Source organism: Pleurodeles waltl, chromosome 11 (assembly GCF_031143425.1).
Source record: "Pleurodeles waltl isolate 20211129_DDA chromosome 11, aPleWal1.hap1.20221129, whole genome shotgun sequence".
Lineage (NCBI taxonomy): Eukaryota > Metazoa > Chordata > Amphibia > Caudata > Salamandridae > Pleurodeles > Pleurodeles waltl.
In genome coordinates this window covers 785,890,138-786,466,853 of record NC_090450.1, presented here as the reverse complement: position 1 = coordinate 786,466,853, position 576,716 = coordinate 785,890,138, and the positions used below count along the sequence as shown (strand labels likewise).

Sequence of the window (576,716 nt, the reverse complement as noted above, 5' to 3'; positions counted from 1 at the left end):
GAGAGGGCACTCTGTGATACTCCTCCAGCTGCTGCTATGACCCCTTGATAGCTCCCTGAGGCAAGTAGGTGCAGGGAGCATAATACCTGCACATGGGTGGGTATGCTATTAGTCCTATGTGTTGTGCGCTGCAGTATAGGTTGTAGCTCAGCTATCAGGTCAAGTATCATCGCTGAGTTCAACCTGTACTTATCATATATCTCCTCCTCAGTCTGGTCAAAAAGGGTAATGCGCACTCTGAAAATGTGCTCCTGTCTCCTCCTCCCTCTCCTCAAACCTGCCAAGATCCTCATTCTCTTCGTCATGACGTAGAATGCAGCCATTGTGGAAAAGAGTCTGAGGCATTCTGGGCCTCTTTATATAGGTTGCACCTGGTTACCACCTGGTTTCACTCCGTGGTAATTTGCATGTGCAAAAGGCCATTCTGCAAAAATGCGCAATTTGCAAATTTTTGATACATCGAATTGTGACATGGTTTTGCATGTCGCATTTTGTGTCTCGCAATTTCCGACTTGAAATACCGAATCGGTATTTGCGAGTCGCTATTCCGACTCGCAATTTGCAAAATGCTAATTGCGATTCGGTATTTCATGTCACAAATTGCGAGACTCAAAATGCGACATGCAAAACCATGTTGCTTCGCAAAAAATCGCAATTTTTGCAATTCCTTATTTTTGGGCTGCGAATGCCTTTCATGCATCGCAGACCACGTTTTTGCATTCTCAAACGCCCAAATTCCACGATTCGCACCGTTTGCGAATGCAAAATGGTTTGATACATCTGGCCCATAGTTACCTAAGAGACTAAAAAGGGGCAGTGAATCAAGAGGTTAGAGAGAGATAGTGACACAAGAGGCTGGAGAGAAGTAGTGACACAAGAGGCTGGAGAGAGGTAGTGAGACAAGAGGCTAGAGAGAGGCAGTGACAGGCTGGAGAGGTAGTGAGGAGAGGCTGGAGAGAGGTAGTGACGAAAGAGGCTGGAGAGAAGTAGAGAGGTTGTGACACAAGAGGCTGGGAGAGGTGGTGACACAATAGACTAGGGAGAGCTAGTGACACAAGAGGTTGTAGAGAGGTAGTGACACAAGAGGCTAATGAGAAGTAGTGAACAAAGAGGCTAGGGAGAGGCAATGATTCAAGAGGTTAGAGAGATATAGTGACACATAAGCTAGAGAGAGGTAGTGACACAAGAGATGAGAGAGGTAGTGAGACTAGAGAGAGGTAGTGTCACAAGAAGCTAAAGAGAGGTAGTGACAGAAGAGGCTAGAGCGAAATAGTGAGACAAGGCTAGAGAGAGGTATTAATACAAGATGCTAGAGAGAGGTAGTGGTACAAGGGGCTAGGGGGAGGTGGTGATATAAGAAACTAGAGAGAGGTAGTGACAGAAGAGGCTGGAGAGAGGTAGAGACCACAAAGCTAGAGACACAAGAGACTAGAGAGAAGTAGTGAGACAAGAAGGTAGGGAGAGATAGTGACATGAGGCTGGGGAGCGGTAGGTCACAACAGGCTGAAGAGAGATAGAGACACAAGAAGCTGGAGAGAGGTAGAGACACAAGAGGCTAGAGAGCGGTAGGGAGATATAGTGACACGAGGCTTGAGAGAGGTAGGACACAAGAAGCTGGAGAGAGGTAGTGACACGAGGCTGGAGAGAGGTAGAGACACAAGAGGCTGGAGAGTAGTAGAGACACGAGAGAGGTAGAGATACAAGGCTGGAGAGAGGTAGAGACACAAGAGGCTAGAGAGAGGTAGAGACACGAGGCTGGAGTGAGGTAGAGACACGAGAGAGCTAGGACACAAGAGGCTGGAGAGAGGTAGAGACACGAGAGAGAGGTAGAGACACAAGAGGCTGGAGAGAGGTAGAGACACAAGAGGCTAGAGAGAGGTAGAGACACAAGAGGCTGGAGAGAGGTAGAGACACGAGAGAGGTAGAGACACAAGAGGCTAGAGAGCGGTAGGGAGATATAGTGACACGAGGCTTGAGAGAGGTAGGGCACAAGAAGCTGGAGAGAGGTAGTGACACGAGGCTGGAGAGAGGTAGAGACACAAGAGGCTGGAGAGTAGTAGAGACACAAGAGAGGTAGAGATACGAGGCTGGAGAGAGGTAGAGACACAAGAGGCTAGAGAGAGGTAGAGACACGAGGCTGGAGTGAGGTAGAGACACAAGAGAGAGCTAGGACACAAGAGGCTGTAGAGAGGTAGAGACACGAGGCTGGAGAGAGGTAGAGACACGAGAGAGAGGTAGAGACACAAGAGGCTGGAGAGAGGTAGAGACACAAGAGGCTAGAGAGAGGTAGAGACACGAGAGAGGTAGAGACACAAGAGGCTGGAGAGAGGTAGAGACACGAGAGAGGTAGAGACACAAGAGGCTGGAGAGAGGTAGAGACTCGAGGATAGAGAGAGGTTGTGACATAAGAGGCTTGAAAGAGGTAAGGATACAAGAGGCTGGAGAGAGGTAGGGATACAAGTCGCTAGTAGAGGGAGGTAGTGACAAGAGGCTGGAGAGACGGACTCATAGGAAACGTTCTTCAGTGCTGGCAGAGGTATAGGAGTCCTGGAGCCAAGAGAAGCCACACTTAGGTCGCAGTTGGGCCAGTTTCGTATTTTTCATAATATGACAATTCCTGTTGCTCTGCTCGGTTTCCTAATAATTGGCTACTGGGGTCAATACATATTTAATATATAACATATGGAAATGTCACAGACCGGCACAATGGGACTGAAAAATTGTCAGCTCTGTTCTCCAGTCATGAGTTCCATTTTAGAAACTGGTGCCCTTTGACTTTCACCCTTCCCGCCCCCCCTCCCCCCCATCCCCCCAACACTCACACACCATGGTGCTTCACTTATCCAGTTTTGCCCTCTGTGCCTTTAGGCTTTGGCCAGTCCCTGTTGTAGCTGGGTAGCACGTGCCCTACACCAAGGGTGACCAGGAGAGATTTACCGGGATTTCGGCAATTTTGGCTTAGGTCCCGGTTTTCAGTGATGATCCACTGAAAACAGTGTGATGTGTTACACAACAGCAGTAGTTAGCAGCTCTTGTTAGTAGTTAGCAGCTCTTGTTAGAAAGCTATTTAAAATAACGTATGATGCTGTGTTTAAAAACGGACTGTATATTTCCTTAGTGCCTCGCCTGTGTTTCTGTATTGTGAGCGCTGTTATTCTGTGCCTCTCCGATGATGTTGAATTGAGTCCTTCTATTTTTGCGAAATGTACTGTTTCTTGGCATATTTAAAATCTGGTCACCATACCCGAACTTCCAGAGTATACTAGTCGTGGCTGCTACATAGGTACCAGGTATAATAGCATTGACTGGGTCTCACCTATTCTGTGATGTCACCTGCTAAAATCAACAGTTCCGCACAGGGACAATTTGCAAAAACGTATATATATGTAAAAGTGAGCTGACCGGACAGCAGCAAGTGGCTGTATATGGATTAAAGAGGCCCGACGTGGCTTCAGGATTACGCTGCCTCAGTATTCTGTAGGTGCACATTTCATTACAGTAGCCTTGTGTTTCAGACAGTGCTTAATTTGTAAATTAAGAGGTGCCGGTGCTCAAAGTCCTTCTCGTAAACACGAGGCTGCTGTAATTAAATCTGCCAGCACTGAATACTGAGGCAGAGTAATCCTGAAGCCATCTCGGGCCTCTTCAATCCATTTACGGCCACCCCTGCCCCTTCAGCTGATCCTGCAACTTTCTACTTTCGCCCTTTATGACCCTTTTTAGTTTTTCCTTCTTCCGTCTTTCACATATGTGTCTTTTGCTCGCAGCAAATGCTTGAGGCAGAAGAATAAGCCCCGGCCCTCACAAATAAGTGCCGGTGCTCAGCACCGGAAACAACAAGCACAAATTAAGCGCTCGTTTCAGAGGAAAACCTTGGGCACCGGAACGTTTTAATTTACAAATTAAGCACTGGACGGAAGATTTCAAGGGAGAGCAGGACTCCATCTCTCCTTTCACATTTAAAAAGTGCCAGTATTGCTGCCTCTGCCCTTGAAAGAGAAAGGGCCCTTGTGAAAAGGACATCGAGGAAAGCATACAACCATTTTAAGAGGGCGCTGTGCACGGCCAGTTACCACAGCTGGCGCAACGGAAGCTCCCCCTCATGGACAGCTTCCACTTTGCGGATGTTTATCGACTGACAAAAACAATGGGTAAACTATCAATGCTTTGCCACTGCACGGAAACTCGCAAACTACTGATACGTTTGCCTGTGAATTTCAAGGTCTGAGCGATCTTCCATTTGTCTCACTTTTTTTCGCCGTGGTGACAATGAGAGCCACAAATACATTTGTCACTTTGATATATTGGCTTTTCGTTTCTCCTCTCGGAAAGACTTCCCTTTTGCGCAGTGCAGGGTTTGCGAGAGCGAATAACATTTCATACATTTGGGTCCCAGGTTGCATCTGCCGCAGCTCCTGTCTCCGTCATCCCAGGGTCGTAGGTATATTGCACTAGTGCAGCGAGTGTCGCGTGCACTTATGCATGAAAGGAAAATGGGCCCAAAACGCCCAGATGGGTAGTAAAATACAGCTATAATTGGGGTTCCGAGGGACTCTGTCAGAACGGTGCCACTGCACCTACTGCACTATTGACAGCTACGTACATAGGTATACTGTGCCTTGGGCATCTCACGTCTCCAGGTAAGGGAGGTCTGCTGCTCTCTTCTGAAAGCACGAGCTCTCTCCGTTTCTGTATCTGATTATACAGCCCAGGGTTGTCAGCAGCTCCTTTCCTTCCGCTCTGGCTCTGTTGCAATCCCTAGTGCATTGCTGGGAAATGAACCAGGTCAGCAGCCGGTTGATGAAGGACAATTACATGAGAATTAACCCATTCATCGGCTGCAGTGCGTGGGCCTTATCAGCAGCCGCAGCAGTGCCAGCCCAGCAAACACTGTGAATCGCAAGCGCGAGGCATCAGTGTGGACAAATCCCCTAAGCAGAAGAAAATATTAAAAATTAGTCACAACTCTGAAATCTGTGCTTTAATCCATTAAAAGGCTGTTAGTAGAGCCGCGCGTTTATTTTTAGAAGGAAAGGGCAATGCTGCCACCTGCTGGCTATAGAAGGAAACAAGCCCCGGTAGGTTTCTTGGAGAAAGTAAATGCATGCATGCATTGATTTGTGGGAGAAACATGCACGGAATACGTACGCATGCATCCCTTCTCGGCCACACAGTTCCGCAAGGGCACCCTCATCACATAGGACACACACAATAGCTGTTCTCCAAGGAGAAAATCACTGTCTCTGGTCATTACATGAAAATCAGATCAGAGAGATTTAAGAAACTGGAAAAGTGAGATATTGCCCATGGCCCCCACCTTCCAGCTGACCCTTTAGGAAAGTCATCTTTCAACCTCTGTCTTTTCATTTTCTCATCTGAACTTCTCTCCCGCTGTGCCCACTTTTACTTCTGTCTCTGCACCCTGTTAGCGTGCCCTTGGTTTATCTAATTTGACATAATAATAGTAAGGGGACACGCAACTATAAGGTCGATGAACCTTTTGACTCGTTTAAAGTATTATGGTAAGGTGTCACATAACACAGCAGTATTAAATAATAATAATCACCAAAGAGTTAGTATCAATTGAAATGTTTATTTCCCTAAATTAACAATGCTAAGGTCACGAAAATTAGTCTCAACACCAAATATTACAAGTAAAGAAACACTACAGGCTCACCAAATCTCCTAAAGAATCTTAATTTAAACAAAGCAATGAGAACGACAATTTCAGTAGCAAAAACACTAATTAATAACAGCAATATTTGAGCAACAGATATGACATGCATTGGTTCAACAATAAAACATCAGGTCATAGGCATAGAGAAAATACCTCATTAACTTCAGATTAGCATTAGCATGTTGGGCCTCATGAAAAAGTTATCAACATTTAATTTAGAGAACATCTAGCTATGGCGTTATCGAAATAGCAGCAGTATTAAAACAGTAGCAGTTGGTACCTGAACAGCAAAAGATAAACAACAATACACAGATCATACATTTACCTATCCCTAAGGTAATCAGCAATACAGCGTCAACTTCATCAGGGGGACATCAGCGCCAGCATCAGGACAGGAATAGGGAAAGGGTGACAGTTTAGAATTTGGACTATAAGATTACTAAACCATCAGAGCATTAGATCAGCATTGAACAGGCATATTAAACTCAGAAAATAATAAAGCACAAGAATGTCAGTAGACTGACTGGCAAGGCATGAAGTGTCAAAGTGACAGGTCACAAAGAATGGCTCCTGTAAAAAGCATGCCAAAGAAATAATGGCTCTCAAAGAAATAATAGTGATGAATGAACACACTATTCTTAGTACTCTAACATTAAATTAAACTTGCTAAACATTGCTATAGGCTGAAAACATCAGACGAAGAAAGAGCATCCAATTACAAAAACATTAGATATCGGCAATACATAGAATATTAACTTGGAAACCGTTGATTGGGTTCTCCCATCTTTTACGTAACTCCAAGCTATACTAAATGTATCTGGTGCACCTTTTCTTCAATCTGTGATCTGTAAGCCCTTTGTTTGGGACATTCCAAATATGCCGCAAGACAGTTGTTACAGAAAACTCAGTACTCTTGAGAGAAAAGACATGAGTTAGAAACACAGCTACAGACAAATATGTGAATTCAATGAATGGAGTCTGTTAAACAGCAGGCGTGAAAGAATACAAATATAACAGTAAGAACACTGGGAGTTGGAGAACCTTGCACTGTGGCCTTGTCTGCTTGAAGCCCAGCAGAAAACAAGAAATACTCATATTATTTCATCATTTAATTTAGCAGAGAACATGCTCTTAAAGAGACATGTTTTTCAATACAACGTTAGTAAATTTTATGGGCAGGCCTTGCACTCAATGGTGGCCAATAATAAAGGCACATTTTGTGTCAACATAAATTTCTTCATTAAAACATATCACACATTAGTACATAAGTATGATTACGTAAAAGATAATTATTTAATGAAAATTCTTGCGCTCAACATCCCCGCATCCTCTTAAGACTTTTGGGGTCCAAGGGAAGATGTATTTCAACGGTTTTTCTGTGACCCTGTGAAAGTATAAAACATAATTTAGTATTGTTTGGTATAATGCAGGCTTGAGCTAGCAGGAGAGGGGTACTACAATTCAAAATCTGTCTCATACAAGGCCCCCACCCCAGAATTTGTGTTGTCTGGGGCCCACCAAGTCCTTAAAATGACAATGAATCAGGAGTCAATTACCCCACCCACTCATTAGGTGGACTCTATCACATTTGAAAAGACAAATACTCTACTCTTCCTATAGTAAGACAACTCATAGTTCTGTGGAGGTAACTGATAATACCCTCACTTGCATGTGTTTTTATTTACTTGGGGAAAAAACCCCAAATAACTGCAGGTGTCCAAAGTTAAGATCTCATTTAGGTTATTTGGTAGCAGTGGGAATGCAGTAAAGCAGTGGCCCTTACTCTCTGCCAAACCCATGGTACCTCATCCCCTTTGGAGAGTTTCTTGGTTACCATTGGAAAAGGCTCAGTTAGCCCGATGAATGGTGACTCCTGACCTGGGGTTCATCAGCCACAAGACCTCAGGGTCATAGTTGCAGTTGCCTCATCCTGTTGGGAGTGAGGCAACCATCACTGACTTTCCTTGCCCATGTCTGCCATGTGAGTATTGGTGTAACTCTTCTTCACAGCAAAGAGATCCCTGCCAGAAAGGTGAGGATCTCTAAAGATAGGACAATTCAGACAGGTGGACCGTGTAACAGTGTCTAAATGAACACCTTTGTCTTAAGAATCCACTGTCAGCACCAAAATACCAATGCTTCCTAGTTTGGTTCCACCTCATGCTTCTTTCGTGCACCGCCGAATACTTCTTTTCTGTTTATCTCACTCTTGCAGGTTCTTTGTCAACACTCTTTCTCCCTTTGTCACTGTTTTCATATCGTACCCTCCCCCTCTTCTTTGTCTTTTTTCTGCCTTTCTCTTTTTTGCTCTTGGTCAAAGTATAAGGATGAGAACACTGATAACATAACATAGTTATTCTGTACTTCAGCCTTGCATACACAGTTACCACATCCTTCCAGAGATAAATTGTTCAGGCTTCCTCCTGTGCTCACTACATTTGTTTCTCAAAAGATTGCAGAGGCAACACTCCTGATGCACACTCATCAGACATATTTCACTAGCAGGCCTATAGGGTGAGAAAATGTACATAAAGTTAATCATACACCATAGGTGCTAGGCATCTGTTTATCTTTATTATGTTGCCATGTGCTCGACAAACCTCTTGAACTTTGATGATTGACCTTGTGCTCGCAGCCTTGGGCTGCAATCTGCTTATCGCTGCCATATTACTTTTTCCAATTACAGTTCCGAGAATTGTCGTGCTTAATCAGTAACTGCCAGAACAAGTTTGTACACCTTATGCCAGCTGTATCTGTACCTTCTCCCACCACACGTGTATCCCTGAAATATTCTGAAGGCGGTAGAGGACCTTGAATACGATAGGGGTGGAGTTGTCCTCTGACTAAGCAGTTTTGTGTGTATATAAGGTTGGGTGCCCCAGAGTGAAGGGGCAGCCTCCGTAGGATAGTCACTTGACTGTCCTGGGACTCTGTATTAGCTCGAGCTATAATCCATGTAATAATCTTCTCTTTATTCCTCCAGTTGGTGACACCGTCTCATTTGTGAACTCTCTGCTAAATTGACCCTGAGGACATAAAGGGTGTCCCTCCACCGCTGGGAAGGAGACCCCGGGTGGGGGTCTAATCTTTCCTGGTTCCTCAGTTGGCGCCCGAACAGGGACCCGAGTCAGGCATCCAGGGGACTGACCGGGTGACGGAGGACTCACGATTGGATTTCCAAGGGAGGCGCCCCACACCAGATTCTGAGCTTCGTTCTCTGTCGTGGACCTGCGGATCTCCAATGTGTGTCTTCCAGCCGGCTCGACTTCTCCTGGCGCTGTCTGAATTCGGGTCTCTGTTTTCCGTGAACTAATGGAGTCCCCAACTGTTGGACTATAACAGAAGTGTCAGGTAAGGACAGGAGTTGAAAGATTCCTGTCTAAAAATAGGTCTGTGAGTATTGTACGGTTTCTATCGCTCTTTGCAAAGATCGGCGTCCGTGGTAAGACTGACCTCAGTTGTCATTTAAGTATATAGGAAGCAAAAGGCATATTTGCCACTCATTTGGTGTATTGAAACCACTGGTGTAAGATTATTATTTTTTTTTAATACTGGAAGAATGCCAGCGTTCAGTTGTTGCAGGAAATTGTGTTGTTGTCTTTGTAGTAGGGACTCCCGCCTGGAGGAAACATGCCCGCTCCTCCGGCCGGGACTCCAAACCATGATATATATGTTAAATATGGCATAGGTCCGATTATCTAGTCTGATATATGGAGAAAAAGAACCAAAGGTAGTTCTGATTTACAATGGCCTATTCACGGGACATTTGATAAAGATAAATTAGACTATTTACAGGAACGTTTGTTTGTGACAAAAAGTAGACCAGGGATGTTTGATTCACTACGGACTTGGCAGAAAGAAGCAGACCAAAGACGTAGGAAGGCAGAGAAAGAATTACAGAGACATAAGACCAGGACGGTGACTGAAAAGGTATATGACTCTGACGTAGCTGAACATCAACAGAAAATTTTAGAACATGATCGAAGGCTTCACTTACAAACTGATAAGTGTTACCCTTCCAGGACAGTAGTGGATAAGCCACAAGAGGAAGACCCCCTTTTAAACGATATGTTAGATAAACCCCCGTTATATACTCCACCAATATATCCTACACTACATCCTCAACCTGCACCAGGTGACCCAATGGTGCCACCCCCGGTTGGATCTCAGGCGAGTGCTCCGCCACCCACCACCACCCCTCCTGTCACCAGACATATAGAGGATACACCCCGCCCGACTGTACCCATCCCTCGACTGGCCCCCATTTGGCCCACCCCTGACTCCTGTTTAGACACCACACATACCCCCCGTCCCATGACCCCGCGAAAGCGCACCCTGCGCGGACATTTGTTCTCTAATTCACAAGAGGAAGATGTAATTGAAGAAATGACACAGAGGTGAATGACTAATTGGAATGACTAAGGGGTCAGGGACATTGTCCACACTATGAAACAATGGGATAGTTTAGTTCAGTTACATGCAGCCACCCTTATGTGCAACATTATAATACAAGAATATGAGGATGATGGTTCCTCAGCTCCCGCGGGACTGGTGGACCTCCGAAAACGCGCCTCTACTGGGTTGCCGTTGGGTTCTGGTCTACATGATTATGTTGTTACTCTTCTTGTATATGGGGACCGCCTGTGGACATGTAGCCCTTTTATAAGGGCATCCATGTTTCCCATGAGAGAGGTTCCGCCGGTTTGTCGAGAACCGGTGACGGATGACGCTGGCCAAGTTATTACCGCAGGGCATTTTCAACAAATGTGGGTACACACCCCATGGAAAAGATCTGAAACATATACCCTAAAAGCCGCCTTACCTGACCCCCATAAGAACCCTGCAGGATATTATAAAGAATTGCAACAAATTCTTGAATCATGTACTATGACTTTGTCCGATATTGACATGTTAATGGCAGCAGTAGTCCCGCAGGAAGTATGGTCAAAAGTACGGAGGCACGACCATGCTGAACTAGGGGGCACGTGGGACCAATTGCAAGCAGCAGAAAGAGACAGGGTCGGGGAGCGAAACCAGACCCACTTATATTGGCTCTCCCACTGCGTATTTTGGATTTAATGAAGACCATACTTGCACCACACAGGATAAATTGGCCGCCTGTAAACAGAAAAAGGACGAGGGTGTTTCAGACTTTTATACAAGGTTTGAGGGTGTCTTTTCTGATTACAGCGGCCAATACATGACTACTGAAGGGGGGATAAGACTCTTTGTTGACAAATTCGTGGACAATTTATTACCAGACATAAAGGGAAAATTGAAATTGTGTGAAAGTACGTGGCCAGTCTCTACTGCCACTGGAATACTGACAATGGCCCAATATTATGAGTACAGGGAGATAGAAGAACAAGAAAACAATGAGAAAAAAACAAAGGAGTTGAAAACAAAGGTGTTATTTCAGCAGGCCTACCCTCAGCCCCATCAACAGCAGTCCAGATCAAGGTCACAAGGACCTCCCAATGACAGAAGGCAGTCCCAACGCCCTCCCCGTTCTTCCCTCTCCTACAATCAGTGCGCCTATTGCAAGCAGGAGGGCCACTGGAAGAATGACTGCCCCAATAAGGACAACTCCACAGGCCGCCCCATGCCCCCACCGCAACAGGACTACAGACCACGCGGTAGGTCTGGTCCTGCAGACAGACCCCGCCAGCAGGCCCCTCCACGATCCCACAGTACCCCCCGCCCGAATTATTTTGATGCTTCATCCCAGCGTCAATATTTTAATGACAACTATGATGCGTATGAAGGTCAGGGGTCCTCCTTTGACTAGGACAGCCTTCGACAGAGGGGGGTGGGACCAGTTTCTATTCCTGTTAGGCAGAATGGCCCTCACGTTGAGGTACAATTAGACGGTACTCCACATTATTTTTTGGTAGATACTGGGGCCACCAAAAGTTCTGTTAAACAGGAAGAGGTCCAAGGGGTCCCTCTGTCTGGCAATATTAACGTCTCTATGGGTTTTTCTGGTGTTCCGGTGGCTAACCCCGTCTCCCAGCCACTGCATGTTGCTATAGGTCCTTACACCATTAGCTCCCCTCTCATTCTTACTTCTGCCTGTAGTGAGAAATTATTGGGTTTGGACCTTTTAAAGAAATTGTACGCCACCATTTATTGCTCTCCGGATGGAGTTCATGTTACTCTAGGTCCAAATATTTCCCAGTCACAATTTTTGTCAAAACCACTTCCACCCGAACTTCGAGATTTGCCAAACATTTTATGGGCCATACATAAGGACGATGTTGGATGTTTGGACATACCACCGTATGTCATACGCTTGAAAGCCAATGCCAAATTGCCTCGTCTTCCCCAATACAAATTATCCCAACACATTGAACAACAACTCAAAAATATTGTGACCCAGTTGATTGATTTGGGTGTCATTGAAGAAACGCATGGTAATGATTGTAACAGTCCTGTCCTTCCTGTTCATAAAAAATTATCTGATGGCACCGCGTCTCCAGGACTCCGATTTGTTATTGATTTACGGGCGGTCAATAAGATTGTAATACCCCAGTTCCCTGTTGTTCCTGACATTACGACATTATTAACAATGATACCTGCCTCTGCTACTTGGTTCTCTGTTATCGATCTTAAGAATGCATTCTTTAGCATTCCCATTCATCCAGATAGTAGACACATCTTTGGGTTTTCACTGGGTGGTCGCAGTTTCCGGTTCTGTCGCGCTCCACAAGGCTATACTGAATCGCCTAGCATTTTTAGCCAGGCCCTCAAGGGTCAATTAGATGCCCTTGTTTTTCCTTGCTCCTCGATGCTGGTTCAATATGTGGATGATCTTTTAATAGCATCCACTTCAGAACAAAATTGTAAAACAGATACTGTAGCCTTATTGAAACATCTTGCACACCATCACCATAAGGTCTCCCTCTCCAAATTGAAATATTGTAGACAGGAGGTTATATACCTAGGACACCTCCTGTCTAAGGAGGGACGTACGTTAACGGTTGAGAGAATATAAGTTATACGAGACATACCGGTTCCAAGGACACAGAGAGAGGTTAGGGCCTTTATAGGTATTACCTCCTTCTGTCGTCAATGGATTCCTAATTATTCTCTTTTGATAAAACCGTTTTTGCATCTCACCCACAAAGATTGTCCTGAAAAAATTGAATGGAATGATGATTTTCAGTCTGGTTTTGATGAATTGAAAAATACACTCTGCACAGCACCTGTACTGGGTACGCCTGATTATCGTAAAGATTTTCAGTTATATGTGAGCGAGAGAAATGGATGTTCACTATCAGTGTTAACCCAAGAGCATGGCGGAAAACAACGCCACTGTGCTTATTTTACGGCCCTACTGGATCCAGTGGCCCGTGCACTCCCGAGTTGTCTAGGGGCAGTAGCCGCTGCAGCGGTCGCAGTGCGCCAGTCGGCCAGGATAGTCATGGATTCACCCCTCACCCTGTTGGTCCCACACACTGTTGACGCACTATTAAACAAAACAAAAACACAGCATCTTACTTATGCACGATTAACTACTTATGAAATGACACTTTTAGCTAGTCATATAACATTAAAAAGGTGCAACACGCTCAGTCCTGCCACTTTATTGCCAATTACTGAAAAAACAGATGATTCTTATGATGACATACATGACTGCATTCTCAGGACGGAGGATGAAACAAAAGGGAGAGTGGACTTACAGGACACTCCACTGAGAGACCCTGATGGCATATTATACGTAGATGGCTCATGCATCAAGCTACCCGATGGCACTACCTCTGCAGCCTATGCAGTTACAACAGCTACCACTGTAGTTGAAACAGCTGGAATACCACATAACTCTGCTCAGGCCGCCGAATTAATAGCTCTAACACGAGCCTGTGAGTTAAGTAAAGGACTTAATGTGAATGTTTACACAGACAGTCAGTATGCATTTGGCGTAGCACACAATTTTGGTCGCTTATGGGCAGAACAAGGATTCCTCACTTCACATGGGACACGTATTCAACATGGGACCCTTATAACTAACTTACTTTCTGCCCTGGCGTTGCCCAAAACAATGGCTATCATGAAGTGTAGTGCACAAAAAAAGGTGACAGATGAAACTGGACAGGGCAACGCCCTAGCCGATCAAACAGCAAAAGATACAGCGTATGCAAAGACAGGACATATGTATGTGGTAGATAGTACAGAGAAGGTTCGTCCCCATGAAATATTTGGGAACACGGTAGAGAGTGTCAGGAAGATACAGGATGAGGCAACTGAACAGGAGAGAAAGGAATGGGAAGAAGGGAAGGCCAAGCTGGATGAAAATACGCTGTGCTGGACAGATCTGTCACAGAGGGAAAGATGGATGTTACCCGATGCATTCGTTCTGCCAGTAGTGACTATGGCCCATGGTCCGGCACACGTTAGTGCGAAAAGCATCTGTGATTTGCTTGATCCGGTTTGGTCTAATAAAAATATCAGAAGAGTAGCTGACCAACTGGTTCAATCCTGCATGATTTGTTTACAACATAACATAGGGAAGGGTGCCTAAGTCCCCGCTGGGCATTTTTCCCCACCAACGTATCCCTTTGAAGTACTACAAATGGATTATATTGAGATGGAAAGGTGTAATAACTTGAAATATGTCCTAGTTGTGGTCTGTATGTTTAGTAAGTGGGTAGAAGCTTACCCTACTAAAGATAATACTGCCCTTACCACCGCAAAGGTATTTCTGAAGGAGTTCTTCCCACGGTTTGGGGTCCCAAGGTGTGTCTGGTCAGATAATGGGAGTCATTTTGTAGGGCAGGTGATGAAAAGGGTGCGTGAGGGGTTGGGCCTCCACCAGAAGTTTCATGCAGCTAACCACCCCCAGTCAGCAGGACTAGTTGAAAAATATAATGGCACACTTAAATTGAAGATGTCAAAAATATGCGCAGAACGCGGTATACGGTGGCCGGACGCGTTGCACCTGGCTTTAATGTCTGTCAGGATGACGCCTCACTCTAGATCAGGGTTGTCACCCCATGAGATAGTGATGGGTAGGCCAGCAAATGTCTGGGGGGTCCCTCGACCTCACAAGTAATCAGAACTAGAACATCCTGTTTTGATGGACTATTTAAATGAACTCACTAATTCTTTGCGTTCTATTCACCAACAGGTGCGTGAAGCACTTCCATCTGTATCCACTGATCCAGGCCACAAGATACTACCTGGAGACTGGGTCCTCACAAAGAATTTCCAGCGCAAAAAGAGTCTTGAACCTCGATGGAAAGGTCTGCGACAGGTCCTTCTTGCTACTCGAACAGCAGTTAAAGTCGAGGGAGCTAAGAATTGGATACATGCATCCCACTGTAAGAAAGTACCCCTACTCGTACCCTCTGATGAAATAAAAAGTGGTGACCACCCGACGACTGAGGACCATTTCAGCAACACTACGCGGAGTGATAAAAAACAGAACGATAGTGTGCTGCAGGAGGTTCCCTCAGATTTAGGTCACACTGAACAATTGTTTCCTGACCATACCACAGTCCACAAGATACGATTTCCGCCCACGAAAATAAGAAAATGAACAATGAACTGATTGCTTGTCCCCTGTATTAAGTCTGACGATAGCTGCAGGGCCGTGATTTTGACTGTCGGGGCGGACCAGAGTGTTTCCAATTACAGTTCTGAGAATTGTCGTGCTTAATCAGTAACTGCCAGAACAAGTTTGTACTGGTCGTTGCCACCTCCTGCCAGCTGTATCTGTACCTTCTCCCACCACACGTGTATCCCTGAAATATTCTGAAGGCCGTAGAGGACCTTGAATACGATAGGGGTGGAGTTGTCCTCTGACTAAGCAGTTGTGTGTGTATATAAGGTTGGGTGCCCCAGAGTGAAGGGGCAGCCTCCGTAGGATAGTCACTTGACTGTCCTGGGACTCTGTATTAGCTCGAGCTATAATCCATGTAATAAACTTCTCTTTATTCCTCCAGTTGGTGACTCCGTCTGATTTGTGAACTCTCTGCTAAATTGACCCTGAGGACATAAAGGGTGCCCCTCCACTGCTGGGAAGGAGACCCCCGGTGGGGGTCTAATCTTTCCTGGTTCCTCAAGGGTTAATAGTAATTCTCATTGATGTGGTCCTTCACAAGACTGCAAAGCATGGTCCGGGCACCTAGAGTGTTGACTTCCAGCAAAGGAACTACAGCCACAGTTACTGGTACAACAGTAGCCCTTATCTGGCACCCAGCCTTACCACTCTTCTAGCAAGTCGAGCAGGTCCTGCAAAACCCACATCTTACTACTCCCTTGACAGACAAGTCTTAATGCTGAGGTTTCATAATCCCAAGGAGGCCTAGTCTTGATGTCATCTAACACCTCTCTTTTTCACAACCCCACCCTCCCTTTCAGATACTTTTGCAACTTTATTTTCATATTATCTATAACAGTTTGTAACTGTTTTCTTATATTTCTCTTACTCCTCAGTTGTTTCTTTTCTGCATTCTTCTAATTTACTCTGGGTAAAACTACAAAATTGAAAAATAAGTCCTGGTCTCACAAAATACGTTGTGGTATCCACCATCTGTAACCACTGAGCAAATTAAGCACTAATGCCAGTAGAATAGAGTTTACTGCTATTGCCTTATTTTCTTGGCCCAATGTACCATCAAAAGCATATTCATGGACCAATTACAGGGGACAGCATCTGCTTGCTCCAGGTTAGGATTAGACAACTTGCTACACAGCACATCTTCTCATGTAATGTGGAAGCATCCAGGAGTTTCTTCCTTGAGCAGTCCCTTAAGGGTAAGGAACTCTGACAAAAAGTAGCCCTGCCGGTATCTGCCAAAACTACTGCTGGCTCCTTAACCCAATATCTTGGGTATTGGCAGAGCGCACAGACTCATGTTTTGGCTTTGCATAGTTGCATCACAGGTGTTTTGCTAAAAATAATAATGAGAGTACATGTATTCCGAGTAATGGTTTTGCGTAGAAAAAGTAATAACATAGAAAAATAATGCAAACATTTGAAAATGTGATCACGATGAGTGACCGCCAATGTTCACGAAGTATACTTATTCATGGCTTATTAATAGGAAATGTTGAGTATATGTTTAATTAATGTAGTAATATGTCATATTAAGGGTTATGCATTATGTATTAGCTTTATCCGCTTCGCTGGCAGGCCTTTTCCCCCTCCTGTGCCGAGTCTTTTTTTGGCTATTTGGGGCAGTTCACGCTTAGGCCCTCATAACTTTTTGTTCACATAAGCTACCCACGCCAAATTTGTGTCCTTTTTTTCCCCAACATCCTAGGGATTCTAGAGGTACCCAGACTTTGTGGGTTCCTCTGAAGGAGACCAAGAAATTTTCCAAAATACAGTGAAAATTCTGTTTTTTTTCTCCAAAAAATGGGAAAAAGGGCTGAAGAAGGCAGCTCGTGGTTTTTTTCCCTGAAAATGGCATCAACAAAGGGTTTGCGGTTGCAAGATCACCATCTTCCCAGCTTTCAGGAACAGGCAGATGTGAATTGGAAAACCCAATTTTTCAATACAATTTTGACATTTTACTGGGACATACCCCATTTTTACTATTTTTTGTGCTTTCAGCCTTCTTCCAGTTAGTGACCAAAATGGGTAAGAAACCAATGCTGGATCCCAGAAAGCTAAACATTTCTGAAAAGTAGACACAATTCTGAATTCAGCAAGGGGTCATTTGTGTACATCCTACAAGTGTTTCCTACAGAAAAAAACAGCTGAAATAAACAAATATTGAAATAGAGGTGAAAAAACCAAGCATTTTTCTCTACGTTTTACCCTGTAACTTTTTCCTGCGATGTCAGATTTTTTAAAGCAATATACCGTTACGTCAGCTGGACTCTTCTGGTTGCGGGGATATATAGGCTTGTAGGTTCATCAGGAACTCTAGGTACCAAGAGCCAATAAATGAGCTGCACCTTGCAATGGGTTTTTATTCTATACCGGGTATACAGCAATTCATTTGCTGAAATATAAAAAGTGAAAAATAGGTATCAAGAAAACCTTTGTATTTCCAAAATGGGCACAAGATAAGGTGTTGAGAAGCAGTGGTTTATTGCACATCTCTGAATTCCGGGGTGCCCATACTAGCATGTGAATTACAGGGCATTGCTCAAATAGACATATTTTTTACACACTACCTTACATTTGGAAGGAAAAAATGTAGAGAAAGACAAGGGGCAATAACACTTGTTTTGCTATTCTGTGTTCCCCCAAGTCTCCTGATAAAAATTGTACCTCACTTGTGTGGGTAGGCCTAGCGCCCACGAAAGGAAATGGCTCAAAACACAAAGTGGACACATCACATTTTTTCACAGAAAACAGAGGAGTTTTTTGCAAAGTGCCTACCTGTGGATTTTGGCCTCTAGCTCAGCCGGCACCTGGGGAAACCTAGCAAACTAGTGCATTTTTGAAAACTAGACACCTAGGGGAATCCAAGATGGGGTGACTTGTGGGGCTCTGACCAGGTTCTGTTACCCAGAATCCTTTGCAAACCTCAAAATGTGACCAAAAAAACACTTTTCCCTCTCATTTCGGTGACAGAAAGTTCTGGAATCTGAGAGGAGCCACAAATTTCCTTCCACCCAGCGTTCCCCCAAGTCTCCCGATAAAAATGGTACCTCACTTGTATGGGTAGGCCTAGCGCCCACGAAAGGAAATGGCCCAAAACACAACATGGACACATCACATTTTTTCACATAAAACAGAGGTGTTTTTTGCAAAGTGCCTACCTGTGGATTTTGGCCTCTAGCTCAGCCGGCACCTGGGGAAACCTAGCAAACTAGTGCATTTTTGAAAACTACACACCTAGGGGAATCCAAGATGGGGTGACTTGTGGGGCTCTGACCAGGTTCTGTTACCCAGAATCCTTTGCAAACCTCACAATTTGGCCAAAAAAAACACTTTTTCCTCTCATTTCGGTGACAGAAAGTTCTGGAATCTGAGAGGAGCCACAAATTTCCTTCCACCCAGCGTTCCCCCAAGTCTCCCGATAAAAATGGTACCTCACTTGTGTGGGTAGGCCTAGTGCCTACGAAAGGAAATGGCCCAAAACACAACCTGGACACATCACATTTTTTCACAGAAAACAGAGGTGTTTTTTGCAAAGTGCCTACCTGTGGATTTTGGCCTCTAGCTCAGCCGTCCCCAGGGGGGGCAGAAATGGCCTAAAATAAATTTGCCCCCCCAACCCCCCTGGGGAGTGACCCTTGCCTACGGGGTCGCTCCCCCTGCGTGACATTGGCGCAAAAAAAAGATCCCCTTTGCCTAGCTGTTTCTGCCCCCCCTTGGGGGTAGATTGACCTAAAATCGGCCGATTTGCCCCCCAAGGGGGGCAGTAAATGTCTAAATACAATTTGCCCCCCAGGGGAGCGACCCTTGCCTAATGGGTCGCTCCCCATCTCTAAAAAAACAAACAAACAAAAAAAAAACACACACCTCCCCTGGGGGCAGATCGGCTTAATAACAATAGGCCGATCTGCCCCCAGGGGGGGCAGAAATGGCCTAAAATAAATTTGCCCCCCTGGGGAGCGACCCTTGCCTACAGGGTCGCTCCCCTTGCGTGACATTGGCGCAAAAAAAAAGATCCCTGGTGCCTAGTGGTTTCTGCCCCCCTTGGGGGCAGATTGACCTAGAAATGGCCTAAATACAATTTGCCCCTCCAGGGGAGCGACCCTTGCCTAAGGGGTCGCTCCCCATCTGTAAAACAACAACAACAACAGAAAATCCCCGGTGCCTAGTGGTTTCTGCCCCCCTTGGGGGCAGATCGGCCTAATTAAAATAGGCTGATCTGCCCCCCAGGGGGGCAGAAATGGCCTAAAATAAATTTGCCCCCCAGGGGAACGACCCTTGCCTAAGGGGTCGCTCCCCTTGCGTGAAATTTGCGAAAAAAACAAAACTCCCTGGTGTCTAGTGGTTTCTGTCCCCCTTGGGGGCAGATTGGCCTCATAAAAATAGGCCAATCTGCCCCCAAGGGGGGCAGAAATGGCCTAAATATAATTTGCCCCCTAGGGGAGTGACCCTTGCCTAAGGGGTCGCTCCCCACCTCAAAAATACAAAACAAAAAAAAAATGCTCCCTAGTGCCTAGAGGTTTCTGCCCCCCCTGGGGGCAGAAAAGGCCTTTAAAAAAAATGCCCCCCCTGGGAGCGTCCCTTGCCCAAGGGGTTGCTCCCTCATGCCAGTTTCATAAAAAAATAATAATAATCCCTGGTGTCTAGTGGGCGTTTTAGCAGCCGGATTGCTTGCAATCCGGCTGCTAAAATGCTGAGAGAGACTTCAAAGGGAAGGAAATAACTTTCCTTCCCTTTGAAGTCTCTGGGCCTCCTCCACGTGATCTGAAGAGAAATGCTTTTGCATTTCTCTTCCGATCGCATGGGAGGAGGCCTTGTGACAATCAGCGCGCGATCGTGCGCTGATGTCACGGGGGGGAGGGTCGGGATGGAAGGAGAAGGGCTTCCCCTTCCATCCCTGCCTTTGGGGGGTGGGGAGGAACCCCACAGAGGGAGCGGTAGCGCTCCCTGTGGGCTCTGTGCCCAGGACGTAATGGTTACGTCCTGGGCACACGAGCACTGTGCCTCAGGACGTAACCATTACGTCCTGGGCACAGAAGGGGTTATTAATTGAAAGCCTTAACTTAGTGGAGGTCTTGGTCCAGTTGCACTGCCTCATGTCAACTTGCATTTCTTGCACGTTTAATAAAATGGCTGTGTTAGAGAATTAAACTGTGATTTTCCACTGTACTATCCAAATGTGCTCGTAGCTAAACGTCTTTCTCATGAGAACCGCTTGCTAGAAGACGCTGTTCTTGCTAAATGTAACAATATGAATGTAATGTGTGTAAGACTGACTTTCTCAGGAGGCGAACAATGGAGACACTGACTGGAGTATAAGCTGCAATAATATTGTTACTTGATGGTCCGGATGATGACGACATTACAGGAGAAGCCAATCAGCGACATGTGAACCGAGTACTAGATTTTATGTGTTGGTTTTATTGGACAAAGTGTGAACATGCGATCCCTTGACCAATAGGGACTCGGGAATTAGTTTTAGGAAATTTAGCTTAACAGGACTGCACCAATGGAAGACAGCCCAATTGCCAATTTTCTTGGTGGCCGAAAGGCTGTTATTTTCTTTACTGCTTAAAGACTTTGCATTTTTTGAACTTCAATGCTGAATCCTGATGTCTTGCTGACCGAACTGATGTCCTGATGACGAAGACTATCTTAGCTTGCAGATCCAATTGAGGAGAGGTATTCTTTTGCCCATGTGTTTGTTATGCCTATTTGCTTTTTCATTCTAGGTACCAACCGCACCGTTTTGATAGAGCCATAGTTAGATGTTTTCCAAATTTGTGTTTACTAAATTGTTTTGAATGAAGCCCAACATGCTGATGCTAATCTGGTGTTAGTTAAGGATCCTCATTAATGAGAATTTTCTATAGGGAATAATGTTTGATGTATTTCTTGCTGAATCTAAATGTATGTGATATCATTTACGCAATTATTCTTGTTATTGATTTGCAAGTAATGTTAGAATGTGAAGTAGTTCATCAAGCTTTCATTACATTGCATTTTGGACAGCCAGTGATATTTCTGTATGTGTATCATTTGATTTTGAGATTATCTTACGTAACGTTAGCATTGTTAATATGGGGAAATAAATATTCTAACTTTTACTAAAGGTGTGGTTATTCATGACCTTTCAGTTATGGTGTTTGACAGTTACTGACTCCATTGATTACTAATGTTATTGAATGTCAATGATCATTGATGTTATTGATTAATTATTGATTATTGATCTGCATGTACTGGAGTTATGGTGGGGGCATCTTAATTGCCAGTCAAAAGGTTCATCAACCTATTTGCGTCCCCTTGTAAGTTTACTTATTAAGGTCTGACGCGCCAACAGGGATGGTAGCAGAGACTGATGGTTTGTCTCCTTAAGAGCCCATCACTGTCGCGCCGCGGCCGCGAGCACGGGCTGCCGCGGCGCGGCACTTGGAAGACACCGCAGCCCGCAAGCAGGCCGCGGGGGAAGCCGCGGCTCGAGTCACGGGTCGCGGCACTCGCCGCGCCCCCTTTCTTCGTCCGCCGCTTCCAGGGCAGACGCAGCAGGGGAAGAGACTCCGAGTCGGGTCTCGAACCTGCCGCACATAGCGCATTCAGCGCGCGTAACACTCGGGTGAATTACACATGTTTGGGAAACCCTCTTTGCCCTCACTTACCGGTCACACAGGCAAAAGCCGAATGCATGCACATGATTTCCTTTTATGCATGCTTTTCCCTTTCCCAGCATGCTGTTCACATCCTCTCTTCCCTGCATCCATTGCTTTTCTTTTCTAGACACATGTTCTCTATCATTAAACATGACCTTTTCCCCAATTCAAGATGGTGGTATTTCTACTTCCTGTTTTTCACTTCCTGTCTAGGGGTATATAAGGGGAATCTAACTTCTTTCTCATTGCGTTGCAACACTCCTGTGGTAGTAGTCACGCTCCAGCTGGTTTCCTCTTGGGAAGCCAGTTATTCTTGACCTGTCTTTCGTCTCCAGTATTCCTGAACTCCAGTACCTTCGGTCCTAACGTCCTTGTGTCCTCCTTCTGTTTCAGGGAGTTCCTGTTGGAGGTTTTTTACCCTTTTGGGGTTTTTCCTCTGGGACTCCTTCTGGAGGGCACAGACTGTTGTGGCTTACTATTGTCAAGCAGCACCGTGGCTACCGGAAGGGGTCGCCCCTACCTCGGCCAAAGCAGGACCTGCAGGAACCGGGGCCGTTCACCACCTCTCACCAACCTCGACGGTAAGCCCAGGGTGATTCGTGACAGATTGCAACGCCCAAAACTCCAGTTGCAGTCCGGAACCATGGATAATCCAGTGATGAATACAGAACCAACAAGCCAGACCCTGCTCATGACTATACAACAACAGGCTCAAGAACTCCAACAGCTACGTACCGAAAACACTGTCTACCGACAAGCCTTTGCCTCTAGAACCACTGATGTTCCCACGGTATCCGCCACTACCCCTCGTTTCTCCGGGGATCCTAACAAACTGAGAGAATTCCTGGATGCCTTGACGGTCTATTTCGCATTTCGCCCCTCACAGTTTGTGCAAGACAAGACCAAGGTGGGGTATTTGATTAGCGCCCTATCTGGGCCAGCCTTAGCATGGGCAACTACTTTAGTGACAAGCAATGACCCTAGCCTGTCTAATTATTCCAACTTTGTCACTACCTTTAAACAGATGTTTGAGCGCCCTGGACTCGAGTCTTCAGCAGAAGAAGCTCTCTGCGATATCCAACAAGGAAATCAGGATGTATTACAATACATCACTCGTTTCAGACAATTGACAGCAGAGACGTCCTGGGTGGAACGTACCTTGGTGACTCTGTTTCGCAGGGGTCTCAGAGAGGACATTAAGGATGAACTGGTGCACTCTGCCAGAATAGAGAATCTTAAGGGGTTGATGGATCAGACTTTGACGATAGAATATCGGTTAAATGAGCGAAGAATGGAGAAAAAGAAGAGTCGTTTACCATCACACTCAGTGACGTCTCGCACCTTCCCTCATCGTTCCGAAGAAGTTCGTCCTGAAACTAAGGGTGCTACCGAGGAAGAGCTGATGCAAATCGATACGGCTCGAGGGCCTTTCTCATCTAGTGAACGAGAAAATAGACAAAGGAAGGGACTTTGTCTGTATTGTGGTGCTGCTGGTCACCTAATTCGCACCTGTCCCGTCCGTCCAGCCAAGCCTTTGGGAAACGCCAATTCCCGTCCTCAGTGAGAAGGGTGAGGACGGGATATCGCAAAATACCTTCCATTTGTTCTTCTAGAGAGGAAGGAACTGCTCTTTTCCTTTTACCAGTTATCCTTCACTTAACTGATGGCCGGGAAGAAAGAACTCTGGCCTTGTTGGACTGTGGAGCCAGTGGTATCTACTTAGATGAAGCGTGGGCAAGGGAAAGGCAGATTGTGCAAATACCTAAGGAGCTACCAGAACAAGTCCACACAGTGGATGGATCACTCTTGGCCTTAGGACCCATACAGTATACCATCCCTACCTTCTGTCTCCAATTCAGGAAACACCAAGAAAATCTTTTGTTTGATTTAATTTTGTCACCACATCACGTTATGATCCTGGGAATCCCATGGCTCACACGGCATAACCCGTACATCAACTGGGAAACAAGAACTATTTCTTTATCCTCTCACTTCTGCTAACACCACTGCTACCTAGCAGGAGACTATTGGTCCCCAAAAAGTCTTTTAACAGCACCCCCTAAGGTGGGATGTTCTATTAACGTCCTACAGGGAGTACCCTGTCATTATCAAGAATATGCCAATGTATTCCAGAAACCAGAAAGACCTGAACTGCCACCCCATAGAGAATACGATTGCGCCATTCCTTTGGAACCAGATGCTGTAGTTCCTTTTGGGCGAATGTATTCTCTAACAGAACCTGAGAAGCAGATCCTTAAGGAATACCTAGAGGAGAACATACAGAGTGGATTGATTGCTCCCTCCTCTTCACCTGCAGGGGCTCCTCTCTTCTTTGTGCCTAAGAAGACGAAAGACTTGCGTCCCTGTATTGACTTTAGAGGATTAAACAAAATCACTACTAAGGATCGGTACCCGCTACCTCTTATTAAGGACATCTTGGAAGCTGTCAGAGGGGCTAAGAGATTCACCAAGCTGGATTTCAGAGGAGCATACCATCTTTTAAGGATAAAGGAAGGGGATGAGTGGAAGACCGCCTTCAGAACACCTTTCGGTCACTATGAATATCGAGTAATGCCATTTGGACTCACCAATGCCCCTTCCATTTTTCAAAGGTTCATGGACTCTATTTTTTCCGATCTTCTACAGCAAACAGTGGTTGTTTATCTAGACGACATTTTAATATTTTCCGTCCACCCGGATCAACACTCTAAACATGTTCTCCAAGTCCTAGAGAGACTCAGACAACACCATTTATTCTGCAAACCAGAAAAGTGCGAGTTTGATCGAACAGAGGTAAAACACTTGGGATATTGCATTAACCAAACTGGGGTCGCCATGGATTCAGATAAGGTGCAAGCCATACTGGATTGGCCGTCTCCCTCTTCCATCAAAGAAACTCAGTGTTTTTTGGGATTGGCCAATTTCTATCGACAATTTATAGCGGACTTTGCCCAGAGAACCAGTTACATTACTCAAACCCTTAAAAAAGACAATCTAAAGAAGGGCTTTTGTTGGACACAAGACGCAGAGTTAGCCTTTCAAGACTTAAAGAAAGCCTTCATTCAAGCTCCCATTTTACGGCACCTAGACACCAGCAAACAGTTGATCGTTGTCGCAGACGCCTCCGAAAGAGCCATAGGGGCTGCTTTACTGCAAAAACAAGACGATGATGAGTTAGAGCACCCTGTATTCTACCTTTCACACATCAGATCTGATTCAGAGCTGAACTATTCAGTGTTAGAACGAGAGTTACTCGCTTTGAAGACCGCGTGCACGGAATGGAGACACTTCCTGATGGGCTCGAAAGAACCCTTTGAAGCCCGGACAGATCACCGAAACTTACAATGCTTGAGAAACTTTCAGTGTCAGAATAGCCGGCAGGCTCGATGGGCTTTCTTTTTCAGTCAATATGACTTTTATATCACATACATCCCTGGTTCTCAGAATATCCTGGCTGATGCCTTGTCTCGGCGTTACCCTGAGTGTAGTGGTTCTCCTGTACAGAACTTATTTGAAAGTAACAAGATCATTGGTTTAGTACAGACATTTCTAGATCAGGTCAAGTCCGAATATTCCCGTCTAGGAACTACAGAGCTGAATAAGTTGCGCCCGCAACTTCATATAGATCAAGGATACTATTACCATAATAAGGCCCTGTTCTTACCCACCAAGTTAGTACAGACTGAAGCCTTACGTATGTGCCATGATTCCCCCATCGCAGGCCATCGTGAAATGAAAGATACCCAAGAGCTTCTGCTTCGCTCCTTCTGGTGGCCAACTCTCAAGGCAGATACTGAAGACTATGAATCATCCTGTCCTATATGTGCTCAAGCCAAGACGCCCCGTACTAAACCAGTAGGATTACTTCGCCCATTACATGTTCCCCCAGGTCCATGGCACACTATCTCCACTGATTTCATGTGCTCTTTACCCTCTTCAGTGGGAAATCAAGTAATTATGGTAACCGTTGACTCCTTCACTAAAATGGCTCATTTCACGGCGTTAAGAAAATTACCAACGGCAAAGGAATTAAGCCAAATCTTTACACAAGAAATCTTTCGACTTCATGGATTACCTCAGGTCATTATCTCAGATCGGGGTCCTCAATATATCTCCCAATTCTGGAAACAATTCTGTAAGACCCTGGGAATAGAAGTGGCCTTATCATCAGGGTTCCACCCTCAAACTAATGGACAGACAGAATGACTAAATCAAGGCCTCGAACAATATTTACGCAGCTTCTGCAATGCTACGCAGAGTAATTGGTCAACCTATTTACCACTTGCAGAATTCTCCTACAACAACTCAATACACAGTGCCTGGAAAGTCTCCCCTTTCTATAGATCATACGGTTTCCATCCTAAAGCCCTTCCAACGCCCTTGAAAGATATTTCCAATCTTCCAGCCATCTCCTCCTATGTTCGGCAGCTAAGGGGGGTCCAACGTGTTATCCATTCTAACCTTGTGGCCACTAAGTCACGCATGAAAAGAATAGCTGATAAGAGACGTTGTGAGGCTCCACAATATCAGGTCCACGATAAGGTTTGGCTTTCCTCTAGATTTTTACCTCTCCGACTTACCCAGAACAAATTTAAGCCTCGTTATTTTGGTCCATTCCTGATTCTCCGGAAGATTAATCCAGTTTCTGTGCATCTTCGTTTACCCCAGACATGGAAGATACATCCTGTGTTCCATGTCTCACAACTTAAACCTTACCTTCCTGATCCTTATCACAGACAATTCTCCTATCCTCCCCCTCTACTGATTGGTGACGTACCCGAATAAGAGGTCCAGGAAATCTGTGATTCTCGGTTTTTCCATGGGCGCCTTCAATATCTTGTTCATTGGAAAGGTTACCCTATGAGTGAGTGTTCCTGGGAGGATGCCCCTTCGGTTCATGCCCCTCTTTTGGTCCGTCGCTTTTTCCGGCTTTTCCCTCACAAACCCGGGGCCTCGGGGGGGGGGGACCTACTGTCGCGCCGCGAGCACGGGCCGCCGTGGCGCGGCACTTGGGAGACACCGCAGCCCGCAAGCAGGCCGCGGGGGAAGCCGCGGCTCGAGTCAGGGGTCGCGGCACTCGCCGCGCCGCCTTTCTTCGTCCGCCGCTTCCAGGGCAGACGCGGCAGGGGAAGAGACTCCGAGTCGGGTCTCGAACCTGCCGCGCTTAGCGCATTCAGCACGCGTAACACCTGGGTGAATTACAAATGTTTGGGAAACCCTCTTTGCCCCTCACTTACCGGTCGCACAGGCAAAAGCCGAATGCATGCACATGATTTCCTTTTATGCATGCTTTTCCCTTTCCCAGCATGCTGTTCACATCCTCTCTTCCCTGTATGCATTGCTTTTCTTTTCTAGACACATGTTCTCTATCATTAATCATGACCTTTTCCCCAATCCAAGATGGTGGTATTTCTACTTCCTGTTTTTCACTTCCTGTCTAGGGGTATATAAGGGGAATCTAGCTTCTTTCTCATTGCGTTGCAACACTCCTGTGGTGGTAGTCACGCTCCGGCTGGTTTCCTCTTGGGAAGCCAGTTATTCTTGACCTGTCTTTCGTCTCCAGTATTCCTGAACTCCAGTACCTTCCGTCCTAACGTCCTTGTGTCCTCCTTCTGTTTCAGGGAGTTCCTGTTGGAGGTTTTTGACCCTTTTGGGGTTTTTCCTCTGGGACTCCTTCTGGAGGGCACGGACTGTTGTGGCTTACTATTGTCAAGCAGCACCGTGGCTACCGGAAGGGGTCGCTCCTACCTCGGCCAAAGCAGGACCTGCAGGAACCGGGGCCGTTCACCACCTCTCACCAACCTCGACGGTAAGCCCAGGGTGAATCGTGACAATCACAGACATCTGGTACAGAATAACAGGTACTCACAGAGATAGTGACAGCTTGATGGCTCATCTCCCATAGGTGTTCCCAGAGATGGTAGTAGCTTGATGATTTGGTCTTTTGAGAGTTTATTGTTACTGAGATTTGGATTTTATTTTTCAATTAAGTTAATTGGAGAGAAAATGTTCCCCTAAGTCCAGAAATAACTTTTCCAGAATCTTGGATCCTGCCAATAGTTGTTTTCTGATGTTTTCGGCGTTTTAGTGACAATGTGAATGGAGTAGGTTTTGCGCTTGCACAACTCATGCAAATCGCAGGTGAATTGTGAGGTTGTGAGGGTTTAGGGAGTTTGCGTACTCCAAATGAGGTTGTACAAGGAGTGTGTGTACGCCGAAGTGTGAGAGTAGGGAAGTCGTCGAACTTCACATGTGTGGTGCGCTTTGTGCTCAAAAATTGTCCACGTGGTTGTTGATTTACGAACCTTGCGTGGTCTAAGACTCCGGAGTATACTGAAAAGTGTAGGAGACAATTGTTTTTTGTTGTAGTTTGTCTAGTTTAGTAGGTCGATCGAGTGTGGTCGACAAGTCAGAGTGTAAGTCAAAGTGAGTGAAAACATTTTTGGAGTGAGATCTAGCAAGTCCTATGAGCACCAGGACAGAACTACTGATCAATTGAGGGTCGAATTTTGCTTGCAAATCTGGGAGACTGCGAAAGAAGGAGTAACTGTAAGTGCAGGAAGAGCCGTCAGTGAAAAATCTGTAAAGTTTCTAAAGCGATTGTGTTACCTTTCCTGTAGTAAACCAGCAGATTTGGTATTTGATTTTGGGCTAGTGCCCGCAATTTTTACATTAGTTTGTGTGAATCGAAGTTTGGGAGGACAAGGCGCAAGACTTTGTCAGCCACAGTACATTTGAATGTGATGTCATTGGAGCCGCACTGGGATAGGTTGGTTAGTGAGAAGCGTCGTGCACGGATTGGCAGCCGTCTGTGAGAGGCAATTGGTTGGGAAAGAGGGTGAAGGGAATTCTGGGATTAAAAGTCACTTCCTGATTTGATTTGGAATAATAAAAATAAAAAAAAGGACAAAAAGATGAAATTTTTCAAAGCCTTAAAGGGTGCTTTAAGGGGAGATAGGTACATTACAACAAGTATAGGCGAGGCTGCACCGCCAGAAGGTACACCAGCTTACATTGTAATAGAAGAGAAGGGTGTTAGCCATGTCTTTGGCTAAAGCAGTGGTGCAAAGTGACAGAGAAAGATGGGAACTTAGCATTTCCTACAAATGGGACATTCAATTTGAGGGTTTTAGAGCATTTAAGGATGGGGCTATATGAATCGAAGCCTCCTCCAAGACCAGCACAGTTTGAGGCATTAGCGATCTGGGAGCTAGTAGCCAGACAGCAACAGCAACAGCAACAGAAATTCGAGAGGAGAATGAGAAAGGCAGAAAAGACATTAACAGAGGCTAGGTGGGACAGTGTATAGAGAATTTAGAGAAACAAGACTTTGCACGGAATTAATTTGTTTCCAGCGATTACGCAGGACAATGAGAAGGAAGAAAGGAAAGCTACTAGAATAACAGATGCCCGTCTGAAAGTAGGGAGGCTAGAAAGTCATCAACAGTGGAGGAAGAATCAGATGATGACAAATTTATTTGACAGTTTTTGAGAACTCGTCCACCACCATATTGAGCACATGAGAGTGACACGAGCACCAGTGCTGATCCTTCAGCTCCGACACAGGTTAACGGGACAGTGAGTCCGGTGCAGATTGATACTGGCCTGACACAGAGTCCGATGAGGGATAGTCTTAACGCGCCTAGTACTCCACTGGTACAAAATCAGGTGCAACCACCACAGGTTCAGAGAATTTACCCTGATGTACCCATTATTGAAACAGCTACAAACCTAATGGTGCCTATGGAACAGGTTTTCCTGAGACCGATGTTGGTTCAGACAGAACCAACTCCACCTTTACTGCCCCAAGTGTAGCCACAAGTTATGCCAAGATTCACTCCGGTAACAAGGACACAGTCAGATATGTCTTCAATGAGGAATCAGAACATCGGAGTTACTCTCTCACAGAACTTAAGTACCAGACCAACCCCAGATGCTATATCTTTACCTATTACTGTTAGTCCAGCCGTACCCCCTATTTGCTCAGAAGAAACATGGTGTATGTGGGCTCAGGGTGTCATGACACAGAATACAATGGGGGGAGGACATAACGAAAATACTCGAGTAGTCTCTCCTGTGGGACAGACTTTTGACAGATTAAGACCACTGCTAGATGTTAGTCCATTCAGAGCACTTCCAGATACTACGATAGGGTCAAGCATTAGCCAGAGTCTGAAATTGCTGACACCGCAGAACCCGAATGCAGTTTTGCATAGCAGATGCCATCATTCCAAGCAAGCAATATTTCGTTGCAAGGTTTAACAGCTCAGCAGTTGACTGAATGGTTAGACAAGATGAATACACCGCAAAGCGCACCTATGGGAGAGGAGTGTTTGAACTATTCTAGGCTAAGCATGGAAGCAGGTGAACTCATTGAGGGAACTATGGGCCAGATGTAGGTAGGTAAAAATTAGCGACTCGCAAATTGCGATTCTTTGCGACTCGCAATTTCCGACTCGCTAACTGCAATGCAGGTAGAAAATGCGAGGACAGTTTGCGACTCGCACACGGAGTCGCACCGCAGATAGCGAGTCCACTGTTTGCGAGGTCGCTTTTTGCGACCGCGCAAAAAACGGACACGCAATTTGCGAGTGGGTGTCGCAAATTGCGACTGTGCAGAAAATTGAATGCAGGTGCTACAGAACACTCTGGAAAACACTTCCTGGCACATGATGATGACATCACAGCCAGGAAGTTTACAAATACACCTGGGAGGAGGGAGGACCACACCCATTTCAACTTTAGCACAGCAAACAAACAGATCTCCTGCAACCATGGCTGAAAACCCAAGGAAGAGGAAACTAAAGTTTGCTGAAAAAGAGTTGGAGGTGCTGACTGAGGAGTGCTGTCAGCACCATGACCAGCTGTTTGGCAGGGCAGCCCTCACCGTGCTAGAGACAGAGAAGAGAAGACTCTGGCAGGAGATCCAGGACAAAGTCAACTCCCTGAAGGTCAGCCACCGGAGTGTGGAAGAATTGAAAAAAAGGTGGTACGACCTGCGCTCCCGGACCAAGGAGAGGGTGGCAGAGTGGCTCCGGGAGATGAGAGGCACAGGAGGGGGACCATCGACAGTACCACCACCCACACCCCTGGAGGAAAGGGTAGAAGAGACCCTAGAGCCTGAGGCTGTAAGCGGGATGAGAGATCTGGACACCTCTGAGGCAGGACCAACAACCGGTGAGTACCATGTGACATGCATGTACCCTCATTAATGCCATACCCCCACCCACCTTGTACACAGGAGCATGCACAACCAAAATAGCTCCATTTCAGAGTAGCAAACACCAGAATGATGCAATATGGGCAATGTAGTCAAGTAGGCAGTTAATAGGCAATAGGTTATTAGGAAGTTGATAACAGATAGTAGATACTAACAGTGTGTTCCCATGTCCCACAGGTCTCCCACAAGACACCCCCACCAGCCCAAGCAGCCAGGGGCCACTGGTCAGCCAGCAGACACAGGAGAGAACAGGACCAGCCACCACTGCGACCTGCACCACCGACACCATGTCCCCTCAGGAAACACCTGTTGCAATAGTGGTGTGTGAGCCTGCACCAGGTACGAGCCAGAGTGCCATGGGAGACATCACAGGGCCTCCAACGCGTCGCAGGCGACGTGGAACACCATCCTCAGAGCGGCAGGCAGAGTCAGGGGATGCCTCCACATCACACACCGAGGCCGCACTCCTACGGGGTCAGCGCCTGCAAACCCAGGAATTAAGGAGGATTACCGGGGCATTGCGGCGCATGGAGCGCAATCATGGCAACAGTATGCAGATGGTACAGTCAGAGTTGCAGGTGATCAGTTCCAGCATGGGTGACATTGCACTCTCCATGCGCCAACTAGTGGCAGGACTGCTAACGCAGACTGAGAGTGCACGGCGCAGGGACCGCCAGCTGCTGAACCGCCTGGACAGGATGTCCTCCTCAATAGTAAGGCTGGCTGTGAACACAATAGGGCTGGCTAGGCGCACAGTCAGCCTCCAGGTGGACATGGGCCACTTTGCTAGTGACGTGGCACGGGGACTGGGCCGTCTCAGCCATGCTATAGACCTCATGGAGGCACAGCAGGTGGCCAGGGGCACAGGTGACACGCCACAGGACAGTGAGGAGGGCTCTACTGTCAGCAGTGTCTCTGCCGGTGACACCAGGGTGCTTCGCAGTGGAAGCACAAGGCAGGGCACTGCTGACCCCCCTAGTACCAGCCATGCTGGCCGAGCCCGCTGTAGGGTCTGAGCTCCACACAGTCCTGGGGTTGGGGCACATGACGTCAATGCGTCCCATGCCAGGTGGACTATTGAAGCCCCTGAACTGTTCCAATTGTACATAGTTTTTTTGTTTGCACTTATTAAATCACTTGTTCTTTCCACTTAACACATGGACTCTTTGTGTGTTACATTGGTGAGTATGGTAAAAGTGAGCACGTACCTTCCAAAGTATTGGTTTGCAATGTGTTCCCGTCTCAGTCTGCCTTGATTTGCGATGCTCCTATCCCCATGATGGCGATGTGGTAGTTCTTGCTCTTCATCCTCCGAATCGGGGCCTTCAGGGGTGAGAGGTAGCCCACGTCTGGTGGCAATGTTGTGCAGTATAGCGCATGCAACAACTATTTTGAAAGCTGTTATTGGGGTATACTGGAGGGCACCTCCACTTCGGTGGAGGCATCTGAACCTTGCTTTCAGCAGTCCAAAGGTACGTTCAATTATGTTCCTGGTCCTCTTATGTGCACTGTTGTATCGCCTCTCTGAATCATTGCTGGGTGTTAGGTACGGAGTCAGTATCCATGGTCGTAGTGCATATGCACTGTCACCTGTTTGGCACAAAAAGTACAATGTTAGCAAGGCATGGGTGGTTTGCACATTGACCTGTGTGTATGTCTGCAAGGTGTATTCAGCTCTACCTAGGAGGTATCCGTCTCCAAACTCCCAACGTTCCAGGTGTTGGTGTATCCCACTGTGCCTAAAAATGTAGGAGTCATGAGTACTTCCTGGAAATTTAGCAACCATGTCAGTGATGACATAATGGGCGTCACATACCACCTGAATATTGAGTGAGTGTGCACACTTCCTATTGCGAAACAGATATTCCAGGTTTGCAGGAGGGCATATTTGTATATGTGTCCCGTCTATACACCCTATGACATTGGGGAAGTTGGCAATCCTGTAAAATTCCAACTTGGTGCTGTTGATTTCTGCCTCATTCCTGGGTAGGTATATGTATCGGGACATGTGTGTGAGTAAGGCGTCTAGGAATCTGCTAAAGAACCGTGAGAGTGCACTTTGGGATACCCCACCTGCCACAGCAATGACCCCCTGATAACTACCCGAGGCCAAGAGGTGCAGTGAGCATAGCACTTGCACATGCGTAGGGATGGCGCTGCCGCGCACAGTCTGGGACTCCTTTTATACTTTGGTAATGGTTACCACCTGCTCTGAGTTAGTGGTAAATTGGAAGTGCAAAATGGGCTTTTTTCGACTAGTCGCAATTTGCGAGTTGCTATTGCATATGGTTTGCGACTCGCAAATTGCGACTTGCTATTTGCGGGTCGCAAAATGGGGTCGCAAATTTTGCGAGTCGGTAATGGCTCGCGTCGCATTTTGCGAGTCGGAAATGGGATTTTTGCATCCCATTTCCGATTTTGCAGAGTCGCAAATTGCGAATCGGGCCATTTGCGACTCACAAAAGTTTGCTACATGTCACCCCATGGGTGTGAACAGGTTAGAATCCTACACAGAAGCAGAGTTGAGATATTTATGCCCGAAGATTACAAGGGAAGTGAGCAATGTGCACCAGAAGTTAGCAGATCTGGCAGAGAAGTACGGCATAGAAATAGAGAAAACAAAGCATTTGAAGAAGAGTTACAGATTTGATTTTGAGACTAAAGATTTTGAACACATGAGATCTGCCGGAATGAAGGCACACCTTAAGGAATTAATTCAAAGTGCCCAGACCTGGGAGCATTAGACAAGTGGGAAGGCAGATGAGTAAAGAAAACAGATAAGAGAAAAAGGGATTCTGTGGAGCTGACTGCAAATGTGTAGCAAGACAAAGATCCAGTGAAAATTTTACCAATGAGAGAGATTCCAGGGGGGAATTTTGTTCATGTCCCTTGGAGCAGAAGTGACATTTTATCATTTACAAATGATTATCCACAGTTGAGAGAGAAGCCAGTAGAGTGTATCAGCAGACAGACAGGTTTGTGAGACTTGCAAAATGCCTTTGGGAGGACATGAACACTTTATTAGAAATAGTGGTCCCAGCTGATCTATGGATAGAGTGTAAAAGGAGTATAGATTGGCCAACAAGTGAACCAGAGAGAGATAAAAATACAGGTGCACCGTCTCCTGAAGTAATGACACATTACTATAAGGTGATTGAATTTTTGAAAGCGAGAATTTTGCCCAAGAACATAGGAAGAGAATTGACGGGACAGCTCAGGAAGCAAAGGAGTCAATACATGCATATTATGAGAGATTGTTACAGGTGTTCAAGTATTACAGTGGTACAGAGACAGTGGAGGCGAAAGACGAACGAGTTACTTACCTTCGGTAACGACTTTTCTGGTGGATACATTAGCTACCTGTGGATTCCTCACCTAATGAATTCTCCCATGGCGCCAGCATTCGACGGAAATCTTCTTCCTAGCTTCTGCACGTCGACGAGGACATCACATTAGCCCACGCGACGCCGTCTGACGTCATACAGGCAATAAGAGGTCCTCGCCGACGTGCCGACGTCAGTACCAACATTTTTTACGGGCATGAGAACAATAACCCAATGCAATGAAAGATCAAGGCAACATCCCATAACATTGTAAATCACACAACATTGCAATGGAACGGCTGTAGATTTAATATAACTCCTTTTTTTTTTTTACAATTCAAATATATACTAATTATGTATATACACAAAGATATATATATACAAGTATTCATATATACAAAATCTATTGCAGTCTTAAAGACCAAGAGGAGCACACTCAAGGAATACTTGGTAAGACCAAAAAGGCAACGGGGAGGCGGGTGGGACTGTGAGGAATCCACAGGTAGCTAATGTATCCACCAGAAAAGTCGTTACCGAAGGTAAGTAACTCGTTCTTCTGATGGATACAACTACCTGTGGATTCCTCACCTAATGAATAGAGTCCCAAAGCAGTACCGCGCCCGGTGGTGGGAGCCTGGATGGTCAAACCAAGAAATCCTGCAGCACTGACCGTGCAAAATGGCCATCCCTTCTGACCTTAGAGTCCAAACAGTAATGTTTCGCAAAAGTGTGAAGGGACGACCAAGTTGCGGCCTTACAGATGTCGACCACAGGAACATCTCTGGCCAAGGCTGAAGTGGCCGACTTAGCTCTGGTGGAATGAGCTCTAATACCATCAGGAGGATCCTTCTTTGCTAAAGAGTAACACATTTTAATGCAAAGAACAACCCACCTGGAGAGTGTTATCTTGTGGACTGCCTTTCCTCTCCTCTTGCCCACGTATCCGATGAACAGCTGGTCCTCCAGCCTGAAATCCTTCGTTCTATCAATGTAGAAACTCAACGCCCTCTTTGGGTCCAATCGATGTAGTCTCTCTTCCTCCTTTGAAGGATGAGGCGGAGGATAGAACGTGGACAAAGTAATTGTCTGGGCCAAATGGAAGGGTGAAACAACCTTCGGAAGGAAAGCAGCCTTGGTCCTCAACACCACCTTATCCCCATAAAAAGCTATATAAGGAGGTTTTACCGATAAGGCCTGCAACTCACTCACTCTCCTTGCAGATGTTATAGCCACCAGGAAGACTGTTTTAATAACTAAGTACCTTAAGGGACAAGAATGCATAGGCTCGAAAGGGGACCCCATAAGGAAAGTCAGGACCAAGGACAAATCCCATTGAGGCATAACAAATGGTTTTGGAGGATATTTATTTAGAAGACCTTTCAAGAATCGAAGAACAATAGGGGATTTAAATAACAAAGGTTGGTCTGGAAGACAAATGAAGGCTGACAAGGCAGACAAATAACCTTTAATAGTAGCCACTGCACAACCTTCTTGCACTAGTGACAAAGCAAAAGACAAAACATCTGACAGATGAGCATGTAAGGGATCAATCTGTCTCTCTCCACACCACATAACAAATTTAGACCACCTATTAGGGTAGATAGATTTAGTGGAGTGTCGCCTGGCCGCTAATATAACATCCACTACATCAGGCGGGAGAGAGAAGGAACTCAGGTTGCCCCGTTCAATCTCCAGGCATGTAGGTGCAGACTCTGGAGGTTGGGGTGTAAAACCTGCCCCTGCGACTGCGAGAGGAGGTCTGCCCTGAGAGGGAGACGGAGCGGAGGGCACAGTGAAAGTTGGAGAAGGTCGGAATACCAAACCCTCCTTGGCCAATCCGGAGCTATTAAGATGACTTGAGCCCGGTCTTGGCGAATTTTCCTCAATACTCGAGGAATCAAGGGTATGGGGGGAAACGCGTAAAGCAACTGGTCACACCAGGTTATCTGAAAGGCGTCCCCCAACGCTCCCTGCACCGGATACTGGAGGCTGCAGAAAAACGGACAGTGCGTGTTCTCCCGAGTGGCAAACAGATCTATCTGAGGAAACCCCCACATCTGGAAGATTAAACAGACTTGATCTGGATGGAGACGACCACGAGGCCGAGAAATGGCGACTGAGACTGTCCGCACGTACATTCAAGACCCCGGCCAGATGATTTGCTACCAAGCAAATCTGATGGTCCTTTGCCCAGGACCATAGTCGCAGAGCTTCTCTGCAGAGAAGGTACGACCCTACTCCTCCCTGTTTGTTTATGTACCACATTGCGGTAGTATTGTCCGTCAGGACCTGTACCGACTGACCACGAAGGGAAGGGAGGAAGGCCTTGAGAGCCAGACATACAGCCCGCAACTCCAACAGATTGATATGAAAAATCTGTTCCTCTGGAGACCAAAGTCCTCCAGATGAGCTCCCCATCCTAGAGTGGAAGCATCCGTTATAACCGTGGTCACTGGTGGTGACTGCGCGAACGGCTTTCCATGTGAAAGATTGTTGCCCGCACTCCACCACTTCAAGTCCACAGCAGCATCTCTGGAGATCCTGACAGCACCTTCGAGATCTCCTTTGTGTTGAGACCACTGCCTTCGGAGGCACCACTGAAGAGCCCTCATGTGCCAGCGATTATGCGTGACCAATAGTATGCAGGAGGCAAACAGACCGAGCAGAAGGACCTTGAGGACTGGAACTACCGCTCCATTTCGAAACATTGGAACCAACTCCTGAATATCTTGAATCCGCTGAGGCGGAGGAAAGGCTCGATTCAATGTTGTATCCAGTACTGCCCCTATGAACAGGAGGCGCTGAGAGGGCTCCAGGTGAGATTTGGGCACGTTCACCGAAAAGCCCAGGTCGAACAACAACTGGGTTGTTGACTGCAGATGAAGCGACACAAGCTCCGGGGACTTGGCTTTGATCAACCAGTCGTCCAAGTAAGGGAATATTCTATCCCCTTCCTTCTGAGCTCTGCCGCAACCACCGACATCACCTTTGTGAAGACTTGAGGTGCTGAAGTAAGACCAAACGGGAGGACCGCAAACTGATAGTGCTGCGACCCTACCACAAACCGGAGATACTTCCTGTGCGACTTGAGTATCGGGATATGAAAATAAGCATCCTGCAAGTCGACAGACACCATCCAATCTCCCTTGTTCAACGCCAAAAGCACCTGAGCTAGGGTCAGCATCTTGAACTTTTCCTGTTTGAGGAACCAATTCAAGATCCTCAGATCCAGGATTGGTCTCAACCGACCATCCTTCTTGGGAATCAGGAAGTACCTTGAGTAACAACTTCGACCCCTTTCCTGCTCTGGGACCAACTCCACCGCGCCCTTTGAAAGGAGGACTTGAACCTCCTGTTCTAACAACAGGAGGTGTTCTTCTGAACAATAAGATGGGCGGGCGGGATGGGGGGCGGAAACTCCCAAAAGGGAAGGGTGTAGCCTTTTCCCACAATGCTGATAACCCAAGTGTCCGATGTAATAGTCTCCCACTTGTGGAGAAAATGCCGTAACCTTCCCCCCACAGGAGAGGAGTGAGTGGGAAATGGTGGAAGCCTAAGGCTGCTTTCCCTGCTGCACCCCTCCAGAGGACGAAGAAGAGGCAGAGTGCTGCTGAGAGGCTCCCCTGGTGCGGGCCCTACCCCTCCCTCTAAATGATCTATAGGGGAGGGAAGAGGTGGGTTGCTGGAATTTCCCACGAAAGGAAGAGGAGGAAGAGCCACGTCCAAATCCACGAAACCTCCTGAAAAATCTGGAGGAGGTAGGGGAAGGGGCTTGCAGTCCTAATGATTTGGCTGTGGCCCTGCTTTCTTTGAACCTCTCCAGGGCCGAATCCGCCTTGGCCCCAAACAGTTTGTCCCCATCAAACGGGAGGTCCAACAGGGTCGACTGCATGTCCGCAGAGAACCCTGAATTGCGGAGCCAGGCCTGTCTCCTTGCTACCACAGCCGTGCCCATCGCCCTAGCCACCGATAATCTGGGTTGCGGCAGCCTGGGCATCTGAAACAATGTTCAAAAGTCCCTGGGGAAGCTCCGTATATGAAGATGATATGTCGTCCATAAGAGCATGGATGTATCTCCCCAGAATGCAAGTCGCGTTGGTGGCCTTCAATGCCATACTGCAAGACGAAAATATCTTCTTAGATTGCACGTCCAACTTTTTGGAGTCCCTGTCACCTGGTACCGTCGGGAAAGATCCAGGCGCTGACCTAGAGGAACAGGAGGCTTGCACCACCAAGCTCTCCGGCGTAGGGTGTCTAGACAGAAAGCCAGGGTCAGATGGCGCAGCCCGATATCTCCTGGCCACAGCCCTATGAACAGCCGAGGAAGATACTGGCTTCTTCCACACCTCTAACACCGGATCAAGCAAAGCCTCATTGAATGGCAAAAGGGGCTCCGCTGCAGCAGAGGCCGGATGTAGTACGTCAGTCAGCAAATTCTGCTTCGCCTCTGTCACTGGCAAAGGCAAGTCCAGAAAGTTAGCTGCCTTTCTTACCACAGCGTGAAAGGTAGCAGCCTCCTCCGTATACTCCCCTGGAGATGATAGGTCCCACTCAGGGGAAGTATCCAGCCCACTGGCTGTATCCAGACCATGAAGTCCATCACCAGAGTCCTCAACCTCTCCTTCCTCCAAGACTCATTGGTACTCTTGCTCTTCCAAAAGATAGAGAGCACGCCTTCTCGAGTGCAGTCTTTCTTCGATACGCGGAGTCGACATGGCCTCCGCCGAAGTCGAGGATCGGCGCCGATCTCCGGAACCATCCGACGCCATGTCCGGCGCCACAGGCAGCTTCGGCGCCGAAGTCGGAGCCGGACGAAGAAAGTCACGTCTTGGAGTCTCCGATGGACCCGCCAGGGTCACAGGACGAAATCCTGAAGTCGACGGGATGGAAATCTCCGGGGCCAAAACCTCTGGAGCCACCGGAGCGGCCACCGGCGCCGACACCGGCGCCGAGCCCACATTCCCTAAAGGGAGAAAGGGCATAAAGGGTGCCGGCCGTAGAGGGGTAGGACCACCCAAGGAAAAAGCCAACGGCCCCGAAGGACCAGCCGGAGCACCGCCTGGAGCCATCGGTTGGAAGATGGTATACATCGCATTCAGAAATGCGGTATTATCGGCTCCAGAGGCCGGAAAAGCCAGATACTGGGGTGCCTGGATCGAAGACGACCCCGACGCCAGCCTCGACGTCTGTGACGCAGGAGAAAACAACTGAGGCTGCGTCACCTCGATCACAGAAGCCTGTCCAGGTGAAGTCGGTGACGCTGGAGAAAGTAACGGCGTCGATGGATGTGGCGTGACCGTGGGACTGACCTCCCAAGTCTTCCGATTCCGAGCCGAAGGCGACCTCGAACGAGACTCCTTGCTGGAATGGCGCTGTGAATCCCTACGGCGCCGGGAGTCTCGATGACGCCGATGAGACCTTGGCGAAGAAGACTTCTTATGATGTTTTTTCTCTTTCCTTTTCGACTTCGCCATGAATAGTTTAGCCTCACGTTCTTTCAGGGCCTTCGGATTCATGTGCTGACATGAATCACATGTTGCGACGTCGTGGTCGGAGCTTAAACACCATAAACAGTCGGAGTGAGGATCAGTAACGGACATCTTGCCCCCACACTCTTGACAGGGCTTGAAACCCGACTTCCTCTGAGACATAATTACCGCAGAGAAAATCCACGCAGCAGAAAATACACTGTAACTATGAAAGTAACAGTAGCTCCCTCGAAGATAACCGTTTCGAATGCACGGAAAAAAGGGAACTGACGTCGGCACGTCGGCGAGGACCTCTTATTGCCTGTATTACGTCAGACGGCATCGCGTGGGCTAATGTGACGTCCTCGTCGACGTGCAGAAGCTAGGAAGAAGATTTCCGTCGAATGCTGGCACCATGGGAGAATTCATTAGGTGAGGAATCCACAGGTAGTTGTATCCATCAGAAGTGATTAATTTTGTGTTCAGATTTGTGGAAGGATTGAGACCTGAAATTAGCCAGATGATTAAGAGTCATTTGATTTGCTGGCAAGCAAAGCCTATTGATGGGGCGCTGCAGTATGCCAAGTACTGTAGCGATGAAATTGAATTGAAGCAGAGGAAGTTGAAAGAAAAGGCGATGGTGATGCAGATTAAAGCTGCTCAGACAGGCATGCAAGGGAATTTTCTACAACAGCTGCTACAGCAGTAGCAGGGAAACATGGTATTTCAGCCCCAGATAAGAGGTCAAGGTTGCGAAGGCAATGTGAATTGTGGTCCGTACTTGGGTACTGTATTGGTTCAGAATGATGTGCAGAGATTGAAGAAATTATTGCCTTGTCATGTTTGCAGAGCCGTTGGACATTGGAAACGGGAGTGTCCGATGTTCGTGCAGGAGGGTGTTGTTCAGCAAAGTAATGACATCAATTCGTTCCAGAACATGAGAGGACCGAGAATGAGAGGTCCTAATCCAAATTTCCAAAATAATGTGACTCAAATGCAGAATTTCCGACCAATGCAGCAGGTGCAAATGCCACGTGTGCAAATGACACAGTTACCGCCGTGCAGAAGACCGCCAATACACCGGCGCGGAAATCCACCACAGCTATTATGACCCACATCTCGGAATCCGCCGAAATTCAGACACCCACACAAGTCCGCCACACCAAAGGTCAGTGATAAACTGGTGAAAACAAATCCTCCACCGTCACGCCGACAGAAACACGACCATGCTATCACGACCCACAAATCCATGCGGAGGTCTTTCAACCCCGGTATTCCATTGGCGGTACACACCGCCGCGCTCAAAATACACACACATCTCCAAAACACCGCCACATTGGACAATTCAAAATACACACACCTGATACACATACAAACTCCACTCCCACACACCCAACACAATATAAAACACTCACCCACATCACCCACAAACCCCTATGACCAAAAATTATTGACGAAGGCCAGAGAGACTACACAGCATAGACAACCCCACCACACAGAGGCACACAATACCATCACCCACACAACATCCACGCACAAAACACCACACACCACTACAAATCGCCACACTCATCACCACATACACCACCCCACACATCACCTACACCACCCCATGGCACAGCAAAGACACCCCAGGTTCTCAGAGGAGGAGCTCAGGGTCATGGTGGAGGAAATCGTACGGGTAGAGCCACAGCTACAGTATTTGGATCACAGGTGCAGCACACATCCATAGCTAGGAAGATGGAGCTATGGCGAAGAATAGTCGACAGGGTGAACACAGTGGGACAGCATCCAAGAAATCGGGAGGACATCAGGAAGAGGTGGAACGACCTACGGGGTAAGGTGCGTACCGTGGTATCAAGACACAACATCGCGGTACAGCGGACTGGCGGCGGACCCACACCTCCTCCCCCACAACTAACAACATGGGAGAAGCAGGTCTTGACCATTATGCATCCTGAGGGCCTCGGTGGAGTCGGTGGAGTAATGGACTCTGGTAAGTCAAATCTGAACTATTATTTCCCCCACCCTACCTGCATGCTATCACAGACCCCCACCCTCACCCCATCCCCTATCACTCCAACTCCTCACTAATATACTAATAACACAAACCACACATCCCAACACCAAGCCCTGCATGACACAACAAAGAATGGACACCCCTCACTAAAGCATGCCCACTGCACATACCCATAACACCCCCCCAACCATCATCACACAAGCCCCCACACAGGAATGCTAGCACTGGGGTACACGCTCACCCACCCATTGCACACCATGACACACACAGATGCAATAATCATGCTTTTACACCCCTGCAGGACCACTACCCAACGTCACCAGACAGGAGGGTCCAGACATCTCTACCCCACCCACAGAAGAGGCCCACAGTGATGACAGCAGCTCTGGCCAACTGGATCCAGATGACCAGCCCGGACCATCGTGGGCCTCGGGACAGTCGGTTCCCCTCGCACAGGCACAGCCCAACACAGGCCTTCCACCCTCTGGAAACACCAGCACAACACCCACCCAGCGGGCCCATACCTCCGTACCCAGGACGCGTCAATCAGCTGTGAGTCCACCACTACAGGGAACCCAGGATAACCCACCACCCAAACAACAATAGGGACCTGGGGGCAGTGGTAGTGGGCACACGGTCCAGGGGACGGAGGCACAGGAACACAGGCGAACTGGGAGGGCTGCTGTGCGACAGGGGGCGGACAGGCCAAGGGAACCCACTCTCCACAAGGCCCTCACCTCCATCATGGGAGCATACCACCACTCCCAGGAGACGATGGTTACGGTCCTGGCCAAGTTTCAGGAGACCCAGCGCCTGCAGGAGGAACAGTATTTGGGGTTCAGGGAGGAACTCCTAACCATCAGCTCTGCCCTGGGTACCATCGTAGGGGTGCTGCAGGACATACAGAACACCATGAGGGACACCGTGGCACTCCAAGGGGCCTCTGACACTAGCATGGACGATGAACTGCCCACCACCTCCGCCGGCGCTAGTGGACAGGACGCCCCGCCACAGCACCACCACACCAGCACCCCACCCCCTGCAGAGGGAGAACCACCCCGCAAGCGGTCCCTAAGAGCGGTCCCTAAGGACAGAGCATGATGGCAAGGCCCCCGCCAAGAAATGAGACCACCCTGATTGTCATCCCACTGTCCCACTTTGTAACCCTGTCCATATTGGAACTGCCCCAGCTCCACTTCCTATGCCCATATGGGCAGTGCACCTGTGAGACTAATAGACTGGACTCTGCCATGGACATTCCTCCACCATCACCCCTCACCATTTTACCACCCCCTCCAATATTTAGCACTTCAATAAACACCCTTGAAGCACAAAACAATCTGGAGTCAGTCTGTGATGTTGAAAATGTGTATTAGCTATGACAGTGACAAAATCCGTTCTCAAATGTAATGTCAACATACCTATGTCACACTTCACAAGTCCATGAAGAATGCAAGCAGATGACACACGTTGGTAACCACACCTGTGAAACCGTAATGGAAATGTACAACTCAGTTACCAAATACTGCTTGAAATTGACAGACAGGATAGAGGTAGAAGTGTGAAAGTACTTGTAGTAGGCTAGAAAGTGTTCTCACCTGTGTGTCACTGGAAATATTGCTGGATGACTGAGTCCCTGTTGTCAATGTCTTCTTCCTCTGCTTCCTCCTCATCCCTGTCCACAGGCTCCACAGCTGCCACAACACCGTCATCTGGACCATCCTCCTGCAGAAAAGGCACCTGGCGTCGCAAAGCAAGATTGTGAAGCATACAGCAGGCGATGATGATCTGGCACACCTTCCTTGGTGAGTAGAATAGGGAACCACCTGTCATATGCAGACACCTGAACCTGGCCTTCAGGAGGCCGAAGGTGCGTTTGATCACCCTCCTATTCCGCCCATGGGCCTCATTGTAGCGTTCCTCTGCCCTGGTCCTGGGATTTCTCACTGGGGTCAGTAGCCATGACAGGTTGGGGTAACCAGAATCCCCTAATAGCCACACACGGTGCCTCTGGAGTTGACCCATCACATAAGGGATGCTGCTATTACGCAGGATGTAGGCGTCATACACAGAGCCAGGGAACATAGCATTTACCTGGGATATGTACTGGTCTGCCAAACATACCATCTGTACATTCATCGAATGATAACTCTTCGGGTTCCTGTACACCTGTTCACTCCTGTGGGGGGGGGGGGTGACCAAAGCCACATGGGTCCCATCAATGGCACCTATGATGTTATGGATATGTCCAAGGGCATAGAAGTCACCTTTAACAGTAGCCAAATCCTCCACCTGAGGGAAAACGATGTAGCTCCTCATGTGTTTCAGCAGGGCAGACAATACTCTGGACAACACGTTGGAAAACATAGGCTGGGACATCCCTGATGCCATGGCCACTGTTGTTTGAAAAGACCCACTTGCTAGGAAATGGAGCACTGATAGCACCTGCACTTGAGGGGGGATCCCTCTGGGATGGCGGATAGCTGACATCAGATCAGGCTCCAACTGGGTACACAGTTCCTGGATTGTGGCACGGTCAAACCTGCAGGTGATAATTAAATGTCGCTCCTCCATTGTCAACAGGTCCACCAGCGGTCGGTACACCGGAGGATTCCGCCATCTCCTCACATGTCCCAGCTGATGGTGCCTAGGAAGGACAACAGCGAGCACAGAGTCAAACAACTCAGAGGTATGTACCCACAGTCTACACAGAACACAAAACATAATCCAAAAAGTTGTCTGTATGTGTGTTGAGTCCAGGCCTAGGTATGTGTGGTGCAGTTGAAAATGAAGCCATGTGGGCCCCTGAAATGGCGGCTGCCTGACCTCTAAACTGGGACAATGGGATGTGAGGTAACTGCGCTGGCATTGTACACCGTCGCGGTAGGCGGTCGAAGACAGCGGCGCAATGCTGCATTGGTTAACATTGGACCCTATGGGTCCCAGGAGCCAATGACGAAGTGCGCCGGAGGTGATGATACGCACCGCCACGGACGTCACTGCAATTTTCTATCTTTTGAATCACTCAATACCTGATCTTCGACAGGAGAGGACCTACACTGCAAGTGCTGCTGTGACCTCGGTCTGGAAGAGACAATGGCACGTGCGTCTGGGGAAAGGGCCCCTGCCTTCACTGCACAGGAGTTGGAGAAGCTCGTGGACGGGGTCCTCCCCCAGTACACGCTACTCTACGGTCCTCCAGACCAACAGGTGAGTACACAGGGAGCAAGTTATATGGGCTATGCCTGGGTGGAGTGGGCTGGTTGTAAGAAGGAAGGGGGCAGAGTTCTGCGAGCATGAAGGACTGTTAATGCATGTGCCACATGGCAAGGGTAGGGATGTGGGCCACTCACTTCGACGGTGCAGTTGGTAATGACTTCTCTTCTCCCCCTGTACGTCATGTAGGTCAGCGCCCACCAGAAGAAGGATATTTGGCGTGCCATCGCCAAGGAAGTACAGACCCTGGGGGTCCACCAGAGACGGAGCACCCACTGCCGTAAAAGATGGGAGGACATTCGCCGCTGGAGCAAGAAGACGGCAGAGGCTCAGCTGGGGATGTCCTCCCAACGTGGGAAGGGGGCCCGTCGCACCATGACCCCCCTGATGTTCCGGACCCTGGCGGTGGCCACCCGGAGAGAGCATCATAGCAGACACAAGGGGGCGAGTACAACATCATTCTGCGGACTTTGCGCGCAATGAAGGTGTTTGGGTGGGGGAGGAGGGCTGTGGGTTCCCCTAGGCCAAGGCGAGTTCCGTAGGCTAGGCCCCTCCGTAATGCAGGCCTTGTGGCACTCCACCCCACCTCTGTAGAGTGACAAGTACAGGTATCCATGCCCCTGTGCCATCTATGTGTGCTGATGTCCACCATAGCCATGTAGGCCATATACCAGGAACTGCATCTGTAGAGCCCAACAGCGCGGCGTAGTGCAGGGGGCTGCTGTGTCTGTAGTGTCCGCCAACGGTAGTGGTGAGCCATGCACTCAACCTGTCTTTCTTCTGTCGTCCCCCCCCTCCTTTTTGTGCTCTCCCTGTTCTTTTGTGCATCAGCATCATCAGGCGGAGGTACAGTGGCACCGGAGCACGAGGGAGCTGCATCCCACATGGCCATGGAGGGCCACACCACGGACTCTGAATACACCAGTGGGACGGAGGGCGAGGGGAGCTTCACGGCGGGTACAGGATCAGCAACCAGCGATACAGACTCGTCCTCCGAAGGGAGCTCCCTTGTGGTGGCGGCAAAATCTGTGCCCCCCACTTCTACAGGTACAGCCGCCACCCCCCCTACCAGCACCTCCCTCCCAGCAGCCCCTCAGCCTTCACCCCATGCCCGCTCACCCAGGACGGTGGGCATCACCTTCGCCCCAGGCACCTCAGCCCCTGCCACCTCTGCTGCCCTCAGTGAGGAGGCCATTGACCTCCTCAGGTCACTCACTGTTGGGCAGTCTACCATTGTGAATGCCATCCAGGGTGTAGAAAGGGAGTTGCAACACATTAATGCATTCCTGGAGGGCATTCATTCTGGTCAGGCTGCCCTTCATCGAACCCTACAATCTCTGGCCTCAGCACTGATGGCAGCCATTGTCCCTGTCTCTAGCCTCCCCCCTCCAACTTCCTCCACCCAGACCCAATCCCCTGTACCCCAGCCTATCCCAAGCACACCATCAGACCAGCCTGCACACACCTCAACACACAAGGGAAGCTCAGGCAAACATAAGCACCACACATCCCACAGGCACCCACACAAGCATCACACACATACAGACACAGCAACATCCACTGCCTCCATTGTGTCCCCCTCCTCATCGTCTCCCTCCTCCATCCCAGTGTCGTGTACACTCTCACCTGCATGCACTACCACTACAGCCACTAGGTCCCGCACCGGCACACCCACCACCACACCCCGCTCACCTGCACTCACCACCCCCACTACCATTTACACATCCCCTGTGTCCTCTCCCAGTGTGTCTGTGACGCCCATTCCCAAAGTACACAAACGCGGGCACACACCCACCCAACATCCATCCACCTCACGACAGCCTACAGCGCATGCACCTGCACCCAAATCAACAAAAGTTACACCTCCTACAACCACCTCCTCTTCCTCCACTCCCAGACCCCCTCCAGCTACCCGTCCCAGTGTTCGTCAGCAAATTTTCTTGAGCAACCTTAACCTCTTTCCCACCACCTCCCCCTCCAATTCATAGGTTCCGTACTAGCACCTCAGCCAAAAAATCTCTGGTAACAGTGGTGCTTGTTAGAGGTATGTGGAGTGCACCGGGCACCAGGGCAGCCAGTGTGACACGGAGCCACAGCACAGCCAGCCCCCCCCCCTGTGAAGCACCAGAAGTTGGACAGTGCCCGACGGGATAGGGGGAAGACTCCAGCCGGCAAAGCAGCTCACAAGGGTCCCAGGGGGACTATCCACTCAGCTGTGACTCCTCCCAAGGTGGGGAAGGGGCAGAAAAATCTCCAAAGTCTGGGAAGAGCAGCACGGCGGAGAAGCCCGCCATCATCCCCGCTGCCCAGGAGGCCACCGCCAGCCCCATCGTCACTGGCCAGGAGGCCACCGCCAGAGTCAGTGCCCAGGAGGGCAGTCCCATCGTCACTGGCCAGGAGGCCACCGCCAGAGTCAGTGCCCAGGAGGGCCCCGGCAGCCACAGCCCCGCCGGGCAATGAGGGACCGCCATGGCAAACACCGCTGCACAGGTCAGAGATAGCAAAGTCAAGCACCGCTGAACAGGGCAAAGACCACCATGGCAAACACCGCTGAACAGGGCAAGCACCGCTGAACAGGGCAAAGACCGCCATGGCAAGCACCGCTGAACAGGGCAAGCACCGCTGAACAGGGTAAAGACCGCCATGGCAAGCACCGCTGAACAGGTCAGAGACAGCAAAGTCAAGCACCGCTGAGCAGGGCAAGCACCGCTGAACAGGGCAAGCACCGCCAACTCAAGCACCGCTAGCCCATGTGCGGCAGGGGCAGTGACGGAGCTGGGACCGTCACAGGGAGAGTGATGCACTCTGGGCACCAGTCCACCTCCAGAACCAGTGGAGAACAGCATCCACTCCGTCTGTCCTTAACAGGATGAAGCACTCTGGGCACCAGTCCCCCTCCAGAACCAGTGGAGAACAGCATCCACTCCGTCTGTCCTTAACAGGATGAAGCACTCTGGGCACCAGTCCCCCTCCAGAACCAGTGGAAACTGTTATCGACTTCAGAGACTGTGGCTTTGCACTCCCCAGGATTGAACAGTGGGCAAGCCACCCACTGTAGAGACTTGAGAGACTGTGGCTTAGCACTCCCCATGATGGTACAGTGGGCAACCCACCCACTTGTGAGACTTGAGAGACTGAGGCTTTGCACTCCCCAGGATTGAACAGTGGGCAAGCCACCCACTGTATAGACTTGAGAGACTGTGGCTTTGCACTCCCCAGGATGGTACAGTGGGCAACCCACCCACTTGTGAGACTTGAGAGACTGTGTCTTTGCACTCCCCAGGATTGAACAGTGGGCAAGCCACCCACTGTAGAGACTTGAGAGACTGTGGCTTTGCACTCCCCAGGATACATCAATGGGCATAGAGCCCCCTCGTGGATCTGGCATGGTGCTGTCATACGGCTGCAGTGCCCCTGCCTTCCTTACCCCTGAGGTGCCTGTTGTATTTCTATCTGATGCCCCAGCAGTGTTCTCTCCGTTTTGCTCAGGTATCGTGTGTGGGCCTCGCCCATGCATTTTGGGCCCAGTGGTCCTCGGACATTGAATGGTGCATTACCTGCACTACTAATCGTGATGTATATTTTGTTGAATGTGTATATATATCTGTATATATTTGGTTACTGTATTTTGATATATTACAATGGTTGCACTCATTTCCTTTTGTCTTTGCATTCTTCCGGGGGGTTTGGGGGTTGTTACTGTAATGTTTGGATATGCATTGGTGTGTGTGTTGTAGTGGGTGAGGGTCGTGGTGGGGGTGGGGGTGTTGCGTGTGTGTGTCCCTGACTTTTGCCTCTCCCCTCCCCTATGTCGTAGGTGCAGTACTCACCGTTGTCTTCGGCGGCAGCGTTGCTGATGATCGTACAGGAGCAGGAAGACTATCGCAGGGAGTATTTGGAGTTCCGGCTCCATGGCGTCCTCGTTCCTCATGGAGTGTGTAGAGGTGAGCGTTTTCCCATTGAAATGGCTGTTTCTGCCGTGTTTTTATCCACGGTGAGTCCGTCCCGGAAAAGGTGGCGGATTGGTAGGTTGTGATACTGTGGGCGGTACTTTGTCTCCCGCCTGTCTGTTGGCGGTGACCCCCGCGCTGTTTGTCTGTACCGCCGTGGCGGTCGGAGTGTTAAAGTGGCTGTCTTCGTTGGCGGTTTCCGCCACAGTCATAATTCCCTTTTTTTTCCGCCGGCCTGTGTACGGTCTTTCTGCCGCTTTAACACCATCCGCCAGGGTTGTAATGACCCCCTATATTGGTTGCAAACAAGTACTTGACCAACCCGATTACAGAATCAGTTCAGGTTAAAATTGGCAACTTCCAGGGATTGCACAAATTCGTAGTCTGTGATTAAAGTCCAGTATCCCTACTGGGAAAAGACTTGCTGTGTAAAACAAAATGCTCGTTTACTTGTTCAAATGATGGAATTGAAATTCAGACGAATAGTGATGAGGAAGATGACCAAGCCCCAGGGGAAGAATATGAGACTACAAATGAGGAATACCCTCTGATTGATTTATTTCCAATGTTCACAGTGAAGGAGCTTCATCCTGATTTGCAGGGAATGGTTAAGGAGAAGGTGTGGGATCTGACAGGAAAAGAGATAGGTCTGATAAAGGGAGTTGAGCCAGTTAAAATTACTGAAAAGCCGAATGCAGTTTTTCCCCAAATTCCCCAGTACCACATGCCACAAGATGTCCTTATGAAGGTCGCCCAAATAATTGCAGAATTTGTGAAACAAGGGGTTCTGAAGGAAGTATTGAGCAGCCCATGTAATTCACTGATAGTGGGTTTGCAAAAGACCTGTGGGAAAGGTCGAATTGTCCAGGATTTGAGAAAGATAAATTACGTTGTGGTCAAATGTTGTCCCGTGGTGCCAAATCCATCTGTGATAATGTTCCAGATTCCATGTGATGCTGAGTGGTTCACTCTCATTGATTTGTTGCAAGACTTCTTTTCTGTGCCTCTTCATGAGGACAGCCAATTTCTCTTTTGTTTCAAATTTTTGGACCAAGTTTATTGTTGGTCCAGAATTCCTCAAGGGTTTTCAGAGTCACCTTCCATATTTAATCAGATCTTGAAAAATAATTTGGAGTCGTTGGAATTGCCTTCCCAATCGACCATGGTACAGTATATTGATGACTTGCTGATTGCGTCCAAAACAAGGGATGAATGCAAGTATGAAACGATTGCTTTACTAATCCATTTGGGAAAGGATAGTCATAAATTGTCTCCGTTTAAATTGCAATATTGTCAGAAAGAAGTGAAATACTTGGGTTATCAGATTGAGAAAGTATTGAGAAAGATATCCAGAGAAAGGGTTTCAACCATATTGCAGATGAATCCCCTGACCACACAGAGAGATGTCAGGATGTTTCCAGGGATGATGGGCTACTGCTGCCAATGGATTCCCAATTTTTCTGTCATCTCAAGACCATTGCAGAAACTGACTCATAAAGAAGTCACCGATCCCATAGTGTTGGACCAGGCTGGAATGAAAGCGTTCACTAATTTGAGAGCGAGTCTGTACAAGCCTCCGTCTTTGGGTATGCCTGACTACACGAAACCTTTCACATTGTTTTGTCATGAGCGTGATGCATGTTCTTTGTCTGCCTTGACGCAGGTCCATGGAAGTGTAAACCGCCCAGTAGCATATTTTTCAGCTACTTTTGACCCAGTTACAGCAGCCTTACCAGGTTGTTTGCGCACAGTTGCAGCAGTTAGATAAAGCCTTACACAGGTTGAGGGCATTGTGATGGGATATCCCTTGACTATAATGGTCCCTCACTCTATTGAGATCCTACTTACAAAGATGAAAACCCAATATTTGACTGTTGCTAGACTGTCCAGATATGAAACGAGTATTCTAGGGTCACCAAATGTGTAATTGAAAAGATGTACAGTGCTGAACCCGGCAACCTTACTTCCAAATGAAAATGTTGAAACTGAGAAATTGGAAGACATTGAACATGAATGTCTTGAAGTAACTGACTTGTGCATAATACCGAGAACTGACATTAGAGACACTCGATTAGAAGAGAATGACCAAATTTTCTTCATCAATGGTTCTTGTCTAAGAGACAATACAGGGACACTGAAAGCAGGATATGCTATGTGCACAATTGCTGGTATTCTGGAAGCTTCTTGGTTTCGAGGAGTGTATTCTGCCCAAGTAGCAGAACTGGTAGCCCTTACTAGAGCATGCCATGTTTCTGCTCAACTAAAAGTTACAATCTATACAGATAGCCAGTATGGATTTGGAATAGTCCATGATTTTGGCCAGTTGTGGTCACAGAGAGGTTTCATGACCTCTTCTGGTTCACCTGTGAGAAATGGTGAGTGAATTAGAGAACTGTTGCATGCTATTCAAATGCCTGAACAGATTGTAATGGTGAAATGCAATGCACATCTAAAGTCACAGGACTTCGTGTCATTGGGAAATGGATATGCAAATCAAGTTGCAGGGTTTTGTGCATTGAACTGTATATCGTTCAAAAATAAGTGGGAATTGTTACCTGAAGAAGATGAAGCATGACCAAGTTTTGCATTGAAAGTAATTGACACCTTGGAAGAATTGAAAATGTTGCAGAATAATGTTGACAGGGAGGAAAAACGTTCATGGAGTAAAATGAAATGTGAGCAGCGACAAGATGAATTGTGGGTTTCAGAAGAGGGTCAATTGGTTTTGCCTAATAGTCTGTTGTCTCAAATGGCTAGGTATTATCACGGTCAAGCACACGTTGGGAGGGATGCTATGATTCGGTTGTTCAAGCATGATTGATTCAACCCAGGTTTTAGACAAGTTGCTGAAGCAGTTTGCCATTGTTGTGTCATTTGCCAGCAAATGAACACGGGGAAAGGGACAGTCGTTAATTTGAGCTACATTGGAAGAGCAGGAGGTCCATACAGCAGAATGAAGATGGATTTTATTGAGATGCCAGTGTGTGGAGATTTGAGATATGTGTTGGTGATTGTGTGCATCTTTAGTCACTGGATTGAAGCAAACCCTACACAGGGAAATGACAGCTTTTCAGTAGCGAAACTACTGTTTAGGGAACTGATACCACGTTTCGGGTTTCCGATCTCTTTCGATTCAGCTAGGGGAAGTCACTTGAACAATGAAGTAATTAAATTACTGTGTGCAGCATTGAACAGTGAGCAGAAGTTGCATTGTAGTTACCGCCCTGAAGCATCAGAACTAGTGGAGCAAATGAATGGTACCTTGAAGTCAAGAGTTGCAAAGATGTGTGCGTCCACGAATCTGAAATGGCCTGAAGCACTGCCTTTAGTTCTGATGACAATGAGAAACACACCCTACAGGAAAACAGGATTGTCGCTGCATGAGATCCTTATAGGCCGAGCCATGAGGTTACCAGCGGTGCCTGCAAATGCACTTGTGAACATTACAGATGATATGGTGTTGGACTACTGCAAAGGCCTGGCTGATGTGGTTCGCTCTTTCTCTCAGTAGGTGGAAGCCACCACACTGCCACCGATCCATGTCCCAGGGCACAACCTGAGAGCCAGTGACTGGGTTGTGGTCCAGAAACACATGAGTAAAACGTGTTTGGAGCCTCGTTGGCAAGTTCCTTTCCAGGTAGTTCTGACAACTACCACAGCTGAGAAGTATGCTGGAGTTCCGAACTGGAGTCACGCCAGCCACACAAAGAAAGTGGCATGTCCTCTGGACAATGAAGGGGAGTTGGTGGGAGTACCAACAACGATAGAAACAGTCTCAGGGCCGGAAGGAGAGCAAGGGGAACTGAGACCGGATCTGAGCCCGTTGAGGACTATTCAGTCACGCCTGTGAGAGACAAAGGAGAAGACCTCCAGGAGGGTGCCTATCTCAATTGAGGCAGCAGGCGAACCTAGTCAGAGGAGGGCTTTCCCAGAAGCAGACGATTTGGATAGACAAACAGAGCAATTGCCAGACCTCGAGGGAGAAGGAGTTGAGGCAGATCGAGTCACTGTGATCTGACTCCTCCTGAACCAGTTGCAGGTCCGTCAAGAGAAAACACTATAGAACAAGGAGAAGTTACAAGTTCAACACTGAAAAGAACATTGACTAAGGGTCCACTTATAGGAGACAAGGGGCCGGAGTCACAAGCAAAGAGAAAGGAAGTAGTTGTTGAAACAACAATTGAAGAAGTAGAAGACACAACAAGGAGAAAAGATCTAAGTGAAGGAGAATTGAATGGTGATCGAAAGTTGAAAAGTAAGAGAATAGCAAGTCGAAGATACGCAGGTCGTGAATGGGAATATGCAACTACAAGTGAATGACAGAAATAATTTTTGTCTTTTTGTTTTGATAGAGACATTCCAGGTCAATATTTTGGCACTTTAAGGAAGCTGATGAATTGAACTGTTGAAACAATTTGAGAATATTTTTGAGAGAAGAGACTGTTGAAAGTAACCGGAAAAGACTTTGATAGCCTGATTTGACTTTTTGAAACCTGATTTTGACAAGCTGCTTACCGATTTTTGCGAAAAGGATCCGGGAACAAAGACTGAGAGCTATAAATAACCACTGAAAGAAGATTTTTGTTTTTGATTTTTGCTGCAGTTTTTCTAAAATTCTCTTTTGCTTTTCTGATTCTTTACAGATCATGAGTAACAGTAGCCAGCATGGTAGGAACAATAGGAGCTGAGAATATATGAGTATTGGTTTGGCAATTGTATGTGGTATATTGTTTGTGATATTGATTGTGGGAATGTCTGTTCTTGATAAGAGTGAAGCCAACCATATGTCTGCTTTTGGGACAACTACTGTACTAACCGCAATAGAGAAATTTAGGTTAAATGATAAGTATTTGCATTAGGGTACTAATGCGCAAGGAAAACTTTCTTCTAATGTCTTCTGTTGCTTGCTGAGTGAGTATGTTGAGACGATGGATGCCAGGAATTGTTATGTGTGTACGCAGATTCCTTCATCAGTCGAAGAAGGAGTTACTTATCATAGTCTGCCTCTAACATATGGACTAAGTTGTAGTCTGCTACTGACAAGATTCTATAACCAGGAGTACATTCAGTATTTCTATTCCAATTATGATGTCATGTTTTCATTTGTCCCTATAATTAGGTATTTGAGTAGAATAGCTAAGGATAATGACATAGTATTAGTTAAAGGTTTCTTTGAACCTACATTGACATTTGGCACAGCTTATGCACACCGCAATAACCTAACATGTTTGCTTACACCTGTAGAGAAGAGCTTCTTAGATCACACAGAGGGCAGGAGAAAGGCATTGAAGGAGAAGTTAGAAAAAGTATTAGAGAAAAGGACTTACAAGAATGATTATGCTTATAGTGCAATTAAAACACAAGGGAAATTAGCTCTAGATGCGCAACTTGTAGGGAAACTTTGTATATATAGGACTAAGCACTGATACTTTGTTTGTGGGAACGAGTGAATATAGACATGTGTTTTTGTTTCAGAGTAAATGGACATTTATATTGATTGGACAAGACCCAGTTATTCCTGGAATATATTACATCTGTGGTCCTAATGCTTATTACTGTCGTCCAAGAGGATGGTATGGGACATGTCATTTTGGGAATAGTTTCCCAAAGATTTTTCAAATGGATGACTTAAGGAAGTTTCTGAAAATGACTGAATTACTTCATTTGAGACAGAGGAGAGAGTCTCCTTCTGGTATAGTGAGAGATATATTTGGAGCAATGATTCCTTCAGTGAGGATTGTTCTGAATTCGATAAAGATTTGAAAATTGTATACTATCGTGGATAACATGCTGACAAATTTTTCAGGAGCCATACTCCTGATAGATACTGAATTAGCTGCTGAAAGAGATATGACTCTTCAGAATCACTTTGCTCTAGACATTCTTTTAGCAAAGATGGGGGAGTTTGTAGGATGATTAATTCTAGGCATTGTTGTTCGTTGATTCCTGATAATAGTAAAGACATTAGAGGCTTACTTATTAACCTGACTAATGAAAGTGATGATTTGAAAGAATTGAAAGAACATGGTGTTTGCGAAAAGGTTGGCAAAGGTTTTGCTTCTGTGGGAAATTGGCTCAGCAACATTGGGAAGGGGATTTTATTGAAAATTATAAAGGGGATATTAATTGTCACCCTTTTTAGGTCTGAGTAACCCAAGACCACATCTTTGAAAAATGTAACATAAATGTATAGTGAACTTTGGGTCAGCATCCACAATCCATAGTGTTTTTTTACTCAGAATCCTTTAGTCATTATTGAGAAATTGTCAATCACATTTTGGATGAGCCCACAGAAGTATCTTAGCTCTTGCGGTCTTCGTATTAGCAGTTTGGTTATATCCTTCTGCCTACATTGAGCTGTGGAAGGGACTATTTTACCATCAAAATTATTGTCAATTATCACACATTATTTTTTGTGAAAATTAGAACCACTCATAACACAATGTTTTATTTGATCCAGTCTGTTCATTTCGGATTCTTGATCCACAAAACAGTTAAATATACATATAATCTCATAAATGTCACAGTTTTGAACAGCAGTAAATCAATAAAACAACAAACATAATGAAGCGTAAAACCTAAAAAAATAATTAAAATAATCTAATAAAATCTAAAAACAGTTTAGTATTAAATATGCATTGAATCTGTGAAACAATCTAAAATAGAATGCTGCAGCCAGATTCGGTAAAGTGCGTAGATCATCTGAAAAATGTCATTCCTGGAAGCCTGCCCTATATAAAGTGCAAGAAGACTGTGCTCTAGTATAAGTGTAGTTGTTAACAATCCAACACTCACAACAGTGTTAATTTAATACCAGGGCAGCTGCAGACTACTTGCTACATAAGGGGTAGCTTACAGCTCTGGAGAGGATGCGTTTACGCATTAGCCATGATGTATGTAGGAATTTAGCTGCACCTATGACAATCACCTCTCCAGTGTTCCAGCTCAAGATTCTAAGGGGCTGATTTAAGAGCCCCTAGCGCCTTCTTGCACCACTTTAGCGCCATTTGTTTATGCTAATGTGGCCCAACAAGGCCAAAATCGCAGCACCAGATTTACAAAGTGGCATGCATTGCTCCACTTTGTAACCCTTTGCGCTACATTATGCCTGTGCCAGGCATAATGTATGCAAAGGGGATGTTCCCCAGTTAGGGGGCCGAAAAAACTGTGCAAAGAAATCTGAAAGATTTCTTTGCGTAATTTTTTTCAGCACTTTTAATGCCTGCTCAGAGCAGGCGTTAAAAGGGGGCATACCATTGTTTACAATGGGCTCCTATGTACTGTTTGAGAATTAGCGGCAACATTTTGGCACTAACCCTGAACAGTACATTAATACATGTAGAGTAAAAAATGTTGACACTTTTGCCCCATACCCTGTGCCATGGTACACCATATCTTAGCTACGTGGTGGCATTAGGGGGGTGCTAAGGGGCGCAAGGAAAGTTGGGCTGCACTGGGAGCAGTACCACTTTCCTTAAAACTGCCACTAAGTGTCTTTCACACTGTCTACATCCTAGCCACTGGCAGACTGGTTTTATCCACTTCTTGCGTGGCACTGAATACACCCTGCAGAATAAAAAAAGTGGTGTACTGTTCCTGGCTCTAACATGCGTGATGGACATAAAGTGCATTCACTAGCATTGCTTCCTCAGTTAACAGTAAAACTATAGATTAGCAGGGTCCCATATCTGAAGTTTAAATACAGCTGCTTGGGTAAAAGGCCTAAAATAGAATCAAAAGATAATTCATATACAGGGAAATGTTTATACTCTAAAAATCTATCGGTCAAGCTACCCACCTTATAATGCAATAGTTCCTTTCTACATAGGTATTCCCTTAACCTTTCTTTATTCAAATATTTAGGTATTATACTGGCTTCTTCTGGGAAATCCCAGAGGGAATGCAAATCCAAGTTATAAAGCATAATCTTAATATATGCTAGCCATGAAATCTTCAAGTGCCACTGTGATCTTTTCACTTCCTTTAACAGGGCCCTGTAAACCTCTAGTTCCTCATGGACCAGAGTCCATGCCAATAGAGCAGTGGTCTCAGCCTCAGGTAAAGGAAATCGGGAACACTCGATGGTCTAGTAACAAAGGTATGCAAAGAGTGGTCTGCAGCAGGTTTAAAAGGGACCCAAAAACCTATTTTTCACTGTACTGAGGTCATTTTTTTTAACCTAGCACCACAGTTCTGAGCCATGTGTTTTAGCGTGGCACCACAGTTCCGAGCCATAAAAGGCAGAACATTTGGCTTTGACATCATACATTTCTACTACAGGAGAAAGGGTTCTAGATTTCGCCCTCGTAACTAGTTGGAGAGCAGCCCCTGTTTTCTGCTGAAGCTTAGTACAGACTTGCTTATGTGTGGCATCCAGCTGAATTCTTGAGACACTCTCACTCCCAAATAAACAAAATCATTGACTTGTTGGAGCGGAACATTCTGCAGAGTAGAAGTCTGTTCTGCTGTTTACAGGTTCAGCACCATAAACTGTTTTACTGACATTTAGCTTGAGCCTCCTATCTGCACAAATTACTAAAAACCGAACTAAAAGTGGCTGTAGCCCTCTGGGTGTTTGGAAGATTAGTAGAGTGTCCTCTGCGAAAAGGAGCATAGGCAGTGCTTAATTTGTGCTTGTTGTTTCCGGTGCTAAGCACCGGCACTTATTTTTGAGGGCCGGGGCTTATTCTTCTGCCTCAAGCATTCACTACGAGCAAAAGACATATATGAGCAAGACAGAGGAAGGGAAAAACAATAAAGCGTCACAAAGGGAGAAAGTAGAAAGCTACAAGAGTGAGCAGAAGGGGAAGGGAGTGGCTTTATATGGGTAGAAGAGGCCGAGATGGCTTCATGATTACGCCGCCTCAGGATTCCGTGTTCCAACATTTAATTGCAGCAGCCACATGTTTAAGAGGAGGGCTCTGGGCACCGGCACGTTTTTACTTACAAATTAAGCACAGAGTATAGGCATTTTGGTGGCGCCAATGTTTGGAGCGTCGTTGCCTGGGAAGTTTAGAAACTGAACGAATTCCTTAATATATAGAGTAAAAAGAAAAGGGCCCAGGACACAGCGCTGGCAGACACCATTCTCATTCCTAATAGTATCAGTTAGCTTTCCATTATTCCTGACACTTACACAGGCAGTATTATTTTCGTGAAGTCTTATAAGCACTGCTAAGATGTTTTCCGGGACCGCAATCCAACTCGAGACCTCCCATAGCTCATAACGGGGGATCGAGTCAAATGCTGATCTTAAATCAACAAAGACCACGTATAAGTGGCCCTCCTCAAAACAAGTTTCCAGGAAATGACACTCAATCAAAAGATGTGGTCAATAGTACTGGTCTTTTGTCGAAACCCTGCTTGAAGGTATGATACAATGTGGTTCTCAGTAGCCCAACTAGAGAGTTAGCCTAACATTTGTCAGCAGAACAGCTTCTGTATACCATCAATAAGACTAATCGGTCTATAACTAGCCTGCTTAAAGAATAGGGGCGATTTCAGCACATTGCCAAGACTTGAGAACGGGGCCACCATTCAAAATGGCAAAGGGGAGGAGATTGAGATAAGGTACCAATATATGGGCCTCTGTAGCCTACAAATCGTCTGAATGCAGTCCGAACTGGGCGTCTTCCCAGGGGCTATGGTCTTTAGAGTGTCAAGTGATGCCTGAATTGATATATCAAGAGGTTCAGTATGGGTATTTAAAGGCTTGGACCCCAGGTTTATAGCCTCTCTACAGGGGGCACCCTTTTGGGAGTAGAGCCTCTCAAAATGCTCAACCCACACCTGCGGTTGGATATGGTGATCTACTACTGTTACGCCCTGTATGCTACCATGCACTATTAAACCCCAGAAGATCTTGGAGTCACCTCGTTTGACTGCTGCCACCACGTCGCTGAAGACCTCATTCTCCCAGTTTAATTTTGCATGAGCCAACTCTTCTCTATACTTTCTTTTAGTCGGGGAGATTTCTCCTCAACTTTGATCTTTTATAGTTTTTACTAAAGTAAATTTTGCAAGCCTATACAGGTCATTGTACCAGGATTGATGGATAACCACTTTTGAGCTTTTTGGCTCTCTTGATAGCACATCCCGCAAAACTGAGAACAATGACTCATGGTGCACAAGTATTAAATTAGAATCTGCCCCTTGGAGTAACAGATTTTTCATGGTCTCCAATGCATCAACTACCTTAACATACAAGTGCTTCAGTATGTCAGGGTGCCCAGAGACATACTCCTATTTTAAATGTTGTTGTTGGAAAGCGTGACATCATCTGGGATGCGTAACTTGTTGGTCTTGGGGTTTGGGGTAAAAAGCACTTTTAGCTTGAGATTAAGAGCATTGGGGTCGCTGTCCTCCGGCTCTATGACTACCATGTTCCCCACATATGGGCAGAGTTGCATAGATACCAATATCATCTCTACTGGACTGGTTTATCCTCATAAATGTGTGTGCGCCCCTTGATCAGACAAGGATCTTCCATTGCAGGCTCTATGGCCCAAACTCAAGGTTAGGCGCAGGAGCTGGTTAGACAGAACAGAACATCTTTTTATAGGAGGGGGTCTAGCTGCAAAATACCCCATGCATTATATTCTTCCTGGGTAAAATCTGCATCAAGATTATCTAGGGTTTCAAATGTGACATTAAAGTCGCCGGCAATGATTAACAACACATCAGAGAGTAAGCAAGCTAAAGAATGCTTGAGTGTATTTAGAAAGGGAAATTCCTTGTTCAGGCTGGAGGATCTATTATACATGTTAAAAATATGAACATGCTGGTTATTTTTGAAAAATGAGAGGCCTAGCAAGTCTGGTGAATTCAAAAAACGGATCTAAACTGTGGCTCTATGCACCAAGTTTCCTGGAACAGACAAATGCCATAGGAATCTATAAAAGATCCCCATGTTGGGTTGGAGTGTTTGGGTCTCAGACCGGCAATATTCCAAGAGAGGACATTCCAAAAAATATTGCTACAGGAAGGAGAGCCTATACTATGGAGGTCAGGGGAAGAGAGTCAGTCCCTGATGTTTTCTACATACTGGCAATCTTCATTGGCCACCGTTGAAAGGTCTTGGGAAGTCAGCTGAGCGCTAGGACTCGTAGAAGGAGAGGTGTACTTAAAGTTAATTCTTGTTGAAACTGGATAAGTGAAGCAAATCTCCAGTGCAATTAGATCATCAACCATAGCCCGGGATACTAGATGAATTTCAATGTAATCGCGATCCTCACCAGGCACTGGGCATCGATTGGCTCTCACTATATCTTGCCATATTATGGAGTGACATCTAAGAACGTAGCAAAGGATGTGAATCACTTTATTTGTTGAGGATTCACTGTCCTCTCTCTCACCTCGCTGCAGCCTTGGAGCATTGTGCATGAAAATGACCTCAGAGACTCTGTCCGAATTCCCTCTAGAGACAGTCTTGGCAATGGAAAAGGATTGAATGGAAGGCTGTTTATTTATGTGCTGTCCTTGGGGCAGGGCCTAGGCTTCTCTTGCCAAGATGGTAGTACGGGTAGGTTCTGCCACCCCTCTTATATATTGCTTAGATTGATTTAAAAAAAGCCTGGCTACTTGAAGCATCTATCATATGCTGTTTTTGGATTCTCAAGTTATGGGGGTCTCCCGTCAGCTGCTGCAGCAATGGGGTAATTACAGCAACTTGGCCTACTAAATGTTTAATTTGAGTCCTTAGGTCCTCTAGGTCCACCCTTAGATTGCTCAAAAGAGTGGTGATGCCCAGTCCCTCAAAATAATTCTGGCTATTATTGATACAGGAAGTCAAAAGCCCTAGGAGGAATGGCTTAGCAAGGAACGTCGTGAACCTGTGTTGCTAAGACAGAAAAACGTTCAGTGCAAGGGATTGCAGACTCAAAATGGGCCGGCTCTAAAATAAGTTAATGGACCAGCCCTGGTTCTACTTGGGAAGAGTCGGTGACTACACAAATATTTGTGTGGGTTGTCTTCTTTTGTGCCTGGGAACGAGCCGAATTTCCGCTTTTCCTTTGTTTGTTCTTAAGGATTTTCCCTTTGGAGCTTGGTGTGACTTTTATAGAAAACAGGTTTTAAAATTGATTCGAGGTCCTCTATCTGGTTGTCGATTTCCTTCATAGTGTTACTGGTGCCTGGGGGTTAAACTGGTTTCTTTGATAGAGAGCCCCCACAGCAGCATCAAGCGCTTTAATTTTCCCCTTTTCCCCAGCAGCCTCAAAAACACTCAGCAGTAAATAGTCCACCAACGTTAAAGCACCATTCTGAACTTGCAGAAGTTGGGAATGAAATAGCACAAACCTTCCTCAAGGAGCTGATATCAAAGGAGTGGCACAGCCTCTTCCAGGCAAAGTCGGGCCTGGTGTTGGCCCAGTCTTCGCGCAGGCATCTGTCCTGTGCCACGGGAGGGCTGGAGCTCTTTTAGCGCTGTAGCAGCAGGCAGGGCAGTGTAGATGACAGATCCTTTCCTGGCACAGATGCTGCTAGTCAATAGAGTCCCTGTTGGTTAGCCCCCGAGATCACCAAGTCCTGCTTGCTTTTCTGCACTGCGGAAGGGCTGAAGTGCTTTAAGCTCTATAGCGGCAGTAGGAGCGGGGTGGTGTGGATGACGGCACCTCTCCCGGCGCTCATGCTGCTGTTCAATGGAGTCCCCACTTGTCAGCCCCTGAGTACGCCAAGTCCTGCTTTCTTTAACACAGTGTAATAAAACACTCCTTGCTCTTGCTGTCTGGTGGCTAGATTCTTTCATTACTTCTCACAGCTCTCCTTTAGTCCTTAGCTGGTGCCCTCTCTCTTGTGACCAAGATAAAGGTAAACAGTGAGCACACCTGGGAGTTCTCCTTTCTGCTGTCTGGGCAGTGCTCAGGCTAATGCTCCTTTTCTGAGTGTCCACTGCCCTGCTTTAATCTTGGCTTATCAGCTCCTCACCCAAGGCTCTGGGCCAATTCTTACATGGTGATCACTCCCTGCAGCTTTGCTGCCAGGTCATTACTGCGCTGCTAATTGCTTCCACCTGCTTTCTTCAGATGTATAAAGCAGTAGGTGAACCTTGTAAAACACATGCAAGTCAGAACTATTGGCTTTGTGAGGCCTTGTTGGTTTTCGGTCCCGGATAGAAGGATCTATTCAACTTGCCTTCTGTTCCTTTTTTGTTCCCTTTTGTACGCAACTGTTAGTCCCACCTCTTCTTTCCTGCTGGCTCTCCATTGATTTGTCCACAGCTATAACATCTCTTTAATGTTTGCTCAACAAGGGTGTGTGGCTTAGGGCGTCAAGATGGAGGTCGCACTTTCTGAGTGCTCCAGACCTCCTCTGTCATCCGCCGCTACAGCTGCCTCCGTCGAGAATCCCCAGAACGCCTTGTGTGGCATTGGGGGACTTTAATTCGAGCTGACTGGGGCAGTGGTGAGCTAGACGTGACCCCAAACAGAGGCTTGATGCCGGGAGAAGATACCGACCACTCCCAAGATGGCGGCCTCCTTGGATCTTGTGGGCTAAAAGGGGTCCTGATGACTGGGGCCCCTTCTTGTGACCTGGCCAGGGACATCGGCCCTGGAGAGGCCCTTTATAGGGGGGCGAGCCCCACCAATGGCTGCCCACCCCTGACACTGGTTGGAGACATCTACTGGAGCCTTACCTCGAGTTGAGCCTCTGGGCCGGAGGTGACTGGTTGGCCTGGAGGATACCAAAGGGGCAGCCAGGACATAGAGGACACATGCTTGGACATTGGGTCCCTTTTCACAATCCCCAGTGCCTGAGGATGACCAAAGACAATACTCTGGTGATCAACAGGAGACCCCCACTAGCTGGGCCAATGCGGTCATCGTTGATGACCCTGGCCCCACACTTCTCAGATGCTTCTCTGGACGTTTGTGGAGGGAAGGGCGGAAATATGGCTTTGGAGGCTTGTATGTTTTCCAAATGGTGACAATTGTTGAGAACACAAAAGATGGAAAAAAAATAATAATAGAATTCTGACAACGTCTCTCCTATTGTATGTCAAGTTTCTTGAACAGTGGAAATCATGATGAGTGCCGTAACCGGTTGTATGACAGAACCCCGCATGCCTTAACAACACAGTCACTACCATGACTGCGATATTACCATACATTAGTTTACTATGCAAGTTGTTACAGTGACTTGCCTTAGGGGGCGCTGGACTTTGGAATAGTATAGATTACTATCCCAACTCCAGTCTATGCAACAGCAGGTAAGGCGTTGGACTTAAAAATCCAACACAACTGTAACAAGGCCCCCCTAAGGCAAGTTGTTGTAAAGACTAGCATGGTAAAGTAATGTGTGGTAACGTCGCAGTCGTGGGAGTGACTGCATTGCAAAGGCAGGTCGTTGTTCGGACTGTGGGGTAAAGGATGTTTCCCCTGTAACTCAGGTCTGATCTTCTTCCTTCTTTTCTTATGGTCTTGAGATAACTGCTACAAGCACCCTCGGGCAAATCGGGATAAGGTAGAGGTAGGTATAATGTTTTTTTAATCTTTTGCCCTAAGCGATCAGTAAAGGGGAGCCTATCACCAGTCACTCATGAAAGAATGAGAGAAAGGGGTTCCCAGAGAAAGGGAGGTCAAGATTTGGTATCAGTTCAGAGGAACAGTCTCTCCTTCCTTTAATTTCCCCCAAAAATTAGTCAGCCAAGTAGGGTTGTCAATCTAGCTTTTCCCCTCCCTTTCTCCAGGCTATTATTAGCATTTGAAATAGTCGAAATTAAAACTTTTATAGTCACGCTCAAAAACCTTAAGTGAACATCAGAAAGTTCATAACTAAATAAAAAAATAAGAACAACAATGTGCTGGAAAAGAAAGATGTCAGTGCTCAAAGTAGGGTTCTGGAGTGTTGTACTATCCCCAAAAGGCCTATGCTTGAGTCACTCACCGAGCAGCCACAAGTTTCCTAAGTTGTGCCTGACTTGGAATCGAAAGCTCAAGGTAGGGTTCCAGAGTGTTGTAATATCCCATAGGAGACTTACGCTCGAGTCACCCACCCGAGTAGCCACAACTCTCCTGAGTTGTGAAGGACTTGCAGACAAAGGCTGGTGGTGTCTACCAGTCTTCACACCACACTTTGGGGTCTTCTTCCGTCTCTTCTTCTTCTCCCAGCTCTCCTGGCACCAGTGGTTTTTCCTTGCATGGTAGTCTCCAGTGCAGGGTGTCCATCTCATTCGATCGACTCTCCTCGCTGCCATCAGCGACTTCTGGGTTGTGTGGAACCACCCCTTCGAAGTCTCTCTTTCCTTTTATTGACCTTGTCTCCTCCTTACGGCTCTGAACAAGAGTTCGTCTTCACTTTTGTTGGTAGGTTAAACTATGTCAGTCCCTCCTCCCCACTAATGTTTTGTTTCCTACAATCCATGTTTTGGGTAAGTATCCAGAACAGATGGACTCTTCGTTCGCAGGATTAATTTTATCCATTGGAGGTTAAACAACATTTTTTTATTTATTATTTTAATTATGGGGCGAATGCTATAAATCCATAGTTATGTAATAAATATAGCAGCTGCAGAATCACATAAATCCACAGACCTTCACCATTCTCCATTGTTTTAGCAACAATTTTTCATGACATTTTGCAGCTAAACAGAACCTTGACAGAAATACAAGAAGTACCCAAAGTTAGCTGCTTTTTGAAGAAAACAGTTTTTTCAAGGAAAGAGCCCGAAAATAAACATGCAATATAAAAAACTACGTAACAGGTAACATGCCTAATATGGGCCAATATTGCTATCTTGACGTTGTAATAATGTTTACAAACATCTCGGCCCTTAGCGTCGTGGTTTATGATGACACTAAAATCCCTTAATGCAATATTGGGCCATATTACACAGTTACCTGTTATATGATCTCACTCTCTCAAGATACACAAACACACACATACATGCATACAAATGTGTGTGTGTTTGTGTGTGTGTATGTATGTATATATGCACACGCACACAAACACAGGAGAAAGAGAGAGAGAGATAGAGAGCATTTAGTTGATAGGTGGTGATAGTTGCCTCCATTCAATGCATCTGCATGAAACTTCCCAATATAAAAGGTTTTGAACAGATATGTCAGGCGGGGATACAGGGGGTCAAAAAAGCTAAGGGAAGCTGTTCATGTCAAAATTACAGCTCCCTATACAGGAGACCTCCTGAAATGCATAGCGTGCTGCAAAATGAATATGACACACACCAGAATGAATGTACTATGTCAAAATAAATATGATATCTGGCAGAGTGAATCTGACTTGAACCAAAACAAATATGAAACCAGGCAAAGTGAATATGCTACTTAGTGATTACTATGATTAACTCACACTCAGAATTGAATAAGAGATATACTGAAATATATATCAATCATACTGAAATAAATATGACCCTCACTATAAATAATAAAGCAATCACGGAAACACATACAATATTCATCAAAAAGAATGAGACATTTCTTGAAATGACTGAAATATGGCAAAAGGAATATGACACAGATTGGAATGAATATGACAGACTGAAATGAATACAAGGCACTGAAATGAAAATCCATTATTCTGAAAGGAATATAATGTGCAATGAACATTATATTTATAAAAAAATGAATATGGTTTGCATTGAAAGTAATGTGATCCACATTGGCATGATTATGATATGTGTTGCAATTGGTATGAGTCATGTTAAAATCAATATCATGCGTTAATATGAATGAGACATCTATTCAAAGGAATATGACACATCCTAAGATGAATATGACATGCATTGAAATGAATATGAGCCCCTCTGAAATTAATTCAACATGCCTTAAACTGAATATGACCAATGCTGACATTAAAATGAAATTTGTCAAAATGAATGTTATGCTTTGAAATCAATATGAGACACATTAACATCAATCAATCAATCAGAGGATTTATAAAGCGCACTACTCACCCGCTAGGGTCTTAAGGCGCTGGGGGAGGGGGGAGCTACTGGTTGTAAAGCCATGTCTTGAGGTGTTTCCTGAATGTCAAGAGGTCTTGGGTCTGGCGAAGGTGGAGCGGTAGGGAGTTCCAGGTCTTGGCGGCTAGGTGAGAGAAGGATCTTCCTCCGGCTGTTGTGCGGCAGATGCTGGGGACGGAGGCGAGGGCGAGGCTGGCGGAGCGAAGATTGCGGGTGAGGGTGTGGAAGGTGAGTCTGTCGTTGAGGTAGGCTGGACCTGTGTTGTGGAGTGTTTGTGTGCGTGGGTGAGGAGTTTTAAGGTGATCCTCTTTGATACTGGTAGCCAGTGTAGGTCTCTGAGATGGGGGGAGATGTGGTTGTGGCGTGGGACGTCAATGATGAGGCAGGCGGATGCGTTCTGGATTCTTTGCAGCTCTGTTTGGAGTTTGGTTGTTGTTCCTGCATATAGGGCATTTCCGTAGTCCAATCGGCTGCTGACCAGGGCGTGGGTGACAGTTTTCCTGGTTTCGACGGGAATCCACTTGAAGATTTTGCGGAGCATGCGGACAGTGTTGTAGCAGGAAGAGGAGATGGCGTTGACCTGCTGAGTCATGCTGAGTGTGGAGTCCAAGATGAATCTCAGGTTGCGTTCGTGGGTGGTGGGCAAGGGTGGGGGTCCCTAGGGAGGTGGGCCACCAGGAGTCGTTTCATGCTGAGGGGTTGGCGCCAAAGATGAGGATGTCTGTCTTGTCTGTGTTTAACTTGAGGTGGCTTGATTCCATCTAGCTGGCGATGGCGTGAAGTCTGTTGTGGAGGTTGTTCTTTGCAGTTGTAGGGTCTTTTATGAGGGAGAGGATCAGCTGAGAGTCATCTGCGTAGGAAACTATGTTGATGTGGTGGGTTCGTGCGATGTTGGCACTCTCTGGGGTCTGCCTGCGAGAAATGACGAGATCCAGTCGAGAGACTTGTTGCGGATTCCAGCATTGTGGAGGTATGTGCGGAGAGGGTGATGACATACCGTGTCGAAGGCTGCGGTGAGGTCCAGGAGGATGAGTGCTGCTGTTTCTCCTTTGTCGAGCACGGTCCTGATGTCGTCTGTGGCAGCAATGAGTGCGGTCTTGGTGCTGTGAATTTTGCGGAATCCGGATTGGGAGGTGTTGAGCGCCTTGCTTTCTTCCAGGAACCAGGATAATTGGCCGTTCATGATTTTTTCGATGACCTTGGCTGGGAAGTGAGGAGGGAGATCAGCTGGTAGTTCTTGGGGTCATCTGGGTCAGCCTTGGGCTTCTTCAGCAGGGCATTGACTTCTGCGTGCTTCCAGCTTTCTGGGAAGGTGACTGACTCGAAGGAGCTGTTGATGGTGTTGCAGAGGTGGGGAGCGATGATGTTGCTTGCTTTATTGAAGATATGGTGTGACAGGGGTTCGATGGTGATCCGGAGTGGATGGAGGCCATGGTGTTGGCGGTGTCTTCTTTGTTGACGGGGGTCCAGGTGTGGAGGAGGTAGGTGTTGCTTGGGGCGTTGGGTTCATGGGTGTTTGTAATCAGCTGGTGGGTCTGGGGATTGAAGCTGTTGTGGATTTCTTCTATCTTTCGACGGAAGTAGGTTGCAAGTGAGTTGCAGAACTCCTGTGATGGCGGGGGTTCGTTGGAGCAGGTCCTGGGAGCGGAGAGCTCTTTGATGATGCCGAAGAGCTCTTTACTGTTGTGAGCGTTGGTGTCAATGCGGTTTTTGAAGTGGGTCCTTTTGGTGGTGCAGATCAGTTGGTGATGTTTGCGTATGGCATCCTTGAGAACTATGTGGTTGGAGTTGGTAGGTTCGAGGTGCCAGGTTTTTTCCATTCTGCGACATAGCTGTTTGGATTCCTGTAGGTCTGGGGTGAACCAGCTGGCCTTGGTTCTGTGGAGAGTGTTTGAGTTTTTTTGGAGCGGTGCGAGGGTGTTGGCGCAGTCTGCTATCCAGCGAGGCAGGTCGGTGGCAGCTGTGTCAGGGTCCCGGGTCCCACGGGGTGGGGCCTGGGCGAGGGTGGAGATCAGTTGATCCGTTGAGATTTTGCTCCAGTTGCGTCGGGGGGTTGTGTGTGGTGGTGGTGTGTGACTGGTTTCTGGTAGGAGAAAGTAGAACATGAATATTGCATATATTGAAATCAATTTGACCTATGTTGAAATGGATATGACCCATGTTAAAATTATTATGACATCCAATGAAATGAATATGCCATTCATTTAAAGCAATATGACACGTTAAGATTAATATGAACCTCTTTCAAATGAATATGACATCTGATGAAGTTAATATGACCCATATCAAAATTAATATAACACTGATTAAAATGAATATGACACTTTTTTAAATAGATAGGAAACTATGTGAGATAAATATAGCATGCTTTGAAATGGATAAAGCAGATATCGAAATGAACACAAGACATGTGTAAATTAATATGACCACTGTTAAAATAAATATGGCTTGCCTTGAATCGATGTTGATTTGCTTTAAAATTAACATTACATATTGAAATTAATATTACATGTTCTGAAAGGATAGGGTATGAACAAAAAATAATTAACTAAAATAAATATATGTTTTCGACTATGCACTACATTTAGTTTTTGCCGGCTTTCAGACTCTGAGCCCTGTAAACTTGTTTCAGACCTGCTACTGCAGTGTCTGTGTGGGCAGTTATAGACTGCCATTTCAACCTGGCAAGTGCACCCACTTGCCAGGCCCAAACCTTCCCTTTTACTACAAGTAAGGCACCCCAAGGGTAGGCCCAGGCAGCCACATGGGCAGGGTGCACTGTATTTAAAAGGTAGGACAGATACTGGGGTATTTTACATGTCCTGATAATTAAATACTGCTAAAATCGTTTTTCACTATTGCAAGCCATTTCGCTCCCATAGGGTAACATGGGGATTGCATTGAAATATCTTTTAACTGCCATTTCCCATTAGGAACAAATAGAGATTTGGAGTTTGGGGTCTCTGAACAATTTTAAAATACATATTTTGGTGGAGTTGGTTTTCAGACTGTAAGTTTTAAAATGTCACTTTTAGAAAGTGAGTATTTTATTGCTTAACCATTCTTTGTTTCTGCCTGGCTGTGAAATACATGTCTGGGCCAGGATGACAGTTGGGCTGTTTGTGAATTCACTCTAAACAGCCACATAAAGGGATCAGAGGTGTGTCGTGCATAGCCTGATGGGTCTTCTTGAGCTATCTTCCCATCTAGAGTGGTGGAAGGAGCTGACACTTGCACCTGAATAGGGCTGTGCCTGTCTTTACACAAAGCAGTCTCCAGCCCCCTGAAGTGTGTCTGGAGCCAGGGCAGGAAAGGCAGGGTCTTGTGCACTACACACACTTCTATTTGAAGTTTTCCTACTTTAAAGGCAGAAATGGGTAAGAGGACTGGATCTCTGACCCCACAAACTTAGAATACTTCTGGACTAAGGACATTCTGCCAGAAAGAAGGGCTGGATGCTGTAGGAGGGACTGCCACTCTACCTGTTGCTTTGCTGTGCTGGCCCACTTATTTCTGCTTCTGTCCTGGATTGAAAGAACTGGACTTTGCTTTTTACATCCTGCTCCCAAAGGTTCTCTAAGGGCTTGGACTGAGCTTTCCTCCTGTTAGGAAGTCTCAGGGATATCAAATACTTCATCTGCCAGCACCTGGGCTCTCTTGCTGAGAGTCCTGACATGCTAAGAGGTGCCAAATCCAGTTCCTGGACCCTTGGGAGTGAGTTCTGGTGCAACCAAGATAAAACCATGTACATTGACTCCTGAGTGACCTCGGAACAGGTGCCGTTGTCTGACTCCGCTCAGCTGCCGAGACCCGAGCTGTGGTCCCCACTGAGGGCAACGATGGAGACCGATGCTGCAGGCGCGAAGCCACCATAGCAACTGCGATGTCCCGCCACAGTGAGTCCCGAGTGCAGTGTCACTGAGGCCTGTGACACCCAACTCCGATTCCACAGCAGTATCATTGGCCCCATGATGTGATTGCAACACCATGAAGTTGCCTCGTGTCTTGACCTGCTGGAATTCATCGACCCCACCTTGCCGAAAGGAACCGATGCCTCGCCACCGATGCCACATCACTTCCCCTGCAATTGTAAGGAACCGATGCCTCACCTCCCCGCCTAGCAGTAAAGAACCAACACCTCCCTTCCACAGTAGCAGTAAGGAACCAACACTGCACCGACTCCAGTGACGCCTCACCACTGTGACTCTATGTAAAGTCTTTGTTTCCTCATTTTCCAAGGTACTGTACCTGGGGTCCATGCGACTCCGTGACCAGCCACGCTCCCACGCAAGTGGCGTTGGACTGTTGCGAATGACCCCGTCAAGATGTCGTGATAGCCCCAGTTGGAGCTATTGTGTTTCTAAGTGCTATACTAAGATTTAGGGCCTGATTACGAGTTCGGCGGTCGGGCCGCCAGACCGCCATGTTAGTAGTCCCCAAAAGATCGCTGCACTTGCGGTTCCCAGACCACTGTGTTATGACTCATACAGGCAGGACTGTCAAGCAAAAAAGGCAGACTGCCAGCAGCGTGGCGGCTTGGATTTAGGTGGTCTGACCTCTAGTGCAATCAGTGCAGCAGCAAAACACCAAGCCTATTACAAACACACAGTTGCCGCAGCATTCAGCCAGTGGCGGGCGAGCACCGCGGTCTGCCTTCAGCAAATTAACAGACAAGTGCGCTCTGGATGAATTAAAAAACAACACAGCTGACACACATTGGCTAAGTGGACGCACCTGCAAAGGACGCTATAAAACACACCCCTTCACAGACCACAATCCTTTGCATTTCCTCTGCAGCTTAGCAAGACAGACCATACATCATTTTGTCTATTTTTTGTCATAAGGCACCCCTTTTTTCCCCATCCCATTTTACACCTTTCACACACATCGTCTTTTTTCCCCCCATATTCACTTGTCTTGTTCAGTTAGTCACTGTCACCCTCTTTAATTTCCAGGCATGTCACGGGCCAAAAAAAACATGCTTTTCAGAGGATGAGTTGAGAGTCATAGTGGATGAAATCATTATAGTAGAGCCACAAATGTTAGGAGCCCAAGTCCAGCACACTCCTCTCAGTAATGAAATGAAAATATGGGACAGTTTGGTTGACAGAGTGAATGCTGTAGACACCACCCTGCGCAAAAAAAGAGGAGATTAGGAAGAGGTGGAACGACCTCAGGGGATAGGTCAGTTCTATGGTCTCCGGGCAGCAGGTGGAGGCCAAGAAGACTGCTAGTGGCCCTCCCATTGCCCTGTTAAGACTCTTTCCCTGGGAGGAGAAGGTATTGGCCATTCTGCATCCTCAGGGCTTGACAGGAATAACTGAGGGGGTGGAGTCTGGTAAGTCACGCACAAATAATGTCACAAAACTGCAATGCCATGCATGCTCACAGCATACCTGTTGCAACTGTTTTGTTCATGTACCTCAACAAAATTCAATGCCCAGAGTATCTGAGTTGTAACACTGTCAGTCTGTATAATTGGATCCAACATCACAGCTACCAAGGCCCATCACATGCCATATGTCAGAATGATGTCTGGAAATCTCACAAAAACACATTCCAGGATTCATTGTATGTCCCAAAATGTAAACTTATGCTCAAACTCAAAGGTAGCCTACAAACAGATATGTAATACCAAACATTTGTCAAGTTTTGGGGAGTAGAGAGAGTGACCTTACTACAGTTCCCAGGTGGCACTGTTCCAATAACTCGAAACACCAGTCCAGTGGTCACTTGTCCAAATACCATTGTTTGTGAACTCTCACCTCTCTAGCAAACATCAGCGCAGCCTCCCAGTCTATAACTTCTAGAGCCCCCTGCTCCGCTTCCCACCAAATAAGCAGGTTTATAAAGTGTATTCAGCATGTTGTTATTAATAGTCTTGTATGTTAGGGATGTTGCTTTAGCGTCTAAGCCATCCGTTAATAATCTACCTTCTAGAGGGGCATAACCAGGTATTCCCTCTCCCGGGAGACCCTCATCCCTCCATGCATGTCGCAAGCGTGTGTAATGATAGTACTGTTACTTGTTCAGCGCATACTCAGTCTAGAAAGATGCAAAGGACATAATATCTCCCCCCTCCATCACGTCTCCCACTTTTGAGATACCAATACAATCCCAACACTCAAAGCCTTTCAATTTCCTAATTTCCAGCAGCCAGCCTCCCTCCCATAGAGGGGTTTCCCTGGTGGGATGGCGGTGCCACCCTGTCATCTTAATAGCTCTGGTCCAAGCCTTTAAGGCCACCTGGGTGGCTGGCAAAAGATTGCCAGTCCCACCTCCCCCATATAAGTAATGTTTACATGATTTCCCTTCCCATTGTATTCTCTCTAGGCGGAAGGTAGGATGATCTCCCGATGCGAATAACCAGTCGTTGACATTCACCAAGTGCACCGCCCAGTAATACGCCTCTAGATCTGGGAGAGGCAGTCCCTCCGCATAGTGATTGCAAAAAGAGCTGCATATCTCGGTCTATGACCATGAACCAGCTCGTGGGGATCTGGTAGTATGTGTTCTGTAAAACATAAAGGAACTTTGGTAAAAGGATCATTTTAATCATGGCAACCCGCCCCATGAGCATGAGAGGCAGAGTGCTCCATCTTTCCAAATACCTAGCTCCATCTTGACTTGTTAACCCAAGATGAAACTATTGAGGACAGGAATGACACTTTACCGAGTGTGTACAACAAGTATTCCTAAGGCCTCAAGATTCATCAACAGATTGGTATGGGCAGCAGACACATTGCCGGTAGGCATACTGAGGCCACAGAACAGACTACTTCTACCTCACCCAGATGAAGCCCTGAGTGATGCCAACATTCCTTGACTTGTGGACGTGGGGGATGGTTCTGGCCCATCTGGGCAACCTGGTCAGACAGCAACAGTGAGTCACACTGTGCCCATAACGTCACCTCCGAGCCCTGTTCCTTCAACATCACAGGAAACCATTTGCCCCCCACCAACCTGTGTAACTAGCACACTTTTCAGCATCTTGTGCCCCCCCCAATCCTGGATCCTGAGTTGCAGCGCAACACTTTGGACAGTGAGGGTCCAATAACAAGTTGGAGAGGTCACCCTGTGGCAAGGGCACATGCCCTTGGGCGTAGGGTATGTGGGAGGGATGCTGTGGGTCAGTGGGGTGAGGCCACTAGGGCTGTTCTTGGCCAGGACAACTTTAGCCATGTCTTGGGGGTCTACCAGGAGTCCCAAGGAGTGATGGGCCAGGTGTTGACCGAACTCCAAGAAATCAAGCAGCTACAGAGGAACATGCATAGGGACATGCCTGAACAATTCCAACATGGCCTCCCTAACAGGGGTGTTGAGGGACATGCACACAACCCCAAGTAGCGCTTTTCAAAATCAATCTTCTCCTGCCTTTGGCTTATCAACAACAGGCCCATCAACATCGCGACAGCCACAGGAAGGGTGGCCCTGCCAGAGGAACAACCAGTCACAGACACCCCTGCTTCTGTAGCAGCCGATCCCTGCTGATTTTGCTTTCATATTTACACATGTAGCTATGTCAGATCATGTGAACCATACAATGATGATCCAAGGTACTTGTTTCATATGGGCTATGTTGCATGTACACCGTTTCCAGCTCAGGATTACAACCATCCCACACAAACACTTACATACAAGTCTCTGGTCAAGCAAACAAATATATTAGTGTTCAGCACATAGGCTGTCAATATGTCTGAACTCTTGTAAATCACACATGATTGTCTCATACTAAGCAAATTAACATATTTACAGACCTCCAGACCAGGATAGGAAGGGATTTGTCAGACATTGTCCTGTAGAACAGGCAAACATGAAGTGGTTGATGTCACCAGCTTGAGCCTTCTCATATACCACACCAGAGTAATCCAACACCACATAATCCAAGATTCAGACAGATGGCAGTACATCAGTTCCAGATCACAGGGCCTTTATAATCCAACACCCATGCATCTGGTGATATGACACAAACATATGTCAGTGTTTTATCACAGGCACTGTGGCCTACAATGATGAAACACATCTACAGCTACATACAGGTCATAGAAAAAGTGTTTAATCAATGTGAGGGAACAATGACTTGGTCGTAAGCTAGGACTACATATTTGATGACCACACAATGACATACAAGATGCATTGTGCCCACCGCAGGACACAAAACAAGTACAATGGGCACTTCTGAACCTCCGCCCAAACACTGCGCAAACTGTCTTGGTACAGGTCTCATGCACCCAAATTCTGCGACCTACATTACCTGGAACAATCCATGGCCACTTTGTATGTCAGAACAGCATCACATACCTGCCAATGTCACAACTCTGAAATGTCCACATGAAGATGTCATGATGAAGGTACCTGTATAAAGAGCATACAACAAGTATAGGCTTAAAACCATACACATGACACAAGTCACATAGCAAGCATCTGGAAAACAAGTTACATTGCAAAGAAACTGACAAGAACAAAGTAACATCATCAAGGTGGGGATGTGTCAAAAGCTATCTTATCAATCAGCCTTTAGCTGATTTTTGCAGAGTATCAGCTCCCTCACTGTAAACTCCACACTTCCCACAACTACAGTTCATGTTACAATCACAGTCAATACATCACATAACATACTTACACTCACAAGAAGTAGCTGGGAATGAGATCTTCTCGCAAGTCAGCTCCTTCCTCTTTACTACTGTCATCTTAATTTGGCATTTCAAGATTCTCTTCTGGTGGCACTGCAGACCCTCCCTCCTTTGGAATGTACAGGATATTTCTCTGCAGGGCGATGCTTGGAAGTTTGGATATGCTAAGTCTCCTGTTAAGGAAGGGGACAAAAGTGCAATGATGACTCACTCACTTCATGATTGTAGCACCTGACATTGCTCACACACAATCAGTACAGATGTGACTTACCAACCAGCCAGGCTCACTCTGGTTTCAGCTGTAACATCAGCTGGGGTATGGCGCTGTTCTGCATTACCAAGGAATCATGGGCTGATCCAGGAAAACAGCCACACACATTTTAGATGTAGAGATCCGCCAAACAGACAACTTGCACGTTGATGGAATGGATGTTTTTTCTGTTGCAATAGACTTGTTCCGTGGCCTATGGTGGGACCAGGCCAACATGCGTGCCATCAATGCCCCCCACCACATGTGGGATGCTGGAAAAACCTTAGAAGTAAGCCTTCACATTGCTTAAATCCTCATGTTGAGGGAAAATTACATAGCTGTCTAAATGTTTCAACACTGCTGATATGAAATCTTTCAACACCAGACTGAACATAGGTTGGGACATACCACCAGATAGGGCCACTGCATGTTGGAAGGCCCCTATTTCCAGGAAGTGCAATACTGACATGACTTGTACAATAGGTGGTATGCAGTATGGATTAGTGTTAGTTGGCATCAGTTCTGGCTCCAATTTATGGCATAAATCCACTATTGTTTGCCTATTCAGGCAGTAGAGCTGGATGACGTGGCATTCCTCCATGGTCTGAAGGTCTGGCAATGGACAGTAGACAGGAGGTTGTTACATCCTCCCCCTCCCACGGTACCTATGTGTGAAAAGGCATGATTTGGAACATTAGTCACTGTGTCCATAGCAACATGATGCATGCAAACAATATCATGTGACAAAGGATTTCTGACTGGATACACATGACACCCAGAACATATGACAGCTGGCAACTACAGAAGGGTCAAGTGTGACCCCCATGGTTGTGAACACATGTGTCCAGAACAAGGATTCAGGCGACACCCAACTATCTGCTACACAGTTTCCCCTAGAAATGTGACTGTATTTTCCGACCCCCAAAAATACTGTCAACGGTGGTGGCCTGTGCACTGCCATCATATACCATCTGTGCCGTACAACCTGCTACACTGGTGATTGTGTAGTTGGACCTACACAACAAGACAGATTGATGATGTTTGTGATGATATTAAACTTATATTGTTTTTGTTATGTATACAACAGGGCCATGTACAGTCATTCAAGCTGCCAAAACGGTGGATGCCTGACGTACTCCACTGGACAACAGGAACCGCCCACAGCCGGTGGCGGAAGTCATCTGCGTGGTAGGTGGTTTCAAATAGCGGCAGACACAGCCACAGGCTAACATTGTTGTCTGTGGTGGTAGCTGCCCAATGGATATGTCAAACAGCGGTGATGACCGCATATGTGGCATAAGTGTGCGCCATGTTGTGCAAAATCAACCACTTGACTCCTGACACTGCTGCCAGCAATACCTCCACCACTTCAGCTGCTATGTGCGGCCGCCGGGACCAATCATACCATGGCCTGCAGGTGAAAGGACCACTGCTTTCTCTCCAGAGGAGCAGGAGAGGCTTCTGAGCAAGGTTCTTCCCCTGTATGGTCCGCTCTACTGCTCACCAGAGGTAAATAACTCATAATTGACTATGTTCAACACCTTCCTTTCCCTCCTCACAGGGTACACAGTGCCCCTGTGTGCCTGTTAGACTTCTGCCTGTTGTGGCAGTCTGTGTGGCACCAATGGGATGTAAATGGTGCCGGTATTGGAGACCAGTACTATATGTTGTGCTCATTCTCATTGTGTTGTGTGATGTTTTTTGGGGCCATAGATCCTCCTTGTGTTAGATGCACATAGCTAGGCAAGCAAAGTTACTGCCATCCAGTGACTTTTGTTTGGTTTATGATGGCTATAAATGTTAGACAATATGTATGTGCATGACAACATGAGCCGTATATGCATCTTGTCTGAGTCATTGAGGATATTGCAAGCAATGTATATTGTACCACAAATCTTTTACCCCACAACTGGCCTCGCCAAACCATTGTCTGGAAGGCATATCATGACTCGCTGTGTCCTTCAGGTTGCCCCACAAGCCACATTGCTGATGGCCACATGATGAACTGACATGCATGGAATTGATGGAAATGGGAGTGTCATGTAGGTTCTGTATGCTCAGCCTGCAGAGATCAGGGCCTGTCAAATGTATCTGTCAATATGAGAGATAGTCCAGACTTTGGGAGAGTCACTGTAGCTATGCAACTGTGGCACTGTGCCCACTTCCTGTAGACTTGCAGATCCTGTCAGGTGGCCAATATGAGGCTATAGTGGCAATACCTGCCCTGAATGCCTCAGTCCATTGACTAGATTAGGAATGGGTACTGAGGTAAATCCCTGGACTAGCCCATATGTGCATTTTGCATAATTGTCAATGTGTGTCTTTGACTCATGAGAGGTCCCTTACTACCACAGCTCTGTTGTCACCTTCATGGAAGTCATATTTGCCCTGTACAGGCTTATTGTACAAATGGCAGACCCTAAGTGCAGATAGTGTGTAGATTCCTGGGAGGCCATGACATGTGACTCAACAGCTTGGTTACATAGCAGAACTTGTACAATGTATACCTTTTTATGTTGGATGCCGTCTCTGTAGGCTAGAAACATATGTTTAAAGGAGTGTTTTGTGGTACAGGTACATACCACCGACACCTACTCTGAAGTGACATGAGTCTGCATTTGGTAGGCCACATGTCCATACATGCACAGAGAAGACACTTTCCGTAGCCACCAGGCCAGCCCTTTCATTGTCACTTAAGTGTAAGGGTGAAGTTTGTACTATGATAGTTGCCTGTATGGACTGTATGCATTGAGTCAATGTTGCAGAGTGTAAGTGTGTTTGTCCAGTGAGGCCTAAGGAGTTTACCCTTCAGAAACCACATTGGTGTGTGATGTTTCATTGTGGCTCACATCACAATATATGTTGCTGGAGCATCGAATACCTGATATCATTAGGCTTGCTTAGACATTGTAGGCCTTGAGCAAGGTAGTGGGTTTGTCTGCAGATGAATCCAAAAGTGTGTAGTCATGTCCCTGTACTTATTGGCATGTGCATCATGCTTGTGGTGTGTTGACAAATTGCCCATTTTATGCTTGGTGTTTCTGACGTATGTCACACAACCATTTGAGCAAAAACTTGTGTTTGTAATTGCTTGATTTGTCTCTTGCATCCATATAGGTAAACACCCATCAAAAGAAGGAGATTTGGAGAGCCATCGCCCAGGAGGTGCAGACTTTGGGGGTCCATAGCCGGCAAAGCGCCCACTGTTGCAGGAGGTGGGAGGACCTGAGGTGCTGGGCCAAAAGATCACAGAGATTCAGATGGGGCTGTTCTCCCAACGTAGTCGGGCACACCTCGAAGCATGACCCCCCTCCTAGGGGCCCATTTCTGGCTGTAGCATACCTAGACCTTGATGGGCGTTTGCAGGGAGCACAGCAGCCACAACGGGGCGAGTACAGGACATATTACTGCCTGTCACACAGCCAAGTTGATGTGTTAGGTTCTGACATCTCCTCCTGATGACTGGGGATGGACCATGTGTGACACACAAGATGAGTAACTGTTTGTGTAGATATGTAATTTGGTGCATATTGATGTGGCTTGCCTTATAGCCCAGGGACCTAGGACGCAACTGAGTACAATCCACAAAACAATTGCTCTCCAGGAACAACACATTGCTTTCTACAGTGATCAATCAAGGAAGGTTTCTTGTTGTAGTGGGTGTAAATTCTACACAACAGACCACTACTCCTCAGTGTTACAGTCCAAAGAAGTGATGGATCACTGTCCTCAGCCATGTGTCTGGTGAAGTGAGTAAATTGGCATCTGCTCGCCAGAGGCTACTTGTTTTTAGTGTGTGATGAGTGCTGGTGCCTCACTACTGGCTGACATGTGAAGGCGGCATCACACACTTGACAGAGCATACATTGGTCTTTGGGTGCAGCTACAGATCAAAACTTTCCCTTGTAAGTGGGGAATGTCCATTGACAAGATTTATGGCACATCACTGTTACCAAAGTTCCTTGTACCGACATGTTAGCATGTGTCCCATTCTCTTTTGACAAAATGTGTACACTGCTGTTTCATGCTTTGCCTACCTGCGGTCACTGGAACATTTCTGTATTCCCTCACATATATTTGCATGACAACCTGTCTTTGGAATTGGACATATGCAATAGGGCTACATTTTATGTGGTGCCACAGACAGGAGTGTGTCACCATTGATTGTTGGCTCACACATACCCTACCCGGTCATTGCATGTCATTTGGCATGTACAGCTGCAGTAGCAATAAGAGACATGACAGGTAGGACTAGAGTTTTTACACACAATGTCCATTTCCATGCCATTGAAGTAGCGTCAAGTGTCAAAGTGCACTGCACGTGTGAAATGAGAAAGATTTGTTACCTGACTGTTGGCACACATCATGGAGTGACTGGCAGTTATGTTGGAATCACATGTGGTTGGGTAGAACCATTCATCCAAGGACATCTGGGTTTTCAGGATCAAAATGGAGACAGTAATGAAGCTTCCCATTGGGCAACATGTCCAGGGCCTTCTACAAGTGCTTGCAAATTCCTGGGCCTCTCCAACATACAAAGGACTAATGGCTTCTACTGATGCAATCAGAGTATGTCATTGTAAGGGGTGCCATATAGTAGTGGTGATTTTCCTGGGGCAAGCTGTTTCATTGTGTTATGTATTTTAGCGACATACCTCCCTGTCAATTTGCACATTTTGACTACAGTGTACATTTCCATCCCAAATATGTAGTATATCTGAGCAACATTAGTACTACCTCCATAACTCAATTAGGGCAATTTACACATGTTGAAGTGTGCATTGGTGACATGTTTCCAGTGTGACGTGAGTATTTCCATGTCACCTTCTTCAGGATACTGTACTGCTGTCAGCAACATGGCAGGATTTGGAGCATCATTTCTTATTGTTGTGTTATTGCGTATGTGACAGATGTCTGCATGACCTTGTGTGGGATCAGTTGGAACGAACGTGGCATTGGCCTACTATTGTATGACAACAGGTAACAGGTATGCTCCATGAGGCAAATCGTTGAAGGTGAAATGGTCTCCTACGTGTTCAATGGCTATTGTGATTGCACAACTTCACCCATGCAATTGGAGATCTGAGACCTGATTTTCCTGTGGGCAACAGCTGGCAGTTCATGTGGCATGCATATGGTATGGTTCATGTGAGAGCCATCTTGAAGTAGTTTGTTGCTGGGGCCTACTAGACATCATGGTAATGGTTGTAAATCACAGCTTTTGTGCAAGTGTGACCAGGAACATGTGAAGACCCTTTTACCCTTTGTATTTACAGCATCATCCCAGGCAAGCGAAGGAGACAAGGCGAAACCAAGTGGGGAAGCAGCTGGCCACAGTACCTCCAGTCATGACACCACCGACACGGAGGGACCTAGTGGCCCGGAAGATGAGGGGAGTGCCACAGAGGACACAGGATCAACCTCGTCATCTTAAGATTCTACCTCCAGTGGCCACTCCCTAGCGGTGGGGTACCCATCAGGACCTGTTCCTCTACCATCCTTGTCCGCCACCCCAGTACTAGCACCATCCTTCCTGTGGCTTCCCACCCAGTTGGCCATGGCCACTCACCTAAGAGGGTGGGCGTCTCCTTTGCCCTAGGTACCTCAGTGCCAGCCCCAGTTACTCCTGCTGCCCTGAGTGAGAAGGCTATTGACCTCCTGGGTAGTATCAGGTCAAGAGCTTTCTGTGGGGCAGACTGCCATTGTAAATGCCATCCAGGGGTTGGTAAGCCAACTTCAGATGCTTTCCTGGAAGACATTCATAGTGACATCTGGCCTACAGAGATCTTTTCAGGCTCTGACCTCCTCACTGATGACAACAATCCATCCCCAATCCCTCCTCCCACCACCTCCCTCTTCCCTATCCAAATTCCCTATTCCCCTACTTGTCCTAAGCACACAGACACATCCGCATGCACCAACCTGAACACACACAAGCAGCACACAGGACACAAACTCTACCAGACACACCGGCAAGTAGGCACTCAACATTCACCCACAGACACCACATCATCCACCATTTCAACAGACACCCCCACCGACCCACACACCACATCCACCATACCCACAGACACCACCACAACACCCAGTGACACATCCATCACACCTACCATACACCCAGAAAACAGTTCACGACCAAAGGCCCCACACACCTCAGACACCATACCCCCAGAGACCACCACAACACCCACAGACACATCCACCATATCCACTATACCCACAGACACCACCCCAACACCCACACACATCAACCATACCCACAGACACCACCCCAATAAACGCAGACACATCCACAACATACACCATACTCACAGACACCACCCCAACAGACACAAACACGTCCATCTCTCCCACATCACCCAGCACCTCCACCTCCCAGCCCCCCAAGATACACAAATGCCCACTCTCACACACACAAAAACTCCACACAATCACAGGCATACCTCACACATGCACACACACAAGGCATCTACACCCACAGACAAGCCCACCACTCACTCAACCTCCAAATCCCCAAGCCCTTCTGATGGCCCTACCTCTTTTCCCAAGGAGAGTTTCCTTTTTGACCTTGCCCTTTGCCCTGTTACCTCAAAACCCCCTCTTCAAACCCAAGAAGGCCCCATCTACCACCCGACCCATCCCTTCCACATCCAAGCCCTTCCCTGTCTCACCTGCCCCCATGCAAGCACCCACACTCCTCCCCTCACAAGAAGAAGCTCATCCTTCTGAAGATAAAGCCCCCCTCACAAACTCAAACACCCTCATCCCAAATCTGATCACACCACACCTAAGGATGAGCTCTGAGGTGCCTTCCTGCCCACTTGATGCCCCTTCCTGTGGAGGTTCTCTGGCAGTGATTGAAGTCAAGCTTGGGCACAGTAATGTGCATGGACTCATATGGGCTGCCCAATTGCCTTTGCTCTTCAGTATTTTAATTGAATAAACCAAAGCTGTTGTTTTGATGGGTACACATTTGTCCTGCCATTACTTTTCTTCCTATATGTTGTTCCTGAGTAACTTGTGTTGTATGCCTACAGTTGTGTGTGTTTCACCCTGATTGCTGATCCATTTGCTGTTGTTTCCAATATCTGACTTTGTGGGAAACGTTGGTCTCCCAAGACAAGGGTACATGTTCACTGTTTGGATATGTGGGTGTTGATCCAATTGGGGTGTCATTGCATTGTGTTATGCTTGCTAGGGTAAGTATTTAATCTTATGTTGGCCAATGTCAGCATCTATGGTGTAGATTTGTCCCCTGATATGGATTGTACTTTCGTCTTATTTGTGGGAGCTAGAGTTTTGTTTGTCCACACACGGAGGGTGTTCTATTGTGGTAGGTTCCTTTGCATGTGACTGACCATGTGTCCATTTTGATGTGTGTACCTTACAACTACATCATCTAGATGTCTGGACCATGCGGTTGCTGTTGTATGTGCTTTCTTGACTTGCACTGACACATTTGGCAGCTAGGTATATCATCTGGCTCAAATATTATTTGTCCCTGAGATACATGAAGGGCCAGTTCCCATGCAAATGCTGTTTTAGGGGCATGTGCAAAGTGAAATGTGTCCATGAATGCTCCTGGTGCCGCCATCCGTATTGTGCAGGTATTGTTTGCATTGTGAGCTTTGGATATTTGTTTCGGAGCCTATTGTGCATCAAATTGACCTTCCATTGTCTTGCAATATGGGGGCTGTGTGGGTCCATCGATGAGCAGCACCTGCGGCAGGACGTGTCTGTGATGGGCTTCATGGCGGCACAGGTCATGTAACACTGCCTTCAGGTGAGTTGCTTCCTTTATGCTTTCTATTTCCACATGTTGGGATGTGGTGGTTGGACTGCCATGGTCACGCTGGCGGTAGGCAACATCATAATGTTTCCGTCAGATACACTGGATCCGTCGGCCTGCTTGGCCTGCCTCGCCACTGTGATGGTCTGCGCTGCCTGGTGGTGCTGGTGGGACTGCAGCAGTCTTTCCCTATGGGACTGCCAGCATCGTAATACTGTTGTCCGACCGCCAAGCAGATGGCGGTCGGACCGCGACTATGGTGGTGCACAAACCGCCAAACTCGTAATGAGGCCTTTAATCTTAGAAAATTTGTGTCTTTGCTTGTGTGTGCTGTATTTTCTTTCGTTTTGGTCTTGTTTTGTTCGATAAATATATATTTGTTTTCTAAACTGCTGTGGAGTACTTTTGTGGTGTTTTCACTGTGTTACTGTGTTTCGTGTACAATTACTTTACACATTGTCTCTGAGATAAGCCTGACTGCTCGTGCCAAGCTACCAAGGCTGTGAGCAGGGGTTATCTTAGTTGTGTGACTCCCTTATCCTGACTAGAGTGCGGTCCATACTTGGACAGGGTGCAAACTACTGCCAACAGGAGACCCCATTTCTAACACCTCCTTTTAGCTGTACTCACACATAAAAAAAAAAATGCTATTTATAAAAATACTTACCTGTGTGATAAAGTACTTTGTGAAAAATGTAGAAATATTTACCTGTGTTGTAAATGGATGCATGTAATCAATGCGTGGTAAAGGCTGGTTCCTTGTTTTATATTCTGTTATATGTGTTGTGTACTAATTTTAGCTAATTAATTTTAGTCCACATTATACCCTTTGAGAATATGTAACATTAACTTCAATATGTAATATTAAATTTAAAGCAAATCAACATAAGTTCAGAGCAAGCCATATTCATTTAAACAACAGTCATATTCATTTAAACATGGCTTGTGTTAATTTCAGTATGTGCTTAATTCATTTCAAAGCATGCTACATTTAGCACACAATTTCATATTTGTTTCAAAAAGTGTCATATTCATGTTACAGAATGTCATATTACTTTTGAAAGTGGCTCATATTCATCTTAACATGTGTCATATTCCTTTTAATGAATGTCATTCATTTCAATGGATGTCATACTCACCTTAACACTTGTCATAATAATCTTAACACAGGTCATATCCATTTCAGCATAGGTCATTTTAATTTCAATATATGCAGTATTTATTTTGCAGTGTATCATATCAATTTCAAAGCATAACATTCATTTTGACAAGTTTCATTTTAATTTCAGCATTGGTCATATTCAGTTTAAGAGATGCTGAATTCATTTCGGTGGAGCTCATATTTGTTTCAATGCATGTCATATTCATCTCAGCATGTATCATATTCCCTTTCAATGGATGCTTCATTCATATTAACACATCTTAATTTTAACATGAATCATATCCATTGAAACATATATCATAATCATGTCAATGTATATCATATCACTTTCAATGCAAGCCATATTCATTGTGATAAATATCATGATCATTTTAACGTTACTCGTATTCATTTTAAATCATGTCAAATTAATTTCAATGAAGGTCATATTCATTTCAGCTCATGTCATGTTCATTTTAACATGTGTTATATTCCTTTCAATCAATGTTAAATTTATTTCAATGAATGTCATATTCATTTTAACATTTGTCATATTAATTGAAAATGCAATTTATCAATTTTAACATATATCATATTAATTTGAATATGTGTCATATTAATTTCAAGGCGTGCCATATTCATTTTAACAAATGGCATGTGACATTCAGCTTTGATCATACTCATTTGAAGGCATGTCAACTTCAATTTAATGGGATTACATTAATTTCAACACACGCCATATTCATTTTAAATCATCTCCTATTAGTTTCTGTGTGTCTCATATTCATTGTCATCTCGGTAATATTCATTTCAACACAATTCAAATTAATTGCAAAATGTTTGATGTTCATTTCAGTGTACATTGTATTAGTTTCAATGTGCATTGTTTTCTTTTCATTATATAATATATTCATTTCAGTACTTTATATTGTTTTCAATTTGTCATATTAATTTCAACATATGTCATATTTCTCTTGTTATAAGTCAATCATTTCAAGAAATGTCCCATTCTTTTTGGTGAATTTTGTATTTGTTTCAGTGACTGCTTTATTGTTTACAGTGAGGGCCATATTAATTTCAGTATGATTTACATAAATTTATTATTCAATTTGGTATGTGTGTGTGTTATTCAGATTAATCACTAAGTAGCATATTCACTCTGTCAGATTTCATATTTGTTTTGGTTCTATTCAGATTCACTCTGCCTGGTATCAAAATTATTTTGACACATAGTACATTCATTGTGGTGTGTGTAATTTTCATTTTGCAGCACGCTATGCATTTGAAGAGGTGTCCAATATAGGGAGCTGTAATTTTGATATGAACGGTTTCCCATAAAAAGTGACATTTCCCATTTTGATTCTCACAGGATTGTAGCTCACAGATAAAAAAAAAACTGAACAGAGTTACACCAAAGGTGACATGAAGGTAGAATTTAACTTAAGGAAGTGCCTTTGCTTAGTTTGATGGAAATCTGTTTTAAATTTTTTGGGGAGTCAGTATTTAGGGAAATTTTCTGGTGGCTTCAATGAGTTAAGTTATAGCAATTACAGCAATATCTTGACTGTTAATCCTCAGAGTCTTTCGAAGTGGAGCTGGAAGTTCTGCTTATAGTGTGGCGCATGCCCAGAAAACGCATACTCCAAATCCACAGGTGCTAGGTTTCGTTCTGCAAAGGAGAGACTGGCAGTTGTTGCCCAATGTTAGCGCTGAAGCTATGCAGGCATGTAAGACACACTGCATGAAAGTATGCCAGCAATGAGCAACAAATCCCTGCACGCCATGATTTAGTGCGTGTTCTAGAGAGACATCGGTAATTAACCTCGAGCTGTTCTTTGAACAATTATCTGAATGCTTAAGACAGGTGTTGTATGTGCTGCTGAGAAGTATTTGTGAAGGATTCTTAGACTGGAACATATTGCATATATATATATATTATTGTCATGTGCAAATTATTAGCATTCTAGTATAAACATACAGAGAAAGAGAAAACAGATATTAGTAGTGTTGGTTATTTTACAGTTCTACAGAAGTCAAGTAGAAACTCATTGTCCACAAGAGAGCATGTAGTGATGAAGCTTGATGCAGTTATTAAAAAAATATGGAGAAGTGTTTGTGGACATATGTGTTTTAGATACTTAGGCCCATATTTAAAAGAAAATGACGGAGTGTGATGCTGCACCAAAATTGGCAGGGCAGCGCTCCATCTTTTTCACAACACAGGGATGCGCCATATTTAATTTAATTGGTGCTATATTGAGCTGCCTAGCGCCAATGCAGACATCCTTGCACCATCGTGCAAGGATGTCTGCATTGAGGGGTTTGATTGTTTATGTGTAGGAAGGTGTCCCTACCTGCACATAAACAATCACTAATGGTGATTTGGCACTTCTGTGTGTGCTGCAGAACGCAGCACACACAGAAGTGCCAAAGTGTAACTTTGAAATGATTGTTTATGTTCAGGAAGGGACACCTTCCCACACATTAACAATCATGCCTGGCATTTTGCTCTTTCTATGGGTGCTGTAGAATGCAGCATGCATCAAAAAAGCAAAAAACTAGGAGGAATAAAAGTATACCTCCTTGTTGTGCCTAGCTAATACCACCCCTGGGTGGCGTTAGATTTTGGTGCCACCTCAGGTTTACGAAATCTTGTAAATCTGAGGCAGCGTCAAAATTCAATTGGTATTACTGTGGCACGTCCACAGCAACACCTATTGCACGCCCCTTCCATGCAAAGGACTGCGTGTGAAGGGGCCGTATTTACAAGGTGGCGTTAAGGTTAACGCCACCTTGTAAATACGGCGCAGGGCATACTGCTACCTGAGCGTGACTAAAAGTGACACTCCGGTGGCGCTAGGGGCTCTTAAATATGCCCCGTATTTTTCACAATTTTACTTCTCAGGAATACCACTATTGTATCGATGTACGGATTACGGTTACACAGAGATATTTCTCAAGTATGCCTATTCTCAATTATAGTTACACTTAGGACTCTCAATGACAAGTTCATAAGATACCGCTTTCTGCTAGAGAGAACCACTACATGCTGCATCAATCTCTAGAAAAGCAGAAGTGAGAAGACAGAGTAGTGGAGTTCTGTGTCTCCATTTTCTCTGATTTCCATTTTACTAGTGTGTGTGTGAAAATATTGTACTCAGATAGGAGGGAGCTTTTTTTCCTAATGGCCTTTTTTGGGACCTCAAACTAAAAGCCAGACTTGCAGATCTGAAGATTTTGATTAACTTTCAACAACTTCAGGAAAAAATGTTACACTTGCCATTACAGGATGCAGGAGCTCAGTCTCTGTGTCCTAAAAAACATGAAAGAAGCCAGAAGGGGACAGGTGAAGCATCTCCTGACCCCATGACTCAGGTAAGTTATGTTATGTTCATTTAATTTGTAATGTACACTAATCACCCCAGAAGGGGTATCTTGGCGCAACGGGACTCATAAATCAAAATCATACTGTATTAAGCCCAGAATAATGAAGTTGTTAAAAGTTTTCTGAATTTATAGTGGTCCACACATTGGCAGAAATAAAATGGGATCAAGGTAAGAGAAGGTTATACCTCCTAAACGAGACTTACTAATCCATGGTACTGTGAACAAGGCTTTATTACTGGATCTTAAAGATCTGATAGGGCGATAATGGACAAGTTTTGTGGAAAGGTAGCTTGGGCCTCTTACATGCAAGGACTGTTGTGTCAGGCAGCAAACCCTGAAGATGGTTCCTTTATGAATCGGCCACCAATGGAGTGCCTGCAAAAGTGGGAAAATGCCATCCTGGTGGAAAGATTGATAATAAGGCTTGCAATTTATGTAGATCAGTCACGTTTATAGAAGCCAATAGAGCATTGCAATAGTCCAAGCGGCTGATGACCAAGGCTTGGACTAATGTTTTCCTCACCGCTTGCGGAAGGAGGGGAGACACTCTGCGTAACAGACACAACATATGAAAGCAGGTGCCGTGGTAGAAGCAACCTGTTCTTTCATAGTAAGTGCTTGATTGAAGTGAACGCCCACATTGTTTACAACCAACTTGGGAATTGGAGCCTGGCCGAGTTCAGAGGGCCACCAGTCAGATGTCCAAAACTGTTGCGCCTTGTCAAACAGCATAATTTCTGTTTTGTTGGCATTTAGCTGGAGACAATTCTCTGTCATCCAAGTTGCAATGGCTATCATAAACTGCTGAGAAACATGCATTCGCATTGATCAAATCCTGATCAGAGGTAATCATTAGTTGTGTGTTGTCAGCATATGACAATGTTTGAAAGCCATACTTTTTAACAAGGGTAGAAAGGAGGGCCATATAGATGTTAAAAGGTGTAGAGTTAGTCAAGAGCATTGTGGCACTCCCTTGTTGAGATTCAAGGTGCTTGATATATAAGATCCCAGATTGATAGTCTGGGACTGACTAGTTAAGAAGTCCTTGACTGATGCTAGTGCTGTACTACAGAGTCCGACCTTCTGGAGTCGTTGCAGCAATCTAGAATGAGAAACAGTATCAAAGCTGCAGAGCGGTCCAACAGTACCAGCGATGAAGGGATGTTTTTGTCTAGTGACCATCTAATTAGGTCGGTCACAGCAATCAATGTGGTCTCAGTACTATCCATGGGTCTAAAACCTGACTGAGATGGGTTCAACAACTTGTTAAATTCAAGATGTTCCCTGGGTTGGATATTGATGTTGCTTTCTAACAACTTGCCTAGTAGCAATCAATCAATCCATCAGTCTTTTTTAGAGCGCACTACTCACCCGTAGGGTCTCAGGGTGCTGTGGGGATATGTCCTCAGGGCTCAGTCGAAGAGTCACGTCTTTAGATCCTTCCTGAATTGAGGTAGTGTTGGCGGCTGTCTGAGGTGGAGAGGTAAGGTGTTCCAACATTTTGCCGCATGGTAGGTGAACGATCTTCCTCCAGCCGAGGACTTCTCTATGCGGGATACGGTGGTGAGCGACTGCTGGGAGGAGTGGAGAGGTCTGGCAGGGGAGTAAAAGGCAATGCAGTGGTTGAGATAGCTGGTTCCAAGGTTGTGGAGAACGTGTAGGCGTGTGCAAGGAGCTTGTAATTGTTCCTCTTCTCGACAGGGAGCCGGTGGAGATCTCTCAGGTGCCCTGTGATTTGTTCTCGGCGGGGGATGTTCAGGATGAGTCTGGTAGAGGCATTCTGGATTTTTTTAGCCCTACAATAGGATCAGAGAACCTTAAAAAAAGGAACACCTTAGGGCCTGCCAGTGGTGGTTGGGTACCCACAGTAGGTTAGGATACCATTGACGCTGTGCCCAATATATGCTGTTATTACTGTACAAATGCGTGTCTAGCGCTACTACTCCTACTTGATGGCTGAAGCTCTTGAAGAGGTTTTATACCTACTTTAGGAAGGCCTTGTTTACCTCTTATAGAGATTACATTGTAAGCTTCAGTCAGTTGGAGGCGATATTTGCAAAATTCCTGTCTCCATTAAAGCAAAAGTAAGCCTTCTCAAAGGCTTACAAGGGCCTCTTCAGAACGACAGAGCTGGGTGTTTTCATGGCTTGTATGGGTTCCCAAACTGCTGTGCCAGACAGGACAGGACAGCAAATGGCTAACAATGAATCTATCATATATTCACAAGGGTCTTCAACTTTCCACAGAGAAACATAAGCAAACTTGATTCTCGATCAGCAGAAATTAGAAACGCTTTTGCATGGGTGGTAATAAGAGAAAGAATGATTCTCTTACAATTAACGTAGAGAAACCAATAGTAGCAATGGTGGTGCATGTCACATTATACTTGTTTCACAGTGATTCAGGCTCCTGCTCTTTTTTGTCCCTAATTCTTCTCCTCCTTGTCTTCATCTAATTTTTAACAATCTTTCCGTAAAGGTTCATGATTCCAGTGGACCTCAAACAAGCCTCCTGCTAGCGCCTTAAGGGGGTATTTGTATGAATGTGAGCATACAGTTTTATAACCAGTTCAACTGATAATAATGAGTTTGTTATTCTTTTCTATTCAGCAATTCAGAATGTAGCAAACAGTCCACAAGAATGCATAGTACACACACTTATAAGTGTACACCATTCAGTAACTTAAGTGGATCACATTCTATGCTGCCCTCCCCCCACTTAGTCTGTGAAACTAAGTGCATATGGATGCTAATCCACACATCTTTGAGAGAAAAAAGAACAAAAAAACAACAGTACGCTGCAAAGTTTGAGCAAGACAAGGCCATAAGTAATCAAAGTGGTCCAAGGAGAATGGGCATACATCATCACAGATCTCTGAGACAGCGGAGAGCCCAAACACAATCTTTCTGTCCACCAGGTACATCATGAGTGAGTAATTGGGCTTGTAAGGGGCTCCAAATGTTGTGCTGGCCAAGAGTTTGAGTGATCGTGGATTAGTAGGTCTCCAGCTGCTCAATGCAATACATCATATTCTGGAGCCATTGATTAACAGTTGGGGAAAGACCTCTGTCTCACCCGTGGACTACACATCATTTGACTAGCAAAGGGGCAATTGATGTAAGCCGCCTGGTGCTCGTCTCCGCAGAGACAGAACAGCACAACAGGGCCATCTTCGAGGAGGGCGTAAGAGGGAGCTCTGTCATATCTGATAGTGCACAGAACACCTCTTCCCAGAATGTGTGGATGCGTGGGCAATGGAAAGCCATGTGAGCAAAGCCAGCCTCTAGCACGTTGCACGTCCTGCAGCGAGATTCCACTTTCAGTTGAAGCTTAAGTAAGTGGAGGGCTGTGTGGTACATGCGGTCAGAAACTTGAAGAGAAGTAATAAAAGCCGGCCATTATCGGAGAGCTCCCTTTTTGGCTGCAGCAATACCTTCACTCACCTATCAGAGTGCGCAGCCCCAGATCAGTTTGCCACTATGCCTCAGCCCTGGGGGTAATGACAGGGGCTTCAGATTGCATGGTGGTGTACAGCCTGGTTACCAGATGCTTGGCGTGGGGACAGTGCAAAGTAGTTTTAGAATTAGGGAACTCCTGAGGGAACATGATAATAAGTTTAAGACAAGTGCTAATAGATAATTCGGTGATTGGTATTGTGCCCGGAACATGAAGGATTCCTGTTTCAACATCGCCACATGGGAGCTAGAGTTTTTCATGGGCGAAATGCATTACTAATACATGTTATCCCCTTTTGACCCAAATACAGCCCTTCACGTTTGCACCAAAGTTTTGGTGTCTGCCTTCTTCTCCTGTACACATGGACCTCTACTGAGCTGGCATGTTTGGAGCCTCAGTCACTTAGAAACAAGAGGTGACATGTTTATTTTGTTAATTAAGACTGAGTCCAAGTGATATGTGATCCCAGCTTAACAGTTGTCCTCGATTGGAACCCTTGTAGAAATAAAGGCTTTTAAGGCTTTCTGTGAGCCTTGCACGAGCCTTTTAAAGGCTTGGGCCTTGTTTATCCTCATGTTTGTCCTAAGGATACGTCTCAATAGCTTAACCTGAGTTGCTATACATGTCTGGCAATGATCCAGTGAAGTTGACATGTACTTAAGCAAATGCTGAGAACTTTATATGAGCGGAGGATACAGACTTGATTGGGGTGGGCAACGGTGAAAATAAGTTGTCACTTCTGTTTATTCAATAGCGTCTATTCTATTTTTACGGATGCATACACTATGCTGCCATTTTCTGACCTGTAAGGTTATGTTCCTGGATTTATTCTGCAGCTTTTGTTCCAAAGGGCTGTCACCTCTTGGAGTGTGTAGTGATATATTAGAAGCAGAATTATTGCACAGTATAGACAAATGGTTACAACAACTGTCTTTGGAAGTTATATTCCCATATTATCTACATAAATGACTACCACTTTAAAAAAAGATTAATTACTTAATTTTTATATAGTGCAAACCAGGCATCAGAATGGTGGCAGTTCGCTGTGCAGAGAGCAAATAATAAATGTTGCGGGGTGACAAGGCAACTTTAAGCAAAACAGTGGAAAGAAAACCTAAAATGAAAACTTCGTATAAAGGGTGGATTGGGATAGTTGGAACACTGTACAGTGAAGGAGAAGACTGAAAGGTATAACTTAAATATACTGATTAACGCAAGAAATGTATCAGCCCATGGCGATCAGAACTGATGTTCTAATCTAACATGTGGAATATGGCATCAGGACAATAGTATAGTAGAGTTAAGTGTGAATATACATTATAAGCTGTCATAGGATTCAAACACATCTGTGTCTGCTCGGGAATAGTAGAGATAGCAAATAGAGAGGTTCAGGGTGGTGTCATACCTCTAAGTGTTATGTTGAAGGTAGGCCACATCAGGGGAAATGGAGGAGAAGTAGTTGTCTTTTAGACTGTTTAGCAATGTGGAGTGTGGTGTAGTCAGAAGCTGGGCTGGAGGAAGACAGTTTCGGATCCTGGGGGATGTACGCAAGAACAATTGTGAGAGGTTATGTTGATTATTGAAGATGGAGATGAAAAGGAAGAGAAAGTAATTTCTGTGGAGATAGAGCTGGCTCCCACAGATGATCAATTTCTCAGACCGGTACTATGGGGATTGAAACAGAGAATTCAGCACCATTTTATAAGTGGCTCTACCAAAGATAGTAATTGATGAAACTGAAGGAAAGGATTGATTTAATTGAAATATTGCCAGAGATCAGGCGAGCAGCTCCGTGTAAAGTAGCTTTGACAAGAACAAGGAGGAACCTAGTTAGACCTAAGACCAGAAAGATGTCCTAATCCAAACAGTGGATGACTAAGGATGGGATAACAATTGTAAATGCATCTATCTATAATAGGGTTTTGATACCTTTCAATGTTCTAAGCTGAAATTAAGCATTTTTATCCCTATTCTTACACGTGACTTTAAGATGAAGCCCAACGATTTAATATGAATGATGGTGTGCACACAGCTGAAAGGTGTAGAAACATTAATCATGCTTGGGTTGTTATGTTTGAAGAATCTGAAGAAAGAAAATGGAAATCATCCTTCTGTGTGTTCAATTTGAGGAAGTGTTGAGACACCCAGGGTTGAATAGAAACATAATCACCGGAAAGCAGAATGATGATAAACACAGGAGATATTTGGTGGCAAATTGCACGCCTTTTTGCGCATGGAATAGAGTTTTGTGAACTGACTCAAAACTCCCATTTAGAATGGGTAGCAGTCTGAACTACCTCATTACTATTCACGAGGTAGTTCGCAAATTGTGTCTCTGACTGATGGCCACATGGTCGCCTGCTGGGGTCAGCAGACTACCAGGCATGTTATCAGTTTATCAATTTTTTTAAATGCAAACTTTGTACTGTCTACTAACCTCTTACCGAATAGCAAAATGTGGTTAATACATAACAAAAAGCCATTTTGTTGTTGCAGACCCTATGATTTTGCAAATCACAGGTTTTGCAACCACAAAATAGCTTTGTACATCTTCCCCTAAGAGAAGGAGGATGGGATCGGAGAATTAGCAGGATGGCTGCAGGTTTGAAGTGGGTTTGATCTCAGTGCAACAGATAGTGAGGGTGGCAGGGTGGTTATTCAGTGATTTTCTATTAAATGTGAAGACGAGGTAACTATGGATGAAGAGGCGGGATGGTATCTAGACTTTTCTATAAAGAATTCCTTGCATTTGGTGTAGGGGAAGGAGTGAGATAATATTAGAAAGGGATTACTAGACTGCCTTTATGTAGTCAAACAATTTGTGGGACAATTCTTTGACAAATAGAGAGAAGAGTTTCGGAAGGATGCTTTGCTATTGGAAGATGCGTTTTTGTAATGTTGTTTAGTCACATGTTGATGACATTTAAGCTCCATGGTACTATCTTTTTCTATTTCTCACTCAGCTCTGCTGGGAACTGCTAAGTAGATTTTAATATTGTTTTCAGTTTGAAAGTGAAAAGATTATTGATGATATCTGGCACAATATTGTTCTAGTGGGTAGTGAGAGTTCCAGGATCAATGACTTGAGAGCGGTTAGATAGGTGGGGCAAACACGAAGTTCTTACATGTCCAGGTTTTTCAGTTCACAACAAGAGCAGAGTTTAATTTCTGCTGGCTGAAGAACAGAGTATGTGTCAAAGTATAGAGAGAAAGGGATCTGCAATTGATCAGAGAAGTCAAGAAGTACAGACACTCTTCCCTAGTGCAGGGAATAGAGGCGAGTGATAATCAGACACCTCGCCCTTTCCTCTGAAATCTTCCAGCTTCGTTCTCCCTTTAGCAGAATTTTTGATACAGCCTAAACATCTCTTTGTCTCAGTGCTTATTGACTGCGGTGCCTTCAATATTTACATGTACATTCAGTAAGCCTCACATCACTATATTCCAGTTTCTAAAAATCGATATACCAGTGGCCGTAGAGACTGATGTTGGAACTCTAGTGGCTTCTGGCTTAGTAGTAGAAGAGGTTCAACCCTTACCTCTCAGGATAACAGCCCACTACGAAGTCATCACCTTTGATTTGATTTCTTCTCCCTTTTTCCCTATTATTTTGGGAACAGATTGGTTAGCCAGACACAATCCTTACATCAATTGGTCAGCCAAGACCATATTTTTCTGCTCTGAGTATTGTATCTCCCACTGTACTGATAACCAATTTTGTTTCAAACCAGCGATGATGGAGAAGAGCGTCCCATTGCCTTCTTCTCTAAAACAAATCTCTAACGGAAAAGAAACATTCTGTTCTTGAAATGGAACTCTTACATATAGGGTCAGCCTTTATTGAATAGAAACATTTCTTACTAGGGGGCCAACATCGAGTGACTGTCCATATTGATCACAGAAACCCTCAAATTCTCTAACAGGCTAAATGACGGAATAGCAGGCAAACCCACTGAGCCTACTTCTTTCAACAATTCAACTTCTTTCTTATCTAGATTCTTGGATCTGAAAATTTAATTGCTGATTCCTTGCCTAGATATTACCCTGAGAATAGGATCCTTGTTCCACATGCCTTTGTTTCCACCCAAACTGCTACATTTTTTAAGTCAATCAGTCAAAAGTTCAAACGATTCAACCTACACAAAGTAAAACAAATATATTCTCAATTAAAGCATACAAATGTCCTTATTTGTTTTTTTTATAAAACTTCATTTCAACGCACAAATTACAAAGGAAGATATTACATCTATGTCATCACGCATTAATCTGTGGACACAGAGATCAATGGGTTACTGAAGATCTCATCAGAAGAAAGTTTTGGTGGCCCTTTCGTCATGAAGATGTTGTAACGTTCATTTATTCCTGCAAAGTTTATGCTTAAAGCAAATCTGAAACACAGAGAAAAGCAGGGTTAAGTTTTCCCCCCGAAATTCCTTCAGGGTCATAGGAAATAATTTGTACTGATTTTATTGTAGACGTACCTCCATCTGAGAACTGTACCACAAACATGGTCACTATAGATTATGTTCCCAAAATGGCTCATTTCTCTGCTAAACTATTCACTGCATTGGAAATGGCTGAGGAATTTTTTTCTGACATATTTCGTCTTCATTGGTTGCCCTTGAAAATCATTTCTGATTGTGGCTCTCAATATGCTTCTAAATTCTGAAAGTCTCTATCTCTAAAACTCTGTTCCCAAACCGCACTGAGTTCTGGTTTTCACTCTCAGTATAATGGCCAATCTGAATGTTGAACAAAACTCTCGAAGGGTTTTTAAGGTGTTACAGTCTTGTCACTCAAAACAACAGGAAATATCTCTTGCCTGCAGCTGAATTTTCTTATAATAATCGTTCCCATACTCCTACTGGCTATTTTCCTTTTTGAGCTTTAACTGGGTTCGATCCTCATACCTTTTCAATTTAAGTATGCCTGCAGTGCAAGAGCCTTTAGAAAGATTAAAAGAGATTAAAAAAAGATAACTCTAAAATTTACAAAAGTTCAAGTCCAGGCAAAGGATTCAAACAAATTGACATAGGCGACCCGGCACCTACCTTTAAAATTGGAGATAGTGTTTTGTTGTCTGCTCTCAATCTGCTGTTTTCACTCTGTTGGTCAATATTTTCTCCTAGATATTATGGGTATTTTAAAATGTCTTGAATTACAAATCCTTTCACAATACAACTCAATCTTCCCGCCTACTGCAGCATTCATCCTTTCTTCCATGCTTCTCATCTAAAACCAGTGCTTAATTTGAGCCGGTGGTTTCCAGTGCAGGGCGCCAGCACTTATTTTTGAGGGCCGGCACTTATATTTCCTGCCTCAAGCGGTTACAGCGAGCAAAAGACACATATGGGAAAGAGAGAGGAAGAGAAACATGAAAAAGCGTCATAAAAGTAGAAAGAAGAAAGCTCCAAGAGTGTGCTGAAGGGGCACGGAATGGCTGTAAGTGAATGAAAGAGGTCCGAGATGACTTCAGAATTACGCTGCCTAAATATTCTGTGCTTGCCCATTTAATTGCAGCAGCTGCGTGTTTCAGAGGCATGCTTTGGGCACTGGCACATTTTTATCTATAAATTAAGCACTGTCTAAAACCTTAGCACCCTGGTAAAGTTCATCCCCTTAAAAGAAGGCCAGGTTCTGTAATTAATGATTCCCAATATTTTAGAGGGAAATTACAATATCCTATTGATTGGAAGAGATATAACCCTTGTGACCACTCCTAGGAACCAGCTGAGCAGGTTCATGTCCCTCCCTTGATTAGACAGTTTTACTCTAAGAACCCCCTTAAACCAAGAAATCCTAAGAGGAGGCAAAGTGTAAGCATTTAATTCCTTACCCTGTGCTGTGGTGGCTCTCTACAGTGTTTTTCCCACCACTTACAGCTCCTGTGACAGGCTGTTTCTGAAGCAGACCACACACCATAGCAGAGCGAAGGCCCCAAAGGCATTCTCACTGGCGGCCATTTTCACATTATGCATTTCGGCCCCCAAAAGAGTTTTTTCGGCATTAGGATAGTATGAAGTATTATTGGTCCATTGCTTAAAATTATAGAGGAATTACTAGCAAGATTCTTGAATTATTTATTGATTATGTATCTTTTGCATATTTTTGAATAGCTACTTTAGTTAATTTCCCAACCCAAGACGGACAAATCTTTTTTTGAAATTGTCATACCCTGTTTTTCACTACATCGGGGAGTTCCATAATAAGACCAGTTGCATTGCAATTGCTCCTGAATTATTGCTCACTCACTGGACTTCATGGACTCTGTGTTCTTTCCTCTCCTTTTGTTACTCCTCATTCTGTCACTCTGCTTCGTGGCCTAGTCGCCAAGAGGGCTTTTTTCTGGACTGCAATGGCTTTCCCTCTTGCTGAATTATTTTCTGGACCAGTGCTGGACTTTCTATTTAAAATGTTGGCATCTGGCACAACTTCTGGAGACAAGAGGCCCTTTCTTCAAACCAAGAAGACACTCCAAGTGTCACCAAGAAGACCAGTCCTAGGTAGGTGACTGATCAACACCCACTGCAGAAGGGGGAAGGAATTTCAACTGCACAAGTTGAAACATAATTTTATAGTTCCCATCAGATCTAGTACCAGAGGAAGTATTGAAAGCCCTGGACCAAGGTCACTGCAGGAACAATATGTGAGCAAAGTATTTAGGAGAGACAGCATTAAACGGTAGGTCATACAATACTAGATGTTGTACAAGATGGAAGACTACTCTCCTTTTATGGAATGGGTAGGATATAGTCGGCAAAAGGGCATCTATTTCAGCACCTTTTACACTGAGAATGGTTACTGAAAGCCATAGACCTAGGTTATTGTACAATCCTGGTTCTGTGTGTCCTACCATCAGCTTTGTATACACTATCCTAAGTGCTGATGGATTGGTGCCCAATTGCATGGATGCAAAGGACCTGGCCCCACATTCCTCACACAGATACAACAGATAATAACCCCACTTCAAAACAGAGATAGCTTAAGAAGCGTTCCAAAGATATCATTCATATTTTGATTTTATATAAATCTAAGGTCTTCAGTGTAAAATATATAAAACCACAACAGCCAGGCAAAAATAAGAGGAACAATTCAAGTATTATAAGTGCACTCTAGAAAACAACTGCAAATCTCAGTTTCTCATCCAAATACCAACATTAAAAAGACTGCAACATGTAGGACTGTCTTATTCAGAACAAGAGATGATTTGGGCAAACCGACTAATACAGCTTCATTCTTGACAACTCTGATTGATGGACCACGCCTAAGCCCTCTTTAGTGGAATGAAAAAAAGTTAATCTGCCAGTGTAAGTGAAGCTCAAAACTAGCTTCTTTTATAATGACCCTCTATGAGTGTCCATACTCAACTGTAACCAAGTTCACCTTCTTCATCAATGAGAATATGCTTGTCCAAAACTGAGTAAAACCTACTCAGATACAATGGTCCAAGTCCTACATCTTGTCATCTCAAAGCTTGACATCATTTGAGCCAACTATCCTCAGGATGTTGACCAGGCTGAACTGGGCAGGAGCTTAGCAGATGACCCGGCAGGCCACAATAAAAGCATAGACTGAGTTTTGTTCTTCTTACCTTTTCTACCTCAGTTAGGGGATCCCTGGTGATACCAACTTGCATGGGTTCACCTTGAGGCGTAAAAGATTTAGGTGTAACCATAAATGAGGGTCTGAGATGGACTTTGAGGAGAATTGTTTGGGCTGTCAATCTGTATTTTTAGTTGAATGAGCTCTTGAAAGGACAGTGGGCGGGAGACCCTTTCAAGTTAACTTTTTATTTCATTTTTAACCCTTTCCAAAAAAAGGGTATAGAGAGTGGAATCGGTCCTGTCTACTTCTTTTGCCAGGCCCTTGAATGTTGAAATATATTAATAGAAATCTACGATACCCTGGCAAATATCCAGAACTCTTCTTGAAAACATGTGGTCTTAGTGATCCAACATTTTCTTATACCCATTGAGAAAGGCTGTGAAATGCTTCAGGAGAGATCAGGAATTTGAGACTCGCTGCATAGCCCAGGCCAAGCCATTACCGAAGGTATTACTGATAACAAACCCTACCTTTGATCTGTTGATGTGAGCCTTGAAGGTAAAATGGATCTGGCAGGTGTCTAAGAGAGCCTTTAACTTCTTGGGTTTGCCATCACACTTTAACTCTGTCAAGCCAGCCAGAGAATCCAGGCTGTGGTGCTGTAATATGGCCAAAGACAGACAAAGTGAAGCATTCTCTGCAGTCAAGTTTTCAATTTGCAGCTTTAAGTTATTAACTTCTGCCAAAAGTTCTTGAATCTGAGGTACTTCTTGAACCAGATCCATTTTTGGAAGGTGGTTGCATCACATGCTGTCAAACACTGGTCTTCTAGGCAGCGCTTGGACTGTCTTTGTAGTTTCGCAGAAAAGACCTCTTATCACCAGAAGGAGTGCAGCATGCCAGAATTTTAAACATGAAGCTCAGTAATACTCATATAAATCACCTCATTCATTCACCAAACTGTAGGTGCTGCAGATCGCTTGGTTATGCTGCATGACAGAAATAGCAAGCCCTATTTCATGACCCTAATACAAGTGTCAGTGCTTATTAAGTGTGATGAATCATGCTTCTCAATCTCACTCTACCTCTTGCTAGACAAAGCTCGGTGACAGGGACATTACCCTTCAATAGATATATGTAATCAGCTACATCTAGATAGCTTTTTCCTTGACGTCTCTATAGTTTCATTAACACCTTTGCCTTCTATAATTTTTTATGAGTCTTATTATCCCTAGCTACTTACAAGTCTTTGATGCAACATGATTAGGTAGTGTCTAATTGCCTTGTAAGTTCTCATTGTCTTTGGTGAGTTAGGTGTACGTTGGTGTCTGGGCACTTCTACCTTCACAAGCTGTCTCTAACTCAGCTATCACTTGGCGACAGAAGTTTTCCTCTTCTCCTATCTGTTCTTCACAGATGCTCATAAAGTGAGGCATAGCTGCTTTTCCTGATGGAAAATGAGAGTAAGTATACTTTCTTCCTGGCACCCTCTGTCGATCGTCCATTCAGTTTCTCGTCTTTCCTCATGGGTTTATTTAGTTTTAAGAGTCACTTCTTAACTGTTATATTCACAACAATTCTCAACAAATTATCTGGTGTTGGGATTCCTATGTTGCATGGCATTGGCTCTTCACAGTAGGTCATAATTCTTTTAAATAAAAATATTGTGAATAGTCTTCTGAGTTATGGGTCAGATTCCTCTTTTCCAAGGAAGTATTCCATTTGGTTTCTTAGACACTCACTTCTTCAACAGGGTTATCTTCAATTTTATCCATCACCAAAGTCTCCTTTCTTCTACAGAACTAACTGGCGAGCGGTCTTCTTAGTCGCAGATCAGTCTTACTTCTTCCAGGTCAGGGCCTTTTTCTGTTGGGCGTGCAGAGGCAGAGTTTTTTAACATTTCCCTTCCATGCAGCCATTTCATTTGAGTTAGTCTTCGTACTCTGCTCATGCTTCTTGGCATGGCTGCTGTCTTTTGCAGCTTGTGGAAGCAGTCTGCTAAACAGTAGTTGATTGTAGCCTCTCTCTCTCTTCCCTCCCTCTATACCCTGGATGAGCAGGGAAGGAACTGAAATTGTAGCAAGAGGTTTGTGCATCTAAGGTACATTGGCTGTTGTATAGAGAGACACCTGAAGCACCTGCACCAACACAATCCTTTTATCTGAGGGGATCCTTGTGCCCTGAACATTGTAGCCACCACTAAACTAGCCTGGCTGGACAACCATGCATGATCCCAAAGACATTCAGATGTTCACATGTGTGTAGGTACCAGTAGATCAAATGTCTGACAGGTGGACAGATTTCAAATTGATAGGAGATGTCCCCTACAGAGAGGAACTGGTGGTGGCTGAAGAGAATGGGAAGGTGTGAAAGTGCTACCCAGCAAGTCATCTAAGCATAACATCTCGGAGGGGAAACTTGCAGGGCTAAAAGGGTGGTTCGGCAATGGATACAAGTGTTGTGGGGTTTCCTTGAGGTTCAAACATGAGCACACAATGAGCTGGAGATCTTCAATGCTACATGGGTGTAAGATAGAATAGAGACCACGCTTCTAGAGGATTGCATTCTTACTCAGATGGAGAGGCCAAATCCTGGTGAGGCCAAATCAGCACTCAATTTCTTCCAAGATCAAAATTTAAAAAGCATTAAAATAGTTAATAGAAACAGCAGGAGCTTACAGAGATTTAAAATGGGAGAAGTGATGTATTAAGCACTATTAAATGCACTGTTGTTCCATACCTATTTGCTGGAAATATTTAGCATTTGTGGTTGTCAAGTCAATGTGAACACTTGTATGGCAGAAGGTTGGCTCCACAGTGAATGGTGAGTGTGAGTCTGCAGATTAATGATGTTTGATTGCATGTGGTTAGGTAGGTAACAAGTTGGAGTAAACTTGGAGTTTGGAAGTTTGATGTAGAATTCCCATAGTGGAACATGGGAAGAGGGACTATGAGTAGCCACATTCTCCAGCATGATGGTCAGGGTATTAATGAAGAGCAATGGCCTGTCTGGGCGTGATGCATGATCTAATTTGATTTTGTGATATTGGTTACAATGGTATGCTGTGTAGTGAAGAATCGAGGAGGGCAGATGTGTTGTTCTCAGGAGGTGGAAGAATGGTATGTGAGTCCTGGGAACAATAGGGCACTGTTGAATATGAATTATGAATGGGATGCTGTGGTGCTTAAACACAGACGTCTGGAAAGTATATTTAGAGACTTAACATTGAATCCTCTAGGAGATGCAGCCTAGTGACCATCTGATTGGATTACTGGATTAGACATTTAGGGCCTTATTACGACTTCGGTGGACTGAAAAGGCCGTCTGCCAAAGTTCCGCATTCAGGTGTCCGCCAGTGCGGTCCTCTTCCTGTGGGCCAATTATGAGTTTCCCGCTGGGTCAGCGGGGCCTAGCGGAAAACAGCCCACAACATTGATGCCAGCTCATAATTGAGCCGGTGGCAATGCTGCAGTGCGTAGGATGCACCAGCACTCGTTGCGCTTTTCACTGTCTGCAAAGCGACGGGGCTGGCCATGGGGGCCCCTGCACTTCCCATGCCAAATGCATGGACACTGCCCATGGCAAGTGCATGGGCAGTGCTGGGGGCCCCCATGGGGTCCCCTTCACCCCGTCTCTGCCAGCCTTTACCCGGCAGTCTACCACCATGTAATCGCCGGCAAAAAAGGGACTTGTAATCCCCGGGGCAGCGCTGCTTGCAGCACTGTCCTGGTGGATTAGAACTGCCGGCACCGCCAGCCCCTCCAGTGGAAAAAAACTGGCGGTGATGCCGGTCTGACCGTGGCGCAACCGCCACGATTGTAGTGTAGCTGTCGGAACTGCCACATTGGCGGCAGTCAGACCGCCACCGCGGTCCTGACAGTCTTAAGCCCGCCAGGGTCGTAATGAGGCCCCCAGGGTAAATGGCAGGTGTATCAGAGGTATGGTACGATTACAGGTGGAGGATTCTCTAAGCCTTAGGGTGAATAACCCTCACTCAAGAATTGTTGTAAGACATTTTTAGTCTCTTGTGGAGGTACCATAAATTAAATGCCTACAGTGACCTTAATGTAGCACCGACTCTGGTTTCTATGACCATGCAATTGGTTAGGGGTTCACTTCCCCAAGAGAAAAGGTGACTGCCTGCGGTGACTAGCTCATTGATATGTATGTCATTATGAGGAGGCAGATTTGAGCTTAATGGAAACTTTCCTTGATTTCCTGTACATTATCCTATAGTAGGCTGATAGTCTGTATGGACAGAATATGGCTACCTACATGTCTGGAATGAGCAAATTATTGGCAAGGTTTGTTGATGTCAAATGCCTGAGAAACAATGTTGTGAGAGTTTGAGAGTGTCTAAGATGGTTTACAGAGAGAGAAGATAATTATAGGGAGGCTATTGCTCCAGTGGAAGTCACTGTTTGGGATGGTTCCCTCAAAGGCGGGAAGGACCTAAGAAGAATCCAAAGAGTAGGACCAGTGGATGCTAGGTCTAGACTGATCCATTGGTGTGTTATGTATTGGGCGGACCTACCTTTTATTCTTTCCATTCCTGATAATTGACCTGACAAGCTCTGAGGATTCTAGGAAGCAAGTAGTAACTGTGCCAGACATGCAGGTCATCGATGGGGGCCCAGATCTATTGGTAGGAGATGCAGCACGTCATTCCTTTATTTTCGTACCTTTGGTCCTGCAAAGGGGTCTGCCGGGTGAAAGCTTAAACATTCTGGGCCAAATTTAGGAAAAGTGGTGCTGCATCCAATGCATCCACTTTTCTTGCACCCCCCCGCACCATAGTAGTAGTTAGAACAATAGCATAACATGTTTTACTCTATTTTGGTGCTTTGCTACACTAGCATCAAAAGTTTTGATGCTAGTGTAGCAAAGTGCAAGAAGGCCCATTGATTTAAATGTGTGCGTCATTTTAATGCTTGCTCTGAGCAGGCGTTAAAAATGACAGAAAAAATGGTTCAGTGAAATCTTTTAAATTTCACTTCGACATGTTTTCAGGCCTCCCAACAGGGGAACACCCCTCTTGCATACATTATGCCTGGCACAGGCATATTGTGGAGCAAGGGGTTACAAAGTGATGGAATGCATGCATTGCGCCACTTTGTAAATATGGGATAGGGAAAAGGCCACCTTACTGCTGCCTTAACGTAAAAAAATGAACCTAAGGCGGTGCTAAAGTGGCGCAAGGGGCTCTTAAATCTGCCCCTCTGTTCGGCATCACTGAAAGCCAGTCCGGAGGTCATCACTTTGTGAAGGTGATGAGAAGAATATTCCCTCCTTAAAGACCCAAAGGTCTTTCCCTTCCTATGAGACTACCTTTGATTTCTCAGGTGTGTTTGTGTTCTTGGAGCGAGAACTGCACCAACTCCTAGGGAGCCCACTGAGAGGAACAACCCAGAGAATGAAGAGATACCCTGCTCCTGCTGTCCAATATCTTGTGTGCATATAACAAATTCATTAGGGCTAGGTGTTGAGGTAGTGTACCCTGCATGTGTAAGATGAGACCCATGACACTGCCCAGAAGGTTTGGGTGTGCATATTCCCCTGATAGGGATCCTCATCACATACTTCCCTGTGGGACTGTGGACAAGACCCAAAAAATGTAATCTCTATTTAGAGAAATATGGCACATAATGTGATCCTTTGCTTTGTCATCCTTTGGGAGGGGGGAGATATGCGTAATCCAGATGTGACACTTTTAAAACACTGGGTGGAGGCACTTTGTTGCCAAGGTCTTAGTAGGGGTCACTGCAAATGTAGTGCCATGTGTTGCCCATATCCATGCTTGGGGCCACTAGCCCACTGTTGTTGTGCACTACCATGGAGGCTATCCAGGTAACAACGCACTGCTCAAAGCACTCATACTTCAGGGGACAGTATATGCTTCCAATTCCTGGCCAGCCAATTCGGCCAATCAGCTATGACCTTACTTCTCCCTTCTTTTTCCACATTCCCTTTATTGATTGGTTATTAAATCACCTTTCTTAAATGTTTGTACCTGTCTGTATGCAGGATGTCAAATGGTATTTACTGAGCTTTCCCTCTAACACCCTAGGTAGCTCGAGTCCTTATCTGTGGAAATACCACCCATGGGGGAGCAGTGTAGATCCTTATCCCAGAAGGTCCAACCTGGGTGCCGTTATTGGCAAGTGTAAGCAGGAGAGGCTTTCCAGTGCCTAAGGATGTGGTGTGGCCTATGAAGTTCACTAGTGGAAACCAATCACACAAAGCTACATTGCCTTCACTTTGTTTTGCAGACAGGGAACTCCTAGTCACCACAGTCGCTTACTTTAGTTATTACTGTAAAATTATATGAACCTGAACAATTGACATAAACTGTAAGGGGAGAGTGAATTTCAGCTGGGATGGACTAACAAAATAAGGCACAGGAAAAAAATCACTGGCAGATTGAGCACCGTAGCTGCTTTCAGGGGTAGGTGGACAAAATATTCATCAACTGCTCTGCCTGTAAACAGTCCTGAGGGACCCATGTCTGGGCATACCCTTGCCACTATCGGGGTGAAACAAGTCAAGATAAGACTAAGAGGGCACCTGCTTTGATATGGGGAGCAGCCACCAAGGAATGTACATCACAAAACCCAAAAACACTGCTATTCCTGACTATTTTAACTAAATATGTGTGTAACTCTAATGGATATGCATTCAAAGAAGGAGTAGCACCAAACAGAGTATTTAGCAAAATTTCTCAAATGTATTACATCATTCACATTAATTCATTCACATTAATATATAATGATAGTATTGCAGCACATGGTAATCTAATGTTGAAAATCAAATATACACAGTAGCAACCAAAACCTCGATAAACCAAAATAGTACAATACAAACTTTAAATGTTGTTCTATTCGACTTCCTGGGTGTCTAGCACAGAAACATTCAACCACCAAGTGACCCAACAATTCACTCTACACATACCATACATACCATCATCCTACTCAAACTTCACTCAGCAAAAATAAAATAATTGTTGATCATAATCTTGACATTGGACTACTGCTTTTGATTCTAATTGATATATCAGTCTTTACATCATTTAATTCCAATTGATATATCCATCATTACATCATCTAAGTACCAGTCCGTACCCAGTTTAACTTACTTGTTACTTATGGCATCTATTCTTTTTGATGGTTTTCAATAGTTAAACACCAATGTATTACAAAATTCTATAACCATTTGTGAGATCCATACAAGTACATATAATACTTTTGCAGTCCAATGTTGAGCGCCTTGCAGTCCAATGTTCAGCGACAATGCACGTTTCGTTGGGAGCCACCTTCCTCAAGGCGTAACAACTAAAAAGAAACTGTGCAAAACCCTAGTGTGGTTCTAAAGAAGACACGCACAAAATGAGAATATGCTCTAACATCCTACCTAAACATTTAAAACAGGTCTGTATTGCTCATAGAAGTACTGACGAAGTGAGAAAAACGAAATGTGCCACAGCTAATGAAACGGAAAATCGCAGATACCACAGTTGGTATGCATAACATATATAAACACCAGACATGCTACCTTCACCAGGGATTGATGAACCAACAATCCCGAGTGTGTGAATGAAAATTAACAGCCATGCTACTGCATGACTCAAACAATGCATATCCCAGACAAATGAAATAAGGCCGATAGAATCTCCAACACAATTCCCAAAGGTTATGTAGGTCACAAAACTAAGAAGAAACGTGAAATTCATATTAGATATAAATGTACCCTAAAGAATATCTAAGTAATAAAATGAGCAAAAAAGAGTGAAGCCTACTTATACCACCCAGGGCAGGGAGGTGATGACGGGAGAAGAATGCCCCTCAGTCCAGAATGTCCACAAATGCTCATACACCCCACAATTGGAATACAGGTAGAGAAAGTGGAGTGCGGAAACACCAGACAAATGTCTCTGTAGCAGAATAGCACCCCATGAAGAGTTATACAGACCATATGTAGCTATACGGCTCTATTTCTCAGGTGAGGGCTTGTACACATTACCATAATACCTATAGATAAATGAGTGATTAGCTACAGCGCAAGCACTCATGATGTTCCAAAAACTGAGAACATGGGGATGTCCTAAGTGAATAAACCTGCCGAACCACTCCTGGACGGCAGAAGCAAAAACTACCAGAAATCACAATGCACCATGGACAAAAAGAAAAGGAAAGAAAAAACAAAAAATATATAGAGAGCCAGGGGAATGCACAACTGCTGAGCATGTGCGAAAGATAGAATGCATACTGGGATAACTCACCTACGATAGAAGGACCAAAAATTACAAAGAACAGAAGGTCTTAAAACCAAATGACAGGCAGCAACTGACAAGACCATGGTTCTGTTGAGGCCTGGAAGACCTGACAAAGCGCTATATTAGGAACCGACCCACAAGTAAATATAGAAACAACTCATAAGGCAGATAGTGTGCCGTCACGAGAATGTTGCCTAGATAGTAACGATCCACGCGAGCAGAGTAGGCCTGGTGCTGAATCAATGAAATGCGTTTCAAAATAGTTATCCTGCCAAACCATGTCCCAGAAGGATAAAAACAGGGGATCTACACTATAAATGGCAGGCAGCGGAAGGCAGAACCGTAGGCCCATCAAAACCTGAGAGGCCTGGAAATGCACTGCTAAATAACTTACCTGCACAAAATTCTAGATTAGCTCACGAACCAGGTAGTGTGCCAGCAACAGAGTCCATCTAATCGGATTTGGGTCACGCAAAGGATCGTACAAACGCCGAATAAATGCTGCTGGCTAAGGTCAAATGACTACTACGTCGATCCGTTCTAGTCCGCTTGGAGCACAGAAGGCAACTAATAGCAAACTAATATCCAAAGTGGGCACCATATTGGAAAAGGATGACACGAAGAAAACCAGGGGAAACGAATATGGGATCCCTGAAATAAGAATCGAAATAGGAGAGCTAAGCAACTAGTAACAAGAACTAATATCCAAAGCGGGCGCCATATTGGAAAAGGATCACTACAAAGAAAACCAGGGGACACAAATACAGGATCCCTAAAATAAGACTCGGAAAAGGAGCGCTAAGTAAGCCAGAAGGACAACAGGTAGAATATAAAACTACAAAGTAGACTAGAAATACCATCTATCTTACAGCCTAACCAAGAAAGCTGGATGAGGATATGGCCACGGAATTGTGGCCCTAAAAGGGGGTACTCAGGAAAGCCCCCCAAATTCCTAATACAAGAAAGAGGTAATCTAAATGAAAAAAAAAAAACATAAAAGATGAGCCAGCTCCATGCAACTAGATAGACTGCAGTTAAAATGTAAATATCAAATGTATACCAAACAAGCTAAGAAGAAGCTACTATAAAAAAAAACTTGCTTAATAGCATTCTCCCGCGGAATATCTTCATTCAGGCCTTTCTGAAATGTTCCCTAAAAAACAGGTCCTAGTGTTAAAATCATCTTCTGGATTTTAAGAATAGATGCAATAAGTAACAAGTGAAATAAATCGTGTCACAAATTGGTACTTAGATGATGTAATGACGGATCTATCAATTGGAATTAGATATTGTAAAGACAGATTTATCAATTGTAATCAAAAGCAGTAGTTTAATGTCAAGATTGTGATCCAATTTTATTTTCTCTGAGTAAAGTTCGAGAAGGATGATGGTATGTATGGAGTGAATGATTGAGTAACTTGGTGGTTGAATATTTATGTGAGAGACACCCCGGAAGTCAAATAGAACAACATTTAAGTGTGTTGTATAATATTTTGGTTTATTAAGGTTTTGGTTGCTACTGTGTAAATTTGGTTTGCAACGTTAGGTTACCGTGTGCTGTAATATTATCATTATATATTACTATGTATGAATTAATGTGAATAATGTATTGCATTTTGGAGATTTTGCTAAATAAAGTTTGGCTCCATTTATTCTTCTAATGTATATCCATTAGAATTACACTTATATTTAATCTAAACAAGTCAAGACCTGGCCTGGCATTTCGGGCTTGGCTGCTCCTATTAAAGCATATTTGAGACTGATTTGCATATGGCTGGGTCTAAACCGAGGTGACATAGTGGGCAAAGGAATGATTAGTTGAAATGCTACCCAAGCAATTGTCACTAGTCAGCCTTAATACAAGCATTCCTGCCATCCCCTTTTGTGTGTCTGATGTACCACCCTAAGTGGCAAGAGTATGCCCAGGTGTTGGCCCTGTGCTCACTGTGCCACAGGAACCAAGTTACACCAGATTAATGAGCCCCAATCAGGGCAAAATTGGCCTTGGGTTGTTACTGTTCAGGGAGGCCCTGGCCCGGCATTTCGGGCTGCACTTTTCCGATTGGAGCACTGTTCAGAGTGATTTGAAAAACACTGGGTCCAAACTGAAGTGACATGGTGAGCAAAAGAATGATGTGTTGGAATGCTACCTCAAGCAATTACTAGTAGTTAGATTTATTGCAAGCTTTCCTCACATCACCTTTTGTGTGTTTGACGTGTGAATCTTTCTGCAACCTCTCTAGGCACTGGAGAGAAGCTTTTGGTATGGTGCCGATCTGTCTATTAGAACTAGAAAACTTCAAAGTGGTTGAGTGTAGCTGGAAGACAAACCTGAGCCAGGACCTGTGGTTTTCTTTGAGCTTCCCCTTCTTCGCCCCATATTGAAGGTGCTTATATGGCTTGTAACACCCACCAAGAACCTCAGGCCAGATGGCTCTAGGTGCTACAATGTGGGGGTCAGACGTAAGTCCATGAGGGCTACATTCATCACAAAGTGTCAGGACATCAAGAGAAAAAATATTGCCAATAAAACAATCTAAACCTAAATCATATACACAGCCTGTAATTATCAGTCAGTCAGTGATTACTATCTGTTGTGGATATGGTTTTTCTCGATCTACTATGGACACTCCTGCGCTAGAATGATTTGCTACCAATCTCTGTGGGACCCGAACCCACACTGGACCTAGGATGGAGCTGTCACAAGCACCTTAACTCGCCCATAGGATAGAAGCCCATTTGTGGTGGTTTAGGCATCCTACCCTCTGAAGGTCCTCATTATAATGGGAACACTCTATAACCTTCTGAATCAAAGACTACTCTAGTCCTACCAAAGTGGATAGGGCATGCCACCCCAGGGCTAATCTGGGAATGGCTTAAGGAACCCTCAGCAGGTGGGCCCTCCATGTGTGACACTGCCTAGGAGTGCTGCGGTAACAGTTAACATCTGCAGCTCCTCACCAGCATTGCTTAGCCAACTACATCATTTGTAGTCCAAGCACACTTCAGGCACTCCTGTTCATTCACCAGGCCAGTGCTTAACAGACACTGACAGACAGTCACCCATCTATTGCAAGGAAATGCTACAGCAGTTATCTTGCCCTCTCCAAGTCATACACACTGGCTGCCACTTAAGCAGCCAACAGAGAGCATAAATTCAGCGTACTCTTAACCTCCTATTGCATGAACTGCCCCTGCCTGACACAGGACACATTGTTCCACTTACCTAAGGCAACCAGATGACTTAATGTCACCGCAGACACCATTTTCCAGTTTGTAACATTCATTAAACAATGGATTGTTTTGTTGGATTTGTTATCCCCGTTCTCTTCATTTGACCCAACCGGACCACATTTCCAGCTAACAGAGGTTTTTAGATAGAAAGATTGGACCGGAATGAAGTGCCCATGATGACACGGAGTCATCAGGTAACCCTTCTCTTACCCCATTTGCTCATTATGAGAGAAGACTGTCGCTGATACGTCTCAAGTATGGAGCGTACTGCCTGGTCTGAATCAGGAAGAACACTGCTGGTTCACACAATCTCACAACTAGTCTGGCTCCTATACAAGAGTGAGATTACAGATCTCTCTGCCATAGCAGGTCCTTCCCTGCTCTTTTGGTCATGTAAACTACCCAGACTTTAGACCATTGCACTTCTGGTCTGTCCTACTTTTATCTTCTACTGGGCTCACCATACATTAGTTCACCATATGTTAGTTCACCAAAAAAAGGAGTAATGACAGTGACATCACACACACATGTTGACCACCAATCACATCACATGGTACAGCCCCCGGTCCCACCCACAGACATATATTCACACAACCATGCCAGCCCTCACTTTCCTATGGACATCTCAGTGTTTGTGGGACATGCCTACCTCTGCATGGCACTATCTTCCCTCTGTCAAACACCTGGATAGCAGACTGAAAAATTTGGCTTGTTACTATCAAGCAGGCCATAATTTGCCTCACTGATGTCAATCAGATAAAAAGCACATCTACAAAAGGTGTACAGTGAACACTGTTCTAAACTTAGGGCACTTCGGCCTGTCAAGTAAGTAGCAGGAGTCAGTTTTTCAAGTAGGATGAAAAGATGGGGGTCTCTGAAATGGGCATGGCCAAAGATGTATAACTAGGAATCTTTTCCTAGAGGCATGGCAGTAGTGGTGGTCAGTGTTTCAAGTAGGATGAAAAATGTGGGGATCTCTAAAATGGGGTGGTGAAAGAAATATAAATAGAAATCCTTTTCAAGAGGCGTGGCAGTATTGATGATCAGTATTTCAAGTAGGGTGAAACAGGTGGTGGGTCTCTAAAATGGAGTGGCCAAAGATATATAACTAGGGATCCTTTCCAGGAGGCATGGCCTAAGTAATTAAGAGTGCACAGTAAAACATGTAAAGTACAAATTCTGTGATTCACACTGTGTTTCACCTAAGCAGTATTTGGGTGCACCACTGTGAGCTTTCTGTTATTGCAGCCAGAAATGCCACAAAACAACAAACACGTATATGTAAACAAGCTCGACCTATTGGCTTTTGTAGTGCTTTTTAGTAGTATCAGATGAATGAATAACAATTATTTTGTTGTGAATAATTGGAATTGAAACTGTTTCAGTTCTGAAAATATGAGACTGTGAATTAAACATTACTAAAATTTGTTGTAGTGGTAGAGGCTCCATATTGTGTCATTCCCTCTAATACACTCTCCCTTTCTACCCTTCACATTACTTTCTTCTGCAGTCTCTCACTCTGCTAAATATGTATACCCTTCTTCTCCCCGCATCTTGCTGAACTCCTCCATGTACACATCTCACACTTCTCCACAAATACAATTCTTATATGCTTAGCTGTCCCTCTCTGTGTTCCGCAGGGAGGCTAGGAATTGGATGTGCATGCAGTCTGCACAGCTTTAGGACCCACGTCCTTCACCCTCAAGGTCAGAGCTCTCAGTTGTGTGCGTCATAAGCACCCACAAAAAATGTAACTAACTCAAATACCTGTAGACAACTGTGTTCAAAGAGTTATATATTGCATGAAGAAAGCTACAGAAACAGAACATCTTGGAAATGGAAAATACTTTTAGGGAACGCAGGAGAAAGTAAAACATGTGAAACGTAAACAAGGATTGCATCCTGACATGGAATACTTGAGGGTTTTACAGTCGTTGTTGAGAAAAATATCAAATCATGAATATAGGGCTCCATTTCAAAGTCGTTCGTTTTTAAATACAGCCATGTCTGAGACTCGGCAAGAGCCGCCCTACTTAAATACCTGGGGATAATCATGGCTCCACGAGGGGCAGCGACTGGCCAAGAAACTCTCTACGTCCTGTAGGTGAAAACTAGTAAGAAGTAACCACCCAATCCACTTATCACAGGTACTGCAAACAACCGTGATCTCAAGTTGTCCCATTTTAGGTGCTGTGTGCCCAGTCTTTTGCTTACGCCCGTGCTTGTAGTCTGACTTACCCCATTGCACATGCAGAAGCATAAAGTACCAAACGTTAAATGGAACTAAGAGGGCCAAGACAGGCTTCATGTCTCAAACATTTTATTGGCCCATTTAGAGTCCCTGAAACTACGCCAGATCACAAGATAATGAGTCAGGATGGACAGATGAATGAATAAACTGATGAATGAATGAATGAATGAATGAATGAATGAATGAACGAATGAATTGTATCACTGTTACAGTGCAGCACTATGCAGGCGTGTCCGGACACTGGAGTTAAAATTGCCTATAAAGGGAGATGATTAGCAGTTGAATATGAGAGGGACAAAGAGAAAACATAAAGGAATTCATGCTGATGTTTCTGGGAGAGGTTTAAAATGTGCTGGTGAAGTGTTTTTCCCAAGTACCCTTGGATGTTGAGTCAGGTCTATTTTTAATGCACTTGAGACATCCCTGTGAGTAGTTTTCCTAGCTCAGTGGTGCCCATAGCCTGCTTGGCCCTTGGGCAGTAATACTAGTTCTGTTGAGGATACTGTGTAATTGTCACACTTCAGTAATTGTCAGTGCAATGACAGGTTGTAACCAGTGGTGCTGGAACAATTCTCAGTGTGGGGGTACTGGCCATCGACATTACCCATCTTACCTATATGGCTGTGTTTCCACACTGCTGGTATATTTTGAGCTAAAGCCAGGACGTCTGTCTTTATATGTGTGTTACAAACCCCCTGGAATACTGGCCTTCCCCTTTCACCTGGAGTCCAGAAAGGTCGCCACTATTTAAAACTATACCTTAGACATGCACTCATGCAACATGATGTGGAGAGCATCAGTAACACTGGAAGAATCTTCCTGTCATGACACAGAAATGGACTAATAATGCACGCAGTACATGATTTAAGCATGGACGTCAATTCACCAAAATGCCAGGGGTAGCGGAAGTGACATCACACACCATTTCATCTTTACTGTCACTCACACACATATGCTTACACGAACATACATTTAATCATACACACACTCTCTTTACATAAGCACACTCACCCGCAAGCATGCACACAACATACACTTAGAAGTGTTTTTTTTTACTTACCTCAGCTACCAAGAATGGTCATATTCAAGCTAACTGTACTCCATTTTTATTCACTATCAGTGTAACAAAAAACTGAAAACAAGGAAGTAGAGCCCCAAGCAATGTCCATAATAAGGACGAGCTGCCAGTCTGTTCCTGGCACTGATTATGCCACGTCCGAGGCCATGGGTCGCAGAGGCAGTGCCAGGGGTCACAAGGGGCAGCAAGTTAGGGGTCGCAGCTACGACTACTGGCGACCCCTAAATGACGTCCATGGATTTAAGACTGGTAAATTGAGGCCTCTCTATTCTTAATTCTACATGTGAGCTCCATCAGGTTGTGTCGGTGCTATAGCACTCCTTTCCCACACTCATACTAACAGCGCCACTGACCACCCGGAGCACGTGGACCTGAGAGCCTGTCCCCTCCCTCATGCCAATATCTTCTCGAGGAAACTGAGTGATTTTCTCATCTACCTAATGAGTTCCTATGCTTTTTCCAGTCCCCGTGTGCTCGAGCCCACCCTCGGTTCTAGAGCTTGATTAATGCTGTGGCGCATTACTATTCCCATCGGCTCTGCCTTCTCGACGTGGCTGGTCCATTATCTTAACGCGGGCTCTTTCTGGAACACGATGATCTAGTGTCGTAAAATTACATCAGCAGAGTGTCTCGTGCCTACAGAATGCTAATCACCGGCTACGCCGCTGTCCCTCACGCGCTCAAGGTAGAAAGGATGCTATTATCTCTATCTTGTTTCGTGTCGGAGGGGACCTCGCGCTGCGCGTGCACTGCCTGTTCTCTGTGCAGGGAGGAGCTCTGACCCCCTGTCCGGTCACAGTGCCTGCTATCTTTAATAGTGCGGCTTCAGTGCGTATAATACGCCTTTCTCTCTGTGACAGAAGCTCGCGCTGCACCAGCAACACCTGATCTCTGAATCCGAGAAGGTCGTGGTGCGTGTACTGTTCTTCTATGCTGGCAAAATAATAACGGTAAGTGCCTCCTTCAGACAAGTACAGAAAACAACAGTAAAATAAAACGAGCAGAGGCCATTTCCCTCATCAGAAAAGGCAGGGCTGAGCCAGTCTCAAGCAGGGTTGCTTCATTGCTTCCTCTGAACACCGTGCAGCCAGTCCTGAACTTTCTAGAACGTTCATTGTTATCAAGTTTTAGTTGTATTCCTGCCCCCAAAATTCCATATCTCACTGGTTCTGACTTCTATCTCGGGGGTATCCCAATAAACAGAGAATCGCCACATGAGTTCGGATTACTTCACCAATGTCCTGCAGCAATTTACCATTTCTGGGCTTTTTGCTCTATCTCCCCCAGAAATTTCACCAGTTCACAGCTGGTGATGTTTTTAGAGGGGGTGGGAACAGCTAGAATGCAGCAGACCCCTATGTTTTATCAAATTTGATTCGCTTAATCAGAAGTTACACGGGCTTTGAAATAAGGTGCTTGGGGCCCGATTACGAATTGAAGCGTTATTTATCACCCTGATAAATAGCAATACCACAGGGTATGTTATTCATCGGGTGCGATAAATAACACCTGCTTAACACACCAAAATCCGAACGATATGGTAAACAACTTATGGTTTCTCCTTTTAAGTTTCTGGAGGTTTTATCCTGCTGAAATTTAACAGAGGTTGAGTTAAGTAACTCATCCAATAATTATTGGATAATTTAAATACCTTCAAACTCGTAATTCTGACCCAACAAGGGTTATTGCATGGGTCAGAATATTACAAGCAACTCCTAATCAGACCTTTAGTGTTTGTTATACATTGAGCAATCTGGCCAACCTAACCACATGAGCAAATTGCAAATCCACTGCCACCACACAGTGAGCAGTTACAAAACAAACTCTCACCATTTAGAACAGAACCAGCTACAAGATCATTCTCAGTCAGAGTTGTTGAGGAGCAATGAATGTTGGGGGACACTGGTTTCAAGTAGGAAAGGGGTTTGTGAAAGCCCAGGCCCAAGGACGGCAGGAAAGAACTTATGAAAGTCTGCACTAAAAAATAGGTCATACAATATGACATGTTGTGTAAGATGGGAGGGTGCTATGTACGCCTTTTATGGAATGAGGAGGATATAGAGTCGGCGAGGACATCCTTTCCAGCCCCTATTACACTTGGCATATTGCAAAATGACCCAGATAGCAGAAACCTGAAATGAAACCCATATCTTAAAAAATATCTCTTCCAGACATATTGTATAGGACTGAGTGGAATCGGGTGTGCCTGTGTGATTAATGAAAATGCCCATTGTGCAGTGCTTAATTTGTGCTTATTGTTTCTGGTGTGGAGCACCAACACTTATTTTTGCGGTCTGGCGATTATGTTTCTGCCTCAAGCATTTACTGCGAGCAAAAGACACATATGGGAAAGACGGGAGAAGAGAAAAACGAAAAAGCGTCCTAAAGGGTGAAAGCAGAAAGCTGCAAGAGTGAGCTGAAGGGGCAGGGAGTGGCTTTAAATGGATTGAAGAGGCCAGAGATTGCTTCAGGATTACGCTGTTTCAGTATTCCATATTGACACATTTAATTGCAGCATCCATGTGTTTAAGAGGAGGGTTTTGGGCACCAGCACGTTTTTATTTACAAATTAAGCACTGCCATCGTGGCTGTAGGGTCAACATGGTATTTGGCAATGCTTGGAACAGTGGAATTGTGCAGTGTCTAAATGTAGCAATACTTGGAAGAATAAGGGTACATTAGAAACTCTGGACCTGATTTAGAGTTTGCCGGAAGGGGTTCCTCCGTCACAAACGTGACGGATATCCCGTCCACCATATTACAATTCCATTATAGTCTATAGAACTTGTAATTCAGTGGATAGGATATCCATCACAATTGGGGCAGAGTCACCCCTCCCCCAAACTCTAAATCAGGCCCTTTATCATTAGCTTTCATCAAGAAATCCCACTTTAATAAGTGGGTGATTCGAAAGGGAGGAACCTGTTTACATGATAAAGGAAAGAAGAAGTGGTCGTTGTAGGTGACTGGAGGTAAGACCTTGAGGCCTTTTTTACAAGAGGCCTGCACTGCCTGAGCGTCATTTTCTATGACGCTCTCGTGGCACAGGTCTCTTAATCATATCTATGAGGCGACACAAAGCCACCCTCTGTGGATGGCCTCATAGATATGGAGTAAGGCAAGGCAGCGCAAAGTTCTGCGCTGCCTTACTCTATGTCAAGGAGGCATTGCATGGGTGTTGCAGTGGGATTTCCCATGCAACCCTCATGGGTTTTGACACATTCCCAGATTTACAAGAATCTGTAAACTTTTGAATGCGTCAAAACTGTGCACCTCCCTAGGGGAGGCGCAATGAGGAGAACTCATTTTATTTCTCTTTGTGTTTTCCACTTTCTATGTGTGCTGCATTCTGAAAGAGGAAAACAGCTTCCATTTATTGTTTTTATGGAGGAAGGTATCCCTTCCTGCACAAAAACAATTATGCCAACAACGCAGACACCCTTGCACCATGGCGCAAGGGTGCCCTTGACGATGCTAGGCACCAATTTATGTCCCAACACAGGCAGAAAGGACAGGAATGTGCATATATCATTAATACAGCACATTCCTGCCCTTTCCTTTTGAATCAAGGCAGTGCAGTAAGAAGCCTTGCTGTGCTGCCCTGCGCCAAAACGTTGTAAATGAGACCCTTGGTCTATTGCCCCAAGATGCAGCTCAGATCACTCTCATATTAGATTAGCCTAATGAGGCATCGCAAACAGAGCAGACCAGGAAATCCTTTACAAGCCTTTTAATTGGAATCGCCTTCTTAGAAGAGTGCGCAAGCTGACATTCAGAGTGGTATTCCAAGGCGATTGGTGCTCTTTGTGATTTACTCACATCCTTCTCTGCAGTCTTTAATACTGAGAGACATCCACTTTGACCTGTCACAAAGCAGGAATGATACAAACTTAGTAAACTTAAAAATGGTAACATTAGACCTGCAAACTCTTGCCTGGGTTGCTTGCTCAGTCTGAAAATATATGGACTGCTTCCATTTTAGATTGTTCCACCAGGGAAGAGGGCGTTTCACCACCAAAGTGGATGTTTTTGACTTTGGAGGAGCATTAGTTCTTGTGGTATTTATATCTGCACATATGACTATTGAAAATGTACACTAAATATGGGGTATATTGTCAGTGGCCATCTATCAGGTCTTCATAGAATACAAGGTTTTTTCCCAGCGTGTTAGCAATGCTATTCGTTTCTTTCAATGAACATCTGTTGCTGTTTCCATGGCAGCCTTTCAGAGACTTGACTCTGCCAGCAGTTGCTATGGACCTCCATTAATTAATATATTTTCTAGAAATTTGTGAAAAGTCTCCAACATCTCAGCCAAATGTAAAGCCAATGTAGTTAGGATCCAAGGTACAGCCATCTCGCCCATTCTGTTAAATCTTTATATGACAATGTCTATCTTGGGCATCTTCTGATTCTACTGGCTTTTGGGGGTGTGCCACTCATTTATAGTTATGAGGCCATCACCTTATATAAAGTGAGTTGAGAGGAGGCTCATGGCCTGATTTAGATATTGGCGGGTGAGTTACTCCGTCACAACGGTGCCAAATATCCTGTCTGCCGAAATTTAAATCCAATAGGATATAATGGGATGTAGATTTCGGCGTATGGGATATCCGTTACTGGTGTGACGGAGTAACTCTTCCACCAATATCTAAATCAGGCCCAAAGTTCCAGATATTTAGTGGGTACACACCATAGTGGGGAGATGTGACCTGGCACACTTAATTGGAACTTATGCAGACACCTATCCGGAAGGTCAAGAATTTGTTCCTCACTTTTGACTCACCTAACGTTCGACTTGCCGGTTTTCTGCAGCATTCCTCTGGAAATTAATTCCTGTGCTGCCCTTCAGCGTAAGGGATAGGTTATTGGGACGTGTGCTCTCTACTTTGGACTACAGGAATGCTGTACTATTCAGCGTGCCATAGACCAGTACACATAATATAATTTGAAAAGTCTGAAACCCTGCTAGCAGAAAGGAGTGCAACGTCTGCAATTTCAGTCATGTGTCAGAGATTTGACATGGTCTGCATTGTCTTCTAGATCCAGATCAAGGTACTCTGCGCAATTCATTGATCATTTGCAATTCCAAACCTAGATGTATTTCAGAGCTCAGTGTGACTTATGCTCCTGTCAAGCTTCTATGGGCCAGGCCACAAGCCTTGTACCTACCAAGCTCCATGTTTTAAATTAACACAGTTTAGTGGCAGATCCATCCATGTTCTGGGACCCAAGCTCTGAATTGTGGCTCTTTTTGGGAGCTGATCTTCACTCATACATTGTTGAGGAGGAAGCTGAAAACTCCTCTGCCTTGTTAGGCTTTACATTTTTGTCCACTTTCATTTGCACTTCTGAGTTTTGTCCCTCTGTTGCTGCACTTGCCATTGTGCACTTTAAGTCCAGGATATTTTTGAAGTGAAAGTGCATTGTAAGAACAGTTGAGACTGGGGTTGTGGTAGAAGAGGAAAAAAGGTAGCCTGTGTAAGTTAGGCAGACCATCAATCTGTCATAGAGAGAGATATGAAGAAATAGAAGACAATGTCAGAGACACAGCAAGGGAAAGAGAAAATAAGTGGAAGGAAGCACAAACTTACTTATTTTTCTGCTGCAGCCATTGTTTTGATGAGAAATTGAAATGTATGTAGCACACCTCTAATATTTCTAATATTACAGCATTGTTCTAATATTAGCATAAAGAGTCATTTGTAATGCTTGTGGATTTCTATTCAAAGAACATCCACATAAGCATGTATGTGTGTGTGTGTATATATATATATATATATATATACATATATATATATATATATACAGTTATAGTTAGGATCTTGTTTCCATAGAAACAGCGCTTTTGACTTTCCTATATCTTTGGCACCGTTTGATGAATCTTCATGAAATTTTCCCCAAAAATTGTTCCAGACAATCTTCTTGTACATAGGAAGTTTCGGGGTGATCCGTCAAGCAGGGGATAAGAAAAAGTGTGTAGTGAAAAAAGTGTGTTTCCCATTATAATTCCCATGGGGATGTTAGACACGACTTGAGCCCGAACCGCTGGACGTAATTACACCAAATTTGGCAGGAAGGTAGCTCTTGGCCCAGAAAGAGTGGTTTTTGTTATTTGGTGTAAAGCCATTCAGTAGTTTTTGAGATATTAAAAGAAAAGAAAAAAATAATAATATATATATATATATATATATATATATATATATATATATATATATATATATATATACATATATATATATATATATACATATACATATATATATATATATATATATATCAGGAGGTGCGAAGGAATGGCAAATAATAATGAACTCGTGCAGTGATCTGCAGAGCTCTGATTGGATACCATCACTACAACCAGGAAGTGTTGGCAGCTATCTTGGGACTTTGCTTCAGCCGAGTCCCAGAAAAAAAGATAAAAAGAAAGAAAAGGGATCACGGTAGAGACACCCTGACCCCTTAGCTCTTGTGCTGGAGTCCCAGATGGCACCCGAGGGATAAAAGCACTTCAAAAAAATTGCAGTGAATTTGTGACAAATCTGTGAATTCAGGGCAAAATAGTTAAAAAAACAAAAGTTGCATAATTCTAGTGGCTCAGTGTACAATGAAAGAAGTTGGCTTTAAGTGAGTTGCAGAACGGTAACGGACCTTTGTACTGTGAAGAGGTGGTTGAATTACTTCTCGAGGTGATATTTGTGTGCTTGGAACACACACTACTGCAATGCCGTCCAAGGGTGCTTTTCCCACAATGAATGCATCATATGCAGAGCATGGGAGGGAATCCCCTCTTTTAACAGTGACAGCATTTCATCCATGAACATGTATCGATATAGACATGTCATATCCGGGTCCGATTATATATCTGACGCTTCGGAGGTAGGGAATCCGACACCCAGGAAGCTCAGACCTCAACTGCAGGAGGTCAGACACTCGTGGAGCCCGAGACCTCAGACCTATCACTCGGACACTCCAGGAGCTCGAGCCGTCAGATGTAGTGCTAAGAAGCCGAAGGGGTATAGGGGGTCAGACTCCCAGGAGCTCAAGGGAGTCGGAGCCACGGCCACCGAGCCTAGCGGTGCTCTTCGGCTCTCTCAGAGAAGAGAGGGAGGCGAAGACGAGAAAGAGTGGGCGAGTTCAGACTGTATTATTGAATTAATCTGCGTATAAATTAACTGATGGAGCTCACGTAAGATATAGTTGCCCTAATATAGTTGCATATTTCACCTGGTTCCGGCCGAATGTAGAAGCGCGTCCCATGAATCGCCTTTGGCACCCGGTTGGTAGGACGAAGGGTTTTGCATTCATAAACTTCGCAAAGGCCCTCCGGTATTAGGTGTAATTGCACCTCCTGATAAACCGTCCTAGTTCGCTGCTACATGAGGAAATACTGTAGTGTAACATAGTTGTTTACACCTCACCTCTCCTGTCTCTAAGCACGGCAAGTTGCAGGTTTTACTATAACCAGATATATTGTATGTACTCAGTGTACCCATTTCTAAAGGCTGGATGCTTGTGTCGGCCTTGCCGCTTACACTCCAGATCTCCCATATTTTAATGCTGAGCGTGCAGCTCAATGGGCTGTCTGCTGTTTCTTCCGTTTTATGTGCATAAATCGGTCCCCTGGACCTCTTACGTCAGAGCTTCCTGCAGGGATTAATCGGTCTGTTTTCCTCCCCCCCCCCCCCCAGTTGGTTTAATGGTCAGATTTCTTTCGACTCATTTTCTTTCTGCATTGTATGTTTATCTCATCTATAACCAACTCTATTTCACGTATCAGCAGCTGTTGTTTAAAAACCACTGATTCAAAGAAATCCTGACATTTTGTGGATTCCCAACATTGACCCGAGGTAGGGGTCCCCTGGCTGTCGCCGCTTTGACTTTTTATGGGTGATCGAATAAACTGCAGCGGTTTTACCCTGGCCAGTAAACTGGTAAGGAAACCGGTGTATTTATGGTGTTATGTTTGGGGTCGTTACTTAGTGCACCCAAGCCCATTTTACGTTATAAAATAGCAGATAAGCAAACTAAGATAACCATAACTTGCGTCCTCACTATGCACTGCTAATTACCCCAATATTACAGCACTCATGACAACTTTTATAATATCATTAAAAATGTCAATGAAACATGCACAGTCAAATTATTGAAGAGACAACCGTGCATGGGGGGGGGGGGGGCATAAGTCCACGAGTTATAGTTACTTGAAATAACTTTAAGTGTTGAATTTCTCTGGTTTTGTGAGAGTAAATTCGGAACCTAACTATAATGTCCCTGTAACCTTTTTTTTAAATGATAAACAGTCCTGCCTACTCACAAATCCATTATAATTCTAACAAAGCATTTTCAATATGCAAGGGGCGTAAATAAATGCAGGCTCAAAATAGATCTAGTGTAACTAAGTATAACCTCACCAAAGGTTATGATGTTATATTCTTTTATTGAAGACCAGTAGTAAATACAAAACGTCCCAGCCACCAGGAGACTCTTCTCCCAATTGTCAAACTCTGTACATACCAACCGGCTACATTCTAGAGCTCTACATTCTTAATTCTAGGCTATACGTTCTTAATCCTAGGTGATACGCCTAAGTATGCAGATACTACGCATCTCATTTTCCCCTTTGAAAACAGGAAACTTGTTTTTCAGAGATAAATCTATGTTTAAACCTGTGATACAATATATATATACATATACAGGGCGTGATACATGGAATTAGTCTGCACAATGTCTATCATAACTACACATAGGCCCTCATTACGACCTTGGCGGGCGGCTTCAGATCGGACCGCGGGCGGCCGCCAATGCGGCCGCACCCCCGCCGCGGCCATTTGGAGATCCCCGCTGGGCCGGCGGGCGGAAACCTAGTTTCTGCCCGCCAGCCCAGCGGGGATCTCGGCCGCAACACAGGGGCCGGCTCCAAATGGAGCCGGCGGTGTTGCGGCCGTGCGACGGGTGCAGTTGCACCCATCGCGCTTTTCACTGTCTGCTATGCAGACAGTGAAAAGCTGCACGGGGCCCTGTCAGGGGGCCCCTGCACTGCCTATGCCAGTGGCATGGGCAGTGCAGGGGCCCCCAGGGGCCCCCAGGGGCCCTGCGACTCCCCGTACTGCCAGCCTTTTCCTGGTGGTTCAAACCACCAGGAAAAGGCTGGCGGTAGGGGGACTCGTAATCCCCTGGGCAGCGCTGCTAGCAGCCCTGCCCTGGCGGATTACTACAGCCGGGGCCATTGTGGCGGGAAACCGCCGGCCCCGGCGGTGCGTCGTAATGACCTCTGAAGCACCGCCAGCCTGTTGGCTGTGCTTCCGTCATAACAGCCAGGGTTGTAATGACCCCCATAGTCTTTCATGAAACTATATGGAATAACTACCCTTGTACGTCTCCTAGGGCACCATTTCATCATTCAGTTTTTTAAGTCTAGACCTTTCTCAAACGCCTGTGTCATGAGCCACAACCACAATTCTGTTCAAATTCCATATGTAGTTGTTGTCCATTTCCACAGCATTCTGAAATAATTTGATTACTTTGAGCGGTGAGGAAAATTTTGAGATCTTCCCATATATTTGGGGAAGTTTTACTCTCACCAAATCACCATCATTTACCCTCGTACAGCATGTGGAATGTTTCTTGTCAAAATTTGTTTTTCTTTATATATTTTTTAATGTATGTTCCTCCACTTATCTTCCTTCAGACAAACACCCACATTCTTATCTTCATCCACGAAGGACACATCAGGGAATTCGGTTTCTGCCTCTAAATAGTTCAATAGGTACCTTACCCATAACAGAATGAGGTGTCAGGTGATACAGCTCTACCCTCTCCAGCATCTCTTTTTTGCAATCTTTATTTTGTGTTTTAGCAATCTGTATAGACTCCTTCAAAACCCTGTTGAATATCTCTACCATGCGGTTAGCTTCAAAATGATAAAGAGAACATTTCTTATGGTTGATCCCTCTCAGCGACAATAATTCCTCTATTTCTCTGGAGACTAATTGTACTCCATTGTCTGTCAAAATAAATCAGGAAGTCCCTCCCTACTAAATATTTCTTTGTGGAACATTAAAAGCTGATGAAGGGTGACACCCTGAAACCGGTCCTAGGATGCTTGTTTCTGGTCCAGGGAGGACCTGGCTTGGCAGTTCGGGCTGGACTGTTCCCATGGGGAACAGGGTGAAGACTGATTTCCATATGTCTGGGTCCAAACTGGGGTGGCATGATGAGCAAAAGAACGATGGATTAAACCCAGAGCTGTGACTGAGAGTGAGTGTTTGAAAAGTTTCAACACTACGTCCATCATCCTTTTGTGTTGCTAAAGTTGCCCTAAGTGGGAAGGGTATGCCCAGACCTGGGTCCCTTGCTCACTGTGCCACTGGATTCAAGCTAGCCTAGCTGATGAAGGGTGATACCCTGAAACCGGTTCTAGGATGCTTGTTTCCGGTCCATGGAGGTGCTGGCCTGGCATTTCAGGCTGGACTGTTCCCATGGGGAACAGGGTCAAGACTGATTTGCATATGGCTGGGTCCAAACTGGGGTGGCATGGTGAGCAAAAGAACAATGGATTAAACCCAGATCTGTGAATGGGGGTGAGTGTTTGAAAAGTTTCAACACTCCGTCCATCATCCTTTTGTGTTGCTAAAGTTTCCCTAAGTGGGAAGCGTATGCCCAGACGTGGGTCCCTTGCTCACTGTGCCACTGGATTCAAGCTAGCCTAGCTGATGAAGGGTGATACCCTGAAACCGGTCCTAGGATGCTTGTTTCCGGTCCAGGGAGGACCTGGCTTGGCAGTTTGGGCTGGACTGTTCCCATGGGGAACAGGGTCAAGACTGATTTACATATGGCTGGGTCCAAACTGGTGATCGAGAACGATGGATTAAACCCGGATATGTCAACGACGTCACCGGGATGAGCAGGCAGACGCGCTGCACAACTCGTGGAGAGTGCCTCTCTTCCCTCCAGCACCTTGTTCTTCTTTTCCTGGGCCTTTCCCCCCTCCCCCGCTGGTCTCCCTCTCCCCCTCTGCCCGTGACCGCCGGAACCGCCTCAACCCCTATCTTACTCTCTCTTACTATGTTGCTTGTTTCTTTAATAACTTTGCACATGTCGAATACACCTTGTGTGTAAAGATACAACTCGTAAGGCCCAAGCTGGATAATGGTGGACTCACACGGGATTTGCAGAATGTGCAAGCAAATTAATTGACATGAACAATGCATGATGAAACATAATGTAACCTCTTGTATTTCATTTAAATGTTGCCAATTGGCTGGTAAAACAATAAAAACATATTTAAAAAAAAAAAATGTGATATGTGACTGGGGGTGGGTGAGTGTTTGAAAAGTTTCAACACTCCGTCCATCATCCTTTTGTGTTGCGAACATTAAAACACTGCCTGTCTCAATATTTTGTGTAATGCGTACCTCAGGCCATCATGAGATCATGTCAATTAACACAGTCAGATAAAATTGACAGTTTTTTACTAATAACAGGTCCAGAAATGTCCATAGCTACCTCCTGCAATGCTCTTATTGGTGTATCGCTTACAGCCATGGGCTGTATTCTCGTCTTACACACTTTGTCATTCGATCTGCACTCAAGACAGTCTCTGATTGCCCTTTCAATTTCAACTTCAGTATCAATTCTGGGCCACCAAAAATGTAGTCTAATTCTTTCTTTAGTTTTTGAGATTCCAAGGTGTCCCGGCTGACGTAGCTGAATCAACTTATCCCTGACACCAGTGGGAGAAATGAATTTCATACCCCTCTACACCATATCCTCACTCACTGACAATTCATCTCTGACATTCCAATACATCAACCGAAGCACACTCACACCTGCTTCTGACTTCCAGCCTTTGGTAATCAATCCAATCAACTCTGGCAGCACCGTCTCACGAGAAATTAACCCCTTCCATATTTTTTTTATCAACAATACCCTTGGTGACTTCACAGACTTTAAAATCCTCTAAGTCCCATGTGTCATACTATACATCTGCTTCACTTATCCCTTCATCTGATACCAGCCACGATAAACAATCTGCCACCTTATTTTCCACACCAGGGATGCACTCAACACTAAAAACCTAATCTTGTAGAGACAACATCCACTTACATATTCTGCTTGATATGCCATCCAACCTCTTTTAACAAAGCACATCTTTGGGAGGCTTAGGATCAGTTCTTACTACAAAGATCGTTCCCCATAGAAACACCTTCAATTTCTTGATTGGCCAATAAATACTCAGCGCCGCTCTTTCAAAAAGAGTACCTATGTTCTGGGCCAATCAAAGATCTAGATATAAACAAATAGTTCTCTCCTCCCCATCCAACTTATGTGTAAGTACTGCTCCCAGACCATTGGACTTGGCATCTGTAACCAGGATTGACCTTTGTGTGGTCTCAAAACTCCGTAGAGAAAGAGCATTAGTCAATGGATTTTTTACATCTTAGAATTCTAGACCACATTGCGGAGACCACACAAACTTTGCTTCTTTTTTAACAGTTTTCTTAGATTATATGTATAGTTGGCAAAACCTGGGACAAATTTATTATAGTATTAGGCCATTCCCAAAAACTTAATTAAATTGTCCTTGTTGACTGGTATAGGTTACCTTTCAAAAGTCCTTATCAGATGCTCATTAGGTTTGACACCTTCACTAGTTAGTAATGTCCAAAATATACTATCCCTTTATGGTTTAGTTTGCACTTAGATTCTCTTAATGTGAGTCCTCTAATCCTGAATGTTTCCAAGATCGACCATAACCTCTGATCATGTTCTTCTTGCATGCAACCATAAATCAACATGTCATCTTGGTATGTTTTTACTCCAGCAATATTCCCCAAAACATTCTCCATAGCCCTTTGAAACACAGAGGCTGCAGAAATCAGCCGAATGTCATCCTAGTGAACTTGAACATCTCAAACGGTGTGATGAAGGACGTCAGATCCATTGAGCCGTCGTCTAATTTAATATGGTGATATGCAGCCTTACGGTTCAAGGTGGAAAATACTACTGCACCCTCTAGTTAAGTTAGCGTTTCTGAAATATTAGGAAGAGAATACCTGTCTACAACAACAGCCCTGTTCAATCCCCTCAAGTCCACATATAGCCTTACCTCACCAGTAGGATTGCAGGCAAGAACAACCGGAGTAACCCATTCAGTTGCCTCACGTTCCACAATAATGCCTTCACTCTTTAGTTTCTTGAGCTCTGCAGACATGGCTTGCCTCAACACCAATGGAACCCCACGTACTTTGCACACCACTGTGGATATATCATCTTTCAAAACAATATTGGTGGAATAATCGGATAGGCAACCCAATTCTCACTGAATACATCAGTGAATTCTTGACCCAGCTTTTTAACCAAAGAATAATTTTATTTAGTGGCTTGCATATAGTTAGTACACCCTTATCAATCTTCCTTGAATCTTAAGTATGTACAAACTCTACAGGTTTTTTAAAATGTATTTTTGGGGCATTTTCAGTAAAAATTTACAAAATACACATCTCCATCTTAAGTCACAAGTGACATTCAGCTCCCCATGTACATAAATGCAGCCGCAACATGATCCCACGGAGCCCAGTGCCCAGAGCATTACAGCACAATGGCCTACATGGGCCCCATTGTCTCTGTTCAGCCACAGGTCGCTACCGACATACGAGGTGTGCTCCTGTGCTGGCCGGCCATCTATGTAGTGACACCTTTGTCATATGTTCTATACAGGTTAACACTGCCATTGGGGTGATCTATCTTGCGCTTGTGTGCCCAACAAGCTTTCACTTGTTGGATCAGTCAGTGTGCTCTACTCCAACTTATAACCTACTATGTCTCAGGGGAGAGTTGTATTAGCATGTAAACTGAGGGTGGGTGATGTGTTCATGCATCCCCTTGCAAACGCAGAGGGGGGTGAAGCCAAAGTTATAGGGGTAGGGGGGAGAAGAAGGAGAGAGCTGCCCCGGGACCACCTGCAGGGATACCTGCACATCAACCGAGATCCTACAGTAGTCACCCCTAACCTACACCTCCAGCTCCCATTATCAGCCACAGCCCACTCTGTGTCTCCATCCTCAACTCGTGGATTTACGGTTGAATTCTCAGCTTCAGACGGACTTTCCTACTCATCAACCACTTCCTTCCACAGTTTTACAATAGGGCGTCTGCACACCCTCGTGACTCTTCTCTCTGCAGTACCCTCTCCTCTGCCAGAGTCCACAGCATTACATCCCTGTCCCATGTCTTAGTACGGGGTCCTCCTGATGATTTCCAGACCATGGCTATTCTTTATTCAAGGATCAAACCCAAATCTAGGAACCTATACCCTACCTTTTTGTGCTTGGGTCTGGGGATCTCCCCAGAGAGGCAAACATCTTTGGTGTTCTCAAGGGTGCAGTTTAGGGTATTGTTTAGTCATGCTAGGACAGCTCCCCATTACACCTGTAACTGAGTGCATCCCCACTTCATGTGGTTGAAGTCCACATCTTGTGTTACAGATTAGAGCATGACCTGGGTTCGACCCAATATATCATCCCTATCCTGCGCAGTGTCAACTAGTCCTGTGTGTGTACTTATACTGGACTTTTTTTAGGGAGATGTTATGGAACACCTTCTGAGGGTAGGCCAACCACCTTCCCTATTCAGCATCCAAAATGTTGGGGCCCAATGCTGCCATCCAATGCTGCAGTAAAGCCTCTAGTGACTTCCCAGCCATCATGTTCATTGCCCTATAAAATTATGTGATTAAGTGCCTCGCTGTTCTCATCGTCAGCAGTTGCTGGAGGACTGAGTGGGTCGCAAGTTACATATCGCCCTGACCCAAGAGGTTTTGGAACGCTCACATGAGTGCCTCGTAGATGAGGGAGTCACCCGCCGGGAGCATTGTCTGCTCCATAAGTTCTAGAAGTGGGATAAGAGCATTCAGCTGGCATCAGTCGCTCACTGTTATGATCCCAACCTCAGTCCAGGTGCTCATCAATTCTACCCTAAAGTACATGAACAGGTCTCCAACAGGCAACCCCACAAGTTGGAGCTTGGGAGCATAACGCAACTTGTAACCCGTCTGCTTAACACATTGGCACCAGCAGCTCAAGGCTGTGGCCAGGAGAAGCCCTGGTCGAGGGATCTTCAGTTTGGGTCAGAGCCTTTTTGCAAGTAGTGTTCCCTGGTTGGGCTCCATCCCTATCCTGCCTATCTCTGGGAGTCCTGGTTCATCAAGCCACCATGTGAACCCCTGGAGTTGTGCTGCCAGTTTGAAGTCAGGGACCCCAAGTTCCCCTTCCAGGGACAGAGGCGCAGGGTGGTCAGCAAAAACCCTCTGCTGACCTCCATCCCAAATAAGTTCCTGTTGGAGAAAATCCAGTTGCCGCAACAACAACGCCGGAACTCCACCGGTAAATTCTCAAAACACTAAAGTAGCCTTAGGAGTATGACCATTTTAGATAGTGATATGCTTGCCATTATGGGCAATTTCAGGGAGCACCAGAATGGGATGCAAGATTTCAGTGATTGCATTGCCTTGCCCAGGTTGCCCTCACACAAGTCGGCAGGGTCATGCTAAACATGAATGCCTAGATATTTAAATGTGCAGGGGGCTCAAAAGATGTCTAGTGGGCAGTCTACGGGTCAGGGGGCACTGTGCATTATGGGGAAAATACACATCTTGTTCCTGTTCCCCCATGGCCTGGATGCATTCCCATACTACTTGAGCCATTGCAGCACAAAACTGATACCCTCTTCTCCATTCCGCAGGTATATCAGCGAGTCATCTGAGGACATAATAGTTCCTCTTTCTCTATTATAAGTTCCCTACCCTTACATTCTGCCTGAAAGTATTCCGCCAGTGGCCCAACGGCCAAAGTGAAGAGCAGCGGGGACAAAGGTCAGCTCTGTCTTGTACCTTGGAAGATGTCAGGAATCCGAAATGGTGTGACCCATTTTCACCCTGGCCGTGGGCTTAGAGTTCAACAAGCCAACCCACTTAGCCCATCCTGATCATGACCGCCTACAGGAAGCCCCATCGCACGGTGTCAAAGGTCTTCACCAGGTCCACTGACATGATCAGGGCCTGGAGACAATTTGTCCAAGCCTGGCTGTGAATGATATTATATAGCCGTTGGAGGCTGAAGGAGATGTCGCTGACAGGGATAAACGCATTCTGGTCTGGATTTATCAGGCTCTGCATACATGGCTCCAGTTGAGAGGACAATACCTTGCTCAAGACCTTGAAGTCCGTATTGAGCATAGAGAGAGGCTGGAAGTCTGCTGTGCCCACCTCAGGTGATTTGGTTTTGGGTAACGGCACAACCAAGGCCTCTCTGGTTGAGTCCATGAGGTGTCCCAGTTCAAGCACTGCCTTATACAGTGTTCCTGATTAAGGGGCCAACACTGTAACATATGCTGCAGAACACTCCAGGTGGAGCTGATGAGGACCTGGCTATTTGCTAGTAGCCATGTTCTTTATTGCAGCTTTTATGTCCTGAGCCGTGAATGGTCCTGCCAGCATCTCAGCCTCTTCCACCAAGGGCCTCTGAAGATCAATGCAATCTAGGAGTACGTCAGGCAGTTGTAGCTGGTCTTCTCCCACCAGCCCATAAAGTGAAACATAGTCGTCCCAGAACTACAATTTGATATCTTTAGGGGAATAGAGGGGGTTTCCCCCAGGTACATCACATGAGTGATGGGTGTGCTACTACCTTCCGGGCGTATCAACCAGGTCAGCAGTATTCCTGGTTTTATCTTCTGCTTGTGTGCACGTGCTATATGCTCCCTATAATTATGGCAGCCAAGCCCCTCCATTGCTGTGTTATACTGCTCTCTGTCCTCTGATAATCGAGGGAACGAGTCCAAGTCCATCCCCTGTGCATTGTCCAATTCATGAAGAGTGTTGTCGAGGCTTGCAAACTCCAGGTTGAGCTTGCGGTGGATACCCATCCTCTGGCTCAGGCAGTGCACCCTTACCAATGTCTTAAAGGCCTCCCTTTCCACCAGCACATTCGGGGTGGTTACAGCATTCTCAGTGAAGGATTGTCAAGCAGTGTGTCCCTAAACACCACATCTGCCAAGGCTGCTGAGTGTAGGCGCCATGTCGGGCTCTTAGGGTCCTTGTTTCCCAGGTGGAGTGTCAAGAGGACTGGACTATGATCTGATAGTGTGCAGCCCAAGTACTCAGTGTGAGTCACCAAGCTGCACATTCCCCTGGAACAGACAAAGCGATCCAATCTTGTGTGCACTTTGTATATGCTAGAGTAAAACAAGTTGTCTCTGTTCAGGGCGGGTTGAGTGCACCACATGTCCTCCATGTCCTAGTGTCTTACCCAGTCACTCATGTTCTCTGACGTCCTAAGAGCCAACGCCCCAGGCAGCAGTGGGGTCCATCGTCCAGGGTGGTGTCCAGCACACAATTAAAATCCCCCCTCCAGTAGCAGGGCTCCTCTTCCAAATGGTTCAATACATGCTTCCCCGTGCTACCTAGTCGCACCTCTACCAGAATGTATCTATCTTCCCTATTGACCTTAACTCTTGTGGCTTCAAAAGAAACAACCCACCCTCACCCAAAAGAGTGCTCCGGGTGCAAACGCTAAATATGTGGTGATATGTGTACCTGTGCTCTCCAGTACTGCAGCAACCTGTCAGCCTATACTTTTGTGAGGAGTGTTTGTTGCAACATAGCTATGTGTACCCCAATCTCTTAAGGTACATGTGGATTTTGTGGTGTTTGGCCACAGCTCTCATTCCCTAATGTTCATGTCATAAGTTAAAATGTGTGCAGTGTGGATGTCATGGTGGCTGTCGTGTTTGCTCTCCTAGCCTTCCCCCTGTATCCCCCTGCCTCTTCCCAGCCATCCCCCTACCAAAATCCTACCCCGAGACTATAAAACATGCATAATAAATAAAACATGTGTCCCAACTTCCTGGCTGTAGAGCAGCACAGCAACAGCTGGCCACCCAAACAGTAATACTTAACAATAGTGTCAAATCATTCATCCTCCATTCCAACTCTGTTTGATCAGAGGTGAGGGTGGGCTCGAAAGCAAATCAAGTTCTCTTTCATGGCCTTCTTCTTGCAGTGCCCTCTTAACCTCTATAAAAGAGCCCCGAACAGCAACTGTATAGTGAGGGAAAAGAGTCACTCGGCCGTTGTCTACTCTGAACGGGATGGTCTTATGTGCCTGTTGCAGGAGGGTGTCTCTGTCCTTATAATGTAACAATTTGCAGACCACTGGCCTGGGCGGGTGTCCCAGTGCTGGTGACCATGCTGGGACCCTGTGTGCTCTGTCAAGTGCAAAAAAAGGCATGAGCCCTGGTGGGGGCCACAGCAGTCTTCAGCCAAGTCTCCAAGTAGGGTACCATGTCCAGGCCTTTTGCCCCTTCAGGGAGGCTCACCACTCATATGTTGTTCTGCCGACTGCAGCCTTTGGTATCTTCAACCCTGTACTCAAGCTTCCGCACCCGCTCCGATAGTCCCTGCAGTTTTTCGTTCATGGATTTCTGGGTCAGTTGCACTTCAGATATTGCAGCCTCTGACTCCTTGACTTTATCGGCAAATTTATGATGGTCCGTCCTCAACAGACTTAGGGCCTGATTTAGATTTTGCCGTATAGGGTTTCTCCGTCACAAACGTGACTGATATCCTGTTCGCCGTATTACGATCCCATTATATCCCATGGGAAACGTAATACAGCAGACATGATATCCATCACGTTTGTGATGGAGTAACCTATCTGTCAAACTCTAAATCATGCCCTAATTTCAGCTGAGACCAAGCAAATCTCCCTCTGGAGCGTGGTCTTTGTGTCTACAATGCTGGCAAGAATATTATCCAACGTACACTGCAGGGGTTGTGGCAGCAATTCTGGGTCTAAATCTGCATCTTCTGGATCAGTCTGGGTCTCTCTCATTTCCTGCAGTACACCTTGAGTTTTGGTTCTTGGATTGCCCCTCCATGCTATTCGCCGGGGCCCTGCAGCATGTCCCTGCAGGTACACCGGGTCAAAGGTATCCAGGCTTCTCGCAGGGACGTGTCAGGACGTGTCAGACCTGGTGAACAGCCACCTCGGGATTCGCTGTCCTCGGTCCCCCTGCCTCGTGGGAACCAATGTCCCAGTGTTGAATCCTAGATAGTCTCCCATGACGACATGTGTCCTGCAAAGGATATCATCAGGGCCTGTGGGCGGGTTGGAGGGGAGGCGTGCACATCAGGCAGGCCTTGCTGCTACTGTTGTGCCTGTGTCAGACTGGGGTAGGCGCTACCTCTGTCCAGAAGGTCCAGGCCTTCTACCAGTCCCTGGGTTCTGGGGTCCTATTACTTCAAGTGCTCCCCAACAGTCAGGCTGGTCCATGGCTCTTTAGGTGCCCCCACGTCCTCCTGGGGCACTCTAGCCCCACCGACTCCTCACTACCCACAGGCAGCCTTCACGGTCCCTCGGCAGAGGGCTCTCACCTCAAGTCTAGGTGTATGTGTACGCTAAGTCGCACACTGAATAATTAGATGGGGGAAGGCTCCAGCTAGTGTCTTTTTGTCTTTACCTCCTTAGGGACTCATCCCAGGCCTCTGTCCCCTCTCCACTGATCCAGACCACTATGCCTCCTGGAAAGGCTCAGCTCCTCTATCTGTAGGTACCTATCAGCCCAGGGACAGGACATACTCAGGTCCCCTTATTGATCTGCCATGCCACTCTCATCAACGGATGCATGCTCCTCAGGGGGAACTCTGCCCAACCCTGCCGCATCTCCCAGCTGCTCACTTCTGGGGGTGCCGGGCCACAGCATGAGCCCTCCTGCCCATTCGAGGGCTGACTTTCTGTGAAGCTGGAGGCCCCTCCCCAGGCTGCCCGGCTCCTTGCCCATGTGACCTCACCGTGCCAGGAAGCTGGTGTTCACCACAGGAGCCTCCAACCTCCCAAACCGGGCCCCTCTAGTGCCTCCCATGGCTGGTGCTTATTTCTCACTCCTGTCCAGGCAGCGGCTACAAGCTGTCCCCTACATCTGGAGGAGGATGGGTTTGATATTTTCGATTCACCACTGCCCCTTGGGGCCGCTAGTTTCTCTAGTTGGCGCTGCATTCCTGGGCACTCCGGTGCAATGAGTCTCACTGCAATTATGCTAGGACAGTTTGTCTCTCCTCTCTAAAGCGTTTTGTCACAATCTTGGCCTGGATTCTTGCCTTCTACCCCTGCCCTGGTGCTGGCTTTTTGTGGAGCTGAAGGCCCCTCCCCAGGCCACCCGGCTCCTTCCCTGTGTGACCCTGCCATGCAAGGAAACCGCTGTTCATCCCAGGAGCCTCCAGTCACCCAAAGGGGGCATCTCCCATGGGTGGAGCTTATTTCTCACTCCAGTTGGGGCAGCGCCGGGAGGACTCGCTTCCTGGTCTAAAATCCCACCATCGTGGTCTTGTGGCCTCCATGCCCACAAGCTGTCCCCCACAGCTGGAGGATGAGGGTTTGGTGTTTTCGATTCACCGCCACCCCTTGGGTCTGCTAGTTTCTGTTGTGGAGGCCACATCCGGGGGCCTGGTGCAATGGGTCTCGCCACAATATTTCTAGGCCAGCCTGCCTCTTCTCTCCCCAGCATTTTGTCACCATCTGGGCCTGGATTCTTGCCTTCTACCCCTGCCGGGCAGAGACCGGGTCACATGGTCCCTCGGGGGACTGCAGCAGCCATACGGGCAGTGCGGCAAACAGGATTATTTGAGACTGATGCAGAGCATCGGCTTCAAGCGACCCCCCTGATGGCTCACATAGCCACACACCCCCATGTACCAACTCTACAATTTATGTAAATTCTTTCAATACAAAACTAGGTTTACTGTTTGGATCTAACATCACATTTACGTCTTTCTGATGGAACCAGCTGATAATACTATCACCCTTGCATGAAACATTTTTAATGCTGTGAACCATCCCATGTATTCAATTTAACCTATGAAATATCCCAATAACCTGATAGGTTGACCACCATAAGCTAATGGTCTGATGTCAAGCTTGAATATCTCAACTTTGTTCAACAAATTTTGTGTATAAAATTATCTAGGAACCAACAACATTCTAGCATGAGAATCAAACAGAATTTGTACCTTAAAACCATACATATTGATCCAAACAATGGGTTATTTTTTCCTTTGTTGGCCCCCACTTGGAGTATTACCTTCCCACAGTGTCTGTAGCTGGGCCAATGCATTACAGTCCGCTCCGAATACCGCTTTACCTGTGGTTACGTTCGCAATCAGGGAAGTGAGGTGTTGAAAATAGTCTTAGTGTCAGTAGAATGTTGACTGAGAGGAGGGCTGTAGTCTGACTGATGTTATAATATAGGGGCCACCAGATGTTCACTTGTTTTCACTCTCTCTACCTCAGGCTGTCTCTGCAGTTGCGTCTTAGCCCCTTTCTCGTTCCGGTTGTTCATACTGAGGCCGCTCCCGCTCCCAGTCCCCGACCTTGTTGTTGTTTGCGGCAAGGGCCGGGAAAAATCAGCACCCACAAGTCTGCATCTCCTCATGATCCACCCTGGCAACTAAGGGCGCCCTCAATCCTCATCGGCACGGCTGAGGAAGAGACAGCTGGTCATTCAACAGGGTGTTGCGCTCATTCTAGATGACTGTCCAGACATGCGGCTGCTACTAATTTTTCACGGAGGAGCGCAGGGGGTGCCGGGGCACCAATCTCACCTGCTAATAGCCACCATGGTCTCAGGCCATGGCTCGCTCCATCTGAGGCCCTTTGCACTCCCTCACTGTGTCTCCTCCCACCCAGTCACTCACTGGGGCCCTCGCCCAGGCCGGAGGGGCACCAGCCACACAGGTCACAGGCACTTAGGGAATTTGGCCTCAGCTCAGAAGCTCCGGGGAAAGGGACAGACCTGACAAGTCTCTCTGCCCTACGCCACTGTCGCTCTGCGACCCTGGCTGTCTTCTGCCCCACGGATTAAGACAAATCAATGGGGTTTAGGTGCAGTGTTTAAAGAGTCCCATTCGCCATCTTTGGCTGCTAGGCCATGGCCCCTAGATACGGTTATTTTAGTTAACAATTCATTGTTGATTTTAATTCATACAGTCCGGTGTTTATAATTGGCATTATAAGCAGGCTTCATGAAGTACATAGCCCTATTTTTATTTAGTAATTTTCTTAATAAACTCTACTCTACAATATCAAATGACTCTTCTGCCGCTAATGTGAGGAGGATCTGGTGTTAGCTTGTCATATCAATAAGATCTACAGGTAACCGTATCTTGCCCCAAGTTTGCTAGTTCTTGATAAACCCTGCATGTTAATTAGTTATTAGACTTGACCACAATGAGTCAAAAGTCCAGGTGAAACATTTTACTCTGGTATTCAATCGAGGTACGAGTCACTATGATGTGCATGTTTTGGGATTCCATCGTTGTCTCTGTGACCTTACCCAGCTGTAAAAAGTAACTAAAAACTATTGTCAAGGGAATGATTACTAGATATGAAAAGGCCTTATAAAATGCAACAATGAAGCTGTTGGAGTCTATTGCGTTATTATGTTTTTATGTGCAGTCTAAACAATGGTGTAATATATTCTTAATAATATTTCTATTACTATAGGGTCAGTAGTGGGGACTGTGAAATCAGCTAAGCACTCAGTAAGTAGACTGTTGCCATTCTCTTGAGCAGAGTATAGTGTGGTATAAAATGAATACAATTGACTGACGGTATCTGTCGTCATATATTGGGCTACACAATTCCCATCTAGGATGGTCTTAATGTCAATTCTAGTCTCTAATTTGTTACACTTTAGCATCAAGAATATATCATCTTTTTAACCTCATTCGCTATACTTCTGAGTAGTGAGAAGTTTAAATGAAGCTTCTGTCAATAATATGTTATAATACCCCCTAGCCTGTTTTAGTTTTCCTTGAAGTAATTTATCTTATTTGTGTTGATTTTCTAATGCAATTTTTGTTTAAACAGGGTTTATAAGGTTACTTCAGTACAAAAGAAACGTCTCGTCTATGTCAGCTACAAAACATCAACTGACCAGCATAGTTCTACCCATGACTAGCTTCTATCTCAAAGTTCTAAGTCCTATATACCTTCTATTCCTAACACTCTTATTTAAGGAGGCAGGCTGTGCGACACAGACAAGATACCGCAAATGTATTTTCTCGACTTGGGTGATATGCACAGCAGAAGTGAAGCTTATATTGATACAAATTGAAATGGTGGCCACGAGCATTGGAAAGCCAAGGAGGGAGACAAGAAAAAAAAGATAGGTTGGTCAATGCAAAGTATACTGGCTTTATGCTCTTCTGGTTATCAAGAATGTTAAATCTCATCTATCCCTCATCCAAAGAGTTTTCCATCAAGCCCCTAATTTGTTCCTTGTTTCATCCAGTCTGAATTTTCTGGAGGGGCCCTTCCTGAACAGCTGGGTTATCTGTAGGTCTTATCTCTTGAGGTGCAGGACTGCGCGTGCTTCATCCACTGCCCTAACAGAGTGTGTCTTGTTCTTGTGGTTGAATGAAATGGCAAACCTCATTTGGAAAAGACTTTAGGTCTTATTTAGATTTCGGTGGACGGGTTAATCCGGCACATCGGTGACGGATATCCTGTCTGCCGAAACATAAATCCTATTATTTCCTTGGGGATTTATATTTCGGCTGACGGGATATCCGTCTTTGTTATGATCGAGTAACCCATCCACTAAAATATAGATCAGGCCCTTTCTCCTTTCGGAGACGTGGCTTCCTTTATATCCCTGGTTTTGGCCAGAAGACTGTGGGGGTCATTCTGACCCTGGCGGCCGGTGGCCGCCAGGGCCACCGACCACGGGAGCACCGCCAACAGGCTGGCGGTGCTCCCACGAGCATTCTGACCGCGGCGGTTCAGCCGCGGTCAGAAGCGGCAAGTCGGCGGGCTCCCGCCGACTTACCGTTGCTCGGGGGAATCCTCCATGGCGGCGGAGCGAGCTCCGCCGCCATGAGGATTCTGACAGCCCCTACCGCCATCCTGTTCATGGCGGGAAACCCGCCATGAACAGGATGGCGGTAGGGGGTGCCGCGGGGCCCCTGGGGGCCCCTGCCGTGCCCATGCCAATGGCATGGGCACGGCAGGGGCCGCCGTAAGAGGGCCCCGCAAAGTATTTCAGTGTCTGCCTTGCAGACACTGAAATACGCGACGGGTGCAACTGCACCCGTCGCACCCCTGCAACTACGCCGGCTCAATTCTGAGCCGGCGTCCTCGTTGCAGGGGCATTTCCTCTGGGCCGGCGGGCGCTCTTTCGGAGAGCGCCCGCCGGCCCAGAGGAAATGTTTAAATGGCCGCCGCGGTCTTTTGACCGCGGTGCGGTCATTTCACGGCGGTACTTTGCAATGTTTAAATATGTTGTTTGCTTTGTACAGAAAAAATGAACTCTTGTCAGGAGCGAATGTCTTTTTCATTCGAAAAGCAGAATACACTAAATGGGACTGCGATATATGATGGTATAGTTGCTGCACATGGTTCTAAGTCTGAGTTATTTCAGTGTTTATGTGTCAGATGCAAATGATATTTCTAAGGCTTTGATGTCCCAGCGTGATGCAGACTATTGTTCTAGCAGCAACAAGAGTTCTGAGAGTTTGTCTAGCAGGTGCGCCTGTTCTGCCAGACTGGTTTCCGCTTGTTCCAATTGGGATTCACATTTTTTTAGTAAATGATCCGAATCTTTCAAGGACTTGTTGAATTCTTTATGCAGTAACAAAAGATCCTTTTTAAACTCTTGCATTATTATTTAGATTTTGCCCTTTGTTAAAGGAGCTCTCCTATCTGAAGATGTTATAGTAAGGTTATTGGGCTGACTTTGGAGAGATGATTCTTCGACCCATCCTTTGTAATTTTTCTGTACGACCAGAATATCTTTGAAGGGGGTTTACTTTTTTGTTCGAGGCACCTATTGAGAGCTATTGTTTGTTTGTCAGGAGAACTATGTGATTTATTTTGGAAGATGAACATTAACTATGTAAGGAGTTGTGTGTTCAACCACTAGAAACCATTGTCTCTTCCATCTCTGTTCTTCTTAGCAGGGTGCTATTTCGTAGATGTACATCATATCCTCCATTTGCATCCAAAACACCTGCATCCTCACAGGGCTGGTGTACCTAGTCTATAGTAGTCAGTCATATCAAAAACATGCCAAAAACAGAGCCTCTTTGTAGTCTGATGTAATTTTGCACTAGCAGCATTCAACAATTCAGTAAATATATATATTCACCGGATCAATGAAGATCCTCATTTGATGTCTTTCATCTCTACTACCATTCCCCTCTCAGGGGGGTATTGAATCTCTCATCCCGCTGTGCCACCCCTAATCACAGGTTCATTCAGCCTCTTTACTTCAGCTCATAAACTTCCATCTTGAATCAGCTGCTCAGTTTAATTATTTGGCCGTGGTCAAGTATGCCTCCTTTGCACCTCCGTTAAATTCACCCGTCTTCTCCACATCTCTTCCAGGGGGAGCTCCATGCATTTCACTTGTCCATCCTATTTAGACGGGGATGTATGGTCTCTCACCTCTGCTACCGCTGCTGCTGTCCTCATGCCTCTCACCTTGCTAGAGCCAGCTCTCAAGAAACTGCAGGTAGCTCTAGCATTTCTTCCTCTTGCTAAACCCAGATTCAACTCCCTTGTTCCGGGGTTTGCGCAGGGGGTCCATGGTCGCAATAAGATGTGCATGGAGATTTTTCCCAAGCTCATTTGTCTTAGTCTGGTTTGGGTGCATCCATTTTGTGCCATAATGCGGGAGGGGGATGAGCTAGCTCATACTCCACTCACCACATCATCAGTGAGTTCTATGTTATAGCGTGTGACAGAACATTGGTATTGTGAGAGTGGAGTATGCTGGCTGGAGAGGTTAAGTATTTGTTACAGAGGGTCTGGCTAGAGCAGGGTAGAGGGGAGTAGAGAGGAGTGGCATAGGGTGGAGTAGAGCGGAGTGGGGTGAAGTAGCACAGAGAAGAGTGGGGTAGAGTTGCGTACAGTGGCATTGTGTGGAGTAACACAGAATGGCCTATAGTGGCACAGAGTACAGTGGCATGGAGGGGTGTACAGTACAATGGTGTAGAAGAGTGGCGTAAAGCAGAGTGTAGTGTAGTGCGTAGAGTAGAATTGCATAGCATACTGTGGAGTAGAGAGGCATAGAGTGGAGTCGAGTGGCAGAGACCGGAGTAGGGTGGCATGGAGTGGAGTCAAGTGGCAGGGAGCGGCATAGATTAGAGTTGGGTGGAGTAGCATAGGGTAGAGGGTCCTAGAGTAGTACAGTTGTCGATGTAAGTAACTAAAGTGTCAGTAGAGACAACAGGGTAGATGCAACATAAATAAGCGTATGCCAGTGATAAAAGAAGGAAAGCACATTGCATCTCCAGGAATAATACAGAAACACTTATAAAAAACGAAAAAAATGTGTATTTGAAAAAGATGAAGAAGAACAAGGTGAGGAAGAACACGTGTACTTGGTCCATGCTCCAGGAAGGAGTTAACACAAAAAAAAGAAGGGAAGCCTACAGGAGCTAAGCAATTGAACAATTGCAAATAAGTGACAACAAAACCAATTAATGGTATGCTGGAAGGGGGTGGGGAGTAAGCCCACTGAATTGTAAACAATAAGTCTCACAGAACTGCACTGGCACTGTTCAGGCAAGTGTAGGCAAGACCTAAAAAGCAGAAGCAAGGATCCTACTCACAGAGGCCGAAAGAAAAATTGGGAAAGCAAACAGTCCTTCTGCTGCATGCTGGGAATGAGCAACTCCCTGACTAGCTACTGACTGCAGTTTTTGTTTGAGATTGTATGCATATAGATGAAAATTATTTTATTTTTCTCTTCAATGAGGGGGGAAATGAAAAAACTGTCAGGCAATAAGGCTTGTTCACGTCATCTAAACTCGTAAATAGGTTTGGAGGTTGATTTTTATACATGTGTTATAACACAAAAGAAATACAATATACCTTTACTTAGATGTTTCCTATTCACTTTAACCCTTTTGCTACTAGCTCCCCCTTACCAGTGCTAAGCTATTTGAAGTAGTTTGCACTTAGGCCTCCATTTCTTTTTGTTCATATTTGCTATCCATGTCAAATTTGTGCACTTTTCTCAACATCCTGGGGATTCTAAAGGTACCCAGGGTTTGTGGATTCCCCTGGAGGGAACTGAGAAATTAGCTGAAATATAACTACATTGTTGTATTTTTTGGGGGAAAAAGGTGCTGCAGAAGAAAGCGGTCTTTTTTTACGCAGATGGCAGCAACAAAAGGTTTGCAAAGCTAAAATCATTATCTTCCCATCTTTGAGAAACACTATGAATTGAATCAAAGAAATACTTTTTTTGTTTAACACAGTTTTAGCATTTTACTAGGAGCTTGCCCATTTTTCTACTTTCTGTGCTTTCAACCTCCTTCCAGTTTGTGGTGGAAACTGGTGTGAAACGCATGGTGGATCCCAAAAAGCTATACATTTCTGAAAAACAGACAATATTCAGAATTCAGCAAGGGGACATGTGTGCAGATCCTTCAAGGCTTTCCCAAAGAACATAAGTGTTGGAAAAAATATATTGAAAAAAAGTAGGAAAAAACGACCATTTGTGACAACATTTTCATTTGTAACTTCTCATCACAATAGCTGATTCACAAAAGCAATATATCATTACATATGCTAGACCCTTCTGGTTGAGGGGAAATGTAGGGTTTGTGGGTTTTCCAAGAACTCGAGGTGCCCACAACCAATAACTGAGCTGCACCTTACAATGGTTTTTATTGCATACCGGGTATAGAGAAATTCATATGGTAAAATATAGAGAGTGAAGATAAGGTATCAAGGTAACCTATGTATTTCCGAAATGGGCACAAGATATGGAGTTAAAAAGCAGTGGTTATTTGCACATCTTCAAATTTGTGGGTGCCCATACCAGCATGTGAATTAGAGGATATTTCTTAAAATGTCTTCTTTCTTCTACACTGGCTTACATTTGGGAGGCACAAAGCAGAGAAATACAATTGGTAATAACGTGTTCTAGTATTCTGTGCTCCCCGAAGTCTTCCACTATAAATGGTACCATACTTGTGTGAGTAGGGCTAGTATCCTTGAGCGGAAAGCCCCCAAAACGTAACATGGGCACATCGCTGAAAATGGACACTTTTTTGTAAGGTGCCTATCTGTGGGCCCTAGTTCAGCCGACACCTATGAAAACCTAGCAAATCTGTACATTTTCACCAGACTGCTTTACCCAGAATCCCTTGTAAACCTCAAATTTTGACTAGAAAAAACACGAGGGCCACAAACTTCTTCCACCCAGCATTCACCTTAGTCTTCTGATAAAAACTGTACCTCACGTGTGGGTTGGCCTAGAGCCCTCAACATGGACACATCAAATTTTTCCAATTAAATCTGACACCTTTTTCTTGCAAAGTGGGTAACTGTGGTTTTGGGGCCCTAGCTCTGCCGGCACCTAGGGAAACCTGGCAAACCTATACATTTTTTAAAACTAGACACCAATGGTGGAGTGATTTGCATGGATTCCATGAATTTTGTTTTTTTACCCACAGTGTCTGGTAAACCACAAACTTTGCCTGAATTCACACATTATCCTTATATTTCTGTGATAGAAACTTCCAGAATCTACATTAATCCACCAAATTCCTACCACCCAGCATTGTCCCACATGTACCGATACATGCAAAAAGAATAAGTGATGGACGGAATGCTGAACAATGTCAAACATTCACCCCCAGTACAGAGATCTGGGCCTAAATCCATTGTTTTTTTGCTGCCCATGCCATTCCAGTTTGGACCCAGCCATATGCAAATCAGTCTTGACCCTGTTTCCCATGGGAACAGTCCAGCCCGAACTGCCAGGCCAGATCTTCCCTGGACTGGAGACAAGTATCCTGGGACCGGTTTCGGGGTTTCACCCCTCATCAGCCAGCCTAGCTTGAATCCAGTGGCATGGGAAGCACGGGACCCATTTCTGGGCATACCCTTCCCACTTAGGGCGACAAATGCAAAAAGAATAAGTGATGGACCGAATGCTGAACAATGTCAAACATTCACCCCCAGTACAGAGATCTGGGCTTAAATCCATTGTTTTTTTGCTGCCCATGCCATTCCAGTTTGGACCTAGCCATATGCAAATCAGTCTTGACCCTGTTCCCCATGGGAACAGTCCAGCACAAACTGCCAGGCCAGGTCTTCCGTGGACTAGAGACAAGCATCCTGGGACCGGTTTCGGGGTTTCACCCCTCATCAGCCAGGCTAGCTTGAATCCAGTGGCATGGGAAGCACGGGACTAACGTCTGGGTATACCCTTCCCACTTCGGGCGACAAATGCAAAAAGAATAAGTGATGGACGGAATGCTGAACAAAGTCAAACATTCACCCCCAGTACAGAGATCTGGGCCTAAATCCATGTTTTTTTTGCTGCCCATGCCATTCCAGTTTGGACCCAACCATATGCAAATCAGTCTTGACCCTATTCCCCATGGGAACAGTAAAGCCCGAACTGCCAGGCCAGGTCTTCCCTGGACTGGAGACAAGTATCCTGACTTGTGTGGTTGGGCCTTACGCCCGTGACATGAATTGATCAAACCAAGAAAAAGGGGAGTTCGTGTGTGGGGAGTCCTACTGACTTCGGTTGGATACGTTTCGGTCACTGGCTTTAGGCCTAGACACACAAGTGGTACAGCATTTTAATCGGCACAAGTATAGCAATGCTGGGTGGTAGGAAGATTCTGGATTCCCGAGGATTCTGGAAGTTTCCATTACAGAAATGAGGAAAATGTGTGTTTTTAGTCAATGGTTGAGGTTTGCAGTGGATTGTAGTTAAGAAAATGGTGTGGAATGCATGTGAAGCACACCACCCTGGACTTCTTTAGATGTCTAGTTTGCAGAACTGTCTGTGTCTGGTAGGTTTTTCCAGGTGGCAGCCTATTTAAGCCCAAAACCTGCAGCCTGATGTTAGGCTGGGAAAGATCCACCCCATTATTTAAAAAAAACAAAAACATATTGCTACCATACAGTGGGCTTTTGCCCCCCTCCCTGGAGGTGGGCTAGCAGATCAGGGTAATTACCCCATCTGCCCTCAGAAGATGGGGGAAGAATTACTGTTTTCCCGTTTTTTAAGGGGTGGTGGCATTGCCATGTCAATGCTGATAAGCCCCCTATACTACAATTAAAAAAAATCCCTGGTTTATAGTGGGCGTTCTGCCACTCATGGGTGGGAGGGGCAGAAAGACTGTTTCCTCATTTTTAATGGGGGAGGCATGGCCTCACTGGGCAACTCCCGATCCTACAATAAAAAAAATAAAAGGTAATCCATGGTGTTTAGCAGGTGTTCTGCCTTACCCCGGGAGTGCAAAAAGCTGTCCTTTTTTTCGGGGCGGGGTGAGGGCATGGCCATGACTATGCTCGGCAGCCACCACCACTACAATTAAAATCCCTGGTATCTAGTGGGCTTTCTGATCCCCCACCCAGAAGGGGGGTGGATGGTAGAGGAAGGTAATTGCCCCCCCATCTGCCCCATGGGCAGTAAGACTATTTCCCCATTTTTATGGGGGTAGTGGGCATGGCTATGCCCGTGCTGGGCAGCCCCCATCCCTACAAATAAAAAAAGAATCCCTGGGGGCAGACTGGCCTAAAAATATGGCTGATCTGCCCCAGGTGTGGTGGCAAGAAAATGGCCATAATAATGCCCCCATAATGGGTAGCAACCCTTGCCCAAGGGGCTGCTCCCCGGCATGTAATGTGAAAATCCCTGGAGTCAAGTGGTTTTCTGACCCTCCTTGGGGCAGATCAGTCTAAAAATATGGCTGGTCTGAAACCCAGGGGGGGTAGAAAAAAGGCCAAAATAATGCCCCATAATGGGGAGTGACCCTTTCCCAAGGGAGTGCTCTCCAATATATATTTTTAGATGTCCCTGATGTCTAGGGGTTTTCTGTCGGAGCAGTTCAGACTAAAAATATGGCTGATCTGCCCCCAGGGAGGCAGAAAATGGCCAAAATGTATCCCCACTAATGGGGAGCGATCCTTGCCTAAGGGTAAGCTGCTGCTTCCCCAACTAAAGAAAATCCCTGGTGTCTTATGGAGTGGTTTCCTGTTTGGGGATTGCTCTCTTTCAACTATCCCCAAGAAGGGATCTACTTGGGGAAGATACCATTAGAAAGGCAAGATTCTCTCCTCTTCAATGATACCTCGCTAGTGTGCTTCGGTGCTTGGGGGCTGAGATATCACCCTGAGCCCCGAAGCAGTGAAAGTGAAATGTGCTGATGGGCTCATTTTACTTTCAATGTAATAACGTCAGCGTGCCATGTACACGGATCGCTATTACATCGGAGAAAAAAAATGCCTCGGGCTGTTGGGGAAGCTCTTTCCCAGCTCCAGAGGCTAAATAAAAAAAAAGGAATGGCATCTGCTGTAAACAGCAGAGGGCTTTCAGGTCTTTTGTGCCAGGGCGGCTTGGAGCACCGTGGCTGAGGACGGATCGAAGCCGTCCTCGCCACCGAACAGCTTAAAAGCGTTCAAGGATCCTTCACGTCATTGGAAATAGTCCATGTTTATGAATATTATGTTTTCATTTAATTTGCTTATACTGCACACACAACAAAATTAAATTGCTTCTAAGTGCCGAGTACTGAGTCACAGTAAAGAATGCAGCCATTTGAAGAACGGGCTTAAGGCGAGGGGAGGAACAGGAAGCACAGTTAAGGAGCAGTATTCATAGCTCATACGTAGTAAAATGGAAAAATGCAAGAATGCATGTTTTACAAAGTGATCATATTTTATATCACAAAAATATTGGGATTCTCAGATTTCTTGTTCCAGAGTTGAGGGTTTTGATACAGAAAAATATTGGTCTCCTCAATGTCTATATCTGGTTTTGGAGATGATCACTCTTCTGCTCAGAGCATAGGGTATGTGAAGGGAGCCTTCGATTCAATTATACATGAGGCAGAGAATCTTGACTGTGATCCTGTTTTATTGGGAGCCAGTGCAGCTTTCTGAGATGAGCCGCTATAAGTGAAAGCTAAAAGCCAGTCTTTAAGCAGTGTTTTGCACCTTCTGGAGACTATTTATTAGATAAGATTGTTACAAATAATACACAACCCATAGGGAAGTCCTCAAGTCTAACATGTGTTTAATACACAAATAGCAAGAGGCACAGCAAATAATCAAAAGACAATCATTATACTGACTTTAGTATGGTAGGTCATTTTACAGGCTGTAAAACAGTTTGTTACTCCTTATTGGATTTTAATTAGCTTTTGTCAGAACTTCTTCATCTTTATAAAACATACCAAAGTATGCTTGCAACAACCTGCCACTTCTTGGTCTTCAATGGAGGCACCAGGGCACGAGTCCTTTAAGGATTACATTAGTGGGGTAACTAGAATTCACCAATTTGTCTGCCATGGAGTGTGATTATTGCTTGACACCACTGAGGTGAACTGTTGCAAGGACCATTCACGCTCATTATATGCATATGATTAATGACACACACTACGTCCTACAACTCTGCCATGGCCAGTCCAAAGCCCAGCTGAAAAAAGGAGAAGGGTTACACGTGGAGCTAGGAACCCCACCATGCTTCAGACACATCAACCAAAAGACATTCCTGTCTCAGGGAGAGAATAATCTCCTTCATGGAGAGCTATGATGCCTTTGGGTGAAAGTGTGAGATCCCTGGAAGCTACAAAGCCAATCCCCCTGCTTTAGAACAAGACCATCACCACTGGAACATGGAATGTGAGGACCATGTATGAGACAGGCAAGAGAACCTGAGGACCATCCTATAAATCCGCTGGCCAAACACCATCAGCAACGACGACCTAAGGCAGCAGATTTTCCAACTCCTTGCTCATGAAGAAATCTTGTAAACACGCTGGGGCTGGATTAGGTCACACCCTTTGCAAGCCTGCATCAAAAACCACAGTGCAAGCCCTGACCTGGGACCCGCACGGCAAGGCAAAAAGGAAAAGAGGATGGCCAAGAAAACCTGGCACCGAGGCCTCAAGGCAGACTGCAAGGAGATGGGTTACACCTGGAGTCAGATTGAAAGAAAAGCCCATGACAGAGATGGCTGGAGAGTCCTAGTTGATGCCCCATACCCCAAGAGGGGTAGTCGGCATAAGTATGTACATCCTACCTTTATTAAGCTTAGTAGAAAACATCAATTTTCTTTACTGCTGGTGTCGACACTTATGTTCTGTAATGGCAACCATTACTGCCAATAGCAAGCAAGTTTCAACGTGGCCAGCACCTTAACACTCAGTTGCCCAATGATTATCATTGCTGTCAGACAACTCTGATCATTAATGCCAAGTGAGATGAGTGCCAAGGGCTATTAAAGTGCATTGCTAACCGGAGGCTTTGATGCCAATTAAGACCAGTGTCCACTGATGCTACAGAACTTGGACTTAAACCACAAGAATACACAAATATGAAAATTACTGGTGAAAACAAAAATCTTTAAAATGTAGTTATGGTTGACAAAAAGTGAAAAACCTCAAATTTCAGGAAAAACAGATGATGTACTAAGTTAACCTCATTTCCCTCCTCTGCCATGTTGGGCAAAAGGTTTATAAGCATGTGACAATAAGAGAGTGAGTATTTATGCTCAGTGTGTAAAAAGTGTGATTCAGTTGGTGGACCGACGAATGTAGCTGAAAATGCATAAATGCCTTTATATTCTTAATATGAATTGTTTTTTTACTCAAGGCATAGAATTTTGAAAACATGGTGCCCAGTTCTCTGATTATGTTTTATCCTATGATTTAATAATACCTGACTGTACTCTTTCTTGAGGAGTCATGAGGATTTTTTTTTTTTTTCAATAATCGAAACCCAGTAACTACGTCCTCGACAGTTCAAAGAAAAGAGGTACCCTGGAGCAGTGGAAACATTTTTCATAGTAGCACATTATAAACGTTGGTATTTTTCACCACCATTGTGATTCATGATGAAATGTCTCTTATCGGACAACACTGCTAAGTTTTTTACTGTATGAGTTGGGGGTGTCACCTAGTTTTCTGCTTTCTCATGGGTCTCCTTCTCTAAAGGTTTTGGTTGTTGTGCAGCTCAGCAAATGTAGCTCACCTTCAAACTGCTGTATACATGTCAAGCAAACAGTAATGTTTGTTGAACTCTTCTGAATTAACCCATTAGGTGGCTCCAGACATTTGGAACCGGTGATGCAGATGTGAAAATCTTTTGGCCACTGGTGTCATTTGAGCATTAAAGAGTAAATGTGACAGGTGATATCCACATGGTACTGTGCATTACTGCCTATAGCAACCAAGTATCAAAGTGGCCAGCACCTTAACACTCAGTTGCCCTAGACAGTAATGAGTATCATTACTGTCAAAAAACTCTGATCGTTAATGCCAAGGGAGGTTAATGTCAGGGGCCCCTAAAGTGCATTTCTAACAAGGGCCTTTGATGCCAATTAAGACCGGGGTCTATTGGTGCAACAGAATTTGGATTTAAACCACAAAAATACACAAATATGAAAATTAATGGGTGAAAAAAATATTTAACATTTAATTATTGTTGATAGAAGGTGAAAAGCCTCCAATATCAGGAAAAACAGATGATGTACTAAGTTAACCTCATGTCTCTCCTCTGTCATCTTGGGCAAAATGTTTATAAGCATGTGACAATATGAGAACAAGTATGTATGCTCAGTGTGTGAAATGTGCGATTCGTTTGGTGGAGCGACAAATAAATAATTGCCTTTACATTCTTTATGTGAAGTGTTGTTTACTCAAGGCGTAGAATCTTGACAACATGATGCGAAGGTTTCCATCCTATGACTTAATAATGCCTCACAGTACTCTTTCTTGAGGAGCCACGAGGAAGATAATTTTGCAATAATTGAACCCCAGTAACTAAGTCCTTGGCAGTTCAATGCAGAGGTATCCTGGAGCAGAGGAAACATTTTTCACAGGAGCATATTATAAAAGTTGGTATTTTTCACCACCATTGTGATTCATGATCACATTTTTCTCATCGGACAATACTGCTAGGTTTTGTACTCCATGAGATGGGGATGCCACCTAGTTTTCCGCTCTCACGGGTCTTCTCTAAACGTTTTGATTGTTGTGCAATTCAGCAAAGGTAGCTGGCCTTCAAATAGCTGTATACACGTCAAGCATACAGTAATGTTTGTTAAGCTCTTTTGAACCTGTTGGATGTCTCCATTTAGAACTGGCAATGCAGATAAAAAAAAACCTGTTGGTTACTGGTGTCATGTGAGGATTAAAGAGTAAATGTGACAAATGCTATTCCAATGGCACTGTGCATTAAGATTGTTTTATTATTGGAAATCATGAACCAGTTTTAATTGACTGATTTTTGTTTCACAAGAATTATTTGAGCCATGCTAGTTAAAACCGATCCATTTGTCCAGGTGCTACTGTACTCCCTATCATGTTGCTGATAAACTGAGAATAGTGATGGTAAAAAATTGTTCCATATCAACGGAGGTGATCAACTCCTCTCTCTCACTGGCAATTATACATACGAGTTCCTCTCCCTTGTTTGAAAGCAGCTGTCTGTCGCACAGAATAGTATTGGCTTTCTCAAACGCCTGTATTTGGCACTCCAGCAGTTTCAAAAGTAGGTTTAAGACGGCCTGTAGTTTGCTACATACTGTGGCTCCGACGAGGTTATTCGAAATAGACTGATAATTGCGTTTTAAAGTTTAGATACTATTTCTTTGTGGAATAAAGTGATAATTTCATTAACCCCCCAGGCCCAGAGAAGCTATTCATTTATGGTAGCAGTCAGGCAGGGATTTACAGATATTCAAGGCTTTAAGCCTGAATTAACATTAGTTCTGTAATTCCCTCAGTAATATCCTTATTGGCTGAGTTTGGAGACCTGTCAGGCCTAGTGGTAAACTGGGAAAAGTCTTGTGCGTTTCCTCTGGCAAAGCGGTCACCCAATAATCAGGATGCTCCTCAGATAGGGCGCTTAAAGTGGTGTCCGGAAACGTTCAAATATCTTGGGATAAACATATACCACGACACAGAAGATCTAAGAGATGGGAATTTGGGGACGGCGCTGACCTCCATAAAAGGCTCATTGCAGTTCTGGAACAAGCTCCCACTCTCGCCGCCTGGTAAGGTGGCGATCGCCAATATGTTGATCCTACCTAGGCTGCTATACTACTTTGCGGCCTTACCGATAACTATTCCCAAAAGCTTCTTTAGCAACTTAAACACAGCCTTGCTGCAGCTCATCTGGGGCGGTGGCAGAGCGCGGGTGGCCCTAGCCACGCTGCAACGCCTGGTAGACATGGGCGGTCTGGAAGCCCCCAACTTTGAACGCTATTATGCAGCCGCACAACTACAGTGGGTTCAGAACTGGATCCACAGACCAGCGCAGGCAGAATCCACGTGCCTGGAATCCCGGTTGAAGGGGACCCCCCAGATAAGGTGGCTGACATTTAAACACCCCAAGACGGAACAGGTCAACCCACTGCTTGCAGTTGCGCACGCGTGCTGGGCTAAATTTGTGAAAAATGGAGCGGATAAGCTCCCTTACTCCCCACATATACCACTGGACTACCTACTGGCGGGGACCGCAGCTGGAATGTGAGCGTCGCAGGCATGGAATGAAGCAGGAGTACAGACAGTGGTCGACTGCTTCGAAGATGGCAAGTTAATGTCATTCGAGGCTCTCCAGGCCCTCACTGAGATAAGCCCCGGCCAGTTCCTGACATACCACGCTATATGCCACGAAATTAGAAAAATATGGGGGGGCGGGTATCTCGGAACCAGCGGTCTCCCCTGTGGTTCATCATCTCTTTCAATATAATGACCAAATAAAAATAATATCCAGTCTGTACAAAATCCTCAACAAATCTCCTGAGCCACAGGCGGAGAAAGCCCGGGAGAGATGGAGCGCTGTACTCCCCGCCCCGATCCCACAAGTGGACTGGCCAAAACCCTTGTTTCACGCCGGCGGCGTTTCAAGGAAGCCCAGATTTAGGTACACTCAATTCAATTTCACGCATCAAACATACATATCCCCAGCCAGGATAAAGCGAATGTTCCCCGACTCTGAGCCAGTATGCCCTAGATGCAAAGCACCGTCAGTACCCTTCTACCACATGGTATGGGACTGTCCTAACATACAAACTGCTTGGTCGGAGGTGGTACGGGAGATCTCCGAGTTAACGGGGCTTGTGTTGACAGCAGACCCCGGGTCTTGTCTACTGGGATTGAGAGAGAGACCAAAAAAACAAAGATACCTGCACAAGTTCGTAGATCTAGCCTATCTAATGTACAAAAGATTGATAGCAATACACTGGAAAGCCCCCAAAGCTCCTGATCGTAAATCTTGGTACACTCTAATACTACGCTGGGCTCACACTGAATACCAGGTACTAAAAAAACTGGCGCGAGAGGGGCGACAACATACAGGGTGCACTACCTGGGAAACTCTGGTAACCAAACTGGAGGCCAAAAACGACGAGATGGCCCCATGAGCCAGGGAATACATACCTGTAACAATCGCGATATAAATCTCTCTGCATCTCCCACCACAGAGGCAAAACCCGCAGGGCGGCCAGGCATTACAGCGCATACACCCTACCCCCTTCTTCCTCCTGTATTTATAACATAACAGCTCTCCAATGCAAGATCACCAACAATTTACAGGGCGTAGTGCCACCCGGGCAGTCATCCGCGCTTACTAATCTGAATGGGGCCTTCATCAGGCGGCTAGGGAATGTATACCCAGCAAAATAGGGTCCACACTGGTCACGAGTGAACCCCCCAGAAGATAGCCAACAAATGATAAACTCATGGCAATTGCAGCAAGAAATTATACTGTAGGATTGGTAGTGTTCCGTGTCGTGTTTATAGGGTGGGGTTTGCGATTGTTAAATGGTTTTAATATTGGATAATGCTCTAGGTGATCCTGCCGTTGATAATTGAACAGTTTGTATTGCATATCTGAAACATAAAATCAATAAAAATATATATATATTTTTTAAAAACATTAGTTCTGTATGTGTGAAATAATATTTCAGGTTATTGCATGGATGGAAATTAATGCTAACTTACTACTTTAACTGTTGTATTTCCTGTCATTTTAGGCTTTGTGTTGTTTGTACTATTCACTTCGCGCCAATCTTAACTAACATTTGATGCAGTGAGATAGATTATACACATTTATGTTTGTATTATCTGTTTTCTGCTCTAAATTGAGTTCAAATTGAAACTATATATATTATTTCAAAAGCGTCATGCTCAGGGATGATAAGTATCATTGTGTGGCCAAATACCCAGTCACAATATGATACCCCCTAAACCCCACCCACAAACCCCTTCAAAGTGCTCCATAAATATGAAAACGTAATATCGTTACCCCCAAACAATATGTCCTGGAAACAGGGGTAATTAGATTTACACAATCCAGCTGAAGTGTAAACAACTTATTTTGTAATAAACATTGTAATTGATTTATTTGAAATAAGGCTACATTGCTTAACTGCAATCCTAGGTCTCTTCCCCGGGAATCTTTATCAAAGTCATAAGCACTCATTAGTCCCACCCACACGTGGGGATCCTGAAGCACTTCTTAAACATAATATTTTATATATATATACATATGTATATATCTCTATTAACAAAGCGGTCTTCACAACAATGCGCTCAACGGTTGGTGCTCGTGCTAGGAGGGGAGACCCACCCCTCAATCATTATCAGTATTCCAAAGAATTTGGCACGGCACTTTGTGAACTTCAATATCCACCATGGCACAGATGCTACGTTTGTAAAAAAGGATATTGAAGTTCACAGAGTGTCGTGCCAAATTCTTTGGAATACTGATATATATATATATATATATGTATGGGTCAGTCAAAGGCTTCTGCCGAAACGCATAGGCCATTTTTTTCTGGTGGCACCTCACACTTTGCACTTTTATTGTTATGAAACAATAAATTATTTATAAAAAAAAGCAAGACGTTGTACCGGATTTGTGCCATCTCCTGGAATTGCTCTAAAAATAACTTGCAGAGTGAAGCAGGCTTCCTGGGTAAAGACGATATATATATATATATATATATATATATATATATATATATATATGGAAAATGTTACTTACCCAGTAAGCATTTGTTCGTGTCATATAGTACTGTAGATTCACATGCTCTGCATACTCCTGCCATCTAGTGTTGGGTTCAAAGTGTTGCAAGTTGTTTTACTTTGAAGATGCATTTTCGAGTCACAGGATTGAGTGACACTGCGCATGGGCATCAACTGCTTTGTTAGATTGTTTTCTCTCTAGTGTCAGGTTAGGGCGTGTGTCTCTGTGTCCGTCTTCCCCTCGCTCCGGTTTCAAAACCTTTTTTTCCATCTTTTGCTCCATCAACAGTATTGTTCTGGATTGTGTTTTTCTCACATTTGTCCCACTCTGTTGGTGGGTAGCGACTCCTTTGTTATATTGTTTTCCCGCAGACGGGTGAGAAAAGGAGTGTAGAGGAAGTATAGAGAAAGAGATGTCTATGCAAATGTAAATATACATGCACAACTATATACAAGTATAAAGTAACTGAAACATCCACAGACATCTGGGGAGGAGGGACGGCACATGTGAATCAACAGCACTACACGCCACAAACAGATGCTTAATGGCTAAGTAGCTTACACATGGTCTGTATAGACTGCAAAGCAATCCATCTATGAAAGCAGTGGATAGCCTGTGGAAGTTATAGCTGACTGGAAAAGTGTTCTTATACTGCTGGACCTACATTGGCTTGCTGGCATGGAAGTACACCTACACAACAGTGTTTTGTAAATGTATATGGTGTAGATCATGTAGCTGCTTTGCAAATGTCAGCTCTGGGTAGATTTCCAAGGAAATCCATAGTGGCTCCTTTGTTCCTGGCAGAGTGTGTTCTGGGAGTGACAGGACGTTGTTTGTTTGCTTTAGCATCACAAGTTTGAATACATTTTACTATCCACCTCGCTATGCTGCTTTTGGATACTGGATTGCCTTTATGAGGTAGTAAGAATGCTACAAAGAGCTGTTTAGTCTTTCTAAACTCTTTAGTTCTATTAATGTAGAACATTAATGCATGTTTAACACCTGAAGTGTGAAGGGCTCTTTTGGCAACTGAGTCAGGCTGCAGAAAGAAGACTGGTAGTTCAATGGATTGACGTGTGGAATTGAGAGACCACTTTAGGGAGGAACTTTAGGCAAATCTAAGTAACCAAACTCTTATGACCTCAGGAGCCATATCACAAGGTTGAGAGATTTGGGGTCTGGGTGTCTGACCTGACCTTGGTTTTGAGTGAGAAGGTCCAGCTTGTGGGGAACTACTGAGAGGTCCAGTAGTGTGATGAACCAGGGCCTCGGCGCCCAAGTGGGACCTATAAGAATCATGTTAAGAGATGTCTGGAGAGGTGGAAAAGTGTGGACAAATATCCCTGACCAGTTCATCCATAGAACATTGCCTTGGGTAGAGGATGTGGGTACCTGGTGTTTTCTGCTGTGGTGAAAAGATCTATTGGAGGGGTTCCCCACTCCCGGAAATATTTATGAATTACTTGTGGGTGGAATTCCCATTTGTGGTCTTGTTGCTGCATCCTGCTGAGCAGGTCTGCAAAGTCACTGTCCGTCACTAGGAGATACTCTGCCACCAGGTGAACGTGATGGTGAAGAGCCCATTTCCATATTGTTCAAGAGATGTGTGACAACTGGAGTGGAGTGACCCCTGTGTCAGGACTAGAAATACTGCCTGAAGCACAAAGAAGTTGATATATGCATCAGGACTAGAAATACTGCCTGAAGTACAAAGAAGTTGATATATACATCTATATATATATATATATATCTATATATATGTATAGATAGATATGGATTGATGATGGGGATCTCAATGGCCCTCTACTGAGAGTTCTCAAACGTGAGTGCACCAGTATGTGTGTGACAGATCTGCTGTCAGAATGATATGAGGCACATGGTCTAGAAAAGGCTTCCCTTTCAACAGGTTGGTAGTGTTCCACCATTGCAGAATGCAGTGAGTATGGTGGTCTGTAAACACTAGATCTTCCCAGTGACCCTGTGATTGAGCCAACATGTGGAGTCTGGCGTGGGGAACGATGGCAATGCAGGATGATGGCCATCATCTCTAACAAGCAAGTTACTTACCTTTGGTAAAGCATTATCTGATAGAGACTATGGTGGTCATTCTGACCTCGGCGGTAAAAGGCGCCTACCGCCGGTCAGAAATCCTCCATAATCCCGCCGCGGTCGCGGAAACCCGTCACGGTCATTCTGACCCGCAGAAGGCAAACCTCCGAAAATCCGACCGCCACAACAGACCGCCAGACCAGCGGTCGGCGGAAAGGTGGAGGTGACCAAACCTCCACCGCCACGCCAACAGAAATACGCCCATCCCATTACGACCCACGAATCCACGCGGCGGTCATTCAAACGCGGTATTCCATTGGCGGGACACACCGCCGCGGTCAGAATACACACAAACGAACAAAACTCAGCCACATTGGACGATTTGAATCCCACACACCTGATACACATACACACACCACTCCCACAATACAATATAAAACACCCACCCACATCACCCACAAACCCCTACGCTAAAAAATTCGTAAAGAAGGCAAGAGCGAGACACCAGCATCCAAAAAATAACAGCCACAGCCACTCAACACCATCACCCACACACTATCCACACACAAAACAACACACACCACCACACTCAACTCACTTAAATACACATACTCCACCCCACACATCATACACACCACCCCATGGCACCCCAAAGACAACCCCGCTTCACAGACGAAGAACTCAGGGTCATGGTGGAGGAAATCGTTCGGGTAGAGCCCCAGCTGTTCGGCACACAGATACAATACACCAGCATTGCCCGGAGGACGGAGCTATGGCAGAGGATTGTCGACAGGGTCAACGCAGTGGGACAGCACCCCAGAAATCGGGAAGACATCAGGAAGCGATGAAACGACCTACGGGGGAAGGTGCGTTCCATGGTATCCAGGCACAACATCGCCGTGCAGAAGACTGGCGGAGGACCCCCACCTCAACCCCCACAATTCACATCATGGGAGGAGGAAGTCTTGAACATCCTGCATCCTGACGGCCTCGCAGGAGTCGGCGGAGGAATGGATACTGGTAAGTTGAAGCTTCAATACTGCTTCCCCCCCACCTGCATGCCAAATCAGACCCCAACCCTCACCCCCATCCTCGAACCCCACCCTCACCCCCACCCCCATCCTCACCCCCACCCTCACCCCCACCACCATCCTCACCCCCACCACCATCCTCACCCCCACCACCATCCTCACCCCCACCCCCAGCACACCTATTCCCCGCCAATGTCTCACCATCACAACCCACACATCCCAAAACCTAGGCCTGCATGCGTCCACTAAGCATGGACACCCATCACCAAAGCATGCCCAATGCATATACACATCCCCCCCACAAGCCACCCTCACCAAAGCCCCCACACACGAATGCCAGCACTTGGGGACACGAGAACCCACAGATACACCCATATGCCACACATTGAAACTATAACCATACCTCTATACCCCTGCAGGACCCGACCGTCAACACACCGCGGCGGAGGGGCCAGAATTCTCCACACCCCCCACCCAAGAGGCCGTCAGCGATGACAGCAGCTCTGTCGACCTGGACACCGATGACCAGCCCGGACCATCGGGGACCTCTGGACAGTCGGTTCCCCTCACACAGGCCCAGGCCACTACAGACCCAAACCCCTCTGGGAACACCAGCAGAGCTCCCACCCAGCGGGCCCATGCCTCTGTCTCCAGGGCGCGTCAATCTGCGGTGTGTCTACCACTACAGGGCACCCAGGATAACCCACCACCCCAACAACAACAGGGACCTGGGGGCAGTGGTAGTGGGCACACCGGCCAGGGGGCAGAGGCCCAGGGAAACAGGGGAACTCGGAGGGCAGCTGTGCGACAGGGGGGGGAGGAGAGGCCCAGGGAACCCACTCTCCACGAGGTCCTCACCACCATCATGGGAGCATACAACCGCTCCCAGGAGACGATGGCGACGGTACTGGCCCGGTTCCAGGAGATCCAGGTACTGCAGGAGGAACACTATCGGGGGTACAGGGAGGACATCAGAGCCATCAACACCACCCTGGTTACCATGGTAGGGCTGCTGCAGGACCTCGTCAACAACAGGGCGGACACTCAACAACACCCAAGGGCCCCTGCCACTAGCCTGGACCAAGAACAGCCAACCACCTCCGCCGGCGCTAGTGGACAGGAGGCCCCCGCACAGCAGCAGCCCACCAGACCCCCACCTCCTGCAGGAGAAGAACCACCCCGCAAGAGGGCCCTGAGATCTCGCAAGAAGACAGAGTAGGATGTCAAGACCCCCGCCAGCAATGGATACCACCTGATGTCATCCCACTGTCCCACATTGTCACCCTGTCCATCCTTGAACTGCCCATGCTCCATCTCTCCACAGGCCTCTGGACAATGCACCTGTGTGACTGTTACTCTGGACTCTGCCATGGACATTCCTTCACCATAGCCCCCACCCACTTGAAACCACCCATCCCATTTTGAGCACTTCAATAAACACCTATTTTGCACCAAAATATCTGGAGTCTGGCTGTGATTTCAATAGATTGTAATTGACATGACAGTGCAAACATGTCCTTGTACATGGTGAAGTCAACAAACAGCTGCCACAAAGCTGTAGTCCATGGGGAAACGAAGCACAGGACTCGTAGTGGGGACCCCAGATCTGAAATAGGGAGGGAAAAGACAAAACTCAGTCGTCATACACTGGGGCAAATAGACAGGCAGCAGAGATGCAGGAGAGTAGTTAACATTTACTAAATAATCTTTGAAATGTTACCTGTGTCCTATTGGAAGTACTGTTCAATGATTCTGTCCCTGTTGTCTGTTTCAGCCCCGTCGTCTTCCTCCTCGTCACTCTCCTCAGGTTCCACCGCTGCCACAACACCACCGTCTCGACCATCCTCCTGCAGGAAAGGCACCTGGCGGCGCAAAGCCAGGTTGTGAAGCATGCAGCAGGCCACGATGATGTGACACACCTTCTTAGGTGAGTACATTAGGGATCCACCTGTCATATGCAGGCACCTAAACCTGGCCTTTAGGAGGCCAAAGGTTCGTTCGATCACCCTCCTAGTACGCCCATGGGCCTCATTGTACCGTTCCTCTGCCCTGGTCCGGGGATTCCTTACTGGGGTCAGTAGCCACGACAGGTTGGGGTACCCAGAGTCCCCCACTAGCCATACACGGTGTCTCTGTAGCTGTTCCATCACGTAAGGGATGCTGCTATTCCTGAGGATGTAGGCGTCATGCACTGACCCTGGGAATTTGGCATTTACATGCGAGATGTACTGGTCAGCCAAACACACCACCTGGATGTTCATTGAATGGTAATTTTTTCTGTTCCTGTACACCTGCTCCCTGTCTCTTGGGGGAACCAAAGCCACATGGGTCCCATCAATGGCACCAATTACGTTGGGAATATGTCCAAGGGCGTAGAAATCACCCTTCACTGTAGCCAATTCGCCCACCTCAGGGAAAATGATGTAGCTCCTCACGGATTTCATCAGGGCAGACAACACTCTGGATAACACCTTCGAAAACATGGGCTGAGACATCCCAGAAGCAATTCCCACGGTTGTCTGAAATGACCCACTTGCCAAGAAATGGAGTACTGACATGACCTGCACCAGAGGGGGAATCCCTGTGGGTTGGCGGATGGGGGACATCAGGTCGGGCTCCAGCTGGGCACACAGTTCATGGATAGTGGCACGGTTAAGACGGTAGGTCAGGATAATGTGGCGTTCTTCCATTGTCGACAGGTCCACCAGCGGTCGGTACACGGGAGGATTCATCCGTCTCCTCGCCCAACCCAGCGGACGGTGCCTAGGAAGGACAACATGGAGCACACAGTCAAGCAACCCACAGGTACGTACTCACAGCTAGCACAGTATACGATTCTCTATGCAGTGAATGGCGTGTCTGAGTGGCTATGCAAGGCCTAGGCCTGTGTGACGCAGTTGAAATTGAGCCATGTGGGCCCTGGAAATGGCGGCTGCCTGACCTGTGAAGTGTGACAATGGGATGTGAGGTCAATGCGCTGGCGTGGCACACCGCGGCGGGCGAAGACCGCGGCGCGAAGCCGCATTGGTTAACATTGAAGCCTATGGGTTTCAGGAGCCAATGGCGAAGGGCGCCGGCGGTGGCGGGACGCACCGCCGCGGACGTGACCGCCATTTTCTATCTACTTATCCACTTGCGACTTGAACTTTCACAGGAGAGGACCTATACTGCAAGTGTTGCTGTGACCTCGGTCTGGAAGGGACAATGGCTGCTGCGCCTGGGGAAAGGGCCCCTGCCTTCACTGGAGAGGAGTTGGAGAAACTTGTGGATGGGGTCCTCCCCCAGTATGCGCTACTCTACGGTCCTCCAGACCAACAAGTGAGTTTAATTCAATGTGGATTTGGGGCCACTGGCTGGCTTGGGGGCCTGGCGGGGATGGGGGGCATGTTGGGCCTGGCGGGGGGCCTGGCGGGGGGCCTGGTGGGGATGGGGGGCATGTTGGGCCTGGCGGGGGGCATGGCGGGGGGCCTGGCGGGGATGGGGGGCATGTTGGGCCTGGCGGGGGGCATGGCGGGGGGCCTGGCGGGGATGGGGGGCATGTTGGGCCTGGCGGGGGGGCTGGCGGGGATGGGGGGCATGTTGGGCCTGGCGGGGGGCATGGCGGGGGGCCTGGCGGGGATGGGGGGCGTTGGGCCACTGGAAAGGAAAATGCTGAGAAACTTGAACGTGGTATTTCTCCCTCCCTGTACGTGTCACATAGGTCCGCGCCCATGAGAAGATCGGGATTTGGCGTGCCATCGCCAAGGAAGTGCGGACCCTGGGGGTCCACCATCGACGGGGCACCCACTGCCGCAAGAGGTGGGAGGACATCCGCCGCGGGACCAAGAAGACCGCTGAGTCTCTGCTGGGGATGGCCTCCCAACGTAGGCGGGGTGCCTGCCGTCAACTGAGCCCCCTGATGTTCCGGATCCTGGCGGTGGCCTACCCTGAATTGGATGGGCGCGTGAGGGCAGCACAGCAGACACAAGGGGGTGAGTACAAGCATTATCTACTCTGTTGTCGCGCAGTGGAGGTGTCTGGGTGGGGGAGGAGGGCTGGGGGTCCCCCTAGGCCAGGGCGATATCTGTAGGCTGGGCACCCCCGTAAGCCCCTGTGTCCCCAGCCACCACCCTCAGTAGTTTGTCAGTACAGCCATCCCTGGGCCGTGTCATTCATGGGTGCAGTTGTCAACTCTAGGCGTGTAGGGCATGTTCCACGGAATGCGTAGCGGACCCCAAGTGCGCAACTTAGTGCAGGGGGCATCTGTGTCTGTCATGTCCGCTAACTGTACCGGAGATCCATGTACTCAATATCCCTTTATTTCTCTCTCCCCCCCCCTTTTTGTTTGTCTTTCTGTGCTTGTGTGCATCAGCATCATCAGGCGGAGGAGAAGTGGCATCGGGGCAGGAGGGAGCTGCATCTCACATGGCCCAGGAGGGCCATGCCACAGAGTCAGACTGGACCAGTGAGACGGAAGGCGAGGGGAGCTCCACGACGGGGACGACTGGACCCTGCAGCGACACGGACACGTCCTCGGAAGGGGGCTCCCTTGCGGGGGTGGCACCATCCGTGCCCCCCGCCATTACAGGTACAGCCGCCACCCAGCGCACCATCTCCGCCCTCCCAGCAGCCCCTCAGCGTTCGCCCCGTGCCCGCTCTGCCAGGAAGCCGGGCATCTCCTTCGCCCCAGGCACCTCAGGCCCTGCCCCTGTTACCCCCGCTGCCCTCAGTGAGGAGGTCATTGACCTCCTCCGAACGCTCATTGTTGGGCAGACTACCCTTTTGAATGCCATCCAGGGGGTGGAGAGGGAGGTTCATCGCAGCAATGCGTACCTGGAGGGCATTCATTCGGGTCAGGCTGCCCATCAGCGATCGTTCCAGGCTCTGGCCTCAGCACTGACGGCAGCCATTGTCCCTGTCTCCTGCCTGCCTCTACTAACTCCCTCCTCCCAGTCTCCTGTTCCTCTGCCTGTCCCACCCACACCATCAGACCAGCCTGCACACACCTCAACACCCAAGAGAAGCTCATCCAAACATAAGCACCACAGATCACGCAGACATTCACACACGCAACATTCCGATGCAGACATGCCAACAGTCACTACCACCTCTGTGACCCCCACCTCCTCGTCTCCCTCCTCCCTCCCTGTGACGTCTACACTCACACCTCCATTCACCTCACCATCAGCCAGTGTTTCCATCACCAGCACACCCTCCACTCCAGTCCGCACACGTGCAGTCACCACCCCCACTGCCATTTACACGTCCCCTGTGTCCTCTCCCACTGTGTCTGTCACCCCCTCTTCCACACCACATAAACGCAGCCACCCACCCACCCAACAGCCATCCACCTCACGACAGCCTATCCCTCCTGCACCTGCACCCAAAGACAGCAAACGTGACTCACCTACAACCACATCCTCTCCCTCCACTCCCATTCCCACTGTACCTACCACTCTCCATTGTCCCAAGAAGCTCTTCCTCGCCACTACTAACTTCTTTCCTGACCCTGAGCCCCCTCCTCCTTCTCGTCGGGGTAAGAAGAGCACCTCAGCCACCACCAGCCCTGCAGCCCCCTTGACAAGGGTGCAGGGGTATTGGAGCCCGCCAGCCCGCATGTCTGGATCTTCGCCCAGCCGCAAGGGGACAGCCAGCCCACCCCCTGGGAAGAGGAGCAGAAGGCGGAAGGGGCGCCGCAGGAGCCCGCCTTCTACATCCCCCCCGGACACCACCCAGAGACAGTCACCAGCCACAGCTCCAAAGGGAGGAAAGGGCCACAGGCCCACGACTAAGGAGGGCAAGGGCAGCAAGTCGGAGAGGTCAGGCAAGCAGGCCTGCTGCCCAGGAGGAGCCCACAACCCCCATAGCCGCTGCCCCGGGAGGAACCGGCACAGCTGCCCCGGGAGAGCCCACCACCCCCATAGCCGCTGCCCAGGGAGGACCCAGCCCAGCTGGCCAGGAGGGCCCCACCACCCACAGCCCAGGTGGGCAGTGAAGGAGCACCATCCCCGCTGCCCAGGAGGGCACCACCAGGCAATTAGCAGTTGGCCATAGACCGGCCGCCGTCTCAAGAACCGCTGAACTGGGCCCTTCAGGGCAAGGAGCGCTGAACTGGGCCCCGCCGTCTCAAGAACCGCTGAACTGGGCCCCGCCGTCTCAAGAACCGCTGAACTGGGCCCTTCAGGGCAAGGACCGCTGAACTGGGCCCCGCCGTCTCAAGAACCGCTGAACTGGGCCCCGCAGTCTCAAGCACCGCTCCGCTGGGCCCCGCCATCTCAAGAACCGCTGAACTGGGCCGCGCCGTCTCAAGAACCGCTGAACTGGGCCCTTCAGGGCAAGGAGCGCTGAACTGGGCCCCGCCGTCTCAAGAACCGCTGAACTGGGCCCCGCCGTCTCAAGAACCGCTGAACTGGGCCCTTCAGGGCAAGGAGCGCTGAACTGGGCCCCGCCGTCTCAAGAACCGCTGAACTGGGCCCCGCCGTCTCAAGAACCGCTGAACTGGGCCCCGCCGTCTCAAGAACCGCTGAACTGGGCCCTTCAGGGCAAGGACCGCTGAACTGGGCCCCGCAGTCTCAAGCACCGCTCCGCTGGGCCCCGCCGTCTCAAGAACCGCTCCGCTGGGCCCCGCCGTCTCACGCACCGCTCCGCTGGGCCCCGCCGTCTCAAGAACCGCTGAACTGGGCCCCGCCGTCTCAAGAACCGCTGAACTGGGCCCTTCAGGGCAAGGACCGCTGAACTGGGCCCCGCAGTCTCAAGCACCGCTCCGCTGGGCCCCGCCGTCTCAAGAACCGCTCCGCTGGGCCCCGCCGTCTCAAGAACCGCTGAACTGGGCCCTTCAAGGCAAGAACCGCTGGCCCTTTGGCAGACGTGGCAGGGCAGGATCTATCTCGGGCAGGGCTGCAGGATGTCCTCTATAGTGGCAGTGGGGTCTGTTATGGACTGTATGGACTGTGGCTTTGCTCTCCCCAGGATGGCCCAGTGGGCAGGCCACCCACTGTATGGACTGTATGGACTGTGGCTTTGCTCTCCCCAGGATGGCCCAGTGGGCAGGCCACCCACTGTATGGACTGTATGGACTGTGGCTTTGCTCTCCCCAGGATGGCCCAGTGGGCAGGCCACCCACTGTATGGACTGTTTGGACTGTGGCTTTGCTCTCCCCAGGATGGCCCAGTGGGCAGGCCACCCACTGTATGGACTGTATGGACTGTGGCTTTGCTCTCCCCAGGATGGCCCAGTGGGCAGGCCACCCACTGTATGGACTGTATGGACTGTGGCTTTGCTCTCCCCAGGATGGCCCAGTGGGCAGGCCACCCACTGTATGGACTGTATGGACTGTGGCTTTGCTCTCCCCAGGATGGCCCAGTGGGCAGGCCACCCACTGTATGGACTGTTTGGACTGTGGCTTTGCTCTCCCCAGGATGGCCCAGTGGGCAGGCCACCCACTGTATGGACTGTTTGGACTGTGGCTTTGCTCTCCCCAGGATGGCCCAGTGGGCAGGCCACCCACTGTATGGACTTTTTGGACTGTGGCTTTGCTCTCCCCAGGATGGCCCAGTGGGCAGGCCACCCACTGTATGGACTGTATGGACTGTGGCTTTGCTCTCCCCAGGATGGGCCAGTGGTCATGGAGTCCCCTCGTGGATCTGGCGTTGTGTACTCAAGTGGCTGAGGTGCCCCCCCTTCCCTTCCCCCTGAGGTGCCTGTCCTATTTTCTTTCTGATGCCCCTGCAGTGTTCTCTCCGTGGAGTTCTTGTCGTGGGACTGGGCCTTGCCCCTTTGCACAGGACCCCTGTGATCCACGGACAGTGGTTGGACTACATTTAGTAGCTGTGTATATTTTATACATAGTTTATTTATTTATTGGGATTACTGGTGTACATATTTCAATATATCTGCCCGTTTATGATCTCTTCTTTTGGTCTTTGCATTATTTCGGAGGGGGGTGGTTTGTGGGTTGTGACAGTGATCTGTGGGAATGCATTGATGTGTGTGTTGTAGTGGGTGTGGGTGGGTGGGTGTGTGCCGGTAATCTTTTCCCTCCCCTGTGTCGTAGGTGCAGTACTCACCGATGTCTTCCGCGCCGCCGGGCGTGCTCCTGGTATATGAGCAGGAATAGGAGTGCCGGGATGACCTGCAACTCTGGTTCCATACTGCCGGAATCTCGCGTGGAGTGCGTAGAGGTGAGCGTTTTCCCGTTCGTAGTCTGTTTCCGCCGTGTTCTTATCGGCGGTGCTCCCGCCCCGGAAAAGGTGGCAGATTGGTGGGTCGTAATAGGGTGGGCGGTACATTGTCTGCCGCCTGGCTGTTGGCGGGAACCGCCGCGCTGTTTGTTTGTACCGCCGTGGCGGTCGGAGTGTTAAGTTGGCGGGCTGTGTTGGCGGTTCCCGCCAGGGTCAGAATTGCATATTTTAGACCGCCGGCCTGTTGGCGGCTTGGCCGCCGCTTTATCACCGACCGCCAGGGTCAGAATGAGGGCCTATATCTAGCTGCAGATTCCCTAACCATAAGAATTTCCTGGCATCAGCTTGGAATCCAGGAACGTTTGCAGAGCAATACCCTTGCGCACGCCATTGGGTGGCATTGCTCAGATCTGCATTGCGTTGTTGGAGCTGTCTGTGACATCACAGTTGCCTAGTCACCCAGGAACACGTACATCAGTTACTTTTCCATGAACTTCCACGTTAGAAGCGCAGAGCTTTGAAAAGAACCAATAGTTGTCTGTGCTAAAAAACTAGGGCCCTGAAAAGGACAATCCCGAACCCTAGCAGAAGTTTCTGCAGAGCGGGGAGGTGTGGGTGGGTGTAAGGAATCTGCAGCTAGATAGAGTCTCAACCAGATAATGCGTCACCGATGTAAGTGACTTTTTCATCTGATAGAGACTTCTAGCTGCAGATTCCTTACCTTTAGAATAGACACCCAACCCATAGCCTCCTGGCAGTGGGCTGCGGACAGATAGCTTCACACTAAAAAGTCTTGCAAGACCGAAAAGGCAAAGTGCCCATCTCTGCGGACCTGATTGTCCAGGCAGTAATCTCTTGCGAACATGTGCAAGGACGCCGCCTGACAGAAGTCTAGGACTGGAACACCTTGTGCTAATGCAGATGGTAGCAGCCTTGCCCCTGGTGGAATGAGCTCTCAGTTGTGCAGTGGCTCAAAGGGAGCGCACATGAGAAAAGTGAGGACCAGATTTAAGTCTCTCTGAGGCATGACAAAGGGTGTAGGAGGATACATTGGCACAAGCCCTTTAAGAAATCTATTTAGAACAGGAGATTGGATAATGAAGGCTGATCTGGCAGCCGAAGGTTCGCAGTTAAGGCAGAAAGATACCTTTTGAGAGGGCCCAATGCAGAGCCCTGCTTGGCAAGGGATAAGACAAAGAGAAGAATGTCAGTGGGAGAAGCACAAAGAGGATCAACAGATCTTTCTGTACAATAATATACAAAGCGTTCCCAATGGCAGGCGTATACTCTCTTGTTAGAGGGACGCCTGGCTGCCAGAATAAATTTACAGATTTCGAGAGGAAAGTCGAAGGCTGTCAACTGCCGCCACTCAATCTCCACACATGAAGATGGAGAGTTGATAGGTTCGGGTAAAGACCCTTCCCCTGCTACTGGGACAGTCTCCTTTTTGAGGAAGAGATTGACGTCCGCAAATCCAGAATAGGGTGAAGGCCCTTGTTCTTTTTCAGTATCAGAATGTAGCAGGAATAACTGCTGGGTACTCACAGAGCAAAACCAAGTGATCTTCTATCTGCCGTTCTTTTGAGGGAGGCATTGGGGGAGGGAAAGACTGGAAGTGGAGGAAATAGCCCTTTTGTATGATTTGCAAGACCCATTTGCCCGATTTTATGGCCCGTCAGTGAGGGAGATTAAATTGAATAATCCCTCCAACAGGGCGTACATGGTCTTGCAGAATCACCCTAGAAGGGCTTGGATGTTGTGGAGGTGGGGGGGTGGGTGTTGGATGACTTCTGGATAGACCCTCTGGGTCTGAAGGCACCACGACCACATCACGGCATAAGATGTCGGCCTGGCGGAGGACGGTGGTGGCGTGGTGCCACACCCCTTCCAAAACCTCAAAAGGGGCGATAGACAGACTTTGGGAGGGATCGCCAAGAGGCCCAATCACTTGGTCGTAGCCTTGGAGTGCTTAAACAACTCCACTGCTGAGTCTGCCTTTTCACCAAAAAGGCGAGACCCATCCAAGGGCATGTCCAAGAGATCAGACTGGGCAGCTCCCAAAAAAGCCAGAGGTACGTACCCAGGTGTGGGGTCGAAGGGTCACTGTCGAGGAAATCGACCTACCTAGCAAGTTGATCGTGTCCAGACCACACTTGATTGTAAACTTGGTTGCATCTCCCATCTTTTACTGACTTAGAGATTGGCCTGTGCATCTTCTGGGACCTGCGGTAGCACCTGCACCACTGTATCCCATAAAGTATGTGAAAAACGGCGCAATAAGCATGCAGTTTTTACCAACCTCAATCCCGGGCTGGCGGAAGAAAACATCTTCTTCTGCAATTGGTCCAACCTCTTGGATTACCTATCCGGGGAAGCGTAAGGGAAGGCAACATGGGAAGTGGAGGCCTGAACCACCAAGCTCTCTGGGGTGTGGTGTTGTGTGAGGAAGGTAGGATTGCCAGGTGCTGTGCGATGGCAGAGGCCAATTGTCCTGTTTACAGGCACCCCTGTGCTGGTTCTGGACCATGTCCGCATCAGGACATCAGTGAGAGCCTCATTAAAGGGCAACATCGGTTCCAATGAGGAAGTCCCGGCTGAACCATGTCTGTCAAATTGTTAGTCTTGATCTGCAGTGAGGGAAACTCAAGGTCCAGGACCTCAGCTGCCCTACATACCACCATTGCATACGATGCACCGTCCTCCGTAGCCAGAGAAGGAGATGGGAGCATGCCAGTACCTGGAGAGCTGTCCAGTCCACTGGCATCTCATAGCTCCTCATACCAGTCCATAGGTTTTAATTGGGGCTCTAGAAGGTCCAGAGACCCCTCCCATTCCACAACAGTGCCTGGCTCTTTGTATAAATGCTCAGATAATGATCTGGCACATGTGGGGGCCATCGGCGCTGATCATCGGTGATGAGAATGGGGCTAGAGCCGCTGGTGGGCGTTGGTGGTGCCGGGAGTGTCAAAGTCGGGAGCGGCGCCAGAGGAGTTAGACTGTGTGGACCCGGCACTGTTCTGGATCCGATATCAGATCTACGAGACCCTGCCGAAGCCGCCAGCATGGAATCTCATGGGGCCCCTGCCGATGCGGCGGGGTCCGAAAGCGCTCTGGCAGGGCCAGCCCGCTCAAATATGAGACACATGGCCTTGTAAAACTCTAAGTTGAGTAGGGGTTGCTCTGGCTTCCAGAAAAGAAGGAAGATGTGGAGTTGGCCCTGGCAATGGTTTCGCGAACCGTGCCTGCAACGTCGATGTTCCTGACTCACCTCGTCGGCTGATGGGCGAGTTGAAGTTGAAGTCTGCTTGAACTTCTTCTTTTTGTGCCTCTTCCCCGAGTGCCCAGAGGACCTCGAGTGGGCCGAAGAGTACTTGTGACGCCTGGAGCCGTCCCCCGACCGCCTCCTTGCCCGGGACCGGGACCTCTGAGGAGTCGGACCCACCGAAATCGAGTTGTGGTCTCGGTCAAGGCACCAGAGACATACCCGCTGTGGGTCCATCACTGACATGGCATGGTGGCATCCAATGCATGGCTTGAAACCCGTCTTCCTAAAAATCACCTTGAACAGTCAAAAATAGTTTAGACCAAAAAGGTTGAAAAAGACCTGAAAAAAAAGACAGAGGGTAGCTCTGTTCCGGATCTGCACTTTAACCGGCGCAGAAGAAAAATAACTGACTTATGCATGCCTGGATGGTGCCTTTATAGGTGAACATGACGTCACAGATGCTGACAATGCCATGCAGATCCAAACAACGCCACCCCACAACACACGCAAGGATATTGCTCTGCAAAAATTCCAGATTCCAAGCGGATGTCAAGAAATTCTAAAGGTAAGGAATCTGCAGCTAGAAGTCTCAATCAGACAGGCACATCACAGTCCTGACCGTGTATGATGAATTGTCGCGAAACTGAGGGAGGAGAGACTGAAAGTTGTGAACACGAGCCGGATGGGATTTGCCATCTCCAATTCTGCACTGACAATAGCACCTAGATAGGGCTGTATCTGAAGAGGTTGAAGGTGGGATTTGAGAAATTAGAGTGTGAAACCTAACATGTGCATTAGGTCCATTATCATCGGAGTGTGGCGTTGGCATTTTGATAACTTGCTGGCTTTGAAGAGCTAGTTGCCTAGGTAGGAGAATGCATGTACATTTTGTCTTATGAGATGTGTTGCTACTACTGCTAAGCACTTTGTGAAGACCCTGGGAGCTGATAGGAAGAACCTTGAATTGGTGGTGCTTGCCTCCAAATACGAATTTGAGATATTTGCTGTGTGAAGGGTGGACGAGGATATGGAAGTAAGTATCCTTTCGATCTAGAGCCATCACAAAGTCACCCTCTTGTAAGAGGGGAATAACACCTTGAAGAGTAACTGTGTTAAAGTGATTGGATTGAGGAAGTATCCTTTGTGTTGTGGCAGAACTGGCTCGGTAGCCGCTTTGAGAAGAAGGGACTGTACCTCTCGTTTTAGAAGAAGGTGTACTTGAAAGAGCTTGTAAGGGTGAGGGGGAATGTTTAGAAGAGTGGTAATAAGCTCCAGACAGTAACCATGTTGGATAATGGGAAGGAGCCATTAGTCCGAAGTGATGTTGACCCATGGGGTATGGAAAGACTGAAGTTGTCCCCTTACAGGTGTGGAGTGGGAAGACGTAGGTAGTCACTGTTTAGATGTTGATTTAGAGGTGTGGGTGGTGGTGCTCTTGCCTCTACCTTGGGTGTTATTATCTCTAGAGGTTCCTCTGTAGAAACGTCATGAGTATGAACTAGAAGGCTGTCTGGGCTGAGAGGTTGAGGCCCCTGTGTTTGTCGATTTGTAACTACCTCTGAATGTGAGGTGACGAAAAGTACCTCTTTGGGCGGGGGACTGTAAAGCACCCTTGAATTTTGCTGTGTCCATGTCTTTTTTCAGCTTCTCAAGGGTGGTGTCCACTTGAGGGCTGTAAAGATGCTCCTTATCAAAGGGTATTTTGAGTGTTGCTTATTGTACCTCTGGTTTAAAACCTGAGAATCGAAGCCAGGCATGTCTCCTTACTAGGATGCTGATGTTGATACAGCGTGAAGCCATGTCTGCGGCATCCAGGGACCATCTGTTGGAGTTATTACTGATTGTCTGCCCCTCTATGACAATCTGTTGTCCTCTTTTTCGGTGCTGATCTTGGAGATACTGGAGGACCGCTTCATCTCATTGTAGTGAGCCCAAACATATCTCTCAAGTAAAGTCTGTGAGTTGGTGATGCACCAATCAATGGCTGCTTGTGCAGCCACTCTTTTACGTGTGGCATCAATCGTTTTTGCTCTTCTTTTCTTGGGGAGGAGAGTCCCCTGTGGCCCCACTATTGGCCTGTTTGCGTGTAGTGGTAGCCACAACAGAATATGGCAGGACCTGTGATCTTATGTAAGTTAGATCAGAGGAAGCAACTTTGTATTTTTTTTATCTACTCTAGGGGTGATAACCCTAGAGCGAACTGGTTCCTTAAAAATGTCATCTGCATGACGATGCGTGACACTAATCATGGGGAGGATTTGGATATCTCTATGTGTGGGGTTAGGGTATCCAAAAGAAAGTCTTGCCCAATGGGGTCCCTGTGCAGTTCAACATTGTGGAAAGTGGCTGCTCAAGCTACTATCTGCTGGTAGGATGTGGCATCCTCTGGCAGTGTGGGTCGCACGGGTATAAATCCAGATATGTGCCGATCAGGATCATATGTGTCCTAAGGATTCAGGTCCTACTGTGTCTCATCCAAGTCTCCCCCAGTGAATTAAGGGAAACCCTGTGGTGCTAGATCGCAGGGAGTAGGAGAGGCAGGTGAATGAGGAAGGGAGGGGAGGTAGAGGAGAAGCAGGGGGTGTAGGAGATGTGTGAGGAGGAGGGAGGAGGAGGAAAAGGCTTACGAATGGTGGTGAAAGCCTTGTCCTTTCTCTTCTTTGGAGGTGGTGAAGTATCCAGAGCCACCTGATTGGATAGTGGCCTCTTGAAGGCGACAGTGGGGCAAGCAATAAAGCCCCCTGTACACTCCTATCTGTGTAGGCGGCACTGACGAGTGTCGATGGTCTCCGAAATGGGTTCAACAGGAGATGGTGTGGCTGAAGATTGACAAGAGTCTTTTGGCTCCAAAGACGTTGGATCCCTGGTTTTCGACACTGAGAATTTCAGTCGGTGTCCTTTTGTCAGAGCCGAAGGGGAGGTGGAGCTTGTTCAGCTTGGTGCCGAAGTGGTCAGTGCCGAAGGTCAGATGAAAAAATCAACAACATCTTGGACTGAAGATGTTGAAGTAGCTGGCAAAGAGGAAGTTTTGGCAACTTGCAGTACTGAACCAGAGGGTGGGGCATCCAAGCCTGTTTTACGGAACCAGGCATGGCCTGCTGGCGGTCCAGCGACCTCGGTAAGGGGCTTTTTGGCAGTCTTAGAGGGGGCAGCAGGGGCCATGGTACTCACAGGTTGCACCAGTATCACCTTATGGTTTTCGATATCTGACTGGACGTCAGAGTCCTGGATGGAGAAGGCCTCCTACTGTTCTGGCTCCTCCTAGGCATGCTCCTCCCCTTAGATGTCCAGAGTGTCTTCCGAAGTCTTTTGCACCATCTCCAGTTGATGAGCTCTTCGGTCCTGAAGGGTCCTTTTCAACCTGAAGGATCTGCAGGCGTCGCAGGTGGCTTCTTGATTGTCGGGGAAGAGGCCCAGGTTACATAAGAGATGTAGGTCAGTGTGCTGGAATTTTACGTGGCGCATAGGACAGAAGCAAAACGGTGTCCGTTCCATCAGCACAGCATACTAGTCGGTGCCATGTGTTGAGGTGGGCCCGAATGGGCGTGGGCGCCCCCTAGGGCGTGTGGTGGGTTTTTGGACCGACAGAGTGAGATGAGCACGAGAATGTGAGAAAAACATGATCAAGAACAATACAGTTGATGGAGCAAAAGACGGAAAGAAAGGTTTTGAAACCGAAGCGAGGGAAAGATGGAACAAAAAGACACACGCCCAGACCCGAGGACAGAGAGAAAACAATCTAACAAAGGAGTTGACGTCCATACGCAGTATCACTGAGGAGTCATTCGATCCTGTGACTCGAAAATGCTTCTTTGAAAGAAATCAACTTGCAACTCTCCGAACTCAACACTAGATGGCAGGAGTATGCAGAGCATGTGAATCTACAGCTGCACATGCCATCAAACATATCTGCAACTTACAAATAAAGGGTAAAAAGAAATGGACATATTACATGTACTTTTAAAGACATAGGCCCTCATTATGACATTGGCGGTCAGTCCTGCTTACTGCCATGCCGACTGCTGCCAATATACCGCCGCCGCGGTGGTTTACCGCTACCCATATTATGACCCACACATAGCAATCCGTCACTATATAGCCACACACACAAGTTTGCCAGCCCAAAGGTCGGTGATAAACTGGCGGTAGCAAAACCCACACAGTTATGCCAACAGAACTACGCCCACAGCATTATGACCCACGAATCACTGCGGAGGTGTATACCGCCTCATTCAAAATACAAACACACTAACAAAACTCTACTGCATTGGACAACTTGAAAAACACACACCTAACACCCATACACACACCACACCCACAACACTATAAAACACACGCACACACACACACACTACCCACAAATCTTTATGACTCAAATAAATTGACAGAGAGACACCAAGAGTACCCACAGAGCCACAGAACCAGAACCAGAGAACACCAGCACCCGTACACCATCAACACACCTTACAGCACACACTCCAACACATCACCCCACACACCACTCACACTACACCCACTGCACCACAAAGACACCCCAGGTTCTCAGAGGAGGAGCTAAGGGTCATGGTGGAGGAAATCATCTGGGTAGAGCCACAGCTTTTCGGATCACAGGTGCAGCCAACATCCATTGCTAGGAAGATGGAGCTATGGCGGAGAATCGTGGACAGGGTCAACGCCGTGGGACAGCACCCAAGAACAAGGGATGACATCAGGAAGAGGTGGAACAACCAATGGGGGAAGGTGCGTTCCGTGGTAGCAAGACACAAGATCGCTGTACAGAGGACTGGAAGTGTACCCCCACCTCCTCCCCCAAAACTAACAACATGGGAGGAGCAAGTCTTGGCAATCATGCATCCTGAGGGCCTTGCAGGAGCAGCAGGAGGACTGGACTCTGGTAAGTCAAATCTCTATTACTATCACCACCCCTACCTGCATGCCATCAATACCCTCACCCCCATCACCCCACCACCTCACATTCACCCCACCATCACACCCCAACCATCCCAAACCAAGCCCTGCATGCAACACCAATGCGTGGACATCACTCACAGTCCTGCATGGACACCCATCACTAAAGCATGCACATTAGAGAGAATCACCTAGCCCACCAAATAACAACTCACACAAGGCAAAGCTGACAGGGCAATCACAACCATATAGGGCAACACACCTATGCACAAGATGTCAAACGCAGAAACAATAACACTGCATTTACACCCCCACAGGTCCCCCACAGAATTTCACCGGAGAGGAGGTGCCAGCAACACCCAGTCCCCCCCCCACAGAAGAGGCCCACAGTGATGACAGCAGCTCTGGACGCCTGGATCTGGATGACCAACCTGGCCCATCAGTGATCTCCGGACAGTCGGTTACCCTGGCACAGTCCCATACCACCACAGAGCCTCCCCCCTCAGGAGGCCCATAACTCTGTCCCCAGGACACATCAATCAGCAGTGTCCACCACTACAGAGACCCCAGGCAACCCCACAAACACAGACGATCTGGGGTCAGTGGAAGTGGGCACACGGTTCAGGGGACAGAGGTACAGGACTACAGGGAAGCTGGGAGGGCTGCAGTGCGACAGGGGGACGACAGGCCCAGGGAACAGACTCTCCAGGAGGCACTCACCAACATCCTGGGAGCATACCACCATTCCCAGGAGACGATGGGCCAGATGCTGGACAAGTTGCAGGAGACTCAGCGGCTGCAGGAGGGACAGTACCTGGGGAACAGGGAGGACCTGAAGGACATCCACACCACCCTGGTTACCACTGCAGGGGTGCTGCCAGACATGGCCAACACCAGGAGGGAGGCAGTGGCACATCACCGGGCCCCTGACACTAGCCACACCGATGAACAACCCTCCAAACCATCTGCCGCAAGTGGACAGGAGGCCCCGCCACAGTACCAACAGGCCACCAGAACCCCTCCCCTGCGGAAGGAGAACCACCCTGCAAACGGTCCCTGAGATCCAGGCAGAAGCCTGAGAACATTGCCAAGACCCCACCAGGAAATAAAACTCTCCTGATTGTTACCCTTGTGTCCCACTCTGTCACCCTGTCCACCTTGAACTGCCATTGCTCCACTTCCTATGCCCCCCTGGACAATGCACCTGTGATACAAATAGACTGGACTCTATCCTGGACTTTCCCCCACCAACAACCCAGCACATTCCACTACCCCTTCTACTTCTTAGCACTTAAATAAACACCATTTAAAAAATACAAGTATGGACTCTGTCAAATGATTGAACAAAGTATTTGTTTAACAAGCTGTAAACACTGCAATACAACTGTACAGGAATAAATACATAGGGATGACCTGTAATAGGCCACAGTCAACACACCAGGTGCCAGAGTGAGGCACAGATATCTGAAAATAGAGATGCCAAAGGGTACAGTAAGTGGCCATTTGGGAGAATCTGCCTGCCATTTACAATGTCAAATACAAAACTGTCAATGCAAAGTGAAGTTACAGTGTCCTACCTGTGTGTCACTGGAAGTACTGTTGTATAATAGCTGTTCTGTTGTCCTCACCCTCATCCTCTGCCTCCTCATCTTCATTTTCCACAGGGTCCACTACCACCACACGCCCATCTCAGGCCTCATCCTCCTGCAAAAAAAGGCACCTGGCGTCTCAAGGCAATGTTTTGCAACATACAGCATGCCATGATGATCTGGCACACCTTCGGGTGAGTAGTACAGGGATCCACCTGTTAGATTGAGGCAACGAAACCTGGCCTTCAGGAGTCCGAATGTCCTCTCTATTATTCTTCTTGTTCTCCCATGTGCCTCATTGTAATGTTCCTCTGCCCTTGTCTTGGGATTCCTCACAGGGGTCAACAGCCATGAGAGGTTAGGGTAACCTGAGTCACCTGCAAATATCGAAGGATACCTGTTAGCCAAACACTAACCCTTGTGGCCAACACCAAACCCATACACCAACATATACCGGGTGGGAACAATGGGCTCACCTATTAGCCACACCCGGTGCCTCTGGAGTTGAGCCATCACATATGGGATGCCGCTATTCCTCAGGATATAAACATCATGCACAGACCCAGGATACTTTGCATTGACATGGGAGATGTACTGGTCCGCCAGGCACACTATCTGCACATTTGATATGCGATATGTGTACCATCAATAGCCCCAATAATGTTGGGGGGGTATGTCCCTTCGCATAGAAGTCAGCTTTCACTGTGGCTAAATCCCCCACCTGGGGGAAACCAATGTAGCTGTGCATGTGTTTAATCAGGGCAGACAACACTCTGGGCAGCACTATTGAGAACAATGGCTGAGACATTTTTGCTGCCAAGCCCACTGTCACTTGGAAGGAGCCACTTGCCAAGAAATGAAGCACTGATAGGACTTGCACCAGAGGGGGGATCCCAGTAGGCTGACGGAGAGCAGATGTCAGGTCAGGCTCCAATTGGGCACACAGCTCTGTGATTGTGGCCCTGTCCAGTCTATAGGTGAGGATAATGTGCCTGTCCACCATTGTTGCCAAGTGCACCAGGGGTCTGTACACATGGGGATGTCTCCATCTCCTATTCATCAGCAGCGGTTGTAATCTAGGGGGCAAAACGGTGAGCAGCTGGTCAGTATTCCACATTTCCAAACACTACACTGCATTGCATGTTGTGACTGTAACAGTATGTCATTGGATAGGTCCAAATGGTGCCTATGTGTACTGTGACGCAGTTAGGTGCCATGGCATGCCCCCACTGAAATGGCGTCCGTCCTGTGTGGATGGACATGTGAAAATGAGGTAATGCCGCTGACCTTGTGCGCCATTGCAGGAGGCGGTCGAGTACCGCCGTGCAACTCCTCATTGGTTGTCATTGGGCCCTATGGATCACAGTGGCCAATGGTGATGTACGTCGGCCGTGACGGTATGCTCTGCCAAGGATGTGAAAGCCATTTTCTATCTGTTCACTCACTTGCTACCTGACCTTCAACAGGAGAGGACCTACAGTGCAAGCGCTGCTGTGACCTGTGTCTGGAACCGACCATGGCTTGTGTCACTGGGGAAAGGGCCCCTGCATTCACTGCTGCAGAGTTGGAGAGACTGGTGGATGGCGTCTTACCCCAGTACCGAATGCTGTATGGGCCTCCAGACCAACAGGTGAGTACACTGTGAGCACGATGCATGGGGCATGAATGAATGGAGTGCTGTGTGTGAGGGCCACGTGTGGGAGGGGGTTGTGGAAGGGTTCTGGGCAGCGTGCTGCATGTATGGTGGGCAATGTCTGTGCGTAAGGGGATGTGAGTGCTATGGTGGGCCATGAGTGTAACAGGCCGGACGGTATGACTGATACCTTTTTATATGTATCTTTTTCTGCATGTCCGGGCCCATTAGAAAAAGGGTATATGGCGTAATATTGCCAAGGACGTGCAGACCCTGGGGGTCTACGGCAGGCAGAACACCCACTGTCGCAAACGGTGGGAGGACCTGAGACACTGGGCAAGGAAGACGGCAGAGGCTCAGCTGGGGATGGCCTCCCAACGAGGAAGGGGTGCCCGTCGAACCCTGACCCCCGATGTCCCGCATACTGGCGGTGGCCTATCCGGAGCTAGATGGGCACTTGAGGACATCACAGCAGCCACAAGGGGGTGATTACATTTTCCCAATATACTACTTGCCTGTGGTGGGGTGGTCACCGGGTGAGGTATGTGGGCCTGTGGTGCCCCTAGGCCAGGCCGGTCATTGCAGGGTAGGTCCCATGTTGGGCAGGGTTCTGATGTAAAATATCTCCAACCAAGCTAGTAGGCATCCCCTACTAGGCAGGGGTCTGTGGGTCTCAGGTATGCTGCTATTAGTGTTAAGTATTCCTGCCCACGGGCTGGTGACTAGCATTGTGACTGTTAGTGCATTGCCTAGTGTGGAGGGCTATTCCCTGGGTGTGTTTCGTGTACGCCAACGGTGGTGCTGTTGCTGCCACTGACCAAGTGTATCCTTTGTCTCTCCCCGCCCCTTTTTGTTTTGTCACCCTGTGCTTATATGCATTAGCATAATCTGGCGAGGGGCAGAGGCACCAGCGACAGAGGAGCTGCATCCCACAGGGTCCAGGATGCCGAATCCACCGACGGTGAGGGCACCAGTCGGACGGAGGGCAATGGGAGCACCAGGGCGGAGAGAGGTGGGGACAGTTCCGACAGTGATACCTCCTCCTATGGAAACTCCATGCTGGTGGCGGACACCTCTGCAAACCCCAACTAGAGATACAGCCGCCACCCCCGAACCAGCACCCCCCTCCCAACAGCCCCTCAGTGAGTTTCCCGTGCCCGCTCACCCAGGAGGGTTGGCATCTTCTTCGCCCCAGATAGCCCTGCTGTCCTGAGTGAGGAGGCTATTGACCTCCTGCGATCCATCTCTGTTGGGCAGTCAACCATAGTGAATGCCATCCAGGGGCTGGCAGACCATTTGCAACAAACAAATGCATTCCTAGAGGGCATTCACTCTGGCATGGCGGCCCAACAGAGATCATTCCAGGCCCTGGCCTCCTCCCTGATGGCAGCCATTGTCCCTCTCTATAGCCTCCCCCCTCCAACTTCCTCTACCCAGGCCCATTCCCCTCAACCCCAACCTATCCCAAACACACATTCAGACCAGCATGCACCCATGACAACACACAGGAGTGGCTCAGGCAAACACAAGCACCACACATCATCCCACAGGCACTCACACAAACACCATCCAGATGCAGACAAAACAACATCCACTGCCTCCACTGTGTCCCCCTCCTCCTCGTCCACCACCCTCCCAATAGTGTCTCCATTCACACCTGCATGCGCTATATCCTCATCCACTACCCCCATCACCATCACGCCTATCACTACACACCCCTCACTGGCAGTCACCACCCCCACATCCATGCACACGTCCCCTGTGTCCTCTCCCACTGTGTCTGTGCCACCTCCTCCCAAAGTACACAAACGCTAGCACTCAGACACCCAACAGCCATCCACCTCACAGGAGCATCTGGCCCATGCACCTGCACCCAAACACACCTCCTACAACCACTCCCAAACCTTCACCCTCTTCCCGCTCCAATGTCCCTAAGAAACATTTCCTCTCCGCCATTGACCTCTTCCCTACCCCTTCCCACCCCAGTCATTCACATCGGGCCAGGGTGGTCAGAACCCAGGTGAGCACCTCAGCCACCCAGTCCACGGCCACAGTAGTGTCGGCAGCTACTGCAGGTGGGAGAGGCTCCAGGGAACTAGCAATCAGCACTGACAGTGTTCCTGCACCAGCTGCCAAAGGGAAGAGCAAGGAGGCACCACCAGCTGCCAAAGGGAAGAGCAAGGAGGCACCACCAGCTCCCAAGGGGAAGAGCAAGGAGGCACCACCAGCTGCCAAAGGGAAGGGCAAGGAGGCACCACCAGCTGTGAAAGGGAAGGGCAAGGGGCCTGCACCTGCAGGCAGGAAGGACAGGAGGCCTGGTGCTGGGACTGATTCTGAGCCCCCACCACCAACCATGGCAGTTCAGCCGTCCGAGGCTGCAGGGGAAGGACTGGAGCATCCCCCTACCACCACCAGCACCGCCACCAGCACCACTGCCAGCAGCTGCAGCCCCAGTGGGCAGCTGCCCGAGGCTGCAGGGGAAGGGCTGGAGCATCCCCCCACCACTGCCAGCAGCAGCAGCCGTCTGAGGCTGTAGGGGAAGGGCTGGAGCCTCCCCCCCACCACTGCGACTACTGAGCAGCCATCACCGCCAACGGGCAGTGTGTTGTCCTGCCTCCATGGACTGTAGTGAATCCTGGACCCTGCAAATCCTGTAGGTGTGACACTCAGATGAGAGACTGTGACCTTGCACTCCCCAAGGGCTGCATCACAGGGCACAAGGCCCCCTCCAGAACCAGTGGAAGAAGCCATCCACTCACCCCCTCCTTGCCAGGATGAAGCACACTGGGCACAAGGCCCCCTCCAGAACCAGTGGAAGAAGCCATCCACTCACCCCCTCCTTGCCAGGATGAAGCACACTGGGCACACACCCCCCTCCAGAACCAGTGGGCGAAGCCATCCACTCACCCCCTCCTTGCCAGGATGAAACACACTGGGCACAAGGCCCCCCTCCAGAACCAGTGGGCAAACCACCCACTTGAGAGACTGTGGCTTTGCACTCCCCAAGACCAAGCAGTGGGCAAACCACCCACTAGAGAGACTGTGGCTTTGCACTCCCCAGGACCAAGCAGTGGGCAAACAACCCACTAGAGAGACCGTGGCCTTGCATTCCCCAGGACAGAGTGATGGGCATGTTGCCCCCTCCATGACCAGTGGTGTTGTACCATCTTCCGGCTGAGGTGCCCCTCCCTGTTCCCCGTCCCCCTGAGGTGCCTGTGTATTTTCAACCTGATGCCCCTGCAGTGTTCTGTCCGTGCTGTAGCAGGAGTCAAGTGGGGCCTTGGCCTATGTGATTTGGCGCTGTGGCCCACTGAAATTGAGGTCTGGGCAGTGTCCCTCCATTTGTATATATGGATGTACTGTTTTGATTTTGAAGCACAGATTTCTACTATTTTATCTTATTACACTCACTTAAATCAATTCCTTTTGTCCTTGCATTATTCCGGAGGGGTACGGGGTAGATATGTGATGTTATTGCATCTGTTTGTGTGTATGGTGTTGGGGTGGGGGTGTCGCATGTTGCGTGTGTGTGTGTCACTCTCTTTTTCCTCCCCCCTCCCTTGTTTGCTAGTACTCACCATGGTCGTCTTCGCCGGCGTTGCTGTTCATAATGGATGAAGAGGTATAGAATCATGGGGAAGATGTGCAACTCGGGCTCCATGGCGTCGTGGTTCTTCCTCGGGTCTCCAGATGTGAGTCCTTTGTCTTCTGTGTACTGTTTCCGCCGTGCCGTTGATGTCGTTGGCACTGCCCCGGAAAAGGTGGCAGATAGGCCTGTTGTAATACTGTGGGTGGTACACTGTCTTCCGCCTGGCTGTTGGCGGTTACCGCTGCGGTGCTTGTTGCTACCGCTGTGGTGGTCGGTGTGTTAAACTGGCTGTCTGTGTGGGCGGTTTCAGCTGTGGTCATAATTCCATTTTAATTTTTTTTTACCTCCGGCCTGTTGGCGGTTTTACTGCCGCTTTATCACCGACCGCCAGGGTTGTAATGAGGGCCATAGTGTCAATACAATGCAAGCAAAGAGAGACTGCTGAGCATAGAAAGCCTTCTCCAAAAACCTTCTTTAGAAGTGAAAAGGAAAGGAAAGGGAATATGAGGCACTGTTAGCTAATAGGCTGCATTGAAAGAGTGAGCATAGAAAAAACTGCCACTGTGCCTTTAAGAACCTCACAGTACTCCCTGTATCCCATCATGCCCCACGGGTGACAGGTCAGATAATTTTTATGGAGATAATAAAGAGTTCTTTGTACAGAACTGGTTTAAAGCTGTATTGGCTTCCATCTGGGGAGATGGAGAGGTTGCTTATGACTTTGATAAGTATTCACATGGAAGATAACTAGGATTACAGGTAAGCAATTCAGCCCTCTCTTCCAGTGGATCATTATCAATAGTCATAAGCACTAAACAGAAGAACAAGCCCATCCCACAACATGCGGACTTAGAAGCCAAAAAAAAGCGCTCATCTTCATCCAAAAAGATTTAACGAAGCCTGTCCTACCAGAGTGTCTGGCCTATCATTTGAATCTAGGAAGTAATGCCTAGTAAAGGTATGGGCAGATTTTCAGGTAGTGGCTTTATAAGAATTAAGCACATTTCTCAACAGAGCTGCAGTAGCAGGTTTTTCTCTAGAAGAGCGTGCTCTAGACCTAGCTGAAAGTGGCTTTTTATCCAACTCATAAGATAGCACAGTACATTAAACAATTCGGAGGCTAGACCTGTGTGTACTGGACCACAGTTAACAAACAAGTGATCTGATTTTCTGATACTTTTGGTCTTGTCTAGGTAGAATTATAAGACCCTCTTAACATACAAAGAACGCAAAGATCGTTCAGCTGAGTTTGAGGGATTAGGAAAGAAGGCAGGTAGATATATTGTCTGATTGAAGTGAAACTCAGACTACCTTTGGTGAAAACTGGGATGAGTTATCATAACCACCCTGTTAGAGTGAAAGCCAGTATATGGCAACTCTGTACACAGAGCTTGAATTTCACTTACCCTACAGGTGGAAGTGAAAGCCACCCAAAGAGCCACTTTCCAGGTGTGACCTTGCTAAGAGGCTTTATAAATTTGCCCAACTGGAGGGCCCATCAATTTGGAAAGTACAATGTTGAGTTCCTAAGGAGAAGGATGCCTGATGTGGGCGGGAAAACACCTTCCTAAGCCCCTCAAAAAAGTATTTCATGACTTGGATTCTGAAAAATGAAACTTGTGAGGGAAATTTCCTTTAAGCTGTGATGGCAGCATGGTGTACTCTGATGGAGAACTGCAACCCTGCTTCGGCCAAGTGAATGGGATAAGGAATGAGCACATCCTCCTGACAAGAAATTCAGTTATGTTTATGCTGGGTACGCCACAAATAAAATCTTTTCCATATAAAGTCATAGGATCGTCCAATGGAAGATCTCTGATGCTCCCTAAGAATGTCCATACACTCCTTGGAAAGTCCTAAATGTCCATATTGGAGGAATTCAGGAGCCATGCTGCCAAGTTCAGGGAGGAGAGGTTAGGATGTAGTATCTGTCTCCCAAACTTGGACAGGAGATCCTTTCAGCAAGGGAGCCTCTTGTGAGGCCTTTCCAAGAGATGTAGAACGTCCATGAGCCACCACTGGAGAGGCTACTCTGGGGCTATGAGAATCATCCTGGTGTGAGACCGCTAAAGCTTGAATATCACTGTGGGAATGAGAGGAGTTGGTGGAAATACATAAAGAAATCTCCCTGACCAACTTATCAAAAGGACATTCCCCTGTGACCCTGGTTGGGAGTATCTGGACGCAAAGTTGCGGCATTTTTTGTTGCTGAAGTCTGCAAACAAATCTATGTCAGGATACAGCCACTCCTCAAATATTTCTTGCAAGATGCTGTTGTTGAGAGCCCAATTGTATTGGTCTCAAAAATTGCGACTACGATGGTCAGTTTCCTTGTTTTGAGTTCCTGACAGATGGATGGCTGTTATCGTGAGATTCCTGGCTTGTAGCTATTTACAGATGGTCTGGGCTCTTGAGAGAGAGGACAAGAGTGAGTTCTTCCCCTGCTTGTTTAGGTAATGAATTGTTGTTGTATTGTCGGTTTGGATAAGAATGCTGTTGATCATGAGTGCTGGAAAGAAGTACTTCAGAGCCGAGTGGACAACTCTGAGTTCCAGCATGTTTATGTGGTACGTTCGTTCTCTGTCTGACCACACACCCCATGTCTGAAGAGGATCCATGTAACACTTGTTACAAACACCTAAAGAAAGCTGTCTTTAACAAGTGTTTGACTGGGTAGTTCCTGATGAAAAGGCGCCCCCACTCTGAGATCGTTCCTCTGAGTCCACTATGGAAGACATTGATGAGGCGCTTGGGAGTGCATTGGTCTGTCTTCCCAACGGTTGGAGAACTGGTCCCATTGATCCTCAACTGCTGTAGAGGTCTCATGTGCAACCTTGTGTTGGGAACTATGAATATGCAGGAGGCCATGAACTCCAGAAGAGATGCTATCTGCCTTGCAGAAGTTCAAAGATTTCAGAAGACTGACACTTTAGAGTGATGGATGATCATCTTTTCTCCTAAGGATACAATCTAGTAGACTGGATATTCAGTGTAGCTCCCAGGTAGTGTAGTGTTTGGACTGGCTCTGGAAGTTCATGTGAAGAGCCAGGCTGGAGAGCATCGTCACACAAAAACAGAAATGCTCATTTGTTTGGGACGGGGAGGAGCTTTTTATCAACCAGCCGTTGATGTATGGGTAAATTAATTTTTGTCGCCGTAGGAAAGCTGCATAGACAGCCATGCAGTTTGAAAATTTGGGGTGCAGATTTTAGGCCGAATGGTAGCCCTTTGTATTGGTAGTGCCAAGAGCCATGGTACAATGGGGGAATTTTCGATGCTTGGTGGATATTGGGATATGGAAGTATACATCCTGCTGATCAATTGCACACATCCAGTCTGCTTACTGCAGCTGTGGATATATTTGGTGCAGAGCCAGGATCCAGAATTTTTCTTTGCGTATGTATTTGTTCAGCACTCTTAGGACTCGGAAGGGTCTGAACTACTGTTTCGGGCCTTTCGTTTATCCCAGAAAGTAGATTCCCAATCCGCTTTGATGATGAGAAGCCTCCTTTACTGCCTTATTTTGCATCAATTTGCTCACTTCTGATAGCAGAAGAGATAGTTGGTATTGGGATGCTTTTGTGACTGGAGGAGACTTCAAGCGTAGTGAATAGCCGTTCTGCACAATATTCAAGATCCCTCTGTCTTTCATGATGTTCTTCCACTCGTCCTTGTAGTTGACCACACTTCCCACTTCACTGTACCCAGCACTGGTTGGGGGAAATAGCTCTTCATTGCCCTGCTGCACACTTTCCCGGTGCTGCAGGTTGTTGCTGCTACTGTGCACCTCTACCCCTGGATGGTCTACGAGGGTGATAGTGAGGTCTTACCTGCGGCTGATGCTGCTGCCAGTGAGGGGCTTGAGCCCTCTGCTGGGAGAACCACCAATCATAGGGCCTGTAACTTCTTTGGAACTCTTTCTTGTTCTCAAAGCTCATCGCTTTTAGAATGTCCAACTCCGTTTTCATTTTTGACACGCATGAGAACCAAAGAGGATGTTACCAGAAAACGGCAGGGTTAAGATGCTGTGTTGCGCTTCAAGCTTCAGGCCTGTGAGGCGTAGCCAGGAAGACCATCTTGCACATACACAATGTGCATATCCATGTGTAGCCAAGTCTGATGCATCTGCAGTTTCACTGATGATCTGGTTGGCAACTAGACCACATCCATTAAGGACTTTCAGTAAGTCTTGTCTGTCTTGCTTTGACAGCTTGTCAGTAAATCTTGACAGTGAGTCCCAAAGGAATCTATCGTAGTGCCCAAGGAGAGCAGAGGAACTTGCTACAGATGCAGAGGTCCCGCAATTTTTCTTTCCCAGTGTACCCTTCTGTTTACTTTCCTTATCTGGTGGAGTTAAGGGTGAAGATGTGGCAGCAGTATGCGATTTTCATGCAGCTGCTATTATGACAGCGAGGATCAGCCCTGAGGAAAAATGGATCCTGATCCAGAGCTTTATATATTTTTTTGTTTAAGTATCCAAGATGGTGGGGAAGGCTGCTGGTCTAAGGAACAGCTGCATTGCTGGTTCTAGCAGTCCAGGCACAAGAGGAAGGAGTGGTTGTGAAGCCGCCCTGTGATACAGAGTTTCAAAAATCACAGAGGATATGGCTGTGGGAATCAGAATATCTATATTCAGTGTTGTGGCCCCTGTGATCAGGACATCATTAAAATTAAGGGCATCCACGGTTAAAGTTTGTGTTGGAGGTGTGTCAGAGAGTAATTTCTCATTGACTAGCTTGATGTTGTGGACAAAGATGGTGTTAGTCTGTGCCTGGTGCAAGACTGAGACCTCCTGGACCTTGTCCAAAAACTTGATCTGGCTTGATGATGCCTGTGACTTCTGGATGTTGACCTAGACCTTGATCTAGTGTGGTGCCATCCAAGACTTCTGGATTGTTGAGATTTTGGTCTCATACATGGTGTAACCTTTTGAGTATAAGTAGGAGGTATAGAGGCCGTACTTGGAGAGAAACAAGGTGAAGGTGTCCTCTTTGGAGATGGTGTACGAGGCCTAGAAGATGAATATACTTGTGAATATTTTAAATCTTACTGCCTGCCCCCGCCCCCACCCCTCAGCCCCAGGGACCACCACCTCCTCAGGGCAGAAAATGTGAACAAATGTGGGAGGGGGCGATGAGGGCAAACAGCTATACTTTGCATTGAGCAGAAGTTTCCTCCATTTCCCTGTCTGTAGAGATGCAGGCAGGGAAACAGAGAAAACATTGCTTTCAGAGAGAGAGAGAGAGAGAGAGAGAGAGAGAGAGAGCTGCTTTAGCAGCTCCCTCTCTGTGACAGCAATGCCAGCTCCCACAGGAGGTGGGGAGCCAGCTGGAACTGCCGGGCCTTCAGGCTCCCCCTGCAGCCTTCAACATTGTCACTAGGTGTCCTGGGGGGGCACCCAGGTCACATGGCTGGGGTTCCAGGGCCGAGATCCGCCTGGGGAGGAACCGTGAGTCCGCCCCACCCCTCTGTCCCCCCAAAAAATAAAATGTTTAGGCTGAGCCCCGGAGGATGGGGTCCTTGGGGCCGAGATCAGCCTGGGAGAGGAGGTGGGGTGGCTGTGCGGCCCCTTTTTCCTACCCCCCAAAATATTTATGAAGCCACGGGGTCAAAAGTGGCTTAGGGTTGTTTTCCCCTCTCTCCCCCAATTGAATTTTTTAGTAGGCGGGCCCCAGTGGATGGTGTCTGCAGGGCCGAGATCAGCCTAGAGAGGGGGGTGAGGGGAAACACGAGGAACTGCAGCCAGCTCCGGCTGTGTATGGCCAAAGACCATGTGCAGCGTGATGTTGGGTGGTTGGGGGCGGGGGTGTAGCCTCAGGGCCGACACCCTCGCTATGCACTGCTAAGTACAGCACAAATTACTACACAACATTTTTTATATTAGCACTGATATTATCAATGTAATATTTGCAGTAAAGTTTTTCACGAAAAAAACAGCATGACGAGGGCGCGAGTTATAGTTAACGTAGGGAACCAGTTATAATCACTTGAGTTTACTATAACAGGTGAATTTCTATGGTTTTGTGTAACGTCCCTGTAAGCTGTAGTTTTTTAAAGTGAATTTCTATGTTTTTTAAAATTCTATATCCTAACTATAAAGCCCCTGAAACCTTTGTTTTTTTCAGCCACTAGGTTCCCCCCCCCCCACCATAGATAGAGCGTTTTTTGTTTTGCCAATAACTTTGGCACCGCTTGACGAATCTTCACGAATGTTTTAAACTTAATCTTTGGTCAGTTCAGCTGTTCCCTTTAAAGTTTCGGGGTGATTTGTCAAGCAGAGGAGAGGCCAAGAAAAAGTAGAGTCCCAAAACACTTTTTCCCTATTCTATGTCAATGGGATTTTTCCAAATTTTGAACACAACTACAGCCCGAACTTCTGAATGTAATTACACCAAATTTGGTAGAAAGCTAGATCATGGTCCCGAAAGCACGCTTTTGCGATTTGGTGTAAATCCGTTCAGTATTTTTGGAGAAATTAAGAGTTTATGAAATATGAATAGATGCAGGGATGAGGAACAGACTGTTCCCGTGCAGATATCGGACTTGGGTGCATGTCCGTGTGGCTCCTCTCCCCAGGCCGATTTCAGCCCTAGGGACTTGGACTTCTATTTTTTTTTTGGTAGGGGGGAATCCCCCAGGACCCAGTATTTCTTTGGGTGAAGCTACGAGGCCTCCCTCCCTGGGGTGATCTCGGCTGATTTATTTTGTGTGGGGGGGGGGGGGGGGGCATGTGGCCTTCAGCCGATTTTGGCCCCAGGGAGCCCATCCACCCGGTCCGGCCTTCATAGATTATTTATTTTGGGGGGGGTGGGGGGGTAGGTGTTGCAGACCACCTCCCCAGGCCGATCTAAGCCACGTGGGCCCCCTACCCCCCCCAAACAAAATTAATAATTAGGCTGGGTCCCTATGGTCAAGATCGGCCCTGGGGAGGAAGGCCATGTGGCCCTCCTTCTACACCCCCCCTAAAAAAATTAAGCCAGGCGCTGGGGAAGGGGTCAACAGGGCCGATAGCCTGATGAGGGGGGGGCCATGTGGCTCTCCTCCCATCCAAATAGTAATTAGGCTGGGCTCTAGGGATGGAGTTCCCAGGGCAGAGATCGGCCTCAGGAGGAGGGCCATGGGCCAGGTGTAGCAGCAAACCCCTGCTGCACATGGCCATAGTCCATGTGCAGCGTGGGGTTGTATGGTTATAGGAGTTGGCCCCAGGGCAGACATTGCAGCCAACCCCCACTGCGCACAATTGAAGGCCTTAGCAGCACCAGGTTGGGTGGTTAAAGGAGTTGGCAGCAGGCCAGAAATTGCGGGCAACCCCTACTGAGCACGTCCAACTGCTGTGCGCAGTGCAGGTTTGGGTGGTTATAGGTGTTGGCTGCAGGACCTGGTCTCAGGCCACACCCTGCGGCCAACTGCCGCAGTGCATGGCCGAAGGGCATGCGCTGTGGTGGTTGGATTAAAGTATAAAAATGAAAATTACTTTTTTGTGAAAAAAAACAGAAATTCACTGTAGGAAAAAAAAAAACGGTTACAAAGAATAATACAGTTAGGAAATAAAATGTAAAAAACAACAACACCCATAGAACTACATAAAAAAAAAAAAAAAAAAAAAAAGGTTACAGGGACCTTATAGTTCGCCTCACATTTCACACGTACAAAACCAGTGAAATTCAGCAGTTAGTTATCTCAGCTAACTATAACTTGCGCCCTCGTAATGCACTGCTTATGACCTCACATATTACATCACTCATGGCATAACGTAATTATAACATGGCCCCTGCCATGCACAGTTTGTTTCTTCATTAATCTGACTGTTAATTCTTCATTGAGATTTTTAATGACATTATAAAAGTGGTCATGATTGCTGTAATATCTGGGGTAATTAGCAGGCATGGCAAGGGCGCAACTTATAGTTACTTTAGGGCACGTGTTACAGGTACTTGAAGTAACTATAACCGGTGTTGCGTGCATTCACGAGTATGTCGTGACAAATTTGTGACCTCAGATATACAAATGTATTTTCACTTTAGTAGCTCAAAAACTACTGAACGGATTTACACCAAATAACCAAAAGCACAGTCTGCGTAACAAAATCTTGGTTTCTGCCAAATTTGGTGTAATTCCGTCAAGTAGTTTTGGCTGTACCCGTGTTCAAAACTCCTATGGGAATTAAGGTGGGAAATGCATGTTTTTGAACTCACCTTTTTCTCTGCCGCCTCTTAACAGATCACCTCAAAACTGTCCATGCGCAAAAAAAACATCATTGGCACATTTTTGTTTCAAAAGTTTTGTGAAAATTCGTCAAGCGGTGCTAAGGATATAGGCAAGTCAAAAATGTTTTTTCTATGGAAACATGGCCTTAACTATAACTACCTACTGGCGACTGCCAGTAGGTGATATGCATGGCATGTACTACGTACAGGATATATATATATATATATCATAATATTTAAGAAGTGCTCCGGGGCCCCGGCAGGACTATTCAGTGCTTAGGACTATTGATAAGCATCTCCTGGAAGAAAAAAACAGAAGATTTGAAGTCAGGGAAGAGCACTGAGCTCAGGTTTTGTGACAGTGCACATTTTAATTTTTGGATGCCTTTTTGCAAATGACCCTACTAAGAAGCGATTTCCTTAATAGATATTAAAGAGCAAACATGTAAACTAAAGGCACAATACTGAGGTACTTAAACTGAACAAATAACACAAACTACTTGTTCCTAAACATATTTTTTTATTTTGTTAACGTTGATTAAGTTATTTGGGCGCTCTTAATTTAAAAAAAAAAAAAAAAAAAAAAAGTAAACCTAAAAGTATTACCCAATGTGGGGGGGTGGGGGGGAGGGGTTTCTATCCCCTCGGCCACCATTTCCATTTCTTAGAGTGTGTAGTGTCCACCTACAGAGAGCACCCATACTTTGAAACCAAACCTCCGAAATAAACATTATAAATAGATCTGTAGACCATGTCTTGTGTTTTCACGCATGATCGTGGTCTAGAAAAAAATTAAAAAAACACCACACATATATTTCTAAGTCCCTGAATAATATTCCATAGAGTCCCCTAATGAAAAACAAAAAACAAAAGTGCTTTGTCATTCAGAAGACAACAGATTCACATATGGCTGCTCAAGCAAAGGATTTGACATTTTAGATGTTAAAAAAAAAAACAACACGGTGTTCAAAGGTGACTTCTCAATATTATATCATTGCAAGATAACGTGCAAATTTCGTCATTGCTGTTCATTGCAAATAGGCGGGGTGCATGCAGGTGTTCGTTGTTATTCATCCCTGCATCATCCTTACAGAGTTCATGATAAAATGTCTCATTTGTAGCTTCTTATTAGATTCCCCATTAACAGTTAAGGTTGGTGATTATTTTTACGCAACTCAAAATGGATATTAGTTATTCCTGAAGGGTGCCAGAGACAAATTGCTTCAATGGCTCTGGCGTTCGCAGGTAGACCGGAGTTGATAAAACCAAGCTGCATTATGTAAACACTCCATTTCAAACCAGAGTTTATGCAAAAAGATGTACAAGTCTATCCATTGTTTTCTCGGATTTCAAAGTTTCGCAGCCCAGAACCATTCACGGAAAACATGTCCAAACAAATGGAGAACAGAAGCCTCATGCATCCTACGAAAACATGGCCCTTGCCCATCCGAAGGGCAGTGCAGTCTGGTCTGTCCTGAGGAATATGGTGCAGTGCCCCACTGCCAGTGTGGAATCCCGCGACATCCCAGTCCATCTTCAAACCTTCCACTCAGACAATATTGTCAAATGGGCAGCAGCTCTGGCGGATTTTCCCCATAGCAGTACTTGGCCAATGGGTCCCGGTAAGTGTTCTCATGTTGAACGCTCTGTTAAATAAATGAAATCAGTAATAAGAAACAAAATTGTAACAACTGCACAAAAAGCAGTTAAATACCTGTAAAAAAGTTGTTGCACAGCATAGGAGCAGACTTAGTACCAGGGATAATCAATTATGCAGGGACTAAGGCCCCACAGAGCAGAAACATTATGCATCATGAAGAAGCGTTAAGTAGTGATGACTGGCAGGCATGCTTCTATTTAAGTCGCCCCTTCTATCTCGTCACCCTTTCTTTAAAGCACTGCTTCCCAAACCTTTTAGATCCACATCCCAATTTGCAGAACGATAAACTTTCACAACCCACCTAGCATTAATAGTAATGAAGAGGGTGATTTTTTTAAAGTAACTAAGGCATTCTGCAGTAGCACACTGTCATTTACAGACAGCACATTTTCCATTGAAATTACCACTAAATTGATTATTGATAGAATTATGCAGCACAGAAAAGATGTGTGGAAAGTAGGTTTCAGAGAATATTTGTGTGTTACTAAGGAAAGTGTCTGGATTTATTTTGATCCTATTAAAGTTTTTGTTTGCATTACACTTCAGAATTATAAAAATGTGCTTCATTTTTTCTTTCCCAACTGCTGAATACATACAGTTATTTTAGACGTATTTACACTTTGTGTATTACAAAAATGACATCCTACAGCCTATCCTTACACACTTTCTGTACCCCAGATTGTCACAGAATTCACTCAACTTTTATTTGTCTGACCTCAAAGTGAGAGACGTTTGTAAACACCAATCCCAATGTTAAAAAAACACCTGTCAGAAGACACAGCCTGACATTTGACCTGTTTCTGAAGCGCAGCAAATGTGGCATAAATACAGAATGTTAAGACACATATTTATCGGTAGAACTTTTGCGACCAACCAAAAATTGACTTGGGACCCACCAGTGGGTCGAGACCCCTAGTTTTGGAAACACTACCTCAAAGGTTTATTTCACCTTATCTACAAGCTGCATTAATACTGTAATAAAGCTCTTAGTACCATAGTCACATGGACCAAAGGATAAATACACATCCATAAACAGTGCCATTCTTAGATCTTTCTCAGTGCAGAAAAGCCAATAACATAAGTATAGAAGTCAACAATTTCACAGACTGAATATTGGTAAATAAGAGACCAAGCTTAAGAGCCTTGAATGTATTCTTAATTAGTCATCATCCATTTTATTCCCTTTGATCTGGTTCCTTCACCTCTATTACTACTGGTGAGCTTGGTATGCTTACAAATCCCACTTGATACTAGGCTTTTCCGTGTAGGTTGGGGAGGAAAGAGCTTGTCTGGCCCAACCTTACTGACTGTGGCTTATGTTTTAGTGACATGGAAGGCCTCTTCGCAAAATATATAGGCAAGACATGTACCGACTTTCCAAAGTGGAATAACTTTGGAAGTTTTAAGAATGAATATTTAAGACTTCTTCTGCCATGTAAAACAAGCACGGACTATTAATGAACGATGCCTTGATGTCGACCATTGGTAAGAGGTACAGAGGTCTGTAAGCTGATACACTGGGATTGTGTAACCTGCCCTTTGATTTGGTAGGCAAGTAGGACTGAAGTGCTGCACTACCCCTGATGAAGAGAACACTACAGAAGCTGCATCCCAAGGCCTTTCAAAATCTCCAAGCTTGGCTCGAAGGTGAACTCCTTTAAGTTTTCATCAGTGTTTATTAAGACACTGCTTCACAAATGTTACAGTCCTTAATGGTATAAAAATCTGGAAAGCAGAAAACGCATCATCGTTGTGCTTAATGGATATATGCCCCCTGAAGGAAGCACACCTGTCAAACGTGCTGATATGGTGATTAGGAGCACAGATTAAGAGGTAAGCACTTGAGTAATTAAGAAAAGTGCCTCTATTTTGCAGGAAACAGTTTCCACTCAGACAAGAACTTTATAAAAGGGAGCAGTGTTTAGAGATCCTTGCTCAGTGACCTGGAAACACCCTCTCGTCCTTCCCAAAAAACTGACTGATCCAATCCCCCCACCCCAAGTCCCCACTCCCCTGACCCTAAGTATGATGGTATAGTGCAGCATCGAGAGTACTTTAAGTGGCATTGTCAGCATCTTCCTTGTTTTTCCCCTAAAAACATTGATAGGGTGGTGTTTTCAATCAAATGTACTTTATTGTGATTGAATAGGACAATTGGAGTATGTTTACAAAACAATGCGGTTAATGTAGACACGTTTTCATGTAAAACCTAATTTTCAATATGATGTGCATTTTCAAAAGTGTGTTCCTGGATTATGCACAATAAAGAGATTCTCATCCCATCTACTCCATTGCTCTGTAGGCCTGTCCCTCCCGATCTTCAGGTTTCATCTACAGTTATAGAAGAATCAGATGTATCTAAGCAACCTGTAGCTCTCTCAGAGGTTGACAAGATTGATGTACACTAGAACAGCAAGAAGATATTTAGTTTAAAATATGGGCCTTGAAGAGAATGAAAAGTTACTTAAGTGCAATTATAAAGGGACTGTTCACTAAATGCATGCATATTGATTATCCTGGTCTGTGCCAGATCCTGGAACATTATCACTTTACATATGTAAACGAACTATGCCTAGGATTATTTTGGCCCATTTGCTTTTGCTTTTAAAATAAATTATTAATGGAGACTAATAACTAAATACGTAAAAAAAAAAAAGAGAAATTAAAAGACAAACGAGCAGCCAATAAAATAAGAAACATTCAATAGTCCACTTTCTTCATAAGGTTTAGGCTGACCTAACTTTTCCAGAAGGCACAGCCGAAGCAGTTGAAAGCCAGATCATTTTGAAGTCCTCAAATGTGAGTGCTCTTCCATAGGACCATTTCCATGTATTCTTACAGATTCCTGAAAAATGGAGAGGATTCTTCACAAGTCCAGTGAAGATTCAGATAATGGAGATCTAGAAATGTAAGGAATTCGACCTGCTCCATCAATGGATCTTGACTGACATTCATAAACACATGAGAAGAAAATGGCAAGTTACCCCTAATGAGCATGAATTAGGCTAAAGAGAACCCGAGAATAAAGACTACATTCATTTTTTTTTTTTAATTCAAACCGAATACAGCAGAACGTTTGTCCCACCTGTCCATCTATGCTGGAGTAAATTGCCAGTTAGCAAATATCTGCAATGTGAATATTTGAGCATGAGCAAAGGAAACATCTTTACTTGAGTAATTATTCATTTCATCTGAAGGTACCGTTTGGTTTTGGGAGCATAGAAACATAAATGAGACAACCCAGCTGGATATAGATGGTCTAGAAGCAGTCATCCATGTACACATGTGGTCACAATTAGTGAAAAGTGGGTGTGTAGCTTCCATCAACTTTGTTAGAACTAGATTTAACTGCCAACAACGCCTAACTGAAGGACTGAATTGGTTTGCATTAGGTGGAGTGATAACACAAAGGTCTTGTTCGAACGTGAAACCTTAATTCATTAGTTAGTTCATCTAACTGGTACTGCATGAGGAACTGATGGTGATAAAACTGCTATATCTGTACCTAGAGCCTGTAATGGGTTTCATTCATGTTGATACAAACTAATTATTGATTTAATTATCCTCTAGGCCAGACGTTTTGACACAGCAGCAGCTTTGCTCTTGTGCAGCATAGCTGCTGGTAAAATCTATGGCCCAGATACTTCATGCAGCAAATCTTACTCTGGAGAAATCAGAAAAGCAGCCTCTTAGGAATGGATGAAATAACTTCAGCTAGCTGCCCAAGCAGCCAATGAAATGTACTTTGATGGCTATGGCTCTGACGTAGAATGTCTTGACATTTTATGGCTTTATGTCATATATGATAGTCCTATCACTGCGGATTTCCAAGACGTTGTATGCCTTAATGTTGACACTGCCAGAAAGTATGTCAAGGTTTCTATTTGACATTAGTTGCATCAATTTTGATGGAAAACATGACGCCAAACCCACTACATAGAGCACATTGATATACTTTTAAACAAACTTTTATTGGTTTTTACATGGTATAATGGACAAGCATTGAAACACAATTCTGTAATTTATTCTCGTAACCATTACAAAACCATTTTAGTCTTATTACCCTTCTCCCTCCCAAAACCATCCCCTATAGTTCAGCGACTCTCAAATATATTCCAGAAACTTTATCTGCTCAACAGTGCCCCCCCCCCTTTATCAACTACAAGCCTACAGGACGCGTACAAGGTTCAGAGCCAATCTCATCCCCTTTTCATCTCGCATTGATCAAAAGAGCATGTAGTGTAGAAATCAGACATCGGGGAAATAGGCGTCAATCTCAGAGACATGAGGGTGAGGGGGAGGTGGAGGTTGTGAGCTTTTAGGGCATGTGCTATATCCACTGAACCCAGACCATGCCAGATCTCACGGCGTCCCCCCACTCCCATCTCTCCTGATGTCTTCTACAATCGTTACTCTGGGACCTCTAAGGGCCTTCCATTGTCTAGTAAGCTCTCTTTGCTAGAAGAAATGACAGGTCTTGGAACTTACATGTGATCTTAGTTTTAGGAGTGTTTTGGCACCAACTTAAGGGGTAGCGCTCTGGGGTACATGGGACCTTTGTTTCTCTCGCTCTCTCTCTTTCAACTATCTGAGTGCCAGTGATGTCCCTTCAATAGTCCATGAGCATCAGGCCCCTCCAGAACATATGTATAAAACTGTCCCCCCCCCCCCAACCCCCCTTACGCCACATCGTGGACAGTGTGCCTCCTCTACTGCATAATTATTAATCCTAAAGGGTGTGAGGTACACCCTATGCAGCACGGAGAAACCGATCAATTTGAATCCAGTGCTTGTAGAGATCCTGGGCATCCCATCAACTATTGTGTACTCAGTCCTCCTCTGGATACCCAGGTCCTGTTCCCAACTGGTTTTGAGTGTGCTCAAGGGCAGTAACATGCCTTCCCTTCCCCAGATTGTTCCATACAAACATGTGAATGCTTTGAATGTTTACAATGAGGCAATCAAATACTGTCAACTCTTAGTCTGGGGAGGTTCAGACCAATGCCCAGCACTTTCAGACTGTGGTAGTCACTGCTCTTTGTAGGATGAAGTGGCCCTGTGGGAAATCAGAGCCAGAGAGGAACTCCTCGAATGGGAGGTGAGCACCCCCCTACAAATAAATCTCAAATGGTCCCTGTATCAGCAGTCATGCACATCGCCAGCCCTTTTCAGTTGCCCCGATGCAGCAGACCCTCCAGCAGCTGCCAGTCCACAGTATATGGGATCTTCACTTGTATTTTCTCCAGGCATTTGAGCCAGCATCTTTGTAGCACTCTAAATTCCATGGCAGTAGGCGCTGATGGACTCTGAGGATATTTCTGTCCAGGGTGTGCAGATTGGGCACCACTGGTCCCAGTTCTCACCCAGGGTTAAGTCTCCCTGCCATCCATTGCGTCAGCCACTGCAGTTGGGCAGCAAAATAGTACAATTTAAAATCAGGGGTCACCGGCCTGCCATCCCCCACCAGCTTCTGCAATTTATGGAAGGCTGCGACCTGAGCACTAAAGAAAAGTTGTTACCTGTGACTCAAGTTCCCAGAACAGTGTCCGGGGTATCCAGACCGGAAGTACCAAAAAGTAATAAGGCGAATGGGGGAGGGCAACCTTATTTAATAGGGCAACTCGATCTGCCACTGACAACGGGGGAGATTTCAAGAACTCAATGCTTTTTAAAGTTTGCTAACGGCTGTTCCTATATTGCCTTCCAATAGATCTTCAGGATCATGGTAAATGCGTGCTCCCAGATATTGTAGACATCAAGGCTTCCATATCAACTCTCCCAATTCCATAGGAGGGCTCTGAGCTGCCAGCGTGGTAAAGAACCAGGACTTCTGCTAGTTAACCTGAAGCCCTGAGAGTGAGCTCAAATTTCTGTGAGCGTCGCCATCAGCGGCTGCCTACGGCCACATACATAGAGTACATTGATGTCAAGCAGGAATGTTGTTCATGACATGATTTACAATTGTGTTTTTTCTTGAGTTTTTAATAATGAGTTCCAAAGTGGCAGTCATCAGTGCTGAAATGAATCCATTATCTCACTTAGGCTTTTATCTCCTACTGAACTTTAGCAGCAGAAAGATGAAGGTCTTCAATGTTACTTTCTAATTAATGGGGGAGTCCTAATGATCTTTCAGGATCGTGCCCGTATCCTTATTCAATATTTTTCTTACAGAAGGGACCACTATTATACAACATTGCTTTCTGGCAGGCAAAGGAGAGAAAAAGTGCCATTTTCACAATGTTTCCTGTTGAGGGAAGGGCTGATCACAAAAAGCAAATGAATAACTTAGCACAAAGAAATAAGCTGAATGACTGAAAATGGCTAAGAAAAATTAGACCTTGACAACTGTAGTTGTTCATTTTCTTTACACTTTTGAAGAAAAAATGCAGTGTTACAGGATCCTCACTGTGGAGGAGCAGAGGTGCAGGTCCCAGGCCCAGCTCTTTCTTGCTGTTGGCCCCCGATTAGCCATTCTTGCCCTCCTTCTGCTTTGGTTTTTCCTTCTTCGCCTTAGTGTGCATTTTTCTTTTCCCTTATTGCCTTTCCCTTTTTGTGCCTGCGTCTAGTTTTTTTAGTCCTTTTTTCTTCCTCCTTTTCCTTCTGCTTGTTTTGCCATTGTGTTTCCTGCCTCATGCTTGCCCTGCCCACCTCCACCCAGCGCCCCTCCCTCTTCTCAGGACCTATTTAATGAAGGCACTGGGTCAGCTGTGCCACTGACACGCCAAAGGCAAGGAAGACTGCACCTGCCTGCACCCAGCATAGTTGCACCACAGTCTAACTCAGAGCCCTGAACCAAAGATCCACCTCCCGGCAATCCACGGTATGGCCTTTCTTCTGCACCTACTGCTTCTTCTCTATCAGATCACCCACCAACACGCCATCCACCACATGAACCATCCAACCAACCAACCAACCGTTCCTATTTCCAAGCTACTTGTCTGCCTCCTCCTCAGCACACGCCCTTGCAAACATGCCACAGAGATCTGGGACCTAGTCGCCACCCTTACCGGTGACATAGTTTTCCTCACCAACATGTGGCTCACATCCACATACTCACCCAACATCACCACAGAAACACCCAATGGACACAAGATCACACACCAAAAATGCACCAACAAACCCGGAGGAGGGATCACTATCATCCACAAAGAATACGTCCAGTACACCACTGAGACAAAAGACACAATCCAGACCATGGAACTTCAAACCCAAAGATGGAAAAATCACCATCACAGCGAGGCTCACCTACAGACCACCTGGACCAGGCCCCAGGTTCTGCACTGTCATCTCTGACTTCAGTGCCCCCCCATGTAGGAGGCTGGACTGGCTTGTAGTGAGTACCAAGGGGTACTTGCACCTTGCACCAGGCCCAGTTATCCCTTATTAGTGTATAGGGTGTCTAGCAGCTTAGGCTGATAGATAATGGTAGCTTAGCAGAGCAGCTTAGGCTGAACTAGGAGACGTGTGAAGCTACCACAGTACCACTTAGTGTCATATGCACAATATCATAAGAAAACACAATACACAGTTATACTAAAAATAAAGGTACTTTATTTTTATGACAATATGCCAAAGTATCTTAGAGTGTACCCTCAGTGAGAGGATAGGAAATATACACAAGATATATATACACAATAGCAAAAATATGCATTATAGTCTTAGAAAACAGTGCAAACAATGTATAGTTACAATAGGATGCAATGGGGACACATAGGGATAGGGGCAACACAAACCATATACTCCAAAAGTGGAATGCGAACCACGAATGGACCCCAAACCTATGTGACCTTGTAGAGGGTCGCTGGGACTATTAGAAAATAGTGAGAGTTAGAGAAATAACCCTCCCCAAGACCCTGAAAAGTGAGTGCAAAGTGCACTAAAGTTCCCCTAAGGACAAAAGAGTTGTGTTAGAGGAATAATGCAGGAAAGACACAAACCAGCAATGCAACAACTGTGGATTTCCAATCTAGGGTACCTGTGGAACAAGGGGACCAAGTCCAAAAGTCACAAGCAAGTCGTAGATGGGCAGATGCCCAGGAAATGCCAGCTGCGGGTGCAAAGAAGCTTCGAGTGGACAGAAGAAGCTGAGGTTTCTGCAGGAACGAAAAGGGCTAGAGACTTCCCCTTTGGTGGACGGATCCCTCTCGCCTTGGAGAGTCGTGCAGAAGTGTTTTCCCGCCGGAAGGACGCCAACAAGCCTTGCTACACGCAAATCGTGCGTTTGGCGTTTTTGGACGCTGCTGGGGCCCAGGAGGGACCAGGAGGTCGCAAATTGGACCTGAAGAGAGAGGGGACGTCGAGCAAGACAAAGAGCCCTCACTGAAGCAGGTAGCACCCGGAGAAGTGCCAGAAACAGGCACTACGAGGATGCGTGAAACGGTGCTCGCCGAAGTTGCACAAAGGAGTCCCACGTCGCCGGAGACCAACTTAGAAAGTCGTGCAATGCAGGTTAGAGTGCCGTGGACCCAGGCTTGGCTGTGCACAAAGGATTTCCGCCGGAAGTGCACAGGGGCCGGAGTAGCTGCAAAGTCGCGGTTCCCAGCAATGCAGCCCAGCGAGGTGAGGCAAGGACTTACCTCCACCAAACTTGGGCTGAAGAGTCACTGGACTGTGGGGGTCACTTGGACAGAGTCGCTGGATTCGAGGGACCTCGCTCGTCGTGCTGAGAGGAGACCCAAGGGACCGGTGATGCAGCTTTTTGGTGCCTGCGGTTGCAGGGGGAAGATTCCGTTGACCCACGGGAGATTTCTTCGGAGCTTCTGGTGCAGAGAGGAGGCAGACTACCCCCACAGCATGCACAAGCAGGAAAACAGTCGAGAAGGCGGCAGGATCAGCGTTACAGAGTTGCAGTAGTCGTCTTTGCTACTATGTTGCAGGTTTGCAGGCTTCCAGCGCGGTCAGCGGTCGATTCCTTATCAGAAGGTGAAGAGAGAGATGCAGAGGAACTCGGCTGAGCTCATGCATTCGTTATCTAAAATTTCCCCAGAGACAGAGACCCTAAATAGCCAGAAAAGAGGGTTTGGCTACCTAGGAGAGAGGAAAGGCTACTAACACCTGAAGGAGCCTATCAGCAGGAGTCTCTGACGTCACCTGGTGGCACTGGCCACTCAGAGCAGTCCAGTGTGCCAGCAGCACCTCTGTTTCCAAGATGGCAGAGGTCTGGAGCACACTGGAGGAGCTCTGGACACCTCCCAGGGGAGGTGCAGGTCAGGGGAGTGGTCACTCCCCTTTCCTTTGTCCAGTTTCGCGCCAGAGCAGGGGCTAAGGGGTCCCTGAACCGGTGTAGACTGGCTTATGCAGAATTGGGCACATCTGTGCCCAACTAAGCATTTCCAGAGGCTGGGGGAGGCTACTCCTCCCCTGCCTTCACACCATTTTCCAAAGGGAGAGGGTGTCACACCCTCTCTCAGAGGAAGTTCTTTGTTCTGCCATCCTGGGCCAGGCCTGGCTGGACCCCAGGAGGGCAGCTGCCTGTCTGAGGGGTTGGCAGCAGCAGCAGCTGCAGTGAAACCCCAGGAAGGGCAGTCTGGCAGTACCAGGGTCTGTGCTACAGACCACTGGGATCATGGAATTGTACCAACAATGCCAGGATGGCATAGAGGGGGCAATTCCATGATCATAGACATGTTACATGGCCATATTCGGAGTTACCATGGTGAAGCTACATATAGGTAGTGACCTATATGTAGTGCACGCGTGTAATGGTGTCCCCGCACTCACAAAGTTCAGTGAATTGGCTCTGAACAATGTGGGGGCACCTTGGCTAGTGCCAGGGTGCCCTCACACTAAGTAACTTTGCACCTAACCTTTACCAGGTAAAGGTTAGACATATAGGTGACTTATAAGTTACTTAAGTGCAGTGTAAAATGGCTGTGAAATAACGTGGACGTTATTTCACTCAGGCTGCAGTGGCAGGCCTGTGTAAGAATTGTCAGAGCTCCCTATGGGTGGCAAAAGAAATGCTGCAGCCCATAGGGATCTCCTGGAACCCCAATACCCTGGGTACCTCAGTACCATATACTAGGGAATTATAAGGGTGTTCCAGTAAGCCAATGTAAATTGGTAAAAATGGTCACTAGCCTGTCAGTGACAATTTGGAAAGAAATGAGAGAGCATAACCACTGAGGTTCTGATTAGCAGAGCCTCAGTGAGACAGTTAGTCACTACACAGGTAACACATTCAGGCACACTTATGAGCACTGGGGCCCTGGGTTACCAGGGTCCCAGTGACACATACAACTAAAACAACATATATACAGTGAAAAATGGGGGTAACATGCCAGGCAAGATGGTACTTTCCTACACCCCACTACTGACTCCAAAGAGTACATCTTCCTCCGAGATCTGAATTTCCACTTCAATGACATCCATGACACCAACACCGTCAGCCTCAACAGCATGAATAACATCAGTCTCACCCAACTCGTCACCAACCCTATCCACAAAGCAGGACACACCCTTGACCCCCATCTTCACCTCCAGAAATGGGGTAAAGTACAGCCATGTTACCTTACTCACCTGTACCAACCATTCCATCTTACACTTCAACATCTCCAGCCCCCGCACCTCCACCACTGAGCCAGCCAGTGACCACCCCCCCCCCCCCCCAACTGCAGCTGGAGCTAAGTATTAGAGAGTCTATTGTCAGACGTCCTCAACAAATCACACCATAATGCTGCAGCAAACCTGGACCAAGCAGTTAACTCCTGGATCACCAACTGCGCCATCATCGTTCCCATCAAGAACAGCAGACAGGAGATCCACCAAGCAGGCAAGATGGTACACCAAAGATCTGAGAACAGCAAAATGCCACTGCAAGCAATTGGAAGCAAAAGATGGCAGCACAAGCAAGGACACCTCAGACAGGACCACCTTCAAGGCCTTCCTCAACCTCTACCATTGGATACTGAGAAAGACAAAGAGGAAAGCCCAGCCAAGCACATTAAATACAGCAAAGAGCTGTTCAACATCATCAGAGACTTTGCCAACAGAAAACAGCATCACCCCTCCCACAAACTATGCGACAGACTCGCAGACTCTCCAAAACAAGATCAACACCATCTATAACAACTTCGAACCCCAGCCCAAGATGTCAGAATTCCTCACACACTCACCAAAACCAACACAGACCACCGACTTACCTCATGAGACCAGCTCACCCCCACAGGACACTATCACGATCATCATCATGAAGTCTGTTCAATCGGGAGCTCCGACGGACCCCTGCCTGCACCACATTTTCAACCTGGGAAGCCGAAGGATCAGCAGCAAGCTTACCACCCTCTTCAACTCCTCACTTGCCACCTTTCCCGAAGACTGGAAACATGCACAGGTCAAACCACTCCTTCAGAAACCATCTGCCGACCCGAGCAAAGTCAAAAAGTACCACCCCATATCCCTTCTCCCTTTCCTTGCCAAAGTTCTGGAAAAAAACATTACCAACACCTCACAAATTATCTGGAGAAGAACCATCTCCTAGACATCTTGCAATCTGGATTCGGTGCCAACTACAGCAAGGAGACTGCCTTGATCGCAGTCACCAATGACAGCGCCCTCCTAGATGGGGGAGAAACAGAGACTGATCCTCCTTGACCTCTCAGCAGCCTTTGGCATGGTATCTCATCACAGCCTGATCAGAAATGTGCATCACATCCGTATCCACAAAAAAGCAGTCAAGTGAATTGCCTCCGTCCTCACCGGAAGAATGCAGAAGGTCTGCCTACGTTCATTCACCTCCAAACCCAAGAACACCATCTGTGGTGTCCCTCAAAGATCCTCCCTCAGCCCCACCCGCTTCAATACCTACATGACCTTCCCTTAGCCAACACTGTTAGATTTCATGGACTAAACATCATATCCTACGCACACTACACCCAGCTCATCCTCTTGCTCTCAGAAGATCCTGCCAACACAAGAAACAACTTCCACAGGTGCATGACAAGCGTAGCCAATTGGATGAAAGACTGTAGCTCAACATGGACAAAACGGAAGTGCTGATCTTTGGCAACAACACCACGCCTTGGAATGACTCCTGGTGGCCCTCGGAACTAGGACCATCACACTAACCAACTGATCACGCCAGAAACCTCAGCATAATTCTAGAGAGCAAACTGACCATGTAGTCTCAGGTCACAGTTGCTTCTTCCTGCTTGTACACACTTGCATGTTACGAAAGATCTTCAAATGTCTCCCCCTGAACACCAGATGTACCGTCACTTAGGCCCTTATCACCAGCCAATTACACTGCAGCAACACACACTACGATCACCACACACCTTCTGCAGAGACTCCAGACCATACAGAACCCAGCTACCAGACTCATCCTCGACCTCTCAGATGGAACCACATCACCCTCCCACCTCAGAAAACTCAGTTGGCTCCCCATACAGAAGAGATGCCAATTCAAGTTGATGATCCACGCCTACAAAGTGCTGCACAACCAAGGACTAGCCCACCCTACCAGACTACTATGCTTTGCCTCTTTCTCACTTGCCTGCACCCCCTACATCCACTAAAACAACAGCGTAGGATGCTTGCTTCTTCTGCTATTTTGCAGCAAAATCCTGGAATGACCTCCCTCTGCACCTACGGTCCTCCACCTTTCTACTGGAATTCTGGACGGCACTCAAGACGTGCCTGTTCGACTGAGTCACCTGAACCACATGACCCTCAAGCACCCGGATACAGTCTTGGGTGATTAGTTGTGCTATTTAAATCCACTGGATTGATTGATTAACTGTTGTGTAAGTGCCTTGGCTGTGATTTTTGTAATGGCATGGCCAGTGTGCATCTTTAAAGGCTTTAATACCCATTTGTCTATTTTTTCTGTTTAGTTTCACATATACCGTTTGTTTTTAGCCACTCTCACTGAACAGTGATCTTTTTTTAGTTTTTCTTTTTTTTCAGAAAGTAATAAAGGTGCTTAAATTATAATAAGTATAGCTTTTCAAAATCAAATATAGTGTTTCAGAAACTTAAAACTTGCACAAACACAAGATATTCAGTGTCATGAATAGTAAAGATCAAGTGAATGAGAAACGGATCAACTTTATACTTCACTGTGCATGTCAACCTAGTCACAATAGAGGCAGAGGAACTCATTACAATATCCTTCGTCAGCTTAAGTCACTTACCTCCAGGACGGCATTTGTGAACAGAGGAAAACCTTTCTAAAGGGGTTATTGCTAAAATGGGAGCAATTGTGATTATGCTCCAAAATCATCTTGTGTATGCTCTGCTGACTATGGAATATTCAGAGTATTAGTCTCAATCAGCAAGAGTTTTGAGTCTTTGAAAACAGCTACAGTGCTCATGGATTGTTTCATAGGAGGTGGAAAAAAGAAATTAATAAATGTAATGGCTGGTTTTTCATATTTCAGGCTTCTAGTACCCTGTTTTGAAAGTACTACAGGCAGAAGAACAGTTTTGGGGTTATAATAAACATCTCATTTATTCCAGGAGAAAGACATATATTGTGACATTACTTAACAACATGGTTACACCCTAGGTGATTAAGGCATTATGGACAGGCCATAGTATTGGACCAGTGGAACGGCTCAGGAAGGATCACTCATATAACAGTGATGGCTGTTTTTAAAAAGGCCTTCTAGCCCAGTTACTTTCATAAGGACATTCAGCTCCCAGCCATCAACACCCTTGACTACTTCCAGCATAAGGATCAGGGCAAAACTATTTCCTCCTCAAGACATGTATTTGATTTTGATTTCTGGTCTTCCAACCTCTACTAAGCACTCAAAAGCATGTGTTTGAAAACATCTTATATATAGCCATCTTAGAAATTAGAACTCTCCAATTAGTATAAGCCCAAAGCTAGAAAAAAAAAGTAAGGAAGCATCAGTTTCGCTGCCTTGATCTCTCCTGCAACTAATTTACAAATAAACATATTGTCGTCAGTACTTTTATCTCACAAAATGAATCAACATGCATTTTACCCACAGTTCCTTAGCTCTAAGGCAGGTATATTTTAGACCTTTCATTAGTCTCCACTTCAGCCATGAACACGTTTAGCATGACAGTTTCAAAATATGAAATCTATGAATACATTTGTAAGGTAGTATGACGTAATGTGCATTTATCTTCAATGTGGAATGTCAAGCTCGTGTTCTGTGTTCCAAGATGCGGGGGTGTTCTCTCTACAGTCAGTTGGCAGTTGAGAAGTGGCTGGAGAGGGAGCACTGACGGCGTCAATACGATTTCATAATAAAAACCCTTATTCACCGCATTAAGATTGAGGAGCATTATTTATTCTCAACAGTTAGACACACAATTAAACTTGGATCTCTTCTATTAAACACTATATCTACCAATTGGACTGCAAAAATCATGTTCTACATGATGGTCCCATGGTCGGAAGTCTATCTACTGCTAACAGACTGGGCATATTCCCAAGGTAGATAATTTCTAATTTTTAGCAATGCCTCTCTCTAATTACACTGTATACACAGTTCAAGTGTGAGCCATTTTAATGCCAAGCACATTTCTTAGTGTCAATCAAACATGGTAAATGGGACGTTACTGGTTATACAAACAACCGTCTGCCAAAATTATGGTTTAGTGCCCTCATCTTGCCCACTGGCTTTGACTAGGGCCCTAATTAGATCAGCAAAGTACTTTCTGAAGGCCCCTTCATAACAATGAACAGATCATTAAATCGGGATATATAAAGTTCCATACCTGTGAGGAGGTCCTGCACTTGGCCAGGCAGAGCTCAAAGTGGTCCTCTACTGCTAGAAAGAGGTTCTTGAATGCCACAGCGACTCTGTTCAGAAAACGTTCCAGAAGAAGTTGCTGTGGAAAAGGATACAACTATTATCATGTCATGCAATCCATTAACTTTGTTTATACTTAACTGGGGAGAAGAGGAGTGCAATTCATGGGTACATGCACAGACTCCATCAGAACATGACTAACTGCTAGTAATCACGTTGAGGCAATCAACGGGGTGCTGCCTTCCCTCAGTTTCTGTCTCTCAACAGGTACATTGCGTTTTCTAACCCAGGGTTCCATTTAAAAATATTTATCAATGGAGCAGGAGATTACAGAATTACAAGAGAAGTAGGATACTGAATTTATGTGAATATTATAAGCTAAATTTACACAACCTCAAACATCCAGCAGACTGGACCCATCAGCAAGTCTAAACAGCCCCAGAAAACTATTATGCAGGAAGATATCAGATTTATTACTGAACTCTATTATTACAAGTCTGGCAGTCACTAGATCGCCAGACTCGCGGATGGCGGTCGGACCACCGCCAGTGTGGCAGTCTGAGTGCTATATTTTGACCATGGCAGTCGTGCTGCAGTGGGACCACCAGCATCACCAGAATCAGAGATCCCGGCAGTCTGGGGGTTGCAGTGGTCCTAATCCGCCGGGGCAGCACTGCCCTGGGGATTAAGACCTCGTTCTCCACCAGCCGTTGCAGTCAGTGAACATTGCGAGGGTGCTGGTGCACCCTGCATCCTACAGCATGTAGGCTGTTTTCCGATAGGCCAGTGGGAACATTTAATGGGCCCGCAGGGAGATAGCCACTATGGCGGCAAGCTACCCGTCGGAGGCTCGGAGGATAGTCTGAACTGTCTGCCGAACTCGTAATGAGACCCTATGTTTTGTACCAGCTCTACTGCCTCCTTTATGAGGAACAGCATTTTGTTATAAAGTGGGAAACAACTTCCCTAAAAGAAGACTGCATTAAATTTGTGTTTCCTTGGGATAAGTCTACCATTGGCTAAATGTCAAGAACACCACAAAATGAAAGCAGTTGGAAACAAACTAGACAAAAAAGTTTCACAAGCATAACACATAGCTAGGACAAATAGCCCTTCCAAGTGATTCCTCTCCCTAGAGTGCAATTTATTGCAAATGGCCTGTGTCAGCAGGCACAAATAAAAAAGCTCCATTAAAAAGAAATACCTCGAAAGACTTTTGTGACCCCGTGAGAGCGCTTCTTCCTCTGATAGCTCTGTCCTCACTGATCTGTCATCGAACATGATACCTATTATATACAGACACACGTACATCTATATATAAAAATATCTATATATAAACACACATCTCTCTCTCTCGCTATAATATATATAGCGAGAGAGAATATACAATTCAATTGGTCTTGAGCAGTGAAGCACTCTCTCTGCTGGTGCAGGGGAAGGATTAAGACTACGACCCTTTGAATATAACAAAGAAGCACTGCACTCCTGTAAACTTCATCATCCAACTTCATTTATTTCATGGAAATCGAATTCTATCAGACCCCACGATGCGTTTCAACATACTGTCTTTTTCAATTGGTTTTGTCTGCGTCTGCTGTTTGCCCACCATTTTCACATCACAGGCTTTTATACTGGATTCTGGAAATGGTAGTTAATCACTTATTCACACCTGAACCTGATTGCGGCTTAATTTTAACGTTTCAGCACGATTCTTTTGCTCTTATATTCAGTAGTAAATGAAATTTACTATTTCTTAATGTTCATTGTTTATAGCACATCGTGCATTTCACAATGTCATTCACACTGCTCCACAGACTCACAAGTCATTTAAATTAATGCCAGTTCGTTTTTTCGTCCATAACGTAATTTTATTTGCCATTCATGCACAATTCTTTAAACAATTGTAAGTTATAACAACCGGACCCCAAATGCCACTGAATCCTCCTTCAATGGCAGGGCTGCATCGGCATCATCAGTTTTTAATGTCAAACATTCACCAATGCTTACTGCTGAGGTTGTCTGAACCTAACTATAACATCCCTGTTATCTTTGGGTTTTTTTCAGTGAATATATATATATATATATATATATATATATATATATATATATATATATATATACACCCCCCCCCCCCCATAAAACAATGTGTGTTTTGACAAAGGGGAAGCAAGAACTAGGAGTACAGGTTAAACTACTAAGAGTCAGACCCATTCTAGGATTAAAAGGTCATTTTCCTTACTTGGTCATCATGATCCTTCTCCTTCTAACGTGTTGAAAAAAAACTGGATGTATTTCAGTGAGGTGCAGAGTAACAAAAATGCTAATTTCCAGTCAGAATTTACTGTAAAATAAAGTAGATAAAAAACAGGGCTTTGCATCTGGGAAAAAAAGTGAAAAGGGCAAAGCTTAGTGCTCTGGGATGCTTTGATTGACAATGATCGGAGCTGGCGCTGACAGCACAGTATTGACTTTTGTCCGGTAATCCTGCTGAGAAGTACAGATAGCAACAGAAGCTTGAGTGGAGCTAGAGATCGAAAAAATATAAGTCAGAGAGGTTTGGCACCACTGCCCCCTGGCAGAACTTGATTTTCAGCATTTTTTGGTATTCAGATTTAGCTCCCCTGTGTTGTTTCAGACTTTGTTTAAATAAAAAGAAAAGAAAGATAAATTATATACTCTAATTACTGCCTATATAATCGTTTGTAACAAATGTATTTTGGAGAAAAGAGATTACCTGTTAAAGGGCTGTGGGATCCAGCATATAGTTGGACATTTCAGCATGTGTGGATATCACTGATGATCTCATGATAGAGACCTGTAAAGTCTCGTAAGAAAAGACTAAAAAGCTCTAACAATAAATAGAAGAAAACACAACAATGCTCGACTGTTCAATTCCCTTATTCATTAAATGCATCAGAAAAAAACAACAATTTCAATTCCTTCGTAGCAAGGAAGCTGTGGTGATTAGATGGATGTCATAATGGGATGGTGGAATTCTGTGGTACTGAAATGTTGGGGGGCTCAGCAGTTGGGAGGTTGCTGGGAACGGTTTGCCTGTACGTTGTGTGCCGGCATTTTCTTCTGTCATGAACGGCGTTATTTTGAAAAATAAAGGCGTATACTTATCTCTACGGTATCTTCATTTTTAAAATGGCGACGAGGCGGACAGGAGCAGTGTCAGTGTAATTCATGGTCGGCGGTCATCAATTTCGTAGTTGGCAAGTGCTGGAGGCCATCCAGTTTGTATTTGGCAAGTGCTGGAGGAGTTACCTTGAACTCAATTGGAGTGGACATCGTAAGTGGTTCGTTTTGTTTGTTCTGTGATCTCCATAAGGCGTTTCAATGATTAACTGAAGTTTTCTTGATACGCATTGACAGCTGTGTACTATACTTAAGGCGTGTGGGATTATGGGTAGGAGTGTGCCCAAATTCCTCTGGAAAAGCACTTTACGCTGTGTGCGGAGGCCATTTTAACTAGTTGGGAAGTTTTGTGTGCTTCATAACTATTTACACGGTGATAGGCACACCTTTATGCTTGTCGAGTGGGTTCAACATTTATAATTTTCCTTTGATGGTGACTGGAGCACCGTTTTGAGAACTGACTACATTGGATTGCATATTTATGCATATTTATGAAAACACTTATAATCTTCTTTACGATGATTAGCACACCATGTGCTGATAACTACTGGAATGTGGGGAAAATGTTATCTTTTGCAACGTGTATTTTATCCTTGTTTTTGTTATTGTAGTGTTTTTTTTCCCCTCTTCCTATATATATCTTATTTTTCTTCCAGTTGTTAATTACCTCAAAATGTGTTTGATGCATAAGTGTGCAAAATGTCTGGTATTCAACCCCCACCCTTTTTCTTAAATGAACCAGGGGATCCTCCTGTGCAATGGGAATTTTGGTTGGATCTATTTAAGGCGTATGTAGATGTATTGGAAGAGGGTGAATTTCGCCAGAAAGACATTTGTCATTGCTTAAACATCGTTTGGAGGCTATTGGATTGAGGGAATAAAAAAATCTGCCTCCTATAGATAATGCTAATGGAGAAGATGTGTACAAATGTGCCTTAAAACAATTACAGGAGAGGTATGGCAGGAAGATAAATGTGGTTATGGAAAGGTATAAGTTTTATTCCAGGAAACAGAAAGATGATTAATCTATTGACCAGTATATGGCGGTGTTAAGAGGCCTCACGGTTACTTGTGCTTTTGATCACATGACGTATGACCAGGTTTCAAGAGATCAATTATTAATGAAGACCAAATAAAAAAATAAATACAGGAGAAACTATGGTCGTCAGGAGAAATAGCCTTAAAGACAGCTATAGAAGTGGCGAGAAGTATGGGGGCAACAGAGTTGCATACAAGTTATGAGGAAAGAAAATAAGGACGGTTGTACTATATGTGCTGTGAATGGTGACAGGGATTGTAAGGAGAAAAAAAAGTTGTAGTTCATTCTCCTGGTGGGGGTAATAAAATTGGCACGACTAACAATGCTAAACTGTGTTTTAGGTGTGGTGCTAGTATGCATATTGCAAATTTTAGTGGGTGTCCGGCCATTGGCAAAATTTGTAGTACATGTAAGAAGAAGGGACATTTTTCACGAGTGTGTAAAGGTTTTAGGAGGAAGGTGAGTTGTGTTGTGGAGGATGTAGATGATGATGAATTTAATAAAGGTATGCGGAATATGGTGTTAAGTATTCAAGGAAGCAATGTTAAGGGGAGGAGTCTTCAGTTTCCTAAGTGTTGCTTAAGTATTGATGGCGTTCAGGTGGAAGTTATGGTGGATTCATGTGCATGGTACACCATAATGGGAAAAATGCTATTTAGTCAGTTGTGGCCTGGCAGAGGATGGCGAAACACTAAAACTAGTCCTTGTAGTTATTCGGGTCATAAAATTGGGATTGTGGGTAAAATGCAAGCAGAAATTGTGTTTGCTGTGAAGAAATGTACTTGAGAGGTTCTTATAGCTGAAAGTTGGGTAACGATTTTGGGTTGGCCACATATTGTATTGTATTATAATAGTATTTATATAGCGCTTACTACCCCTGATGAGGCGTTGAAGCGCTTTTCGGTGAGTAGCACGCTACTCTGGAACCCAACAAGAATTAGTGATGGATTAGTATCGGGAAATAATGAGTACAGTTTTAGTATTATTATGAGTTAATTTGAGTTGCGGATATGAGAGTTTGTTAGTTAGATTGACTGGAGTAATGGAGGGGTGGAGGAGGAAAGAAATTCAGAAGTGTTAATTGGGAGTATATCCTTCATTTACTCAATTCAAAGGCTTGGGATGAGTAAAGGGGGATGGAGGAGGGAAGAGTCTGTGGAAGTGTTAAGGAGAGCATAGTAGCAGGGTGATATAAATGAGGGAGAATTTAGTAGGGTTCTGTGGGAGGTGAATTAGGGTTTAAAGTAGACCCCAGTGCCAGTCCGCCGGTGCATGGTGTGAATGTAGGTAAATTGCAGCATGATTTGTACTCTAACTAAAAAAAAAAAAAAATTCCAACAGTATTTAGTAGTCAATTGGGTAGTACGAAGAATTTTCAACATACTACTGTGTTCAAAGAGAATGCCATTCCTGCAAGACAAAAATTGAGGAATGTTCCATTTAATTATAGAGGGAAATTGAAGGAGATGTTGCAAGATATTATTGAACCCATTGAGCACTCTCATTGGGTTTCTCCGAGTGTCATTTCTGTAAAGTCAAGTGAGGATTTCAGGCTGTGTGTAGACTTGCGAGCACACAATGATGCTATCTGGGTAGATGCTTTTCCATTGCCAAATTTACAAGAATTAATGTTATCCATTGGTGATGCTACAATATTTTCAGCCATTGATTCGGCAAACGCCTATCATCAGATACATTTGAATCCAGATTCTAAGCATTGTACAGCATTTATTACACCAGAAGGGATGTTCCAGTATAAAAGGATGCCTTTTGGATTGGCTAGTGCATTTGCACTTTTTAAAAGGAAATTATTCAAAATACTTTCAAACATAAATGGTGCAAAGGTGTTTCAAGTTGATATATTAATATATGGAAAGGATACAACTGCGAATGACAGCACTTTAAAGGCAGTGTTGCAAGCACTGAGGGACCACAGATTAACTGTTGAAGATAAAAAGTGTAAATTTGGAGAAAGACAGGTGGAATATTTAGGTCACATTAACTCAAAAGAAGGTATTCAACCGAAGATTGGTCATGTGAAGGCTATTCGTGAAGCTCCGGAATCAAAATGCAAGGAGCAATTGTTATCCTTTTTTGGGGATGGCTGAATTTTATTCTCGGTTTGGGGAAAACTTTGCATCCAAGGTGGAGAACCTTGGAGTGTTACTGAGGAAACAATGTGACATTTTGCTTGGAACAAGTACATACTAAGGAATTTGCAACTATAAAGGAAGAAATTGTAAACGCATCTTGTTTAAGATCATTTGATGAAACTGCTGAATGCATCATATCAGTGGATGCTTGTGGGTATGGTATCGGGACGGTATTATCCCAACGAAGAAAGGAAATTCATGGGTAGTTGCATATGCATCTTGTACTTTATCTCATGCAGAGTGGACCTATTCTGTGATTGAAAAAGTTGTTGGCGGCTACTTGGGCAGTACAACGATTTAGAACGTACATATGGGGGCGCAAACTCAAAATCTGTACAGATCATAAGCCTCTGGTTAACATCTTGAGTTCGGGAGGTGGAAAAAACCTTACTCTAAGATTAGCAAGACTTGCTTCGAAATTACAAATGTATCATTTTGATGTTTTGCACCTTACAGGGGAAGAGTAATTGTGTAGCAGATGGGTTGTTTTCATTACCACTGGAAGTGTTGAGGTGGGTGATGATGGTGAGTGTGATGTTGCATTCACCCATCATGATGTGATGTTCCTGCAAAATGGGAAAATGGATTTAGAGATATCTGAATGCGTTTGGATGGAAGAAATGAAGAAGGATGAGATTTTGTTGAAAGTGAGGGAATTCATCTTGAATGGGTGCCATCAGAACGCAAGGTGAATGTAGTACATATTGGAAGGTTAAGGATTAATTGTCACTGTCTAATAAGATTATTTTGAGGGGGTGATAAAATTGTGCCTCCCTATGGTGTGCGTAGGACTATTGTTAGGTTGGGGCATAAAAGTCATGGGGGTATGGCAAGTACCAGAAGAAAAATTAAGGACATTTTTTGGTGGCCAGGTCTCGATGGTATGGTGGATCACTGGGTAATAGAATGTAGTATGTCTATGTTGAGTGATAAAACTGTTAAACCTTTAGTGGTGCCATTACAAATGGTTGAATTGCCTCATAGGCAGTGGCGGAAGATAGCAATAGATTTCATGGGACCGTTTGTTACTCTGCCTGCTAAGGAAGCATATGCTATTGTCCCGATTGATTACTTTTCCAAATGGCTGGAGGTTCGTATGGTTGGCAATGTAACTACTGATACAATTATTGCATTTTTGAAGGATGTGTTTGCAAGGGAAGGCATTCCAGAAACTATGGTTTCGGACAATGGGGTGCAACTTACTTCTGACAAAATGCAATCTTTCTTGAAGGGTTGTGGTGTGAATCATGTGAGGTATCATTGTATCACCCCAAAGGGAATGGTCAAGTTGAAAGGTTTAACAGAGTAGTCAAGGAAGCAATACACTTAGCATTAGCATCCAACTTATCCTGGAAGGAGGCCATCCAAAGTATGTTGTTATCTTACAGGATTAAACCCCATTCTGTTACAGGCATGACACCTTTTGAGCTATTGAGGGGTCGGAAACTATCTTCTAAATTAATTCCTTGGTGGTTGAAAAACAAAAAACAAAGGAGCTTGGTTGAAGAGGACTTTAATTCTGTAAGGGAAAGTGTACAAGGGTAACAGGTTAAAGTGTTGAAGAGAGTTAATAATGGAAGGTCCATGCCCCAGTTGATGGTTGGACAGTATGTAAGTGTGAGGAATCCTGGCTTAATATGTAAGGGGGATGCTCAATAGTCTCATCCTGTGAAGATTGTGAAAGTTTGGATGGTGCTGTTAAGCTTGAAGATGGGAGAATACGTAATTTGTGGCATGTGAGTTTGTTTAAGGGTGTGGTATTTCTGAGGGGAAGGAATGCAGTGGTCAAGATTAAGTTAATAGGCAATTATGGGGAGATGATTCTATCTTGCAATCAGATGAGGCGTGTTCTGATGGTGTTGATGATTGTGAGTCTGGGTATCATGGGAACAGTATGGTACCTATTCGGAAAAGTCAGAGAGAGGGGAAGTTACCAAGGTACTTCAATGAATTCGGCATGGGAAGTAAATAATTTAGAAGTTGTCATAGTACCTCAATGAATTCGTCATGGAAAGAAATATTCTATTTCATGATAAACATAAAAATGTATATATATATATATATATATATATATATGGAAAATTACACTTACCCAGTGTACATCTGTTCGTGGCATGTTCCACTGCAGATTCACATGCTATGCATAGTCTGCCATCTAGTGCTGGGCTCAGAGTGTTACAAGTTGTTTTTCTTCGAAGAAGTGTTTTCGAGTCACGGGATTGAGTGACTCCTCCTCTTCGGCTCCATTGCGCATGGGCATCGACTCTAAGTTAGATTGTTTTCCCGCAGAAGGTAAGGTAGGAGTGAGAGTATAAAGAAAAGAGATGTCCATGCAAATGGAATATATATATATATATATATATATATATATATATATATATACACATACACAGACACACACACACACACACACACACACACACAAGTGAATGTTGAACTTAAACGGCTACAGGCTCCCGGGGAGGTGGGAGGGTGAATGTGAATCTGCAGCGGAACATGCCAGGAACAGATGTACACTGGGTAAGTGACATTTTCCGTTCAATGGCATGTGTAGCTGCAGATACACATGCTATGCATAGACTATAAAGCGGTTTTTCCTCCCATAAAAACAGTGGTTAGCCTGTAGGAGTTGAAGTTGTTTGAAATAATATTCTTAGTACAGCTTGGCCTACTGTGGCTTGCTGCGTTGCTAACACATCTACACAATAATGCTTGGTAAATGTATGTGGTGTTGACCAAGTAGCTGCTTTACTAATTTCAGCCATTGGTATATTTCCTAAGGAAGCCATTGTAGCCCCTTTTTTCCTTGTGGAATGTGCTTTAGGTGTAACTCAGAGCTGCCATGTAGCTTTAAGGTAACATGTTTGGATGCATTTTACTATCCATTTGCTAAACCTTGTTTGGAAATGGGGCTACAAGTATGTGGTTTTTGGAACGCCACAAATAACTGTTTCGTTTTTCTAAAGGATTTTGTTCTATCTATGTAATACATTAAGGCTCTTTTAATATCTAATGTATGCAGGGCTCTTTCTGCCACAGAATCTGGCTGTGGGAAGACGACTGGTAGTTCCACTGTTTGATTGATATGAAACTGTGATACAACCTTTGGGAGAAATTTAGGGTTAGTTCGAAGTACGACTTTGTGTACTTGTATGAACGGTTCTTGAATTGTGAAACCTTGGATTTCACTAACTCTTTGCAATGAAGTAATTGTGACCAGGAAGGCAACTTTCCATGTTAGGTATTGAATCTGACATGAGTGCATAGGTTCAAATGTTGGGCCCGTAAGTCGTGTTAGCACTATGTTTAGATTCCACTAAGGCACTGGAGGCGTTCTAAGTGGGATGATGTGTTTTAACCCTTCCATGAAGGCTTTGATAACAGGAACTCTAAATAAAGAGCTGTGTTGTATATTTTGCAAGTACGCAGAGATTGCAGTAAGATGTATTTTTCTGGATGAAAAAGCTAAGTTTGCTTTTTGCAAATGAAGCAAATAACATACAATGTCTTGTATTGATGCTGAATGAGTAATTTGTTTAGAATGACAGTAATGCACAAATGTTTTCCATTTGTTGGCATAGCAATGCCTGGTAGTGGGTTTTCTTGCTTGTTTAATTACTTCCATACATTCAGTTGGTAGTTGTAGATACCCAAATTCTATGACTTCAGGAGTCAAATCGCTAGATTGAGTATGCTGGGATTTGGATGCCTGATTTGTTGTTTGTTTCGTGTTAACAGATCTTGTCTGTTTGGGAGTTTGATATGTGGTACTACTGACTGGTCTAATAGTTTTGTGTACCAGGGTTGACGTGCCCACGTTGGCGCTATGAGTATCAGTTTGAGCTTGTTTTGATGCAGTTTGTTGACTAGAAATGGAATGAGCGGGAGAGGGGGAAAAGCGTAAGCAAATATCCCTGACCAATTCATCCATACAGCATTGCCCTTGGATAGGGGATGTGGGTACCTGAATGGGAAGTTTTGGCATTTTGCGTTTTCGCTGGTGGCGAATAGATCTATGTTTGGTGTTCCCCAATGCTGAAAGTATAGTTGAAGCACTTGAGGGTGAATCTTCCACTCATGTGTTTGTTGCTGATCTCTGCTGAGAACATCTGCTAATTGGTTGTGAATCCCTGGAATGTATTGTGCTACCAGGTGTATTTTGTTGTGGATTGCCCATTGCCAAATTTTTTGGGCTAGGAGGGAGAGTTGGGATGAATGGGTCCCTCCTTGTTTGTTTAGGTAATACATTGTTGGCATGTTGTCTGTTTTGATAAGGATATTCTTGTGAGTGAGAAGAGGCTAAAAAGCTTTGAGTGCTAGGAATACAGCTAGCAACTCTAAGTGATTTATGTGTAACTGTTTGTGTTTGGCGTCCCATTGTCCTTGAATATTGTGATTGTTGAGGCGTGCCCTCCCAGCCGTTGTGGACCTGGGCTTGCAAGCGCCGTTTGCGTATTTAGTGTTGAATACTGCTGAATTTGCGCAGGTTGTAGGTGTGATTTTTGGTAGTTTATGGAGAACCCTAAGTTGTGTAGGATTTGTATTACATAATGCGTAGGGTTTTGACACTGTGTATGACTGTTGGATTTTATTAGCCAATCGTCCAGATATGGGAAGACATGAATGTGTTGCCTTCTTAGGTAGGCTGCTACTACCGCCAGGCATTTTGTGAATACTCTGGGAGCAGTTGTTATTCCGAAGGGTAACACTTTGAACTGATAATGCTTTCCTTGAATCACAAACCTGAGATTTCCTGTGCGCTGGATGGATGGGTATGTGAAAATACGCATCTTTGAGGTCTAACGTTGCCATGAAATCGTGCTGTTGAAGCAGTGGGACAACATCGTGGAGTGTTACCATGTGAAAATGTTCTGACAGGATGTAAAGATTGAGGGTTCTGAGATCTAATATTGGCCTTAAGGATCCATCCTTTTTGGGAATGAGGAAATACAGTGAGTAAACTCCTGTTCCTAGTTGATTTTGTGGCACTGGCTCTATTGCTTGTTTGAGCAATAGAGATTGTACTTCCTCTTGCAACAGGGCGATATGTTGTGTGGAGAGGTTGTGTGGTTTTGGTGGAATATTTGGTGGAGTTTGTGCCAATTCTATGCAATAGCCATTGCGGATAATTGATAATACCCGGCTGTCTGTGGTAATGGGTAGCCAATTGTTGCGGAACCTTTGCATTCTTCCCCCCCACAGGTGAGGTATGAATTGGGAAGGGATGGATCAAGTCACTGCTTTGTCTGTTGTGAGGCTTGTTTTGCTGACTGATATTTTCCCCTGCCTCTGGGGTACTGGCCTCTAAGTGCTTTTAAAACCACCTCTTTGATATTGAGGTTGGTAGGCCGACTTGGTTTATGAGGTGGATGCCTCAGGTGTTTGGGTTCTAAATCCACCTCGGTATTGGGGTTTATGAAAGGATCCCCTGTATTGTGTAGTATACAAAGCACCCATGGCTTCAGCTGTGTCCGAATCTTTTTTCATTTTTTCAATAGCCGTGTCCACTTCTGGGCTAAAAAGCTTTTTTTGGTTAAACAGCATATTGAGGACAGCCTGTTGTATTTCAGGCTTAAATCCTAAGACCTAAGCCATGCGTGTCTTCCTATGGTGACAGCAGTGTTGATAGTTCTAGCTGCTGTATCTGCAGAGTCTAGGGCTGACCTGATCTGATTGATTGTGATAGCTTGCCCTTCCTCAACCATTTGTTGTGCCCTTTGTTGTTGTTCCTTGGGGAGATGTTGTATTATGTCTTTCATCTCATCCCAGTGGGCCCTATCGTATCTAGCCAACAATGCCTGAGAGTTGGCTATCCTCCACTGGTTGGCTGCTTCAGATGCCACCCTTTTGCCCGCAGCATCAAACTTTCTACTCTCCTTCTCTGGTGGGGTGCATCCCCTGATGACTGCAAGTTTGCTCTTTTTCTGGCTGCGCTTACCACTACAGAGTCCGGAGGCAATTGTTGTGTGATAAAGGCAGGATCAGAGGGAGGTGGCTTATATTTTTTCTCCACCCTAGGAGTAATTATTCTAGTCTTAACTAGCTCCTTGAATATTTGGTCAGCATGCTTTAACATGCCGGGGAGAATGAGAAGCGACTGATAAGCTGCATGTGTAGAGGAGAGTGTATTAAAAAGGAAGTCATCCTCTAACGGCTCCAGAGTGCATGGCGACATTGTGATAGAATGCCGCCCTAGCTATGACGTGTGTGTAGCCTATACTATCCTCTGGTGGTGATGGCTTAGAGGGATAGCAGTCTGGGTTGTTATCTGGAATGGGATCTGGATCATAAAGATCCCATGGATCCACATTGTTCTGCTGTGAATCAAATGAATGTGCTGGTGAATGCACAGGTGTAGGACTAGTAGGGGGAGAGATAAACAAATGAGGAGAGTGTGGAGGAGACTGAGGAGGAGAAAATTGAGGAGGTGGAGGTTTCTCTTTGGTTTTTGGCACTTTAGCTGGTGGCTGAGCAGTGTCCAATTCTTCCTGAAAGGCTAATTTCCTCTTTGGCTTTAGAGGAGGTGCTGTTATAATTCTGACAGTGTCTTTATGGATGTGAATCCTGGCTGGCCTTTCATCTATTGCCTACATTTGTTAGTGTTCCTCAGTCAGTTTATGGTTTTCTTTGAGTGCTTGTGAAAGTCCATGTTCCTCCGTATAAATTGGCCTTTTCGGCTCTGAAGCAGTTTTTTTCGGTATCGAAAGACTCGGGGTGGATGATGGCCTTGGCTCCGAAAACGATCTGAGGTATCGACTCGAAGGATCGATGCTTGGTGGACTCGGAGACAGAGCCTCGGCTCGAGTCAGATGGCTTGGGTGGCGTGGCCTTTTTTGGTGCCGAAGTTGTGGGTTGGTCACCGAAGGTCTTTTTACGTGTCAAACCATGGCCTTCCGGCAGTGGCGTTCCCAAGGCCTTATGTTTGGGCTTGGTTTGGACAGGGGCAGGCGTACTCACGTGCTGTCTTGCTGTTACAGGTCTGCCCTCCTCAGAGTCCTGCTTGGAGTCAGACCCTCGAACGGAGACAGCCGTGTGCATGATCTCCTCCTCTTCCACATCGAGACGTTCGGTGCTCTTGGATACCATCTCGAGTCTCCGGCTCTTCTGTCTCGGTGCGTTTTCTTGGAACTGAAGGATCTGCAGGCCTCGCAATTTTCTTCCCAATGGTCTGGGCAAAGGCAGAGATTACAGACGAGATGTTGGTCTGTGTAGGGAAATTTTGCGTGGCACCGAGGACAAAAGCAGAATGGGGTCCGGTCCAGAAGGCTTCCACGCGGTCGGCCCGACCAGGCCCGAGTTGGGCACACGCGCGCTGAAGGGCGAGTAGAGATATTTAACCCGACGGCACCGAAGTGCTGATAGAGGATGGTACGCGATTGAAACAATACCGACGAGAATTAGAGAGTTTTAAAGTTTTTCCGACTCGAACTATCGGAGCGAAAGGAAACACGTCCGAACCCAATGGCGGAACGAAAACAATCTAACATGGAGTCGATGCCCATGCGCAATGGAGCCGAAGAGGAGGAATCACTCAATCCTGTGACTCGAAAATACTTCTTCGAAGAAAAACAACTTGTAACACTCCGAGCCCAACAGTAGATGGCAGAATATGCATAGCATGTGTATCTCCAGCTACACATGCCATCGAACATATATATATATATATATATATATATATGAAAACAAACTGGTCCTGCTTCTGGCACGCTCTTTCATGTTGGTGCAGGTGTGAGGAATGGACCATTTCCTCTCATAAATCCAAAAACAAACAGTTTCAAGCAACTTCACCACCGCACTCCAGGACGAAGTTATTTCTTTTTATTGCAGTCAAGATTAAATCACCATCCTTCACCACCGAAGCGTTTCAACCTACTGGTCTTGATCACACTCCTCCTGGAGTGCGGTGGTGAAGTCGCTTGCAACTGTTTGTTTTTGGAGATTATATATATATATATATATATATATATATATATATATATATATATATATATATATATATATATATATATTGTTTTGTATTGTAAAAAAAGATGTGTGGTGATTAGATTGATGTCATAATGGGATGGTGGAATTCTGTGGTACTGGAATGTTGGAGGCTCGGCAGTTGGGAGGTTGCCTTATGAACTGTGTTATTTTTAAATAAAGGAGAATACTTATCTATACGGTATCCTCATCTTTACATAAGCTCTATATGTCACTACAAGAAAAAAAGACGTAAAGGTAAAAACTAACCTCAGTAACCAGGCCATGTCTAAGGCTGACAACCAGAAAAAACACTATCTGAAAGCGTCTAACATTTTAGCCAAGGAAGAGAGACACAAACATTGGTTTTCCAGGCCTGTGAAGATGCACACTCTCACCTTCACAATTAAACCATTACATCTTTCTACGATTTGAAATTCACACACTGGAAATCAAACTATTGCGGCAAACCAGAAACACATTTTTAAAATGCAATACTGAAGACAGTTAAGTATAACTGTATTAGGAATACCTACAAAGAACGAAAACAGACAAACAAGAAAGAGCAAAGCAAGAGAAAACATTGAAAGGACAGATAATATTAAGTGTTGCAGTTTTAGCTACCCAGGTACAAGAAAAGCAAGACACGTTTCCAAACGAAACCCTTAGATGATCAAAGATGACTGTGGCAGACTCATTTCCTCTTGGAGCTGATTAGATGAACACACATTTTTAACCTAACTGCCTGCAGAGGTACCACAACCATTGCTAAACTACTTGAATGACAAATTACAGGTTCGAACACTATTCCAACCTAACCTGTTGCCAAAGAACAGAGGTACGCATAAGTTAGTTCACGCTAACCCTTTGGGGAAAAAAAGATACAGTCAAACGCCAGGAGCCCACAAACCTTATTGGGTTGAAGACAGCAGGAGACACAATACTCATAGACACTGCAACAACCATTTGGCAGGCAGCTCTTGCAGCTGTGCAACTGAGAACTTGGCACATTGATGTTGCAGCAGCCATTTGCCAGCAGCTCCTTCCGCTCACATACGTAGCCTGATAAAAATAAAAGCACGGTTATTACAGTGGCCAAAAGAGAAAAACATTTAGTGTGTGGTATCCTGAGTATCTATAAGTTAGCATGTAGAAGCACAACGATTTTTAAAACTTAGTTTTCAAAATGCTCTTTGGACAACTGGCACTTTTCATGCGAATTAGCCAAAAGATATGCAGTAAACAGAAACATACTTTAACATCTTCAAAATAATTTGACTTTGAAAAGGCAATTGAAATTAGCAAAGATGATTTTAAAGGAGAATATAAAATAGGCTTTTAACTTTCATCCTTAACAGGAGGCCTGCACATGAATTAGTTACTTAGCTGTAATCCTAGTTGTCCTCCAGGGGAATCACCATTATAGTTATAAGAACTGAACTGTCCCACCCACATCAGTCAAGCAGGGGCCGTAAAAAAAAAAAAAAAGGGGCCCACCAAAATGGCATCTCTCTATGCAGTTTTCCATAGGAAAATTGAACAGAGACACAGCTGATACAGTTGAACAGAAATACTCCAAAATTTGGCAGAAAGACAGATCTTAGATCAGAAAGTGTGCTTTTTGCGATCTGGTGTTAATTAATTTGGATGGAAGTTTTTGACAAATTAAGTCTCAAAAACTTTGTGTAACTGGGTAGTTGGGTTCGCGGGACCCTTGAGAGAGTCCAGCCCAAGCAAATGAAAGAAGAAAAAAAAATTATGATCCGATTGGCCAAACAGAGTTTTATCCAACCGCCAGCCACCTAGGTCCTGCAGAAGCGAGGGCTTTCACAGGAACTTGTGCTCTGCCTGCCCACAAAATGAAAAGAAATGTTGCAGCTGCCGTTACAGGACTCGGAGTCTTGGTTCCCCATCGGGGTTACCCTGCCATTGTAGGCCCTGAGATGCTTAATTATTAGTTATTAAAAAAAAAAAGTAGCAGTTTTTTTTAAATATAAGACCCACTAGGTGTGCCACAGTCCAGGGGTAAAACCACACAATTTTCTTTTAAACTATGGGGATTAGCGCAAGTGTTGCACCCCCCCCCACCCTCCCCCCCACCTCCCTGGGCAAACTTCAGCCCTGGTAACCCCATACCTGGGCCCACTATTTTAAGGTGAGTGATATGAGGACCCCTTGACTTTAGGCCTAAGTGACCCCATCCTCTGGTGTAATTTTAAAAGGGGAGAGGGTGAGGGGGGGGCCCCTCCTCTTGCCTCTCTGAAGCCCATCGGACACTATCCTGCGGCTATCTGCATCATTAGGGAAGGGACCCCCCCAACATTCCTGTCCCATAGATCAGCCCTGGGGATCCCATACCAGGGTCATATCTAAGCAGTGTCCCATGTAGCCCAATCCCTTCTTTGCCCACACTCTACAGTGCAGAAAACACAACTTTGCTCCCGCCAAGTGGGAGTAGTGGAAACAGTTGCTCCTGCCTAGGCGAGAGAAAAATAATAGAGCTGACTCCTGCCAGTACGCAGTATGGTACTGGTCAGAGAACCAGGAGAGCCAAAAAAGCACCAGGGTACCACATGAATAATAAATGGGTAGCAGGAGCAGCCAATTTATTATGTAGTGCTCCAGAGTACCCCATGATGCCGTGCGAGGGTTTTTTCTTACATTTCATGGACGACGGTGGTACCCCTAGAAGGCGCAGGGTCACCACCAAGCATTATTTTTAATGTGGCAGACGGTGTGACTGCAGGGAGCACAGCATTCTCCCAGCAACATTTAAAAAAAACAAAAAAAAACACAGTAAGTTTCCTAGGTAATTAATCCAGGACCTCAGGAGAGCTTACTATATTTTTAAAACACTCAGGGCTGCAATTGTAAAGACATGTTCATTTTTTTTTTTTTTTAAATAAGGTTTTATCAAAAAATCATGTCAATCACTTTAATTAAACATTGTAATGTGTGAATGTATACAATGTATATTTTAATAGAATTAATGGTGAATTTTTGACAAAGATAATAGGTCTGCTTTATATATGTTAATATGTTGACCCTTTCATAAAACCAACATGTCCACTTTTTCTATTTTGGTGTTCTCACCCTTTGACGTAAGACTGCCTTACTTAAAATGACAACCAGGGCCTGAAGGGGTTGAGGTTAGCGTTACATATTGTATTATAATAATACTTTGCCATAAATGAACTAACACTCAGTGTACAGTGTTGTCAATTATGTCATTTCAGATGGCAGCAGTAATGATATCAATGATGTCATAAAACAGGTCATGACTGATTTACTATGTGAGAGTATAAGCAGAGCATGGTGAGGGTGCAAGTTATCGTTATTTCAGTTAACTATACCTGGTGAATCAGTGTTTTTTTTTTTTTTTTTTACTATAAAACGTAATGCTGCAATTGGCATTGTCACATAACTATAACTGTCACACTAACTTTTTTTTAGTGAATGAGTTTTTTTTGTGTAAGTCACTGTCAATATATAGAAGGCAGGCCTATAGGTTTTATCAAGGGGTCATTGCTATGTCAGTCAATACACATTTAAATAAAGCATTTGTAGCCAAAACAATGTTAAACTAATCCAGGGACCAAAGGAAATTCTGGTTCTGGGTCATTAAGTGCTCTAAGCTGACGCAACGGGTGACAACACCAACAGTGCACCAGACGAATGGGAAGCACACAAAGCTTCTCTATGCAGAGCCAGCAATGCCCAATAGTACGCCAGAACTGCCAATAAACCACACAGTTGGTACTACAAACCAATTGGAATCAGACCACGAAGACTCCAGACATGCAGCTTATGAGATGACCCATCCAATAACTTCAACCGAAGTAACGCTTAGCATTAAATCTCTGTGAGCAGGAGGCGTGCCGGGCCCAAGCGACATTCCTGCCGCTGTATACAAGTGGGTCCCTACCCGATGGTCCGCAGTGATGACTCAGCTATTCCAGGAGTGGCGACTTGGATGCAACATTCCAGAGACATGGAGTGGGGCACTTTTGGTCCCAATCCATTAAAAAAAAAAGGCCCAAGAGCATGACCAGCCAATTACAGACTGATGGCACTATTAGATGTTGAAAGGAAGGGCTACACCAGTAAATTAAACCGTGAACTGGTGGCCTAAGCGGAAGCGAGGAAGTTAATACCCCTATCCCAAACAGGATTTCAAAAGGGCTGCCATACAGAAGATAATTTAATTTGCGTGTTCCACTTGATTGAAGACAGTGTCAGTTAAGGGAAGGCCCTCTATGCAGGAGGGTTCATTGACTTCCAGACTGTATTTGACAGCGTGTGTCAGGAAAAACTCTAGGCAAAACTCCGAAATTGGGGCACCCCGCAGAATCAGTTAAAAGCAATTTTTGGCTTTAATCAGACACCTGGGTACAGAGAAGCGTTAGCCATTCACTTCAATATGCGGATGACACGGTCTTGCTAGACAAGACTCCTATTGCCCCCCTGAGACTCTTTACAGCACTGATAGGTTACTGTAAGGATATCTGCCCCACAGTGAGCATCACTAAAGCAAAGGTGATGATAATCTCACAGAAACTGATAAAAAAAGGGGCATAGTTTATCGAGGGAAAGGTCATTGAGTTGGTGACCTCCTATAAATACTTGGGAGTCCATCCAGACCACAGGGCCGCCTGGAAGCTTACATCACTGCTCAATAAGGGACTGCTAGCTCCCGTGAAAGGACCTTTTGTAAAGTAAGAAAATCAATGAACACTCCAGACCTTTCTCCACTGTCGAGGGAAATCGGATGTAAATTCCTCCCCACAGTGGCCTATGGGGCCCTGACCTTTAGAAACGATATGGCCAACTGGTTAGATAGAGCACAGTCAATGTAATACTGAAGAGCCTTTTGGTTCCCAAATTGCACCTCACATGCACAAATCCAGTTACAGTTCGGTCTTACCTCACAACAGTGGATGTTTAATAGCAGCCGAACATTAAATATAAGAAACTACTATTCCCATGACACCTTGGGAATCAGAGTACAATAAAAAAAAAAAAAAAAAAATAGAAATAGGTAGTTAACTACCAAGCAGGTACACATACTCCATAATATAGTCCATTGTCTTTTTTCCCCCCTTCCTCTATCTTCGCTGCTTGCAGCCAAGATAAATTTACATTTTGCCTTACTCAAAGTATCAATCGTTCTCTCATTGGTTTATCTCTCTTTTCTTATTAATGTCGATTGTTTGCTTATTATTGTTTTCCAAAGCATTTTCATCGTGGGAACATTAGCGCTCCTTCGCAATTGTATTTATTTCGAATAGGTGCAGCTCAGGCAGTGTTCTAAGGCTAGGGATGCACGTCTGGAACACTCGCGCTGAGGGAGACGCGCTGAAATAGATGCGCAGCTTCGGTTTTTCTCTCACATCGAGAGCGAAGCTGCTTATCAATTTCAGTCAGCTCAGATCTCCTCTGAGCTTTCCTCTTGCCTGGAGAGGGACGCCCTTCTTGTCAGAGGGGTCTGTAGATAGTTTCTTTAAGGTTTGGACACCCCGTTTTCATTTAAAGGGGTCTGTATGGGATATATATTATTACATTTTGATACCTGTAAAGGTCTGTAACTTGGGCACAGGTTTGCCCTGGTGGGACACGCTCCCAGGCAACATCCCTCCTTAAAAAAAAAAAACAATGACTTGTGTGCAACTGGGGTGAAGTGTCCCGGGCTGAAACCCTATTAGACTTGTGTGACAACACAGCCCTGAAATTTATTTAGGCTGACACCCAGCCTTTATTAATATTAATCCGGGTTTTTTTCCCTTATATTTACTAACAATTATTTTATTTGCTTTAAACGGTACCCCTCATCTATAATAAATATGGAGTTTACTGATGAGGAGGAATCTTTTAACGCTGTAGATGTGTCTATAAACAGAGCAGTTTTGGAAGCTATTGGTCCGCTGAGGACAGGTTGTCACAGCAAATCGCATGCGAGTGCGCCTAATTTTAAGCCTCTGGCTTAACTCCCTCAGCTCTTCCTCTTCCCTCTAATGATTCACAGTCCTCATCGATTGGCGCAACTCCAGCAAAGTGTTATCACAAAGCAGGAGTTGATCACGATTTTTCCGACTGTGTAAACATTATCCTTTATCCCAGGGTGATTCCTCTCTTTCCCTATATTCTTCAGGTTTTCTGTCTGTTCAATCTTCTCATTCTCCATCCCATCAATATACTGATTCTTCTGGTGATCCCAATGATGATGCCATTCCATCTAGACCTTAGCTTCCTTCTTCTCAAACTCCACTCCAGGATTTGACAACCTAAATATCAGATATGTTGGATCCAGATTAAATTGTTCATCCTGGGTCTTCCGAACAGGCCCTCTCCGTCAAGGTCACGAATTATGTGGCGGGACGCATCCGGAAACCGTTAGAGAAGGAATCCCGTAATTGCCTCAGTAGTGAATGCCCCTGACCTTACTTGTTAAATAAAGTTGCCCTAACTCCTGAATTGGACCAGAGAATGTCCACATTCAAAAAATAATAATGAACGACTCTAAGAAGGGAACTGATAGATCCTGGCAGGCATGTCAGGATAAACTCCTGGATGTCCTGGGCCCATTAATGAAAAGCCTGGACATGGCTCAGGATGCTAAAGCCTCAGGAGGGTTAATTTGTCCTGAGATTTTCAGGTTGGGTGCAACGCGCTATTATTTTTCTGGGCAATGCAAACTGTGCTCTTTCTACGGAGTGTTAACACTCCTTGTTAATAATAGTAGAAGATTCCGAAGCGGGTGCTGTGGCTCAGGGAGGTTTATTTGAAGAACCTTTTATTGAAGAACTAGGGAAGTTTGTGAACACATTCACATCCTTGGACAAGTCACAGACTTCTATTAAAAGGGTTTTTCTTTCCTGAATTTTCCACGGGGCTGGTCGAGGCAGGGGCTGCTCGGCTGGCCGAGATCAAGCACACAACTCATTAAGAGGACAAGCCTCCAGACAAGGTCAATTGCAAGACCAAACCCGCTTCGCCAACTTCTACCCAACACAGGGCTGACGTTTCAAGAATCGAGGTGGCATACGAGCCTCCGCCACATCCTATTCTGGTAAGTGTTATCCCTTCGTCCCTTCTAATAGTAGGGGGCCGCTTGGCAATCAATCACAAGGGATATGTGGGTATTACAAATAATAAAAAGTTTTCAGATATAACTTTTGGGACTCCCAGGCAGGACTCCTGTCCACATCCCCTAGCTTTTTTTCCTCTCAGGATTCTGCTTTGGTGGACACAGAGGTTGTGTCATTGTTAGACAAAGGGGCTATTTTCCCCAGACAATGCCGCATCCTCTGGGGTTCATCAGCAACCTGTTCCTGGAGACTATTGGCTCAGTGTCCCAGAAAACTCTCCCTCCAATTGCAGATGACAGTCAACTTACTTCAAAAACTCGATTTTGTTATAAAATAGTCCAAATCCCTCTTAGTCTCTTCGCAAAGAGCAGACTTTCTAGGTTTCATCATAGATTCAGCCTCTGACACGTTAAGTCTTCCTTCTCTCCCAAAATGAAGATTCATCACAAACTGCGACTCACTCTGACCAAACAACTTAGGCAAATTGCTCGCCTAGTGGGGCTCCTTTCGTCTTCTATATAAGCAATTTTTCCCAGTCCTCTCCATTATTGAGCTCTTCAGCGTCTAAAGGGAATACGTTAACCCTTGGAATAGGGTTAACGTATTCTCAGAAAATCCTTCTCTCAGAAGAATCACGAGAGGAGCTCAATTGGAGGCTTTCACAAATGGAGGCCTGGAACGGCAGAGCAATCTTCGGCTCTGCCCCGGATCTCATTATTGAATCAGACGCCAGCAGATTAGGCTAGGGCGCACAATGTGAAGATTTTTTTCACCAGGGGAATATGGTCTCCAGAGGAACAAAATTTGCATATAAATTGTCGGGATGGAGGTTTTAGCTAGTTCTTTTGCAGTCAAGTGCTGGACCAAAGACTCAATTTAGTTGTGTGTTCTCCTAAAGATGGACAATATTTCAGCGGTCTGCTATATAAATCATCTAGGAGGCACTCGATCCAAAACATTTTCCCATCTGGCAACCAGCTTTTTGGCAATAGTTCATGGATCATCATATTTCCGTCAAAGCTCAATATCTACTGGGCAGTCAGAATCAGATTGCAGATGTTATTCCAGACTGTGGAAACTCCATCTTGAGTTTTTTTTCGCATCTCCAGGATCCATGGGTCTGTTCTCAGTTAGCCCTTTTGGCATCCAGGTTATATTACCAACTACCCAGATTCTTCAGTTGAAAACCGGATCCAATGGCAACTGCCACAGATGCTTTCCTACAGGACTGGAGTCAAGAGAAGGGATATACTTTTCCTCCCTTTGCGATGATTACTCGAACATCTGCTCAAGTACAACGGCAACAGTTTTGATTGCACCCATTTGGAAGCCTCAAGTTCGGTTTGGTTTCCAGTTCTTCTGGAACTTTCTTGGGATTCTCCAATTTGACTCTCCCTATTTTCCTCGCTTCTTCTCAATCCAGATCAAATGCCACATCAGATGATTCTGGAGGGGACCCTATCTTTGATGGCGTAGACGATGGTCTGTCCCAGGCCCTTTTGCAACAAGCTGAAGAGATTTTATCCAAAGTATGGGCTCCCAGCACATCTAAACGCTACAGGTCAGCATGGGGTCGACGGGCCCATTGGTGTTTACGGAGGAGTTTCAATCCAGTGGAAGTTGATGTAGTCCATGTTCTTAATTTTTTGGCTGACCTTGCAGCAAAAGGACTGGCATATTGATCCATTAATACTTTGAGATCAGCTGGTGGATGGTTTTCCTTTAGGGGAACATAAAGGTAGTGTGTTGTCTCCTTCATGGCTTCAGGCTTTCTCTAACTCTGGAGCCCCGTTATTTATCCCTTTGGTATGTCAATCAAGTTTTGAATCGGTTTTTGTCTTATCTAATTAGTCATTCAGATTGATATTTGTGACGATTTCAAAATGTAATTGATTATATGAGTTTACCTTGGTTGTTCTTTCTGTAAGATGTTTCTCTTAGAGGTTCCAAATACTTTATTTTTTTTTAAATTGTCCTTTATTCTTAGGAACTGAAATGGTGATGCAGGACACTTAACTGGGAATCACGGCATGTCTTGCGTGACGGAAGGGGAGAAACAGACAATGGACTATGTGTACCTGATTGGTTGTTACTGGTCTATTTGTTAAATAATAATCCGAGATGTGTTTGCCTCAGACTTTATTTCTGCGTATTCCATTAATATTGCCATGTGCTCGACAAAGCTGACTCTTCATTTAAACTGTGTAAGTTGACTTCCCTGTGAACTCAGTTTTTGTGTAAAACCATTTCCTTCTCTGGGCCTCTCCACTTATCTAACCAAGCTGACTTTCAGGATACCGAGCCACAGCTGTATCCTTCTTATCATTGTGCACGAACAGAACTGTACCTCTTCCCACCGCATTCCAGGGGCCTCCTGCAAGGGATATCCTCGTAAATTATCAAACCAACTGTGATAAGACTGACATTTGACAAATGAACTGTCACTTTGCCGTGTATTAGCAGGATACTCCCGAGACAGTGGGAGTACAAGCAGGAAAGACTAATCAAATGTATGTACGTCAGCAGGATGCTCTCGGGTTAAAAGGAGAACTGTTTGAAGCTTTTGTGTTCGCCAGATATGGAGGGGTGGCTTCCTGGTTGAAGGGGGGCAGCTTAACTATATAAGATTGTACGCTGCAGAATGAAGCAGCCAGCCTCCGTAGGAAAGTCATTCAGACTGTCCTGGGACACTGTGCTCAGCTCGAGCTATTATCTGTTTTACTAATAAAACTTTTCTCTTCCTCATCAGTCGTGACTCCGCCTGTTGTGTTCTTTGCTGGTAAGAGACCCTGAAGGCCTAGGGTGTCCCCTCCACCGCTGGGAGAGGTGAGCCTGCCTTTCCCGGTTCTTCAGTTGGCGCCCGAACAGGGACTCCATCAGTGGCACCCGCCGTCTGCTCGGAAGGAGGAGGAGGTTCACTGCAGGACTACCAAAGGGGGCGCCCCACAACTGATTTGGGAAGTATCTTTTTCCTCGTGGACCTGCGGTACTCCAGCGGTGCTCCCCCCTCTTTGTCTCAACGGGCGCCGGCGGCTCTGCCCTGACTGGAGTTCCTGACATAGCTGGCCCTGAGTTCGGAGTCCTGACTGAGGAGGAAGACAAGAGTAAGGTAAGGACAGGGTTAACCCCTGTCTTTTCTGTGTCTGTCTGGTAGGTGTCATTCGATCTTTGCAAAGACCGAAGTCAGTGGATGTTTTGTAAAATAATTAACTGTCATAATATATAGATTGCATATTTGCTTCCGTTGTTTCTGTTTTCCATCCACTGATACTAAGTTACAACTGTCTGTTTAAAATAATGCCGGCATTCAGTAAATTAAGGAAATGGTGCTGTTTTTGTTGTCAAGCGGACTCCCGCTTGGAGGAGTCTTGTCCGGCTCCTCCAATTGGAACTCCTTGCCATGAAATGTATGTAAAACACGGGGTGGGAAGTATAATATGGACTGACATATGGCGTAAAAAGACTAGGCATAGTGCTGAATTACAGTGGCCACTGCATGGGACTTTTGATGAACTGAAAATTGTTTTTTTAGAAGAAAGATTATTTGCAACCAAAAGTAGGCCTGGTATGTTTGATTCACTCAGGTTATGGCAGAAAGAGGGTAGACAAAAACGAATTAAAGCAGCAAAGGATGCTAAGAGACATAATGCAAAATCAGATGCTGAGAAAGCCCAAGAATATGACCGGCAGAATGCAGAGCAGGGATGGGCCCAGATAGATAGAAGACACCAGTTAGATACAGACAGGATATATGTGGTTCAACAAACACCTGAAAAAAAGAAAAGAGACCCCGAAAAGGATCCTCTCATGCAAGATGTCCTAGACTGCCCCCCTGTTTATACCCCAACAATATATCCAGCTTTACCCCCAATTGCTCAGATGCCCCAGCCATTAGGTTCACCAGTGAATGCAGTAACATTTGCCCTACCACCACAATCTGAACACCAGAGACCCCCAGCATCAGCTCCAGTGACCCCCAGGTCAGACTCCCCAAGCGCTTCAGCCCCCTTGCTACAAATAAAAGACGAGAGATCAGACGATGATGGCCTCACAATATCACCTCCCCCAGGACGTCCACGACGCAATAAACTGACAGAAGAAAGGAAAATTAACACAATGTTGCATAAATATATCTTAACACAGCCAAGCCTGGAGACTATTTGGCAGAATTTTGCTCAGTTTCAAGCAGTACAACAGGCAGACATGATACAACGTATGTGTGAGATACTAATGGAAAAATGGGACGAAAATTTAGATAGCAATCCCCCCTTGCAAGTACTCAGAATAAAACAGGAGGTAGCCACAGGCTATCATCAGGGAAAGGACCTTAAGGACTACCTCCGTCAGCTGTTAAGTTATAGGAAGAAATACCACCACAAGAGGGATAAAGAAACAGGTTCACCCAGTCCTTCACGTATTCCTTCCACTCACACAACACAGCACCCCTTAAGGGAAGTCCCACCCAGCTACGTTCCAGCCACAGGAGAGGGTGCCGCGGTAGTGCCCGCTCACTGGAAACAACAATTTGTGTACCAGCAATGGGATAGAACAGAGGTCCTAGCGCTAAAAGCCCACTTGCCTGACCCACGCAAGAATCCTGCCGGCTTCTATAAAGAATTTTCCCAAATAATAAGTCCACAAATATTGACTCTCATGGACATTAAAATGTTGTTTGGTACCCTTGTACCACAGGATATCTGGAAGACTATCATACAGAAAGACTATCCTGTTGAGCTAGGCGGTACCTGGGATCAACTGGACCACGAGGACAAAGACAGGAAGCCTGGTGACAAGCCGGGAGCCCTAATAGTAGCTCTCCCTGACAGACTTCTTACGCTTATACAGAAGTCCTTGCCCCCGCGATTAGTAGACTGGGATAGAATAGATACATGTAAACAAAAGAAAGACGAACACATTGCTGACTTTTTCTCTCGGTTTGAAAGGGCATACACTGACTTTAGTGGACAAGACACCTCTACCGAAGGTGGTATGCGGCTGTTTGTAGATAAATTTGTAAATTGCATATCACCTGAGGTGGCCTCAAAAATTCGGTTGACTGAGAGTACCTGGTCGACAAGCACTCCCATTGAGATACTTAATATGGCCCAATATTACGAGAATAGGGTTCATGAAGAGAAGGACAGAAAAGACAAACAAACAAAAGAGTTAAAAACTAAAATTCTAGTACAGCAGGCGTACCCCCAGAATAGGTCAATTCCCCGTGGACCTCAGTACCAAAATAATGGTCCCAACAGTTATCAGCCCCGCTATTCCCTGAGCTACAATCAGTGTGCCTATTGTAAAGAGGAAGGTCATTGGAAAAATGATTGCCCAAATAAAAACGGGTTTGCGCCCCAGACAAGAGGTAGAGGAGCGCCCCGTGGAGCACCCCGAGGTAGAGGACGGGGAGGTCCCCCACAGCAGGGACCTAATAGAGCCCATCAACAGCAAAATATAGCAGCCGCTGAAAATTACTTTGACAATAGTTCTGCCCAACGCCAGTATTATAATGATAATTATGATCCGGAAGAAGGTCAGGGCTTCTATTCCTGCTAGGACAGCTTAGGACAAGGGAGGATAGGACCCGTCCCAATCCCAGTTAAACAGAATGGCCCACATGTAGAAGTACAACTAGATGGTACTTCTAAGAATTTTTTAATTGACACTCGAGCCACTAAGAGTTCTGTTATGAAGGATGCGGTCCCTGGGGTCCCTTTGTCCAGCAATACTAACGTGTCTGTAGGATTCTCAGGCGTCCCAGTGATTAACCCCGTATCCAAGCCACTGGAACTCACAATTGGTCCCTACACTGTTGATTCTCCTCTAATACTTACCTCTGGTTGTAGTGAAAATTTGCTAGGTCTCGATTTACTGAAAAGATTACACGCCACTATATATTGTTCCCCTGATGGCGTGTACGTCACCATGGGTCCTCACGTGACACCCACCCAGTTCATAGCGTTACCACTCCCGCCTGAGCTAGAGATGCTCCCCGCTACACTTTGGGCTTCAAACAATGAAGATGTGGGCTGCCTTGATATTCCCCCGTTCTCCATCAAGTTAAAAGAGCATGCACTACTTCCCCGTCTGCCACAGTACAAGTTACCACATCACACTGAACAGGCCCTCAAGGACATTATATTGCAGCTGATTGATAAAGGGGTTGTTGAAGAGACCAGAGGTAATACATGTAACAGCCCCATACTCCCAGTACTCAAAAAGTCCGCTGATTCTTCCCATCAGCCCGGCCTACGCTTTGTGCTTGACCTTCGAGCAGTTAATAAAGTAGTGGAGCCTCAATTCCCTGTTGTACCCGACATTACCACCCTCCTAACAATGATACCCTCCACTGCTACCTGGTTCTCTCTAATTGATCTCAAGAATGCATTCTTTAGCATACCCATTCACCCGGACAGCAGACACATTTTTGGATTCTCCCTGGGCGGTCGCAGTTTTCGGTTCTGTCGCGCACCTCAGGGGTACACGGAATCACCCAGTGTTTTTAGCCAGGTGCTCAAGGGACAGCTGAATTCCTTTCAATTCCCCGCTGGTTCCGCCCTGGTACAATATGTTGATGATCTCCTTATTGCTTCTGACTCCCAAGAAAATTGCAAAAAAGACACAGTTGCACTTCTCACTTATCTATCCCAACACCATCACAAAGTATCCCTCACTAAATTACAGTATTGTCAACAGCAGGTTACCTATCTTGGTCACCTGCTGTCGAAGGAGGGACGTACACTTACCCCGGCCCGGGTACAAGCCATACGCAATATACCTGTCCCCACAACACAGAGGGAGGTCAGGGGATTCATTGGCATCACATCTTTTTGCCGCCAATGGATACCTAATTTTTCTCTCCTTATCAAGCCTTTCTTAGCACTCACCCACAAAGACTGCCCGGACACCGTTGTCTGGAATACTGAATGCCAGTCCAGCTTTGAAGATTTGAAGGACGCTCTCTGTTCAGCCCCTGTGTTAGGCACGCCTGACTATCATAAGCCCTTTACATTGTTTGTAAGTGAACATAACGGTTGCTCTCTCTCAGTCCTGACACAAGAACATGGTGGCAAACAACGACCATGTGCTTATTTTTCAGCCCTTCTGGATCCTGTTGCCAGGGCTCTTCCAAGCTGCCTACGGGCTGTAGCTGCAGCCGCAGTAGCAGTGCGCCAATCAGCTGGAATAGTTATGGATACTTCATTATTATTGTTGGTCCCACATGCCGTTGATGCCCTACTTAACAAAACTAAGACACAACACCTTACAAATGCCCGCCTGACCAGTTATGAGTTAACACTTCTTGCCAGTCACATCACCATCAAAAGATGCACTACCTTGAATCCCGCAACGTTATTACCCCTGACTGAAAGCTCTGAAGATACACATACTGATATACATGACTGCATTATCAGGACAGAGGAGGAAAAAAGGAAGGGTAGATCTGCAAGACACGCCTCTAAGTAACCCCCAAGGCACCTTGTACATTGATGGTTCATGTCTCAAATTACCTGATGGCACCACATCAGCTGCATATGCTATCACAACACGAACGGCAGTAGTTGAAGCACGTCGGATACCACATAATTCAGCACAAGCGGCTGAGTTAGTGGCACTGATTAGAGCCTGTGAAATAAGCACAGATTTAGATGTCAATATCTACACTGACAGTCAATACGCGTTTGGAGTGGCACACAATTTTGGCAGATTGTGGGCGGAAAGAGGCTTTCTCACATCACACGGCACCCACATACAACATGGGGGGTTAATACACAGACTGCTCTCCGTTCTAGCCCTGCCACGGACCATGGCCATTGTGAAATGCAGCGCACACAGAAAGATCACTGATCACGTAGGGAAAGGGAACGCCTTTGCAGATCAGGTAGCGAAGGAAACAGCACGTCAGACGAAAAACCAGATGTATGTAGCGGGACCGGCCAGATGGGTCCCAGATAACGGGATGTTTGAGGACACGGTAGAGAGTGTGAAAAGCATACAGGCAGAAGCGACGGAAGTTGAATTGGCATCATGGAAGGAGACACACGCGAGGTTTAATGAAGAAACAGGGTGTTGGACAGACTTATCAGAAGCCCAGAGATGGATGCTTCCTGATGGGTATGTCCTTCCTGTAGTGACAATGGCTCATGGTCCAGCACACATCAGTCCAGCAGGGATATGCAAACTTCTTGCCCCTGTCTGGTACAACAAAAATATTCCAAAGGCAGCTGAGAAGTTGGTTAAACACTGTATGATTTGCATGCAACACAATCCTGGCAAGGGCATTAAAGTACCTCCCGGCCATTTCGCGCCCCCTGATTATCCATTTGAAGCTATACAGATGGATTACATCGAAAGGGAAAGATGTAACAATTTGAAGTATGTATTGGTGGTCGTCTGCATGTTTAGCAAATGGGTAGAAGCCTATCCTACAAGGGACAACACAGCCCTCACAACTGCTAAGGTACTCTTGAAAGAGTTCTTTCCCCGGTTTGGAATGCCTCGAATTGCATGGTCAGACAATGGCAGCCATTTTACAGGTCAGGTGATGAAAAAGGTGTGTGAAGGATTGGGAATTAGACAGAAATTCCATGCTGCCAACCATCCACAAGCTGCAGGACTAGTTGAGAAATATAATGGTTCACTCAAATTGAAGTTGTCCAAAATATGTGCTGACAAAGGCATATCGTGGCCTGATGCTCTCCCCCTGGCCCTGTTGTCACTTCGGGCTACACCACATTCCAAGTCAGGTCTCTCGCCATATGAAGTGTTCATGGGGAGACCGGCTAATGTGTGGGGAGTTCCAAGGCCAAAGAAATACTCAGATTTACCATACCCTGTATTGATGGATTACCTCAATGAACTCACTAACTCTTTACGTCTCATTCATCAGCAGGTGAAGGATATTCTGCCACCATTACCTCTTACTCCAGGCCACTGTATCGAGCCTGGTGACTGGGTCCTCACCAAGAATTTCCAGCGCAAAAAGAGTCTCGAGCCCCGGTGGAAAGGCCCTCGCCAAGTACTCCTTGCTACCAGGACTGCTGTGAAAGTCGAGGGAGCAAAGAATTGGATCCACGCTTCACACTGCAAAAGGGTACCTTTGCCCTTACCATACGATCAGTGGGTGAAAGAGGGTCAAGGTGACGACGAATGCGAGAAAGTACCCACTTTTGTTCCTTTCAGTGACGCGCAGATAGAGTGGACAGCCACCCAGGAGGAGAGTGATTCGGTCCTTCGGGGAGCAACACCTGAAGGTGTTCCAGTTGTTCCCTTGTTTCCGGATCAGACTGAGCCTGGTTCTGCGAGATATGACCTCCGCAAACGTCACCAACATTGAATAGATGATTCATCGTTTACCTGTTGCATCCAGCCAAACATTCGCTGCAGGGCCGTGATTTTGTCCGGTGTGGCGGACCAGAGAGTGTCAATAGGACTGCTGGAATCACCCACCGGTGGAGCAACCACCAGTCACGGGCAGCACCTAGGGGAGGCTGGGTGGCACGCAGGTACTGAATAACTAAATTTGATATTGATCACTGCCAGTGAGAAGAGCAGACTTGAGAAAGGAAAAGGACTATGTATTCAGATTACGAGAAGAACGTACAGAGACAGAAACTGAGAAAAATTAAACATTTTAAAAAATTGTTTGGTCCACGTACAACGTGTCTGGCGATAATTGTAGTGCTTCTTGTCATATTAGCGTGCATTGGCTGGACCATCCACACTGCTACAGAGAAAAGACAGCCTCCTACACCAACGTCTGCGCCCATGCATACACATGTATCTCTACCACCTGAGATACATGCCAGGAGACAAGAATATGACAATAATACGTTCATCCAGATGCTACATCAACATCAACTTGTTACAAACTTGACAGACTGTTGGGTTTGTGGTAATTTTCCTCATACGGCTGCTCATGCATTTCAGTTTCCAGTCTTTCCTGTAACGGCTGCCTACACTTGTTCCTTAATGTCCAATGTTTCAATACAGACCCCCCTACCCGGTTCTAGGCCTGTGAGACGACCTGGTATCATAACGAACAACACACTCTTTGAAGACTTTATCCTTCAGTTTCAAGCCAAGATACACATCGCGTGCAATTGTACGGATTCTCCAACAATGCGTAGGATCATGACCTTGCCCCGCTATCCACTCATGGAATATACATTTGGTCCGGTCTCCATGAAACCAAAAACAATATCTATCAGACCTCGGCAGGCCCCACTCTGTATCTGCGGACAAGGACGCATACCTGTCGGAGTCAGTGTCTGTAATGCGACCATCACGTACAACACCTCCACCCCTTACCTCAATGCACCTACAGGACTATACTTTGTATGTGGGAGTAAGGCCTACACCTGGCTGCCACCTGGTTGGAGCGGCATTTGCTATATTGCCTTCCTTCTCCCACCAACGTTCAACAAGCCACCTACGTATCATCGACAAAGAAGAGATACTGTAGACCAAACAGACACTTCCGCACAGCTGTTCATGGATATAACAAAAGGACTGCTACCCTTTTGGGGGCCCTCGGTGAACAGTCTGCAAATACGACGACTAACGCGAGTCTTGGAGGCTACGATAAATGAAACAGCTGGAGCACTTGCCAATAACACCGCAGAACTCCAAGCTACCAGGATGGTAGCTCTTCAGAACAGAATGGTGCTTGACGTCATACTAGCAGATAGGGGTGGAGCTTGTCGCATCATAGGGGCCAGCTGCTGCGTTTACATACCAGATAATTCACCCTCAGTATTTGCAGCCATTTCAAGATTACATAAAATAGCATCGGTTATACATGAGGACAACGGTACGCCTTGGTCTTGGACTTCAGGTCTGTGGCAGGTGTTGGTCTCCTGGGGTTGGAAGGTTTTGATATTCCTGGCTATCATAGCTGCCACATTCTTCACATGCTGTCTATGCGTACAATGTGGTCCTGCATTGTGTGGGGTCTGTGCTTCGATGTTAACACCCAAACCCACCAATATCAAAGAGAATACTGAGCGACTAATGCTTCAACAACAAATTGATGAGCTTCTAAAGATCGAAGTGAATTGAACAGAAATTTGCCTCGCAATGGCAAAAGGAGGGATTGTTAAATAATAATCCGAGATGTGTTTGCCTCAGACTTTATTTCTGCGTATTCCATTAATATTGCCATGTGCTCGACAAAGCTGACTCTTCATTTAAACTGTGTAAGTTGACTTCCCTGTGAACTCAGTTTTTGTGTAAAACCATTTCCTTCTCTGGGCCTCTCCACTTATCTAACCAAGCTGACTTTCAGGATACCGAGCCACAGCTGTATCCTTCTTATCATTGTGCACGAACAGAACTGTACCTCTTCCCACCGCATTCCAGGGGCCTCCTGCAAGGGATATCCTCGTAAATTATCAAACCAACTGTGATAAGACTGACATTTGACAAATGAACTGTCACTTTGCCGTGTATTAGCAGGATACTCCCGAGACAGTGGGAGTACAAGCAGGAAAGACTAATCAAATGTATGTACGTCAGCAGGATGCTCTCGGGTTAAAAGGAGAACTGTTTGAAGCTTTTGTGTTCGCCAGATATGGAGGGGTGGCTTCCTGGTTGAAGGGGGGCAGCTTAACTATATAAGATTGTACGCTGCAGAATGAAGCAGCCAGCCTCCGTAGGAAAGTCATTCAGACTGTCCTGGGACACTGTGCTCAGCTCAAGCTATTATCTGTTTTACTAATAAAACTTTTCTCTTCCTCATCAGTCGTGACTCCGCCTGTTGTGTTCTTTGCTGGTAAGAGACCCTGAAGGCCTAGGGTGTCCCCTCCACCGCTGGGAGAGGTGAGCCTGCCTTTCCCGGTTCTTCATATTCCTTTTGGTCATTTTTTTTATTGTACTCCGATTCCCAATGTGTCATGGATATAGTAGTTTCTTATATTGAATGTTCGGCTGCTATTTAATAAAGTTGAGAAAGATGGGCATAAGCCTCGCCTTCGAGTCCTTAATAGAATTTAAACTTTCCGTTACGATAGCTAGGACATTTTTCATTCTTCCCAATTGTTTTGGATGCAACTGTGTGCAATTTTCCTATGGAAAACAACATGGGTAAAATTAGTTTTGCTATCCCGACCTTTTTTGTTTCTTGGCCTCTAAACTTTCCAGAAAAGAGCAGAGGTGGATGGGAAATTGACAAATCTTCATGAATCTTTCCAACAAATGGAGCCAAAGTTATAAGAAAACAAAAAAATCTATTTCCTATGAAAATGTGGTACACACACACACACACACACACACACACTTATATTTTAATTCCCACTGAAAAACAAATGGACAAATTAGTTAGTTCTAGTAACTATAACTCATGCACTAGGGGAACTATAACTCAAGCCCTTACCATGCACAGCTAATTACCCCACATATTATATCATTCATGACATCATCTATGGCATAATTGATATTATCATTTGCAGTAAAATTATAGGCGAGTAAACTGTGCATGGCGGGGGTGTGAGTTAAAGTTACCTTGAATGTTTGATTTGTTCTACATTCGTCCATCAACTGTTCTTTTTGCATTTGTTGCCCCAATTGGGAAGGGTATGCCCAGATGTGGGTCCTGTGCTCGCTATGCCACCAGATTCAAGCTTGCCTGACTGAAGAGAGGTGATACCCTGAAACCAGTCCCAGGATGCTGGTTTCTGGTCTGTTTTTTTCTAGTGAATTTCTTTTTTTTTTGTTTTTTTTTCAGCAGTTAAAGTTATTTCAAGTAACTATAACTCACACCCTCATCATGCAGTTTTCTAATTATCACTGCAATGTTTGCAATAAAATTATTAATCTCAAAGATGCCATAGAAGGTGTCATCAATGATATAATATGTGGAGTAATTAGCTGTGCATGGGGAAATCGTGAGTTATAGTTACCGTAGGGTGCAAGTTATAGCTACTTGAAATAACGAACTATAAAACTGCTGAATTTCTATGGTTTTGTATGAGTAAATTCGGAACCGAACTAGAACGTGCCTGCAACCTTTGTTTTTCCCCCCATTTTTAACAGTAAATATATAGATCTATCTGCCAGCAAAGACCAAAAGGTTGTTCTTCTATCCAGCCCTACTACTGGACATACTGTACTACCAATGCGGTGCTCATGCATGGAAAACTTGCTTACCTGGGATCATAATTTTCCATTATAGTTTTCTTCAGTCATTTTGGGTGTTATCAAGCATGTGCAGTGATGGTACACATGAAGGTCCTGTTACTCCTTGGCCATTTTGGGAGTCTAACAGGTATAGTTCTAATTAACTATACCAGCTTCAACTTGCACGCTAATGCTAAAGTGCTGCATTACAATATTGACATCACCAGAAGTAGTAAGGCAACTATGTTGACGGTAGAAAAGTTAATGTGTTGGAAGAGGAAGAACTGAGGGAGCAGGGTCAGGGGAGCAGAACATGGCAGTAAAGATACAAAGTGGGGAATCTAGCAGGCATCTTCCAAAAGACAGAGTGATAAGGTAGCCATTTAGTAGAAAGGAAGTTAAAGTGATCAATAGAAGGTGGCATCTTTCAGGAACCTCGAAGAGGAAGGGGAGAATGTGCAGAAATAAAAGGCTTCTTAGTTGTCATCCTAGTTCTCTTCATCAAAATCATAAGCACAGAACTTGCCCTGCCCATGTTCGGGTTCCCCAAGCACTTTGCAAAATTACATATGTATGTGCAAGCTCTTGCTGTAGACAAAAAAAAGCACATACATAAAAACAATTTACTATGTAGCCTTAAGGAGGCTAGGAACTGCCACATTTCATTCATTTTTCATGTTAAAAATGTTTCCAATTCTATTAAAACAGTCACTTTGTTTATAGTGGCTTGAAATATCACTCACAAAGTGCTTGAAAAATGTAAAATAACAGCAATGCAGGGCAATGCTAGCAGGCAGGCTACGCAAGTAATAAAAGTGACACTATGACTTCAATGGCCTCAACTTTCCTCCGGTGTCCAATTGTGCCCCCGAGTTGACAAGTCAGTTCATGTTTTAGCTTCTGGCAACAGAATTCTGGATCGGGGAACTCGTTTTTTTTTTGCTTTTTTTTTTTAAACTAAAAAAAAAAAAAAGTTAAAAACCTGGTTTCATCCACCCCACACCCATTTTCTGACTGAAATCTTATTTTTTCCCCAATCAGAATGCCTTCGATTTCTTTTTGTCAAGTGACCTAAACCACAGCAATAAAAAAGCCCAGCCGGATTCCCATGATCTCTGCATTGTACACCTACCAGAGGAAACGTGGTATATCCATGACGTCGAAACCAAGACCACCTCCAACAAAATCAAAAAGTCCCTCTCTATCAACATCAAGACCGTCTTTTGCTTTTCCATCATAGAGGCCTTGGTGATTTGCCTGGTCACCTTTAAAAGGAGACGAGGGCCACATTCTGACTGAGCAGGCCAGGGTGTTCTCAGCCACCAGTGAAATAATGCCTCTGATTAGTCTGTTGCCTACTCCTGTATCGAGACAGTTTGTCTCTCCAGACTCTTCTACTGCACCACCTGCTGCTTCTCTAGCTTTAAACGTCACCACAGCAACTGAAGTAACTAATGGCCCCTCAAATGCCACCTAAAACTGCCCCTATAGAGAAACCACGGAAAAGTAGATAATGTACTAGATCTTGTTCCCTTCCAAGGCACAGAAGTAAAAGGTGAAGTTTTATCAGGACTTCTAGAACATTGCTTGTGTGAGAACTTACCCAACCCAGAATAGAGGACGCTGAGTTCCTGGCTGCCAGGGTTCCAGGAGGTGCTGTGGCTACAGACAACTGAGTGTGCAGGTTGAAGTAACTTAAAGTAGTCTATAGGGAAATAAACAGGCAACACTGGCTGCATGATTTAAAAGCACCAGTTGTTAGTGATTACTACAGTAGGTGTGAGGAGGCCTGAACTTGGTACTAAGATCACCAAGCGTGAAGGTGTCAGCTATAAAAATTAAAACTTTTTTTTTTAAAAGTCGACCTAACATAGCCTGCAGCGATTCTCCTTTTGTATTATTTATTCTGCTGAGGGAACCAATTGAAGACTTGTCGGAGGACAGGAGACCCGGAAGCGGGCAATGAATTGTATCAAGAAATCCACTGAGAAACATTCTGGATTAATACAGAATTGGCTGCATTATACAGAGACCAAGGGCTGTAAAAGAAGAAGAACCAGCTATCCTAGTTTAGTCTAAATAAAATATTATAACAGGTTATTGGTAGCTTCAGTAGTTATTGGTGAAGACAGGGCTCCAATGTTTTGGCAGGGTGATATTCAGCTCCTAACACAAGCAGACTAAAACTCTCCCTAGTCTGCCTACAAAGTTTTTAATGACTGCAAAGGTGACAACAGGTCCAAGAAAAGGACATCTATGATAACCAGTGACAGCAGCTAAATACGCTTTACAGAATAAAAATCAAAAGATCAGATTTTGGCAAATAGAAAAGATAATGAAGTATTGTCTGTTCTTAGTGTCCTTGAATCAATCTGCTTAACCAGTCTCCAGCCAGCCCCTCTTCCTTTTTGTTAAACGACATTCTTGAGAACACAAGAAGATTCAAATGTCTGTTTTGAGGTATCCAGGAGGAAAGTGATGAAGATGAGCAGCGAAAGATTGATGAAGGCTCATGCCTGACAGAAGGTCAGGTTTATGCAGTAACCATCTTCTTGGCTCTCTGGACAAGCTGTTCATTTTCCTTGCAATGCAAGTTTTTGTGTGAGAGGCAAGCCGAATCTCAAAGTGTGCATCACAAATGATTGAAATGAAAGAGACTTCTGGAAGGTGGCACCTGTCAACATTATCTTTCTTAGTGATCATGGACACAAATCTGTACGGTCTCCTGTTGTCAGCTTCAAATTACCTTCTAGGCAGCCGAAGAGCTGCTGTGGAGTTTGGCAATTGGGAGTATGAGCAGGAAGATTCCATCAACTAAGAAGAAAGGAAAGCTGTCTGTATAGCACATGGCTGATTTCTGTAAGTTGGAGACTCTGATGTTTGGCAAACAGTGTGTCCTTTGAAGAACAGGTTTCCTGACACCTGTTTCCAGAACAACCCCCAGTACCTTGACTAATATAATTGTTTTGGGATGGTCAGAATGTCCCAAAATGTTAGCGTAGGACAACATATCCTCAGCAGATCACGGAATGTGGACTCCAAGATTCAACCATCCTAGTAGAGAGAGAAAATCTAACCTCATACCTTGAAGATCACATTTTACCTCACTGGAAAAGGCATTATTTTATCTTGAGGTCTATTCTTCATTTCCTGGAATGGCACGAAGCAAACAGTTTGCCTGTAGAATGCAATACCCTACACTCCGGAGGCAACAAAGCCCAAAGTGTCCTGCAGAATGGAACTTCCATCAGCAAAGAAATGGACTGCCATAATGCTGGGTCCAGAATAAACCCACATAACTGAAAAAATTGAGATTTGGCCACATCAAAGAGCAAATTATTAGCAGTATTGACAGTTAACCAATATGCCTTTGGTGATAGGCTTCAAACTAGACAATAATTCAAATATGAATACAAGTGCACACTCCAATGGTGCAATAAGCTACCAGTTGAGTTGTGACCTTTACAAAGATATTTAGGGAAGAGGAGGCAAGATGGCTCAGTAAGTTTAAACACTCACCATAGACATTCCTATGACCTAAAAGGTCTTGTATTTGAATTTCAACAAGGCCATCTCAGATTCCTCTCCTTCCATGACTGAACTCAAGGTGAGTATCATTAAATTGGTTACGAGTAACACATTATTTAAAGTGATTAGAAACAGTAGGGCTGTGGTATTGAAGACTGTGAACAAACAAATTACTAATTAGTACCACACACAAAGTAATGGGTATCTCCAGCCATAGAACACACATTTCCTCTGAAATATAGATGCACAAGTATGCAACTTTAAGGTCTATCACCAATAGGGACACTATTAGCTCTGCACAGTGGATGAGATTTGGGCCAAAGAGATGCTATCTTCATAATATTCTTTTGGCAAAACAGGATTGACGAAGTGGAGGAACATGATAGTAGGCAGAGATTTGATATTCGAGTCTCTTACAAAAGTAACAAGCATTTACAATGCGACGGGTCTCGCGTTTGCTGATGTTAGAGCTGATCGCGTTGTAAACTCTTAACCTGACTTTTCACCTATCGGGCAAAAGTGTATTTATGTACACAACCCGAAAAAGTGAATTCAATGTTGTGAAGCGCTCGACTTCTGCCAAGCGAGATCGCGCTCTAAATTAGAGAAAAAAAAAGTCCACGAACCCGATGGAAAACAGCGAGCCTCGCATGTTTTCTGTACTTCGTCGCTGCGCTCGAGGAGGGCTTGCCACCGGAAAAGGCATGCCATATGCGTGCCTTCGACTAATGAAAGCAAGCGGATTTTATTAGGGAAGCCCACGAACCAATAAAAGGCACTGAGGTGAAGTTGACAGGGCTCGGAGCCCTTTTCTAAATACTAAAGAGTCTCCCTGCGTTACGCATGCGCGGGCGCATGCAACGCAGGCTCGACCCTAAAAAAGGAACTCCCGGTTGCTCATAGTGCCTACGTACACACTTCTAGCCAACAATATCAGCTCTTCACTACAGGGATGTGGAATTCCTATCGCCCGACGCCCGGGACATCTTGTCTGGGGTCAAGGGCAACAAGTTTGTATGTTTACTTTGTCCTTGGGACAAGTAGGCCCAACCCTCTGCAGCACAAACCCTTTGGCTGCCTGTTTACAGAGAGTGGAACTCTCTGCAGTTGAGGTAATGTGTTTCCAAAAGATAATGCTGTTCGAACTTGTATTTATGGTTCATTATTTGAAATCCTTCAATATTAGGGTGAGTGCTGTAAATAAATGTTTTAAGGTCACACTTCACTACTGACGTTGGTACCAGTACAAAAAAACAAAACGTGTATACACATGTTTGAAAAGTTTAGGCTATGAGGCTAAGTATAATGCTCCCAGAATGCTCTCTGATTAGATGCAAATGAAGTGTCATTTAGTAAAATGTGTTGGTGCATGCTAGTATTTCCCAAAAATATTTCTAATGGAAAATCAGTGTAACCATTTTCAACACGATTATGGGAAGCATGAAAATAAACAAACACTGACAAAGCCAACTGATCTGACATATTTTTATAAGTCTTTTAGTTTCATCAATGCGTGTCTTGTTTTGAATTGGCTTTTGTAACACTTTATTGTTGTGGGAGCTATCAGGCCCTCAACACTGTAACAAACACTGGCAAAAAAAAAAAAACGTTTTTGAACTCTAAAAGCACACGTTGCCACCAGTGGCATAACAAAGGCCCCGCAGCCGCCCTCCTGGGGGCCCCTTCAGCACAGCACCTGGCCTGAGTGAGTCTGGAGAGGGGGCTCCTCCATGTTCTTTGCAAAGGGGCACCCTCCAGTTTTGTTACGTCACTGATTGCCACTGTAGTTCCCGACACTGAACAAAACTACTTTGTGTGCCAATATGCTCCTTGTGGAAGAGCAGAATGCGATCGCTCACAGTAAAGCCAGCCGAAAGAGAGAGAAATAGAAGTTTAATAAAAACAAAATGTTTTTTTAACACCAGACCTAATTAGGGACCAAGACCCACATGTAGGTAGCTTTTTGCATGTCGCAAACAGCGACTTTCGCTGTTTGCGGCGTGCAAAAAGCACATTGCGATGCACAAACCCAGTTTTGCGATTCGGTAACCTGGTTACCGAATCGCAAAACGGGTTTGCGACTCGCAATTAGGAAGGGGTGTTCCCTTCCTAATTGTAACTCGCAGTGCAATGTAGGATTGTTTTGTGACTGCGAACGCGGGCACAAACCAATCGCAGTTTGCACCCATTTCAAATGGGTGCTAACACTTTCGCTAAAGGGAAGGGGTCCCCATGGGACCCCTTCCCCATTGTGAATGTCACTGTAAACATTTTTTCAGAGCAGGCAGTGGTCCTGCGGAACACTGCCTGCTCTGAAAAAATTAAACGAAAACGTTTCATTTTTCGTTTTTGTAATGCATCTCGTTTTCCTTTAAGGAAAACGGACTGCATTACAAAAAAAAAACTGCTTTATTAAAAAGCAGTCACAGACATGGTGGTCTGCTGTCTCCAGCAGGCCAACCATCCCTGTGAGGGCCGCCATTCGCAAGGGGGTCGCAAATTGCAACCCACCTCATGATTATTCATGAGGTGGGCATTTGCGAAGCCCTTGCGAATCACAGATGGTGTCAGGGACACCATCCTACATTCGGATCTCTCTGACTCGCAATTTGCATGTCGCAAATCTGAACCTACTGACATGTGGCCCCAAATTCTTAAAGAAAGTCACAAAAGTGCACCCATGGTATATGTCGTACCCCTATAAAATATTTGTGAACTGTATTTTAGCATGGGTAAATACGATGTGTAGATTTGCTCATGTGAAAATCTATTGAGCATTTACAAGTTCATTTTCCCTCCAGCCACTTTCTTTCCAACCCTGGAAGAAGTTCTAATTCTGCCATTGTCAGGAGTAAATGTCCAACCTTTCATATTATGGGAAAATATTAGAGAGAAGCTGGTGAAAATCTTTAAAACATGCAGTTTAGTAGGTTTGCAGACTCAAAGGCATTCCAGCCCTGGAACTATTGCTTACTGCTTCCTCCAGCCCCAGTATGCAGATCTGCAGAAAGGTGGTAAAATAAGGAAATTGCTACAGTAGGGATTGAAATTGCAAGTATTCAAGCCCTACTAAGGTAGTAGCCCTGGCATAATCAGAGAGGCTATTATCAGAGCTCTTACATAATGAGATTGCTGCCATAATTTGTCGCCACACTACATGGCACCAAAGGGACAAGTAGATATTTTTACAGGACAAGTAGATTTGAGAAGCAACCTGTCCCCTGGACAAGTAGATATTTTAATAAATTCCACAACCCTGCACTATCCTGCGTACATGTTCCCATACCCCTCAAATGTGGCATGCTCCTAATTCACCTTAAAAAGCCATCTTTACATTCTTTAAACATTACATCTGTAGCCCTATTGCGGACTCCCTAGCAATTTAAAATAATGGACATTAGTAGGGATTGCCAGAGTTCCATCAATACATTCAAACCCAACACCGTCTTTCCTTTCCTCCAATTTGGTTCACACACCACAAAATGGCATGAAACAGCTTCGATAATTCTTTGGTCAGATAGCACTTACTTGAACTAGTCAATAGTATACTTAATTAATTTACCCAAGGCACATTAATTTCCTCCTTATTTTGAAGAACAATGTGATAAAGTTGACTCCTTGCCCTCTGAGAAAGTGTAATTTCTATGTTTTATGCAGTTCTAATTTATTCTGTGCAAGCCCAGTTTCACTTATTCCTGTTACCTAGTTTATCCGTCTACCTGTTGTTCGATTTCTGAGAAATGCTTATCTGTTAACATACTACTCACAACCAAATGTTCCAGACACCGAGAAATAGCTGAAAAGTGTTATTCTTTCCTTTCTTGTAAAAGCTCAAAGCATGTTCCTTTACAAGAGGGGCACCTAAAGGCTTCAGGAAAATTCTGTTGATGTTTGTGTTCATACCTAGGAGAGTCTCTGATTAGGCCTATTCTGATTTATGTTTGAAACTAATAAGAGAAAGACAAGAAGTCTAAAATTAAAAAGTCCAAAAGTGGTAAATCTCTCAGGAACATGTATAGGTTCATCCTTTCAAGGATGCTAGCACCCAATGTATTTTTGTTTCCCAAATTCATCTGTTTTAGTTATAATAAATGGTGTCTTGAACACATATATTTATATATTGTGTGCATATTTCTTTCTGGAGCATTGCTGGTCTGAAGTGTAAAAGGCTCTCTGTAGCGCTGCAGATAAATAAACAAAAGGTTACTTTCCATGTCTGCAATCTGTCCCATTTGTGAGCAGTGACATTATTTACGCTCTATCACCTCTGCATCACGGGTCACATGTACAATCTACTATTCACTTCCCACCTCTGGATTCCCATTTACATTTCTTTTAAACTCATAAATGCTCCCTGTCATGTACTTCTTGAAGTACATTGACCTTTACCGATAAGCCTGCTCAAACAACACTCAAATCTATCTCTAGTTCAATAGCCCTCAACATATTTGAATCAAGAGACCTTAGCATGCTAGATGAGGGGTTGAAAGACAGAAGGTTTGAGTCTCTAAAACTCCACCACAAAAACGTACTGCTTGGTACAAAATACCTAATTAAGACCCAGCTTTAATTCTAGGACCAGTCACAATGTTAGCTCATTCTACCAAGGGAATCTCTTGGACTGGGGTTTCACAATTACAGACACAAAAAAAGGGATATTTCAGCATCCATTGTGGTCAGCCCTCCTGCCAGAAGGTGGCTGAAGCCTCTGAATCCAGGGCTGAAATGAGCAATAAAATGTAGTTGTAACCTCAAGCCCATCTTTTCTTGGAGACAAGGCCTTTTCTGTTGAGGTTGGACTTCCATGAATTTCCCTTCTGTAGTCTACAGGGAGTGCAGAATTATTAGGCAAGTTGTATTTTTGAGGATTAATTTTATTATTGAACAACAACCATGTTCTCAATGAACCCAAAAAACTCATTAATATCAAAGCTAAATATTTTTGGAAGTAGTTTTTAGTTTGTTTTTAGTTTTAGCTATGTTAGGGGGATATCTGTGTGTGCAGGTGACTATTACTGTGCATAATTATTAGGCAACTTAACAAAAAACAAATATATACCCATTTCAATTATTTATTATTACCAGTGAAACCAACATAACATCTCAACATTCACAAATATACATTTCTGACATTCAAAAACAAAACAAAATCAAATCAGTGACCAATATAGCCACCTTTCTTTGCAAGGACACTCAAAAGCCTGCCATCCATGGATTCTGTCAGTGTTTTGATCTGTTCACCATCAACATTGCGTGCAGCAGCAACCACAGCCTCCCAGACACTGTTCAGAGAGGTGTACTGTTTTCCCTCCTTGTAAATCTCACATTTGATGGACCACAGGTTCTCAATGGGGTTCAGATCAGGTGAACAAGGAGGCCATGTCATTAGATTTCCTTCTTTTATACCCTTTCTTGCCAGCCACGCTGTGGAGTACTTGGACGCGTGTGATGGAGCATTGTCCTGCATGAAAATCATGTTTTTCTTGAAGGATGCAGACTTCTTCCTGTACCACTGCTTGAAGAAGGTGTCTACCAGGAACTGGCAGTAGGACTGGGAGTTGAGCTTGACTCCATCCTCAACCCGAAAAGGCCCCACAAGCTCATCTTTGATGATACCAGCCCAAACCAGTACTCCACCTCCACCTTGCTGGCGTCTGAGTCGGACTGGAGCTCTCTGCCCTTTACCAATCCAGCCACGGGCCCATCCATCTGGCCCATCAAGACTCACTCTCATTTCATCAGTCCATAAAACCTTAGAAAATCAGTCTTGAGATATTTCTTGGCCCAGTCTTGACGTTTCAGCTTGTGTGTCTTGTTCAGTGGTGGTCGTCTTTCAGCCTTTCTTACCTTGGCCATGTCTCTGAGTATTGCACACCTTGTGCTTTTGGGCACTCCAGTGATGTTGCAGCTCTGAAATATGGCCAAACTGGTGGCAAGTGGCATTGTGGCAGCTGCACGCTTGACTTTTCTCAGTTCATGGGCAGTTATTTTGCGCCTTGGTTTTTCCACACGCTTCTTGCGACCCTGTTGACTATTTTGAATGAAACGCTTGATTGTTCGATGATCACGCTTCAGAAGCTTTGCAATTTTAAGAGTGCTGCATCCCTCTGCAAGATATCTCACTATTTTTGACTTTTCTGAGCCTGTCAAGTCCTTCTTTTGACCCATTTTGCCAAAGGAAAGGAAGTTGCCTAATAATTATGCACACCTGATATAGGGTGTTGATGTCATTAGACCACACCCCTTCTCATTACAGAGATGCACATCACCTAATATGCTTAATTGGTAGTAGGCTTTCGAGCCTATACAGCTTGGAGTAAGACAACATGCATAAAGAGGATGATGTGGTCAAAATACTCATTTGCCTAATAATTCTGCACTCCCTGTATGTACACTGTAAAAGGCCATCTCAAAGCTAGAAAGGTCCTAAAAGCCTGATAGTTCCTGCACAGAGTTTGTTTCGGCTGCTGCACTTTCTGAATTGTAAGAAGCCTACTCTGCTCATAAATAAATACCAAGTTGCTCAGCCATCTCCAACTGGCCAGTGACTTATTTAATGCCGAAATCAGTAATGCAGTGGTCTATCAAATACCCAAAGCACTGTACAGATTAAAATGTATGGGATTCCTTTGGAATATTTCCCCTCAGATGTCAGTACGTAATCAATACACATTTGTATTGACTGCGGCCACCATAACTGATGTTGAATAAACCTTTAACACTGTGTGGCTCCAGGGAGGATAAATTATCTTCAAACGTTGGTAGATATTTGCCTTCTAGGACTGTCACAAACCTATGATACAGCTTTGTTTACCCACCCAGCTGTACTGAAAGTCTGAAAGAGGGGTTGTAGGAAAGTACCATCTTGCCTGGCATGTTACCCCCATTTTTACTGTATGTATGTTTGTTTTTGCCCATGGGTCACTGGGATCCTGCTAGGCAGGACCCCAGTGCTCATAATGTATCCCCTGTATGTGTTCCCTGCGTGGTGTCTAACTATCACTGAGGCTCTGCTAACCAGAACCTCAGTCTTTATGCTCTCTCTGCTTTCTAAAATTGTCACTGCAGGCTAGTGACTAATGTTGCCAATTCTCCTTGGCACACTGGAACACCCTTACGATTCCCTTGTATATGGTACCTAGGTACCCAGGGTACTGGGGTTCCAGAAGATCCCTATGGGCTGCAGCATTTCTTTTGCCACCCATAGGGAGCTCAGACAATTCTTACACAGGACTGCCACTGCAGCCTGAGTGAAATAACGTCCACGTTATTTCACAGCCATTTTTCACGGCACATAAGTAACTTATAAGTCACCTATATGTCTAACCCTCACTTAGTGAAGGTTGGGTGCCAAGTTACTTAGTGTGTGGGCACCCTGGCACTAGCCAAGGTGCCCCCACATTGTTCAGGGCAAATTCCCCAGAATTTGTGAGTGCGGGGACACCATTACACGTGTGCACTACACATAGGTCACTACCTATGTGTAGCGTCACAATGGTAACTCCGAACATGGCCATGTAACATGTCTCATATCATGGAATTATCATCCCAATACCATTCTGGTATTGGGGGGACAATTCCATGCATCCCTGGGTCTCTAGCACAGAACCCGGGTACTGCCCAACTGCCATTCCGGGGTTTCCACTACAGCTGCTGCCTTCAACCCCTCAGATGGGTTTCTGCCTCCCTGGGGTCTGGGCAGCCCAGTCCCAGTAAGGCAGAATAAAGGATTTCCTCTTCTCCCTTTGGAAATAGGTGTGAAGGGCCGGGGAGGAGTAGCCTCCCCCAGCCTCTGGAAATGCTTTGATGGGTGCCCATCTCTGCATAAGCCAGTCTACACCGGTTCAGGGATCCCCCAGCCCTGCTCTGGCACGAAACTGGACAAAAGGAAGGGGAGTGACCACTCCCCTGACCAGTACCTCCCAGGGGAGGTGCCCAGAGCTCCTCCAGTGTGTCCCAGACCTCTGCCATCTTGGATTCAGAGGTGTTGGGGCACAATGGACTGCTCTGAGTGGCCAGTGCCAGCAGGTGACGTAAGAGACCCCTCCTGATAGGTGCTTACCTCTTTCAGTAGCCAAGCCTCCTTTCTCAGTAGCCAAACCTCCTTTTCTGGCTATTTAGGGTCCCTTTTCTGGCTATTTAGGGTCTCTCCTCTGGGCTATCCCCCAGATAACGAATGTAAGAGCTCACCAGAGTTCCTCTGCACTTCCCTCTTCGACTTCTGCCAAGGATCGACCGCTGACTGCTCCAGGAGGCCTGCAAAACTGCAACAAAGTAGCAAGACGACTACCAGCAACATTGTAGCGCCTCCTACTGCCGGCTTTCTCGACTGTTTCCTGGTGGTGCATGCTCTGAGGGCTGTCTGCCCTCACCCTGCACTGGAAGCCAAGAAGACTGACCGACTGAATCTTCCCCCTGCCAACGCAGGCACCAAACTTCTGCATCACCGGTCCTCTGGGTCCCCTCTCATCCTGGTCCTTGCAACACAGGAGCTGGGTCCAAGTGTCTCCCATAGTCCAGTGGCCCTTCTGTCCAAATTTGGTGGAGGTAAGTCCTTGCCTCCCCACGCCAGACAGCAAACCTGTGTACTGCGTGATTTGCAGCTGCTCCGGCTTCTGTGCACTTTTCCAGGACTTCCTTTGTGCACAGCCTAGCCTGGGTCCCCAGCACTCCGTCTTCCATTGCCCAACTCGCTGAGTTGAAATCCGACGTTGTGGGACCCTCCTTTGTAACTCTGAGTCGACCGCTGTCCTCAGATCTTCTAAGTGCCTGTTCCGATACTTCTGCGGGTGCTGCCTGCTTCTGCAGGGGCTCTCGGAGTTGCTGAGTGCCCCTCTGTCTCCTCCTCCAAGGGGCGACATCCTGGTCCTTCCTGGTCCCCAGCAGCACCCAAAAACCTCAACGCGACTCTTGCAGCTAGCAAGGCTTGTTTGCAGTATTTCTGTGTGGAAACACTTCTGCAACCTTCAGCACGCCGTGGGACATCTTCCATCCAAAGGAGAAGTTCCTGGTCCCTTCCGTTGTTGCAGAATCTTCGGCTTCTTCCACCCGGAGGCAGCCCTTTTGCACCTTCATCCGGGGTTTAGTGGGCTCCTGCCCCCCTGGACACTTGCATGACTCTTGGACTTGGTCCCCTTCCGTTACAGGTCCTCAGGTCCAGGAATCCGTCTTCAGTGTTTTGCTGGTGCTTGTGGTTCTTTCAGAATCCCCTATCGCGACTATTCTGTATTTCTGGGGTAGTAGGGTAACTTTACTCCTTCTTTTCAAGGTCTTGGGGTGGGGTATCTTGGACACCATTACTGTTTTCTTACAGTCCCAGCGACCCTCTACAACCTCCCATAGGTCTGGGGTCCATTTGTGATTCGCATTCCACTTTTGGAGTATATGGTTTGTGTTGCCCCTAGACCTATGTCTACCTATTGCATTATATTGTGATTCTACATTGTTTTCACTACTTTTCTTACTGTTACTTACCTATTTTGGGTTTGTGTACAAATAATTTGTGTATATTACTTACCTCGTAAGTGAGGGTATCCTCTGAGATACTTTTGGCATTTTGTCACTAAAATAAAGTACCTTTATTTTTAGTAACCCTGAGTATTGTGTTTTCTTGTGATATTGTGCTATATGATGTAAGTGGTATAGTAGGAGCTTTGCATGTCTCCTAGTTCAGCCTAAGTTGCTTTGCCATAGCTACCTCTATAAGCCTAAGCTGCAAGAAACACCTCTATTCTACTAATAAGGGATAACTGGACCTGGCACAAGGTGTAAGTACCACAAGGTACCCACTATAAGCCAGGCCAGCCTCCTACAGGGGTAAATGGATATATTACACAGATAAACATTAAATCCTGAACGAATCAAAGGAGGCATTGGTATGGGTATGGGTCTGTGGATCTCTGGGTGTGGACCTCTGAAGTTTCAGGTTCTTCAGAAGAGCTTCACTTCAATGACAGAATAAGCATCTCACAAGTTTCTCCTCCAGGGCAGGAAACAAAAAAAAAATTTAAGGCCCAAGGAAGATCTAGTTGGGCACTTACCCAGATGGTGAGAAACGTTAAGTCCACATGCATACGGGAGCAAGGGGACTGTCCACAAAGACCAACTTGCCAATCTTATGCAATTTAAAAATCCTAACTTATAAAACCTCCAATGTCATGCAATTACCCTTTCCTAATTGCTAAAAGCAATCATACAGGCTGTTGCAAAATTATGACATTTATCACAGTCTCTCAAATTCTCTCAAATAAATAACTAAAAATAAAAAAATGCAATTATGCAAAGGGTGAAACATTAGTAATTCACTTTGGAGCCTGAATCCATACTGACCTCAGACTTACATAAATTATTACCAAAAAATATTTTAAGAGACTATGTATTTCACAAAGGCAGTTCTTCAGGGGCACCAACCATTATGAAGGAAATAAGTAATATGAAGCGTTGCCAGAATGACTGAACTCCTCTGGCAGTAAACATTACCCATATCATCAGTGATGAGGAGCTTCCCTTGAACTGAATTTCGGCATTGGTTGCTAGGCCTGCTGCTGTTTCCCAAGTTGAACTTTACTCTCCACATTATAGGGCGATCACGGTCACGGAGCTCAAGAAGAGTCCTGTCTCTTAGAACCCTCTCTTCCTGTAAGGACATAATTAACAAAATAAAATGGGTCTTCAGCAAGAGAAATCTGCCAAAAATAAGGGCTGCTAACTCTGCTAAGTTATTTAAAATGTACTGATAGGAGCTTGCTATGTGAAGCATTCAAGACCCTGTGGAAGGTAAAACTATATTTTACGAAACATCCCCGTAACATTTCAGAGCCTTTACCTTATGCCAGATTATTAAATTGACAGCCACTTAAACTATAATTTAACACCACTGACTCCTCAAAAAACACAAGTTATTTTGTGAAAGGTTAAAAAATATATATATCTTTCCCACTAGTAACATCTTAAAATATCAACTCATCTTTTTCACAAAAATTATTTACTAAGAATGTAATGAACAGACAAACATAATACAAACCCTGAATAGTTTCAGGACATCATTAGAGTATGAATTCATACAAAGCATGAAACATAAAGAACAGTAGAGCTCCACAGACCCTAACAGCCAACACAATTCCCCAAAGTCTTTCGGGTATCATAATACAGGATTCCCCAGTTCTACGTTTCACCCCTCCCTGTAATCTCCCAAAAGTGAGTGTGAGGAAGATATTGACGCAAGAAGGGAATACACTCCTTAAATATTAAACAACAATTACTGTAAAGAAACGTGAGACTGCAACAATTTAGTACCTGGTTATCAATCATCGTTCTATATTCAATCAGCAAATGACCATAAAAGATACAATAAAATGCAATTTTATATAAAACGTTACAGCATATGCAGACATATTTAATAATATAAAAAAAGAGAAAAATAAGAACAAATACTTTATTGATATAAACGTTTCAGGACAGGAAAACAGTTCATAGTATGTTGTCTGCCCTCAAACGTATGGCACGCTGTATGCAAGTTGCAACTAAAATACATACACTTCGTGTTGACAGTGATTGTCGAGTAGTTATTGTGTTTCTGCAGTGTCTAAAACGGACTTGCTTTACAAGAGGAGCTTCCTTGAGGCACACTAGAACTTGCAAAATAGCAAATATGTGCAACATGCTCTGTGCAGAATAGCCATCACATGGACAAAAAGGTAAATTATTAAAAAAGGTGCCCCACACAGGGTGGACCAGAGGAAAGTAGAATATTCAACCTCAGTCTTATTAGCAAAAACCTATAGACCATATTACTGCTCCAAATTAAATAAGGCTCAAAGACAGGACTAATACAAATCGAATCATACATTGGAACAGTGGACTTGCCAGCACTTTTATGCAATCCTTCATCAATGCACTTAGTCAAAAACATTTCCCTTAATGGGGTGGAGAAACTAGCCGAATACGTGACGAGATTCTGAAACAGATTGTGTAAATTCAGTACAGATATTATGTATGTATATAGCCAACCCCCACTTTGCTATGGCAGATGTTGGTGCTAGTACTTTTTCGGTATGGCCAGCGATCTTAATAAAACTTTCTCACCCCTCCCCGAGCCAGGGTGAAAAGTAATTCCCCAAAAGCCGGACCCATAGATATATTTGAGCAACACTTTGACTTATAAAGTATACCAGCCTAGACACAAAGCTTAGGACTGTCTCTGTGCTTCTTGCACAAGCAGCCAATCTAGTTGTCTTCAGAGGACCCCTAGTAAAATTCCCAAGTACGGATACAAAGGAACCATACTAATTTCCGTATTGTTCACTATATAAACTATATATTTATTTTTCCGGGAGCCATAGACCATTACATGCATTTCTGCTTGAAGTTCTTCATGAAGGTGCAAAACTGATCTAGCAGTCACCGCAAACCAATCACAGTTCTGGCTAATCTGACTGTGTCATGAGCATATATCAATGCTGGGTCACTGCGATTTCCTACCTGTGGGCGGTCAACACTGAGATCTGCAGCACTGGTGTATGCCTCTAGCAAGCTTGAAGTTTTCTCTTATCTCCAAATGAGGGTCACACTGGCAGTCACTTCTAAATGTAATTCCCTCAAGACGTTAACAATGCTTGGGGTCTCTACCCCAAGTTAGGTCATAATGGCCCAAAGCTTCTATTCACAGAGTCGAAAGCCAAACTCAGATCCATGAAGGATAAATATATCTTTCCTTCCTTGGCCATTGTATATTTGCTAATAGATGTAGATTGAGACATTGCTCAGTTGTTCAGAGACCGGTGCAAAGGCCAATTCTGAGAGAATTTTATTCTCATTCGCCCAAGTTTTCAATTGCTCTAGAAGGCTCCTACCCATTGTTCTGGCAGTGGAATTAATTAGCAATATGAGGCGTTAACATGGTGGATTCCGTTTGGAACCTTTCTTAAAAATGGGTACAATGATCGCAAGGGACAAAGCTTTAGGGGGCCCAAGCTTGCAGGGGCCTTAAAGACATTAGTCAAGAGAGGAGCCCACAAGCCTTAAAGAGATCTACAGATATCCCATCCAGCCCGGGAGCTTTCCCTGCCAGGCATCTATTAAAATGGCATCTATAAAATCATTCAGCTCCCTCTCTAACCCAGGAAAGGGCAAGAGAGGAGTTGAAGGTATTGTAGGACAGTTCACTTGTGTCTCAATCGGCCGGGAACCCTCTATAGAGGCTGGGCCCGAGTGTACTTGTGTAAAATGTCTGAACCAGTCTTCCAATGGAATCAATGTGTCAAGTTTCATGAGTGTTCTCAAAAGGATTACTATTAACCATATACAAGAAAATGATTTTCTTTTCAAGTGCACTAGCCATTGGTAAAGTATAATAAGCGTCCTCCCTTACTGCATTTTTCTGGGCCGTTAACACCTTTTTATACGCCTTCCCATAACTGCATCCTTGACCTGGATCTCTAGGAGCTGCTTTAATTGCCAATAGCCAATTATAAGCCTTTGTACAAGCAGAATAAAACCCTTTCACTTGCTTCCTTTTGTGAGTACTAGTGGTAACAGTAAGCATTTCATGTGCTTTTTCACACCTTTTGCCATAGCTGTTGATTATTATGGCCCATCATTGTTATCTAGGCACACCAAGAGTTGCTGATCAAGATAGCTACCAGTTTGTGGTCACTGTGGGGAGAATCCAAGAATACATATTCCTCAATCCAAATCCTGAGGTTGTGTTAATATAAAAGAATATCTATTAAAGTGGAGCAACCCCTCCCTATAACAGTGTGGCTGGTAACTGGGTCGACAGTCAAAGACAAACAGCAAAATATATTTCATAGGAAGTAAATACAATTCCTATTAATTTGGGCTGACCAAAATGTGTAATGGTGACCCCTTCTACACCCACCAAATCACAGGACTCTGAGAAAGACAGCTAACAATGTCTCATGTTAAATTCACCCATCCATGCAATAAAAAAATTGCCACTGATGCTATTCAGTCTTCGCTCTTTATCCTCATGTAACGATTTAACCATGACAAGGTTACGTGTATCAAAAATATTATCATAGGCATTCATTAATAAGAAATAATATGACTGACAACTTGTCAAATTAAGCTGATAGTGGGGAGAGTCAAGATTAATCCATATAACCCGTCCTGGGATGGTGAGGGAAATTAGTGTGATTAAACCTCCCTTAGCTCTTCCCATAGACCATAGTAGGGCAGGTGTAAAGTAGGTGATAAAACAATCTATGAATACATTTCTGTCAGCCACGTTTCTTGCATGTAGAGTACTCTATAGCGTTTAATAAAGCTTAACCGGTTAGTTTTTGTCACCCAATCATGCCATATTCCATGAAGCTAATCCTAGAATTTTATCTGTTCGACTATGGGAACAATTCCTAGAAGTGATCTACCTTAGAGTGCTCACAGAAGAATGTACTGAATTGGATAGAACAATTGAAAGCCTATTGGTCTGACATCCTACAACTGGGTGATCTGATGGACTGAGGGCAATAGCCCCATTTTGAAGTCAGTCCAGGTGATCTAGCTGTGAGGGAGCAAGGAATCTATTTGTAATAGTAATGGGGTGGGGCATGTTGGAAGGTATCAGAGATGGGCGACTTACTGGTCTATAGAAAAAATCTAGAGGCAGCGCCTCCAATGTGGTCAAGATGTGCACAGAATGACTGAGCCTAGCCGAAATAGCCTGCACAACTAATCTATTCTTAAAATTTACAACAATAGAGTCACTATTCTTGTGGTTGGGTCACTTACTTAACCATGAAACTCTTCGCATAAAGTTTATTCGATTGTGAAGTTGCCTTGTGCTGCCAACCCTACCATTAAACCAGTGCACCAGCGCAGTTTACTAACTGGTCATGACTCTGAGATAAACCTGATCTCAATTGAGAAACATCTTTAAGAACCAACATTTAAGGAGCGGCCTCTGGGGACACCTGTAGAATAGGTAGATCCATAGGTTAAACCCTTTGAGTACGGCCCCCCGCTTCCCATATTTGAAGGTATGTTAATGTCACCCGATGCCAGGTCTAGTGCCCTCATCAGCATTTCAAAGGTGGTCCATGAAGACCTGTAGGGCAGAGTACTGGCTGGGCTCCAGAAGGAGACTGGGTTGAAGTTGGGGGACCACTGTTCACTTTAGTTATTCCCCCAGTCCTTTGTGGATATCGTACAAGCATCGCTTGTTGGAGACCTATAAGGCTGTGCACGTGTTAAGTCCCCCCAACGAGGTCCTCAAGTGAGTCCAGGCTGCTGGGAACGATTTTTTATAAAATTAGATAGTTTGTTTTCCAAGTAGGACATTTCTTTTAGTCATCCCCAATTATGGAACCAAATTCCCCATCCCAGACCAATCCTCACAAATTCTTCTATTGTTTTAGTATCCTGGGCAGACTTGCCCTTCGAGCATGGAGGGCACTTCTTTTTGGCCGGTGGCATAGAGAAAAATGAATCTGATACTGTTGGGTAGGTAGGCACGACCTCCAGTTGAACTACTTCATCGGGGAATTTGCTAGGCATGAATTTCTTTTCCTTGTGCCAAAAAGTCATGAGAAAGAGTTAAACGTCTGACATAGAAGGCCTGGCCTCTATACTAAGGCTGTTCCTCAGTGCTGGTTTCATGACACAGCTCAGTTGTTCTTCGACAAGGCCAGTTTCTTGTTCCATTGTCCTCATGGCTTTGGTAAGGTAGGACACTATATAGCCCGACAATGGATTGTCATTATTGGATGAAGACTTTTTTCCTCTTAGCCATGATAGTAGTGCCGGACACTTAAGAGTGTTAATAATTATGAAACCCAATCCTTATACTAAAGAAGAATCAAGTCTCAGAGGGGTGGCCCCAGCCTCCTACAGCTGCAGACTGGCCCGGTCTTTTCCGGGCGAGCCCCGCGCAGCGGGGAGCAGGAATGCGGTAAATAGTACAGTGTTGATGTGGCCCCTTATCCTTCCCCTGCTGGTTCAACAGATCTCCTGGGACGCATAGTCCCTTGTAGCAGCAACATAGCTTCCTGCAGACAAGCGCTAAATAGTGCAGGGTTGGTGCAACACCCTCCTCTTTTCCCTGCGGGCTCAAGTGATCTCCTGCAACTTTTAGTCCTTCTTAGCAGCAGCTGAGCATCATGTGCAGTGGAGAGCAGGCAAGCGGTAAATTGCGCAGTGTTGTTACAGCTCGTCCTCCTCCTCCTTCCCCTGTGGGCCAACCGGTCTCCTGGGATTCTCAGTGCCTCGTACCTGGTTAGTACTATTCGAATTTAAGAGTTGACCAATGCAATTAAAAGCAGCACAAAGTTATGATCTATGTTCTAAAAGAGATGTTTAAAAATATATATACATCTTTGTTGAATTTTTAAACACATCATCATAGGTCTCACAGGCTCATATAAGAAAGTTAGCAATAGAGTCACATGTGAAATGAATGGCCATAAAGGCAAGACAACACATATTCCTTTATATACATGTGTGTGTCCCAGGCAAGGATAAAAGCTACACTTCTTCAACTATATTTACTAGGCCCGTTAGCCAGCATACCAAGACATTTAAGCCTGTTCAGGACTAGTGAGATACTGAAGACATTAAGGTTAGCTCTGGTTGTGAACTGCTTCATATTCGCCCAACTGATGTTATAGCTGTAAAAGAGTGAGAATCTTTGTATCAAAGACATTAAGGGCTGGGATAGAAGATTCAGGCTCAGAGAGTTTAAGTAAAAATAACAGCCTATAAAAACAACTTGTTCAAACGATATAAAGGGGATTACTGTTACAGCAGGTCAGAGAGCAAATGAAAGATTTGTACACCACATTAATTCCATGAGCCACATGACTCTTCATATTCTAAACTTGTGAGGTGGCTTATCTCCAAGACGTAGAAATATCCTTAAATATATGTGATCTGTTTTTCCGAAATAACCTTGTCAGAGAAACATAATATTTAAAAGTAGACCTATTACTGGCCCCAATTTGCGCTCAGGGACATCTTAACAACTCTGGTTGCAAAATAATAGTGTAATGACATTCATATGCAAAGGTATATATTAAGTGGTGACTGGAGAGAGTTGGACTTGCTTTTTTGGTGTGGTTGCAAGCTTTATAAGCCGATTAAACAGGGGCTGTTCTGTGCCAGATTTAGAGAGGCAGTGGTTTGCCGTAATCAGAGACTCCCAAAATGAAATATATGTATTTGTCTCAGACACATTTAGAAACTCGCAATAGGGACACAAAGACCTACCTCATCAATATTCAAGAGGTAGGAGGAAATGAAGCAGTTAATAAATCTTTTTTTTTTTTTTTTTTCCTTTAAAGCAGCCTGTTTTAGGACAAAGGGATGCATTTCAAACAAAGAAATTCAAAGTTTTCTTTTCATTTTTTCACAGTAGGTAGTGGTCCGTGGGACCACTGCCAGCTCGAAAAAAATATTTACACTTCCATTTACAAAAGGGGAAGGGGTCCCTGGGGACCCCTTCCCGTTTACGAATGGATAACCACCAACTTGATGTTGTGGTAACTGCAAATGTTTTGCCACACCATATTCACAGTTGCAAAACATTCCTACATGGCAGGGCCATTCGATATGAGGAAGGGATGCCCTAAACATGCCCCTTTCTAATACTGAATCGCAAAAGCAAAATGTGATTCGGTAAACAAGTTGAAGAGTCGCATTTTGCTTTGGTACATAGAAAAAAATATATATCATTTTTCTGGTCGCAAACGGCCCATTGGAAAAATGCTTCCTACATCTGGCTCAATGTTAGAACACTGGGCATGCAGTAGGCACCCAATGGGGGCGACTTGTCCACATGGGATGAGAATATGGTGACTTCCATTTGTTTTTCCTCGCCTTTACAACTCACATTTGTGCAAACCTCTTGCAGTTTGGGACAGCAAAAAAAATGAATAAGCATAATGACCATTTCCTGAGCCTCACACAATACATGTAGTGACGCCACATCTCTCTTGCTCATAGCTGCATTGGGTTCCAGTTGCTAACATAGTCTAGTTTTGGGTCCCCGTGTATTGTGTATTGAACATTTTACAGCTCAGGTTCTTTTTGCGGTCTTGCTACAGATAGCTCTGGCTTTCTGCTGTGTACAATGCGGTCTACAATACTCTACAGAGCCAATCAGAGCCTTGCTCTGGATTGGAAGGGTTTGTGGCAGTGTCAGTTGCCTAGCTCTTATTTGTGGCTTTCCTACCTCTGTATTTGACCAGCTTTTTAGTTTTGCCAGGAGTAGATTTGCCATTCGTCCTGCTCTGATTGCGGCATTGCATTTATGAAAACAGAGACATGCTTACAACACTCGTTTTCTGCATTTCCGTGCTACTTAGTGGTCACTAGAAAAAGTTCAGCAGAAAGGTGGAAGATACTAGGTACTCTTGCATAAATGCATGTAATTTCAGTAATTTTGCATTATGCTTGTCACACAAAATTCCCCCAAGACTACAGTATTAAGCCACACTGCGTATTTAAGAGCCTTTTGTGGCAAAATTTACGCTGAAAACTACAGAAAGATAACTGCCACAAAAGCCTCCCAAAAGGGATAAAGAAACTGCTCCAGAGAAGGAAGTACGCTGCCAGAATAATGTAGAAAATATTGAGTGATTCCACAAAGAATTATTGAAAAATCAGATTGTAGAAAGCTGTTGGTGATGGTCTCTGAAGCTTTCGTTTGAAGGGACGCAACCCATAGTTTCTGTTTTAATGTCTCGGCTGGCCACGTAGGAAAACGCATTTGTGTGTCAAAAGAAATGCTCCTGGGATCATCCCAACTCTGACTGAATTACTGAAGCTTTTGTGAACGAGGAAGAGCTCATGGTTTTATGAGAACCAAACACAGTAGACTAGGGGGAACCATATAAAATAAAAAAAAAAAAAAAAAAAAATTAAAACAAAAAAAAAAACACAACTAAGGGCCTGGTTTAGTTTTCAGCAGATAGGTTACTCCTTCACAAATGTGACGATTTCCCATCCACGTATTAACAGTGCAATTGGTTATAACACAATGGTAATACAGCGGACGGGGTATCCGTCACATTTGTGAAGGAGTAATCGGTCCGCTGACCTCTAAATCAGACTCTAAACTATATATCACTACCACAGCCTTGCTGCATTGTGTCTCTGCCAGACATTTTTGTACGTTTCACCCTGTCTAAAGTAATCCATGTATCACTACTATCTTTTGTAAAGTTCCCAATCAACTAAGATTCTATGTCAGGACCGAAGGCGAGGATTAGGCCTACTCTTTCTTCACTTTATTTCACAGCAGTCGTTTTTCAAGATTGGAACATACAACAAGATACGTGCCTGTTTTTTTTCTTCTCTCCGTAAAACAGTATTATTGTGTAAACCTGTTATTTACCGCTGTAATGCTAGGTGGCCACGGGAACCACACTGCTCCTTCGCAACCACCTCTCACCAACCACTTCTGGAAGCGTGGTGCGGTCTTCTGACCGCCAGAGGGCCCACGCATCCCTGGCATCCCATTCATTCCATGCTTAGCGTGTAAAAATCCCGACGGCAGGTGCACATCAATTTCAGTCTTCCTCAGTGAAATTAATGTGCGCACGGCTGGCTCTGCTTCGGGCTTGATTGCCACTTCGGGTGGTACAGACATAACAGTCCCAGTCTTTTGGAACTCCAGGAGGGGGTTTCCGGGCGCTCGGAGATCAATAGGGACCTCCCTCTATATATCTAATCGCTTTCAGACTGGATCACCAACTGGACAGGTACTGCAGTTCCAGACCGGACCCAGGGGAAATAGCGATGGACGCCTTTCTCCAGGATTGGTCACAAGAGCAGGGGTATGCTTTTCCCTCCATTCGCGATGATCATGAGGTCACTGACACACCTTCGCAACCAGAAGGCAGATCTTGTGATGGTGACATCAGTTTGGAAGTCTGGTTTCCAGTTCTTAAGGAATTTTCCTGGGAATTTCCCATCCATCTACCCCTTCGGGCAGATCTTCTCTGCGATCCGTCAGGGAATATTCACCCCCGATATTGAAACGCTCATTCAAGCTTATGGCTTAGAGGATTACTGGCAAAGATGGAAAGTCCCGGGAATTTCAGGAGAGGCTGTCACACTCCTGGCCAAGGCCTGGTCAGATGCGACAAATAGAAGATATCACTACGCATGAAACTGCTGGATGGGTTGGTGCTTCCAATGGCAACTGGATCCCATGGAGGCAGGAGTTGTCCATATAATTAACTTTCTGGCGTCTTTGTCTTTGGAAGGGTTGGCCTACAGGTCAATCAATACCTTCCGGTCTGCTATTTCGGAGGGCCACTTTCTGATCGAAGGACACCCAGTAGGGAACATACTTTAGTTTGAAAATTGATGAGAGGAATCAGGCTATCCTTTCCTCCTCAGCCCCGGTACTCTTCCCTATGGGACGTCAATAAGGTCTTGTGCTTGTTTATATCCTGGCCTTCTAACAGATACCTGACCAGGAAACAAATGTCGGCGAAGTTGTTGACTCTGCTTTGTCTCATTTCCTGCTGCAGAGTGTCAGACGTCAGAGCGTTGGACATAACAGGTAGAGTATTTACTCCGGAAGGAGTGACTTTTCAAATCCATAGATGGCCTAAATGCAACTCCAAGATAATCTCTCATCCAGAGTTTCCTAGTGTTCCCAAGTTATGTGTGGTCAGGGTGATCAAATCTTATGGGAGTATAACGGCTGAACTCAGACCTCGCAGAGAAGGGCAATTGCTCATTGCCCTGACAAAATCTCAGAGGGTTGTTTCATCACCTGCGATTACTAGGTGGGTCAAATGGATCATGAGTGAGGTGGGGATTGACACCTACACCTTTGGTCCTCATTTGGTGAGGGGATGGGGGACAATGGCTGTCAAGGCTTTTTCATTAGACGCTCGTCTGGAGGATATCCTCAATGCAGCTGACTGGTCGTCCGATTCCACATTCAAGACATTTTATTTCAGACCGGTCCCGAATATGGCTTCTTTGGTGGTGGATAATCTTTAAACTGGCCTAATCCTTGCCGCCGGACCACACACAGAATGAAAAATTTCCTAGATAACATAACAGAAAGTTTCAATTCTATTAAGGACATGGAGGAGAGGATTAGCCCACCCTGGAGATCTGAAGTCTTACTGCCTGACGTAACAGGTAATAAGGATGCCTTATTTTTTCCGTTTGTTAAAGTGACATTTGCACTTTTGTGATTTGTACTGTGGATGATTCTCTGGCAATTAATTTTTACTTGCGGTGTAAGCTATGACTTTTATTTCAGGATTGCCTATTAGTTGCAGCAAATGTTACAAGTGAGAATGTGTTCCTTACAATATGTTTGTATCACCTCAGGAGCAGATACCCCAAAACAAAATTACAGAAGCTTCTATATCAAGTGAGTCACAGGAAGAAAGAGGAAGAGACGTTGTTACAGGGGATCTTCAGGGACACGTTGACTGCTGTTTGGCTGTTATGCTCAGAGTTGTTTTGTTGTTTTCTCCCCATGTGTTAATGGGAAATGTAGTTTGTTGTATGTTCCAATCTTGAATAGCGACTGCTGTGAAATAAAGTGAAGAAAGAGAAGGCCTAATCTTCGTCTCCATGTCCTTAAAAGAACTGAAACTTTCTGTTAAGTTAGCTAGGAAATGTTTCATTCTCTTGCTGTAGAACACCTATGAATAAATAACCGAATCACTTATTGGGGGCATGTTTTGTGCACATTTAATCCATAAACAGCTTGGAGTGGTTAAGGTAACTTGCCAATCTGCACAAGAACTTATTATCATAGGCCTTTCACAACATCTTTGGTAAAGAAATGGCAACTTATTAGATGTTTTCTCTGGTTTGAATCTGATGTCCGGTTTATGACGGGAGAAAGCATATACCGCATAGAAGAGAACATCAATGTTTCACGGCATAGGCAACATTCACATTAGTCAATGCAATTCATGTTGTTTCTGAGCCTACATTATGATTATTAAACACTGGAGAGAAGACATACACTTACCTGCTTGAAGGTACTCGTAAGAAAGTATATGAGTGAGAGGCAAAACACCACTCCAAGCACCCAACGCTTCCTCAAGATTTTGCGCCACAGCATGGACACAAACTGCACCATATCCTCAGACCATCAGAATTACTGCTATTGCCCGAGGAATTAATTTCTTTAAGATTCCAAATCCCACATGGAATAATGAGAGATCAGGCTTCATATACTGGCTTTTCATTAACTGAAAGTAAATGACAGTAGATTATGTGAAAGATAGTGTAGGCTACGAGAAAATTTAAATAGGCGACAACGCACCAATTAACGAAACAGGCAAGAATACACATTATACTTCTATGTTAACCATTCAGTTTAATTTATTTTGTATTCTTCATCCTCCCCCCACCAACAAAATATAACCACAACCATTACCTTTGTATATTTGCCACACTCTTCCCCCTTGGATCTCAACTCCTAACAAATCACTGCATTTACACTCTTTCCCCCCTCATATGATACCCACCTCATTTTCCCTTGTGTGTTTGTATTTATCTGCACCCCAATAACACTTTCTCACTGTTTCGTGTAGGCAGCCTTCTTCTTTCAAATGTGCACACTCCCATCTCAGTCCATGCACACTGTGTTCCTATTTTCCTTTTGTGCCTCTGCATTGATCCCCCCCTCCCCCCAGATTTGCAGTCATTTGGCACATTCCCATTTTTGCAATCTCCTCCACACTTTCGTGTCTGCCTTAAACAGTGCAGCTGCCAAAACCTGCATATTACAGCCAAGGGATACCAACAACACACGCTTTCTTCACATTCATACATAAAAATAGATGCTACTCACACTACTGCACATTCAGAAAGTGCATAGATCTCTTTAACAAAGAGGGCAGCATAACAGTTTCTTAATAGGGAACAAAAATTGATAAATATGCATGCATGATAGCGGAGGCAAATATATTTTTCTATCAAAGTACGCATAGTAAGTAAGCAATCTGTTGGGCAACCGGGAGGTAGAAGCGCGGGTTACGCACTCCTCAACCATGTGCAAAATTACACATTCAATTCAATTTTATTTATGATTCGGAACTCAATTGAGGTCTACATAAAAATAGACAATACAACAATACTTTAGTCTCTACCACTATTTACACCTAAAATCTAGTTGGACACAATAAGAACTTTTATACCATAAACGTTGTATCGAAACACACCACAATGTTTTCCAAAACTTAAAACTACACCACTACATTGCACTTATAAAAATACAAAAGGATGAAAAAAGTGCAAAAGCTACATCAGTGCAATTAAAATATCATAAAATAGGAAAGTATTAGGCTTTTAAATTCATTGCCCACTATACATAACAAGAAAGTGCAGAGTGCCAAAGTATACAAAAAACACAGTAAATAAAGGAAAGGAGTACCTTAAATACAAACACCGACTCTCTAAAACGGAGCCAGTCTGACCATAATATTACAAATAAACAAATATATGCATACAACGGTATTTTCATGGGGTAAACTTGATTCTTCTTTTCAGGTTTTAACATGAGGTGCCTCGCTTCCTCTGCCACACATATATTATATTGTTACAAACAAATTGGGACAACATTCACCTAGTTAGACCGTACCACCCAACTTACAATTCAACAAATATGCTTAAAATAAATAAAAAATAAATAAAAAAAATGGAAAACAAAATCTTTCATTAAGGGGATCATACAAGGCTCGGAGGAACTCAGGTGCCAACAACAAAGATAGCAGAAGTCAAACTGGTTTTCGCCATTTGCGCCACAATGAAGCAAGAGATGGACAAACAAATAATACATGGGTTAGGTCTTGGGATTCAGCCAGGGAGAAATTATACTCTTTAGCTGTTCTATGCCATTTCGCCAATAAGGTATTCAAAGGGAGCAATCCCTAGCGAAGAAACACCCAAAAACGCCTAACACTGTGAGGAATATTCCATGTGATGTAAGGTTGTGATTTTGTTATTACTAGAGTACTTACTACATTCACAAATTAACTTTTTTTTTTTGCAGCTCTCAAGATCTAAACGATAACTCAATGCCCACAATGCTTTCTTCAAAATAACTTACAAATGCAATGGGGATAGTTCTAGGACCAGGCTACGATCTAGCTCCAGCCTTTCAAGGGCATAGGAAAAGTTCTTACAAAAGGCATATTTAGCCATACTATTTTCTGAAAAGAGTTCTTTCTTTAATATAGATCTTATGGCATTTTCCTCGCTCTTCAAAATTGAAGCAGCCAACCGAATAACCCCTACTAATCCTTGAACATATGCACTTCTAAGCCCCAATTCCAACCTCATGGCTGCCACTGAGGCAGCCGTATTAACAGACATTAGTTTTCTAAGAATTTTTCCTTCTGACTGATTCAGGAACCCCCATTTAGAAGTATCTATAAGTTCCACCCCCATAACAGGGATGCAGAATTTTTGACACAGTAAGCAGATAAAAGATATAAAAAATGCCTTCTCCCTGTAGCTGTGTATAGGGCCCCTAAGCCTCCTGCCCAACATTCGGCCTTAGATTTATTTGAGGCAATGTGGACAACATCACTAAGGTTCCTATTTTCCATAAAAAGGGATATGATTTCACTATTTCAAGTTTTTGCTTTCCCAGTGTCCAGTGGTAATCGGGAAGATCATCTTTTTTTCCCCCCAGAAAGCAGATAACCTTACTTTTTGAAACATTGATCTTTAAGTAGTGTAAGTTGGAATACTTTGATAAACACAGCAGATGATCTTGTAGACCCTTAGGGGTTAAATGAGAAATTACAATGTTGTCAGCATATAGCAGACAGCAAATTGGGAGCCCACCTAATAGCGGGGGTAACCTTTGCCCTGAGCCAAGGAGGGAAGATATGAAATGTTGAGGGAAAAAAGCTAGGGAGCCAACAGGCAACCCTGTTTTAACACATTAAAAGTAGATATCTTATGGGATAAACCTCTATCAACCCCCCCCAAAGGATTCTACACCAGGTGTTAGAGTGAAGAGCTATAATTAACTTGAGGAGGGATGGAGGTATCCCCGCACTGGAGAGCTTAGCCCATAATAGATCTATATCTACTTTGCCAAAAGCAGTGGAGAAAAAAAAAAAAAAATAGATGAAGGCAGCATATATTCACCCCGCCTCTCAATTGTACATATTTTTCCGAGATAACTTGTTGCACAGCAATATTATCCAGGGTGCTATGACTGTGCCTAACTCCAGATTGTTCCAGGGGGATAATGTTATTCTCCTCTGCCCAAGACGTTAGTCTGGAAAGCAGGCATTTGGTGAAAATTTTGTCCACTGCATCCAGAAGGGCAGTCTAACGGTAGTTGCCAGGACAATTTCAGTTGCCCTTTTTAAATAAAGATAAAATGATACTACCAACCCAAGAGGAGCGCACAGAGCAAATAACACAGTCAATCTCTTTTATTGACAGAGGGGGAAAAAAGTATATTCCTGAACTTTCATGGGATCAAAATGGTTCAACCCCATTTGAGACATACAGGAAGGCAATAAATTCAAACCAGTGGGCTTCAACGATAGCGGCAGAGGGGGGCGGGTTCTCGACCTGCACCCTTCACCTAATAATGCACAAAAATGCATTGCCTGGCCCTTGTAGCAGCTTTCCGGAGTTGGATCCGAAGCCTATCCCTAGATTCTTTTGCAAGGTGGGCCTTCAACCGCTTCCTTCTCCTTTTTAATAGGGCAACCCTGATTTTCCTATCCTCTGAATAAACTAAATACTGGGCCCTGACCAAAATATTTAAATCAAGCATTGTGCAGGGAAATAGTTTTCTGGGCTACTTTTTGCTTTCCGTACGAGGTGTTAACCAACAACTGCTTCATGAAATTAGAGACATTTTGTAGTTCCATCCCCTCCCAATTAATCAAGTTAGCAACCACGGGTGCTAGCATTGCCGAAACACCTCCTACCCTCCTAAAATTCCACTGGGTCCTCCCTGTCTTTTTACCAAAACTCTGGGCAAACCTGCCAGACTTCCAAGAATCTAGTGATGATATGATCGTTTCTAGAGTGATAAGAAGCAAATTATGGGCACTGTAGGGGGTTCTTATAATCCTAAAATCTTCCAATAAACAATAGGAAGAATATCCAAGTACTAAGTAATCTAAAATGGCCTTTCCCCCCGGGGATATATGTGTGGAGGAACCAGGAGAATCTGAGGAGGACCTACCCTTGGCAATAATGCAGTCATTTTTCTTCCGAAGGCTGAGGAGAAGTTTTCCTCTTTTGTTAGTTTTAACTGAAGGGGGGGGAAAAACGCAGGCTGGAATTGGAAGCGCTATTTCTCTCTCAACTTCACGCATTTGACCTAGAGAAAAATTGGAAATTTTGCAGTTTAGGTCTCCCATTAGTGCTATTAATGGGGGAAACTCAGTGTCTAGGGCGTCCTCAAGATAGGCAAAAACCCTTTGTAATAAAAAATCATATGCTGCCTCGGGGGGGGACATAAACGTTAATAACAATGATGTAGGGCCTCGTGCAATGTCATGCAATTGAATGGTTAAGGCCATGAAGAGGTTACTGGGGTCTTTATAACAGGTATAGTCCCATTTAAGTGTGTTAGACAGTAGGCAAGCTACCCCCCTTTAGCATGTCCCCTTTGCGACAAGGAGGCCTTACAATCAATGACGAAGTAGTTGTCCCATAATAAATCTGTGTCTGACCAAGTCTCCTGTAAGCAAATTAAATCTGGCTTAAGCAAATTAAGATAAGATAATTTTTCCCTGATAAATTTTACCCCTGCTGCATTCCATTAAATGATTTTTAATCCTTTGCTAGGAAAAGGGATGGTGCAATACTCTGGGCCCCTGCTCTTGAGAAAGGGCACCCGGAAGCCAATCCCAATCTTCCTGGTCATAAGTGGCTAGTTGATTAGATACGAATCGTAACTCCTGCAGTAACACCTGCCTAACATTCCCTGTTAGGGAGACTTTAAGAGCCTGTAAATCTATTCTAGTTCCAAACACAGAACGGTCAGTGTCTTTAAAATGATCAGGAGATTGCGGCCTATTAGGGGCATTAATCAAGGCCTTATCTCCACAAGGAACAGTGTGAGGCAGAACCGAAACCACGTCAATCCCCCGACACTGCAAAAAATCTGCGTGAGAAGACCAGGTTCGCCGAGTGTAAGGATCGAAAGGTGACCCTAGCCCTAAAACCACCATTAATCGTCATTAGGGAAACAAGATCAATGTCATAACTAGAAATGTGTTTCAGGGAACTGGATTCCAAGAAGCATCTTAACAGAGTGAATCTATTTAAAATTAAATCTGCATCAAAGATAGGTAAAAAGACTACTACTATCTGGGAGTTCACGTTATAACCTATTATAGGAGCTCCTTCCCTAGCCAAAAAAGTAGAGAAATCATTAGGGGCAACCTCCTGTATGGGAGGCAAGAAAGGTGAAGCAGTTGGATTCAAGACAGAAGTGGTAGAAAAGTCAATATTATGCTAACTTTCAAGCCCCCTTCTAGAAACACTATGCCTTTGCGATGAAGGTAAACAAGACTGCTTTGTGAGTAACTCTGTGCGTGTTCGGGGGAAGTTGTCACATCAGAGGGGAAGGGGGGGAACTTCCCTTCTTTTTTTGCTGTTACTCCGTCGGTTTAATTTCTTCAATCTCTTGTTTTTTTTCTCCCACCTTTAACATTATTTCCTTTCTTTGATTCGCCTCCCAAGGATTGCGTATGAGGAGAAGCTATGGGCCCACTCTTTAGGATGGCAGTTCTTTCAAAGATGGGGAATACCTTCAATGGGGGCTGGTTGCTCTGTGCAGATTGATTACCCTTCGGTGGAGGAGTATCAAAGATAAATCGAATGAAATCCACAGGACTAACCGAAAATGTTTTTACCTCGCTGGGGCGATTGCAATAGGCTCTACTAGCTTGAGTGCTCACATCCTCACATGAGTGCTCCCGTGGTGGTGCCCTGAGGGTCATACAAGAAGACCTCTGTTCTTTAAAAAGTTGCCAAGAAGCTGCATTAGTCTGAATAGGATCTAAAGTTTTGTCTCCCTTTTATCTTTAGTCAGCTCCATTAAAATTGCTGTAACAGAGTCAAGAATACAATCTGAGCCACATACAAAGCTCCAAGAGCTTTAAGATTGAAGTAAGAAGGTGTTCCAGATTGAACAAAGAGGCTGAAAGCCTAGCCTCAGATTCAGGAGGTGGAATGGGCTGAATTCCACTTACTTCTAAGGCCGGCATCACTGACAAATGAGAGTGGAGGTATAATGAATCTTGTAACAAGGGTGTGCTATTAAACAACTGCAGGCCAGTTGACGTCGGTAAACATTTGGGCCTGGGGTCCACAGGCGAAGGCGAGAGATCATTAACCTGGGGGCCACATTTCTGAAATAGTGCTGTATCCAAATCTGGCAGCATAAAATCACAGGGCACAGTAGCTACAGACGCTGTTGATAAAAGTGCCACCATTTTAAGGGCCATATCAGCTAAAGAGAGGACTAACTGACCAGGCGGATGTGGAGGAAGAGAGGGGACAGGACTGTGGCCCTAGCTGACTCCGAGCAGGCCAAACAATCTCTACAGTCTCTGCAAGGGACAGCGAAAGGCCCTGTGTTTCAGGACCTTAATTCCTCTTTTTTTGGCTTACTTCCGCCTGATACGATTCCCTTGAAGGGTCCCTTGAAGTCCCTTTAGAGGGCTCTGTGACCGGGGTAGAGTTGGAAAGCTCTTCACCATTTGTTTCCTGAAATAAGGTGTTCTCTTTTCCCCAGAAGGTAAATAGTTGCGTCTGACCCTTCAACAGGAGTACAGGATTAGCCTAGTTCCATATAGGGTTGGATTTGGTTTTTAAACAAGATCTTCTTAGGAGCAATCGGCCAGAACGGAGCTTCTTCATGGTCATCGTTAATTCTACCCCCACTGCGTCTCAAGATAGTTCAGGGCAATTTCATGGCTGATTCTGGGGTGCGTCTGGTGCAGCGTCTGGGGGGGTGGAGGGCACCACCTACAGCCCCTACCTGGAACGTGGGGATGGCCTCAGATAAAACAATTGCAGCTTTTCTGAACTTTGTCTGATGCTTACTGGTGCTTTCCAGGGACCAAATGTGCAGCAAAACCAGCCACACCTCAACAACACCTCCACAGTGAGTCTACCTCAGCTCCATGCCCGCCAGATAGTCTCCTGGGCGAGATAGCAGGGGGCAAAGTGCCTTTCGAGTACAAGGCGGCAGGACAAAGGAACGACCCCTAAACAGCCCCCAGCAAGGCGCAGATAGTAGGCCTTGCGTAACCCTTGCGGAGCTCTAACTCACAGAGTCCGCAGTCCACACCACAGGGCTGCTCATGGGTCGCTCTCAGACCACTCTTCCCCCCTCGCAGGAACCTGCGGGCAGAATGGTAAGGCAGCAAGGTAGCAGCAAAAAGACGGGGCGGCCCCCAGCAAAAGAACGGAAGCTTACCAGCAGCTAACCGCGCTCATGGGCTGTCCACGGACTCTTGACCGCGGACTGCTGATCAGCACCCCTGGCTCCTGTGGTCCAATGACGAGTCGGGGTATGAGATATATCACATTGTCACTGGGCTTTCTCAGCCCCTCCACTCCTCTGCTGCAGCCCGGCACCATGCTCCACACTCTGTGGCTGGGACCCGCCCCAACAGCCTAGGAGCTCCTTACTCCCCGCTCCGCTCCAATCCAATCCAATCCGCTCCAATCCAATCCGCTCCAATCTCCGCACATAGCGTCACTGTCTTGATGAGCAGCAAATAGGAGCCTTGCTCAGTACTGAGGGCCTGGCTGCTGATTCCTCGTTCTGGGCAAGTGCCCTTGTTGCTGCCGGTACCCTTTAGCATCTGCTAAATTCACTCACCATACCATCTAATACAGCAGCTGCTAAGGATAAGAACCCTGTATTCCCTCTGGGGTGCAATTCTTCACTCATTTGGGCAAAAGACAAATCAAACATTTTAGCCACAAATTCTAGTAACCACACTTTAATCATTTCTCTTTATTAAGCAAACAATATTCAAAATAAAATAAATAAATACAATCACATCAACGAAAACCATAGCTGGTTTGTGTGAGCATTGCACTGTATATTTGATTTAATAATTTGATAATGCTAAGAATATTTTATAGAGAACTCGCTACCACATTTTTCAAATGTACTAACACTGCACATCACAGGTTTAATATTATCCCACTCACTTGTACTTCTTTTATTCACTTTGAAAGAATGTAAAACTTGGCCTGTTGCAACTCAACCTGTGACCTGTATACGTCCAACTCTAACGGGAACATAAAACCTATCTCACAATTTTCATGATGATCTTTATTTACTTGCTGCACCTTGCATCAAGCATGCCATTTAACAAGTCACTAATATATACATGTGTGATCTGAGGATGTTTCGCATGACAGGATTGCATGTGTGAATGGCAGCTGTGCGTTACAGTGATGGTCATAGGGAATTCAAGGGAATGGGAGGTGCCAGCTGAAAGCACATAGTTGGTGCATTTTCGGCGTCTTTGCCTTAACAAAACAGGCTATACACACTGTAAAACTAGACATAAAATGATAGGCAGTGAGTGTGGTTGTACTAAAATTAAGATTTAATGTTACAAACTAGGCCCTTTGTTTTCCATGTACGGTTCCATATTGGAAAACACCATGTGACAACCGCTTTTAAGCAGCAAAAAAAAAAAAGGTACAATTAGTACAGAAGAACTGATGTTTTTTCCAGCGACACCATTGCCATTTTATGTGTGTTTGCATACTCTAGGTTTTATGTGTAACATTCACTTCATTGAAATACTGTAGATTTTAAGCAAAGAGCGTAAAACAGTCCATATATCCTTGGTCCTCCGTGGCCTCACTCAAAAGCTGCACCACTGTTTAAAACTGAGAGGGACTCAAATGTCGAGTATCAAATAACAGATCTTTTCTTTTTCTTAGTGGCTCAAGTTATCTACATCACCAAACATATCAAAGATAGCATTATTAGACTCTTCGATAAACCTATTTAGCAAGTGTTGTAGAGAACCTCTTACAACATGGACGCAGGAGCAGAATATTATTCCTTTGGAGCATTCTGGTTTTCAACATAACCACTTTTCTTTTAGACAATATAGCTATATTCACCTAGTGTTGTTTAATACATTAATCCATGCACTCAGTTTACGCCAGACTTAGCCACCTTTTAAGCACATTCAATTGAGTTCATAGGCCAACCCTGTGATGTAAACATTTTAATATGAAAATCACTTCCAGCTTATTAAAAGCCTGATTTATAATTTGGCAGATAGGTTGCTCCATCTCAAACGTGATGATTTTCCAAGTCTATTGACACCTCTTCACTTAAACACTTAATGCAGAGTACTGATCGGTCAGAAATTGAATAACAAAAAGAATAGCAATATCAAATGACTAAATCAGGGATTTAGAGTTTGCTGGTGTATATTCTCTTTATCTGCAAGTTTTCTCTGAACTCCAAGAGCCTAAAGAAATGTCTCCCATATTGGTCAAGAACCCCATCAACACAATTCTATCAGCGACACCTTATCTGGGTGTGCAAAAAGACACCATTTAAAAATAAACATGGTAAAGAGTATAGTCAGGATCTTTCCTAAAAGAAAGAAGCAGCCTCCACTTTAAGTGGATGCTAGGTATTCACATTTGCTAGAGGTATACAAATAAAAAATGCTGTCAACTTTGAGACAAGCAATAAAGTATTTAATTGTAAGTAAACTTTACTTTTACAGTAAAGATTAGGGCAAACTGATGAAAAGGATTAGCAGTGATGGTCACTGTGAAAGTAGAACCAGTCTGCTTAAAGACAGGATTATTTGGATGCCAATTTAAAGTGCCAGTGATCGATCATACACTGGGTTGCTAACATTATCATTCTACAAGTAGCTTCCTGGGGACACTAATTTGGGAGGAATTCTCATATGTTCCTCGCACCTTGTCTAAGTGTCTCACCAATTTTACTTCTGCCTTACCTAAACTGGACTTGGCCTACTGTGATTTCTCAATTTGGATTTCTATATCTCAGGTGAAATAGATATAAAAGACAACAATTTACATAAGGGAATGTCTTAGCTTACTGTATGCCTTGTATTAGGCTTGTCTTATATAAAATCAACTCTAAAACAGCAGGTCTTAAAAGACCTAAAAAATACAACAGGAAGTTGCAAGATCAAAGCATATGATGGTTCTACTTAGTACAGAACACCAAGAGCTTGTCTCTCATATCTGTTAGCGGAAGTAAGGAGGAATGAATACTGAAGATAGCCTTTTTACTTCTGTAAAGAAAGACTTCAAGATCATTCACACATCCCGTTTATATGTCCAGCTTTGAAAACTGCTCACCCCAAATTAAGAATTCTAACGTTTATTAAGAACAACATAAAAACTACTAGAGACATTATCTTATAGTATGGCTTTTTTGACTTACACAGATCGTTATCTTTTTTTTTTTTTTTTTACGGCTTATAATATTGTACTAAAAATATGTAATAAGTTGTAGCAGTTATCTATAATATACATATATTTTTCTTTGTTTTGTCAACCTTTTCCAGATCTCGTGAGGTCAAGAGCAGTATAAGTAAGCCTGAACTCGGACCCCAGTCACAACTAATTACTTTCCATTTCAGCTTAGATTCTTTCAAGTCTTCCATTCATTCAGTTATCAGGGAGACAATCACTAATTGCAATTCTGCAGTCTTTTTCTGGTTCACAACCTACCCTACTCCCCAGGGAAATAACGATACCATGGGTTTTTGTTTTCCACAAAGGGTGGAATGTTGTCTGTGCAACTATTTCCACAGGTTTCTTCCCCATTATTAACATTTTTAAGTATTCACATTTCACCGGCTTTTTCCTGCTGAAATGGGAAATGTTGAATGCAAAGATTTTTTGTGCACAGTTCTGATTCCCAAGTCCTGGTTCAGGCGAAAAAACATTTACATCCGATTTCAAATAAACAAAAAACATGTGGTGAGAGCCCTACTATTTATTAAATGTGTTTGGACTTTCACCAAAGTGGCTAAATAGTACACGTTTTATTATCTAGAAAGTAATGATTAATTTAGGCATGCTTCAGTTAGCATTACTAGGTTGCATTATTAACCATTCATAAAATGCTAAAGAGAAGTTCATGTTTATTTTTAAGTGTATGAATGATCAACATGCATGTGCCTTTCTCGGTTTCAGAACACCAACGAAAATACAGCCTCTGCCATGGTTTGTTTCGATACAAATTTATATTAATTTGTTTTCCTCTCCGTAGAGAAGAGTGTGTTTTGGTTAAGTTCAGGGTTATTTAGCCCAGCTCTGCTGTACTTGAACAAGCCTACTGTATTCCTGCATTTCAGAATGTATGATTTAATCTCCGTAATTGAATATAAATAGCTTTAACCAATAAGAAGCTTTAGAAATTATAGCTTACAAGGGGTGCTGTACCAACTAATAGACGAACTGGTTGTCATTAGTTTTTAATCCAACCCTTTTAAGTAATGTCTTTTAATGAAAATGTGCGTTCCTTCCGCCCCAAAAACATTATAAAAGCAGTGTTATTTTGGAGGAGGGCCTGAGATCTTTTGGGCTTTCTTTGGAGACTGACTATGTCTGTCTACTTAGCAGATCTATAAATATTTATACTAATTATTTTATCTATTTGCTTTCTGTAATAATACTATGTTACAGTAAACTTCCAAAGGTTATTAACTTTAGAATCTGGTCATGTGCACGTTCTATTAATGCCCTTGGACGAAGTCTCTGCAAGAGACTGAGAAAGTCTAATTCTCACCTAATGACCCTTCACATTTCTAAATTAAAGCCTCATCATAGATAATGCAATCTGAGTCAAAGAAGAAATGTATTCACTTTTCTTCTTGAACCAAAGCTATCAATGTCCACAACAGTTTCATGATTACCCTCTCTAGGGAATTTTGAAACCCTCCAGCAATCTTCTATGTCCTCTGGGCCAGCAGACATAAAATAATCTCTTTCTGCAACTCTGATACATAGCCTCCAGCTATTCCTGACAATCACATACCTTACTATATTAAAAATGGCACGTACGTTGTGAATCAACTGTGTGCCTCAAAGTCCGACAATTTCTTGGTGACTTTCTAAGAGTCAACAAGATAAGCAGTCCACCCTGAAAGCGTAGCCCATCCCCCCCCCCAACCTGGATTTGCTCAATGTTATGCTAAAATTAGTATTACATGAAACAAAGGCATACCAAACAAACAAGTTACTTACCTTCGGTAACACCTTTTCTGGTGGATACACTAGCAAACTTGTTCTTCTGATGGATACAACTACCTGTGGATTCCTCACCTAAAGAATAGAGTCCCAAAGCAGTACCGCCTTCGGAGGTGGGTGCCTGAATGGTCAAACCAAGAAATCCTGCAGTACTGAGCGTGCAAAATGGCCATCCCTCCTAACCTCACACTCCAAACAATAATGCTTGGCAAAAGTGTGGAGGCATGCCCAAGTTTGCAGATGTCAACCACAGTAACACCTCTAGCCAAGGCAGACGAAGCAGCCTTAGGTCTGGTGGAATGGGCTAGGAGCCCAACAAGAGGTTCTTTCTTTGCTAAAGAATAACATAACTTGATGCAAAGAATGACCCACCTGGACAGAGTTCTCTTGTGGACAGCTTTGCCTCTCCTCTTCCCCGCGTAATCAACGAAGAGCTGATCGTCTTGTCTGAACTCCCTCGTCCTGTCTACGAAGAAGCTCAATGCTCTTCGCGGATCCAACCAGTGAAGCCTCTCTTCCTCCTTAGATGGATGAGGTGGGGGATAGAAAGAAGAGAGAGTAATGGACTGTCCCAAATGAAAGGGAGTAACAACCTTTGGAAGGAAAGCCGCCTTGGTCCTTAACACCACTTTGTCCCAATAAAAAGAAATATATGGGGGTTCTACGCCTAGAACCTGGATCTCACTCACTCTTCTAGCCGATGTTATGGCCACCAGAAAAACAGTCTTCAAAACTAGAAGTCTCAATGGACAAGAGTGCCAAGTTAAGATCCCACTGTGGCATAACAAACGAAGTGGGCGGAAACTTATTAGGGAGACCCTTAAGGAACCTCAATACAATGATTGATTTAAACAAGGATGGTTGATCTGGAAGGCACAGAAAAGCCAACAGCGCTGATAAATAACCCTTAACTGTGGTAACTGCACAACCCTTCTGTGCCAAGGATAAAACAAATAACAATACGTCAGACAGATGGGTCCTCAAGGGATCAATTTGGTTCTCTCCACACCAAGTCACAAATCTGGCCCACCTGCTTGCATAGATCGATTTGGTGGAGTGTCGCCTGGCCAATAAAATAACCTCCACCACCTCCAGCGGGAGAGAAAAGGAACTCAGATTGCCCCGTTCAATCTCCAGGCATGAAGGTGCAGGCTCTGGAGGTGGGGGTGTAGAACCTGCCACTGTGACTGCGAGAGGAGGTCTGCCCTGTACGGGAGACGGAGCGGAGGGCAGAGAGAGTTGGAGAAGATCTGAGTACCATACCCCTCTTGGCCAATCCGGTGCTATTAAGATGACTTGGGCCCGATCTTGGCGGATCTTCCTCAAAACCAGAGGAATCAAGGGTATGGGAGGAAAACGCATAAAGCAACTGTCCCTTCCAGGACATCTGAAATGCGCCCCCCAAAGCTCCTTGCATCGGATACTAGAGGTTGCAAAACGACGGGCAGTGCGTGTTCTCCCGAGTGGCAAACAGATCTACCTGTGGCTAGCCCCACCTCTGGAAGATGTAAAGGGACAGATCTGGATGAAGACGCCACTCGTGATTGGTCGAGATGAGCCGACTGAGACTGTCTGCACGCACGTTCAGAACTCCGGCCAAATGATTTGCTACCAAGCAAATCCGATTGTCCTGAAGCCAGGACCAGAGCCGAAGAGCTTCTCTGCAGAGAAGATACGACCCCACTCCTCCCTGCTTGTTCATATACCACATCGCAGTGGTATTGTCCGTCAGGACCTGAATCGACTGACCGCAAAGGGAAGGGAGGAAGGCCTTGAGAGCCAGACGTATCGTCCGCAGTTCCAACAGATTGATGTGAAACCTCTGTTCCACTGGAGACCAACAACCTTTGATCTCCAGGTCCCCCAGATGAGCTCCCCACCCTAGAGTGGAAGCATCCGTTACAACTTTGGCCACCGGCGGAGGTAGCGAGAACGGCCTTCCTTGCGACAGGTTGCCGACAGCAGTCCACCATTGAAGATCCGCTGCAGCGTTTCTGGAGATCCTGATCGAATCCTCAAGATCTCCTTTGTGCTGAAACCACTGCCTGCGGACGCACCACTGAAGGGCCCTCATGTGCCAGCATGCATGAGTGACCAGCAGAATGCAAGAAGCGAACAGACCGAGCAAACGAAGGACCTTGAGGACTGGAACGACCGCTCCATTCTGAAACATTGGAATCAACGCCTGAATGTCCTGAATCCGCTGCGGCGGAGGAAAGGCCTGATTCAATGTTGTGTCCAGTACCGGCCCTATGAACGGGAGGCGTTGAGAGGGCTCTAGGTGAGATTGGGGCACGTTCACCGAAAAGCCCAGCTCGAACAACAACTGAGTTGTCGATTGCAAGTGATGCTGCAAGAGCTCCGGAGACTTGGCTTTGATCAACCAATCGTCCAGATAAGGAAATACTGCTATTCCCTTTCTTCTGAGCTCCGCTGCAACCACCGCCATCACCTTTGTGAAGGCTCGAGTTGCCGAAGTAAGACCAAACGGGAGGACGGCAAACTGATAGTGTTGCGACCCCACCACAAACCGGAGATACTTCCTGTGCAACTTCAGGATCGGAATATGGAAGTAAGCATCCTGCAAGTCGACAGACACCATCCAATCTCCTTCGTTCAACGCCAAATGAACCTGTGACAGGGTCAGCATCTTGAAATTTTCCTGCTTGAGGAACCAATTAAAAATCCTCAGGTCCAGGATTGGCCTCAACCGACCATCCTTTTTGGGGATCAGGAAGTACCATGAATAGCAGCCCTGACCCCTCTCCTGTTCTGGGACCAACTCCACTGCTCCTTTCGACAAAAGGGATAGCACCTCCTGTTGCAGTAACAGGAGATGGCCTTCCGAACAGAAGGATGGGTGGGGAGGGATGGGAGGAGGAAACTCCCAAAAGGGAAGAGCATAACCTTTCCCCACAATATCGGTGACCCAGGAGTCTGATGTTATTGACTCCCACATGCGAAGAAAGTAAGATAGTCTCCCCCCCCCTACAGGAGATGTGTGAACAGGGAGTGATGGAGAACTAAGGTTGCATTCCCTGCTGCACCCCTCCAGAGGAAGAGGAAGAGACAGAGTGCTGCTGGACGGCCCCTCTAGTGCGTACTCTACCCGTGCCCCTGAAGGATCTATAAGGGAGAGCTTCTGAAGATTGCTGTCCTGTGACATGGAGCCTGCCACGAAAGGAAGCGCCACAACCAAATCCTCTAAACCTCCAGAATGACCTTAAAGAAGAGGAGGTGGCTGCTTGCAGTCCCAAGGATCTTGCCATGGCTCTACTCTCCTTAAACCGCTCCAAGGCAGAGTCGGCTTTCGATCCAAAAGATTTGTCTCCATCAAATGGCAGGTCAAGCAGTGTGGTCTGAACATCAGGGGAGAACCCCGATGATCGCAGCCAGGCATGCCACCTCATCGCTATGGACGTGCCCATAGCCCTGGCCACCGAATCCGAGGTGTCTAGCCCAGATTGAATCACCTGGGTCGCCGACGCCTGAGCGTCCGACAAAAGGTTCTGCACCTTATTAGTCAATCCAGGGTGCCCCATTGCCTCATCCATAAGGGCATAAATGTATCGTCCCAAAATGCAAGTAGCATTCGTGGATTTCAAAGCCATGCTACATGACGAGAAGGCCTTTTTAGCTGACTGGTCCATTCTCTTCGACTCCCGGTCAGCGGGAACTCCTGGAAATGATCCAGGGGCAGAACGGGAGGAACACAAAGCTTGTCCAACCAAACTCTCCGGAGTCCAGTGCTTGGAAAAAAACGCCAGATCAACTGGGGCCACTCGATATCGTCTCGCCACCGACCTGTTCACAGCAGTCGAAGTCACCGGCTTCTTCCACACTTCCCTAATAGGGCCCATAAGAGCCTCATTGAATGGAAGAAGCTGCTCCGCCACAGCTGATGCTGGATGCACCACCTCAGTAAGGATGTTGGTCTTAACATCTGCGGCTGGAAGAGGAAGGTCCAAAAAGTCTGCTGCCTTCCGCACCACAGCATTAAAAGAGGCAGCCTCCTCTGTATACTCCCCCTGCCCCGGAGAAGCCAAGTTCCACTCCGGGGAAGTGTCTAGACCACTTGCCGTATCCAAACCTTGGAGGTCCCCTGACAGCTCCATGATCTCCCCTTTCTCCAAGTGCTGTTTCTCATATTACTGCTCCTCCAGCAGCCTCAGAGCGAACCTTCTGGAGCGGAGCCTGGACTCGACCCCCGGCGTTGATAAGGCATCAGCCGACGCCAAAGACCTTGGACGGCGTCGATCCTCTGAGTCATCCGACACCCGATCCCTCGGCGCCACAGGCATCTTTAAGGTAGATTGGATCTGTGGTGAATCCATCGGCGCCGGGACGGTGGATGTCGTCAGCGTCACCGGTCTTCTGGGCAACGCCATAGGTATCGGCGCTGAAGCGGTACTTCCCGAAGGAAGAAAGGGCATGAAGGGCGTCGGCCTATAAGAAGCCGGAACACCCATGTCGAAGGCCAAAGGACCTGACGGCTCCGCATGCACACCTCCAGGCGCCATGGTGGCAAAGATATTAAACATAGCATTAAGGAATGCTGCCGGATCCGTGTCCGGCGCCGGGGACGCCAGAAAACTTTGAGGAGCCGATGCTTGAGGCGAAGCCGGCGTCGGCTCGGGCATCTCCACCTGCTCCAGAGAAGCCCTCGGCTCCTGGTGCGGATCAACTTCGTACACCGACAGCAGAGACGCTGATGAAGCTGGAGTCATCGGAGGCGTAACAGTTAGGCTGATCTCCCATGTCGGTCGACGTCAAGCCGCTGGTGATCTCGAACGGGAGCGGTCCCTGCTCGACCGGTGCCATGATCATGCCGGCGCAGAGAGTCCAGATGACGCCGATGAGACCTCGAGGATTTAGAAGAAGATTCTCTGTGCTGATGCTTCTCCTTCTTCTTCTTCTTGGACCAAGCAAGAAAAAACTTGGCTTCCCGATCTTTCAGGGCCTTTGGATTCATGCATTGACATGAACCACATGCCTTGACTTCGTGGTCAGAACTAAGACACCACAAGCAATTGTCATGTGGGTCCGTGACCGACATCCGGCCTCCGCACTGCTTACAGCGTTTAAAACCCGACTTACTTGGCTGCGACATTGTTACACCGAAGTGAAACTGTAGCTCCCTGGTAGCCTCGAAGAAAAAAACGTTACTCGAAGGCACGGAAAAAAGGGAATGGACATCTGCACGTCGACAAGGACCTCATTTGCCTGGATGACGTCATACGGCATCGCGTGGGAGTCGGGCAATTGTGACGTCATCGTGCAGAGCTAGAAAAACATTTCCGTCAAGGGCTGGCACAAGGTGAAAATTCTTTAGGTGAGGAATCCACAAGTAGTTGTATCCATCAGAAATCACTTTGTTCTTTAACAAATCACACAATAATAGTTGGAAATTATTTTACAATTGGATAATGTTGCTTCAATTAACATAACCAAGGAGAACAGCAAATGTTGCCGATATTGATTTAGTACTTTTACTATCTTATGTAACTATTGCTAGAAATACCAGCCATCTTTAAAAATAAAAAAATCCCTCAAGTGATCTGCATACTCAACTCACATTATAAAAATTTTTACCCATAAGGATAATTCTTCTTGTTCCAAGATATTCAACACCAGATACACCACAAAGATTGTGTTCAGGCCATCCTTAAATTAGAAGACTATTGGGAAAGGACCCCATTATTGCGTTCACAAGCGGATTACATGCTAAAACACTGGAGAGGATGACAGCAGTACAAAAAAACATAACATTTTAAAAACTTAAATACATACTCTGACAAATTAAGAGTGCATGCTATACAGAGTGAGAGAACCTCTTGCAACACTAACTCGAGAGCCAGAATGAATAACTAAACTTCTCTTGAGCATAACCATCGCCATCTGAATTTTGGGAAACAGGAAGCAGTCAATCTACATTGTTAAGCTTACACAAATATATCTAAACCCAGATCTCCTGTCCCGTCACTACTATCAGTGAAAACCAAAAGGACAATTTTATCTTCTCCATTAACCAATGTGTACATCATTTATCCAGTCCATCTGAATACCAAGTGATAGTTTTCCTATTTTATGCCAGACAAGCGATGTAACTAGTTGCAATACAAATGTGTGCAATTTCTGCTAATAACTTATGCTAGAACTCCTGTATACATCTATTTATCTTATACGAGTCCTCTCCCTCGTGTCTCGCCATCAACACTAAACATGTCGAACCTCATGTGCAATATCTGAACATGTCTGGTGAACATATTAGCACCTTTATGAAGCACATACAATATATCTGCTGTCAAAGCCACTATACTTGTGTAAAAATGGTGAACATGCTTACAACTTCTTTGCCGAATGTGGGCCATGAAAAATTATTAGCCATCCAAGAAACTTCTCCCCGAAGTGATAGGCTCTCTGCATTTGCGACTACAAATTTGGAATTAAGGAGCTAAATGTTCACCAAGACCCGCTGCTTACCTCATTACCTCATCATCAGTACTGCAATGTGGAATTGCCACTTACAGGGAACTTCAACCTAACTGTCCACATGATGTAGACAACAGTCTGCCCACTAGCTATTCCACTTGTTGGGTGTGGGTGCCCCGCAAAAATTTTTTTGCATTAGGCCTCCATCATGTGTAACTCATGACAGAGACATGGGCACTTCTGTTGACCGCCTGGGGCTCAAAGTAATATTGCTTCTTAGGTTATTAATTTAGATCTGTTATTGTTATATTTCTGTTATATGCATTGAACCAGTCGCCAACATTGTGAAAAACACACCTGTCACCCCGCCTCTCCTCTTTATTCACAGGGATTAGAGTACTGGTCTCCTATCATATACGCAGTGACGTACCTTTGAGATGTCTCATAGTTTAGGACTGGTCTTTGGTTTTCATTTTTCTCTTACTGGCTTCTTTGATGCCATCTACTACTTCAGCCCAATAGCGCTGATGTATTTCATATGTCACAACATCCTTTATTAATTGTATGGCATTACACCTTTAAATGCATACTCTGTTATTCGTTCTTTGCATTATCCTTGTATCGCAAAGATGAAAAATTCAATCAACAGAAAAAACAACCAGTATTGTGATGTGGCAATCCGTCACATTGTTGCTCGGATGTGAATTTACCTTGAAAAATCAAAAGACAAGAGACGTTTGAAAAAATAAGAATGTTTGATTAAGTCAAACACTATGGCCAGGAGAGCAGTTACAGAAAAGGGGTCTGAGGACTGTCTCCAAATAAAATCGATCGGAGTGGTGTTTTATACATTTTCTCTGAGCATCATAAAACAATTTCAGCATTCCTTTTTAGGTAAAGAATGTGGGCTGTTGTCTTAAAGTCGTAAATAAGTTCCTTGATAACAAATGCTGGTGGATCTCGACCTTGCATGGACACAATGAGAGCCAGTGGGTAACGTGTCCAGATGTCCGGCATGAGAGGCACGTGATCGCCAATTGTTACTGTGTTCTGATTGGCTGAATTTTCCTAACGTCATGTGGCATCTGACTTTATGGTGTTTTGGGAATACGTGCACCCCTCTGGCCATGTGTGCTTTACTGAGGCTAATCTCTTTGGACCATTGTTGTGTTGCTGCCTACCTGTGGGACTGATCAGAGTATCCTGTTTGCGCATTTGAGTGCCGGCTACATGCCACCCCACCTGTGTCCTGTCAATCAGTAACCTCAAGCCTAGGTCTCAGAGCCTGCCTGACCACAATTTTTTGAGTGGGGTTTGATGGAGAGTTCATGGTGGGTGAATTTGATAATAGTGATAAGATTTTGTTTTTCTATATGAATGTCTCATTGTGGACAATGACTTTTTCAGTATTAACAACATGCAATTTATAAAATGTTCCACTCTTGTTGAATAAACATTTCACTGCCGTTGACCTCAATCCCTCTTAAAGACATTTCAAGATTCACTTTCCAGCAATGCTTTGGCATTTCCTCTTTGTCTACAAGCGCTGAATAGTGTGTTTTTTTTTTTTATTACTTTCACTGCAAGAGGGCCAATGCATTGCAGAGGCCTGGTCATGCCTCATGAAAACGTGTATGATCAGAGGCTGAAATCAGCTGATGGCGGGTCTCCCGAAGAAACAGTAGCCTACCACCTAAATCGATAGAGATTCATTAAGAGTCCTGTATTACTAGATGTAGAAAAATGAAGAAAGGTCTAGCCTTATTTAGGTATACTTAGCAACATACTGTGGCAAAGAAGAAATATAAATTGCAAATATGCATTTTATCTTCGATGTATTAGAATCTTTGATGTATAAAACAAGAAAACGCTTTTAGATCACTAGTATTTGACATGATTTATTATCTGTTTCTAAACACATAAAACCCACAACAATTCGTAGTCACTGGCATACATTCCGAAAATGCAACCTCTAATATTTACAATACTTTTCACATTAGCAAATCAACATTTCTTAACATGGTTCCCTATTATTATTATTAGTGCAACGTATTCAAATCACTTTCTTTCCAAAATTATAATTTGGACTGTTAACTAAAATGTTTGCTTTGCCTGTACTAATAAAAATAGCACTACTACATGCCTTTGTAACTGTTCCTCTTATGAAATTGCATTAAGCCATTACACTTAATGGAATTGTACACCTGAACTACAATTTTCTGTTACTACTTCTATGCTTGATGCATGGAAGATCAGAAGGAAATTAACTGGACTGCAACTAGTTTGCCTGGCATAAGGCACTGTTGTTGAAGAAACTAATTTGATAAAATAAAACAAGTTTCAGATCAAAGCTACAAATGTACCAACACCTCTATAATACTGCACCGGACTACTTAATTCAGAGACATTTTTCTCATATGCATACAACTGGCACACAGCCAACTCACCCTTCGACCTTCCCGAGGCTGATAAACTAAACTGCAATACACTAATTAGCTGTAACCTACAGTGCTTAGAAATCTGCGATGAAAAGCTGTAAAGGCACTGGTATCATCTCATCTGGGCTACAGGAATTCCTTGTATTTTGGCTCCCCACACTATGTAATCAAAAGGCTACAAGTATTACAAAATGTAACTGCCCACTTTCCTTTAACCCCTTCGCTGCCAGGCCTTCTCCCCCGCAGGTGCCAGGCCTCTTTTTGGCTATTTGGGGCAGTTCGCGCTTAGGCCCTCAGACCTTTTTGCCCACATAAGCTACCCATGCCAAATTTGCGTCCTTTTTTTCCCCCGACATCCTAGCGATTCTAGTGGTACCCAGAATTTGTGGGTTCCCATGAAGGAGACCAAGAAATTAGTCAAAACTCAGCAAAAAATGTGTTTCTTCAAACAAATTGGAAAAAAGGGCTGCAGAAGCAGGCTTGTGTTTTTTCCCTGAAAATGGCATCAACAAATGGTTGGCAGTGCCAAAATCACCATCTTCCCAGCTCTCAGGAACAGGCATACTTGAATCAGAAAACCCAATTTTTCAACACAATTTTGGCATTTTACTGGGACATACCCCATTTTTACTATTTTTTGTGCTTTCAGCCTCCTTCCAGTTAGTGACAGAAATGGGTGTGAAACCAATGCTGGATCCCAGACAGCTAAACATTTCTGAAAAGTAGACAAAATTCTGGATTCAGCAAGGGGTAATTTGTGTAGCTCTTACAAGGTTTTCCTACAGAAAATATCAGCTGAAATAAAAACATATTGAAATTGAGTTTAAAAAACAGCCATTTTTTTCCATGATTTACTCTGTAGCTTTTTCCTGCGGTGTTAGATTTTTTAAAGCAATATACCGGTATGCATGCTGGACTCTTCTGGTTGCAGGGATATATAGGGCTTGTAGGTTCATCAAGAGCCCTAGGTACCCAGAGCCAATAAATGAACTGCACCTTGCAATGGGTTTTCATTCTATACCGGGTATACAGCAATTCATTTGGTGAAATATAAAGAGTGAAAACTAGTTATCAAGAAAACCTTTGTATTTCCAATGTGCACAAGATAAGGTGTTTAGAAGCAGTGGGTATTTGCACATCTCTGAATTCTGGGGTCCCCATACTAGGATTTGAATTACAGGGCATTTCTCAACTAGACTTCTTTTTTTACACACAGAAGGGGCAATAACACTTGTTCTGCTATTCTGTGGTCCCCCAAGTCTCCAGATAAAAATGGTACCTCACTTGCGGGGGTAGGCCGAATGCCCATAATAGGAAACGCAACATGGACACATCACATTTTCCCCAAAGAAAACTGGTGTGTTTTTTTGGAAAGCGCCTAGCTGTGGATTTTGGCCTCCATCTCAGCCGGCACCTAGGAAAACCTACCAAACCTGTGTATTTTTGAAAACTATACACCTAAGGGAATCCAAGATGGGGTGAATTGTGGGGGTCTCAGCAGGTTCAGAATCCTTTGCAAACCTCAAAATTTGGCCAAAAAACACGTTCCTCACATTTTGGTAACAGAAAATTTTGGAATCTGAGAGGAACCACAAATTTCCTCCAACCCATGGTTCCCCCATGTCTCCCGATAAAAATGGTACCTCACTGGTGTGGGTACGCCTAACGCCCACGACACGAAATGTCCCAAAACACGTGGACACATCACATTTCCCCAAAGAAAACAAAGCTTTTTTTGCTAAGTGCCAAGCTGTGGATTTTGGCCTCTAACTCAGCCGGCACCTAAGGACACCTACCAAACCTGTGCATTTTTTAAAACTAGACACCTAGGGGAATCCAGAATGGGGTGACTTGTGGGGCTCTCACCAGGTTTTGCTACCCAAAATCCTTTGCAAGACTCACAATTTGGCCACATTTTGGTGACAGAAAGTTCTGTAATCTGAGAGGAGCCTCAAATTTCCTTCCACTCAGCGTTCTCCCAAGTCTCCCGACAAAAATGGTACCTCACTTGTGTCGGTAGGTCTAGTGCCCACAAAAGGAAATGCCCCAAAACACTATGTGGACATATCAAAATGATCAAATACTAAACTAATAGTTTTTGCGGGGTGGGGACCTGCGTTTTTGGTCCTGAGCTCAGTAGCCATCTAGGGAAACCTACCAAACCCAAACATTTCTGAAAACTAGACACTCGAGGGAATCTAGGGAGGTGTGACTTCATGGATCCCCCAATGATTTCTTGCCCAGAATCCTCAGCAAACCTCAAATGTAGCTAAAAAAATATATATATATTAATTCTAAATAAATATATATATATATATATAAATAAATTTTCCCACATTTCTGTGATGGATCACCGCACCAGGACAAATTTCCTACCACCCAACGTTCCCTTCAATCTCCTGGTAAAAATCATACCTCACTTGTGTAGGTGGGCCAAATGCCTGCGACAGGGAAGAGCCAAAAGCATGTTGAAATTGAGGGGGGAACCAAAGCGGGTCCAAAAGGGCATTTTGAAAAAAAAAAAAAAAACATTTTAGGCTGACAAGTGCGGCAGAATTTTTATCGGTATAGATGAGACAAGGCTGGGTGATAGGAATTTTGTGGATTCCTGCAGATTCCAGAAGGTTCCATCACAAAAATGTGGGAACATTTTTTGATTTCCAACAAAGTTGGAGGTTTGCAGGGCATTGTGGGTAAGAAAACGGTGCGAGTGCATGTGAAGCACACCACCCTGGAATCACCCAAATGTTTAGTTTTCAGATGTGTCTAGGTCTTGTGAGTTTTTCTACATGGCAGCGTCCCAAAGTCCAAAATGTGCAGCCCTCACCATTCCAAGTGGGACGATTTTGGGAGATAGCCAAGCTCTCATGGCCCAAATGTAAAACCAAAACCCAAAGTAATCAAATGCCCTCTTGCTTGCTGTGGGATAAGATGTTTTAGTGTGCTGGTGGAGAACTGAAAGACTGTTAGCCCCTTCAGTTGGTTTGGGGGTATAACCAGGCCCATACTGGTTGGAAGCCACCACCCCACTATTTATTTATTTTTTTTTTTTTTAATTCCCTGGCATCTAGTAGACTTTCTGCCCCCCCCGGGGGTAATTGCCCAGTGGGCAGAACAACTTTGGCCCCCTTTATCTGGGGTGGGGTACAGCCATACCCCCAATCTCTTATTTTGGAAAAAAAAATCTTCCTTGCGCTCTGGTGTGCTTTCGCTCCCCATGGGGGCACATTACTGTTGGCTATATCTGCCCCCCTTGGGGGCAGATGGGCCTTCCAAAAATAGGCTGATCTGCCCCCAAGGGGGGCAGATATAGCCAACAGTAATGTGCCCCCATGGGAGCGACGCTCGCTCAAGGGGCTGCTCCCCGCCCCCCCCCCCCCAACACAAAACACACACATACACCAATCCCTGGTGCCTAAGTGGTTTCTGACCCCCCCAGGGGAAAATCGGCCTAATAGAAAGAGGCCGATCGCCCCCCAAGGGGAGCAGAAATGACCTCAAATAAATTTGCTCCCCCAGGGGAGCGACCCTTGCCTAAGGGGTCACTCCCCACATATAAAAAAATAAAATAAACAACAACAAAAAATCCCTTGTGTCTAGGGTTTTCTGCTCCACCTGGGGGCAGACCGGCCTAATTACAACAGGACGATCTGCCCCCAAGGGGGGCAGAAATGGCCTACAACGAATTTGCCACGTGAAACTGACACAAAAAATCCCTGGTGTCTAGTGGTTTCTGCATCCCTTGGGGGCAGACTGGCCTTATAAAAATAGGAAATGGCCTAAATACAATTTGCCTCCCAGGGGAGCGACCCATGTCTAAGGGGGTTGATTATATATATATGCACTTAATTCTCCGGTGGTGCTGGTTTGAGGCAGGACAACCATATTTTCAGAAAACAAGATTCTCTTTCTGTTTTAGCAACTATATATAAATAAATAAATAAATGGTAAACATTAAAAAAATATATCCCTGGTGTCTAGGGGTTTCTGCCCCCCAGGGGGCAGATGGGCCTAATTATAATAGGCTAATCTGCCCCCGGGAGGAGGGGGGTAGAAATGGCTGTAAAATAACGTGGCGCCCTGGGGAGCGGCCCTTGCCCAAATATAAAACAAACAAAAAAACTCCCTGGTGCCTAGTGGGCATTTCTGCTGCCGATTACATTGAGATCGGGCAGAAGAAATGCAGAGAGAGACATCAAAGGAAAGGAAAGGCCTTTCCTTTCCTTTGATGCCTCTCTCGGCCCCTCCAGGTGATCGGAGGAGAAATGCTTTTGCATTTTTCCCCGAGCTTCCAGCGCGGAGGGGTGGGCCTCTGGTGAGGTCAGCGCGTGATTGCACGCTAATGTCATCAGACACCACGGGGGAGGGGTCAGGAGTGGAAGGGGAAGCGATTCCCCTTCCATCCCTGCCCAAGGGAGGGATGGGGAGTGTGAGGCCCCCTGGGGGAGCGCCAGCGCTTCCCCCGAGGTCCCCAATCTGGACATAATGGTGAAGTCCTGGGCAGCACTGCTCAGGTGCCCAGGACGTAACTGTTATGTCCAGGGCCCTCAACCGGTTAAATATCCCTAGACATCAATGAGCTGAGTGTACACTGCACTGGTAGACCTTCACTGGCTCCCAACTGAACGGGTGCAGTTCAAAACCCTGTGTGTGGCACGTAGGGCTTCCATAATAAGGGTCCTCATTTACTATGATCCTTAGTGCAGCCTTATACCCCAGGTAGGGCCCTGAGGTCGACAAACATGCAACTCATGCTGGTTCCAAAAATCTGCAGAGCGAGACGTGGAGGGCACTCTTTTTCCTATTTGGCCCCAAAGGTATGGACCTCTTTGCCGATTAGGGTGCACCAAATGGACCAAGAACTTACTTTTAGGACATCTATGAAAGCCTAGCTTTCTGTGAATTAGTCGTCCTCTGGTTATTACTCGAATCCAGTGATAGTTCGGTGGTGGTTGGATCTCAGCGCTTGGAAGCCTCGGGGCAACCATGCCCTTTACATCTTCAATAGAATAACAAGCATTTGCCATGAAATAGGTCTCAAATTTTCTTGTGTTAGAGTTATCATTGTAAATTCATAACTGAACTTTTATTGCCTCATAGATTGGTCAACTGTGCCTCATAATTTCGTCTTTTCCAGCCATATAATTCCAGTGGCCCAGTATTTCACTAAAGCACTTCCATTTATCTCCTTCCTCTATCTTAAAACATATAAAATTATCATATAAACCTTTATCAGAAATAAACTTTTGGCAATAGAGTGTATTGCTCAAAACACCATTACAAAAATATCATTTGGGATGGATTGGAGGGTGAAAGGAAAGAGATAGTCAGGAGAGAACAAGTGGCGTAGTAACGGTGTCATGGGCCCTGGAGTAAGAAAGGAAAATGGTTGGCTTCAATTTATGAAGGAAAATACCACAGTAATTCAAGTTGAGGGAGGTCCATAGGTCTTTGGGCCCTGATGCCACTGCACCTGTTGCTCCATTGATAACTAGGTCTCAGGAGAGAAAGCGGATGGGGGGCAAAAAGAGAGAAGTGAAAGGAATACAACAGACAAAAGGAAAAACGAGAAGATGTCGCAAAGAAAAAAGAAAGAACAAGAAAATGAAAACTAAGATGAAAAAGAGCAAATGTGTGAGACAAAATAAAAAAGGGAAGGAAACTAGCGAACAAAAGATAGAGAGGAAAAAATAATGAAAGAAGTGTGAAAAGAAAAAGAAAAATTAACATTAGAAAAGAAAAAGAGATGGTGAGAGAAACAAGAAGTGAAAGAACCAGGGCATGTATGTATTGACACATTACGGACAAGTAACTTGTGGCTTCCACATACAGATGGGAAAAAAAGAGGCAAAAAGAGGTGAATTGACAGATAAAGATAAGAAAAAAAAACAGGGAAAGGAGGGAAGAAAATTTAAAACAAAAACAAAAAAAGTGAAAGAATGCATACCTAGTCAAAGGAAAGAGCAAATAAAAAGACAAAGGAAGAATGAAGGGAAGAGAAAAAAAAAACAGTTAAAGAATGAACAGTTGATGAAAAAGAAAGAAAGAAGGAAAGAAAGAAGGAAAAGAAGAAGGAAAAGGAAAAGGAGAAGGAGAAGGAGAAGGAGAAGAAACAAGGAAAGAAATAACCACGTTTTTTGCGAGTCTGAAAGAGGAGGTAGCAAGAGGGAAAAAAAAAAAAAAAAAAAAAAGAAGAAGAAGGAGGGGAGAGAAGTAGAAATAAACCGTTGAAAGAAAAGTTTCGCTCTAACATGTGGATTTTAAGAGCTGCAAAGAGGATAGTGGGAGAGAAAGAAAACATTGAAAGTAAACAGATTAAAGGAAAGAACTGGGTGAGATAGGTGAAACAAACCATCCCAAATAAAGATGGCAGCTAAGAATAGATTTAACTGGCTCCCCCCACGTCCTCAAACAAAAGTCAGGGTGTGGAACAGCAGGGGGGCCTGCAGATCAGCAGGAGGTGCATTAGCAGAGTTGTATGTTAACCCCAATACAGCAATATTGGGGCACTTCAGATCACGATTGGGGGATTAGACAGAGCTGTGTCCCGGCCCTGTGCTGGAATAACATAAAGGCAGTGGTGAGGAATGAGAAACAGAGTGCTCTGTAATTCCTGGTATTAGAATAATGGGGTGCAGCAGGTTAGGGTTGAGATGCACTGACAGTTGTACTGGACTGCAGTACTGGAATAATAACAGGCACACAAGGTTAAAAGTGAGGTATGTTAATGGAGCCATGTGTGGACCCTAAAATTGGCGTGCCAGTGTTGCCTAGTGTTAGCCTAGAGGTGCCCTGGTGAAGCTGCGGGTGGGGCCCAGTATGGGAGTGGCATTGCCTATGAACCACAGAGGAAAGGAGTCCTAAAGGGTATGTGTGTGTGTGAGCCTTAGTACGGAGAAGAAATGTGTATTGAATGTTATAATGGATTAATTCTGGTGGAGCTGTGGTGGTTCCCATCAACAACAGCACTGGATGTTAGACTTGCGGTGCACTGGCTGAGCTGTGTTTTGCTCTTTTGAGTTCAGTATTGGCTTGGCAGTGGGACTGAATATTAGAATTGAGCTGCTGTAATGGAACTGTATGTGAGTGGGGTCCCAGTATGGGAAAGGAAGTGACCTCAGCGGGTAGAACTGAGGTGCACTGATGGAGCTGTGCCAGAGGTCCTAGTACTGGAAAAGCAGAGTGTACTGACTGCAAGAACTGAGATGCTCTAGCAGAAAGCGTGTGGGGGGTTCCTGGCACTGGATTGTGCCTGGAGTATGTGAATTGAGGTGCACTGATGGAGCTGCACCTGAGGTTCCAGTGCTGGAGCAGCAGAGTGTACTAACTGCAAGAACTGAGGTGCCCTGGCAGGCGGAGGGTGTGGTGTTCCTGGCAAAGCTGAGGACTTGGAGTGTGTGAACTGAGGTGCACTGATGGACCTGCGAGTGGGATCCCAGTATGGGGCAGACGTGGGCACTGTCTCAAAGGATTGAGGAGCCCTGGTAGTGCTGGATACCTCGGCTATAAGCAAGTACAAGCGATCCTCTGCCCATGCTCTCAGGACAGGGGCAGGAACACTGTAAAAAAAAAAAAATCCAAGCCAAGGAAGGGCATGAGCCAGGCAGCTAAGAGACCAAGATAACAGCCTGATGTATTGCCTTGTTTACAGCTAAGTGCAGAGGAAGAATGCTCTGAAAATTAAAGTGTAAGCTTCCTTGGTCAGCAGCAGGAAACAAAGTAATAAACAGAAAAAGTCCCCTACAGAGCAGATAAACAGGGCAAAGCGTAATTATACAGTAGTTGGTCCCTGCTCCCACACGGAAGCGAAGGGGCAAAGAGGCATGACTGACCACTAGCAAGCAAGGCTTTTTAAATGACACTGAAACTGACAAATGAAAAAGCTGGAAGCCCACAGAAGTAGTATACAAGAGGTCATACGCTTACACTCAACCTAAAAGGATGGCCACCTCAAAGGTCACTTCAAGCACAGTTTGCAGCCTTTGACTTTTCACATGGATGTAGGTGGCATCCATTAACACAAGTACACTTATATAAAAATACTTTTTTCACTACCCTGCCCGTTAGCACCCTCGTTTACATACCTGGAATTTTCTGATTTCCCTTCTATTTTGGACCTTACTTTTTAATGTTACCAGTCGCATTCCCCATGAGTTTCAACCCTTCGCTTCTTTCCACGTGGTTGCACGCTCCTTATGCCTGTCGCCTTCCACTCGTGTTAATATTCTTCCATTCCCTTAACAGTGCACTTCCTCCAGCGAGAACACTTTATTCCTGCATCGACGACTTTGCACTAAGATCTTTACAGCTAACTCGCAGATATGTTTCCCATTGTTGCACTCGTCTGTTCAGTTGGCTTTACCTGATAAAGCAATAATCTTCCTAGAATTTTCCATAACCGACCATATTTGAGATTACAATCCGTCCTCCGATAGCTCTCCTACAACGGAAGTCTTGCATCCCGTGGTTTTGAAGACCAAGAACACAGCTGCAGCAGCCAATCAAGCAGGCGAAAATATTTGTGTCTGGAAAAGTATAGAGATACGGGATTGGTGGTTACATAACCGTCACTGCATTGGCTGTGGGAGTCACTGTCACTTGGTAACGCTCTGCGACAGACAGTGCTAACCGGGGCCACGATTGGTTGCGGGGACAACTGTCAATTGTTTACTGGTGGTTTGGGGGGAGTTATTGAACCGAGGCCTTCGATTGGCTTTCGTGAACGCTCGTCAGAAGCTTATAGTGGGGCAACAGAGACTTCACGAGCCAGTGTGTGCTTATTTAGCTGCTGCACGACCCGCCTTCTTTGCAATTTGATGCCTACAGACCTGTCAAACTGAGAGTCGGCGTCCGAGCCTGAGGCGAGCTGAAAGACAGCACTCACAAGTGTGCAAGGGCGTAATGCTGGTAAGCAAATGCTTTACTTGGACCTGTTTATGTACAATGAATTCAACCAGTTATGAACTTTTATTGTGCGTTTTTCTGCTTGACCTGTAATTTCGTTGTGAGCCTGAAGCTAATAATTTCATTCTATTTTGCCCCTACGCTTTATTCCTTAACGGCTCTCTCCATTTTCCTGTACTTTGCGTCCTGTTGTTCTGTGGCCCTGTTGCTGCAGACAGATTATTGCTTTCAGAAAGCCTAGTTTAATCAAAGTGAATCAGTGCTACAGTTTCCATAATTAATTATGTTAAATAAAAACGACAGTCTTAGAATGTATTGTCCATGCTAACACCAGGTGTTATTACCCCGCTGCTGTTGAGATAGTAGGGCCCTGTCCAGCAGCTGCACCAATGTGCCTCAATCCCGACATTCATGGCCGTGTCCTTCCTGTTTCAAAACCATATCCCCTATATGCAGCAGTGTCAGTGCATCTCAGTCCTGACCCGCAGCACCATCGCCTCATGTTTCAGAGGTAAATTCGTTACAAGCCTCTCTGACAGTGCGCCTTGATACTGGCCTGCAGCATCATCATCCAGTTGTTTCAGAAACCAAGCACTTATTTGCACATCTTCCGGTGCAACCCATTAGCAACCTCTCAGACAACTGTCTGTATAGGACCTTTAGAATCAGTTCGGCGTAAGTACCTAAGTCCGGCACGGGCAAAGGCAGACTTGCCCTGCACCTGCAGGTGTGTAGTGACCTCGGGACAGCAACCCAGCATCTCGCTCATCATCTAACATATCGAGGGATCTATGCCCTCCTAAGCACCAATTGGTACAGTATGAATCCTCTTACCTGTCCCTCCAATATGAATGTATTCTTCCCACCCTCCTGTCTATAATTACCCTCTTTCCGTCATCTTTTCTCTTTCTCAGACTATCATCCATTGCCCAAAGTCTTCCAAGCAAAGTAATGGGCATTTCTGCACTACCCTTTGAAACGTGAAGTTGACTTTACTTCTGTCTACCTGCGCTGAACCGCATCAGTGTAACTTTGGCGAATCAAAAACACGAAGTTGGTGCAGACATGAAATACACAATGCTTTGCGGGAACTTAGGTGTACATAATTGCGTAGCTTCAAGATTTCCTTGTGTCGTATGTAATTCTTCAGACAACATTACTTATATTATGGGACATAAATTTACTAATGCAATTTGTGAGCATTGGCTCAAACCTTCTAACGGGCAAATTGCTGTTAACGTTTCACTGCCATTTTCACCTGGCATGGGCGACCACGGCAGATGTGAGCTGAGAGGAAGCGCAACGGTCCCTTAAGACAGTGAAGCTATGTGCACGCATTCCAGTATATAATAACTGAAACGCGTTTCAGAACAATAGTTGTGGTCTTATGGTTTTCTCTATTATCGGACACATATAACATGCTTTTTTTGTGTGCAGTTTTATATAGGACGAACTTCGACCCGAAGGTATTGGAGCGCTTTACATAAGCGTCAGTTACGTTACAGAAGGACACATTGATTTTTGGTAGGCACGGGAAGATTAACTGATTTGCCGAGAATAACAGGATGTTGAGCCGACTTCAAGGCTCGTCCCCCTGCTCCGGAGTCAGCAGCTCTGACCGTTACGCCACATTCTCTCTCCTCTCCGCTCTTATGTTATCTACACCTCTTCCTCGTGAAAGATGTCTCACTTTAAACTGCAGGGAACGCCTATTGTAGCGTCGTGGGCACAGCGGAGGAATCTAGGCTTCAGAAGAAAGAAAAGCCCTTTCCAAAAGTCGTGAAGAATAAGGACCTTTCTTTTTCTTGAGGTGCGTGCTCCTTGGGTGCACGGTGTCTGCTCCTCCCCTCACTGCTATTTACCCCACTCCCTCAAAAAGTAACTTCTAGATCCACTTTCCAGCGACCTTTTCATTGCAATGGTTATTGTGTGTGTTTTCTGAAATTATTTTACTGCACGAGAGGTAGTGCATTCCAGAGATCTGCTCAGGCCTCTCGAAAATCTGTAGCAACAGAGGCTGAATCCGGCTCTACTGAACAAACCGTAGCCTACCGCCTAACTCGTAGAATTAAGTGTGCCATACTACTAGATCCAGCGAAATGGATACATGTGAAGACTTGCCTAGGCATACTCGCAGCATACTGTGACATGAAACAATTATGACATGCAGGTATGCATTTTATCTTCAATTTATTATAATGATCTGTAAAACATTCAAAAAGCTTTTATAGGCCATTTTTTCATATGATTCATTTTTTGTTTCTAATCTAAACACAAAAACAAACTGTACAGCCGTCCCATAGATTCCTGAAATGCAATCTTCATAATGTACAACTCTCTTCACATTACCAAATCAAAATTTCTTATCACGGTTTCCTATTAGTCCGTTTTTTGTCTAGGATTATCATCTGGAATATGAATGTAAGGGGCCGTGTTGCATGTATCAGTTAAAATAACTCTACTTGCCTTTCCAACTATTATTGTCAATAAATTGTACTGTTGGCATAAAAATAAATAGCATGTCTGAATTACAGTTAATTTCCTCCTTACCTTTCACACTTCGAGTATAGAAGTTGTAACCACAATTTCCACTGCCACTATTTTTTTTTTATATAAGACCTTTTATTGGGTTTTGACAAAGGCCAGGGTTTCATAGTCCAGCAAATGCGTACAGAATGACAAACTCTGGTGAGCCATCGAGCTGTAACAAGGAGATAATAGCACAAAAGAAACATGCACATCCGACCCGTCCCTCCCCGGACTGCCACTAGTTTAATTGACATAAGACACTGGCCTTAATAGGGCATACCACAAACTTCGAAAACAAATGTAACCAATTCCAGGTGGTCCACAGTACAGAGGACAGAACAATAGAAATTGAATGTTATTTTCTACTAGCAGAGCCGCACACGCAAAATGGTAGCCTTTTACTGTCTACTTTTTCTTCTAGTGTACTATGTAAGTATAAAGTACATTCCTTGTTTCCTACTTTGAATATGTGAGTCTGACTGCAGCAAGGGCAGGACTTAGCAGAGTACAGGGTGCGTTGAGTATTTGGAGGCCCTGGGGAAAGTTAACAAAATATTTTCTTTGGCAAGGGAGGATGAGAGAAGTAGTGGAGGTTATTTAAGTGGGATGAAAAATATGGGACTCTCCTAAAGAGGGGATGGCTAAACTACTATAACGAGGAATGCTTTACAAGAGGCGAAACATGTATAACTAAGGATATGGCCTAAACCATTTAGAATTCTGTGCTTGGCACCTCACTAGTGCTTGGGTGCCTCTGTGTGAGTTTTTGTTTGTGCTTGTAAACATATCTCACAACAGAGAACATACACATGATATAAGGTGGACGTACATGCTTTGAAACAGTTTGTTGCAATGATTTGTATTCACTGTTAGATAAATGAGCAACCACGATACGGTTGTGAATAATTGGAACTGAAAACATTTTCATTTTGAAAACATCATATGAACAATTCTCAAAAATATGAACATTTAAATTAAATATTACAAAAGTGTGTGTCCAGTCAATCACTCCTGACCTTTACATCATACTACATTTCATTGCAGGCTCTTCCTGTGCCCTAATCCCCTACACCTTTTTTTCTATACACATTTTTGTGAAGTTCTGTTTTTGAAAATCATCACCGTCTACATTGCTGTATTTTTACTGGTCACTTCTGCATGTATTTCCTTTCACCTCCATCTCTTCACCATCATATTCTCTCTCTCTCTCTATCTTTTTTTTCTTTTTGTTTTTTTTATATATATATATATATATGTATATATATATATATATATATATACGCCACCCCTCACACAACTTCCCATAAAATTGTAATTACAATTGGAAATATGTGACCATCGCTGTGTGTATCTGCAGAGGTCAAGGATTGGGTGAGCATTAAATCTGAGTCTTGCAATTTCCATTGAGGAATTTCTGAGAGAGTCCAATGATTGTATTGATCCAAGAGGGACTTTGAGGAAAGTTACCTCACAACTGCTCGTGAACGTTAGTTTCTTCCTCACTATTTGTTATTCAGCAAGAATGTGGTCCAACTCCAGTACATTTTAACACCACACCAACCGACAAATGCAGATACACTGTCTGAGGGGAGATAAATATTACCTACATGTCTGCTTAGTCCCCAAACATAACAGGACCTTCACCAAAAAAGCTAAACGGACAGGGATTTGAAAAGTTAAAGTGCCGCTGTTACTATCTGTATTAATGTAGCACCACTCCCAACCCAGCATACAGTGAACTGCACAATACACAAATTGATCAATTTCATCATATGCTAAAACACTTGCACTCATAACTCATCAAGCATCATACAGTCATTCTTCACAACCCCATGTTTCATCCAACAACCACTGTCAACATAAACACAAGTATATGCCCACGTACTCCAATTAGAAAAAATGCAAAACCATATTCATATGTAATTCTCACCAACATGCATTCATAAACACTATCAAATGCCCACCCACCCACAATCATAAGCCCACCCATCACCCCCATAATTCACCAACCCACTGACCATCATTCGTCCAATGCTGTTTAGTGTTGATAACAAAATAACAACCATTATATGGCCTTTCACAATATTATACCCTAGTACATAAATCCATTATATATCTGCACAATCACCAATATATGTACACACAATACCCACTGAGACAACATAGCAACATTCATACTCCCACCAACTTACATTCATACATACACAATCAGATGCCTCTGCACACACCCCATAAACCCACAGATACCATAAAGTAGCACAGAAGGTCTATATGCCTACTGCAAGGATCACAACTGTATTATATGTGAATAGCTGACTGGATTAGTAAAGCCAGCCATTACCTGTGCTATAATACAAATGAAATGTATGTGCGAGTGGGGCTATAGAAAGATGAAATGCACTTTTGCTCAGTGTTAGTGAGGGAATCGGAGGAGGAAGTAATGGGAGTGGGAGAACCAATAATGATTGTTGGTCTAGGCGCTAGAGGCGCTAAAGACTGTGACAATTGGTATGTGACAAAGTGAAGTAATAGTGTCTCTTTTTTGTTTATTTGAGTCTCTTGAGAGAACAGGCTGATTGAGGGAAGAAGTGAAGGTAAGATGACCTCTACTTTTGCAGATATCACACACACACACGCCAGTAACTGGAAATGAGGGGGCATGCCCATACCATGTGATAGAAGTCTTCTGGAGCATGGGGACTCTGAAAAATGTCGGATTGGGGAGGAGACATGGCTGATATAGGTGATTAGAGGTGAGATAGGCGCAGTAAGGGTAGTATATTTGTACTAATCTTAATTTAGATGACGTGGTTATGATGTGAGTGCCCATCTTAGTGTCCCGCCATTCTTCCTCCTCTAAGGGTTCCCCCCCCCTTCCTCCCGTTGGGTTTACAGCAGCACAGACTTGTCTGGGGCGTTAATGACAAGCAATAGAGTTGGGAGATCTTCCCTTTTAGCAGAACACCCATCAATAGCCTGGCCTCTAAGGGACTGTGTTCGGAGAGTTCTGTGTCCGGAGTGATGTGCACCCTCAGTGCGTGTCTCAATTGAAGATATTTATGGAACTGCGTGGACAACAGAGCGTAAGTCGATTGAAGCTCCTGAAAGGACTGCTTACGGCCTCTGCACCAGATGTCCTCTAACAGGGAGATACTTATCAAGTCCCAATGGGGAAAGCCTTCTAGGCAGTCTGTCTCACGCAACCATGCCCCTCCACAAGAGGGGGAGAGGGGTGTCAGCCCGCTAATCGAAGCACCGCATGCCGGCAGAGAAGGACCACCCTTTTTTTCCCTTGGGGAGTGCTCAGGGAATGGGGGTGCTGTAAAGCATCCCCAGCAAGTCCTCATAATCTTAATGGGCCCAGCTGCATTTGTTAACTTACACCATTGTCTGCACTATAAAGGCCAGGAACCTGATCGACGTTCCAGAGATTAGAACAATCCACCTTTTGTGATATACATGTTGCAATTACAGCAAACGTCTGTGCACTCACAATCACCCAGCCATGCCACAAGATGCACAGTAGCTAGCCTAACAAGAGTCAAATACTTTCACATATGCCATTTTCTTTGCCTCATTTATGCCAATTGTACATAGACATTGTAAAAACACCACTGTCCTGATCAACACTAATCTTTTGTAACATTGAGCAGATGGTATGCTGCACTACTTAAGCAGCTAAGTTTTGCAGTGTGGATGGTAAAAAAGCAATACAAGTACCCTTGCTATTTTGACCGGAGAAGCATCAGTGTGGGAACCAGGGAATTTTAATCTTGGTTAGGGTGACCAGTTGTAATCTTGTTGCTCACTTGTTTATCCTACATTCTCTGCTCTAGACTCTCTCTGCTGGCTGTCTGTCTCAAATTTCAAAGAACATGGAATGCTCCATGTCTGCCACCAAATGTTTACCCAAAAAGTCCCAAAGAACCCCATACTACAGCCCTCTGTGGCTTACGGATTCTCGCTGTCTAGTCCAGTTCCGTTAGCTTTCTAAAAGACATGCTATTCCTCTGTAGACAGCAAGAGAACTCTCATCCTTCCCACTACTTAAAGAGATCTTGGTCACAGGAGGCTCTGGTGTATAAGACCTGTTACCCAAGACAGCTCCTGAAAGCCTCTGAGACGTGAGTGCTGTAACTGAGTTTGCTTTCACTAGTGTAGACTAGGACCTTTCATCCGGGCTCTGCATCCACCACAGCTCAATAATGGAACTTGGCTGCTTTTCATTTAGGCTGACTAGATGAGCAGCAAAGAGCTGCTGCAGCTCTAACTGACAGGCCCCTGTAAAAAGCAATTGAAATGAAATGACATTCATGTGCTTGATATAAATCTGCTCATTTTCTTTTGTGAAAACGTTTTATGGCGTGACCCACTCAAAAAACCAATATTGAAAAATGATTTCATATATTTATAAAACAATTGTGTTGTGCAACCTCAAACTCAGACTACTTGAAGTTTCTACAAATTGTCCTTTATTTGGAAATAGAATGAAAGGGTGGAAATGTTGAATTTCAGCAGGATTTGTGTTCATTAAAAACACGAGTGTGTGTTTCTCTATCTCTTTAGCTTCCCCAGGTGATGCCACACTTGCTGTGTATTGGAAACATGATTTTAGGAGGTTCATTTAGAGGAGGGCAGAAATAGGACTTCTGTCACCATGGTGGCTATCTTTAAATAAAGTAGATCTTCCTCCGTTACACTGGCAGATCGAATGTCCTCCCAGAAGAAGTTTAAAATCAAATACTAAATCTTTCTCCACCCCTGGACCATCACTGTGATTCAGTGAGCACATGATATTTTGTACTACCACCGAAAATGTGGGTACACACTTTTACAACTGACCAGAGGCTACAGCATGCACCACATCCAGGTTATTCTTTTATTCTCAAAGGATGCAATTGTAGGGGGAGGGTTGGATTCTTTGGAAGTAGTTTATGATATAGGGTACTATTTGTTATCAGTCCAGGTAATCACTACACTCACTCTTTTTTTAAGGGGTTTTATTTAGTCTTATGCAGTATATAATAATGTAGTTTCCTAAATCTCAGTGCAGACTCTGATGGTCTTCCTTCTTCTTCTGCTACACTTGACTTCCCCTGCTTTTTAGTTTCTCGGGCATCAGGGAGGTCTGTATTCCTCAAAGTGAATCACAACAGGAACAGCCATCAGTTTCTAGTATAGCCAAACCCTAAAGTTTCCTGTCACTATAGCACAGCAGCCTAATCCAACTAGTACATTTTCAGAAGTGATCCACTCAACAATTTCCCCTCAATGTGCCACACTCTTCCCCACCCTTGTGCCACCACTTTAACAACTGGAAGAAATGAGCAAAGGGCACTTGCCTGCAGCCATGACCCTCTTCCTGTGGGGTCATAGCAGTTTGGATCTTCACGCCGCCCGGTCTGTTCTTGACCTGCTTGGGGTCCCATGGTCTCGACCATCACTTGTGGCATCTGCTGGGATAATTCTGCTTCGTTCCGAACTTCAGGTGTTCCAGTAATCGTCACCAGGCTCACTGTAGTGTGCGCCTCCTTCCTCTGTGGCATCCGTTGTATTGCTTCCACCTCCTTCTGGACTCTTATTCAGGGGTGTGGAAATTTGTAAATAATCTGCTTGTCCATGGGACAAAATGTAACATAAATCTTCATGTCCTGTAAGACAATCAACTTGTCCCACCTATTCTCAAATCAAGTATGTGGGCTGACACAGAAACATTAATGGATTCTATTAGTCTCTCTGGCCAGTTCCTGATGTTTTTTATTCCAAAGTAGTCAAAGATGACTATGCTAGTTGAATAGTCACAAAGCTTACTGACAGGCTGGTGCTCTTGATCTGCTCAGCAGCATGGACAAAGTCATTTATGCATTAGGCAGACTCCTAACAGGAAAAGGTTTGCATACCATGCGCCTAACTTGCACCTGACTGGAGCAGAGATACTGCCAGCAAAGAAACCCATGTACTTCCAAAAAGACTGGAAGAAGCCACTCGTTTGGACTGTCTACAAATGTGTAAGAAATACAAATGTTTGTTGCAGAAGGGGATGGGTTGCCAAAGGGTTGTGGATTAGGTGGCAAAGATGTCCAACAATGGCCATGGCCAGACTTTTATAATTACCACTGACTATCCTAATTAGTTCCAATGAAATTAAATGACTATTTAATTTAATTTATTTTATGTGATAATCCTGAAAATCTAAAATGGATTAGGCCCTCCTTGGCACAAGTTGGACCCGCCTAGTCTTTTTGGCTGTTTTAGGCTCTGTAGTTTGCCAATGCTTGTTTTAACTTTTGGTTTGCAAATGGTACAGCCTTTTCAGTTTATTAGCCTCAAAGTGTAGATGTGCATTTGTAAAAAGATTCACTTTTACCTACATTTTCTTATGAGTAAATATTACCTGAGGTGTGAGAAGAGGGTGTTTCAGGGTGGGAATGCCCTGTGAAGTTTGTACACACCCACAAAATAATGCATTTGGGAGTATTCAGAATCTTCCCACAGCCCGTTCTAATCATGGCCATGGCCAAATAGTTACTCATATCACAGGTCGGACTAATTCTGTGTCTAGGGTGGCAGTGGGGGAGAAAATCCCACCTAATTTGGTGGGATTGTAGGGAAAGGTTTTCTTTCCATGTGGCTGAAGAAGAAAAAAGTTTTAAAGTGCAGCTGTGCCAAATTTACACCAGTGATCGAAGTGCAAAAGTTGGGGTAGGCGTCAATACAGGTGCAATGGCAAAGTTTCTTGTGACTCTTATTATAGGAAAAGCAGAGCATTCTTAACTCAGATTTTAGGTGTACTGGCAGAGCTGCTTGTGGTTTCCTGTACTTCAATATCAGAGTACAGGACGGAGGTGCATTGGAAGAGCTACAGTCAATATTGTCCTTCATATTTGTCAGTGCATTTTTCTGAACTCCTGACTTTTGGTTAGGCCCAGCACTTTTTGTTCAACCTGGACATGTGCATTTCATTACAAAAACCTTTCTCCATACTGGGAAAAAATGCAAGGAATTTGCTTACTTTAGCCCAGGCATCCTGTCCCATCTCTTACTAAGCAGCCCATGTGTGTGGACAAATATACCCATTTCCTGTTTTTGACTGTGAGCACAAAAGTGTTGCAGCTTTGTCTCCATTTACTATTATTTAATGTCTAGTTGCCCGTCGGACAAAATAGACATTAAATCTTGTTGCCCCAACAGAAATCGACATGTCTCGGGCGTCGGGCGATATGAATTCCCCAGCCCTGCCTGGTGTTCATTGAGTAGTCACCACACTTGCAGTCGCTCTCTCCACGTGCAGCTTCTCCCCAACTGGCTCCCGGTTGTTTTGTTTTTCATCCTTCCACATTCTTCTCTTTCCGCTGTCCACTGCTCCCATTCATCACCTCCCCTGTTTATATCAGAAAGCGTCTTTCCATTTTGCTTTGCCACAAAAACTAGTGTGCTGCCTTCCTTCTCACTCAGTCTTACACTGATGCCCATTTTGGATTCCTCGTTCAGATCTTCAGGTCCATCACAATATCACCCCTCCAGGAATGGCCATTCAGGAACAGTGTGGCAGGAGACAAAGTCCACATTTGCTTGGTGTTTCCCAGGCCGAAGAAAGGTCTGAAAGGAAAAGGGTTGTAAAGCCAAAAAAAATCTCATAATTCTGGAGTTAGTGTTTTTACTGCAAGCTAACCATACAAACGGGCATGATCAGTTAATCGGATAAAGGGGCAAATCAATAGATATTACTGTAAGGCCTCAATGGCCAAACACTCCTTTTAATTAGTTGAATAGTGGATCTCCTTGGAGAAGAGCTTATGGCTGATATATAATACAGGGTGTTCTTCATCTTCAGGATGTGGCAGGACTGCTCTTAGGCCGTGTCCTCAAGGATCCAATTGTAGGAAAAACATTCTGTGGTAGTCATGACAATAGAGAAGGGGGTCAATGCATATGGCCTGTTTCAAATGCTGGAAACTGTTGTAATGGGCTTCCGTCCAGTGAATCAAGTGTGAGGGATACTTGTTGAACAGTAGGTCAGTGAGAGGACTTGCTGTTTCTGAGAAATGAAGGATAAATAATTTGTAGTACCCCACCAATCCCAAGAAGGAGAGTATTTCCTTCTTAGTAGTGGGTTGTGGTATCTACTGTTTTGCCTCTTTTGTCAACCTGAGGTTGAATGTTTCCTGAGTGGATGGAAAACCCTAAATACTATATATGAACAGTGGCTAGTGAGCATTTTTTTGGATTAATTGTCAGCCTGGCTCGGTGTAGGGCTTCCAGGATCTGATTTAGATCTTCTAGGTGGGTCTTCCATGTGGGGCTAAAATAACAATACCTTCCAAAGACGCTGCGCCGTATGTGCAGTAAGGTTTAAGCAAAGAGTCCATGAGTCTTTGGAATGTGGCAGGAGCCCTTTGGAGTCCAAAGGGTAAGACCGTACCTTGATATAGACCTCAAGGGGTGGAGAAAGCGGTCTTATCTCTGGCTTGAGGAGCTAATGGTATTTGCCAATATACTTTTGTCATATCTATGGTGGACATTACTTGGGCCCTTCCAATCAACTTATCTACTCTGGGCATAAGATACGTTTTGAATTTTGATAGGCTATTCAACTGTCTAAAGTCAATACAAAATCTGAGGCTTTCCTACCAGGGAACACCAACCACCATTTGATGGTTTGATGATTGCTTTGAGCATGTCTTCTACTTCTTGTTTACAGCTCTCCTTGTAGCTGTGGGGTATCCTGTAAGGCTTTAGGTCTTGCCGGTAATGACAATGTTAAGGGTAATAAGAGTTATTCTTCCGGATTCCCAGAGAGAAGGGTAGGATACTTCTTACCAGCTGAAAGAGCTGTTGCTTTTGAGTTTCATCTAATATGGCCCCAATATTAATGTTGTCTACATTGTTGCCATGCTGAGTACACATAGGAATACTTGAGGGATGGGTATTAGTGATCTAACGTATGGGACAACTAGAGTTCTCTCTTCCTTGTGTGAGTTTTTTTTATATATATATATATATATATATATATATATATATATATATATTATTTTTATTTTTTTTGTAAATTAACCTGGTGTATCTGACCTCCCTGATTTTTGTGGGGAATGACTATGCAATATGTCACCAGGGTCACTTTTAAAAATATTTTATAGGGTCCCTGCCATTTGGCCAAGAGCTTAATCTTTGTGGTGAGGAGCAATATAGGAACACTATCTCCTTCTGTAAACTCTCAATACCGTGCCTTTGTCCTATGTCTGTTTTTGTTGACTTTGGGCATGACCTGAATTTGCATGAACCTGCTCCCACAGAGATGAGTTTCCTTCAGGCTAGTTGCATACTATAATACGGGTTTCCCTGTCATCCTCCTTCTCCACTTCCTGCTCTGTAGCCATATCCAGGTTGGTACAGGGTTTCACCCAAAAAGTGATTCAAATGGGCAGAATCCTGAAGATTTTTGTTCATGACAACGGATACCAAAAAGGTCCAATGGTAGCTTTCAGTCCTAATCTCTATCTGTATCTATGTGTTTCTTTAACATGGTTTTCTCTGCTTTGCGGCATTTGTGTTTTGACTTGTGGAGTTCAGTGGTGAACCATAGGGCGTTCTTGATATTGCCGGTGGTGATGTTTTTTCTGAGGGGCGCAAGAGCGTCGGCACAGGTGGTGATCCATTTGTTGAGGTTGTGTGCGGCGGTGTTGGGGGGGGGGTTGTGTCAGTTGGGAGTTCAGGCGCTCCGTGGGGATCTTGTCCCACATGCGGCAGGGGGTGGTGTGTGGGTGGTTTGTTGTAGGAGAAGTGGACGCAATGGTGGTCCGTCCATTGGAGTTTGGTGGTGTGGGTGTAGGTGACGTGTTGGCTTGAGGGGAAAATTGTGTTGAGTGTGTGTCCAGCCGAGTGGGTGGGGGCTGTAACCAGTTGTTTGAGTCCCAGGTTGGTGAGGTTGTCCAGGAGGGAGGAGGAGTTGTGGTCGTGAGGGTTTTCCGGTTGGAAGTTAAAGTTGCCGAGGAGTATGTAGTCTGTGGAGGTGAGAGCGTGCGTGCTGATGGTGTCAGTGATGGTGTCACAGAAGGGGGGTGCGTGGTCCAGGGGGTCTGTATATGAGTGTGCCTCTGAGGGTGGTGGTGTTGTTGATGTGGATGAGGAAGTGCATGTGTTCTGCGTTGTTGAGGGTGTTGAGGGTGTTGGTGGTGACCTTGATGGTGTCTCTGTGAAGGATGGCAATGCCGCCTCCAGGTTTGTTAAGGCGGTCTTTGCGTTGGAGTTTGTAGCCCTCCGGGGTGGCTGTGGCTATGTCTGGCTCGGATGTGAGGTTTGTCCCTGTTTCTGTGAGGAAGACGATGTCTGGTGAATGTGATGTGATGAAGTCCCAGAGTTCTATGGCATGTTTGTGTAGGGACCGGGTGTTTAGTAGCAGACAGCTGAGATGGTTGCGGGTGGTGTGGTTGTTGTGATGTGAGATAGTGTTTGCGGGTGTGCTTGTGGTGTTGCTGTGGGTAGAGGTGGCATTGGCGTGGGGCTTGTGCGGGTTGTGGGGTTTGTTGGTGGGTGCGGATATTGTTGTGTGGGGCTGTTGTGTTTGGTGTTGGTGTGGGGTGCGTGGGAGGTGGAGCAGGAGAATAGGCAGGTGCAGCAGGAGAAGGGGCCTTTTGTGTGTGGGGCTGGTTAGAATGCAGTTGGGGCGAGCTCCGGGGTTGAGAGAGAGGAGGGAGTGGGGGTGGTAGTGTAGTCCGGGGGGCGACCGCCATTAAGAGGGGGAGGTGGGAGGGATGGGCAGCTGGGAGGCGGGAGGCGGGTGGGAACGGGAGAGCGAATGGGGGCGGTAGGGGACGCAGGGACGCAGTGGCGGGGAATAGGCAGGAGACGGGGGAGCGCACAAGGGTCGAGATGGCCCAGAAAAGAAGATACGGTGAGGGAAAAACAGTGAAAAGGCAGTGAAAAAGGCACAAAAACCAAACGCAATGCACAGGCTAGTAAAGAGAAGCAGAAGACAGAGGGAAAGTAGATGAGGTAGGAAACAGTGGAAAACAGGAAACACAATGCACAGATTAACAGCGGAGGACAGAAGGAAAGGAGATGAGGTCAGAAACGGTGGAAACAGGAAATACAATGCACAGACTAAAGCGGAGGACATAAGGAAAGGAGATGGGGTCAGAAACAGTGGAAAACAGGAGACACAGTGCACAGACTAGTAAAACTTACCAGCGTAAACTGGACACCGCCTCGAACACGCGATCGGTCGCGTGGGCAGGGTTCGGGGATGAGCGGCACAGCAAGGTTTTGCTGTCGGCGCAGGGGAGCGAGCTCCAGCCAAAAAAGGTCAGGGTAAATCAAAAGCACGCTGCTGCTCGTCACCCCATTCAAACTCATGTTTCTTTCTTGTCACTTTTTACAGAGGGGCCAAAATCTGACTCAAATGAGGAATGTGCTGTCTCCAAAAACCAAACAATCCAATGAATTTCTGTGTCTCCTGCTTAGTGCGGGGTGTGGCAAACTCAATAATCTTTTGCTTTGCTTGCGGTGACACCTCTGTGTCCCTGATTCCACTGAATGCCTAGAAACTCTACATTTTTAGATGGTCCTTATGTCTTATCTGTGTTAATCATCCACCCCTTACTCTGCAAGAGTTCCACTACTCTCTCCAACTGAATCTGCTCCTGTTCTTCTGTCTCTCCCTGAATCATCACATCATCAATGTAATGGGTCAGTTGCACACCCGAAATAACAGACATTTCATCCAGGTGCTCTGCCACCAGCCGGTGACAGATAGTAGGGCTATGTAAATACCCTTGGGGTAAAGATTGCATCTTAAATTTTCTACCAGCATGGGAGAACGAAAATTGCTCTTGACATTCTGAAGCCAATGGTATTGAAAAGAACGCATTGGCGATATCGATTGTAGCGTACCCTGTCCCTGCATGTTTCTGTATCTGTTCAATCAAAGTGATGGTGTCTGGGATCACGGCTGTCAAAGGAGGTGTATATTTAATCAGCTCGCGGTAATCAACTGTCATTCTGTACCACCCATCAGGTTTGCACACAGGCCATAGAGGATAGTTCCATTCAGTGTTAGTTGGAGCTATTACACCAGCCTCAAGCATGTCGTTTATGGTTTCACTTATTTCATCATGCCCTCCAGGAATGCAGTACTGTTTCAAATGAATAACCTTAGTTGCTAAGGGCACCTTCACTGGGGGAATTTTTAAATGACCCACTTTCATGGCAGCCACTGAAATGTATCTTTTTATTCCAGCAACCATCATCCAAATACAGAGTCATTCCTTTTAAAATGTCAATTCCAAGTATATATTTTAAAAGAGGCACAATCATCACAGTATAGGCTCTTTTTGCTGTTTTCCCTATTTTCATTTTTACTGTGCTTTGTACAGTGGGGGTCTGCCTCCCCCTTCCCCCCCCCCCAAGCCTGTGACGGTGTAATGCAGTCCGTTAAACCTCTTAGGGTTCCCATAAATCAAAGAGGCCTCCGCTCCAGTGTCAACAAGGCTCGAACTTTTTGTGTATTTCTAAATCAACATGTGGTCTGTTATCTTGACGAGCCCAACGTTGTACCAGAGTTTGGCCAATTTCCTAGTCTGATTTAAACCTGTCAACTTTTGCCCAAGTGAGATCTGGATATATGCTTTCATATTTGCGAGCAGGCTCGCCCCTGTCTCTGTTCTCAGAGGTTAACCAGTCAGTGTCCAGGTTTTCCTCACTCTCTCATGAGGAAATATTTTTCTCCCTTTCTTTTCCTTCCCTTGATATCTGTGACTGACTCTGTGTTTCACGCTTGTTATCTTGCTTACTTATCTTTCTGCTGCCTTCCTTTCGAACTAGGCCCCGTTTACAGTACATTTCCCACAAGCTTTTGGTATATATCCCATTAATCTGTTCTTTTTTTTACACCATCTTTAAGTAGCGCTGTCAACATGTATTTTCTGGACACTCAGTTATCTGTGCGACCCTCAGACCTTGAAGATCTCAGGTTTATCCCAAATTCCTAACTGACCTAACTCTCTGACCGCTTCTAGCACATCTTTTAAAGCCTGCCCTGTCTGGATGATTGATAAAGTCATAATTACTTACTTATAGGCAAATTATTCTATTTCTTATTGGCACAGTAAGCTGTACATCTAACAATTGGTGTGCAGTGCCCAGGAAAATAGCAGATTTCATTGCCTCTTCCTTAATTCTCTGCATTGCATCACGTAATGTATACCATGGTTCCTCATTAAGAGGCCACTCTGCATCAGTGGGGTATTTTAAATTGCATCCCTCAACCACTAGTTGTAACAAAGTAGTCTGGTGGTCCTTGAAAACCCCTGAACTGTTCCTGTATTACTGGATCAGAACTTAAAGTTCAGAACTTGCCAGAGTCCCCAAAATCTAACATAACACCAGAAGCACCAGTTTCAAACAGCCTCACAACCCAAGCAAGCAGGGACTCCCCTGATCTCTGTTTAAAGCGATCCATTATGTCATTTAATTCTTGCTGAGTGCAATCTTCTAAAGCTTGTAATGCAACTCCTGCTGGATCTTGTGGTGAGTGTTGCAGTTTTTGTCTAAAAATAGGTTGCACATACACCACATTCTTCATGTAGATTCCCCTGTCCCCCACCTTTTTCACTCTCCTCTCCAATACAGTTTGATGACTCACTGCCTGTCCAAATACCATCCGTCGAAGACGAATCTGGGCCCCAATCCAAACCAGCATTAGCAATGACTAAATGAACTTTCTTCTGATTTATCCATCCTTTACGTTTACTGTATCTGTTTTGTGCTATTTTGATCACAGCTCATTCTGCAATGGTTTGATATGTCTGCCTTATCTTGTAATAATGTATTTTGGCAAGACAATATATTAACACTATTCTTTGAATCCACAAGCTGCTTTTCCAACTGCTCATTTACTTTTTCTAACTGCTTATATTTACCATTCATTTTTCTGTAGGCAGACAAAAGTATCTACCCTCGTCTGACAAGAACTGAAAGATCATTCCCTTCAATCGGTACTTTCCCAAAGCAGGTCAAAACATCAACTGGTTCCGCTTCATTCAAAAAATCATCCCAGCTTTCTGACAAACCAGCTGAATGTGAAAATTCACTAGCTAACTCATCATAAGGTGCACAGCACCAACCAGAAATTTGAGAAACATTATTTTCACACACGTTTTTATAAGTAGATGCTTCAGTTTTCCTGGCAAAAATATTTTCACTTTTAAATGTACACTTTTGACCTACAAACCCTTCCCTTGCCAACTCACGCCAAAATGTTTTGCTTTACTTTCGACTGAGCCAAGATATACACACTGAAAGGAGTCGAAAAGATTCTCTGGAATGCACTTCTTAATCTGAAGAAGACATTTATTATAGCTTTTTGCAAGCTTCGTGAAGGACAGTTTGATTATTAAAAAGAGTACTTCCAAAATGTGCAACAACAGCGTGAGACTATGTATAAATAGTCTTCAATCTATAAACAGCAAATATATACATGCAAGAATACAAGCACTTATATATTGATATATAGATATATATTCATATGCAATGCAAAGCAAATAATTAATAAAAATTCATCACCGTAGTAGGGCCTGCCAGACGCTTCATCTTTCTCATGCCAGCAAGAAGACGACTCCTGTTCAACTGCGAGAAAGAGATCCTCACCCTCACGGGAAAAAGTCAGGCATTAGACATCCAATCCTGACCGAGGTCTCAAAATTCATCGCTACTGAGCAGAGCCATCTTTTTATATCTTGAACAATCACCAGAGCACTTTCTAGAAAGCCCTCTCTCTCATAGGGGAATTATTAAAAAATGCTGGCTTGTCTAGGTAAACCTTGACAGGAATATGTCGGAAGCTGGCCATCGTTCCGAGACACGCCTTTCAAGGTCAAACTGTTCTCTTGCCTATGATAACTAGCTTGTAACAGCCTTATCGTACTAACTGCTCACCTCCTACATGTTGTGTACCAGCCCTGGCTCTTCGGTGAGAAGAAAAACACCTAGAAGTAGAAAAACACATCATATAACTGTAGGAAAGTACCATCTTGCCTGGCATGTTACCCCCATTTTTCACTGTATATATGTTGTTTTAGTTGTATGTGTCACTGGGACCCTGGTATCCAGGGCCCCAGTGCTCATAAGTGTGCCTGAATGTGTTACCTGTGTAGTGACTAACTGTCTCACTGAGGCTCTGCTAACCAGAACCTCAGTGGTTATGCTCTCTCATTTCTTTCAAATTGTCACTAACAGGCTAGTGACCAATTTTACCAATTTACATTGGCTTACTGGAACACCCTTATAATTCCCTAGCATATGGTACTAAGGTACCCAGGGTATTGGGGTTCCAGGAGATCCCTATGGGCTGCAGCATTTCTTTTGCCACCCATAGGGAGCTCTGACAATTCTTACACAGGCCTGCCACTGCAGCCTGAGTGAAATAACGTCCACGTTATTTCACAGCCATTTTACACTGCACTTAAGTAACTTATAAGTCACCTATATGTCTAACCTTTACCTGGTAAAGGTTAGGTGCAAAGTTAGTGTGAGGGCACCCTGGCACTAGCCAAGGTGCCCCCACATTGTTCAGGGCAAATTCCCCTGACTTTGTGAGTGCTGGGACACCATTACACGCGTGCACTACATATAGGTCACTACCTAGATGTAGCTTCACAATGGTAACTCCGAATATGGCCACGTAACATGTCTATGATCATGGAATTGCCCCCTCTATGCCATCCTGGCATAGTTGGCACAATCCCATGATCCCAGTGGTCTGTAGCACAGACCCTGGTACTGCCAAACTGCCTTTCCTGGGGTTTCACTGCAGCTGCTGCTGCTGCCAACCCCTCAGACAGGTTTCTGCCCTCCTGGGGTCAAGCCAGGCTTGTCCCAGGATGGCAGAACAAAGGACTTCCTCTGAGAGAGGGTGTTACACCCTCTCCCTTTGGAAAATGGTGTGAAGGCAGGGGAGGAGTAGCCTCCCCCAGCCTCTGGAAATGCTTTCTTGGGCACAGATGTGCCCAATTCTGCATAAGCCAGTCTACACCGGTTCAGGGGACCCCTTAGCCCTGCTCTGGTGCGAAACTGGACAAACGAAAGGGGAGTGACCACTCCCCTGGCCTGCACCTCCCCTGGGAGGTGTCCAGAGCTCCTCCAGTGTGCTCCAGACCTCTGCCATCTTGGAAACAGAGGTGCTGCTGGCACACTGGACTGCTCTGAGTGGCCAGTGCCACCAGGTGACGTCAGAGACTCCTTCTGATAGGCTCCTTCAGGTGTTGCTAGCCTATCCTCTCTCCTAGGTAGCCAAACCCTCTTTTCTGGCTATTTAGGGTCTCTGTCTCTGGGGAAACTTGAGATAACGAATGCAAGAGCTCATCAGAGTTCCTCTGCATCTCTCTCTTCACCTTCTGCCAAGGAATCGACTGCTGACCGCGCTGGAAGCCTGCAAAACTGCAACAAAGTAGCTAAGACGACTACTGCAACTCTGTAACGCTGATCCTGCCGCATTCTCGACTGTTTTCCTGGTGGTGCATGCTGTGGGGGTAGTCTGTCTCCTCTCTGCACTAGAAGCTCCGAAGAAATCTCCAGTGGGTCGACGGAATCTTCCCCCTGCAACCGCAGGCACCAAAAAGCTGCATTACCGGTCCCTTGGGTCTCCTCTCAGCACGACGAGCGAGGTCCCTCGAATCCAGCAACTCTGTCCAAGTGACTCCCACAGTCCAGTGGCTCTTCAGTCCAAGTTTGGTGGAGGTAAGTCCTTGCCTCCCCACGCCAGACTGCATTGCTGGGAACCGCGACTTTTGCAGCTACTCCGGCCCCTGTGCACTTCCGGCGGAAATCCTTTGTGCACAGCCAAGCCTGGGTCCACGGCACTCTAACCTGCATTGCACGACTTTCTAAGTTGGTCTCCGGCGACGTGGGACTCCTTTGTGTAACTTCGGGTGAGCACTGTTTCACGCATCCTCGTAGTGCCTGTTTCGGGCACTTCTCCGGGTGCTACCTGCTGCTGAGAGGGCTCCTTGTCTTGCTCGACGTCCCCTCTCTCTCCTGACGCAATTTGCGACATCCTGGTCCCTCCTGGGCCATAGCAGCATCCAAAAACGCTTACCGCACGATTTGCAGCTAGCAAGGCTTGTTGGCGGTCTTTCGGCGGGAAAACACTTCTGCACGACTCTCCACGGCGAGAGGGATCCGTCCACCAAAGGGGAAGTCTCTAGCCCTTTTCGTTCCTGCAGAAACCTCAGCTTCTTCTGTCCAGTAGAAGCTTCTTTGCACCCACAGCTGGCATTTCCTGGGCATCTGCTCATCTCCGACTTGCTTGTGACTTTTGGACTTGGTCCCCTTGTTCCACAGGTACCCTAGATTGGAAATCCATCGTTGTTGCATTGTTGGTTTGTGTCTTTCCTGCATTATTCCCCTATCACAACTTCTTTGTCCTTTGGGGAACTTTAGTGCACTTTGCACTCACTTTTCAGGCATGTTTGCACGTAAAAATGCTTTAACGTGGAGGCAAAGCTAAGCTGAACGCAAAATGGAGTCTAGACTGAATACAACAGAGTCTGTAACCAGTGACTACTAAAGTGACAATAGGCAGCTAAGCCAGGTGCAAAGCAGTGTGGCACGACATCAGTGGTCAATACTCAAATAACATTACAACAGGCTAATTCAATGGGCATCAGATTTGGATGTGGCGGACTCCGTTAGTCATGCATAATTCTTCCAAAAACTGCTCCAAGAAACTCCTTTGGTTACTTCTATCACACTAGCAGTAACCACCGGTTGCCTAAGTCCTGATAGTATAGTGCCCTAGGATCGTCCCCAGTGGATCATTTTTCCTTCTCAACCCATGCACATACCTGGTAATATTCAGGTTCACATCCCAATCTCTTTAGAATAGTCTTTTTAATATTCGCACTGGCGGTGGTTCCTGTGGGATTGGCCGCGTGATCGATGGCTTGTAGTTCTCCAAACAATAATGGTCCAGTACTGGCCCGTCGCTCTGGGAGCCATGCTGCTGTTGGGTCTACCCTCTCAATGTTAATGAAGAAATAATCGGGGCCATCTCCTTCCTGGTATTTCTGCAAAACAGTACCAGGTACATTGGATGTAGCTGTGCACTGGTTACAACATCAGTTAACCCTGTGATAGCTGTGTCTTAAACTTGCTGGTTACTGGTTAGCAATGTGGCTTGGTATTTTAACACTGCCTGTAAAGTTTTGTGATCTTGCTGGGCTACCTGTACTTGTTGTTCTGCGACCAGTTGGAGATGTTGTTGCACCTTGGCCATTTCAGTACTCATCTCTTTTAGTGAGACGGGTTGTGTCATGATTACAGACACTCAATCCCACTTCTAACCCCACTTGTTATCAGTCCAGTGAATAACCACACTCACACTGATGATCTTTTAAGCTTTTTTATGTAGTCTTATGCGGTACGCAATAACGCAGTTCCATAAATCTCAATATGGACTCAAATGGTCTTCTTTCTTCTGCTACAATGGTTTCCTCTTGAGTTTCCCATTTGTTTTCTAGAGATTCGGGCATCAGGGAAATCTGTATTTCTTAAAGTGAACCTCAATTGGGGCAACCAGTCAGTCTCTAGTATAGCCAAACCCTAGACTTTCCTATCACTGTGCCACCGTAACCTAATCCAATGTGTACGTTTTCAAATGTGACCCACTCACCAATATCCCCACCCTTCCGCCACCACTTTAATATCTGGAAGAAATAAGCAAAGCGCATTTGTCTGCATCCACAACCTTCTTCCTGCACGGTTGTGGCAGTTGGGTTCTTCCTGCCTTTCTCCCTGCGACTACCCAATCTGTTGATCTGCTCAGGGTCACCAGGGTCTCTACCATCACTTGTGATGTCGGCTAGGATAATTCCATTTCATTCCTAACTCCCAGAGTCCCAGGAATCGTCACTAGGCTCATTGTTGTGTTCTCCTCCTTCCCTGTGGTGTCCACTGTACTGCTAACACCTCCTTCCAGACTCTTAGTGTTTGTGGAGTTATCATCACTCTTGCAGTAGCGCTCTCCTCCTTCACTTGCGGCTTCTCTCCAACTGGTTCCGCATCGCACCATTTTTCCATTGTCTATGTGCTCCTTTCCTCTTTCCGTAGTCCGTCGTCTCGTTCCTGGCCTCCTCCTTTTTACGTCATAAGGGCTTCCTTCCATTTTGCTCTGTCACGACACCTAGTGCGCTGCCTCACTTCTCAGTCGGTCTTACAGTGGCGGCCATTTTGGATTCCTTGTTCTGATCTTCAGGTCCCTCATACTATTCCTGCTCACAGTTGTTTTTTGATCTTTCTAAGAATTTCTGGTTGGTGTCTTCCTGTAACAGAGATTCCTGGGAATCAAGAGAACTGTCGGCAGAGATCACACATCTCAGACAGTTAGAGTTTGAACTTAATGCTTCAGGAAGCTGTAACTATATCCTCCCTAATTTTCATCCAGTCCACTTAGTTTAAAAGAAGGTGATGTGAACCCATTGTCCTGGGAACCAGCAGCCGCAGGACCCTTTTCATAAGTTTGATATGTTGAGGGTCATCATAGTGCCGCTTATTTTCTCCTCTGACTTTATTTTTTATACATATCTTTATAGGTTTCAAATGTAAACAGTGGCCATATAAAAGCCATACATCAGCCACACATGACAAACTGTGAAGTCACACTGGGTGCGCACAAGTCACTACCCATTCATGGGGGCAGCCAACTGGCACACACAAAACAGAAGAAAAAAGGGGGGGTGGGGACCTGCACTCGTGCCTAACAGCTGTTTAACAATGTAATACCAGAATTCAGAGAGGGGGGAGTATCCTGCCAAGAGGTACACCCAAATAACCCCACCCTCTGGTGGCCAGAAGGTAGCTTGAAACAGTAACAAAGGTACTGAACAGGCCAGCAGGAATGTGCACCCCACCAGGGAGCCAGACCACCATAAAGCTCCTAGCGATGTCAGACCGAAGGGATCTAGCAGATTGAGTGAAATAACCAAACGAGACATGGAACCCGTGAGAGGCACAGCAGCCATCTCCCGTGTTCCAAGAAAATCCAGGCTATGGTAGACAAGAAGAGGGTCAAGACAAGAGGGACTGCTCTGGGTGACTGTGTGTCATTTTTTGCTTCTAGATTGCCAATATATGTGTCCCGTCTCCAACCACCAGCAGCCCGACACCGCTTGTGCGCGCCACTACAATTACATCCAGCTTGGCTTTTGTCCTCCTCAACAACATGAAGATCCAGCAAGATGTATTCCAGGACATTGTGATCTGCCACTTAAATAGCACAAAAGCAAGATCAATAAACCTATGCAGATACTTATCTCCCTTAGCATTAGGAGAAAGCCCAAGGAGGCATTATTCGGGTAAGGGCAGGAGCATGCGTTTCACAGCCGCAGCTGTTACGCCAGTGACCTCCCTCCAGGCCCTCTGGATCACCTGAAACTCCCAAACCATGTGGTAGAAACCCACCTCGGGTGTTCTGCATTTGGGACATTCAGGTGAGGTCATGGGAAATATGCTTTTGATGCACTGTGGCATTAAGTAGGTCTGATGTAAGTAATTAAACTGTGTAAAGCGAAAGCTTGGGTCACGCAAAACTTCCTTGACATGTTGTAATACTTGAGACAAAAGGCTATATGTGAGCGGTGTTGGGAGATCAGCCAACCATCTAGCGTTAGCATTGTCGGGTGCAACACCGCAGAGCGATCACAGCATGCCGTAGATGGCTTTAATAACTTTCCATATACTACCATGAGATAATATTACATGCAATTTTAACTATTGGTGAAGCTCAGTTCTTCCCAGTCTCGACTCAATAATGATAACATGCATACAACTTGGTATGAATAATAAGCCTCCAGTTGTGATCCCATATGTGTCCACAATACCCTGAAATCGCAATCACCCATCTGATCAATCCCTGCTACCTTCCACTATACCAGGTCATAGTTACAAGCCACCTTGCGCAGTGCCAATAAATTCCACATAGAGGTAAGAGGGGATGATGGGGTCCCTGCTATACACGTAGGTGTTTTCATTTTTTCTAACACAAGAGCAACTGAAATGTCCATGTGAACATGGGTGTCTAGCATAAATTTTAGACAAGCGTTCAGATAGAACTCGTACACAAAGTAAATATAATAGGACAGAAGGTAACTGTCTAGATTTATTCCAGACTGTTAACTTCTGTCCTATTATATTTTTTTGTGTATGAATTACATGTGAACGCTTGTCTAAACGTTATGCACATAGGTGTGCCACTCTCATCTGATGTATCTCATGAGGCAGGTGAGCCCTAGAGTCTGCCTGCTACATGTAAATGTGCAGCCCTCCCAGGAGCTTGCTAATCGCTATTCTGTCTGAGCAGGCGGCCGTGCCCAGCCAGCGCAGTGGCCATTGTAGCTGCACTGCTGCATAGTACCATTCATAACTGGGAGCACCAAGACCACCCAAAAGTGGTAGTGCAGCAAAGAAGTACAAGTGCTGGGGGAGCATAAGCATCTTAGAAATCACTACTCGGTACAACGGAGATAGCAGCAAGGACACCCAAAAAGGGTGGGTGCTCTGAATTGAGCCCAAAGCCCTGCCTACATTACCAAATAGTAGATCATGGTCTGAGTGATTGATCTGGACACCCAGGTATTTAAAGGTGTTGAAGCCCGAATCAATCTGGAACCTCGGCAGGGCCCCTCTATTGTGTTTGAGGAAAGGTGAAAGAGGCATGACTTAGTCCAATTTATCCGGATGCCCAAGACGGTCCCAAATTCCTAGAGGGTCTCCATCAGGAGTTGAAGCAAGGCTGGGTATCACGTAAGTAGATGAGGGCATCATCCGCATAAAGCGAAGCAATGCAACGTTAATCATGTACCAGTATCCCCCTCTGTCAGGCTCGCTGATGCAGACTGCAGGCCAGGGCTCCATGGTCAGCACAAAGGAGAGGGGACAACCCTGACGGGTGACCCACGGAATGTCAATGCTAATGGAAATCAATTAGCTATCCTGACAATCGCTATTGGATTCTTATTCAGGGCACGGATCCGGCAGAGGTAATTCGGGCCTGTAGGAGACTGGACTGGCTTGTAGTGAGTACCAAGGGGTACTTACACCTTGCACCAGGCCCAGGTATCCCTTATTAGTGTATAGGGTGTCTAGCAGCTTAGGCTGATAGATAATGGTAGCTTAGCAGAGCAGCTTAGGCTGAACTAGGAGACGAGTGAAGCTCCTACAGTACCACTAGTGTCACTTGTACAATATCATAAGAAAACACAATACACAGATATACTAAAAATAAAGGTACTTTATTTTTATGACAGTATGCCAAAGTATCTCAGTGAGTACCCTCAGTATGAGGATAGCAAATATACACAAGATATATGTACACAATACCAAAAATATGCAGTATAGTCTTAGAAAACAGTGCAAACAATGTATAGTTACAATAGGATGCAATGGGAGCACATAGGGATAGGGGCAACACAAACCATATACTCCAAAAGTGGAATGCGAACCACGAATGGACCCCAAACCTATGTGACCTTGTAGAGGGTCGCTGGGACTGTAAGAAAACAGTGAGGGTTAGAAAAATAGCCCACCTCAAGACCCTGAAAAGTGAGTGCAAATTGCACTAAAGTTCCCCAAAGAGCACAGAAGTCGTGATAGGTGAATTCTGCAGGAAAGACCAACACCAGCAATGCAACTACAATGGATTTCCAGACGAGAGTACCTGTGGAACAAGGGGACCAAGTCCAAAAGTCACGATCAAGTCGGGAGTGGGCAGATGCCCAAGAAATGCCAGCTGTGGGTGCAAAGAAGCTGCTACTAGGCAGTAGAAGCTGAGGATTCTGCAAGAACGACAAGGGCTAGAAACTTCCCCTTTGGAGGATGGATGTCCCATGTCGTGCAGAAGTGTTTTCCTGAAGAAAGACCGCAAACCAGCCTTGCTAGCTGCAAATCGTGCGGTTAGGGTTCTTGGATGCTGCTGTGGCCCAGGAGGGACCAGGATGTCACCAATTGCGTGAGGGGACAGAGGGGCATCCAGCAAGACAAGGAGCCCTCTCAGAAACAAGCAGCACCCGGAGAAGTGCCAGAACAGGCACTACGAAGTGGAGGGAAACGGTGCTCACCCGAAGTTGCACAAGAGAGTCCCACGCCGCCGGAGGACAACTCAGGAGGTCGTGCAATGCAGGTTAGAGTGCCGTGGACCCAGGCTTGGCTGTGCACAAAGGAAATCCTGGAAAAGTGCACAGGAGCAGCTGCAGAAGACACGGTTCCCAGCAATGCAGTCTGGCGTGGGGAGGCAAGGACTTACCTCCACCAAACTTGGGCTGAAGAGTCACTGGACTGTGGGAGTCACTTGGACAGAGTTGCTGGATTCAAGGGACCTCGCTCGTCGTGCTGAGAGGAGACCCAGGGGACCGGTGATGCAGTTCTTTGGTGCCTGCGGTTGCAGGGGGACGATTCAGTCGACCCACTGGAGATTTCTTCGGAGCTTCTAGTGCAGAGAGGAGGCAGACTACCCCCACAGCATGCACCACCAGGAAAACAGTCGAGGAGGCGGCAGGATCAGCATTACAGTGTCGCAGTAGTCTTCTTTGCTACTTTGTTGCAGTTTTGCAGGCTTCCAGCGCAGTCAGCAGTCGATTCCTTGGCAGAAGGTGAAGAGAGAGATGCAGAGGAACTCTGATGAGCTCTTGCATTCGTTATCTAAGGAATTCCCCAAAGCAGAGACCCTAAATAGCCAGAAAAGAGGGTTTGGCTACTTAGGAGAGAGGATAGGCTAGCAACACCTGAAGGAGCCTATCAGAAGGAGTCTCTGACGTCACCTGCTGGCCCTGGCCACTCAGAGCAGTCCAGTGTGCCAGCAGCACCTCTGTTTCCAAGATGGCAGAGGTCTGGAGCACACTGGAGGAGCTCTGGGCACCTCCCAGGGGAGGTGCAGGTCAGGGGAGTGGTCACTCCCCTTTCCTTTGTCCAGTTTCGCGCCAGAGCAGGGCTGAGGGGTCCCTGAACCGGTGTAGACTGGCTTATGCAGAAATGGGCACCATCTGTGCCCATGAAAGTATTTCCAGAGGCTGGGGGAGGCTACTCCTCCCCTGCCTTAACACCTTTTTCCAAAGGGAGAGGGTGTAACACCCTCTCTCTGAGGAAGTCCTTTGTTCTACCTTCCTGGGCCAAGCCTGACTGGACCCCAGGAGGGCAGATGCCTGTCTGAGGGGTTGGCAGCAGCAGCAGCTGCAGTGAAACCCCTGAAAAGGCAGTTTGGCAGTACCCGGGTCTGTGCTAGAGACCCGTGGGATCATGGGATTGTGCCAACAATGCCAGGATGGCATAGAGGGGGCAATTCCATGATCTTAGACATGTTACATGGCCATATTCGGAGATACCATTGTGAAGCTATACATAGGTATTGACCTATGTATAGTGCACGCGTGTAATGGTGTCCCCGCACTCACAAAGTCCGGGGAATTTGCCCTGAACCATTTGGGAGCACCTTGGCTAGTGCCAGGGTGCCCACACACTAAGTAACTTAGCACCCAACCTTTACTAGGTAAAGGTTAGACATATAGGTGACTTATAAGTTACTTAAATGCAGTGAAAATGGCTGTGAAATAATGTGTGCATTATTTCACTCAGGCTGCAGTGGCAGGCCTGTGTAAGAATTGTCAGAGCTCCCTATGGGTGGCAAAAGAAATGCTGCAGCCCATAGGGATCTCCTGGAACCCCAATACCCTGGGTACCTCAGTACCATATACTAGGGAATTATAAGGGTGTTCCAGTATGCCAATGTGAATTGGTGAAATTGGTCACTAGCCTGTTAGTGACCATTTGGAAAGAAATGAGAGAGCATAACCACTGAGGTTCTGGTTAGCAGAGCCTCAGTGAGACAGTTAGGCATCACACAGGGAACACATACATATAGGTCACAAACTTATGAGCACTGGGGTCCTGGCTAGCAGGGTCCCAGTGACACATAACAAACATACTGAAAACATAGGGTTTTCACTATGAGCACTGGGCCCTGACTGGTAGGATCCCAGTGAGACAGTGAAAACACCCTGACATACACTCACAAACAGGCCAAAAGTGGGGGGTAACAAGGCTAGAAAGAGCCACTTTCTCACAGCCCCACACCTGAATGAGACTCTCCAGCCTCGCCAGCAAGAAGTCTCATTCCAGGGTGTCATCACCTTCTCCATATCGAGCAACTCTGCCACCTGCCCCCGATACTCGCTCAGAGCATCCCTCATCAGGCGGTGCAATCCATGGATGTTAAGGAAGGTATTACGCCCAGCGATTTTATACTGAATTGATCCTCATTGACAAGGTTGTTGACTGCAGACAACAATCTGTTAGCCAGGACCTTTCCAGTAATTTATAATCTATGTTTGAAAGGGAAAGCAGACTTGAAGGGGGTCACAACCTGGCTTATGAAACACCACTAGCAGCGCTTCGCAGAGCAAATACAGGAGTTGGCCCCTCATCCAGCCCTCATTAAACACTTCCAGCAGCTTTTAGGAGAGGTGGGCGTGGAAGGTGGTACAGTGTTCAATCGGGACGCCATCGGTCTCCGGGGTTTTATTTCAGGAAATTTGTGCAATCACTGCATGCACTTCATCGATTTCTGTTCGCAGGAGATGAGTCAATCGGGGCAGCAGGAGTCCCTGGAGGAACCCCCCCATCACTCCCCCTACAGCCTAGCAGCTGGGGGGCTTTCCAAAGCTGCATATAAGGAGCAATAATACTATGCAAAAGAGGCATTGATAGCCTCCTGCATGTTTACCACCGTGCCATCCTCCATCCTGAGTGCCCCTATAGGTGGGCAAACTGGTCTTCTGTAACCAACCAGGCCAGCAGTCTACCCGAATGGTCGCTGTCCGGGTGGAGAAGAGCGAGGCAACACCTATAGTCATGATGGCCCAAGTGCATGTCCAAGTCTCTGGGGGTCTTATGTAGCTGCTGGAGCCTTTCCAGTTCCATCGACTGTCTGGCCACCATCGTCTCAAGAAGACACAAGTCACGCTCCAGGTTGATTATTTCCCTGGTCAGAGTACAATGGATCCCCAGGTAGTAGTGATACCGTAGCCCTGCATAACTACCCTGTGAGCATCCCATTCCAGGGCTCTGGTAAGGGTGTTTCACAGGAGTCCACAGTGAGCAAACCACACCAAATGGAATAGAGCAAGGTATGGCCCCTCCACTTTAATGCAAGCCATCTGCCAGTTGTGGTGTCGAAAGTTAATCCAGGGAGGCCCACCCCTGTAGAGGCCACAGAGCCGCTGGTGTCCGATCCAGTGTCCGAAGGTGCGCTCTGAGTGCAGGCTCTGCCTGTGATGAAACACCTCCTCCAACACCTGTGCCTGCTCCCTGGCGACTGTGCAGTGGAGAGGCAGCTTCCAGTCCCCCAACGCTGCCTGCACTACGGTCGGGCATCAGCCAAAACATCAGCACCCCTGTCTTCTGAAGGGGTCCCACAATGCCCTTAGCACGGAGCCATGTCCAGGCATCCTGATGGATTAAAAAGAAATTAGAGGACTCACCATCTATCTCCTTGAGCTTACCACAATACAGTAGAGCATACTTAAGGCCTAGCTCCCGGAGATGTTTGACCTCAGTGTAGGAAATGTGCAGCCACTGTACCTCTGGAAAATCTGAGTATGCAGTGATAATGCTGCCCTCAAAGCACCCTTTTTCTGAAACCGCTTCAAGATCATGTCCCTGCCCCTATAGCTAAGGAGTCTTGCTATCACTGGTCATGGGCAGGCTTTCGGCAGATACCGCCTCCCCAGCAATCAATGTACTTGCTCAACAGAAAATAATTTAGGCACCTTGTTCTCCATCACAGCAGCCATTAACCACTGTTTGAAGAAAAGTTCCATGCTCAGACCCACCGAGTGCTCCGGAAAGCCCAAAAAGTGAACATTATTGCTCCACAAGCACCCCTCAGCTTTTTCCGCTCGGTGGAAGAAGGCCACCCCACCTTCATCTGTTGTACTTGGGCATGAGGCTCCTGCAGCATGTGTTGCATCACAATCAAGGAGGATTCAGCTTAATCCATGCAATTCGCCAACTTCCTATTGTCCACAGGGAGCAAGTTCACATCCAAGGAGACCACATTGATCTTGGACTTCAGTGTGGTTTTAGTGTCTAGGTTTGCATGAAGAAGTTTCTCAGATTGGGCAGAGTGACTGCATAGGGTGGCCTCAAGGTGGTCCGGAATTCCAGCACCACAGTCAAATGGAGCAGCCAAGCCCGAAACCTCCCTAATGCCCAGTGCAGCATTCCTTATTTAGGTTCATCATCCTGACCACAGCGACACCAGAGAGTACTCCAACAAGGATGACCAAGTTGACAGGGCCCCAGGGACCCCACCTCAATATTGTGCCGCAGGGATTGTGACACCCTCAATGTGATTGGTGTCAGCCACTAGGATGTTCCTTAGGTCCCCAGGGGGGCTCAATAGGGGCTACAGCCATCCCTCAAGGTGCAGCGGGTGCCTCAGTAACTATGGAAAGAGCTGGTGGGGGAGGGGGGAGGGGGGGGGGGGGTGTTAAGGGACCACCTGCAATGAGTTGCCAGTTGGCTGAGGTAAGCGGAGCTCTGGCAGTTCCCAGAACCTTCACTGTAGCAGTCGTCTCAAATAGTCCAGCACAACGTACCCCAGATGAAGGTCCACCTGCACTGGCCCCACACAGGTCCTCACTCCAGGGCCAGGGACTCCAAAGTTCAGGTTCTATGGGGCAGTCGCCGCAAGGCAGCGAGACTGTAGCAGTTTTTGGCACCGGGCTACCTCACAGGGTCATCGGATACTTCAGTGGGGAGTCCAGGCATTCCACAGCTGTCCAGAAAAAAGGTAAGATGAGTTCAGGTCACAAGACCCAGGTGGACGATGGAAATACAGGTCTCCGAGGCCCTAACACTGGCCCCCGTAGGACGCCGTCGCTGCAAGGCCCAGGCAGGTTGGCACATCAGTCAGGGTCCTCTTGGGCACAATGTGGTTCTCGGAACCTCTCCACGTCCAGCAGCCCTGCGGCTGCTGCAGTTCCACCTTCGGCCCCTCCAGACAGGGGCCACAGGCTGCGCTGCAGCAATTGGGTTGCAAGCCCTCACTATTCAGGCTGTTGGCTCTCAAAGCGGTCGCCTTGGACCTCCTCGGGGCCCATCAGCCGCCGTCCACTGTGTGCACACTCAGCCTTGCGGCCAACGGCCCTGGCTCGACCTGCAACCAGCGATTCCAGAAAAACTCAGGAGGGCTGTCTACGAGTATCACCACTCTCCGGAATGCACGCAAGGGGATTCCCCTCACATCAGAGGGTATCCCCCCCAAGTCAGATCCACTAGGATGTTGTACATTTATGAGCAGGCCTGGGCTGGAGCTTGCTAGAGCATGTTTACAACAGCTGCCATATTTGCATTGCCAACATCCCCCCCCTCGCCCCCAGCGGCACCTGACAGCTGTATAGGTTGTTGTCCTGAGGTGTCATATCTGGTATATAAAGCAGCAAACAAATAGAAGAGTTTGATTTACAACTGATTGGCGCATCTACTGTGCAGAAGTGTGGGTAAGCTTGAAAAAAAAAATCTCGTCTCCAGTCACTGGCCCGGTTGTAGAGCACTTTTACAGTGGCACTGTTGTCGTGCTGCCAGGCAACCCCTACCAGGAGACTAACAGCACCATCCGAGCCCGTTGCACAACAGATCACAGGACCTTCACAAACTGACAGCAATCATAAAGAACACCCTTGTGGCTCCAAATAATAATGAAACCCTAGGACAGCTGCAGCTGTCCTGGGACCCATTTTAGTATGTCAGATGCATCATACCATGGACTGGTCTTTGTGGGTGGTAGCTGGCACTTGGGTGACAGGGCACAGGGTTAGTCTGATCCCTGTCTGGGTTGGAGCCTGGATGTGCTCTCTTCTAATTTCCATGGATATGAATGTCCGTGCTTACAGGAACACTATAGAAATCTGGTATATGCAAATATGAGTTTGAGGGCATTTGTCAGATGGATTGGGCAACTGATGGTGCCAGTTTAATTCCCTTATCTCATACTGATCCCCACATAACCATAATGTTTTAATGGAAAAATCGTGGACTTTTTCACCCAAAAATAAGTTCAGTAGTTGCAGCACATGTCGCAGAGTTCTGTGTAACCGTGCTTGTTCAGGTCTTAGCAAAGCCTTGTCATTACTTTGCCTTAGTTATGTTGCTAACATGCGTAGCATTGACTTGGTAATCCGAAGGCTATGATTTAAACCACTATGGGTATAATTTGCTGCATGCTGCACATTAACTTTATACTACTGTCCTTTCACCTTTTCCAAACTGCTTCTTGTCGGGTAATTCTTGATATCGCTGCACTTATATCTTTGGTTAATTGGGTACTCCTTGATTGTGACAGCATAGCATAGTAATTAAAGTAATTAAAATGAAAGGTTATGGATTTTGTGCAGTCGTCTGTATGAGGATTATGAAGTCTCAGAAAAGGGCTACTGATGTTTCTACTTATCACATATCAGTGTTTTAAAAACGAAACATCTAATACCATTAAATATATCTTTGTTTGTCCTACTTTAAAAACTATATTCTTAAAACTTATTCTGATCAGAAGAGTATGACTGGAGTAATAGTATTTAAATGTGTTAACCATTTAACAGGTTATGGTAAACCAAGCCCCCCAACCAGGAAGTTTTATTGATGCCTGCCTGACGTGTGACAGCACTACGCTGCAGAGAATAAAAATACCGTTTTAGGGTAAGTAATACTACTTTTTAGTGTCTCCCAAGGTTGGAGCATTCAGGTATGTTGGTATTGAGTGTTCTCTGCTTTGCCTGTAGTAATCATTCAGTTGCATCCTTTCATCTTTCGTTGACCACTGTCCTTGCTGCAAACTTTAATTGACCACTGCAGCAGCTCTGTAGACTTTTTGGGAAGGTTTTCTGTTCATTTGTACTCCTCATCCTTACTCACAAAGATTTTGAAGTTGATCCTTATGGTAAAGGTACGATTTGCCAGTAACATTCTTCGTGTAGATGAGCAAGTTAGGGTGTGCATAGACTTTCATAAAAGGTTGCAACGTTTTATGTATTCTTTCTAACCTCTATGTTTGGTTGTATAGCGTCTGTAATTGTAATAATTAGTGTTGGGATTAGGACTAAACAAAGATGTGTGTTTAAGAACACTAATCTATTTTCTTTTCAATCATTCGCACTGTTTCTGTCGTTGACTTGAGTTGTTGCTTACAGTTATCTAAATATCATGATCTGTTAAAAAAAGATGCATTTTAGAACAACACACGTAGAGCGGGCACGTCTAGCGAGGTGTTAGGATTGTACATTACATAGCATGCATCTTAGATTCTTAACCACTTCAAGAGCGTTCTGGGAAGCTTGGACACGTATCACTTTTTTAAAGGTATTTAACACACTTGTTCAGGCCTCACTGAGCTGCAGCCTTCCAGCACTGAGAAGGATCAGGTTGTACAAGGAGCACATAAAATCTGGCCGCCTCTTAACGTTTATGGGAGAAAACTGTGTATTCCCATCTCAGTTAACAGTAACATCACTACTAGACGCCAGGCTTCTTTCAACTGGACCTAAGGCTCAATAAACATAGCTACTGTATGTGGTTACAGGGTGACAGGCCTGCACTTTATAGAAAATGTAAATAGATATGTGACAAAGTTGTAGGAGATGAAGGCCGCTGCAGCAGAAGAGAAGAAAGAACAAGACATGCAAATGAACCCCGGGGGTGGGGGAGGTAGAGTACCATTTTCTGAGCTGCCACAGCCAACTACAGACATCTTCCGGCAGGCCTAAATCCAGATTCATCTCGCTACAGGAAGGAACTACAACCATTGTTTGGAATTAAGCAGAAAAGTGATTAGTGGCTGTGAAGGTCTTCCTGGGCAGGCCACTCTTTTAGCGATAAGGTTCTTCAGCTGCAAAGGCAGAGGTGTGGCACATGACTCTCGTAGGTGTAATTGCACAGAAGACCATTGGGCGTGATGATGATAAATAGGGGGCACACAGGCCTTACTGGGGTCCATGGTCTTAAAACACAGGTTACAATGATGATGTGCTGTCAAACTCCGAGCTCACATGGCATTGGGGTGCAGAATACCACAGACTGCAAACAGTGATTTGATGTAAGCCACTCCGGTCTCATACAGACTCGATTCACAGCTACACATCAGGGTGCACCAGCAGAAGTGACCACAGTGGTGCTTGTGTAGACCACCCAACAGAATTATAGTACTTACCTCAGTACTGGGTTATAGTCCTTTCCTCTCAGAGAGACAGTAATTCTGGCTCCGGTCCAGATCTTCTTCTGCGCATGGTGCAAAGCTCTGTTTATTCACGATTCACCTTTCCCACAGAGGGTGAGCTTCTATCTAGTCTTTAGACATTTATCCTTCAATCTATTGTTTAGTCAGATTCAAAGCTTGAGGGGAACCCAATCCTATAAGTGCATTGTTTTTTTCAGGTGTGCCACAGCCATATGGCAAAGACCATTGAGGAATTTATGTTGCTCTCACTTTGCATTGTGGCCCTCAGCATCTATCTGGCCAGTTGTGCTGCTGCTGGGGTCTTATGTTTCCAGCAGGGCAGAACACTGGATGTGGAAGTTTGGCATGTTACCCATGTTACCCATCTGCTTTTTATTAAGTACATAGGCTACTCCGCACCTTTTCCCTTGTCAAGCGACAGCGATTTGTCCATGCTGTACAGGTTGACGATGTATACAAAAGTATATAGTTGTTCAAACCTGTATACTTGGTCAAAGAGGTAATTAATGCTCCATAAAGGTACTTTACTGTTTTGGGCAGACTACAGTCTTCCGCTAAAACACATCAAAACTCAATTTTAAATCAGAGATATAGGTGATTTCATACATGAGGCACACCTCAGATAGCTGTCACCGAGCTCAATGGCTTGAGCATTACTTTGACCCATTGTGGTCTTTTTCTTTCTAGCAGTTCTAAGCATTTGGGTACTTGTTGTTTATCATTTTATATTAGATATAGTCCTGTATTTCCAGGATGCTTTGTGCTGTTTGAATGAGAAACAGGGATGAATGTTACCACATGAAGCTAATTGACATATATGTTGTGATATGTATATTAACATGTGTCATGGATTCAGTAGTGTTGGCTGTAAAAGCAGTGATGGGCAGTCTATACATCTCAATTCTTAATTGACTTTATTAAAGCAAAGAACGTGAAACTAAGAAATACATCATGGTGCTGTTAGCCTCCCCCTTAGTTTTAGTCTTACCAACATGCACCACCATTAAAACTAACAAGAGCCACCGGTGACATGTTAGGTAATTTTATTATTCACCCCCTCTGGATCACTGTAACTATCCAGTCAATTTAATTTCAGCACTCCCTCTGGTTCTTTTAACCAGAGGTCGAGTCCGCCTGAGTAGTATCATCTTACTTAGGTGGGGCTAGGTGGTCATATGATGAAGCAAGACACTATTATGTGTGTGAGACCACCTAGTCCGTAAAGGAAAATCCCCCGCTACTCCTGTAGGTCAACACAGCACCCCCTATAATGCAACCTAATGTAACCGGGCACTGGTTAAAGACTAACCCAGTCTTACCCCCTGTTCCTACTACCCCACACCTTTTGTGATTATATAGTTTCTCTTGGGAGGCGGTGTGGGTTAGCCTTGCTTCCCTTGCTCTCTTTCTGTGTATTTGTAGTTAGCGCAGCAGCCAGCTGTGAGAGTCTTGTTTTATAAACCCTGTGACAGACGCACAGGTTAATTAGAAACCTCTGCCATACTCTTCTGGGTATGGCTGAAGGGCTTGCCTTTCGGGAGGAGGAGCTCCAGGCCATCCTCGCAGCACCCTCACTTTTAGGAGATTCTTCACTTTCCAAGACAATAGCCCAGTTAGGGGACTGGGACACTTTGATTGAATTAAAAAGGACACAAGTTAAAACCATACTACATGGGGCTGTCCTCACTGAATATCTGAGGAAAAACGCAGCACCAAATGGGCCGATCATCACTACTGAACTGCGTATCTTCCTAGAAGATAAAGAATTTAGAAAAGACTGGTCACTAATAGCCTGGAAGTGCACACGTGATTGGTTAATCATAATCATTAAGACAGCCACCAGACTATCAGATGCCCTAGTGATTCAAATCAAAGCGGCAGAAAGTAACATAAAAACTGGACTTACAGCCGCGGCATTTAAGAAGAAACTAGAAGAAACGAATAAGACAATCGGTGAGTTCAAAGACTACTTGACTCACCGTAAAATTGCCAAATTCCAGAAAGATCTGGACAGGTTCTCCCTAGAGAGAGTACATCCCTACTCCAGGGAAGATTTTGTAGCCCAACCCTCTTTGCCTTCCGATACCTCCTCTGGGGGTTACTCCAGTTCAGACTCCGACTCTAACCGGACACAACCAACACGGCCAAGGCGGGGTAGGAGGGGGAATACTCGGAATAACTGGCCTACGCCATTCACAGGCCCACCACCCCCGTTGATCAACATACCTCCCTGGGCGTGGCCCTCCCCTTATGGGCCACCCAACCAATTCCATGCCCCACTGTATCCCCAGGCACAAACGACGTGGTCTTATCCCAATGTTCCTTTTTTGGGGAGAGGCCCCGGACGGGGAAGGGGCAGGAAAAAGGGAGTCAGTTGGAACCTAAAGGAGGGACCAACAGACGACGAATCCCCCAGCACCAGCAGAACGTAACTAAGGGGTCCACTACAGTTGTTAACTTAAGCTCACGAGTGCTAAATATTAACGAGCTCCAAGCCTTAGAGAAAGGTCTGGGTTTCGTCCCCACCCCAAAACTTGACGTTTTTAAACTAAGGATAGAACTAGCAGAGTTCTTTCGGAAGATCAGGCTTAGAACCTTCTTTCTCCAGAACCCCGAACCCAACCCGGAACGTGAAAAAAACACTGGGCTACGTCCCAAATCCAAATTTACTCCCACCTCATGCCACCCGAAGTCTTGGCATTTGAAAAATCGGTGAGCAGGAGGATTGACGCTCTACAGAAGACTCAGAGGGAGTCTTTCCATAATATCAGCACCGAAGAACTCTCAGCCCTCCACGACCTTAGTAACGACTCTTCCATCACTATCAAACCAGCCGACAAGGACGGGGCTATAGTAATAATGCCCACAGTGATGTACTATTCTGAATGCCTTCACCTACTAAACAATGACCATCACTACAAGAGACTATCAAGGGACCCAACAGAAGAGGTCAGGGAAGAGATCACTTTCCTTGTAGACAAGGGCATGAGTAACGGTTGGATCACCAAACATGAGGCCTCCTTCCTCACTCAACCTGATCCAAAAACTCCGTACTTCTATATTCTGCCCAAAATCCACAAGGACAAGCATCCACCCCCGGGGAGACCAATTGTTTCCGGGATTGGTTCTTTGCTGGAACCTCTGTCGCAATTCTGCGACTGGTTTCTTCAACCATTCGTGAAACAAATTCCCACGTACCTGAAAGACACAACAGACGTGCTCTCCCTTTTAAACACCATAGAATTTGACAAAGATAGCGAACATCTCATGACATTGGATGTGGAGTCGCTATACACTAATATTCAACAAGAAGCAACACTAGAAGTGGTCAGCGATCTACTAAATAAGGGCACCTGGAATTACATCACCCCTCCAGAATTCATCCTGGATCTAGTCCATTTGGCTCTCACCAGAAATTTCTTTGAGTTCGTTAAGAACTTCTTTTTACAGATTCAGGGCACCTCAATGGGGAGCACCTTTGCACCCAGCCTGGCATGCCTATACGTGGATCACTTCGAGAAAGCAATGGTACTTACTGAAGAAAACCCATACATCAGCCATATCAGCTTATGGAAAAGATATATCGATGACATCCTGATTATCTGGAGAGGTACAAGGGAAGAAGCAACCATCTTCATCACGTGGCTAAACACCCTAAAGCCCTTTCTAAGATTCACAGCCACAGTAGGCAATCCGGCAGTCTCCTTTCTCGACCTACTAATAACTGAAAGAAATGGCTCCCTTATAACAGAAGTGTATTACAAGCCCACTGATAGGAACACTCTCCTCCAGTTTCAGAGCTTTCACCCACGTTCCCTCAGGGAAAACCTCCCAGTGGGGCAATACCTCCGCCTCAGACGGAACTGTACCGAATTAACGGACTACAAAAAGCATGCTCAGCTACTTAGTGGCAAACTTCGAGCAAGAGGATACCCGGATCACCTATTGAGGAGAGCAGATAAACGGGCCCGTGTGAGCCCCAGAGAGACTCTACTGCATCCAAGCAGTCGAAGCAGTAAGGGGAACCCCTTGATCTGTGTGACCACATTCAACCCAGCGTCCAACATGATCAAAAAGATAATAAATGAAGACTGGAAAATCCTCACCTCTGGTGGTCTCCCTTTCGAGATCCCCATGAATGCCTACAGAAAGGCAAAAAGCATCCGGGATATGATCGTGCATACCCGCCCTCGGATAAACCCCACCACAAGCAGACAGAAGACCCTCTGGGACCTTCCCCCTCCCAAAGGACATTACCCTTGCGGCAATTGCAGTGTTTGCGCCTTTACTAAAAAAACCCTCACACTTGACTTGGGATTACAAACACCCTGGGAGCTGAGGCAACTAACGAACTGCAACAGTAAAAATGTGGTGTATATGATCACTTGCCCTTGTGAAAAGAAATACATTGGGATGACGACACGAAGAGTGGGCACACACATCTGCGAGCATAGGAGCACCATCCGGTGCAAAAGAGATGCCACAAGACTCACAGAGCACTATATCTCCAGCAATCACCATCCTGATGATATGCAGTGGGTGGTACTGGATCAACTTAAATCCACAGCAATCAGTGCCAAACACAAGCTCCTACTGTATGAACAGAGATGGATTTGGAGGCTGCGAACGGACACCTTAGGACTGAATGACAATATCCAATGGTCAGCTCTAGGCTGATGACTAAAAATACCAACATGAGATCTCTTTTCTATGACAACCCACCTATGATCATAACCGGTATTAGATAACTTTACTGACATTCCACGAGCCCTATCAATCCCCATTGCGGGACGTACTATTTTTCATACTTGTGTATCATAACCTTACCTGACCTACTAGAATAGTTCCCCCGACCCCTAGAAGACAAGCCATTGTCGCTCCTTCCCTCTCATACCCTCCCTCTTCTTTTTCCCCCCCCTCTTTTTCTTTCTTCTCTATTTTCTAAACATCTGCTGGATTCCCCCTACTCCCCGCCCATGTTTTTGCCCTCCTTTCTTTTCCTTTCCCCCCCCTTTTTCTCCCCCCCCCCTCGTTTTATCCTTCTTGCCTTTTCTATTTGTAACCTCTTCTCCCCTTCTCTGCTTAACAAACCCCCCCTCCTTTCTATTTTCCTTTTTTCCATTCACCTCTTCTCCTTCGGTCTTTCTTTCCCTCTTTTTCTTCCCAGGCTTTCCCCCCCCCCCCATATTCTCTCCCCCCCCCCACCTTTTGCTCTCTACTTGTGTCTTTCTTCTCCTTTTCTCAGTTCTTTTTTCTAATTGGCTCTTACATTGGCCTTTCCTGTTTTTTTCTCTTTTTTTCTTTCTCTTCTGTTTCCTGCTCGTCTCTCCAATTTCTTTTCCCTCTGTCCCCTACTTCGTCCACTCCCTTACCCCGTCTTTCTATTGAGCCCCAGCGCTGTTCCCCGCCCAGAGTCCCTTCTTGCCAGTCTTTCTTTCATCTCCCCTCTCTCTCCCCTCCTCTCTTTTCTTGTTTTGCCCCCCCTCCCGTCCTTTTTCCTTTTCCCTGGTCGCCCGTTCCGGACGACCAGGCCTTCCCCATGGGACTCACATCCCCAGAGTCCCACGGGTTCAGTGACGCGCCGCGTAATACGCGACGCGTCACTGCAGGACGCTCGCCCGTGCGCGCTAGCCGCGCCTCGAACGAGGCGTCCTGCCTCTCCGCACCGTCACCAAACGCGACGCTCCCCGCGGGGCCCCGGACCCGGGTGCCCCCGCGGGGCGTTGCGCTCTATCTAGACCAATCGGGCCCTGGAGGCTCCGAACCTAGCACAGCCCCCGAGGGGGCGCGGCTTTTCCCGACGTACTGGGTGTTCCTTTTATGCGCAGCACACCTGAGTATAATTACCGGGCACCGCCCCTGGCCTCTGCAGCTCCACATCGATTGGCTGTAGCTCCTCATAAAGACCTGGCAAGCCGTTCAGACAGTAACAGAGCGGCCTGGCTCCGGCACGTAGGTACCCCCCATGGTATTCCCTTTGGCGTGGTAAGTGTGGGCTATTCTTGCCCTAGAATTCTCCTTTTTCTTTCATTGCTACCGGTCATTCTTCTGGTAACCTTTAATTTTCTTTCAGCCTGGCATTTTCTATCTTTAGTTCTTCTGCTTTATTTCTTTTTCTTTTTCTTCTTTCTTTTTTTCACTGTGGCATTCCTTCTCTCTCTTTCTTTATTTTTACCTTTTCACCTCTTGCCCCTTCCTTTCCTCACTAACCTGCCCTATTGGCCTCCCCCTGTCTGTAGCGCACCCTGCGCAGCTTCCTCCTTTCTGTAAGCGCACTATGCGTCCTTAGTCCCCTTCCTTCTCCTTGTCCCCCCTTGCTAAACCCTTAATCTCCTCAGAGTGTGACTACAAGGGAAACCCCCCCCCCCCCGGTTCTAGCCAGACCAGAGGCAATACGCCCCCAGCTCCAGGGTAAGTCACAATTGCATGCATGTGTGAGTGCATTTTTTCATTTTTTCACTGATTGCTGTGTCGTGTGCTGTGGTTTGCCACCTCTCTGTCACTCTGAATTAATTGTGATTTATTTATCATCTACTATAGGCCTACCTCACCGTGAACTACCTGTTCAGGTAGGCCACACACTTTTCACTTTGAGCACCGTACTTATTACACGTGCTCCGACCCTGACGAATGCCCCTGACCTACCAGCACTTAGTGAGGGCAGAAACATGTTGGTCTTGTCCATCCCCTTTTATACTCCAAGAGACATCATTCTCTAACGAGCCTCCCCCTTAGTTTTAGTCTTACCAACATGCACCACCATTAAAACTAACAAGAGCCACCGGTGACATGTTAGGTAATTTCATTATTCACCCCCTCTGGATCACTGTAACTATCCAGTCAATTTAATTTCAGCACTCCCTCTGGTTCTTTTAACCAGAGGTCGAGTCCGCCTGAGTAGTATCATCTTACTTAGGTGGGGCTAGGTGGATTTATGATGAAGCAAGACACTATTATGTGTGTGAGACCACCTAGTCCGTAAAGGAAAATCCCCCGCTACTCCTGTAGGTCAACACAGCACCCCCTATAATGTAACCGGGCACTGGTTAAAGACTAACCCAGTCTTACCCCCTGTTCCTACTACCCCACACCTTTTGTGATTATGCTGTGGCAAAGGAAACATTTCTGGTTAGGGTTACAGTAAATTGGTATCGAGCACTGTATTTTGAATGCTATTGAGATCCCTTCTTGACTACCTTAGGAAACGGCTACTCCTCCCAGTGTTGGCCTGCGTAGATAAATATATGTTAAAGGTTGCAAATGTCTAATTTCTATGATCCTAGCTCGTTGGAAAACCCATATAGGGGAACAGTTCTTTTTGGCAAACTTGTAGCTCTTGATTGAAGACTAACATTAATACTGAAGTAATCAGCAAGACACCAAATTCTCCCTGACATCAGGAAGGAGAAAATAGCCAACATATTGGGAAGGGATGGTTATAAGGTTTGACCATACTCCTTTTCATAAAGTCAAGAAATGTTTTTGATAAACCAAGAAGTCCACATTTCGCTTTCTTCGTTCTGTGCTATCTGGTGTTGAAGTATGTAATGCATTCTGGGAACAAAGGTTAAAAAAAGGGGTGCCACAAAGATCAGTAATGGATCCCATATGTTTCAATGCTTTTGCGTATGTGTAGCAGATTAAATACCCAAAATATGGGTATGTGGAATGCACTTGTAGGTGCTTGTTCGCTGTAGCATTAAAACTCTAAGAAGGTTTCATTTGACATAAAGCCTGTTAATTTAATAGAGAAAATTAAAATGGGTATGTTTAAAATATTTTCTAAATTACATAAATTAAAATCCATGCAGATGATACAAGAAAGAAAACTCTATGCTTTTGCATCTGCAATAGAGACATATTTATCACCAAACTTGCTTTTAGGTGTTCTGGCAACTGTTGAAAAAACCTTCCCTGTTAAATTGCAGCTAAATAAATAGCATTCCCATAATCCAGTTAGAATTGCATTAAGGCATTACCTGTGGTGATGTGATGGTCTGTCCCTCAGGTCTTGGAATTTTCAAATGCCAGATACAGGTTTTTTGCCTCATTGTTGACTTGTGCCTTTAGTGACCACTCATCATCCAGCAGGAGACCTAGGATTCTGACAGACTTTGACAGAGTAGGTCATGAAAACCTACAGATGCCAACTAATATTCACAGCATCCATATGCATTTGTAACAAAGGGCCATATGTCCAAACACATTTTCCCATAGACACAGAATGGGCAAAACCCTTTGCTACATCTGGCCCAAAGAAACTTGAAGTTTATGGGATGTGTTTTCTAGACCTTTTTAAAAGGTTTTATAAAACAAAGGAACACAAGAAGTCACTTACTCAGAACTTATATCAAACATATCACAAGAACGCATTAGCATATAGAGTATCGTACATAATGGTGGAACATGGACAAAGACGATGAAGGATTGCAAATATAGTAAAGTATCAGCAGAAGTCAAATGTTGCCAAGTCTTAACAAGGTAAGCAGTAAAGTCTGACCAAAAGGTTTCAGCTTGGCAGCTTGAACCAAAAGGGCAAATTAAGCTTTCTCAAGTGTGTTCAGATAAACCATATCATGCATCCAGTCAGAGTCCCTTGGGACTGAGCTCCTAAGCTGACCTATGGCTATATGTCTCTTAGTTATGCTAGAATTATAGCACACAGTGGGGGTGGGGGTACTGTTTGTCAAATCAACCCAGTAGCAAGACCTCAGGTTCAAAAGGGAGGTGTTCAGTAGTCATTTCGGAGACCCCTCTGAACATATCTCACCAGAAATCAAAAACAAATCTGTCGGCTTACCCTGCAAGACCCTTGACACTGGAGGTCTGGTGTCTGATCAGATCAAATAAACACTCAACAAGAAACGCTTTGAAAGCAAGGCAATCAGGACATTGAGGACCAGCATGAAGTCAACAGAAATCTTCAAAAATTATAGAAATGTATCCTTCAAAACATTGTGTAAGCAAAAAATAATGAAACAATAAGGAGATGGGACCCTTCTCATGCAATTGGTCCAGCCGGAAGAAGCACTTATTGCTTAGATCGCCCACGCTCCTCATCCTATGGGCCTGACCTCTTTAACAAACTTCTTTTACTATCCTCGAACATCATAGTTCATGATCTCTAGGTAAAAGTAAGGTGGAGGAGAAAAAGGAGACATTACCCATGAGCTTGTGCCAAGACAGTAAGTAGTGCTGTGTAAAATGATCGGATTTCATTGCTCAGACCCTTATTATCACTAAGTACAATTGCATCCAATGGTGTGGGACGTACAACCACCCTCTCAGTTCCAATATGAGACAAATCACGTACCTGATGATACCAGAACTGTGCATATTGAGCATATGCAATTAGTTATTAGTCCTCCAGGTCTGGTACAGCTAATCGCCCCTCCCTCATAAGATTTAATTCTGTATGGCCAACTTTGGACAGTGGAAATCCTATCCAGGAGTTGGCGTTCGATTGAAGGGTAAATAATATAGTTAGGTAATTATTCTCAAATTGAAAAAGGAACATCTCTTGAAACAGTTTCTCTCCATATATTTGTTATATCAAGGAGACCATCTAATCTCTATATCGCCCTCCACTGGCTGATTTACAGATGGGAAGAATCGGAGCTCATGTTGATATGCAGCCCTAAATAGTCCTCTAATTCACATATTTAATCCATAATAGGTGACAAAACAAATTGAAGAAAATACAAAATTCAGTGGCAAGACTCCTCCTCTTCCGCAGACAGACACTCACCACAATGCACCTCAAGAAGCTGCACTGTCTCCTGATCCAGAAGAGATGCCAGTTCAAGATACTGACCCATGCATACAAAGCCCTGCACAACAAAGGACCAGCATACATCAACAAACGCATGACCTTCCACCAATCGAGCAGGCCCCCTACCGTCTGCTGCCCTCTTCCTTGCGGACACCCCCGTATCTGCTTAGGCAACAGCGGAGGACCCTTATTCTCATCCCTGGCAGCCCAAGCTTGGACCAACCTTCCCGTGCACTTCAGGACCGCCTATCACGCCCAGAATTCCGGAAAGGATTCAAGACCTGGCTGTTCAAATTAACAGATCACCACAAAGCAGCTAGCAGCTCTAGCACCTTGAAACCCTCACGGGTGATTTGCAGCACTTCATAAATTCTGATTGATTGAGCTACATTAACCTGACATTTCTTGACATATAGGAGGATATCATCAGAATATAGCCTAGTTACGTATCTATGCAGAGAGGTCTTTAAGCCCCTCTAGGGATACTGCTCACATACAAAAGAAGGAAAAGGTTCAGTCACCATGGAGAAAAGAAGTAGAGAGAGGTGACACACATGCCTAATTCCTCTAGCAGGATAAATCATGTCTTAGAGGGTACCAATAACAAACTCTAGTCATTGGGGCAAAATAAGGAAGATGACATAAAGAAGGAGAGTACTGCCCAAAGCCAAACCTATGTAGAACTTAAAAAATTAACAGTCACTCACCATAGTCAAGGAGGTTTATCAGGTATGTAATCTTGCCAAATTACCTCTTAGTTTGATAGTATGACAGTTCTGTTGATCTTAGAATTGTGGAGTGCAGAGGCTGAGGTTTAGCTAGAAGGAGCAAAGATGTTCAGCTACCACTGAATGCATCACTGGCAAAGCTTAATATAGATATGTGTGCCCAGTTTTGGTCCTAACTTCTCCAGAAGATTATTAAAGATCATCAAAACCAGAGGAAAAAACTGTTAAGATCTGAACACAGAGAGTGAAAGAATTAGAGATGCAAAAATACCATAAGGGAGCTTACTGCTTCTACGCATCTCCCTCTGTAACAAGATATGAGAAGTGTATAGTGTGAGTGGAGAGGATCTTGAATAGCAAAGAGAACTGCTATGCATGCAATGTGGTTAAAGGATGATGAAGCTGCAACGGGATTCAAAGAGGATTGAGATAGAAGTTAATCAATTATAGTTTTGAGAGTGCAACAACTGAGCTAGAGACCTGAACAATTGGCAGAGTAGAAGAACCCAGCAGGCATCTGCTGTCTCTGAATAAGACAATGCATTTGTTTAGTGCACTATGTGCCAATTAGTATGCCTTCGTAATGCTTGTTGCATAAGGTTTTCATCGCTGATCATAGTCTGAGAAATTCTGTGATATTTTGGGTATTGTATGCTGGTCTGCCCTTGGTTTGAAAGCCCACATCTTATCTTTTGAAATGCGAATGTATTATAATTTAGTTGTAAATGAGGAGTGGTTGGAGAACTCTATCAGTTTCTTAAGCATTACCTTAGTTCATTATGAAACCATTGCACCATGGTTGTAAATGCTCTAAATATAGTTTCATTAGTATGTTAAGTCTGAGTAGAATGCCTGTATAGTTTGTTGACAAATGTGCTCTTTTTGTTTAAGCTGTCTATCTTCTTGTTGGTATTCCTTCTGGTGTGTTCATATTTTCTCTGATGCGGTGGTCACAGTGATGGTTAGTGCTTTTCGTTTGTCCAAGTTGTATGGTGAAGGGATGTATTCTGTTTAATATGTTTTTTGTGTGTGGTTTGTCAATGTTGTGGGTGGTATTGGAAGCACTATGATAGTGGAATATTTAGCATATCAGGGCTGTGATGGAAAAAAACGGAGAAGTGTCCTGACTAATAATTTGTTTTGGATGTTTTTGTGCAGCCTAACCCGGTGTCGAATACTGTTGGAAACTCTGTTTATGTCAATAATATAGCATATCAGATCTATGTTCGATATTTTATATGTTCTGTTACATATATTGTGTTATCTTGGATGCTGGACTGCTCTTTTGAAACAAAGGCAAAAATGTAAATCAGGGTGATATGTTGTATAATCAAAGGATACAGTGCTTTTAACAAGGGGTGTGTCAGTTCAACTGCAGACCAAATATTATAAACAGTTTGTCAGGTGTATCAGGAACACTTTAGAGAGGAGTCCTTCACATGATGGGTCCAGCAGATTATGTGATTTATTCAAATGGTTACAGCTGAGTGTCTAAGGGACACATGGCAACAGTTGAATTTTAGTCAGTACGGAATACAACTTTCTACCCATATCTGTATATCATATGCTCACTTTAGTATGTTTGAGAGTTATGCACAGAGCAATGTTAGCGGAGCATGATGTATACTAGGAATCGAGTTCTGATCCCAAGCATGCCCCAAAGTCATGGTACCATGATGTTCCAAGTTCTCCAGTATTGGATCTTTCATAGATTCACATGCTTGAATCTTCCCCGCCGTAGAAGTGGGAGTCCCACTGTATCACTATAAAAGCAGTGCATTATACATTAATATGCTGCAAGGCAATGAATAGCCACTGCCATGGCCTATCCATATCCTTTTGTAAAAAAAAAAAAAAATTGAACCAAACCTAGGCTGTAGGAAGTTGGCTGTGTATGTCCTATTTCAAAGTAAGAAATAGCATGCACAGAGTCCAAGGGTTCCCCTTAGAGGTAAGATAGTGGCAAAAAGAGATAATTCTAATGCTCTATTTTGTGCTAGTGTGGTCGAGCAGTAGGCTTATCAGAGGGTAGTGTTAAGCATTTGTTGTACATACACACAGGCAATAAATGAGGAACACACACTCAGACAATTCCAGGCCAATAGGTTTTTGTATAGAAAAATATCTTTTCTTAGTTTATTTTAAGAACCACAGGTTCAAGATTTACACACAATACTTTAAATGAAAGGTATTTCACTCAGGTATCTTAGGAACTTTGAATCAACACAATATCATGTACAGTTTTAGCAAAAATTGCAATAAGCTATTTTAAAACTAGACAGTGCAATTTTCAACAGTTCCTAGGGGAGGTAAGTTATGGTTAGTTTTGCAGGTAAGTAAAGCACCTACAGAGTTCAAAGCTGGGTCCAAGGTAGCCCACCGTTGGGGGGCTTCAGAGCAACCCCAAAGTTACCACACCAGCAGCTCAGGGTCGGTCAGGTGCAGAGTTCAAAGTGGTGCCCAAAACGCATAGGCTTCAATGGAGAAGGAGGTGCCCCGGTTCCAGTCTGCCAGCAGGTAAGTACCCGCGACTTCGGAGGGCAGACCAGGGGGGTTTTGTAGGGCACCGGGGGGACACAAGTCAGCACAAAATGTACACCCTCAGCTGCACGGGGGCGGCCGGGTGCAGAGTGCAAACAGGCGTCAGGTTTGCAATAGGTTTCAATGGGAGACCCAGGGGTCTCTTCAACAAAGCAGGCAGGCAAGAGGGGGGCTCCTCGGGGTAGCCACCACGTGGGCAAGGGAGAGGGCCACCTGGGGGTCGCTCCTGCACTGGAGGTCGGATCCTTCAGGTCCTGGGGGCTGCGGGTGTAGTGTCTTTACCAGGTGTTGGGTTCTTGGAAGCAGGCAGTCGCGGTCAGGGGGAGCCTCTGGATTCCCTCTGCAGGTGTCGCTGTGGGGGCTCAGGGGGGTTAACTCTGGCTACTCACGGGCTCGCAGTCGCTGGGGAGTCCTCCCTGTAGTGTTGTTTCTCCACAGGTCGAGCCGTGGGCATCTGGTGCAGAGTGGAAAGTCTCACGCTTCCGGCAGGAAACGTGGAGTCCTTTTAAAGTTTTCTTTATTGCAAGTTTTGGTTTCTTTGGAACAGGGCCGCTGTCCTTGGGAGTTCTTGGTCCTTTTAGTTGCAGGGTAGTCCTCTGAGGCTTCAGAGGTCTCTGGACCCTGGAAAACGCGTCGCTGTTGCAGTTTTTCTCAAAGTGGGGAGACAGGCCGGTAGGGCTGGTGCCAAAGCAGTGGGTGTCTCCGTCTTCTCTGCAGGGCTTCAGGTCAGCAGTCCTTCTTCGTCATAGGTTGCAGGAATCTATCTTCCTAGGTTCTGGGGGCACCTAGTTACTCAATTTAGGGGTGTGTTTAGGTCTGGGAGGTTAGTAGCCAATGGCTACTAACCCTGAGGGTGGCTATACCCTCCTTGTGCCTCCTCCCTGAGGGGAGGGGGCACATCCCTAATCCTATTGGGGGAATCCTCCATCTGCAAGATGGAGGATTTCTAAAAGTCAGTCACCTCAGCTCAGGACACCTTAGGGGTTGTCCTGACTGGCCAGTGACTCCTCCTTGTTTTTCTCATTATCTCCTCCGGCCTTGCTGCCAAAAGTGGGGCCGTGGACGGAGGGGGTGGGCATCTCCACTAGCTGGGATGCCCTGTGGCGCTGTAACAAAGGGGGTGAGCCTTTGAAGCTCACCGCCAGGTGTTACAGTTCCTGCAGGGGGAGGTGAGAAGCACCTCCACCCAGTTCAGGCTTTGTTCCTGGCCACAGAGTGACAAAGGCACTCTCCCCATGTGGCCAGCAACTTGTCTGGTGTGTGGCATGCTGGTAAAACTAGTCAGCCCACACTGGAAGTCGGGTATGTTGTCAGGGGCCATCTCTAAGATGCCCTCTGGGTGTATTTCACAATAAAATGTACACTGGCATCAGTGTGCATTTATTGTGCTGAGAAGTTTGATACCAAACTTCTAGTTTTCGGTGTAGCCATTATGGTGCTGTGGAGTTCGTGTTTGGCAGACTCCCAGACCATATACTCTTATGGATACCCTGCACTCACAATGTCTAAGGTTTTGCTTAGACACTGTAGGGGCATAGTCAAGGGTGTGGAATTTATTAAAATATCTACTTGTCCACGGGACAGGTTGCTTCTCAAATCTACTTGTCCTGTAAAAAGATCTACTTGTGCCTTTGGTGGCATGTAGTGTGGCGCCAAATTATGGCAGCAATCTCATTATGTAAGAGCTCTGATAATAGCCTCTCTGATTATGCCAGGGCTACTACCATAGTAGGGCTTGAATACTTGCAGTTTCAATCCCTACTGTAGCAATTTCATTATTTTTCCACCTTTCTGCAGATCTGCATACTGGGGCTGGAGGAAGCAGTAAGCAATAGTTCCAGGGCTGGAATGCCTTTGAGTCTGCAAATCTACTAACCTGCATGTTTTAAAGATCTTCACCAGCTTCTCTCTAATATTTTCCCATAATAAGAAAGGTTGGACATTTACTCCTGACAATGGCAGAATTAGAACTTCTTCCAGGGTTGGGAAGCAAGTGGCTGGAGGGAAAATGAACTTGCAAATGCTCAATAGATTTTCACATGAGCAAATCTACACATGCGTATTTACCCATGCTAAAATACAGTTCACAAATATTTTATAGGGGTACGACATATACCATGGGTGCACTTTTGTGACTTTCTTGAAAAATTTGGGGCCACATGTAGGTAGGTTCAGATTTGCGACCCGCAAATTGCGAGTCGCAAACCAGAATGTAGGATGGTGTCCCTGACACAATCTGTGATTCGCAAGGGCTTCGCAAATGCACACCTCATGAATAATCATGAGGTGGGTCGCAATTTGCGACCCCCTTGCGAATGGTGGCCTCACAGGGATGGTGGCCTGCTGGAGACAGCAGACCACCATGTCTGTGACTGCTTTTCAATAAACTATTTTTTTTTTTTTTTTTTTGTAATGCAGCCCCTTTTCCTGGAAGGAAAACGAGATGCATTACAAAAACGAAAAATGAAACGTTTTCGTTTCATTTTTTCAGAGCAGGCAGTGGTCCTGCGGACCACTGCCTGCTCTGAAATTTTTTTACAGTGACATTCACAATGGGGAAAGGGTCCCAGGGGGACCCCTTCCCTTTTGTGAAAGTGTTAGCACCCATTTGAAATGGGTGCAAACTGCGATTGGTTTGCGCCCGCGTTCGCAAAACAATCCTACATTGCACTGCGAGTCGCAATTAGGAAGGGAACACCCCTTCCTAATTGCAAGTCGCAAACCCGTTTTGCGATTCGGTAACCAGGTTACCGAATCGCAAAACTGGGTTTGTGCATCGCAGTGTGCTTTTTGCACGTCGCAAACAGCGAAAGTCGCTGTTTGCGACATGCAAAAAGCTACCTACATGTGGGTCTTGGTCCCTAATTAGGTCTGGTGTTAAAGCCATTTTGTTTTTATTAAACTTCTATTTCTCTCTCTTTCGGCTGACTTTACTGTGAGTGATCGCATTCTTCTCTTCCACAAGGAGCATATTGGTACACAAAGTAGTTTTGTTCAGTGTCAGGAACTACAGTGGCAATCAGTGACGTAATGAAACTGGAGGGTGCCCCTTTGCAAAGAACATGAAGGAGCCCCCTCTCCAGACTCACTCAGGGCAGGTGCTGTGCTGAAGGGGCTGCCTGGAGGGCGGCTGCGGGGCCTTTGTTATGCCACTGGTGGCAACGCGTGCTTTTAGAGTTCAAAAACGTTTTGGGTTTTTTTTGCCAGTGTTTGTTACAATGTTGAGGGCCTGGTAGCTCCCACAACAATAAAGTGTTACAAAAGCCATGTCAAAACAAGACACGCATTGATGAAACTAAAAGACTTATAAAAATATGTCAGATCAGTTGGCTTTGTCAGTGTTTGTTTATTTTCATGCTTCCCATAATCGTGTTGAAAATGGTTACACTGATTTTCCATTAGAAATATTTTTAGGAAATACTAGCATGCATCAAACCATTTTACTAAATGACACCTCATTTGCATCTAATCAGAGAGCATTCTGGGAGCATTATACTTAGCCTCATAGCCTAAACTTTTCAAACATGTGTATACACGTTTTTTTTATTTGTACTGGAACCAACATCAGTAGTGAAGTGTGACCTTAAAACAGTTATTTACAGCACTCACCCTAATAATTAAGGTTTTCAAATAATGAACCATAAATACAAGTTCGAACAGCATTGTCTTTTGGAAACGCATTACCTCAACTGTAGAGAGTTCCACTCTCTGTAAACAGGCAGCCAAAGGGTTTGTGCTGCGGAGGGTTGGGCCTACTTGTCGCAAGGACAAAGTAAACATAGGGCACCCTGCCTTAGGGCTGTAAGGCCTGCTAGAGGGGTGACTTATCTATGCCATGGGCAGTGTGAGGTGGCATGGCACCCTGAGTGGCGTGCCATGTCAACTTAGTCATTTTCTCCTCACCAGCACACACAAGCTGGCAAGCAGTGTGTCTGTGCTGAGTGGGGGTCTCCAGGGTGGCATAAGACATGCTGCAGCCCTTAGAGACCTTCCCTGGCATCAGGGCCCTTGGTACCAGGGGTACCAGTTACAAGGGACTTACCTGGATGCCAGGGTGTGCCAATTATGGAAACAAAGGTACAGGTTAGGGAAAGAACACTGGTGCTGGGGCCTGGTTAGCAGGCCTCAGCACACTTTCAAATCATAACTTGGAATCAGCAAAGGCAAAAAGTCAGGGGGTAACCATGCAAGGAGGCATTTCCTTACATGGGCTATAACCAATCAGACAACAGCACCCTTCTCAAGAGAGGCTGAATTCCAAAGATTTTCTACTGCATGTTGCGTGAGAGGGAGTCTCCCTGATCTCTGCTCAAGTTTTTATCTTCACATTTTGATCATTCTCATCCGTTTCTCACCATGTCAGACTTCTAAGAAAGTACTCTTCAGGTCATGTGGATCTTGTGGTAAGAAGATACTTCACCAGGAGGATCCCCATAAAGATTGTATATATTGCTAATACCCACAGGATAAAGCCAAGGACTGCAAAATGTGTAGAATCTTTTCATCCAAAACCCTAAAAGACAGAGAGGGTAGGTTATTTATTTGGTTACAGAGACTCTAAACTAAATCTGATGTCCTCACTGAAGATCAGGGCACTGCTAGCTCTTACACCTCTTCTAACTGACATAAAAAGAGGGAGAGATCACAAGAGTCTCTTGAGGGTCATAAAAAGGCTGTCAAGGAAATGTGCCATGACCCCTTACAAATCTCCTCACAAAAAAATAAAACCTGTTATTCCTGTTGAGACTGAATCTGGTATTCCAAAAAGCTCAAAACAAAAACCTTCTTCTTGCTTCTCATCGTCGACGCTATCAAAATCTCCAACTAAAAAGAATCTCGCACCGTCAGACATCCGCAAAAGCCTCATTGATGAAGGTTCTATTGTTGACTAAACTTCTACCGTCTATTACACCTTCACTGTTGAAGGCGCAGCTATCGTTGACGACTCCATTGTCGACGGCGACTACATCGTCAATGACTATCACGTTGTCGACATCCACCACACCATCGACGACCATTACATCCACTTCCACCACCCCAACAATACCATCAAAATCAACAACGCAGACAAACTGACCTAGTCAGTGAACTGCTCTGCCACCGCATAGCTCCACCTGCAAGTGAAGCCTGTCTGACTCGAACTCTGACCCTCTCTCTCTCTCTCTCTCTCTCTCTCTCTCTCTCTCTCTCTCTCTCTCTCCTGTGTCACATTCTCTCCGCAGCCCCACCCCCTTTTTCATGCCGTTTCCCGCTCCCACCTCCCAGCTGTCCTCTCCTCCCCCTTCTCAACTTAATGGCGACTGCAGTACGGCGTGCCTAAGGCAACCCCGTCTGCACCGATCGCGACCAGCGGCAGGAGCTCTGGTCCTGCTACCCGCTGCCTCTACATGTCAGCAGCACTTATCGCATTCAACCCAGGACGCAACAACAACTGCAAGCAAGCAGCTCCACAGACCCTTCAGCTGCCTCCGCTGCTGCCAAACCTACACCACCACCAAGACCTAGGACCCAGCACAACCCACCCACAACAACACACCGACCCCGAAATCTCTGCAGTGCATGCTCCTCAACATCCGCTCCCTCATAAACACGCCACCGAATTCTGGGACTTCCTTGACCGCACCTCCCCGGATGTCACGCTCCTCACCGAGACCTGGACCAACGCCACCTCAGGCATGGACATCACCATCGCCATCCCCCAGGGATACAAGATCATCTGGAAAGACCACCCCAGCCACCTGGGGTGTGGGGGGAAACAGGAATCTCCATCATCCACAGGTCCAACCTCCCCCTGAACACACAGTCCGAAGAATCCGCAAGCCTAATGGAACACCGCTTCAAACTACGTACCAGCCTGACATCCACCAGGGGAACCCTCATCTTCAGCCCTCCCGGACCACGTGCTCCCTTCGCCGACTCTATCACAGACTACATCTCCGCACAAGCCGACACAGCTACCAGCTTCACCCTGCTGGGAGACCTCAACTTTCACCTCAACAACCTACAAGACCCCCAACACCACATCCCTCCTAGACAACCTCCACAACATAGGGCTCCAACAGATCGTGACGGAGGCAAAACACTCAGCAGGACACATCCTCGATCTCATCTTCACAACAGGAACCTCCGCTACCTTCAGTCACACCACAGAACTACCATGGACAGACCACTGATGCATCCATTTCACGTTCAACACACCTACCGTCATCGGACCCCAACACCAACCATCACATAGAAACTGGACAAGAATCACAGACAATCAGCTCACCGCCACCCTCGCCATCGCCGGCCCCACGATCGTACACAATGACGACCAAAACACGGCAGCATGCACCTTCCACAAATGGATCGCCGGCTGTGCCAACACCATAGCCCCCCTCAAAAAGAACAGCACCCATGCAAAGAAAGCCAGCTAGTTCACCCTAGAACTCTGAGAATCTAGACGCATTTGTTGCCGCCCTGAGAAAATCTGGAGAAACACCAAATCCACAGAAGCCCATAGCAACTTCAGAGCCCCACCACCGCACACCACCAGCTCATCAGAAACACCAGAAAGAAAGCTATTCATGGCCAAATCTCCTCACACGCACACAACAGCAAGGAACTCTTCAGCATCATCAAGGAGTTCGCCCAACACAACAGTGAAACCACGGACATCCCACCCTCACAGGTTCTCTGTGACAGACTCAATTCCTACTTCCACCACAAAATCAAGACCATCTACGACAGTTTCAGCAAAGACAGCCTACGCGCAGAACCACCTTTACAAAAACCTGACACCAACAGACCAACAATCACCACCTGGACCCCCCCTCCCCACCGAAGATACTCTGAGAACAATGAGGTCCATACACTCTAGTGCCCCCATGGACCCATGTGCCTACCACATTTTGAAAAGAGGCGAAGACACCACCACCCCCAAGCTCTGCCTCATCATCAACTGTTCACTAGCTGCCGCCACCTTCCCCAATGACTGGAAACACGCAGAGATCAACCCTCTCCTCAATAAACCCTCAGCAGACCCCACCAACTTCAAAAACGTCAGGCCCATCTCCCTACTCCCTTTTCCTGCGAAAGTCATCGAAAAAACAGTCAACAGCCAACTCGCCACGTTTTTAGAAGACCACAACATACCCAACATCTCCCAATCCGGATTCAGGAAAAACCATAGCACAAAAACAGCCCTACTGGCCGCAACAGACGACATCCACTCCCTGCTGGACAAGGGAGAGACGGCAGCACTGATCCTGTTAGGCCTCTCGGCGGCCTTTGACACATTCTCCCAACACACCCTGATACGAAGACTACACAAAGCCGACATCAGAATCAAGGCCCTCAACTGGATCCAATCCTTCCTCTCTGGCTGAACTCAATGAGTGAGACTAGCCCCCTTTCCTCGCAGACCCCACAACCACCACCTGCGGAGTTCCTCAGGGATCCTCCCTCAGCCCCACGCTGTTTAATGTCTACATGGCCCCGCTAGCCACCATCGTCCGAAGCTACAGAATCATCATCATCATCATCATCATCTCCTTTGCCGACGACACCCAACTCATCCTCTCCAACGACCCCAACAAAGCCAGACACAAGACAGAAGTACTCCTTATGGACCCTCAACCCAACACGTGGAACGACTCCTTGTGGCCACCCACCATCGGAAACCCACCCACCCCCACCAGCCAAGCCCACAACCTCGGGATCATCCTGGACTCCAATCTCAGCATGCACCATCAAATCGACTCAGTCACCTCCACCTGCTTCCGCAACCTCTGCCTCCTACGCAAGTCCTTCAAATGGATCCCCCTTGAACACAGAAAGACTGTCACACACGCCTTAATCACCAGCAGACTGGACTATGGCAACGCACTCTGCACCGGAATCAACAAGAAACTCACCCGCAAACTACAAAACATCCAGAACCCCGCCACCAGATTGGTCCTCTACCTACCTCAACACTGCCACATCTCGCAACACCTGCGTACCCTACACTGGCTTCCCATAGAGAAAAGAATCCCCTTCAAGATCCTCACCCACGCACACAAAGCCCTCCACAACACCGGACCAGCCTACCTGAACCAGCGATTCAACCTCCATTTACCCCACAGGACCCTACGCTCAGCCCAGCTCTCTCTAGCAGAAGTACTCCGCATCAGGAAAACCAGAAGAGGACGACGCTCCTTTTCTTACCTCACAGCCACCACCTGGCATGCCCTTCCTCTCCACATCAGACAAACCACCTCCCTCCTCAGCTTCATGAAGGAACTGAAGACATGGCTTTTTTAAGAACCACCTCACTGGTGAATGCTACACTCTTTCCTCCCCCTCCCTCCCCTCCAGCACCTTGAGACCCTAACGGGGGAGTAGTCACACTTTACAAGGATTGATTGATTATTTTGACTCATCGTCATATCAAATGAATCCACCGTCATCAACACACTTCTCATTGATGCCTCCATCATTTAAAATGAAAGGGCCCTCAAGCTTTCAAGTAACCCCTCTTTTTCAAGCACCATCAGCCAGACATTTGTACCATGATCCTTCCCAAGTTTCACCACAACTTCCTGCCAATTTTCTGGAAGAGTCTGATGATGATGGTTAATTTGGCCCAGCACATAGTCCACATAGCTTAATGTCAAATATCAAGATGATGATGATGATGATGATGATGAGCAATATGTTGAATATTATACCCAAGAGTTCTGTCCACAGTGTGCGTCTGCCAGGACCAAGCAATATATGGAATCCATTCAAGAATGTGGCATTAGTTGAAGACTTACACGTCATGTTACTAGATTACCGCACACGCTTTCCAACTCCTGTGGGATCACAACCACCTCTTCCTCCAGCAACACCACCTCCTATACCTAGTTCAACACCAAGGGTTGTACCGCACACACACATTACCATTCCACTAATTTAAGATCCACCTTCAACTGATGATGATGCAGAAGATGGTGAAATTCAAGACACCAGACCCTCTGGCAATGAATGGGATGAATACATAATTCCCACAACTTCTCCTCTACCTACCTAAGCAGCAGACTCCCCACCAGAGGACATAGGTGGTTTTCACGCGCCCTGATGGAAAGGGCCACGACTAGGTTTCCTCTTCCTATGACTGTCAAGCAGACGGACTGCTTTATTTATGATTTTTAAGGCCAGTGAAGAATAACGGTGAGAGCAGTTCCAATAATCAACTATATATGGGAAGAATGTGTGACTGTAATAAAGGCATTGGCTAGGTGACCCCAGCCCTTCCTAAAATCGACAAAAAATACAAAGCCACTGATGATGCACCAGCATGTTTGGACATCCAAAGCCATATTCCGTGATCACCCAGGCTGCACAGAGGAGAGCAAAGAATCCTTCCACACTTATCATGTCCCCTCCTGACAAGCAAGGTAGAAGACTTGATAACATATGCAAAAGATTCAAGACCATCTCTGGAACTATGGTGTGGGCGGCCAATGCCTTAGCAATATTAGGGACGTACGACCACCAGATGTGGTCAGATATTGCACCATATCTAGACTTTCTGCCAGAAGATAAGACAGGAGGCACGGAAACCTTTACTAGAAGAAGAAAGAACAGCTTCCAAAATCATTGATGCATCAGTGGACTTAGCCTACCTTGCCTTTCGTCAGTTGGCTAATACAGCCGTCCTTAGACGTCAAGGTTGGCTTAAGGCGACCACATTCTGCCCAGAGGTGCAAAGCAGAATTTTGGACATGCCTTTTAAAGGCAATATGCTTTTTGGGAAGCATATAGATGACGACTTACAGGCCATCAAGGCGGATACCAATACGGCTAGGTCCTTGGGTAGGCTTTAGTATAGGAAAACACCTTTTCGTGGAGAATGAGGACGAGGAACCTATGCCTTTCATGGTACCTATGAACAGTACCAATCTCAAAACTATCAATCATTTCGCACCACCTACCAGCAACACCAATATCTTGCACCACCGCAAGCTGCATTTTCCAGACAGCAGCCCAGACGTAAGCAACCAGCACAATCTAGAGACACAACCAGGAGTAAGTGGCAATCCAGTGGGGCCTGCTACAGTTTCCCCTATCCTACCACTCAAAGGAACACACATATCTCGTTATTACAACAGATGGAAACAAATTACCACAGACAAGCGGATCCTGGATATAATAAAATATGGCCATGCTTTGGAGTTTGTCCAAGTTCCACCTCCTCATCCTCCACAAATATCACCTGCGTCCCATATCCACTTACTTAAGAAGGAAGGAGCCATCATGCTTCAAGAAGGTGCAATAGAGAAAGTTCCTCGTTCTCAGAGGGGAGTGGGTTTTTATTCTTGCTTCTTTATGGAGAATGGTACCCCATTCCAGATCTCCCAAAGCTAAACCAATATATACAGAGAAAGCCCTTCCATATGTTAACTCTCCAAGAGATATTGCAGTTTCTCGACCATACTGATTTTATGGCCACTTGCAGTTTGCAAGACACTTACTTTCACCTCCCTATCCACTTAAAGCATCAAAAGTTTCTCCGCTTTATTGTTGCAGGTGCACCCTTTCAGTTCACAGTCCTACCCTTCGGTCTCCGCTCAGCTCCCTGAGTGTTTACCAAATGCCTTGCTCCGGTTGCAGCACATCTGAGGCTCGAAGGACTTCAGATTTTTCCGTGGCTCGATGACTGCCTTGTAAAAGTTCCGTCTCTCCAGACGGCTTTAGAAGCCATATCAACTTGCCTCCAACTGTTTCGCTCTCTGGGACTCAGTCAGTTTCCACAAGTCTGCACTCTCACCCTCTAAGAGGATAAATATTCTCCGGGCAACTCTAGACGCCATACAAGACAATGCATTCTTGTCCGCAGAGAGACAAGCTTAATATCACTGTCTCACGATCTGTCCAGAAAGGAGTTTGTTTCTGTCCGTCTCCTCAAGTCATTTCTCAGCATAATCCTCAGCCATTCTCATGCTGCCTCATGCATGTTTCAGAATGAGACCCTTTCAAGAACAATTGGATAAGCAATGGCTCCAAGTAACCGGATCATTCAACAACCTAATTCGGATAACTCCAACCATGAAACAGGCACTTCTATGGTGGCAGTCCACCAGCAATCTCTCTGTGGGTCTAACATTCCTCTCTCCACTTACGGATTTCATCCTCACCACAGATGCCTCCCTGAAAGGTTGGAGAGCCCATCTACAGGATCTCCAAATAAGAGGCAGATGGAGTGCTTCTCTTTCTGAAATGCACATCAATTTCCTAGAATTAAGAGACATTTTTCTAGCACTAAAGTCATTCTTTCAGAGAAATCAAACATCATCCGCCCTCATACGAACAGACAACACTGCCTGCATGCATTATCTCAACAAGCAGGGAGGTACGAGGTCTCGCATATTGTCTCTAGAGGCTCAGAGAATTTGGAAATTGAAGTGGGGCACACCAACTTTAGATCTCTTTGCTTCACAAGAGAACCGGAAAAGCCGGTTCTTCGCCAGCTGGGAAACACAGAGAGGGGCATGGGGGAATGGGTTTTTGAAAAGATAGTCAGGGATCTTTGCTTATGGTTTCCTATTACCTCCCAGCTCCAGCATTCTAATTCTAATGAAAATGACTAGAGAACTGTGCTGCCTGATCCTCATTGCTCCACGCTGGCCCTGACAACACTGGTTCAAGCAGCTTCTTCTGCTCTCGTAAGCCATACCATATTGCCTGCCTGTAACGTCAACACTATTAACCACAGGGCAAATCCTGCATCCACATCCTGCCTCTGCCAAATTGCATACGTGGCTCCTCAGTTCAACGAGTTCAAGGATTTAAACATTCCCCAGGTTTGCAGGGATATATTATCCAAGGTGAGAGCTGAATCCACCAACAGAGCTTATAGATTCAAATGGAAACATTTTTGCTCTTGGTGTCTACAAAACAATATCCACCCTCTCAATTCATCGCCAGAACAGATTCTACCTTACCTACTATCTGTAGCTAAATCAGAACTGGTACATGCATCTGTTAAAGTTCACTTCGCTGCTATTTCACACTGCAGACGCTCTCCAAATTCTCTCTCTTTGTTCTAACGGCATTATCAAACAATTTGTGAAAAGCTTATTCAAGGCCTTTCCCCTGATTCAACCTCCTCCACTGGAATCTTAATATAGTCCTTTCGCAACTTATGAAATCACCAATTGAGCCTGTTCACAAAGCTGAGCTCAAATATTTAACTTGTAATGTTGCATTACTTTTGGCACTCACCTCCACAAGAGTAAGCGATATCCAAGCTTATACTATCAAGGTCTCCTATTTACCCTTTACTGATGACTATGTGCTCCTTAGAACAAATCTGAAGTTTATTCCTAAAGTTCCATCCCAATTTCATCTCAACTAATCTATTCTTTGCACCTTTTTTCCAAATCCATCCTCTTCAGCTGAGAAAGACCTTCATTCTCTTGACATCAAATGATATTTAAAATTTTATTTGCAAAGAACTAAAAAATTTAAAAAAATCGATCAGTTACTGGTTTCCTATGATCCTAGCAAACTATGTGCTGCAGTGACAAAAATGACTATTTTAAGATGAATTTCAGCAACCATCCAACTCTGCCATATCAAAGTTAGTAAGCCGCTCACGCTCAAGCCTAAAGCTCATTCTACAAGGGAAATATCCTTTTCTGCTGCCCTTTTTGCTGGCTTCTCCTTGGAGAAGATCTATGTGTGTTTTGCCATGTAGGGGCACAACACTTTTACGCAGCATTACTGCTTGGAGTTGCCAACCAGCACTGATGCAGCTGTAGGTTAAGCAGTCTTACATCATTTGTTCCAGTAAGGTACGCCTCTTCTCATAGAGAGGTAAATTTATGTTTGATTTCTTATTTCAGCTCTCATATTGTAGTTGTAGTCATGACTAATTTTATGGAATACCAATTGTTATGTGGTACACAGTACAGAGATGTATTGTGTTATTACCAGCCATCCACTTAGGGTATTTGTATATTTTACAATTGTAAACTGTTATCACTGCTTGCTATTCTGATTCAAGCATGTGAATCTATGAAAGATCCAATACTGGAGAAGAAAACACGTTACTTACCTGTAACTACAATTCTACAGTATTGGTATAATTCATAGATTCACATGTGACCCACCCTCCTCCCTGGAGAGGCTTCCCTTATTTCCTCATTTACACATTTATCACACGTGTGCTAGAATGTCTGAGGAACTCAGCCTCTTTTGGGAAGGTTCTACAGGGTGGGTGTTTTTTTCTGATTGGTTATAGCCTAGGGTTGTGTTTTTTTTTTTAAAATGTATTTATTTTAATTTTACAAAAGGATACGGATAGGCTCTCATAGTGGCTATCCTTTGCATTGTAGCATATTAATGTATAATGCACTGCTTTTATAGTGATACCGTGGTACTCCAACTTTGGGGAAGATTGAAGCATGTGAATGTATGAAAGATAACAATACTGGAGAACTGTAGTTACAGATAAGTAAATTGTTTTCTTACTCCTGTTCTGGAAACTCAGTTGATACCTCATAGGTGTGGTAGTCCCTGCAAGGTCAAGACAAACATAACCAGTCTCTGAGTTACTCTGGTCCTAAGAGTTACCCAGGTTCCAAATGCACTGCTATGGGAATCCCAGCTGCTTAGTATCTATAATAATGTTAACACCTATTTTTTGGTTATCTGGAAAGTAGAGTTCTACTCTTCTCCCAATATAAGCACACTCTGTTGTGGTTTATGAGCAAAGATTAAAGTATACTGTGAGTGTTCAGGCGTACTCTTGTCATAACTGTATTGTTGCAGCATTTTTAGCAGACAGTATCTGTCTGGTTAGCCTAGATGTAATTTAGAAATAACAGAGATGTACTCATGTCTCAAAAGTGTAACCATAGGTAGATAGTCAATGCTGCACATCTCCCATCAGGCAAAGAGATTTGTTATAAAAGGTCAGGAAAAACAGGAGTCTTTCTTGCTTCCCAAAATTTAAGCAAGTATGGTGCTAAGCACAGGGCAAACAGAAGGCAAATCCATTTTGAGGTGGTGGCAACTGAACACAGAGGGAGCACAGTCAAATTTGACACCAATAGTTTACACACAGGTTGTGAAGAGTGTTTTTTGGCCACCTGAGGAAGCCCAGATGGACAGTTCCTGAATAAGCCATAAGGCCTTTGTCTTCTCATCACTCACCTTAAGCTGGTTACAACACATCCAAGCTCTCACTTTGGTCAAACAATCATGCAAATTAGAGACAAAAAAACAAGGTTTTTATTAGGATTTGTGTGCCGTAGGGATACATGAAAAGGCCAAAGCTGAGCGCTTGGATGAGTTAGGCCGTGGGATAATATAGAGATTAAAGAGAAGTGGAACCAGAATGGACACCTATGGACTTCACAGGTAGGAGGTCCATCTGTTGCAATCTGTTAAGCTAAAAAACATTGCAAAGCTGTGTCAAGTCCTTATGCTTGATGCCAGATCATTAAGCACACACAGCAGAATCTTTTGGTTTTCAGTATGAAATGCCTTGGACAATTCCAGCAAAATTGAACACAGCTGGGACATTAGCATCAGCGCAGCAGCATGAATCATCCAGCGCAGCCACCACAACGATCTTGGTGCTGCAGTCTCAAGGAAAACGTGTTTGGAGTGGATGAAAAGGGTTATTATATTCTACATCATCTGCTAAATGTGTAAATATAGCTATGTGAAACATAGGATTAAATAAGTTACAAGCCATTTAATGCAAATTAGAGAGATGACAGATGTTGCCTGATGGTCTTGACTTTAATTGGAGTTTTCTTGGAACCATTGCTGGAAGGTTTGCAAGGATTAGCTGTTCTGTCCCAAAGCCCAAAAAAGGGAGTTGCCACGGGGAGTTACCCTTTTGAGCACCTTTGGTTCGAGGATGCTGTTGCGAAGGGCTCTATGATGGAAATTAATCTAGCTGAATGTAAGCTGTGCCACGTTAGTCATGTGATTAGTCCCACCAGGTAGGACTATTTTGAGATATAAGGTATTGGAGTTTGCCGTTGGTAATGTGGGTATTTTGACTTTTTATAAAGCTGGCAGACAGGCTACTACCATAGCCCAAGGCATGTTTTCATTATAAGAATGTGGAGGGTGCATAGTGGAGGGCAGCAAGACAGGGTTGAAAGTTGAAGCTGGAAGGGCACCTATAGAGGAACAGATGATATGCTGTCAGTAGAGAAATTCAAAACCTCAAGTACATATATATGCATCCTAGTAATAGCCCAACTTATTTGGAGTATGTATATACATACATAATTAATCTGGATCGCTATATGAATATAGTCTAGTGGAAGTTCCCATTGAATGATTTCTCAATATTGTGGCTGCGAAATCTTAGCACTGAACTAGCCAACACGTGTTTCATGGAATCTCTGCTTCTTCAGGGCTAAACATTTTTGAAAGAGTTAACAATCATAACATCATTCAGTCACATAAGGTTACATTACACCGAATATACACACAAATAAACTGTTATATCACATTGTGCTAAGCAGTCCAGTGGAATGTCCAAGAAGATTAAAGCGAAGGCCAGGTGCCAGTTCGGTATGGCCACCAAAGTGCCACTTTAAAAAAAAAAACAACCACCAAAGAATAGAGATAGCAAAAATAAAAGACGTAATGTCAAGCAAGACATACTGATGGACTTTGGAATATTTTATCATAATGTTGGTAGAATTCTTTTGATTCTTACTAATTAGGGACGTGTTCTTTTCTTTGTTTTCTTTGTGTTTTGTCTTGTGTTGTGTTCTTTGTTTGTTATGCAGTACCGTGGATCAGAATTGTGGATTTCAATTAGTGAGTATAGACTGCTATGGGGTGACAGAGGTCACTATATTACTGCAGTGTGCAATGTACTAATATAATCATGGGAATTTATCCGATTCAGAAGGGCACATTGCTTTATAATAAGGCTTGGCATGACCAGATGCAGATGTGGATGGTTTGGGGCATTGGTATGTAGAGTCCCGAATTTTATTTTAATTATTGCAACGTTTAAATATAATCGTGGAAACCTACCTGATTTGGAAGGGCATAATGTCCAGTAATAAGGCCTGGTTTGACTAGATGTGAATGCAGATGGTTTGGGGAATTGGTATATCGAGTGCTGCATTGTGCGAAATTAAATAGAGTTTGACATGTCTTCTATGCTTAGTCACGGGTAAGGAGTAAACACATCTTGTTTTTGGGGAAATTTATTTTTAAGATACAGGGGTATATTTTTGTTTGTGGGTGGAGGGTTGAGTAAGTAGTGTGTTTTTGTTGGAATGTCTAGTACTGAGTACTATCAAGCCTATGGGTCTACTTAACATTGTGCTAACATTTGTGTAGAATCAGGAGTGGGCGCTACTCTGTGTATGGTGAGAGTATGTTGATTTACATTTAACCCCTTTTTGTGCCTCAATGATAGGAAACTTGTGGAAATTACCCTTTGATGTTTGGTCCAGTAAGAAGGTGGAGGGTGACAACATTCATTGTGGTTAAACATAAATTTTGGAAGAAAACTTCACGTGCTTTAATTTTACTCCCATGTTCGTAAGTTTATAATAATTAGATGTATTTATTTACAGTATTTAGATTGGGGAAGTAGACCATAAGTAGGATCAGATGGCCTTTATATCGATAGGACTATGTCCACTAATTCTCTGCCTTTTGAACCTTTGATAGGCGGCTATAGAAACTGGATTATCCAGTATTGGCTTTTCTCAAGAGTTGATGTTAATGAGCTTGATTTGTGTTCAAGAGTGGATCTTCTAAGGTAAGTGTTAATTTTTTACATGCATCTAGTCTTATCAATAGATAGGAAAATGGATGATGGAATTTATACCGTATTTACAGTATTTAATAATGTATCTCATTATTAGTGCGTTTGACGCAAACAGATGGTTTTATTATTTAATTTTCTATATTTGTTTTTCTTTGAATGTGACTTATGTATGGCGTTATTGTGTGGTTGTGTAAGGTTGTGCCGTATACTGGATTGTTTTCCCAATTCTTATTATTGTTTATCGTTTTGGTTATGTAAGTGGTTTTTAAGTTTGGCTGTTTCAGTGAGATAGATCACAGTATTGCCTGCATATAACTTTTGCCTTTGATTTTGTCAATTGTGTATGATGTTCTAGCGACTTCTGACTGGGATGTGTTTTTTGGCTTCCTCGTTCGGGTTGACATTATGGCCCTCATTACGACCCTGGCGGTGGGTGATAAAGTGGAGGTAATACCGCCAACAGGCTGGCAGTAACTACCGCCAAATTATGACCATGGCGGTGATATCCCCGAAAGACATCCAGTGTGCCACACCGACCGCCAGGGCGGAAACAACATTCACCACGGCGGTAGCAGCCTACAGCCAGGCAGAAGAGAAAGTTCTGCCCACCATATTATGACGCTACAATCCGCCACCTTTTCAGGGGTGGTATCAATGCCATCAAAAGCCTGGCGGAAACAGAGCACAAAAGCCAAAGGACTCACCATTGGAGACACAGGGAAGAACCACGCCACCATGGAACCTGAACTTCATGTTTTTCCGATGATCTGTCATGCTCCACCACGAACACCAGCGCCGGCAAAGACGACGACGGTGAGTACAGCCACCTAGCATACAAGGGAGGGGGGACAAAAATGAGAGTGACATACACACACACCCCACAAACACACACCATACACACAAGCAGATGCACATGAAAATCAATTTATCCACAATAATTGCCAAAATATTGCAAGGACAACAGGAATTGACTACAGTGATTGTAATAAGATCAACATCAAAAATAATAAGTCAGTGTGGCAATGCAATATATATGTACAAATGTACAAAAAAGGGACACTGCCCAGTCCATAGTTCACAGGGGCCACATGGCAACAGGGCAAAGCCCAGGGCCCCACTCGATTCCTGCACCAATACGGAGAGAAAACTGCAGGGGCATCAGTTGGCAAATAGGCAGACACCTCAGGAGGAGGGGGGAGGGAACCTCAGCCGGATGCGGAAACAAGACCACTGGTTCTAGAGGGGGCAACATGCCCTGTGCTTGGTCCTGGGGAGTGCAGGGCCACAGTCTTTTGAGTGGGTGACTTGCCCACTGGCTATGGAGGGGGCAACATGCCCATTGCTTTGTCCTGGGGAGTGCAATGCCACAGTCTCTCGAGTGGGTGACTTGCCCATTGGTTCTGGAGGGGGCAACATGCCCTGTGCTTGGTGCTGGAAAGTGCAAGGCCACAGTCTCTCGAGTGGGTGAATACCTACTGGTTTTGGTGGGGGCAGGCCGCACAGCAGCCCATGGAGGCTGGACTATATGGTGTCAGCGGTGACTGCGGCACTGTGGTGGTGGCGGTGGTGGTGGTTGTGGGAGGCTCCTTCTCAGCCCCTGCACCCTCCGATGGCTGCACTGTGGTGGTGGTTGAGGGAGGCTCCTACTCAGCCCCTGCACCCTCTGATGGCTGCACGTGGTGGTAGTTGTTGTGGGAGGCTTCTGCTCGGCCCCTGCACCCTCTGATGGCTGCACTGTGGTGGTGGTTGTGGAAGGCTCCTGCTCAGTCCATCCACCCTCCGATGGCTGCACCGTGGTGGTGGTTGTGCGAGGCTCCTGCTCAGCCCCTGCACTCTCTAATGGCTGCACAACCACGGTTGGCGGTGGGGGCTCTGTGACAGCTACTGGTGCAGGCTCCTTCCCCTTCTTTGTGGCTGGTGCAGGCTCCTTCCCCTTCTTTGTGGTTGGTGCAGGCTCCTTCCCCTTCATTATTTGTGGCCTGGAATCCTTTCCACCCAGAGTAGATGCTGCCAAAACTGTGCCCTTGGACTGTTTGGGTGAGGTGCTTGGCCAGGTCTTTGATTCCCTGGCCGTAAGTGCAGGCCGGGGGGGGCGGGAAGAGAGGTAGGGAAGAGGTCAATCTGGGAAAGGAAAAGCTTTTTAGGGACATTGGGGCGGAAAGAGGGAGGAGTAATGGGAGTGGAGGATGAGGGAGTGGTTGTTGGAGGGGTTTGTCTGCTGGATGTGGATGCAAGTGCATGGGCTGTATGCTGTTGTGAGGTGGATGGCTGTTGGTTGTCTAGTGCTTGCATTTGTGTACTTTAGGATGAGGGGACAGACACTGTGGGAGAGGACACAGGGGACGTGTGCATGGATGTTGTGGAGGTGTCTACCAGTGAGGTGTGTGTTCTGCTTGGTGTGGTGATGATACAGGTAGTGGATGATGATGTAGTGCATGCAGGTGTGAGTGTAGACATAACTGGGTGGGAGGTGGAGGTGGAGGAAAAGGAGAAGGAGGAGGAGGAGGAGGAGGAGGAGGGGGAGACAGTGGAAATAGTGGATGTTGTGTCTGCAACTAGATGGTGTTTGTGTGAGTACCTATGGGATGAAGTGTGGTGCTTGTCTTTGCCTGTGACACTCTTGGGTGTGGTCTTGTGTGCATGCTCGTCTGGCTCTGTGCTTGGGATGGGTTGGGGTTGAGGAGAATGGGACTGGGAAGTGGAAGTTGGAGGGGGGTGGTTGAAACAGGAACAATGGCCATCTGCCATCAGAGAGGAGGCCAGAGCCTGGATCAATCTCTCTTGGGCCGCCAATCCACCGTGAATGCCCTCCAGGAATGCATTTGATTGCTGCATCTGGGCTGCCAGCCCCTGGATGGCATTCACAATGGCTGACTGCCGTGAAGAGATGAATCTTCCGGAGGTCAATAGGGCAGCAGGGCTCACTTGGGCAGGGCCTGAGATGCCTGGGGTGAAGGAGATGGCCACCCTCCTGAGTGAGCGGGCACAGGCAACTCGCTGAGGGGCTGCTAGGAGGGTGATGCTGGTACAGGGGTGGCAGCTGTACCTGGGGAGCTCCCATCGGAAGAGGTATCTGAGTCTGTGTTGCCCCCTCCAGTCTCCATCATGGTGTCCCCTCCCCCTCCGTCCCACTGGTGCGCTCAGCGTTGGTGGACTCTCCCTCCAGGGTCCTGTGAGATGCAGCTCCTTTTGTCGCTGGTGCCTCTGCTCCTCTGCCAGATGATGCTAATGCATATAAGGAAAGGATGACAAAACAAGAAAGGGGGGAGAGAGACAAAGGATACACTGGGTCAGCAACTGCACCAACACCACCGTTGGTGTACACAGCACCCTCACACATAGGGCACTATGCATTGCACTACCAGTGATATTGCTAGCCACCAAGGCATGAGGAGGAGCACACACCGCCAACTGCAGCACAACTGGGACCCACTCGGCCCTGACCAGTAGTGGATGCTAACAAGCTAGGTAGGCAGTATTTCCCCTTCAGACCCTTAGCCACCAGAGGACCTACGCTGCTGCCTGGCCTAGGGGCACCCACTAACACAACCACCACCCGGATACCACTCCACCAGCCGTACGTTGTAATGATAGCCCCTGTACTCACCCCCTTGTGGCTCCTGTGATGCCCTCAAGCGCCCATCTAGCTCTGGATAGGCCACCGCCAGTATGCGGGCCATCCTGGGGGGTTCAGGGTCAGACGGGCACCCCTTCCTTGTCGGGAGGCCAACCCCAGCTGGGCCTCCGCGATCTTCTGTGCCCAGCGTCTCAGGTCCTCCCACCATTTCCTACAGTGGGTGCTCCGCCTGACATAGACCCCCACGGTCCACACCTCCTTGGGGATAGCACGCCAAATGCCCTTCTTTTGATGGGCGATGATCTGCAGAGGCAATACAGACAGGAGAACACCATTAGACAAACAGTCCAGCCAGTAACACGAATGACCCACCATACCCTTTTGCATCACCTCTGGCACACACATAGCCCAGCACACAACGTGTACACCGCCAAGAGAACTTCCACCCTCCCCCTTACCCAATGCCTTCACACACACCACTCCATTCATTCAAGCCACATGCATCGTTCCCACAGTGTACTCACCTGTTGGTGTAGAGGCCCATACAGCAGTCCGTACTGGGGTAGGACCCCATCCACCAATCTCTCTAACTCCTCAGAAGTGAACGCTGGAGCCCTTTCCTCGGTCACACGAGCCATGGTAGGTTCTAGACTCAGGTCACGGAGGCACATGCAGTGTAGGTCCTCTCCTATGGAAGGTCAGGAAAGAAGTGAGGAATATGATAGAAAATGGCGATCATGTCTGCGGCGGCTATACCGTCACCTCTGGCGTAGATCACCACTGGCCACTGTACCCCCATAGGGCCCAATTATAACCAATGAGGAGTTGCACGGCGGTTCCCGGCCGCCTACAGCCACGGCGCACAACGTCAGCCGCATTACCTCACTTCCACCTGTCCCTCCACACAGGACAGGTGGACACCCTTTTTGAGGGAGGGGGAACAGACCTATGGAATAATGCTGCGTCACAAGATAAATAGGCACATACTTGACAAATTGCACTGTCCCATTACATGTTTACAGACTGTGATCTACTGTTGTGGCTCCATTGTTAAGTTTGTGACAGCCTCCTCACTCTTTTGTTCCTTAGATACCTACTGCTGCGGATGAATAGGAGATGGAGACATACACCCGTGTACAGACCCCTGGTGGACTTGGCTACTCTGGAGGACAGGCACATTATCCTCACCTATAGATTGGACAGGGCCACAATCACAGAGCTGTGTGCCCAATTGAAGCCTGACCTGATATCTGCTATCCACCAGCCCACTGGAATCCCCCCTCTTGTGCAAGTGCTATCAGTTCTCCATTTCCTGGCAACTGGTTCTTTCCATGTGACAGTGGGCTTAGCAGCAGGAATGTCACAGCCAACGTTCTCAATAGTGCTGACAAGAGTGTTCTCTGCCCTGATAAAACACATGTGCAGCTACATTGCATTCCCCCAGGTTGAGGATTTGGCCTCTGTGAAGGCTGGGTTTCATGTAATGGGACATATCCCCAATATAATAGGTGCGATTGACGGAACACATATTGCATTTGTGCCCTTCCGCCAGAATGAACAGGTGTTCTGGAATCGTTAGAGTTTCCACTCCATGAATGTGCAGATGGTGTGCTTGGCGGACCAGTATGTCTCCCACGTCAGTGCTAAGTATCCAGGGTCGGTGCATGATGCCTTGGTCCTGAGGAATAGCAGCATCCCAAATGTGATGTCCCAACTACAGAGGCACAGGGTGTGGCTAATAGGTGAGCCTTGGTTCCCACCCAGTATATGTTGGTGTTTGCCTATGGTGTTGGCCATATAGGATGGTCTGTGGCTAAATGTTGTGCCTCAATATGTGCAGGTGACTCTGGGTACTCAAACCTATCATGGCTGCTGACCCCTGTGAGGAATGCCTGGACAAGGGTAGAAGAACATTATAATGAGGCACATAGGTGAACCCGAAGGATCATTGAAAGGACCTTTGGCCTCCTGAAGGCCAGGTTCCGGTGCCTCCATCTGAGAGGTAAATCCCTGTGCTCCTCACCCAAGAAGGTCTGCCAGATAGTCGTGGCATGCTGCATGTTGCACAATCTGGCCCTCAGACGCCTTGTACCTTTTCTGTAGGAGAAGGAGACTGGAGATGCCCCTGTGGCAGCAGTGGACCCTGTGGACAGTAAGGATGAGGAGGCAGAGGATGAGGATGTGGACAACAGCACATCTGTGATCCGTCAGTACTTCCAATGACCCACAGGTGAGACAGTGCAACTTTACATTTCAATGACTTTGGTTGTATTCGGTGTGGCATTGGCATGGTGGTATTTCCCACTCTATGCCCACTTACTGTTACCTCTGGCTATTCATTTTGCAGATGTTGGTGATTTGACAAATACTCCTGGTGTGATCACAACAGCCAGCTACACGTCATTGATTCTATGCTCATTCTATATACAGTTCATTTGCAATGGTTGTACCTGTTTCAATCAATACATATTTGAAATAAATGACATACTTGACACCGATTTATATCAAAGGGTGTTTATTGTAGTAGTAACATATAGAGGGGGAAGTGCAATGGGATGGGGTGATGATAGAGAAAAGTCCAGGGTATTGTTCCAGTCTGTTCTTGGCACAGGTGCATAGGGGACATAGGAAGGGGGGCAATGGCAGTTCAAGGTGGACAGGGTGACTGAGTGGGACACAAGGGGGACAATCAGGAGAGTCTAATTTCCTGGTGGGGGTCTTGGCAAGTGTCTCTGGCTTCTGACTGGATCGCAGGGAACGTTTGCGGCGTGGTTCACCTTCTGCAGGGGTAAGGGTGCCGGTGGCCTGTGGGTCCTGTGGCGGGGCCTCCTGGCCACTAGTGGCAGCAGAGGTGGAAGGCTGTTCAGATGACTGGCTAGTGGCAGGGGCCCGCTGGTGTGACACCCTCATAATGTTGGCCATGTCTGGTAGCACCCCTGCTATGGAGAAAAGGGTGTTCTTGAAGGTCTGCAAGTCCTCCCTGATCCCCTGATACTGTCCCTCCTGCAGCTGCCTGTTCTGCATGTTGTCTAGGATCTGGACCATCGTTTCCTGGGACTGTTGATAGGGTCTCAGGATCTCGGAGAGTGCCTCCTGGAGAGTCGGTTCCCTGGTCCTGTCCTCCCCCCGGCACACAGCAGTCCTCCCAGTTTCCCTGTTGGCCTATGCATCTGTCCCCTGTACCTTGTGCCCACTGCCACTGACCCCAGGTCCCTGGTTGTCTTGGGGAGAGGTGTACACTGGTTGGGGTGCCGTGGTGTTTTCTGTAGGGGGGAGGCTCTGTGACTGGGCTTAGGTAACCGGCTGTCCAGTGGTCCCTGAGGGGCCAGGTAGATCGTCCAGATCCTGAAGACCAGAGTTACTGTCATCACTGTGGGCCTCTTCTGTTGAGGGACTGGATAGGGCTGGCACCTCCTCTCCAGTGACACTGGCAGGGGTACCTGTGGGGATGTAAATGATGTATTATGGTTCGTGTTTGTGACCCATTGTACATCCCTGGTTTCCCATCTATGGTTCGTGTTGCCCTGCTAGCTTATACTTGTGTATGGTGGAATTGTTGGTTTCCCTATGCTATGCATGCTTTAGTGAGGAGTGTCCTTGCAGGGCTGTGAGGGGTGTCCATGCATCGGAACAGCATGCAGGGCTTGGCATTGGGATTAATGAGATGTGATGGTGGAGTGTGTGGGATGGAGTGGAGTGATGGGGGTGAGGGTATATGATGGAAGTTGACTTACCAGAGTCCAGTCCTCATCCGATTCCGGCTAGGCCCTCAGGATGCAGTATTGCCAAAACTTGTTCCTCTCATGCTTTGAGTTGTGGGGGAGGAGGTAGGGGGTCCACCACCAGTCCTCTGGATAGTGAGCTGGTGTCTTGCTGCAATGTAACATACCTTCCCCTGTAGGTTATTCCACCTGTTCCTGATGTCGTACCTTGTTGTGGGGTGCTGTCCCACGGCGTTGACCCTGTCCATGATTCTCCACCATAGCTCCATCTTCCTGGCTATTGATATGTGCTGCACCTGTGCTCCAAATAGATGTTGCTCTACCCTGACGATTTCCTCCACCATGACCCTTAACTCCTCCCCAGTGAAATGGGGGTGCCTTTGTGGTGCCATGGGTGTTATGTGATGAGTGTTGGTGAGGGTGTGTTGGGTAATGTGTTGGGGTGTGTGAAGTGGGGCGCTTGAGGGGTGTATGTGGTGTGTGTATCTAGTTGTCTCAGTGGTCTTGGTGTCAGTCTGGTGGCTCTTATTGGTATTCGTAAAGGGTTGCGGGTAATGTGGGCGTGTGTGTTTTATAGTGGTGTGGGTGTGGTTTTTGTATGGGTGTCAGGTGTGTGTTGTTTGAATTGTCCAATGTGGTGATGTTTTGTTTGTGGGTGTCCATTGTGAGCACGCCGGTATGTACCTCCAATGGTTTACCGCTGTTGAATGTCCTCTGTGGTGATTCGTGGGCCATAATGTGATGGGCGTTGATCTGTTGGCGTAATGGTGTGGGTTTTGATACTGCCACTTTATCGCTGACCTTTGGGCTGGCGGATTTGTGTATGTATTCTGTCGGATTAGTGTGTTTCATACTATGGTGAACGGATATCTGCCGCCGCGGTGGTAAGTTGCCATCCGTCAGCGTGGCCGTAAGCAGGATTTACCACCGGAGTCATAATGAGGGCCTATGTCTTTCATTTTTGCTATTCTTTGGTGCTTGTGTTTTTTTTTTTTTTTTTTTTTTTTTTTTTTTTGGGGGGGAGGGGACTTTGGTAGCCCCTATACTGAATTGGCTACTTCAGTGCAAGGATTGAACAGCCACAATCTTGAGGAATAGTTCTATGGGAACTTCCATTAGACTAATTTCATATAGTGATCCGGATTAATTATTAATTAATGTATATGTATAATCCAAATAAATTGGGCTATTCCTAGGATGCATGTATATGTTTATGTAGTTGTTTTGAATTTCTATATTGATGTCACGTCCTTTTATATAAAAAAAAAGGCTTATATTTTTTTATATCTTCTTGTGATTGAATTTGCTTTCTAGATTTGATTCCTCCCCAAAGTAATTGTTGTAATTTGTGTCAGTTAGGAAAACTGACTTGGTGGGTGCAAGCGTAGGGCCAATCTCTCGGTTTACCCATCCCTCTTTGTTATAGAAGATATGATGTGTAGCACAACGACAAGGTAAACGTGGGGAGCAAAGTAAAGCAATACTAATACAGTTTACAACTATAGTGGCACTATAGAATGTCTTTGGTTCATATTGACCAAGATAATGAATATCTTCTGCGATTTGCTAGTTAGTACATTGTTTGCAGTACCACTTACTGGGTCCTCTAATATGCTATTTCATTTTAAGGTTTGCCAGAAAATGCAGAGACGCCACAGCAGTATCACCGAGAACGTTCCCCCAGAAAGGTGAGTGTATGTTTGATACATTTATAGCAAAATATCGCACTCTGGTGCAGGTCAAGGAGCTACTACGCCTTCTGCAAAGATAATCCTAAAATATTAAATATGTTGTTCCATGCGTGGGATTCCAGAACACTTCCGCTAGGAAAATTGACCTAATTCGAAAATAAAGAAGGCAGAATTGACCTTTCCTAGCCACTATATAAAAGGAAAAAAGGAAAGTAAATGCAGGAAACGAAGATAGGTGGGTAGCATCTTAAGAGCTGAAAGGCACCAATTCTGTTTCAAGGGAGCCAGTAGTTCGGTTACTTCATGTTACAGAGATGTGGCCCGTTAAGATTATTCAGCTCCTGTGAATAGAATCACTGACAATGAGGTTTCCTTGATAATAAAATCTGATATCTTTACATTTTTTTATTCCTTTTTTGTTTCATCATTCAGCATCTTGGGGTGAAGGCTGATATTTAAAATTTGTATTCACTAAAAAGAACCTCTGTCTTTGTTTTTTGTTTTTTTTGTTTTTTTTGTTTTTTTTACTGCTTTTTAACCAATGCCTTTTGTAGGAGAAAGAAATCCACGAAGAACAATTATGCGCTCTCTTTGGTGTCTCCAGAAAGCACACACAAACGGTTCTCTTTGTATCTAGAGATGTTGAGGACAAACCTACAGGTTTATGAGTAATTTCTGCTTTGTTGCATACTGGAATAGTCCAGAAAGTACTGTGTTTCAGAGGTTTGCTCTAGTTCTCAGCATTCATGTCTGCTTTGGAGGCTCATATTTTATGTGAGACGATGAGCTGCCCCCATTGGCCATTCCTGAAAGGGAAAATAGAAAAAAACAGCTCTACTACCATAGACTACCATGCTCCTGTGATAGTATTTTCCTTCATCGAAAAAGGGCTTGCTAGCAGCCGGTTTGTTTAATATTGAGACAAGAAGCAAGCAACTTTTGTCTTTGAGTAGCGTGCTGTTACTAAATCTTTTGACGGCAAGGGCTCCTTTACATAGAGGTAGGCAAGTCCCATCAACCACGTACTCTGGGTCACTGGTGTCAAGATATTCTGAAGGCCTTCTATGTTTTCTGCTATGGAAGAGGTTGTGTGCAAGGAAATTAACAGTTTCAGAGACCTATCAAAAAAGAATTTTGCTTTGCAGGAAGTCACCCAGGAAAAGAAATGTAAAGTTGTATCACCACTCAAAGAATCATTCCCTTCTGTGCCTAAATTTTGTACTCCGGGACATCAGCTGACATATCTCTTGCATTTCACCCACCTTTCCAGTGAACTGTGTATCAATGATTTCGTCAAGTAATAATGTTATTACTTTCCATGATGTTTTGGCCAGGGAGTCTCATACCTCAACTCTCTCATAAGTATGTTAAACACAAACATCTATGAACTTTTAAACACATAACTGTAGTCGGATTATCAAATCCACTTCATCCATTGTTTCCTGAAGCCTGCAACAGAAATGGAATAAGTCCTACTTTTGTTAAGGATGTGTCCTCTTCCTGATTCATTGAACATCTCACTGAAAAGGAAACAGAATCCATGTGCTCCAATGTCAGCAGCTTCCCTGGTTACAGAGGAAAGGGGAATGGAGTTTGTGGGGCAGAAAACCACCATAAAACTGGCAAGTATTTCCATTTTAATAGCTAGATACATCAGATCCCAGTGAGATCTATGCAGAGATAACTTGATGATCTTCCCAGAGACAGGAAGCCACACTTCCAAGAAATATTCAGTAAAAGAATGTAGTCACAAACCAGGTCAGCAGTGTGCAGTTGACATTTAGTACCTGGAAGTGGTACAGTCCACGAGTGTTTAGAAGAGCTCCTCTTTAAGATTAACAGGCTGATACCATAAGGTCATGCACATTGTTTTGTTATCCCAGAAAAGCAATGGGTTTGTGCTGCATCCTGTTATTAACAATAGGTGTAAACAGGAATAGAGTCCCAAAATTGACTTAAAAGAGCAACCCAAATAAATAGGAGAAGTTTAGGATTCTTGGGCTAGATCAGAACCTTCCTACACTTCATAAAGTTAACTTAATGTGTGCTTTGAACAGTCACAACATAATTTCATGATCCCATTGCAAAAGCACATCAAAAGTTTCAGTACTCGCATTTGTACCAGTACAGAGTCCTGTTGTCCGATGGAAGTCTATGGCTCTCATTACGACCCTGGAGGTCTGAAGACCGCCAGGGCAGCAATGGCAGTCTCACTGGTGAAGACCGCCAAATTACAAGTTCGGAGGTTTGGCTGAAGCCAAACTGCTGATACTCCACCCGTCCCACTGCTTTTCTGCAGTCCACCGATCTAGCGGTGAGCACCTCCAGCACGGCAGACGCAGTAATACCGCTTGCGGTATTATGAAGCAGGAGACTTCTTTCATTTTTCTGGCAGTCGCACCTCCAGATAAAGCTGGCAGTCTTGCATCTTGGTGACAGGAATAAGCATTCCTGTCATCAGGATACACTTGCACACACTTCCACATACCTGCACGCATGCACTTACACACTTCTACACACACACACCCCCCCCCACACGTAAACGTGACATACACACCCATTCACACTGACCTACATGCATACATACATACACAGACACCGCTGACACGTATGTATTCACTCCTTCCCCACCTGCATGCATCCATTCACACCCCCCACTCCGCACCGCATAGACCCATTTGTTCCCCCCTTCTGCATCGCACACATGCACTCACCCCGTCCATCCGCATTTACCAAAATACACGCACCCATATCCCCTCCCATTCACGACACACCCCACCCCTGTCGGACGATCCGTCAAGAAGGTTGTCTGAGAGGACACTGCCATGCCGTACTACGGATCGTAATACGGTGTGCTGTGTCCTTTTGGCATGGCGGTGCTGGCGGTGTAACCGCCTCTTCCCCGCCGACCGCCTGCACGACTGCTGTCCGATTTCCTCCCACTTTCGGGCGGAAATCTGACAGCAGTCGTACTGCAATGGTTTTAAGACCGCCAGCACTGGTGGTCATTTGGTGCCCGCGGCTTTGGCGGGCTTGTAAAAAGACCGGCAAAGTCGTAATGAGGTCGTACTTTTTTTTGTACATTTTTCAGTAAAAAACTGAAAGGATTAAGAGAGGTAGTTTCACATTCTTTTCCTGCCTTTTCATTTGTCCTCAAACAGCAGGCCTTCAACTTTAGTGCTTTGTCCCTATGTGGGAAGCAGAAATTGGCAAAGAGCCCTCACCTTCTCTGTAGTCTTTCCTTGTCTTGCAGGATGCTGCTTATTGCCACAATATATCAGAAGCAAGTGGGAAGCTTCCTGAAAGCACTCTGCTTCAGAGGGTGTATCTGAGTTGTAGCCCTAAATGCTGCTACGAGGAGGGGTTTCTTGCACCTCAGAGCATGCCGCCGCTTTACCTGGCACATGAAAGAGGAAGAATGGAGAAATGTGGACATGACTGGGGCCTTCTTGTACCTTTCTAGAACTTCAGGTCCCAGAAGACTTTGAGATTCCCTTCACTGTTGAGGAAGTTACCTTCAGTGATATCGTATCAATGATGCTATTAACATTGAGTGCCTCTTTGACTGCTAGGCATTGCCATCAACCAAGTCAACTGAAACTTCAGGGTATAAATATTATCTCCTAGAGGTTAACTTTAACATTTTGGAAGAAGAGACCTGCTGAGAGGCCTCCTAGGCCACCAGAGACCTAAATAGTCCAAAGCCCTTGAATGCAAGGGCTCAATAAAATGCATACTCTTGTGTCTGAGGAACAATCTCCTCCTACAAATCCTCTGGAAAAAGAGTTGGCAGCGAGAAAGTAAGCAAATTCCTTTCAGGGGCAAACAAGATTTTTAAAGCTTGCTTCATACACTACAAAGACATTGATTTCACCATTTGATATCCCCTTTTATCACATTGGTTAGTAATGGACATGGTTTAGGGATGCAGTAGTAATCAACATGCACCTGTCCACTTACACCTGGACATTGTTAATATTTGAAATTGCATCTGAAGAACCCTACGCTTCCTTGCAGCAACTTCTGCTCTTGCTCCCGGATTCCATTTACCAGTAATGGAGATCTTCTTAACCTTGGCTAATACTAAGGCTTATACACCACACTTATTTAGTAAATCTAAACCACTAGAGTAAGACCAGTTTTTCATGTTGTTACTAATTGGGTGATTTTTTTAAATTATTTTTTAGGGATTGAGAGAAAGATATCCACCTTGTATAGATTTTTCCAGTGATGAAGAGCAGGAGAATTCATGCTGCAGGGCAGAAGATATGCAGCACATTTGCCATTATCATAAAGGCAGCGTCTGCCTGTGTATGGATGCCAGGAAATCATTAGTCTCTGTCCGAGTGGGTGGAGATAAAAGCTATGAGTTCTGAGCAAAGTATACCTGGTTTCAGCTCATGTAATTAGTGCAGCAGTGTACATGCAGGATTTGGCAGCTAACAGGTACTGCTATGGGATCTTCATGAGGCAACCCTGTTTGCAAATGCTTACAATACCATGACTTGTGCCAGATAGGTCATGAATGTTATTTTCTGTTGCAACTTACTATTTGGGCCACACCTACATAACCACAATAAAACAGTGGGGTTTTCTGAGTTAGTTTACCGCCCATCCTACTCACATAACTGCTTTGTACTAGCAGTCCAGAATAATTGTGTTAACTGGTGGGAGAGAGTCTGGTGTCAGGCAGCCACATAAGAAGTCCATAAAGGTCTACACTATTGAGGAGATCAAATTCGAGGTGGGAAGACAGGGCCATTACTTTCATAGAACAGCCGGTCATTGACAACTGGTATTTGGGATGCTAGGGAATTACAAATTAGTAATTTTGCACATCATAAAGGAGCCTCAACAATTCAGTCATTTTGCCCATCAGATTAATCACCAGAGCATTCCAGCCATAACGGACCTTGAATGATATCTCACTTTGGGGTGTAATATTAGGTTTCCAGCATAACATGGGAGCAGTTATCATGTATATGCCTAGGTATCTAAAACCATTTAACTAAACCCCCAGCTTGGACTGCCATGCCATTGCCTGATCTCCGCCTCGAACTAAACCAACGGTAGATATATCCCAGTTAACCATTAAGACTGTTGCTTCTCTTCAGATAACTGTTATGTTTATTATTTCAGAAACAATATCCTATTACCTGCATACAAATAATTAAAAAACGGTCCTCAGTGTCGTTTTTCCAACTGGAAGTACTTTACCAGCCTATCTGACCTTATGCCTCGGGAAATGAGCACGCTCTTGTCTACCCCGTTGGCTCCAAGGCCGCTGGGTGCATTAATCCTCCTGGGGAGAGAAGCCTGCACACAAAGTTTACAGGCAGGTACTTCTGCCCCAGCAACTTTTTGCCACTTCAGGTGGAGGATTGAGTGCATCGAGCACCCCCAGGAATCTTGCCGGCTGGCCCTTACCCCCCAAGGAGGAAGAATGTGCACTGATCCTCGCCCCAGGGTGGCGTGACAGTTACTGACAACTCAGGAATTCCATTGAGCAAGTGCGGAAGAGTTGGTGGCCCGGCCCAACGGGAAGAAGGGCATCGCTCCATTTCAACACATACTTTGAGCATCTGAGTGTCTGATCAGAGTCGTCTGTGCCGCCAGTTCTGGGTGGTGCTCGGCTGAGGAGCAGCAGCTGAGGAGCAGCAGCGAGGAGGCCGCAAGTAGGTGCACAGTGGTAGTCACCGGAACACAGGACACGCCAAGTCAGGCACACCAAGCGAAAGGTGAGGTACAGGGGACAGAGCCTGTCCCCAGCCTCAACGCCTCATCCCCGGCCAACTTGGAGCTGTGGGCCGTGAGCTGGAGCCACAAGTCCTTTTGAGCCCGATTTGGCCCCCCAGCCCTGTACACTTGAACTGCCCGGTCGGGCCGCCCCAGACCTGCCTTGGAGCTGCTTAGAATGACTGATTAATTGATTGGTCTGACGCAACAGGCAACATAGGGGTCTGCTTCTAAGCCCACATCTAGTACCCAGCACCCAGCCAGCCAGCACCTAGCAACTTGCGGTGATTCGAGGAGAGTTGAAGGTGAGGCAATATGGGTGAGGGGTGGAGATGTGAGGTGGTCAGGTGCCCAAGTCCTCACTCAACCCCAGTCAGTTGCTGGTTAAGTCCATGCCCCAGTCAGTGGGACTGCAACACAGTGCTTGGACCCAGGCATTACGTGGTGACAGAGGGAAAGCAAGAGGGTAAGAGGACCAACATTGAAACCCCTGCTTATCAGACGTGGCGAAGCCCTACGCTCTATGCCCTCCACCCTCTGCCCTCCAGTAGACTGAGGTGCAGAGGCGTGTGCCAGGTTTACAGGAACTTCACCAGACCTCGAAGCCAGAAGTGCGTGAATTAAGCGTTAAGCATCAATTCATACCAGCACAGCACCAGGTCCAACACAGACCAGGAGGATGTCTAAGCATCAATGTGCAACCCCAGTACACCAAACCTTGCAGCCAAGGACACTCCTAGAGGGTGCAAGCCACCTTAGGGCTCTAGGCCGCAGCAACCTTGTGCGCGGAAGCAGTAGGCGTTAGTCCGGTGCGGCTTGTGCCTAAGGAAAGCTGCCAAGGGAAGGTGTCAAGTACCTCATCTCCTCATTGCAGGCACTGGCACAGGCACTCAACCTCAGCCTGGTTGTATAAACACCCACTACCAGCAAAAAAAAGTAGAGGAGCAAGGATGACGTTAACTCTGGGAGGAGAAAAACGGCAAAGAAGTTAAGGCAAAGCTCCCCAGGACCAACGGACCTAGTGGTCCAATCGAATGACTCCTCTGAGTGGAACTCTTCCACCAACCCAACTGCAGCCAAGGAACCAGTTAACATCACAAGTAAACTAGATGGACACCTTAAGAAAGAGGGATACAAAATCACCTACTTCCTGTTAAGCCAGCAGACAAGTCTATCCCAGCTCTCAATGGCACACAGTTGGTTGCACTGCATACGGATGTTGTTACTTGAGCGACCCCTGCTGCAGTAGAGAGGCCCTCTCCTGATAGGGAAAGCTTCCACAGCAGCACACCAAGCGCCCAGTAGTTATAACCACGGCGGAAGTACACACTGGTAACCAACAGGACTCCTTCTCCACTTTAAATCTTAGCAATTGGAATAACTGGAGCCAGAACTCCCTTCCACAGTCCCCACAAGTATAGCAAGAATTGCTATTACAGCAATCCCTGCAGGGGAAGGGGGGGAGTATCAGTAATCACATAATGATGCATGAACTACCTCTAATCGATCTCTCTGACACTTGCGTCACTGTCTCATGTCTCACTAAGGTGGCCCGATCATCTAACACCTATACTGTGCAAGGAGGGGAGGAGCATTCGGAAAATCGACCAGCTACTCTGAAGCAGCGTACCACCAGTAGCAGCAGCTCATTGGCGGAGATGAAGGTACACCCTTCCTCTAACCCATGGTGCCTTTGTGCCGTAGCAAAGCAGGATCAGGCAACGGGTACAGTATTGTGCTTTCCAGAGGAGGAAAAAGTCCCAGTGGATCCATTTTTGGGAGCTAAACTCAAGGAGGACCGATCAGCTCCCGGAGAGGCTGAGGCCTCCTGGCAGGCCCTCCTATCGACCATGGATGCAATGTGAGCGGCGATCTATTATCAAGCAGATAAACAGGAAACTCAGGTGGACTTACTCAATGTCTTGGCAGTGCATATTGCCAGTATTGACAAGAAGCTTCAAGGGTTGAACGGCCCTATAAGAAGGGCCCAGATCCATTATTGCACCTAGCAAGTGTTATGTCAATGTGCTTCTACAGGAGACAACTCGCCCAAGATCACTTGAAATCCTAAATGACATCTTGACAGGGCCCAGGCCCCCAAATGTCAGGTGGGACTTTGTAGGAGGGAAGGGTCGGTGCTCGACAATCACCTCAAAGACTGGCGCTGACAGTGAAAATGGAAATCCACAGGCTATTTGCTCTTTCCAACTGGAGCAAAACCAGAGTTCATCTGGGTGCTGCAAAAACGCCAGCTCTGAACCAGTAAGTCCTGGCAAGGAAGAACCTGTCGGAAAAGCTCCAAACACCCCAGCAATAAATGAGGTCTCTCTTACCAAAATGGAAAAGAAACGACAAAGGAAAGCTCGGAAGAAGGTCAAGGTAGCTCAGCAAAACAGTCTGGAAGTCATTCGCAAAGGCTAATAGTACACAGAGCAATGACCCTGAGGGGAAAATCAAGGGAGACTTGGAGGACAGCAGTACTCATCCGACGCAGCATTACACCATGCAGGAGAGCAACCTGGACAATTCAACACAAGCAGTATCTGTATTCAGAGGTCACCCATCTCACTGAAACCAGTTTCTTAAGGATATCAGATCATCGGGTGCCGGGTTGAAAATCCAGTTCAGCAGGAGATCACGACTTATAACCCCCCGGCAGTGGATCTTAACATCGGTCAGATCCCTGCCCAAGGGAGCCGACTGGGCAACGATGGGTGGGAAGCCTTCATTCACAGGGAAAAACACCCAATCTTCTATAGCAATCGAGCACCGTCAGGCCTCACAAAAGCTTCCATAGGCCAACATCATGCCAAACACTGGTAAGAAATATTACACAAGGAATGATACAAAACTTAAATCTACGACACTAATGAGCCCGCCAGGAGGCCAGTCCTTACTACAAACTGAAGCTTTGGGTGACCACAAACTCCTCTTTATACCCCAGTACAATTCAAAATGGGCATTGATATCTTGAATAGAGGAACAGTCATCAAGCTCATAAAGGAAATTCGGCCCCTAGCTCATATTACTACAACTGAGCTGCAGACAGTGGAGTTCGTTCTGCACCCGAATCACAGGAATAAAGAGGCAACACGCACATCTTGGGCCTCTCCAGCTATCATTGATCAAATCCTGGCATACCGGTATACCTTTAGTTCATGGGGCATTACGTTACAAAGCCAAGAACTATGTTGTTATCTTAGCCCCTTGCTACCCGACATTGTGAGGGGGTCTTCGTGCTGTAAGGAGCAGTTGGAGCGGAGGTGACCTCAAGCAGCAGAGAAAATCTAACCATAGTAAGGAATCAAAGTTCACTTCCTCAGGGGAGTAGCCATCAAGTATTCATTGGCAGGCCTTCAATTTGGAATCGGGCATAGTGGCATTCCATTACGGTCCACAGCAGCAATTGGTCCTGACCAAAGATTTAGATGGGAAACTGCCATAGAGGACATCCTTTACTTATGCGCTTGGAATTGCCATGGTTTGAAGCAAATAGTAACAGATGCAGAGGCGTTGACGTTTCTACAGAAATTCTAGATCATCATGCTTCAGGAAACCTGGTGTACAGAACCTATACAAATCTCAAGCTATGTCGGTTGGCATGTTTCCTCAGTCAAGATCCAAGAATGTGGGCATCCCAAAGGTGGCCTCACTATATTTTGGTCAACTAAAACCAGTTGGGCTCTCAGACAAATTGATCTCAGTATAGACTAGTTCCTGCCAATTAAGTTGGAACCTCAGGAGCCAAATGGCGTTAACACCCCACTGTTATTAACCAATGTGTACATTCACCTGAACAAGGAGCAAAATAGAGAAAACATGGAAACATTGTTAAACATCCTCAAACTGTTAATGAGGCAGTACAAGGAGGCCACCCACATCGTGTCCGGCGACTTTAACGCTGACCTGAGCAAAGGCTATACAAAACAGGGACAAAAACACCACAGCTTGCACCTGAACAACAGATTTGAAAATCTTGCCCTCTGTTGCTTAATGACGCACCAAGGGGGAGACTTTTCCTCACCCGTAACATTCTCAAGTAGTTTAATGAAATCAACAATTTACTTTACGCTAATAAACGTAGCAGTTCTGCCATTCATTGCCGCCTACAACATCCTTGCATGTCTAGAAAGCGACCACTTTCCACATACCATACAGCTAAGAGGGGTATGGAAGCTACTCCGAATAACAAACAATTATCGTTGCTCCAATGACATACAACACAAAGAAGTTAAAATGGCAGGGGGCACGGCATTGAGAAAGTGATGGAAGAAGTGTATCGCAGTGCAGAGTCACTTGAAGAGCTCAAGAGAGAATTTGAGTCTCAGGAGCAACTTGTATTATGTTCAGGAGCACGGGAGAAGGCATGGCAACACCTATGCGACTCCTTACTGAACAAAGTTCCTAATAAAATCCCTACCTTAAGCTCAGTAGTTGCTGCAAACAAAAATCCGAAAGGTGTTATCGAAGAAGATCAATGGTACAACAGATCTCTGCGTAAATTAAAAAATCAAGTCTCATGTGAGGCCAGCAAAGTGCTAAAGGAGGCACGAATGACTAAGAACCCTGGAAACACAAAGCTCCTTACATTGATTTCACAATATAAGAAAGACTGCTGAATAAAGAAATAGCAGTATTAGGAAGATTTGTGGTCAAAGCTCCTAATATCCAATAAACTAAAGAACAGCAAAAAATTCTGGCAACTGGTGAATGGGTTGGCCCATGGGCAAAATCGTCATTTGCAACGCAGCCATTGATACAGCCTCCTCGGAAGCCCATGTCTTAGTGTTGTATTCGTCCTCAGACCAAAAGGGGATTGGAGAGGTCCCTCGGCCCTCAATTCACAGTTCCTCAACTTCAACTGACTTTGGTTTTTGAGTAAAGTTGAAAACAGACAGCTCCCTTCCCGACTTCAAGCAAGACAACACTACCATGGACATAGACATCAATCAGCTAATAGGCATTATCACGAAGTTAGAAACCGAGGGAGCTGCAGGACAGAGTGGTATCCCTAATGCCCTATTTAAAGGTGATGTAACATTCTGGCCCTACTATTGGGCGCTCCTTTTTAACAATCTCTGCGACACCAAGCAGCTTCCAGAGACCTGGAAAGGTAACATCTTCCGTCCAATTTATAAGCCTGGCAACCCTGCCTCTCCTCTTAGTTATAGGTTGATAGCCTTGATTGATTTCGAAGCAAAGCTCTATGCATCCTGTCTGCTGTTGCAATTATTGGTCTGGGTACATGAGTGTCAACTCCTACCACGAAGTCAGACTGGCCTCAGAGTAAGCATAGGAACTTCAACCAACTTAACAGCCTTGGCTTTGCTTGGCATTAAGTCCAGGCACAAGAAAAGCCAACTATTTGCCTGTTTTATTGATCTTAAGTCGGCCTTTGAGTCCCAAAAGTTCGTCTATGGGATAAATTGAAAAGCTGGGGTCTCCCTAGTAGCCTGTTGAACGCAATGATGGAACTATACTCAGGTACTTGGGCGCATGTCAGAATTGGGGAAGGCGGCCAGGTTACCAGTAGAATTCAAACTTTAAACGGTTTAAAGCCAGGATGTGTCCTCGCCCCTATGCTTTTTTATCTATATCCAGCAGACCTAGCCAATGCTCTTTCTCCGGTAAATAATCATCTGCCCGTTTTGTCCCTGGAAGCAATTGCATGGCTACAGTACACAGACAATCTAGTTTTAATCAGTCAAACTTCAATTGGGCTGCAGCACAGTATTGATGCATTCTCTGGTTACGTAGTCAAGCAAGGTTTGGAACTGAACTTGAACAAAACCAAAGTGGTCAGACTGGTGGATTCAAAACGCAACCCTTTTTCATGGTTCATCAACGGAACCAAGGTGGAGGTTGCTTCTGCTTACAAATACTTGGGTTTCATAGTGGACCAAAATCTGACCTTTAGACCTTCGCTTGTCGCTGCACGAGCAAAGACACAATCTTTGACTCATGGGTTTAAGATAATAAAACAAAAAATGAGCTGTCCATCATACAATCATCTGCTCTCCGTAATGTCAGCACAGCTAATGCCAAAAGTTACAAACTGGGCTGAAACTATGTTGGGCAAAGAAACAGCTGTTTTAAACCAAATACCAATGAAGGCCTACAAATCAGTGTTCCAGATTCCAAAATCAGACTCACCAGCTTAGGTACGCCTAGAATTTGATTAAAAAAATTACAAATTTCAGAGCATAAACTCATACGTAAAACTCTGCTGGAGACTGCGAGCTGCAGAGTCCGGATCTATAAGCAATCTATGTTGGTGTGAAATCGAGGAGCAACAGTGCTGCAGTACTATAGGCCCATGGGGAACCTATTTAAATAGCTCTATAAAGGAACTGGGCCTGCAAAACATCTGGGGCTTGACTCTGAGAGAGTTTTAATGGATGGCAAATGCTGCAATTCAGTTACGGTTGCTCACAACAGAAGAGAACATGCTCGCCAAAAGAAGACACTCCTGGGACGTATTATCATCATATAAAGTACTCGGAGCACAGGAGTATTTATCTGCATTTTTCATGCATTCAATGAAACATCAATTAATGCTTTTACTCTTTGGGTCGATGGAAACCAAGGATATGGCCCCTTCCTGGAAGTAGCAGTTCAGGGCTCAATTTTGTCGCCTCTTTGGGTACAAACAAGAGTCACTTGTTCATGTTTTTTGTGGATGCCCGGCGTTGGCCGAACAAAGGAAAACATCCTTGAAATACATTATGGCCCTTGGGATACATTCATGTAGGCCAGCCATCAATAGCTGGTTGAGTGGCTCTTCAATTCCTCTTGCCTGTCGGGGGACCAAGTTTATGGTGCAGACTTTTAAAAAATTGTCAAATATTATTGGAATGGCCAGCTGATGGGCAGTGCTTTGGCTAATCACTGGAAACTGAGCAGGTGGCGATATGGCAACGTCGAGCTTTGTGGATGAACAAACAGGATCGCCTTTCAAATGAAGATGCAGAATCTCCTTGTTAATTGCTTACTCTCCCGAATTCTTAACTTGGCACATTGCACTTTCTTAGATTCCTTCACCTTAACCATATTTTATAACTGGTGGTTGGGGTATAGAGGGAATCATTAGTACAAATTATTGCACCCCATTCAATAGTGAGGAGTGCTTTTATCCCCACATGGAACACAACAAATGCAATAAATTGTATTATGTTTTTAGTGCCTTCAAGAAATGTATTACAAATTTATCTGGGAAACTGGATAGCCTAATATAGTGGCCATATTATGCCTTTATATGCTGTGCACAATGCATTTAAGGCTGAGAGCAAGCTTCTACATAAAGTACCACCCAATAGAAGAAGAATCTTTCTATTTTTAATTGAGATGTTTTAGAAATCATCAAGGATGTAAATGAAGGGCTGATTGATTAATGTCTCTGGTCTATATTTGTCTTTATATTTTTTTATGTTGTTATGGTTTTAATTAACTAAACAGTAAACTTTACCTATCATTGCACCACCATTGCACCTCACCTTATCCAGACTGTTAGAGGCTCAATCGCTAGGGGAAATAACAGAGGAGAGAGAGGGCAATGTTAGCTTGTGCCCCTCTCTATGGGAAATTAATATCATGACACTATTGTCACAGACACTGGCACACAAGTTTTTGTGCAAGAGTTGGATGAGTGCTAAAAGATTGCATTGAAGCTTATTTTATGAAGAACCTGGAGTAGTAATCCACCATTTTCTAAATCAAAGGCTGTATAAGTCACCTAATATTGGTGCACTGAGATCTGGGAACTGGTGTACGCTTCGAAGCCACGTATAGTCTTCTAATGCAGTGCATTGTAGCTCAGCCTGGCATGTAGACGTTTTTTTTTCTGGGTGTAGTCTTAATAACCCCAATCAATCTGTTTGGCAATACTTTGACAAGTATTTTGACCTGTGTTAATGCAAGAAATTTATCATAGGGAATGCAGTGGCCTGGTAGTGGGAGGGAGGAGGAGCAGGAGGAGGAGCAGGAGGAGGAGGAGTCTCCCGGTTTTCCCAGCAGCACCGATATGGCGGCCATGTGAAGAGTCTCACATGCGAGCCTTCCTGTCATCAGAACTGGCTTTAGGGCAGTGTGACCGGTGCAGCCGCACTGGGCGCTGACCTTAGAGGGGCGCAGTGTTCAGCAATAACTTACTTTTTAAGAACACCTGCCACAGAATTGTTTTCAGGGAACAATAAAAATGTCAAGATAAATCTTGTGATTTATGTTTCTGCTAGAGAGGGACTGAGTTTTCTCTTGGCAGTTTTGACTAGCCATAAAGAAGCACAGAGGGTAAATATGCCTGCTGCAAAGAACAGATGTGTATTTTATGTGGATAGCTTATTGGATTAGTAAAGCCAGCCTTTACCAGTGCTTTAAATCAAATCAAATGTATATGAGGGAGAGGCTATAGAGGGATGAAGGGGACTTTTGCTTGGTGGTAGTGAGGGAATCTGAAGAGGAGACAATTGGGGGAGGGTGGTCAATAATAGATTGTTGCACAAGATGCCACCAGCACTAAAGCCAGCCCTGCTGCCATGCCTTCTTAACTATGGCTAGAAAATGTGGTTTTAGGCTGAATGACATTCTTTTATGGAGTTCTCTTGGCAGTTTGCTGGGCCCAGGCATCTTCCCTGATGGCATTCCTGTAATAGCCTCTGCACTTTCTTCAGAAGTCAGTAGAAGGTCTAGCTTATTATGATCATTGAGCGTGTGAGTTTGCAGCTGCTGAATCAGAGGGTTCTGTTTCTTGTTTTGACAGGGGACATCCAGTTTACAGGTTTGCATACTAGTCAGCAAAGGATGTAGCTATGTCAAATAGTCCTGGTATCTATCGTTTTGCTGGTTAATCACTGCTGATGCAATACAGGCTCTGCGGGCCATGTCTATGGTCATCTGGTGGTAAATCCTATTTATTTATTTTTTGGGGACCAAAGCCAGGTCTCAGCTAAAGCTGTGTCTCTGTTCTAATGCTTTTGGTAGAATTCCTAAGTCTGCCGTATCTGACGATCTTTCCTATTTTTATTGTCAATCTCCCTCTCATTACTGCCATGTATGTGTCCTACAAGACCCAAACTAACATGACCAAGTCCTGTTTTAGCTCAAAATAGTTTTCATTCTGTCCGTAGGTATTCACGAAGTTGTCACCCACCAGCCACTATTCAACCAAATGGCATGTATCACTTCTACAGCTAGAGGTATACTTTAGGGACACCTCAGAGAGCGGTCTGAAAAATTATTGGAATGTGTTCACTTGCAACAATACCAAGTATTGCAAAGACTGGGGGAGGTTGCCTAGTTAGAAAGAGTTTTGTTCCTCTGTGACCCCATTCTTTTGGTTCATGAACTTCAGGTGTTTTATCCATTGTGGTATTAAAGTCACCTCCCATGATGGAGGGTTCTGTGTGAGTGTCTGTGAATAAGGCCCCAACCAATTTCAGGGTGTTGCACACTAGTGTGAGTGGTAGTTTCACACTGAGGGCCTGATTACGACCTTGGCGGATGGGATACTTTGCCACAAACGTGACGGAAATCCCATCCGCCATATTACAAGTTCCATTATATCCTATGAACTTGTAGAATGGCGGGCCGGATATCCATTATGTTCGTGACTGAGTATCCAATCCACCAAGGCTGTAATCAGGCCCTGAGTGTCTACAGATATCCTTCTAACCATTGCTTGTTGATTTTGGTAGTGATTGCTGTTGGGAAGGAGTTTCATAACATCATGGGCACCCCTCTAGACCTTTTAATGAATACTGCCTGCTAGACTCATATCTGTAATGGCCCAAAAAGAAACAGTTCGTGTTTTTTTAGATGTCTCCTTCAGCATGAGTACATCTGGTGAGTGGCTCTTTGGGAACTGAAGTACTGCCTCCTTTTAATCCGATAATTTAGACAGTTCATGTTTTCCACTACCCACACGGTTGGTCTGCAGGTGTTTATCACCTCCTGCTTTGCTATGGGTCACTACCTCCCTGCATCCACCAGTCCCCTCCAGATATCATTCGGGCCCAGTCTGTAGCCTGGGAAAGGCTGAGTTGGCACAGCGCTCTTTGTTCTGCACTCTTTTTCCTTAAGAGTTCTGCTCTTCAGTGTTAGGTCTTTGTCTGCTCCTAGCATGCAGCTTACCCTGCCTCGCTCTTATCCCTGGCGATCTGCAACTAGGCCATGGGATGATAAGTAACACCACAAGTAGTCACCCCATTCATCATCTACTGCGCAGGCACTTCAGGCTTTAATGTATGGCAGGCTGAGTGCAGGATAAATGTAGACTTTTCAGGCATGGGACATAACCTCAGGAAAAAGGCAGTTGCCTTGTTGGCTAGCCAAACCATACCGAAGTACTGCCGGTTGATACTATATACAGTACCTCGATCTCACTGAAAGATTGCTCATCCTCTTCCTCTACATGCAAGAAACCTGCCTAACACATAGTTTTGCATTCTAATTACAAGAAACCATTTAAAGTTATACATTCAAGAACTATTCCCAGTACAAAATCTTCCCCTTTGGCCCTAAATCAGCCTAAAATGCTTTCTATATATGCTTGGTAGTGTTGGCAGAATGTCTTGGTAAGACAATATTTACCCTTGTGTGAACAGTTGGCTGACAAAAGTGGTTTCCTTCAAAAAAGCTCAGCAAGACTTTTACCAAAATATCTACGATTCTATGGACTCTTGCTAAAAGATCTATGGTTCCTTCTAAACCTCCGCAAACCCATTTCAGTTCGAGCGCAGAAAATCCAAAACATGAGGAATACATCGGACAACCCAAAAGAAAATTCAGAAATTACATAATGTTCTTCAATCAAATTTTCCCCAAACTAGTGCCAAATTTGTCTGTGGTGAGGTCAATGGCATCATGCATTGTTCATTCTGCTCATCACTATATGGGAACCCACCGTAATGCCTAAAGGACCAGTAGGGTCAGCATCCTCGTAAAAAGTAGAGACATGCAAAGCCAAGAAGCCCACTGGTTTTCTCCATGGTGTCCTGAGACGGAGAATACTTTAGGAAGGAGGTCCCTACAATCAGCATTTGCTCTCCTAGACTATGGTAGACGTTTTGGTCCTGTGATGGGAAGCTAAAATGGGTCCACTATTAATCTGGGATCTTGGTCTGTTTATATCTTTGTTACAAACAAATTCCTTTCTTGCTCAGACTCACCCATGTGACGATGATGTGTCACATGCAAAGGCAAGGAGGCACAAGTATTGAAGACCTAACAGTTTGGCACAGGCTGATGGCTTGGAAATCCTTGATAATCGCTGTTGACCTACCTAGTATTTGTATTGTGGAAGCAGACACTTTGAGCAAAATTTCCTAAGACAATCGCAAATGGGTTGTAAACGATCAAAAATTGCACGGCCTTTTCCAAGGGTGTTTGTTTCTATGAACAGCCATTTTTGCAAATAAAGACACCAATACATATCCAGACTATTCCACGTTCCAAAAAGCCATGTCAAACGGGTCTCTGTTTTCCTCCTAAACTACAATACCAAAGGTAATTCTCGGTCTGAAAAAATTCAAGACCAGGCTGAGCAAATTGTACAGGAATACCCCAGAACAGTAGTGATTTTTAGATCTTGACCATATTTTGCACATAAAGTTTCAATGCAGGCTTGATTTCCATTCCAAGGTAGGATGTTTCACCAACCTTGAGCTCGAAAGCCTGTTTTTTTCAAGTTCCCCTTTACGGACATTGTGATTTTTTTTTTTAAATATTTTGTATTTATTGCCATTTAGTAGATAATGAATACATGAAATGATAAGTGATCATAATATACAACAAAACTAAGCACAGCAAACTTTAGCAGATGGACATAGTAAACTATATGGAGGTCCCATGTAGCTGGCCACTTTTCCCAGTCGGTTAGGAGACATATGCCAACGCTTTCAGACTTTGAAAAGCACTAAACGAGGCAATGCAGTTCAGAGACTTTATTGGTTATGTTCTTCTGGTTCACCTGGTACTCTTAAGTTCACAGATATAGAAATGTTGTTCTCACAAAATGGACAAATGTTTTCTTAACTGGCATCCAAAACCACACTGTAGGCAGTTTGTGTGAGGTCCTCATCTGTGAAAAGAGCCTGTAAATATGACCTAATACGATTCTGGCAGCTCGGCCCTTTTATCTTGCTCTGTGCACAACAGTAGCCCTTGAACTCTGGAACAGTGAGCTATGCAAGAGCTGTTGCCACAAGCAAATTGGGCTCCCCTTCAGTTAAAGAGTTGCAGTTTTCTCTGGGATTTATCTCTGGTTGGTAAAAAACATATTAATACTTCAAGCTCGCATCTTACAAACAAGAAACTGATATTCATAATCTATCTTCGGTGTTGTGCATTTCAGACAAAACTGCTTACACGTTAATTGCTGTTGAACAAATTAAATGTGAACTTCAGGTTTTAATTCTGATTTTGTCACTAAGGACACTGTTGCAGACTGGCAGACTGTGACACTCTACACTCCATAGAATTAATTTTTGTGAAGCAGGATTTTAATATTCACAATCCAGAATAACAAGTCATTTAATAAACTATCTAGAGGGGCATTATGTTCATGAGTACTTTGACTTACAGCAGAAGCCGAATAACAAAAGTGATGCTGGGAAATGCCATTCATTTTTCTATGCTATGAAAATGGACTTCTAAAATGCATTCTAAAAGTGCTTTTGCCTCTTCGGGAGTATCATACCGTTCTGTCAAATATATATGGCTACTCCTGCCCCATTCAGTTTCAGAAAGCACCATCCCTTGATAAAAAAATCGTTTAACATTAAGGGTGTAAAGCTAGTGATATAAGGCAGTTAAGACAACTTAAGCGATTCGTATAAAGTGCATTGTTTCACCGATCTCTTTCTGTTACAAAAAGCTGAAGAGTCCATTTCTCGTTCTGTGAGGAGAAAGGCTGCTGCTACAGCCGTGCTGAGAAATGTTCCCCTGAATGATATGTAAAGGGTGTTCAGCTGGAAATTAGTGCATATGTATACTATCCTATGCTTTATTGACTCCAACTACACGGCAAAGGCAATTGTGGGCTGGACCACTACAGAATCCTTTGGCTGATTTATAGGATCGAGATCCTTGCCTGTCCTTTACCATTGATCTTCCTCTGGTGGTAAATTTTTGGGAATTACAGTTTGTTACTTTCTTCAATGGAATTCACCACGAATTAACGTTCCACAATGTAGAAGGACAATTAGCTGCCTTGCAATCCAAGTTATCCATTATGGAAACCCTCATTGTTGTAGTCAATGGAGTGGTAATTGATTAAGGACTAGTGAGCCACTAACCTGTTAAAATGAACTAATTTTCACTTGTGACAACTGCATTTGAAGGGCGATGAAGCTTATGGCGCCATTATAAATAAAAGTATGTGCTATGAGTTCTATGAAGCTGCAGACTTTCTGGCCCCATTCCCTTGCCTTTAACTTCCATTTTCCTCTTATAAAGAAATTAAAATGTACTGAAAAAAACTATTTGAGATTAGTTTATTTGTAATTTGAGACTCTATGCAGTTTCTTGGGTGTGTATATATGTTGTTTACACAGTTCTTTTTTTTAATTGTTGATATATGGCTATTTTGATTAGTGATTGCATGCCACTTCGATGCCTGAGCCTGTCATAAAGACACAGCCCTATTCACTGATCGCCCTTGCTTTTTTATATTTGACATTTCTGTCATGGTAACACATAGTTAGATTTAGATCTTCTTTTGTTCACAAAAGCGAAGATGTCTATTCGCATAGGCATTTTCAAAGATACAACAAAAATACTGCCCCTTTGACAAACTTATCTACTATTCAGTATTTTTTCGTATGTCTTTTTAATCACACTTTTGACACAGACTTCATCTACTGATTCCTTTTATAATAATTTTTGAGAATACAGCTTAGCTCCACTAATGCAGTCTGTTGCCCAAAGGAGCCCAACCCCTATTTGCCATAATGTGTAAGCCACGATGTTCCCTAGCTATTACCCATCACATCCCCTAGTAAAACACCAGACCTGTTGATTATGCCAATGTTCGTTAGAATTTATTTCATATCCAAAAATGTCACTTTAACTGTTCTCTTAGTGTGTCTAAGGTTTTTTACAACATACATTTGTTTTATGAGAAAACAAAAACAAAACATACTTAAGGTTGTTTCAGTGTTTGTATTTCTTTTAATTATGTGCTACATTCAGTTTCTTAGTTGTATGTTTCACTGTATCGACTACTGTTTCGGTCAAACCCTCAGCTAAATGCACTGTACGACCAATCCTCGCTGTGCCCAACATTTTGCATTTCGAAGTAGTGATTGGCAGCTAAGCTGCCATGCCAGCTTCCAGGTCTGCACCAAACGTGCAATGCAGCCACCCCCACACTGAGCACAGCCATTGGCCTAGACATGTACCCTTCCCACTGTTTAGACAACCCCACCACTTGCAGCAAGAGGAGGCTGCTAGCCTGGACTATGGCTTACCCCTGCTGCCAACCCACTAAGCAGACGACTACTACTATACCATACCTCATATATGATTACTCTGAACATTCACTGCCTCTGGCCTTGCCTAGTAGGTGCGATAGTATGGCCTGACCTATTGCCAGGCCTTGCTCCAGCTTCATCTCACCAAAGCAGTCTCTGTGCTAGTGTCTATCTCACTGAATGTGCTATGCATGGCATGTTCAGGGGGTTCTAGGTGCGTGCCTACACCTAACCTAAACTTCCACCCCATATATCTCAGTATGAGTTTTCACTGTGCATAGTTACACAGTGTTTTTTCTTTCTTTTTCAAGATTAGCAAAAAATAACCCAGGTTTTTTTCAAAACTCTTATGGATTCTACTTTGGATCCACAGACCTGGGTTTAAGTCTCTAGACCCTGTGACAAAAATGGCCTTTTTTGTTTTGTGAACGAGTTGCTCTTGTGTAGCCCAGCACTCCTCACAATATGCCCCCCATACACACACACACACACACACACACACACCATCTCTTGTGTCAGAGGATGTTCGCCTTGAATAATTTATTTTTCCAGGGAGCAAGTTTCGGTGCCTCACATCCTGTGATGACCACAGCAAAAATGCTAATCTTTCCACTCTGGTCTACTGACCTGAGCTTGGGTCCAAAACCCTCAATTGGATGAGCAGAGAAAATTGTTCCTTGCTAACAGGATGTGTTTAGTTTTCAAACCTAGGACCACAAGCTGTTGGCAAAATAGAGGTAGAGGTATAGAAAGCTCTGTGACAGATTAACCAATACGAAGAAATCTCAGCACCTTTATGCAAAGCAAATATCTCAAAATCTACTAAACTAATGCAAAGCAAAACAAAAAGGTCGTTGACTTGGTAAAGTTCTATTTTTCTGGCAAAATTCATCTGATACTTTTCAGCAGAGAGCAAAAAAATCCTAAGGAAGTTAAAACTGAAAACATAACTTCATGTCCAAGGACGAATCTGCACAAAAGTTTCATACCCAGATTTTTACCTTCAAACTGTTTGGATTGGGTATTTATGCACATGTTTGTGTAATGGCCCAAAGTTATTAGCAAACATAAAAATACCTTTTCAGTGAAAAATTAGACTTCACATTAAGTACACTGTTACTTTAGTTGCCTTTATCTTATTTATATATGATTGTCCAAAAAGTAATTTACCGCACTCCAAAGTTCCTTTAGGCAGATTTATTGATAAAAATAACAACCACCAACTGAGCCTTTAAGAAAATGACTGACCATTTGGATAAAATTATATTTATAATTATAGATGTGCAGTCAAAATGCTCTGCCACTGAGACTGCCACTGAGACATACCCCTAATATATGTATATAAATATAGATGTGTGTGGGTTTAATACACATATGTATTAAAAATAATATGTTTAACACGATAACTATCTCTTTGTAAAGGTGCTCAAAGATCCAATTCAAGTGTGGAAATGTTCTGTTTTATATAAATGAATATCCCCTTAAGGGAGAATTAGGATTTGTAAGTAACTTCCTTCCCCAATCTCCTCTAGATATCCAGTAAACCACACATAGTTGAAGTGCATATCAGATAACACTTCCAGGCTCTTGAGAAGGGTCCTCCACTGCAGACTTCTATCACAGCCTAGCTCCTGAATTTCTGCAATATGGGAATGGAAGTCTTCCACAAGAATATATGAAGAGTCTAAGAGGCGAAACACTCATCCACTTGGTTGTCATATGCCTTTAACTTGAGAACATTCTGCTTTTTGTGCCTGAATAAAGCAAATAGTCCTGTAATGGGTCAGAGGGAGGCAGTGTTACTGTTGCTTGTCATTTAAGCAAATCAACATGTAGTTTCTATCCATTAAAATGTATTGGCTCTCATTAAAGAGCCCCGCCTAGATTTCTTTTTTCACTGTTCCAAATATAAGATTTTTGAGCACAATGCCAGTCAGATAAAATTATGATAGCTATAAACAGACCTCTGTACATTTTCTGTTTATAACTGCAGTAAAATTAGTTAACAGATTTAAAACTAATTTTTGAAAGCTAACTAAACTTTGTGTGCATTTTAGGATCCATCCAACAGTTTTCTCTAACTTGTCCTAAAAATTTCTATTGCGGAGTGTCGTGGATCAGTGGACTTAAGCTCCACTTCAAGGATAGTCACAAGTTTGAATACTGGTGCCTCCATTCAGAAATTCATGATTTTGAGGTCGATAAAATTGATACAGTTGAGTTAACAAACATCTGTTGTGTCAGTAGATCCACAAGACCTCCTAAGGATCAAAACAAGCTCTAAAAATTTGATGTTATATGTATGTTTTGATATGTTCCCTACAATAGCAAAATCACATGTAGAGAGACCCTGTAGCTTTGCCAAACAGTTTGTACTATTTCTCAAGGGAGTGATCAAAAGTCGTAGATATTTTTTTAATTCTTTAACTTTACTTAGTGGAAGTCCTGCAAAGGATTGTTTAAGTTGTGTTCTAATTTCATCCATACTGTGAGATTTTAAATCAGTTGATTCGCTAGACTGCCAAAACACAAAGCAAACCAGATTGAGAACAGAACATGTGTGGCTCACCATGTCCTATGTATTACAGGCATCACTATGTCAAACCCTCTTTCTCTACTCTTACATATCAGAGGTAAAATGTTGATGCTTTTTTACACCACCTATGACAACATGGTAACCTAACTCTTCCATAGACTACTGATTGCTCAGATTGCCGAGAATACTGTGTTCTGTCTGCTTTTTGGGCCTGAGAGAAATTACATTATCTTAGAAGCTTCCAGAAGTATTTAACAGTCAGGAATGTTAATGGAGAATTCATGTTAAGTAGCAAACTTTGTCTTTGAAGGCTTCCTGCTAACCAATCTCTTCTTCAATAGACCCTGATTTGTTAGTTTTAACTGACGCCTTTCGCAAATGCCAAGTATATCAAAATAGAAAATAAAGAGTACATCTGGGTCAGGGAGTTAAAAACATAGTGTAATAAAATGCAGAACGGTTAAGGTTGAAGCTCCAGTTTGAAACATGTATTTGGTATTATGACACAAAGTAGTGGCATTGTTATCTATCAAGGAGGAATCTTCCTTTTCTTTTAAGCCCCCCTATGCTTCCAGTCTACAAAATGTTTTACATATGAGGCAGCTTGTCATAAGATCTGGTTTCTCAGACAATCGTGCACACTGCTCAATAATAGCATGGCCTACTTTTTGTGCAAGCCAAATTAGTGTTTTACTACATGGCATCAGTTGGCCTCCTAGATGGGAGTTTTGTCAACTTGGTTGTCACAAGATTTTGGTATTGGTTACAAGGGTCCAAACTGATGTTCCTCAATAGGTGACATGGGCAACTTTGATCCTACCAGTGGGCCCTTGAGCCTTTACCTACTTTCCCCTGTTGACAAACAATGACACTGCTATGTATTCAAGGAATTCTACAGCAAGTTGGCATATGATTCATTGTTATCCTTGCTCGCTCTGGCAGGAGACTTTGTTTTTGTTGTTTTGCTGCAAGACTGCAATTGTGTGGAAGTTGCGGAAGGTGATTATTGGGCCATACCAGAAGTAGAAGTATTGAAAAGTCTTGTCCATATTTTCTTAAGTCCAGGGCAAACCTGGTCGCAAGTGATGTGCTTGCTTTATTTTCTAAGGAGATAATTGACTGAAAAACCTTAGTTTGTGGGGCTCTTGTCTTTAGTGTTGTACTTGCTAAACAAACTAAAGTCTGAATTTATAATCTTAGCTTTTAGCTGTCACAGGTCAGAGCAGATGTGAAGTCCCAACCTGAATCTCAGAGATGAACACAAGAAGCTCTGTGTCTGAAGATGAATGAGGCTAGTACCATGGATGAGCGGCTGAGGTCAGCTTGATGAAGCAGAATCAGTAGAACTCTCAGAAAAGGTGGAAAATAATCTGTAGGAAAGTTAGCGGAGCATATCCCTTTGAATAAACCTAGTTGTTAACTGAGGAAAAAGACGCAATTCAGTATAGGTTTAATCATCAACGGCTGGGAGGTCAGTCAGCCCTGCAGAACTGAAGCTGATCTCAAAGTTCTGCTTGCAAGCAGCTTCTTTTTATACTCAAAAACTACAGTGACTTCATGCACGTTATCTTAAAAAAGCAATGAACAAGTTATGGTATAAAACACTACTGATATATTTCCACTGAGACATTATACCACCTGCATACTTGAACTTGTTTCTTCTCTTCTTGGTTCCCCTTATCTTGCAATCCTAACAGAACTTTGAAACATTAATCTTCCCTCCCCAGGTGTGTCACTGTTGCTGTTCCCAGGATTTCTTATCTGACTTTCTATACTGCTGACTAAAACGACCTTTGATCACATAATTTCTGAACATCCTCTCTGCTAACAATGGGAGTGTGGGTACATGCTTGCGCTGTGATACTAAATTCTTCAAGGCTTTGTTTTCATGTTTCCCTGTTTAACTAAACTTGCTGATCTTGTGTACTGCTTTTCTGTGAACTCTCACCTACTCTGTGTTCTTTTGAGACTTAGGCTTGTTCAGTTCTAGAACGCTTTTTGCTGATGTCTGTGGTGGTGAGATTTCCTCGCATTTTATATTTTCCTTAATAAAGGTGACAATCACCTCTTATTGCTCTTTAAAATGAAGCCTAGGTTTGTAGAAGGGCACACTACTTTTCAGGGATGTGGAATTCCTGTTACACGATGCCCAGGACATATTGTTTGGAGTTAAGGGCAACAAGTTTTCATGTTTACTTGTCCCAAGGACAAAATAAGCCCAACCCTCTGCAGCACAAACCCTTTGGCTGCCAGTTTATAGAGAAGGGAACTGTCTGCCTTTGAGGTAATGTGCGTCCATATGTTAATGCTGTTCAAACTTGTATTTATGGTTCAATAATGAAAAGCCTTCATTATTAGGGTGAGCTCTGTAAATGTTTTAAGGGCACACTGCACTACTGACAATGGTTCTAGTAAAACAAAAAACAAACAAAAAAAGGTTTAACAATATGAGTCTAACTATAATGCACCCAAAATGCTGTCTAATTATCTAATTAGATGCAAATGTTTGCAGAAGCTGGTAAGCAAGAGTGATGATTCTTTGCTTTCAAAATAAAATGTTCAGAATAAAATGCAAGTAGGAAAAGAAACGTTTCGCTACTATGAAATTTTAGGTGCTATTTCTTTGAAGCGTTATTTAGTAAAAATGTGTTGATGCATGCTAGTATTTTTTTAAAAATATTCCTAATGGAAAATCAGTGTAACCCTTTTCAACAAGATCATGGGAAGCATGAAACTAAACAAGCACTGGCAAAGCCAACCGATCCGACTATTTTGTGAGTCTTCTGGGTTCGTCACTCCGTCTTATTTTGACATGGCTTTTGTAACACTTTATTGTTGTGGGAGCTGTCAGACCCTCACCGTTGTAACAAACACTGGCAAAATAAATAAAAAAATTCTTTGTCTCAAAAAGCTCACACTGCCACCAGTGACGTAGCAAAGGCCCTGCAGCCCCCCTCCAAGGGACCCCCTCAGAACAGCACATGCCCTGAGTGAGTCTGGAGGGGAGAGCCCTCCATGTTCTTTGCAGGGGGCCCCCTCCAGTTTCGTTACACCACTGATTGCCACAGGAGCTCCTGGCACTGAACAAAAACTACTTTGTGTGCCAATATGCTCCTTGTGGAAGATCAGAATGTGATCAGTCACAGTAAAGCCAGCAGATAGATAGAGAAATAGAAGTTTAATAAAGACAAAATGTCTTTAACTCCAGACCTAATTATGGACCCAATTCTTAAAGAAAGTCACAAAAGTACACCCATGGCATATGTCTTTGAATTAGTGGACTTCTTGAATTCACAAAAACTTACAGAAGTAGATCAGAAAATCGTACTCCTAGAAAATATATCTAAACTCTTTTTCAGCACAAGCAAATATGTCGATTTGCTCATGTGAAAATCTATTGAGCGTTTACAGGTTCACATTCCCTCAAACTACTTTTTTCCCAACCCTGGAAGAACTTCTACTTTGCCATTGTCAGTAGTAAATTTCCAACCTTTCTCATTATGGGAAAAGATTTCAGAAGAGATGTTAAAAATCCTTAAAACTGCAAGTAAGTAGTTTTGCAGACTCAAAGGCATTCCAGTTCTGGAACTACTGCTTACTGATTCCTCCAGCCCCAGTATGTAGATCTGCAGAAAGATAGCAAAATAAGGAAATTGCTATAGAAGGGATTGAAATTGCAAATATTCAAGCTCTGCTATAGCAGTTGCCCTGGTATATTCAGAGAGGCTATTAACAGAGCTCTTATATAATGAGATTGCTGTCATTATTTGCTGCAGCAGTACATGTCACTAAAAGGACAGGCAGATTTTTTTACAGGACAAGTAGGTTTAAGAAGCAACTTGTCCCATGGACAAGTAGATATTTTATTAAATTCCCCCCCCTGACTTTTACTGTAATAGGTTGTAAATACCCAGCTTTCTGTGTCTGATGTTTGTTTTGAGCTCAGGCAGAATAAGTTTTAACATACGATTATATAGGTTCCTTCATGTTTGTCCCCCAAGAAATGCTTAATTTGGGCCAAGGTTTCTTCAGCTCAGAATGTCCTGGCTGATGTTTCGAAAGCACCGATATTTCACAATATTTCTGATAGACTCTTCCAGGATAACTAGCTAACTTTTATTTATTTTTAATGCATTCCTGGTTCATTGAAACAAATTAGTTTTATTTTTCCGAGATCTTGCCGTTCTGGATCGTTTTCTTGTACCAGTTGTACCATTTATAAAATCTGAATCAATAATTGTAACTAGAGTTTTCTTGGTGAAGAACGAAGATGAAACTACTGAAATGTAGTTTTTTCCAGGCTGCATGATAGTTTGTAAATTAATGTGGGTGAAAAAACAAGAACCATTTTGCCAGGATTTGGTTTACACATCAAAGAGTTTGAACAACTTCTAAATTTTCTTGATTGAGGATTACTGCGATTAACATGAGGCAAACCTTCCAAAAAGTGTTGACATTCAATAAATGCGTCTTTGATTGCAAGTAGTTCCTTCTTCTGTATGGTATAATACATTTCTGCAGGTGTGTCAGAGTCACCAGATGCTCGGGGTCTGTGCACGTTCCCAACACTTCCACCACAAGACAGCTCCAATACTCTGATTAGAATTGTCACAGAGTCCAAGTGGGGAAAAGGGGATTAGGAAGGGAACAGCTGGGAAGGAAACCTGTAGGAAGCAAAAAGGTTAAAACACACAATATCAAACTTATATCATATTAATCAGTACTAGGCTATGACTCTAAGCATTGTCATTCTGAAAAAACATCGACAACCGAAGCATAGACTTGAATAACTAGACTTCAAGATAACTGGATACCTGTGAGGGAATCAAGAAAGGTTAAATGCAACTTTCAAATTCACGTATTATCTTTTGCATGAGGATCAGGAAATAATCTAAATGATTTCTAAAACCATCATATGAATAGTGTCTGAGAAACTAATTATGTACATACAACATTACATCTAGAAACTGTAGCTTTTTTTGCTTTCACAAAATTGCCGGAACATCAATTGCGCACATTACAGATGTTCACAAAGGTTGTAAATACCATGGAATGATTGTGCACCATGAATAACATAAAATAGACTCGAGAAATAAATCACACGTCTTGCCAACTCAAGAGCCACCAAGTAAATGCCATGAAGTGGTAGCGCATAATGAACACCGTGATTTTAAACACAAAAAATGAATCGCCTGTTCTGCCGATTCAAATGTCAGCCAGTAAATGTCATGAAATGGTAACACGCAATGAATATCATGAATTAGACACAATAAAAAGAATCGTGTGACTTGCCGATTCGAATGTCATCATATGAATGTCAGGAAATGGTAACGTACAATGAATAACATGAATTACACACGAGTAATGAATCGCGCGTCTTGCCGATTCGAATGCCACCATGAAACTGCCAAGAAATGGTAGCGCACAATGAATATCAAGGGTTAAATCATGAGAAACTAATTACGCGTCTTCCCGATTCGAATGCCACCATGAAACTGCCAAGAAATGGTAGTGCACAATGAATATCAAGGGTTAAATCATGAGAAACGAATTGTGCGTTTTGCCAATTTGAATGCCACCATGAAACTGCCAAGAAATGGTAGCGCACAATGAATATCAAGGGTTAAATCACGAGAAACGAATCGCGCATCTTGCCGATTCGAATGTTAACATGTAAATGCCAGAAAAACTCAGAGCACCTTCACACACACAAGGTAAAATATCTCAATATGAAAATTAGGCCCAAGAACTCGGATGTCTTCGAAAACAGGATCAGGGTCCCAGCCCGACCTCCGTCTTACCGCCCTGATCAAGGATCACCAATGTAAATGTGCTCTGCACCGGGACCGCTGAATAGTGAGCACGTGGAGCTGGGCTGGCTCCCTTTTATAGAGTCTTAGCCCCGCCCACCAACCACACCCAGGCATGCTGCAGGGAAAGCTTCTAGAAGGCCCTGGAAAGGGACCACACCCTGACATAGTCTGAAAGCCTGCAGCAGTACATTACATGTAAACAGTATTTATATGCATGCTGAACATAAGTCTTCAAGATTAAACTCTTCAATGCAAAAGGTTAAACAACATCATATCAGCACAATGCATAAATTATGTTAGCTTGAAATTGTTAGGTATTTGCATTCTAGTCACCCGTAGAGCGCGCACTGCCCTGATGTTGACAGTACTCCCCTCCCCCAGACGCGCTCTAGGGCCTGGTATGTCTGGATTGAGACGATGAAAACACCTCGCAAGTACTAGAGCATGGATATCAGATGCGGAAACCCATGAGTTACTTTCAGGGCCATAACCTTTCCATGAGATTAAGTACCATAGGTTATGACCTCTCAGTTTAGAATCCAACACTTTCTTGACTTCGTATTCTTCTTCCCCCTGTACTAGAACTGGATCTGGATAAGGGCGGACCTTCTGGACTGCCTTTTTCAAGAGGGCAGTGTGGAACACTGGATGAATCCGTAATGATCTTGGCAAATGCAGTTTATAGGTCACAGGATTGATTTGCTGAAGGACAGTGTAAGAACCTATGAATTTGGGGTTGAACATGTGCTTCTTCTTGAAGTCTATATGTTTTGTGGAAAGCCACACTTTATCACCTGGTTGATACTGTGGTTCCTCACAATGTTTCTTGTCATAATGCTTTTTGTATTTTTGTTTGGTATTTTCTAAATGCTGTTGAATCAATTTCTGGGTTTGATGCAAATGTTGAATATTTTCTGACAGAGTTGGAGTAAGAGAACTTTCTTGAGGGATTGTGATGGGCAAAGTGTCAGGATAATAGCCAAACAAGCCAAAAAAAGTGTAATGCCAGTAGAAGTGTGGAATGAGTTATTGTAGGCTAACTCAGTCACCCAGAGCATTGATGTCCAAGAATGAAGTGCTTTTTCAGCGTAAGCACGTAGGAATTGCTTCAAAGTCTGATTTAGTCTCTCTGTTTGACCATCTGTTTGAGGATGGTGGCCAGTAGATAGTGTAGATGTCACTTGGAGTGTTTTACACCATGTCTTCCAGAAATTGGAGGCAAATTGCGACCCCTAATCGGAGAGGATCATTTTCGGCAGTCCATGATAACGAACCACTCTATTCAGTAAAATAGTTGCCAGTTCACTGGAGGTGGGCAGTTTCTTACAGGCAATGAAATGTCCATATTTCGTGAGACTATCTTCTACCACCAGAATTACAGAATGTTGTTGAACCACTGGTAGACCGGTAATAAAGTCTAAAGAAATGTGCTCCCAAGGACGACTTGGAGTTGGGAGTGGATGCAACAACCCTTTCGGTTTTGAATGACTTGTTTTAGTGCGAGCACAGACTTCGCAGTTGTTTACCATCGCTTTTACATTTTGTTAGGGTAGGCCACCAAAAGTAGCGTTGGATTAATTCAAGAGTTTTAGGAGTACCTGGATGACCTGCTTTAGGTATAACATGCAACCAATGAAACACTATCTTGCAAAGTTTGGTAGTGGGCACGAACAAACGAGCGTTGTGAAAAGGTAATCCTTGCTTTATTGACCTTTTGTGATCTGCTTGGGCCCATGTCTGCCATTTCTCAACAGTGAAAGAATTGCAGATGTCTTCAAAGAAATCTTCAGTTTTTATGATACATAGGACTTTGTCTGGAGCAATGATAGCTCCGGAGGTTTGAACTGCAGGCAACGTGGTAGACTCTTGGCGGGACAAGGTGTCAGCTTTGCGATTGTCTTTACCAGGCCGGAAGGTTACCACAAAATCAAATTTGGCAAAAAACAGCATCCAGCGTAATTGTCGAGGAGTCAAAAGTCTGGCGGAACTCATGAACTGAAGATTGCGATGATCAGTATATACCGTGACAGTGTATTTGGCACCCAACAAATGATGTCTCCATTCTTCAAAGGCGTCACAAATCGCCAGAAGCTCTTTTTAAGCAATGACATAGTTCTGTTCCGCTTCGTTCAACTTCTGAGACATGTAAGCTACAGGACGAAGTTGACCAGTGTCCTTGCTTCGTTGCGACAAGACTGCTCCTATTGCCACATCTGAAGCATCAGCTTCCACTATGAAGGGTCGATCCACGTCAGGATGAGTCAAGACTGGGGCAGTGGAGAAAGCTTCCTTCAAAGTTGAAAAGGCTTGGTCAGCTTCTGGGAACCATACAAATGTCTCCTTCTTTCTTAATAACTTAGTGATTGGAGCCACTGTCTGGGAGAAATGATTTATAAACCTCCGGTAAAAATTTGCAAACCCCAGCAAACATTGTACATCACGAACAGTCTTTGGGGTGGGCCAATCAGATAAGGTCTTTACTTTCTTTTCTGCCATCACCATACCTTGAGGGGTAAGGATAACCCACAAAAACTCAACTGTGGTAACATGAAACCCACACTTGGTTAGTTTGCAATATAAATGGTGCTTTCGAAGGGCTGCAAGAATTTTCTTGACATGTTGGACATGTTCAATTTCATTGTCTGAGTAGATCAAAATGTCATTGATGTAGACTATGGCAAATATGTTGAGGTACTCTCTAAGAATGTCATTCAAGAAAAATTTAGATGCTGCTGGAGCATTACACAGACCAAAAGGCATGACGATGTATTCAAAGAGGCCATATCTTGTCTTGAACGCTGTTTTCCATTCGTCGCCCTCTCTCATTCTGACCAAATGATAAGCACCTCGAAGATCAAGCTTTGTGTAGATTTTTGCTTTCTTTACTTGTTCCAACAAGACCGGAATTAGGGGCAGAGGATATTTATTCTTGATGGTGACTTTGTTCAAACCCCTATAGTCGATACAAGCTCAAAGTTCTCCATTCGCCTGCAAAACAAAAAACAAAGGAGAAGCTGCAGGAGACTTAGAAGGGCGAATGAAACCATTCTCCAAGAATTGATCTAGATATTTTCGTAATTGTTGATTTTCATGTTCTGACAGGGCATATAAATGACAGTTGGGAACAATCGCACCTGGAACTAAATCAATTTGACAGTCATAAGATCTATGAGGAGGTAAGTTCTCTGCTTCTTTCTCATCAAATACATCTTCGTAAGATGAATACTGTTTGAGCAATTGAACTTCTTTCTCCGCGGCAGTGGCTATGTAAGAGTTGCAAACTTTTGATACTTGAAACTTTTGGAGACATTGTTCTTTACATAGCGCAGATGAAAACACGACCTTTCGTTCTGCCCAATTAATCTCTGGATTGTGATGAGTTAACCATGGTAAGCCAAGAATAATTCCACATTGGGGAGCATGGATCACGTCAAGGATAAGTTTCTCTTTATGTTTCTTTCTTTGATTCTTATCTTCACAAATCACCGACAAGTGGACAGTCTGAAGAGTTACCGGACCTCCAGTCAAGAGTTTTCTATCGACTTCCTGGATGATTTTTGGGGTCTTTTTTCAATACATGGGATCCCCCATACACAAACTAATTGGGCATCAACAAAGTTCACTGTAGCCCCAGAATCGACTAGAGCCTTCTTGAAATAGGTCTTTTTCTTTACCTGAACTTTTATATCCAGTTTGAGATGTCTAGATTGTGAAGGGTCCACGGTGACACCCAAGAGCAACCCTTCTCTGCATCTTGGGTGCTTTAGTTTTCCGACTCAACTTGTGCATTGGCTGCAACCTTCTGAACCGGACTTTGTTTGGTCTTTGGTTTGATTGGACATTCTTTGGCAAAATGACCTTTGCGCCCACAATAGAGACATTGTCCATTCATTCTACGTAGGTCCTTTTTGTCTTTGGTCAAAGGCCTCCTGAGGGTTCCAATTACCATCGGTTCCGGCGTTCTTTCTTTCTGAGCTCTTGAGTCTCTATTATCGTGAACACCCCAGGAATATTTTTCAGTCTTTTTGTGTGTTCCTTTTCGTTCTGATAAACGATGATCCAGCCTCAAGACAAGGTTTATCAACTCTTGACAGTCTGTAGGCTGCGGGTCTATTTGAGCTAGAATATCTTTTAGCTCCTCTTTGAGTCCCTTGTAGAATAAGGCCGCATGTTTTTCTTCAGGCCAGGATGTCTTGGCGACCAGCCGATTAAAGTTGACTAAATATGACACCATGGGCCAGATGTATCAAAGGGTTTTACCCATTCTCTGCCTATGGGAAAAAGCTTTCTTACATATGGTCCTAAGTCCTGATTTCCCTTGTTGTAAGTCTAATAATTCACGATCTGCTGACAATGTTACAGTTCTGCGATCAAAAACTCGTTCAAACTCGCGAACAAAATTTCTCCAGTTGTACAGCAGGGGACTGACTTTATGCACAAGAGGAATAGCCCAGGTAGCTGCATCTCCAGTCAGATATGATAACACGAAAGCTACTTTGGACTGGGCATCGGGGAAAGTATGTGGTCTGCAGGTGAAGTGTAATTCCACTTGAACCAGGAAAGATTGCGCTTTCAAGGGGTCGTCTGAGAAACGTTCTGGGGGAGCTAAAGGAATGGCTGAAGGAACATTGAGGGAAATGTTTGTTGGATTACCTCCAGAAGTCTGAGAAGAAGGACCTGGCCAAGACACACCTGTGGGAATTTGTTCCTTCTTCTCTACCTTATCCTGTAACTGACTCACTTGCTCAGCTAGGCTAGTTGCCAAATCTTTTGATGATACCACCTCTGCTTGGAACTGAGTGATAGCCTTGACTAACTCGTCCAGAGTGGCCGACTAACCCGTCCAGAGTGGCCTCGTTGAGAACATACACAAACCAGGAGGATAATAATTTGTGGGCTCACTATTCTGTCAGAGTCACCAGATCCTCGGGGTCTGTGCACGTTCCCAACACTTCCACCACAAGACAGCTCCAATACTCTGATTAGAATTGTCACAGAGTCTAAGAAAGTCCAAGTGGGGAAAAGGGGATTAGGAAGGGAACAGCTGGGAAGGAGACCTGTGGGAAACAAAAAGGTTAAAACACACAATATCAAAATTATATCATATCAATCAGTACTAATGACTCTAAGCATTGTCATTCTGAAAAAAACATGGACAACCTAAGCATAGACTTAAATAACTAGACTTCAAGATGAGTGGATACCTGTGAGGGAATCAAGAAAGGTTAAATGCAACTTTCAAATTCAAGTATTATCTTCTGCATGAGGATCAGGAAATAATCTAAATGATTTCTAAAACCATCATATGAATCGCATCTGAGAAACTAATTATGTACATATAACATTACATCTAGAAACTCTAGCTTTTTTTGCTTTCACAAAATTGCCGGAACATGAATTGCGCACATTACAGATGTTCACAAAGGTTGTAAATACCATGGAATGATTGTGCACCATGAATAACATAAAATAGACTCGAGAAATAAATGACACGTCTTGCCAACTCGAGAGCCATCAAGTAAATGCCATTAAGTGGTAGCGCATAATGAACACCATGATTTTAAACACAAAAAATGAATTGCGCGTTCTGCCGATTCGAATGTCAGCCAGTAAATGTCATTCAATGGTAACACGCAATGAATATCATGAATTAGACACAAGAAAAAGAATCGTGCGACTTGCCGATTCGAATGTCATCATATGAATGTCAGAAAATGGTAACGTACAATGAATAACATGAATTACACACGAGAAATGAATTGCGCGTCTTGCCGATACGAATGCCACCATGTAACTGCCAAGAAATGGTAGCGCGCAATAAATATCAAGGGTTAAAGCACGAGAAACGAATCGCGCGTCTTGCCGATACGAATGCCCCCATGTAACTGCCAAGAAATGGTAGCGCACAATGAATATCAAGGGTTAAAGCACGAGAAACGAATCGCGCGTCTTGCTGATTCGAATACCACCATGTAACTGCCAAGAAATGGTAGCGCACAATGAACATCAAGGGTTAAAGCACGAGAAACGAATCGCGCGTCTTGCCGATTTGAATGCCACCATGAAAAGGTAGCGCACAATGAATATCGAGTCAAATCAAGAGAAACAAATCGCGCGTCTTGCCGATTCGAATGCCACCATGAAACTGCCAAGAAATGGTAGCGCACAATGAATATCAAGGGTCAAATCACAAGAAACGAATCGCGCGTCTTGCCGATTTGAATGCCACCATGAAACTGCCAAGAAATGGTAGCGCACAATTAATATCAAGGGTTAAATCACAAGAAACGAATCACGCGTCTTGCCGATTCGAATGCCACCATGAAACGGTAGCGCACAATGAATATCAAGAGTCAAATCATGAGAAACGAATTGCGCGTCTTGCCGATTCGAATGCCACCATGAAACTGCCAAGAAATGGTAGCACACACTGAATATCAAGGGTTAAATCACGAGAAACGAATTGCGCGTCTTGCCGATTCGAATGACACCATGAAACTGCCAAGAAATGGTAGCGCACAGTTAATATTAAGGGTTAAATCACGAGAAACAAATCATGCATCTTGCCGATTCGAATGCCACCATGAAACTGCCAAAAAATGGTAGGGCACAATGAATATCAAGGGTTAAATCACGAGAAACGAATTGCGCGTCTTGCCGATTCGAATGTTAGCATGTAAATGCCAGAAAAACCCAGAGTTTACACACACACACAGAAGGTAAAATCTCTCAATATGAAAATTAGGCCCAAGAACTCGGATGTCTTCGAAAACGGGATCGGGGGCCCAGCCCGACCTCCGTCTTACCACCCTGATCAAGGATCACCAATGTAAATGAAGGGCAGAGGCCTGGAAGATCAAAGTAGGCCACCGGAATAGGAGCTCAGGAAGTTGCTGCTGCTCTGCACCGGGACCTCTGAATAGTGAGCATGTGTTGCTGGGCTGGCTCCCTTTTATAGAGTCTTAGCCCCGCCCACCAACCACACCCAAGCATGCTGCAGGGAAAGCTTCTAGAAGGCCCTGGAAAGGGACCACACCCTGACACAGTATGAAAGCCTGCAGCAGTACATTACATGTGAACAGTATTTATATGCATGCTGAACATAAGTCTTCAAGATTAAACTCTGCAATGCAAAAGGTTAAACATCATCATATCAGCACAATGCATAAATTATGTTAGCTTGAACTTGTTGGATTTTTGCATTCTAGTCGCCCGTAGAGCGTGCACTGCCCTGATGTTGACAAGGTGTGAGTTTGCTTCAGTATTGGACTACTGGAACTAATTTTGAATTGGTACAAGATTTCTCCTGTAAGACGGCTCCAAGGGCAATAGCAGAGGCATCAGCTTAGACAACTAAAGGATCTTTTTGTCAAACATGAACTACTACAGGAGCTTGCATAAAGGCTTGCTCAATCTCTTCCATACCTGTTTGAGCATCCGGAATCCCTGCATAAAGTAGGATCAGCCTCGATAGTGGAGGGTCAGGTGCTGTCTTAGATGAGAAATTATGAATGTATACTGTATAAAAATTGATGAAACCTAAAAATGTTTTTCAAATCCATAAAATTCCTCATTGGTGTCCCATGTAGGATATCTTCAGTCATCCTCTGTGACATGTATACCACAGATATTCTATTTCATGTTGATTGAAGGAACATTTTTCTAAATTTACATATTGTTTATTTTCTCTCAATCTTTGTTAAACTTGTCTTAAACGTTCCTGATGTTTGGTTAAAGTTTTTACGTAGATTAAAATGCCATTGAGATATTCAATCAAAATTTTACCAAGTCAATCTTGGACGACTTTATTGATGACTTGTTGCAATGTGCTTGGTGTTTTGTATAATCCAATTAACATTGTCCTTTATTCTATATGACCAAACTGAATATGACAAGCAATATTCTATTCATCTCCTGGTCAGAGTCAAAGAAGATTATATGCTCCTCTAAGACCTAATTTGGTATACCATGTCACACAATAGATTTTTTTCACAAATTATATGCATGTGTCAGTGGATACCTTCTTTTTTATTATTATGGTTTAATTAAGCTCAAAATTATTGATGCAGAGTCATAGTCGCCCTTCTTGTTTTTCATGAAAGATATTGGTGTCCCAGCAGGATATTGGGAAAGGGTGATAAAACCTTTAGCTGGTTGTCATTTAGTGTTGCAAAGCTGGTTTCCCTGGGTCATATGAGGGATATATCTTGCCTTTAGGTATAACAACATTCGGAACAGTCATAAAGATAATGGGGTGAAAGTACATCTGCTTGCTTTTCATCAGACATCTCAAAAAATCGCTATGTTCAGGCAGTATACTAGCAACCACAGCAATACCTGCAACTAATTAAGGACAGTTTGATTAGAGGTATCAGGATAGAATATTGCACACAATAATTAGAAAGTAACATAATAGATCTCATGACAATCGATGGAAGAGTGATGCCTCCATAGTCATGGTATTCCTAGTATTACATCAAAAGCAGATGGTTGTATGATATTGGATGTGATAGTTTCATATTTATTGCCACAAGACATGAGAATCACGTTTCTGTGGGTAACAAGCCCAGATGCTAATTGTTGATGATCAACTGCTTTATCCATATCGATTAACTCTTTTTGAGCCTGAGGATCTTCCTTTGGATGTTGGAATACAGCATTGATATAAATTTCTACTGCTCTTGAGACAAACAGGCTTGCAGCTTTATTCCTTCTTTCTTTTATATGTACGATGATCGAAGCATAGCAATGTGTTGCATTGTTAGTAGGGCATATGCGGGTATTGTTGATAGTTTATCTAAGCTCTGCACATAGACCCCTTCTACAGACAAAGTGAGAGTTTCCCTGTAGTTTTGGTCTTACTATACAAGTTTGAATTAAGTGCTCTGCCTTTCAGTGATATAAGCATAAGGTATGTGTTCTCCTTCTGCCCCACTCTTCTTTGATCAGTGGAGGTTTTATGACGTTACGGCAACTAATCTGCATGTCTTCTGAGTTCCTTAGTGTTTTCTTCTGGAGCTCATGTGCCAACAGGTGCCGTAATAGAACTAAAGGTACAACTCTGGAAAATGTGTTGGTCCATTAGCTTTTCCCATTTTCTCTGTTGTGGTCTTTTATCAATGTGACTGGCCAATTCTAAAATAGATGCGCATGTTCAAGGAGGTCCTCTAGCAAGCTGTCTTTGAATTCATCCTTTAATTCATGACGAAAGTGAGCCACACGAGCTTGACTAATAAAATCTGTTTTTGTGGCAAGTTATTTAAATGTAGTGATATAGACAATTAAATATTGATTTCCTTTTCATAGGACTAGCAGCTCACTATCAGATGTTTGTTCTTCTTGAAATGTGAGCCAAAATGTATTTTCAGAAGCTGTAAATGATGAATTTAGAGCTTGGTGCTGGAGTTCTAAAAATGGTGTTGCCCACATTGTAGCATCACCCATCAAAATTCTTAGGACGAAGGCTATCTTCGATTGCTCAGAAGCGAAAGCCTCTGGTTAGAATATAACATGAATTTGGCACTGAATTACAAATGCTTGGTACTTGTATTCACATTTTTCTCGGCTAAGTAAATTAATCAACTGCCAGTTAGTGCCAGCTAGTGTGGTATGAATTACTGACTTGAGCTTGCAGATGTTTCATATTTCTGTTTAAGTGGCTCTTCAAGTCTTAATTTTCACTTGAAGCTCTTGTAGGAAATGCACCTTTTCTGCATAGTCAACCCAATTTTTTGCCTTATGCTGGACCCTATATTTATGCTGGCTTCAGAACTCTGTACACTTTACCCCTCCTATCCAGTAGTAAAATGCCTATACTCTCACTTTTAACTTGATCAGATTGGCATACACATATCTATCTATGCCACTGGTGGACTGTAGCACTTATTGTACCATCCACTACAGTGCAAATATTGTTTCAAGGCTACCATTGTAGCCTTATTGTAGCAGTGGAAGAACTGCAGTTCAACCTGTCAAAGTAAACCATTCTATATGTAAAAACCCTCCTTTTCCATATTAAGTCACCACCCCATGTAGGCTTTGTAGCCATGAAGCAAGGTGTATGGTATTTAATAGTAAGACATGTAGAAATTTCATGTGAACATGTCCTTACAGTGACTAGTGCCCAAAAGCCTTTTCACTGTGGCAGGCCAAGCTGTCTTATCTAGAGAACCAGAGTATGAATTAAAATAGTAAAACTATATCTCAAGAAAAGGGCCAGCTGGAAAAGTAATTAAACAACTGTTTTAATGGTTATATAAAATCTAATTCAGTGGTGAAAACAGATGTTTAATACTTATTAAGGAAAGTAACTTTTAGAAAATTACTCTTTACCTGCCTGAACTTTCAGAACACTAATTAATATAAACCTCTGCAAGGCCCTAGTCTGTAATTAGCCTTGAATAGGTGTGGATCCACTGCCTGGTTCAAGAGGGAATCTGCTTTTATCCTACCAGACTTCTGTTCTGTGTTTATTGTGGGTGCCGTGTCTGCCACAAACTGGATTTTAGTGTTAGAGGTGGGAGAATACTAGGATTACCCCTGTACACTACTACACAAACCTCCAACCCTCAGAGCAAGAGTTAGTATGACCAAAGACTTTCGCCATCTTGAGAATGCCCATAGTGGGTAAGTTTGGCCCCAGGAACTTTCACCCAATTGGTTAGGATGTGGTAAGGAGTCATTCACTCACACTAGTTAGTGCCAGGAATAAACGTGGTGCTCCCTCTTGTACTCAGGACAAAAAACAGACTCCACAGGTCATAAGGCTGACTCCTCTTCAAGGTACAGGGATTCAACAAGCTACAAGATGCCTTTTCCTGTAAGTGCTGTGGCAACTGGTCCGGAACTAGATCCTGCTGTTGGCTTCTTCCTGACAACCTGTTTGTCTCTTAAGTGCCTCCACTGAGTTCCTGGGGGGCTTTAGGAGTGTACCCTTGTGGTGGATTGGGACTCAAAAGACTAAGGACCTGATTTAGATCTTGGCAAACAGGGTGAGTCTGTCACAAATGTAACTGATATCCTGCCCATCATATTATGATGCCATTATATCCTATGAAAATTGTAAAGCAGTGGACGGAATAACAGTTTGTGACAGAGTAACCTGTCTGCCAATATCTAAATCAGGCCCTAAGTCAGAAGGTAGTGTCTTTAACTAAGACGAACGTCGTTCGCGTATCCAATCTGCGCTCCATCGCGATCAGCATCAAATTGCACCTCAGTCTCCGTCTACAGTGACAATAGACTATCGTGAGCGCTTTGAGGTTTTGGGTGCTATTTGTACTTGAATCTTTAAAAAATCATATCACTGGTTTCCATTATTGGATATTTGTTTATTAAATTGAACTCAGTTTTTCTAATTCAGTTCGGGATTTTTATTGTTTTGCATTTTGACTTTATTACTGTTTTGATACTGCATAAATACTTTACATATTTCCCTAACTTAAGCCTGTGTGCTGTACGCCGTGGCTACCAGGGGGTGGAGCTTTGAGTTCTGAACAGATGTGAAGCAGCAACCTTCACTAAAGGTCCTAGGGGGTTCTCATAGATGAGCACAATAAACTCTCTGCCAGAATGTAAATGACGCCAGTACTGCTGATTAGCAGGTGAGCTTGGCTTGAGTGAGGAGAAGCAAAACTTTCAGAAAAAATGTAGAATAATTCATAGGAAAGGTTGGATGAGGGTATGCCTCGGAATAGCCGTAGGCAGCTATCACTTGAAATTTCTCTTGAAAATAAAGGCTAGATGATTAAAATGAGGGAGGACATGGTACTGTTGCTGGAGGACAGGAGCAGTGGCACTGGAGGTGCAGGAAAACTGATGGAAAAGAAAAGCAGCAACAGGACCGGGAGCCACAGGGAAATGTACTTGCACAGAGGGCCTCAGAACTGGATACAATGTCACAGTTGTGAAGCATAGGTGGTTGTGAAATGCTTCCTTTTATAGCCCCAGAATGTGACGTCTACGCAGTCCCTGTTGAAAGAATAGTCACAGCCCCACAGCAAATGTGATTGAGAAGTATGCCTTGCTAGTTTGATAAGAGAGCAAGACATTAATCTCTTGAGCCTATGCAGTACTTTTAATACTTATTCTAGATTGTTCTATAGCCGCAGAGGTATTTTTCTTATACCCCGATGGTACCAAGAACTCAATCAGCGTGCCAACTCAAATCAGTAAAAAGAGTTGCCCTGCACCCACCCCACAACCTACTGAGCAGTATTGGACTGAGATGTCAGGTAATGATCAACCCCTTGAGACATTACAAGGCTAGTTAGTGGAACCCCAAACTTTCTTTTGTTAAGGATAAACACACCCAAGAACATTAGAAAACGAGGAATGTATTTTAAAGAATCATTTAAAAACCAAAAACCTAATCTAGGGCACACAATATGAATAATAACCACAATAAATACAGATAAAAATGGCAGCAGCAAGGTTTATGGAAAGTGAGCAAGAGAAAGTACTCCTACATTATTGCTGCTAAAATGTATAGCAGTTCTATCCCATTGTGATATCTATAGGCAGTAAGCTAATTCTAGCACAACAAAAATAAAACATTTCGAGTTGCAGAGATGGTTCACACTTGCATACTGTAAGGAAATGCCTCCTTGGCATGGTTACCCCCTGACTTTTTGCCTTTGCTGATGCTAAGTTTTGATTTGAAGGTGTGCTGAGGCCTGCTAACCAGGCCCCAGCACCAGTGTTCTTTCCCTAACCTGTACTTTTGTTTCCACGTTTGGCACACCCTGGCATCCAGGTAAGTCCCTTGTAACTGGCACCCCTGGTACCGAGGGCCCTGATGCCAGGGAAGGTCTCTAAGGGCTGCAGCATATCTTATGCCACCCTGGGGACCCCTCACTCAGCACAGACTCACTGCTTGCCAGCTTGTGTGTGCTGGTGAGGACAAAACGAGTAAGTCGACATGGCACTCCCCTCAGGGTTCCATGCCAACTTCACACTGCCTATGCAGTATAGATAAGTCACCCCTCTAGTAGGCCTTACAGCCCTAAGGCAGGGTGCACTATACCATAGGTGAGGGCATAAGTGCATGAGCACTATGCCCCTACAGTGGCTAAGCAAAACCTTAGACATTGTAAGTGCAGGGTAGCCATAAGAGTATATGGTCTGGGAGTCTGTCATGCACGAACTCCACAGCACCATAATGGCTACACTGAAAACTGGGAAGTTTGGTATCAAACTTCTCAGCACAATAAATGCACACTGATGCCATTGTACATTTTATTGTAGCCTACACCCCAGAGGGCACCTTAGAGGTGCCCCCTGAAACCTTAACCGACTATCCGTGTAGGCTGACTGGTTTTAGCAGTCTGCCACACTAGAGACATGTTGCTGGCCACATGGGGAGAGTGCCTTTGTCACTCTGTGGCTAGTAACAAAGCCTGTACTGGGTGGAGGTGCTTCACACCTCCCCCTGCAGGAACTGTAACACCTGGCGGTGAGCCTCAAAGGCTCGCCCCCTTTGTTACAGCACCACAGGGCACTCCAGCTAGTGGAGTTGCCCGCCCCCTTCGGCCACTGCCCCACTTTTGGCGGCAAGGCCGGAGGAGATAATGAGAACAACAAGGAGGAGTCACTGGCCAGTCAGGACAGCCCCTAAGGCAACCTGAGCTGAGGTGACTCTGACTTTTAGAAATCCTCCATCTTGCAGATGGAGGATTCCCCCAATAGGGATAGGAATGTGACCCCCTCCCCTTGGGAGGAGGCACAAAGAGGGTGTACCCACCCTCAGGGCTTGTAGCCATTGGCTACTAACCCCCAGACCTAAACACGCCCTTAAATTTAGTATTTAAGGGCTCCCCAGAACCTAGGAACTCAGATTCCTGCAACCTAAGAAGAAGAGGACTGCTAAGCTGAAAAACCCTGCAGAGAAGACGGAGACACCAACTGCTTTGGCCCCAGCTCTACCGGCCTGTCTCCCCCTCTGCTAAAGACACTGCTCCAGCGACGCTTTCCCCAGGGACCAGTGACCTCTGAATCCTCAGAGGACTGCCCTGCTCTAGAAGGACCAAGAACTCCCTAGGACAGCGGCCCTGTTCACCAAAGACTGCAACTTTGAAACAAAGCAGCAACTTTGAAACAACTTGCGTTTCCCGCCGGAAGCGTGAGACTTGCTACTCTGCGTCCGACGCCCCCGGCTCGACTTGTGGAGAACAATCACTTCAGGGAGGACTCCCCGGCGACTGCGAGACCGTGAGTAGCCAGAGTTGCCCCCACAGCGACGCCTGCAGAGGGAATCCTGAGGCTCCCCCTGACCGCGACTGCCTGCTTCTCAGATCCCGACGCCTGGTAAAGACTCTGCACCCGCAGCCCCCAGGACCTGAAGGATCCGAACTCCAGTGCAGGAGTGACCCCCAGGAGGCCCTCTCCCTTGCCCAGGTGGTGGCTACCCCGAGGAGCCCCCCCCCCTTGCCTGCCTGCATCGCTGAAGAGACCCCTTGGTCTCCCATTGAAACCTATTGAAAACCTGACGCTTGTTTGCACACTGCACCCGGCCGCCCCCGTGCCGCTGAGGGTGTACTTTCTGTGTGGACTTGTGTCCCCCCCGGTGCCCTACAAAACCCCCCCTGGTCTGCCCTCCGAAAACGTGGGTACTTACCTGCTGGCAGACTGGAACCGGGGCACCCCCTTCTCCATTGAAGCCTATGCGTTTTGGGCACCACTTTGACCTCTACACCTGACCGGCCCTGAGCTGCTGGTGTGGTAACTTCGGGGTTGCTCTGAACCCCCAACGATGGGCTACCTTGGACCCAAACTTGAACCCCGTAGGTGGTTTACTTACCTGCAAAAACTAACAAACTCTTACTCCCCCTAGGAACTGTTGAAAATTGCAGTGTCTAGTTTTAAAATAGCTATATGTGATTTATGTGAAAAGTGTATATGCTATTTTGCTAATTCAAAGTTCCTAAAGTACCTACCTGCAATACCTTTCATTTAAAGTATTACATGTAAATCTTGAACCTGTAGTTCTTAAAATAAACTAAGAAAAGATATGTTTCTTTACAAAAACCTATTGGCCTGGAATTGTCTCCGAGTGTGTGTTCCTCATTTATTGCTTGTGTATGTACAACAAATGCTTAACACTACTCCTTTGATAAGCCTACTGCTCGACCACACTACCACAAAATAGAGCATTAGTATTATCTCTTTTTTCCACTATCTTACCTCTAAGGTGAACCCTTGGACTCTGTGCATACTATTCCTTACTTTGTAATAGTGCATACAGAGCCAACTTCCTACACATACCTATTTGAATACTGCACCTTGTGTTAGCTATAATAGCAAGGCCTGCTATTCTTGTCTCTTGAGGCCAGGTGCACTAATGCGTTCAGCTAGCAGGGAGGTGAAGGCATAAGTGCCTTATCAGTAGCTTTCTGTTAGAATTGGTGATATGGTTCTGCATGATTTGTCCATCTGTCATTTAGCATTGGGGGCTCCTCTCCAACTCTTCTGCCTTTTTGCTCAGGTTTTATAACATTATTACAGAAAGGCTCTGGGGACTTTATTTATTTTTGGATTGAGTTATGCTACCAGAAGCTTTATTTTTGGATAGTCCTCCATTTTCAGGGTTCAGTGATGAGACATCGGGAACAAAGCAACTTTATTGCTTTCCAGAGACCTGTTTTGATCAATGCCATCTCACCGTATCTCACTGGGTTACATCTGTTCCTGGTGCACTGGATGCCATTCGGCCATGCTTCATTTGATCACTTTTCCAAAATTTTAACACATTGTAATTGCTTCTGTGATTTTTTTTTTTTTGGGTTAGGAGCAGAAGTCAGACTCTCAGCTCAGAAACCAGCTTGGAGGAGAGTGGGGTCTTTGAAGGCTTGGCATCCTGTCCATCATCACACCAGCAGCTATTCTCTGGACTCCAGTCAGGTGCCATCACTGTACAGTCAGCTCTTGTTTTGGGGTCCTCAACTGGTGCTGGTGAAGTTTTCATTCAGATGCCTCCCCCAAGAGATGAAGGAACCCTCCGTTTAGATGGAGGCCCCTACCACCATCACCACCATCACCACCACCGGCCACAGCTGCAGCAGCCACCAGCTCTGCCACAGCAGCCGCAGCACTACCACCAGGGTCATCAGCGCTCGTCTCTCTTACATGTGGCTACAGACCGCCATGGACCCACAGATGAGGGTAGCGACGAGCCTGGCACTCCAGCACCTGCCCTCTCAGAACTGAGAGCAGTTATCTCCTGGCTGCAGAAAGGGCTCCCGTTCATCCTTATCCTACTGGCAAAGCTCTGCTTCCAGCACAAACTTGGTGAGTCCATTGCAGACATGTTGTGCATACTATTACTGGCAGGCCATGGGTCCTGCTTTGAGCAGGTGAGGAGGTACAGTGCCCTTGCAGAGTTTGGCATCCAATGCCGCAGAGATTGATTGATGTAATGGATTATGTCTTCATCAAATTGTATCACAGTTGATAAAATGGTGTTCCTTGGTTGTGAATGTCTCTCGGAAAGAGGGAGAGGGGGGGCTCATGGTTCCTTTATATTACATGTTGACATAATATGATTCACATGTTGATGTGTAAATATTACCTGCTTAGAGAATAACACGTCATTGTAATGCCTTACTTCCCTCCTCTCTGTCTTGCATATCCTTTCTCGTGCAGTCTCTTTTCTATCCGTTTCTATCAGATTGTGTTTTATTCCTGTTAAGAGTCCAGCATGACCACACCTTGTAGATTTTCGTAGGTCCTAAGGAAGTGCAAGTATTCTAACTTATCATTTGGAGTGGGGAAAACAGATTGTGTCCTGTTAAACTCCTATGACTTTAACCAGGGGGGGTGTGTAGTAGTTGCGTAATTTTACATGTCTGAAACGGAGAGCACATGCAAAAAATCTGAACTAGCTTTTCCCATGATTTTGTTAGTAACTATTTTAGTACAGACTATGGGGGTGATTATGAACATGGCGGCAATCCCCTCTGTGTTCATGCTGGCGGTCTTATCACAGACCACCAGCCCCCATAGACCCTTCCAGCCGAATAATAAACATTCTGCTGGGCCGGGGCATTGCTGCCAGGTCCACATGGAGCCGTCGTCAATGCTGATGTGCAGCTGGTGCAGCAGCACCCGTTGCATAGATCACTGCCCGTAAATCGGGCAGTGAGCTGCGCTACAGGGCACTGCATGGGGGCCCCTGCACTGCCCATGCCAGAGGCCCGGAGCACCCCTTCCGCCAAGGAATGGCTGACAGAACAAGGGTTCATTATCTGCAGGGCAGCTCTGCTTGCAGCGCTGCCCTGTCGGATGCAGAATTCGGCCATCGTCAGGCCGCCTGTCGGCGGTAGCCTGGCGGTGGTGGAAGGTTGCCTGTGACAGTCCCCACTGCCTTCATTATGTGGCGGTCGAGACCGCAATGCCGGTGGCGGTAAATTCTGCCGCCACCGGCATGGCGGTCCCGACCGCCAAGTTCATAATGAGGGCCTATATGCAAAAACATTACATCTAAAATTAAAAGCAGTGTGCCGAATATAAATGAACAAATAGTAAATAATATAAATGCAGACAGCATATTATATTATCTGAGTTCCCTTCTTGCTAAATATTGGCTAATCTTTAACACTAAAAAGGGCTCCTATCTTGAGAGGGCATTACATTTGTCCCATACCTGAAAGGCATAAGGCAGACAGCCAGGCACCTGCAAGGTGTTTACTAAAATAAAAATGACATTTATAAAAAGGGTGTTTATAAAAATCCAGTGTGTTCAGTCAGTAACCTTCATGAAGAAAGAACAAGTTTCCTAGAAATTGAAAATACTTGTCTTTTCCAGTGAGAGCTGAAATCGCTGATTTTATAGTGATTCTCTCAACAATCACCAGAAACTGCCCTGTGAATAGCGATGTAGCATGAGAGAATAGTCATGGGGATAATTCTACTGTATTAATCGTGCAATTAAACTAGTACAAGTTCTGTATCAAAACACTTATTGTTCTTTGACTATATGGACATACAAAGTAAAGGTACACTTTGAGAGCTAAGAATACTTACAATACATTGCCATACAATGATAAATATAAATGCACACATGTAACCCACAGTTGCAAGTAATGAAACGAAATATGATGCTTGTAAGCATAGGGCACTATAAGTTGGACACACACTCAATGTAAAACCCTCAACAAACGTTGCAGTACAAGTCAGATGTCCCTGTTCTGCCAGGCAGCCCAGTGGAGCCACCCGGTAGAACTGGCAACGAGCAGACGCTCTGGGGATTCACCAGAACTAAGGGCTCTCGAGGCACCTGGGTAATTCTAAGGTTTTCCTTTGCAGGATTCAGTAAGCACTCGTCAACATAAGGAAAATCTCAGGGATTCTTGTATTGTAGTTGTGTAAACTATGACTTGGTTCAAGGCACCAGCGCTGAATGAAAAAGACAGGCTATTGTAGCCCCACAGAGCCCTATCTAATATATTGTTGCAGAAACCAACCCTTTAATTGCATGGACAAATGGCACAAAGGGAAAAACACTTTTAACTAAAAGCATGTATTCCAAGAGGGCAGACCTATTTCTCAGCACATCTAAAACAACCACACACAATATCCTAAACACAGAAAATAGGCACGTTGTCAACAACGAAAATAAAATGAACATAGTTAAAATGCCATTTAAAACCTTCCACCATAAATCCTTCTTCTTTGTGCTGCACGAGGAAAGCATGGAAAGCAGAGCTTGCAGCCTAGACTTTCTTAGGGAGAAGCAACACACTGCATACCCTTTTAACAGTGAAAGCTGTAGTTATCAGTGAGGGGTGAAGGCAGTGTACCCTGTAAATGGAAAACACATGCCTTGGCAGCGTCTTTTCGCCTGGACTCAGCTCGCTCGTTATCTATATCAAGTACGAAGAAGCATCTCCTTAGTTTTCTGGCTGTAGTCAGGACCATCTCCGGCAGTATCTTCTGTGATAATCTGGGTAAAGTACGTCTCCTGACAAGTGATAAGAGGCAGTCCTTATCTAATCTAAAACTGATCAGAAATTTACATTTCTGAGAAGTTTAGGAATGGCTGACTCAGGCATACCCTTATGAACATACAAGGTAAATGGACGTCTATTTAGAGTACACTATTTTAGCTATATGCCTGTTTAGTCCTATCTGACTTTGACATTGTGACAACTAGACACTTGTACCAGACTGATATCACATCAGGTGTTGTATCTATGTAATTATCTGAATGACGACACTTTCACATTTCTTGGAAAAATAAGGTCAGACGACATCTGCGTCAATGGCAGACACGGCAGTGATTCTTCATAAACTGAGAAAAATGGTGGCTCCCATTATCCATGATTGAGAAAATGGTGACTCCCATTACCTTACATGGAGTCAGGCGTACTTAAAATGAAGTTGGACCTTAGGGAATTTACACAACTGGGACCATGCATATTGGCACTGGATTTCCATTTTGCTTGGGGATGCTACAGTGATGCTGTTACCCGCATCATAGTGCCTTGTGCTTGGTGACAGGAGCTCACACCCCATACCAGGTCTCAGGGAATTCCTTCTGCCCCTGTGGAGGGAGAGATGGGACTGTGGGGATACCACCAGCTCAGGGCCGGTAAGCTCCAGCGCCACTCAATACCTATGCTTATGTACTGTCAAGGAAAAATCAAGTGAATATGCATGTTTTTACAACATCACATGCACATAGACCTTAGCTATAGAGTGCATTGTATTATTGTACCATTGTATACAGATCATATTTCCGTTTTTGTTAAAAACCCTAAATTGAATTTGATACCCATACTCAGTCAATTGGAGCAAATCCAACATATCTCCATAACAAAAACTACTAGATCATGCCCCCAGAGTAACCATATGACTGGTGTATAACCTCAGTGAACTACTTTTTTATATATATATATGTTCAATCAGTTTTTGAAGAGTTGCTAAAGAAATGTTACAGCAAAGCACTTGCCAACTAAACTGATCAAATGGATCGTTAGAAAGATTGCCCTAAAAAGATGGTTGTTATGCCTGAATTCATATACTTCATTAATAATATTCCCAGAACACCCAACCAGGTATTTATTTCATTCACTTAAATAACTGGCACTTTATCGCTCCCAACAGAACACCCTCAAATCCCCCTCACCCTGCTAAAGACACTCCATTTTGCTTGCCCTATGCCAGCTTCATACCTATAAAGTTATCCTACATGTTCAGAGCGGCAGAGGCTAACCAACTGGCAATGTTTGCATACAACCCAACATTTTTACATTTTGTTGTCCAGGATATGCCCTACTCTCACAAATCTATCATGCGCTCAAGTCATAGATGTACACCATACAAGCACCAACATCATAACTGACTTTGCTCTTACTGGAGTGTTCTACATGTACGTTTCACTTTAGCATACTATCTATGGTTTAAATTATCCTAAAGACCTGAAAACAACTTCTGAGCATTGACCGGAACCCCAGTATCATTTTCAATGTAACTCATTTTTCACATTTCTTTTCTTCATTCTCATTCAGTTAAGAACCCAGCTGTTCATTAATTTGCTACCCTGTTTTATTTTACTTGAACATTGGTCCTGAGACAGCGAGTTGCATGCTTGATGGTGTGTTGGAAGGATCTGTATCTTTTTTAGGTCGCAGCTTACCAGACAGTGCAGCTGGTATGCTTAAGATATCTTGGGGACTTTCAGAAAGTTGACCTAGGAATGGATTCCACCAGCGGCGGCTACTTCACTATGGCGGTGGAGCGTCGTCCCTCCACCCTGTAAGCCCCATACCCTGCGAGCAGCAGCAGCTGCAAAACTTTAACAGCGTTGTTAAAGGGGCAGGACCAAAGGGGATGACTGGGATGAGGGGAGTGTACTGTGCACTCCCCTCAGTTTGCATGTGTGTTTGGCCGGCAGCCTCGGGCCGGCCAATCACGCATGCGCACTGTGCTCTCTCCAGCCCTGCACTGTGTTCCTAGGCTGCAGGGAGCAGGCTCAGGCTTCCAGTCTGCCTGGGAGTGCCCTTGTTGGGTGCTCCAACCAATCCTAACGCTGCTTTGAGCAGTGTCAGGATTGGCCACAGGGCACGCTTGGGAGCCTGCACCTGCCTGCAGCGACCAGAAAAGAGGAGCGCGCTGGAGCAGGTAAGTGGTTTTTTTTTCGTTTTTTTTTTTTTAATGTATTTTTTTAATTTAATTTTTTTTTTCCCAGCCCCTTTAACATGCAGCGAGACACAACTGCATACCGCTTGTTGATTACCGTTGGCTTTGTGGTTTGTGACTCGCGCTTTCTGGCTTTCCATTTGCTGGCTTTATTTGCTTTATGCTGTCAGGTTCAGTTCACCCCTCCTGTCGCCTAAGCCGCGTTTTCAGGATCCTACATATGCGTGGGTAAGGCAGAGAAAAAGGCCGTTGTTGTTCGGGCCAGCATGGTTACGCTTGCGTTGCTCGCTTAATTGTTGTTCCAGACATTTTGTGCGCTCAGGTAGTGATGTCAGCACAGTTCATTCCATTCTTTCTCTAAGTTGATAGCTGGTTAGTAAAAGGGCCTCCCTCAGTTAATAATAGTTCTCAGAGCCATCATTAAGCTGTGCATTGGTATTATTTTTGCAGAATGAATCTTATTATAAATGTACATTCTGTGCATTTTTTCGACCTCTTATTCGTGGGTTGAAGTAACATCTTATTTCTTTATGCATAATAGCCAGAGTGGTGCCTCAAATAACCCTAGAACATCAACCAGGAAACCACAGCTTTTCACCCTATAGCAACTTTAAATCGTGTATTCTGCCCTCAAAATGTAATCCACAAGTAGCATCCAGAAAAATAGAAAACATGGAGGTCATCAACTGACGTTAAACTTCAAGATTTGGTACATAGTCATTGGAGATTGAGATAAAAACACCAAAAAGTACCTTTTACTTTTCTCTTCCTGAATGGTAAAATAACCTCTAAATTTTGGCGAAAGTGGCATGGAAGGTGTGTGGTTTATATTTCAAAGGACCACGATGACTCTTGGTGTCAGACTTGCGTGTGTGTTAAACTCCATACTCCAAAAACATGAAGCGAGCATTTCTGGCTGACTATGCCTTGAAATTCAGCCTATCATCGAACTCTGGCCATTTTTCCAAAACTGCACATTATGAATGACTGTGCATTCGACTGAGGGGTAAATAGTGTTTTTGAAATACACATCCAAGTGATCCGCCCATCTTCAAAAAGAATGCTGTTGGTCTGTATTGCTGTTCTCGAGTTCCACACTTCCAGGACATACCTTCCCCGTTGTGCTGGGCATGATGGCTGCCTTTGTGTTCTTGGCACTCTCTGCATGGCAGTGATTTACAGCTTTGTAGGATTATGCTGCAAGACTGGGAAGCTAATCTCCCAGTGCTGATAAGGAGCAAAGATCATGCTTAACCTCTTAGCTGCTGGGCCTTCCCCCCCCCCCCCCCCAGTGCTGACCCCTTTTTTGGCTATTTGGGGTGGTTCGCGCTTAGGCCTTCATAACTTTTTGTCCACATAAGCTATCCACGCCAAATTTGCGTCCTTTTTTTCCAACATCCTATGGATTCTAATGGTACCAGAGATTGTGGTTTTCCCTGGAGGAGACCAAGAAATTAGACAAAATACAGTGAAAGTTTGGTTTTTTCCAAAAAAATGGGAAAAAAGGGCTGCCGAAGAAGGCTTGTGGTTTTTCCCCTGAAAATGCCATCAACAAAGGGTTTCTGGTGCTGAAATCACCATCTTCCTGCCTTTCAGGTTCGGGCAGACTTGAATCAGAAAACCACTTTTTTCAACACAAATTTGGCATTTTACTGGGACATACCCCATTTTTACTATTTTTGGTGCTTTCAGCCTCCTTCCAGTTTGTGAGAGGAATGGGTGTGAAACCAATGCTGGATCCCGGAAAGCTAAACATTTCTGAAAACTAGACAAAATTCTGAATTCAGCAAGGGGTCATTTGTGTAGATCCTACAAGGTTTTCCTACAGAAAATAACAGCTGAAATAAAAAAATATTGAAATTGAGCTGAAAACAACAGCCATTTTTCTTTATGTTTTACTCTGTAACTTTTTCCTGCGATGTCATATTTTTTAAAGCAATATACCGTTATGTCTGCTGGACTCTTCTGGTTGCGGGGATATAAAGGGCTGCTTCCTGCTCCGATGGGGAAATCAACTTTGTTACGTCACAAAGGGGTGGGTGGGGGGCAGGGGGAGACACGGAAGAGCTTCCGTGTCTCCCTGGGGCAAACAAATAAATAAATACATTTATTAACCCCCTCCCTGGTGTCGGCCACTGGTCATGATCCGCACCAGGGAGGTAGTGCAGGCGTCGGCCAGTGGCCGACGCCCGCATTGAAGGGGTTAAGGGAAGGAATTTTACATAACAATTGCAACTCACCTTCTTGACAGGCCAATCATTCACTGGGAGCAGGACTCAGACATATGGATGTTCTTGGTGTCCAAGGCCGGCAGGCGAAAGTGGAGTAGCAGCCTACGACTACTGATCACTCTCACACTAAAGCCATTTTTTGGCTTTAAAATTGTGAGTCTTCCCACTGAATCGCGTGTTGTGGTATGTGTGAGTCACTAGTGAATACAGACCTTTTATGGATACAAACGTCTTCAATGAGGTGGAACTGTTGTGGCCTTTTGCTATCTGATGCATTCTCCCCACTATCTTAATGTGGCCTGTGAGTGAGGTCTTTGTACGTTGGAATGTTGACAGTGTTTGTGCTTGGATGAGTGGACAGTTGGAGTAAGAAGGGCTGAGGGCAGGATGCTGCTCCTGTTGAGGCTTTATCTGTAATCTACAACTAAGCTAATAAACCTACATCTTATAACTTCAGAGTATCCATCATTGATTACAACTCTGGTGACGAGGATGGGATGTAGGATGCTAAAACACAGTTAATCAATACATTCCACAAATTCACAATACAAGTGTACAAATAACTCAAAACTTCCCTGCTCACCCAACAGAAAGCACTAACTACTTGTTCCACTACACATCATGCGCCCGTTGCCTTCCACAACTCAACAGGACTAATTTTGTGTTTTCCTTCCATCGGGTTTCATGAGGAAATGAAACCATGTTTTTTAATTGTATTTACCCGTAGGGGAAGGTGTGGTGCGTGTGCTGTGGTTCTCAGGATGTACAGTGCTATTGAAAAACATGCAAATATTATTGTTTCTTTCTACTGTTTTGCTTGCTATCTCAGAAAGCCTCCACAATATTCTTTAAAAACCCTACATAAAAACTGCCCTTGATGTAAAACATTTTTCTTTTGAATGTCCTTCCTTCCTTTCCGTCCACTGTATGTCTACTCTCTCTCTCTCTCTCTCTCTCTCTCTCTCTCTCTCTCTCTCTCTCTCTCTCTGAGCACTACTCTGTCACATGCATGTTTTCCTTAATCAATATTATTTTATCTCTGAAAATTGCCCACACCTCATTTCAAAGATCACAATCTCTCTTTTAAAATCATGCCACTGCAGCCTGACAATACTGAATTGTTAGGAAATTACCATCTTTTGCATGGTATTCCCCCAGATTTTCTGTCTTCTGTAGCTGCCCTGTGTTTTTTTTGGCCCTAGGACTCTGTGCACTTTAGTCCTGCTAAGACTGGTTAAGTGATGTACTCTTCCTTTTAAATATGATACAATTGTCATATAGCTAATGGCACATTTAGTTTATTTGTAGGTCCCTAGTATATGTACATCATGTACTTGGGCCTCTAAATGAAATGCTACAAGGGGACTGCAGCACTAATTGAGCCACCCACTGAAGTAGCACTACAAAACATGTCTCTGGGTCTGCCATTGCAACCTGTGTGTGCAGTTATAAGCTGCAATTCCGACTGGGAAAAATCGGTGCTTAATTTGAGCTGGTGGTTTCTGGTAGGGGGCATCGCACTTATTTTTGAGGTTCGGCACTTATTTTTCTGCACCAGACGTTTACTGCGAGCAAAAGACACAGATGGAAAACGCAGAGGAAAAGAAAAAAGAAAAAACGTCACAAAGGGAGAAGGCAGAAAGCTGCAAGAGTGAGCTCAAGGGGAGGGAGTGGCTGTAAATAGATTAAAAAGGACTGAGGTAGCTTTAGGATTACTCTGCCTAAGTATTCTGTGCTCACACATTTAATTAGAGCACCTGCGTTTTTCAAAGGAGAGCTTTGGGCACCGGCATGTTTTTATTTCCAATTTAAGCACTGGGAAAAATAAATCTTTTTCCAGGCCTAAACCTTCATATATTTTTTTTTTTACTTAAAAGTCACCCTCAAGGTAAGCACTACAGGTTAATAAGGTGGGGTACAGGTTAGTTGAAAATTAGGACATGTATATGTCATGTTTTACATGTCCTGGCAGTGAAACATATCCAGAATCGTTTTTCACTGTGGCTAGGCTGGCCTCCCATTGACTAACACTGGTTTACACCATTACAATTAATAAGGGATAAATTAGGTTGGGAGCAGCTAGAAAAATATTTCAAAGACCATTTTATACTAATTTTAAATAGGACACCCTACACTTTTTTTAATCTAGGATCCCACCCAATAACCAAAGAGCTCCATTGACTACCAAGTTTGAGCTGTTTCAGGCACACTATGTATCTGAACAAGGACGCTATAATGAAGCATGCCACTTGGAATTCCAGTGAATGAGAGTCCTTTTTATGCCCTAGAGTAATCCCATTGGGCTGGTAGGGAGAGATGGGCTAAGTACGATAGGGGTTCTCTCCTGTTGTTTTTGTATAGAAGTAAAATATTTGCCTAAGATCACACAATTTAAGTGAGGAAGTCACAATTTTTCCAGGTTTTCTCATTTTACTCTGTACAAATCAGCCAGGGAATGAATATGCATTTGCTTTATGTGAAGACTTTGTTTTACTACGTTTTCTGCAGTTTTTATATAACGTAAACTTGATCCAAATGTATTGGAGCACTTTGCATTAGCACCACTTACATTACACAAGGTCACATTCCTTATTTATAGGCATGGGAAGATTAAGTGGTTTGCCCAGAATCATAGGATGTTGAGCTGCTGCAGAGACTCAAACCTGGCTCCCCAGTTCCAAAGTCTCCATCCCTGGCCCTAATGCCACATCCTCTGTATAGGGAGGAGGCAAGCAGAAGCCATGTGAAAGTTTGGCTCATTATGGGCTTGAGATTCCAAAAGGACCTTCAGGTAGCCAGGCTTCAGGCTTGAGCTTGGCTCACGCTTTCGGTGGCTCGCCCACCTCTATAATGCCTAAAAAGTCTGTGATATTAGCATATTGTATCCTGCCTTTCGTTCCCTTTATTATGGACCTTTTTTTATTTTTATTTATTTTTTTAGCTATTGTGTCTGATTAACCTTTGATCTGTACTTATTTAACACAGTGTACTACTCAGTTTACGTAATTGTACAAAAACCTGTATCTGGCTTTAAAGGGGATTGAGAAAAAGAAATTAATCTAATCAGTGGCTTACATGCACTATGTATGACTGGGAAGCATGGGTTCACATCCTGTAATCCCTGCATGAGTAAATTGTGTGTTCTAAATGAAATCAATTTACTTCATGTGTCATATAGTTGATAGTGACATTTGAGATCACTTACAAGTAATTCAGTTTAAGATGGACTGTGTACAAAAAGCTCACTTGTATGTTTTATTAGCCTGTAATGTTCCACCATCCTTAACAATAATACTGGTCATGATGAAAGGACACCAAACAAGTTGTTTACTTAAGTCACTGCTGGTGTTGTCAAGAGGGAGGGTTATTATTTTTTTTAAGTTCATGTTAAGAAACTTTCATAAATGTCAGTGCAGTGCAATTTGTGATCCAATGTACTGAATTGCAATACTACCATATGTTTATGATTTTTAAAATATTTTATTGTTGTATGCCAAAAGAGTTTACATAGCATGACCCTAGCCAGCTATGTGGTAATAGATTCCATCATGCATTTACAGAACAATGCTGGGCTATTTATGAAGCATTAGCACACAACATTTAAATGTTTCTATGTAACAAACTGACCCATAATAAACTGTCCCTCCCCACTCCCATGAACAGTTGTTGCTGGTTTAATTATGAGCGTAGTGAAGCAGAGCAATGATCTCTATGGTGCTTAGAAGAAAGTGTTCTAGTGGGGAAGTTATCACCGTGTGTCGGAGATAAGCACCCTTAGACCACCTCCTTGTGCAATTGTGGCGAGAACCGCTAGTGCATAGAACCCAAGAGTGTATGTGTCAGGGGTGGAATTGGAGGGGGGGGGGGAATATCATCCTTAGTGCAGTTATATGGAATAAAATATTTTTTCAAACTGGCTCATTCCTCCCTGCTCTCAGATCGAAAGGAAGAGAGTGAGACCTTGGTCAAACTTATAATAGTCAGAGGAAGTGATTTTTTTCCAGTGCAGTGTAATAATGTGTTTGTCAAGAAGAGCCAGGTCGAGGAACTTGGTGGAAAGTTTCTCAAACTTAGGGCGGGGGAATACACCCAACAGGATCACTTCAGGGGAAATTCAGTAGTAAAACTGTAAAAAATAAAATAAAAAAAAAATTGTAAACTTCGCACTTGTATAGCACACTACTCAGCTGTTAGGGTCTCAAGGCGCTGTATGCATACCGCTATGGAACCCCTCCTGGCTTTTCCCTGTGAGGTGCCCACTCCTGGGCACCCCCATGGTGAAGCCAGGCATCCAAGCCCTGTCGGGCCATTGTGGAGATTAAGCAAGCTATTGCCCAGAATTACAGAGTGGGACCCATTAATTAAATTATGCACCGAAGCGAGAATTATCTTGTCCAAGGGAATTGAGCCCAAGACCTGGCAAGGTGGGACTTGAACACTGGTCCCGGGCCAGATCTCTGCATCAGGGTCTGCGCTCTAGCCATTGTGCCACACTTCTCCACTACACGGACCATTGTAGTTGACAGCACATTGAGATCTCTCTACCAGTATGAAAGAAGTGTGAGGCATGACCATAGCGTATGAAACAAATCAGCATCTATTTGCATATAATGAGGACATGCAGCTTCTGCTCCGGGGTGAATTCGGGAATATGTAAGGTAGGCTCAGTTCAGAAAACTAAAATGAATACACTTAAAACGGGATATGCCAGGTAATTTGTGGTACCTAGTTGGCATCATGCAAAAGCTTGGCATTGTAGGTCTCCCAATTAGTATGAAGGGAAGCCTTGAAGTTGTCCCTATATTGCAGGAATGCTCTGTACCACCATCTTATCAGTTGCTGCTAGTCCCTGTAGTATAGGGTGTCTGGCACATAAGGGATTGGTGCTACGTGGCATTTAATGATTGTTTAAGGTGTTCGTTAGAAAGGAATTGACTTGGGTGAAGACTATGGTTTGCCATGACCATTTGCAAATCTAGTAGAGTTCTGTCAGCAAATCCCCCAGTTTTGAGAGGCCTGCAGCATGCCACTGATGGAGACACAGAGATCATAGTGAATAAATAGTGGTGTGTGGAAAATAGTAAATAAATGCACTGATAAAAGTAGTTTGGTATAGCCGCACCTTGGATGTATCTGTAAATCTGTTCTTTTTTCTAGGGTTTTAGTCCTGAATTTTGACCCTTTGTCCTGAATTTTTTACAGTCCAATGAAGAATTTTCCTCCATGCCAGGTGGTCACCCGAAATACCTCTTTGTCCATGATTCACTTTTATTCTTAAAACCACATGACTATGATCCCGATTGTTCCAAGGTGTCCCCATTCAGTTTGGATCGCGCTAGTGTTGTAGGGTCTATTTTAGAGTGACCAGGTGTCCCGAATTTGCCGGGACAATCCCGAGTTTTTCATGAACTGTCCCGTCAGATTTCGGGAAATTTACCTCATGTCCCTGTTTATAGAGCAGGTCGACTGAAAACAGTGGGACATGCATTTATATATTTTCCAAAGCAGGGATAGTTAGCAGCTGTTGAAAGGAAGCAATTGAATTAACAGGCATGATACTAACTTTAAAAAATGTATTTTACTTATGTTCTTAGTACCTCTTCTGTAATTATATGCTGACGAGTGCTGTCATTCTGTGCTCTTGGCTGGAGTAAAATTGTAGTCCTTGGTCTATTTTTGTGAAATGCCAGGTTTTTGGCTTTAAAATTTTGGACACCCGAGTCTATTTGAGGTTGCACGCCTCAACTGTCAGTTATTTACAAACATTTTAAATGTACTCTTAACTGAACCACTAGGTGGCAGACTAATGCAACGCCAGTGCAAATTTTTTTAAACTACTACCACGTTGCTATTTGAATGTCACTGTATAGAAATGTCACTTTATTTGAAGTCTTGAAGCATCTACATAAAAAGTAAAACAAAAAAGTGAAATATTAGCTTCGGTTTTCCACGCACATTTCGTGTCGGCCTTCCGGAAACATACTGTGCCCGTTTTTTCCTGCTTCCTCTTCAGCAGTGCACGTCCTGAAGAGTGAACGTGCTCATTGAACTTTTTAATACAACACACACACACACACAGAGCATTTTGGCTAGTATCCTTCCCTAAACATAAAATACTTCCAAACGTAGGGTGACCAGATTTGTAAACTGAAAAAACGGGATATTTAGCAAAAATGAAAGAAGGACTACAATTTTATATCAACCGAGCGCACAGAATGATAGCCCTCATCAACCTAGAGTCGCAGGAGAAGCACTAAATAATAAATATTTTTTTAATACAATAAGTTACGTTTTAATTAAATTGCATCGTATAATAGCTGCTAACTAGCCATTGTAACACACAAAAACATGACTCCCTCTGTTTTCAGTCGACTCGCTCCAAAAACCGAGACGCGCCAAATTTGCCCAGACAGCAAAACCGGGACGGCTGGACACCCAATCGAAAAGCCATCTCTTCCTGGTGCGAGACATCCATCCACTCTGTTGGGCCAGGCTTTGACTTGTTGTTTTTATTAAAATCAATCCATGTTGCTGTGTGAGCTCAAGCAGATTGCGCTGCAGACAGTAATGTTTGCATTTGGATTTAACCCCTTCGCTGCCAGGCCTTTTCCCCCTCCTGTGCTGAGCCATTTTTTAGCTATTTGGGGCAGTTCGCGCTTAGGCCCTCATAATGTTTTGTTCACATAAGCTACCCACACCAAATTTGCGTCCTTTTTTTCCAACATCCTAGGGATTCTAGAGGTACCCAGACTTTGTGTGTTCCCCAGAAGGAGGCCAAGAAATAACAGTGAAATTTTTGTTTTTTTCAAAAAAAAATTGAAAAAGGGGCTGCAGAAGAAGGCTTGTGTTTTTTTCCCTGAAAATGGCATCAACAAAGAGTTTGCGGTGCTAAAATCACCAGCTTCCCAGCTTTCAGGAACAGGCAGACTTGAATCAGAAAACCCAATTTTTCAACACAATTTTGGCATTTTACTGGGACATACCCCATTTTTACGATTTTTTTGTGCTTTCAGCCTCCTTCCACTCAGTGACAGAAATGGGCATGAAACCAATGCTGGATCCCAGAAACAGCAACATTTCTGAAAAGTAGACACAATTCTGAATTCAGCAAGGGGTCATTTGTGTAGATCCTACAAGGGTTTCCTACAGAAAATAACAACTGAAAAAGAAAAATATTGAAATTGAGGTGAAAAAAACATACATTTTTCTCTACGTTTTACTCTGTAACTTTTTCCTGCAATGTCAGATTTTCGAAAGCAATATACCGTTATGTCTGCTGGACTCCTCTGGTTGTGGGGATATATAGGGCTTGTAGGTTCATCAAGAACCCTAGGTACCCAGAGGCAATAAATGAGCTGCACCTGCAGTGCGTTTTCATTCTATACCGGGTATATAGCAATTCATTTGCTGAAATATAAAGAGTGAAAAATAGCTATTGAGAAAACCTTTGTATTTCCAAAAAAGGGCACAAGATAAGGTGTTGAGGAGCAGTGGTTTGCACATCTCTGAATTCCAGGGTGACCATACTAGCATGTGAATTACAGGGCATTTCTCAAATAGATGTCTTTTTTTACACACTCTCTTATATTTGGAAGGAAAGAATGTAGAGAAAGACAAGGGGCAATAACACTTGTTTTGCTAATCTATGTTCCCCCAAGTCTCCCGATAAAAATGATACCTCACTTGTGTGGGTAGGCCTAGCGCCCATGACAGGAAATGCCCCAAAATACAGCGTGGACACATCACATTTTTTGAAAGAAAACAGAGGTGTTTTTTGCAAAGTGCCTACCTGTAGATTTTGGCCTCTAGCTCAGCCAGCACCAAGGGAAACCTACCAAACCTGTGCATTTTTGAAAACTAGAGACCTAGGGGAATCCAAGATGGGGTGACTTGTGGGGCTCTGACCAGGTTCTGTTACCCAGAATCCTTTGCAAACCTCAAAATTTGGCTAAAAAAACACGTTTTCCTCACATTTCGGTGACAGAAAGTTCTGGAATCTGAGAGGAGCCACAAATTTCCTTCCACCCAGCGTTCCCCCAAGTCTCCTGATAAAAATGATACCTCACTTGTTTGGGTAGGCCTAGCGCCCGCAACAGGAAATGGCCCAAAACACAACTTGGACACATCACATTTTTTCATAGAAAACAGTGCCAACCTGTGGATTTTGGCCTCTAGCTCAGCCGGCCCCAGGGGGGGGGCAGAAATGGCCTAAAATAAATTTGTCCCCACTCCCCCCAAAGCCCCCCCCCCCTCCCCCCGGGAGCGATCCTTGCCTATGGGGTCGCTCCCCCTGCGTGATATTGGCACCAAAAAAAAAATCCCCGGTGCCTAGTGGTTTCTGCCAGGAAATGGCCCAAAACACAACGTGGACACATCAAATTTTTTCATAGAAAACCGTGCCAACCTGTGGATTTTGGCCTCTAGCTCAGCCGGCTCCAAGGGGGGCAGAAATGGTCTAAATACAATTTGCCCCCCAGGGGAGCGACCCCTGCCTAATGGGTCGCTCCCCATCTCTAAAAAAACAAACAAACAAAAACAAAAACACTAAAAAACAATTTGCCCTGGCGCCTAGAGGTTTCTGCCCCCCGGGGGCAGATCGGCCTAATACCAATAGGCCGATCTGCCCTCAGGGGGGCAGAAATGGGCTAAAATAAATTTACCCCCCCCCCGGGGAGCGACCCTTGCCTACAGGGTCGCTCCCCTTGCGTGACATTGGCACCAAAAAAAAAATCCCCATTGCCTAGTGGCTTCTGCCAGGAAATGGGCCAAAACACAACGTGGACACATCACATTTTTTCATAGAAAACAGTGCCAACCTGTGGATTTTGGCCTCTAGCTCAGCCGGCTCCAAGGGGGGCAGAAATGGTCTAAATACAATTTTCCCCCCAGGGGAGCGACCCTTGCCTAATGGGTCGCTCCCCATCTAAAAAAAAACAAACAAACAAAAAAAAAAACACAAAAAAACAATTTGCCCTGGCGCCTAGAGGTTTCTGCCCCCCCTGGGGGCAGAAATGGCCTAAAATAAATTTACCCTCCCACCCCCCCCCCCAACCGCCCTCCCGGGAGCGACCCTTGCCTACGGGGTCGCTCCCCCTGCGTGACATTGGCGGCAAAAAAAAAATCCCCGGTGCCTAGTGGTTTCTGCCCCCCCTGGGAGCAGATCGGCCTAATACCAATAGGCCGATCTGCCCCCAGGGGGGGCAGAAATGGCCTAAAATAAATTTGCCCCCCACACCCCCACCCCCGGGGAGCGACCCTTGCCTACAAGGTCGCTCCCCTTGCGGGACGGCGCAAAAAAAAGATCCCTGGTGCCTAGTGGTTTCTGCCCCCCTTGGGGGCAGATTGACCTAAAATCGGCCGATCTGCCCTCAAAGTGGGCAGAAATGGCCTAAATACAATTTGCCTCTCCAGGGGAGCGACCCTTGTCCAAGGGGTCGCTCCCCATCTGTAAAACAACAAAAAAAAAAATCCCTGGTGCCTAGTGGTTTCTGCCCCCCTTGGGCAGATCAGCCTAATCAAAGTAGGCTGATCTACGCCCCAGGGGGGCAGAAATGGCCTAAAATAATCCCCCCCCCCCCCCTCCAGGGAGCGACCCTTGCCTTGCATCAGCAAAATTAGCAACACACCACAATCGCAGCCCAGGCCAGAAATAGTGCACTCCACAACATTTAAAAAAAGAAAACCACAGCTGCAAACAAACATGCACAGCCTAGCATATGACTACCTCGTATCAATACAACAAAAAATAAGACTGTGTAACAGAGAACAGCGCAACAAAACAAAAGTGATACAACATACCACTAGAACACATTATATTAACACACAGCAAAACACCACAATGCACTCTACAGCATACCAGTTGTGGCTCGAGGGGGTTACAAGTGGTGGGGCAGTAAGCAGGGGGTGGTGAATGGAATTTTAACAATAATAATAAATACATTTTTAAAAAACATGCCTGTGTGCCTCCGATCCTCTGACTCTTCAGCAGGCACAGGCTCCCAGCCTGCGGCCAATCCTGATGCTGTACAGAGCAGCGTTAGGATTGGCTCAGAGTGCCCAGCCACTGCGCTCCCAGGCACACTGGGAGCCGAGCCTGCTCTCTCCAGCCCAGCAACACAGTGCTGGGCTGGAGAGAGCACAGTGCGCATCCGAGATGGCTGGCCAAACACACATGCTCACTGAGGGGAGTGCACAGTGCACTTCCCTCGTCCCCGTCATTCCCAATGCCCCGCCACTTTAACAAGGAAAGGATAATAAACTTAGTTTATTATCCTTTCCTTTTTAAAGGATTTGCAGTGGTTGCTGCTGGTGGGGGGGTAACGCTCCTCCGCCATAGCGAAGGAGCCGCCACTGGTTTGAATCTGGTGTAGAAGGGCATGAACCAGATTGCATAGAGTGAGCTCACATGGTCCAGAGAGAGAACTTCCAAATGTCACGGACCAAGGCATGTGGTGTTGGATTTACCCACAGGTTGGCACCTTTGTTTGCCACTTCTTGTCTTGGCCTGTTGAATTTGTATTGTCTCTCACGTGACCACCTCCTCTGAAGTCAGGTTGAACTAGCCCTGTTCTGTAATAATCATGTATTTATTTGGTGACCTAACATAATGGATGTTTTGTAATGACACTATGCATCTAGGAGATAGTGAATAGGCCAACTGCGGACAGGCAAGCTTTTAAAATAGAATTTCTTCCCTTTTAACAGCTTCCCACCCATCTGCAGCTAATCACATCGCTACCCTGTCCATTGGAACTTACTAGCATGTTGTTAATTCTCTATACCTTGTCCTCTTTCACAGGGCTTGCGGTCTGCATTGGGATGGTCAGCACATTTGCCTATGCAAATTCTGCTCTCAAGCACCAGGTGTCCTTGAAGGTAAGTGCCGTGGAGAGCCCACCACCGACCATAACTGGCCCACTGCTGCAGGTTATGCGAGAAGTGTTAAAGTTTTATTCGGAGACCATGGTCCCCATGATGAGCGGGCCAATTAACTGCAATATGTGTTGTAACTGCTGTTTCTGCATATCACTAATAAAGTTTTGGGATATTTATGAGGGGGGGGAAGGCTCGGTTTTTACCAGCGCATGTGGATTTTGGTGCAGGAAGCACCAAAATCTGTATGTTATTCCCCATATGTTGTGATTGGCTGGTACTTATCACACCTGATAAAGTCCTATTTGACAGGTGCTCACAATGAAGGGCAGTGTGTGCTAACTCGCTGACCATGACAGGTTTGATGAATCGGAGTGCTAGGCATGGATCCAATAAAACTAAAAATATTTAAAAAATATGGGCTTTGGTGTGACCCTTCCCGGCTGGAAAAGAAGCATTTTATGTACTATCACCATGTGCACACACTTTATCCCTTCATCAGTGTAATTTATCAAAAAAATGAGGCACATGCAAACGACGTGGGTCTTCTTAAGTAGACAATCTTACTAGATTCTGAGCGAAACTCTATAAGTAGTTTCTGAAGCCACAGGCAATATCTTCCTAAACTGAAGATGTAGCAAAACGTGGCGTGCAAACAGTATGTCGTCTTAATTCAGTGGAAGGACTCTGAAAGTTATTTGTTTTTTAACTACATCAAAAATGAATTGATAAAGGGGTTGTTTGTCAAATCAGTTTAATCCAACTGTTTGCCTTGCGACCTCATGACAACTACACAACTATTTTTAAGTGCATGTAAAATGCACTTGGAATTTATAACTGGAAGATAAATGTTTGCAAATAATATAGCAATTATACATAAGAACATGATGTTCTAATTAAACGCCTAAAGTAATGAGTTAGTAAAAGTTTACGCAATAAAATGGAAGCAAAAGAAAATAGAAGTGAAAATAAAGAGAAACAAATATGAGAAGAAACAAAAGAGAGCCCCGAAATTAGAAGCAATTAAATGAAAATGAACGAGCAGAATTTGGACTAGTTATAAGAAAAAGAAAATAAGAGAATAAAAATAACAAAAATTCAAAGGACAAAAATTGAGCTTCTTTCCAAGTACACTCATATTCTCCACTCTGTGGTGCTCGATACTTTACTAACTTGTAGCGTTTAAGAATGTTTTTTAATTATTTGTTTCCAGGAGAAGCGATCCATCTTAGTTGTGTTTTGGATCTCAGTTTTCCTTTCTGGGAACACCTTTTACCTGCTGTACACCTTCAGTTCTCAACGTCTGTATAATAGGTGAGTAGATTTCTGAAGAAGAGTGGGCAGGGTATCAGTGTGCAATATTCTCGACCTCACTCTAAGAATCCTCACTATGTCTTGGCTATAAATGACTCCTGTATACTGGGTGCCTTAGTGACCTACAGAGTTATGCTTGGATGTATCAATAAATGGCTTCAATTAAAAAGGGGTAATTGGAGAAATGTACATCGTATTTGAATACAGTCAAGATAGAGATAAAACTGTCATCTCTGGGACATGGGGAGGGAGGGGCTGCAGTGCTTGAATTTATCATCGCCTTCACATTGTTGAAGTTGATGTTGAATTTTTGCAAGACGGGTGATAATAAACTGGTACTTTATGCATTATCTATTTTTGGCTTCTGAATTTGTTAACAGGGTAGTTACAGAGACATGACACTTTGCCAACAGTCAGGACTGGAATTTTAAAGCTGCACCACTTCATATAATGCCTTAAATGTGGAAGGAGAACGAAGATGAGTGGTTTTCTGTCAGGAGAGGTCTTCTGTGTGCAGGATCTGGTGGTGCAGATGAATGCCTTCAGTGGTCAGTTGTAACTACTGCTGTCGTTTTGAATATCAGAAAATATCTCGGTGCAGCAGACGAGTGAGCATAGGTGGATTTACTTTTGCAATCTAGCCTTAGAATTGCTGAAAGAGGAGAAGGAATGTGATGGGGTAAGTGGCTTTTTTAGGTAGGGGAATACCTTGATATGGAAAGCGAATGAGGGAACAATGAGGAAAAGGTTTTGAAATAATGTACCTTTTTACTCATTCTTATGTAGTGCTTTAAACTCCCTTCTCCACGGAAAAGAAAAAAAAAAACATTTTCCCATTGTGGGATTCCAGGAACCTTCATAAAGACAGAGATAGCATGTTGTTGAGCTCATTGAGGTGCTAAGGTGTAAAACTAGCTTTACAAGTACACGTTCCTCAAATGTTCTTCATTTATTTGAGTAAATACTAAATATATCTTCCTACATATGGTATTCTGCACATAAGAGCACACATCTAGTCTTTTTACAAAGTCAGAGAGGATACCCATTAGGAAAACTAGGATTACAACTAGGTTTTTCATTTTCGTCTCACACCCAAGAAACAGATAGAGTGTACTGTGGTCTACTGCACCAGTCCTCTTGCTTCAAAGGTGTATTCCCCCTGGGGCCAAGTTGAGAGGATTGTAGAGGACATACTACAATTCAACTTGACAAAACCGTAATTTATAGTGCTAAATATTGAATATCAGAGTGCGTTTGCTGAATCCTGCAGAACTTTTATGAAGAGAAAATTAACTTTTAAAAGTCATAAACATCTGCCTGCAACATTAACTAAATATATATTTTAAAATATAACTAAAGAATTATAAATTAAACCCACTCGAAAAAGACAGTGCAATTCCAGCACTTTCTAATAACTTTTTTTTTAAAGAAAGAAATGCTAGGGAATAGACTCCAATAGGCAGCAACTTTGAAGAGCTAAAAAGACCGCCATTTGTTTAAGGGAGTCAGCAGCTTCACAGTCCAATAACACATAGCTGCAATACTTGAATGGTTTACTTTTTGAGCACATTTACACAGGATCTTGGATCAGTGGGGTCTTTCTCCTTAACCCTTTCCTTACATGGAAATATTTATATATTAAATAATATTTTTCAAACCTTTCCATTTTCATTGAACATTGTAGCCTTTTCAGTTTTTTCTTTGTTAAAGAAATTCATTTGGCTCAGTTTTTTCTGCTATTTTTACTGCATACAGACATCTTGCCTTTTTTAGTGCAGGGCTGCTCTCTCCCCCATAGGAAGGAGGAGGAGACTGGCCATCACATGTGCTTTCCATTGTTGCAAAAGTGTCTGCTTCAGCAAATAATGTTTACGCATGCCATCAGGACGTTTGGGTAAGCTTGAAGGCTCCAGAAGGTCCACAATGTCCGAGATAAGCTCCCACCTCAGCCTTAAAATTTGCCTATATGGAGGTCACTTCTCCACCTCAGAATATGCTGTCCCTGCTTCTGACCAACCAAGAAAGGGATTAGAAAAATGGTGGCTTGAAGGAAAATATGACTGTTTCCACCATTTGATGTGTACAGTGTCTAAGGACTGAACTGCGTCTTCAAAATATAAACAGTTTAAAGTCCATCTTTAATTTACTGCCCAAGAATGTTGTAGTAGAGATTGACATCGGAGAACTCTAGGCCTTTGCGTCAAAGGTCTGTATTGGTAGAGATATTACATATATTGCTTTGATATGTTAATGTTCCAGAGGAGTATCTTTCTCCTAAAAAAGGAGTGATTACATCCCCTCTCAAGAAGCCATCTCCCTTATGATGCAGTTCTCACCCCGAAGTACTTCAGGACTCCTAATAAAGAAAAAATTTCAGCATATGTTTCTACAACCACTTCACTTTCAAGAAATGTGCCTTCTGATTATAATTTATTTTGTTCAAAATTGTATTAATTGTCATTAATAAATTAAACAAATGAAAAAATAAATCATAAAAATCAATGGAAGACCTATAGCTTTAAGCTCTGTCCTTCAGCAGCACTTTTTCAGCTGACAGTCCTTTATCTAAAATGTATTTAATGTTATATGACTGGTACAAACACTAATTCCGTGCTCCCCATTGCTGGTTCAATTTTCAAAACAGTTGCTGTGTGATCTTACAGACATTACCTCACCAATCCTCATCAAAATCACTTATTTCCTATTGTGTGGGTTTAATTGAGCAAGAGATGGAAGTCCCTCCTATTAAACCCATCAGTAGGGCTGCTCAGCCACGTTAGGTTAACAAATGCAAACCTCTTGTGGAAAATTAATTGTTCTTAAGGATTGATCCTCATCCAAACTATGTCATTTCATTTGATCCTCATCCAAACTATGTCATTCTATATGCCATGACGCAGAGATATCCTTTTGAACTATTCTCTTCAGCTATCTTAGAGAGGAGACTAAAATGATCAGTCTTGTGATTTTAAAGAATTGTGGTATGATGGCCACCTGTGTGAAAGTGAAAGGAGGAACTATGCATTTGCAATGTGACGGGTACATTTTGAGTTTTTACTAAAAATCTCATCCAAAATAAAATGCTAGACTTCCAGGACTTTTTCAAATACAGTCTCTCTGTCTCATACTGGACTATCTCTGCTGCAGCAGACATTTCAGACTGCCATTTTATGGTGCATGTTATTGTCACTTTTCGCTGGTGTGCTGAGGATACCCGTACTGGTGCATTCCAAGTTAATAGCCAAGTTATTGCGTTTGGGGACTTAACTCTGCGGGAATAGTGGAATTCAGCAGTCGGGGATTAATGTAGGACATGATAGGTGGTAGAAACTGAAATCAACATATTATGATAAATGACACACAATGAAATGGTCCGGTCAGTGTTCACGGACAACACCACCACCAAGCAGGGTCGGTGGGATTGTGGAACCTGTGCCAAGACGCCTTGCATCTCTGGACATGACTGGAATGTCAGGATATATTCCTGGTCCTACAACACCTGGCAGGATCTTTGAATGCCAGGGAGAATGAACGTACCTGTCTGTGTCTCGCAGTTCACAAATAGCATCTCCACCCAGAGGTCGTGCATGGTCTTTTCTGCGACCAGGTAGAACCTTGATTAGATCTCTTCCCCACTTTCGGGAACATGCAATATCACCACTTCTGCTCCCTGGAGTTTTCAAGGCTGTTCTCGCTTCGAGATGGATTTCATCTTCAGTAGAATTCAGGCCTCTTGTATGCCTTCCCATGCCACCTCTTCTGCCCAGAGCTCTCAAGCAGGTCAGGAACAACCGGGCCCAAGTACATTTTGTGGCTTAAGATTGTGCATGGCAAATATGGTATCCTGAAGTCCTCAGCATGAGCATTAGTCCTCGCAGCAGAGTGCCATTTTGGGAGACTCTCCAGCAAAAGAGCAGGGTCCTGCACCCAAACCTGCACATGCTTCTCCTTCCTCCAAGTAGATTGAGCATCAGCAACTGACTTTCTTTCAGAAGTCTGCAATGTCATTCTCGCAGCGAGGTGTCCCTTGACCAAGACAGTATATTTCTTCCATTGGGGCAAATGTGTGGCTTTATGTGATTCCAAAAATGTTGATTCCCCTCTGCACCTACGTCTGAGGTGTAATTTGTTCTTTCAATAGTCCAACAAAACTTTGCTTTGGGTTAAGTTAAAAGGTATCTTTCAGCTATATTGGCTTTCTTGAGATTGCCTGATTGGCCCTGATTCACCTGTTGTGACTTGTTGTCTCAAAGGACTGCAACACATGTTTCCTCCAAAACCTTTTTCATGCCCAAATGGGACCTAAACCTCGTTCTGACCTTTGTGAGGTGCTCGCCCTTCGAGCTTATTCATACCTACCCTCTGCATCTCTTGACATTTAAATAGCCTTTCTAGTGGCCATTACATCGACCATGAGAGTTAGCGAGTTACAATCAGGACCTTCAATACCTACATCTTTAGAACCGTACGGGTTAGAGGCGCTCTTAAAACTGTTTCGCAATCAAGATAGGTCGCAGCCAATGTGATGCAGCCGTAAAACATGGGCTGGAGGTGAAACATGTCCCTGCCCTCTCGATAGGGGCGGAATTGTTTTTGAGGGGGGTAGTTTGGGTGCAAGTTCACCACTTTCCAGTATTGGGAAGGGTATTTGCAACTCCTCATCCTTCTGTCACTTTTATTACTTCTTGGTGGGGGGAGTGATTATGGCCACTTGGATTGCAATGTAAGTGTGACTCCAGGGTCTTCAATACATTTTATTACCTCCGTGTGGGCTTCTGTGAGATGGGCCATGCTTTTTGTCCTCTTGGTCAGTTTCCCTCTTTTGTAAATCTGGGTGCAGCACAAGGCTTCTTCCAGTATCTTGGGTTGATCCTAGCCTTAAGGGCAGCAACTGCAGAGCTCCGATCCTAGTAAACAGTCTCTCCTTAGCAGTATTGTCAGTCTCTTAGAATCCACACAACTGCAAGCTTGTTGGCCCAGAGGCAACCAAAGTACAAGCTTTCTTTAAAAGCTTTATCAAGAGGAAGTAGGTGTTCAGTTAGCCAGTCCCGGTCTTTTTCAGAGAAACCTATAAAGGTCAGGGTTGTCAATACTAGTCAAGGTTCTTTGTGTAATACAGCTTAATGACCCACGCCAAGTTGGTATAATTGCTAAGCAATGCTCAGTACAACACATAAACGAAGGAGCATAGTTGTAGATTGGTTGAGAAAAACTGTTTTATCAGGTAAGGAACTATAATTTCGCCCAGTCCACCATGTAGCTACAGGTTCTGGCAGGCGTCCAAGAATCGTAGGATGTGCAAGTTGTCACTTGCACCAGGGATGTAGATGAGTACAGTTTCCAGTGAAACTACCATCTTGTGCAGACCCACAAAGTGTCCTCACTGGGGACCAGGCATCTTAGTATTCTGTGTGTGCGCACACACAGGCACACACTCCTATACACCCTGCACACTGTGAGTTTTTGATGTGTGTGTTACTGCATTACCATTGGTACAAGAAAATAGTTTTGCCACAAGAAAGTGACTTAGATAAAAGGGTAAAGTGCTAAAAACGCGCTGGTGAAAATGAGGATGATTTATTATTAGATCTAGAACTAGAATGGAAAGAAAGGAAAATTGATCGTCCGGTGATATTCAGAATTGAAAAAAGTAAAACGCCTATAATGGAAAAAAAATATCCTGTCCCACTCAGACTGGCATTAGTAGCGAATACCAATATTAGAATTGAAGAGGTCGTCAACGAGCAGAACTGTAGTGGTAGACAAGTAGTCAGTGCTTAATTTGTAAATAAAAACGTGCCGGTGCTCACAGCCCTCCTCCTAAACACGCGGCTGCTGCAACTAAATCTGCGAGCACGGAATACTGAGGCGGCGTAATCCTGAAGCCATCTAGGGCCTCTTCAATCCATATGAAGCCACCTACTGCCCCTATAGATTTCTGCTTTCGCCCTTTGTGGCGCTTTTTCGTTGTTCCCTTCTTCCTTCTTTTCCACATGTGCCTTTTGCTCGTAGCAGATGCTCGAGGCAGAAGAATAAGCCCCGGCCCGCAAAAATAAGTGCCGCTGCTCATCACCGGAAACAACAAGCACAAATGAAGCACTGGACGTAGTGTTTTTCACAGTAGAAGAAAAGACCTTGGAGGGTAGATAAATCTAAGGGAAAGTGTGTCATCGGGAAGTGGAGAAGTTCACTCTATTCAGATAATTTTATAACGTTTGACTGCAGTTAACAGTTAAACGTTTAATGCATTTGTACCTGTGGAAGTATTATATTGTGCTGACCAAAAATAAGTAGTTGTCAATTCAAATCAGCCAACTCAGTACACCCACAGCTAAAATAAGTATTTTTCTCTCACTCTGATTAGTGTACACAGATTAATATTAATTAATGTTCATTATTATGCTAATTGTAAAGTGTGTCACAACGCACTGTGACAGGACTGAGCTGTGTTCCAAATACTAAGTGCCAAGGCTGCTCAGAGTGTAGTTCTTGGTGCCAGTTATTGCACTGTACCCCCTATAGCCTTGTAACTATACATTCCCCAATAGCTCCGAGTCAACCTGATTTGCGTCCTGAGGTATCTTTGAGGTTTAGCAGGGAGAATGGGCCACAAAACTGCAGCTATCCCTACCTTTTTGTGTAAATATGTTTGGGGTTTATTTTCTTTGTCTTGTTTTAGATATTGTTATTTTTCTTTCTTTCTGTAGTGTTACAATTCCTTTTTTTGATTTTTAGGTTTATCATTTGACCCTTGTGAGATTTACTTGTTGTGAGTATTTTATTTTTTTATTTCGTTTTTAATTTCAAATGTATTTCATCAGTAGCCAAGTTCATGTATAATTAGGTGCCGTCTGGTATTTCTCTCCGCATAGAACCAATCAAGGTCTGGAAATGTTAGATTGCACAAACTTCTGTGGAGACTTTATCTATTTTTCTTAATCTATGTAGATCCGATCAATGACATAAAATTGTCAAAAACACATTCCAGCCAACTGTGCAAGAAAGAGATGCCTCCTTTAACTACTTCTGTGGTGCATGGTGCCTTGCTAGTATAAGGACATGTGTGGCGGATAAAGGTTGCAATGTGCTGGGGAAAACTACATCAGTAGCAGAGTGAGAGGCCTTAATGTTCGATGTTTTTGTGCTGGATTAGCAAGGTTAGGGTACGTAGGTTAGGACTCTGGTCTCTTGGTAGATCTGTGTGTTAAGCGGTCGAGAGAGAGAGAGAGAGAGAGATAGAGAGAGAGAGAGAGAGAGAGAGAGAGAGGACTGCAGTTAAAGGGGAAGGTTTTATTGGTGGAGGGTAGTGTATAGTTAGTAAGTGGGTTACATTGGTAGAGATGCTTATGAACTTTAAATACTGTGGAAGGCTGGAATATTTGTGTGAGACTGGACCAGCATGTCAAAAGTGAGATGAGGTGACAATGTGAGAGGCACCGTCAATTGTGTTACACTGTTTAGCAATCACCTGGAAACTGCTTTGAAAACTGTTTTCCCCCCCTTTTTATGGCGCCGTCGATCTCAGCCTCATGTTCCTGCGGCCCACTCTGGAAGGCTTAGATTTCTTTGACCTGATATGGATGGTGGGGATCGCAGACTTCGTGGTGAAATATGCCACAGTGATCCTGAAGTGTCTGATCCTCGCACTGCCAAGGATTGTGCTAGAGGTGAAATCTAAGGTAGGCACATGCTTGGGGCAGAGGCCCATTGTACCCTGGCAATGTTGTATTTTACTACCTGAACAGCAGTCTAAAGTACATTTTTTGTTGCATGCACTAGGACCCTTGGCATGCTTGGGGAGGGGTTTGATCTTAAACAGTTGGAGTTTACAAGACTGGGTGCTGTGTTCTCCACTTTTGATGTTGGACAATCATTTGGTTGGTTTTGGCCATGTACTATAATTAGAGATCAAGCATAGATTATACGTGCCACACGCCATCCTATGGCCACTTCAAAACAGTATTATACATGGTTATATACACATAAAGAAAAAAACATTACTGAATGTTTGTGCCTGGTAATATTGGATGATAGCAAGTTATTAATGTCGGTTCCTGAAGGGGATATTTAGTGCATCCCATTTATCTAGAGGATACAGATAGGTACACTTGAAAATTATTTGTTACAGATATTTTACAGAGTAAAGAGGTTAGCTCATCCCCACCCTGTAAAAATTTTATGGTCTGCATCATAGGATCTTCATTGGTGGTTTATATGCTTGAATAAGTACAGGTTTGATTCCTTGGAACTGGTTTGGGTTAGTTCCCCTCATGTGTCCTGGCTGGGCCACCTCCCAGGCTGGGCCTCTATCTGCAAGGATTTCTTCCCCCGCAGTACAGTCTACAGGTGGAGTACCCTGCACAGAAGTATAAAGACATGAACGCAGTCTCAGCCCACCTACTTACAACGCTTCCTAACAGAGATCATGAAGGGAGACAAGAATATGTGCCCCTTCGAAGGGCTCCTTTACCTAACAACAGACATTGCAAGCCTCGCCCTGTAACTCCTGCCATATACCTAACTGCATCTGCAGTGCAGGTCATTTACAGGCCCTTATGTCGGGAAGGGTCCTTATGCTACTAAGATGAGTCTGTCTCCTCTTTTCTCACCATAGCGTCTGGTGCTACCCCCTCCCTTCTAGGAGATGCCAGCAATACAAGTGTGCTGTCAGGAGAATACAATCTCTCCTCCATCTTGTACTCTGGACCAAGCTGTGGGTTACCAAAATGGAACCTGCAGGCCTGTACCACTCAGGCATGGCACACTATCACGTCTAGCACAGAGGCACACATACAACTCATAGTATGTCTCTTTCAAGATCCCTGGTTCATCAGGAGCAGAAGTAGAAGACTATCACTATAGTCCACCAATTATGGTACGTTGTTGCCACTCTGCTGCTGCCACTCCGCTGCATGAATGAAACTCATGACGGGGATGGTAGTCCCTTCTCCATAAGAAGGTGCACTTGATGTGCCATTCTGGTTTAGAACAAGGTCCTGAACCTATCATTGTCAATGACCGGGCCTAAGTCAGTATGCACGCATGGGATTAGTGTGTGGTGTCACCAAAAATAAAAATAAAAAACAGGTAGAACAGGGGACATGGCTGTGCATCATGCAGTACCCATTCCAGTCCCAACAAGCCAATTTAGTTCTTGTCGGTGGCTGTTAGTGTTGAAGACCACACTTACTGAAAGAAATAGAGAGAGAGAGAGAAAGAAAGAGAGAGAGAGAGAGACAGCTTTGAAATTAATTGAGATGTCCTAGGACAGCACGTGATAGCTCCATCTGTTGAGGCTTATGGTAAGATCGAGGTGACAAGCAGCCTAAATGGGGAGCAGCAAGCCCCTCCTCACTCTGAGATTCAGTGCCATTGCACCTGCTGCACTATAGGGGGGCACACTGCTATCTGTGTGGCTGTACTAGCATTTTCTTTTTTCTGAGGCTATTGGTAGGTGAATGCCACCATTTTGAGCTCCTTAAGCTCCATATGTTATCAAGAATAGTTGCCAATAGGTCGGGCAAGAACTACTAAGCACTCAGTTAAGATAGGCTGAGGCCCTGGATGGACTAGTTAAATGGCTTTCCATAGACTTTGTAGCTAGGGCATAATGTTGCTAACTGTGTAGTTGATCTGAGCACTCCTAGGGAACACCCCAGGATATTTTTTACCTTTGTCATGAAGGTAGTTCGTGCCCAAAGGTTGCTAGAAGAGTAAATAAAATAGACATGCCACACGATGTTGACACTCTGAATAGAATAATGAAGTGACAATGTCCTGAAATATTGTGGAGGTTGGGAAACCCAGCATCGGGGCCTATTGAATAACTGAAGCCAGATGAAAAAGCCAAGATTATTGAACTATGACAAGGGTTGAAAATATGACAAAAGTCATCAAGTCTCACTTATTGCAGTTCAAATTTTCACATTTTGAGGTTGGGGTGAGCTGCCACTCACAGCAGGTGAAAGGCCACACCTGCTAAGAAGAATTAGCACTTGAGTTCAAATATACAATTTGATCTAAAACTTTGCTTTGTGAAGAGCACTTCTGGAGTTGCATAGCCGATGGGAATCTATAAATCTCATGAATTTTACACTTATTCTGATTTATTTTCTCTTTACACTGATGTTAGTTTTTTTGCCTTGAAATTGGTTTCAAAGGTAGTGTGACAACATTTTCAATAATCAGCAGCGGTTTCTGATAGTGGGCAGAGGGGCTCTGCCTCTTCAGCTTATCAAGCGTAGCAGATGGTATCTGTAAAAAAAAATATATATATATATATACATCAAATTTCCATTGAAAAGGCATGCACTGCCTTGGCCTGACGGATGTCAGGCACTTTTGTTTAGGCACATGTGCTAATGTGCATGTGCCAGTTATAGGTGCAGCATTTACTGTTAAGCAGCCTCAGGGCTGACATACTGCCAGGTTGTGTCTGCAATACTTGGGGGGTCACCTGGGACCACCCAGTAATGACGCAATAGTGTCACATTCTAAAGCAGTCCCGGGCGCGTATAGAATTACCTCCGTATTTCCAGGGCCGCATGTGAGTCACTTACAGCTGCCTCTCAAAATGTCTCCCTTTCCCAAGTCGTCACAAGATGACATCACAAAGTCTAAACTCATGGCTGTGTGAGGCCGAGCACCTGCTGCACGCTCTAAACAGATACATGACACCTTCTTCTGTGCCTTGTGTGTCTGTTTAGAGCATTCCAGCCAGAGAATATTGACAGCACAGTACTAGCCAGTGGAAAAGAAGCAGACTGCTGGTGTGCAGTGACTCCGTATGCTACACCAACTGGACGAAGCTGAGGAGAAGGGTGTTAAGGTAAATCTATCCTTCCCTTGCTTGCTTCCTTTTCTTTGCTTCTTACTGTTGCAAAATCTTCTTTCAGTCTTTTCCTGTTTTTCGCTTTTCCTCTCTCTTTCTGTCAAGCAAGTGTTAGCACGTTGGTCCTTACTAAGTAAACTTACAAGGGGACGCGTATAGGTCGATGAACCTTTTGATTTGTATAGGGTGTTCTTACCATAGTTTTGGCACAGAATCAGTAGTCAACACACAATAATCAATAACCATTAGTCAAATCAATGGAGTCAGTCATTTTCACATACCATGACTTCAGCCATCAATAACCACACCTTGATTATAAGTTTAGTAAGTTTATTTCCCTTTCGTTAACAATACTAAGTCATGAATCTTAATCATCAACTCTAATCAAAACAATTCTAATAACACTTGTTAATCAGCAAGTCGCAGAAGATGTGATCTAATCAAAGCTTGAATCAAAAGACATTCTAAGGCATCAGCACATAACATTAGTAAAACCCAATTCAGCAAAACCATGACATCCATCAAGTTCAGCAAAATAGTCAGTCAACCATTGTCTCTGAAATGTGTCAGTCGTCATGTGAATAACCTCAGCTAACACCGATTAGCATCAGCATGTGGGGCTTCATTCAAAACAATTTAGAACACAAATTTGGAAAACATCTACCTAAAGAAAAGTATTAAGTTCTTGCAGTTGGTACTTAGAAGGAAAAGGCATAAGAATGCAATTCAGTCATTGCCATATCTACCTCTGTGTGGTATGGGCCAGCAGGCAGAATCAGTCTTTGTCCTCAGGTCATCAGTCGATCAGCAAAACATCAGGCTCTCAAAGAGTATGAGCCCAATGACAGAATCTCAAATCTCTTCTTCTCCCCAAATATCGCAGTAAGTCTGAATAAGTCTCATCTGTCACGTTGTTAGATTAAAGTTCCCCAAACCATCCCCCAATTTCCAATTGGTCAATTAATCGTACGTTATTACTCTGCCCAATGATGTCCATAAACCAAATCTATGAATTCTAATATTTCATAGTTCACATGTTGTTGATTGGTCTGCTTTACGATGTTCTCATCATCCGGCTCGTCAGGTATCAGTTTTGTTGCATCTTCATCTCCAGTCAGTATCTTCATTGTTCGCGTCCTGGGAAAGAACCAGTTGCACACTTTACACACACATTTAGTTACTTTACGAGAGACCTCATCGCCTGTCTGTCGGTTCCCATAAAAAGCCTCCGCTAAGCATTTTATTAAAACAATGAGAATTTCACCGTTCACTCTGTCAGCATTTTTCATTAAACTCTAAGAAACACAGCTTCTGCATGAGGCCTGGCAAAACTAGGCCAAGACACTTGCTAAGTTAAGGCCTACAATTAATTAAACAATAACATAATTCATAACCCTTAATATGACATATTACTACATTAATCTTAATACATTTTCAATATTTAATGTGGATTAATCATTATTTAGTACATTTCGTGAACACTGGTGGCCAATCTCCGAGGTCACTTTTTCAAACGTACACATTATTTTTTGACGTTATTCATTTTTCTACATAAGTCATTATTAAAAATATGTAAACATTCATTAATAATTTCTGATTAAGACATCTACGTTAGCACAAGACAATAAATTAAGAACTTGGCAGCACTTTAAAATTCAGCTAGCATCAGAAGCAACAAATAAAAATTGGCCATTTATCCCAGGTGTACCTTATTTGCACACAAAGCAAGTTGCCTAATTAAATTAGACAGCTGGCTTTCTAGACATGGAACTATGTCCGGAGCAAAGTTACTGAAATGTAGCTATTTATCCCAGACATGTTTTAAAACTTGCCCAAATAGAACATGGGTTCTGGATAAATATCTATTTTTCAGAAACATCGGCCTTGAATGCTTCTTGATTTGGGAGAATTCAGAATGCTGCCTGCTAGCGCAACCACTGCTCTGTGTGCTGGGTTGAGAGGAGAAGGGTTGGATGTCCATGTGATCTAATTACCTTTCTGAACCACTGACACTGTGAGCAATGTACACTGTCTGCAGCCTAAACTCCAGAGCTCTTGATCGCGCTTGCTATAAACACCCGGAAGTTATTCAATTGAAAGTATGCAGTACACATAAGAGTAACATCCTATATGAAAAAGTACACAAACACATCACCTTAGAAATAGCTAACAGTTGGTGAAAGCAGATTAAGTGGACATTGCACAAAAATATTCATTTTTTTTTTTTTAAATGTCTCGGGGTAGTACCCCCAAACCCTGCTCATGAAAACATCGGCCTCACTCACTTTGCCCACGCCCAGACATTTAACCATTGATCTTCCGCTCCACTACTTTCACATTCCACCAGCCGCCACTGTCATATAGACTATAATGGCATCAGGTATGCTATTTCTCATTGGTGCTGATTTACAAAACAAGGGAGCTCTGCCTGACCTTCTTTAATATGTTTTTTTGAGGAATGTGATAATTAAAGATTGTGAAGCTCTATGGCGAAAACACGGCTAACCCTAGAGACTGTTTTCCGCTCTAAGCCTGTTTTTCTGGGAGGCAAAAGTGGGTTATTGAGAACAAGTCTCTTTTTCAAAGCCTTTAATTTTCAGAGGATTGGATTCCTTTGGGAAAGGAACGTTCTGTCCCTGGTGAGTTCGGAGATGAGGCCAGGTGCTAAGATCGGTAAGACTGTTCTTTGGGGGTGAGGAGCTGTTTCTCTGTGGAGTTCTGGCTGGTGACGCAGCCTGTCGGTGGGTTATTGGCTCCCGTCTGGCAACCATCCAGGATCCCTTTCAGGACCCGTTCTTAGAGAGATTAATGGTCTGAGGGTCTAGGCCCAGCGCACCTGCTCCGCGCAGTGCGGCCGTCTCCAGAAGACAGATTGCCGCCGAGGAGAAGGTCCGAAGCCTTTCACTGACTGTGTGAGCAGGACCCTGCGTTGCCATCAATCTCTGTCATGGAAGGTGGGCAGGCGGGAGGGAACCATCGCCTCCTCTCTGCACGCGGCAGGCAGGCAGGCAAGGCTGAAGGAGGTGGAAAGCGCTGTTATGTTGACTTTTCCTCGTGAGGAAGTTCCACTTCTTACTCCTTATATTTATTTATTTATATTTTTGTTTATTTTTACGAACTCTGCATGAGTGACCGTACTATTCAACGGGCCGAGGAGTGTGCTATGGCTGCAAATATCACAAAGTAGTTCTAATCTGCTGGAGTAGTAGAAGATAGACCCTGCAAGTGGTGGTTAGTTTTCACTGGTACTGTAAATGGGCAGTCTTCATCTTACCTTTGCTGTGGCTTAGGTTGTTCTTGTATTCATGGTTGATTTGAGGATCAAAACCCAAGTGACCAGTGTTCATATGTTACTCGGACTCTTTCAAACCTGGTCCAGCGATACTGTGTCCACATAGCTGCGAATGGGGAGTGAGCATGGACGGGAGACCGAAACGTTGGATAACCACTAGGTTTGCCAGCAGGCAGTATACCACCGAAATGGGTGGTATATTTATGTTAAAGTGATAAAGAAATCTGGTGAAATCAGCAAAAAAATAGTATTTTGACCCTTTGTACTATGAACTTAACACATCACGTACAAGAAACCAGTTTTTCTGATTCTTGCAGAATGACCCCACCAGGTCAAAGTAGACCAATTCTTCTCCAAAGCAGGCAGCATCGTCTATGGGGCTCCTCAAGGCTCGGCTTTGTCACCCTTGTGGATCTATATTTACATTGCCACACTGTTCTGGTTGGTTAAAAGGATTGATGACACATACATATGCAAGTGACGGATCATTGCCTAGTTTCATTAGTGAATTCAGAAATGTTGGCGCTCTTTGAATGATGCTCAAGGGTCCAGTCAACACACATGCGCTTCCTTTCCCCTGGCCAGATGCATTTGGACCTCCAACTCACTTGGTACAAAGAGCCTCTAATGTTGGGTTGAACCCCAACAACAATCTCTCCTCAAGCCCCCAGGAATATAAATGGTAGAATCAAATCAGTCTTGCACCACCTACACCTGATGTGAGGTGGTCCACCATTCTCAGAAAATTATTGAAATCCTTGCAGTGGTTCTGTCCCACACAGTTTGTTGCAACTGCTTCAATAATGGTCTCTCTCTCAAATCCCTCCATAACTTCTATAGCATCCAGAACCATGTGATGCGTCTTCTATTTGGCTTGAGGCATTCAGGCTTCATCATGTTTCTATTTGCGTCCCTCCATTGTTTCCATCTAATGTGGTGACTAAACCTAAGATTCCTTTATTTTCCTCATAAGGCTCTACACTGCCGTTTGCTGGATTAGGGACTGGCAGTAAGAATCTACTTTCCACACTCCTGATCAACACAAGAAATTTGGAAGTAGAACTTTCCCACTGACTCTCAGACTAATTTCTTCAAATGTTAGAGGGCATAAAAAAACACCTTCTAAAGCAGGCCTGCCATTAGCCTGAGGTAGGCTTGATTCCCTGTTTAGCCCGTGCCTGTCGGTCAAATGCATAAAAATGTCTGCACCATCTCTTCTGTCTCCCTGATCCTGTTGATTCCCTCCAAGGCTTCACCAACCTTCCATCAACATATATAGTTGAGCACTTCCATCTTCATACTAGTGCTCGCTGACTTGACAACTAGCTGCTCAAACCAGCTCATAGGAAAAGCTGTGTCACAGTTTAAAGGCAATGTTATCCCTTCTCCTAAGCCCTCATTATGAGTAGCCAGTAAATGGGCCTAATTTTCCTGACATTTAGAGTTAACAGGAAAATCTGACCCATTGTAAGCTGGCCCATGGGGATCCACTAAGAACTGAGTAATTACCAGCTTGTTGGAAGATTCATCAAAGACTATTGTTGTCACTGCTTCATGTTCCCATTCCCAAAGTGCTGGGCAGGTACTGCATGGCGATTTGTATTCATTTTCCAAAACCCCAAATAAACAAAAAAAAAATGAAGCATTTTAGAGTTATCTAAACTATTTACAGTTACTGAAGCAAATAGATTCAGAATTCTCATGTTAAAAAGTAATGAAGATGAGTATACATAAATTTGCATACTAGTGCCAGCTATTGGTCCTTTCAGAAGCTCAAAACAAGAAGAACTGATCAGAACTATTCTGTGGGATGGCAACCTCAGACACTGGCTGCCGAGTAAGCAAACTTTTTTTTTAAAGTCTGACATGGCTCTGTGCTTTTCATAACTTTTGGTGCATGGACGTGCAAACCTAAACAATGCTTGTAGGTAGGCTGTCATTGAATTGGAGTGTTAAACAACACACGTCAAGTGTCACATGCACAAACACAAGTTTAGCAACGGCAAATTTCGTTTACACAGATTTAATTATTTGTCGGCAGTGCAAGTGTCCCACATGTCCTCATCTTAGCAGATGACCTAAATGTGGGTAAGCTTTATGTTAGAAATGGGATCTCTAGTTGGCAGTCTGTTTACACCCTGTCCAAGTAGGGACCCTCACTTTAGTCAGGGTAAGGGGACTCCCACACCTAAGACAACCCCTACTCACACTCTTGGTAGCTTGGCACGAGCAATCAGGCTTATCTCGGTGGCAATGTGTAGAGTATTTGTACACACACACACACACACAGTAACACAGTGAAAACACCACAAAAGTACTCCACACCAGAAAATAGCCAATATTTATCTAAGTAAAACAAGACAAAAATGACAAACATCCAACATACACAAGCAAAGCTATGAATTTGTAAAGGTTAAATACCAATAAAGCACTTAGAAACATATTAGCTCCAACTGGTGCTATCATGTCGTCATTGACTGAGTCGTACCTCACAGTCCGACGCCACTTGTGAGGGAGTGTGGTGCCGGTCACAGAGTCGTACGGACCCCCAGTTATGGTACCTTTGAAAATGATGAACCAAAGACTTTCCATGGAGTTGGGCAGGCGAGGAGTCGCTGGAGCCAATGCGGCATCTGTTCTGTACAGCTACGTAGGAGGTGAGGTATTGTTCCTTACAGAGGTGAGGCGCTGGTTTCTTGCGGAGGCATCGGAGGTGAAGGCGGCATCGGCAGTGAAGCAGAAGTTCCTTACAACCTGGCGGGGGTCGATGAGTTCAGCAAGTTAACACGCAATGAGGTGACCTCTCCGGGTCGCAGTCACACCACGGGGCCACAGGTGCTGCAGCAGAGTTGGGTGTCACAGATGTCAGCGACACGGCACTCGGGACTCGGGAATGTTGCAGGACTTCACAATGCGATCGTCACACTCCAGCGGCCACCACAGCTTCAGTGCAGGCGGAGTCAGGCAGCGGCACAGATTCTGGAGTTGTCCAAAGTCAATGTGCCTGGTTCTTCTTGTTTTTAGGTCAGCCTTAACTCCCAAGGGGCCAGGAACCATTTGGCAAGTCGGGGTCCTCAGCAGGAGATCTCAGAGACTGGCAGGTGAAGCCTTTGCTGTCCTTGAATTCTTAACAGAAGGCAAGCTAAGTCCAAGCCCTTGGAGAAACTTCACAAGCAGGATACATAGCAAAGTCCAGTCTTTGCCCTCTCCAAAGCAGAGGTAGCCACTGCAGACCAACCCAGGAAAGGGCACACATCAAAGGGGCAGTACTTCATCTTGCAGCTCTTCAGCTCTTCTCCTTGGCAGAGGTTCCTCTTGATCCAGAAGTGTTCTGAAGTTGTGGGGTCAGCAGTCCAATACTTATACTCATTTCTGCCTTTGAAGTAGGCAAACTTCAAATGAAAGTCTTTGCAGTGCACAAGACCCTGCCTTTCCCTGTCCTAGCCCCAGACATACTCAAGGCGGTTGGAGACTGTATTGTGTAAGGACTGACACAGCCCTATTCAGGGAAAGTGTCAGCTCATCCCTCCACTCTAGCACAGGAAGACCCATCAGGATATGCAGGACACACCTAAGCTCCCTTTGCGTTACTGTCCAGAGTGAATTCACAAACAGCCTAACTATCAGTCTGGCCCAGGTGTGTATTCTGCAGCCAGGCAGAGGCACAGAATGATTAAGCAAAAAATGCCCACTTTCTAAAAGTGGCCTTTTCAAACTTACAATCTAAAAACCAATGATGTATTTTTAAATGGTGAGTTCAGGGACTCCAAATCTATATCTGCTCCCAATGGGAAACTGCACTTAAAAGATATTTCAAGGCAATCCCCATGTTACCCTATGGGAGCGATAGGCCTTGCATTAGTGAAAAACACATTTAGCAGTATTTCACTATCAAGACATGTAAAACATACCAGTACATGTCCTACCTTTTAAATACACTGCACCCTCCCTATAGGGCTGCCTTGGACCTACCTTAGGGGTACCTTATATGTACTAAAAGGGAAGGTATGGGACTGGCAAGTAGGTGCACTTGCCAGATCGACATGGCAGTTTAAAACTGCACCAACACTGCAATGGAAGGTCTGAGACATGTTTACAGGGCTACGCATGTGGGTGGCACAATCAGTGCTGCAGGCCCACTAGTAGCATTTAATTTGCAGGCCCTGGGCATATATGGTGCACTATACGAGGGACTTACTAGTAAATCAAATATGCCAATCATGAATAATCAGTCCTAATTACACAGGTAGCACTTGACAGGAGGCAGAGGCAAAAAGGCAGGGGAAACCACACCATGGATACCAGATCTAACACTATATGAAACATCCACATGGAAGTGAGAAGAATTCTGAGATGCAGAGGAATAGATATGTTTGTCAAAAAGGAACTTTATTGTAGACCTCACTGTTAAAGTGTGGTCGGAGTATCGTGTTCGGTTTTGGAGGCAGTCTGGAAAGGTTTTTTCCATTTCTGGAACCCATGCGTACAAGAACTTGTGTGAAGTATGGAATCATGTGAGTGATACCTCATCTCCTGTTTTATGGATGGTCTTATACATGCCCAGTTGCTCATCTGGAGCAGAAATGGAATATAGTCTACTGAACAGGGATAATAACTGTTGCAAGAAATAGCTTCAAAATCATTAAGTGGCTATTTTTAAAATTGAAGTCTGATTATTTGTGCTCACACAATCACTTTGCAGGTAAGTCCTGCATCCACTGTTCCAAGAACATAAATATTTTCTGAAAACCAGTTGCTCAGTTTAGTTGTGCTTACTGGGCTTACTTTTTACATCAAGAATTCTGAAAATTTACACCAGTAACAACAGTTCTCTGCCCCAAAGTCAATATTTTCCTGGGATTTTCATCCATCCCATCAGGCTACTACTTGAGCCTCTGTCACTCTTTCATGTATTGAAGACCTCTTGTGTCTCTTCACAAACTTAAATCTGGATTGCCTGCAGACAGTTGCACAGCCTCTAGCCTACATTCTTTCGACACCACTATTACTTAAAGACATTTGGATATCATCATTTTATTCTGATCTTCTGGCTCAGTCTCTAGTAAGGGAAAGTTGGGGTTCCCACCCCTCTATAATAAGAAGTATTACACTATTGCAGACAAATACTGCCCTAATATGTTATATCCAACATTAAGCAAAGGTACAGAGAGAATTGTGACAAAGCAATTTCCTCTAATTGAGACTCAACGCTGTAGAAATTTCTAGGGCAATTGAATCTTGGCGTATGTGATTTATAAAAGTTTACTCTGCCCTCCGCCGTTCCTCTCTTTCAGGTTAGTGCGGTTTTCAGGCAGAGTGGCTTCCCCAGGGGGCTCATCTGTGTCCCCAATGTTTTTTAACATGTATTTCTGCATCCATTTGACCTGATGAGATGAGGCAGATATCAAATTAGTGACCTATGCGGATGATGTTCAACTGATTGCGCATTTGGACCACCTTGACCCATTTTATGCCTCAACCCTAAGCAATTAGCGCAAAAGTATTCAGTAGTGAATGAATACTAGTTTTCTTAGATGCTAATAAACCAGAGATTTTGCTAGTAGGTACTCAATCACATTGGTGCTACCGGTCTCTCTAGCCCCTCTGCACTTGCAACCCCCTACATCCATTCCCCTAAAGTTAAGCTGATGGAAAAATAGATTTCTTAGAGAAATTTAACCGTCACATTTGCAAGCTGAGCATTACACTATTATCCATGAACCTCATAATTAACTTTAGGACTCCTAGCTGATGAATAAAGTCTACCATGACTTTAGGCATTTTTGTTTGTGGGACAACTTTTTTGCTCTTGCATGTCTGTCGGATGAAACGCAACCCTCACAGGTGGCTGCTCTTTCTCTCCCACATGGGCCCAAGTTGTGGAATTACCTTCCCATCAATTTCAATTACCGCTATTCCTCGTTTTGGGAACCACTGACGACCTTCGCGTTTTATTAGTTCTGTTGTCGTAGTTTCTTTGGTATTTTTAACCACCTTCTTGTCATTTCCCCCTGTTCTACCAGTGCAAGTATATTCCCCTCTTCGAGAGGAACATTGCGCTTTATTGTCCCATAATGTCAGGTTTTCTACGGCTCGCATGAAACACAACTACTACTTTAAAAGTAATATCTGACAAATTCTGTCCTAAACTGGGGGCTACATTAGGATTAATCTGTCTAGTTCTGATAGTACCACGTATGCATTAAGTCCTCTTCTGATGATCATATCAGAGTTGCTCTGCTGGGTTCTGGATGGCACCTCTAGTGTGTTATGTCCCGGTCTGAAAGAACGTTCAGTTCTGGATGACGCATCTGGCACACTGTGACCAGACAAGAAAGCCACTTTTAGCATTTTAAGTTGTGGGGGCCACTGCTGGCATAGCGGGGTCAATTCAGAAAGCCACTTTTGAACTGCTGTGTTCAGGTCAGTGGCTTAACAATGCCCCCCGCTGTGCGGGGTGGGGGCTAAGTTCCAGGGCTCCTCTTAACACAGAATACAGTGCACGGGAGCAGGCCCCTGACTGTGTCCGGGGGAGCCCCTCTCCCCCAGGTACTTTGAAGGGGTGCCACCACAAGTTTCGTTACGCCACAGGTTCAGATCCCGGCCCTACACCTGGCATATGCATCCATGTCTTGAGGCCACCTCTGCCATATTCTTTCCAAGCCTGAATGCCACATAAGGAGTCTGCCATTTATTTGGGGGCCCACTTCCAGAACTCGAACCAGCAGAGGAAAACTATGTTTAATGTAAAAGGCAATGCATAGTGAGTTTCGTCTGCTGCAGCTTGTAATTAAATGCGGCATGACAGCATGACGTCTCCAGAACAGGAGAAGTGGCAGCAGAGAAAGATAACTTCAGAAGCTACATCCTCCTTGTACATACCCTGCTGAGGGTCAAATAGACAGTGTGCAAGGGGCTTAGATCTAGTAAGAGTTTTTTTTTTTTTTAATTATTTTATTTATTTATTTATGTATTTTATTGATAACAATCACAAAGTACACATACATCATAACAACGAAACCTAGCCCACAAATCATGAGCCCAGGCCGTGTTAACGTACAGCCCCTCCTAACAACAGGATACAATCTGTAGGACATGTCACAAAAGATTACCTCACACAGATGCATCAGACGTGGCTCCCACAACATCAACAGATTTTACCAGCCACCGCAGGCAATACGGTCCGATTACCCAATCCAGGCGTGAGGCCTGTCATTAAGCATCATAGGGCAAGAACTAACAACAATGAAGGAAACCTAAAGAAAAAAGGAAACAGCAGGCAGGGAGAGTACACACACAGGCGACCAGCCACAAAAATATCTCACAGTGCACAGCTTTAGAGGAGGGCTGCGGAGAATAGAGCCACCAAAGGCGCGTGCAATGACCTAATACGCATCCCTGCCTAAGGCCTCCAGGAAAGAGCGCAGCGGAGGCCAGATATCCCTTGGCCAGGAGCCCTCAGGAGTCAACTCCCAAAAGATCGTCAGCTGTTCCTGACAAAAGGCGGCATCACGTAAACAGTCAGATTTACAAGGAGCCCGCCCCCTGCACCAGCATATGGCAACCCTGCGCTTAGCCAGCAAAAGAAGCAGGCCCACCAGCCCCCTATGCGCCCGGCAAACCCCATCCACACATCCAAGCAACGCAATCTGGGGGATACAGGCAGCACCGATCCAGTCATCACAGTGATCGTACGAATTACCTCCACCCAGAAAGCATGAACCTCAGCACAATCCCAGACGAGATGTAAAAATCCAGCATCAGGGACGCAGCAGTTCTTGCAACGCGCATCCTCGCGAAAACTCATAGTGCAAAGCCCGCTAGGCGTATAATATAGGCGGTGCAAAAACTTGAAATGTATCAGACGCAGCCGATAATTAGGAGACAATGCTCTCATATGCGCACAGCAACTCTGCCACATCTCCTCTGTGATAGGCTCCCCACATCCATCTCCCACCGAGCCCTGGCAGACCTTCCAAAGTCATCGCGCTGTACCTGAGTACAGTTGTACAATTTAGTAATTAATTTACGCGGTGACTGAGCATGGCATAGCGCCTCCAGAGCACGACACTCCAGCGGGGCCTCAAGGATGCCGGAAAACCGAGTGCGCAGCATCGCGTATACGTGCAGCACATACATCCCCTGCAATGCAGTGGCGTGCCCATCCCCAAGCGCAGCACTAGGAGGGATCAACCGACTGTCCGCAAACCAATCGCCCAACTCAGTCATGTTAAAAGCCCGAAGAAAATCACGGAGCCCCGTGTCGCGGATCATCCGAATATCTGCAACAGTAAGAACGGGCAGCGAAGAGGCAAAGGGTGTTTTAGCAGCGGAGCATCGCAGCAGCGTCGTCCATGCCTTAGCAGTGCAAGTCACCGTGTCAACAACCCGCGGGTGGGGCCAGAACGGGTACCCGAGGACACCCGCCAAACCATCTGGCCAAACCGTGTCACTTTCGGGCGCCAAATGGGGTAGATACCTAGTCGAACGCAGCCAATAGTACGCAAAGTGAGCCTGAACGCAATTATAGTAGAGCTCCAAGTCAGGGGCGGCAAGGCCACCCAGCTCAATAGGAAACGTCAGCTTCTCCCAAGCGATACGGGGTTGTCCATCCATCCACCCAGACGAAACGAATCAATGCAGAGCGAAGACGCCTCAAAAAACTCTTCCGGAGTATGAGCGGAAGATTTACAAACAAATACAAAAATTTGGGGAGCACTACCATCTTCACAACAGCAATACGCCCGATCAGCTTTAGTGGTAACGAGTGCCATGCCTCAACCTTCTCCTCTAACCACGAAATCGCCGTACCGTAATTGGCCATCCAGAGAGTCTCCACATCACAACTCAGCCAAATTCCCAAATATCGAACTGGGCCGTCTGCCCACGTAATAGGATACCAGGAAGGAAACTCCATCACACCCGGAGACAAAGGCAACACCACTGATTTAGACCAATTAATCACAATCCCTGAAAAGGTACCAAAACGCACGATCTCATCCAACAAAACATCCAGATTCCCACGCGGATCGTGAACATACAGCACAATATCATCAGCATACATAGAAATCAGTTTGGGACGCTGTTGATATGGCAGGCTCCTGTCATTATGCCGCTGTCGCAGCCACGCCGCTAAGGGCTCCATCGCGACCGCAAAAAGTAACAGGGACGAAGGACATCCCTGAGGAGTCCCACGGGTGACCGGAAAAGGAGCTGAAACATCCCCATTCAAACGCAGTGGGGAGCGTATACAGTAATCTGATCAACTTCACAAAACGATCACTCAGCCCCACGTGGGCAAGTAACGCAAACATGTACTCCCATGCCAGAGAATCAAAAGCCTTGGCTGCATCTAGAAACACAGTCACCGCATTCTCATCAGCTTCCACCGAACCAGCAACTGCAAAAAACGTATGCAAATTATGAGAGGTAGATCTCCCCGGCACAAATCCGGACTGATCCGGCAATACCAACTTTGGGAGTACTGGCTGCAAGCACGCCGCAGTCATTTTAGCCAAAGTTTTATTGTCAATGTTGATCATAGAGAGCGGGCGATACGAATTGCAACAGCCCGGGTTCTTGCCCGGCTTGAGGATCGTGACAATCAAGGCCTCCCTGAGTGAGGCCGGGAGAATCCTGGCCACCAAGGACTCCGCATATACCTCCAGGAGATGGGGAGCCAAAATGTCTGCGTACTCCTTATAGAACGCAGGTCTCAAGCCATCCATACCAGGAGACTTGTCGCTAGGCAAGCTACGAATCGATGCAACGACCTCCTCCACAGAGAACGGAGCGTCGAAGTAAGAGCGGTGTGCGTCATCAAACCACAGCAACGCAATTTCAGAAAAATAAGCCTGCGCCGCAGCCGCAGCCGCATCCAGCCCGGATGGTTCTGCATATAGATGCTCAAAGAATTGGGTAAAAACTCGCATAACTCCACGCGTCCTGACCACACGCTCACCTCTACCACTAACAATCTCAGTGACATAGTTGCTGGCCCATGGATTGCGCAGCAAGCCTGCAAGCGTGCGACCAGCCCTCTCCCCCTCACCATAACGACACGCCCGAGCGGTCTTCCCCAAAAAAGCAGACCTCTCTGAGGGAGGCCTCCTCATATAAGGACACCGCGCTCCGCAGCTCGGCCAGCACCTCATGCGACCATCCCTCCACCAAACGTCGCTCCAGCACCGCAATCTGCCCCTCCAAATCTGCCAACTCCCGACGAAGGGCCTTCAACATTCCATTCTGCTTCGAGAGGCATACACCCCAAATAACCACCTTAAACGCCTCCCACAGAATACCGGGTGAACTCACAGAGCCGCGATTTTCAGCGAAGAACAGTACAATGGCCTCACGTATCTCCTCGCGAAACGCCACATCCCGAAGTGCCCTATGTGGAAGCAGCCGCAAGAACCAGCGCTCCAGCCGGCAAGGCACCTCAAGCACTAACTGAACCGGCGAGTGATCAGACAACGTGTGAGGGAGATGATCCACGGAGCGCAGCCATAGCTCCACATCTCTTGTACCCAGCCAGCGATCAAGGTGGGACCAACTACTATGGGTATAATTAACGCACATGCCCCCTCTGGCGGTTCCATGCTGCATCCTCCACAAATCCACCAGAGCACCCTACGACATCACCGACGCCAAGGCCTTCGCCGCTGCAACGTGCTGCACCCTGGCCACAGTCTCACAGTCCATCCTGTGATCCAGGATCACGTTGAAGTCACCACCCCAGATCACCGCACCCGTACCCAGCGACTCTACCAGGCACCACAGCTCCCGAAAAAACTCAGGATCATCCGTGTTAGGGCCATAGACGCCAACCAGCCGACAGGCTCTATCCAACAGCGTGCCACTCAACATGTCATACCTGCCATTCGAATCAGCAGTGATCTTCTGGGTGCGCCACTGTAGCCCCTTGCGCAGCAAAATCGCCACACCCCGCGCATAACGCGAAAAACACCGAGCAGTGATATTCACCAATCCACCCAGCCTTCAGCCTGCTCAGCGTAGAAGTTATCAAATGTGTCTCCTGCAACATACAGATGTCAATTTCATGGCGCCTGACATAAGCAGATACAAGACGTGCCTTTCGCCAGTCGTTCAGCCCGCGCATATTCCAGGTTAAGCAGCGCACCACATTCATGCTACTCGCTCCCATCTCATCCTCCTCACTGGTACCAGTCGCCTGCACTGCGCCCCACCCTGCCAGTCTGAGATAAACAAACAGATAGAAAAGAGAGTATAGACAGCTAAGGAAAACAGAACTAAACAGACACTCCCCACCCCACCCACGCAGACCCTCCAATTGGGCCATATCAAAAACCAACCACCCCATACATGACAATTAAACTATAATCAGGACTCATCCAGAGGGCGAAAGCCAGGCCATACATCCCACCACCCGATCAGGACTGGGGGCGATGGGCAAAAGGGCCAAACAGTGAATTTAACAACAGAGCGACCCCAGGCATATAAGCAGACCATTGAGACCACCCGCAGCCTCAATAGGCCGTTCCAGCCCCAGCGTCTTCCAATTAGTCATTATCACTCAGGGCAGCCTGCTCGGACCCGGCACCATCCAGGCCCCCAACCTCCGCCCGCTTAGGCATCCTCTTAACGAATTTGGCAGCCTGCTTTGGATCAGTGAAAAACAGCAACTTCCCCTCATGTCGCACCCTCAACTTAGCCGGGTACAACAAAGCAAATTGTATGCCCGCCTGGTTCAACATACGCTTGACCGGCAAAAAGGCACGCTATGCCGCCTGCACACCAGGAGTATAATCCAGAAAAAAGCTGAGTTCAGAGTTCTCATACATCGCCGGCCTCCTCTCCCGAGCCAGCCGAAGGATAGTATCTCTGTCTCGAAAGTTCAGCAGCCGGGCGATTATGGGCCGCTGAGGAGTACCAGGCGGGGGCCGAGGTCCCAAGGATCTGTGGGCCCTCTCAACCACCAACAGTCTGGAGAGCTCACCAGTAAACAGATCAGAAAGCATGCCCTCCACAAATTGCTCCATTCGACCCATGTCCGTAGTCTCCGGCAGCCCAATTATGCGAATATTATTCCTACGCAACTGCGCTTCTAAATCCTAATTTTTATTCCGAATAACCTCCAAGACTCGCTCCATTTGTAAAAGTTGTTCTCTATCGTCCCCGTGACTCCAGTAACTCAAATCTGGAATCATGATCATCCACCCGAGTCTTAATCCGATCCAACTGCTCAGTCACATGGTCCAACTTCGCATCAATACCGGCCAAACTGCTTTTGAGCTCCAGAAACATGGACTTCACTGAAGCTTCCGTGCTCCCCTCCTCAGCCCCGTTGCAGCCGTGCATTGAGGCAGTAGACCCACCTCTTTTTTCCTCCTTCAAAGGTGAGCTTAGCCTGCCGCTGCTCCGCCTTGCCCATGGCCCACAATACCGTCGCCGACCAGCGCCAACACTAGCAAAGGAATATAGGGGGTGGCCGGCTTCAGGGGCCCCCTCCTCCAGGGACCTCTTCTCAAATTTCAGGGGCCTCACCTCTCATGCTCGACCGGGTCAAAGCAGGTCCTCGACTAGACAACCAGGCACACCCTGCGGTCCAGTACAGAAAGCGCCAGTCTCCACCAGCAGCCACCGCAGGAACCAGCCATGCCGTCCAGTGCCCAACCACCTCCAGCGGGGAGCCAATAACTCGGGCATCTCAGCTCAGGGCCCAGCTCATCAGCGCATTTACTCCCCTTCCAAGCACCAGGCACTCACCGAGGCGAGAACAAGCAGGTCCACAGCCCCGCTGGCAAGCAGTCTGTCTCCTCCTCCTGCCCGACTCCTCCAGCGTCGTCCTCCAGGCTGCCAAGGCCGGGAGCCAGCCAACTAGGACAACCATGCGGCAATCAGTCCGCGCAGGTCATCCCAGGCCGGCCCCCAGCACTCCGCTCCAGTAACTGCGGATCTCCGGTCTACCGCACCTCCCCTGCAGCCGGGGGGAGCTAAACTGCCAGGTCTAGAAGCCAGGCCAATGCGCCTGGTGCTCCCACAGGCGGGCCCCGGCTCTCTCGGGCTGACTGCTCTCAACATGCACCCCGGTTCGTCCCGGGGGGCGCCGTGCAAGCCCGCAGCAAGGGCCCTGCCTAGCCGCGGCCGGCCCGACCACCAGGCCCCAGCAACAGGGACTAAGCCGTCCCCCGCAATCTCTCCTGCTCCGGAGGAGCTACAGCACGCGTCCCGGTAGGAGAAGCGCTCGCGTACCAGAGGGCCGCACCGCGCGGCCAGGCCCAGCCTCCTCAATGCAGAAAAACGCCACGGCCAGCCACCACCCGCAGCGGAACGCCACACCAAAAGTTGCACCACGGGTGCCGAGGGCTGCAGCGCCAGGTATTCGGAGAAAAGGTCCTAAGCCCGGCAGAGCCTCACATAGTGACGGCCATCTTGCCGGCAGGCCACGCTCCCCAGAGATCTAGGAAGAGTTAAAAGCTCCAGGGCTGGGAGTTTAAAGCACTGGTGAATGAAATTCATAATAATGAACCTAGCACCTTTTCTAACTTGGCAAGCACTTTTCTTCCAGTGAATATGCGTTTTCCTTGCAGTAATGTGCACTAGAGGGCGCTGTTTTGAAGGAGGTTCGATTTGTTACGTGGTTTGTCATTTTCTTATCTATGGTGATCTTATTGTAATACCAATGCAATAATGTAACTTTCTCTTGCCAAAAACAAAAAGAAAACTTCTTGTTTCTACCTAAGTTTTACCAGACCAAGTCCTCCTGGAGGTATATTGGTCTTCGTCCCCTATCTTATTAAAAAAAAAAAATCACTTAGTCAACATTTACATATGTGAGTAGTGAATGTATAAATGCCATACGCCATTACCTTTTATTTTAATAGCGTCTTCTTTGCCATCCTTTCGATTTCAAGATTTTTTTTCTTTCCTCTGCTCACATTCAGTTTTATTTGTTCTTTAGCTGCTAGCGTTCCATAGGAATAAATGTGTTTTTTTTGCTCTTTCCACAATGTGCTTCTTACCCCTTCCACTCCATGTGCCATGCACTCCCTGTGTTGCTCTCTTGGCCCCCCTGGTTTGTCTTGTCTGTTGATTTTCCTACCCCGGTCATCTTGAACAGCTTTGTATCCTTTTTAATAAACCCCCTCTGATGTTTCTCCGACTGTTGATGCTCCGCACTGACTCTGCATGTTGTTAGCTTTCACTTGATTTCCTCCTAATTCTCCACTCCTCCGCCATCCACCATCCCCGCTGTCCTCTGGTGCTCAACCTCCCTTACGAGTTTTTTTTACATTTTTTTGTCAGGCTCGTTTCCGAAAACTGACTTTCACAGACATTTGACTTATATTTTTAGTTTAGGTTTAATCTGATGCCCCATTATGGGGTCCAGCATCTTGAATAGTTTTTTTTTTTTTTTTTTTTTTTTTTTAGAACAAAGGTGATTGTGCCATGATTTATTAGCACACATGGGCGTGTACACACTGTCACTTTTTATGCTGATTGCGAAGCAGAGTAAGATCAGCAAAAAACCTTTGCAAAGCCACAAGACGAAACCTATTGGCTTTGCCAGTGCTTTTTATAGTCAAGGCAGCACAGTAGTCCAGTGAGGACTCTGTCCGAAGTGCTCCAACACCTGCCCTGAAACAGTAAGATTTGTTTAGGGCAACATAGCAGTCCTGTTAGCACAGAGACCACACAGTGTAGCCAACCAAGCTGTGAGTGTGGTGCGAGGGAGAAATCTACACTGTGGTGCCAATTATGAAGTTCTTGGGGAAAAAAAGAGAAACTGAAAGGGAACCTGATTGACTGTACATATGTTTTATTGCCTGATGCAGAAAGGTAATGGGTTTATCTTCCCTAGTTTGTGCATTTGCGTTGTTTCACTGTTATTTTATAAGTATGATAACGTGGTGCCAAAAGTAATGTTTTTTGCTTGAGTCCGTTTTGAAAGCTGGGTGCTTGAAAGGCTAGGGAAGATAAAAGGCTAGAGAAGATAATACTATGGGCCTCAATACGAACAGTAATCGTAATTACAGTGGTCCAACGCTGTGGCTGTCGGATCGCTGCCAATATGGTGGTCTGACAACCACATTAAGATCGTGGCAGTAGCGGCGCGGTCAGACCGCCAGCACCGCCACTCTACTGCCACAGGACGGTCTGCTGGCGGTGCTGACGGTCCTCATCTGCCAGGACAGCGCTGCAAGCAGCGCTGCCCTGAGGATTGACTCCCCTCTCTGCCAGCAGTTTCATGATGGCAGCACTGCCATGAAACGGCTGGCGGAGACGGGGTGCAGGGAGCCCCTCCGGTCAGCCCTGTTGCGATGTTCACTGTCTCCTTTGCAGACATTAAACATTGCGGCGGATGCTGGTGCACTCTATGCACTACAGCATTGCCGCCGGCGACAATGCTGTAGTGCGTTTCTTGCTGGGCCAGCGGGAAACTCGTAATGGGGCCCGCAGGGAGGCGCCCGCACTGGTGGCAACCTGCCTGTTGGGGCTTAGGCAGATGGTGTAAACCGTCCGCTGAAGTCATAATGACCCCCTATGTTAGTTTATGTCTGAATCGTCCCTTTAACCTTGCATAAGATGTAGATGTGTGTCCAGTTGCACCAGTGAGGTCTGAGAAGTTGTGACTCAAGCAGTGCTCCTTTTGATTGTTTCTGGTTCATTCAGTCTGTGTTTGTGTACGATGAGGACTCCAGGTAATTTGAGAACAATGGCCACTACCTATGTGAAGCACTTTTGAGTTGTAGCTAGCACTGCTCCTTATAAATCCCCATCATTATATACTGTGTTGAATCCTCTTATTTGGCCAGTCATGTAGGTTAAAAGACCCATTTTGCCATTGTGTTCAGGATCTTCCTCAGAGGGATTCATCACTTTTCCAGCTACCTCCCATTCCTCACATAGGCATCATGTATTTTTATTTTCCAGTTATTTTATGGCCTGGCTTGGCAGCTCAGCTGTCACCAGACAGATGTTTAATAATCACCAGGGGAGTGACTTTGGCTCTGCTCACATATTGAGAGCCAGAATTACATGTTTTGATTGAGCAAAAGTTGTGAACTTCTACAAAAATGTGTTTGCCCCCTAAACAGCTGTAATAAATATTTATCCAGCTGCTCAAGCTTGAACTTTCCGGGGCACAAACATGACACTGTAATGCTTATAAAGCGTCTTAGGTAACTAGATAATTTGTGTTTTTCTCTGCCAACAGCACAGATAGGAGAAGGGCAGTGATTAACCTACATGGATTTTAGGTATTTAGGTGTGTCAGTGCAGCTGTCATCTGACCTTCTAACCTACACCAGTAATATTCTACAGTTCTTTGCTTCCACGCAGCTACATATTCATTCCCATGTTATTTACTTATAATGCTTTACATTTCCATACAACATAATTTTAAAAGCAGACCTATTGGCTTTGCCAATGCTTGTTTTATTTGGTTGGGTGTAATTTGCTGGCTTTGGGTCAGTTAACAATTTTTTGTCTATTTCTCTTTATTGCAATATATGTTTTAGCCACTAAAGTGACTCAGAAAATGTTCTAACAGTTATTAATATTGAGAACTTAGCCTAAAAAACAGTGTTCTGTATATGTTTGGTGGTAAAGACTGGTGTTCTGTTGTGCTTCCCTGCTTCCTCCTGCCACTTGTTTCCGCCTTTCCTCTTAACTCCCCTGTGCCCCCGGTTTCGCAAGAATTCTTATATCTATGTTCTATTTGTAAACTGCCTTCATTCCCTTCTAGTAAACTAGTGCTGTATAAAACTTAAGTACACACTCCATTAATGCTCCTTTGCTTTGGGCGAAGCTAGGGGAAAAAGTACATCTATGAGTCGCCCACTCTGAAGTATACTGGCAGCTTTGCAATAATCCATGTAACTGGGTCAGTCTGCAAGTCGGTAACAAAACCACCCCAAGGCGGGACAAACTTAAAGCATTTACCAATTACATCAAGGGATTTTTGAAAGGCAAGCCCACGAACGAGTGAAAGTGATGGGCGTGAGATTGGTGTGGTTAAAAGCCCACAGAATACATACAACAGGTCCAACAGTGCTTGCACGCTCGACATAAAAAAGGGTGACAATCCTCCGTATGCAGTGTCTGTTTGTAGCTTTTCTTTTTTAATGGTCCTTCATCTCCCACAAAGTATGCACTGTGAATTATTTTGAATTCCGATCGTTCAAACCATTGCTTTTCACCTCGTGCCCCCTTCACCTGTTGACAACTACTGAACAACTAAAGCACCCATGAGTAACTTGCTGTCATTCGTCCAGTGGATGGCTAGTTTCAGTAAATTTGGTTAGTGCCTCGCTCACAATGGCAACACTGATCAACAGGTGGGTCATCCTTACCACTTCCACTGCCCCTTCACGAGCAGCTGGGTCCAGTGAAATATGAAATCTTATGCTGATGGGACAGCAATGTTCGTGTATTTGTGAAAATTACACGTGAGGTTGTTTGCTCTGTAAAAAAAAAAAATAATAATAATAACATATGGTATGTTCTCAATGTATTGGGCGGTCGTCGGCATGAAAAGTGCACTTAAGTTATGCCCTCTGGTACAAAAATCATCCGAGACACCTACTCACTGTATTGGGTGGTCATAGCTGACATTTTCAAGTCAGCCTTCCACGTGCAGAATTTATGTGAAAAGCATAAGCGTGGGAGAGAAACTAGACAGGATTTAATTAATATATACGTTTGAGATTACAAATGAATTAATATATACGTTTGAGATTTTTTTTTTAAATACTACAAATTCACCGAGGCCCACTGGGTGGCGGCCCTTTTCTTCACTGCTCAGGCTTGGGACCGCTGCCAGGTGTGACCAATGTGTATATAATTCTGAAGAGCTGTTTAGAAAAGAAGGGTAAATAATGTCAGTAATTAAGGTAGCATACTCAGGTATTTTGATAACAATGGACTCTTTCAGAGAGCCAGTGCAGATCCTGAAGGATAGGTGTTTGTGGTCGGATAGGACACTCGTACAGCATCTCATTGTGTGTGTGCGCAGGCACAGTCTGTGTGTGTGTGAAGCACTGTGAACAACACAAAGAGTAAGCGAACTGCACAGGTTGTGCACCGTGGCTGGTTTTATAAGTGTGAACACGCATGTGTGCAGCACACACTGCCTACACTGAGTTAGAAAAGAGAGTGTATATATTACAAAACCCAGGGCGCCTAATTGTGTCGGACAGATGTGCGAGGCTTACACTACTGGCACGCTACCAGGCCTGGAAACACTCGGAGGATCTGTTACAGGTCCCGGCTCACCTTCTGTTTACATGATTCCCTGCGTGACATAATCCTCCAGGCAGCTGAGGAGCCAGCCGCTCTCCCCCTCTCACAGAAACATACACATTCAAACGTGCTGTACATCTCTGCCTTTAAGTTTTTGGTTTGTTTATCCCATTTGTGTCCGGTGACGCGATTTAGACACCTCCTCCACCACATAGGCCGTTCCAGCTAGTTCAGGCTTTACTGGCCAATACATGCCCACGCCGCCCCTTCTCTCTGACGCGAATATTCACATTTGGACTCGTTCTTAGCAACACGCTGATGCTGGTTTTTCTGTGCCCCCCCTTAGTATTTCTCTGAGAAGTCAGTGAATTCATATTACCAACCTCAGTCTGTGTCTGCATTCATGAAATTAAATAAATAAATTCACTTCAATCAGAGAAGTGATGAGCATATTATCTCATGCCTAGATTAAAAACACCTGCCTCATTGAACCCTCGTGAGTCGAAACCAGTTTCTGTCAGTATGGCATTCGTCCTGTGATCCGCATCCATTCATGTATGGCTACAATAGAGGACCCACGTGCTGGGGTTAGCACGGCTCGGGATTGGTTGCTAGCAATGAGGGTAATTTAGGGCTTTGGCCGACGGGGTATCCCTCACGTTTGTGACAAAGTAACCTGTGTATTATCAGAATCGGGTAACTAACGCAGGCGACTAGGGCAGCCATTTGCGGGGTAGGAGGTAAATTTGTTTTGTGGGAAAATGACCTCTTTCGACTGCGAAGTGCAGCTACTCCATGTTTTCACACAGAGAACCCGGAGTGTAACAGACAGCGTTAGCTTTAAAATAATGCCAGCTTAAATCAGAAGTTTGTAGTGTGTAAATAAGGCTACAGTTCCCTTTTTTTACTAACCTTTAACCACCATATCACTGGTGCCGTGACAACTATTTGCAATTTATCTGGGAAGAAAAAGGCAAAGAAGGAACCCCACAGATTCTGTGTTGTCTGTCTTCCAGACATGCATGCCATAAGTGAAAGTGGAAATGGCTAAATTATTTCAAGGGGTACCATCTGCATGTTTATGAAGCTACATGGAGACAGAACAGATAGCTGATACAGGTGGTTAAATAATAGTAGCAGCACGTAGTACTGAGAAGCGGCAGTGTGACTATGGGCACCGCAGTCCTGCCAGTCTCAATCAGCATCGAGATAACCCACTGCAAGAAGAGTTAGGGCAATTGTTTACACATAACCCAGAAACTTTGTCAAGGACTGCCGAGCTTGAAATTGTCATTGTCTAGAGTAGACACATGACATTGGAGGCATCTTTACATGTAGAACCACCTTGATGTCAAGAGCCTCATATATGTCCAACACCTTCTACAGCAAGGCTTTTTCCGTGTTTGAACTAAGAATACTCTGCAGAGTGCTCTTCGTGTACGAAGAAGAACCCATCATCACACTGTGGTGACTTTGAAATGTTCTTCCTTGCTGAACGGTGTGGGGTGGAGTTATGGCAATTGTAGCTGTGTGTTTCCCTGGAGCCGCAAATGGACACGATGCCTTGGAATATAGGACCATTCTCTCACCTCTATGTCTTTTCTACCTGTAATCTTTCATACATTCCAGTCACTACTATGCTTTCTACCTGAACAGAACTAAACTTGCCACTGAAGGATGTTTTTGATGTGAAAACAGCTCTACCAGAGAATCCACTTACGAAAATAAAATATGGAGAGCCACTGATCTATAACTTCACCATCAAAGGGATCAGACTTGTGAGGAGAGAGCACACCCTAATGATTCACACTTCAGACCATGCCCAAAGTTCAGTGAGGTCCTGTTAACCACAACACAAGCACATTCCTATGCTTGATACTATTCCAGACAAAGGAAATGTCCCAACATTTTGGTAACTACTTGTTGACACTGTCAAAGTTGGTCCGGCCACGGAGTATCATTAGTAAATGACATTGCTATGTTCAAAAATGTATTAAGGGTTCTCTGTCAGGGGATCTCCATTGACAGTCATAAGCACTAAATAGTCCCGCCCACGTGCTGTGATTCTGGAACACTGTTTGCCTCTCTTCTATAAGGCCTGGAGAAACAGTTAAGACATTAATGTTTTTCAGTCTATAAGTAAGTCTACATTCGTAAATTACCTCCAATTCAATTTTAAAATGGGTAATAAATAAGAATTCAGGCAAATTAGCAGGAATTGTGATATTTGACTGCTCAAATCTTTCACAAACTCTTTTTTTTTTTTTTTTTTTTTTTTTACAAGAAAAAGTTGGAGGAGAGGGCACTGTGTCCCCATAGGATGCAATATGTAGATGTGAAAAGAGAACCTGCTGCTTTAAGGGGCCAAAGCCCATCAGTATCCCATCATGCCCAGCAGGTGGAAGGTACCTAAATTCTGTTTTTCAACTCCTGGTGACAGGATCTTGGTGCACTTAGCTCTGGTTTTTGGCTTATTTTCCTCAAAAACCTCACTAGGACATTTTTGACAAGTGTTTCACTCGACAGATTTCATCTGTTTCAGTGTTTTCCCATCATTTTCTACCCAAAAAATGTCTTAGTCAAATAAAATGCCATCTTTATTTGACAAGTGTTCTGCATGTGGAAGGAAGAAAACCAAGTCAGACCCTCATGACGTCTGCATCATCTGCCTTCCTGAAAGTCACATTCCTGACAAGTTTTCACACTGCAGGGAGTTTTGCAGGTGTACCCCGGGGGAAAGGGAAAAGATTCAGGCAGCGGGCACACTGTGAAGGTGGGCGGTCAAGGGAGCGAGGAGAGGGTCAGTCCTATACCTTCCACCCTTCTCTGAGGACTTCAGGCGTAGGAGATCCAAAAAGAGAAGCCCACATCAAAAACAATATCATTCCAGATTGACGTTGAGGACAAAAGCAAGAAAAATGAAGACCAAGACCTTTACGATCCACCTCTAACTCTGAATACTCCAGGGAGTATTAGCCATTGTCGCCCGTATTGCTTCCGAACTCTTCTTTGCCTCTGCCACCTCTTCCAGCAGTTCTACCAACGACTTCACCAGTGCCTCTTCCACAACGACAGACGCCTGTGGAAACACCTTTGCTGGTAAGATCTTTTACCACTTCTACGAGATCAAGTTCTCATTACTCCAGATTTCGACATAAGTCAAGAGCACAATTACATTCAAGGCACTGCAATCGGTCTTGGCACTCTTCTTCAAGGCGATCCTCCCCACAGTCACATCATTACTATCCTATGTCTGGATCGAAATCTAGGAAAAGGTCACAACGCAGATCGCCTTGGTCACCTTCTTCCTCCAGTGCTGGAAGATATTTGCCTACTCTGACTCTCGTCAGCCAAGAGTCCCTCCGATCAATGACCTTAACACTTTTCAAGAGGTACTAGTAGGAGGAGTGTCAAAGTTAAATATTCCATTGTCTTCCCATACACCATCACCATCAGTGATTTTGTGATGCTTCAACGAGTGGCATCCAGACCTCTTCGACTGCTAGCCCGGGGGTTATTGGAACCAGCAATGGAACTTTTCCACACACTGGCTGCAGCAGGCTCCATCGAGGCTCCAGAAAAAACATAGACTTCCAGAGCAGGACTGATTATTCCTCTGTTCTGACCCTCCACCTGATTCCGTGGTCATTCTAGGTGCAAAAAAGGTGCATTGTATCACGCCTTCAATTACAGTTCCTCTAGACAAGGAGAGTAAAAAAACTTGATTCTGTAGGATGCAATGTGTGTGGTTCTGTGGCCACTACAATGAAGGCAGCAAATGCATCTGACCTACTGGGCAGATACGACAGAGCCTTATGAGACTACTTGCAACAGTTTGCAGAACACCTTCCTAGGGATCAAAGGGAAGTCTTCCTTGAGATTGTGAGTGAAGGCATGATGGTCTCCAATCAAGTCAGTGCTGCTACTGACTCTTGACCACTCGCAGCCCACAAGTACTGTCATGGATTAGCCATCAGACAACACTCATGGCTTTGTCTAACAGCCTTAAAACAAGAATCACAACAGCACATTTTTTATTTTCTTCTCTGGTAACACCTTGTTCGGCAGTTATACGGATGATGAAATAGCTCGGATGAAGTCTGAAACTGAGGACATAAAGGCGGTAGGTTTAGAGAAACACAAAAGAATAATGTAGGCTTACCTACTAGCCTTATGAAAGATGTTTCTACCCACAGAGGGTTCAAACCCCTCATAGTACCAAGGGCACCACCAAAAGTAGCAACAACAGCTTTTCTAGTACCACCGACATCGTCAACCTAAGGGAAGAACTGGTCATGAGCCTGCCAAAGCAGGAAAGCCTCCAGCAGGCTCTAAACAATGAATCTCTGCTTCCCCTTCTTCTGTTACCCATTCTCGAAGGGAAAAGTATCTCTCATTTCCTGACAGAGTGGTAATCCATCACAAAAGACGCCTTGGTTCTGAATATTGTACAAAATGGGCATTGTCTTTGATTTACCATCCCTCCACCAAATATCCCACCAAAACCATCTAATCAACATCTGCACATGCCAAGATCAGAAGGAAAAGTCATTCTGCAGAAACAACAACAGTGGAGATCTTTCATCCCAACGAGTGAGGCACTGGAGTGTATTCAGTAATTTTTTTGTGAAGAAGAAAGGCCTCAAATTCAGACCGATACTATATCAAAATCAAGCCAACTAATAGATTAAAAGAGAATTTTTTTTAATGTTCTCGCTTTATCCAATTTATTCCCAAGTCCATCAAGGAGACTGGCTTTGCTTAACAGACCTCAAGGATGCATACTTTCATGTTTCGATAGCCAGAAAACACTGCCAGTTCCTGAGATTTGTAGTGGGTCACGATCACTACCAATACAAGGTACTTCCATTCAACCTTAAATTGGATTGTCTCCCATTTCATTCTCAATGATACGGCAGTGATCAAAGCATGTGTGGAGACTCTGAATATTCATTTTTCCTATACCTAAATGACTTATCAAGGCATCAATAGGCCCAAGTCCATTATTAAATAACGATTGGTGTTCTCCACCGACTAGGGCTGTATGTCAATCACAAGTCAACACCTTCTCCAGTCCAGCCTCTGCATTACCTAGGTAATCACCACCCTGCAATCAAGAGTGTATCCTTCTGATCCTATCCGTCTGAAGTGTCACTCTCTTATTAAAGTCTCCCATCCCACAGTGAGAAAAGTGTCATCTCTCCTGGCAAAATGGGTTTGTGCATTTTTTGGATTTCAAACAGAGTGTCTGGAGGATAAGATCATGCTCTCACCCAAAGCAAAACAATCCCTGAAATGGTGGTGCTCACTGACAAATCTCCTGCAAGGAATGTATTTTTTTATCAGGATGTTCCCTCTCGACAATAGTAGCAGATGCCTCTCTGCTGGGTTGGGGAGCACACATGGATCATCTTCCGATCCAACTAACATGATCTCCGAGGAAAATGACTTATCACATCAATCTCCTAAAGCTAAATGTGGTTCACCTAGCGGTGAAGGCTTTTCTCTCGTCCTTCAAGATGAAATGCTTGCTTGTCCAGACAGACAACACCACAACAATGTATTATTTGAACAAGCAAGAGGGAACGAGGTCCAGACCATTGTCTTACGAATCCCAGACAATTTGGAAGTGGTTGATAGCCAAAGAACTGAGACGCAACTCCTCTTCCAGGGGCTCAAAATGTTCAAGCAGACTCCCTAAGCAGCGTTCCTCAGGAAAACCACAAATGGGTCCTTTACGACAAAGCCATACAAAGCATCTTCAGCATGTGAGGTTCTCCTCCCTTAAACTTATTCACCACTGCAGAAAACAACAAATGCCCAGACTTCGCCTCGAGGTACTCACAACCAGAGATGCTGGGCAATGCCCTATGGATTGACTGGTCCGGCAAATTTCTCTATGCTTTTCCTCCAGTCCCCGTAATTTCATCAGTTCTTACCAAACTGTCTTACTCGAGGGCAAGAATGATCTTGATAGCTCTGGATTGTCCCTGACAATGGTGGTTCACAGACTTTCTCCACATGTTGGAGCATCCACATGTGAAGCTGCAGTGCAGACCGGACCATCTCATAAAGTGTGGAGGCCATATAATTCATCCACCAGGGAGGAAGGTGGCTTGCTTATAACTTCCATCGAGATTCCCCTGAGAGAGAACTAGGATTCCAGAGAAACCATTCCTTTTTGTGGAATTTTAAAGCTCAACATCTCCCATCAGAAGCCCAACAACTGCTGACATTTCTACAGGCCATTATATTGCTGATATTGCAGTTCCCCCAAAACTTGATGTCTTCAAAATCTGCAATGGAGATTTTCCTTACTCCAGCAAAACCTGAGCTACGGCTCTTTGACTAGGTGAGAAAGTTCAGGCCACTGGGACAAGACCAACTTTTTTGGAGAGCGCACCTAAAAGTGCTGTCCGTCATAATGTCCACAGTAAGAAAAAGGGTGCATGACAAGGACAGCAACAGATCAGACTGCATGAGATATAAAGTAAATTAAATATAAACAATAGCCATGAATGTGGCGAAAGATTGTGCTTTGGTCACCCTTAAGTACAGGTTCCTTTACTTGAGGATTCTTCAAGAGACCATACAAACATTTGCAGAGGGTCTTCGAACAAATTGACAACAAGACAAAGTCACCAGTGAATGTCTCTTTGTCTCAAACCAGGTTATTAGAGCAGCTACTGATTCTAGGCATGTAGTTGCACTCAGCAACTTTTGTTGAGTTGTCTTGCCAAGATCCTCATGGTTATGAGTGACAGACCTCAAGACAGATGCTTAGTAGGTTTTCTCATCTCTCATTTCCCTAATCCTTGTCAGATACCATACAGATGATTTTAATTAGTTTAATAAACAATACAATGTGTTTATTAAACAATAAAAGCAATTCTGTCTCGGTAGCTTACAACATATAACAACAAAAAAAGAAAAAAATATTTTCTGTAATATATATTTCTTGTGTAGTGCTCAGGGATCCTGCACACGGGGGGGACTATTCACTTGTTGATAATCAGTGACGTTTCCCATGACTAGGTTTAGCAGTAACTAACTTTTTCTTCTGTGCCCTGTGTACTTGACTGCTCCATTAACACTCTAATAAGGCATTCACAAACCGCATCAATTATATAAAAGTGGAAATTGAGAGCAGCCACATAAGTAGCATAGTTTTTTTTTCAGATCACTGGTACCCAGGCCAGGTCTCTGTTTATTTGCTCAGGCCCAGAACTTGCCTTAAGCACCTTTGGGAGGAGGTATTCCTCAAACTGTGACATCTCTGTCCTTGCACAAATCTTTCTTGAAATAAGGTGTAAAACTGGCAGTCACCTGGATCTCCCTTCTTCCAAAACTAGGATCTGAAGGTAGACGTATCAAATGAGGTGAGGTCGTAGAAAGGGCCCATTTTTTACAGCTTTCTCTGTCACCATAAATGGAGCACACCACCACTGGGATAGGACGCACATACTTCGACAGAATGACACTGATATGTACATTGTAACCAAAGTGCCACCCATCACTTTCAAATGGGCCTGTTATAAGGTTCTAGAGGACAGCCAAGGACCCCCCCCCTCAGACTGATGATAATCCATGACAATCATATAGTTTGCTTACTAAGACACCCAACAGCCCCAAGGAGCCGTAGAGATATGGCAAATACAAAAAAATGGATTACATAAAAATGAAGAAAAAAAATTGCTTTTTCATACGTTTTAAAACATTACACTTAAACACATATTCTCATCCGGGTCTTCTGTCGCCCTAGGTAAGAGCTACTATTTCCTGAAGCCACAATGTGATCACACATTTGAATATGTGGGTGACAAGTAGGTTTATGAGGAAAGAAAGCCAAAGGCTTAAAAAAACTCCTTGTTGACTGAAGGCTTCAAAGGACTGAAGAAAACCTGGAATCAGGAACCGTCCGGGTCAGCGAGTGGTGGGTGTGAGGAAATAGCCAAGGAAACATGGTTTTGATGCAACGCACCTGCTTACCAGTTTGAAGCCTTTAAATAGCATAAGAACAAAAAGGAAATGACCTCAAACACCACATGACTCGAATCATAATTCAATTGAGGAAAATCAGGAAGAACGGAAGAGACTGCCATGATGTAAAAGGAAAAGAAAAAATAATGAATAACTGAACTGAACTAGGTGCAGAAAAGCTTTAAAAGGCAGCTACAAATTCTCAGATAATTGCCGTTTTGGCGCCGGAGAGGCCCAAAGTAGCAATCAGCAGCATAAGAGAAGGCAGCTCCAGGTCATTGAATTTCACAACCTGTAGCTACAGGCCTCTTGTGGCATTTTGTGACACTCTCGAACCACAGAGTCATGCAAGGTACCGCAGGTCTCGGACGTCCAGAGGGCCGAGACACAGCGGCCTTAACAGGTGAGCAACGCCCTCTGGGGTAAAAAGGCCTCAGCGCAACTGCCTGCTCCCTTTGTGTGTTTTAGTTCAGTCTGCTGCAGCTTCTAAAGTACTTAATTCTTCATCTGATGTGTGTTGAAGTAAGCTGGAGATGAGCCTCAGTGACCACGTAGTACAAAGTATTTTGCAGCTCACCCACAGCTTGAAGAGCCTAAAAAAATAGTTTGACAACTGTATTACAGTAATCCATGGAAGTTGCATTCTTTTATATTGTGAAAGCTAAGCGATCATTGCACAAGTCTGTGTGAGTAGCCAATCACCGTACCACACTCTGGTTGGTGCACTGGGGAATAGTGACATGTATTTATAAATCAGCGACGTCCCATCCTGCCACTAAAAGTACTGTGATTATGCAAGTCACTATTTACAAATTGTACTACACACAGTATAAAATAGGCTGCCACAAATTATATAAAAATATTTAGGCCCAAATTTATTAATCCTTTTCATTGGATTTGTACCTCAGAAGTGATGCAAACCCAGCGCAAAGCGTAACGCAACATAGCCCTATGCACTACTTTGCACTATTTTTCATGCTGTGGCCAGTACATGTTTATTCCCATGAACCAACCTATGGTTTTGTTGCAATTCTCTATCTGTAGCATTGGTAGGTGTATTTGCACCAAAAACATATGGCTTATCGATGTAGATGCATCAGTTGAGCAAATGTAAATATTTGCCATATTTTTCCAACTTCGCATGAGTGGTGCACTGTCGAGATCACATACAAAGTGTAAAAAGTATAATTAAAGTGCAGTTTTTGTACTGGAAGAGTGCGCTTCCAGTACAAAACCTATGCTTCACATCATGCCTACAACTTTGAACTGTGGTGTAAGGGTGTGTGCATGGCGCAAGGCAGCCTACAATATGCCAGTGCAGGTAGAGGGAAATAGCACCATATCTTAATAGTTAAGGGGCTATCCTGCTCTCTTTTTCATACAATGCAGGGCACAAACTTTGGTTGCTGTGCTGCATAGCGTCTGTTGAATATATATATTTGTAATACGCATTCAGACTGTACCTGGTGGAAACTTTTTTGTATAAGTTTACATTAGAAGAGTACACAGTGGAACTCAGCTGAAAAACTCTTGCATAACCTCTCAAAAAGAATAAATCTCGAAGTCTCAAATTACTCCATCAATTAAAGCAATATACTGGATCCCAAGCAGCCTTTATATTTGCTGATTAACACATCACACGCATTTACATTTCTTTCGAGTTGCAGACAGCCTGTTGGGAAGGATTGTTTCTTCTTTCTCTTTGTGCCTCTCCCTTGGTTTCAGAGAACAGGAGAAACCCTCCCCTTCCCTTTCAGCAAGAGGCACCTTAAGGTTGACATTACCTCCCGTCCCTCCCTCGCCTTCCTTTTAAACCAATGAGGCCTCCCGCCTCCCCCCTAGACCCTCCCTTGCCCTTTTAAAACCCCCCCCCCCACCCTTACCTCCTCCTGTTTTTTTCGTCTAGCCCACGCTAGACATTTTTTCTTTCCCTTACCTGCACGGCGGGGCCTGGAGGTCTTCGTTGACGGTGCTCCTCGGGGTGCGGAGCTCCACGAGGAGTACACCAGCTGATCGTGTTGGAATGCGAGCAGCCGGGCTGCTCAGGACTACGCAGATTGAGGGCCGGCCGACGGGGTCGACCGGCCCTTTGTAGCTGGGGCTTGTATTTCCGGGTTGCCACGCTGCTGAGCTGCGAGGAGCTGCTGGATGGGGACTTTTGAGCTGAGATGCCGGGAATCGACTGGTAGGACGGGCGTTCTGCCCGCAGTTTTTGTGTTTGGCCAGGAATATTTGACCTTTTTGGGGATTGGTTTATTTTTAGGGGGCAGGTCCTAGTCACTATATATGGGGAGTGATTTGGGATGTAAGACAGTGTTTATTGGATAGTCATGCCGTAGGTTCAGGCTAAGAGGCGTAGGATTGTCTCATCTTCCTCTTCTGAGGAGGAGGGTGCTGCTGGAGTTTCCACTCCTGGGGACTCACAGTTACAGGATAGGGGCACTCCCCTCATGTCCAGGGAGGAGGTACAGGAGATGATTGAAGTAGCTGTTACCAGGGCTCTTCAAGCAGGGGTGACCAGGACTGGTCACTCTAAGATTTCTCATTCAACGGCTGCTACAAGGAAGTCCTCGTCAGACAGTGAGGGTGATGAGGCCCCTTCTACGTCTTCTGGGGGTAAATATGTATCCAGAGAGGAAATGTGGGAGGTGATGGCACATGTTCGGGACAATTTGGGTTTCCCAGTGTTTCATCCTTCCAGCTCGGATTCTCACTTATTTCCTCAATATCAGACCCCTTCCAAGTTTGCCATGCCTTTTCAGGGACCTGTGAAGGAGATGGTGTTTCGTGAATGGAAAGATGTGGATAAAGCTCAGGTTCCACGATTCCTGCAGAAACTGTATTTACTTGAGGGTGAGGAGGTATTACCTCCTTCGGTCCGCCTGGATTCAATTCTAGCTACCCTGATTGGCAAAACGGCAGTAAATCCGGAGGATTGTGTGCCTACAGATGCCACGGATCGTAAGGTGGATTCAGGTCTTAAGAGGGCAGTTGCCGGGGAGAATTTGGCGCTAAGGGCAGGTATTTATTCTGCTTATGCGGCCCAGTCATTGGTGCAGGACTTTGATAAGCTGGCGGTGGCTGTTCAGGAAGGTGCCGAATGTTCAGAGCTCCTGGCTGTTATGGAGCAACAGGCCAGATTGTTGGTGGATGTTTCTTCGGATGTGGTCCGTACTTCGGCGCTGGCATCGAGGGCTTTGATTGGGGCTCGTAGGTCCCTCTGGTTACGTTCCTGGAAGGCTGACCCAGGGGAGAAGGCGGCCTTGCTGAGACTGCAGTTTGAAGGTCGTAACTTGTTTGGAGAGCAGTTGCCATCCATGCTTTCCAAGGCGTTTAAGGAACGGAAACATGCCTTGCCTTATAAAGGAGGTTCTACTTCTAGTAAAGGATGGAAGAAGCATTCCCGATCTTCTCCGAATAGGGAGACCAAATCCTTTTCATTTAGGAAACGGCGTTTTCAGCCGCGTTTTTCCCCTAAGAAGGCTGCTCCTGCGAACCGGGGTGGTTTCAAGAAGGGGTCCTGACAATCATTGTGGGCCTGGCATAGGGCCGGTTGGGGGAAGGTTGATTCACTTTCTTTCAGCTTGGGAGGAAAGTATCAACGATCATTGGGTGCTAGACATTGTGGCCAATGGTTATGTCATCGATTTTGTGAGAGTTCCTCCAGATTCAGGGGTGCGTCCCACCCCTCTGCCTTCAGGGGGGTCAAGGAGAAGGGCATTATTGGACGGAGTAAGGGACTTGTTGGTCAAGGGGGCCATTTCCCGAGTTCCACTGGAAGAAAGGGGTCAGGGAACTTATTCGGTCCTGTTTCTGGTGCAGAAAGTTTCAGGGGGTTTTCGACCAGTGCTCAATCTGAAGGAGGTGAATACTTGGATCAGGACGGTGCATTTCCGCATGCTGTCTATTCAGACTATCTTTCCATTGGTCAGGCAAGGGGACTTTCTTGTGTCGCTGGACCTGCAGGATGCTTACCTGCACGTGCCTGTGGCAAGATCTTCTCAGAGGTTCCTGAGGTTTGCCATGGATCAAGAACACTACCAGTTTTGTGTTCTTCCTTTCGGTCTGAAATCTTCTCCTCAAATTTTCACGAAGGTGCTGGCCCCCCTGATGGCCTTGCTACATTCAGAAGGGGTGTTTATTCATCCATATCTGGACGACATTTTAATTCATGCCCAGTCACGTGTCCTGTTGCAGAGCCAGGTGGACCAAGTTCTGGGGGTCCTGCAAAACCACAGGTTTTTAATCAATTGGGAGAAATCAGATTTAGTTCCATCCCAGGATCTGGTTTTTCTGGGGGCTCGGTTTCAGACTCTTCTCGTCTTGGTGTCGGTATCAGAGAAGAGGTTGGGTGTTCTCCAGGCCTTGGTCAAGAAGGTGGTATCACTGACTGCGCCACGAGCTCTTCTTTGGTTGCGGCTGCAGGGTCATTTGGCATCTGTGATATTTCTGGTTCCTTGGGCGCGTTTCCATCTCCTGTGCTTGATGACGTGGTTCTTGAAAAGGTGGACTCCGGGGTCCGGGTCTCTGAGGGACAGGGTTCCGGGGTCCAGATTGATTCGCAGGGAGCTGCTATGGTGGTTGGATGCAGCTCATCTTCGGGTAGGGGTTTCTTTGTCTCCTCTGAGGCCCGTGGTGGTGACTACGGATGCCAGCCTCTCCGGTTGGGGGTCGTGGATAGGGTCGGCTCAGGTTCAGGGGTTTTGGTCCCCTCGGGAGGCGAGTCGGTCATCGAACTGGCGCGAATTAAGAGCGGTCTTTCTGGCTCTGGTCCATTTCCAGGGGTCCCTGAGGGGGAAGGCGGTTCTTATTCGGACGGACAACTTAGTGGCCAAAGCTTATGTCAACCGGCAAGGAGGGACCAGGTCAAGGGCGCTGTTCAGTCTGGCCAGGGAGATTTTTGTGTGGGCTCAGGAGTGGGTTCCTTCTCTCAGGGCCACGTACATTCGGGGGGTGGTCAATGTTCGGGCGGATCTTCTAAGCAGGGTGATTCCTTCGTCTCAACTTTTCTCCCTCCGGAAGTCTCTGTTTCTGCATCTGGTGCGGCTTTGGGGGCTTCCAGTGTTGGATGTGTTTGCGTCCGTGGAAAATGCAAAGTTGGATCGCTTCTGCTCCCGGTTTCGGTGTCCCCAGGCCTGGGAGGTGGACGGGATGTCATGCCCTTGGCCGAGGGGTCTGTTGTATGCATTCCCTCCGTTTCAACTTCTCAGGGCTTTTCTGTTGAGGGTGAGGGATCTGGGCTCCAGGGTTATCCTGATTGCACCTCTTTGGCCACGGGCGAATTGGTTCCCGTTGTTGAGGCTGATGGCAGAAGGGAGGATGTGGCCTCTGCCTCTTTGTCCATCCCCCCTGGAGTTTCCCTGCCTATCAGTGGTGTCGTTGAGGAGGTTGCACTTGACGGCCTGGAAGTTGAACGAAGGGGCTTAACGGGTCTGGGGGTACCTGTAGCGTTGAGTTCTACTTTATTGGCTTCCAGGCGGCGTTCCACTTTACTTTCCTATGGTAGACAGTGGCGGGTTTTTTCTTCTTGGTGTTTGAATCATGAAGTAGATCCTACATGCGCGTCTATCTTTGAAGTAATGCAGTTCCTGCAGGACGGCGCACATTTGGGTTTGTCGGTAGCATCTCTGAGGGTACAATGGGCGGCGATTCAGGCATTCAGAGGTCCGTGGCGTAATCTTCAGGATGAAGGGCACCTGATGCCTAGATTTTTTCAGGGTCTGGTTAATTTGTTTCCTCGCCCAGTACGTTCCTTTCCTTCCTGGGATCTTTCTTTGGTTTTGGATGTTTTGACAGAGGCCCCATTTGAGCCATTGGGGGACTGTGATGTACGCCATCTGTCTTTGAAGACGTTCTTTTTGGTAGCCATTACTTCGGCTCGTCGGTTAGGGGAGTTGGGGGCATTGGCCTGTTCCTTTCCTTTTTGTAAGGTTTTTCCCGATCGGGTAGTTCTGGTTCCGGTTCCTTCTTTTATTCCGAAGGTCAATTCTTCATTCCATTCCCGTCAGGAGGTTATCCTGCCTTCATTTTGTCCGGATCCCTCCTCAAGGGAAGAGGTCCGTTTGCATTCATTGGATGTACGCAGGGCTTTATTGGAGTACCTGCGGGTGGTGGCTTCTTTTCGTAAGGGGGATTTGCTTTTTGTGAATTTCGGTCCGGCACGTAAAGGTGAGAAACCTTCCACGGCTTCCTTGAGTCGTTGGGTGAGATCTTTGATTCTGTTGGCCTATTCCTTGAAAGGGGTAGTTCCTCCTCAAGGGATTCAGGGTCGGTCTACCAGAGGTATGGCGGCTACAGTGGCGGAACTACAGGGGACCTCCGTGGTGGAAATTTGCAGGGCCGCCACTTGGGCTTCTCCTTTGACGTTTGTGCGTCATTATAGGCTATCGGACTTGGGTAGTTTGGAGTCGGTATTAGGTCACCGGGTCCTATCCTCTATGAGGTAATAGGGGTAGGGTGTTTTGGTGTCCTTGGGGCAGGATATGAATAAAGGTTCTTGCAACTCAGTGTCCGTCTCCTGTGTTTTTCTTGCTATGTCTCATTGGTTTAAAAGGAAGGCGAGGGAGGGACGGGAGGTAATGCGTCCATTTTCTTACGATAATGGCATTACTCCTAGTCCTACTCCCTCGCCTTCCTTTTCCGTTCCCTCCCACCCTCCCGGTACGGACTGTCCGAGTTGCTGCTTGGGCTTGGGTTTTGTACAGGAGGAGGTAAGGGTGGGGGGGGGGGGTTTAAAAGGGGAAGGGAGGGTCTAGGGGGGAGGCGGGAGGCCTCATTGGTTTAAAAGGAAGGCGAGGGAGTAGGACTAGGAGTAATGCCATTATCGTAAGAAAATGGACGCATTATCTGTGCTGAAACAGTTGTCATTCAGAATATGGCAGTATGACTTGTCACACAGTTCCTTTTCTTGCTTCCTCTATTTGGAATACACTCTGTCTTGGCTTGCACAAAATAGAGGGTCATTCTATAGATAGGAAAGCTTTTAAAGTAAATCAGTTTTATTGATTATTGTCAGAATTCTTCTGATGTTTGGTAGCCAGTTAAGCACCAAGATGCCCGAGGACATTCATTGCACTTTTTAAGTAACAATTCAACTCATATCTTGCATGTATAGTTTTTCAGTATATTTAGTGGGTGCACACAGGCACTATTTTCAGGACTGGCAGTAGAAGAAATCAAGCATAAATGATGGGTTGTTGCTCTGTCCTTTGTTGATGGAGCATTGTCACCTAATGGACAGCTCAATTGTCTGGTGCCTGACCTATGGGTAGACTTAGAGATAGCTCGAATACATGAAGCCTGAACATATAATTTATGTCTAACCCGAGTCATACCTCCTAAGCCTAAAGCAAACGCCTCTTTGATCCGTTTGTCAGAGTCCATTACAAATCCAATGTGGAATTTGCATTAACCCATGGCTTACATGTTTTTTTTATCCAGGTTGTTGTTTATTCTGAGGAAGTACACCGGCGCTCGCCTTGTGTTACCATTGCATTGCGGTGTCCTGTCTCTTCAAACAAGTAAAGTGTAGCAGCAAAATGCTTGAGAAACTTTGTTCTGCTGTCAAACTATCCTGGGTCTGTCAAAAGTAGCATACCAGCCATTATAGAGAATATAGTCATTGTTCTCAAAGCAAATTTGGAGAACATTGTAAGAAAGGTTCCATTTTATAACGCACATTGCTCTTGCAAGACTGAATAACCACTGATATTTTAGTGGATTTGACACTTTATGTGCTGTGGCTTCAGGATAGAATTTAAAGCATGTTGTGTGTTATTATTTGCTAATAAGAGGCATGATTTATGTTTCTGTTGGAGAAACCTCTTTGCAGGACATTACTCATCAGCCACACATTCCATGTATTCTGGAGATTAACAAAATACTTGTGCTCCGTACATTCTAGAACACAATCCCTTGCAAAGTTATTTCAAGGCAACTACCCTTTTTGCCACTTCTGTAGGCCTGCCGGCTTTCTCCATGGATGTAGCTCAGTCCTCTCATATTAGAACTGCTCAATGTGGGGTGCTAATTTACTACTGTACTTTATAATAGCACAGATTCACTGGGTGGCACTCGCGCATTCAAGACACTACACAATGTAGGCCACACCTACCTGAACCATCACATCTCCTTACACCAACCACACAGGCACTACAACTCTGCAGAGCTCCTACTTGCACACATCCCACACATACACAGAACCAGATCAGGAAGATGGGCTTTCCCTTACATTTTTCCAAAAGCATAGAATGGCCTCCCACTCCACATCAGAGCCTCATTCTCTCTTTTTGAATTTTGCAAGAAGCTGAAGACCTGGCTTTTTAATTAACCAGCCCACCTTAAGTGGGGCAGTGTACACACACCTGCTCAGTGTCAGGATACTCTTGTGGGTGATGTGCGCTTCACATATACACATAACATAACATTGCAGGAGGAATGGAAGATGCATTAGGAGTCAGGCCTGTGACTTGCCAGTCACACATTCCGATATCAGGTGCATTATCTCACTAAGCTCAGTATCCTGAGACTCGTACATGTGTGTGGCAGCGAACAAGCATATGTGGCAACGTCCTGATGAGCATACTGAAAATTTGGTCAACATCCGCACCTTTATGAAGATGGAATAAAAAATATTTCATGAACTCATTGTCATTTCACTGAAGGAATTTTAGAGCATTAGCAAAAAGGATCTTTTGTTTTTAAACAAAAAGTGGACCTAAAGTGCTTTGCGCTGCTTTTTAGATGTCAAATCATTCATTCACGCCCCCCCCACCACCAAAGTACAGGCCTAGTTGCTCCCTTGACTACCACTTACATGACTCATAGGTAAGGCTGCCTTCATAGTATCAGATTGCTACTGTGAACTTCAAAAATAGCCCTACTGCAAGGGAAACTAAAATTATGGAGAGAGATGGTGGCACCAAGTGGCAAACTCTCTGTCTTCTTGCCTTATGCAGTTTTTTACTTAGTGATGGAAGGAGTGAAGCAGGTGAACAAATCCTCTGCCAATTTTAAAAGGGGGATTCAGTTCTTCTTAGCTCTAGACTGGGGAGACTTTAAAAGCACAACAGAAGTGGCCTTTAAGTCCTGTAGTGTCTACTTTCTATGCACCAACAATTCTGATCCCATATGAATAGATGGTATGCAGTTTGCAGGGTGACCTCACTTCGGAAGTGGGAGGAAGAGAGAGGGGGAGTTGAACCACAAAGTGACCTGCTCCTTGCCAGTATGAATGATCCAGGAGGGGATTATGTTTGCAGCCTGTAATTGGGGAGTGAACTGTCCAACTTTCACCTTGTGCTCCATTAACAATATTAAAATGTGATGCTTTTGTGATTTGATGCTGCTCACAAATACGTGCAGGAAAGTAAAGCAGTAACATTAAACAAGCAAACATATTTTATTTATTCAGTGAAAACTATTCTGTTTAGGTTGTGCTGTCTCTGTAAGACTTTTGGTTACATACACTGGGCCTAGAGCCCGCACACAGCTTACCATTTATTCCCTTAAGTGTTGCTCTCATTTGCTTTGCTCCCATTTGTTACGGCATACCAGCGTCATATCCTCCTCTTGTGTTTAGCCCTTCCCTGGAGCACAGACTGAGTACTTGTCCATCCACTGCTCCTGTTTTTGGAGCTACTTTTTTGTGTTCAAGCCGTCCTTATGGGTGATTGTGTTTTCAGTCCATCTCCCACCCTCTTCTACTATATTCTACTCTGCCACTACACTCTACCCACTCTACTCTGCACCACTGTATTCTGTGCCACTGCACTGTACTCTGCACCATTCCACACCTCTCCACTCTGCTCCACTCCACTATATGCCACTGCACTGTTACTCTACACTTCTCTGCACCATTGCAGTCTACGCCACTGTACTGTACACCACTCCACTCTGCACTAGTTTGTGCCACTGCACTTTCCACCACTCTACACCTCTCTGCTGTACGCCACACCACTCTACTCTGCGCCTCTTTATTTTACACCACTGCACTCTATGCCACATAACTCTGCTCAACTGCACTCTACACCTACTGCACTATTCCCCACTCTACTCTATCCTACTCCACTGTGTGCCACTCTGTGCCACTGCACTTTATGCCTCTCTACTCTGCACCACTCTTCTGTTTTCTGCGTCACTCTACGCCACTGGACCCTTTGCCACTCTACTCTTCTCTGCACCACTATTTATGCCACTGGACTGTACCCAACACCACTCTACTGCACTACACTTTACTCCTGTACCACTCTACCATGTGCCACTGTTTCTCTACCCACTCTACTCTGCACCACTATACACTACTCCACTATATGCCACTGCACTCTACCTCCCTCTAATCTTATCTGCACCACTTCACTCAAAGCCACTGTACTCAACACTACTGCACTGTGCACTACTTTAGGCCACTTCACTTTACACCACTCTACTCTACACCTCTGTACTCTTCACCACTGCACTCTACACCACTCAACTCTGCACCAATCTGTGCCATTGCACTTTATGCCACTCAACTCTACTCTACTCTACTCTATGCCACTGCCTGCACTCTACTCAGCAGCGCTCCATTCTGTGGCACTGTACTCTACACCTACTGTACTCTGCACCACTCTGCTCTGTGCCACTCTACTTTGTGCCACTCTATGCCACTGCACTTTATACCTCTGTACTCCACTTTATTCTGCACTCTGCGTTACTCTACTACTGCACTCTATGCCACTCTACTCTATGCTGCACCACTCTTTATTCCACTGCACTCTACTTTGCATCACTCTACTCATCTCTACTCTGTGCCACTGCACTCTACTCTGCACCACTATTTTACAGCACTGCACTCTATAGCACTTTATTTCTTCAGTACTCTGTGCCACTCTGTTCCACCACACTCTACGCCACTGCATTCTACTCTGCTCCACTTTACACCACTGAACTGTACTCTGTACCACTTTATTGTATGTCATTGCACTCTGTTACACTCAAGTCTGCACCACTGCACTCTGCACCACTCTTCATCAGTACACTTTACTCCACTCTACTCTGGACCACTCTATTCTGCACTTTTCATCACTCTAAAAAACTTTCCTCTGCCACTGTCCTCTACCCTGCACCACTGTCTATGCCACTACACTCCCCACCACTCACCTCTGCACTCTACACCACTGCACTGTATGCCACTCTACTCTTCTCTGCACCACTTTACTCTGCCACTCTACTGCACTCTACACCACTCTATTGTAAACTGCACCAGCTGCTGCACTGTATACCAATCCACTCGCTTTACTCTGTGCCACTCCACTGTATGCCACTCTACGCCAAAAGTCTGTCCAGCTTGCAGTTAGTGGCATTCACATCATTGATGTGAACCTACTGCTGCATTTTTCACCACTTTGACCTCCCTAATGGAAGCACAAAATCAGGAGTGTATGGCTTTTACCTTTAGGTTTGGCATTAGTGTTGATCTTTGGCTTTTACTAAAATTATCTACATAGCTTAATTACTCAGAGGGGGCTTTCAGCTAGCACTTTTCATCAATTTGTCCATTGTTGTGTTAATCACACTTTTCTACCCAGTACAGCATATGCACTTCAGACATTGCCTAACGTCACTGTAGGTGACAGCATTCAGCTCTTTCACCACCCTCACACAGAAAGTAGTTCCCATCGCTGCCAGGTACTGCTATGACAATGTGTGGTTTCTGAGAGCAAAATAATGTTTTTTCTATTATCCGTTTTTTAAAATATTGGCAAGAGCCAATAATATTCTTACCAAAAAATGCCTGACATATTGGCTTTGCCCAAGCTTGACTTGTGTTTTTTTTTTTGGTGGGGGGGGGTTGGAGAGTGCGCAGGCCTCAGACTACGACCTGGGACCGGTTTACTCTAAAATGGTGCGTCCTCCTCTCCGCGACCACACTCCTGCAGGTTTAACAATCATTTATGAGGATCCTTTGATTGTGCTCGTTTTACTCTCCTTACAAAGCAAAATATTGCACTTTGTCCTGTTCGGTATCTGTAACCACGGAAGAGATGTGGCCCTGCTCAACACCGAGAATGCTCTCGCTGTGGGGGTGACCTGTTGCTTGGGGTTGTGTGCGGATTTCAAAGGATCGAAAAGAAAGGACTGTCTTAATCTATATGGTGGTCATGTCAGTGCTAGCTTTTCCCGTTACACTTGCCTCTCACCAAACCCTGTGGTATTGTTATTTTGTAAGGGTGATGAAGAGGCGGAGGGAGGTAAATTAGAAGGCGGAGGTGGGAGTGCAGGGAGAGAGTCCTCGAGGACATTAAGCTCAGCAGCTATTAACAACCGCTGCCTGCTGAGCCTCACCGGGCCCGGCGGCTCCCGAGGCCTGCACATACGCTGTGATGTGTTTTTAACAGATTGCATATTTAAAGCCTCACTTTAATGTGGGTAACAGCCGCTTCGGCGGAATCGATCTGGTGTCTGGAGGGAATCAGCAAGCAGAGGGCTCAGATTGAGACACTATCTGGACGGATCCTAGAGACAGCTTGGCTTTTCACACAAGTAAACAGTGCGAAAACAAAGGGAGAAAGGGCTGGGTGTGGGCTGTGCACTTCTCTTTTATAGTCGTAGATCTTCTATTCAAAAGGGAAGCCCTTGGTATGTGCGTGAGGAGCAAGCTTCTCTGCCATCCTCTTGCACATTACTTATAACCCTGTCAGCATCAGGACCTTTGCATGGCCACCTCGTCGCTTTCCTGCTCCCGATCCCAATGCCTAAACCAAATAAAAAATACATTCAGTAACCTTGCCATAAATCCATCCAGAACAGTCTGTCAACCCGCACCGGCGCCTGTTTTTAAGTCTCTCCTACGCCTTTTAACATGTTTAGTGCTGGTCGCAGATCCACCAGGGTGCATGAACATCAATTCAGCAACATGCCAGGGGTAGCGGAAGTGACATCACACACCATTTGATCTTTACCTTCACTCACACACACCTGCTTACATGTACACACACATTCACACATACACTCGCTGTCACATAAACACACTCTTATCCGCAAGCACACACACACACACACCATACATTTAAAAAGGATGTCTTCCCTCAGCTGACTGCCAGGGAGGGTTATATTGCTGCAATTGTACTCCATTTGTATTACACTAATCGTGAATAATACGATAATATTCACTATTCGTGTAATACGAAATAACAAACAACAAGGAGATTGGAGCTAACCCTGTGTTCCTGGCACCGATGTTTTTCACCTCTGAGGCCAGGGGTCGCAAGAGGCAAGCCAAGGGTCGCAGGTACGATCCCTGGCGACCCCTAAATGACGTCTGAGCCATTGTGGTGTTTTGGGGGTGTTTCAGCATGTCAAAGAGGAGCTGTTGTAAACTTTCGGATCACACGTTTCTTTAATCCCAGATCAAATAAACCAAATCGCTGACATTAAAATATATTTGACTAAAAACAGCACCTCAGAAATGTGCTTCAAAATGAAAAAGATCACAGGCAGTGATGCTCATATACAGAGGTTATGTTAACGAAAAATGGCACTTGTTTTGCGGGCGTTGGAAGCTGCCTCGTCCCGTCATACATCTTAGTCTGTCGGGTAGTTATATTTTTCCGTGTACTAAGCAAGGATTCCAAGCACTACTGTGTCAAAGACTTCTTCGAGAATGTGAGTTTTTCCTTTCCTATTTTGGTCTTTGTCACGGTGTGTTTTGTTTCTTTTCTTTTATAATCTTTTTTCCAAGATAACTTTTTTTTTTTTTTTTTCACAAGGTCTTTTTCCCCTCCTCATTTGCTCCTTCATTCAGAATGCCTAGTCTCTTTGCCCGATAACTTTCTTTTGATGGAACAATATCTAAACAGATCGACCAAGATGTCAAGTTATCTCTCTTCTCCATTCTTAGACCATTAATGATTGTGACATCTATGTCTTATTGGAGGGTGAGGTGCAGACAGGGATTGTGCAAAAGAGGTGGACAAGAAGAGAGCGGCAAACCCAAAGCTGTCCTACTGGATCCTTTTTAATCTGAAGTGGCAAGGTGACCTCTCTTTGCCCTTGAAAGCATGATGTATGATTGACAAACCTCTGTCTCATTATTATTCAGCTACTGGTTGACATGGAGTACTTCACAGCACTTAACTGGGTGTTGGGGACCTAGGTGCCTTTAATGATATCTTCCTTGACTTTAAGTACAAAAGCCCATTGTCATGTGACAATGAGCTAAAAGTTGTGGAAGAGGACATGATACCTATCGACAATTCAGTGTCATTTTGAGCTGTTGGGTGAAGAGCTTTGACCAATTGTGTTTGGAGAGGGTGATACACCTTCTTCAGCAGATGCGATTCCATTCACCCCAGCAGTAGTGCAACTATCTACATATGTTTCTGCTAAGCCAGTTACTGGACCACCCTCACCTTCCTATAACTCTGAGGGAAGAGATAACCCCCCTTTCAAGCACCAACCATAAGAAATCAAGTGCTGAGGGTTCTCCTGGAAAAGATACACAGACTTGACAAGCACAAAGACAAACAGCTCGCCTAGTAATGGGACACCTAAGAAGGCACGCCCCCTCAAGACTGCAGGCTAGTAGGAAGCAAACTACACATGATAATTCAGCAGATAAATGCTGTAGAGAAGCTCCAAGAGGGGTGAGGATCAAAATCATGTTTCTAGGAGGAGCCAAATAATTGCAGGTACATATTATTTCTCGAGTTTGCTGTTACTTCTCTCTCCAGTTCACAGATTTCTTTCCCCGCCAAGGTTAACTTCGGTAAAATGACATTGAGATTTTAGGAGGTATATCACGAACAGAAACACCAAGAAATTGAACATTGAAACCATCATTACTCCATTTCAGACAATACACCATCTTTTAGATACTGGAAGTCAAACCTCAGTCAATAGCCATTGTGACTTTCGTCCCCTTGCCTTTTGGCACCACAATGAATGCTTTTCTTACCTTTTTTCAGGCCATTCAATCAAACAGTAGCCCCTAAATTCCTTAAAGAAAATCCAACTCCTGATTCTTTAGCAGTGGATGGGGTTATGAAAAAGAACAGCGCCCTAGGTGCACCTTCAACAGCTTCTTCAAAAAAGGAGGAAAATGGAAGGATACTTAGAGGAAAACGTCTTTCAAATGTCTGCTGTTGGTTCAAGGGTTGCAAGTTCCTCAACCCTTTTAGAGCCGCCCTATTGAAAGTAATTATGGAGCCCTACAAAGCAATTGTTAGAGCATATCCCAAGATAAAAGGGGTGCTTTAAAGACATACTGAAAGATGGCACAGTGGCATTTGGTCACTTGATCAGTGCCGCTTAGGACACTTCTGAGTTTTCCACATTGAAATATTGCTTTGGTTTCTCATTTGTAATTGTATTTTGAATTTATATAGTGCTTACTACTCAGATGAGCCGTTAAGGTGCTTTAGTCCTCCAGACCTCAAGATTAGAGGTTAATAGTAGATTAGTAGTAAGCGTATTTATCTTCTTGTGCATTACTTGTGTTATGTTTGCGCTCTTGATTTCTTTTGTATTTATTAGAGTATAGAGTAGGGATCAAATTATGGGACTGGATTTGAAAGGGGAAGTAGTACATTGACAGTAACAAGCTGGCAATATAATAACAAAAAAGCAAAAATTAGATTATAACCAACATTTATGCACTATACACTTGGTAAAGTTTTATTGGCTGAAGAGAATCCCTCTATATAAATACCCATATGTGCAAAGAAGCAGCAATTTTTATATGGTCTTATGCACACATTTACCTTGTGGTGAAGTATGCACATTGTTCCTGACATTTCTTACATTTTTAGTAGTAGGCATGGGCCCCTCTGTATATGCACCTATAGAAGCAGTAACTGTGATATTGCCTGACATACACATGCATCTTGTGGCATAGTATGCATTTTTCCATTATATAAATGTATCTGCATATAACAGACATAGTTCAAACTACAGTGATACATGTATAATTACTACTTCATCAACATTTCAGCGCATGTCTTGGTGGCACCTTACCTTTACCTCCACAAGGTCGGAGGGAAGTCTGGAAATTTCTTTTTGTGGTTCTTCCTGTGTTGGATTTTATATAAAGCAAAAATTTTAAGATGGTGTATGTGGGACTGGAAAAAGGGAAGGAATTTCTCCAAAGTGCAGTTTGAGGAAACAGTTGGGCAGCACCAGTGTTTCTGCATCCTACTACTAAAAAGGCTTACTGCATTAGTAACCAACATCCTTTTACCCTTGACAAATAACCAGAAGTAAACAAAACTTGTTGTCTTCGACAGCCTAAGGGAAGGCCCCCACTTCAAAAAAATTAATGGACATACCACTTAGGATCCCATTGGAGGGAGCATTTCTAAACATCTTGGCAGAACATAAAAACAGAGATGGCTGATAGATATTGTACAGAATGTATGCAAGATCAGGTTTCAGGGTTCTCTACTCGAAATTCTTCTTCAGGTACCATAGCCTTTCTTCCTTGACAGATAGGTTGGGGAAGTTCAGATTCTGTTTACAAATGTTGTTACTAAATATTCCATACTTAGAAGACATTTTGGATGCAAGTAGCTCGATTTTTTTTCTTCGAAGGTCAAGGCTGTCTTCTGTACAAGACTGTTTACCACTGTGTCTTAATTATATTGCACCCAATAATCAGACAAGTGTCCTCTCTTCGGGTTTCCACAGTTTTGTGCATCTTTTGTGTACTAAATTCCAGACTGTGCACAAAACTCTCCAGGAGTGCTTGGAAGACAAGTAGCGACAGACAACAGTCGACTGGAATAACAGGAGATGATGACTAATGCATCTTGTCAGCCCACTTCATGGTGACGGCAATGCAAAATATAATGCCAGGATTCTTATTTAAATAGCCTCTTACAGTTCAATACATTTTGTGATTGGCTTTGAGTAAGATGAGGCACTAACATGGGTTAGCTAATATTCATGGTTTTAGTCCCCCAGGCAACTAAAATATCACATGACCATGCTGGAGCCGACAGTTGTCCATGTAGCTCCCAGTGATGCCTTCCTAGTGAATTCTCCTGCTAACTGACCGCAACACCACCACAATGTTTTATGTCAACAGATATTAGATGTGAGATCCAGATTTTCCTCTCTCTCTTTGAAAGAGAGAGAGGCAAGCACACACAATCTAGCACTGACTCTTGGCTTCACAGCACTCCACTAAATCAATGTTCAAGAGCAGAGCAGCTCAGCAGACACATAGTCGAGCAAGTCAAGTAGGTGTTACACCCCAAAGTTCTTGCAGGCATCTTTTCATATGGATATCTCCACATATCCATATATTCACTTTGGGGGGGGGGTGGGGGGGAGGAGGGGGGGAGGGCGGAATTCAAAATGACAATGTTAAGCAGCGAAGGTCTTAGAACCGTAGTCCACGGCTTGAGGCAGGTGCTGTATTGGAAAGTATGTTTGGAGTACACCAAACACTGAAGACAGCAATGTAGTTAATACAAATGCCTAGATACTCAGAAATGTTTTTTTATGATGAGTAAGAGTTTGGGAGTAAATGAAAAGAGGTCAGAAGAGCCACTGTATTAAGTCAGAAGGAAAGGTGTCCACTTCACACCTCAAAAACACAGTGAGTCTGAACATACCTCCGAGACATTTTCGTTGAAACTAGGAAGGGATCATTAGAGGATGAAGAGAGAATGAAGAGATTCTTGTCAGCAGTACAGCGCCAGCATACATTAATGTTATGGAGAGTGTTGGACTTTTGTTTATGCAGGGTCATCCCCAGTCTTTTTGCCTCCTGCCTCCTGCCTTCTATTTTTTTCTGACCTGTTGCTGTTGGCTTTTCAACTCTGAGCACTTTACCACTGCTAACCAGTGCTAAAGTGCATATGCTCTCCGTGTAAATTGTATGTAATTGGTTTATCCATGATTGGCATATTTGATTTACTAGTAAGTCCCTAGTAAGGTGCACTAGAGGTGCCAGGGCCTGTAAATCAAATGCTACTAGTGGGCCTGCAACACTGGTTGTGCCACCCACATAAGTAGCTCTGTAATCATACCTCAGACCTGCCACTGCAGTGTCTGTGTGTGTATTTTTACACTGTAAATTCGACTTGGCAAGTGTACCCACTTGCCAGGCCTAAACCTTCCCTTTTCTTACATGTAAGGCACCCCTAAGGTAGGCCCTAGGTAGCCCCAAGGACAGGGTGCAGTGTATGGATAAGGTAGGACATATAGTAATGTGGTTTATATGTTCTGACAGTGAAATACTGCCGATTTCGTTTTTCACTGTTGCAAGGTCTGTCTCTCTCATAGGATAATATGGGGGCTACCTTTAAATATGATTAAAGTGTAGATTCCCCTAGAGAGTAGATGGACATGTGGAGTTTGGGGTCCCTGAACTCACAATTTAAAAATACATCTTTTAGTAAAGTTGATTTTAAGATTGTGCGTTTGAAAATGCCACTTTTAGAAAGTGAGCATTTTCTTGCTTAAACCATTCTGTGACTCTGCCTTGTTTGTGGATTCCCTGTCTGGGTCAGTTTGACAGTTGGGTTGTTTTCACCTCGCACTAGACAGTGACACAAAGGGGGCTGGGGTGTAACCTGCATTTCCTGATTAGCCATCTCTGCTAGGAGGGAGGGGTGAAGTGGTCACTCTCATCTGAAAGGAATGCCTGCCTCTGACAATGCCGGCTCCAACCCCCTGATGTGTGTCTGAGGCCTTGCCTGGGCAAGGCAGGATTTCACAAGTAGGTGTGAGTCCCCTTTGAAGAAAGGTGACTTCAAAGACTAAAATGGGTATAAGAAGGGCACCCAAATCTACAGACTTTAGAAACACTTCTGGAACCAAGAGGAACCTCTGCCTGGAGAAGAGCTGATAGCTGAGGAAGAAGTGCTGCCCTGCCTGTGACTCTGCTTTGTGGAGCTTTCCTGCAGTGCTGCTTCTGCCAGAGTAAGAGGGCAAAGACTGGACTTTGTGTGCCTTCCATCTTGTGAAGAAATCTCTAAGGGCTTGATTTAGAGCTTGCCTCCTGTTGTTTGAAGTCTCAGGGACAGCAAAGACTTCTCTCTGCCAGCACCTGGAGTCTCTGGAGAGACTCCTGCTCTGACAAGTGGTGCCCTATCCAGTCCCTGGGCCCTTGAAAGGAAAGCTGGTGGAAACCCAAGGAAATCGACTTCGGACGACTCCGGACCGACACCGCTGCTGAATCCGGTAACGCCGCCTGCACCTGACGCCGTGACCTTCGCTGGAACGCGATGCTCTTCGCAGGCCCGACGCTGCTGCAGCCCCGCTGAAGTCCGCGATTCCGTGGAAGTTGCCGCACCACGTCGTGACCGACGCCGCTCGAAGTGCACGGATTCAACGTTTCGCACAGACGCCGCGATCCCCGACTTCGCGCATCGGCTTGTTTTCACTCTTCACCAAAGGTACTGTACTTGGGGGTCTACACGACTCCGTGTTCGGCGCCGCTGGTGTCGGCTTGTTGGGAACGACTCTGTCACTACGGCGTGTTAACATCTCATCGAAGCATTTTTGTTTCTAAGCGCTATTTTTGAGTTTAATCTAAACAAATTCCTAACTTGACTTGTGTATGTCGGATTTTTGTGGTTTTGGTCTTGTTTTGTTTAGATAAATATTTCCTATTTTTCTAAACCGGTGTTGTGTCGTTTTGTAGTGTTTTCATTACGTTGCTGTGTGTGTTGGTACAAATACTTTACACCTAACGCTCTGAAGTTAAGCCTACTGCTCTGCCAAGCTACCAAGGGGGTAAGCAGGGGTTAGCTGAGGGTGATTCTCTTTTACCCTGACTAGAGTGAGGGTCCTTGCTTGAACAGTGGGTAACCTGACTGTCAACCAAAGACCCCATTTCTAAGATTGGTGATCAGCGGTTGGGATTTGGACTTGTGATTGTACTTGACATACAGTGATTAAGTGTACACTACTGTTTTGAGTTCAGACCACTACGTGACCACATACTACTTGTCTTGTGATTCTGCTTTTTGTTCTCTGATGTCCTCCTGGAAGTATTGCTAATATTTTTGGACTTTGGTTTTTGGTTGTGAAGCCTTTGCAGAATGGAAGTCAATTTCTGGCACCTATTTATGTATAAAAAGTGGCAGCTTAAAGCATTCTGCATGGAAAGGGGACTGGCTGTGAACAAGAAATCCAGAAGGGAGGATCTTGAGTCAGCCCTGTTTCAGTATGAATTGAAACGTTGTCAGGCAACACCACCAAATGAGTCTGAGGAGGATAACTACTCTGAGGAGGAGGACTACTCTGAGGAGGAGGGCAGTGGCCCTGAGGAGGGAACAGAAAGAGATGATTGGGTCCTAGCTCGAATCCGGAGTCTGGAAGAGCTAGATGCAGAGCTTCAGAGGGCTGAGGAGAAGAGAGCCTTAGTCCTGGAAAAAGAAAGGATTACAGCTCAAGAGCTGAGCTGTGAAGAGCTGAAGCTGGAGGCCATGAGGGCTGAGTCCAGTTCAGATGGTGGCAGCAAAAATCTTGTATCCAGTACTGCTGAAGAAGTGCACATGCCCAGAGATGTGGTGCCCTACTTGAAGGAGGGAGTTAACACACGCCAGGAGGTTCAGGGGTATGAGGTAGCTCCAGTGATGCACAGGGTCCCTGAGGTGGATTGGGGAACTGGCATGGGGAGTCATATTCCTACTGGTGGGAGGGACACTCTACTGACTCTAGGTGAGAGTGACAGGGAGAGGGGTTCCCCCCAGGTAGAAGTACTGGTTATGGAGTGTGAAGACATCCCAGAAGAGTGTGGGTTGAGTGTCCGGTACAGTCAGGTACTGTCTCACCAGTCTCAGGAGGGTGATGTGGGGTGCTTTTTCAAAGCAGAGTCACTGGATGGTTGGGTGAAGGGTACTTTTGTTAATTCATGTAAGGGGCTGAGTGATGTAATTGCTGGAGAGCATATTTCTAGTCCTTATTTTCCAGAGCTACGCCAACACCAGGTGGAGTGTGAGTTCTCTGACCCCAGGGAGCTTACAATGGAGGCAGACCTCTTGGTGAGTACCAGAGAGTCTGAAGAGGCATTTGGGGGGGCTCCTGAGAGGAGTGGTCTAGGTATTTCCCAAACAGGTGAGGTAGGGAAGGATTGTAGTGTCCCAGGTAGGTCCCAGTGTAGTGGGATGGGTGAGGGACCCCATGTCCAGTCTCTGAGGAGAGGGAATGGGGATGGGCTGAGGTCCAAGGTGCCCGAGATCCGGTCCCAGGTCCTGGAGGGTTCCATGAGGGAACACCAGGAGGGGAGCCTAGCCTGTTCCATAGGGCCATCTGTTGAGGGAGATCCCACAGTGTCAGGAGAACTTGGGGGGGGCGGCTGTAGCCAGCGTCCCACCAGTTCTGGTGTCTGGCATTACCACTCCTAGTGAGGGGGTGCAGAAGTCCAGACAGAGGGTTGAGAGGGGGTTGCGGACCCCAGTGGAGAACCTGGAGGGTCAGGGGTCAGCTCTGAGAGCAGAGCCCCCCAGGAATGACCTTGGTGAGACCATTTCTGGGTTGGGGGGAATCCAGACTCTGTCAGATGAGCAGAGGTCAGGAGACCTGCGCCAGCCAGACTCCTGTGTGGCCGTTGGGGACAGTGTGTCCCTTGAGGGCGTAAGTGTGCCCCCCTGGAAGTCCTGGTGTGCCAGGCAGTGGTTCAACCGCAGGGTGGTGACCCTGGGTTGGATGACCAGGTTCAGAGGGTAAACTCTGACCTGGTGGGGGGTAGGTATGCCCCCCAGGAATTCCTGGGTTGCCAGGCAGTGGTCCAGTCTGTGGGTACAGACCCTGGACTGGAGGATCAGGTGCAGGGGATAAACCCTGACCTGAAGGGGGGGGGGGGCAGTTTGCCCAATCACCCCCCCTAGTGTGCTTTCAAGGGGTACTCTCCCTGAGGGGTGGGTGCAGAACCCTGAGAGTAGGGGAAGGGGAGAGAAAGACTCACCCCTGACCTCAGAGCAATCTAAGGGTACAGACCCTGGATTGGAAGGCCAGGTTCAGGGTGTCCCCCTGACCTGGAGGAAGGGGCTACTGCTAACAGTGCCCCTACCATGTTGTCTGCTGGCGGGGCCACTCCTAGTTGGGTGGTTCAGGACCCCAGAAGAGAGGGCAGGGGGAGGGAAGCCTCACCCCTGACCCTGGTCCAACCTGAAGGTACAGACCCCAGGTTGGAGGATCAGTTGCAGGTTAACATCCCTGCACTGGTGGAAGAATTGTGCAGGACTGCTTCTACAAGCACCCTGACAATTATTTACTCTGGGGGTGCCACTCCTAGAGGGAGGGTACAGAACCCCAGAGGGGAGGACCAGGGTCAGGTTATCTTCTCTGACCTGGTGAAAGGGAGAGTGGTCAAAGGGTGTCAGGCACCTGGGGCTACCGCCCCCCAATCTCCACAGTCACAGTGGGTGGAGAGGCCTGAGGTCAGGCTCTCACCCCTGACAGTCATCAGGGGTCACTGTGGCTTGCTGTCCTGTTGGACAGAGTTGCCCCTGGGGTTGGGACGAGAGTCACACCCCAGGGGTGGAGTGGGCAACACCACTGTGTTGGCCCTGGTGGTACTATCTGCCCATTGCAATACATCTGTGAGCAAAGTAAAGTTAGGTGCTGCACAGATGGTGTCTGCAGATGTGGACAAGGGTTCCCCATGGGTTAGCTTAGTGGGCCCTGAGAGTATGAACAGAGGGATCCAACTGGAGTCAGGAAGGCGTAGAACTGGAACATGCCCCTGCTTTTGTGGGCCTGAGTCCTTGTTCTATCGCCCCAATCAGGGAAGTACATCAAGGTATTGATTGTTCTCCCCTGGCTTTAGGCTGGTAGGGGGTCGTGTTGGACTTTTGCTTATGCAGGGTCATCCCCAGTCTTTTTGCCTCCTGACTCCTATATTTTTTCTGACCTGTTGCTGTTGGCTTTTCAACTCTGAGCACTTAACCACTGCTAACCAGTGCTAAAGTGCATATGCTCTCCGTGTAAATTGTATGTAATTGGTTTATCCATGATTGGCATATTGGATTTACTAGTAAGTCCCTAGTAAGGTGCACTAGAGGTGCCAGGGCCTGTAAATCAAATGCTACTAGTGGGCCTGCAGCACTGGTTGTGCCACCCACATAAGTAGCTCTGTAATCATGTCTCAGACCTGCCACTGCAGTGTCTGTGTGTGTATTTTTACACTGTAAATTCGACTTGGCAAGTGTACCCACTTGCCAGGCCTAAACCTTCCCTTTTCTTACATGTAAGGCACCCCTAAGGTAGGCCCTAGGTAGCCCCAAGGGCAGGGTGCAGTGTATGGATAAGGTAGGACATATAGTAATGTGGTTTATATGTCCTGACAGTGAAATACTGCCGATTTCGTTTTTCACTGTTGCAAGGTCTGTCTCTCTCATAGGATAATATGGGGGCTACCTTTAAATATGATTAAAGTGTAGATTCCCCTAGAGAGTAGATGGACATGTGGAGTTTGGGGTCCCTGAACTCACAATTTAAAAATACATCTTTTAGTAAAGTTGATTTTAAGATTGTGCGTTTGAAAATGCCACTTTTAGAAAGTGAGCATTTTCTTGCTTAAACCATTCTGTGACTCTGCCTTGTTTGTGGATTCCCTGTCTGGGTCAGTTTGACAGTTGGGTTGTTTTCACCTCGCACTAGACAGTGACACAAAGGGGGCTGGGGTGTAACCTGCATTTCCTGATTAGCCATCTCTGCTAGGAGGGAGGGGTGAAGTGGTCACTCTTATCTGAAAGGACTGTGCCTGCCTCTGACAATGCCGGCTCCAACCCCCTGGTGTGTGTCTGAGGCCTTGCCTGGGCAAGGCAGGATTTCACAATTAGGTGTGAGTCCCCATGAAGAAAGGTGACTTCAAAGACTAAAATGGGTATAAGAAGGGCACCCAAATCTACAGACTTTAGAAACACTTCTGGAACCAAGAGGAACCTCTGCCTGGAGAAGAGCTGATAGCTGAGGAAGAAGTGCTGCCCTGCCTGTGACTGTGCTTTGTGGAGCTTTCCTGCAGTGCTGCTTCTGCCAGAGTAAGAGGGCAAAGACTGGACTTTGTGTGCCTTCCATCTTGTGAAGAAATCTCCAAGGGCTTGATTTAGAGCTTGCCTCCTGTTGTTTGAAGTCTCAGGGACAGCAAATACTTCTCTCTGCCAGCACCTGGAGTCTCTGGAGAGACTCCTGCTTTGACAAGTGGTGCCCTATCCAGTACCTGGGCCCTTGAAAGGAAAGCTGGTGGAAACCCAAGGAAATCGACTTCGGACGACTCCGGACCGATGCCGCTGCTGAATCCGGTATCGCCGCCTGCACCTGATGCCGTGACCTTCGCTGGAACGCGATGCTCTTCGCAGGCCCGACGCTGCTGCTGCCCTGCTGAAGTCAGCGACTCTGTGGAAGTCGCCGCACCACGTCGTGACCGACGCCGCTCGAAGTGCACGGATTCAACCTTTCGCAAAGACGCCGCGATCCCCGACTTCGCGCATCGGCTTGTTTTCACTCTTCACCAAAGATACTGTACTTGGGGGTCTACACGACTCCTTGTTCGGCGCCGCTGGTGTCGGCTTGTTGGGAACGACTCTGTCATGATGCCGTGTTAACATCTCATCGAAGCATTTTTGTTTCTAAGCGTTATTTTTTAGTTTAATCTTTAAAAATTCCTAACTTGACTTGTGTATGTCGGATTTTTGTCGTTTTGGTCTTGTTTTGTTTAGATAAATATTTCCTATTTTTCTAAACCGGTGTTGTCATTTTGTAGTGTTTTCATTAAGTTGCTGTGTGTGTTGGTACAAATACTTTACACCTAATGCTCTGAAGTTAAGCCTACTGCTCTGCCAAGCTACCAAGGGGGTAAGCAGGGGTTAGCTGAGGGTGATTCTCTTTTACCCTGACTAGAGTGAGGGTCCTTGCTTGAACAGGGGGTAACCTGACTGTCAACCAAAGACCCCATTTCTAACAGAAAGACAAAGCAAACAGCTTCAAATGTAACCTCAATGACTCTAACTGCAGTCCAGGATACAACACTTGAGCAAATAAATAGCAGCTTGAATTAAAAGTTGACTCCTCCGATCAGTAACCTTAATAGGGTTTAGAGTCGCATCTTAAGGATAACAATTTAGATACAAATAACTGGTGGTACTACAGATCCTACAACAAATGTATCTATAATAATTAGGATGCTCAAAAAAGTGATTGATCAACAGATTGTCATAGGTATTCCACCTTAATATCGACTCCAGAATATCGTACTTGTTAATTTGACATGTGACCAGTTACCAAATGGCAGTGTTCGGGAAGGACTAACCAGCAGTCCTTTGCTAACAAGCCCCTCATGTAATTTCTAACGGAAGCCCCAGTCCCCATCCTCCTCACTTTCAGGATTGCAGACAATGCAGTTCCACTGTTTGGGAGAGGCTGTCCTCCTCTCCCATCCTGTGCCATGCTCATCCTGGGGATTGCAGTATCATTGGCAGCAGTTAGGGCATTGTGATGAGGACTTGATGAGTGATGCAAGCTATGTTCTCCTGCTCTCTTTGAGAAGGGCACACAGCCATTTCAAGCATTCCTATTTTCCAGCGCCACGAGAACAAGGCTTCACAACTTTTTCAATGCCACAACATTTTTTCAGCTCTCCCACAACCCATAACCACAGTATCAAACGTCTTCAGTACTTAGACAGAGCGGTACACAATCAATGTTTTAATCTTTTCCGCTGTCATTGGCCACAAGAACAATGTTTCCCAGCTCATCCACTGATGGTTGCACAACTTGTTTGTCTGGTTTTCCCGCAATCGTAAGCCCCAAGAATAATATTTCCCAGCAATTCTACAGAAGCCCAGGCATTCAGTTTAATCAGCTCCCCAGCAGAGCAGAGCCACCAAATCAATGTTTTTCTGCTTGTTCACAGAGGAGGGGCACCAAGCCAGGATCTATGGCTCTCCACTGAAATGTGCAGGAAAGGGGACCAGAGCTGCATAATGAATTCGGATGAATTGTCAAGACTGAGCTCTCTACCTTCACCCTGTTCTAGACACAAAACTGTAAATGCGTCATGTTAAATAAAGGGCGGTTGTAACAATATGGCTGGAATTTCTTATGCATTTTGAAGTTTTGCACCCATTTTGTCCATGTCAGGATTGTGTGTGATACTGTTGGCCCTTTGTGATTGTGAGAAGAAAAACAGCTTTGCTCCACCACTTTAGATGTAGCAGCAAACCTTTTGCCTTTAAACGTATTCAGTTTCTGGCAGACTTTTCATTTTACCGTTAAACAAAGACAGTTTCTGGCAGATGGATGAAGTACTTAAAAGGGGATCCTAATTTTATGGTGGGTGAATTTATGTCAGTTTCCTGAGTGACATACCTAGCTAAATGGTTAGCCCAGAATTGCAGTCTAGGGTAGTTCACCATCCATGTATGAGGATCTATGAACTTCCAACTAATAATAAAGCATAGCTGGATACAATAAGTATTCAAAGTTAAAAAAATGTAACATACTTCGTGCAGCCCTGATTTTAGAAGATATGGGCAGAGGGCATCAGTTAATAGGAGGGTAACATTTCCTACAAAGTCAGCTGCAGATTCCAATAAGATAACTCTCCTAGGACCTCACTCACAAGCTAAATCCTAGGTAAAGTTATGCTATTTTAAAAGTAATTTATTTTCCAAAAAAGTTGAATCCTGGAGGCTGCATGGAAGCGCAGCCGTTCAGGCCCACTCCAAAGGCTCTTTTGGCGGGAACATCTTAAACAGTAATGTAAATTGGTAATGAACTGGCTAGCTCTGTTGTACTCGGGCAAAATCAGGATAATGTAATCTTCCAAACACCACACCTTTAAAACATCTGCTTCAGGCAAATAGGGTATTTTGAGCACTGTATGCACCCCGTACTTTCACCATCAGCTGTTAGCAAATTCTGATTGGAAGACAGTACAGACTAGTCTACTACTAAACCACGCAGGCGTAATCCAGCTTCATTGTACCGTAGTGGGAGCCCCAAGAAAGGCAGAATGTGCGTTGCCAATACTAGTCTAAAGTTGCAGGTTTTAACCAATTGAATTATACGAGTCTCTACAGAGCATCTCTAATAAAACAGGAACCCAAGCTTCACTACCTCAGGCCAAGAAAAAATAATTGAATAAGGGATTAAAGACTTCTCTACATGCACAGCAAGCTGCGCATAAGGGGGTTGTTCGTGTGGGTTAAAAGGGTGTTGGGGTGGGTGCGAGGATTCCCTGAGGATTAGACTGCCCATCTACCCCTCTACCTCATGGCACCATGGTAATTCTTGGGACTACTATTACTGGAGATGCTTTTGCGGATAACACAAACATGCAGGTGGAATTTTTGCGATTTCCCACAGTTGGAGTCTCTACCTGTTAGACCTGGCATCTTTTGCCATGTTCTCCCCTGTCTTTTTACCTTCTGACCTCCTTTTTCATGGTATGCTGATCTTCGTTTTTGCTGCATATTGTCTCTGCGCACTTTACCACTGCAGATCAGTGCTAAAGTGCAAATGCTTCCTGTGTAAATTGTATTGGTGATTGGTTTATCCATGATTTGGCATATTTGATTTACTAGTAAAGTGCAATATGTGTGCCAAGGGCCTGTAAATCAAATGCTGTTAGTGGGCCAACAGCACTGATTGTGCCACCCACATGAGTAGCCCTGTGAACATGTCTCAGACCTGCCACTGCAGTGTCTGTGTGTGCAGTTTTGAACTGCCATGTTGACCTGGTAAGTGCACCCACTTGCCATGCCCAACCCTTACTTTCCCTTTTCGTACATGTAAGGCACTCCTAAGGTAGGCCCAAGGCAGCCTCATGGGCAGGGTGCAGTGTACTTGAAAGGAAGGACATGTGTTAGTGGGTTTTACATGTCCTGATAGGGAAAAACTGCCAAATGTGTTTTTCACTATTGCAAGGTCTATCCCTTCCATAGGTTAAAATGGGGATTACATTTAAATTCCTCTTAAGTGTAATTTCCCATTGGGAGCAGAAAGAGATGTGGAGTTTGGGGTCTCTGAAATCACAATTTAAAAATACATCTTTCAGTGAAATTTGTTTTTAGATTGTCAGTTTGAAAATGCCACTTTTAGAAAGTGGGCATTTTCTTGCTTAACCAATCTGTGCCTCTGTTGGGCTGCTGAATCCACATCTGGATCAGACTGATAGTTAGGCTGGTTGCAAATTCACTCTAGGCAGTGACACAAAGGGAGCTAAGGTGTATCCTGCATATTCTGATGGGTCTTCCTGGGCTAGAGTGGGAGGTAGGAGCTGATACCTGCACCTAAAAGAGCTGTGCCTGTCCTTACACATTGCAGTCTCCGACCCTCTGGAGCGCGTCTGGAGCCAGGCCTGGGCAAGGCAGGATCTTGTGAATAATAAGAGACTTTTCGTTGAAGTTTTCCAACTTCAAAAGGCAGAAATGAGTATAAGTAGTGGATCCAAAACCCCAGACCTTTTGAACACTTCTGGACCAAGAGGAACCTCTGCCAAGGAGAGGAGCTAAAGTGCTGTGAGGAGGAGTACTGCCCCTTTGCTGAGCGTGCTTTGCTGGGTTGGCTGCAGTTGCTTCTGCTGTGGAGAGAACAAAGACTGGACTTTGCTGTGGATCCTGCTTGTGAAGTTCCTCCAAGGGCTTGAAGTAGATCTTGCCTTCTATTGGAAGTCTCAGAGCTATCAAAGGCTTCAAATTAATCTGCCTTCAGCACTCAGTACTGTGTTTTGTGCTGCAGCAGAAGAAAAACTACCATGACGCCATCAACGCCGCCTGCCCCGTGACCTGACAGTGCCGCACGGAGCCATGCCCTGCTTCACACCGCAACCGTGGTCTTACTGACGCTGCCTGATGCGGTCACTGAGCAGCTGCTTGCACCATAACCTGTAAACCCTGCACATCCCATTGCCTCACTTCACACCACAGCCTTGGTATCCCTGATGACGACTTTCTGTGCTGACCCCGATGCCGCTGCTTGCACTGCGGCCTGAGGACACCGCTTGTGAGTTACACAAAGCCCGCCCTGCACCTCAGCCCCGGTCCACCGGCACCAGCACCATTTATGCCAGCATTATCAACAGACGCCCCTGCCTGCACCATGACCCATAGGTGCCACATGAAGCCTGCCCGCATCGTACCACAGACTTGGTCCTACCGACGAGAGCACTTCAGCAACAACAACAATGCTGCCTGCACTGCGATCTGGAGACACCACACGTCGCATTGCCCCGCTTCACAACGCAGCCCTGATCTCACCGGTGCTGCAGGATGTGGTCACTGAGCCGCTGCCTGCACTGTGGCCTGTTGGTACCGCACTTTGCATCATCCTGCTTTTTACTGCAGCCCGACACCAGCGATCCTGACTTTGTCATTAGCACGGAGTTCAATCTGCAACACGTGTGACTTCAAGGGCCTGACGACCCCTGCGCCGACTAGCCAAACCGACGCCTGCCAACGGCAGCAGCCCTGCACTCCAGACCTCTTCACCAGTATCGCAATGCCCTACATTTCTAAGGTGCTGTTTGCGGGGTCTTCCTGACACCGTTGCTGGCCTGCGACCTCAAGGTCGGCCTGAACTGTTAGATTTGTTGTTCACGACACCGTGATAGCCCCGGACGGAGCTATTGACTTCAAGGAACTGTATTTCTTTTAAAGTAATTCTTGCAAAATTCATATCCTTATTACTGTATGTTGGATTTTTCTTGTTTTGGTCTTGTTTTAAACAGATAAATATTGGATATTTTTCTAAAACCAGTGTGGAGTTCTTTTGTAGTGTTTTCATTATATAACTGTGTTATGTGCTAATGCTTTACACATTACCTCTGAGATTAGCCTGACTGCTTGTGCCAGGCTACTCAGTGGGTGAGCAGGGGTTATCTTAGCTGTGTGACTCCCTTATCCTTGCTTGGAAGAAGAGTCCCTACTTGGCAGGGTACAAACCACTGCAACTAGGGACCCCCATTTTTAACACTGCCCATTATGGTTTCCAACAGATGTCCCTGCAAGTGTGCTTGTCTGAAACCCCGTCATAGCAATGCTTACAACACTATGCACATATTCACTTATTCTCTGCCATTGCCAGGTTGCCCTGTAATTGAGAACCATTAGATAGTTGCTGTAAGCGGGCACTTGTGAGGAGTAAACCTGGATGGAGGTAGTACCTCTTCCAGGTGTAAATAAAGACCTAAATGCTAAAGAGAATCCTTGTCGGTATTATACATTTTCAAAGATTAACACCAATCTCTGTAGAGTCTTTTCTAGCCTAGATTACTGTAGTAGTTTGTAAATGGGTAAGCAAACATAAAAAAATCTCCAGATCCCCCAAAATCTTTTTTGCTCATTCTTCAGTTGGTCTCGTCGAGGCCTGATCTGCCGGGGTCAGCAGTAAGTTAACTGGTGGAAGATCTCAAGTTAAGCTACCCTGTCTACTCTTATGTTCATTCAGGGATTTTCTCTTTCTTACCTCAGGGACGTGAGAGTCCATATACCTCCCAACTTAAATTCTAATCCGCATCTCGACTCCTTTTCATGACCTGCACATATTGTCTCCAAATTTAGTGCCAGAACCTCATCATGGACTGATCCTCACCTTGGGTGCAGCTTCCCAGAATCTCTGTGCTTCACGTCTGGTCATCTGCCATTCCTCTAATTGTTGTATCTGCAACATGAGCCTTTAAATGTTTGCTGTGCCATAGTGGCTTAACTTTAATTGACAACATGAAATAAAAAAAGCAGGAAAGAGTGAGTATATGGCGTTAAAATACCATTCACGATTAATTTTAAATCTTGATATTATTAAAAGCCAGGCAAAAGCTAATAAAATGTTTATTAAAAAAACCCACACAGGTTCAAGTCTTGCTCAGCTCTTACCTGTTACCCAGAAGCTAACTGGGTGGATCCTGACAGTATCAGACAACATCAGGTCCTCACCTAATATGTAAAAGAATGTTTCCCCACTCTATTAGTGGTATGGTTTATCATCATCTACTGCATTGGTTTGAAGGCAATATTTAGGTGCTTTTGGGGCATGGCATTCTTGAGGAAAGACTGGCTACCGTGGCAAGTCCCCTCTCTACTTATGTGCTGCCCGATAAAGTCTTAAGGCAGTACAATTTGTGTGTACGATACTGGCTATGTAAGCCAGCATGTTTTCCTCCTATGTTTACGCCATTTTACACTTAGACTGCTAGGGAAAAACAAGTACTCCAGATGGCTAGGAGTTAATGATGAGTCCTGATGAAAGCGATGGACCCATGAGTGCTGATAATCAGACAGTTGAAACATGCCAATGAGCGTGAAGCTTTGGAAATAGAATCCAGCAGCATCCACATTTAGCTGTACCAGAGGCACCCAAAGTAAAGGGATACCAGTATAACCTATAGGTATTTTTAAGCATCTTTAGATCCCCTTTCAACAAAGCATTATCAAAGTGCTCCCTCTACCGATGTCGAGTCCCTCCTGGTATTTAGCATAGTAGCATGAGACCCGATGATGAAGCATTCCACTAATGGAGTAGGTGAGGGTTCTTTTTCACATTATGTGGGGGATCTGATAGTTGTAGTCTTCAAACATCACATACCATCCCTACAGTACATAAGATTGGGATTGCTTAATGCAGAGGTCTCCAAACTTTTTAATGCTGCGCCCCCCAGTTGAAAAATAAAAATCATTGGGCCCCCCTCAGAATTTTTCACAATTATTTTATAAACATGGCAATGTTTAAATATGTCTAAACCTATTTAAACATTGCAGTTAAGTACTGTTACCTTTTTAAAACTGCAATAACATGCTTCTGCTTAAAACAAAGGCCTGTTATCTGTATAATATTTATTTTGGCCAGAGTCTGGGGCCCCCCCGGGATCACTTGAGGCCCCCCTAGGGGGGCCCGCACCCCCAGTTTGAAGACCTCTGGCTTAATGTGTCATAGAATCAGGAAGCTGTATCCACCCACCATTATCTCTCCTCTCGACCCCCCCATTTGATAGTGTGTATCCTCAAAGTAGCCATAAAAGCACAAATAAAATACATTCCAGATGAGTCAAGCCACTGGGCATTTCTAGGAGAGGATCTGGTATGCTCGGTCGGCAGGTCTCCATAAGCTTTAAGGGCTCTGCGCAAGGCAGTGCTGTATGTGCAGCTCCATTAATATGCAGTCTGAAAAGGCGCAAACATAAGTGTTTCTTATATTCATCTTCAGTAATACTTTTATATTGTCTTTCGACAGGTTTGCTAAATAATGCATTTTTTATTGTTGGTATTTTGCATTTTAGAACTTCTAGAGATCTCGAAAAACCAAAGCCTTCATCGCTCTGAAACATGGGGCACAAACCCCAGCTGCAAAAATATTCTTTAACAAAAACCATGTCCAATAGCATGCTTTCTAACGGCCACACATTCCGCTTTTGCCTACGTTGCAGCACTGATTTCAGAAAGCACTTCATGAGAACACTTGAGCTTTTCTGAGATGAAAATACAGGTTACACGTATTTTTAACTCAGATAGAAGACTTTTGGGTTTATAATTTTATATCGCTGGATAGCTTCATACTGTGCTGGTGGACCCCCTTTTTTGGTATGTTCTGTATTTATAGTGCTAAGTTGTCGAACCGTTTTTAGGGCTCCAAGTATTGGGTAAAACACGTCATAACAACTCTCGTTTGTTATTTATTGTAAGGGCTTAACACAAGTGTGAGGGCATAGGCATTTGGTCTGGTGCTCTACTATGTTTGGGCAAAGCTCTCGTGGGTGACATGTAAGGCCATGCATGGATGAAGTGGACGATGCCTGCTGGCCCAAAGGGGTGCTTTGCTGCAGCTGTCACATGGCAATAGAGTTTGTGCACAAAGGGGTGCTTTGCTGCAGCTGTCACATGGCAATAGAGTTTCTGAAACCCGTGCTCTGCCGATTGGCTTGGTGTTTGTTTGTGGGATGCGCACAGTTTTATGCCTGTAATATTTTTTGTTTTACATCAAAATTAGTCAAAGTTCCCTGGTACATGAAGGGATTTCTAGGGTGGCTGTGGAGCCATACCTGCAACACTATCTACTGGGAGTGCTGCTGTGGCCATCGTAAGGGAATGGGAATAGTTGGGAAATCCGGAAGTCACACCATATTGGCGCCACTGACTTGGTACAAACGAGCTCATAAGAAACGTCTCCCATCCATGCATGATGCAGTCTCTTCCTGTCACATAATGTGTGGTCTGGTGATAAAGTACTGGGGCAACGACTTTAATAAATCACAGGCATTTATCACTTCATACTAAATTCGCCTGCATTCTTCGATGTGAAATGTTGTCACAAGAGATTAAAGGCAATCGAGAGAATGAGGGAAGCCTGTGCTGCCAGCAATCGCTGAGGTTCACTTTCTCCATGTCTTAGGAGATTATGTCCCAGGAGGTTATTATGAGATCAGAGAACTGCCAATACTGAGAGATTGGACTTTTTAGGGGGCGAGGTCTGTGAAGTGATCTCATCCTGCAGAGCACCCTGGAGAGATGCAGCCTCTCGCTGTGTCCTGACGGTCTTCAAGGAAGGCGGCTTCTTAGTGCCTTCCTCAGCATCCCTTGGGCTCAGGTGAGCTATCATTGACGAAAATGGAGACACAGCACATTACAGTCTTCATAATACACAGCCCAGTGGGCGCTGCACTAATTTGTCAACCTACTGTTCTTACATGGGAAATGCTGTACAACAACTCCCCTCCTTGGGTGCAGGATCTTCCAGATAGCTTGGAACATAGTCCATATTTGCACCTCATAAAATACTCATATAGCCTTCCCTAACCCTGCCTTCTCATTAATGTATGGGCTCACAAATTAATTCACAGGTAAATTATTTCTCTCTAGCTTCTCCCTCCCTAGGTTCAGTACATTCGTCAGCATATCTCTCAGTTGGTGGAGGCCAACTAAAGTGGCATTTCCTGACCGCACATGGTGGTGGCCAGTGTGACCATGTGATGACTTTGATGTTTTGTCTGATCTTCCATCTCCTACTTTTTGTGCTGTCACTGTAGTACAAATTGTGAGATGTCGAAGAGCTTTTGTTGCCTTGGATGAACTGTGACTGCCTCTGAATGTGCCTCATCCTGGGACATTTTGATGGATTCACCAATCATGCACGAAGCCTGTAGAGATGTACAAGAAGTGCTGACTCACCCCTTCTGCTTCACGAAATACTGATTCGTGTTACCAGGCCTCCGGAGACTGGAGCTCACGGTTCACATAGAGGCCTTCGAGCTAATTTAATTTGTAAAAGAATGGATTGTGTTCAGAATCGCTTTTCCCTGTGAAGTAAACAGCAAATATCCACTGCCTCACATTTGATTACTGATCTGGGACTCTTTCTAACTAGCTACCATCTCTTAGTGATTGAATGCTGTGTGATGTAGGTGAAGATATCCATCCTGTGTTGGTGTTTGAGTGTGTTTGGGGCCATTGGGTGGAACCACCAGATGCTGCCCTTGAGTTCACTCACACACATGGGACTTGTTTGTGTATGGTGAAGAGTTGAAGTCCCCTTTAGTGGTATTCGACTTTGGTGTGTTGAGTCTTTCAGTACAGAAATCATGGTTGTGGTTACCCATTCTTTTTTAGTGTTGCACATGGAGAAGTATCCATGATATCAATAAAGATGGTTTTCTGGGACACATTGAAAAAAAAAACTTTACTCAGTTGTTAATATTTTTGTTGAAATTGGTTCTGACATCTAGTTAAGCTTTGTGCACTGGCAAATGACATGCTGACATCCAGTGTATTGCAGAGGTTTCTAAACATATCACATATTTGATCTTTACAGGGCAAATTTTACCTCATCGTTGAGGAGCTCAGTCAGCTGTTCCGCACCCTTGTTCCAATCCAGCTCTGGTACAAGTACATCCTGGGAGACAATCCCTCCAGTGGCTACTTCCTTGGTGGAGTCCTGATCATACTATACAGCCTCTGCAAGGTAAAATCTCACATATCTGCCCACTTTCATAGTTGTTTTCTAAACACTAAGAAATTAAAGTAGAGAACTTTGAAATGGCATCGTGTGACAAATATTGCAAAAAAAGGAAGATCTTTTTATCTGGTACCTGATGCTTTTGTTTACATGCATCAGAAAGTTTCTGCTCTGTGATGTTTTGCGATGTTATGTGGCCACTCAGGACTGAAGCAGCCTGTGTCCATATTGGTTTGCATTTATATGGTCAAAATTGATTCAAATGGATTTCTATAGTGAATTGGTGCTCCTGCCTTACACTGTTTTAGAACACTTATCAGATTGCGAATTTGATTTCACAATCATGCAGGACCCAAGCAGACTTTCCCAGGTGACCTGGATCGCTGCAAGTTTTGATAAATGGTGGCAAACACCACCAGGTTCTCTGAAACTTAGTTGCAAACTTACCTTTCACTGAGTGATGGCTGTTGAACTTCATTATTGGCCACTAAACTTGGGGATGAATTTCACTATGGGGTGCGAGAAATGATCCTTTGAGTGCATCCTGAGAAACCTGTGACTTCATGTAACCATAGCCTGGAATTCCAGGTGAAGTACTCTACAGAGAAAGGGGAATCTTAGTGTTACACCTCATTGTGGGCTGGGAGTCTTAATGCTGAGATTCATTAAAACATGTGACGGTTGAAACTAAATTTTATAGACATATTGAATAATCAGTGCTTCACTGAATTGTGGAAGACATTGTGCATAACTGCCAACAGAACTCTTCTGACTTATGGGAATCTAGTTGCTGGATATAAGTGAGTATTAGGAAGAGTCTTTGAAGTTCACTCAGCCCTGGAAGACTTGGTGATGGGCATATTGCAGGGCCCAGAGACTTAATGCATATTTCTCTGAAGATTAGAAAATAGGGGGCAGAATTTCACATGTTATTCAAAGATTTGTTCCTGAACCTCACCATCCTCTGATGATAGCTCTGAAGCTAGTAAGTGCTATTTATGGGTTTCCTATTATCAAGGTCATATCGACATTGTTGAAAGGATTTATGGTGATACACCTGTGATTGCCTTTTATTCTTTGAAGTACAATCTTTTATTTAAGCACCATTGTCTTACCCCTTGCGTTTACGGATAGATATTCGAGTTTGTTCACAAACAGCTGTTCCTCTTCCAAAGTTGTCTTCAGACATTTGTTTTTTTCCCTGACAGTCTTTTGATGTCTGCGGCCGCATCGGAGGTGTGAGGAAGGCACTGCAGGCACTGGGGAGCCCACAGGTGAGCTTCGTCTGTATTAAAGGCTGCAGGAGCTTTGCTGGTGAAATGAATGCATAAACATTGAAACTATACAAAAGGCGGCCTGTATTCCTTTTGGAGTTACACATTGGCAAAACACACATATTCTCCATTGAGTTCCTTATGCGACAGAGAGGGGAGAGGAAATTGGGACAGAAGAGATGGGAGACGAACTGAGATGGACAATCTCTGTCAAGGAATGGAAAGAGATTCATGAAGGGACACTTAAGACCGCGAAATGTGTGGTCGTCAGGGAGATGATGGTTAAAACAATGACATACTGGTATTTACTCTTCCGTGAAGGTGTTTACATAGGTCCCCCATGGATGTAATACCTGCTGGTGGGAATGTTGAGGGGTGGGCATCCTCATACACTTACCCTGGCATGACCGAGGCTACAATCCTTTTGGCCGAGTGTTCTTCTTTCATAAGATACTATAATTGGGATAGCGACTTGTAGAATCCCAGTCTACACTCTACTGGGAGTAGCTAATTCCCAGACCTCGCCACTGTACTCCAAGAGAAGATGATTGATGTTGCTTGCGCTCGGCACAGCAAGGCAGAGCATCATTGCTCTGTGTGGGAAAATAACGTTTTCTGGACATTAGGGAATGGTGGTACAGACTATGGGACACTGTAAGCATTGGGGAAACCTGACAGAAAGCAGAAAGGGGAGGACTTCGAAGAGGTGTGGGTGCCTTTCTTACTTTTCCATAGACTTGAGAGAACTTGGCATTGATGCTTCGCGATGCTTTAGATTCTCTAGTCGCTGAACATACACATGCTTAAGAGTAGGCCCAAAGGTATACTCTGAAACAACTCACAAATACCTCCACCCAGGAAGAGAGCATTTGGTGAATAAGATGTTTGGTGTTTGGGTTGAGGAACTTAGGAGGGGTAATATGAAGCACTTGCTTTAATTTTGTCTTTTTTTGTTTATTTCATTGATACCCGTTTCGTGAAGATTCAGCACCGAACCAACCTATAGTTGTCAAGGGTATGTGCTATGCAAAAAATCAACATAACACATTTTATTCTGCTTAGTTCCAGATTTGTGCCTTTTTTGTTGCCAGCGTTCAGGAGCCTCGCACCACCATGTAGCAGGATCATATCTGCTTAAGAAACTATTAAATTGCAAACCATTGCACAGCTGCTTCCACACTTGTCCTACAACTCCCCCACAGCATCCCTGTACCGGAACCACTTTCCTGTAGTGGCCATCCCTACCTCTCACAAGTTACCTGGGTGTCCTCCTCCGGTCTTTGTTTTCATCCAACCGTAGCAGTCTGAACTGACGGGTTACTGACAGTTGGGACAAAGAACTGACCACCTTTAGAAGCTCCTGTACTTTGTAGCTCAAAATATAAAAGGCTACCTTTATCTTACCAGCAGGTCTATGAATCACAGTTACTTTTACTGTACCATTGTCAGGCTGCCTTTACATAGCTCTTTTTTGACATGTAAAACTACATGGATAAATCGAACTATTATCTTAAGGTGAAAGTACCTTCAGTCACTTCAGAACTCAAGATTTCTTATGTGATTATAATGTCAAAACTTAGAGGAATAAAGAAACTATCTGGCCTCCTGCGGATGGCAGAAAAATACCAGAAAAGCATCTCGACCACAAACCAACAATCTATTTTACTTTCAAAGGTGTTTGACCTCGTTTATGACTTTAAAAAGAAAGGGTTTTGTCAACATTGACCCAGATTGTCATTTGAGTAGTGATAACCCATCCGTGGAACGCTGCAGGGGGCAGTAGAGCGTATCAAGAGAGGAAAGTGTATGTACGAGGGCATAGGGGAGGGACACTTAGGGGGAATATTTGCCACAACAGGGTTGATGGTAACACTAATGAGTGAACTACAGAACAAAAAAATGCAGTAAGAGAGTTTTGAGAACAGCATTGAAGGTAATTAGGAAAGTGGCAGGTTTTTACAGAAGGTAAAGGAAAGTTGGGAATCTTCGCTACAGTATTTTTTTATGTACTCCTCATATCATATTGGCTTTTACGTATTTTTTGCTTTTTTTTTTTTATCACTATCTGATTAGATAGTAAACGTGGTATTATGTCTTATCAATGGTTTGATTTTTGTTTCTTGGTCAGGTGGATGCCGTGTGAATAAAGAAAAGTAAGTTCCTTCATAAATGTCAAAAGTTGAGGGCCACGCTCGTGTGAGGATGAAATTGTGCCATAAAGTAGGGACAGAAAAGGGGGATACTAGTCTCATTGTTTTCTCTATTCTAGTCTTGGTGAACTCCAGAATCAGATGGTTAACGCCGCAAGTGTGGTTAAAGTGTCACCCAGAAATTTAAGATTTTCCCCAACTTAGTTATTTTTGGGAGTCATTGTCAGATAGGATTATATTAGATGCTGACTGTGAAAGCCATTGTAGGTCTTGAGTGTGTCTTAGATGCTGACTGTGAAAGCCATTGTAGGTCTTGAGTGTGGCGGTGGCAGTTTTCTCTGATTTGACCAGTGAACAGGTGGGCGACGACAGGGATAGCTATTTCACTGCAGTGAATGTGACATGAAGCAGACAAGCAAGAAAACGTATCGCTGTGAATTTGTAGAAGATCTAAATTTGGAATAATGGAGTCTTGATCTTCGTTGCAGGAATGCATCAAGCTCATTAAACCACAAATGGTCCGAATTTTGGAATCCAAGGAAATAAGAATTGTGGTCACACTCCAACTTGATAACAGAGCTGAAAGGGATGGAGAAGGAGAAGATAAAGGAGAGTGGCATGTCTCAGTGTGGCTAATTGGTTTCTCAAATGTTCATTGCATGAATGACTAGGACCACCACCATTGAGGAGGATTAACCATACTGTCAACACTGAAGGCCCCCAGTACAAAATCTTGAGTGAAGATGAAGCCAGCAATTGTTAGATAGTTTGGTGTACATCTGACAATCTGATCTAGGAAATGTCTGTTTAGTAGCACACATTCCTACCCACAGAAGTAGTGATACTTCAGATGTGTTGTATCATCTATCATGAAAATATTCCTTCCCACATATTCTAGACCTCGTGGGGACAAGGAAGGTTGTGTAATCTGAATGCAAAAAATAATTTTAGATTTCTTGTTGATTTTATTAATGAGTATACCACCTCTTTATGGTATTTGTCAATTGTAGCAGAAAACACATTGTTGGACTACTTCATTGATGCTGTTTCCTATTGATGGTGTTTCCATTATCCATTTTCAGGACCCACGGATTCCTGTATTCAGGGGTACATGCCTACTTGACCAAAGGAGAAGCAGCTTCTGTACCTTTCCATAAATGAATCGTGTTTGTCTGTAGTGACAGCATATGATCCATCACATACGAATTTTCTAAGCATTATTTTATGGATGCCTGCATTCTAGCCGGGCCATGGTTTACAGTTTGTTGGACATGTGCAAGCCACAAGGAATGCACACTAGAGAAAGAAGACGTAGAAGGGTATATGTATGCAAGGCATAACAAAGCAAAGGCAAAATCCTTTAATGGCAGAAATCCAGTAGTGGCTAGAACATAAAGAATTATAGCTTCGAAACTTGATCTTAAGGGGCATCAGACTGCCTCAGGTTAGGAAGAGAAATACATTAATAGTGTATTCTACCATAATATGACACATGAAACAACAACAAAATAATATGAGCAAGTACATGAAGTGGGCAATGGACAATTACAACTGCTTCCAACTTTAAAGATTGTGAAAGGTTAATTGCAATGCGTTTGAAAACTTGATATCCATAAAACTAACTCTGTTGGGGTCATTAAACTGACTTAAGGCCTCATTTAAGTATTTGCAGTAATGGAACTGCCACCAGTGATGGCTGGTGATCCTGTCCCCTCGCCTCTTGTATCCCTCGCCTTATTTCGATTATAGAGTACATACCACGGCATCTCTGTCTACTTTTTTACTGGCCAGCTCTGCCATATGCCCAGTGGTGGTGCCAGAAAGCAAAAAATATTCCTTGCACACTGGGAGAATGTTCAACCGAATCAGTGACATGTTTTTGTTTTATTTTCCGCACCAGCCCCCACCTGTTTTGGAACATCTGTTGTTGAAAAAAACGCCGGCAGTTCAGCTATGCCACCTTGCATGGTGGTCCTGTCGCCACTGTTTTCTTATGGAAGCGGCTCTGGCCGTGTAGGCTTCTGGCAGGAAGGCAGGAGCATCTTTGGTGATAAAAATAGTGACCTTAAGGGTACATAGGAAACTGGCTGTGGTTGGGCCTGCTAAACTCTTAAGGACTCCCTTAATCACTGGGCCCACTGTCAGGCCCAAATGATGCATTTTAACAAAGAGGTTAGCACAATTAACTGGAAAGATTTACAGACCAGGAAAGTCTCAAAACGAAGAGTGACAAAGGCCTTTATTATAAGATCTGTGCTAAATTCAGACCCCCAGGCAAACAGAAGTTTTTATGAGATCGAAATTATAAGTTTTGTGATAATTCTCCCAACCTTGCAGTTTTCATCATAAGCTCTGGCAGGTCAAACTATCTGAAATTTATCAAAGGAAACTGTCGAGGAAAAGGCAAAATATGCGGAATTGTGTGTGCTAAACACCAATTATGCATGTTATGCTTAATTTGTAGGTCGAAAACTCGGGCTAGAAGGTATTTATCACACTTCATAAATGTCTCACCCTGGGGTAATGGTATTTACAAGTATGGTAAATGCCCCACCCTATTTCTGCTCATTTTGTAATGAGAGCCAAAGTCTAAGGAAGGAAGGATATCCCGTCCGTCCTATTACAAGTTCCATTATATTCTATGGAACTTGTAAAATGGCAGACGGGATACCCGTCACGTTTGTGACCTAGTAATCCCCTCTGCCAAACTCGTAATGAGGCCCTAAAAGTATGGCAGAGACCATTGTACAATTAAGAACTTTCATTGAATGATCTGTGACCCTGGTAAATTCTGAAAAAATGTGAGGCAATTAACATATAAGCGGCAGCCGCAATTTGTTCAATTTATGTCTTTTTAATTGATCTGTCTTGTTCGGAGATCGAAAACAAATAATCCCGTCAAAATCCACCCCCTTAGGTTTCAAAAGCGAGACCAATCCCTTTTGTGAATAATATTTTTGTGCTTCCTCTAAGCCCCTGGGAACTGAAGTCTCTGCAGGGCTGCTTCTGTGCTCTTTCTCCCTACTTTCTGGTTGGGACCGACTAGACCGCCATTTTTGTTAGCGGTATAGTTGTTTTTAGGCTCCTGAGCCTCGTTCGGCTCCCCCGGCTCATTTAATGCCGGAAGGACCCCAGCCTGGCACCTGATTTAATCGTGTAAGCATCTTTTAAAATTATAAGAAACAAATGTTTTTAAATTGTTTGTTGGGCATTTTAACCTCTGAAGGTCATTTTTTGGCTTTCACTCTTTTTTTGGGGGGAAATTCTTTTAAAATATAAGGGACTGGAAAAAACGAATATTTCCTTCTTTGCTGGATTCACATGTATTGGGGGCACATCCTTGTTTCTGTGTGTGTCTCTGGGGGTATAACTTGGTTTTCTACCTCATAGCAACCTCGGGGCCCGTGTTCAGTGGTCCCCGGTTGCTTGTTTTTTTTCTCTCCTCCCTACTTCCTGGTTGGGACCGACTAGACCGCCATTTTTGTTAGCGGTCTAGTTGTTTTTAGGCTCCTGAGCCTCGTTCGGCTCCCCCGGCTCATTTAATGCCGGAAGGACGCCGGCCTGGCACCTGATTTGATCGTGTAAGCATCTTTTAAAATTTTAAGAAACAAATGTTTTTAAATTGTTTGTTGGGCATTTTAACCTCTGAAGGTCATTTTTTGGCTTTCACTCTTTTTTTGGGGGGAAATTATTTTAAAATATAAGGGACTGGAAAAAACGAATATTTCCTTCTTTGCTGGATTCACATGTATTGGGGGCACATCCTTGTTTCTGTGTGTGTCTCTGGGGGTATAACTTGGTTTTCTACCTCATAGCAACCTCGGGGCCCGTGTTCAGTGGTCCCCGGTTGCTTGTTTTTTTTCTCTCCTCCCTACTTCCTGGTTGGGACCGACTAGACCGCCATTTTTGTTAGCGGTCTAGTTGTTTTTAGGCTCCTGAGCCTCGTTCGGCTCCCCCGGCTCATTTAATGCCGGAAGGACGCCGGCCGCGCAGCGGATGCGCCGCTGGCGCGCCAAAGGCGCGCCAAAGGCAAGCCCGTCTGCGCCCGTCCACGCCCTGAAGCGCCCAGAGCCCAGAAATGCTGCTCTTTTTACTACAGACAGGTTAGTCTACTCTCCCTTGCAGCTTTACGCACTCAGAGGGGCAGGATCTGGCCCACCTCTCTCAGTACCCCCTGGGTCCTATGCCTCTTCTTTCTGCCCGGCCTGCCCTAGTTCCTCTAAGGCTGTTTCACCCCCCTTCTCCCCCCCATCCCAAACAAGCAACATATTGCTCCTCAACTGTCGTTCTTTACCAGCGCACTCCCTTCACATATATACCCTCATAGAAGATCTTTCCCCTGACGCCTTGTTTCTTACCGAAACCTGGTTGGGCAATGACTCAGCAGTAGATATCTGCAATTCTCTACCCTCCACCTACTCTATGGCGCATGTAGATCGACTCCATGGAAGAGGTGGTGGTATAGCCATTATCTACAAAAATACCTTTCGGTGTACCACCTTCCCCTCTGATATCCCGGAGTGTGAAAGCTTAATTTTCTCTCTCTATCTCTCCCCCACTTTTACCTTTTCCGGTATGCTTCTCTACCGACCCCCAGGACCTTGCACTCGTTTTTTAGATTCCTTGCCGGAAGTCGCAGGTAGTCTTATCTGTAAATCCCCTAACTTTACTATTCTTGGGGATTTTAACATCCACCTTGATAATGAAAACTGTCCGCACGCCAGGTCTCTACTTGCGTCCCTCTCTGCGCTTGATTTAACTCAACACGTAATAGGACCTACCCATACCAAAGGCCATACGCTGGACCTCCTATTCAGTAATCTCCCTGTTCTTACCACCCTGCCGTCCCAGCCCCTAACCTGGACGGATCATTGCCTTTTATCTTTCTCTTTCCCTTATAAGGTTACTCCAGATGTGCCGTCTACCTCCTTAACCTTTGGTCGCATTTGGTCAAAATTGGCTCTTGGGGAATGGCGCGCTGCTCTCCAGACCTCCTTTGGGGTCAGCAGCCCCTCCACCTCCGCAGATTTATTTAATGAGTGGATATCCTCCTCTTTGGATAGTATTCTGCCCACCAAATTAAGATCTAACAAGCCCCCCCATAAGGCTAAACCTTGGTTCTCACCTTGTCTGTTAGAATTAAGAAAAAAGTGCAAAAGGTTAGAAAGATCTTGGAGAAAGAATTACAGCCCCACCGAAAGAGAAATATATAGGCAATCTGTCAGACTCTACCACCAAAACATTAAAGCCGCCCAGTCCTCTTACTACGGAATAAGAATAGAAAACTCCTCCTGTTCACAAAAGGAAATTTTTCAGATTTTTAAGGAATTAACCATAACCCCTATGCCCTCTCCTCCCACAGAGCCCTCCACTGAATACAGTAATCTTCTGGCATCTCACTTCAATGACAAAGTCATCAAGATATACTCTGGATTCCCTTCTTCTCCTCCCCCAGGTACAGTAGAGTACCAAACGATGGATCCCTCCCTCTCCGGAAGCACATTAACCACTTTTGTACCTCTCACTGACACCGCTACTACCAACCTTCTTCTTCAAATTAAATCGGGCTCCCCCCTAGACCCCGCCCCTCCTTCCATCCTCTCGCGAGTTTCAGATATTATTGTACCTCCCCTTACAAAAATACTGAATCATTCCCTATCCTTAGGTTTCCTCCCCCCTCTTTTTAAGCATGCCATCATTAAGCCTCTTTTAAAAAAAACGAAATTGAACCCATCTCTGTTAGAGAATTATAGACCCATTGCTCTCCTTCCCATTTCAACAAAAATTCTGGAGAAACATGTTAACCACCAATTAACCAGCTACTTAGAGAGCCATGAACTCCTTCACCCCACTCAAATGGGTTTCAGAGCCCATCATAGCACGGAGTCAGCCCTCCTTACAGTGACGGAGTCAGCCCGGCAACTTCTGGACCAAGGGTCTCATGTAGCCGTGATTCTACTTGATCTCAGCGCAGCTTTTGATACGGTGGATCACAACCTTCTCTGCTGTAGGCTCTCTGAATTAGGGATAGGAGGCCTAGCATTGTCCTGGCTGTCCGCTTTCGTCAAAGGTAGATCTTTTCAAGTCCTGGACCGAGCCTACTTCTCTGATATCTTTCCATTGACTTGTGGAGTTCCTCAGGGCTCCTCCCTGAGTCCAACTCTTTTTAATGTTTATCTATCCCCGCTGGCTAAAGTGATCGCTCCCTACAATCTGTCTTTGGTCACCTATGCCGACGATACTCAACTTGTGGTGTCACTATCTAGTTCTGGGGATTCGTCGGCGGCCAACCTTTCGTGTTGTATGAAAGACATTGGAGTTTGGATGATCCAGTCTAAGCTTAAATTTAATGATGGAAAGTAAGAAGTCATTGTACTAGGCAATGCCCCCCCAGCCCCTCCCCTTTCACTATACTCTAGGCCTTCAACAATCTTCCTCCTCCCAAGGACCAGGTAAAAAGCCTTGGTTTTTGGGTGGATTCTCGCCTGACCATGGATTATCAAGCAAAAAGAGTTTCCTCTACATGCTTTGGCATTTTAAGAGTCCTTAGGAAAATCTTTAATCTTCTTCCCCCTATGGCCAGAAGAATCCTTGTTCAAACTCTGATCCTTTCCCGTCTGGACTATGGGAACTCACTTTTTATCAGCGCCCCGGCTTATGTCATAAAAAGGCTGCAAACAGTCCAGAACGCAGCTGCCAGGCTTCTTGTCAATCTTCCCAGACATTTATCCGCTAAGCCTGCTTTTTCCATACTTCACTGGCTCCCTATTAAGCAGCGTATTTATTTCAAGACCCTATGCATTGTTCACAGAGCCCTGCAAGATAAGGGTCCAATGTTCTTCAGAAAGCGGCTATATCTTTATGTCCCCTCTCGAAGTCTAAGGTCCTCCTCCTCTCGACTTGTGACCATCTTGCGGTCTAAGAGAGCCTGGGGGGCCAACTCCTTCTCCACCAAGGCCGCTCGTCTCTGGAATGATCTTCCCTCTGAACTCCGTCATGAACACTCAGAACTGCTTTTTAGAAAAAAACTTAAGACCATTCTTTTCTGTAGGTAGCTCTCTGAATTCTCCTATTGCTAGCACTGGTCAGGTTAGGTTTAGCGCTGGGATGCCTTCGGGTCACTACGCGCTTTATAAATCCTTAAAACTAAACTAAACTTTACAGAAAAAGCAGGGAGCCAGTGAACAGTGTAGAGACCAACCTATTTAAGTCACATTTGCAAAGGCTCTAAATCCCATGTGCTGAAGAGTATGCTACTTTCTTCATCATGGGATCATCTTTGATAGTCCTAAATCTCTGAACATCTCCACATACGTTTGGAAGCCTTAAGCACATTTACACTGAGAAATTTCTCATTTCTAAATGTAAGTTTTATGTTGAAAGATGACAGCCGCAGACACAATGCGTATTTTTAATTCTCTTGTAAAAAGAAATAAAGTAAAGCAGGTATTGATGCAGATAGGTGTTAGAAATGGGGTCTATAGTTGGCAGTGGTTTGTACCTTGTTCACGTAGAGACACTCAGGGGGTCATTCTGACCCTGGCGGTCTTGGACCGCCAGGGTCACGAATGACGGAAGCACCGCCAACAGGCTGGCGGTGCTTCACATGCCATTCTGACTGCGGCGGTAAAACCGCGGTCGCCCCGCCGGGGCCGGCGGTTTTCCACCGTTTTTGCCCTGGCTGGGAGAATCTGCCAGGGCAGCGCTGCAAGCAGCGCTGCCCTGGGGATTCTGACCCCCTTACCGCCAGCCTGTTTCTGGTGGTTTTCACCGCCAGGAAGAGGCTGGCGGTAAGGGGTGTCCTGGGGGCCCCTGCACTGCCCATGCCACTGGCATGGGCAGTGCAGGGGTCTCCTAACAGGGCCCCGGCCAGCTTTTCACTGTCTGCCTAGCAGACAGTGAAAAGCGCGACGGGTGCAACTGCACCCGTCGCACGGCCGCAACACCGCCGGCTCCATTCGGAGCCGGCTCCTGTGTTGCAGGCCTCATTCCCGCTGGGCCGGCGGGCGCTAACTTGGTTAGCGCCCGCCGGCCCAGCGGGAATGTTGGAATGGGGGCAGCGGTATTTTGGCCACATGGCGGCCAAATGGTGGTTCCCGCCTGGCGGGCGGCTTCTGCCGCCCGCCAGGGTCAGAATGACCCCCTCACTCTTGTCAGGGTAAGGGAGTCACACCGCTAAGATAACCCCTGCTCACCCCTTTAGTAGCTTGGCTCAAGCAGTCTGGCTTATCTCAGAGGCAATGTGTAAAGTATTTGGACACAAGCCGAGTAACACAGTGACAACACTACAAAAGGACTCAACACCAGATTAGAAAAATAGCCAATATTTATCTGAGTAAAACAAGACCAAAAGGCGATGCATTGATTTCCAGACATGCAGCCTCAGTTCCTTAGTGTGACGTGGAGTCGATGAGAAATTGTCGCCCCGGGGACGATCCATGGATAATGCAGACGCGCTATGTTGATGGAGTCACAGTGAAACAGGCAATGTGTTGATTCTGCAGCTGCAAGACAGGCACTGTGTCTCTTTTTTTATTTATTTTTTATTTTACAGCTGTGGCGCTTCGGTGCATGGATTTTCTCCTTCAGGTCATCATCTCACACTTCCAGGGCCCAGGGACTGGAGTTGGCACTACTTGGCAAGTGAGGACTCTCAGCAGAAGAGCCCAGGCACTGGCAGATGCAGTCTTTGATGTCCCTGAGACTTCTCAATGTAGGCAAGCTCAGTTAAAGCCCTTGGGGAACCTTGGAAAGCAGGATGTATAAAGCAAAGTCCAGTCATTTCACTCTCAAGGCAGAAGTAGCAAGCTGCAGGCCAGCACAACAAAGCAAATGGCAGAAAGGCAGGCCCTCGTACAGCATCCAGCTCTTCTTCCTGGCAGAATGTCCTCAGTCCAGAAGTGTTCTAACCATGTGGTGAAAGAGGTCCAGTACTTGTACCCATTTCTGTCTTTGAAGTAGGCAAACTTCAAAGAGAAGTCTTTGTAGTGTCCAATACCCTGCCTTTCTCTACCCTGGCCCCAGGCATACTCCAGGGTGTTGGAGACTTTTGTGTGAGGACAGGCACAGCCCTATTCAGGGGCAAGTGTCAGCTCCTCCCACTACTCTAGCTTACGAAGACCCATCAGAAAATTTAGGGCAAACCTCACCTCCCTTTGAGTCACTGTCTAGAATGAATTCACAAACAGCCCAACTGTCATCCTGTCCCAGACGTGTATTCCACAGACAGCAGAGGCACAGAATGGTTAAGCAAGAAAATGGCCAGTTTCTAAAAGTGGCATTTTGAAGCTTACAATTCAAACACCAACTTCACCAAAAGATGCATTTTTAAATTGTTAGTTCAGAGACCCCAAACACCATATCTATATCTGCTCCCAATGGGAAATTACAATTAAAAGATATTTCAAGGCAACTCCCATGTCACCCTATGGGAGATATAGTCCTTGCAATAGTGAAAAACACATTTAGCAGTATTTCACTATCGGGACATGTAAACCACACTGGTACATGGCCTGCCTTTTAAATACACTGCACCCTGCTGATCGGGCTTCCTTGGGCCTCGCTTAGGGGTGACTAACATGTAGTAAAAGGGAAGGTTTGGGCCTGGCAAGTGGGGGCACTTGCCAGGTAAAAATGGCAGTTTAAAACTGCCCACACATACACTGCAGTGGCAGTTCTGAGACAGGTTTACAGGGCTGTTCATGTAGGTGGCACAATCAGTGGCGCAGACCTACTAGTAGCATTTGATTTACAGGTCCCGGGCACACACAATGCACTTTACTAGGGGCTTACTATTAAATCAGATACGCCAATCATGGAGAAACCAATCACCAATACAATTTAGACAGAGAGCATGTGCACTTTAGCAGTGGTAAAGTGCCCGGAGTCCTATAGCCAACAAAAACAAGTCGGAAAATATAGGAGGAAGAAGGCAAACATGTTGGGGATAACTCTGCAGAAAAGGCCAGGTCCAACAATAGGCATTACTCGAGAGAAGATTGACACTGCCAGAGTAAGGTTCCCAGAAATTCCAGTATCTTGGTAAGCAGATCAAAGTCAGTTTTTAACTTTAAGGAGCAAGTATCCCTAAATGCAGCTCTGTCCTGTTAGGACATAGTAGGACATACATAGGAATACTGAAAATAGTTTTGTAGTGAACTTCATGGTTTAATGCTTTACTTGACCTTGTTGTGTATATGCTACAGGCATATACCTACAGCCTACCAGACAGTGCAAAAGGCATCTTGGGAACTTTCAGAAAGTTGACCTAGAAGTGCAATCTGCTCGTTGATTACCATTGGCTTAGTGGTTTAAAACCCATACTTTGTGGCTTTCCATTTGTTGACTTTATATGCTTTACGCTCTTTAGGTTAAGTTTGTCCCTCTTGTTGCCTAAACAGTAATTTCTGTATTCTTCCACAAACTTGTTTTCTGTTAACAGGCCTTTAAATCTTGTTTTTATCTTCTTACATTTGCTGTGCATTCAAAGACTGAGGTCAAGTGTCAGGTGCAACCTGAATACTCCACTCTATGCCACTCCAATCTACTCTGCAACACTCCACACCATTGCACTCTGCTCTGTACCAGTCCTCTTTACACAACTCCTGCCACTGCACCACTCCACGCTACACCGTTCTACTCTACCCTGTACCATTCTACTCAGTGCTAGTGCACTCTTCACCACTGTTCTTTACACCACTCCAGTGTAGGCTACACCAATTTATTCTGCACAACTCCACTCTTTCCACTGTACTCTATGCCACATTGCAACACTGCACTCTACACCACTGCGCTCTATGCCAATACACTCTACACCAATGCACTTAACTCCGTAACACTCAGCTCTATGCCCTTGCACTCTACACCAATCCACTGCAAGCCATTCTAACATACTCTGCACCGCTGCACTATATGCTACAAGGCTGTACTCCACTTTACTCTATACCTTTAAACTTTGTGCCACTTTACGCAGCTGCACTCTACCCTGCACCACTCCACTCTTCTCTGAAACAATCTATTCTATGCCACTGCACTCTGTGACACTCTACTCCACTCTGTGCCACTCCAGTTTATGCCACTGCACTCTACGCCACTCTACTCTTAACCACTGCACTCTGCACCAATGCAGTCTACACAACTACACTGTATGTCACTGCACTCTATGCCCTGCACTGTAGTCTGCATCACTGTACTCTACTCAACTGCTTTCTATGCCACTCTACTCCACTTTACACTATTGCACTCCAACACTCTGACAGGCAGAGAGTGCAGTGTTGCACAGTAGAGTCACCAGATTCTCGGGGTCTGTGCACGTTCCCAACACTTCCACCACAAGGCAGCTCCAATACTCTGATTAGAATTGTCACAGAGTCTAAGAGAGTCCAAGTGGGGAAAAGGGGATTAGGAAGGAAACAGCTGGGAAGGGGACCTGTAGGAAGCAAAAAGGTTAAAACACACAATACCAAGATTATATCATATTAAACAGTACTGGACTATGACTTTAAGCATTGTCATTCTGAAAACATGGACAACCTAAGCATAGGCTTAAATAACTAGGCTTCAAGATGACTAGATACCTGTGAGGGAATCAAGAAAGGTTAAATGCAACTTTCAAATTCAAGTATTATCTTTTGCATGAGGATCAGAAAATAAGCTGAATGATTTCTAATCCATCATATGAATCGTGCTTGAGGAACTTATTATGTACATACAAGATCACATCTAGAACTCTAGCATTTTTGTTTTCTCATAACTGCAGGAACATGAATTGCGCACATTGCAGATTTTCACAAAGTTGTAAATACCATGGAATGATTGTGCACCATGAATAACATTAGTTAGACTCGAGAAATAAATCGTGCGTCTTGCCGACTCGGAGGTCACCAAGGAAATGCTATGAAGTGGTAGCGCATAATGAACACTGTGATTTTAAACACAAGAAATTAATCACGCGGATTGCCGATTCCAGCACCCCAAAGTAAATGCCATGAAATGGTAACGCTTGCTGAATAGCATGAGTTCAACACAAGAAATTAATCTTGCGTCTTACCGATTCAAAGCCCACCATGTGAATGCCAAGTAATGGTGGTGCACATTGACTATCATGAATTAACCACAAGAAAAGGAATTGCGCGTCTTGCCGCTACGAATGCCACCATGTAACTGCCAAGAAATGGTAGCGCCCAATGAATATCAAGGGTTAAAGCACGAGGAACGAATCGCGCGTCTTGCTGATTCGCATGCCACCATGTAACTGCCAAGAAATGGTAGCGCACAATGAATATCAAGGGTTAAAGCACGAGGAACGAATCGCGCGTCTTGCCGATTCGAATGCCACCATGTAACTGCCAAGAAATGGTAGCGCACAATGAATATCAAGGGTTAAAGCACGAGGAACGAATCGCGCGTCTTGCCGATTCGAATATTAACATGTAAATGCCAGAAAAAACCCAGAGCACATTCACACGCACAAGGTAAAATCTCTCAACATGAAAATTAGGCCCAAGAGCTCGAATGCCTTCGAAAATGGGATCAGGGGCCCAGCACGACCTCCGTCTTACCACCCTGATCAAGGATCACCAATGTAAATGAAGGGCAAAGGCCTGGAAGATCAAAGTAGGCCTCCGGAACAGGAGCTCAGGAAGTTGCTGCTGCTCTGCACCGGGACCTCTGAATAGTGAGCATGTGGAGCTGGGCTGGCTCCCTTTTAGAGTCTTAGCCCAGCCCACCAACCACTCCCAGGCATGCTGCAGGGAAAGCTTCTAGAAGGCCCTGGAAGGGGACCACACCCTGACACAATCTGAAAGCCTGCAGCAGTACATTGCATGTGAACAGTATTTATATGCATGCTGAACATAAGTCTTCGGGATTAAACTCTGTAATGCAAAAGGCTAAACAACATCATATCAGCAAAATGCATAAATTATGTTAGCTTGAAATTGTTAGGTTTTTGCATTCTAGTCGCCTGTAGAGCGCACACTGCCCTGATGTTGACACTGCCACTGAACTCTACGCCACTCTCCTCTGTACTGCTCCACTCCATTTCATTCTACTCCGTACCAGTCCTCTTTACACAACTCCATGCCACTGCACCACTCTGCACTTCACCCTTCTACTCTACCTTGAACCAGTGCACTCTTCACCACTGTTCTTTTTCACCACTCCAGTGTAGGCTACACCAATGTATTCTGCAAAACTCCACACTTTGCCACTGTACTCTATACCACATTGCAAAACTGCACTCTACACCACTGCGCTCTATGCCAATACACTCTACACCAATGCACTTAACTCCGTAACACTCAGCTCTATGTTCTTGCACTCTACACCAATCCACTGCAAGCCATTCCAACATACTCTGCACCGCTGCGCTATATGCTACAACACTGTACTCCACTTTACTCTACGCCTTTATACTTTGTGCCACTTTACGCAGCTGCACTCTACCCTGCATCACTCCACTCTACACCACTTCACTCTACTCTGAAAAAATCTACTCTGTGCCACTGCGCTCTGTGACACTCTACTCCACTCTGTGCCACTCCAGTTTATGCCACTGCACTCTACGCCACTCTACTCTTAACTACTGCTTTCTGATGGATACAACTACCTGTGGATTCCTCACCTAATGAATTCTCCCCATGCGTAGCATTCAACGGAAACTACTCTGTAGCTCTGCACGTCGGCGAGGACGTCACAATTGCCCGACTCCACGCGGCTCCGTCTGACGTCATTGTGGCAATAAGAGGCCCTCGCCGGTGTGCTGACGTCAGTTTTTTGTTCTGACGTCCAGGCCACGCTATTGGATTTGCCTTTTGATGGGGCAAAACTATTTGGATCTAAAGCGGACTCTGCGCTAGAGCGCTTTAAAGAATGTAGGGCCACTGCTAGGTCACTGGGTCTGCAGGTTGCTTCCACCCCGTTTCGGTCATTCAGGCGGCTGCGAGTTTTTGGAAGAGGGACTTCCTTTCGTGGGAGGTCACAGCAGCCGGGGCAGCAGTCTTTGAGCCTCCCTTATCGATCGTTTAGGGAGCAGAGTAGAGTCCGCACTAGAGGGGCCACCCAGCAGCATCACCCTTCCTCTTCCTCTTCCTCTGGAAGGTTGCCACAAGGAAAGCAGCCCTAGTCCTCTTGCCATTGTTTCCCATGTCTCTCCGGTTGGGGGGGAAGCTTTCTCTTTTTCTTCCCATGTGGGAATCCATAACATCAGATTCCTGGGTCATCAGTGTGGTAAGAAAAGGTTATGCTCTTCCCTTTCGGGAGATTCCTCCTCCTTTCCCTCCCCGTCCTTCCTTTGGTTCAGAAGATCATCTCCTGGTCCTAGAACAGGAGGTTCTCTCCCTATTGTTGAAGGGCGCAGTAGAGTTGGTTCCGGAGCAAGAGAGGGGTCAGGGTTGCTATTCCAGGTACTTTCTGATTCCCAAAAAGGATGGTCGTCTGAGACCTATTTTGGACTTGAGGGTTTTGAATTGGTTCCTCAAACAGGAGAAATTCAAAATGCTAACCCTAGCACAGGTGCTTTTGGCGTTGAACAAGGAGGATTGGATGGTGTCGGTCAATTTGCAGGATGCTTATTTTCACATTCCCATTCTCAAGTCGCACAGGAAGTATCTCCGTTTTGTGGTAGGATCGCAGCACTACCGGTTTGCAGTCCTTCCTTTTGGTCTTACTTCCACACCTCGGGTCTTCACGAAGGTGATGGCGGTGGTTGCAGCACCCCTCAGGAGGAAAGGGGTAGCAGTATTCCCTTACCTGGACGATTGGTTGATAAAAGCTGAGTCTCCGGGGCTTGTGTTGCGTCATCTGCAGCTGACAACCCAGTTGTTGTTCAGTCTGGGTTTCTCAATAAATGTGCCCAGGTCTCACCTAGAGCCCTCTCATCGCCTCCTGTTTATAGGGGCAGTACTGGACACGACATTGAATCGGGCCTTTCCTCCGCCACAGCGGATACAGGACATTCAGGCGTTGATTCCAATGTTTCAAGAAGGAGCGTTAGTTCCAGTCCTCAAGGTCCTTCGTCTGCTCGGCCTGTCTGCTTCTTGCATTCTGTTGGTCACTCATGCACGCTGGCATATGAGGGCAGTGGTTTCAACACAGAAGAGATCTCGGGGAGTCGATAAAGATCTCCAGAGACACTGCGGCGGAACTCCGATGGTGGGCTGCGGGCGGCATCCTTTCTCAAGGAAAGCCGTTTTCGCTGCCAACTCCGGTGACCACGGTGATAACGGATGCCTCCACTTTAGGGTGGGGGGCTCATCTGGAGGATCTAGAGATCAAGGGTCGTTGGTCTCCAGTAGAGCAGAGGTTTCATATCAATCTGCTGGGACTGCGGGCAATTAGTTTGGCCCTCAAGGTCTTCCTCCTTTCCCTTTGTGGTCAGTCGGTTCAGATCCTAACGCACAACACGACCGCGATGTGGTATATCAACAAGCAGCGGGGTGTAGGGTCGTACCTTCTTTGCAGAGAGGCTCTGCGACTCTGGTCCTGGGCTCAGGACCATCGGCTTTGCGTAATAGCAAACCATCTGGCCGGGGTTCAAAACGTGCGGGCGGACCGACTCAGTCACTTCTTCTTGGACGACCACAAGTGGCGTCTGCATCCGGATCTGATTCTTCATATCTTTCGGATGTGGGCTTTTCCCCAGATAGACCTGTTTGCCACTCGGTAGAACGCACACTGTCCGTCGTTCTGCAGCCTTCAGTATCCGATGCAAGGCGTGTTGGGGGACGCGTTACAGATGTCCTGGTGCAACCAGTTGCTTTACGCGTTTCCCCCATACCCTTGATTCCTCTGGTTTTGAGGAAGATTCGCCAAGACCGGGCCCAAGTCATTCTAATAGCTCCAGATTGGCCACGAAGGGTATGGTATGCAGACCTACTCCAACTCTCTCTGTGCCCTCCGCTCTGTCTCCCTCTCAGGGCAGACCTCCTCTCGCAGTCGCAGGGGCAGGTTCTACACCCCCACCTCCAGAGCCCGCACCTTCATGCCTGGATATTGAGCGGGGCAACCTGCATGCTTTTTCTCTCCCACCAGAGGTGGTGGACGTTCTTTTATCGGCCAGGCAACACGCCACCAAATCGATTTATGCTAGTAGGTGGGCTAAATTCGTTCGTTGGTGTGGAGAGCAGCAAATTAATCCCTTAAGTGCCCATCTTTCAGATATTTTGTTATTCGCTTTGTCGTTGGCACAGCGTGGTTGTGCTGTGGCCACTGTTAAAGGCTATCTTTCAGCCCTTTCGGCCTTCTTATGTCTTCCAGATCAACCCTCTTTATTCAAATCTCCTTTGGTTTTAAGATTTTTTAAGGGACTTACTAATAGGTTTCCTCTCACTCCTTTTATAATGCCGCAGTGGGACTTGAATCTGGTGTTGACTTTTTTGATGGGCTCTCCTTTTGAGCCTCTTCATTCTTGTCCCTTGAGTTATTTGTTTTTAAAAACTGTATTCCTGACAGCCATTAGGTCGGCTAAACGTATTAGTGAACTACAGGCCCTTTCTGTTCACCCGCCGTTTACAACTTTTTACAAAGACAAGGTGGTTTTGAGGACCAGGGCAGCTTTCCTCCCCAAGGTAGTGTCTCCGTTTCACTTGGGACAATCCATAACTCTCTTGTCGTTCTACCCTCCTCCGCACCCATCTAAGGAGGAGGAAAGACTCCATTGTCTGGACCCTAAGAGGGCTCTCAGCTTTTATATCAACAGGACGAGAGAGTTCCGGTTGGATGAACAACTCTTTATCGGATACATGGGGAAGAGGAAGGGGAAGGCCGTCCACAAGACAACGCTCTCCAGGTGGGTCGTTCTTTGTATTAAAATATGTTACTCTTTGGCGAAGAAGGATCCTCCTGAGGGGATCAGAGCCCATTCCACCAGGGCCAAGTCGACCTCATCGGCTCTGGCCAGAGGTGTTCCGGTGGCGGACATCTGTAAGGCCGCGACCTGGTCTTCCCTCCACACCTTTGTAAAGCATTATTGTCTAGATTCGGAGGTGAGGAGGGATGGCCATTTTGCGCAGTATGTGCTGCAGGAGTTCCTAGTGTGACCAGACGGACAACCTCCTCCGAGGTGGTACTGCTTTGGGACTCTATTCATTAGGTGAGGAATCCACAGGTAGTTGCATCCATCAGAAGAGCAAGTTACTTACCTTCGGTAACGCTTTTTCTGGTGGATACATTAGCTACCTGTGGATTCCTCACGGTCCCTCCTGCCTCCCCGTTGTCCGTCTGGTCATACCAGGATCGCCTTGGGTGTGCACTTCAGTGCCTTAATTTCTATGTTTCTATATATGTATATATGTTCATAGTTGCCATTCAGGTTATTTCCAAGTTTTCAAACTGTTCATGATGGTATGCTCTTTTTAAGGAGCTTTGTAAAAGTTTTATATAAAGGTTCTCTATAAAGTTGTATTATTTATGATCATGAAGTGTTTAGGTTGTCGATGTTTTCTGTATGTTTCAAAGGCACGTCAAAAATGACGTAAACTGACGTCAGCACGCCGGCGAGGGCCTCTTATTGCCACGATGATGTCAGACGCAGCCGCGTGGGGTCGGGCAATTGTAACGTCCTCGCCGACATGCAGAGCTAGAGAGAAGTTTCCGTCGAATGCTACGCATGGGTAGAATTCATTAGGTGAGGAATCCACAGGTAGCTAATGTATCCACCAGAAAAAGCGCTACCGAAGGTAAGTAACTTGCTCTTTTGTACCAATGCAGCCTACACAACTGCGCTGTATGTCACTGCACTTGATGCCCTCCACTGTACTCTGAATCACTGTACCCTACGCAACTGCTTTCTCTGTCACTGAACTCTACGCCACTCTCCTCTGTACTGCTCCACTCTACACCACTGCAGTCTATGGCACTACACTCTACTCTGCAGCACTCTATGCTACTCTACTCTGCACCACTCTGTGCCACTTCGCTCTATGCCACTCTACTCTGCACTCTATGGCACTGCACAGTATGCCACTCAACTTTACTCTGCGCCGCTCCACTCTGCGCCGCTCCACTCTGCGCCACTCCACTCTGCACCGCTCCACTCTGCGTCACTCCATTCTGCACCACTGCACTCTACTATGCACCACTCTAATCTACGCCAGTGCATTCTTTGACACTGCATGGTGCATTACTAAATTCAGTGCCGCTGCACGCTTCACCGCTATACTCTACAACACTCTACGCCAATGCACTCCACGCCAGTCCACTGCACTCTGTTCCACTTGACTCTACCCTGCACTCTATGCCACTCAGCTTTACACCACTCACACTCCACTCTGTGCCACTCCATTCTGCTCCACTGCACTCTACTGTGCACCACTCTAATCTACGCCACTGCATTCTACGACGCAGCTTTGTACGGCGCTGAATTCAATGCCATTGCACTGTAGGCCACTATACTCTACAACACTCTACCCCAATGCACTCTACATCAGTAAACTGTACACTTTGCCTCTGCAGTGTATGCCACTCTATGCAACTCCACACTGTGCCACTCTTATGCATGACACTTCATGCCACTTCACTCTACATTACTCTACTCCAGTCTTCACCATTTCACTCTGACACTCCATGCCACTCTCCTCTATGCCACTTCTTTTAGCCATGCTGAACAGCAGCCATGCTGGTGAACAACATGGCTAAAACACATCGGCAAATTCAATAACTCTTGCATAGGCGAGACCTATTGGCTTTGCCAATGCTTGTTTGTTAAGGTGGTCATTGATCTCTGGAAGGCTTCTCCTCAGCTGCATTCTTTGACACTGTAACATGAGAATGACTGTTTCTATTGTCAAAATGTAATTTACATTGTTTTTTTTCATTTAAAACATGAGGTGGTGCTGCCTTCAAATAGGCTTGTATTCTCAGATTATTTTTATTTTTTTTAAATTGAGAACTTTCCCAATTTAAATGTGTTGTTAGATTGGATATCTAGTCAGTGATTTAGCAATGTTTCTGAATTTAAAGATAAGATGCATGCTGATGAATTTTGATTAGAAGCATGTAACCTTTTTAAAATTGTGGCACATTCAAAGGACTTTAAAAACGTTGTTAAGCAATATATCTCAGTGTTCCCTACTAAGTTCCGTTTGGTAAACCTAAATATAGTCCACACGATATTCACACATGAAATTCAAGTGCTAAGCTGGATCAACTTTGGCCCAATAAACTGTTGCTCTGTGAAGAAAGTCATATAATTTTCTACAGTTTTACTAGAAGTCCGTTTGCAAACCTTCCAGTTTAGTAACATTTAGCATCAGCTAGAATTGCCTCATGCAAAACACAACCACGAGCAAGACCCACTATAGCAAATATAGTGTGTTTAGATGAACAACCTAAATGTGAATGGGTGCTGTAGGGAAAGGAAGTTCCATATGTTGAAATATTAATGTAGATGTGTGTCTAACGTCATAGAATCTGACTTTGTAATGCTGTCAGTAAAACGAAAGGGGCCATTGTGACTTCTGCAAATGCACCACCCATCAAACTCTTAGTTCCCCTGTCCCATTTGGAGGTAGGAGAGCCACAGGGTTTTTGGAGTCAGAACCTGGGCTGGCTCCGCTAATGTAAACTGTTGACCTGGCAGCCCATTTACCACCTCATGTCTGCCACGTCTCAGTGATGGCCATCCTGCCCTTAATTAAACAGGGCAACCGTCACTGAATTTCTCTGCCTGGGTCATCCATGCCCTGTCCCGGGCACAGAAATTAATCTTTGGTCTTGATGTGCAGTGGGAAACCACTTCACAATTGCTTTTGTTTTTCTAAGCAGACTTCCGCTTTGGAACCATTTGCAGAGCCAAAGGAACATGGCATCCACTTGTCAATTCCTCTACTCACTATGCTGTGCCACATGCATTGTAGGCGTTCACATCCCCACAAAGATACTCTATCTGAAAATATGGTGGGTAGTTCTTAGAAGGGGAGTTGGGGCCAGGGCCTCCTTTGAAATAACGGGATGGTAGCCCATCGCTGAGGTTTAGTGACCCCATAAGTGTATGTGTATTAACATGATCTTACAAAAGAAGCTGCTAACTGACTTCTAGGATCTGCAGAACATTACAAACTTACTACTTTTCTCCGAGATTAACAAATCCTATCCTGTAATCCTGGCTGCATCACACCAACCCCCAGAAAGTATTCTGAGATCCTGACTGTAGCATTTAACCATTCGGTTCCTAATTTCTATCCTCATTGTGAATGTTAGGTACGGGTAAGGTTTTCAGTGACCATCCAATAACTTACTTTTTCATTTGGCAAAGCTACCAAATATATATGAGAATCCCTAGTTCCAGGACTTGTGTGAGCATTGGTTGTTTGTCTTGTTTTGGGAAAGTGTCGTTAAAGAACTGACTTTGAAGGAGGGTATTGTTCCTTTCATGGCAATTTAGTTCTCTCTAATGTTCGATCACATTTAGTAACATCAAGGAGTTCAGTCTCTAGGTTCATACATCACCCCTTTGCTTTATCACATTGAATCATCTCTAGTATTGGAAAGGACATGTTTTTTCAGTTTTTGGGCTCCGTCTTTGCTATTCAAGTTTTAGGTTTGATGTATAGTTCTTGCGTTTCTAAATGAATTGCTGGTGTCTGCTAAGACTCTCTATTAGTGTGCTGGATATTAAAATGGCTTTATTGGTGCTGATGCCTTGTAACTGACGTGAGACTTATAGTTCATGAATTGCAGGCCAACGAGTGGTACCTGGACAGTAATAAATGTTAGTCTTATATGATCTGGGATCACTTTTCTATTTCTGTCTGTAAACCGACCAGCATGGACCTGAACGCCCTTATCTTCATCATGTGTGTTTTCTCTCCTGTTCTTTGTGCAGAAGTATGGTGTTCGTGCTACCAGCCAGCAGTGTAGCGAGGCAGGGGACATTTGTGCCATCTGCCAAGCTGACTTCAAAGAACCCTGCGCTCTGATGTGCCAGGTAAGCAGTAACTAATAATTGTGACACAGGAGGCAAGCTCCAGAAATTGGCGGGGAGGGGGGAACTGAGGGTGGGGTGTTTGAAACTAGAGTTTGTGAGAAGTGTGGTAACTTTGGCTTCTATGCACGTACCCATCTGTGTCAATGAATGGGACCAGGGTTGCAGTTAATTGTATCGAGAGCAGATCCTGCTATGCTTCCTGAGCCCATGCATATACAGCTGTATTGGTCATAATGCGAGTGATTTAGGGTGTACTTACTTGAGGTGTGAAAAGTGAATTCTGAGATCTGTACAGACTCTTTAATCAAACAATGTTTATCTATTATCTTAGATTTCATATTATGTTAATATGGTTTCTGCTACACTCAAAAATCTACATTTTAGTGTCACCAGCGTCTCTATACCTTTTTTTTTTTTTTTAGATTAAAGGTAATTGGTCAAAGAGACAGGGCGAATTTACACAGAGGAAAATTGATCTCAGCATTTAGACACCGGACTAGTCTTGCTCCCCCAAAGTTCACAGCTGTAGCTGTGTTCTGACAGTTCGTTTTCTCTTCCCCAGTGACAGGATCCCTGAAGAGAGACCTATTTTCACCATTTGTATATTGTTTCTTGTCAGATTGTAACTGACACCAATCAGCATATTTTAGTTTTGATAAAAGTTGCTCGAGGTTTTTAGCTGATTTTGACATTTTAGCCACAGGTGCTATGCCTTCACTGCCTCGAAAGTTTCCCCATGTGTGGTGATGAAAAATAAGAAAAGGTCCTTTATATCGTCTGCATCTTATACCTCATGGAAAGTTATACTGTGGAAGAATATCACATTTTCCAAGGATCAGTATGGGGTTTGTTAAGAGGTAGGGAAACGTCTAGAGCCTTCTCAGTAAGCCCAAAGTGGATTTCAGCTTTAAGACCACCATAGGGCTTTATCTTTTACCTTTATGATGTCAAGGACCGCCATAGACTTTCCACAAAACTGTTAGAAGAAATACATAAAAGAGGCCCAGATAAACCCGGTCCTACTTGCCAACAGTGCCAAAGCTATTGACATTAAATAATCAAAGCAACTCCGAAAAATTGGCAGGGTTATCACCATCAAATTATTCTGACTTCAAGATTATTGATACTTGAAAGACCATCCTGATTGATGTCGAGACTAAGACCATCAAGGGATAAGCTGCCAAACATAAGGTGTCCCTGCTTTTCGTGTTGAGCTGCATAGTGATGTGAGTAATCATCATCCAACGGGGTCATCATTTTACCAGCATTTGAATATATTTGTGTTGCTCCACTAAATAGAATATTGATGAAAGAATAATAACTTGCAAAGATGCCTAGAGTACAGACAAAACTCTGAAGTGCACAGCAATACCTCCTCCTTTTGGAGCTCCAAAAACGAGGTGTATGGAGGCTCGAGTATACTGTCCACTCCTGCCACTGGAAATGGCTAGTGAGTGCCTAAATAGTGCTACATTGTACTTCAGATAGATATACTCTAATCATATTCCATATTCATATTGAAAACAAGACCTCCGAGGGCAATAAAACATCTACATTTTCCTGGAAACCTCATTATTCCTATCCACAACAACATAATCAACAAGAGTTTCATAGGTAGAGGAAATTGTTAGATTCCAGGAGAGTTTGGTGAGGTAGCCACCAAATTGACCTGGATGTGCTTTAGACCAAGTCGTTAGTCATCTGTGAGACCCTGCAGCACACAACCCCCTTTCAAAATGTGTCATAAAGAGCTCTAGGTATGAAGCATCTAGTTAGGACTGTTTCATATTATAAGATTATACTCCCATTTGATGTTTCAACACTGAGGCAGACCCTGCATCTGTATTCCAAGTTGGCGCTTGCAACCAGCTGCAGTTAGCAATGCTGCCTGCAGGGGAACCATTAGAGGCGAGATACAGCACTATTTTCTTGTGACTGCAGGCTCTGTGGTTGAATGAAAGGCATTTAAGGTCTACATAATGCTTTAAAACGCCATCTGGAGTTCGAATGGTATTAAATAACAAACAGAATCCCCTGGAGAGCGAGTGAAATATTTTGGAGACACTAGTTAACCATCGAATTTCGACAGAAGTAAAACCGGCGACTGTTAGAAAGACGTGGCCGGACAACACATAGAAGTGGACAGGGCTGGGTGGCTTCTTGCTTGACTAACTTGTGTTGATAAGGTACTTATATCAGTAGCGGCATAACGAGGTCTTGAAGGGCAGGTAATGCACAAATAGGTTGTTATAAATAAAGTTTTCACTAAATAACGTGCACCATTGTATTTACTTCACAATATATCCGGCAGCATGCTCTCTCTAGTGATTGCTTACAGAGTGCTGATTTCAATTTATTTGCCTGCGAACAGAGATGCTGGACACTCCACTCACATTAATCGAAATCAAACGGGTGATGTCACAGCTGGTCCCCGACTAGAACCCAGGCAGTAATAGTCTGCCAGCTGAGTTCTACAGCACTTCTCAGGAACAGCTGACGCAACACTTACAGTATATCTACTTAGTTGCTAAGGTGAAAGATGCCCTGCTTCCCAACACAAGTGAAGACATCATGTAGTTCTACCAAAACCCAATTGTGATCCATTTGACAAGTAAGTCAATCTGGATTGCGTAATTCTAGGCAAATTCGTACCTTCGCAATTACTAGCAGTGGCAGTGTTAGCTTTGCTAATTCACCCTGACCAAAGTGGCCTTGTCCACTGCAATAGTATTTCTCGATTTTGGGGCTCTTTCACATTCTTGATGGTATCCCTGAAAGTCATTGAGTTTGGCTTTGAACTCCATTGATATGGAGAAAGCCTCTGGCTCCATCAGCTGAAAGTATCTCTTCTTCCTTTTGAGAACAATACGTTTTTGGAGAGGAAATCACGGTGTGGATTGTGCTCCTGTAGTTAAGTCCCATGGCACTCGTTGGGACTGGTAGTGTGTAAAGAATAGCGCAGAGCAGGGATCCCTAGTATTGCCTTTTCTGCTCTCTCTAGCAGTGGAAATGCTAGCTAGCATTATGAGCTCGCACCATGAGCTAGCAACATGATGTAAGTGTCAACAGTGACTTTCGCACCATTTTATTAATGCAGGGATGTAGGAGGCTGGCCTGGTTTGTAGTGGTACCAAGGGGTACTTATGCTCTGCACCAGGTCCAGTTATCCCTTATTAGTGTAGAAGAGGTCTCTAGCAGCTTAGGCTGATAGAAAAGGGTAGCTTAGCAGAGCAGCTCAGGCTGAACTAGGAGACATGCAAAGCTCCCACTATACCACTGGTGTCATATGCACAATATCATAAGAAAACACAATACACAGATATACTAAAAATAAAGGTACTTTATTTTTATGACAATATGCCAAAAGTATCTCAGTGAGTACCCTCAGTATGAGGATAGCAAATATACACAAGGTATATGTACACAATACCAAAAATATGCAGTACTAGCAATAGAAAGCAATGCAAGCAATGTACAGTCACAATAGATTGCAATGAGAGCACATAGGTATAGGGGCAACACAAACCATATACTCCAAAAGTGGAATGCGAACCACGAATGGACCCCAAACCTATGTGAGCTTGTAGAGGGTCGATGGGACTGTAAGAAAACAGTGAGGGTTAGAAAAATAGCCCACCCCAAGAGCCTGAAAAGTAGGTGTAACGTGCACCTAAGTTCCCCAGAGAGCACAGAAGTCATGATAGGGGAATTCTGCAAGAAGGTACAACACCAGCAATGCAACCAAAGTGGATTTCCGGACGAGAGTACCTGTTGAACAAGAGGACCAAGTCCAAGTGTCGCGACAAAGTCGAGATTGGGCAGATGCCCAGGAAATGCCAGCTGAGGATGCAAAGAAGCTGCCACCGGATGGTAGAAGCTGTGGATTCTGCAAGAACGAAGAGGACTAGGAACTTCCTCTTTGGAGGATGGATGTCCCACGTCGTGAAGAAGCTTGCAGAGGTGTTCACACGCAGAAAGACCGCAAACAAGCCTTACTAGCTGCGAGGGTCGCGGTTAGAGTTTTTGGATGCTGCTGTGGCCCAGGAGGGACCAGGATGTCGCCAATTGCGTGAGGAGACAGAGAGGGCGCCCAGCAAGACAAGGAGCCCCCTCAGAAGCAGGCAGCACCCGTAGAAGTGCCGGAACAGGCACTACGAAGAGGAGTGAACCGGAGCTTACCCGAAGTCACAAAAGAAGATCCCACGACGCCGGAGGACAACTCAGGAGGTTGTGCGTTGCAGGTTAGAGTGTCGGGGACCCAGGCTTGGCTGTGCACAAAGGAAATCCTGGAAGAGTGCACAGGAGCCGGAGCAGCTGCAAATCACCGGTACCCAGCAATTAAGTCTAGCGTGGTGAGGCAAGGACTTACCTCCACCAAACTTGGACTGAAGAGTCACTGGACTGTGGGAGTCACTTGGACAGAGTTGCTGAGTTCCAGGGACCAGGCTCGTCGTGCTGAGAGGGGACTCAGAGGACCGGTGATGCAGTCTTTTGTTGCCTGCGGTTGCAGGGGGAAGATTCAGTTGACCCATGGGAGATTTCTTCGGAGCTTCTAGTGCAGAGAGGAGGCAGACTACCCCCACAGCATGCACCACCAGGAAAACAGTAGAGAAGGCGGCAGGATTAGCGATACAAGGTTGCAGTAGTCGTCTTTGCTACTTTGTTGCGGTTTTGCAGGCGTCCAGAGCAGTCAGCGGTCGATTCCTTGGCAGAAGGGGAAGAGAGAGATGCAGAGGAACTCTGATGAGCTCTTGCATTCGTTATCTAAAGAATTCCCCAAAGCAGAGACCCTAAATAGCCAGAAAAGGAGGTTTGGCTACCTAGGAAGGAGGATAGGCTAGCAACACAGGTAAGAGCCTATCAGAAGGAGTCTCTGACGTCACCTGCTGGCACTGGCCACTCAGAGCAGTCCAGTGTGCCAGCAGCACCTCTGTTTCCAAGACGGCAGAGGTCTGGAGCACACTGGAGGAGCTCTGGGCACCTCCCAGGGGAGGTGCAGGTCAGGGGAGTGGTCAATCCCCTTTCCTTTGTCCAGTTTCGTGCCAGAGCAGGGCTGGGGGATCCCTGAACCGGTGTAGACTGGCTTATGCAGAGATGGGCACCATCTGTGCCCATCAAAGCATTTCAGAGGCTGGGGGAGTCTACTCCTCCCCAGCCCTGACACCCTTTTCCAAAGGGAGAGGGTGTAACACCCTCTCTCTGAGGAAGTCCTTTGTTCTGCCTTCCTGGGCCAAGCCTGGCTGGACCCCAGGAGGGCAGAAACCTGTCTGAGGGGTTGGCAGCAGCTGCAGTGAAACCCCAAGAAAGGTAGTTTGGCAGTACCCGGGTCTGTGCTAGAGACTCGGGGGATCATGGAATTGTCTCCCCAATGCCAGAATGGCATTGGGGTGACAATTCCATGATCTTAGACATGTTACATGGCCATGTTCGGAGTTACCATTGTGACGCTATACATAGGTAATGACCTACCTATGTATAGTGCATGCGTGTAATGGTGTCCCCTCACTCACAAAGTCCGGGGAATTTGCCCTGAACAATGTGGGGGCACCTTGGCTAGTGCCAGGGTGCCCACACACTAAGTAACTTAGCACCCAACCTTTACCAGGTAAAGGTTAGACATATAGGTGACTTATAAGTTACTTAAGTGCAGTGGTAAATGGCTGTGAAATAACGTGGACGTTATTTCACTCAGGCTGCAGTGGCAGGCCTGTGTAAGAATTGTCAGAGCTCCCTATGGGTGGCAAAAGAAATGCTGCAGCCCATAGGGATCTCCTGGAACCCCAATACCCTGGGTACCTCAAGTACCATATACTAGGGAATTATAAGGGTTTTCCAGTAGGCCAATGTGAATTGGTGAAATTGGTCACTAGCCTGTTAGTGACAATTTGTAAAGAGAGAGCATAACCACTGAGGTTCTGGTTAGCAGAGCCTCAGTGAGACAGTTAGGCATCACACAGGGAACACATACATATAGGTCACAAACTTATGAGCACTGGGGTCCTGGGTAGCAGGGTCCCAGTGACACATAACAAACATACTGAAAACATAGGGTTTTCACTATGAACACTAGGCCCTGGCTGGCAGGATCCCAGTGAGACAGTGAAAACACCCTGACATACACTCACAAACAGGCCAAAAGTGGGGGTAACAAGGCTAGAAAGAGGCTACTTTCTCGCAAGGGATGTTTCTATTTTAGCCAAAATGCAGCACTTAGCACATTTAATGCTGTTTCTGATGTCAGTGTAAATAGAAGTAAATCCTGCTTATTTCATATAGATCATCGCAGCACATTCAGGCTGAAGTCTTCAAAGTCATTGTAACTGAAGTGGAAATTATACCCGTCCCAATAATTATGGGTACAAATGTAGAGGCAAGCAGGGTGTATCATTGCTGGAAACATTAGAAAAGCCCTCATGGCAGATAGGTCCTTGGTTGCATTCTGGAAACGTCTCCCATTATTCACGAGGGGTAGGATAACATTGATCAAATGGTGCATCTACCTAGGTTATTGCATTATTTTAGCAACATTCCGGTGATATGTAGACAACATTGTTTCCAGGAACTTTGATACTGCTGGTAAATTTGTACTAAGGAGCAGGCTAGCTGTGTTTGCCGATTGAGGAACAAGGCTTAAGTGCACCCTATTTAAAATATTATTTTTTGCAGCACAGCTCCAACGGGTGGAGGAGAGGCTACAGCCAGAGTAAAAGACTGAAACTAGATATATATGCAGAACGTTGGGCATAAAGGCAGTAGTCAAAATCCTGTTTGGAAATTACAAGCTAGACTCTTCTTTCTTAAAACAGACAAGCACTGTTAGGCTATGTATTTTTACACCTAAACCCTTATCCTGCCTTCCCAAATTGAAGGTGATAGCAAAAATAGTCTATTTGAAATCATGGGCCAATGCAAAATTGGCATGTAGGTGATCTGTGTTATTCAGGGGAACGTCTAACTAGTTTAGAAAGTAGTCAAGACTATAGCATCTCAGTAGGGGACATCTTAACTCGTACGTTATTGGTTAGAGAAGTCAGGCTAATGTGCAGGTGAGTGCCTTCTGAACAAGTCTCATGAATTAATTATCATTTCTTACTCTAGGCGGTTCTAGTCAGCTTGTATCGACCCTTTATTAGTATTGGAGGGGTACAATGAAATAAGATCTGAATGAGCTAAAAAGGAAGAGGAAATTAAACCTGACATGAGAATTACTGGAACAAGAAAAGGCTGTGGACCTCGGTCACCTTACTGAAGTATCAAGAAATTTTAAATTCAATCTCTTTAGAGTTAATTATGTTCCTCGAACCCACTTAACACTGAAATGCCTGCACCTGGGGATGCAGGATGGGTGAAGCAGTGTTTTCGTATGGTGTGGTCATGCCCTCCACTTCTATAAACAAGTGCCTTGTTGGCTAGCTATCATAAAAGGCAGATGCTATGTGTGCAGACCTCAGTTATGGCAGTTGTATATTTTTTGACTTAGTAATGTTGGTGGGAAGACGTCAATTGTGTTGAACTGGAGTTCCTCACAAACACATACGATGGCCATATGGAGAGCTGAACTTCTAAAGCGATCAAATACATATGTTTCTAATGCTCTGATATAAGCAGACATTTTTAGTAGATGTCTTGTGCTTCATAGAATCTAAGGCTGCTGACTAATGTAGTTTTTCATTGTTTGAAAAAACACGTTGGACTCTTTATATCTCTTTTTCTCTTTTTAGTTGTTACTTGTTTGCACAACTCCTAAAAGTATAAACTTTGCAAATGAGAATTATACTTTCCGTTTCTTTGATAAAATCAGTAGTGACGGATTTAAAAACGTAATAATAGCTTACTTACTATACTTATAAAGGTCTGATTAGTGCACGTAACAGCCATTATGTCCTCTAGGTAAAGGCCATCACATACCTCTTTCGCCACTATTGTGTTGATTAAGGACTTTTTAGAGGGATTGCAAATATATTTCCATCGGTCCTAAGACTGTATCAACATTAGGAGCTCTGTTCGTCCTAGCTTTGAACTAACGAACAAAGCCTTTTTACATCATCTTTCCTGGACACGTTTCTAGTACCTGTCACTACTACATGAATTGTTTAAGGTAGTAAATGTTGTGCTTACGTACACCCTGCGCAGTTCTTCACAGGATTACTGTGATACTGAGCACTTGTCTGACCTTCCTCTGAAAAAGTAATTTCGGACTTCTGTATTTAACAAACTGTATTGTGCTCTACTTTTCTTTCCATATCCCCCACCCAAAAATCCATTCACTCTCGACGTGAGAGTTCTTCTGTAATCTGATACTATTTGGACAAACCAAAAGATGTCAGAAAATCAAACCAATTTTTCATTAGTTACAGTCCTGTATACAGAGGGATGCTGTCACCCAAAGTCTGTAGCCCATTGCATTGTGCCACATGTAACCAGTTACTTCCAAAAGGCAGGTACATATCTCTTAGGGATACATAAGTCAAGTTCAACTATTGTAAAAACAGCTAAGCAGCCTTCATAAGAAATATCCTAATTGTTTATATTTGCTGTGATATTTGCTGAACAGGACCCAGGTTGGCTAACACTTTTACAAGGCACTAATGCTTGCAGTCTGGCTCCAAAATAAATGCCCAGGTGTGGTAAACGTCTATGCTCTACGTTGTTAGTAGAAACTAGGGGGCATATGTCAGTCCACCTCCAGTAGTATCTCTGCTTTCAGTGTTTTCACTAGAAATGAGGGAACATTTGCCTTTCTGTACATTGTTCATGAATTCTCAAAATCCCAGTTCTTCATTTTGCAATCCTGTTTTTCATAAAGGAAATCTGCTGTGAATTCATGAGCAACTCACTTAATCTCCTTCCCGCGATACCTGGTGAATGGAGAGCAATGGGCAGTAATAAGTTAGGATATGCACTTCAGTAAAAGTGACTAAAGTTACTAAACTCTTGGACGATAGGGTCAACTTGAAGTGTTAAAGGTGCAGAGTAATGACTTTTCCTATGTTACCATGTGAGGCTGTGCTGCAAATTTGTACAATTTCTTAATTGTTTTCATTTTTTGTTTTTCATTTTAAAAACTTTGGCCTTTTGGCAATTTAGAGGCTGCTGTCTCTGTGCAGTCATATTTAGAGATAAAATGGCTATCTTTTATGAAAATTATAACGGTCCATTAGATAGACCTACATATAAAAAGAAAAATATTCGCTGAGATCCTGCTTGTACAGTGAGCAATTCATTGGTAATGAATATAGTGAATAACTTTTCCATTCTTGAGATGTTGATGATGCATACTTTAAGCTATGGGCATGTTGTTCTAGGTATTCTCTTGTCTGGACCTGCTTATCCACACACATATTTCAGGGCATATTGTTTGTAATCTGATTTCACAAGGAGTGGTTCACTTGAAGTAAGTGTTTGCTAATCTGGGTTTTCCTATTTTTTAGAACAAAGATGTTGAAGATGTTGACTCTCAATTTTTATGATGTGTAGAGCTTTTCGCATGGAAATCTGGACATGTTGCTCTAGATGGGCAAAGTTTGGCTCCTTTTGGCCGCCAACTGTGAGTGCTGAATGTGCACTGCTTAATTGTCTGAAAGTTGACCATCACAAATCCTAGCTGTCAAACGTCTGAACATTCCAGACTGTCCAAGTTCAGTCTATCAAAGCATGTGACTGGCAACTGAGAAATACTTTCTGGATTTGGGATATGTAGTTCAGGACTCTGTGCAAACTGTTGGGCACATCTAAACTGCTAGTTCTAGAAATGTTGTTGCCACTGTAGAAATTCTTAATTTTCAAATGTAGCAAAATGGCAAAGAGGATTCCTTGTACAGAACTTTTCACATTTCTAATGTTCTGGAATAAAACTATCAATGTCTGTCCAATGCTACTTGCAATTGGGAATTTAGAGTACCTTTTATATTGCTCAACAACATTCCATGGCTGTCAAAGGCTCTAGCATTTAATCTCCACACATTCCAAGACAGAATATGTGTTCAGGAAGATGCTTAACGTACATATTTGCTTTTTTACAAAATAATTTGGTACAGCACATAAATTGGTATTTCAAAATTATAATAATAAAATTGTGATATAAAAATATGGTGTCAAAATTATTGCCAATCCAAAAATATTGTGGAACAGAATGCAGAAGGTAAGAATATCATTTTTGTAGATATCAAGCTTTTAAATATTATATGTAATATCATACCCTTCAATATAGTTTTATAAAATATTGTTTTTACCTAATATAATATATATTAGTTATTGTATTAGTATTTTGAAATTTGTTTTCTGTGTTTTAACATAGTAATTAATAATTTAAGATGTAACCGTGGGTTGTTGGGTTTTTAGAGGATTTGCTTCCCTAACCGTAAGCCCAGACGTGGAGGAAAATATTTTCCTAATGTTGTCTAATCTTCCTTCCTTGTCTGGAGGTGCTGTAATTGGTGTTGATGGATTCTTTCAATGCCTCTGCGCCGCCTGTGTTATCACTGAATCTGGTTTCGGATAGCCAATTAGACATGCTGGGGCATCTTCTGGGGCTTTATACTTATTGTCTAGTCCCGGTAAGACGACAGTTACCATGGGTTCTTCATACCCATTAAACCTTCTTCCCAGATGTAACTTACTATATGAATGGATCGTACACTCTTTTGAAAGAGCTCCTTAAAATCATAGAGGAAACAATCCATTTGTTTAGTTGGCAGGGGGAGCGTGAATCTCTTTGCTGCTCTTTCAAGTAAATTATGGTAAACACCCAATGTCTCCTGGGGGTGAATCCATAGGAGAAGGAGATGGAGATGATGGAGTTGGGATTAGGTAGTTATCCCATTCAAATTGTGTGTCCTGAAGTTCTCCTTCCTCCCTCTCCTCATCAGAGGAATCGCTGTTCTGTAGAACTTTTCTTTGCGGAGTACTCCTCACTGACCTGGGTGAGTACGTATATGCTGGAGTGGAAGGATTTGGTAAGGGAAGCAGAAGTTCTGTTGGAATGTTTTCCGACTGCTGTTGTTGATGGAAACCTCTTCTTGTAGTCCGACAACATAAGTTGGAGGTCATTAATGAGGGAGCTTGGAAGACACACCATCTCCTCATGCACAGGGCGTTGGTTTTACTAAGGAGTACAATATTGTCGATCATACTCTTAGTCATATTCCTCTTCTTCTTCCTGATATTTGATGTGGAGCTGAGAAGGACTATGAGCCACCCTAAATGGCCCCTCTTCATCTGAATCTTCTTCCAAGAGATGGGCTGGGACTAAGGGTCTGATCTTACTTGGAGAGGTGCTGTGTGGTGTTAACTCATCACTTCTGTTTGAAGCCCGATTTTTTTTTTTCTTCTTGTCGACGGAGCCGTCGGCAAAGTCGTCACTGTGTGTAAAGGTCCGGCATTGGTCGTCGTTGACAATGTCTTTGAAATTGGGATGATCATCAACAAAGGTGTCGCCAGTATTGTCGTCGTCGATGACAATTTTATCTTCAACATTGACGGTCTAGTTTTGGATACCTTTGACACAGACATCGTCGATGAGCAAGAGGAAATAGTTAACAAGCTGGAGACAGTGGATGTCGTCATTGATGAAGCCAACGTATATGTCTTAGTCGACGACGGTGACGAGGACCTTGTCGACGGTGGAATTCTCGGCGACGGTCTGCCAGCTGCAGGAGTTGAAGAACATTTTTTAAATGCATGAATTACCTTTGGTGGAGGTGTCGATGGTTCTGAAGAAGGCTTAGAAACCTTCTTTGAAGTAGAAGGCAAGTCCTTTCTTTTTTTGAAGAGAAGATTTAACCTTCATGAGGTGATGTTAGAAGGCTGCAGCCTTTACCAGACCCTGATTGGTCTTTTTGAAAGTTTTAGAGGGCTGTTCTGGACCCTTATCGGAATGAGGTGATCTTTTCCTCTTTTGAGACCTTTTGGAAGACCAAGCAGACTCCTCACTGTCCGAAGCTGAGACCGGGTTTTTCCTGGTTTTAAACTTCTGCAGCCATATATTAGTAGTCTTCCCTCTCTATCCTTTGGTGTTTTGGAAGAAGAAGTACGACATACCTTAAATTCTTTAGCAGAATGATCAGGTTAGAGGCAGTAGATGTAGTCTCTGGGGGTCTTCAGAGTGAAGTCTTTTCTTTCCACAAGTACATCAGGTTCTGAAGAGACTTTTCCTCTCCTTGTCAGACATTATGAAGATAAGGTCAGTCCAGAGGTGTTCTGAGTGTGAAAACACTCTAGGACAATTGAATATATGTGATCTGTAGTGGAAAAAAACTATCCAAACAGGAAAAAAGTGAGCACAGCTCAGTGGAGACTCCCTAGCACAATGTGCAGCAGAAAATCTGAGGGACTGGAGCTTCTCTCAGGAGGATTCTAAAGGGTGGAGTCATCTAATTGGTGGACTTTAAAGTTTAGTCCTTGTTTACATAATGACTTGGATAGATCACTTAAGAGTAAGGCTTTAGGCCTCTATTATTATGTCTATGGAGACATTATCTTTTCTAAGGTACTGGGGACTCCCATCTCGACGACGGGGAATGATTCAAGCATGTGAATCTATGAAAGATTTCAATGCTGGAGAACTATAGTTACAGGTAAGTAACTTATTTTCTTCTTGCTTCTTATTTGTGACATAGTTTGTCAATCTTGTATTTGTCTGTTCCATGGAGATTTGCCTCTTTACCTTTGCTTTGATTGACTGGCATCTCTGCTTCCATAGCTTGCACTTCAAACAATACTTCCTTATTTTTTGTTAAACACCCCATGAAAGTGTGTGTGTTTTCAAGCTGTTTTTCTTCTGTACTTTTTCCATCTGCATTGCTTTCTTTCAGCTGCCCCACTGCCTGTTGTGCTCACCTATGTGTTTCTCCCCATTGCCTCCCAGCACCCTATGTGTTGCTTCCATATCCTGCCCGTGCCGTCCGTATTGCTTCCCAATCCCTATTGCCCTCCCCCATGTTGCTTGTGCATTTGTTGACACCCACCGACCACATGTTGCCTGTGATTCATCCTTCCCACATGTTTCCGTGTTCTCCTGTGCTTCTTCTTCTACTGGGACCTCCTATGATCCTGTTGCTCATTTCCCCCTAGATCACTGAACAAAAAAGAGGTTTAGCATATTTTATTTTATTTTTAGTCATCTACCTGCCTCAGAAAACTAAAAAGAGAACAAAAAAGCACCTGCGTCTTTTTGTAGGCATGTGCCTGCTTGGTACACATGCTTTTTCCTTTTTAACTTAAGCAGCACTGCATAGCCTCAGGGATGTTGTGCAGTGTGACTAAAATCCATTGGCAAAGCCAATAGGCAACAAAGGTAAGACCAGTTGGCATTTCCAGTGCTTGTTTGGAGAGGTTCCATCATCACCTCTAGTGCAAATGCTTTTCTCTATATTTAACTAGGCACTAACTACTGCAGCCAGTTTGTAGTGCAAGCAAGAAAGTAGACGTTTAGACAAATGATAAGATCTTGTTTAATTCCAAAGGGGGGGAAGCTGCTAAAGTAACTTTATAATATTGTGTTGCAATCTGATATTGAAGTGTATGGGTTAGGTTTTGTAAGCATAGGGCCATCATACTGGAAGGGTGATCCGTGAATGAAAATGGACATGTTTCCAAGCAGGTGTTAATTGTAAAGTATGCATCTTTACTGGCTCTGCATTTAGCTAAAAGGAAACTGGGCACCATATCCCCCTAATAAGGAAATGCTCTTTTTTGTATGATTACCCTCAAAGTTTTGGGTTGATGCTTCTGGATTTTTCAGTTCTGAAAGTCCACCGAGGCCTGCTAAACAGACCTCAGTGCCAATGTTCTAATACCTTACAAAATGTATGTGGCTACCCCCAACTGGTATAAGCTGAATTACTTAGAAGCCCCTAGTATATGGTACCAAGGTCTCCCAGGAGATGTAAGTTAAGGTGCCCACCCAGGGCTGCAGCACTTATTGTACCACCCTGAGTGTAACAAAGTACAAAATGTCTCCCAGGCTTCCACTGCAGCCTGGAAGAGCAGTTTTAAACTGCTAGTTCGACTTTGCAATTTAAACCAATGGCAAAGCCCCCACTCCCGCAATAATATGTATGTCTCCCCTAAGGAAGACCTATTGAGCTCTAAGGCAGTATGCAATATATTATTAAGTGGGGCATGTACTTTATTATGTCCTAAAAGTAAAACTTACAAATGTTGTTTTTACTGTGGAAAACCTAGTAGCCTACTTGGCTAGTGCAGAATTACAGGCTGCCCTTTCAGTACTTCTAACTTCTGAATAGGACTAATAAGTTCAATCAAATTAATTTTGGTACTAAATCTGACTTGAGGTCCAAGTCGAATTTAATGTCACTTTTAATATGCCCAGTTTATCCAAAGTCCTTTCATAGCTGCTGGCCACCAGACAGCCTTCCACCCTCCTGGGGAGTAGTGTAAACAACTCCCAGGCGTGGGAGCAATAGATGCCTGCCACAAGGGGAGGTGTTAGTTCCCCCTTACAGGATGCCACGTAGGGTGTTAGCCCAAAAGGTGAGCTTTGAAGGAGAAGTCAACTTTGGTGGGCAGATAGCGATCACCCTCGAGTAGGGCTACCCCTTTGTTCTGGTAGACTGGCTGGCGGCAGGAACAGAGGGAAGAGCCAGTTGCCAAATTGGTTCACCTGTGGGTGTGTAGCCATAGGTAGCCCCTAGGGTGGGCTTCCAAGCAAGGCTTCAGACATGATGAGAGTGGGCACAAAAGTGCACTCTGGGATTGGTAGATACCACACATAGCCGGAAGTCGTCACATGGGGATCCGGGTAGCCCATTGGCTAGGAACCGCATCATCCCCCAGGGCAATTTGTGGGCATAAATATTGGCCCCCCTAGCATCCTGAACCTCAGATCACATCTGGACTGGAGAAAGGACTGAAGAGGACTGTTGTCCCTTGCTGCTTCTTGAACTGATGAAGAAGGGACTGTACCTGTGGTGCCTGGCTCATGAAAAAGTTGTTCCGGAGCCCCAGACCAAAGCAGTGCACTCTTGAGTAGCGCATTCTGACTAGTCAGGAGTCATCATGAAGGAATTGCCACTGTCTGCTGGTGTGCAGCCAAAGAGACCTCCACCTTTAACTAAAAAGTTGCACCTGTGTCTGTTAGACCTGGGAGTTGCCAGATTGTGGATTGGTTGCCCAAGATATACACTAGCCCTCACCAAAGGAAACTGCTGGTCTGACTGTGTACAGAGATCTTTAGTCCAGCCACTGCTGTACTTCTACTGACCACGTGGCCAAAGTTGCCCCACCTTATCTGTTGACCGAGGAATAACCGCAAGGAGCCCCCTGTTGACTGCACAGCATCCTGAGCATCTTTCAGCATCCTGTATCCTCAGCATCAGGACCACTCTATTAAAGTCAATGCCGGTTTTGATGTAAAGTGTGGAACCAGACTTGAGACTGCTTTGGTGATGAGGTAACTGTCCAAATATTCCTTATAGGCTTCCCTGACCTTCCGCCTGTCGAAATTGGTCGTCCATGCCAGAGTAGCCAAATACAACTCTTCCAAATTTTCAAAAGTTTACAAACTTCACGGTTACCAACGCCTGATTGCACTTTGGACTAAAAAGCTGAGATTTACTTTTTCAACAGTCTATTAATGGAACCCTCCAGTGGATTTTGCTCATCTCGGTATCTAAAAATTCATAAAAATAGAATTTATTGTTAAAAATTGGGGTTGGATTTTTGTTGTGTTGGGTAACTTTCTTATTCTGTTGAATGGTGCTTCTAAATTCTTTACATTAGTTCATTTGTCTAAGCCCTCCTGCTCGAAGCCACAGCTATCCAGGGTTGAGCAAGAGGTTTTACAAACAAGCCTGACTGGATCCAAGACTGTTTCGTGAATATAGTACCCAATGGGGTCGCACAACCACACCATATAATAAACCAGAATCCTCACACCCCTAATGGCAGATGATTTCAATTTTCTCCAGTATTACTGCAGTGTTATATTTGACGCTTATTCTACATCACTACATTAGTAATTGTAAGTCACCCTGAACTCTTTCGTGTGAGTCTGGTTCTGTAGACCGAGAACAGGTACCACCATATCCTCCACAAGTGGGTGCTTGTTAGTTAATGGAATGGTGTTCATAAGTGAAAACTTCTTAAAGATAAGTGCGTGTGACAGTAAGAATTTTGGAAAGGAAGTTTATAGTCCGTAATAGTGAAAATGCTTGCAGCACTCTTGACATTGTCATAGTGGAAACTTGTTTGTCAATGTGGGGTACCCAAAGCAACCAACAAGTAATGATGAGAACATATTTCACAGCAGACACATCCCAGATATGGCCGCCCTCGAACATGTGCTGTTAAGCGTGTATGTTCCATTCTTGGTTAATTGCCAGTCTGCACTCCCGACTTTGGTTGCTTGTGGGAATGTTTTTTTTTTTTTTTTTTTGTGACACCACCTGCTCTGTTCATTCCTACACAGCTAGTGATAACATTGTGAATTAATCTGTCGTTTTTAGCCCTGCTTGTGTGTTCCGAAAATTCATTTGTTATTGATTCTGTCTTTTCTGTTCCTAGGTGGCTATAAGGCGTGTTCACCTTGAGGCTTTGAGGGTTTCAAGGTCCTGCTTAGTTTGCAAGAATAACCTTTCCCCGCCACTGGTTCCCAAATTCTGATGCTCTAGTTCAAGCATTGTTTCTTCATTGTTATGCAGTCTATGAACAAGCCATCTTGGGTGGATTTCTGTGCATAATTTTTCTTCTGCCTTTTCTTCCCAGCATGTGTTCTGTGAAGAGTGCCTCTGCCTGTGGTTTGATAAAGAGAAGACCTGCCCACTGTGCCGTGCTGTTGTGGTCGATTCGGTACGGTTGTGGAAGGATGGCACCACGTCGGCACACTTCCAGGTTTATTAACACACCTCCCTTTTGGATACTGTGCAATGAATTCAGGACTTGTGTCATGCTGAGAAGTGCTGGACTCTAAAGACTCTGTTGCATCATCTGCCTGCCCCTCCTAACTCATCACCCTCCACCACCACCTTTTTAAAAGCTGCTCAAAGCCAACCATCATTCTTCATGTTCTTCAGAAACGGTCGCAGACAGTATCCCTTCTTGAACTTGATTAGAGATGTGGTCCTCATCTCATCAGGACCACCGAAAAAAGACCACAAGTTGTTAAATAAGAATTGGCACATTGAAAAAGCTGGTGTACCTTAAGATATGGTGCATAAAGTGCAAGTTGACTGCGGTATTGCTGAACTTTGTTTCGTCTGCACATGAAAATTCTCTGTTAGTGATTTCTACTTCTTTGTCGGTTCTGGTGGCTGATAGACTCATGGATTAACTTCATGAATCTCTGTTCGACTTCATGGTCACATGGTCAATGCTTGGCGGGTCTACTCATTCTTAAATCCTTCCAAACTTGATAACATGAGTACCATTAAGATTAGCAACAGTAGACATCTATTATTTAACACAAAGGTGCAGCAAGGATTGATTGTGCACTTTACAAATATATATTCAATTATGTTGTTATGCAGATGAAATTCCTAATTTAAAGTACGGCTTGCATTTCCAGATGTCTATTCTGTTTTTGTGCTCTTAATGTGTAGAAAGATGTGTGCAAGTCTCAATGAGTGTGTTTGTGAGGTTATGCAAATGTCAGTCGCGGTTTTAAATGTGTATATCACTGAACGATCATTGCACTTTTGCTGTGTGTAACTTATGCCGATGGCACGAGTGTTAAAGTGAAAACAACAGCTAGGCAAATATGATAGGGCATTTCCGGGTGTGCCACGTGATGGGCTTCTAGCCTGACTTCACAGTAAAAGCTGTGGGTCTGATGCTATGAAATTGCTTCTCCAAATTGTTCATGTTGCAGCTGCTCGGGTGAATGAGATATTGTGCTCTTAGGTTTCCCTGCTGGAGTTTCCTAGTTCTCACTACCCTTTCTTGCACATCAACAGAGGCTCCATCCACATTCTGGGCTGATGAGATTCACTCACTTCAAGCTTACTGTGCTTATCTTTGGAAGCTTGCTTGCATCGTCTTCTCTATTCGGAAATTCCAAGTATCACCTGCACATGAAATGTTGTTACTTGCTTCCTTCATATTTGTTCAGGAAAAGGGTCGATTGCAGCAGTCTCTGGGCGACCTCTTCCTCACATTTTTTGTGATGCCTGGTCACAGGTTTACCTGTTATTTTGTTAATCTGTAGCCTCTGTACACGTAGGATGCCGCTTTTCCAACGCTGATGTTAGGCTTCTAGTATCTGACCTGTAGCCTGGTATATAATTTGCTAATGATTGAGTAGCAGTATCTGCTTTTATGGAGTTTGTTCCTTATCCTTTCATCGCAATTCCGGAATGCGTTGCCCCTACATCTTAAAATAGCGGAGTCCTTGCTGTTTCTAGAAAAACTTGAAGGCCTGTCTGTTTCTCAAATAAATCACGTTCCCTTCTAGTTTGGGCTGCACCGGGACAGCTTGTTGGTATTAGTGCATTTTGTAAGTCGGTTTTACCTTCTCTTACATCCTGGTTTTGTCGTTGCCATCAATAGGTGACAGACTAGATCCAGTATGACACTTTTTTAAACATCCACGATTAATAGGTTCCACTGTGAGTGAGGAATGGGCAGAGGTGTTCCCATTTTACAAATTTTCTCCACAGTTAGACACATTGCACAAATTACAAGCTGAAAAGGACTCATAGATTGGGAATATTATTAAGAAATAAACAATGGATATGGATGGTTAAGCTTACACGTGGTAGATATATTTGCAAAGGGTTGTGATGTAATCGTGTGTAGTAAAATTACTGCAAAAAGAATGTAGTGACAAATATTAGGAGTGTCCTATTACCATAGCTGAGCTGAATACACCTAAACAGTATTCGAGAGAACAAAGGAAGCACCACATTAAAGTTTGAGAATTTACAGCAATCTTTTTGGTTTTGAATGTAACTTACCCTTTTCTCCAGTTAAAGCTCATTTGGTGTACCCATATATATATATATATGTGTGTGTGTGTGTTTGTTGTGTGTGTGCACGTGTGTGTGTGTTTTTCATTGCATTTTATGTAGTTTTGCATAACAGAGCATGCATTGAACCAGCCAAAAACATGTTGATCACTGGCATCTAGTTGATGCGCTGACAGTCAGTAGCTTGCCTGCTTGAGGTAGATGCGTTGACAGTCAGTAGCTTGCCTGCCTGAGGTAGGCGAGGATAGCACCCTTTGATTTTGGTGTACCATTGTAGCCTCTCTGGAACATAATATGTTAACACATAGCAAGGGGTTCCAATTCAACCACCGTTTAATTTTATTACACATGTCTGAGGCTGGTGTTAAGCCAAAAGCTACTTGGTAGCCTACAGTATAGAAAGGCTTGGAGCCACTGCTCCCCACCAGTGAGGCATTGATGGAGCTGATTTTGGTTGCCTGGATCAAACCTGCTTCTGCAGCTGTGGTAACCGGCCAGGTCGCCCTCTACCATCATTCATCTCTTGGGAAACTGAAGTATTTTTGATGGCTTAAGCTTCTTTAGAGAGCCTTGTTTTTCAGGCTTCCACCTCTCTATTCTGATATATGGCCTCCTTTTAACATCCAACAATGTCTTAAGTTATTGATCTGCACACTGTTACTAACAATTGTTCACACTCCACAACCCAGGGAGGAAAAAGACAAGAAACTGACATCAGTCCACAAGTATAGTATCATATACGGCTCCATTCTGTTAATTCCGAGGCGGTGTGGTGTCAGCACGGAGCTGCAAAACGCCACCAAGGTGCACTTCTACAAAAAAAACTCTGAATCCAATCTGGCACCTGGAAGATATTCTAAGGAGAAGCATATGCAGTTATAGTATCCACCAGAAAGAGTGTTCCTAAAAGTAAGTAACTTTTTTTCATCTCCCGCTCTTCAACCACCTCAAGTTCTACCTCCAGACCTCCTAACATCTCCTATTTTTGGGGCAGACTGTGACACTATGTCCTTCAAGGACTTTGAGCCTCTCCCCAGCAACTTTAGTACATGCAGTTTATGATCTCTGTGTTTTAGGACGAAGTTCTGCTTCCAGCCTTGTCAGTCCCTGATCGCTTTGGCATGCTTGCCTCTTGCATCTTGCTGGTGCCCCACACTCAATGGCTCTTGGGTTTACTCCAGTGGGTGGTGTCTCCTTTTCATTGTATCTGGCATTGGACTGTCCTGAAGGGTAGAATCCAGATTTCCTTGGGCACAACTCAAAACCTGCAGTGATGGAGTTTGTGGAACCACCACATATGCAGGAAGGTGATCTGCTCTCTGCCAGTGGCAATCACAGTGATTACAGGAGCCTCCTTCTGCAGCTGAGGCGGTCATCTTTGAGATTTTTAGAAGACTTCAATGATAGTGTGCATGGATGTCTTCCCCTAAAATTACAAGGTTTATACCATAATCTGCTTGCTGAAAGCAGGTGTCGGTGAAGGACCTGTATGACATCTGCATCTAGTGTCCCTGCACCAAGCATGATTCCAAGTCCTACGATAAATGTGCAAGAAGCAAGGATGGCCCCATTCCTATTGGTCATTCTCGAATAAGTCCAGAATGATGAAGTTGAATAATTAGTCCAAGCACAGCCATAAGAAATCCAAACGATGTTTCTTTAAAATTAAAGGGCAGTTATGGTTCCAAAATAATAACCTAAAAAATGAAAATTCACCAGTTATTCACCAGTTATTGTTACGTAAAGTAACTATACCTTCTTGAGATTTACAGTTCCTCATGTTAAGCAACGTCAGTAAGGGTAGCTCTGTTTGGATGATAAGGTAAGAGGAAGGATCCAAGTGGCAATTTCCAGCTATGCTTTTGGTTTTACATAGGGGTGGTTTGGATGCTTATGAATTAAATGAAGGTGACGGTGATGGAGAACTAGGATTACAAGCAAGTAAATATCCAGTCTCGATCATGGGATCTCCATTCGTAGTCATAAATGATAGATTAGGACAGCAATATTTTTCCCTGCCAGGAGAATCGTAAACCTGAAGTATTGTGACTGGAATATCAACAACCAAAAAACTGCGGAAGTAAGTAAGATTACTAGACTTAACTGCACACCCCCATAGCTTGACTAAATTGCCAAAGTGCATAGATATGGTGTTAAGCTTAGTACACCTATATTTCTTGGCATAGCCTACCTTTACAGCATTTTGGTAGTCGATATTCAAGTCAAAATGTTTTTGCACACTAATATTTATTTTGATATTCTAGTAGTGTACAAAAAGGAACTTTTCGTTTCTTTGCTAAAGGATTGCTTGAAGGATTAACTGGGCCAATGAACAAGGCCTAAACAGCCCAGGAGCACTCCGTGGAAAAAAACTCCATTAACTAAAAGCTTCCTGATCAATATTTTTGTATATTTGGACTGGTGGTCCATGGACTTATCACACATTTGCTCCCATAAAGAAGTGCTACCAAAATGCACATCACCCATCATGCTTTAAAACCACAAAATATCCAAACCTCTTATTGGCTTTCCAGTGGCAACAAAGAACCCACAGAAGTAGCAAGTGTAATACGTACACACTTGCTTACAGAGATGGACCTGTCAGTTCTTAGCAGTCACTTTTCTCGCAGTTGATATTTTTAAAAAGTTTGCATAGGTCATTTTCTCGTTCCCCTTCGCTTCCCGTGTGCTATCAGTGGGTGGCATTTCATTATTTTTTTTAAATAATTTGTGTTCTTAAGGATTACCTCTGAACTCCCTTTCCTTTTTTACTGATTTATGGGAACGGGTAATTCTGTACCTATATTGCTTCTAAAAACCCTTTCCTACCCCTATCCCCCTCTGCCACTGTCTATTTACCTCTTTTACATATTTAATCAAAAAACTGTTTACTAATTGGGGTTCTCTATAATGTCCAGAATTTTTATTCTGTTAAAAAGTGAGGACGGGGGATAATAATTTGAATCTTTGTTTTTAACAGTGATTTTAGATCATTTGGGTTGTCCGAAATAGGTTTCTCGTATTTTATTTTTTGTCGGGTTTACACAAAATACATTTGGGGAGCTAGAGCACTTCTTCACACTCTGGTGACACAGGTACCCTCCCAAGAAGTCTGTATTCAATGTCAAATATCTCCAGTCGCTTTGGTACTCGGCGAAACCAACGAAAAATAGGAAGGTATTTTCCAAAATAACATTTCACTGGAGCCTAGCTCAGAAATACCCAAACCAAAACCTGAACTGTCAAACTATTTTAAAAAAACTGAAAGCTACGGAGGATAAAACCCAAATGCCATTCATAATCGAAATTACGAGACAATGAAAACCAGAGATCACATTGCTCACATTAGCAGAGACAGACCCTTGTAGAGGACTGTTTCTTAAGGAAGCACACTCATTACACAAGTGAATAGCGACTGTCAAACATATATTATGGTCTTTTACTTTTGTGCCACACATTGAGCCATCCAAGGCCCCGGACTACTGCCAAATTCATTTAATTGTAGATTGGCCCCAGTTTTGACCATTCCTTCTTTGAAAATACTTTGCACAAATGGAAGGTACTTCTCAGCACAGGCAGCTAACATGAAACTCGATGCCTCCTTGAACAAGAATACTCGACAACCACCTCATATCCAGGACGGTCCTTGCCACACAGCCATTTATTTACTATAGCTTGGTGCAGGCGCTCTCGCTTGATGCGACACCGTGCAAAACACTGTTTCAAAACCCCTCCCAGACGTGCAAGCAACCGCCAGCTCCTCACAACTTTTTCCTACCAACATACTCCATAACTTTCCCATTTACTCCCCCACCAACAATCAAGAGGGGAGACATTGCTGGAAGTTTAATGGCTGCAGTTTATTACAGTGTACATTACATGACACGTAAAACATAGCAACTCGTGGTCATATATACGCTCCATGTTTCAAATATTTGCACCTGTCCTGTTGATCAACTTTGGATTTGTTTATCATTACTGATTGTTGCCAGTGTTCATGCACAGCCTTCTCGCCGACGCCCCCCCTTGGTCAGGTATCCAGCGCATGGTGGCTACTAGGCTTCCCTTGTTACCAAACTCTCTGTAGGCGGGCATCCAGCCTTGACCTGTTTGCCTGCTGCTGACCCCTGGCTGGCCCCTGCCTGCTCCACGTGCCCCTTCCATGAGGCTTCCCAAGAATACTGTCTGAGCAGCTCTTCTTCTTAGGCTAGTGTGCTTTTCTGTCTGTCTGTGCTACCCACCCTGGCCCAGACCTGCGGCTGCGACCATTGTGGTGTGGGTCGATGTGAGGTCACCTTGCTTGGAGATGCTGCACCCTCCTTTTGACCTTGTGGCCTTGCTACTCGTCAATCCCGGATTGTCTTCTCCAAACCATGCCAGCCAATCACTTGACCTGTTTTCGCCGGCTTGTGGCATCCCACCTCCTGCTGGTCCCCCCCTCGGGAGACATTCTTTGTGGGCCCTAAACTGGTCCGGCTTCGCTGACTATCCCCCAACCAAACCCGTCCCAGAAGAGCGAGTGACCACCAGATCCTCACAGCTGTTTCCCCACCAACACACTCCATACCCTTCCCATTTACTTCCCCATCAACAATCAAGAGGAGAGACATTGCTGGAAGTTTAACAGACGCAGTTTATTACATTGTACATTACCTGGCACATAAAACATTGCAATCCTTTGTCATACATATTTGCACCATGATTCAAATATTTGCACCTCTGTCATTTTGATAAATTTTGGGTTTGTTTATCATTACTGATTGTTGCCAGTGTTCATGCACAGCCTTCTCAGCAGCGGCTCCCTTGGTCAAGTATCCAGCACCTGGCGGCTACTAGGCTTCCCTAGCTACCAGACACTCTGCAGGCAGCTGTTGGGCCTTGGCATGGCTGCAAGTGCCATGTCTGCCTTCTGCCGAACCCTTGCTGGCCCCTGTTTTCTCACCACACCCTGCCATGAAGCATCCCAAGGACACCGTCTGAGCAGCTCTTCTTCTTAGGCTATTGTGCTTTTCTGGATTATCTGTGTTTTGTCTCTGCCAAGCAGCCGGCCATATTGAGCACTGCTATAAATTGGAAGCGGCTGAGGCATGAACCATCCTTGTGCTGGGAAACCAGTTGACCCCTCTGCACCCCTCCCCCCCCAGGTCAGGTTCAGCTGTTCAGCACCAGTGTCATGGTTGTCTGCGTGGGGTGCCAGCTCTCTGAACCTCTGCCTCTGAAAATGAGATATTGCGCCAGCCACAAGTTCTCACATCCTGGAATGTGCCTAGCCCTAACTACAATGTTAGCCCTTAGCTGGCATTTTGTAAGAGGCATACTACAGCTGGGCACCATTCCGCCCCTAGGTTCATTTCCTGCACCACCTCATGGTTGTCCAACTAGAGCGTGGTCTGTCCATTAGCCAGCTTGTCCCCCTATATGGTGAAGGCAACTATGATAGCGAAGAGTTCTAGCTTTATGATAATTCCTGGTAATGCCCGCAGCATGCCGGGAGCTAAGACAGCGAGCAGCTGTCCAGGCTGAGCCTAGCAGTGCCCCAAAGCCTTTGCCCCCTGCTGCGTCTGTGAAGAGCTCCAGTTGCTTTGCTAACACCCAGGACTCCCACCATATCAGTGTTCAATTAAAGCTGTCAAGGAAGCCCAACCAGTGCTCCAAGTTCTTCCTCACTCCTTATGTGATCTGTACCGTCTGGTGATTCTGTGTGAGACCTTTGGTCAGCCACGCCAAGCGCTTAAAATGGCCTGCCTGCTGAGGTTTGCAACTCCTGTTTGCAAAGTTGAGTCTGCCTAGAAGTTGATGCAGCTCGCCCAGTGTGGCCTTCTTCTTCGTGAGCATCGACTCAATAACCAGCCCCAGTTCTCTCACTTTGGACTGAGGGAGCCTACACACACCTTCCACTGTGCCCAGTTCTATCCCCAAGCAGGACAAACCTGTGGTTGGTCCCTCTGTCTTTTCGCTGGTCAGTGGCACCACTAGCAACCTTGCCAGTGTTGTAAGAGCCTGCAGCAGCTCTCCACACTCGGTGGTGTCCACATTCCCAATGAATAGGAATTCCTCTAGGTAATGGGTTCACCCCCATTTTTTGCACCTTGTCTGCAGTACCCACTCTAGAAACCTCTTGAAGGTCTCAAAATATGCGCAGGAAATGGCACAACCCATCAGCAGTCATTTGTCATAGTAAATAGCACCATCCAGCTAAGAACAAAGCGGGTGGTAGCTGTCAGGGTGCACAGGCAGGAGGCAGAAAGCGTGCTCCATATCTGTTTTGCTAGCAAAGCACCATTCTCTGCTGCCGTTATTCAGTCAACTGCATCGTCCACGGACATGTAGGACACTGAGCAATTATTTGGGTCCAGACCATCATTCACAGACTCACCCAGAGGTTATGACAGGTGATGAATAAGTCTGAATTTTCCATGCTCTTTCTTTGGGTCTGCCCCTAGGGGGGGGACACACATAAGTTGTCAAGGGGGAGTTCCATGATGGGGCCCGCAACTATCCCCAGGGAGAGTTCCTTTACTGTCTTTTGCCTAGCCACTGTTGGGTTGTTCCGTACCGATTTTAAGTTCCTGCAAAGGCACTGTGTTTGAGGGTTCTGGTATGCAATTGTGAATCCTGAAACAAATCCCTCTACCAACAGCTGCTCTTCCTTCAGCTTTAGGGTATCCACTAAGTAAACGTAACAGCAACCCTGTGTGGATGGGAGTTGGAAGAGACGCAGGGGGTTTCCGAGGTCTTCTTCCCCGGGCCCCATCCTGAGTGTGCTACTTCTTGTTGTTGCTGTCTTTTCCTTCGCCTGTCCTTTTTGCCCTTCTGCATGCGACTGCTGGATGTGCTCCACCACAATTGTGCACGTGTCTAAACTTGCAGGCCTGCCCCCATTTACACTTAGCCTTACTATATTTCCAGCATGTTGTAGTGAGGTTTTTTTCCCCAGTTTACTCCAGACTGGACCCTTGCCTTGCTACCGTTTATGAACCTCTCAAATTTCCCCTTGCCCCTTGATGGACAAAAATTATCCTGAATGTCCTGCATTCACGCCTTCCCTTGTGGCTATCATATGGTTAGTGAGACCATCTACATCCTGCTGGTCCCGGTCAACAACTGGCCAGGTATGTATTTTTTATCTGACCCCTTAGTCATATCGCAGCCATATGGGAGCCCTTGTATTTTAGCTGCGTTGCATGCATTCTCTGCTCGTGGAGGAATAACACTTCTGCGCTTTCTAGGAATCTTTTCATAAATACACAGGCCAAGGTTCTATAGACCTTTCTACTCTTGGTCTACACCTATCCCTTTTTCATCTTCCTTCTTGTCATGTGTAGTCAAATCTAACCAAGTCTGCTGCACGTCAGGAAGGAGGGAGAATATATAGATGAATTCCTTCCTCCAGATCCTTTCTTTGACTGCCAGCAGGATGAGGCTGGCCAGGCCAGTCTTTTGTGTTATGGCAGGGTCACCAGGGGAAGGTTGAATGTACTCGCTTGCTGGCTATCCTGTCCCCGCCCCATGTGTTGCCCAACTGTCCATGGCTTTGTGAGGTCCGGCTCTCCAGAGGAGGTCTTGTCCATCGCTGTTGTCTGCCCTGCCTCCATGCCGCCCTCCTTGTTCTTGTCCTAGCACTCTTCATTGCTTTTAGCTTTTGCTACACCTGGTTCTGCCACTGTATGTTTGGTTGCTGTTGGATGCTGCTCCATGCTTGTTCCACCTCCACACTGGCCCTGCCGAGGGATTACGCTAAGCCAATAAAATGGGGGAAAGCCTGGGGAAATGTGCCCCCTATTTCTGGCCATCCCCACCAAGGGTTGTCCATGAGAGGTGATGGAGGCTGTGTTTGCTGGGGCCAGGTTCCTATGCCCTCTGTGCCATTGTCCTACCTGACTGGAGTGAGCATGGTTAAGTGTGACCTGTTTCCTAGGGGTGCCCTGTTGTGTAGAATTTACCACCCCCACCTGTGTGCTAAAATTACCTGTGCCTCTGCTAGTCACCCCGTACTGTGCTGCGTGTGCCTTTCTTGCTGCACTTGCTGCTCACCATTTTGTGCTGTCAGTTGCTTCTCCGTAAGTGAACATACAAAAAGGTGTACACTGTTCCAAATGAAAAGAATATAATAACTAGGGGAGCATTAAAGTTCAGGAGCAAGAGCCCTCACACAAGCTGGCAAAATGAATTGTTTTTCAAAGTTTTACATATAGAGGCATACCAAGCTGGGAGCAAAGGTACTTCCCATGCTAGTCCCTCTAATCTGATGATAAAATTGATCTTCAAATCGAAAAAAAAATTATTTCATTGCTAATGTGGCGCATTGCATAATAAATGCAATGGGTGATGTCAAATTGTCACTATTGTGCTGTAGTAGAGATTCCACTACCTGTAAAGTTGCATCTTGGGGTATATTAGTATAGAGAGCCTCCACGTCCATAGTAATTAGTGCTTGGACATCTCCTGTTTTATTAATAGTCTCAATCAGATTTAATACGTCTTTAGTGTCTTGTAAATAAGTGGAGGAGCCCTTTACAAGTGGTTGTAGAAAGTGATCGTAAAAGATCGATAGGGGCTCGAGGATCGAACCAATCACAGACACAATTGGTCGCCCCGGAGAGAATTGTGTACCCTTGTGGATTTTAGGTAAGCAATAGAAATAGGGAGTTACCGGATTGGTTACATCTAGGAAAGAAGCTTCTTTTGGGGTGATCCATTCATTGTTGGATGCCTCTGAGATCATAACCCTTATCTGAGTTTGAAGTTTTGAGGTAGGGTCACGCGGAATCAAGGCGTAGTAGGTCTCAACCCCTAGCAAGCGTAGACATTCCTTGCGATAGTCGTCAGTGTTCATTAGAACAATAGCGCCTCCCTTGTCAGCTTGTTTTATAATGACAGAATTATCGTTAGACAATCCCTCAAGAGCCTTCCTCTCGATAGTCGAGATGTTGATGAAAGGACGTTGCAGGCGTATGGATGTGAGGTCCGCAAGAACAGCTTTTTCAAATGTTTGAACTTCACAGGGGACAGCCGACAAAGGGGGGACAAATGTTGACTTAGGTCTAAGCCCAGAGTCCCCCGGTGTGCTATTCACTGGGCGGTCGTCAAAATAGAATTGTAGTCGGATTTTGCAAAAAAATTGTGAAAGTTCGCAATTAAGTCGAAATAGATCCTCAGATGGAGTAGGGACAAACCCTAAACCTCGATTAAGTGCTGTTATCTCCATGTCCGTGAGAGTTCTTGTGGAAAGGTTCACTACTAAGTTTTCGGGGCTGGTACTTGCCCTGGCTCCTGGTGACCATTTGTGGTTCTTCTCTGGACCATTGCACACGTTTGCCTCTGCCTCTTCTTCTGTCTCTCCCTCTGCCCCGGCCTTGGCCTAAAAAAGGCATGAATGGCATCAAGGGGCGGGGTTAATAGAATGGATAGGGTGGCTGCCAGGGAACTGAGGATAATTATAAAAGGGTTGGGAGAAAGTGCTCTCATCTGTACTCCATCCATCGGAGGACGAATTATTGCTGTTATTGCGGGGCTTTCTGGGGTAGGACTGTGACTCATCTGAAGAGCGTGATTGTGTGTCAAAATCGTCTTGAATATAGGGATATATATTTTCCCCACTGAATCTAGTGATATCCTTTTGGAGTTTAGAAATTTTCTGATTAGTCAATAATTCTTTGGTTTCATTTAATTCCACATTTATCTCCGCTGAACGGCTCTTGAAGGCAGCCAGGGTCACAGTGGTTTTTAAGGTGCCTTCAAGGAGATTGATTTGAATAGCGATAGAATCTGCTAGACGCTTGGAAGTATTGATGATCAGGACTAGCCAGTCCCTGGTACACTTCCAAGCAATCTGGGCCCAACCTTTTCTAAATGCTAAGTCTTGAAGAAAGATCCTGGGCATATTGGAAACTAATAGGCCATTGGGGGCGATATTGACTCTTAGGTATTCAGTCATTATGGTTCCGTGCATTATGGTCTTGATCAAATCGCGTTTCAGGGTGGACAATTTGTCCCAATCCTCTTTCAAACTGCCTGAGGGTGCTGATCCATCTAGGCTCAAAATGGACGGTGTCTGCAGAATTGCTGCTACCACGTCGTCATCGAAGTTAAGACCTTGGAAAGTATCCATGATCTTCTAAAACTAGTGCGGAAGGTTCTGCGTTAGTTTTATGAGTCCCACAGCGAACCCGCTGTACTAAAGTATCAACAAAGAGAAGGTCTGGGAGATTAGTTGGTCCAGTGTACGGTCTCCCAATTAACTGAACATACAAAAAGGTGTACACTGTTCCAAATGAAAAGAATATAATAACATGGGGAACATTAAAGTTCAGGAGCAAGAGCCCTCACACATCCAAGAGGATGTCATGCTTCATCATTGGGTAGCTCCTCGTCAGACCGGCACTGCAATGTCTGACGGGCTCCCCGTAAGGGGGCTCTTTGCCGGAGATCTTTTAGGTAGCAGCCGTAGTAGCGGACACTACAAGACCTGGTGTTGCGGTCAGGCGCTAATCCTGGCAAGAGAGTGAAAGTTAAAAATGCTTCTCCGTAAGTGCCATGGCTGCTGCCATACATGCTCCAGGTGCCCCAAACTGTCCCCCTTCACCATCCTCTTCGCTGACCTCGGAATACTCTTCCTCCCTCTCTAGGGAGGCTCAGGGGTCATTAACCCCTGACACCTTCTAGTGGTGCCTCTCCACAATGGCGTGCCTTGATTTCCCTGTGCACCTTTCTGTCCTCAGACCCCGAGCCACGGTCTTTATCCTAGGGGCTGCAATCCCTGCTGAAAGCATCCTGTGCCCGGGCCTGAGGGGGGTGTACAGTTGTGCAGCTTTTCCTGCTGGTGATTGGCCTTGTGTTATTTCCTGCTTCTTTGCCAGTTCTTGCTCCTGTGGTCCCAGTACTTTCGCGAACCTTGCCTGGCCACGAGCTGCCTTGCTTTTATTAGCAGCTCCTCTAGGTTGTCATCCAGCTCTGGGGTTGTGCTGTCTCTCGCCATTCTCTTTGCTTTTTGCATTCCAGATGTTTCTTCAGCCACAAAGTCATCTCTGAAGCGGGTGGGGTGCTTCCTTTCTCTACACAACCAGTGTAATTATTCTCCTTCTCCATCTCATGCCGCTTTTCGTGTAACAACTAAGTTAATTGACTGTTGTGAGCCCACCGCAGCTTGTTACTGCTCTTGTTCTCCTTGCCTCTGACACAACCCAAATTCACAGCTCTCTCCCCAGCAGGCAGGCTGACTCCTTGCTGCTGTCCCGCTCTACTGTTGAACAATTTAGCAACGCCCTTCAATTTAGCAGTGCGTTTCTCAAGGCCACGGAACCAAAGGCACGCCGGCCCACTTGGACCTGACACTTGGCCCGTGCATCCGGGACTGCATTCCAATGCATGCCGAGTTAGAGTTCAGCAAACTATGTAGCCATGCCTGGTGGTGAGTGGCTTTGCTTGTCTGGCCAAGCAGCCTTGCACGGGAAATGCACTACGCTGTCCGGGGCTGCAGCTCTGGCCAGCTGCTGTTGCGTCTCCTATCCTGCCGGGGGGTCCGGGCCACAGATGCCTTCGACGTTCACGCTTACCAACCATGCAAGATCACTCAGTCCTCGCCACCATGGTTGTTGAATGCCACTTTTATTCTCCTCACAGCAGACATGTTGTCCCGCAGTTCCTGAATGTCAACTAGCTGATTTCGGCAACGACTACTTCTGGCTTCTGTCGCTATCAACGCAATCCCAAGGCTCGGTTGCTGTATCCCCTCAGTCACCGTAGCTCCTGGCATGACCCCACGGCGAGGGCAGCTCCCTGTTGATTCAATGTTGCAAAATCACCTTGCTTGGAGGTGCTGCACCCTCCTTTTGACCTCGCAGCTCCTCTGCTCATCACTCTGTTTGGTGGCTTCAAAGCACGCCAGCCAATTGCTGCGACCTATTTTCACAGGCTTGCAGCCTCCTGTTGGTCCCACCCTCAGGAGGCATTCTTCACATGCCCCAAACTGGTTCAGCTTCGCTGACTGCCCTGCCAGCATTTACTAAACATTTTGAAGTCCTGCAGATGCAGCGCTAAATTGCTTTATGTTACGTTAACACCTGTGCAACTACCTTTAATAAATAAGGACCATATTTTTGTATGAAACAGACCATTTAAACCAAAAAGTGTGACTGCATCTTTTATCACTCTTTTTAACAGTGCAGCATTGCTTGGTTGTCTACAGCTACAGGTTTTCCGCACTTTGTTTACAGCACACTTCCAAACCTGACTTACCTCATCCAACCCCTCCTGTATAGGTGTAAGTACCACCACTGTCTTATCAGTCTTGCACTCTTGAGGGCCCCAGGAACCTGATGACAAAAATTAAATGCTTTGCCGCCTTATTAATGGGATTAAGTGTTATATAAATACCACAATATAGTACCCTTCTCTTATGACACAAGGCTGGAAGAAAATGTCTGTGCAGCTGAAATCAGAGTGGAATGAATACATTTTCTAAGGCCTCACTTCCACTACCCCTCTAAGGCACAAGGCTGAGTGTCCACACAAAAAGGGGGGGTTACCTGACATTAAAGGAAACCCTTGAGTAACGTTTGTAAGGTGTAAAAAGTGATCACTTCTTAGGGATTTATGGATTAGCGTCCTTGAGGATTGAGGGAATGCTTGTACTTGAAGCCTCTGCTACTAAACCTCACTCTAGTCTTCCAAACCAAATCGCTGTCGTCTGCATTACTGGTACCTGGGTTGAGAACCAAAGGGAGGTGCCACGATGGGAGTACATAGCATATTTCAACATGTACAAGTATTGTCTGACTAATTAAGAGGGATACAGGTTGTAATTCTGTGTCACAACCTACTCTCAGCAGTCCTGCGTCTGTACCCCCATGGTTCCACACACCCTCCTCCTCCTTTGGTGTGCCCAAGCACATAAGTCAGAACCACACCCTTCTGTGCATCTAAAGGCCAGAGAGAGTACTCTTTGCCAAATCCTGGAAAATATGAAAGAGTTTCATAGAGGAGGTGCCTAGGTTGGAGATAAAGGAATGGGAGTATTGTTTTTTTTTTGCTCTCATTAACTACTACTAATAGTTACAATTGTGTTGGAGACATGCGCCTATGTTGCATAAACGTTTCCACTTTTTAGCACAATCCATTTTTAGGTCTTTACTGTGCCAATTTTATATTATATGTCAGCGAGTCTTAACCTTTTGACTTCTGTGGATCCCCAGTGAATCACTACTGGGAAACCAGACATCCTAGCCTAAGCAATTTCTATGATTTGAACAATAAAAAAATACACAAAAATACAGAAATTAGTATACATCAAACAATTACACACAGTTTGGAATATTAATTCACATATACAAATAAATATATAATTTCAATGAAAGGGTTGGAGCTTTTCAAACATTGGCTTTATTTCTAAAACAAGAATTAATTTGCTAGTAATACATCACTTTATCTGTTTGTTTTTAATCCATACTACCTTTTTTAGGGCATTTGAGTGCTTCATTTGAGGCCACCACTTGTCCATACTAGATTGTGTTTTCTATGCTTGTGCTGCTGCCATTAGTAAACATAAGGATACTGCTAGACCTGTCAGCCTTAGAGTGTTTTTCACTCCAGCATTTTGGCTGCTTTCCTCCATTTTTGCTGAAATTCATTTTTGTTTGCCTTAGCACTCTGTGCACGATACCACAGCTATCAAGTGCTAAAGTGCTTGTGCTCACTTCCCTAAGCATGTTTAAAATGGTTTACACCCGATTGCTATATTTAATTTACTTATAATTCCCTTCTACAATGGTAAACCATATAGTGAGGGCCTGAGTTTGATTGGAAATAGATAATCATTTCATGTTTGGTATCTAGTAAATTGTAATTACACATCCTCTTTAATGGTAAAGTTGGAATTATAAATTACAGTTTTGAAACTGCCACTTTTAGAAAGTTGGTATTTCCCTGTCCTTAGCCATTTGGTGCCTGTAGTCCCATGCCAGGATGTAGCTGACAGCCTATGCGAATTCCTCCCAGACAGTCAGACAATGGAGGGATTAGATGTGCCTGAATGAGCCATCTGCAGGCTGGATAAGAAGGGCGGAGCTGGGCACAGCCCCACTTGCAACTTGAATAGGCTGTGCTCTACCTTCACACAAAGAGCTTGTCACCTCCATGTTGTCTTGGCAGTCAGCTTGGAGCCAGGGGAGTCAGGAAAGTCCAAAAGAGAAACCTCTAGAAACTTCTACCAACTTCAACGAAGGCAACAGGTATAAGAATAGGACCCTCAGACTCAGTCTTCAGTTTACTTTCTGGAGCTGTGGAAGGACTCTCAAAGGACTAACTGCTGCTGTAGCCTTGTGTGTCTCCTTTGCTGCACCTGGAAGCGCTGCTTTGCTACCTGGAACCTGCTTTGAAACCTTGGAGGCCTGCCCTGCTTCTTTACCTGAACCCAGGTCTATCAGAGTGACTCCTGTTCAGAGCCATAGGAACAGAACAGGCTCCCACCATCTTGAATCCGAGCCTGAGTGAGACCTAACCTCCCCCCACCCCAAAGTAGTGCCACTCCGGTCCTTGACACTTGGTGGTGGTGTTAAATGTATCCACATAGCCAAAATCCAAAACGTGGGACTTAGAATATTTTTGGTTGAAAACTGCTCTGAGAACGAAGGGAAGACCAGGACCAACCAGCTCGCCAATCCACCAGTGGTGCATTGTTGGTTGTCTGAATTTCCTGCTACGTTCCGCTACTCAGGAGTGTAACCTCTTCAGCAGTCTTTTGCCAAAGGTGTATCCGACTTCCTGGAACTGACTTCGGCTATAGACGCCTCCCTTATCCCGCTGGAGATCTTTAACTTCCAAGAAAGTTACTAAGTCCAAACATAGAAATCTTTACTGTGACTTCGTACAGCCACTTCTCAATGATTGCGCTCCCTCCTCAGACACCACCAGCAGCTTTGCTCTGCTGATCTTTACCTTCTCAGAACATTTTCACAAAAATTTCTGGTAAATTCAATGGTTAATGCCGAGCAGGCCTAATCCACTTCTTGTATACGACTGCCGCTCCGTTGTGGTCGGCCATATTTTTTACCATTGACCTTTTTCTGGCAAGAGTATAGGTTCATGTTTGGTGCTTTGATCTTTTAATTGCTAGCTTTTACAAAAACATTACAAATTCATAACTCTGGTTCTACTGACTGAAATTTTAGTATTTTGGTGTCAAGTGATTGTTTACAATTTACTTTGTTTTTCTAAATTGGTGTGTGATCTTTTTTGTGTTGTGTTTTCACTTTCTTACTGTTTGTGTGCCGCTCAATATTTCCTGTCTGCTTTTGTGCCAGGCTCCTAGAGGATTAAGCATATGTTAATTTGGGACAATTTGGGTTAATTTGACAGTGATTGTGGCTGTTGCTTGAATAGGGGTCACCACCCCTTAAGCCATCAACCTAATTTCTCATAGATACCAAGTTATTTTTTATCCCCCAATTTCAGACTCCTTCACAGTTACAGTGTGCTTTAACATTTTAAATGCTACTTTTTTTTTTATCTGTATATACTTTATCGCTGTGCTAATATCATTAAGAACCGGTGGTATACGTTAATGGAGCTGCTATATTCAGTGCAAGTGACACGCTTGAGTTCAATAAAGTCAGGAAAATAGAGGAAAGGAAATAAGTAGGTGGCACATTAATAATGCAATGGTAGTTTACATCTGCTCTTTTCAAGGCAATAGATTGTGGTCTGAATTATTGGCACCTGTACTGGCAGCCGAATGGAATGTGCCATCAGGGAAGCACATAACATTGATTCATGTACAAGCATCGGCTGACTAAATAAGGATGAGACCAGATGCACTCCCATGCCAAAACCTACACCAGAGTTGGATTGGGGCTACAATTAGGCCAGGGCAGTCAAACAAAAGTGGCCCACATTCGCAGATCGCAACCTTTCGCAAAACACTGTTTAGTTATGAGCATGGACCTAATGTTCATAAATATTTGCAGTACTAAAAGTATTTTAAACCTTATAGGGCCTGTAACTTTTGTCAAGACTGGAAACAAAATTATTCCACATAATTCTATTGGGTGTTCTTGGAATATTTCTCACCCTGAGATTCCCTGAGAGTCCTCTCCATCCTTGGGCCTTTTACACTCACCCATGGCTTTTTACATTTGTACAGTACTTTTACACTACTTAAGAGAGGTCCTGTAGTGTAGTGTTCAGAGACTAGCAAAAGGCGCGTCGTTATTTTTTTTTCTTGCAGTTAGCATTATGCGTAAGTTCTAACAAATGGAATGATGCTAGTGTATAAATACAAAAATAAATATGCATAGTGTCACTTTCCACACAGTTTTATATAGCATAAACTTGACACAGGAGTGTTGGGGAGCTTTACAAGAGCACCAGATAACAATACAGAAGGTCAGATTAATTTCTTTGGAGGCACAGGTGAATTATGTGAGTGGCCCAGGATCACAGGATGCTGAGCTGATGCTGGGACTTAAACATGGTTTCTCAGTTTCAAAGTTCGCTAAGGCCACAACCTCTCCCTTTTGACTGCAGGAGGATATGGGGCAGACAAAGAAGAACAGCAGAGACTAATTTATCCCACCCTGTTCCATGGAGGGGAGGGGACAAAAATCAACTGCAGAGTTCCCTCTCTGCCTCTTATCAAGCCCCACTACCCAACTCTGAGGTTCTCTCCCCTGCCCCAGTCCTCTGCAAAGCAAGTGATAACTGCTTACCATCAGGAGCTCTGTCACACCTGGAGAGAGTCGGAGGGGGCATGCTGTGACAGCCGGAGCAGCCCATTGTCATTCTGCCTATGACAATTAGCTGTCTGACCTGCCGTCATTTGATCGAGACAGATTCAGTATTTGCATATAAAAGCTAGTATAACAGGCTTTCACGTTGTCCACTTGGTGGCGCCTGAGAGGGCCAATGCAAGTTGCACTGTTTAACAGACCGAAAAACCGGCCCATTAACTGGCCTCAGGCACAGGCCCATGGGCCGAAGCCCGATTGCCCGCCTTTCTAATCCGAGGCTGACCTACACAGAGCAACACTCTGTCTCTGCCGCATGGTTCCTCTCACCCAGATCCTCCTTTGCTGCGTCCAACCAAATCAGGTGGAACTACCCTCTTCCCTGCATCTGCTAATGTTGAGTGGGGCAAACCCATATGGTAGAGAATCCTAACTAGATGGTGTAGTGGTTTATGTTGTCCCACATATGTTTTTTTAAGGAAGGGCAGGATGGAGGCATTTCACCAACACCTGGAAAATTTAAGAGTTTCTTTAGGTAGGTGTCCAAATTGAGGTATAAAGTGATGACAGTATTGTTTTTTTCCTCCCACTTCCGTATACAGTTGTTCAGAAGACACGCTCATCTGATGGCTATTCGTTTTCATCTTTCAGCATGGGCAACTTTTTAGTCTGTATACTTCCCGGTTTTATATTATACGTTGATGTAGCCACTGCATTCGGTTTAATTTTCTTCCTCGTTTCCAACAAAACTATTACCACCGGACAAAAAAATCGATGAAGAGAAATAAATAGCTGATTTAGGAGTAAGGCAATTATGGTTTACGTCTGCCCTTTCACAGCAAAGCCTGCTACCAATCTGCTGGGAGAAGACACTTCACTGCCTCTTTTTTAACTAATTTTTATTTACGCGTTCCCTCTGTTTTGCCTTTTTTGTTCTTTGTTCAGTGGTGTGTCGAAGCACTGCCGTTCACTGACCGATGCTAAATTAACACTACCTTTTATAGAAATAAAACACGTAACCACGTGCTATTGAATTTTAAGTACTGTTGGCATCCGTATTATTGCACAGCTTATTAGACAATATTGTTCATAAACCTTCCCATAATACAACCATAAAACACATAAACCACGATTTCGTTCTCTACGGAGTGCAAAAATAGATTTTGACAACCTCCTCAACATTGTAGCCACTCTAGGCGTTTTATGAAATAGTTCCTGGGCCTAAACAGCAGGTTGTATTTTAGTATCATAAAGTATTTTTAAGATATAATTCCCAATGACTTTGAAACAATGGGCAAATTAGCAAGTAGTGAACTTCTTAAGTAGTTCACTACTTGCTAATTTGATCACTTCCTAACTTGACCCTAATGTATGAAATCTATATTTGTGTGTGTCAATGCGTGCGCGTGTATGTAGGTGTGTATAAATAATGTTGAATTTAGAGTATTATTCATATAATGAAATCCAGCGTGAGGATACGTGCAGACATCCTGAATGGATGTTCCGAAGTTCTAGGTTAGGAAACCCTACATGCGTGCACACACACTGATTCATGGCTCAAATGAAGCAGCGTGGTGTGTTTCTTTTTATGGCATACAAGTTCTCTTTGTACTAGATTTTTTCTTTAGCTTTTGATTCATTCGCCAGCAGGTCGTAGGCCATGTTGCCAGGAGCTGTGATAGGTAACCCGACATCTTTCTGATGGTAAAATCTATCGGTGTTCCCGAGAAAATGTGGTCTGCGGTCTAGAAGTGCCCAATTCCCTCTGGACGGCCTTCACCTCAGTATGGTCTGGATTGACTTGTGCCTGCCTTGAGTCATAGATAATGTAAACGGAGAGGTCAGCGTCAGCTGTCCCTCCCATGCACCTCCCCCAGTCTTGCTGTCTCCATTTGAATGATTTCATTGGGTTGCTACTTGACGCTGAAATTCTACCTTTGAGAATGTCTTGTGATCTCTTTAAATAATTGATGGGGGTTTTCCCAGCTTTCCCATTATGCAATACCTCAGACAGTGATCTCACAGCTCCCACCCCTGTGGTAGGCCGAGGGGAGGTTCTACAACTTATACGTGTGTGGCGCACGTATATGGTTTGTATTGTGTTGAATAGCTTTCCGCACTCGGCCATCTTTTTTCGTATTGGACTGTATTCCCATAACTCTTTAAACATCCGAGGATGCACAGGAGCGCTTTTTATGGGCGAGTACAAAGTGCTCCTTCCATTCTGCAATCCAGTGCCTAATTTGTAAATAAAAAGGTGCCGGTTCTCAAAGCCCTCCTCTTAAACACGTGGATGCTGCAATTAAATGTGAGAACACCGAATACTGAGGCAGCGTAACCCTGAAGCCATCACGGGCCTCTTCAATCCATTTAAAGCCACTCCGTGCCCCTTCTGCTCACTCTTGAAGCTTTCTACTTTCTCCCTTTGTCACGCTTTTTCGTGTTTCCCTTCATCCGTTTTTCCCATATGTGTCTTTTTCTCGCAGCAAATACTTGAGGCCGAAGACTAAGCCCCGGATCAGCACCGGAAACAACAAGCACAAATTAAGCACTGCTGCAATCTCTCTTTGGGCTTGAAACCACGCCTATGCACGACAGTCACTTACATTGGCTCGTGGGCTTGCCTTTTAAAATCCGCTTGCTTTCATTTGTGAAAGGCATGCATACGTCACACCTTTTCTGGTGTTTAGCCCACCTACACAGCACCGGTAAAGTACCAAAAACATATGGTCCGGACTACTTTATCTGTTTATTTTCCACACAGCGCGATCGCACTGCTTTTTTTTTCTTTTCTTTACAACGCTAATAGCTCTAACTCGAACAAATGCGAGACCCGTTGCAGTGAAAATGCTTGTTCTGGATGGGAAGCATGTTTTTAATTGGGGTGCTTGGTTAGAAGAAGTATTTTTAGAAGGCATGTCATACGTTCTGGTGGGACCGGGCCATCACACTGGATTCTTTCATAGAAGGAGAATCTGTATAAGAGATCACAAATATGGCCTGTAGGGAAAGAGAAAACACGATAACTCAGCACCTGGCACCATCTTGAGAATTAACCATGTTAGCTGCTCGTCTTCAGTGAAGATGCAGTTTTGTTTTTAGAATCTATCAATAAATGTGCTGCAGCATGAGTGTAGGAGAGCTTCAAAAAGCACAGGGCCTGGGGCGGAGTGACCCTTGTGTGCCACCTTCTGACACACCTATTGTCAAGTGGTGTCTTGAGCAATGGTTTAAAGTCTTGTGTGAGGACCAGAATTGTGATGTTATTGTGTTTTTGTAACAGTGCCTTAGGGTTAGAGTGTAGGAAAGAAAAATAGTAAGGGGTTGGAGATTTAGGCTTATAATTTGCTAGTGTGTGGGTGGGGAATGGTGCATGAACAGAATGTGCCTTGTGTGGGAAGAATCGTGTTGGGTGTATATGGCAAGTTTTTCATATCATGTAGCTGTGCCTACTCATAGTAGACCATAAGAAACAAAGTAAGTACTAGCCGTGCATGTGGTTGTGCCTTTTATCCTTCGGTCAATATCATCCTATGTATTAGCCATACATTCCAGTGGTCGCCAGTGTTTGGATTAGCTCACAGGATAATTTTCTAAAGAGTCAGATCTTCAATAGCTTCCTTAATTCAAGGTGGATTTTGATGTGTTTTGTCTTTGTGGTAGGATAATTTGAGAGTGTTAGATCAGAGAAGGAGGTTTAACTGATGTGTTCCTTCTTTTCAGGAAGCATGGTCTTCTTGGGTGCCAGTTAAAATTGCAGGGTTCTTCTCTCTGAACATCTTTTAGATATACTTGTATGAAGGCTTGGTCTTTCTGTGAATGGCATTGTGGGTGATGCAGAGTCATGATGGCTGGGTGTCAGGTCCGTAAATGCCAGTATAGCATGTGGTGGGCTAGCGCAGGGTGGTCATGTAGGAAGTGTCTTGCTGCCGCGGTCTGCATTTCTTGAAGTAAACACATTTAAAAACAAGTAGAACCCCTAGGTGACGTCTTATTGCATAACAAAGACATGACAGAGCAAAGATGATAGCAGCCTGGCGCTTCTTTGGGAATCTGAAATTCAGGAAAAATTACGAGTATGGAAGCAGATTTTTGCCACTTGGTTCACACAAGGGCCCTAGAATGGATTGATGTGTCCCTCATCTCATCCATAGTGGAATTGACCGTAGTTGTGCTGTTTGACTTATCTCTGGCTTCTGAAAACACCCTTGCATGGGAGAAGATTGCCAATTATACCAAGCACAAGGAATGTGGCCCGATCACTGGCTCTTGACCAGTGCTAATGCAACATATTGCTCTGAACACAAAGTGGGCCAGATGTACGTCACAAATTGCGACCAGTGTTTTAGCAACCAGCTTGGAATTTTGTGACCCCCACCTAAATACTATAAGGTGGGGTCACATATGTCAGAAGCATAGTGAATTCCAATCCGACATCCCCATCAGTAGTAATGAGGTAGGTCGGAAAAAGAAAGAACATAACATTAATTTCATTGTACATACAGTTTCGGCTTATACTCCATTACAACAACATTCAATATAGCTATTTATCCCACAAGCCATGCTTTGAGCATACCAAAACGTTTCTCATATCTTTTTTTTTAAAAGACTCAACTTATGGCAATTATTTTTTTATTTTCTGGATCTATTTTGTAAATATCAAGGGGCCCCCCAGCACCAGTCCCTCTGACAGCCTCCACTCACAAACTAAATGAGATATAATCATGGGTACGAATCCCCCAGTGAGGGACTAAATCAACCCTATGCACTCGTTATTGGAGAGTTAGATTTTAATTTTATATGTTACCATCCAGCGGATGACAATGGGGCCCGGCCCCCCGCACTCGCCTATGGAGCAATAGACGCCACCATTAAATACATGTATGTATTTGTACTCGTGATTACGCCCCATTTAACTTTGTGAGCAAAGGCTGCCCAAGAGGCTGTACTAAAATGCACAACTCCACTACAGCCCTCCTTTTTTATGAAGTTTGGAATGGTGTGAACGCTTCACTTGCCTAAGCACATATGACTGGATGTGAGTTTCTGTGGCAAGATGTGTAGTGGAATATAAAGTTAACGTAGGAAGGTGGGGGCATAGCGGTCCAAGACGTATGAACCCAGAATGGCCAGACTATGGACCTAGAACATAAGAACTAAAGTGTGCAGTGGTACATGGTGTAGTGTCGGGAATGCAAAGGGGGCATTTATTATGACACAGGCCCTGTGCTGGCTGGCCCCTGAACACTGGAGCAGTGCACCGGTAATTTATTCCGGCGAGCCACAAGCCTCACTGCCTCTCCGAGTCTTGCATTTATTACCCTGGTCAGATGACCAAGGGCATCTCTCACAACACACCGATATGGAGGGAGGGGGAGGCCCTGCACCCCTGCCGGGAAACACACAATTCCTCCTTAATTTTAATAACATTGAAAATAATTCACAGTCTTGCATCAACTCGGAGGGGTTCATCACCAGTCATTACGTGATCCTGCAGCAACGATGACGGTACCAGGTTGGCTCTCAGGTTATAGCGGGTCTTTTCACTTCTTCCCTCAGTCAGAACCGGAGCGGTAACTCCTCCTCCTGCCGGTGGGCATACTGTAGATCCAAGATTTCTCTCATGCCCAGCCTCTTCCATGTAAGGTCTGGCTCCCGTGTCGGAGTCACGGGGTGAGGCAATGTCTTCTGGGTCACCACCTAGATTATCACCCTCTGGATCTGGAATGAAAGGCAGGAACCCATGAAACCTCTTGAAGTGGGACTCGTTCCGGAACACCTCTTCTCCTCCTCGTTTAACAGTCACTTTGGTGCCATGAATGCGGACTATGGTCCAGGGGGGCCGTTCAAAGGTTAGTTGAAATTTGCTGCAAGTACTCCGGCTCTTCAGGAGAACCAACCTGGAGCCGGGAGGGTCGGGCTTTTTGTTGGCGGCTCACCCAGAGATTGGAGTTCTGCTGCTGGGCAAAAGATCTCTGAGGGTCCACAGGTGCTGGAGTCCAGTCAGGATGGTGGGGAATAGAATCATGTACCACACGGCCCAACAGCATATGTCCTGGGGCTTGACCAGTGGTGGAATGAGGTGTCTGCTTGTATTCTCATAGGAAGGCACAAATTGGGGATTGGCGTTAGCAATCCGGATTACTTTATTGATGGTGCACATAAATCTTTCCACTTCTCCATTGGCTTGGGGCCAGCGAGGAGTGATACGTTTGGGGTGCATGTTCCATGACTTCAAGTATTCGGCCAGCTCATGACTGTGAAAAGGATTACTATTGTCAGTTAGCAATTCTTTGAGCAGTCCATGCATGGCTTTTATTTTCTCAACCTTGGATAACACTTCCTGAGCAGTCAACGATGACAGAATATCCACTTCCGGATACCTGGAGTAGTCTTCAATGACCACCATAGTATGTCTCCCATCAGGAAGGCTACCAAAGTCAAGACTGGCACACACCCTCGGTTGCCCTTGCCCCTCTTCGGTCTCGACAGGCTCTGGACGGGAGGATGCTCCTGCGGTCTGGCAACAGGGAAACCTTTGTTTGAGGGCCTCCACCTGTTCATCCATCAGAGGAAACTCAGCCTGTTTTTCGTCTTCACCATGCCCTGGTGACCAGCATGAGCTAGCTGTATTACTTGTGAGTGGAGACATGAAGGTATGACTAGCCTATGACCTTGCAGAAGGCACCCTCCTGGATCAGCTACAAGCTCTTGAGGCACATGATATAAACTTTCTATAATCCTTTGGTATTCTAGTGTTTTCTGGGTCCAGCTCGCCTTGAATTTGTGCCACTGATTGGTCTCTATGGCTTTCAACGCCTGCTGCAGGCACTCATCTTGAGCTGTGGTGTGTTGGATTTGTTCGAACGACAGAGGAAGGGGTCGAGACAAGTCCACCACGTAGCAAACATATTCCTCTGGCTCCTGAGCTTCTTCTTCTTCTGCCAGGGTGGTCATTCGGGGGTGTCTGGACATGTAGTCGGCTGGGTTGCTGGAGATTGGTCTGTACTCCACCTGACAGCATATTCCTGCATTTGCAACAGCCATGTTTCTATTCAGGGGGTGGTTTTGATGCTGTCCCCCGAAAGAGCGGTATTAGGGGCTTGTGATCGGTGGTGACCACAAACAGTCGGCCATAAACATAGTGGTGGGAATGCCGGCACACCCAATGAACTGCTATCGCTTCTTTCTCAATCTGAGTGTACCACTGCTCGGTGTTTGTGAGCGAGCGGCTCTCAAACGCCACTGGTGCCCAGTCGCCCTCAGTTGGTCGCTGCATCAACATGGTGCCTAATCCTTTTAGTCCGGCGTCCACAGCGTGTGTAGTTTCTTTTTGCAGGTCATAGTATAGCAAGGTGGTGTCTGCTGAGAGGGCTGCTTTAGTTGCTTTGAACGCCTGCTTTTGGGCGGTACCCCAGTGCCACGGGTCAGCGGCCTTGGGTAGCTCACGTAGTGGTTGCGTTAGAGTGGTCAAATCCGGGATGAATTGCCCACAGTAGTTCACCATCTCTAGGAAGCTACGGACCTTGGAAACACTAGTAGGCGCCGCAGCCTCTTTAATGTCACAAACCTTCTCAGGGTCCGGGCGATCCCTTCAGCGGAGAAGGTGTACCCAAAGAAACTGCTCCGTTGAGTCAAAGACTCACACTTGTTTCTGTGTAGGGTGAGCCCTGATTCCTGGAGACGCTGGAATACCCCGCAAAGTCTGATGTTATGTTCAGGGATGGATTTGGCATAAGTCAGGATATCATTACTGACATTGATAGCACCAGGGAGTCCTCCAAGGATCTCCCGAATTGTGTTCTGAAAAACTTCAGAAGCGTTTGAGATACCTATATAGCTAAAGCCCTAGATGTGTTGAAAAGGTAGTGATATACTTGATTCCTCAGCCAGTGTGAGCTAGTGGTATTCTGAGCGGGGATCTACTTTGGAGAACTAGCATGCGCCATTCAACTCAGAGAGGAGGTCATCAACTGTGGGTGTGAGATGCCGTTCTCTCTTAATAGCAACATTGGGCAGCCGCATATCGACACCTATGCAGATCGCTCTTGGCTGTTTTGGTTACCCGGTCACCTCTATGGGGGACACATATGGGCAGGGCCCTGCCACTCTTTCAATAATGCCTTTGTCTTCCAGTTTGGCAAGTTTCTTTTCAACTTGGGGTCTCAAGTGGAACCCTATCCGGCGATGCCTCAGGGCTACCGGTTTCACCATGGGGTCAATGTGAAGTGTTATTTCTTTTCCCTTCAAGCATCTGATTCCTGTGAACACCTCTGGAAATTCATCAAGAATGTCCATGACTGTTTTTTGATGGACACCCATGGCGAACTTGACTATTCTTAGGGCCTCAGTGGTTCGACATCCTGGCAACATTCCATGTCCTTCTCCGGTGACATATATGGTTGAGTTGCATACATCCGATCCATGGGTGATGGGAGCATGGAACTTCCTATGGATGTGTAGCGGCTGGCTTTGGCCATAGGCAAAAACTTTCACCTGCGCCTTGTGAAGCTGCGGAGGGGGACACAGGTTGTTGTATGCTTCTCTTGACAGCAAGTTGATGGATGCATCCTGTGTCCATGGTGGCTAGCACCATCTGGGTACCTACCCGTATGTGACATTGGGGTAGGTGTAAATGCTTTCTTTTCCTCGTACCGACTGTGAACACCGCATGCACAGTGTGTTCGGACTCGTCATCATCCATGTCACTCGATTGTTCCACTACAGTGTTGACATGGGTTGAGGTGGCCCCCTTGTCACTCGATTGGCATACCTTGGCAAAGTGGTTGTATCGGCCACAGGCTGCGCACTTCTTTCCCTTCGCGGGGCAAACTGCCATGCGGTGAGGGGAACAGGGGTTTGTCTGCCATGATAGTGTTTACAGTCACTACCTTGATTGGTATATGGAGGGCCACGTGAGAAGCTCTGACCTTGGAGAGTTCCTTGTTTCTCCCCATTGTTAGGATGTCAGTAAGTGATTTGCCTGGTTCCTCCAAGATGCGTTCTCTCAGTTTAGCTGAAGCACAGCCTTGGATGATCTTGCCTCTTATCTCTTCCCTCTCGTCTGTGAAGCCACAGGTGCTCGCTAGCTCCTGTAGTCGTGTGTGGAACACGTCCAGGGACTCACTCTCTTGCTGTCTAGCTTGTCGGAATATAAATCGTTCGTAGTCTGTTTACCATGGACACAAAGTAAGCATTGAGCAAGGTGATCAGGGTTGCGTGCATTCTGGGGTCTGCTACTGGGAGCATTTTAGAGATTCTATGCAATTCTTTCCCATTCTGGTGTAGGATCATGACTGTCTTTCTGTCGTTTTCCATCTTTAGTGCATCAAAGTATAGGGTCACTTTCTCTACCCAGTCCCGCCATCTGGAGGCTTGTGTGGACGGGGCCCCTTCGAGGATAAATGGTTCTATGGGGGTATGTTGGACATGATCTCTTCCCAGCTGGTGCTTGTTGGTAAGTCCACTGTGTAATTGTCTCTTCACTGCTCTTCTCTCCTACTTTTGTGATGCTGTATCCCTCTGTTATATTTATTTTGTTTGTATTCACAGTGGGGTTGTGAACCTCTCTGGATGTGCACCCTTTTCCTCTGGCCACCTGTAAATGCCTCCTCTCTGGTGCTTGGGAGTATTTGCTATGTTCTATTTTTCTTTTTTTTCCTCCAGGGGCAGTGACCTACCTGTGGCCCACTTGCCTTGGTTAGCTCGTGTTGTGGTGCACTCCAAACAAATTAGCTGCGCAGCTTATGCAGGGCACTGCACGGGATTTCAACTTTCTCTGGCACTCGAGCGGAGTAATCACCTGTGCTCTCCGAAGCTGACACACCTCACTCCACGGCGGCGCACACGTGGTCCACGGTATTTGCCGCCAGTCCGCCCTCATCGCCAATTTGTAGTGTCGGGAATGCAAAGGGGCATTTTTTATGACACCCGCCCTGTGCCGGCTTGCCACTGAACACTGCGGCTGTGCGCCAGTAATTTATTCCCAGGCGGGAGGCCTATAAAGGACACAGACAATGGAATGAGTGTTTTAGTGCGATTCTGGCGGGCCGTAAGTGCCTCACCGCCCCTTCTGGTCTCGCATTTATTACCCTGGTCACATGACCAGGGGTGTCTCTCACAACACACAGATACGGACGGGTGGAGGGCCCTGCACCCCTGCCGGGAAACACATAATGTCTCCGTCCACGTAGACAACGGTAATTACCTAAGCACAGTCAACAAAAGTGTTGGTATGTATTTATGTATGTGAGTGATACATTATGAACAAATGCACAAGTGTGCAAGGATGTAGGACTCAAAGAAAGACTTCGCTATAGGGATTCTTCATGGTCCTGAAGAAAGCCGTTTGAACCTTGGGAGCACTTGTGAATCTGACTAAAATGTCAACCATTTAGCTGTGGCAGATACACCTTTCTCCACACACATCACTGTATATTTTTAACCCACTGTAGGCCCCCTGAGGAAATAAAAGTAATGTTAGAGGAGCTGAAGACTGTTTTGAATATTTTAGAAAACTAGATCCCACAAAATATAGATCCAAAGCTCCGCTTCCTGTCTAAAAAAGGATAAAGGGTGAACCCCTCGTGGGGTACTAGATGATAGAACGTGAACTCGAGGATGATGCATGCCACACAGTGGTGTGTGGGTGAGAGTTCTAAGTAAAAAACAATCGATGTTTCCAAGTGTGGACTGAAAAAGACAACACACATATGCAATAGGTCTTGCATTTGCTTAAGTTAGATCTACTGGCATTGTAAATTTATAACTGGACTTTTCTTGCCACATAAGTTGGTCAATCCTGCCTCATAATTTCGTCTTTTTATACCATATAATTTCAGTGGCCCTGCATATAACCAAAACACTTCCATTTACCTTCTTCCTCTAATTGCAGCAACAAATGTAAATGTTGCCATTTAGCATCCTCATTTAAATCTGCCATGCTAATTCCAAAAGAATACCACTTTCACCACCCTACCATCAGAGTTGCTATTTGGCTAACACAATTCCCCAAAAAAGACACAAGACAGCCACAGAGAAGAAATAAACTAGAAAGGTCACCCAAACATATCAAGAGTGTTCGGACAGCCATAGTGTAATAAGGATGTTACGTTGGCCTGAATCATGGTCATCATTGTGATAAGGAGAGATTATTAAACATATACAATTAACATATAAACCTTTGGGAGAAAGTAACTTTTGCCATTAGAATGTAATGCTCAAAACAGTCCCTGGCGTGCACCATAACAAAGATATTATTTGTAAGAAACGTGGTCATGCAACCATATTGTTATCATCTAGAGGTCATAACCCCATGAAAAAAACAGGAGCAAGTAATGCAGTGTAGCCATATACTTAGCTCCTAGAGGGCGTTTTCAGAGCTAGCAGGCCTACTGCAATGATAATACAAACAAGGCCTTTAAAACAAAACTTATCCCAGCTGTAAAACAAAAGTTCTAGCCATGAAAAAGCTTAAAACACACTGAATGGTGGGAGGGGTTATTATTTTGGGGTCCCCACTAACCTAGTATGGGGACCCAGAGATGATGTAGACAGCATTTGGAGGTGGTCCTATTGTCTAAGGACCACCACAGGCAGAGTTAAAGGCACACATTTTTGTAAAAGTAATGCCCTGCAAAGCATTATGTGGCGAGTTTTCGTGCCGCAAATATTTTAGTGTGTTGACTGCAATGCTCAGAACAGCCTAGTGTACAATACAATTAAAAAAAAAAAGCATTTGGAAGAAACGTGGTCATGTAACCATGCAGTTAGCCCTTAGAGAGTATACCCACATGGGTAGGATGGGAGTAAGTAATGCAGAGTAAGCATATATTTAGCTCCTAGAGGGCGTAGTGTATTACACACTTTCAAGA

General features: G+C 45.1%; 3 protein-coding genes across 8 annotated transcripts; 2 read left to right on the top strand and 1 right to left on the bottom strand.

Annotated features, from left to right (window-relative positions):
- Nucleotides 1-187,037: 187,037 nt before the first annotated feature.
- SPRING1 (SREBF pathway regulator in golgi 1) lies at nt 187,038-292,532 on the bottom strand. 2 transcript variants are annotated; one of them, XM_069214514.1, is made up of 6 exons: nt 292,405-292,532; nt 262,916-263,138; nt 251,425-251,581; nt 218,127-218,278; nt 202,887-203,000; nt 187,038-188,178 (listed from the first exon to the last, which is right to left on the bottom strand). In XM_069214514.1, the coding sequence occupies exons 2-6, from the start codon at nt 263,024-263,026 to the stop codon at nt 188,095-188,097; spliced, it is 618 nt and encodes a 205-aa protein (XP_069070615.1). In that variant the 5' UTR covers nt 263,027-263,138; nt 292,405-292,532; the 3' UTR covers nt 187,038-188,094. The 2 variants fall into 2 exon arrangements, with proteins under 2 accessions (XP_069070615.1, XP_069070614.1); XM_069214513.1 differs by having other exon boundaries at nt 292,127-292,498.
- Nucleotides 226,419-235,362, top strand: LOC138266114 (uncharacterized). The gene is made up of 2 exons (XM_069214506.1): nt 226,419-227,405; nt 233,192-235,362. Exon 2 carries the CDS (start codon nt 233,878-233,880, stop codon nt 235,360-235,362), a length of 1,485 nt encoding a protein of 494 aa, XP_069070607.1. The 5' UTR covers nt 226,419-227,405; nt 233,192-233,877.
- A 315-nt stretch (nt 292,533-292,847) lies between the features above and the next one.
- Nucleotides 292,848-546,716, top strand: RNFT2 (ring finger protein, transmembrane 2). Of its 5 annotated transcripts, XM_069214508.1 has the most exons (14): nt 292,862-292,949; nt 298,031-298,069; nt 325,115-325,211; nt 355,554-355,584; nt 356,455-356,545; nt 365,483-365,541; nt 409,879-410,378; nt 428,259-428,335; nt 429,546-429,646; nt 437,172-437,325; nt 504,706-504,855; nt 506,058-506,123; nt 529,098-529,199; nt 545,925-546,716. In XM_069214508.1, exons 6-14 carry the CDS (start codon nt 365,495-365,497, stop codon nt 546,057-546,059), a joined length of 1,332 nt encoding a protein of 443 aa, XP_069070609.1. In that variant the 5' UTR covers nt 292,862-292,949; nt 298,031-298,069; nt 325,115-325,211; nt 355,554-355,584; nt 356,455-356,545; nt 365,483-365,494; the 3' UTR covers nt 546,060-546,716. The 5 variants fall into 5 exon arrangements, with proteins under 5 accessions (XP_069070612.1, XP_069070610.1, XP_069070608.1 ...); XM_069214507.1 differs by lacking the exon at nt 298,031-298,069 and having other exon boundaries at nt 292,854-292,949; XM_069214511.1 differs by lacking the exons at nt 355,554-355,584; nt 356,455-356,545 and having other exon boundaries at nt 292,848-292,949.
- The last annotated feature ends 30,000 nt before the right edge of the window (nt 546,717-576,716 follow it).

Coding starts and splice junctions, on each gene's coding strand:
- SPRING1 (XM_069214514.1), bottom strand. CDS start 263,026: ATGGTGCAGTTTGTGTCCATGCTGTGGCGCAAAATCTTGAGGAAGCGT. Junction 251,582..262,915: donor TTACGAGTACCTTCAAGCAG/GTAAGTGTATGT, acceptor ATGTCCTTACAG/GAAGAGAGGGTTCTAAGAGA. Junction 218,279..251,424: donor CCTCATCACTGATGATATGG/GTAATGTTTACT, acceptor TATTTTTATCAG/GCTACGTATGTGAGCGGAAG.
- LOC138266114 (XM_069214506.1), top strand. CDS start 233,878: ATGTATTCAGATTACGAGAAGAACGTACAGAGACAGAAACTGAGAAAA.
- RNFT2 (XM_069214511.1), top strand. CDS start 365,495: ATGCAGAGACGCCACAGCAGTATCACCGAGAACGTTCCCCCAGAAAG. Junction 428,336..429,545: donor AGCACCAGGTGTCCTTGAAG/GTAAGTGCCGTG, acceptor ATTTGTTTCCAG/GAGAAGCGATCCATCTTAGT. Junction 506,124..529,097: donor AGGCACTGGGGAGCCCACAG/GTGAGCTTCGTC, acceptor TTCTTTGTGCAG/AAGTATGGTGTTCGTGCTAC.